This window comes from Lissotriton helveticus, chromosome 7 (genome assembly GCF_964261635.1).
Source record: "Lissotriton helveticus chromosome 7, aLisHel1.1, whole genome shotgun sequence".
NCBI classification, from domain to species: Eukaryota; Metazoa; Chordata; class Amphibia; order Caudata; family Salamandridae; genus Lissotriton; species Lissotriton helveticus.
The window spans coordinates 911,701,362-912,278,077 of NC_136068.1; the positions used below are offsets into that span (position 1 = coordinate 911,701,362).

At 44.4% G+C, this 576,716-nt stretch overlaps 1 protein-coding gene across 1 annotated transcript; it reads right to left on the reverse strand.

Annotated features, from left to right (window-relative positions):
- Positions 1–96,569: 96,569 nt before the first annotated feature.
- LOC144767121 (gamma-aminobutyric acid receptor subunit alpha-6-like) lies at positions 96,570–413,769 on the reverse strand. The gene is made up of 10 exons (XM_078650720.1): positions 413,493–413,769; positions 413,250–413,368; positions 388,912–388,979; positions 379,649–379,869; positions 379,474–379,556; positions 319,495–319,638; positions 285,601–285,753; positions 124,030–124,283; positions 114,920–115,224; positions 96,570–99,270 (listed from the first exon to the last, which is right to left on the reverse strand). Exons 1-9 carry the CDS (start codon positions 413,531–413,533, stop codon positions 114,937–114,939), a joined length of 1,371 nt encoding a protein of 456 aa, XP_078506846.1. The 5' UTR covers positions 413,534–413,769; the 3' UTR covers positions 96,570–99,270; positions 114,920–114,936.
- Positions 413,770–576,716: the final 162,947 nt, after the last annotated feature.

Sequence of the window (576,716 nt, forward strand, 5' to 3'; positions counted from 1 at the left end):
TTCAATAAACTGTGTGAGTTTTAAATTTATATTTTCCCCCAAAATCTTGGAATATATCTGAAGTAGGGGAATGGGCCTAAAGTTGGACGGTTGGGCAGGATCAGCATTGGCCTTCTTCAGGAGTGGAAGAATCATTGCATGTTTCCATTCATTTGGAACAGTTGCTTCCTGTATGGAGGCATTAAGAAGACTCATAATTAATTTGAGGGAAGATGTGTCAAATTGTTGCAGCACCGTGGAGGGTAGGATGTCCCGAGGTGAACCTGATTTGATGCTACCCAAGATTTTTATGAATGAAGTAATGTCACGTAGTGACCAGGATTGCAGTTTGTTGTTGGTGGAATCTGCCCTATCAGTGAATTCAAGACTGGATTTTTGCTGTATAGGCATGGGTGTCAGAGAGCTACTAAGCATGGAATGAATATGCTTTACTTTGTTCACAAAGAAATTGGCACAGTCGTTGCACTGTAGTCCATCTAAGGTGGGGGCGTAAGTTGAGTATCTGAGCCCGGTAGTTTTTTAACCACTGAGAACAGCGTTCGCCAACAGTTCTGTGCATTAGAAATGGTAGATGCAACATAACTCGCGCGAGCAGATTTACTGAGGGCTTGATATTTTTTTAAGGCCTTTTTGATTTTTAGTTTGGAATCAATTGCGTAGTTTCTCCTCCAAAGCCTTTCTAAGGTTTTGCATTTGCTTTTTTCTATTTTTAGTTGCTCTGTAAACCAAGGGACAGGGGAGCAATGATTATATGCCTTTTTAATTGAAACAGGAAGGCAGTTGTCTATTGCTTTAAGAATCCAATTATGGATTATGTCTGAGGAAGAAGTAGAGCCATGAGGGATAGAGGGGGTATTATCGGAGAGGAGCTTATTGAAGGAATTCATATCCAGTTTGCTGCAATTCCTAGACAGGTTGGAAAATATAGGTCCAGTAAATGGCCTGCAAAATGAGTAGGACCCGTATTACAGAGCAGCAAATTCATTGCTGCAAGGTCAGAAATTAACATGCTGCTGGTGGAGCATGTAGGGTTATCCAAGTGAATGTTAAGATCACCCAGGATAGTAAAATTTGCCACCTTAAGAAGATGAGGGGAAATTACCTCTGGAAATAAGGCCGCCCAGGAGGCCGGTGGGCCGGGCGGTCGGTATACAATAACACCAGATAAGGTAAAGTGAGGGGTCAGCACAAGTTTAAAAAGGCCTGCCTCTCATCCCTTGAAAGGGAGTACTTCTAATTTGCACGAAGAAGATTTTTTTAAAGTTATGGCAATACCACCCCCTATCTTAAGTTCTCTATCTATCCTAACTATAGCATAGTTAGGGGATAGGGCAGAGGCCACATCCGGGCCCTAACTCGTGTGCAGCCATGTTTCAGTTAGAAATATAGCATCAGGTAGAATATGTCCAATTTATGTTTGGGGAGGGAGAGACAATTAATATTCCAGAAGGTTAAACCAAGCTAGTGGATTTACAACGTAAGGAGGGGCAGTTGTCCTGCTGGAGAGAACTGTTCACAATAAGTGAGCTATTCATCCCTCTTGAAGGTGATTTGTCAAATTTAAAGATGCAGCAAGGGCATTTAGTAGTCTCACCCAGTGGATCAAGACACTCATATTCAGACCGGGGCAAGGTGCGATAATTCAGCAGCTGTTTGGGGGTATATCTCATTGGGGCAATGTGTTTTATTTTACTTTTTGGTCAGGGGTTATGGTTATTGTTATAGGGGTTATGATTTGGGTGTTGTTATAGGGGAATATTTTTTCCAAAGGTTTTTCATGTAAATCAAACTGTGGAACCAATAAGAAAAGACATACAAGCTTAAGAAAGAGAATAAGTACTGCTGAAATTATTGGAGATATTTTTTGAGGCTATAATACCTTCAGTTGGGGTAATACGAAATTCACATAAAATTCCGAAGCGTTCAACTGTAGTAGATTGGATGTCATCGTCTGGTCAAAGACACAGAGATGGTTGCTATCCGATCTATGGTTTTGCAAAACAGGCTTGCTTTAGATGTACTTCTGGCAAAAGAAGGCAGAGTCTGTTGCATGTTAAAGCTTGAACAACGCTGTACTTATATTCCTGACAAAAGTAAAGATTTGCAGGGATATATTGGCAACATTACTAACTTAGGGAAAGACCTACCAGAACTAAAAGCTGATGGTGCTTGAGAAGACATTGAGAAGGGATTCTCATCTGTGGGAAGTTGGTTTATAGCACAGGGTAAAGTAAAGTAAAGTCCACATTTGTAAAGCGCACAATCACCCGTAAGGGTCTCTAGGCGCTGGGGGGCCGTCGGGAAGATTAAGCGAGCTATTGCCCAGAGTCACATGGTGCTGGGCTGACCTGCCGCCGGAGCCGGGGATCGAACCGTGGTCCCCAGATTCCAGCGTCAGTCGCCCTGGCCGCGGCGCCACACCTCTTCCACATTAGTGGGAAAAATACTGACACCATTAATAACAATTGATATTGGCCTACTAATTATAATAATAATATATTGTTATTGTAAATGTAAAGGGGTTGAAGAAGAAACTAGAGGAATGAAAAGGAATAGAGCAGAAATTGAATCAGAAGATAGATAATGTTGATGCTATGATGACGTGAAACATTTGATTGAAACGAATGAAGACTACAGCATTCTAATGTGACATCAGAATTACATCAGATGATGATAAGATAAGATTGGATGATGGCTTGATTTGCCAGCAAAGGGGGAATTGATGGAGGGTGGATGTTATTTGGTATCTACCTTTATCAATTCTCACTTGTAAAAATCATTACGACAAATATTATCTGATGAGACATGATAACCTGCTAAGTCGAAAACATGTGATCATATACTGTATTGTAAAAGCATATAGATTTCATAAAATGATTAAACGAAAATGCAAACAAAGAGAAAAAGGAGAATTTTACGTAGATGCATTTACGTGTTGTGAGAAAATGACAAACAATGTTAACAGAGATTTTTCATGATAATACCATCAAAATGTGAAATTAAATCTGCATAGTGAGATTTTTGAAATGCAAAGAATGCTTCTTATATATAGAGTTGACATAGATCAATTTTGGGCTTTTGTAACATTTATGAAAATAATTCATTTATTGGAGAGTGTCACATTATTGATTATGATTGAAATGTTAACATGCAAATAATGACTAGGAACACATTTTTAGTAGTACCTAAGACTGACATGTATCTCATGAAGAAAACTATGACTGAAATAACTGAGAAAAATAAATGCATTTAATGTGAGATTTATCATAATATTAAACAACAGTGATTCTGCTAATTTTACATCCAACCCTCAAATGTTTTTCCTTTCCTACCTTTCCTAGGCTAACATCAAATGTGCGGCAGTCACCTACTCCCTCTGAAAACATTCTGTAAAATGTCACTTCTGTATTAGCTAACAATGGACTGACTTCTCACTTGAAGCATGTTTGATAGAATTGTAGCATCACTTTTGCAAATCTAGGGTAAAGAGCCTGGGAACAGACGGACAATGAGCAGAGTAAAGTTCCACCTACTTCCGTGGAAGTGACAAAATGCTAACCAAATGGAACATAATGAATTTTGATGAAATGTGCAAAAAGGATTACTTAATGCCTTTGGATTTGTTTTATTTACTGATCACCCAACATTTAGAAATATGGGCCTAGAGATTCAAAGATTGTTGTAAGTGGTCAAATAAATCTGGTATGTTTTGCGCTGCATCAGCAGCAAAGAAGAGACATGCATGATGGGGAACAAAATGGAAATGAAAGCGGGAAGCAGAATATATGTTTTTCCACATTTTCTTCAATTCCGCCAAGTTGAAGTAGGATGGATTCCTGCCACAGTTGCCTCGGCGGAAAGGCGCATCGAAATCAGCTTGGTAAGACTCTTGGCTGGTATTCCGCCACAAGCCACTTCTGCATATGGCACTGGCTAGGATTCCAGGCAGAGGCGATGGGACTGTGGTAGGCTTTTGTCCATGGACCCACCAACATCTAAATCTGGTGGGTGGGCCACAAAGTTGATGGGTGAAAGTGGGAAAAGGTCCACCAAGATCTAAATCAGGCTCTTAGTTAGTGAGATTTAGGGAGGTGTATGCCAAAGGCTGGAAGGAAGACCAAGGTTTGGGACTCACTGTTTCAGTGAGAAATAGGTTAAATACTAATTTGCATTAGATGGGCATCTGCCCTAGTTCCTTTTAAAAAATACACATTTAAAAACACTTCCGTAAAACAAGGATGACAAGAAACATTAACAAAGGCATGAAAGGCTAAATTCAGAACCCCCAGACCTAACTCTGAAGACAAAAAGGCATTTATCTGTGGGGTATCACACCCTAAACACCCCACTGAAGCTACGTAGGTGCTGTGTGCACATATCTGTAGCAGGTTGGAGATGGAAAGCATTCTTTGAATAATAATAGTAAAAATCCTTAAATTTATTGATGAAAGTTTCAATACTTTGGTACCAGGGTCGGGCTGCCTGTAAGGCAATAAGGCAGAGTCCGATGGACTGGTCAGACAGATCAGTGTGTGGTTCGGGTTTTTGGCTTCTTGCTGCTAAGCTCTATTAAAGATAGATTTTAGGAATGGGACCATGCCAAATGTGATATAATAAGTCTTATGTGCTAGCATGCTGTGCTGCAGAGAAGAGGATACCTCTTTGACAGACGGGAATGCTAATATTTAATTGAAGACACACAGTTCGATCACCACCTTCTAGCATGAGCTGTGGTAACTTAATCTTATTTGACTCTGTGGTACCCTAACATACCCAGTCTGCATTATCACCAGATGAAATCTATGTGATATCCTTTCTTTGCATACAACAGCAGTTAAACTGATTTAGATGCTGATGAGAGTGGTGCTCATCTTACACATTCTGTTGCTTCATCTTTTTGACATAACAAATACCAAGGGCCTATAATCAATGCCCCATGGTTTTGTTTTTAATGTTGTGACACAGAAGTGGCAATGGGTGGAGCAAGCTCCTGTGACTGGGAAGAGCCAAAAACATAGGGATTAAGGGTATAGCACCTGGAAGAGCTAAATTTTTTTGAAAATACGTTTTTAGCCAATTCTGTACTGGACACCCACACAAGTAAGGTATCATTTCACTAAGGATACTGAGGGCAACACTGAGGGGTAGGACATGTGTGCCGGCATGGTGATTCCACCCAAAAATAAGTGGAAAATGTGTTTTTATCAGCTAAATTTGAAGTTTGCAAGGGATTCTGGGTAGGAAAACTTTGGGGGATCCAAGCAAACCATACCTCGCTGGACTTCCCCAGGTGTCTAATTTTCAGAAATGTGTGGGTTTGGTAGTTTCCCAAGATGGCCGTCGAGCCCAGGGCCAAAAACCCAGGTGAACCTCCTTGCAAAACCAGGTTGTTTTGTGATAGCTAATTTTGATGTCTCCTCAATACGTTTTGAGCCCTTGCCTCTTGCGGGTACGTGACCCACCCACACAAGTGGGGTACCTTTTTTATGGAGAGACATGGGGGAATGCTGGGTGGTAGGAAATTTGTAGATCCACGCAGGTTTCAGAACTTTCCCACACAGAAATTTGAGAGTAATTAGATTTTACAGCTAAATTTGAGCTTTGCAGGGGATTCGGGGTAGGAAAATGTTGGGGGACTCATGCAAGCCATATCTCACTGAACTCCCCCATGTGTATTGTTCTCAGAAATATATGGGTTTGGTAGGTTTCCCAAGATGGTCGCCGAACCCGGGGCCAAAAACCCAGGTGACTCCTTGCAAAACCAGGTTGTGTTGTGATTGGTAATTTTGATGTCTCCTCCTCCTCCTCCTCCTTGATGTACCATTTTTATCGGGAGACCTGCAGGAACGCTGGGTGGTAGGATATTTGTGGATACACGCATGTTCCAGAACTTGCCCACAGAAATTTGTGAAAAAAGTGATTTTTCAGCTAAATTTGAGGTTTGCAGGGGATTCTGGGTAGGAAAATGTTGGGGGACCCATGCAAATCATATCTCTTTGGACCCACCAGGTGTCTAGTTTTCGGAAATGTATAGGTTTGGTAGGTTTTCCAAGATGGCTGCCGAGCCCAGGGCCAAAAACCCAGGTGACCCCCTTTGCAAAACTAGGTTATTTTAGGATGGTTAATTCTAAATGTCTCCTCAACACGTTTTGGACTATTGCCTATCGTGGGTACTTGGGCCACCCATATGAGTGAGATACCATTTTTATTGGGAGACCTGGGGGAATGGTGGGTGGTAGGAAAATTGTGGGTTTTCTGAAAACAGAATATTATGACACAGTAATGCAAGAAAAATGTGAGACTCAAGTCACGGTTTGCATGGCATAGTGAGTAACATCACATTTTGAGGTTTGCATAGCATTGTGAGTAACAAAAACTGCTTGGGATCCATGAGTGGGCACACCACCCAGCACTCTCCAATTTTTTGCTTTACAGAAATATCTCAAGTGGATCCAATTTCCCTAAAGACAGACTACACCTTAGGACAGAAAGACAGATTATACAAATATGACTGCCTATCCATCTGTTTCTCATGTACACACACATACTGGTTGGATTTGGCACGAGGGTGAGCGAAAGGTTCAAAATGTATATTGTATTAACAAGAGATTTCACAAAAAGGAAATGCACTGTTAATAAAATAAAGGTTAAAAACCTGAACCAATGACTCACAGCTCATGAGCTGTAAAGCCAGGACAAGGCACTGACCTCTTTACAGGCCATTCACACACCTTTCATACTTGACACACACTTTCACACCACCAGCAACAGTCATCTTTGATGCAGGAAAACACCCCTTGAACACAACAAAAGCATTAAAAGTTGCTAAATTGAAGAGATGGATGGCCAGCTTCTTATACCAAATGTAAGCTTTACAAACAGCAGTGTAAGGTTCCAACCTCTGATCTACTCTATCAACACCACCCATGTGCTTATTGTAGTCTACAATGCACACAGGTTTGGCACTCCCGCAACCTGGCCCCAAACACTCACAGGTGAAGTACTGTCATCATGGATGGTAGACAGCATGTACACAACCCTCCTGTCCACAAATTTCACAAATAGCAGTTCCTCCCGGCGCAAGGCACTGCACTGTCCCCTCTGAAGCATTTTGCAAACAAGCGCTTTTGAGTAACCTTTACAGTTAGAGCAGATTGTGCCACAAGCAAAAGTCTCCACTTTAAACAATTCCTTAAACAATTGCACAGCAGTGTAGGAGTTATCAAGGTACAAATGGTGACCTCTGTTAAACAGCCCTCTAGCAAATTCCCACACAATTTTCGTTGAAACTCCAAAAGTAGACTGGCAACCAGGGGGTCAATAGTGGAATCCCTACCAGTGTACTCCCCGAAATTATATACATATCCTGTCCTACTCTCAGACAACATACACATCTTAATTCCATAATGTGCCCTATTGCTAGGAATGTACTGCCTAAAAACCAAATGGCCCTTGAACAGGACCAACGACTCATTAACAGCTATTTCTTTCCCTGGAGTATAGATCTCTGAAAATCGGTCTACATAGTGATCAAAAACAGGCCGAATCTTAAAAAGACGGTCACAGTCAGAGTGATCTCGCGGCAATGCCAAAGCATTATCACCAAAATGCAGCATCCGAAGCAAAAGTAAATACCGATCATGACTCATAATTACAGGAAATATGGCCGTTGCCATCAAGGGTCTGGCGGCAATCCTGATGTCTCTTGCTGCATCATTGACACATCAGTGTCCTCCTCTAAAACAGGCACTTCATCCGCACTGAGAGTAGCTTCATCCACACTGAGAGTAGCTCCATCATCAGATGATTCCTCGTGGACAGAAAACTCACTGCCAGATTCTTGCACTCCCTCCTCTCCGTCAGATGGACTGTCAGTCTCATAATCATGCACAGAGGAAGATTCAAAAATCATATCAACCACCTGCTGAGCAGTAAATCTATGACTAGCCATAATCCTTACTAATAAAGGTAACTCTCAAACAACTCAACTACATCAAACAATTTGTAAAATAAGTAATAAACAAAATGTGGCTGTTAGAACTGGCTATTTCTGGTAGGCTAAGGCTGACGCCAAACCCAGGCAGAAACCACCATTCTAGTCAGGGCGAGGGAGTCACACGCCAAGATAACCCCTGCTCACCCCCTTGGTAGCTTGGCACGAGCAGTAAGGCTAAACTCGGAGGCAATGTGTAAAGCATTTGCGCCAGCACACAACAGCAACAACATCCTAGGCACACCACAAAAGGAACTCCACACAAGCTCAAACACTTCGCGGCAAGAGGGGAGGAGCGGCCCGCTGCCACGGGGCTGCTCGAACACTGCCTCGTTCAGGCACTGCCGCCCGCGGAGCTCCCCGCCTACCCCCAGCCCTTCGACACTCACCGGGCTGGTCCGGGGGGCTCCGCTTCACTCGTGGCTCCTCTCCTCTTGTTGCAGGGCGCCCTCAGCTCACGGGAGCCCTCTCGGCCGCCCGCCACGATTCCTCTCCTCCGCGGCTTCCTCAAGCGCTGGGCCACTCCCAGCGCGGCCTTTGAGACGAGCCCCTTGTGAGGTGGCAGCTCCTCTCACACTGCCCAATCACCACGCGGCTCGCAGGACGAGCCTCCCGCAGCCGACCAATGGCTGCATGGCTCTAGAGACAAGCTTCTCTCCGGCGGCCATGAAACACAGCTCGGGCCGCGGCGGTGAACAAAGGGGCATAACGAGGGGTGGGCACCCTCGCTATTAAAATAAAATAGAGAAGCGAGGTGGGCACTCGCAAAATGATCACATAAATGGGCAAAGTCGCAGGGTAGGCACCTGCCAGTCCTCACGCAAAATGCGTGACGGCGACACGCTCGCCCTTCAGCAAAAACGCTCTCAAGCGCTATGAGACAAAATAAAGCGCTTCCATCGCGCTGGGGGCACTGGTAGCACCCACAGGCCCCTAGAAATGACCCCTATAGCAAGAAGGGTCCACAGAAGTTCTTCAGGGGATGCAGCAAGTCCTGGGGGGGATAGGAAGAAGGTCCAAAGGATCCCAGGGCAGATCAAAGTCCTTCAGGAGTCCAGGGGCTGGGCGGGGCAGCAGCACGCCCCTGGCAAGATTCAAGTCCAAAAACAAGAACATTTTGGAAGGGGACACAGCCCCTTTTTATACAGGAAAAAGTCTTTGAAGTCAAAAGGGTGCAGGCAGTGTGAGATCCAGCTAGAACTGGTTATAGGGAATTCCTTTCGGTATCAGGGACAGAGGTGACAGTCGCCCAGCGGGGAGGTGGAGCCAGCATTGTGGCAGGCAGGCACAGCCTCATTCACTCCCAGGGGCTATCTCCTCCCACTTCCCTGGCAGCAGATGCAGCCTTTCATCCACGGGCTGACTCAGACAACCTCCTGGGGGCTCCCCAGCCCCTGTCATCCTCAAACCAGACAGTCAATCCACAAGCAGGCACTCCTGGGCCAGGCTCACCAGCCAATCACACGCCAGCCACAGACTACACAAATATGCCAACTTCTCAAAAGTGGCACTTCTAGACTAGACACAATCATGCCGCATACACCATTACGCAGCATTGAATCTCACGAGTTCAAACTCGACCCTGCACTCCCCACACATCAGGAACTACCATGGGCATACATATTCCCCATTCATTCCTATGGGAGGGCAGGTCACTCACCATACATACACAGACAGCTCACGCACTTTACACTGTACCACAGTGAAAAAGTGCGCCAAGGCCTAAAATCACCAACACCAGGTTCCAGAAACAGGCTAGGAAAAAGCAAAAAGTCTCGTGGTGAACCTGCCAAAAGGGCCGGGTCCAACAGTGGCTTTATCACAAGGACCTATATACTTCAAAACTATACCACTCACTTGCCAGAAGCAGCTAGACTTACCACCACCTACTCTGCACAGACACAGTAAGGATCAACAATATCCAACTACAAAAGAAAAAAGAAAAGAAAATTACACATGAGACAACACAAAACACATCGCTAAGAATTTTATGATTAAAACACTAACTAAGTATGCTGCCATTATGATATCAATTACAAAAACTTCACTCATGCATGACAATAATACAAATTTGGAGTAAACACAACACAAATGATGTTCTTACCAAATAAATGACACCACGCAAAACTGCACACAATCACTGCTGAAACTGCAAACTCGAATCTAAATCTTTGCACCAGAATAAAAAGGAGAAATACAACATTACAATCACATATGCAAATAATGCACCAGTCCACACACAATCCACCAGCCAAGCTAAGGCTTAGGTGGGCCTAAGAGTATAAGGCTGATCTGCCCCCAAGAGGGGCAGAAACAGCCAAAATATTCCCCCCATAAAAGGGGAGCAACCCTTGCCCAAGAGGCCACTCCCCAACACCAACATTTAAAAAAAGCCTGGTGTCTAGTGGTTTCTGCCCCCCTTGGGGACAGATGGGCCTAAAAACATACAGCCTGATCTGCCCCCTAAAGGTGGCGGAAACGGCCACAAGAATCACCCCATAAAGGGGATCAACCCTTGTCCAAAGGGCCACTCACCAACATAAAAATAAAAGAATTCCCCGGTGGCCTAGTGGAAATGCAAAAACAAATGCCGATCTACCCACCAGGGAGGCAGAAACTGCAAAAATAATGCTCCCCAAAGGGGAGCAACCCTTGCCCAAGGAGCACTTCCCACAAATAAATCCCTTGTGGTCTAATGGGCCCTATTTAAAAAAAACATTGTCGAGATCTGCCCTCCTGGAGGGCAGACAGAGCCAAAAACATTGCCCCCAAAGTGGAGCGAACCTTGCCCGAGCGGCACTCCCCACAAGCAAATCCCTGGTGGTCTTGTGGGTCCTATTTAAAAAAGAAAATGGTGAGATCTTCCCCCTGGGGGGCAGACACAGCCAAAACATTGCCCCGAAAGGGGAGTGAGCCTTGCCCAAGGGGCCACTCCCCACAAATAAATCCCTTGTGGTCTAGTGAGCCCTATTTAAAAAAACATTGTCGAGATCTGCCCTCCTGGGGGAAAGACAGAGCCAAAAACATTGCCCCCAAAGTGGAGCGACCCTTGCTCGAGCGGCACTCCCCACAAGTAAATCCCTGGTGGTCTAGTGGGCCCTATTTAAAAAAAGAAAATGGTGAGATCTTCCCCCAGGGGGGCAGACACAGCCTAAAACATTGCCCCCAAAGGGGAGTGACCCTTGCCCAAGGGGCCACTCCACAAAAATAAATCCCTGGTGGTCTAGTGGTCCAGATTTTTCTTTTAAAATGGCGAGATCTGACCCCAGGGGGGCAGACACAGCCAAAAACATTGCCCCCAAAGTGGAACGACCCTTGCCCAAGGGGCCACTACCCACAAATAATTCCCTGGTGGTCAAGTGGCCCCGATTTAAAAAATAAATGGAGAGATCAGCCCCCCAGTGGGGCAGACAACCAAAAACATTGCCCCCAAAGGGCAGTGACCCTTGCCCAAGGGACCTCTCCCCACAAATAAATCCGTGGTGGTCCATTGGGTCCGTTTTTTTTAACTAATGATGAGATCTGCCCCCCAGGGGGGCAGACACAGCCAAAAACATGGCCCCCAAAAGAGGAGCAACCCTTTCCTAAAGGGCCGCTTCCCACAAGCAGTTCATTACATTCGCAATAAAATAAAAAATTCCCTGGTGTCTAGTGGGCATTCCTGCTGCACGATCGCACGATCGTGCAGCAGGAATGCTCAAAAGAGGCATCGGGGGAAAGGAAAACCCTTTCCTTTCCCCCGATGCCTCTTTTGTTAAAATGCCCCCTCCTCCAAGAAGAAACTTACCTCCTGTTTAAGGACGCGCTAGAAGCAAATGGCTTCCAGCGCGTCGAGTATCCTCTAATGACCTCAGCGCGCCTCGCACACTGACGTCATTAGATGACGTGGAGGGGAGGGCAGGGGGGTCAGGTGGGGGCAACATAAAGGGCGGCCCATGGGGGAGCGTCAGCGCTTCCCCTGTAGGTGGATGCTAGGACGGCCAGAAGTTGTCCTATGCCTACGCCCAGCTCCCAGCTGTCGGACGCATGGAAAGTGTTTAGAAAACAGGAGGTCTATCTCTATGTAAAACCAATAAATCTTACAAGTAACCTTTATACAAAGATAATGACTCTTTAAACAAATAGCAGTGACTGACTGAAAAAAACTATTGTTTTGGTTCCAGGACCATAAGTCATCTTGATAACTATGTACATTGCCAAGCCAGACGCACAATCTGCAGGAAATAAGGGGGAAAAAGGGCATTTTGCAAGAGCATGTAGTAATTTTTTTTTAAAATGCACGTTAGAATCCAAAATTCAAGAAGAAAGTACATTTATTTTTCAGGTGACAGAGGAGAACAAAAATGTGAAGTTTACAACTTGTTAAATGTTATTGGATAATGAGCCAGTAACAGTGTTTGTAGATTCCAGTCCTCCCTACACTTTATTAGGTAAGAAAGTGTTTGATGAAATGTCTCCCAATAGTGTTAATTTGATAGAACCACCGGACAATAGACCTGGTTGGGTGCACAGACATAATATCGACTCCAAAATATCGTTTGGACAGAATTTCGAGTTTTAAATATCGTTTGGACAAAATATCGACAGGACAGAATATCGACAGTCAAAATATCGTTTTTAAGGTAAGTGAAGTAATATCGACTGTAAATAATATAGAAAGTGAAAATATCCAAGTATATAATCTAGATAGTAAAAAATATCGTTTTTTAAATAATATTTAATTATTTATAGTGTTTTTATGGTATAATATGTGTGAAAAGTGTCATTTTATGTTATAATTATTTTTAATTAATGATTTTTTTTAAATTATTGTGTAATTTTATTCTGTAGCGGGTTGTGGGTTTATAGGGGAATAGGGTGGGAAGTAATTTAATTATAATTAATTAAATATGTAAATTTATTAATTGGTAGTAATAATTAATTAATTGGTAATTAAATAATATTTGTTAATTATTTAAAATTTAATTGGTAATTAATTTCATTTAATTGATTAATTGCTAATTATGTAAATTAAAATAATTTATTTCCTGTAGCGGGTTGTGGGTTTATAGGGGAATAGGGTGGGAAGTAATTTAATTATAATTAATTAAATATGTAAATGTATTAATTGGTAGTAATATTTAATTAATTGGTAATTAAATAATATTTGTTAATTATTTAAAATTTAATTGGTAATTAATTTAATTTAATTGATCAATTGCTAATTGTGTAAATTTAAATAATTCATTTTCTGTAGCGGGTTGTGGGTTTATAGGGAAATAGGGTGGGAAGTAATTTAATTATAATTAATTAAATATGGAAATTTAATAATTGGTAGTAATATTTAATTAATTGTTAATTAAAAAAAGTGTTAATTAATTAAAATGTAATTGGTAATTATTTTAATGTAATTGATTAATTGCTAATTATGTTAAATTAAAGGGGTATTTTTAGGGTTCAGGGTCAGTTTTTGGTTTTTGGGTAAAGGGGTATTTTTAGGGTTCAGGGTCAGTTTTTAGTTTTTGGGTAAAGGGGTATTTTCTGGGTTCAGGGTCAGTTTTTAGTTTTTGGGTAAAGGGGTATTTTTAGGGTTCAGGGTCAGTTTTTAGTTTTTGGGTAAAGGGGTATTTTTAGGGTTCAGGGTCAGTTTTGGGGTTTTGGGTAAAGGGTTTTTTTTAGGGTTCAGGGTCAGTTTTGGTTTTTTGGGGTACAGGGGTACAGTGTAAAAATAAAGTAAAATTAAATTTACATTAATTTAATGAAATGAAATGAAATGAAATTAAATTATATTAAATTAATTTTAAATAATTGAAATTATAAAAATTATTATATACTTACCAATACTTACGTTGTAATGGTAGTGCGTTGTAAAAGTTGCGTTGTAACGTCATATATCCACTGTTGCACTCCTTGGAGTGGGAATAGTAATTTTAACCCCTACGCTATCCAACGCTTTCCCTACTGTTGCACCCACTGGAGTGGGAATAGTAATTTTTACTCTTTTGTATTTGTACGTTAATAATATTGGCTATTATTTAATTAAATTTTGTTACTATATATATATATGTTTTAAGAAATATGATTAAAAAAATATTATTTTTTTACTTTCATTAATTATTTAATTATTAAAAGTTATTTTAAGTATTGTTAAGTATATTTTAGTAATTAATTTTTTAAATTAATGTAATTAAACATTGTTTTTATTAAAGTCGATATTTTTTACAACTATATTTTTGTAAACTATATTTTTAACTCGATATTTTTGTACTTACCTGTTTGTAGATAGAAACTCGATATTTTGTCTCTCGATATTTTCTCAACGATATTTTTGTTGGTCGATATTCTGTCCCTCGATATTATTTCAGTGATCCACCTGGTTGGTATACCGAGATGCGATACTGTTGAAAGGATGGGTGAAAATGAAGATCTGGTTCAAAGACAGAAGCACTTTAACAAATGTATATGTATCATTTAAAAGAGGTTACATTTCAGAGGATGGAAACATTAGAAGGACTTGGACATACAATTAGATCCCAACAATGCTGATCCAGTCCTCCTAGTAAATCCTTCTATGTATGGGGAAGAAGTATGCAAAGAGTATCCTGAGATGTTCACTGAAAAGTTAGGATTATTGAAAGACTATCAGCACCATATTAAACTCTAGTCTAAGGTTACACCCATTGTACACAAGGTCAGACACATTCCCCACATCCTACATACACCACTCAGAGAAGAATTAGACAAATTGCTCAAACTTGATGTAATGGAGCCAAACAAATTCTAGGAGTTGTTAGTCCCAATAGTAATTGCCTGAAAAGCCACTGGAGTAACATCATTCTAGCTCAATCCTTCTACATTTGGCTAGACCACATACATACATTATTACATTTGGCCTTATGAACTCTTGTGACGCAATAATATTAAAGAGATATGGTGCAGCAAACGTCTAGAAGGTCATCTATTGTGTGTTTTGACATGTATGTGTGTATGTGCATATTAATGTTTTTCTTTCCAGAAACATCTTGACTGCTGATATTAGTCTTCTATAGGTTTCGATTGTAAGGTTGAGCGCTAAAATGCATTTAAGACAGTTCATTCACCAGGGATCAGTGAGAATGAACGATATGTGTGTCTAATGTGTCCTTAAAAAATTGTGACCAGTTGTGGTTTTGCTTAATGAAATGTATTGGTATATTGTGCCACATATACTGAACAATAAGTACTTAAATGTCTATTTTATCTTTTGGTTTTAATTAAAATTAGAGACCATTGTGTGAATCCGAATGTACTGTTGATAAAACTTGATACGAAATAACCAATGTATATATATGTAATGTGGAATTCAATTGTCCGTAATGTTTAAATTGTTGTAATGTGGAACTCAATTGTCCGTAATGTTTAAAGTGTTAAATGTGTCTATGTGTTCTTTTCAAACAACAAATATCTAAAAATATTGAAATAAAAAGTAAAAAGGTATCAAGTAGATATACCAAACAGATCACAGAGTAATTGCGGTTTGTTTTCCTCAATTGTGAGGATAAAAGAATTGTGAGGTTAGCAATCCCCTTTTTTCGATAAGTATTGATGGTCCAGTCAACTTCACGCCCCAGGACCTAACTCCTTTTTGTAAGAAAGTTTAGAGCGGGCGTGTACCCGCGAGAGTCTAAGGGAGACACAACTAAGTCTTGCTCCATACCCAGTTGGAAAGTAACAAAAGAAGGGGCGACCTGTCCCTTCAAAGTAATGTCTGAAAAGGACACTTTGTCTTTTACAGAAAGCCGTATACAGAACCTGATTGCTTCTGCTCCATTCGCTAATGTCACACTAAGTACCACCGCACAACAACAAAACGAATCAGATAAATTAACTAGACTGTGCAAAAAACATATTCGTACCGAGCTTCATGGACACTTCCTATTGAAACATTTAACAGGAGGAACAATTCCTTGGGGACTCCAGGTTAAAAATATTCCAGTTATATTTACGGAAGATGCTTAGTACAGAAAAGGATTGAGCTGTATAAATACTAAATGTAGTAGGGACCTAATGGTCCATACAATAGAGACAGCTCAAAGACTTTGTGCAAAAGAATTACAGGAAATTGAAGATCTAACCCAATCAATTAAGGACAGCGAGGTGATACCGGATGCAAAAGCATTGCTAGAAAAGATTGAAAAAGTGATTCTTACCTTTAAAGATATTACTATCACAAGTAAAACTGCACAATACGAGAGAGACTCTAAGTTGTTTTCTCTCGAGAGGGCATATCTTTTTTGAAGGAGGAATTTTACACACAACATTCACGAGGCGCTCTATATAACTATCAAGGTAGATACCGAAATAGATTTAAGACATTTTCTGAGACCTCGTCGTCCGATTCATCAGGATGAGGATCAGACACACGGGGAAATTCCAATAAAAAACAGGTCTCTTTTTTAGAGAAAGGACAGCAACCAAAAGCAAGGTTCAAGGTACCTTGCGAGATGCGAACTAGGAAAAACTTTTACAAGTCGTGAGAACTCCCTCGACCATAGTTAACCTTTCACCTAGAAAACTTACAAGAGAGGAGGAGTCTGTCCTAAATCTCGGACTAAAATTTGTTCCAAGCCAACAAACAGATTTTACCAAAATAAAACTAGAAACCATAGAGTTTTGTCGCAAGATAAGACTAAAGGTCTTTTTTGCCAATCAACCACCAAGTTTAGAGACTGAAACAACTGATCTAAGAAACCGGGCAGCCTTTGTACCGAACCTAAATATACCAAAGCAGGTCTTTGCCTTTGAGCAAACTATGCTGTCGTCAATAAACAAACTTGAAAAAATCAAACAATATGTTCAACAAAACATCACTAAAGGCCAAAGAGCGGCATTAAAAAATCTTAAAGAGAATTCCTCTAAGTTCTTAAACAGGCCGATAAAGGTGGAGCGGTAGTTATTTGGCCTAGAAACAAATATCTAGCTGAAGCATTAACACAAGTCAACAACCAAATGTGGTACAGACAGCTACAAGAAGATCCCACGAAGGAGATACAAGGCATCATAGCTTCAATCATTAAACAAGGCAGAGAAAGCGGGTTTGTAGGACCCAAGGAGCGTGAGTTCTTGGTGAAGAAATTCCCAAGGACCCCCCTCCTTTATTTCCTCCCTAAAATCCACAAAAATCTGAATGAGCCCCCGGGACGACCAATCGTCTCCGGGTGTGACTCGTGTTTAGAACCAATAGCGAAATATGTTGACTTCTTTTTAAAACCCTTTGTGAGCAAAGTGAAGTCATACTTGAGAGATACTGTTGATTTTTTAAATAAGGTGGAGGGAACAGAGTTTGATCCTTTAAATCAGTTGATGGTAACTATGGACGTTACGTCCTTGTATACCCAGATTCCCCAGGAAGAGGCATTGGAAATAATGGAACTCTACCTTGAAGCTCGAGAAAGACCGCATAGAGTCCCCACTCAGTTCATCCTCAAATTAGCAGAAGTTGCTTTGAGAAAGAACTATTTCAGATTTAACAACCAGTTCTTTATGCAGACAAAGGGGACGGCCATGGGATGTCCTTATGCCCCAGAGATGGCCGTACTGTTTATGGCCGAATAGGAGAAAAAATTTGTGGATGATAATAACCCACACAAGAGGCACATAATTCAGTGGCTACGCTACATCGACGACGTGTGGCTTCTGTGGCATGGAAGCCGCGCGGAGTTGATGCAGTTCCATGAGTGGCTCAACTTAAAACATCCAGACATAAAATTCTCCATTGAGTCAAGTGATACGAGAATGACATTCCTAGATGTACAAATTACGTGTGTCGATGGTTGCTTGCAATCATCACTATACAAAAAGAAAACCGACAAAAACACAATATTACACCATCGCAGTGCACACCCCAGGAGCCTAAAGGCCAATTTGCCATATGGCCAGCTACTCCGAATTAGGAGGAATTGTATGCAGATAAGTGATTATGATCATTATGCAGGTACATTTTGTGAGGAAATGAAAGAGAGAGGTTATCCCCGCAAAGTGCTAAAGCATTCATACAAGAGGGCTCGCTTTACTCCCCGAGAGTGTTTATTGGAAGTGAAGGAGAAACAAGAACTAGACAGATTAGTTTGTGTGACCACATTTGGTCCTGACACTCACAAGATCAGACAAATCGTCTTAAAAAATTGGCACCTTCTTGAGAATTTAGAATGCCCATTCCCTCGCCCACTGTTTGCCTACAAGAAGATCAGAAGCATTGGCCAAAGCATAGTACGTGCAGAAATAGCTCTGCCTAAACCAAATAGCGATTTATTATCGCAATGGGGTATGAAGCCCATTGAAGGACACCATAAATGTGGCAATTGTGTGTCCTGTGTTAACACCATCGAGGGAAAAGAATTCCAACATGCCAACATTAGATGGAAACATTTGGGATTTTCAAACTGTCGGACACGCAATGTTGTATATGTTGTAATGTGCCCGTGCCAAAAGATTTACATTGGCAAAACTAACCAACAAGTCAACGTACGAATAACACAGCACAGGTCCCGTATTAAAAATAAAGTGATATCTGCTCCTATGGTTGAACACTTTGTCAATAAACAACATGGGGAGAATGACTTTTCATGGTCGGTCCTTTATAATACCAACCAGTTAAAATGCTCCATTGACACTGAGAGGTTGCTCTTGCATAAAGAAGCATACTTGATACTAACATTTAACAGTGCTTTAACAGGATTAAATACATTGTCTGAAGTGTCGCGACTTTAATTAGAACAATGTTTAAACCTAATCAGGAATGCAGTGACGACATGCAATTAAAAAAGATAAAAGAGTGTTTTCTAGCTGTAAAGGTGTCAAAATAGAACATAAGTAGATTTGCCTATTTAAATATGGCCGCCTGGCTAGGTGACTTTTAAGCTTGAAAACAAATACAAAAATTGCACGTTAAAAGATGGCCGCCATTTACCAAACAAATGCCAAACATATAAATAACACACTGAAAGATGGCCGCGGGGTCTAAGGATTAATCGGATCAAGAATTGGCACACAGGAGAAACAGGTATGCACATGGTAGTAGTAGGTAACTAGTGATAAATCTAAGAGATTAGTATAACAAAATTTGACTTTTGTGCATTCACAGGAGACGTCTAGCGACGATGAACGGAAAGTGAGGAAATAAAACGAGCATTGCACAGACGAGCAAAGCGCTCAGCGCGGGATCGCGCAAATGGAAAAAAGCAGGTATGCCCTTTCGGAAGTTAACGGATATGAGTAAACAATAAGGAAATTATCATTTGGGTTACAAAAAAGTATTTTTCATAATTTACAGATAAAAGACACATAAAAACTCCTACAAGCCGAGACGTGCAGCACCCCGCGCATGAGAGCGCAGACTTGAGAGCAGGTACAGTTTTTTCAAAATAAATGTTAGAAAAAGACCAAAATCTATAAAAGGGAGAAAAGTAAAACATGGTGTTTCATATTATTTACAGCCATTGAACACACCGTGGAAGAGGTTAAAAAGTAATAAGGGTGCCTACACGAGGATTTTTTCCGTGAAGGTAGGCTTTTGTAATGCTTTTGCAATTGATCATCTGAGCTTACAAAGAACAGGTGAACAAAAGTCCTTAAAATATACAAATTATATTGTAGATAAAGAAATAGACGAGGTAGCAACTGAAATATAAAGCAGACGACTGGCTGTATTCTGGAATTCAGGTACAAATAGTGGCAAAAGCGAATGGATAAACAAGTAGAGATAAAAGTTAACAAATATAACTAAAATAGAACTCCTTTGTTTTGTTTTACATATACATTGTAGATACACAAAAGAGACAGAGCCCTGATGAGAACCCACAGAGTAATGAACTGGGTTTGAAACGCGTCGGCATTAAAACAGGAATGCATCAAATTGCAGTATATAAAAACGATATTTGAAATTAGAACTGCTATATACTGAACAATAAGTACTTAAATGTCTATTTTGTCTTTTGGTTTTAATTAAAAGTAGAGATCATTGTGTGAATACGAATGTACTGTTGATAAAACTTGATACGAAATACCCAATGTATATATATGTAATGTGGAATTCAATTGTCCGTAATGTTTAAAGTGTTGTAATGTGGAACTCAATTGTCCGTAATGTTTAAAGTGTTAAATGTGTCTATGTGTTCTTTTCAAACAACAAATATCTAAAAATATTGAAATAAAAAGTAAAAAGGTATCAAGTAGATATACCAAACAGATCACAGAGTAATTGCGGTTTGTTTTCCTCAATTGTGAGGATAAAAGAAATGTGAGGTTGGCAATCCCCTTTTTTCGATACATATAGGAGTACAGCACGATGTAGCGTGATTCGTTATTAAAGATTTCATTTTTTTGATCATAGGTAGGTTTTAGAACTAATGTGCATTTAGGTAGAAATGTTAAGTTAGCATGATTGTGGGCCCTAAGCTTGCAATTGAGACATTTAACATTAACAAGAAAGTTGTTTTTCTCTATTTTATTTTCCTCTCCAGGTGCTGACCAAAGGCATTTATTAGTTAGTGAAAAGTACAATGTATTTCAGAGATAGTGAGGCAAGAAAGAGCTGTCAAGAGCAGACAATTTTAGTGAGAGCAAAGGGAGTGTTACCAGCTTGTACTATCAGACGAAGGAAGGAACCAAGAACGTTTTGGAATCGGAGACTGGAATATGGGAGTAGAGTTCTAGACTCCAAGGGCCCGATGCAGGTAAATACCATCTACCGATTCTAAAGTACCGAATTTTACCGATTCGGTATTTTAGAATGGGTAAATGGTATGTAGGTATTCATTTGGTAATTTTTACCAAATCGGTAAAATTCGGTAAATACCGATTCGGTATTTCCCATTCATGGGAATTACCGAATCGGTAAATACTGAATCGGTAAGAGGGGGAAGACCTACAAGGGTGGCAGGGTGTCACATTGACACCCTGTTGCACCCCTGAATAGTGCATGGGTGCACATGTGGCACACATACATGCCCTAAGGGCATGTATGTCTGCCCCATGGCACTGTTAAAGAAGCACAAAATTGCTTTTTTAACGGTTTTCGTTATTTACCACCAACTTGTAGTTGGTGGTAAATAACGAATCCTTATAAGTGAAAAGCACTCACTTGAGTGCTTCCTACATTAAGGATTCGGTAATTTACCGAATGGGTATTTAGGAATTCGGAGATATACTGATTCCTTGAATTACCAATTCGGTAAAATACCGAATCCTTAAATTAGGCCCCTACATCTCAAAGGCCTAATACTGGTCAGTAACGGCCGAAATTCAGTAATTTTGGCTGTTACCGACCAGTATTAGGCTTCCTACATCTGGCCCCAAATAATTTTCTGGGAACCAGAACACATATTATGATGTGTATATGGTCATGTTTTATCAAATGTTCTTTGTGCATTTAAATTAGAGAACTCACCTTGAGTCAGCTTACCTTTAGACTTAGAGCGGTACAGCCCTCACTTGACATCTTTGATTGTGTGGCTTCATTCTATACATGATTCTTTACTTACAGAACTTCTACAGAGGTTCTGATGCTGAAACCTTTCGTGCTACACTGCTTCAATAAGGTTTTCACTTGCCTTAGGTCAGTGTAGGGTTTATTAGATGCTAAAATTATTTTCCAAGTATGGGGAGAAGGATTGAAACCATTCAATGAGTCATCAAATTCTTTCCCTTATTTTCTGTATCACAGCTACTAAGATCCTTATTTGTTCTTTGCTCTTGAGGACAAATATTGTAAGACGCTTTGGTCACCCTTTGGTTATTCCATGCTTTCATACGTTTTTTTTTAGATTTATTTAAAAATATCAGTCTGGCTTTGAGTTTGTAATAATCCTTTTTTTGACTGCAAGTTATTAATTCAGACTTGTATTGTGTGGTCCTAATAATCACACTGTACTTTGAGGTTTCAATTGTCATTGACCAAAGTTGAATTAGAAGAAGCGTCCCAGAGCATTCGCAGATGGTGCCATATCAAGGATGGTCAATACCTGAAGCAGAGGGGTTAGAAAACTATCACTTTAGATTAGTCTAGATTCAATTGCAGTCCATAGTGCTCATGTTTCGACTTGAAGAATCAGTGTTGGTTATGTTCCAGTGGTTAAAGAGCAAACAGTGGGGAGGTGAGTATCAATTGTGTTGTGTGTAAACTGCTTATGCTTAGCTAGCGGAGTTTGTGGTAGTTATGCGGTGTCTCACACAGATTGCTTGATATGATGTAGTAATGTTTTAGATGTTTGTATGAGTGTAGTGCTTATTGTGGAAAAGTTGTTATCGGGGTCAACATGGCCTAAGATCCAAGGATGATATTAAAAGGTGTAAAAGACACTGTACTGTAATTGCTGAGGTTTTGTGGGGTTTGTCATGAGACATCAACAAGAACTCATTCGAGATAGGGACGTTTATCTTTTGTGTGAAAAAAAGGTACAAGTAGTGTGGCAGACCTTTTGTGCATAGGAAAGCTGTACTGATCAGAGTGCTTACAAGTAGGATGCGGTTTTGTTGAATGTGTGTTTGTATGATTGATTTCTGTTGATCGTTTAGTAAAGCAGACACCTGTTATTATTGCATTGTAGTTAGTTGCAAGCATGTTGCTGAAAAGAGTGCATGCATAAACATTGTAAAGGAGGGTGAGCTGCTGCGAGGAGTGAGATTGTCTTCACAGTGGGCCTAGTTGGGATAAGTTGGTTGATGTATATTTTACATTGTGATTGTTTGTCTACATCAGAGGGTGCCACACTGGAGATTTTAAGCAAAATTTTGATTTTTGTGTTGAAACAAACACATTTTAATTGGCAATAATATGTTTCAAAGTTGTACAAGATTTATTAACAGGAATAAGCCCTGCCAGAAGACACTGCGGGTCATTATATGGCAATAAATCTAGGGTTACATACATGTATGGGGCTCATGCAAGAGAAAAAGAGAAATATCAGGGACGAGTGAAAAAGGCAGTGCACACTGATACAAATGTGAGTTGGGATGCAGAGCAGAAAGGTGGAAAATTGATATGATAGAGAAAGCGAAATTATACCCATTATTGAAAAACAGAGAAGTGGAAAGAGGAACCGAAAAGAGAAAGAAGGAGAAAACAAGATAATCTAGAGAGAATTATGAAAATTGTGATAATGATAGTAGTGATAGTTTTTATATGGATTAATGTCCGAGCGACCACCTCCGTATAATGAGATTCGAACAGAGGGAGGAGGGAACAAGGTTGCAGGTGGGAATACTGAATTGCCTACTGCAATATTTCAAAGGAACAAGAGTGACTCTTGGGTTCATGCAAACTGGGTATTGGCAATTAGCTAGCTACAATTGTTCACATGGAAATCATTTCCAATAGTGATCTTTTTCATCACAGTTTCTTATTTTGTGTTCGTTTAGTCATAGAAAAAAAGGTTGAAAATATTAATAAGGCAGAATCTCTTTGCCGTAAATCAATTGCAGTATTACATTACAGTTATTTGTACTGGGAATAAAGTAGCCCAATGGATTAGTTAATTTGTACTCAATTCAGCCAAAAATTCAGTAATACATTTATTCATTAGTTAGTACATATCATTTAAATACAATGCACAAAAAGCAATGATTAGTAGTTTTTTGTGTTTAAAAAAAAGGAAAACAGTGACAATTGCGACCCTAGTAAAGAGACCAAAATCAAGCATATATTTAAAAAGACATAAAGGGACATATGTACAAGGGAAGTGGTGGCGCGTGCCGTTAGCCACCTTGGCTTAATGGCACGCTCCGCCACTTCTAAAATGCAGAGCTGCTCCATATTTACAAGAATATGGTACAACCCTGCTTTTCCCCCTGCGCTGGCGCTAAGTTTAGCAGCTTAGCACCAATGTAGGCACCTTGTACCATAGTGCAAGGGTGTTTTTGTGCAGGTTGAAGATTGTTTATGTACAGGAAGGTCCGCTTTCCTGCACATAAACAATCTTGAAATGCCATTTTGTAACTTCTATGTGTGCTGCTTAATGCAGCACACACAGAGGTTGCAAAACTGCATTTAAAAAAATGTATCGTTTATGTGCAGGAAGGGGGACATTCTTGTACATAACCATACATTGGGCTTTTGCTGTTTTCATTTGTGATACACAACACAGCACACATAAAAATAGCAAAAATGAGGAGAAATTAAACATTTCTCCTCACTTTGCCAGGTTAAGACCAGGTTTTCAATGGTCTTAATTCTGGTGCTGCTTACTATTTACACCTCCCTTGTAAATAGGCGGCAGCTTCAGAATGAAGGGTCATTGTGGTGGAACGGCCTCCGCAACACCCATTGCCCTCCCCTTTGACGCTTAGCATTGCGTGAAAGGGGGCCCTATTTACGAGGCATCGTTAAGCCGCGTTAAGTGGCATAATGATGCCTTGTAAATAAGGCAAAGCCCCTATCTCCACAGGAACATTGCAAAAAGTGACATTCCTGTGGCGATAGAAGCTTGTACATATGCTGCATAGTGAATTAAGATCAAACAACAGGATATTGGTATGTCATATGATGTCTATGTGGTTTTGTTCTATATTCCGGGGGAAAAAAACGTATTGTTCTATGGCGCTCAATTAGACTATCCTTAGGTGCTGCCGATGACGTTTTGACCATACTTGAAATGGGAGGGTCTCTTCAGGACAGGAGTATCCTGGGGACTATGGAGCACCTGTACTCCCGCACAGAGCCTGGAAATTGGATCAAGTCGTTTATATTACAGGTCTTGGATAACCATTTGGTGCAATTTAGTCATCAAAACTCCTGGCCTGAAGAGACCCTCCCATTTCAAGTAGGGTCGAAACATCGTCGATATCAGCTAAGGATCGAATACAAGGATGTAAGGAGAGCTCTTCCATTTTTAACTAGATCCTGAAGAAGAATTTGGAGTGTTTGGTTATGCCTTGTAACTCTGTCCTTATCCAGTATATTGACAACCTGCTGGTTGCGTCAAATACGCACGAAGCATGCAAAAATAACACTATTGCATTGCTCAGTCATTTGGCTTGAGAATGGACATAAGGTATCCCCTAATAAGTTGTAGTACTGTTTGAGAGAAGTCACATATCTTGGTCATCATATTGAGAAAGATACAAGAAGGGTGTCACAAGAGAGAATCTCAGCAATCTTACAAATAAATCTTCCAAAAACACAGAAAGAAGTCCGGATGTTTTTGGGAATGGTGGGCTAATGTTGTCAGTAGATGTCCAACTTTTCCCTAATGGCCAAGCCTTTACAAAGGCTGACACACAAGGATGTGTTGGATCCGGTGCCTTGGAACAATGGTGATTTGGCTGCTTTCCTAGAGTTGAGAGAAAGTTGCTGCTGCACCCAGCACAAGGAATGCCTGAATTTAACAATGCATTTTTTGCTTTTCTGCAGTGAAAGGGCAGCACTCTTTCAGGGCTAAAACAAAATCATGGAGGAGCCTGAAGACTAGTTGCTTACTTCTCAGCCACATTACATCCAGTGGCTACCCCGCTGCCTAGCTGCCTTTAAGCAGTTGCAGTGACATGTGTCAACATCAAAAAGTGTGAAAGTATGGTAAGGGGTCATCCTTTGACTGTGTCTGTCCGTCATTCCGTTGAAATTTTGTTAACTAGAATGAGGACACAGCACCTCATGAACAGCCATCTGACTCGGTATGAGCAAATCATATTGAAGGCTGAGAACATGTAAAGAACTATTCTGTTTTGAATCCTGCTACTTTGTTACGCCTGCCCAAGAATGATAATGATGGTGGTGAAGTGGAAAATTACTGTCTTAATGTCACTGAACCATGCACCAAGGTGAGACCAGATATAAAAAGATGAACCACTTCCTTGAATCTGATTATGTATTGTTTGTGGATAGCTTGTGCTTATGAGATCACAAAGGAAATTTAAGAGCTGCTTATGAAGTTTGTACCATTTCAGGAGTAGTGGAAGCTGCTTGGCTTCAAGGAGTACTCTTTGTGCAAGTGGCTGAATTGATTGCTCTTACCCAAGCATGCCAAGTTTCAAGTCAATCGCAGGTGAATATGTTTATAGATAGGTGGTACGGTTTGGTGTGGTGCATGACCTCAGGCAGTTATGGTCCAAGAGGGGATTTGTGACCAGGTGCAGCATGTGCAGGTAAGAGCGGTGGGGTGGGGAGATGGGATGGGTGGGTAGTCAACAGATGACGACGAGGGAAACAAATTTAAAAAAAAGAAAAACGCTTACCTTGTGCTCGAGGCCAAGATGTACCTGCACAGGCTGCGCCTGTTTATGACATCATCATGATCTCTCATATGTAACGGTGAGCAGGTGAGAAAACTGTTAGAGGCTTTGCAATTGCCCACACAAGTTGCAGTCATAAAATATTCTACACATTGCAAAGGAGATGACTATGTGATAGTCGGTAACAGATATACTGATGAGGCCGCAAGGTACTGTGCTTACCATGTTTGTACATTTAATGGAGAGTATGTTAATAAAGGAACAGAAGATACTAATTACAACCTTTAGCTAATAGCAGCTGATACTTTGGAGGAAGTTAAGAGGTTTCCAAAGCAGGACAGCAGATATGATGATGAAATATGTGTTTCAGGAGATTGGAAACCTGTGTTGCCAAATAGCTTGTTGTCTCCAATGGCTAGATATTACTATTGTCTGATTCATGTAGGGAGGGATGACTTGGTCAGATTGTTCCGCCAAACATGGTTTAATCCAATGTTCAAATTGATGGTAGAAGTGTTATGTCACAGATATGTTGTGTGGCAACAGAACAACAGAGAACAGAACTGCAGTGACATTGAGCCACATAGGGAGGTCAGGAGGTCCTTTCAACACCATATAGATGGACTTTATTGCGATGCATGTGTGCAACGGGTTGAGACATCTATTGTTTGTTGTGTGCATCTTGTCACGATGGGTTGAAGCATATCCTACAAGAAGGAATGATAGTCTCAAAGTAGGAAAGTTGTTGTTGAGGGAGTTGATACCAAGGTTTAGCTTCTTTGGAATTAGAATGAGGCACACACTTCAATAATGAAGTGCTAAGAATGCAGTGTGCAGCTTTGCAGGTTGAACAGAGACTGCATTGTAGATACTGACATGGGGATTCAGGTCTGGTGGAGCAACTCAATGGGAAGATGATATCAAAACTTGCTAAAGTGTGTTCTTCTATGTCTTTGAAATAGCCGGATGCTTTGCTGTTGGTGTTGATGAGTCTGGAATCTATCTCTCTATTGGTATTACAATTAGGGACCCGCTAAGAAGCTTTGAAATACCTACATTCAAGGGGCATGGCAGGGGCACTTTCATTGACCATATGTTGTTTTCGCAGACCATGTTGCCCTTCCTAGAATCATTTGATATTGTTAACAGCGAGTTTAGTGACCATAACCCTCTTGTGATTCATCTAAGGGGATTTGGGATCACCGAAGGAAAACAAACTCGTAGTGAAGGAAGGTTGATCACTACAGATGGGAGGAGGCGACTTAAATGGTCAATGGTAACCCCTGATCTTCTGTATAAGAACATTGAGGACAATTTTTCAGAAGACATCACTAACTGTATTAGGAAAGGAGCAGATCCGCAGGAGGTGCTAACTGCCTATCAAGACCTGTCGGGGAAGGTGTCAGAGCTGTTAACGGTCCCAGTTAAAAATAGTGGGGAGAGAGGTGGGCCAAGGTGGTTTAACCACGATTGCTCCAAAGCGGCTCGTAATCTTAGGCTAGCTTTGTGAGCTTCTCCGAGAATTCAGGAGAATATCAGAGCATGTCGGAAAAATTACAAGTCTGTCCTTAAAGCTCATAAGGAGTATCTGAAAGACGAGGCATGGTGTGAGATATTAGATCCATCCACACTTAACTGTAGCTCCAGATTTTGGGCGCTAGTCAAAAAACCATTTCTGGTGGAAGAACCAGGGGACGGGCTTGAGTGCTGTACAGCAAAAGAGGATTGGGAGCGGCATTTTAAAACTTTGTATTGTTCAGAGGACACCGTAAGCGTGGGGTTAGCCACTGGGGATAGTGGAGGAACCATCAAGTTTGATAACAGGGAGGTGATTGAGGCCATAGAAGGATTAACAGCAAATAAGGCACCAGGCCCGGATGGGATTCCCCCAGACCTGTTTAAGTCAAAGCCAATTTTCTGGGCACCAATTTTAGTGGCAGTTTTTAATGCTGCTGCTCGTGCAGGCTGTCCTGTGGCCTGGGGACTGTCGACTATTGTGCCGGTTTTTAAAAAGGGAAATAGGGGTAGCCCCCATTGTTATCGGCCAATTTCTTTAATTGACTCGATGGTCAAAATCATGGGGAGAATCCTTCTGCGGAGAATTACATGCTGGGCAAATGATAATAACATTATGTCTATCTCCCAGTATGGGTTCTGTGTAGGGCGTTCCACCACAACCCAGTGTCTTAACTTGTTTCTCATTCTTAGTAAATATACGGTGGCGCAGAAGGGAACGGTCCATCTCGCCTTCATGGACCTGTCATCAGCCTTCGACTGTGTCAACAGGGGAAGGCTGTGGCAATACATGAGGGAGAGGGGAGTTGACACAGGGATTGTTGACTTCCTGGTGGACATGCACAATCACACCAGCGCTAACGTTAGATACTCTGCAAATGGTGATACCACTGATAAGTTTGACATAAAGAAGGGAGTACGCCAGGGATGTATTCTTGCCCCTTTTCTTTTTAATTTCTATATAAATGAATTGGATGCTGCTCTACAGATGGTACAGTCAGACTGTCCGAGAGTGGGCAGGCGGGGTATTCCTGTTCTTTTATATGCAGATGATGCTGTTTTAATTTCAACGACGGAGAAGGGGCTTCAGCTGCTTTTAAATGCTTTTAATGTTTTTATGACCGACAGGGATTTACTGGTCAACAACTCTAAATCGTATATTATGCATGTTGGCCGGCAGCCAAAAAGGAAATTTGTTTTTAAACATGATGATGTGCCTATCCCGGTTACCGAAACATTCTCATATCTTGGTGTTTTATTCGACACTAAACTTAGTTGGGGCCCTCATTTGGTCAAGAAAAAAGGGGAAATGTTGAGGGTCAACGCATCAATTTTTAATCTTGCAAAAAAACTGGGGAAGAAACCAGTTAGTGCAATGGTTAAATTGTATAACGCCAAGTCAGTTGCTACTGCAGTGTATGGCAGCGAACTATGGGACTACGTATCAGGAGAACAATTACAGGTTTCTGAAAATACTTTTCTTAAATGTCTTCTATGTGCCCCCCCTAGTACCCCAAACTTTGTAGTTCATGAGGAACTAGGGACACAGTACTTACGTGACAACTTTGCTCTAAGGCCACTGATTTGTTGGGTTAACCTGTGGTTAAATGAGGAAATACCTCTTACACATCAGATTGTGAGAGGTCTTGTATCTCAGGATAACTCCATGTGCATCCCCTGGCTAAAATACTTGAAAAACTGTTTTGTAAAGTTGGGGCATTCAGATCTGTTTACTCGCCCCAGTGGGATTGTAAAGGGGGATGTAACAGCAATTAAAACTGCTTTTTGTAAGTATCAGTTGGCCGATAGAGAGAGTGTGGAACTGTTAAAGCCAAGTGTTAGGAAATATGCTATGTTAAAGACATGTGTTAGCATAGAGCCCTACCTGGCAGGATCATTCAGTTGGCATGAAAAATTTCTGTTGTCGAGGTTTAGATTTAACATCTTTCATCACCTTTTAATTAGACCCAAGTCGGATATTTTTAGCAAATGTGCAGCTCCCTGTGGCTGCGACGGGAAGTCTCCACAGGATATGCTGCATTTTATGTTTTTATGTAGGTTTTATGAATATCCCCGCCGACGTTATCTTGTTGCCCTACTAAGAAAACTTGGTTTTAATCAAATCAGACCAGCTCTTATTTACCTACAGCTTCTGCATCAGGACAGTGTTCTCCAAATAATATCGTTTTTAAAATTAACCGTTAGAATGAGAACCTGTTTGGATCAATGACCCTAAATACTTTTTCTGTCTAACTGCCAAACTCATTGGACTTCTTTTTAAATTACGCTTTTTGCACCTCATTAACCCCTTCGACGCTCATGACGAGCTGGGCTCGTCATGGCGTAGCCTCCTCGCATGCTCATGACGAGCCCAGCTCGTCACGTAACATGCGTTTCCGCAAAACCCAGCGTACGGGCGGAATTCCGCCCGCACGCATGCGGTTAAGCACTGTCTGCACTTTATAACTATCCTGTATGTATACTGATATTGGGACAAAGGACATTTGTATTGCACAATGACTTTATATATGGCAATAATGTGTGTAATGCTTTTTAACTGTTGTATATATGTACACTTTTATGGTTTGAAATATAACCGAAATAAAGTCTCTTTTGATTTGATTTGATGAGTCTACGCAGGACACTCAATCGTAGAACAGGACTGTTTCCCAACAAGATCATTATGAGAAGGGCAATGTGATTGCAAGCTGTGCCTGCAAATGCTCTGGTAAACATTACTGATGATCTTATACTAGATTACTGCAAAGGATTCGCTGACGTGGTGCGTTCTGTGTCTCATCAGGTTGAAGTTGCTACAACCCCGCTGCACCAGGGCAGTGCCATGACCTAAGTCCTGTAGGCTGGGTGGTAGAGGTGAAGAAACATGTACGGACGTCATGCTTGGAGCCTCATTGATGTGGACCTTATCAAGTCATACTAGTGACTACAACTGATGTGAAGTGTGGAGGTCTCTCCGATAGGGTCTATGCTGCCAAGGCTTGCAGGGTTCCATGTCCCCTTGATTAAATAATAGCACATCTCCCAGACGAGCCAATGGGGGTTGTGCAATCATGGGAGTAGGTTAGTCAAGCTGTAGGGGAACACTCAGAAAGTGAAATAACACTTGAGTGGCCTGAAAAGTTTCCGGGGAGTTGAATGATGGAACTGGTGAAGGAGAGGCTAATCGGTGGCAGTAACAGAGATAGACTCAGACCCTGAGGAAGGGCCTAGTGCCAGAGAACCACAAAGGGTGATAGAAGAACATTGGCTGAGAAGGCATGAGAGAGAAAGACTGGTCCTACAGGCAGCAAGTGATCTCCTAGACATCCCAAAAGATATAGTGGATTCAGACCTGAGTGAAGGAGGAGAAAAGACAACACTCAGGACAACAAGCAAGAGTGCCCTGTCGAAGGTACTCAACCCTGTGAATGGACATACTTTCTTCTAAATGATAGGGAGAACAAGTTCTGGGAATTTGGGGATCACTGCGAAACCAGTCATATGCAAATAAGTCTTGACCATGATCCTCATGGGACCCGCCCGTTGCTGAACTGCCAGGCCAGGTCTGCCTTAGACCAGAAACAAGTATCATCGGACTGGTTTCGGGGTATCAACCCTCATCAGCCTGGCTAGCTTGAATCTAGTGGCACAGTGAGCACGGGACCAACATCTGGGCATACCCTTCCCACTTGAGGCAACAAAAACAAAAAGAACAATTGGTGGCCGGAACACTTAACAATGCATACCCCAGTCACAGAGACCTGGTTTTAATCCAACTTTTTTGCATACCACAGGCTAGCTTGAATCCAGTGACACAGTGAACACGGGGCCCACGTTTTGGGTATACCCTTCCCACTTAGAGCAACAAAAGCAAAAATAATAATAGATGGACGAAATGCTGAACAATGTAAACATTTTCCCCCAGTCACAGAGATCCGGGTTTAATCCATTGTTTTGTTGCTCACTACACCACCCCAGTTTGGACCAAGCCATATGCCAATCACCCTTCACTCTGCTCCTCATGGGAACAGTCCAACCTGAACTGAAAGGCCAGGTCCTCTTTAGATTGGAAAAATCATCCTGGAACCAGTTTCAATATAGCACCCTTTATCTGCCATGCTAGCTTGAATCCAGTGGTGCAGTCAGCATGGGACCCACAACATTTAACATTAACGTGACAGTTGTTTTTCTGCATGTTTTTATCCTCCGCAGGTGCAGACCAAAGGCATTTGTTAGTTAGTGAAAGCACATTGTATTTCAGAGATAGTGAGGCGAGGAAGAGCTGGCATGTCAAACAATTTTAATGAAGAACAAAGGGAGTATTATCAGTTGGTACAATCAGATGAAAGGAGGAACCAAGAACGCTTTGGAAGGGGAGACTGGACTATGGGAGTAATGTTCAAGACTATACATTTTTTTCTTGTAACTGGAAAACATATTATGATGTGTACGAGTCATGTTTTCTTAAATGTTCTTTGTGCATTTAATTTATTGAACCAACCTTGAGTTTAGTCGGATTCCCTTTAGACTTGGAGAAGGGCAGACCTCTCTTGACATTTCTGATTGTTTGGCCTCATGCCATACATGATTCTCTACTTATAGAACTTCTACAGAGGTTCTGATGCTGACATATTTCTTGCCACCTTGCCTCAATATGGTTTCCCCTATCCTTAGGTTAGTGTAGGGTTAAGTAGATGTTGCAAATATTTTCGATGTATGGAGAAGGACCAAAACCATTTGAAGAGTCATCAAATAATTTTCCTTATTTTCTGTATCGCAGTTACTGAGATCCTAAGGGCCATATGTATCAAGCAAATTCGTTTTTGCAAAAGCTGAAATAATTTCGGCGTTTGCTAATGCAAATTTGCCCAATGGTATGTATTAAGAAAAATCTGGTACAAAACAAGGAATCGCAAAATTAGCTATTCCTTATTTTGCAATTGCATTTAAGGAATCGCAAATTTTGCGATTCCTTAAATGCAATGAATGAAGCAAAAAAAATGCAAAGTGTCCTTAAGGAATTGCAAATTACCACCAACTTCAAGTTGGTGGTAATTTACGAATTCCTTGAAAAATGCAATATTTTTGCATTTTTCAAAGTGCCATGTGACGCACATACATGCCCTTAGGGCATGTATGTGCGCCACATGTGCACCCATGCTTATTTCAGGGGTGCAACAGGGTGTCCTTTGAACACCCCTGAACCCTTGAAATGATTCCCAATTTGCGATTCTCAAATTGCGAATCGCAAATTGAGAATAACTTCCCATTCATTCCTATGGGCCTCCTGGCCATAGAAATGAATGGGAAAGTATTCCTTAATTGCGATTTGCAATTTGCAAATCGCAAATAAGGAATACTAAGAATTCGCAAAAAAATTGTGAATTTGTACATACATCCCTATTTGCGATTCTGAAATAGTGATTTCTAAAAAATCGCTATTTCAGAATCGCAAATCAGGTTAATGATACATATGGCCCATGGTTCTTTGCTGTTGAGGACTATTGGAAGTTGCTTTGGTCTCTCCTTGGCTATTCTATTCTTTTATACTATGTTTTTGAGATTGATAAATATCAATCTGGATTTGAGTTTGTAATAAGCCTTTTTTCCCTACAAGTTATTGATTCAGACTTTTATTGTGTGGTCCTAATGATCGCACTGTATTTTGAGGTTTAAATTGTGGTTAATGCTGCTTCCTCTCCGGCGGCCCCTGACCTTCTGGTAGGTCGCTCCCCCTCCGCTGCAGCACCACCAGTGACTCTGCCTTCCTGCTGCCTCCTCCTGCCTGCTGACTCGTGCTTGCTGCCCCCGTGCCTGACGCTCTCCCCTCTGCTGTGTGCCTGCGCCCCAGCCCTCTCTTATCTTTGTACCCTGTGTGTGCCTGTGCCCCTTCCCTTCTTTTTTGTACCCCGTGTGCCTGTTCCCCCACCCTTCTTTTTGTACCCTGTGTGCCTGTGCCCCTGCCCTTTATTTTTGGGCCTGCTTCGTGCCCTTTTCCTGCCGAGTTTTCCCGCTGCTGCCCCCCCTGCGGCCCCGCCCCGTGCCCATTCGCTGCCCACATTCCCACCTCCCGCCTCCTAGCTGGTCCTCCCTCCCCTCCTCCCCTTAAATGGTGGCCGCCGTGCGGCAGCGCCGCTGACGCGCCGAAGGCGATCCTAAGACAAGCCCATCTGCGCCCGTCCGCGCCTGGACTGCGCCCAGAGCCAGAACCCCTGGCCCTCACAACACCCGCAACGCACGCCACCGCTACGATGCCAGCACCCTCATCGCACTCAACCACTGACGCACCCCCAACTGCTTCAAGGCCACCCCCAAGCACACCCACGGCCCCTTCACCTGCCAGAACTGCAACTTCTCCTGCAACAACAACGCCGAGACCACCACAGCAGCGGAACCCACCAACTACGATGCATCCTGCTCAACACCCGCTCCGCACGCAAGCACGCCGTCGAGGTCTGGGACCTACTCACCACCACTTCACCAGACATCGCCTTCTTGACCGAGACCTGAATGAACGATGCCTCCATCCCAGACATCGCAGTGGCCATCCCCGACGGATACAAGATCTGGCGCAGAGACCGCACCAATGGAGCCGGAGGAGGCATCGCCATAATCCACAAGAACACCATCAAAGTCTCCACAAACACCGACGACACCCTCGCCAACGCCGGACACATGCACTTCAGGATCCACACCGACCCCAAGACCACCCTCAGAGGCACCCTCATCTACAGACCACCAGGCCCACGTCCCCAATTCTGCAACTCCATCGCCGACTTCATCAGCACGCACGCCCTGTCCTCCACCAACTACATCCTGCTCGGTGACCTGAACTACCACTTAGAAAACAACAACGACAGCAATTCCTCCACCCTGATCGACAACCTCGCCACCCTCGGACTGAGACAGATCGTCACTACCCCGACCCACATCGCCGGTCACACGCTCGACGCCATCTTCACCGCCAGCCCCCACGTTGCCTTCAGCCACACTTCCGAACTCACCTGGACCGACCACCACTGCGTCCACTTCACCTTCCAGAAACCCGTCTCCCACCACCGCACTCTACAGATCCCCTACCGACGCTGGGGAAAAGTCACCAAGGAACGACTAGAAACAGACTACACACTCCACCCACCGACCAGCCCCACTGACTTCGAGGAGGGGCCCGCACCCTCAGACTCTGGATGGAGGACTGCGCCAACACCGTAGCACCCATGAAACAACCCACCGACAGAGACACCAGACAGAGAGCCAGCTGGTTCACCCCAGAGCTCCTAGCCTCCAAGCGCACCTGCCGGAAACTGGAGAACATCTGGCTCAACGACAGAACACCCGCCAACCGCACAGCCCACAAAGACGCCATTCGCAAACATCACCACCTCATCAGAACCACCAAAAAAGCCTTATTCAAAGACGCCTCGACAACAACGCACACAACAGCAAAGAGCTATTCAACATCGTGAAAGAGCTCTCCAATCCCAGCTCCTGCACCAACGACATTCCGCCATCACAATCCCTGTGTGACAACGTCGCAGCCTTCTTCCACCGCAAGATCACTGACATCCACAACAGCTTCACCCCCCGGACGCACCCCACGGACCGACGACCACCCCGAGCCCCACTGACCACGACCCCCTGACCACCTGGACCAACGTGAGCACCGAAGACCTAACTAGGACCATGAGCACCATCCACTAAGGCTCCCCATCTGACCCGCTCCCCCACCACATCGCCAACAAAGCCGTCAGCATCATCGCACCCCACCTGCGTAACATCATCAACCTCTCCTTTGAGACCGCTACCTTCTCGAAGAGCTGGAAACACGCCGAAATCAACGCCCTTCTGAAGAAACCGAAGGCTAACCCGAGCAACCTCAAGAACTTCCGGCCCATCTCCCTGCTTCCGTTCACTGCGAAAGTCATAGAAAAGATCATCAACACCCAGCTCACCCACTACCTAGAAGACAATAGCATCCTGGACCCCTCCCAGTCAGGCTTCCACAGCAACTACAGCACCGAGACCACCCTCAACGCTGCCACAGATGACATCAGAATCCTACTTGACAACTGCGAGACAGCGGCCCTCATCCTCCTGGACCTCTCTGCCTCCTTCGACACCGTCTGCCACCACACACTGTGCACACACCTCTACGATGCAGGGATCCAGGACAAGGCCCTGGACTGGACCACCTCCTTCCTCACCGACAGAACCCAGAGAGTCCGCCTCCCCCGTTCCACTCCGGAACCACCACTACCATCTGCGGCGTCCCTCAGGGATCCTCACTCAGCCCGACTCTGTTCAATGTTTACACGGCCCCCCTCGCTCGCATCCCCAGACTACACGACCTCAACATAATCTCCTACACCGATGACACCCAACTGATCCTCTCCCTCACCAAAGACCCCCTAACCGCCAAATCCAACCTACACCAGGGCATGAAGGCCGTCTCCGAGTGGATGGAGGCAAGCCGACTCAAACTGAACACGGACAAGACGGAGGTCCTCATCCTCGGGCCCAGTCCCTCAGCGTGGGAGGACTCCTGGTGGCCAGAATCACTGGGAACCCCCCAGCACCAACCAACCACGCACGCAACCTAGGGGTCATCCTCGACTCCAAGCTCAGCATGACCAACCAAGTCAACGCAGTCACCTCCTCCTGCTTCTACACCCTCCGTATGCTCCGCAAGATCTACACATGGATCCCGACAGACACTCGTAAAACTGTCACCCACGCCCTCGTCTGCAGCCGACTCGAATACGGAAACGCCCTCTACGCCGGAGCCCCGTCCAAACTCATCAACAGACTCCAGAGAATCCAGAACGCCTCCGCACGCCTGATCCTCAACGTCCCACGCCAGGACCGCATCACCCCGCACCTGAGAGAACTGCACTGGCTCCCCATCGACAAAAGAATCGCATTCAAACTCATGATCCACGCACACAAGGCACTCCACAACACCCGCCCAGCCTACCTCAACAACAGACTCTCCTTCTATGTACCCAACAGGAAACTCCGCTCCGCCGACCTGTCCCTGGCCGCCGTCCCGCGCATCCACAGAACCACCTCCGGGGCAGATCCTTCTCCCACTGCGCCGCCAAGTCCTGGAACGCCTTCCACCTCCTCCTACGACAGACCGCAGACCTCCCGGCATTCAGAAGACTGCTCAAGACCTGGCTCTTCGACCACTAGCTGCAGCTCCCTCCCCCCCAGCGCCTTGAGACCCTAACGGGTAAGCAGTGCGCTTTACAAATTCCCTGATTGATTGATTGACTACAAAGATCTAGTGACCAGGGTTTAATTAGAAGCAAGCGGCCCAGAGCATCCTCACCACAAAAAGTCTGATTTGACTATGTGTAGACCTCAGATACATAAATGGCGATATCTGGGTGGATCGACAACCATTGCCTCCAATCCATGACATTCTAATACTAATTGACAAGGCCTCATACTTTAGTGTTTTTGACCTATCGTCTGCCTACCACCAGGTGGAACTAGACCCCCCCTCAAGACATTTAACCCCATTCATAACCTCATTTGGAGCTTTCTAAGACAAAAGAATGCATTTTGGACAATAATAAAGCAGCACCTGTTACAAAACATTTCCAAAACCATCTGATTCCAACATGATATCTTGACCTTTGTCAGCAAAGACAATAACACTCTCAGGGCAGTATTAAGTGGACTAAAAAAGGCAGGGTTAACTATAAAAAATGTAAAATGGTTTATAGGTGTAACCTCTGTGGTATATTTGGGCCTCACAGTATCACAGGTAGGTATTAGACTCAAAATTTATTCAGGAGAGTCAGTAAATAAAACACTAGTACCCACCAATTAAGAGGAAATAAAGTATTTCCTTGGGCTTGCGGAATTGTACTCAAAATGTATACCTGGATGTGTAAATATAGTGGATCCCTTACATAACCCACTAAGAAAAATGTGAAATTTGAGTAGGTGGAGTGTTGGCAATATGCATAAAAAAAATAAAGACAGCAATAGCCAATGCTCCACCCCTGATAGGGTTTGAGCCTTACAAACCTACCCATTTAACTACTGATGCCAGCAATAAGGGGTTAGGGCCCATGCTCACACAAAAGGAAAATGGTGCAGACCATGTCATTGCTTTTGCATCAGGAGCTCTAAAGGGGTGGAAAGCAAGTACACATTAATGGTAAAAGAAGGGTTGGCCTGTTATTGGGCAGTCAAACATTTAAAAACAAAATTGGGGCATTCCTTTCATTATCATGGCAGACCACAAGCTGTTAGTTTATGTGTGCATAGCAAAAGGTTGAAAAGGAAGCACCCCCCGGATTTCTCTGTGGGGGCTTGGACTGGAGGGGTATAATTTCAGGGTCCATACCTACCAGAATCCCAAAATGGTGTAGCAGACTACTTATACTGGAACCTGCTGAAGGGGCAAGAAAAAGGGATAGAAGAAACTCCAGAAGCTACTGTGTGAGATAACCATGTCTAGCCTTGGTGTTGAAGAATAGGAGAGAAGTATCACCTAAAATGAAGATCTAAACTCCCATTCCAAACATTCATGAAGGTTGGCCTACAATTAAGAGTGAACTACCAGACCAAATAAATACTGGGAAGTGAAAGTGGAGTTAAGTGATACAGGGAAGTGTATTTGTGAGAAGATAACATTTCCTGCCCAAGCTATGTGAGGAAAAATAATAAATTTAGCCCATGAAGGACACCTAGGATGTAGTATAATTAAGAACAAAATAACGAATGACTATTTGGGGACTCACATTGATGCCATGGTTGAAGAATTAGTAAAAAATTATAGCAACTGAGCTAGCAGTGAAAACATATTAAGCACATGCAAAACCTCAGTATCTCCCGTAAAGATTCAGGATACATCATGGACCCAGTAAGCTCTTGATATAATAGGGGCACTAAACTGCAAATTACTTTGTGAATGTTTCATACTGGTTTTAGTAGACTACCACACACAATGGGTTATGTTAGAATGTGTTCCCCACATCACAACTAATATCCTCATAACATTCTTGAAAGATATTTTTTATGAGGAAGGAATCCCAGAAACTCTCAGAACAGACAATGGGAACAATTCACATCACACCAGATGCAGGAATTCTTAGATAAAGCACATGAAAGCAGCCTTTTATTGTTGCAGGTTGAGTGGCATGGCGGACCGCATGAACCACAAAATTAAAGAGTGCAAGCAGAGGGCAAAAATAAGTCTGGCTCCCATTGCTAAAGCCCTCTAAGGAATCATATGGGCATATCACACCACCCTAACATGATCACAGGTGTATCAACAATTGTTTCACACAAGGGGAGACAACCCAATACCAAATTGTCAGCTAATTGGCTTAAAAAGAAAGAAAAGATAATAATCTCCAGAGAGTAGGTGATGGATGAGACCCAAATACACCAACACAAATATAAACATAGATATGACAAGAATAATAGCACAATGATATCAAATTTCAAGTAAGGAGATTGTGTGAAAATCAAAGTAGAACAAAGAGTGGTAGTCGCCTCTCTAAGCCTGTGAGGATTACATGGGTGAGACAGAATGGGGCCACGTTACAGATCTTGAAATTTAGGGATAGGACACATATTTTGGACCCTACCTAATACCCAACGTCAGTGAAGTTTTACCATTATCTTTTGTACTTCCTTATTGTACCAATAGAGTTACTATATAATCCTATTTTCTTTTAAATTGCTGATGACAAGATGTGTTGTAATTTATTGGGCATAGTAATAGATACCAGTGAAAATTAATCTTTCCTCTTTCCCTTTTCCTTCCTTTCCCTGTCTATCATAATGGAATGTCCCTCACAGTTGTATACTCCTGATCCTTCCCTCCTCTGTTAAACACAATTGAATGTTCTTTTACTGTTGAAGGTGCCTCTGAATGCTGTTAACATTCCAACTGGCATCTCTGTTCTGACGGAAGAGATGATTGTGTATGAATAAACCTACTAAGAACCCTGTTGCCTCTTCTACTCATTACATAACATATCTGTCCTTCTACACAGAAGCTCACAAGGTCTGAGACACAACCAAACGACTTTGCCATAAGAGAAAAGATAAACTTGGGCCAGTGAGATAACAAATGCACCTCATTCTTGCTTGGTATGTTTGATTCTCACAAACTCCTTCTGGGCATCTTGCTGTTTTCCAAGTAAAGTGGTTATGGACAAAAGGTCAAGCAGCTTAAGTCTCTCGAAATAATATGGCACAACTGAGAGGAAGACTTAGAAAGCACTTACTTTTCAGCAAAGTGAGAAATACACTAATTCTTAGTTGGGGAGAGAACAAAGAGACTGCACTAACAGAGACTATTCCCACCTCGGGACAGCCTTTGATATGGCAGGAAGCCGGAGACCAGTGGCACAAACTGGCCCCATCCTGCTGGGGAGGGGTTCAGTAACTGGCGACTGGTGGGCGCTGTTCTGGGGCAGTGTATGTTGTTACCGCCCCTATTTAAGCGGCTGCGTGACTGTGAGTAGGTCACTTGTTTCCTGCTCGTGGAATGAGAAGACGTGGTTGTGTTTGGAGGACGCCCACCCCCCCTCTACAGAGCCCTACCAGGAGCAGCACGGGCCCGAGTTTTCGCCTGACCCAAGATTCCTCAGTAGGTTGGGACTCTTGGTGGTGGCTCAGGAAGGCAATAGGGGGCCACGCTGGTAAAGAGGGTCACGGCAGTGGTTAACAATTTGGGTAGGCGTATGGTTTTGTTTGCTACCCCTGCTTGTGCAAGCAATTTAGGGCACAGGCAAGTGAGAGAGGTTTTTTTGTTCGTCAAGATGGTCGTGACAGGGATTTTTAGTAAGCATGTGGTTGTTTTGTTCCCCTCGGGTGAGCTTGTGCAAGCAAATTAGGGCACAGGCAAGGGAAAGGGGGTTTTTGTTGGTAAAGAGAGTTGTGGCAGTGATTTGGAACTTTTATTAAGAGTGTGGTCATTTTGTACCCCTCGGGTGAGCTTAGCTCACAGTGAAAAGTTTCTGTTTGTGGCAAGCAAAGGTGGTTTCGTGTGGTGAGTGAAGCGTTTTTTTTATTTTAGATCGGCTGATTGGTTCACTTTTACTCAGGTTGTTTGCATAGCTACCCGAGTGTCCTAGGGGTGCCGGCGGTGTTTCATCAGCAGTATTTATCAGTATTTGCGGAAGCTTTCAAGAATGCCTGGGGAGCAAAGAAGGGTGCCAAGTGGGCACGACCGGTTAATAGGATAGATGAAATGATGCTCAGGATGGAGCGCAGGATGGAGGAGATGTTGCCTTTGCTGCAGGCACAGGGCCCTCAGGGAGGGCAGCCAGTGGAGCCAGCAGTGCTGGACAGGCCTCGAAGGCTGGGGATGGCACCCTGGGCAGCATTTCTCCCAGTTAGGAGATGCGGCAGGGGACAAATGGCAAAGGGGGTCAGGGGCTGCAGGCCACCCCTGATGCTTTGCCAGCTGGTGGTATAAGTGGTGGACTGGCCACTGCTCCCACAGAGGTGGTGCCGATGGATAGAGGGAGTGGTACCAGGTCAGCTCCCCTACAGTGGTGGTGTCACCAGCAAACAGCAGTGGCGTACAGATTGGGAATAATAGTGTGGCAGCTCCAGTGTGCTCAGCTGGGCACGATGGAGAGCATCTGTCTAAAGAAGGTAACTTAATGTTTTTGTAAAATTTGCTGGCCTGGCTTCGCCATCATGCAATGTCTGTTTGGAGGCAGATAGTCTGTAAAATATGCTGAAAAGTGGCGATTGAGATCAAGATCGAGGGGACACTTTGGGCCTGTACGGCATCCTGTTTTACCAAAGTTAACATCTGCGTCACTATACCCTCTAAGGGGTGCTGCCAGCAGATCAAAAGGAGGTGGCAGGGGAGTGGGGGGTTCTGGGTGGTCACTGTCACGTGGTGCTTACGTATTAACCACCCACACAGGCACATTTGGGCACAACTTAGCACTGGTCCTTGAGGGATGACAAACCTGGGTGTGGGGTTGTCCGTGGTAGTTATCCTAAGGGCATCCGGGCCCCCTGCACAAGAATTCAGAGGGTGGAGATCTCCCAGTAAGGAGGGGAGATGGAAGTTGGGCTCACCCCTTAAGGAGGGCCACCTTCTTTTGGGATGGAGAAGGGGTAAATGAAGGGGCAGAGCCAGTCTTGATCTCACTCTGAAAGGTTATGGAATATTTGTGTTGGTTGCAGAGGAACAAACTAGGTATGGGTAGGTGTTTATCATGTACTTGCGCCTCTGTTAAGTCTAGGTCACATTTGTAAACAAAACATTAAAATAATGTGGTGACTGTGTAAAATGTTATCAAATGTTTTTATTGTGTGAAAATGATAATAAATACGGCCAGGGGTCTTATGACCCCTATCTCTGGGAGGTAATGGTAAGTATTCAAGGGACATTGATATCCTTTGGCTAAATGATAGTCTATTTTTCAAACCTGTGGTGACCACCAGAAATGTGAGAGTGGAATTAAGGGAAACATTGGAGGGGGTCTGTGGCACTCACTTTAAACGTATTAAGAATCAGTGTGTTCACCATGCTGCTTTAATTCTGGATCATTACAATTTTTCTGAGATTCAGCCTAGCTAACCTATGTTTCTTCAGATCCCTAAGGCCATCTTCATAACAATTATTATCTAGTTGAACAAGCAAGCATCTGTACCATTCCGCTGTGCAGCACACACCCTCTTCACTGAATTTGCACCAGGTAGTATCATTAGTTGACCAAAAATCAAGAACCAAAGCTTGGAGCTCACATTGCTCTAAAGCTTTTGCTCTTAACCTTTTGACTTCTGTGGACCCCCTCATAATCATTCCTGGAATCCGGGGATCCCTATTGAGTCAATACTTAAAGCCAGGATCCCAAGCCTCATCAATTCTGATTATTTGAACAGCAAACAAATATACAAAAAAAATACAAGCACTCATCAGTCAAATATGCAAATGTTGAAATATTTTATTCAACTAACAAATAAATATACATTTCCAAATTTTAATTCTAATGTGAAGGTTGGAGCTTTTCTAAATTCAATTAAGCCACACATCATCCATATTGTATTCTGTTTTATGCACTTCCACTGCTCCCACAAATCAGTCTACGGATATCAACTTAATTTTTATCGACCAATTTCAAATTCCATCACATTTACAGAAGTTTTAAGATGTTACATTTTAAAGTTTGCTTCTTTATAGATATACACTTTATTTAGTGGTTAATGTTAGTTAAGTAGTTGCAGAACCTTACAGTAGACATTGCAGACCGCAGGTTAAGAAATGCTGCTCTAAAGAGTCAGATAGTGACTGACGTTGAAAATCACTTGATGGTCAGAGTCAAATTTGTTTTACAGATACCCTATTACCCTCTTCGATTTTGAAGCTGATGAATACATTACATTGGAAATCACTGCATGAATTGCAGGCTGTAGATAATGCAGCCGCACGTCTGATTAAATACACTAAATAAAAATCAACGAGTCTTGCATGTGATAAACTTGCTTCCTGGTATATAGGGAGTGCCTTATGAACTACTGGCATTCCATGCAATTCACAGCAAAAGACTTTCACCTGAACATTTTGAAACTTGCGTATATAAGTGTGTTTTCTTTAAATGTTGGGGGTATTGTATTTTGTATACGATGTTGTGCATTTTAGGGTACGCTGTAATTAAAGATTGATAGCCGATGAACATCTCAAAATGGCATTTGTTCACTTTCTGCAGTTGGCAAATATCAGTTACACCCACTTACAGCCCTAACTTATTTGCTTAGGGGACGTGCCTTGTAAGGTTCCAGGGAATTATATCACGAAGAAGCTGAAATCTGATTCCCAGTTGGTTCTCCTCACGAGAGCTAGATGTGTGCTTACTCTTCCGTGTTATCGGCTGTTAACATGACATTGACTTGCTTTCCATCTTCAATGAGCAGACGTGGAGGTTGGCTGCTTTCTGTGACGTGGACGATTAGCTGCTTGGTGTTCTCGCGCTTGACGGCTCAGCAGTTTCGAAGCATAAATGGCCTTTAAGAAGCGTCCGACTTCTTACTGTCACCTGCATTCAGACCCGCGCCTTAATGAGGAAGGAGTTTACAAACTACCACACAGAAAAAAAGCAACACTTTAGGGAGCCGAATTCAGAGGATTGATGGGGATTTCCCACTGCGTGACTTCTATTATCGACTTCGACAGAAAATTATATATTCTCAAAGATTTAAAGCACTAATAGGAGTCAAACACAGTTGTTGCACATTAGACAGAGAAAGCTCGGTTTCCACACCACGTGCCAGTGCGACAACGTTTTTGGGGCGCCCTCCCCCGCAATGACTTCCTTCTCCACAGATTCCTAAAATATCACCCTCCAAAGTGTCTCCAATCACATCAAAGCCCTTCTCTCACATGCATTTAATGTGTTTTTTATCGCTACTCATACCAGTAGAGAGTGTTAGAGCACTTTACATCCCACACATTAATCAGAGACAATGGGGGATATGTACAAGTAAGTGGCGGAGCGCGGCTTTAGCCTTCTTGGCTTAACGTCGCACTCTGCCACTTCTGAAACGCAAGACTGCACCATATTTACAAGAATGCAGGTGCAGCCTTGTGTTTCCTCCTGCGATGGTGCTAAGTTTAGCAACTTAGCGCCAACGCAGGCACCCTTGCACCATAGTGCAACGGTGTCTGGTTGCAGGGGAGGATTGTTTATGTACAGGAAGGTGTCCCTTCCTGCAAAAAAACAATCCTAAAATGCCATTCTGTCACTTTCATGTGTGCTGCTGCTTCATGCGCACACATGAAAGTGATAAAACAGCATTTTTTTAAAAGGTTTGTTTATGCCCAGGAAGGGACACCTTCCTGGACATAAACAAACCATGGCATTTTGTATTTTCCATGTGTGCTGCACAAGACAGCACATATGCAAAAAGCAAAAACTAGGGGAAAAATGCACTCCCACCCCTTTCATGGAAACTATTGTGTAAAAGGGGGTCTTATGTACAAGGCAGCATTAAGCCCCTATCGCCACCACAACGTCAGTAAAAGTGACATTGTTGTGGCGATAGGGGCTTGTACAAATGCCCCAATGAATCATATGTGTGTTAATCAGAAATGTTACCTAGGACAATGAGGATTACAAGTTGTAGGAATCACATTTCATTCATACAGGTCGTACATTTTAAGAGTGTTTGGTTTGGAGAAGCACAAACTTTGGGGCATGTGTACAAGGGGATTGCACCACTGGAACGTCACTTTTTTCAATGTTCCGATGACTCAACTTTGCATGGCTTCATGCCGCTTTGTAAATATGGTACACTTCCACACAGGCATCTGCGTGAAAGGGGCGTGCAATGGGTGTTACTGTCCGCATTCCACCGCAACACCCATTGCTTTTTGATGGTGCCCCAGATTTACAAGGATCTGCGATTTGAGACAGTGCCAAGAACTAATACCATGTAAAAGCAGGCGTTAGTTTGGCCCAACGAGGAAATATACTGCATTCTGCAGCACACGTAGAAGGAGCAAAATTCCATTCATGATTGTTTTTTTGCAGAAAGGTGTCCCTTCCTGCACAAAAGCAATCATTAAATGATGTTGATTTGCCACTCCCATGTGTGCTGTAGAATGCAGCGCACATAGAAGTAGCAAATCAGCATTATTGATTGTTTATGTGCATGAAGGGACACCTTCCTGCACACAAACAATCATCCCTGCAATGCAGGAACCCTTGTGCTATGTTGCTAGAGTGTCTGTATTGGCACTAGGCAGCTATTTTTAGCGCCAGCACAAGGGAAAACATAAGAGTGTGCTGTATTTTGTTAAATATGGTGCATCCCTCATTTTTGAAATTGCATAGTGCCGTGCTGCAAAATTTGCCACTGGACAGCACGCATCAAGGGGGACTGTGTTATTGCTCATTGATTACAGCCCCTCAGACTATTGGGGCATAAATTGCAAATTTAGCGGCAGAAAAAGGGAAATTTAGCATCACAAAAATGGAAATTTAGCGGCATTATTGCAGCACTTCATTTTACTCGCCATCATTCTTTTTCACCCTTGAATCATTGGAAAATGTTGTAGCAGAGTATTCCACTTTGAAATAGGCATGTTTAAAGTGCCTTCAAATTTATGGAAGCACAGCTCTAATCCTAACCTCATGAGAGGGGGCCTTATTTCTCTCTGGAATGTTTTAATGCCTAGGTACACACCCCTGCCGGGGCACTGCTGGCTCCTGGACCCATGAGACATGAGGCCTCTTCATCAGGTGCCAGAGGGTACAGGATGGTCGTTGGTGGAGGTACATTGTCACAGGTTAGTTGAGATCAACAATGCCAGGAAGATGGAGTTGTCCTTGGGGCTCTTTACTAACAACTTTTCCTAGGTTCTCATTATGGATTTTTCAAATGATTCCTATTACTTTTCAGAAAAACCCAATGAATCAAAACTGAATCAAGTACTGAGTATATAAAATAATGCGAAAATGCCCACTTTGTCTCGCTTACAAATTGTACTAAGTCTCTAGTGGCACCATCATGACGTACAATTTAACGAAAATCTGGACGGAGGTACCATTTCATGTTACAATTTTTTAACCGTATACAACTTGATGGTATGCTTAACTCAAATTAGGTATCATGTCTTATAAACATGGTGTGTAGTTCAAGGATCAAAAATCTGAAACGTTGCTCTTGCTTTTTGATCTGGCACTTTAACCCCTATTTCTGAGAATAGAGGACAATCCAGATATCCAGAGAGAAAACGTGAAAGATTTACGTTTTCAGCAATTGTGGGTGATCTCATCCTCAAGCTGACTAATCTGTTACTCTTAGTATCCGCTCTAGTTATGGGCTACATCGGTGTCATGCAGTCTCAGATTTTTAGAATAATTTACCAACATCAGTAGGTGTCAATGATAAGGACAACATGCATATTCTTGGAGCATATAGCATTTTTGTGGCTGGAGGGAAAGAGAGTATTTCAATCTAATTACTGCTAGACCTTTACCTGAGGCACCAAACAAAAATCCAGGAAGATTTACCCATTCAGCTAAAATGGGCTAAAGTGGGCCGATGTAGCTGGGGGAACCATCAAATATTGGAGATGGGGGAAGGTTTCGATGGTGAGGATGGTGAATATAAATGTTTTTCTCTTTTGGACTTAATGATAATTTAAGATTGAATGCTTATCATCATTCTAATATATTACAAAATGCAATACAAACTATATAAATCTAAAAAATAAGTGCCTCCACCTTCTCATCCTATGGCGTAATGCCCATTTAGTACCAGCAGGATCCCTCTCCTTTGCCTTCTGAAAATTAGTCAACAATAAAAACACCCATAAAGTTGTCTGAGCAAAAAAATGGAAACAAACACAGCAACAATGAACAGGACATAAAGTAAAAAATGGACAGAAGCCAGGAAAAAGGGGAAAGATAGAGTAAAATGGAAGTGATGGTAGTCAGCATGCAGGCTTAAACAGGACTGATGCCTGGCCATTGTCCTAAAATGACTGATCATGCATGCCACATTACATGATGATCTCAAGAAATTTTATGAGTGGGAAGTCTGCCTGCTTCTACTGCTTTTTGCATAATTTCTCCGGATTTTGTGTAATAATCTGGAATTTCACAAAATTCCATAAAAAGAAATTATAGACATGGTTACTTTGAATACTTTCTGAAAAAAGTTAAGTACGTTGCGTGCAGGGTTACTTTGAATTGTTTCTATTTCTCAAAACCTGTGCTGTCCAGTTAAGATAGTAACTTAACTCCCAACCTGTCATCTACTCTCTACGATGTCAGACATCATTTCACACATACAATGAACCATTACAACATCTGTAAGATTGGTGATATCACTACTTTATACAAAATAGATATATTCCTTCTTGGTTAAAATATTGAACAACAGCTTGCAATACACTCTAGAGTTATATAAGGAGTATGGCATAATTTAAGATAATGTTGTCAGCATACCAATAAAACTATCCATCATGGTCTCTATATCTCAAAATGTTGACGCAACATAATATTCCTATCCGTACTTGAATTCAATTCTAGACTTGCCAATTATACACTTCAGATTATTAACCAATTTATTGAAAATCTCAAAAACTTATTTAATCTAATATTCATATATGCTTTCCACCTTTGGGACATCGATGTGAGGGAGGGAGTTAAAGTTAACTTAAGGGTAAACTGGACATTGTTTTAGGGATATTCGGCACCTACTCAGTTAACCTTAATTAAAACTTAACCACATTTTTTTCTCCAGCGATAAAAATAGTTATCATTATCAAATATAAACAAAGGTTATTATAAACTACTACTGAATCATTTTCTACACTTTTTGTAAACTGTGTAATATTTCTCTTTGCTACTAACATTTTTGTCTCACACACATCCAGCCACAGTTGAAATTCACAGTCCACGGTGGCTTGAGATAGGTCTTACCTCATTAAGTTTTAAATGCAGATAAAAGGAAATGGTGCTCCAGTCACTGTACCAAGTGCTCAAATCATCAAATGTGTTGTCATACAAAAGGGGATAAAAGGCAATCTGTAAAGTGGCACTGAATGTCTATGATGTGGCCCACAAGAATGCAAGTGTGGCACAGAATGCTTCTACCCACTCCCCATCAGCTATGGTGATGACCTGTTTGTGCAGGGAAAGAATACTTGGAATTAAGTTCTCTGCGGTCTTACATTATATTACATTTGAAATAGCTGAAATTAGTGATTGCATGCTTTCAGCTGGAAAATCAAGAAACAAGTTCCAATTATTGATCTGGACCTGGTAATCCAAGGAAGAACGGCTTACTTTGACGAGGTTGAAGGCAATGCTCCTCCTAAGGTTGACCCAGAGTGCCACCCTCGAAGCAAAAATGGTGGCGTTGGAGCACACTGCTCTTTCACTTGCCAAAACATGCTCTTTTGCCTGGCAATGCCTTTTTAAACATGTAATAATATTGTGGACATCAAAAGATGACCACAAGAGGTCCTAGTTTCCCCAAATTTAGGAATTGCGAGGTGAAAAGCACTTTGTCAGCCTCTTTAAAAAAAATCCAAATCAAAACTGCCATTTTCACGATTTTTTGCAAATCGCAAAATCCTGGAGTGTCTGATTGAATGTTGTTTACCTTTGCTTGTGTAGAAATAGACTTAATATACTTCTTTTATTCAAAATAGGCATTTGACTGGGCACTAATTTATTGTGTGCACAATGAGTTATGAGTTGTGTTCACTGATCTGTATCTTCATTTCCCTTCAAGGGAGCCTTGACCGCTCATGGTACACTACTGACTGGGAGTCAGGTGTAGAAGGAGGTTCTTGGCCCAGTTGAGCAGGATCCATAGTAGTGTGGGCCACAGGATATCACGAGTAAAAGGGCTTAACCACCTCGCTTGGGCCACGTAATCCCTGTGTGCCCTGTGACCCTCAGAACCGGGTTCTGATACACACTTTCTGCCTGGAGAACCGGGAGCCTGGGGTTGCTCTACTTTCTCTTTACAGTGAGTACATTTTCAATAATTATATTGACCCAGTAGAAGTGGACACCATTTAACCTAAATGTATTTTCATTTATGTTGTATGTACATATTGTCTTTGCAAATTGTTTGTACAGTAAGTGTAATTGTTTGTGAAGGTGGTGTGTCTTATGGATAGACATGCTATACAAATTAAATAAATCAGTTAAAAAAAAGTCTTAAAAAAGAAGCTAATAAATGCTCAAGAACATTCGAATATGTGAATGACCTTAGTCTGTTAAATTCATTTCAGCACTAGAAAAGTGATAGTTTGGTCCTCTCTTTGTCACTGAATCTTTTAGAAAGTTCTAGTTTTCCTGCCTTAGTCATTTAGTACCTACAGCTAGGCTCAAATGTTTATGTGATATACACTATATTGGCCTGACAACCCGGAGAGTGAAGAAAAGGATGCAGGAAGTCAGGCAAACTATTAACTTGACTGGTGAAACATTTTAAGGTTGCTGGCCACGATCCACACAAATTTAAGTGGACTGTCTTAGAATGTTTGGACCACAAATGTGCAGGATAAAAGGAGCCTCTTTACAAAAAAAAGAGGCACTTTGGATTTTCCCCAAACATACCAAGGAAAAGGGCCTCAATGAGATGGTGGAGTGGCACAAGATTCAGCGTTAAATAATTACCATTGAAATGCTCATGAATTTATTTTTTTGTACCTTTAAGGGTGGCACTGTGTAAGTGAGTGTATGGGTTTACTAATCTTGCCCCTTTTTGATAATGATGGTAATGATCCATTTCCCGTGTGTATGGCCACACTGTCTGCCTTGGTATCTGTTCCTGCATTTGAGTGTGTGGGGGCGTTAGAGGAGATTCCAACCTGCAGCACAGGATGCGATTCTAGGGGCTAAGACTCCAAGGCCCAGCAATACCTGAGGCAGGGGCGTAGCACTAAGTTCTGGTGTGCACTTCAAAGCACTGCCTTACTCCCACAGCACGGGATCTGCAAGGAAATTCCAACCCACATTGAGGGATGTGAAAGGAGATTCCAGGGGCCAGGATACCAAGGCCCAGCACTGCCCAATGCGTGGGAGGAGCACCCAGCGCTGGTGCATGCTTAAAAATCATGCCTTACTCCTGCAGCACTGGATGCTGGGGGATATTCCAGCCCACAGATTGGGACACAAGAGGAGATTCCAGGGGCACAGATGTACCTGAAGCAAGGGAAGAGCAACAAGTGCTGGTGTATGCTTAAAAGATCCACCTTACTCCCACACTGCAGTATGGGTATCTCGAAGACCAAGCCAAGAGTTGGCCAATCTGCACCTGTCAGTGCCCGGATGAGGTTTGGCTGGGCCACTAATGTGAAGCTATGCTCCTCTACTGCTGAAGGTTTGGCTATTTATAAATATTAAGTCTTAGAAGTGAAAAGCAAGCCAATACGTATATCATGGCTAAGACAAAGTCTATATTTGGCATGGTTATTCCACTGGCATCCTCTAAGTTGTCCTACCATACAAATGAAATGAGGTGTGTGGGGCAAGAATTGGCTCAGTCAAAGAACAACTAAGCTCAGTCATGAAACCAATAAGTGGATATGACTACAGTAATGAACCTAAACTGCCAATCTCAGTCACAAAGAAGTTTAAGTCTCCTTCAAGATAGCCTGATATTTTTTTTTATTTTTTTATTTATAGAGACTTTATTTCGGTTTTGATTCAAACCATAAAAGTACATGTGCAACAATGCAGTTTAAAAATACAATAATTATGTGAATATACGATAAAGTGCAAAAAATACAAGGATCATTGATTTACATACAAGAATCTCATCCTTATACATAGCTTTAAAAATTCAGTCACTTGAAGAATACTGTCCTTATGCAGAAGTCCAAAAATGGATGATTTCCAACCAGTTCAAGCTGAATCCTGAGAAGACCGAACTCCTCCTGCCTGGAACTAGTTCATAACATTGGGGCCCCCACTTTTGGCCAAACGAGCTTGGCACTCCACCTAGCCCCTCGAGCCCCTAGCCCCTCGAACTCGGTAAAAAGTCTGGGCGTTACCATTGATACTGACCTCTCCCTAAAAACTCATGTTGGCTCCATCATCTCTGCCAGCATGTTTCAGCTACGAAAAATTCGCAAGATATCCCATTTATTCTCCCACGAATCCTTGGTGCAAATCGTCATCTCTCTTGTTCTCTCACGCTTGGATTTCTCCAACTCCATTTACTGGGGTATACCCAAGTTCCTCCTCCATCGCCTCCAGCTGGTGCAGAACCAGGCAGCCAGACTCATTTGTAGAACCCCCAAATGGCAATCTGCCAGGCCCCTCCTGGCTAAGCTGCACTGGTTACCTATTGAACAGCGGGCTGCTTTTAAAATTGTCTGCCTGTTATATAAGGCCCGGCAGTCTAAGGGCCCGGCGTTCTTACAATCCCTTCTCAACCCCCACTGCCCGGCTCGCAATCTTCGCTCCGCCCATCTCCACCTTTTCACTATTTCGATGGTCAAACTAAAAAAACTGGGCGGCCGTAGATTCGGCTTCCTGGCACCCAAACTGTGGAATTCCCTCCCCCTTCACATTAAAACCTCTGGCTCTCTGCTTAGTTTCCGAAAAAGCCTAAAAACTTGGCTCTTCTCAAACCTTAGTTAAACTCTGACTTCCACCCTTAATCTTAATCACAGCGCCAGGAAACCTCCGGTGTCAGCGCGCTTTATAAATATAGCATAAGATAAGATAAGATAAGATAAGAAGTTGTAGGTACATAAGGGCTGGTCTGATTTGATTAAAATTAAGTTTTTTTAAAAGAACAACCAGGTAGCGTTTGCGTGGGTAATCATAAAATCTACATAAAAATATAAAATGCAGCATATCCTGTGGAGACTTTCCGTCGCAGTCACAGGGTGCAGCAGATTTATTAGAAATGTCACTTTTTGGTCTAATCAGCAAATGGTGGTAGAGGTTTAACCTAAACCTTGTTAGCAAAAACGTCTCATGAGAGGTCAATGAACCAGTCAAATATGGCTCCATTGATTCACATGTGTTAAGCATAACAGATTTTCTAACAGTTGGTTTGACAAGCTCCACACCTACCCTTTGCATACTTCTGTCCATAAGGAAGGTCCGTTTAATTACCTCCACGTCCCTGTTTTCAATCCTACTCGGATTTTCAAACAGGTCCAAACGACCAAGCCTGGAAAAGCTGGATTTCAGGTAATTTAACCATGGGGTGCCATTGCGTTGTCCTGGGACAAAAAATCTTTCATGATCAAGTGAGTCAATGGAATGTCCTCATCTTACCACAAATTTAGCCCGCATATTAGCGGGCGTGAAGAAAAAATGTTGCTTAAATAGTGTGCCCCCAGCTCTTCATGTACTGCAAAATTGGAGGTACCAGTTGGGACACACAAGAGGCGCTTCATGAAAGAGTTTTCAGCAGTCTGTAACTGCTCCCCCACAACATAACCCCACAGTTCACTTCCATAAACAGCAGTTGCCACTGATTTCGCATTATAAAGTTTCATCATGGCACTGGTGGGTTTTTTCCCAAGCTTTGCTGCAAAGTTAAAAATAGAGGCATTCACCCTGGCCAATTCGCCTTTCTTCTTGACAAGATGTGGACCCCAACTAAGTTTGTTATCGAAAATGACCCCTAGATACGAGAATGATTTCGATACAGGGATCACCACATCATCTAGCTTGAACAGGAAGTTTCTACTTGGCTGTTGGCCAACTTGCATAATATATGATTTGGAATTATTGACCAATAAGTCTCTGTCTGACATAAACAGTTTAAAAGCATTGAGTAGATCTTGGAGTCCCCTCTCAGTTCTAGAAATTAAAACCACATCATCTGCATATAAAAGAACAGGAATACCCCGCCTTCCGACTCTTGGGCAGTCGGCATGGATATTCTGCAGGTCGCTATCTAGATCGTTGATATAGAAATTAAAAAGAAAGGGGGCTAGAATGCAGCCTTGGCGCACACCCTTTCTGATATCAAAATTACTGGTTAAGCCCAGATCCTTAGAATACCTGACGTTGGCACTAGTGTTACTATGTAGGTCAACAAGGAAATTAACAATCCCCTTGTCCACACCCTTTGCCCTCATGGATTGCCACAGCTTTCTTCTGTTTACACAGTCGAAAGCAGATGACAAATCCATGAAGGCAAGGTGGATTGCACCCTTCTTTGCTATATTATACTTGCTTAAAATTAAGAAGAGATTAAGGCACTGTGTTATAGTCGAGCGTCCACTGCAGAACCCATACTGCGTGATGGACATAATATTGTTTTCCAACGCCCAGTCCGACAGTCTCTGCAGTAGCATTCTGCCTACTATTTTGACCATGGAATCAATTAATGAAATTGGCCTATAACAGAGTGGACTACCCCTGTCCCCCTTCTTAAAGACCGGAACAATTGTGGAGACCCCCCATGATTGTGGACAGCCTGCTGTTACAGCTGCATTAAAGACCGCCTCCAATATGGGTGCCCAAAAGCTAGGGTCAGATCTATACAGGTCAGGGGGGATCCCATCAGCCCCCGGAGCTTTCCCGGCTGTCAATCCAGCTATGCCCTCCATAATCTCGCCTCTTTCAAACCCGATATTACTATCACTATCACAAGGGGGAGAATTGGGAATTTCCGTTGACGTGCAACAGTATAGTGTTTTAAAATGGTTTACCCACTCATCCTTAGTTATGCAAGGTTCCAGATCATCACCAGAATCCTGCACCAGAAAGGGTTTCTTTACCACTGCCCAAAATCTGGAGCTGCACTTCAAGGTGGCAGGGTCAAGAATCTCATTCCATGCCTCCTCTCTTAGAAAGTCCTTGCGTGTGGCAATAACTGATTTATATTCTTTCCTACACGCTTGAACAGTCAATTTTACTCTGGGTTTAGCTACCAGAGCCACCCTTAATTTGCATGCTGCTTTCGAACAATCCTGGATAAACCATCTTGGTCCCCTGACTTCTATGTTTTTTGCAGGGGCCAACATCAACTGAGATACTTTGTCCGACAGATTTAGGAAAGCATCCAGGACCCTAATTGGTTCGGTCTCAGCTGAGGTACAGCTCGGGATTTCATCGGTACAAGTATCTATTACTTTTCTGTACAGCACATCAGCAGCAATCATAGACCATCTAAGGCGGCGTCTACCATCAGTTGTGCTAAGCCTACCTAAAGCACAGTTCCGAGTTTTGTTAACTACCCAGGGGCCCTTCAGCAGAAAAATAAGCGAGTTGTGATCACTAAATACATTATTTTCAATAGAAAAGGAATCCACAAAAGACTGCATTGGCAATGTGAGTAGCACATAGTCAATGAAAGTTCCCCGTCCGTGCCCTTTAAAGGTGGGGGTAAGAAAACACTTAGTAGGGTCCCTCAATTCCATAGCTATTATCAGGTCTAGATCATTCAATAGATCATTGAGTAATTCCCCTTCAACTGTGTGTTCCATGTGTAGGCCCTGGGAACGTACACAATGCACATCCGAGATACTTTTCAGCAAGAGATCACCACATGGATGGACATTAAAATTGCCCATAATCAGAAGGTTATGGAGACATTCTTTCATATGAAGGCAAATAAAATTGTTTAGTGCCTGAACTTGACTAAGAACTGAGCATAGATTTACACCACTGTAAAAATTGACCAGACCGGCCAAACAGTTATCTCCAGTTAATATCAGCCCAATAATACCTGGGTTATCAGTTAAAACTCTACGAATGTTACATGGTAAAGCAACAGAAATGAATATGACTAAGCCCCCCTTTGGCCTATCCCTGTTAGATGCAGACGCGGGAACATAAAGTGATTTGTAACCTTCAAGGAAAAAGTCACATTCAATTGACCAGGTCTCCTGGAGACAGATGATCTGATATTGCTTAATGAACCTAATCCAGTTGCAATAACCCATCTTTGAACCCAATCCCACAATGTTCCAACAAATTACATTACCACAATTTGCTATCACTTCAGGAATACATTCCAGACCTTCTTCTACCACATATTCCTTTTCTTGCTCCACGCACTCCTTGCGTCAATCATACCCCTCCAGACCAGAGAGCAAGTCATATCTGTTCTGAATGTCTACATTAAAACCGTTCCCACCATGGATGGCAGCATTATGTCTATTATGTGTTTCCACAATGGAGTCATTCCAGTGGTGAGCATTAACATTATGCATATATGGAGTCTTCAGAACCGGTGTCAAAGACTGTGTCAGAGGTCTGAATTTCCTGGAGTAAGTGGATGCAACAATCAGATGGGCATAGAAATAGCCGAGTGGGCGTACGCGTACACTATTCGTGTTGTAAACTAGAGAGGCCGCCCTTAGTAATACTGTTGCCACATGTTGCGGGTGCTTAAAATTCACAACAATACAGTCCCCACTAGTGGTCTTGACAGACGGACCAATCCAGTTCACCCTGCGTGTTGATAATATTTGGTCAGAGTATTTAGTTGGAAAGCCACAGTTTTTATTCAGCCACGCAACTGTTTTATTTTTTAAGGAATCGTGAGATTCCCCATGAGGCTGGGCAGAAAGGTCATCAATAGGTAGGACATTTGTTAATACCACCACATAAGGACCACAATCCGGAGGCAAATTGATATAACGACTTTTCCTTATGTATTTGAAGTCAGGCCTGCCATCAGACTCTACTGTAGATTGTCTATTCTGTACAGTTACTAGTTGTTGGACAGGGGGAGCAGATCCATTGGGAGGAACCTTCCGACAGATCTGCTGCTCATTCTCTCTCCCGGCACTCTGACCCTTATCAGGGGGAGCAGATCCCTTGGCAGGAGCGTGCCGACAGATCTGCTGCACGTTCTCTCTCCTGGCACTCTGACCCTTATCAAAAACCTTGGGTGGGGCAGCTGGAGCTGTTGCCAGATATACTGACAATAATCCACCCAGTCTGTCCACTTCTAGCGAGACAGTGTCCAGCTTAGTGGACAGGGGTCTCAACAGATCTTCCATTTTAGCCTCTATTTTTGCCACTATAGAGCTAACCAGTAGGGCAAATTGCTCAGGATGTATAAGCGTACCCTCCTCTTTATTACCATCCATAGGATAAGGTCCTATAGTAGGGCCATTGCAAGCTACTTTACTATGCTTCCCCCTCGTTTAGATTGCAATTTTCTGCATGATCTCACAGGTCTAGTTACTGGTGACACCTGCTCAGATTCCTCAGTAGAAGTTTCAGGCAGGACGTCAAGTGTCTCTCTATGTAGCTGTACTACTGTGGTTATAATGGCTTGATCACATGTAACATCACTGTTTTCCGGTGCAATGACCCCCAGTGGAGGCGGAGCCTCATCGTGTAACAAGGGGAGATCGACTCTTCCCAAAGAAGCCCTTCTCTCATTGTTGATTTGATTCACCTTTTTAACAAGATAGTTGTCCATGGTGCCCAAACCGGAAGCAGGCTTATCTATTTTAGTTTTGGACATTGCACAGTCTTGTCCCTGCACAGTGGGAGATATATGCAATAAACAACAATCACAAAATATCGTAAGCACTTTGCACACTTAAAAGTTATGAACAAAATACCGAAGTCTCACGAGAATCAATCAAGTCTAGAACAAATCATAACAAAATCAAGGTCAGTGGGCCCAGCCCAGTCTCTTCTGGCCTCTGAGGGCCACAGAGGACCCGCCCTTTGCCCGGGCTTAGCCCGGCGCCACCCGCGGCCGTCTGCGACGCGGAGGAAGCGTCCGCTGTTTAAGCGCCTCCGGGCGCGTTGCAGGGCGGAAGTGGGCGGTGCGGTGGAGATGCCTGGGAGCTGTAGTCTCCCCCTGCAGCATCCGTTCTGCGATGTAGGGGACGGCGGCAGGGGAGACCAACAGCGTGTGCAGCCCAGGAAACAGATGCGGCAGGTAAGGATTGTGCTCCGCGCTGTGCCCCCTTGAGTTCTGGCCCCCGCACTGCAGTATGGGTATCTCGAAGACCAAGCCAAGAGTTGGCCAGTCTGCTCCTGTCAGTGCCCGAATGAGGCTTGGCTGGGCCACTAATGTGAAGCTATGCTCCTCTACTGCTGAAGGTTTGGCTATTTATAAATATTAAGTCTTAGAAGTGAAAAGCAAGCCAATACGTATATCATGGCTAAGACAAAGTCTATATTTGGCATGGTTATTCCACTGGCATCCTCTAAGTTGTCCTACCATACAAATGAAATGTGGTGTGTGGGGCAAGAATTGGCTCAGTCAAAAAACAACTAAGCTCAGTCATGAAACCAATAAGTGGATATGACTACAGTAATGAACCTAAACTGCCAATCTCAGTCACAAAGAAGTTTAAGTCTCCCTCAAGATAGCCTGATAAAAAGAAGAAGACTTCATGTGTATTAGATTCTCCTTATGCTATGGCTCCATTGGAGGCTGACCCTTTTCATCCAACTGTATCAAACGTGCTTCCTCCCTAGCCACCTACAAAAAAAAGTGCCCGCAATGTAGGAAGGGCAAGCCTGCCCGGGATACTAAAGCAGTAGTAGATGGTGTGGTTTTGATCAGGGAGGTTATTCTGCTGCCTAAGCAGAGCAAAAAGCTTGCCTCCTTCGAAAAAAGGCATCAGATTATATTATGATTGTCATTGGTAGGTTGAACTCTCTTGAGTACCTTGTTAGGGGCTTTAGCACGTGTGTACAACCTCCTAGGCCTTTGATAAGTGAAGTCTGTATGTCAACTCTACTGGACTGGGGAGCTACAAGTGGGGACAGAGTCATCCCCGCTCCAACTCAGACTACATCAAGAGCCCAACTAGCGCTAAGTTCCAAAGGCTTCTCCTGATCATCTATGAAATGTCAAAGACCAAGGGATGAACCAGATGGGACACTGAAGGCCAGTACCTCATCCCGACATCCCCACATGAGGGAAGTGGGGGATATGCTGTGAAGGTCTACACTTCAGATTTACCAACTCTCCAGCTACCCCGGAGGCCACTCTTTATATATTGGTCCTCAAGGGAGTTCGTCCACTCAGTATGGCCTTGCTTGTACTAAATGCTAACCACAAAAAATGCTGCAATCAGTAGAGAGGGATCCCCCCTCACCAAAGGGACGGGGCACCCAATCAGACTTGTAAAGTCAGGAAAGTGTCCTTTAGGGAGTACAATTCAAAAAACAAAAACTCATTCATTCATTCACAATTATCAGTAACATACTAGTTGTCCCCCAAATTTAACCAAAATTCAGTGCCACAAATTATAATGTTTGTTAGGTCTTTAATGTTGCATAAATCACCTTCACATTACAGATGAAAATCATGTAAGAGTAAACTTTGTCACAGTATAACCATCTGTTCACTCAATATAGCATCAGTTAAAAATCACCAACGTGTAACACCTTTAAAAACCATTATAACCTAAAAACACACATAGAAATGTTTTTCTTAAAATAACATAAATCAGACAAGGGAGAAAACACAAGAGACATCAACCTTAGTCTTTACACTGTGCTAATCTGTTCAAATCAATATACAGGGTGCCTTATTTTCATGCAATTGTCCTTTGATGCATCCAGATGTTAATCAGATTTAGTCTAAAGTAATACGTTGAAGCGTTTCAGTGGTAATGACAGGATTTGACCACCTTCTTCAGGACTTAGAGCTATCTCCCACAAAAATATATAAAAACAAGTATCACCTGTATAAAAACACTGCGAACCCACAGTTATGTTACATCCCCTCTCATCGGGTCCTGTACAATTTTATTCATTAACTGTTTTACCCATTACATATTTCCACATCCCCAACAATTTATGGCACCTAAGGCTAAATATTGGGGATCAACACTCTCTCCGCATGTTAAAAACTATTCATCCTCTCACGAGCTGATAACATTGGCATTTCACTTGCAATTTACAATACCCTTTTCCACGTAACCAATCTCATAAATCACATATCACTTCTATTCAGGGATTAAATCCAACCCTTTATCAATCACACTCACCTGTATAGTGAGTTGTGTACCCCGGGTCTGCATTGTGCCTAATCAAATGGATCCCAAGTCTACTTCATGGAGCCAGTGAACCTATGTTCCGCCCGTTATATGGGACGTAGGGCTACTAGATAAAAAGCAAGGATACAAATGTGCTCCTGCTGATATTGTTATTTAACTATTGTGTTCTACTCCTCACTTTTTCCCATATTGATTGTAAGTGCAAAAACCTTTTATTTAAACTCAAGCCGAGTCGACATTGTTCTGACTTTAGACCCTTATGGGGGATATGCTTACATTTATCCTCCATTTCCACCGTTGACTCCTTGGTAGGGTTCCTCTTCGTTACAGTCTCAGCGGTGATTTTAAAACTTACTGGACCTGAAAGGGTTTAGTAACACAAGTATATATGCATATTTGTTGAATTCATCTTATATATGTATGATGCTTACTCTTCAACGTATAGTCATAGTCATAGTCAGATGGTTTTGTATAGCGTACAATTCACCAGAAGGTCTCAGGGCGCTTTGCAGTAAAGAAAAGCAACCTTGACGAAGCTTTGGACTGAGGTGGCATCGGCTATTTGGGGAAGAGCCAAGTTTTTAGGTTTTTCCGAAACACCAGGTGGTTAGAAATAGACAGAAGATGGGGGGGAAGTTTATTTCAGAGTTGAGGAGCTACATAGGAAAAAGATCGACATCCATTTTGCGACGTCTGAGCTCATGGCTGAACCAGAAGGGATTTTGAACTGGATCTTAATGATCTGGAAGGGCGATACCAGACCAATTTTTTCGCAAGATATGTAGCCCCAGTGCTGTGGAGGAGTTTATGGGTTAGACTTAATATTTTAAATTGGCTTCTCTGACGGATTGGCAACCAGTGCAGTTGTTTGAGACTGGGAATAGTGGCAGACCTAGAGGGCAGTCCTAGCACCAATCTAGCCGCGACATTCTGTATCGTTTGTAATTTAGAGAGTAAACACTCATTGATGGTGGTAAACAAAGCGTTTCCATAGTCCAGGCGACTTATGATTAAGCCTTGGACCAAAGGCTTTCTGGTTTCAAGAGGTAGCCATTTAAAAATGTTGCGCAGTTTATGCAATATTCCGTAGCAAACACTGGATACTTGGTTACTGTGGGTTTTCATGGAAAGAGAACAATCAATCATGATTCCCAGGTCACGAACCACCTCCTTAGGTACGGGGCAGGGTCCTAGTTCTTGGGGCCACCAATCCTGTGACCAGACTTCATTGGCCTTGCCAAACAGAATGTTTTCCGTTTTGCTGTAATTAAGTTGGAGTTTGTTTTCACACATCCATTTGCTGATGTCAATCATACACTTTTTGAATCTAGCACTGATTTCAAGAAAATCAGAGTTACAGGTGATAAGCACCTGAGTGTCGTCGGCGTACGACACTGTTGTGAAACCATGATATTTAATTATTTTAGCCAACGGAGTTAGGTATAGGTTAAATAACATGGGGCTGAGAATTGACCCTTGCGGGACTCCTACAGTGGGAGGCAGACTGCTAGATACAAGAGTGTCAACCTTAATTTAGGTAAGGAGATCCGTAAAATAATTCTCAAACCAAGATAGGGCCTTGCCTCTGACACCTATCTCCCACAGCCGATGTTTCAGGATGCTGTGGGATATGGTATCAAAGGCAGCCAATAAGTCTAATAGGATGAGAATTGCGGAATCGCCTTTATCTAGAGTGAGTCTGATGTTGTCTACGATCTCAATTACAGCTGTCTCGGTTCCATGGGCGGCGCAGAACCCCGACTGTGAGGGGTCCAGGAGCGCATGCTTTTCAATATAGGTGGTGATATGTTTATTTACCAAATATTCCAGTACCTTCCCGAAATAAGGCAGTAAAGAGATAGGTCGGTAGTTAGACGGGATGGTGAGGTCACTGGTGGGCTTTTTTAGAATAGGTTTAACCTGAGCCTGCTTCCAACTTCTAGGTATAGATGCTTGCTCGAAAGAGGTATTAAAGATGTTAGTAAGAGAACTAGCCAGTAGCGGAAGTATCTCCATGCACTTTCCGGGGGACAGCAGGTCGGTAGAAGATCCAGATTTGATTTTTCTAAGACCTTCTAACACTTCTGAAGTGGTGGTAGGCTCAAATTCTGTAAGATACAATGTATAAGGCAAGCTCTGAGCGTGAGCACCTCCCTCCCACACACTGACTATTTTGCAGTAGGTCCAATCGTGCGTCTAATGGGGCTTTGGGGGTGTTGCCGACCGGCAGGTAGGCTTGCACCCCTGGGGGTTTTAGGGCCAGAGGAGCAGCCGGGAGCACAATTGGGCTTGTTGGGCTTTTTTTGGTCTGGGAGGAGCATGGGATATGTAAGCGTACATTTTGCTTGCCATGACACCATTTTAGTAAGGTGACATGGCAGCCGGTCCTGGTGCTGGCTTGGTTGGGCAGTTTTTTAGTTTTTCAATATTTAAAGTTAGTCGAGCATTGCTGTGTGGCGTTGGCTTACCTGGCAGCTGGGAGGATTAGCAGCTACCCCCGTGTAGAAGAAGACATGCGCCTGCTAGCTGAGGTGGGCGCATTGACATAGTGGTGTCAGCAGCACAGGAGGCATGGCAGGCACAGTGTGCAGCAAATGGGGTGGCTGCAGCAGTGTGGCCCGGCTTGTAAATGCAACAAAGCCAGTAGGTGGGACTAGCTATGGGAAGAAAGCTGCTGCACAAGAAAAAGAGAGCAGGGGAAGGGGGCGGGGCACCGCATGGTGTCCAGCTCTACAGTTTATTGAAAGAAAAGGCAGGGCTTGGCATTTAGAGCAGAGCAATGAGATCACTACGGCCAGAGAGCCGCATGTGGCAAGCAGAAGGTAAATAAGGTAGGTAAATAATGGGTGTGATCAATCCAGCGGTGGGTGAGGGAGAGGGGCTACAGAAGAGTAGGGGAATGGGGACAGTCTTGGTTACGGGGCAGAGAGGCCGGCAGCGAGCCATCCCTTAAGCTTAAGGAGAAGCTGCCACGAGGGATCCAGCGAGGAAAAGGGGTAAGTGGGGAGAGATAGATGAGCTCAAGGGGTAAGAGGAGGTCATATTGGGAGATAAAAGCAAGGAGGACAGCAAGTGTCTGAGGGGCAAGGAAGGGGGAGGTGATATGAGCGGGAGGGCTGCCAAAAGGGGTGAGTGGGCAGGGCCACAGTGGGTAGTTGGGAGGTTAGCTGGATAGGGCCCCTTGGTGGCTCAGGTCACGTTGGTTGGAATAAGAGGGCTGGATTAGGAAGGTATAGCTGTCGGCCATTGGGAGGCAAGAGGGGAGAAGGGGGTGAGCAAGAGGGAAGAAGGGGGTATGGGAAGGGGGACCAGCTTCGGCCATAGTGTTGGCCATGCTGGAGTGGAGTGAGGGGGAGGATCAGGATGGGGGTCTCGTGAAGAGACATGTGGCAGAGACCATACCAATGGCCAGGGTATATATGCGCTCTGGGCAGGGTTTGGGGAGCTCCAGCACAACGTGGAGGGCATTCAGCGGAGGTGGGGAGGAAACAGGAGAGACACTCAGATTTATATGGGGGATGGCAGCGGGCAGTCAGATTGGGATAACCCGGATGCTGGGCAGGGTGAGAGGATTTATTAGAAATGGTTTCCGGGTCCGGGGGGGGAGTAGACAGGGACATTAATCCTGGCTTGCTGGACCCTACTTTTTCCTTGCAGGATCAGCAAGAACAGGATATAACAGACTCAGATGAGTCACATGCTGCCACATGCTACAGAGGAAAAGGGATGGCACAGGCATAGCGGCCAGCCGAACTGCCTCGCAGGATGGTCAGGACACTGCCAAATGACGATCAGAGGTGACTGCGGGGGTGCAACAACCCGGGTGGGTTAATGCGGCCTTTAGGGCAGCGGTGAGAGAGATAGGACAAGAGCATATGACTGGGGCAGAACGGCGTTTTGCAGCTCAGTGACAGGCAGGGATGGATCTAGAGGTGCTAATCCTCAGTAGTAGGGAAAGTGCGGAAGCACAGGTTAACAGGAGGGAAAGTAACTAAGACATAGAGATGGAGGCTATACAATTGGATTATGATGAGGATAGCATTGAAGAAGGGGAGATCGTTGAGGAAGAAGGTGGAGCACAGGAAGGATGGGGGGCATAGTAGAAATGTGCCTAGTCTGTTGCAGGTTCACAAGAAAAGAGATGGGCTCCCTCTGAACGACTGTTTAGGTGGCTGGATCCAGTGTGGATGCCAACCTTAACCCCAGATAAGGGCACAAAAGGGTGTGGTCCACTAATACTCCCCAAGGTGAGGGTTTTAGTGGGGATTGATGTGCACAGGGGTGAAGCAGAAGGGGAAGTGTGTCTGCGGTAAGGTTTGTATGTAAAGGATACAGGGGTTGGCACAGAAGCACAGAAATTCGAGGGGGAGACAAGAAAGCAGAAGGCCGATAGGATGAAGGACGGGGACAGGGACAGGCAAGGATGAGATGCCAGTGGGGGAAAGGACAGCAAAGGGGCTCAATAAGAATGGGCAAAAGAGATCCAGGAGGTAAACATCAAGAAGCTGCCATACATGGGGGCGACATAGCCACTGGAAGCCCATCATATGCTGACAACTAAAGAAAAGATTTGGGGGGGCGTGGCTAGCCAGGCAGCGAAATGGCCGCTTCCTAAGCGAGCTCCGCCGGCTGAGGCATAAATCCTACATAAATCCTTTCTAAAACGCGCTAGTGCAGGCTCAATTGACTGTCATCACAGTGCGGATACCTTGGGGAACCCGCTGTTCAAATTTCAGGGGCCAACAAGCATCCAGCGAGATCCTGCAACCGAAGATTGAGAAGGCCGATGTGAGACCAGTGGTGACACTGGGCGTGGACCGAGACTCCCGGGCAGCATCTCCTAACTGAGACTGGGGATGCGTGACCCTCACGCGAACGAAACGGGACTCCTGCGACGGCCGCTGTAAAAATTGAGGAGCACACATTTAGCTGCAGCGATACTACCCTGTGCCCCGGAGCTGTGCCACCTGCCAAGATAACAACCGCGCTGCCCCGATCCGTTATATAGGGGCCCTACCTTGGACTTGAAAGGTGCCATTTTGAAGGCTGGAACGCAGTGCACTCCGGACGCCAGGGGAGGTCTCCTGTTGACCCTGGACCGGTCGCGGCCTGTGGGGGGCTTCATGAGCACCAAACATTGCGAACGCACACCTACAGGTGCCACGTGGATGTAACGGCTGGGGGCCTTTGACGGAACGGAGCCATACCTTCCCCAGGCGGAGACCGATGCGGAGCGACCCTGAGCAGAAGAAGCTGCAGATGGTGTGGAGAGATAGCATGGCGCCAAAGGTACATTTGCGAAATAAATGCTGCATTTGCACTAGGAGGAATATTGAACTGGGGGCCATGCTACATCGGCTGCCATAGCGCCACCTTACGTGTCCGCACCCTGAACGGACTCGGACATCGCTGCCGCTGAATACTGGGTGACGCATCGGAAATAACTTGGGATCCCTCTGCGTGCAATCTAGGCCGGGGCTGGAGGCTGTGGCCGGTCGGTGTGGCCCTGGGGACATCTAAACGAAGGCGGCGGGAACATTGCCCTAGGAGAGACGGTCTTTTGGTACTAATCCCGCTTTCTGGGTCGTAGAGCTTTGGTGAATGAGACACTAGCTGAGGGCGCAAGCCTTGTCCTCGCTGCTCTCGTACTGCCGTGGAATCTGAGGCCCGGACCCGGACCAGGTGACGAGGTTTGGACCTTTGGTGGATTAAGCTACAGCCCGCTTGGCAAGGTGCTTGTACGTCTCCAGAACTGGGCCACCATAGGCAAAAATGATAACCAGCAACCTAAAATAACTTTTGAAAATAAGCGAACAGCCAAACAGACAGGCCTGGACCAAGAGGCCCTCGGGGCTGCGGGTGGAGAAACATCCGATGACAATCAAGGGGAGGACATACGATCACTAATGCTAGAGGTGCGCACCAGTCTCCGGAACATAGATGCCAAACTAGACACCTTAACATCCCAACTGGAGTCGGTGAAATCCCAAGTCACCACACATGAAACACGGCTAGACTGCCTAGAGAATCGCCACAACAACACGAACAACATGAGTTGCAACAAGAAACGAGGGAGCAAATTTCAAACATGGACAAGCTACTTGCAGTCATACGGGCAAAGAATGATGATTTGGAGGCGCGCTCCAGACGGAACAACGTCCGAATCACGGGGATTCCGGAGACGACGGCCATTTCAAAGATGGAAGTGTATGTATCGGACCTCCTTCATGAGCTCTTTGACCCTCACCTCTCCCCCGTGTTTGTGGTAGAGCGTGCGCACAGAGCACTGGGCCCGAAGCCACCGGTGGGTGGCACGCCTAGACCAATACTCGCCAAACATCTAAATTGTCAGGACAGGGACCTGGTGCTGCGACTGGCAAGGGAAAAAGAACGAATTACGCATAAAAGAAATACCATCTCCTTCTATCCTGACTTTACACCGATGGTGCAAGCAGCACAGCGAGAATTTCTCTCGGCTAAGCGGCTCCTGTTACAAGCCGAGATACCATACTCACTTTCATATCCAGCTAAACTTAAGGTCTCTCACGATGGCACAACCCATTTTTTCGTGGATGCTAAGTCTGCTCTCAAGTTTGCCAAGCATGTTTGCGGCTCAAAAGCAAAAGCGGCAGGGATTGACAAAAATAGAGACAATAACCATTTAAGTGACAATGATTAAAACTAGGATCTGCAATGTCTAGGTCGTTAAGCAACTCGTACTTGCGTCCCTCATGGGCGATACTTGAGGCTTTAACGTGAGCATTTACATATTTTACAGAACTAAGTATTTTTTCATGCCCCTGTGTTAACGTGTCCTCCCTACTGTCGTTTACATTCTGATACAATGTTGTAACGCACATGTAACTATCGCTATGACCCTGCTGAAGCGTATAACTATTTCCTCAGCCACCCTGTGTAAGCGGGGGTGTATGCGTGTGCTGCTGTGCCTCCGAGGGGTGGTTCCCAATGTTATGTTTCATCCACTCTTGCAGTGGCTTTGGGGGGGATTTGACACAACCTGATTGGGGGGTTGGAGCGGGTGGGGGGGATGGGGGTGGTTGGGGTGTATATAGATTGTTGGTTGTCAGGTTTCTTGCATTTCCTACACCCACACGGGCACGCCACATATGCTAGGGTGGCAGGCACGCTCACTAGCTCTCGGGCACTTAGATAGGAACAAATACTAATCAGTTTTAAATCCTCACCTGGAATGTACGGGGCCTAAATGATGGTCGAAAGGCCAGACTAGTGCACACATACTTGGCGCGACATAGCATAGATATATGTTTTTTACAAGAAACCCACCTGAATTCCAAACCATCGCCACGCCTGAAACACAGTAGATGAGCAGATGTACACTCTGCGATTTATTCTAATTATGCACGTGGGGTGGCTATACTTATTCGCAGGGGGCTGGACTGGAGAGAAGGTGAGGTTAAGATAGATCCAGAGGGAAAATACATAATACTCCAGGGACACCTGGGTGGCAAATCCATGGTATTGGCAGCCATATATGGACCAAACGTGGACTCCCCGGACTTTTTCAGGGAGATCTGGGCAAAAATAACGGCTATGAATTGCAACACCATAGTTTGGGGTGGTGACTTTAATGCAGTGCTTAATGACACGCTGGATAGAAGAGGAGCGTCTCGACAGCTACACCCTGCTGCCAGTCAGGCCCTTCATGATCTCCTAGACGAGGGAAATCTGATTGATATCTGGAGGCTTAGACATTTAGACACACAGAAAGGGACATGTATTTCCAGCCATCATGCCGCCTGGTCAAGGTTGGAATTTTGGCTTGGGTCTTCAGATGTAGCCGCCTGGACGGTGGAAGTACACCATCTTACCCGTTCCTTGTCAGATCATGCTCCCTGCCTGCTGACGCTGGCCCTCCCTGACCTGCCGCCCAGAGCATTTGGCTGGTGACTCCCGCAACATGCCCTGTTAGATGAGAGAAGTGTGGCTCAAATGGTTAGAGCGGCAGACCTTGATGCAGAGCTCAGGCCCGGGACCAGGGTTCGATTCCTGCCTCGGCGGGTCTCGGGCTCATAAATTCCTCTGACCTGATATTCTCGCCTCAGCGCCTATTCTAATCATGGGCCCCACGCTGCAACTCTGCGCAATAGCTTGCTTAATCTCCACAACGGCCCCCAACAGCGCTGGGGATGCCTGGTTTCACCATGGGGGTGTCCAGGAGTGGACACTTCACAAGGAAAGCCAGGAAGGGTTCCTCAGCGTTATGAGTACAAGCGCCGGGAGACCCTTGTTGGGTAGCTGTGCGCTATACAAGTACAAAAACGTTTACATTTACATTTAGATGATGCGTTCAGAGAGGAAATCAGAACTGACATAATAGACTACTTTGATTTAAATACTGGCTCGGTGTCCACGGTTGCAACAATGTGGGACGCCTTCAAGGTGGTAATACGGGGGAAGTGCATAGCGCAGCAGGATGGGGTCCTGAAGGCCATTAGAGGTACCATAGCAGGACTAGAGACGCAAATCAGGGAGCTCGAGCAGCGCTTCTGTGTTGAGGCAAGCCCGCAAGTGGCGAAGGAACTGAAAGCGAAGCTGCTAGACTACTCGGAAGAGGCCCAGAGGGAACTTACATTTTTAGGGAAATATGCTGAAGCCCGAAGGTATGGCGAAGGAGATAGGCCGGGCGTAACGTTGGCTGACATGATTCGTAGGACTCAATCCACGCCTTACATCCAGACGATTCAGGCGAACACTGGGACCACGGTGACGGGGTCAGCGGAAGTTCTGGGTGAATTCCGGAACTACTATGCTGAGTTGTACACTGCCACGCAATCAGACTGTTCAGAGAATCTGCAAGAGTTTCTTGACTCAATGACGCACACCGGAAGTACATGGACCAGTCTATGACGGTGGAAGATATCAAGTTGGTCATAAAAAGCCTGCCGCTACACAAAGCCCCAGGACCTGATGACCTTACCACTGCTTTCTATAAGGCCTATGCGGGAGAACTTGCCCCGCGACTTCACGCGGTCTATGAAGAAGCACTGGAGACAGAGATCCTACCGGCTTCTATGTTATTAAAACCGGACAAGGATGGGGCAGAGTTGCATTCATATCGACCGTTGTCCCTCATAAATGTAGACGAAAAAATCTACGTAAAACTGCTGGTGAACCGACTCCAACCTCTCCTCCCGATAGTGGCTCTGCCGGACCAGTCGGGGTTTATACCTGGGCGATCCACGGCTCACAATCTCTGGACGATTTTTTCAGTCCTGCATTACTTGCATCCCAAAGTCGACGCTGCCGCCGTATTTTTGGACGCCACAAAGGCGTTCGACTACCTCGAATGGCCATATCTTTTTCGCATTCTGGTACGTATGGGGTTCTGCCCACTTTTCACAAGGAGCATCAGGCTGCTGTATACAGAGCCGCTGGCCAGGATTAGGGTTAATGGCTTGATATCGGAAACATTTTCGGTCACTCGTGGCACCAGACAAGGATGTCCATTATCGCCGCTACTGTTCGCCATCGCCATGGAGCCCTTGGCGGCTCGTATTCACCAGCATCATACGGCCAGGGGGATAGGCTTCAGCTCGCCCAGTTCGTTGATTGCCATGTATGCTGATGACGTCACCCTATATATTCTGAACCCCTCGGTCAATCTGGACCCTCTGCTGTGTGAATTTATTAAAGTTGGTGGGCTATCGGCGATATCAATTAACTGGAAGAATTCAGTCATATTCCCTCTCACGCATGGAACCCCAGTAGTCTCATCTGAATACCCACTGCGGTGGGAAGCGGTCAAGTATTTGGGCATCTGGATGTGTCGAAACTTACAAGACATTTGGACTAGCAACTTTGGTATGGCCATTGACTGGCTTGAAGGCAAAGTGGCTATATGGTCTAAGCTGCCTCTGTCAATCGCCGGAAAGGTGGCACTGTCGAAAATGGTGATACTCCCAAAGTTTCTGTACCTCTTTGCAAACGTACCAATCCCATTATCCCAAAACTTTTTTAAATGTCTTAGAGTGTCCTGGGATCTGCTCACTTTGCCGCTGCGACAGGGTGGGATGGGAGCCCCGGATATGCAGCTATATGCACTATGTGCACAAGCCCAATTCCTACATTTATGGATGTACCACACACGATATCAACCAGACCTTGTAATAGGAATGGATGCAGTGGCGCCGACGCCTTTGGCGGTAGCGCTCTATAAAAAATCACCACGCCCTGGTGCAGATGTGGACACTGCAGATACCTTACGGTGGGCCTGGAGAGCCCTCCTGAAAAGAGCTTGTCTCCCGTTGCTGTTTGCTCCGGCGGTCCCCCTACATGACAATCTGCTACTGGTATGCTTGGAAGAAAGCGGAGGGGTAGTCGAGCTCGATAGCCCGCAGCTACGCACTTTTGCGGATTTATACCCGGATGGGAACTTTCGCCCCCCCCGAATGGAGTGGATGGCGAGGAGGTGCCCTTTAGGGAAAAATTTGCATACCACAAACTTAAAACTGCATGTCAGAACTTGTGGGATGGATTTCCGGAGGCCCCACCTACATTTGAGGCCCTACAAAACATCCTTGCTAAGGCATCACCACGCAAATTGGTAACTAGACTGTACACAACTATGCAGGAACAGGCTCCAATTCTCCAACCTCAGTCTATGAGGCTCTGGAATGTAGAATTAGATCCCCCTCTAGATGAGGTACAATGGGACTTTTGCTGTAGGCAGCTGCTCGACCTATCCTAACTACAAGCTGCGCCTCATTCATTTTAAATTCTTGCACAGGTATTATAGAACCCCTATTAGTCTACACCGCATGCATCTAAGGGAGGATGAGAAGTACTGGAGATGTGGGCTTGAACCTGCCTCATTTTTACATATGGCCTGGGACTGCCCAGAACTCAGAGTCTTCTGGGATGATATTGCAAAGGTGGTTAATCAAATAATAGGTAGGACTGACACCCTAACTCCGCATATGGGCCTATTAGGCCTTGTCAAGGACACTGTGCCTTAGAAGGGCAAACTGTATGCCCTCCTGCTGTTGTATGCCCGGCGGCAATTGCTATACGATGGGGGAGGCATAGGGTACCCACATTCAAAGCGTGGCTGGCAGATATAAGTTACGGGCACACACAACTGGGGCTGTTCTGGGAGTTAATGCCTGCGGCTTCTAGGCCAAGGGATATCTGGGAGCCCTTTTTACAATGGACTAGAGCCCGGGCACATTCCCCCTACTCAGACGACCTAGAGGAAGTACCTTAGGAATGTGGTAAGACTGTGATAACTGTTGGCGCAGGAATAATTCTCTGTTTTGTATATTTGAGCTATCATGCTGTGTTGTTGCTATCTGTATTTTGTGCCCTGAAAAAACAAATGCTCCCAAGTTCCAGGATACATATCTGGATAGGTAACTCGAGACGAGGAGATATATTCATCTACCCATGTTCCGATCCACCCACAGCTCTTATGGACTTTACGATGTGGGGAGGTATGGTTGCCGAACATTTAAGGCAGTGAATTCCGGCGTTGTCATAATATGCTGACCTGACTAGTTGTATGTTGTTAGGTTTTGTTTCTCGATACTTGCACATGCTTTATCTACCATGCAAATACTTTTCCAAACTATAAGATGATGAGTGTCTTTTTGTTTTGAAAATGCCAATAAAAACAATTTAAAAGAAAAGATTTGGAAAGGGGAGTGCGATGAAATGCTGAAGCTTCTACACAGGGAACTGAAGGCTAAAGAGGGTTTGAAGGAGGGAGAGCTGGAGTTGTCTAAGAGGCCTAAAGTGCCCATGACAATTGGGAATTGGACAGCGGTTTTTCTGATATTTGTGAGTGTTTATCGTGAAAAGTACCCAGAGAGGTCAGTCTCTGTTTTTAAACACACAGATGTGATCAGGAGGGCTCAGATGATGTATGGGGCTGCGCTTGGTCTCACTATGATGAGCAGTTTAGGGCCAGGCTGGCATGGGATCCAGAAGCAAAACGGGGAGAGATCGACGCAGAGCTGCACCAACAGACGATGGGAGCAGTTAAGTTTGGGGAAACCACGTATAGGGCCAGCAGGCTTCCATTAGTCTACCGCCCCTTTCAGAGCCGCCCCACCTGAGGGGGGGGATATACAGCAAAGAACTCGGGAGGCATGCAAGGGATTTCAGTAAAGAATCCTGTGCAAGAGAATACTGCAGAGCTAGACATTAGTGCTCCAAGTGAGCTGGGCAGCACCATTGGTACAATGTTTTGGGGCAGGATACAAAGGACAAGGGCAACAGCCTAGACAAGAATACCAATACAATGATTCATTTCATGGGCAACAGGGACAACAGATGGCAGGGGGCAGGGGAGGGAGTGGGCACAAGGTTCCAAGGGAAAAAGTTTGTACACCCATTAAACAAGAATGCTTAGACTGTTGGCTGGCACACTATCGTTGCCGGGAGGATGCCACATTACTGAGTCGCAGTTTTAAGGATGGGTTTAGGCTGGGGTATGAAAGGCCATGGCCAGAAGGTGGGGGGAGATCTTGAGATTAGTAAATTCATACAAGGCAACAGTGCAGGAAAAACTGTTTAAAGAAGTTTATGAGGGGTGTATGGAGGGCACATCAGAAATTTGATAATTTCACCAATTGGGGTAGTGGCCAAGAAGGAACCAGGACATTTTAAATTGATACAGCACCACTCTTGGCTGGAAGGGTCATTGGTTAATGATTTAATGATTTAATATCGGAGGACTTGACATCCATGTCATATTCGTCAGTGGATGTAGCCAGGGTATTAGTGGGGAAGGTAGGCAAAGGTGCTGAGATGGCACAATGTGACATAAAGTCTGCCTTATGGTTACTGCTAGTGCATCATGATGATTTGTTAGGTAGACAGTTTGAAGGACAAACCTTTGTGGATAAAGTACTGCCTATGGCCCGCAGGGGCGGTTCCTCCATGGAAGCAGAGGACTGCCGCCCCCTTTTCATCCAGCTGCAAAAAGCTTGAAAAATAAAACAGTAATAAAAGGATGGTATTACCGTTTTCTTTTTCCAGCTTTCTACTAAAGAGAGAGGGGAGGGCGGGCTAGTAAGTAACATCTGCTGATTGGCAATAATGACGAATGGCCCCTTCAGTATGAATTGCACATGTCGGTTTGGCCGGCTACCTTGCTACAGCCAAACCAACATGCGCAATTCAAACTCTCCAACCCGGCTGTATTAGACGGCTGGGTTGGAGAGCAGGCACAGGCCTCCAGGGCTCTTCGTAACACTAAGTCAGGCTGCTCCGGCTAATCCAGATGCTTCACTCATGCTGCATGAGAGCATCATCTGGATTTGGTAAGGAGCATAGGAAGCTGTGGGACCTCGCACTCAAAGAATCTGGAGCCGGGAACTGGACGTGCTGCAGGCTAAGGTAAGTTTCTTTTCTTTTTAAATTTGTAAATGTTTATTTATTTGTATTTTAATTAGTGGTTGGTTAAAATAGTAGTTTACACACCATATATGTAGGCTGCAGCACAGACATACACCCTCACACCAGTTCCATGCACATGCACATAAACACACATAAAGGAAAACAGACGAATGTCTGTGTTTTTTTATTTCACGATTTAAGGGGTTATTTAACGTAAAGTGAACGTAAAAATTGCACGCTCACACATGGTTTCCGAATGTCCATTTTGATGTTTGATAAATAATCCTGCTTTTTAGAAAATGACACTCTATTCTGTTGAGCCACCTGGTGGTTGTATGGCAGACATGGCAACTTCTGTGTCAGCGTTGGTGGGCGCGGGGGGGTTCATTTAGAGTTAAACAAATGTATTGTTTCAGATGGTTGCTAAATGGAAAAGAAGACAAATACACAGCAAATGTCCTGTGTGTTGCCAATATATTGCATGTATAAGAGGGTGGAGGTTCTGGTGACGTGGAGGTAGAAGGAGAGGACGACTGGGAAGTGCTTTGCAGATTCTCCCACCATATTGAGTGAACTGACAGATATTTGATGGTCATTGAAAGCAGTAGCTTTAAATCACCAAACCACACTGTTTTTCTCACTATATAAAGGTAGGTTTGATCTTATGAAAGAAAGTGTCTTTGTAACCCTCCTTAAAAGCCTGCTTGCTTAATATCCTCTACTTTGAAGTCTCCAGATTGGACTTTAATTAAAATCTTCGGGTCGAGGTAGAAAACAAAAGTCTTCTATTTATGTCACCCCACCATTCTTGCCTGTCATCAACTGCCAATGATGGGCTGTTCCATCACCTGTGCCTTGTTTGAGCGTTTCAGTCTTTTCTTGCAATGGATTTCTTCACGACGGATAGGCAGAGAAGTGGTGATACACTACTTTAATGACTTCTTCCTGGTTGGTCAATCTGGTTCGACAGATTGCCAACAACAACTGAAAAGTTTTCTAGAGCTCATGGGTTTACTGGGGGTGCCCCTAGCACCAGGGAAGACACAAAGTCCAAGTACAGTGTTGCCATTTCTGGATGTTCAGTTGGATCCAGTGGCGATGTAAATGTAAATGTAAATGTATTGCGACTTATATATCGCACGTGTCACCCGAAGGCATCAAGGCGCTTGCCTTGGGAACCCGTCCTGGCTTTTCCCTGTGAGATAACCCCTACTGGGTATCCCCAGGGTGAAAGCCAGGCATCCGGCAGCGGGTGGGCCGCCGTATTGGAGATTAAGCAACTATTGCCCAGAGTTGCAGCGTGGGACCCCATGATTAGAATAGGCACCAAGGCGAGAATTATCGAGTCCGTGGACATTTTGGGCTCAGGACCCTGCCGCGTCGGGAATTGAACCCTGGTCCCGGGCCAGACCTCTGCATCAGGGTCTGCCGCTCTAATCAGTGAGCCACACTCCTCCGCCTGATGGAGGCACACCTACAAATGGACAAAAAGTTGCACATGCTGATGCAGATAAACGACGGGTGGGCCACGGCAGATTGGCGTGCCTCACACTGCCATATCATCACATTCGCTTGTCCGCAGGGATGAAGGAATATTTACGCATGTGATGAAACCTTTTAGAGGGCTGCAATGGCATTCCAATAGTGACATCCAAGGAGTGGGAATGGTATGTACACATATATTCGGCAGGAGCTAGAGGGTTTGGACTGTACTGGCAGGGAAGATAATGCACAGAAGAGTGGCCACCACATTGGAAGAATGTGGCAGGAGCATTGCCTTTTTAGAGTTATTCCCCTTAGTGGTAGCAAAATCAGTGTGGGAACAGGATTTGGCACAAGAAGGTCATTTTGAGGGTGGACAACATGTCAGAAGAGCAGGTGGTTAATAAGCAATCTGCTAGGGATGCACAGCTACTCAAGCTGATAAGAGTTTTCATCCTCATTTGTTTGAAACATGATATCTTGCTATCTTATTATGGGCAGCGAACTCAAAGAGAGTAAACTCCTAAGGCAGACTGTAAACTGCAATTGTTTTGACAATACGTACGATACTGGACTTGATACAGTGGTTTCTGCAGATACTTCACACAGATTTATTCAGGCCAAGTCACTACAGAGTGCTCTCTCCCTATTGAGAGAGATGGTGATTGACACATAGCATCTACAACGTTCCAATTGCTTTATATTGAATTGGAAAATGCTGTGAATGATGTAATACATGCTATTAACAGATGCCTTGCAGGGAAAGTCCTAGGGTTAGACAGGATACCGGCTGACATCTTTAAGGCAAATGTCCCCTTGTGGGCTCCTCTTTTGATCAATTTCTTCAAAGTCTCTCTAATTCTGGGCCCCCTGAAAGCTTGGTCCCATGCAAATATTGTACCAATAATTAAGAAAGGTTCCAAGGATAATCCACTATGTTATCGCCCAATATCACTAATCAACTCCACTGATAAATAATGGTTAGGATGATTACTAACTTGGGTGAACGAAAAAAACATTCTCTCAGAACTACAATTTGGCATATGTACTGGTCTTGAGACCATTGAGCAATGTCTCAATTTTTAGCTTCTTTTTTCATTTTATTTTTTATTATTATATTCATGCTAATTAGTTAAAAATATACAGATCGCCACTTTCAATATGTAGAGAATGGGAAATCTCTATACACAATGTAGAACATTAAATTAGCATATTCAAACATCATTGTTACATCTATTGCTAGTCATTGTACACAGCTGTAACATAAGTATTTACCTTGATGCATCCAGAATAATTTCAGATCAAAGCAATAACATTAGTTGCATTCAACCTGAACAAACCCTGTCATTTCCAACATATTTAAAATATGAATGCCCGGATAGTGTGACTCATTTTGCATACCACCATATGTAGTCAATACTCTGTTTGTGTAGAGTTAAGGTATTGCACTAATGGATCCCAGTGGTCCCTAGATCAGGATGCTTGCGGTAACTCCTCCCCATATGTTTCCAGTCTCTCCTTGCAATATGCCGTATATGCAAGCCATTCTTTGCATTGTGGTTCGCGTCTAATCCCCCACCGTATTGCTATGCGTCTCTTAGCTAGCAGCAGGGCTACCGCTAAAAATGTGCGTCTACGAGCCAGTTTGATCTTATAAATGCCCAGGAGACACACCAAAGGTGTATTGGGCACCTGTTCTGTCAGCATAAGAGTGAGAGTGGTGGTCACTTGTTGCCAGTATGGTTGGAGCTTAGAACATGACCACGCCATGTGTAATAAATCTGCATTACGAGCCCCGCATCTGTGCCACCTATCATCTATACTTAAGCCATATTTATGCAACTGCACAGGTGTATAATATACTTGATGTATATACTTAAAATGTATAATTCGCAGATTGCAGTTGGGTGTGAGCATTTGCAGATGTGTACAGCCATATTTCCAGTCCTCCCTGGCAATAGCACCGCCAATTGTTTCCTCCCATCTCTCCCAGGGTTTGTCGTGCTCTCAGAATTATTCACATTGAGCCGCATTGTACAATTGAGTGACTAAATCATTGGCGCGATGGTGATGTCAACAGAACCTGCGATGCATTATGTATCGGCGGTTCATCTGGGAACCTGGGGTATAGGATTCTAACCGCTTGCCACAGGCGCAAATATACAAAGATCTCTAAGGGGGTACAGTGTGCACTAAGGGATGCGTCTGTTGGTGCCAAAAACTGTCCATTTGGGAAAATGTCTCCCATGTTGCGGAGGCCCATCTCATTCAGCAGAGTTAACATGTTCCATTCTTACGTCACTCTAGCCTGTGGGTGATGACTCACGGGTAGTGCTGGCGCATATGTGAGGAGCTTATGTGCATGCTTCGCTGGTGTATACCGCGCTCTCGAAGTACAGGCAACTGGGCGTATGTTGGCATTTGGAGTGTTTGGTCATGGTGTTGATATAAAGGTAATCAGAGGGGTAGGGCTCACGCTCTCGTATTCTACTGCTATATGCGGTATATGTCAGTGTGGGTGCAACCAGTAGTGTTCGTGTTGCACCTGTGAGCAGTAATAGTCGAATTGCAGATCTGATGCCCCGAAGCAGCCTTGGATGTATGATTTGGTCAGTTCTTTCCACTCTCGCCTGCTTGTCTGCCCATGATAGCCTGTGCATGGCGGAATGCAGTTTAGCAAACAGCGCTTCAGTAAGCCAGTTGGGAATGATCATAAATAAATAAAGGAATCTAGGTAGCACCACCATTTTCTGTAGTGCGATTCTATCAGCATTGGATAGCGGTAGTTTGATCCATCTGCTTATCTGATCTTCCATCTTTGATATTGCTCTACCATAGTTCTCGCGTATCACTAGCACTGGGTCACAGTGTATCCAGATGCCTAAGTATTTCACTGGTTTTGACTGCCATTGCAGCGGATAGTCAAGTGTAGGTTTTGTTGTCGCCAGGGTGAGTGGGATCACCACGGATTTGTCCCAGTTTATACTAAGACCGGAATAATGTTCGACCTAATGTACTCTCTGATGAGTTTATTTAAATTAGCATCCGGGTATCTTGTGTAGAGGACCATGTTGTCTGCATACAACAATATCCTGATAGGCCATAAATGAAACTGTAATGCGGGTTCTGCATTTCTTTGTCGTATCTTGCAGGCTAGTGGCTCCAGTGCTAATGTAAATAAAAGTGGCGACAGCGGGCAACCCTGTCTTGTCCTTCGATATATATTGATTGGCTCGGGTGTGTTGCCGTTTATTCGTATGCATGCGCTTGGCTTAGTATATAATATTAATATCCAGCACGGGAATGGTTCTGGGAAGCCCATTCTCCTTAGTACAGTAAACATATATGGCCATTCCACTGAATCAAATGCCTTTGCTGCCTCCAATAAGGCCGCAGCAGCCAGCAGCTCTGGGTTTAATTGGTGGAACATTGCATATATAGTTCTTAAATTTTGCGTGGTAGAGCGCGTTGGTATAAAGCCGGCAAGCCGCGGCAACACCAGGTTCTGCATTAAGGGTTGTATCCTAAATGCAATGATTTTTGCCAATATTTTGGTATCTATATTTATCACGATGAGTGGCGGTATGACTCACATTTAACCGGGTCTTTGTCTGGTTTAGGGAGAGTGATCAGTAATGCCTCACAAAGTGAAGATAGCAGCATGCCCTCCCCGTATGCCTCCTCGTACATCGCAACAAGATGTGGGATTAGTAAGTCTTTATATTCCTTATAGTATTCCCCCGGCAATCCATCTTTCCCTGGGGCTTTATTATTTGGGAGGAAATTAGTAGCTTCTGTAATTTCATCCTCTGTTATGTGGTGGCTAAAGTCTTCAATGTGTTCATCAGACAGCCATGCCAAAGCCAATTCATCTAAATATTGGCTTATCTCTTGTCGTGGAAATGCCCAGCCCTGCGGTATATAGACGTACATAGTATTTAATCAAGCAGCCTGTAATAGCTGGGGTGTCATAATGAGACACGAAGAGTTTGTCTACTATTTTGGTGATATGACTTACTGTGTGCATTGGGCGTATTCTACTGGAGAGCGCTCCCTGGTCGACCGCCCTCCCCATAGTCACGTGCCGTATGCCTATGTGAGAGATATTTGATTTTGCTCTCTACGAACTCATGATAGATATCAATCTTTTGTCTGATAGCTGCCAGGATCTAGGGGTCTGAAGTATTCATGTAGTCCGACTCTAATTTTTTTATATCTGTTTTGGCCATGGATAGTTGTCATTGAATATTGTTCCATATGCCAGCATGTTTACCTATACAGAACCCACGCATCATTACCTAGAATGCTTCCCATAACAACTTGGCGCTATCTACAGATCGTACATTCTTCTCAAAATATTCAGTGATGGCCTGCCGTAATTCAACTCTAAACACCTGATCTAGCATTGCGCTTGACTGTAATAGACATGAGTACTGTCGCAGGGTATGCATGGGGATAGCAAGCTCGAGGCGCACCGGTGCATGGCCTGAGAGGGTGTTGGACATATTTATTTATTATTTATTTATTTTTGTGTTTTATAGAGCGCAAACTTGACCCGTGAGGGTATTCGAGGGCTTTACAAGGTTTACATAAGTAAACATACAAAGGCTAAAAAGTACAGAAGTATACAAAACGATTTCCTATAGGGAAGAAGAGGGACACAAGTGTATGACTACAATTACATTTAGAGTCTGTAAAAATCCCACAGTTTCTTGGAGGAGTGAAAAGGTGATCTGAGGAGAAGGTGATGGACTTAGATTGTGTGATTCTGGCAGCCGTGGGTATCCAGAAATCTATCCTGGACCACGTGTTGTGGGTGGTGGAAATGCAGGCGCCTTCTCTGTGGTTCAAGTGACGCAGTTGCCATATATCTGCCATGTCATATTCCTCCATACCCTCTTTGAGTGCTTTTGTGGCCTGTCTACCATACCTATTGACCTATGCATGATGGGGTCAATACATATATTAAAAAATCTCAACCCCAGAGTATTGCTGACGGCGTTAGTGTGTGCAGCTTAGCCCATATTTGTACAAAGAAGGAGGGATCATCCCTGTTCGGGCCATAAGCAGTGACTATGGTTAAAACTGTTCCTCCGAAGTTACCCTGAGTGATAACATATCTACCCTGGACATCTTTAATCGAGTGAAGCAGCGTAAATGGTGTGCCCTTTTTTATAAGGAGCAATACCCCTCTGGCATATGTAGAGTAGGAGGATGCCAATCGGAATGTGGCCCATCATGCACCAATTCTACTCTCTGATGTATCGGTGAGATGTGTTTCCTGGAGGCAAGTTACATCAACTTCATGGCGATCGAAACACGCAAGGACTTTCCGAATTTTCTGTGGATTTTTTATACCTCGCACATTCCATGTCAAGAGTGTTCATTTTCTTGTGGGACATGGTCTGTCATCCATTCCCTGGTAAGGCGGTGGTAGTGACAAAGCAGTGTCGTATGAGTATGTGTTTCGTAGTGATTGTGGCCTCTGCCCCTTCTGTGCTGACCGTATTTTGGAAATTTGCAACCCTCCCATCCCCCTCCCACTTCGCCATCCCAATTACAGCGACGACAAGCCCAAAGAACATGTACCAATACCCGCACGCCCCAAACAACCCCATAAAGGAAAATTAATATGTTGTGGTGCACACATGTGGGCGGTATTTTAAACTATAAAAAAAACATGAGTTTGTGTCTAGCACCTATCTGCTTCCATGCTGAGCGTGGCCCAGAATAACCAGTGGGTACCTTCCCAGTACCATTAGAAGTCCAGAGGGGGCACTTACTATTCGACATCCGAGGTGCCCGCCTGCTCTTCCTGTTCACCTCTGGGTGATTTCCTGCGCGTCGACTGTGAGACCTTTTGTTGCAGGTATTTGAGCACTTCCTTGGGCTCATTGTAGACTGTTCTCTTTCCACCATCTGTTACTCTCATTACTCTCAGGAGGGCCGGGTAGTTCATTGTGTATTGAATGTTCTGGTCGCGGAGTTTCTTTTTTACTGCCACAAACTTCTTCCGCACCTCCTAAACTTGCGGTGTGAAATTTGGGTGAATAGAGATGTCCATCCTTTCATATTTCAAACTTCCCAGGTCTCGGGCCATGCACAGCGCGGCACGTCAGTCTCTATAGTTCAATATTGTCGCAATGAACGGACAAGGTCTTGCCCCCGGCGGAGGCAGTGGAGCCAGTGATCTTTGAGCCCTTTCAATAATATAAACTGCTGAAAAAGTGTCTTTCCCAAGAAGTGTTATCAGCAAGTTCTCAATGTAGCATTGCATGTTGCGTGTGTTTGTGGATTCTGCTATGTCCAAGAAGCGCAGGGTATTACGACGGAATGTCACTTCTAAAGCCTCTGACTTCGCCATTATTGCTGAAAGAGTTTTGTCTATTTTCTCTTGTTTAGTCTCCATTTGGCGCTGCGCATCTTTTGTGTCTGAGATACGTCTCTCCGCCATGTCTATTCTTTCCGTGTGTCCATCCAGGCTTTCAGACATTCGGTCTACTCTATAGGTCAGAGAATCGATTTGCCCATCAATATTTGACAGTGTTGTCTGAATAGTCGCAAACATGGATTGAAAGTCTACAGTAGTTGCAGTACTCGCTGCCGTCGCAGATGCTCGAGTTGGAGGCTGGTCTTCTGTGCTGCTCTCTGTCACCTTCTTTGACTGATCAAAATGTAGTTTGGGTTGGGTCCTATCTAGTATCCCCATTGTTGCAACACTGCGATTAAGCAGGAGCTGTGTCTAAATGTTTCCTCGCTGAGGTTGAGATCCTACAACTTTTTGAATTCGGTGTGGGTAGTAATGCCTTGCAACAAACACGTTTTATCGCAGCCTAGTCTGCGCACTTACTGGAGTCTAGTGGACACTCATCCAATAAGTACACAGTAGATAGGCCCAGGCCACGATGGCCACGATGGGCGGTGGGAGCTGACAGCTAAGGTGTAGAGAACGCGCATCACTCTAATCCGGGCCTCAGTAGTTCAGGGCATTGTTGAATCTGTGCCTCGTGGCAATCAGTGCCGCATATACAGCATGTAGTGTTCCAAATACACACAGCCAGTAGTGTGGCAGGTATCATAGCAAAGTGAGGGCAGGCAATGAAGAAGGGGGAGAGTAATGGTGACTGCCGCTGCAAGTTCTACAGTGGCCCTCTCATGCCCTATGCCTTGCTGTGGAGGCTATCTGCCGCGTGGCGCAGGGTGTCTCAGGCAAATACTGGCTAATGTCCTCACAGATGGTGCGGTCCGCACATGCGGCCCATTGAGATGCGGTACTTGTCGCAAGCTAAGCACCGTGCAATTGCTGTAACATTCATAGCCGCATCCAGGGGCCGCCATTGTTAAAGAGAGCAATTGGCCGGTGCATGCAGTATAGGATCAGCAGTGACTTTATGGGCCTCCACGCGCTGCCTATAATTTATCAGGAGCCCTTGGGTAGCCAGCGATTATCAGCAGTGGCTTCCTATTGTGGGCGCTCCCCGCTCATGCAGCCTTCCACAGCCCCAGCCTCAAGTCACTCACTGCGGTCTGGGACTGAGCGCAGGGCAGTTCTCATTGCAAGTGACACTGCATGACCGATAGCAAGGCTTCAGTCAAAATACATGACTCTGTGCACGATTTGACATTTAGGTGGTCCAGTGTGGATCACATCCGTAAAGGAGCAGGTCACACTTTGCAACATCCACGTGCACCATGATGTTTGTTACACATCAGCAGACAAACAATGCACAAGACCATAAAATCTGTCCAAGAGCACAAATGATTCAAGTCGCAAACATTTCAGCCCCCAAAAAGAATATAATTCAAAGGCACACTGCCTCAAAGGGATAAGGGACTGCGAAATCAGAGCTGCAGGGGCGACTCTCCCACAATGCAGCAAACACACATAGCAATCACAGCACATCAACATTGACGGCAATGTGGAACAAAGTGCAACACCTACACCACAGGACAGAGGACACAACAGGTTCTGCTTGTGTGTAGTAACTGGCCACTCACATCTAGCATTGCCTCACACTGTGTGATGATAATGTACGAGTACAACCACACATTCGTCATGTAGTCGAAATTCCCACTGTCTGCCAGGAAACAGCCAGCTCCACCAAAACAGTCACAATGTACCTTGACATGCAGTCTGTATGCAAACATCTACAAAGCAACAACATACATGGAATACCCTGCATCTCCCCTTTACATTGCAGAGGGACAATAAACACCTACTGCAGAGCAGACCACAAATCTCATCAGTGATGATGGAGAGGACAACCTGCACATATGCTCAGACACCCTCCAACGGCTCATGGACAGCCTCCGCACCCCACCCCCAGGAGCAGGGCAGCCCAGCCACCTCGAGGTGACCCCACCCCCCGCATAAACGACACAGCAGGAAACACACACCATCACGTTGTCTCCTAGGATCCCCCTGAACATAACATGGAATTCCGATGCCGTGTGTTGGGTTGCCAGGTGGAGATGTCTGATCAGCTGTGGGTGGGTTTTGAGCTTGTGGCAGACAAACTCGATGTGTGAATGTCCGAGTCCCATTAGGGAGCACTTACAGTCCCTAATGGACATCCACTGTCCGCACCATGCTCCCCGACAATCCTTGGCTGACATCGCTGACGCCATTACTCGGATACAAGAACTGTCTAGTCAGACAGGCACCAGCGAGGACAGCAGAGAGTTGGCACAGATGCCCAGAACAATGGAGATCAGGGAGTAGAGGCAGGCTGGAAGTATGGTTTCCACTGCTGAACACCAGCGAGATGTAGCTGGGTCTTCCATGCCTTGCAGTTCCTCATCTTGCCATTGCTGCCACCGAGTCTGTCCCAGATAACTGCTGCTGGAACTTCAACACACACATCTCCAACCCCTGATGTGTCAGTAGCATGCAATGATGCAGCCCTATCACCTCCGCACCCAGATTTGTCAGTGGCACACAGTGATGCAGCCCTATCACCTTCGCATTCTGATGTGTCAGAGGCACACAGTGATGCAGCCATTACACCACCACACACCCCGGACACAGAAGAAGTATCAGAGGAGTATGATGTGGATGGTAATTACTGTGTGAGGAAGGAGGTAGTTGCATCCGTCCTCGCCATATGATCTGTCCCTGCAACTTTGGCTGCGATAAAGTGCCGTTAACTCAGCGACAGTTCCTTGAGAATATGCCCCACAGATTTTTGCTAACAAGGTTGAGGCTAAACATTGTATACTTTCTTGTGGTTTACCCAGTGCAGGATGCTTATTTAATAATCTACCTGTTTGCCCATGCGTTGGTAGTTCGGCACAAAACACTTTGCACTTTATATTGTTCTAAGTTTTATTGTGTATTGAGTAAACGCCTCATTTTACCTTTCCTGAAAGAAGCAAATTATAGACAATGTAGGACTGCCATGTTGTTTTTTCATTCACTGAAATCACAGAGATTATGTATTATGAGGCAGATTTACAAGGCCCTTGCGCCCCATTTACGCCACTTTTCCAATGTTAAAAGTGACGCAAAAGTGGCGCAAGGGGCTTGTAAATCTGCCCCTATGTATTTTAGTTGCAACTTATGTGCAACTTGCCATATGTTTGTGGGCACAGTGTGCTGCAAGAACTTTTCTCCTGTCCCAACTTAATTTTTACATCAAGTAATTATTATTATCTTGTTAACATCTAAATGTTGTAAGGTTTTTTTTTTTTACTGTTCTTGTCATGTGAGAATGTACTGGTTTTGTATCCTTGTATAGTCATTAACTGATCGAATAACGATTTGATGAATTGAGTGTGTGAATTATCTTGTTGGCCCTTTTAAGTGATTGTTGGGTTTATGTTCCAATGAGGCAGGAAAGACCTACATTCTTTCTTCAATTGTGTCTGTTTCTTTGTTTCTTTGTGTTGGAGGACTTGCTTACCTCCTCCTTAATGTCAGTGTACTCTATTTCTTCCTCTATTTTTGTCTCTCTTCATTCTTCCTTCAATTGAGTCTGTTTCTTTGGTTCCATTTCCTGAAAAATAAAAAGTAATTATTTTCTCTCTATTACAGTGGCAGAGATTGGAGCGGACCAGCTGCTAACTTCAGATGGGTCTTTCATCAGTTTCCCCACACACCCCTCAAAAAAGAGGCTTTGTTTGTGCCACACCTCTTAGGGCTTGTCCAAAAGGCTGACATCCCCAGCAGATAGCCAGACAACTGCCAAGTTTCATGTACCTCGTTCTACTTCCACTACACCTGGGAACCTAGCTTGCAACTTGCCAGTAGCCTCCAGTTCCTGCTTGTTCCAGCCTGATCCAGTTGCCACCTTTTCACCACTGCCTGGGTTTACCCTGCTCATTCCGCCAACAGAGGACCAGCCAAACCCAGGACCTGCTTAATGCATGCTGCAGCACTTTTGCATTAGTAGGCACCTGGGCACCTAGCTTGTCACTTGTCAGTGGCCTTCAGTCCCTGCTTGTTCCTGCCTATTCCAGTTGGTGTCTTTTCGCCAAGTGACAACGCCGCTGCCTGGGTTTTTCCTGCCTGGGGTTTTCCCGCTCACCGTTATTCCCACCAACAGACCTACTTAATGCAGGCTGCAACACGACCGTGCAGCAGAACCAGACAGCAGGCACAGTCCACCAAAGGCAAGCCTGTCTGATCCCATATGCATCTGGACCGTGCCCAGCGCCTGGAACTCTGGCCCGATGACCATCCAACATAACACCATAACCGCAGCCTCCATCGAAGACAAGGAATACAGTCACTACTCTTCTGCCATCCTCCACAACCTCAACAACACACACCTGCAAACACGATGCTGTCACACATCCTCCAGCACCAGAGTAGGACCTTTCCCCTACAGCCTGCAGGATTGTACCTGCGGCACCTCAGATACCTACACCACCACCTCCAAACAAACCACGCATGCCACCATCACAACCCCACACCATCTGTCCACCTGAATGTCTGGTTACTCAGGAAACACTCCACTGAAATATGCAACCTCCTCAATAGCACCACACCCGGCCTTCTCTACCCGGCCAAAACATGGCTTAAGCCAGCAACCACAGGAATTCCACCCACCTGCAAAATCATGCACCAGGACTGAACCTACAACCATGAAGAGAAATTGCGCTTATCTACAAAACCATGATTGACTGCACCACCTCCACAGACTTGAACACCAACCTCATGGAACACCTTCACTTCAAAATACAAACGGACTACAAATCTACCTTTAAGGGAACCCTCGCCTACTGATCTCTGGGCCCTCCAGCGGAATTCTGCAACCACATCGCAGACTTCATCATTCTCCTCTCCATTAGATCAGCTAACTGCATCCTCCTCTGGGACCTTAATTACCTTGTGGAGGACACCACAGACAGTAAATCCAAAGCCTCAGCAACCTCAGACTCACGCAGCCCACCCAAGGACAACCCACATGGCAGGCCACACCCTCAACCCTATTTTCTCCTCCAACAACAGGATTACCACCACCCACACAACCCCACTCAATCAAACAATCATTCCTAAAGCGCAGCACTACCACCCCAAGGGGTATCTGGGTGCTGAGGTTGCTGCGTCTGTGTTAAAAAGCCAGGTCTTGAGTTGCTTTCTGAAGACTGCCAGGGAGGGCGCCATTAGGAGGTGCAGGGGGATGTAATTCCAGGTTTGGCGGCTATCTAGGAGAATGCAGAGGCCGGCTGCGTGTGTGATGGATGCGGGGGACATGTGTGTGGATAAGTGAAGAGGTGCGCAGGTGTATCAAGGGAAGATGGAAGTTCAGCGGGTGGTTGATGTAGGAAGGTCCTTGTTTGTGGAGGGCTTTGTAGCCGAGTGTCTTGAACTGGACAGGGAGCCAGTGGAGGTTTCCGAGGTGAGGAGAGATGTGGGTATACTTGATAAGGTCCATCATGACTCTGGCTGCTGTGTTCTCTATTGTCTTCCGTCTTCTGAGGAGCTGAGTGGAGATACTAGTGTAGAGCGCATTGCTGTAGTCGAAGCAGCTGGTGATGATGGATCGTGCGATGATCTTTTTAGTGTTTACTGGGAACCATCTGGACATTTTGCGGAGGGTGTGGAAACAGGAAGATGCAAATGCGTTGTCTTGATGTTTCATGGTCAGTTGGCTGTCCAGGATTATGCCGAGGTTGCGAGCATGCTCAGTTGGTGTGGGTGTGGGTCTTAGTGCTTCCGGCTGCCCACTGTGGTCCCAGGTGAAGGTGTTTTTTCCAAAGATCAGCACCTCAGTTTTGTCAGAGTTGAGTTTTAGGCAGCTGTTTCTTATTCAATCGGCTACATTGGTCATGGCATTGCAGAGGCTGGTTTTGGTGTAAGAGGTGTCCTTTGTGAGCAAGAGGATGAGCTGAGTGTCGTTGGCATAGGAGATGATGTTGAGTCCGTGGGATTGGACAATATCCATGAGGGGGGTCATGTAGTAGTTGAACAGAGTAGGGCTGAGGGATGATCCTTGGGGCATGGCACATATGATGTCCTTGGGAGCTGAGATGAAAGAAGGTAAATTGTACTCTGGGTGCGTGGTGAGGGGAATGATATGAGCCACTTGAGGGCATGTCATTAAATGTCTATATTGCGGAGTCTGTAAATGACAATGTGGTGAGTGACGGTGTCAAACACTTTGACAGGTCCAGAAGAATTAAAGCCACTGTTTCTCCTTGGTCAACAAGGGTTTGGTTGTTGTTATTTGCAGCGATGAGTGTGCTCTTGGTGAGATGATTGGCCCAGAATTCTGATTGTGATGTGTTGAGTAGGTGGTTTTATTCTAGGTAGTCGGTGAGCTGTTGGTTGTTGGCCTTCTCAAGTACTTTGGCTGGGTATGGAAGTGGGGGATCGACCAGTAGTTTTGGTGTCACTGGGATCGGCTAAGGGCTTTGTTAGAAGTGGTCTGATGTCTGCGGGCTTCCATCCATTTCAGAAACAATGCTGTAGAGATGAAGCGTTGTGGAGGTGGGTGAGTTCAGGGCTGATTATGTTGGATCTGACGTTAAAGAAATAGTGGTTCCCTGGATAGAATGGAGGACATGATGGTCGTGGTGGTCTGGCAGTCGAGTGGGGACCAGGTAGTTATGACTGGGCTTGGCTGGTTGGATGAGGTTGTCAAGGTTGTAGATGTTGGCAATCTTCTTCTGGAAGTAGTCGGATCTTGAGTTGCAGAGTTGTTGAGAGGGACTTACTGTGTTTTCTGTGGCAGTGGGGTTAGAGAATTCCTTGATGATTTTGAAAAGTTCCTTAGTGTGGTTGACTGAGGCTTTGATGCAGCCAGTAATGGTTGCTCCTTTGGCCTCCTTAATGTGCCCGTGGTAGTCATAGAGTGCTGTTTTGGGTAGGGCTTTGTCGGAGGGGTTCTTGGTGTTGCATCATCGCTTCTCGAGTAGAAGACAGTTGTTCTTGGTGGTTCTGAGCTCTGGGTTGTACCAGCTAGCTTGTTTTTTGCCGGTTTCAGGGGGCAACTTAGTCGGCCAATTTGCTTATCCCGTTGGAGAAGTTGTGGACGGCCTGGTTGAGACTGGGTGCCATATCAGGTGAGTGTTACGTTGCTGAGAGTCTGTGCCCATTGGCTATCAGTTACTTTTCTCCAGCTATGTTGGGTAGCACTTTGCTGCTTGATGGTGGTGTGCTGAACCTTTGAGAAAGTGAAATGGATAATTGTGTGATTGGTCCAGGAGAGTCCAGTGATAGGGGTTAATTTGATCCTTTCAGTGGAGAAGATGATGTTGAGGATGTTTTCGGTTCTGTGGGTGGGTTCAGACCTTGCTGAGTGAGGCCGATGTCGTTGAGGTTTTCCAGTAGGGATGTGCAGCTGGCTTCCTTGGGGTCCTCGATGTGAAAGTTGAGGTTGCCTAGCAGAACCTAGTGAAGGGAGTTGATGGCGAGGGGTCCAGGTGGTCTTTATGAGAGGGTGCCTCCTATGGTTATCTTGGGGTCGATGTGTAGCAGGAAGTTGAGTAGATGCATGAAAGGCATTGAGTCATCATTCGTGTTGGAGCAATGGATGGTTTTCTTGAATATTATGGCAATTCCTCTGCAATGCTTGTTGGGGATGGTCCTGGTGTTTCATATTGTATCCATTGGAGGTAGCTGTGGCAATGTGGAGGTTTGAGGTAGGGTTGAGCCATGTTTGAGTGAATAAGGCTACATCTGGGGTGAGGATGGTTCTGCTGTCCCAGATTTCCATGGCTTGTTTGCGTAGGGAGTGTATGACCAATATACCATGCATTTCAAGAGGCCAGCCACCTCACCAGAAAACCCCAAGTCACCATCAGAAAACTGGGGCAAAATATCAGAAGAAAACTGTACCACGACCCAGAACCAATGCTCACCCAACCACACCGGGAACCTAGATGCAGACACCAATCTGTTTATTAAATACCTTGTCGTCAATGCCAACAAAACTTCTACCACCAGAAACAAGAGTTACAAAAAAAACAAATGACCCAGCTGGTATACGAACAACCTCAGGGAGTCCAAGCACCACTCTAAACATTTTGAGATAATATGGAGACTTGACAAAAACACCTCTGGAAGATCCACATACAAAGTCACCCTCAACTTTTACCATCAACAACTACAAGATGCAAAGAAAAAGGCTCTAACTCCTAGACTTGAGGCCAGCTTCAACAACGACAAAGAACTCTTAAACATTGTCAGGGAGTTCTTCAATCCTGCAGCTGCCAACACTGACACAATCACATCCCAAGCACTCTGCAATGACCTCTCAACTTCTTCGAACAGATATTGGCAAGATCTTCAACACATTCGACCCACAGTCTACCAATACAAACTCCCTTAACCAGCTGGACCATCCTTTATCACCAAAGAGCTTTTAAGCTACTGTAAGCCCCTCTCTTATGAAGAAACCGATTAATACAATCCACTCAGCAGCCCCCTCAGACCCATGCCCCCACTTCATATGCAACCTTAGAATAAGCAACCTCTCCACTGCCTGCCCCTCTATCATCAGCACCACCATAAACACAGCCACCTTCCCTTTTTCTGGAAAAATGAGGATGTCAATGCCCTATTGAAGAAACACCCTCAGCAGCTACAGACCCATCTCGCTCCTGCCTTTTCCAGCTAGAGCCATGGAGAAAGCCATCTATATCCAACTTGCAGACAACCTAGAACTCCATCAACTCCTAGAAAGAGCTCCATCAGGCTTTTGCATTAACCACTTGTTTTTGAAAGACAAGGGAGACCCAGCGGGTAGCCAAGAACCATGGGTATAACTGCGTTATAGAAACAAGGGTTCCTAGCTTATTTAAAATAATCACAATACAGTATAGCACACAATGGACTACTATACGTTGACTTTCCAATGCCCAGCCGGGCAAGGAATTTATTTATCATTCAATGTCAATTTTATCACAATATTTTTCAGACAGGTAGTATGACACAAGCCTGTGCCGTACTTTGAAAAAGAGAAGATAGAGAAAAGTGAAAGGGGTGTTTTCAGGCAAGGAAAAAAGAGCAAATCAGGGCACTTATAATTGAAAAGAAATAGTGACAGTGTCGCCTGGAGTGAAACAAACAATATCAAATTTTAAAATGCTACATGTATGTACACTCATAGGTGTCGACGTTTCGATCCCTTCGCTCAATTAGTTAATTGGGATCATCATCAGGACTTAAAAATTAGAGTTTGCCTGAATGTAACAAAGCCTGTTGAGAAAATAAGGAAACAAGCACAAAGAAAAATCTTTAGAAAAAACAGTTATTGAGGAGAGCGGTCAACGCATGCCTTAAACTTTCCATTATACATCTGAAATCACAGTTTGTGACATGTGCAGGGTGACAGTGCCATTTGTGAAGTACATAGTCACGTTGCATTTATACATTAACACTGAGCCTCGGAATCGCAGTGACTCATGTGCAGAAGATATTGGGAGTTTGTGCACAACGAGTGACTGAGGGGATTGTGCAGCAGTGTGTTTAGTGAATGGGGGATGCCCGTCACTCAGTGAGCTGGTGTTTGAGCCGGGCCACATGCATCTCTGGTTTTGCAATGGTTTACTGGTCAACACAGGACGTACCTCTTTGTTGCGAGGTATTGAGTAAGGCGTCAAGAGTTCTTCGGGCACCCACGGGTAGCGTCCGGTGGCAGCCAGGGGTACAGTACTGGTCCTGGTTGAAGGGTTTAGATATATCCCATCGCGGCTTTAAGCCGAGCTGTGGGAAAGATGCACTTTAGTATGCGTGGTAGGGGCGGGCCAAGGAACGAGTGATTTGTTTAGATTACATACCCATTGTGAGCTCGTTTTAATTCGTATGCGTTTCCAAATGATTCTTGGGGTGAAATGGTTCGACTTCTTAGAGCGCCGATTTGTTTAACGGGCTGAAATAAATTATGTTCAAAATTACATCATGATTTTCAGGAATTCAGTCCGGAGGGTCTAAACGGACAATTGTTAAGGAGGTTTACCTTATTAAGCGTTCTTGAGTGGTACACTGAAGGCTCGATGGCCGGGGTAAGTTGTACACTCTATAATCGATCAATGTCGTCAATGTTGCGCTGAAAAATAGGGATGAAGTTTACTTGGCGCCCAATCTCTGAGACATGGTCAGGATCGGACTCAATGTCCGTTCGGGCGCCAGCGGGGAAGAGCCACTTACCGATTCAGGTTGGAGCTCGCGTCTGGCCGGGATGCTTCGTTTCAATGCCGGTTACCGCTGGTATTCCTAGGAATGCTAGTCATAGTTTAGCGGTCCGGTCACGTGGAGGCAATTTCAGGCGCCATCTTGGAACAGTGTCCCCGTCTTGAATGGCTACAGTAATGGAAGTGGTTCTTGGGCGCTTGCATGGGTCCGAACCATTTCACCCCAAGAATCATTTGGAAACGCATACGAATTAAAACAAGCTCACAATGGGTATGTAATCTAAACAAATCACTCGTTCCTTGGCCCGCCCCTACCACGCATACTAAAGTGCATCTTTCCCACAGCTCGGCTTAAAGCCGCGATGGGATATATCCAAACCCTTCAACCAGGACCAGTACTGTACCCCTGGCTGCCACCGGACGCTACCCGTGGGTGCCCGAAGAACGCTTGACGCCTTACTCAATACCTCGCAACAAAGAGGTACGTCCTGTGTTGACCAGTAAACCATTGCAAAACCAGAGATGCATGTGGCCCGGCTCAAACACCAGCTCACTGAGTGACGGGCATCCCCCATTCACTAAACACACTGCTGCACAATCCCCTCAGTCACTCGTTGTGCACAAACTCCCAATATCTTCTGCACATGAGTCACTGCGATTCCGAGGCTCAGTGTTAATGTATAAATGCAACGTGACTATGTACTTCACAAATGGCACTGTCACCCTGCACATGTCACAAACTGTGATTTCAGATGTATAATGGAAAGTTTAAGGCATGCGTTGACCGCTCTCCTCAATAACTGTTTTTTCTAAAGATTTTTCTTTGTGCTTGTTTCCTTATTTTCTCAACAGGCTGTGTTACATTCAGGCAAACTCTAATTTTTAAGTCCTGATGATGATCCCAATTAACTAATTGAGCGAAGGGATCGAAACGTCGACACCTATGAGTGTACATACATGTAGCATTTTAAAATTTGATATTGTTTGTTTCACTCCAGGCGACACTGTCACTATTTCTTTTCAATTATAAGTGCCCTGATTTGCTCTTTTTTCCTTGCCTGAAAACACCCCTTTCACTTTTCTCTATCTTCTCTTTTTCAAAGTACGGCACAGGCTTGTGTCATACTACCTGTCTGAAAAATATTGTGATAAAATTGACATTGAATGATAAATAAATTCCTTGCCCGGCTGGGCATTGGAAAGTCAACGTATAGTAGTCCATTGTGTGCTATACTGTATTGTGATTATTTTAAATAAGCTAGGAACCCTTATTTGCATTAACCACAGCACAGAGGCAGCCCTCAATCAGAACATCCTCAATCTAGGAGAATCTGCAGCAATCAATCTTTTTGACCTCTTTACAGCTTTGGATACAGTCTCCCAAAAGTCACTCATCAGATAGCTTCAGAACTTGGGTATCTGTGCACTGCCTTCAAGTGGATATCCTCCTTTCTCACGGACAGAACTCAATGAGCTCCCCTCGCCACCTCAGAACCCAAGAAACTCAATAACGGAGTTCCTTAAGAAATGTCGCTCAGTCCATGCGGACATTGTCAGAGCCCAGAACATCAACATAGTGTCCTACGCCCATGACACACAGCTCATCCTTTCCCTTATGAACTCAACCAGCACCGCCAAAGCAAACTTCACTAATTGCATGAGCAATGTTGCTGCTTCGATAAAAACAACTGCTTGCAGCTCAACACAGACAAAAACAAAGTCCTAATCTTATGCAACAACCCTTCCCCTGGGACACCTCTTTGTGGTCTGCTGAACTTGGCACCCCACACACCCCTGCCGACCATGCCAAGAACCTTGGGATCATCCTCAACACCAACCTCCCATGAGTAGACAGATCAACTCAGTCTCCTCATCATGCCTCTACATCCTGCGAATGCTATGCAAGATTTTCAAGTAGATCATACTGAACACCAGATGAAGGGTCACCCAGGCTCATACCACAAGTAAACATGATTACAGAAACACCCTGGACATTGGAATCCCAGCCAATGTCCCACACCGACTTCAAACCGCCCAGAATGGCACTGCCAGACTCGGCCCGAACATCCCATGAAATAAACCCATCTCCACACCTCAACAATCTCCACTGGCTCCCAGGAACGATGTAAAGTCAAGCTCTCCACAACACCAGTCCAGCATACCTCAACCGCCCCCTCAACTCCTACCAAACCACCACACACCTTCGATCTGCTTCCCAGGCAAGAGCACACCTCCCTCGAAGACCAGAAGAGGAAGAAGCTCCTTCTCATACCTCGCAGCCAAGACCTGGAACAACCTGCCAAAACACCTCAGAACCTCTCCCTCCTTATCTCATGGAGTTTCAAAGGAACGTCAAGACATGGTTCTTGCAGATGAAACCAACATGGTCTTCTCCTTTCCCTCAGGCCTGCCCTACTCAGCACCTGGTTTTCTCACGGGTGATTAGCCGTGGTCTACACATTTACATAACATAACATAACTGCAACTGAGCTTAGGTAGGTCGGGCACCACCACAATGCTATTGACTCTACTCCATGAAACTAATCTGTATTCTTTGTTGGGCCACCACAGCGCTCCTTGCGGCAGAGTGAGAAGTCATCTGTTACTCTTCAGGTGAATCCTGGAGGATAAGCCCATTGCATTGCCCTGCAGAGTTTCGGTTTCTTTCAGTGTCCATCCATTGCTATCAATCCACCATACTGTTCATGCCGTCAGGCAGTGCGTCATCCAACCAGGTCTGTAAGACTTCTGGAAAATACATTTTTGTTCTTTGAAGTCACAGAATCATCCTAAACAAGCAGCAGCTTGGGGGCCCAAGAAGTAAGTTGTGGTTCAAGCCTCTTACATAGCTCTCTACAAGCCTTTTTTATGAAAATAATTCAGCAATTTTGTAGAACAAATACATGTCCTATCGATCTGTAAAACACTGTACCATGGACATATGCACTCTGGACAAAATATTGTACCCTAAGAGTCAGCTGAGCTCCTGTTTGGCTACGGGAACACAACAAACTGCAAGAGGACTTTCTCTTGAAATGCCGAGCTGACCAGTAACAACTGGATTTGGACTGACTATGTTGTTGCGCTCTGCCTGATACCATAAGAGTCACTAAGTGCCCTCCTCAGAAGCCATTGGGGCCCTGGAAGTGTACTCCTGTGATTGTGGTTGTTTGGGCACCATAAGAAATATGGAAACTTTGAAAAACCTTTCCTCAAGAACTTCGGGGGCCATTCAGGAAAATGTATCCTACGTGCAGAGACAGAGCTTGCTCAGCACCACTTTTCATCTACCAGCACCCCATATTAGAAAAACTAATATGCTGGCCAAGGTGTGAAACCATTTGCTGGTAATCATACAGTAGACAATGGTAGTGATCTCCAAAATGTCATCAAAACTTTCAATGCTGTAAGGGCCCTGCCTTTTTTTCCCATTCACTATGTCACAACTAAAGCAACAAATGTATACTCCCAGGTACTAAAATGCATGATTTTCCTATTTTAGCAACTCATGTGGCAGGGGGCACTATTCCAGCCTTAGCCATTTGGATCAGGTGCATACAAGATTCCCACCAACTGCCCTGTAATCCAGATACCCTACAAAACCACTATACTATTGCCTGCAACACCTTTCTCCCCTCTACTATGATATGTCCATATAGGAGAAGTTCATCCAAATATATATCGATATGACATGTCTCTGTTGCAATATAGCAATATCAACAGCCCCACCCCCTGCAGGTAAGAGAGTGGGACTGGGTGGGGGGATCTTGACAGACGATAATGTGGGAAAATTAAATAACTAATTAATTTTCCCTCGTTGTCGTCTGTCAAAATCCCCCCAAAAATATTGTTGAATCTCTTCCTTGAGTGTCTTCCTAAAAATGAGGTTCTCCAATACAACAGGCAGTAATCCATAGTCCTGCATAGCCATTCTGCATGAGACGCGGATTGGGGCAGTGACCTCAACTAGTATGTCTTATCCAACCTAATGTGTAACTTGCGGTTTCAAGTGTAGAAAAAGTATTCATGTGTATGAGACTTAAACACCCTCCAGAAGACAACCTGGTCCTAATTTTATTTTTCAACTCATCTTTTGTCGGTTTGTCCTCCAGAGCCTCAGGGGGACATGCAAGAAAAAGTATCCGCCACATAGTTCCATGGTGTTGGATTGAATTCCAGTTTTGGCCCATGCAGAGTTCTCCACAGCTCTGTACAAATGACAGAGTTCCTTTCTGTGTTGGGATTTAGAAGATTTTTTTACTAAAATTTGAAAATCTTGAGAGAATCAGTGGACAATTCTGTTTCACATATCTGGCCTATGGTTCCACAGCAGTGGCTAACGTTTCATGGGCAGATTTACAAGCCCCATGCGACACATTTACTCTGCCGTTGTGTCACTTCTGTGACACAGCGGTGGCGTAAACCATGCGCCACATTGCACCTTATTTACAACGTGACGCATCTAGGGAGATGTTTCACGTTGTAAAGCCCTGCGCCACATGAGACCTGCGTTAGGATTCAAGGGCGTTCCGTCACAGGGTGGCCGTTCCATCACAGGAATGCCTCGTAAAAGTAATCTACAAGATTTCACTGAGTCACTTTTCCGAGGCCGCTGCGACAAAACCCTACGCCTGCTTGAAGCAGGCATAAGAAGTGGTGCACCACGTTAGGTATGGGCGGCCCCTGTGCATTCCTGGAGTTGCATTGCGCTTGCGACGTGACTCCAGCATTGCGCTGCTCTTACAACACAAGATGCGACATGCATCTGCCTATCCTTGGGCCACGGTGTGCCGCATTGTAAATGCAACGCATCCGTAGTGGTGCAAGGGGGGACTTGTGTGTGCATCTGTTCTGGCACATCCTTGCTGATTTTCAGAGATGCGCCATACATTGTAAATATGCCCCTTAGCCTTGATGTTCATCTAGAGGATTTCCACCTCAAAAAAAGACCAAGTCCCTTTTTGAATTGGGGCTTGAACTTTTTTTAAACATTGCAACTTCCAGGTCGCAACTGGACCAATCTGGTTATTGTATTTGACCCATACTGCATTGCGGTTGGTCTCAAATCAAGCTGAGGACTCAGTCTACCATGACTGTTGATGACCATTGGCGTCTCACCCTTTTTGTCTCTATATTAATCTAAAACGTTGATCATTCATATCTCCGGGTCCCCTTATTTGATTTTTGTCATTTTGGTGTAATGTTATTTATTCAAATTTACTTTATTGTCTCTTTGGGGATTTTTATTGTATGGCATTTTGACTTAAGATCTGTGGTGGTACTGAATAAATACTTTACACTTTGCCCTATATTATGCCTGACTGCTCAGTGCCCTATCTAACAGGGGGTTCACCTAAGGTTAATTTAGTGACTTTAAGCATTCATACTGACAAAAGTGGATCAACCCTTGAGAAGAGCAGTCAACCACCCTGCATAATAATCTAGTTTCTAACACTACATGCCTCTCTGCCGGCCTATCTTTCCATTTTCATATTCCTGTGCAATGCTGTTCTTGGCATTTCATTATGTTCTTAATCTTCTTTCGTTGTCTTGCATCTACCACAAATTAGTTGCCTATACAGTCATTCAATTGCTCACTCACTTGATCACTTTTCTCAAAGTCAGAGAGTTAGGAAACATAGCCATAACATGACTGAATTTGCTTGCTTGAGTTTCTACGATTGGGGTGACATTGCATTCATTGATCTTCCCTTCGCTTTTATCTTGGAATTGCTAGGCCCCTTCAATTTTTTGTCAGTAATCATGGCTGTAGGAATTAGTTGTAGAGATCTGCAGCATAGTGACTGCAACAAGGCAAATTGGCCTCCCGTGTTAAATACATTTCTGTGCTTAGCACACATGGGGCTGCTGTTTGCTTATTTTGTATTTATTACTCTGAATATGTGTGAATCCTATCAGTATAGACTTTAAAATAATGGATTTGATCAAAAGAACACACACAAAATATAGTTTGTGAACTCCTTTATTGTACTTGTCATTAGAGTTATCCAAAACTAATCACATACATATTGTACCAATTTGTTAGCGAAATAAAGAGGGTGACTGCTTTTAACAAAGTAGCTGAACAACGATCAGACAAAGCTATTACAGTTCGGAACATGGCTATTTAATACAATCTGAAGCTGTTGTACTTGCAGTTCCTAATGAAATAGATCAATTCAACTGGTGCTTATCAATTGATGTGATGCAGAAATCTGAAGACGAGTACGTATTAGGTTCAAACATGATTACCATTGACAGAGATGGGAGACCACAAGTGTGGTTGATGCAGTGCTCAGTGTATAAAACTGGTGAACTTGAGTAGTAAGTGGAAGGGTAGGCAGCAGCAGCAATGTTCAACCCTGTGTGGGAAAAAGAAATCCCAAAAAAGTGTTGTGTTTTTGAGATAGCAGTGCTAGGAGTCTCATGTTTCTTCTTGTGTCATGTTGACATATCAACAACTGGAGTTAAGCCTTTGGTCATCCCGGGCACAAATTAAAATACAGGTTCGATTTACACAGGATGTAATAGGATGTGAAAGGGGCAAAAAGGTCCCTTAAAACCTTATAATATGGCATCTCTTGGGAGTAAGAAGCAAAAAGGGTTGAGGTTGTCAGAAAAAGTGTTTGCCCACAAAAAAAACATTGCAACATGGAAGGCAAGAGTCTGGAAAAATAAAGCAATGACCCTGGGACTTCATTTGCCAGATAATTTCATATTGCTCTGGACCGGCACTGCAGACAAGATCATACCTTTTTATGTTGGGCTATGGAATGGAACTCATGTGGGTGTTTCTGTAAGCATCCATGTATCGACTCTATCATTCTCTATATGAAATCTCTTGCCTCTTCCCTCAAATAATCAAATATTAATCTACCACTTTTATGCTAATGACACTTAACATCTATTTAGAAATTATCTCACCCTAGGACATTTGATACCACCATCAAGGGCAGCTGCACATTGCAGTTTGGACGACCATCAAACTAAATTCATGGAAAACAGAGTTGCTTCTGTTCTCTCTCCAAACCTTCAATAGCATGCTCAATATAGTTGCACCCATTTTCCATGGTGACGTGCCATCCATCCTCTCAGTGTGGAATGCATCAAATCTCTAGGCTTGATCTTGGGCAAGAAGTTGAATTTGCAATGGTCCATCAAAGCCTTAGTAAATTCCAGCCAGCCTTGTCAGCTTAGACTCCCTTGACGCGTTAATTCCATCAGCTCAGAAGTTTGTTTTCAATAAGTGATTCAGACCCTTGTCCTAATAGTGGGGGACTAAGGAAGAAAATGTCTGGTTCTAATACAGTAAATGCACCACACTCTTCAGACTAAAATGGGTCCTCATGAAGACAGGTATCTCCACAACCTTTCAAACTCAGCAATTGTTCATTGCAGATCATTAGCATCAATTGACGAGGCAGACTCCATACTTCCTAAAATCACACCATTTAAAAGACAAAACACTAAAGAAATCCTTCTCTGGGAGTGCTGGTGAGAACGCCATACCCCTGGGTATGAGGACCACTTCGGCTTATGGCACCTTTAAGAGAGAAATTAAACATATACAACTGCAAAACCAATTCCAACACTGGTCTATACCGTTCAGCTACTATTGATGTTGATGTAACTAAGACTAATAGATACCAAGCACTTTAATTCTGTTTATCATCACATGCATTGTCTAAACACTAGCGCTATGGAAAGGAGCATATATTTTCTGGTATACTGTGTTGAGAAGATTATGTAGCTCATTTGTGTCAAATACCTTCACGTAATTCTATTTATTGTTTTTTTTTCTCAATATGCTTTGAGATATTATGTGGCTCTACTCCTGTATGTGCAATTAGTCACCTGTTATTGAGTAAAATGTTTTGGCTCCCTCTTGATATCGGCATCATTCTTTAGTGGGAAAAGGGCACTTCCTGCCAGCATGTCTGCTAGTATTATTCTGACCTTTATTCTGTATTTAAAGAGTTCTCAGAAAATCCGTTGATTTCAGATGCTTTGCCTGCTTTTTATCAATGCATAATTGTAACTTATAAGGGCAAGCGACAGAAATGTGACAGGACTGAAGGGCACTGCCATCTGGACTGGCGTTTCAAGGAGACCAAGCTTACATTTAAACATTCTAAAACAAAATGGGATGTATTTCTGGGTGCTGGAAACGTTCAGATAGGATTCTTACATTTAAAGGCTTTTTTACAAGCCCCTTGTGCTGCTGATGCATCACTTCTTATCACATCTGGAGTAGGCATTGCGCCACCGGTGCGTCAGAAAAAGTGACGCTTTGGTAGCGCACTGCCCTTGTAAATATGCCCCTTTATTTGATAAAAAGTGCCACACCGGCGGCACAAGGGGCTTTGTAATTGTAAGAATCCCATCTGAACGTTTCCAGCATCAGAAATACATCCCATTTTGTCTTAGAATGTTTAAATTAGCATAAGTAATAGTGGATTGGGACTGTTTTTCGCAGCATCCAAAATGTCATTAGGAGTGTGTGTATTTCTTCTGCTAATGTCCACTTGTCAGCTCGTGGAGTAGGCTATTAAAGACATAACTTCCTGACATCGACTTCGTATTGCTGTAGTAGGAGGGCCCTACAGTGATTACTACTGCAGTTTTATCGTAAGGCATTCGTCGAAGAAGCTGTTTTCATCACCTCTCCTCTGTTGGTTCAGCGAACAACTGCTTCATTTCGCATTCAGCACTTCTGCAGAGATAGAAGAAAAGATTGTGTGCATGTTAGTTGTTTCTTCAGCGCTGCCAGAAATATAAATATAAATGGAATATAAAATGTTCTACAAAACCGCATCATTATGGAGAGCCTGCACAACTCTCTTGACAGTGGTTTTTAATGTATGGCTGTCAGTCATGCCTTTTATTCTACAGCCTGGCTTTCATCTGTGAAATGAAGATTGCAGGTTTGACACATCCATCTCCGAGCAGTATCACAAATATTATCCATTGTCTTCTCTACACGTGAAATAATAGGCCTTCCATAGGATTAAGCTTTCGCCAGCAACGTCATTCATTTTTCTTTTTCGCAGCCGAAGGATTTTTTTCCCCAAGTAAAAGAAAGATTATATTATGGTGTATCTTTATTCTTTCATCTTTCCTTTACAACCAACATTCCTAATTGAAATCTGGAAAAGGGACAAATTGAAAGTCAATCCAATGTTGAGTGTGGTGCAGGGTTGAGCTCAAAGTCTCTTTCTTCAACAATCGAGAGACTAAATGTATGGGCACAAAATTAGCTTAGATAATCCAAGGTCAGCTGTACTTGTATACAGTGGCGGCTCCACCGCTAAGGCGGAGGAGCATTGCCTCACAGCTAAACAAACAGTGCAAAAAAGTAAAAATAAAATGATAATAACAAGAGTTATTATCATATTTTTCTTTGGTGGACTTGGAGCCAGGTCGCTTGGCGTGGGCTGGGCTCGCACCATCAGTGCAGAGTGAGGAGAGGTTTGCACTCCCTGGGTGCCCATGAATGTTTGGCCGCCACTTTTAGGCTGGACAGACCGTCATGCGCATTTAGCATGCTCTCCACCGGGCTGTGTTGCGCAGCCCAGTAGAGAACATGCCCAGGCTCACAAACTGCCTGCTTGGCCACTCAGACCAATCCATAAATTACTACCTCCCACCCTGCCCCTCCCCCTCCCCACGTCACTGCCCTGCAGGTACACCTACTACCGGCCGTGGCTGCACCACACCCGTTCGAAGACAGCTGCCACTGCTTGTATATGGCAATAAAATATTCTTATTCATTCAATGTGAAAAGGTAGCAGCACTTAATTAGCGAAGGAATTAGTGTGATGCCTAAAGTTGTGCTCTGAATCCTGTGGCAATCGCTATTAAATGCTGGTGCATTGAATATCAAGTCTGAGTTGTTTTGATTTCACCTCAGACTAATCCACGTTCAGACCCTGCCTGCTCCTTTATTTCACTCTAGTCAGTATCTGCATTCTCCCTTTTTGACAGTGTTTCCATCTTTATCTTCCCCTTCTTTCCCATTTGTGTGCCCCCCCCTTCTCTAGGTCAATACCTGGTGATAGAAAAATAAGAAAGCAGAGCTGGTTCCTAAAAATTAGTTCCAGGGGTTTCTAACAACAATCACATGCTCAAATTCACACTGGGAGGCGGTAACACGCCAGTTCTCTTTTTTTTATTGAAACTGCAATAAGAATAGTTGGAGGTTTATGATGCTATGATGAAGGTGGTGGCAGTGGAAAAGCTTAACAATTTATCGTTTTTGGGTACCCTGGCCTGAAAGATGGAGAACTTAAGGTTGACCGGGATGATGGCCAGTCTGAAAGACAATCAACAACACCCTAGTCTACAATGCAATATATAAAGATTAATGAGAGCCTCGTGGGGGATCTGTGAGTGTTTCAGCACTAGCTTTTCTGAACGAGGTGGGGACTAATAGTGCATGAGGTGATTTTATAGGCGGGGCAGGCTTTGGCTAAACTCAAGATAGTAACCAATGACTCCAGCAGGAGTTATTGGGAGACTGTGAGAGCAAGTTTAACTTACTGGTTGTTAAAAAGTACCACATTTTTGTCACTCCCTCACTTTTGCCTGTCTGATTTTGCTGGCTTTAGAATTCTGTGCACTTTACCACGGCTAAACAGCAGTAAAGTGCCCCTCCCCCCAAAAAAAACAAGGTATGCTGTACATTGGAGCTTTCTGTTTGGTCTTGTCAACTTCCCTGTAATTCCATTGTAAATTACTAAAAACGACATGGAAGGGTAATTGTCATGTGTGGGCTGATTGGGTTTGACACTACCCATATACATTACAAAAGTATGAGACTGCATGGAGCACCATTGTGCTCCGGCTGGGCTGCAGTCTAATTTACGGATAAAAATGCCTTTGTCATGTAGTAAAAGTGAGTCAGAGGGTTACTCCATGACAAATGTGACCGATATTCTGACCGCCTCATTACAAGTACAATATTTCCCCTGGTACTTGTTTTAAGGCATGCCCCTCTGCCAGACTCTAAATCGTGTCAGAAGATTGCTTTCACTGACACCGCAAGGCATTTTATAGGTGTGTTAGAACAAAGAAGCATTATACATGGATTACGGGCGGCACTTGTTCTGCTATGTTTTGGGAATTCGTTATTTGTATAGTGCATCGTTCTCCAAGCTGTCTTCCTTGAATAGGGCTTCACAGTGTTGCTTCTTGTTGGCTTCAATGTGTCTGACTTTTGCTTGACAATTTGGCTGATTATTACATTTTCACCAGCCTAATTTTGTTACCAGGTAGGGAAATTAGGTGATAATCACCCAATTATGTGCTGGTATTGTTCAGTAATTCCAGCCCAGCCTTATTTCTGACACTTTACTGTTCCCACTGTCCCCTGGTGTTGCTTTCCATTCTCTCTTGCTAGATACCTAGAGGAGATGCTTTTTCATTATGAGAGGTTATACCCAGGAGGAGCATTGGGATTAAAACTTGTTTAACATTGCATTGTACGTTTGCCTGCAGTGACTTGGTTTGTGTTTCTTATGTTTTTAATAAAATACATTTCAAATGAAAGGTAAATAGCGTGCTACTTTTAGCGCTGTTACATTTTCCACTACAGACTATTGTCAGGATTTTCAAGTGCTCTAAAAAGGTTTAGGATTCATCATTGGAGTTATTTAACTTATTGGCCATTAAACTGTGGTTAGGTAATGTATTGGTACTTGAATTAAATAGAATTAAAAACAGTGGTGAACTTTAAAGGTGGTGAGGCGTAAGATCAAATCCTAAACATGCCTGCATGAATAGCCACAGCTCTCCTCCAATGCATTTGTGATGGGGATGAAATGGGTTGCAAGTCATACTGAGGAAATCTTCAAATGGAACTACCTGGCTCTTTCCCTTACCAAAGACCAAGGAATGTATGACACAGTTACTCAAAGTACAGTGTTTCAGAGTGAGAGCCCAGATGATGACTGTGCCTGAGAAAACCAGGGCTGTTCTGTGGTAATCATACCAAAGACATCTGAAGAATTCATACAGACTCACCCATAATAGGGGACTGTGCCTGAGATTCGTTGTATTACACCCAGAGGACCGTGAATGGGAGTGAGACATCCAGGAGACAAGTGTGCCTGAGACACTAGTGGCAGATTCCAAGATCCGCTGATGACTGCATCTGAAACACCTAGAGGACTCAGGATGGGTCACCCAGCGGGACTGTGTCAGAGACTGAGACACTGACGGTCTGTTTCTGTGGACAAATATGAATGTTGTTCTTTGCAAATTCTTTAAGTGTCCTACTCGACAAAGAATAAATGAAATCAGAAAGAAATTATATATACACTGCACAAGCTCTCTATTTTGGCAAGAGTTTGTCTGGAGTATTGTGCCCTCATGCCTCTTATTTCATGGGAATAATTATCAGAAACCATAATGAAAAGCCAAATGTGAATCTGAATCAATGACTGGATACAAGCTATCCTGGCTGATATGGGGTGAAACCCCAAAACCGGTCCTAGGATACTTGTTTCAGGTCCAGGTAGGACCTGGCTTAGCAGTTCGGGCTGGACTGTTCCCATGAGGCACATGGTCAAGACCAATTTGCATACGGCCAGGTCTAAACTGGATTGGCATGGTGAGCAAATGATAGATACGCTTTATTCGATAAAAGATTTATCATAAAAGCATTTTAGAGATTAAGGAATTATAAAACAGAATTTTAAAACACAGCTAAAAATCACCGATAATAAAATGTCATGTACAGTGAAAGAATCATAAAAAATGACACATCATATCTTTAAAATAATCATAAATTCCACAAATCTAAAATATCCATTACAGAAGAAAAGAAGGTTTCAGCCATATAATTCCCTGACTTGGGATGGGTACACTGAAACGAAACCAAGGTTCCTTGTCCCAAGCATTTGTGATTGCCTTACAATTGTCTCGATGCTTTTGTCTGATTAGTCAGACACGCCCCAAGTATTTGGCTACACCACAAACTATTGTCAGAGAGGAGGTGTCGGTTTTCAAGATACGCAGGGCCGGAATATGGCTCATGAAGCCAAATGCCCTGCATACTGGTTTAAGCCACTTTTCTCTGGCGTTTTTATATGCCGGGCATGCCAGGAAAAGGTGGGCAATAGACTCCTCGGGGTGGCCACAACTAGGGCAGGGTTCCGGGACATGGTTTGGTCCTTTCCATTGTGAAGTTAAGGTGTTGACTTGCAGCGTTCCAAATCTCATCTGCATATACAGGGACCTATCCCTAGGAACCTGAATGAAATCGAGATAGGGTTCCAGACTGCAGATGCTTTTATGCTCATAGAATCCCTCTGTTAGTTTCCCTGGGTTTTGGGTAGATTGATCACGTTTCGACACCCATTCCCAGTAAGCACGTTTTAACTCCTGCTTGGAGGGGGGTGTCTGGGAAGCCCAAGCCTCGCTTAGCCCAATAAGGCCAGTAAGGTGCCTGAGGTCCGCCAGCCATTTAATCCTGCGCCCTGAATCAATGGCCAACAGTTCGTCAAAAGCCGCGGCGTAGTTAGACAGCTCTGCGGACCTCTTTAGGCGAGCCCAAAAAAGCAAGGGACGGAGTCCGGCAATATCCTGTATATGCCTTCTACCGGTGTCATAGAACAAGGATTTCAGGGGGGTTTAGGCGGGGAGCGAGGTAATAGATCTTAAAAATTTATTCTCAGACTTGGATAGATCTCCAAGTGTCTCCATACCCCACAGTTCTGCTCCATAGAGGGCCGAAGGTAATGCTTTCCCCTCATAGATTGCGAGCACTGTTCCCTAATAATGGCCCCAGACACCCGTTTGTGATTTAGGAGCATCTTATCTAGGTGGGAAGCCCACTTCATACCTTTCGTGATTCTAATCCCTAGGTAATCAAAGGAGTCAACCACGTCTAGCGGGACCTTGTTTAGGGAGATGTTATTCCTAAAGCGTTTGGAAGGATTGATGGTCATCAGTTTGGTTTTGTCAGTGTTGATGGTTAATCCCTGCTCCTTGCAAAACAGATCAAATCTGCTGAGCAGTTTTTGGAGGCCGGCGGGTGACTTTGAGATTAAAAGGGTGTCGTCGGCGAACAGAAGGGTGGGTGTCTTCTCCCCTGCTAATACGGGGGCGTCTGCTGGTTCCTCATTAAGGTGGCCCACCACCCCATTGATTAATAAAGAGAATAGGGTGGGGGCCAACACACAACCTTGACGTACCCCTCTGTTCACCACGATCCTCTCAGTCAACTCCCCCTGGGTTCTCCATCTTATCTTTGCGTAGTTATCGCAGTGTAATCTTTTTAAGAAGTCAAGGATATAAGGTGGCATGCCCAGGTGTTTGATCACCTTCCAGAGTTTGTCACGAGGGACCAGGTCGAAAGCGGTCCTCAGATCTATGAAAGCCAGGTACAAACTCCCTTTCCCCAAGGTAACTGACTTCCAATAGATCATGAAGAATCTGAGGACCTGGTCCATTGTGCCCACTTTCTGCCTAAATTCTACCTGGAAGTGTGAGAGGATATTTCCCTCCTCCATCCAGGTTCTAATTCTCGAGAGAAGAACCCTACCAACCACCTTCTGAATCACATCAATCAAGCTGATTGGCCGGTAGTTCGCAGGGTCCTCCCTACTCCCCTTTTTAAAAATTGGAACTACCTCAGCTCCTTTCCAGGAGTCTGGAACGGCAGCTCCTCTGGCTATCAGGTTCATAACAAGAAGAATGAAATGGGCCCATGGTATGGGGTCGTGTAAAAGCAAATCCCCTGGAAGACCATCAGGGCCTGCTGCCTTCCCAGGGGCAATGCTATTTATTGCTAGCTCGACCTCATAAAGATCAAATCTATCAAAAACGTCCTGTTCTTCGCCAGCTTCAGGGGCAGGTTCTGTTATTGGGAGCTCTGGGCAAGCTTCACCTGAGTAGAGGTTTGAGAAATGTTCATGCCACCGAAGGTAGGTAATGTGATTTGGCATTGGGTCCTCTAGTTTCCTGTCCCTACGATTGATTAAACTCCAGAATAAGATAGAGTCCTTTGATAACGATGCTTCCTTCAATTCCTGCCAATGCGCCTCCTCCCAGGTTCGTTTAGCCTCAATCAAGGCCCTCGCATATTCTTTCCTTGCGATCTTGACAGCGATTGGGTCTTTTGCCCTTATACCGGACCCTATGTCTGCCCGTTTTTCCCTGCATTTTTTGGAGTACCAAGGATTACTAGGTTTTTTAAGATCATGTTTCTTGGTGGGGTTCCCTTCCAAAATAAAAAAGGAACTAAGCCTATCTATCGCAACTTGATTGAAATTCTTGAAGTTGGATATAGTCTGCTCCCCTCCGGCACTATAAAGTGTTGTCAATTCGATGCTCTTGGCAACTACTTCCTCCCTGATGCATGATAATTTCTCCTCGTGTTGGGAGATTTTGTGCCATTTCAAGCGGCGCTTACAGTTGGAAGGGATTACCTCTCTACTTGCCATTAGTGGGCGATTACGTACCTTGGGTCCAGACTGCTGCCAAATGTTATTTAACTTCATGCAGAGTGGATTGTGGTCACTGTCCAAGGAGGCTACAACTTCCATGTTGATTAAGTCACGCCATAGGCGAACATCCAGGAATATGTAGTCTATTCTAGAGGGGGAACATATCCGGTTAAAAGTGTATGCGCCAAGTTCTCCCGTTCACGGCCCTTAGGTCATACTCCAATCCCAGGGCATTTATTTGAATAGCTCGCTGGGACCATTTTTTGATTGGGGCTAAGGTGAGGGGCACAATATACCATTTGGCATCCTCTTCAGCAATTCCCTCTAGGTCATCCAAGCTTAGAGGTTCAAAGGTCACATTGAAATCCCCAGCCACTATCACATTGGAGTGAGACGGTGCTCTTGCTAACATACTCTCCAATGTCGAGATAACAGGGGACATCCGGGCCCCCTGGGAACCTCGGGCGTAGATGTTGAAAAGCTCGAGTTGCGGGCCATTGGATATATTTTTAATTGTCAGATGCAGAATATCATTAGACTGGCCAGGATGTACAGTGATTACCCAGTTAAGATTTATTCTAATCCAAATTATTAACCCCCCAGATGGTCGCCCTTTGCTCGAGCTAATTGCAGGAATGCAAAAAGTTGTATAGCCCATTTTATAAGGGAATTATACTCCAGGTTTCTTGGAAAAGGCATACCTCGTGGTTGCCCACAAAGTTTCCTTTCTAACCCTGCTATATTCCATGATAGTATGTTCAAGGGTAACGGGTTAGAATTGCTATTAGTTGTTATCTCTCTGGGGATGGGGTATCGTCCACCCGATCTATGCAAGACATTATCCGAGATCGAACAATGTACCGATGATGTTCCGGGGTTTACAGTGCTCCCAAGGGAGTCTAGGTCCATCAAATTTGATGGAGATAAGATAATGGGATTGGGGTCAGAATCACTAGGGGCTAGTCAGTCAACCTTGTTTAACCCTGAACTACCTCCCCTTAACTCTACCCACAGGACCAGCTTCTTACCAGAGGGGTTTGTGTCTCAGTTGGATTACTGAGTGGTCAGGGGCTGAGGTGCGGAACTCCAGCGCTAAAAGATTTTCAGCAAGGAGGGGATCATTAAGCCTTGACTCAATACAGTCTAGGGCTGAGTTCCGCTGACTAATTCTCCTGATACCCTGTATATCTTATTATAGACCTACAGCCTCTAATGTGGCGTAGCCAGTGTATTGTTTTACTACGTAAAGAGTCAGTGGATTCATAGCTCTGGCCATCTTTAATTTTTGGCATCTTTACCATATAGACTATTGCCCTTGGGTCCCTAGTTGGATCCCCGAGGGGATTACGATTTAATTCATCAACGGGCTTCTGGGTGTGGAGAGTGTTACGTCCCCCTGATACTAAGGATGGGGTAGATGGATTGCTTCTAGTTACCTGCGTTTTTCTGACCCCTGAAGTAATTGCTACTACAGGTGCTTTTCTTCTTATCTCTTGTACCCTCTGCGCAATGGTTTTACCGGTGCATTGTGGTTTGCATGATGGATTGTTTACAAGAGCACCCTTATGCAGAGAGGGTGCAGGAAATGTAGGGGTAGTTGGTATACTAGGGGGGGTTTCGATGGGGTGAGTCTCGAATGGAGGATTGCCACCATTTTCTTTAGTTGTTCCACCTCGTTTTCCAGGATTTCCACTTTCTGCTGTAACCCTAGGGTAATTTCATAGCAGCCACATCTTCCTACCATAGGGCTAGCTCTCAATTCGTGACAACTCGACGCCCCCTGCATAATTTGTCCCTCAGTCATGTGCTCGAGGATCGCAAATCTATTAAAACAAGGAATAGAGTGTGCAAGGTCCGTAGCTTGGTTATCGTCCTCGACCCTGACAGTATCCTGAGTTGGCAAGGCGGAAAATTCGGTGTGCACTACGACATCACCAGTGGCAGAATGTGTGATAGAGTTTGTGGTCAATTGTGCTTTTTTCCTGACCATTGAGGGGATATTTGGTTGATGATTGATTAATGTATCATCTTTGTGTTGTATTGCACCCACTTCTAGGCCTGCTACACTAGAACTTAGAATCTCCTCACATTCTGAAACTATCACATCAATTCTGTCCATTACGCAATTACTAGCCCCATGGATGCCCTTTTTCACCCTTTTCCCTTTCTTGTTCGTCACAAGCCCCCCCCTTCCATTGTTTTCCTGTTCCCCATCTAGTCAATGTAGGCAGTCGCTCAGGTGACCACGTAGAAGGGAGCAAACAACAGTCACAATTTCCAGGAACACAGTCAAAAGGTCAAGCAGGGCACACAGACCAGTACAGTGCCTTATCTGGAGATCAAAGTCTCAATGGGGTGGCCCAGCCCAGCCCCATCCAGCCCCGGACGGCCACAGACGGCCCGCCCTTTGCCCGGGCTTAGCCCGCGTGCGTCCCGCGACCCGGGGGCTCACGCTGGACTTTGAGCACCTCCAGGGGCGGGACAGGGCGTGCGCGACTTCCGGTGGCGAGGGTCGCTGAGAGTTGGAGTTCCTGGTGGGCCGCGCCGCGCCGTGACGTCCGGTGGCTGCGGCGGCAGGACGGCTGGCAAGAGTTGTGGGAGTGCTGGCGTGAGGCTGTGATGTCCCTCGGCGACCTCCGCTGCACACAGGTAAGTCTGCAAATGTCCCCCGCTCCCCCGGGGCTCACGCTGGACTTTGAGCACCTCCGGGGGCGGGACAGGGCGTGCGCGACTTCCGGTGGCGAGGGTCACTGGGAGTTGGAGTTCCTGGTGGGCCGCGCCGTGATGTCCGGTGGCTGCGGCGGCAGGAAGGCTGGCAAGAGTTGCGGGAGTGCTGGCGTGAGGCTGTGATGTCCCTCGGCGACCTCCGCTGCACACAGGTAAGTCTGCAAATGAATGATGGAGTTACCCGAGATCTCTTGACTGGGAGTGAATGTTTTGATTTGTTCTGCATGCCGTCCATCAATTGTTTGTCTTTTGCTTCCTCGCCCTAAGTGTGTCAGGTATGCCCATACGTGGGTCCCGGGCTTACTGTGCCACTGAATTCAAGCTATCATGGCTGATAAGAGGTAAAACCCCGAAATCGGTCCTAGGATGCTTGTTTCCTGTCCAGGGAGGACTTGGCTTGGTAGTTCGGGCTGGACTGTTCCCATGAGTCACAGGGTCAAGACTGATTTGCATATGGCCTGGTCTAAACTGGTGTGGCATGGTGAGCAAAAGAATGATGGATTTAACGCAGATCTCTTAACTGGAGGTGAATGTTTTTATTTGTTCTGCATTCCGTCCATCAATGGCTTCATCGATGCGCACCTCCAGCCTTTCCCAACTCCTCCCAGAATTGGATGGGGTCATGGAGGCTTGTTCCTACCTCACCCTGTGACTACTTAGGAAATAGGAGGGGTGCAGTTGTACACACCTCTGCCTTGCTGATTGACAACAGTCTTAGAAGCACAGGGCTTAAACATAAAGCGCCCAGGCTGTGTTCAGTCAGCAAGGCTGCAGTGCATCATCAGGGGCAGTGCCTTACAGTGTTGTAGGCCACCGAAGGCCAGGGCTAAAATCAAGAAAGCCCATTTTAAATTTGCGTCAGCCTGCAGATGCACTCTAGCACATGTGCCTCTTGAAAGTGCCTGGTTTTGCCTAATACTTGGACAGGGAGTGGCTCACACTCTCATAAGGTTTAGAGAATTAAACAGTCAGAAAAAAAGTATGAGCTAGAAGTTCAGTAAAAAAATGACATGAGCAGAGTCCTGTTGCCTTAATAAAGTAGCTGCCTCTAATTAATAACTATTATAATCATATTTGTAGTGCCAACAAGGTAGCTCAATGCCTATGCTGGTATACACCCGTTACAACGCATCTTTTACTCCGCACTACCATTACAACGCGACTTTTACTCCGCATACCATTACAACGCATTGCGCTGGGGGGCGCTCTAGGATAGGGAATAAGTATAATTTACTATCCAACACCTTCCCTAGGGTCCACGGGGACTGGAGTTAGAATAGTAAATTATACTTACCACTATCCAGCACCCCAAAGCGCTATGCGTTGTAATGGTATGCGTTGTAAAAGTCGCGTTGTAACGGTATGCGGAGTAAAAGTATGCGGAGTAACATGGTACATCCCCTATGCTTGCAATCCACACTACCATGCTATAAACATCGAACATACCCCTGCGATAATGAATGTTTCCAGATAAAAATATATTTTAGTTCAGAAAATGAAATAATAATATTGTTTGTCGTCTGATAATGAGGATTCACCTCTATCTCCTAGTAACATTGTATGAAATCTTGGTGTTCATTTTCAACAAAATTAACAAGAACACCTCAGATTAATAAAAAAAAGAGCCACCTTCTTTACTACTCTGAAAATGCGGCAGAGACTTTTTAAATTCTTCCTATAGACTGCTGCAAATCTATTGTTCAGTTTATTTTTTACATCATGTTTTACCTATAGCAATTCTTTATAAGCTGGATTTCACAAAATTTCGCGTTGTCCAGAAAGGCACAGCAAGATTGATAGTAAGTCTAGACAAGATTCGATTTCTAGCCATCTGCCCAATTTAATTGCCTCCGCTTCCATTTAAAAAAATCTAGTTCAAATGCCTCTGCTTTGCTGGATGGGCAGTGTGCTCTGAAGGCTTTCTCTGTTTACAACAGAGATTTCTAAAATATTGCCTGCCAGGCTCGCTCAGATTGGCTTCTACCCCTTGTCAAATGCTTTTTAAGTGTTCTACATCCAGAGCAGGTGGTAGAGCTCTGTTGGCACGTACACTTATACCCACAACCAACATCCATTTCTGATTAGATCGCAAAGCAATATTAAGAAATTGACACCCCTATTATTTAACCACAGCGTATTTGTGTTGGACTTGGCCATTTTTGCAGGGTCATCCCTAAACGTTTTGCCTTTCTCCTAGCCTTTTTTCTGACATGGTGTTGTTGGTTTTAGGCCTCTGGGCATTTTAGCACTGCTGTCCCGTGTAAAGTGTGTGTGCTCTCTGTGATAAATGTGGTAAGATTGGTCTACACCTGTTTGGCCTAATCACTTTACCTGTCATTCCCTTGTAAAGTGGTATCTCATATACCCAGGGCTGGTAAATTAAATGCTACTGTTGGGCTTGCAGCGCTGATTGCGCCACCTACCAAAGTAGCCTTTCAAACCTATCTCAGGCCTCTGCTATTGCAGGGCTTGTGCGTGCTGTGTTACTGCCGCTGTGACGTGGCACCTAAATGGTGTGCCATGTCCGGGACCCCCCTCTTTACTACATGTCAGTCACCCCTAAGGTAGGCCCCAGCTAGCCCTATGGGCAGGGTGCATTGTAGGTAAAAGATAGGACATGTACCTTAAGTGAGTGACATGTCCTGGCAGTGACAAACATCCATTTTTGGTTTCTCACTACTGTGGGGCTGCCCTTCTATATGAATGCATAGGGGATTCCCTGATAAGTGTTGCAGTGATAATCCCTGATATGAGAGGCGCAGCGTGGTCAAGTTTGGTATGTTTGGAATAGTGATATTAAATGCTACGCAATGGTGTGCACACATTTATTATAACAATTATAGAAATGCCACTTTTAGACGTTCAGAACACAAAACAACCGGCGTCATACTACCGTACACTCCTACTACTCTTGGAGTAACGAACAGTCAACTCTTTTATCTGTCGGAATGGAATTTTTATTAAACCATTCCTGTTTCTTTAAAAGTTAATCAAAACAATTTTTGGGGGACTGATAAAGAAACATAGACTTATCAAATTCACACATGAACTGACACGTATATAGAATTCACAATAACATACACTTAAAGACAAAAATGGACTTAGAAACTGTGAAAAAATTATTAGCAACAGCTTGCAACATGACATTTAAAAGAGAAGCCCCAACGAGTGGGGCTTCTCTGGGGCTTCTCTTTTAAATGATTGGGACCGATTGAGGGTTCCAGGGCACCGTAGTGCCAAGGCATTTCCCTCAGCTGCCCCACTTGACAGTGGGCAGCTACGAGGATGGGACACACTTTCGGTGCTTACTTGGCCATAACTTGTAGTTAGAAGTCCCGGAGTGAGACAGTGGTGCCTGTGCCTCTTTGTTTGGTTCCCAGCTGTACCGCCGTGGCAGACAGCTGCAACATTGGGCAAATTCATTTTTCAAGAATCCTGGAGAGAGACTCAGGCCGAGTGGTGTCAGTGCTTACTTAACTCCACAGCTGCCCCGACGGATAGTGGGCAGCTGCAACATTTGGGGGCATTGTTTGGTGATGAGGAGGGGGATAAGTTACACTCCCCCAAGCCCCAGTGCATTGCGCACTTCTTGTTTGCGGCATTTGCAGCCAGAGGGCCAGTAGACGGTCCTGTAGAGCCTTAACTTTGCTGGACATAGGGCATTTGAGCCCTAAAAAAGGCCAGTTGGCCTGGGGGTCAGTTGAGAGTGTTGGTAGGGCGCCAGGCCCTAACGTGATGACCAATGCCTACAGTGATTGCATACCTTGTTTATGCTTAGGATATTTATGCGCAATGTTCTGGCCTATTTGTGATTCAAAGCGATAAAAAAGGGGATGATGGACGGAGCGTTTGAGCAAACCAAACACTCACCCCCAGTCAACTGATCTGGGTTTAATCCATCACCATTCTTTAGCCCACTCAGCCACCCCATTTCAGACATGGCTATATGCAAATCAGTCTGACCCTGTGCCTCATGGGAACAGTCCAGCCCGAACTGCCAAGCCATGTCTTCCATGGACCGGAAACAAGCATCCTGGGACCGGTTTCGGATTCATAATCCTCATCAGCCAGGCTATCTTGAATCCAGTGGCCAAGTGAGCAAGGGACTCACGTCTGAGCATACCCTGCCACACTTAGGGTGAACAAAGTGATACAAAAGGGGATGATGGACGGAGCGTTTGAGCAAACCAAACACTCACCCCCAGTCAACTGATCTGGGTTTAATCCATCACCATTCTTTAGCCCACTCAGCCACCCCATTTCAGACATGGCTATATGCAAATCAGTCTGACCCTGTGCCTCATGGGAACAGTCCAGCCCGAACTGCCAAGCCATGTCTTCCATGGACCGGAAACAAGCATCCTGGGACCGGTTTCGGATTCATAATCCTCATCAGCCAGGCTATCTTGAATCCAGTGGCCAAGTGAGCAAGGGACTCACGTCTGAGCATACCCTGCCACACTTAGGGCGAACAAAGCGATACAAAAGGGGATGATGGACAGAGCGTTTGAGCAAACCAAACACTCACCCCCAGTCAACTGATATGGATTTAATCCATCACCACCCCATTTTGTACCGCTTTGGCTGCCATAAGTGTGGCAGGGTATGCTCAGACGTGAGTCCCTTGCTCACTTTGCCACTGGTTTCAAGCAAGCCGGGCTGAAGACGGCTGTAATGCCAGAAACCGGTCCTCGGAAGCTTGTTTCCGGTCCAGGGAAGGCATGGCTTGGCAGTTCGGGCTGGACTGTTCCCATGAGGCACAGGGTCAGACTGATTTGCATATAGCCATGTCTGAACTGGGGTGGCAGAGTGGGCTAAAGAACGGTGATGGATCAAACCTAGATCTTTTGACTGTGTGTGAGTGTTTGATTGGTTCAGATGCTCCGTCCATCACCACCCCCTTTTGTACCGCTTTGGCCGCCATAAGTGTGGCAGGGTATGCTCAGACGTGAGTCCCTTGCTCACTTTGCCACTGGTTTCAAGCAAGCCGGGCTGAAGACGGCTGTAATGCCAGAAACCATTCCTCGGAAGCTTTTTTCCGGTCCAGGGAAGGCATGGCTTGGCAGTTCAGGCTGGACTGTTCCCATGAGGCACAGGGTCAGACTGATTTGCATATAGCCATGTCTGACCTGGGGTGGCAGAGTGGGCTAAAGAACGGTGATGGATCAAACCTAGATCTTTTGACTGGGTGTGAGTGTTTGATTGGTTCAGATGCTCCGTCCATCACCACCCCCTTTTGTACCGCTTTGGCCGCCATAAGTGTGGCAGGGTATGCTCAGACGTGAGTCCCTTGCTCACTTTGCCACTGGTTTCAAGCAAGCCGGGCTGAAGACGGCTGTAATGCCAGAAACCAGTCCTCGGAAGCTTGTTTCCGGTCCAGGGAAGCCATGGCTTGGCAGTTCGGGCTGGACTGTTCCCATGAGGCACAGGGTCAGACTGATTTGCATATAGCCATGTCTGAACTGGGGTGGCAGAGTGGGCTAAAGAACGGTGATGGATCAAACCTAGATCTTTTCACTGGGTGTGAGTGTTTGATTGGTTCAGATGCTCCGTCCATCACCACCCCCTTTTGTACCTAATTGTGATTCAGACATAATGTGTTTATGCTTAGGAGGTTAGCGCATACTGTGTTTTATGTTTATGGCCTCCTTTCTGATGGTTCTGACCTTGGCCCGATTGGCCTGGTCCTGTATATAATCCCCAGTGAATATTGCCATGCCAGTTGGCCCAGTGTAAATGTGTGATTAGGTCTCTAATGTGTTTATGATAATACAAAGGCAAGTTTTTATATAACCTTGTGTGGAGTTTCTTTTGTGGTGTGCCTAGTTTGTTGCTGGTGTGTGTGTGTGTTGCGCAAACGCTTTACACATTGCCTCTGGGATAAGCCTGACTGTTCGTGCCAAGCTACCAAGGGGGTGAGCAGGGGGTATTATCAGTGTGTAACTCACTTGCCCTGACTAGAATGGTGGTTTCTGCCTGGCTTTGGCGCAAGCCTTAGCCAACCAAAAAAAACATTTCTAAATTGAAGAGCTGTAGCTTGACCACATTAGCATCGGAATACGTCTCATTGTCCTGCTTACTGTATATTTCAAGATTGTGTGAAAATGGCAATATCAGTAAAAAAGAACAGAGTGATGCAGACCTCACACAATTAAAGGTGTAACAAGAAGGAAACGTGAAACCTACCTCAAATTTTGGGACAGTTATATATCTTGACGTATTTCCATGTTGTCCTTTGAAAGATACACCACCCAGTAAACCAAATTGAACACTGCAAATGTCATGGGAAAGAGGATCCGAGAATACTGGTCTATCTTGCTGGTGCTACCATGCTGCTGTGTAGAGTATCCCAGTGCTGGATGGGATGGAGGAATGCACATTTTTTCACAGTACTGCGAATCATAGCAAACTCTGTTTCCTGCATATGACAATTCTCCTTGAGGAAGCTCGATCTGCCTTCTCCTCTTCAGGTGTGTGTGAGGATCACATTGCTGGGGGGTAAAAAGGATGAAAAATTAATCTCTTGTAAATGTTAGAAGCACATGTTTTTCATGCTTTTTGCATTTTAACGGTCTAGTAGGAGTCTGGCAGGACATGACAAGACCAGCTTTCAGCAGTTGACTGAAACATTGATAACATAACAGTACTCACTCATTGATTCTCCAACAAAGGAAATCGAGTGAAGCCCCCTCTCATGAGTAATGGGTAGCAAGAATGCAGCAGGTACAAGCACACGAAGAGCTCTATGCTCTCCGGATGGGGGTGAGTTCCAAATTTTGTAAAACCGGGATGAGGAAGGTAGGATGGGTTAGTATCCGAGGTTAACTACGACCACCTCCAGGGTCAAAACAATCGACCATTAATTAAGGGTTCAATCAAGTATGCAATGCAGCTTTTGAGGGACTTGTAAGGTATTCGTCTTTTGAAATCATGTGATATGAATAAAGGACCATATTATCAAGCAAGGGCGATACATTATAGCCGCTTTTATCGGAAGGAAACTGCCCCTAAAGTGGCGATAATTGGCTTGATAATATGTCCTTGTGAATTCCCATAGCATGACTGCTATGGGAATTCATAAGGGCATATTATCAAGCCCATTATCGCCGCTTTAGCGGCAGTTTCCTGCCGATAACAGCGATGCTTGCTTGATATATGCCCCTAAGATCTCTTGAATGTGCTATGAAATAACGTGCGAAATTAAGATGTTCTAAATAACCACGTTTTGGATGAAATTAAGTATCATATGGTTCTGTGCTTATGAAAAGAGGCAATATGATCTGTGCACGATTGTTAGCCAATCTTTATCTATTTAGCAATTTACTATCTGGCTGTGGAGTATAAGACGAAGTATATTCGATCTGTTTAGTTTTCATATTTTGATACGCAATTTTCGGCCATATAACTATCTATTATTTGGCTATGCGGGACAAGATGAATTGTATCCTATTTATTATTCTCTATTTAACTTTTGCATTTTATATGCTCACAATGAAATGAAAATGTATATATTTTTTTTAAAGTACTCACTGCAACACTTGTTAAATCAGATAGTCCAGCTGTAGAAGAACAACCCTAGCATCACACCACTGTAGGTCTTGAAACACCAAGCGCAGCCAAAATAGACATTCTCAATTTCATGAAGTTCAAGCATAAGACCTAACGAATAAAACATGCAACCCTTTGTTGTGGTGTGACGCGGTGCGGCCTGGTAACATGCAGAGTCACGTACTGCTAATATCTGTACATAGTTTTCTGCCTGCAGAGATCATGCATCGGGCCCCTTTTATTCACTCCGGTCCCCACGTCAGGGCCACACAAAAGAGGGTTAAACCCAAAACACCCCTCATGGGCTCACCCACCAACGTGAAACTTAACACCTTTGACAGCTACATGACCTGTACCTCCTCCATATATCTTATTATAGCACCATAGTCTAATCAATGTTTTATTTCTTTAATTTGGCAATGTTTTGAAAACGTTTCAGAACATTTAGAGATACTTTTCATACTAATCACATTCAGTCAAGATGGGAAAATATGCATGCATTTTCTCTGCAAATATACATTTATCAAAAACATGGGAACACATATTAAAGGTGTTCATGTAAAAGTATTAAAAGCGTAAAACCTAGCAAGTTGCACCTGTTTTGAACGCACTTAATGAAGGTCAATTGCATTATTTTGCAACTTCACACTCTTCTACAGTTTACGATCATGTAATAACAATGCTTCCACATAGACACAGACCCTTGCAGCCACTCATAATTTCAATTCCAACAAATTGGATCTCTCTTAAAAGTGTCATGAATGGCAACCTAAAAAGGCTTGTGAGTCAACAACAATTGTTACAAACGCAATTACAACATTAACACACAACAGGGGCTCCTCCATAACTATGCAGAATCACTAACCAAAGAGTTATTTGTATCCTGGGCTCTAAACCCATTCTCTTAAAAAACTAGCAAATCTTAGCACCTGAAAGAAGTGTTGACAAATTCTACCTACATCGACAAATAACCCACAACTCCTTACAATATGCAACCTGAAATCTAAGAGGCATTGTACCAGAATATCATTGCCTAAATATTGTTTGTTAAAAATAGTGTCCTAAATATTGTTTACAAAAATATTGCTGTGTTGGACGTAGTAGTAGAAAATCTATATCCACAGGAACACATGTTTTGTAAATGACATTCAGGCCATAATATTTATGTCAGACATTATTGTTACAGATATTTAGTATACAACCTTTTAAGAAACTTAACAAAAATCTTACTTGACATATGCCACGTCTGAGGAATTCCAATAAACATAAATCTCCATTATACTCATTAATGATTGCCTCCTATGGTGACAATGCTAGTTAAAGACCGACAGAACCATCTTGACAGACTGCTCAGATCTAGCCTAATAATTGTAAGTCTAAAATGGAAGCAACAGGTACCTGGTATATTCGCTAGAAACTGACACATCAAGTGGAAGGGCGCTCAACAAAATATTGTGGAGAGCTAGAGCTACTGATAAACAACTACTGTTGGACTTGACCCTTTTTGCAGGGTCACCCCAAGCTTTTTTGCCTTCACCCTCCTATTTTTCTGAATTCGGTTTTGATGGCCTTAGGACTCTGTGCCCTTTACCACTGGTAATCGGTTCTAAAGTGTTTGTGCTCATTCCCTAAAACATGGTAAAATAGACTTACACCTGATCTCCATCTTACATTTACTTATAGATCACTGGTAAAGTGGTATACCATATAACCAGGGCCTGTAAATTAAATAGTACCAGTGTGCCATGTTTCATATATTGTGCCACTCAATTAAGTAGGCCCTGAAAAAATGCCCCAGAACTGCCATTGTAACGTGTTGGCAAAAAAGTCCATTGCCAAGCCTTCAACTTCCCTTATATTGCATATAAGCCACCCCTAAGATAGATCCTAGGCAGCCCAAAGGGACGGGTCCATTGCAATTGAAAGGTTGGACATGTACTTTTAGGTTTTACATGTCCTGCTAGTGAAAAACTCCTAAATCTGTATTTTACTACTGTGATGCTTACCTCTCCCATAGGATAATATAGGGTTGCCTTATTACATTTAATATGCGCTAATTTTCCATTGGAAGCAGGTACAAATTTCATGTTTTGTGCCTAAAAAATTGAAATTAAAAATGCTCTTTAATTTTGAAAAAGCCACTTTCAGAAAGGTTGCATTTTCCTGCCCTAGCTATACCTGCAACCTTATCCTGGGTCACATGACTGGGTGTAGTTGGCACTTAAGACTTTGTTTATTCATCCCTGACAGCCACAAAATAGTGGTATTTGGTGTACAGAGATGGGCCATCACTGGCAGGATGGGAGTGCAAATTCCAGAGTGACTCCAATGGCTAGTTGGCTGATTTCCTGATTAGGGCCTTGAGACAGAAAATGTTCCAACCATCTTGAACCCGTACCTGAACCCAGCCTGAGTGATTCCCAACCCTCCAAGTAGTACCTCCCCAGAGCTCGACCCATGTGAGTGCTGCTAATGATGTCCAGATAGCCAAAATACAAAACCAGACACCTTGAAAATGTTCGGCTTAAACTCCTTTGAGAACTGAGAGGAGACCAGGATCACCCTGCTCGTCTACCCACCTAAGGTGCATCCCCTGTCTGCCTGTCTCTGCAGCACCTTCCTCTAGGTTCTTCTTTGCAGCAGAAAATCCTGTTTAGCGGTCCTTCGCATAAAGGATATTAGGCCCATGAAGTCCTCACCAGCTAAGCCTTCACCCTTGTCCCACTGAAGATTTTTAAAAAGAGGCTAAGTCTGATGTGGAAATCTTCACCTCGTCTTATTCATGATTTTGCCCAGTGGCTCCTCGACGGTGATGCATCTGATATTGCCTGCAGACTTGCCCCACTGAATGTCTACCTTTTCAGAACCATCTGGTCCCAATTCACTCTCTGATTCCAACTCACTGTCCATAGCAGTGGACCATATATTTCGACTTTGACCCAGCCTCGTGCAACTAGATTCCTACGGTTGGTGCTTTGATCTTATAGGTGCTTGGTTTAATCTTAAAGTTCCTAACTTCAGTTCTACTGATTTAAGTTGTGTAGTTTTTGTGCCAAATCATTTATTAAGTTACTCTAAATTGGTGTGGTTGGGGAGTTTTGTGTGATATGTTTACCCTTTATTACTGTTGCTGTGTTGCACACATACTTTACACATTGCATCTAAATTAAGCCTTACTGCTTTGAGCTAAGTTACCAAAGGGATGAGCACAGGTTAATTTAGTGACTTTTGTGGTTAACCGTGACACAGATTGTGGCTGTTGCTTGATCAGAGATAACATCCAAGTCACCCAACAACCCAAATTGTCACAACTACTAGAGCCCATACAGTGCCCATCCCACAATAATCAATGCAGGTAGCATAGTGGGAGATCCACATGACTTCATGAGGTCCAAAGAGACAGTGGAATGGACCAACAAGAGAAATGTGCTTATTCAAGGCACACTTTAAATTCAAACCATGAACTTGCACAACCATTACAAGATGCATAACCAAATAAAGTGACCACTATCAATTTGGTCTAAGACAGTGGTTCTTATCCTAAGGTCAGAGGACCCCTGGGGCCACAAGGCCTTCTACGGGGGACTGTGACTGTCCTAGAAAATTAAATATGAATACATTATAATTGTTAAAGTATATACAAATAAAGAAGCAAAATGAAAAATGGGAAAAGTTTTTTTATATTTGATTGTGAACTAAACAAAATATTTCAATATGTGAGCACTTGTCTGGAGTATACTTGTTGGATTTGTGTGTATTGTTTTGAGGTTCAAATCATAGGAATTGTTTAAGCCAGGTTTCCCGGCCTCCAATGATGACTCATTTGTGGTCCCCAGATTCCATTATTGATTTATTAAAGTTCCACAGTAGTCAACAGGTAAGGAACCTCTGCTATGAGGGAAAATCATAAATCAAAGCTAGGGCACCCAGGCATTAAAACATGGCAGCCCAAGCTGATGCAATGACCTAATTATATAAGTGCTTTCAAGCTAGTTATGTGGTTGACTTCTGCATACACTATCTGAGAGGAAAGAAATAAGGGGCAGATTTACAAGAAAGTGACGCATCTGTAGAGATGCGTCCCTTTCCCTGAGCCACCCTGAGAAACACTTTCGCCATGATTGATGCGCCTTATTTACAATACGGTTCACCATGGCGCAAGGATTGACAGATGAGTCCGAAATTCGGACTCATCTGCTGGCACAAAAGTCACGCATTGCTGGAGTTATGTCGCAAGCAAGATGCAACTCCAGCAATGCATATTGAGGCCTATCCTCATTGTGCTGCATCACTCCTTACACCTGCTTCAAGAAAGCATAAGGTTTTGACGCAGTGGCATCCTAGAAGTGGAGCAGTGAAATCTTGTAGATTTCACGGTGTCATTTTTAAGAGACTTTCCTGCGTGGGCACGCACTACCTGCAGACATTATAACTGACACACGTGTAATGTGACACAGGGCTTTACAATGTGACTAATCTCCCTAGATGCATCTCATTGTAAATGGGCTGCATTTTTTCGCTGCCATTGAGTCACAAAAGGTGACACAACAGTGGCGCAAAAATGAAGCAAGGGACTTGTAAGTCTGCCCCTAAGTATTTAAACCAGTTAGCATTACCAGTTTATCACTATTCTAGCAGACACTCATTGGTGCACACGTTACCTCTCAGTTAGGCATCAAATGACAGGTTCACCTCAACACAGTGCTACCTACTTAGAACACGTTGAAACACCTAACCATTCTATGAACAAATAAATCATACAACCCACTTAGGACCGACAAAATTGCATTAAAAAGAGTCCTATGTCCCAGATTCTGATCTCAGATGAAGCAGGCCTCCATCCTTCACACCAACGATTTATAACCATTGGTCCTCCAGACACCGGAACAGGCCTTGAATTCAAGTCAGCATCAGCACCAACAGTAATCAACGGGAATTAAATTGCAGTGGATACTGTGCAACAGCATACAATGTAATCGCCAAAGACAGATCCTTTATTGTCTGGAACTTCTAAGCAGATGCCACGACTAGGGGAGCTATATGAATAAGAATACAATTCGGAACATAGATATCAGTACTACTAAGCTAGCTCACTCATGCTCAGATGTTCCAGCAAGAGTAACACCCCATGAAAACTTGAGTCATACAAAGATGAAAATGTTCTTATTAGAATCTCCCACGGGCTTCATTATAAAATATTGCATGGTAAGTGCCAGAGTAGGCTTGGAAAAAGAAGCAACCTACCACATCTTCCACAAGATAGCTCTGTATCTAGTGCTTCCACAAAATACAAAGTCAGTAACCAACCACAAAATGTGAACTGCTGCTCTCGAACACCTAACAACAATGAGTTCTTAAAAGGAATACTCCACACCTCACGAGAAGATCTAACTGCTCCAGAAACAAAAAACACAAAGGGGGAAGTGTAAAACAGGAAAGGCAGCAGATACAAACAATCGAGGATATGAAACACTCTCCACAAAAAACTGGCCACAATCACAAAACAGAAAAACTAGAGTTTTGCAAATCCTTCATCATAATAGATGGTCAACTGACATAAATCTAGAAAATGCACCAAGGTGACAGATACCTGGGAAGGTGCTGGACCTTCAAGACTAGAGAGGATCATTCACACAAACCTGGAATGAAAAGGGATGTTTTTTGTGATTTATAGTAGATAGAACAAAATGATTACTATTTTCTGCTGAGACCCGAAATTATTTATAATATTTTAAATTCCTTCTTCTCGCTCACACAAGCACAAATATGATCCTTCGTACTGTCAATTTGTTTAGCCTTCTTTATAAACCTTTGAACAAATTAACATATGATTTTTATTTGCAGGGTACACATTATACGAATTGCAAATTAGAGGGAAATACATTTCCCAGCATAATCTTGAACACGTAGAGTTGAGTGCTCACATGGTGAGACTTGTACACAAAAGAACATAGCAAAAGGACTCTGAGTAAATAAGACCAGCGCCAGTCGAAATGCACTGGTTGTTTTTAGTGCAGAGCAATATACAAATAGTTAATTTACTCTCTTGCGAGTGGATCTGGAACTGTTTTTAGAGGGTACAAAGAGGTTAGTATAATTGCAAAAGGGTCTCCATGAAGAAAATATATTTTGGTCAGCATAAAAATATTTGATTCTCTGTTTGTTCATAAATTCACAGTTTTTAACCCCATCCATGCGTCAGACATGCAGGAGCCACCCAATGCATAAGTTCTGCCCTGGTGGGGCAGATGGGGGCAGTGGCTGAGTGAGGCTCTTTGGGATACTCCACATATGATTGACTTGGGTTCGGAGTTGAAGGGGGAGGCAGTCTTTTTGTGTTCTCCCAGTGAGGAAAGAGGCGATCCATGTAAATGTGGCTCCTTGGATGCCTATGTTGTGCAGCCTTGGAATGAGTGTGTTATGGAAGACTGTTTCAAAAGGTGACAAGTTGTCTAGGAGGATCAGAGACGCAGTCTCTCCTCGGTGGAGAAGGGCTTGGATGTCGTCAGTAGCTGCAAAGAGGGCTGTCTCTGTGCCAAATCTGGATGGTGAGGAGCTGAGTAGGAGATTCCATTCCAGATTTGAGGACAGTTGTTAGTTGATGACTTTTTCTAATACTTTGGCTGGTAACGGTGCAGGGAATTCAGTCTGTAGTTGTTGAAATCGCTGGGGTCTGCCAATGGTTGATTTAGTAGGGTGTTAACTTCTGTGAGTTTCAAGTCCTCAGGGAAGGTGACCATGGCAATTGAGGAGTTGAACAAGGTAGTACGTACGCGGCTGATTCTCCATTCGCCTAGGTTAAAGATCTGCTGGGGGATGGGTCAGTTGAGGCCCCTAAGCGGACTGCGTTTCTGAAGGAGGTGGTGTCCTGTAGGGCTAGCTGGCTCCTTATGGTTAGTCGGATGTCTGTGCTGATATCGGGTGTTTTATTGCTTGAAGAAGTCAGTGGCCTTGGGCTGGGGTTTCAAGCTTCTCTAGATGTTGGCAATCTTGTTGTGGAATAAGTTTGCAGGTTTGTCGTAGAGTTCCTGTAAAGGTTAATGTTATTACATCTGAGGGATTGGAGAATTTGTTGATGATGTTGAAGAGTATTTTGCTGTTATTGAAGCTGGATTTCATGCATGGGGTTAAGGACTTTTTCACTGATTCAGCTCTCTGTGGTAGAGGTTGAGGGAGGTTACTGCTTGGTTATTCCATACATTCATCATGTTAACAGATGGAGAACATGTCATATATGTAGATGTGCCAAGTGCAAAATGCTGGTTATCACCACCATCATGAACCACAAAAACATTTGCCTCTGGTGAGTCAAGACCTCGCGTTCACACAAAAGTGATAATAAATAGAAGATTGCACATTTGCATTTGCAAATACTATATGTAATTATCCAACTGTATTATATTATAGTATAACATACCAATTATTGTGTTCTATTCCATTTTGGCCTGCCTTAGGCATGATACATTCCCACAATTATTCCCCAATCCCAACTACTAATCTATAAAAGATCGGTAAATCAGCACCTTGAAATACTGCCCCCATTTTACTAATGTTGTGGTCCTCTCGCTTTTGAAAATTTTGGTAGCATATCATCAATGCCTAGATGAAGTCTGTATCGGGCAGTTCTCTGAGCGACTCAAATGAAATTGACACATTACCTTGCTATAATTTCTGTGCAGATGACCTCATGATATAAAAAATAACATTCTCCACTTCTCACGTTATGCACAATAATAAACGATCTTTACCAAAGTTGTTTCATATTGATCTTCATCAGGCAATGCTGAGGCAGCCAGGTTTCCCATTAGTGTTTTCTTTCTTATCTCTTTCTGGTCCTGAAGAGTGGAGAAGTAGTTGACGGCTGCAAACTCGATGAGTGCAGAGAAGACGAAGGCAAAGCACACAGCAATGAACCAGTCCATGGCAGTGGCGTAGGACACCTTAGGGAATGAGTGGCGGGCACTGATGCTCAACGTGGTCATAGTGAGGACCGTGGTGATCCCTGGGAAATAAACGTGGGGTAATTATAATTTCATACATTCATGTCAATTTGTCCAAATGTACTGATTCAATTAAAAGAAAAATAAATCACGTTTAGTTTCTCCTTCACCATGTCAGCTGGTACAAGCAGACCACTAAACAGAAAAACATTGTAACCATTTAGTTTCTCTGTATGTTCAATACTGACAGGCCTATTTTCTAGCTCATCGGTTGTCTTTTCAAATCAAGAAATACTGGGGATTGTAGTGCTTCAAGAGCCTATAAGCCATGGAAGAGACGAGTATAAGTGATAGAGCTGATTTCCTAATTTAACAAATTAAATACGTTTAATTGTAAAGAGCTAACTTCAATGTCAAATAATGTACACACACTTAATGTAAAACTTGTAGCATGCAATCATATTTAGACATTATAGAGAACACACTAATTCATATGTTGTAATGAATTAAGTTCGTTCAAATACTGCTGCCATTTTGAAGGTTCCCCCCCCGAGGGAAGAAATGTCTAAACCATAGGACATAGTTTTGTGTAGTCCATTGTGAACACATGAGAAACTGGGGAATTTAACTGCTCCCAAAGTTTACTGAAGACTGACTAGTTCACAGGAGTGGGGAAAGGAACATAATAACGTGTGTTCCTTAGCCTAGTTACTGAGACCTTGCGGCAGAACTTAGGAGGCAGATCTTAGAGAAGCCTGCTGTCTTTAACAGATGTTGGAAGGATCCTCCCATCTCAAGCTCTACTGCTTGCGTCCTAAGGCTTCATGTCTAAGTCTAACCTGTTAGCATTTCGAAAACTCCTGAAAACTCATCTTTTCAACAACCCCCTCTAACACTTGCTCCCCTACCCAGTTGATGATCCGGCTGCAGCGCTGGGAGGCGTCAGGGTAGCCATGCGCTATACAAGTCCCATTTCATTCATTCATTCATGTCTGCTCATTCTTATTTTCTCATCAGAAGTCTTCATTTGGATTTCTGAAACTGACACCTTGTCTTGCTTGCTGAAATTAATCACTCTTTTTGGCCTAAACTTCATAATTTAGATTATGGATTTTGCTTTATGGAAAACGTTTGCTGCATATTCTGCATTTATATTAAAAACGTTATTTATCTTGGTAAGGAAAAATGTCATTCAACAGGCAAGTCAATAAAGGAGAGAGAAAAAGAAAAATAGAAAAGTACACCAAACACTGGCAGCTGTGACAGGTAGATAATTCCATAGGCAACAGGATGTGACACCAGGGGCAGTCTCTTGTTCGAAAGTAATTGTCCTCAACTGTTTCCTCCCCCTGCAAAGAGTATCATGAGGCACCCCTGGTATTGTATCAGTAAAGTGTGGAGTCACCTGCATGGCTCACCTCATGCTTTTCGGCCCATTAAGCCCCTTCTGCACACTCCCCATACCCTCTCCCTTCTATGTGGTGCTGTGCAACAGGACTTCAAGTAATGGTCCCTGAGGGTCCATCCCAGCCCACCACTGAAGGCACAAAACAATGCATAGGGACAGTCAAATTGTAAACCATCTCCACCCACATTTCCTGGTTCACTCCGCATTTTCATCTGTTCTAACCATGCGTAAACTTTTTTTCTTTGCTAAGGCCCATCCACATAGATCCTCCCCGCCCATTTGTCTATCATTAGCGGCGCGGCTGCCGTCCAGTGTATCGTTATGCGCCTCCTTGCTAAAAGAAGCCCCAGAGATGCGAAACAGGTGCAGATTCTCACGCCAGCCCGCAGGGCAAGGGGTAGGACAAAGCTAGCAATGTCTGGCTGACCTCCAGGTTGGTTGCTGTTATACCCCAAGCATCTCTGCCGCTGCATGCCAATAACCTCCCAGTGCTGAGCAGGTTTAGGTCATATGCAGAAGGTTGCCGGGCTAGTGATGCATCTCGGACACTCCCTGTGCTGTTCAGGGTAGAGTCTATGCGGTCTCTGGAGAGTGAGCCATGTGCGGTGCAAGAAGTGAAATTGCAATAATTTGAATCTGGCTTTACTTCCCACTTTCTTTACTTGTGCCCATGCTCTGTCCCACTCCCAGTCCATCAGTGGGTCCACTAGGTCATCCTCCGATAGTGTTGCGCCCTTATCATGCTATCACAGCGGTTCATCTCTTTCGCTGCATAGAGGTGCAAGATAATGCCTCTGCTGGAGCCTATATCCAGAATGATTTAGGATAATGGGCTGGCCCTGTGCCTATTAGAACCTGGGTGTTGATAATATAATCTACAGTTGGTTCTGTTGGGTGGCCCAATTGCTTTTAGTAACCATTTTACCTAATAGGAATTATTATTTGTGTTACTTCTAGGTGCCATGTATATATCTCGGATGTATGTCATTACCACGCATGTTTTTACAATGAATGCCTTTACCACGCAACTTTCACAACGCAAGTCGTTACAACGACTTGCGTTGGAGGGTGCTGGATAGTGAATAGTGTAATTTACTATTCCAACTCCAGTCCCCGTGGATAGTAGGAAGGTTTTGGATAGTAAATTAACTATTCCCAATCCTAGAGCGCCCCCAGCGCAAGTCGTTGTAACGACTTGCGTTGTAAAAGTTGCGTGGTAAAGGTACTGCATTGTAAAAGTTGCGTTGTAAACGCGGTTCCCCATATATCTCACTTATGACTTCACTTTGTCACTCCATTAGACTCAATTCATGAGAGTCACCTTTTCTATTTTGCTGACAAAAAATGTTGACAGCCATATACAATTCTTTAAAAAAAAGAGTAAAAAGCTGCTACTGAAAAAACGATATCGTTTATTTTGGTGTGTTCCATTATTTTACCTAAAAATTATTTGCTTGTGGAATTTGACATTGGTATACTTATTGTGTTGTATTGATTACTAAAAGCTAAGCAATAGGGCCACCCGACAGAACCAACAGTAGATTACATTATATCCAGAATTAGCCATAACTTCTGGCCTGACCTGGAAATTCAGGCCACAACTCCTAGATTGTTGCGGAGATATTTGCGTAGTGCAAAAATTGCCCTGGGCCAAGGTAAAAGAACCCTTATGCTTCTGCAAAGGAGATAAAAGCATCTCCTGTTATAGATCCCCATCTGTCCACTGGCTTCCATCCATCATACTTATTATCAGCCTGAACGTAAGCTGTCCAGGTCCTATCACCTTCCCGGTGTAATTGCTGCAAAAAATCCTACGTCAAACAGTAATTTAGACGGTCCCAGGTGTCCCGTAGTGCCTGTCGAGCCTCTACTGTTTGCTTGTATCCTCTGATGCATCCCAGGACATCATGCTTCAGTGCTTCCAGTAATTTCTTCTCCTCCTCAAGATCTGCCTCAAGTTGTTAATGGGTGCAACAAACTCATGAGAGTCACTCCCTGCGGATCACCCCTTTAAGTGCATATCACTCCAAACCCCTAGCGCCAGTAGAGTGCCTGTTCCACTCGAAGTACCCCTCCATTACCTTTCACTGGCCCTCCTGAAATGCACCATCATGAAGTGCTTCAGGTCGGTGTCTCCAGAGCTGCACCCTAGACTGTGGTGCAGACCTCCTTCAACAATAGTGGGGCATGGCACAAGAGATAAAGCAACAAGTACCGCATCTCCCCCACCTATCGCCACCACCTCCCCCATTACCGGGACCTATCCAGTCTGCTGTAAATGTCGTGCACTAACTATTTATGCTTGGGATGTTAGGCTTTCCAAATATCTACATGATTTAGGTGTCATATCATCCCAGAACTCAGCAGTCATCAGTGGCTTTGTCCTCATTTTTGGAGGATGCCTATCCTTCTGTCTGTCTAGGACACAATTAAAGTTTCCCGCCCATAGCAGGGTTGTGCCAATGTAGGGTAGTAGCAGATCTCTGACAAGGGCATAAAACTCACTGCCATTGGTGTTAGGAGTGTAGACATTCAACAGACAAATCCCCTTTCCATCCATCCTTCCACATCTGCCTTGCAATAGGTCATCGAAAACGTAAATGCGCAAGTTATGATGCCTAAGCAATGTATGGGGACTGTACCACAAAGCAAAGGTGTTTAGGCGACACACGTTCCACATAACCATTGTAATGGGGTCTGCCACTCTGCCCTGCACGCTGCAGTAGGACCCCATGGCAGCATGGCTAGGGAGGCCATTCGAATTTCCCAACCCAACACTCAACCCCCACCACACCTTCCCAGACACCACAATCTGCCCTGTGCTGCATTTCACTGCCAACAAACAATAAAACATACCACCCCACCCTCCTTCCAATAAAGAACTAAGAAACTAATATGTCGGCAGTTCTAAAAGCTGCAGCAAAATTGAGAAATAAGCAGGCCAAGCAGGAAAGGAGTTTCTAAAAACTGGCCAATCACCACCAGCGCTCATACTTGCCTCCCAAGGTGTTAGAAGAGGGAGAAGAAACGCCCAGCAAATAATTGATTAAAAATCTAAAGCGCTGTCATTTGCTGAGAAAATAGACAAAATGGCTCTGAAAAATCCTTGGAGGAAGAGCAAGAGGAAGAAGAGACATTGTCTGAACTCTCTGCTGATTTAAGTATGCTGGCTGTGGGTGGTGAAGAGAAGGACGGAGTGCGGGGTACTCAGAACAGGGAGGATGATAATTCAGTGAATTCTAAGCAGTATCCCCTCTTCAGTAAGCCCTTACGGGGTAAACTTACCAGCACCCCACAGCCGAACAGAGAGGAGCAGAAGGCGAAAGATAAAATAGGCGGGAAAGACCTACAGGATGCCCAAGGCAAGAAATTGCTATCCACCTCTGCTCAGGCTCTGTCAGTCCAAGTCACACATCCACAGCCCCAACTAAAATCGCATATAGTGCCAGATCCTGTAGAACCTGTAGAAATAAATACAGTTATCTGTGGAAAAACACCTCTGACTGACCAGCTGCCGTCCCGGGAGGCTCAGATACTCCTACAGACGCCGCAAAAGGCAGATGGGAAAGAAACAATGGCACATAAGCTAGATTCTGCATCTGATTTAGAACCAGAATCAGAGCCAGAAAAACAAATATTTCTGACCTCGAGAGTTGATTAAAACCATGCAGAGAAAAGAGCTGAACAGGATATTTCAGTACAAGAAATGCTGGTAACTATTCTTCAAGAAGCAAGAGATCTGAAGGTATCGCAAGCATTTGAAATATGACAGCTGCATAGTAGATTAACAAAGATGGAGGAGAATCTAGGCAATCTACCCGGAAGGGTTACCGAGGCGGAGGCTTGTGTCTCAGCCCTGGAAGATACCATCATTACCATGCAAAAGGATCTCCAGGTGTTGAATAAAAATAAGGGTCAGATGAAGTCAAAGCTACAAGACCTAGACAACTATAAAAGGAGATCCAATCTACTCCTCGTAGGAGTATCAGAGGGCCTGGAAAGTGCGGAAAGGATAAAATGGACCAAGTCTCTGTTGAAAAAGGCAATACCTGAGTTACAAGGAGATTTAACAATTACCAGAGCCCATAGGGTGCCTACACATAAACCCGCACATCTTAAGTACCCACGAACCATCTTAATGAACTTATCAGATTATAGAATCAAAAAGAAAATCTTAAATGTGGCCATATCAAGGAGATCATTCAATACCGGTGAAATCCAGAACTTTAACATCTTCTCAGATATGTCAGCTGCCTCTGCCATAGATGGAAGGATTTTATCAACATGAATAATTCTTTTAAAGCCAAAGGGGTGCAGGCGATGATTGTGCAGCAATCCAAACTAAAAGTGATAGACAAAGGATTTTTTTTTATTTTCACAGACATACAAGAAGCCCAAAACGTTTTGAAAGGTCTTAATGTAACATAAGGAAAAGGGAACTCTGTGGAAACCATGTGTCTATAAATTTGCCTAGAAACGAGCAGAGATGTGAGAATCATCTCAAAGTCCAAAAGCCTAAAAGTCTTCTCTGGGGGGCGGACGTAAGGTGAATCAGGGGACGTAACAGGATGCAACACGATGGCACCCAGTAAAAAAAAGGAGAAGGAGAGAAGGACAGTGGGACAATTGTGGTTTTCCCTTCTTACAGGGAGGGTGGGTCGGGGGGAGGTGGTGGAGGTGAAGCAGTTGGAGAGTTCATAGATGAAAATTTCGTTTTTTGGTTTTTGAATGAGTTAAAGAAGAGGATATGTATTGCTGCTCTGTATATTGCCTGACACAATTATCAGCACAGTTTACGATATATCTGCACATTGAATACTGCACTTTAATGTATGTCTTTGCACAATTGATATAATATGTACTGGAGTGTTTTGGTCTAATTGCCCTAGGAGCTGCGCGATTTTTACTTTAACCAGTTTTTGAACAATTGCTATAAAACGTTTTGTAGCATATTGCTCTGATAGTTGCGTTATTTGCACATTGGTGTATGATCTGCACAATTGCCATATTAGATATGGCCAGCCGCAGCCTGTGGAGGGAGTTCCGTGGGTCAGACAGGCGGGGCGGGGGATGGATATGGATGATTGCAGGTAAGCAAACAATGAAATTAATAAAACAAATTTCGTTGTGCGCCCTGCATCGCAAAATGTGATGCAGGGCACGCTACGAAATTCATTCTATTAGTGTAATTGTTTGCTTACCTGCAATCATCCATATTCCTGTGTTTACCACCCCCCACCCTGCCTCTCCCCTGCCCTGCCTGTCTGCCCCACGGAACTCCCTCCACGGGCCGCGGCTGGATTAGGCAGTGTAGCATATTGCTCTGATAGTTGCGTGATTTGCACATTAATGTATGATTTGCACAATTGTTATAATAGATATGGCAGTGTATTGGTTTAAATATTTCCAGTTTGCATAATTGAAATGAGCGTGTAACGCGTTCTGTTATTGGCAGACTGGGTAGAAAAAAAGACAAATCAATTTAATTACTCTCCAATCCATATATTCTGCACCCTTGTACAAACTGCACTTTAGAAATGCAGTTTGCACATTTAGCACAAGTTATTTCTTAGTCAGTATGGGTCGTAGACTAAGGCTAAAACAAGCTATTTTCTCCCAGTTTTTTACATCATGAATAGGAATAAGTTATTAGTCCTGTCTCTAAATGCTAATTGCTCGAACAATAGACATAAAACTTGTGCAATAGAGAGTTGGCTTAAAAGTCACCACCCAAATGTGATCTTCATACAAGAGACACACTACAGAGCTTTAGCAGATGCCAGTAAAATGTTTAAGAACGCATTGAGACGCCATCTTGTCGCATCGTGACCGGAGCGCAGGAAGAATTGACGCATTGCCTTCACTGCGACCGCTTTTGTTTGTTCTGCGTTACGCATCCCAGATACTTTGAAACTAAGTGTCACATTTATCATCTACAAGCTTATTTTTGCAACAACCTTTTTAAAGACATTCTATTATGTAGCTGTATGTTTTTTTTTGTCACTTTGACCTTGTGTAGTTTAGATGAAGATATTTGTTTTTCTAAACTGGTGTGGTGTCCATTTGTGATGTTTTCACTGGGTAACTGTGAGTGTTGGTACAAATACTTTACACATTGCCTTTGGGATAAGCCTGTCTGCTCATGCCACGCTACCAAGGGGGTGAGCAGGGTTATCTAAAGTGTGTATCCTCCTTACCCTGACTAGAAGCAAGGGTCCCTATTTGGTCAAAGGTACCTACCTTTGCAAACTAGAGACCCCCAGTTCTAACAGAACACATTTGCTGCATATTCTGGATTTTATTTGCAATTCTTACCAATGTGATATTTTATCTGATTTTGAAATATCGACTTTTAGATTACTTGAATAGATAATAATGATGTCAATGATGGTCTGATTGAGGATGAGGCAAGTCATCTCCAGGTTCCCTACCTTGACAAATGTATGACTACAAAAGGGAGTCTCCCACCAGATATGTATGATCTCTGATCCACCTGAATATAGGGTCTCTGACGTGAAAATCTCCTCGGTAAGGTGAGAGCCTGAGGCCTCATTGTTGCATGTTAGGACTGCATAAATCGGCAGGGATCCCCAGCCCTGACAAAGGCCTTAGATCCATAGGTGTTTCTGTGAAGGACTGACTGTGCTCAAGCTACACTGGGTCACCTGCAACACCCCTCTTTAGGTAATGTGAGGCTGGAGCAGGTGTCCAAAAGCCATGCAAATTACCCTTGTGAACAGTGAGGTACAAACAAGGTAAAAGCTAGACCTGCATGGTAGCACTGCACAGCTTCACTCCTGCCCTATCACCCCTATCACAAAGAGAGACGAGGCGGCCCTCAGTAGGAGCCACCTAGGTGCTTAGAGTGTCAATATTAACCTCAGAGTTCTCAGGAAGTCAGTGTGCCCCCTGGAGTGGCTGGTTTACCACATTTATGAGCATCAGCTTGGGAGATCAAAAATCGGCACTCCTGGTCAAGTTAATTGGGTAGAAGAGAAGCTGAAGAGAGCTTGACACTTGAATTTACGTGATTGGAACACAAAATGTAAAATTGAAAACAATATATCGCAACCAGTTGTGCAAACTTTGAAACATTCCTTCATATATTTTGGTAAGTATGAAATGGTATGAAAGCTGGGAATCACGTACCAGTCAATACCTCTTTGGCACGCTAGAGTCCATCATAACAGAAATAATGACCCCGGCCTAGCAACCTGCTGACGTAAATCATGGTAGCCTACACTAGGACACTGAGATTACATTTAGCTGAACCGCCTAATATGTTTAACATAGTAAAACCTCTAGCTTATACACGTAGTATTGTCAATAATAAAGAGTATCCCTTTTATAATACTCCCTTAGATTGTATAGCATGATACGTCATTAGTCCCATCTCACCATCTAAAATGAGCTACTGAGCCAAATTGTGCTGCCTCAAAGGAGAGACAAAATCGTAGAACATCGTTAGAGCTAAGCTGCTTAGTATGTTTATACTTGAAGGAAGAAGATTCAGGCTACATTTGAAAATCAGTTTTCGTTCTTCTATAGCAGTAACTCCTCGGGCATAGATTAAGGCTCAGGCGAATGCCTTTAAAAAGGTGCAGCTGCCGATTATACATTATACAGAGCCCGGCAAGTAGTCATTTCTGCATATAAGTGTCAGTGCAATTTACATGTTTTAAATATATACGTTTGTGTAAATTATACACATAAAGTGACACATATATTAAGTTATCTCATAGAGCCTCAATGAAAGTTGCTGCACTGGGTTGCGTGAAAGGGAGAGAACAGAACAGCGTCATATGGAGCAGTTTCACTTTTTCCCTAAAGTTAAGAGAAAAGAAAGCTTTTCTCAAACTTTACACCTGCCTCAAGGATGTTTAATTTTTGGGCAAATCCCTGTACCCCAATGCTATTAGATTGGGATTTTAGTAAAAAACCATGGACTGCCAATGTACAATTTTTGGATAATTCTTGACGCAAAGTAAAAGATAGCGCTACTTTGCATTATTTTAGGGCTACTTTTCAAAACATGTCAGGATGTTTGTTGGAAAGAAAATCACAATACAATAATTCGCAGTGAGTTTCCATCACCTTTGTGGCGCAAATCCTGTGCAAAATGTTAGTACATTTTCCCCTTAGTTTTGAACTTTGCAAGTAGGCATTGCCTTGTATTGTGCATGTCAGTGGAGTGGGCAGGAAATTGCAATGGTCTTCCTGTTGGGCATGGCCTCGAACACACGACTTGAGATAGTTTTCCATGGTGATGAACACATCTCCTAACTCTGTTGCTATATACTCAATAAGAAGCGATAACTGCATTGGAAAAAGAGATAATGCAATAATTGCGTTTCCCTGCTGCCACTCTGGGCTAGTGTTGCATATGTGACAGGGCATCATTCCAACAGAAACCAGGGAAATTGAAATATTATACAATAGTTGGCCATGAGAAACAAATGCAGATGTGGACGATAACAGCTTTTGCTTCCGTTCAGTGATTTATACAGTTACGATTAAAAGCTGCGTTTTACATTCAATGATTACTGTTGTGGTGATTTGTTTCAAATTATTTTCTAGGCCAGTGATTCTACTGAACTTGTTGCAGGCTTTTTGTTATTGTGACATATTCAAAGTGGTATGCAGCATGATGATGAGCAGGTGTCCATTTTGACAGTTACGTATTTAACCACGCGGGCAGCTAATATTATACAGAATGTTAGAGTGACGTTCTTCCTGTCCTGATAATATTCACTTACGCACGCTAGTAGGATTAAAATGTTGTCTACCAGAATGAAACTGAATTATTGACTTTGATTAACTGATATAAAGGAACTGCTTTTACTTTGTATTTTTTACTTGGGTGTATAGAATTACCTGTGTAGCTTTTCCATATTATGTTCTGAACATTTAATGGTGGTTTGATTCTGAAGCTGTAAACCTTTTGCTCTGCTTTTTTATTATATTTAGGATTTGAACCTAGTACAGCTCACACACAGATAGAGACATTCAAGTGAGCTGTATTCTTTGCTATGCTATGCAACTGTGGGCTGGGACACTTCTGAGAAGGAATAGGAAACATGATTCCCTTCATCTTTATGTTCTTCCCACATTTGTCAGGACATCTGGCTTCCGGTAACGGAATATGAAAGTAAAACTACTCATTGTATGGTTTCTAAGCCATATAAAAATACATACATAAATACTCAACTGGTGCTTCTAAATACGCCTACCCCAATGTACCTAACCTAAGTCTAGTAAGCAGGAAGAAGTAAGTATTGTGTAGCATAGGTTTAGTTGTTTTTGCCAAGAATCTACCAAAAGTTTCTCCAGGTTCTAATCAGCTCCATACCTTGGTTAGAATGAAGGAGGTCTGGTATCTATGTCTCAGGACGCGATTTCCCAACACCCCGCAAGGGGAGCTTGGAAACACTGAAGCTGGATTCTCGGCAAAAGAAAGGCAGCCTCTTGATTAGTGCGACAGTTGGAGGGTCGGCTTCCTTCGGCACTTACTGTAGCGAGCTGCTCCGGGCAAGTAGATAGTCGAACTGCTCCGAACCACCGTAGTATGCTATAGCAAGCGAAGTCATATTTATACCTTGAAGGTGTTTAGGAATGCCATAGCTTAATGTGAAGTCGGGCATAATAACGTCAGGAAAGAACCCCTAGGGAATAGTTGTTCTTTGCAAAGTACGAGTTCTTGGTAAAATCAATATTCAAGCAAGGGGAAGATCCCTAACTGCTTAAGCCAATTTTCCAAGAAATCAGTGTGACATTTGGTACGGGTAAGAAGTAGCCATGCCTGTATTTTGTCTGCATGGGCTATGTCTAAATAAGGGATTGATTTCTATGCCTATATAAGGGCAATGTGAATTGTACCTATATAAGGGCATGAATCAGGAAAATTCACTTGGAGCTCTAAACGCCACAAACACCAGCTCCACTTTATTATGTATGACATTACTAAGTTCTAAACACATTAAAACATATCTAAACATGATGTGTTAAAACCCACCCAAAATACATAAAAATGCATTGGTACTGGTTGTACACGAAAAGCATATGTGCTGAATGCATTTAAAGCATTGTGTCATTCAAAGCATATAGATGACATTTTAAAATGCTATGCGAATAAATCATGAAAAAACATTTATGAAATGGCTCCTAATTACAGAACAAAAAGTCGAGACCATTTCATGGCAGATTATAAAAACTGGTTGATTGTGGACAAGGTCAAATATTGTCTCTTGGAAGTTTTCAAAGAATTCTAGTTCTCTCTGAAAAGTTCTACCATGAGCAGATTACTTTGTCCCAAAAAAAAGGAAAATACAAACTTGGAAAAACAAAAGCTTTATCATAGAAAAAATTGAGTTCCAAAGTTAGAAACTTCTTTTGAAAAAAATTAAAGTCGAATTCACAGTCTCTCAGAACACTGTGTGCCAAATCAAAAGTCAGTGTTATTGTTTGGAGAAAACATCAAATCTTCTAAGTCTGAAAATAATTTGTCTACCATCGTAGGTGAAAGTTGGATTACCTCGATAAGAAGATTAATTGCACAAAGATGAGAAGCATCGCCTTCAGCGTTGGTCGCGTTAATAATGTTCGGCTTTGATGGTACCTGTGTGCCGCTTTCCTCTCGAAGCTCACCGTCAGCATTTTACATCTGTAAGATCTCAATGAATGCCGTCATCAGAATTGGTAGCAACTGGGGACAACATTGTTCATGGGACTTTACATGGTCCAGCAAAGCATCAACATCCATTGGCATGACTGATGGGAGTGTGAGACAGATGTCTAACATGCATTCTTCTCCACATGGCAGGCATCGTAGAACAGGTAAGATGCAATCTTGCCAGATTGGTCTGAATGACATAAACCATGTGGTATTTATTTCTCTTAAACAAGTTAATCCCAAAATTTGAAATATGTGCTCACGACACTTCATCACCAGAAGAGTGTTTTCCACTGTAATCTGGGCATCCCTGCTGCGAGTCTCAAAACGAGAGGCAGTCCGCCAAACACAGAGTGCACGAAGTTTGGAAAAATTCCTAGGACTGCTTCAAAAGGTGCTAACAGTCCCGAAAAAATCATCTTAAATACATGTACAATACCACTCGTATCAGACATGTTTAAGATACGACCTAACATTTCTGAGAAATGTACAGGGCAGTTGTAGTTAATAGGGTGTGTATCTCTGCAGAAGTTCTTGCGACTTGCAGATCATAGGTCTCTTTGGCTGAGGTCAATGGCACAGTTTTCTGTAAAAGAATGGCTTTCATTCTGCTCAAAGTATCAATTTGTATAGAAGAGATGTTCAATGAAGGCCATGACGGCGACCCCCGGGCTGTCTTAGTTTATGGAAACAATACTTGCATACAGCAAGTGACCCTGGCTGACACAGTTACGAGATAGGCTAAACCTGGCAACATGCCACCGCAGCTGTGATCATTCAATTATTATTATTATTATTAATAGGGTTTTGTTGAGCGCATTCTACCCGGAGGCCTCGTAGCGCTATAATGTTTGAGTCAGGAAGATCACAGAGCCAGATTAGGTGAAGAGGAGCGTTTTCAGTTCCTTACGGAACTTCAGTAGATTAGGCTCGCCCCGGAGAGTGTCAGGCAGGGAGTTCCAGGCCTTAGCGGCATTCCAAGAGAAGGAGCGTCCTCCCCATCTTGCCCGATTAATTCTATTAACGGTAGCCAGGAAGGCTGAGCTGGATCTCAAGCTACGTTTAGGGAGGTAAGGGTTTGCAAAGGAGCAAACCATGGCTGGGCCAGTTTTCCACATAGCTTTGTGCATAATGCACATAGATTTAAACACGACTCTGGCTTTGATGGGCAGCCAATGCAGTTTCCTGAGTGCGGCTGTGCCTGAGTCTCGCCGGCCCAGGTTGAGAAGAAGGCGAGCCGCTGCATTCTGGGTAATCTGCAGTCTTCTGGTAGTGGAACTAGGGGCTCCTAGGTACAATGAGTTTCCATAGTCCAGACGGGACAGGATAATGGCCTGCACCATAATCCTTATGTGATAATGTAACTTCCATTAGAAAGCTGCCTAAAAATTGGATCAATCACTGCAGCTGGTGAACCTTGCAGGTGGCAGGATAAATTGTTAGAGGAACCATCGCAGGCCCCGTGTAAGTTTATACCCTGACATAAGAGAGAACCGCTTAGTGCATTTTCACAATTATTACCACTAGGAAACACTTCTTTCCCCCCACTCCAACATCTGTGTGTATAAGGTAATTCCCAGGATGTGTTGATGTATTCTTTACCCATCCTTTCATATAGGCCTGCTGGTATACGTTTTAAACAATACTGAAAGTGGAAAAATGTAACAGGCTGAGTGATTGTGCCGTGTATTATACATTCAATAGCTTTTTTTTCAGCGACTGTAAATTGCAATGTTTCCTGTTTTTCAATGCTCAGCACCGTATAGTCTGCTCCCCTCTATGCCAATTTGATTTGTTTATCTGTGAGATTAAATTCAGAAAACAACGACGTTGTGTTGATTAAACGCCAAGGCATATAGCCTGAATGAAGGTTTTGGAACGTCCAGACTAATAGCATTATAGAACGCAATTGCGACTGACCATGTTGCAACATGACCAAGTCCTGTTCCTTTATGTCTATGGCAGAGGATACTATGCTGTCCAAAGAATATATTCTGGATGACAGAGTCGTTAACACATTGTCAACTACAGAGAGAGATTTCTCTAAATCAATATGATCAATTTCTCGTATTCTTTCTGCAGTCTCTGCTTGTGTAATCTTCAACGCTTCATTATAAAGAGCATAGATACCGGCGTATATGAAACGTGTATGACGCGGCTTCTTCGGTCCTTGTAAGAAGTCCCTCAGGTCAGCGCCATCTTTGAGTAAAGATAAGTGTTGTTTTACTTCCTTCAGTGTGGACTTGTGTAGCTATTCAAGGCACAGTTTCCCTACACTGTATGATGTTACTATCCCTGGATGCTGTCTCTGAACATATCTTGGATCTGGCCTAGTGAATGTGAACCCTTGAGTCTTATTCAGGAATCTATCTTGAGAGTTGTGTCTGTGGGTCAGATTAACCATTTTTTCCAATCTGGATCTGTTCTGTTGTGAAGCAAAATAGTATGTACGTCGACCTCCCCCTCTGAAGTGTTATTGATATCAGGTGTAGGTTTAGGTATTGATGGTTTATTCATCTCTTTTATCTTGGCTAACCCAAGACAAGATGTCTGTTGGACAGTGTCATTCAAAACATTATTTGTTCTGGGATGATGCAGGCTCTAAATAAAGCTTCTAATCCCTGCACCTGCCAGTCTTTTGTGCCCCAGACAGTTTTTGTCTCAATGTTGTCTTTCTAAAAGTCAAAACATAATATGGACAGCTGAGCATAAAAGGCTGCAGAATAAATATGCTTTGTATTTGTCAAACTACTTTTCATTCCTGTCTTATTAACATTTTTAAAGTAAAATGATTCTGGATTTGAAACATTATACCCTGAAAAGTATGGAAATTTGCCAACAAATATTTTTAAGCTACCCTTTGGTGGCCTAGGACAATATTCCTATTGGTTATAAGTTAATACATTTCTAGGATTTGCAGATGTATGCAAGAAATGATGACCATAGTGATTATAACAATACATTTGTTCATAATCTGATGAACCTTCTAAGTATTCATGATTTGTCAACTTTGCAGACATTTCTAAGTCTGACATCATATTATTAACAGTCTCGAAGTCCCAATCATCAGAAAAGGTACTAGATGAAACAAAGTAACTCAAGGAAATCTTGAATTGGTGTGGAATCTTCAACAGCTCCACCGGATCAAGAATGTCATATTCAGTTCTGACCCAAGCTATACCACCAGGTATAGGAACGCCTGTGATATTTACTGCTGACAAGTCTCTTTGTTCACAATGAGATGATTTGTGTGGCTTGAGGAGTAAGTTGATGTTCTTACTTGCTGTGTCCTTTTAACATATCTTCCATTTATCAGCATTCCCAAAGTAAATACAAGAGTCAACCAAAGTAGAAGAAAAAGTACACCCAACACAATCCAAAGTTCAATCCATGGTGAAACCAGATAAGTCTTTTCCAGTTGATGAAAAAGTTCTGCTTGTTCCTTTAATGTTCTTTTTACTGGTGTTGTTTCAGGTTCACTGGGATCCTTGGAAACGTATTAACGTTAATGAAATAGCCAGAGGCAGTTCTGTCAATTGTAGGGATTGCATCAGGATTTGGTGAAATCACTGGAACCACTTGATCACTTGTTACATTTGTATAGTCAGTTGCTATTTCATTGTAGACAGGCGTTTCTTGACAAACTGTTATTTGGGTCTCAAGAGGTACAAGTTCCATAGCTTTGTTGCATACTCATTCTTTTCGCACTGCAGATTCTTCAAAGGTGATGAGTCTCTCAGTTTGAACCTCTTGGATAGTAGCCAGATTCGGGCGTCTGCTGCATCTTTGGAGTCCACTTGGCCTACTACTTATGATCGGCCCCATGATGTGGTTTGACCAGGTCAATGGACACAAACCTGTTCACCTTTCTTCCAGCAAGGGGCAGCAGTAACACGGTTCTTGATCCGTGGATTGCTAGGACAGGTACTGGTTGTCTGTAAGAAGGCCCAAATTCCTTCTTGTCCGCGATCTTTTCTCTGACTAGATCCCCAATCTTTGTAATCCAGACAGGCCTTGCTGGGATGTATCGTTTCTCTTCAGTGGTTGTTGGCTTCTGGAGTACGTTACTTTGTCTGGATCTTATTTAATTTAAGTCCTGCAAAACAGCCAAACGATCTTTGATATCAAAGGGTTTTTGTTCTACCACTGAAGTGTGACAATCAAGGTCCTGCACAATCATTCTAGTTCCAAACAGGATTTCATATGGAGTGATACCTCCTAGAGAACTTCTTTGCAGATTGTTAAGACTACATTGGACACTTATTAGATGTTCGACCCATCCGTAACCCGAGCCTAGTACCCTAGCTGTTATAGATTGCTTTATGTCCCGTTTTTTTCCCTCCACTAAGGAATTTCCCTCAGGATGGAATGGACTAGAATACCGAAATGCAACGCCCATGCTGGTCATGGCCTCTTTGTAAGCTTAAAGCTAAGTGCAGGACCCTGGTCAGAATGTAGCTTGCCAACTGCATAAGTGCCGATAAAGACTTGCAAATCTTTTAGAACAGTTTGGGTGTCAGCCGAGCGCTGAGGCCACATCCAAATGAATTTTGTACATGCATCTACTGCGACCATGATATATTTATAGTTACCATCCCTATGTAAGGGACCACATTGATCCAGGTAAACGCACGCTAGTGGTTTATCTGAAATTAAGAAGGGTGTCTGCGCAGGACGTTTCACAGTAGAGACTTTCATCTTTTGGTAGATTTCACATTCCAAAACATAGTTTCTTGTCTGTTTCCTCATGCGCGGCCACCAGTATCGCTGTTTTAATAATGACACTGTGGCGGAAACACCTGCATGTGCAGAGGCAAGCCCTTCATGTGTTGCTAAGAGTAGTCCTAATCTATGTTCCATGTTTGGAATTATTCTATCCCCCACTCCAGGGATTCGAGCAAACTGAACATTATTTGCATCAGTTATGTATGAGTATTTGAGTAGAAAGCCTTTTGGTAATGTTTTACCACGCTCTTTGCTTGAAGCATTGACAGCTTGCATTATTTCGCCGTCTAATTTCGTTTCTGAACGAGTGATTGCAGCTACGGAAGCCGTTCGCACAGCTGCCTTCGCGGCTTCATCAGCCAATGAATTCCCTGCAACGTGAAAGCCATCACATTGATGACTCACTGTATGATTCACATGAGCCTTTTGTAGTTCTTGTCATAACTGAACTATTTGTTCTCATAGCAACTTATGCTTGATTGTTCCACCTTTTGCATCTTTGAATCCGTTTTCAATCCAGTTCTGCAAGTATTCATTATAAGATTGAACGCAATAATATGAATCACACACTATAAGTGTGGGGAAATTGTGATCAGTATTTTCAAGCGCCATCTTGAATGCTTGTAGTGCAGCTGGCTGAGCTGTACAATCGTCTAGAGATTGAGTTTTAGTGCCCATTGGTCGGAATTTGCCATCTCGCCAGCAACCTTTAGCGATCGCGCAAGAAGCACTATACGCTTGTTTACCCCCAATCGCGGGCTGTGCTGATCCGTAAGTTTAAACGATACTTCCCTGAACTAGGGTACATTATTAGTTGTGTATTCTTTATTTATTATATTTTTTTGCCCACAGATATGCTTTTGCTTGCCCAGAACCTATGAACAGGATCTAATTTTATTGACCTGGATTCCTGGAAGACCGTGCCTTTCCTATGTATCTGGATGAATTGCGCCCTGATGAAGGAACTCCCCACTGCGGCACTGTTCTAAAACGCGCGTCGGCGCTTTTTCTGTCTGATTGATGAGAGTTGCTAGTTGGTTGAGTCAATATGGATGTATCGGTTTGTGAGTGAGTCAGAGATTGGTAGAATGAGTGAGTGATGTATGTGCCTTTTTTTATTGTTCTTCCTGTTCTTGGGCTGATGTTACATGAATTATATGAAGTCTTCATTTAATGAAGTATAGATTTTGCTCTATGCATATTTTGATATATATTTTGTTATGAATACAAATGATAATAAAATAATGTAAATACATTTAGCTGTTCTGTGGGCAATTGCTATTTTTTGGAACTGCCATGGTCCTTTACATTATTGGGAACTACCCAATCATGTTGTTATATACATTTACTGCCCTGGTGGGTTGTTCCCCCTTCTCTTATCCTTTTTAGGTTCAGGGCCCCTCTCAAGTTCTTTGTACTAAATGATACATCCATACTGCTCTAGAGGCAGAATTTCAGTAGGCAGAGGACATTCATGTTTACAATGTAGATTTTTTTGTGTTTTTAAATAAGGGTCAATAACGTATTCAACCTCTGTTGCAACAAGAGAAATAACCCATTGTATTCATCTCGGAAGTAAAGCCTTTGCATTCAGAATGCTCACTTTTGTCACTGCCTATAAGGCAGGTAGAGGAGTAACGACCATTATGTGCTTACCCTGTGCGAGGGCTCTCCCTTTTGCTACTGCAGTTTGAACCGCTGTCAGAACTTTTTCCGTAGAGGTGAATTTCATTTCTGCTTGTGTGTACAAGTGAGATTTGTAAGGTATTGGTACTTTTTCTCCTTCATTAAAGGCTAAGCACGTGAATCCGCATCTTCCCGGAATTATTCGGATTACTAAGTTGCATACGTTTACGCGTGTTTGCAAATGTTTGTTGCCAACATGTCCGTTTGGACTGAAAGCAACATTTCAGTGTGTTTTTGAGTGCAATTAATTTGTTTGAAATCTGGTTTGATTAATTCGTAGAGAGGTTTAACCCTTTCTATGTAGTTTAGAATGTAAGTTCTTCCGAAATTTAGGAAACCTAGAATCAACTGTAAGTTTTTCAGCGTTTTTGGAGGTTGGAGCAGTGCACATTTCTCTAGAAAGTTTGCTGCCAGGCTTTTACCTTCACTTGATAAATCGTACCCTAGGAAAATGACGTTGAGGTGGGCAATTCTCGATTTCTTAAAATTTAGTTTATACCCTTCAGAGGTGAAACCCAAAATACTGGTGTTCATTCTGTTCAATGCCTATCCAAGTCATCGTCTGTTAGATAGATGTTATCGACTTTTGATAATTCCTCATCATCATAGATTTGTAGTAACTCTGTTACTCTGGCTGAAAATAACCCTGGACTATTCTTGAATCCCTGGGGGAGACGACAGAATTGATGGTGTATCCCCATAATTGAGAAAGAGGTCAAATACCTACTTTCTGGTGCAATATTTTGACAGAAGAAACCGTTAGAAATAGCTAATGTGGTTTTGTATTTTTTACGCACAATGTTATTCATTAGTGCTGCACTGTGTGCATTTTGTACTGCAAAAGTTTTGCAACAAGAGTTTAGATGTCTGTAATCCAAAACTAAACAATATGTATTGTCTGGTTTGGAGACAGGAAACAAAGGGTTGTTCATGGACAAGGTGCATGTTTCAATCACAGCTTGGTATTCAAGTTGATCTAATATCTCCCTGACCTGTTTTTTAGCTTCTTGCTTAACTGGGTACTGCCTTTGTGCAGATGGTTGATTTTTTACTGGATTTTATTTTGAGGAGAATCCTCCTCCCATCCTACATGATTTTTATATAATACAGGAGCCTGGGCTACTGCCCATTTCCTGGCATAGGTATATTTTTTATGAATTGGAAAATGGTTGGAGAAAGCTGACATAATGATGTTTTCGCCATGTGGGCACTCCCTGACAAATTCAGGTGGCCAATCTTGTTCAGCTAAAAGTAAGTCATAACCCTGAGAGAGCTTTTCCCAAAAGAGTGCTCTTATTTTTCTAGTTATGTCCCCTTCCGTCCGGAATGTTACTTCATATAACTTACGTGGAACACTAACCCTGGTATCTGCAGTTTCAACTTGGATGTACTCATTGAAGCCCACTGTCTCCAGATGATCCTTCAAGTTCTTGCGAGCTATGGTGACGTCTGCTGCGCTGTCTAACATTGTCTGAGCCCATTCCCCGTTATTGAGTTGTGTCCTCAAGATCCTCGGCATGTCTGATTTTTAGACCTGCTAGCTTACTTTTGGTGAATTGAGTTTTCATTTTTTTTTGGAACGTGCTGGTCATCTTTGGACTACACGCGTTCTTCCTTTTGTTCTGATCATCTTCTTCTTTCGGATTTCGGTGAGGAACTCTGAAAGGTACAAGAGGAATGTGTATCAGTATCTTGATATCTATCAGCTTTTCTCAAATTTTCCCTATTCCTGAGGTTGTACCTCTTTTCAGAGGGCTCCTTTTGAGGAGACCTACCTCTGGATTGAGAACGCTTCTCTTTAGAAGTCTGTTTAGTGTTCTCCAACTTCTTTTTGGGAGGAGTAGGAGTACTTTTAATAAAGACCTTTTCAGGACTTTCAGTCAGTTGGGGTTTCACTGGTTTACCACCCAAACTGTCTCTACCTAGTTCTTCATAGGATTTTTCAATTATTCTGGCCAGTTCATATAGTTGCTCATTCACATCAAATTCTCTTAACTTTTGGCGGATCGTCACGGATACTGCTTCACCTTTAACATTAGCTAATATTATTGTTGAGACCTGTTTGAAATCTTTCAGTAATTTTATACTTAGATTTAGAGCAGGTTCTGCCCCGTATTCATTTTGAATCTGTTTCAGGACGTCTGGTATTACCGCCGTAGACTGAACACCATGAGTTTTAGTGTAGATTTCAGCAAAGACTGTACCCCAAGTGTCGCAGACCTCCAGATGTGGTGCGATCCCCATAGGTAAACAGATTGTTAGAATTCTGTGTTTATGTCATGAGGGGTAGTATCAGGAAATACTGCCTCGATTTGAGTAATTTTCTAAGCTATTCAGAATGGAATTTGGTCCCGTTTTGCAGGTAATTTGCCAATGACTGATTGTATAGTTTGTGGTGTAATTTTATTTGTGTTCCCCTGGTAAGGGGTGTGTTGTGTAATCCTTATTGCTGTTTGGACAGTAAAGGTTCGCATGACATATTGAACCAATTGTCTGTGGATTTTAATTAGCTCTTTTATTTGAACTAATAGTTCCTCATCCGTCATATTTTCAATTGCAGGATTTGGTGTATAGCTGGCTAATACCGGCCATGTTGCTCCTGGTCTACCTAGTGGACCGAGCCTGGTAATGTGATGTGTATGTTTTAGGGTGCCTTTAAACCAGAGCGCATGCTCTTGGTATGTTAGTGGAATTTCAACATCTTCGAAAGGAATGTATTCCTCTGGAGCTTCATCTTCTTTGTAGAAGTGAAACACTTTTGATATTGGATTTGCTTCAGGGAAGATTATCCATGAATAAAATACCTCTGTCTGATGATATTTGTGTGCCTCTATCACAAACACTACCCTACCACCTCTTGCTGATAGGCCATTTCTTATAAGTTTCATAGTGATGGCTTTTCTTAAAGTTTCTGGGATGATTATAGCATCCGCGTCGGTCTCTTGGAAACCTGTTATGTCAAAAACTGCTGGATTTACTGCAGCTCCACCGGTTGCGGTGTTGTTGCTGTTAACCGACATTATTTAATGAGAGTTGCAGAGCAAGTTTCAAGGACACAAAGATGAGATGCACAATATTTTGGAAACTGTATCCTTCAATGTTGAACAAACCAAAAACTAATACATAGGATTTTCATCCTAATCAGCTATGGCGGATATGATATCCTTTTTCCCACTCCAGACACCTATTGGAGTATTTTACGGGAAAAAAGGGGTCTCTGAGAAAAGCACGACTGAGTTACTTTAGTATCTAGCATTAAATTAGTGCCTTACCAAACACTGGGTGCCATGTAGTGTAGTTTCTATAATCCCAATAGGGTCTGCGCACTGAAAAAATATACCCTATAGATTATAAACTTAATTGGGTGTATGCCAGCTAACTCAGAGGTCACTAGAAACTTTCTCGAATTCACAAGATGAGATTAGTTTCTGACAACCGCATAAACATGACAACTTTGTTTCCCAAGAATAAGAAATATCTCTAGAGTCACGGAAACAATAGATAAGTATTTCACTCAGTCAATCGTGCATGCTTCGTTTCAACAGAGTTGTAGAGAAATAGAGAGACAGGTGTTTTCAATAAAAAGGTATAATATGTAGAGCGAGAATAGTATTATAAAATAATACTGTAAAAGCATTGTATGGTTTCTAAGCCATATAAAAATACATACATAAATAACATTGACTAAAAATACTCAACTGGTGCTTCTAAATACATCTACCCCAATGTACCTAACTGAAGTCTAGTATGCGGGAATAAGTAAGTATTATGTAGCATAGGTTTAGTTGTTTTTGCCAAGAATCTTCCAAAGGTTTCTTTAGGTTCTAATGAGCTCCATACCTTGGTTAGAATGAAGGAGGTCTGGTATCTCAGTCTCAGGACTCGATTTCACAACACCCCTCAAGGGGAGCTTGGAAACACTGGAGCTGGATTCTCGGCAAGAGAAAGGCAGCCTCTTGATCAGTGTGTCAGCTGGAGGGTCGGCTTCCTTCGGCACCTGCTGTAGCGAGCTGCGTCGGGCAAGTAGATAGTCGAACTGCTCCGAACCACCATATTTTGCTATAGCAAGAGAAGGCATATTCATACCTTGAAGGTGTTTAGGAATGCCATAGCTTGATGCAAAGTCGGGCATAATAACGGCAGGAAAGAACCCCTGGGGAATAGTTGTTCTTTGCAAAGTCCGAGTTCTTGGACAATCAATATTCAAGCAAGGGGAAGTTCCCTAACTGCTTAAGCCGATTTTCCAAGAAATCGTGGTGACGTTTGGTACGGGTGGAAGTAGCCATGCCTGCATTTGGTCTGCATGGGCTATGTCTAAATAAGTGATTGATTTCTATGTCTATATAAGGGCAATGTGAATTGTACCTATATAAGGGCATGAATCGGGAAAATTCACTCGGAGCTCTAAACACCACACAACACTCCTGAGGGGATTCTGTGGACTATCCACCTCACCATGAACGGTGGGCCTTCTCCAAATTTGACCACCTGAAAGGGCATATGCTTGTACTCTACCAGCTACAGATTAGGCTCACATAAACGCATAGTCAGACTCAGTGAGGCTCCTCTTGAAATAGCTCATGGACTAGATGATTGCCAATGAATCGAAGACTGTGGTGCTTTGAGCCATCGAATGTGCATGTCAGTTGAAATAAGATATGGGAGAACAAGTTTGGTAAATTGACTATGAGAATGGTGAAGAGAAATTCAGAAGAAATCAAAGAATTCATGAAAACTTTGAGATCGTCATGGACAAAACAGTAAAACCTGGCTGGATTACCTCATTCTGCAAATCGACACAACTGCAGTAATTGTTTCGAGGTATTGGTAGAATTGATACAGAACACAAAGTGTTTTCTCCCTACAGCAAATATGTTGTGCCTTGATTTTCAAAATCTGTAAACGTTGTCATTTATTTATAACAGCATATCTTTTTTGGCCTCTCCTCAACAGATCATAAAATGATGACATAGCTGAATACTGACACAATCAAACTGAAGGACAAATTCTAGATGACACTTCTGATTTACTATACTTTCAAATGTAGGAGAAGTGGAGGAGGCCACACAAAGTATTTCCTGCTCTATGCAAAGGGCGAGTGGCAAGGAAATATTGTCAAGAAAGATCAGGCAACAGGTTGCTTCAGCAGGTAACCCAGAGTTTACTGATGCACATGTTAACTTTAGTTTAGTACTTTAGTACCCGATGGCTGATAGCGAGATAACTGTGTCCACATGAGATGTCCAAACGAGAAAGAAAATTCAAACCCAGTATCTCAAACTATACGAGAAACTTCTAAAAGGCACACAATTATGCTGTCAAACATTGCACATACAATACATCATCATGCTGGTGTACACTATAAAGCACAAGTAAATGAACCATCTGATCATATGTGTGCTATTGAGGAACTGCAGACAAAATGGATAAATGCTAAACATTTAGGGCCAGATGTACGATGGCCTAAATAGCGCCTCGCAAATTGAGAGTCTTTTGCGACTCGCAATTTGCGAGGTGCTATTCAGGATGTACAACAGTGTGTAACACACTGTTAGTGATTCCCAATCGGGTCGCAAATAGAGAGACTCATGAATATTAATAAGGCTCTCGCAATTTGCGACCCCATTGGGAATGGCAGGCCCTTCGATACATGGTGGCCTGCTGGGCTCAGCAGACCACCATGTCTGGGAATGCTTTCAAATAAAGCAGTTTTGTTTTCAAATGCAGCCCGTTTTTCTTAAAGGAAGGGATGCATTTAAAAAAAATAATGAAACATTTTTGTTTCATTTTTCACCTGTGTTTGCAAAGGGAAAGGGGTCCCCTGGGGACCCCTTCCATTCTGCGACCCCATAACCACCCTCTTGAAGAGGGTGGTAATTTGCGATTGTTTTGTGCATGCAATTGCGAACACAAAACATCTGTACATAGGGTTGCGCAGGCTCCTAGGAAGGGAACGCCACTTCCAAATAGCAAGTCGCAAAACCCTATTTAGCGAGTCGCAAAATAGGGTTTTTACACATCCCATGCGCAAACGGGTTCACAAACATGTTTGCGCATGCAAAAACCACTGTACATCTGGCTCTTACTGTCATGCAGAGCTAAAAATGCGACTGTATTCCATTGTTGCCACCGCAATTCAAGAGAACAGTTTCATTTTGAAATAGAGAAACCTGTGTGTCTGAATAAGATACACTGTAGGCCCTGTTGAATTTATTGAAGATTGAAAAGAAGAGAGAAGGACAAATTCTCAAAACCTAAAATGACCAAGAAAATAATACTATTCACACTAACAGTATAAAGAATTTATTTCAAGTATGAAGGACATACTGATGAATGGTATTTGTGATGAATTGCATTGTCCCTGCACACGTAACAAGTATTTCCAAACCAAATGAAGTAAAACATTTCTTCAACTATTAGGGTATCCTCTGTTTGGTGGTGTGAGTGAATGATAGGATGAATGGATGGATGAACAAGGTCTGAAATACATTTGAATTACTGGAAGCTGCTATCCAACTTACAGTACGTGTCAAAATCCCCAAAATGGTCCACTTGAATGACAGTAGGAACACAAGTTGGAAACAAATACCAGGCACTACACACTAGAATAACCATAGACCGAAGCTCACATTACCAGTGCACCAATACTTCAGACAGGATGGACATACAGACTATACTTTGAAAATTGGTTTATTAATGTGTGTGTGAAAGGATGTGTACGGAAAAAGTTTGAACACGCTTTATTTCAATGTCCAATGTCCATATAGATAGTTACGTTCTCTTAATTTGTTTAAGGGACTTCCTCCCCAGACGGGTAAGGGTTGTCCTTCTTTCTAAGTCCCAGTACTCCTCTGGTTCTGCATTTTCTCTTATTTAGCTATCTGTTGGTTTAGCTTTACTTGGTCTCTTCGATTCATCCCTTTACTCGCATGAGGGTGTATTTCCAGTTTCCTTGCGAGAAACACGGGTCACACATTAGTTTGAGTTGTTATCCAAGAAAATATATTGCCCATTCCCAGTGACCTTTTTCCTGCGATCGAGTGGGGACCTTAAAATTCTCCTCGTTTTGTGTTCCACCCTTGGCTTTAATGTGGGATAGTGAATATATTTGAACTTGAAAAACCCCAGCTTCCAAATTGTGTTATCAGCTTGCCACTGGTGGTTTGCGTGTATATTAATATCTTGATGGAATTGCCTGTAAACCCGGCCTGTATTTTGGACCATGGCCCCAGGGATAAGAGCACTCTCCTCCTGCATGATGCACAGTTCAAAAACACTCACTGTGCCTGCAGGTTCTGCTGAGTTCCCTTCTCCTTGTCGTGAGTCCAGCCCTGGTGTCTCCTCCTTCCTTCTTTCAGTTGACCTGGCCTCTCTGCTTTTGACCTCTTGCCAGTGTTGTCGTAAGGATTTTTGGGACCTTGGGCAAGAAATATTATAGTGCCCCATTCATAAATGTGCTCCCCATTTTCTGCTAATTGAAGCCCTCATGATACCAAACAAACTTTCAGAAACAGGGTTCACAAAAAACAGTTGAAATATGTCTTTCCAGGGCTCACAAAAATCCTTAAACTGCCACTGGGAACAGAGACACAGATTCAGAGTTATGCAGAGAGGATAGAGATTGAGGAATGGAAATAGATAGAGGTTAGCTAGAAAGAGAGAAAGTTTACCTTCTCAGGAGCACCCTTTGAAGGTGAGGGCCCTGCTCGATTGCCCAGTATGCCCAAGCCTTAAAGGCTCTCTACCACTTGCGCATGAGACTTGTTTCATTTTCGGCTTCCTCACTTTCCTCCCTCTTACTGTCCTTAATGCACTCCCTCTTGGAAGTGGCATCAGTACCACTTCGGGTCCTTTTTCTTCCTCTTCCGATTTCTGGTTGTTTTACAATGTTTATTTCTTCCACATATACAGAGAATTTTACAGGTTGTGTTAAAGGGTGTTCATATCCTAAAACGGATGCATGCAAATGGCAAAACTGAGAATAATTCAGCTACAGAAGTAGCCAGAGTTTTCCATTTTTATCAAAGTATGAGTGCCCAGGACTTCTGTCTCATGGACCGCTGCCAGATGACTCTAGGGCCCAGATTCTTAAAACATCACAGACCGCAACTCAGCAGCCAATAATGCTGTGTTGAGTGACATGGAGGAAGCAAAGCAAGAGAACGCCTTATCTACAGAGATATAGCTTTCTCCTCCCCTCTGCTTTGTTCTGGCGCAGATTTTAGCTGGCGTGTGCCAGGCACACAAGTTAGCACCATAGTGCTTGGGTGCGTACCTGACTCTACCATAGGTTTTATACTGGAAGGGTACCTTTCCAATACAAAATACTATGCCAGCACACATGAAAAGTTAGGAAATAAAGGAGAAATGAAACATTTCTCCTTTTAAAGCCTCCTTTTAAATGGTCTTAAGTTTTGGCGCTAAACCCTGTCTACTATTGTTTGCAAATGGGTTTTTGTGTCAAAAGGCATGGGTTGTTGCAAGGGAATGCCCATGTACAACCCATGTAACTCCCCCTTTGCGCTAAGCAGTGCAAAGTAGTGCTTTGCGCTTCTTTGCATTACTTTTAGGGTACTTCCCAGATTCAAAACAAGTTTTGTACTGGAAAGTAAATTAGGAACAAACCCATTTTGTGCTGGTTAGCATCACTTTTATGACCCTAAACCAGCGCGGAATGTTTGTGAATCTACCACTGGGTGTGCAAGCCAGTAACAGGAAATGGCATTGCAGTAGTTTTAACCTCAAAGCAAGATTTGTTGGTGGTAGGCAGGTCTGCCAGGACAGTGCGACAGCTAGCAGGGATGATAGGCAGAGGGCAAGTTTACAGGTGTGGCAACTAGCAACGTGGGGACATTCTTCCTACAGAAGATAGAGCATGCCTGATGTGCTGGGGCAACTGTGGGTGGATTTGGTGTTTTTCAACCTGTGGCTGGGGAAAATTAGGAGCTGATAACGGGAGCACAGTGTAAGAAATTGGTTGATTTGATTTGATTTGAATAAAATTTATATCGCGCAGACAATAACCCGAAGGCATCAAGGCGCCTAACAAAGCATATCATTAACATAGGCATGACACCGTTACAGGTAAGCCTGCACAAAGAGATGCATCTTCAGAGCACTTCTGAATGCCTGAAGAGTGGGTAGGGATCTTAGTTCCAGTGGAAGGGCATTCCACCCCTTGGGCGCCAAGGTGGAAAAAGCCCTGCCACCCCATTTAGCTCTTCTGACTCGAGGGACTGATAAGAGAAGTCTACTAGAGGAACGCAAGTCCCTGGAGGGAATATAGCGGGACAGGATAGATCCTACACCAGTGGAACTATTTTTGGTAAGGGCCCTATAAGTCATGCATAGGGTCTTGAAATGGATACGGTCCTCAACAGGGAGCCAATGTAGCAGTTTTCTGGCCGCTGTGGCCGAGGCACGCTTGGGGAGGTCCAGCACAAACCTGGCAGCAGCGTTCTGGACTACCTGCAAGCGCTGCAATAGACTCTTATTCAGTCCCATATACAGCACATTGCAGTAGTCCAGCCGGGAACCAATGAGGGCAACTGCAAGCTGTTTTCTTGCCTGCAGAGATAGATAATGCCTGATTCTCCACAGAATGTGGATGATGCCCCAACAGGTAGAGATAGTTCTACTAACCTGTTTATCTAAGTTGAGGGCAGGATCAATCATGACCCCCAGATTTTTTGCAGGGGAGGTAGGGGAGGGGCAGACTTCTAAGGAGTCTGGCCACCAGCAGGATGACCACACGTCATCTTTCCCTCCAAACACCATCACCTCCGTCTTCTCCCCATTCAGTTTTAATGAATTGTGAATCATCCATTGTCCGACTGCCTCCATACAGGATCTAAAATTGGAGGCAGTCGGGGCACCTGACTGGGAGAGAGAGACAAGGATCTGGGTGTCATCCGCATAGGATACTATCTCCATCCCATATGATCTAATAAGCCTGGCAAGTGGGGTCACATAGATGTTGAATAGGGTCGGGCTAAGCGCCGACCCCTGAGGAACCCCACATTGCACGGGCAGGGACGGAGATAGATACTCCCCCAACTTCACTCTTTGCACTCGATGACTGAGAAAAGAGGTGAGTAGATCTAAGGCTGAACCCCAACCTCCCTCAGCCGAGCTGTTAACACTGAGGGAGAGAGGGTATCAAAGGCCGCCGTCAGATCCAAAAGGATCAGGAGGGTGGTCTGGCCCCCATCAACACGCGTGCGGATATTATCCAACACTATGGTGAGGGCCGACTCGGTGCTGTGTTCCCTCCTGAAACCATGTTGGGAGGAGTCAAGACAGCCCGAACTCTCTACAAATGCGGCAAGATGTTTATTAAGATGTGCTTCCAGCATCTTTGCTGGAGCAGGGAGCAGAGATAAGGGCCTAAAGTTTTTTAGAACCGCAGGATCCAGAGAGGCCTTTTTAAGTAAAGGTTTTATCACCGCGTTTTTCCATTGGGTGGGGAAAAGGCCATCCCTCATGGCTCTATTCATTATGTCAACCAGGGGGGGCAGGAGAGTATCCCTACACTGTTTGAGGATCCTGAGCAGGCATACATCCAGGGGTGAACCTGATTCAGTTTTATTGAGGAGATCATCCAAGTCCTCCAGAGAAAGAGGGGGAAAAGAGTCTAAGGTTCCCAAAGGGAGTGTTTCAGCCGGGGCAAGGTCCATAGATCCCAGAGCAGGAGACCCACTAATGAGAGATTTTTGCAGCTCCAAGGCAGAGTAAATGTCTGAGATTTTTGACTGAAAGAAAGAGGCAATATTATTGCACAGCTCTTGGGATGCTACTACGGGATCTGGGGTTTGGAGGGTTATAAGGGAGTCCACTACCTTGAAGATCTCTTTAGGAGAAGTCAGTGAGGTAGTCAGGGCCGTAAAATGCTATTGTTTGGCCTTTATGATTTCAGCCATATATTTCCTCAGCAGAGTCTTATGTGCTTCCTTATCCTTTAGGTCCCAGCCCGAGTGCCATAGTCGCTCCCGCCTCCTCACTTCTTGTCTGAGGAGTCTAAGATGTTCCGAAAACTAGGGGGCAGAGGGCCTTTTTCTGGCTCGGTAGCATAGTTGGATCGGGGCTAAGTCATCCAGTGCCTCAGTCACTGTCTTTTCAAAATGTAGGACTGCTGTGGAGACACTTCCCCCTTGAGGTAGGGACAGATTAAGTGTCCACGGGGTAAAGGAGCTGTTGGAGATATTCTTAAAATTCCTGCGGCATTCCTTTTTGCTCGGAGAGTTTTTGGACGATTGGATGAGCGGACAGGCTAGCTCAAATGGAACGGCCAGGTGATCGGACCATGACAAAAAGATAGGGTCCTTGATCGTCAGCCTCTCATCATTAGAAAAAATTCCATCGAGCGTATGGCCTGCTCGATGTGTAGCCCCTTTAACCAATTGGGCAAAACCACAAGCTGACATAGCATCAAGCAAGGAGATAGTATCGTTAATTCATTTCATTTTGTTTGCTGTTGAAGCTGCCTGTTAAGCCTCTGTGAAAGAGAACGCTCGCTGCGGGGACTGATCTTTCAAGACTCCCGTGTCCTCTGAAGCGCTCTCTGTAAGCGCCTGTGCTCCACAGAAATCTGCAGCGCTATCTGACAGCGCTTGAGACCTACCGCTCGCGTTTCCCGCTCCGCGGGAAACACTCGCTGCTGAGGGCTTGTTGGCCGTCCAGGAGGCCAGGGAACACCAACGACCAGAAGCCAGCTGGGCTTGAGAACCTCCCTGCCACGCCCCCCTCAGCTGGAACAAATTGCGCTGAGGCACCGCGCATCGCGGGACGCGCGCGGGCGGCGCCGGGCTAAGCCCGGGCAAAGGGCGGGCCCTCTGTGGCCCTCAGTGGCCGAGGTAGGCCGGGCTGGGCCCCGTTATTTGATTTGTTTTGCCATATGTTATCCTATTAGGTCCAGTTGTCGTTAGTATCTCTGTTGAGGACTGCATCTTTCCGTCACCTAAAGTACCTGATCGCTGACTGCACTGATTCATTTTTACTCGTTTTTATTGTGCTTCATTAACTTTTACGTATTTTTATATTGTTATATCATTATCTTGCAAAGCCGGAGTGTGGGAAGCCCGCAGTAAAAGATGACAAAAAAACTCCGCTCTGGGAGATTGGTGGGAGGAAGATCTTGCGCGAAAACAAAATCAAATCCCCTGCGAAATAAGTCTGTGAATAACCAGCTGCTAAAGGGCCAATGTCAGCTCTTTGAACTTTGGGAAAAACCGGTGGAAAAATCCTCAATGGCTGCTGGAAAAGATAATACAGCCCCTGATATCCAGGAAAATGATATACACATTACAGATACTATCACTCTTCTTGTGTCCTCTGAGCTACCACAAGTGTCATCCACGGTCACCCCTTGCATTGTGCATTTTGAGGAGGGCAAGGATAATAATCTTCCTGCACTCGTACTTAATGATTCGCTAACCAATAACTCCATTCCACTCTTGGAGTCTCACCTGAACAGCATGGATGGTCAAGCCTCACCGCCGCTCTCTATTGACCTGGAACTCTGTGGCCGCTATGTCAAGCCGATTAGTCCGGTTGCTCCGGAAACTAATAATCCTTTAGGAGGAGCGACTCCATCCGGAATGCTACTTTATAGCAGTACCCCATCTGCGAATAGCCAATGTATGTCTGATGTATTAAGTACTTCCAGGAGCCCATTTCTTAACTTATCCGGCAGTTGTCCTACTGTCGGGGCAGGAGATAAACCTTTGTCAGAATCTCTGATTGCACTTGAACATCTGTTAGCCTCTATATTGTTCCTACTGGGAAAATTTGTTGGCAGCTCGGACTGTATTCTGGACTCTGTTACACAAATCTTACAAAATCTATTGCAAAAAGCACCGGAAATGAGGAATACCCCCCTCTTCTCACATGGTACTAAACTAAATAAGGGGGAAGCCGAGGTGTGTACAGAAAACTCCAAGTTAAAGGTCCCTGAACCAGTGCCAGCCGCACCACACAATAACAGTGCTAAAGGTTGGTCTGCAACTGCTGCACCTAATTGTATCATGAAGGCGGATTTGGGGATAGCGGAAGAAATTATGCCTAGCACTGATTGTCATGTACCACAAGAACTTTTTCCAATCTTCTGCTCGGAAAATAAAAAAGCTAGTCCCGAGGTCAATCAAGAAGGAAGGGAAAAAAATGGAAAACATAAAAAATATAAAGGAAATAAAAGGAAACTGGTGCGTAAGTATAAGAAGAAGAGACAGAGGCGGATAATTTTTCAAGACTCTATAATTCTAACTGACAAAGAAGATAAAGCCATTGAACCTATTCCACCTACCGCAAGGGTGCTTTTGGAAGCCAGGCCTCCCCATCTTGCCTCAGAGTCTTCTGGAAACTCTCCACGCATGATTAGGGAGGTTTTAACACAAAAGGACAGCTTGGGCCCAAAATCTTCCCTTGAATTGAGCTTAAGGACTATTAATCCAGTTAAATCTGAGCTACTTAATCCACTGGCCTCCCCCTTTACTTGTATAGCTGGGACAGGGGAACCGTCACTTTCTACTTTTAAACGAAAAGAGGCCACATCTTATGTGGACACGTATGTGTTGGATTTTCTTCCCTATTTGAGGTTGATTTACCACTAAATAGAACATGGCTACTCAAACGCTTTAGTGAAATGGATAAATTACACCGTATTCAAACAAGCGACATTGAGTTAGTCACTTTGCTAGGGGGAAATAATGTTTCAAGCATAAGGGTCAAATTTTATTCTAAAATAATTGTAAATCTGGTTTTGCAACAGGCAGAGAATTTCCAACGCACAGGTATCGATGTTTTACCGATAGTGAATTTTGGATATAAAGACGTTTCCCATAGGATGCCCCAAAAGGATGATGGACAAATTGGGTCTACATCTCCATTTAAAGATATAAAAATCTGGGTAGCAAAAGGAAAACGCCTGGTTTCCCAGGTAAAACCACCTCCACTGATTCAGAATTCCTCACAAATAGAGGACTCTAATCGGTGAAATTGGCTGCATAACGCTTTATCATCCAAATCCACAGATAACCCCATATTGTTTCAGCACCTTTAACAATCAATTGAAAATCATTTCATGGAACGCTGCCGGGGTACACAGTAGTCCAGAGAAATTCGAGTTTCTATTCACGTTGGGTGCAAACGTGATTTGTATTCAAGAAACTTGGTGTATTAATAGAATCGATGTTGGAAAGGATTACTTTGTGTTGGAGGTCCCGGCGGCTGCTTCCAAGAAAGGGCATGCTAAGGGGGGTATCGCGTGCCTGTTATCAAATAAATGGAACTGGAAATTCTCTCAGTATACTGACCCAAGTAACCTTTTCCAAGCCATAACTATAGCAAATCTCCCCTCCCTCCCAAAGATGGCGTCTGTTATAATTATTAATGCTTATATCCCTCCGGAAGAGTGTTTTAATGGTGTGTTGAAGCAGGTTTTTCAATATATCGGCCAGATTAAAAAAATATCACCTCCTTCAGAAGTTATACTTGTGGGTGATTTAAATTGCAAAATATCTAACTCCAGTATGAATCTTTTTAGAAATAAAGCCAAAGAAGAAGCGCACTTTGTTCCACAATCCCTTCTCCCAGATAAAATAATAACTAGTAAGAGAGGGAAGATCCTATTGGAGGAACTTTCAGGAGTCGAGGGGCTTATTTTAAATGGGAGATTCCCCTCTGACGTACCTGCAAAATTTACGCATAAATCTCATTGTAAGCCCTCTATAATTGATTATGCGATCTCGGACTATAACATGTTTCCGCGTATCCTGGATTTGATGATAGTCCCAACGACATTGAGTGATCACAATATAATTCTTCTGACTATCTCCCTAAAACCTCCCAGTACGGCATCATGGGCGATTAATAGTAAAGATACAGCCTTCCATGCATCCTCTGGTAGATGTTTTTTGGAATCCATCTTTAATTTCTGGGGTACATACTTTTCTATGTAAAACCATAGTAGACCTGAATGCTTGGTATGGTTCGGAAATTGCTAGTTTTGAAAACTTTATGCGGAACATCATCTTGGATGCAAAAAAGGTTAGATGTCCCCCGAAGCGGGTATACATGCCTAGTGCCTTACGTACATTGAATAAAGAAATAAATAAATTAGTCCGAGCCCAATTTTTATGTAGATCTGGGGAACGGGAAAAAGAACTTTTGAGGTTAAAAAGAAAGCGAGTTAGATTAAAGGCGAAACTAAAAAAGGAAAAGGAAGACCTAGTATGGATCAATCTAAGGGAAGCAGTAGCGCATGGTAATATCCGCAAATTTTGGTCTATAATCGGGACGGGATGTGGCAATAGATTAACCCCTTGCCCAATCCCTATTGCTGAAGATGTTTGGTCTACCTATATTTGGGATCTATATGGGGGGTATGGTTCTTCAATGGATACTAGCCTCCCCGATTTATCTTCCGAAGGAGAAACTAAGTTTCCATCGGAGGAAACAATAGCTGTGGCTATAAAGAATATGCGTTCATCTGGTGCAATGGGGCCGGACGAACTCCCCATGACGGTCCTGAAGCAGGAGCCCTCCCTCTGGAGTAAAATACTCTATCCTCTCTTCAAATCTTGCTTTGATTCGAAGAAGGTACCAGCATCCTGGAGGGGTAGTATCTTGGTCCCTATCTTTAAGAAGGGCGCAAGGGATATCCCTAGCAATTATCGTTTGATTGCTCTCCTCGACTCAGTCGGTAAGATCTTTGCGAAGTGTCTTTTAAATCTACTTTCGGACTGGGTGGAGGAGAATAATATTTTCCACTCGAACAAACGGGTTTCCGTAGGGAGCATGGCACTCTAGACAATTTGACCACCCTTCATGTGATATTGGACAAGTATACGCAAGTGAGAGGGGGAGTTGTGTATGCAGCATTCATCGATTTCTCCACAGCGTTCGATCGAGTGGATCGCGGAACGCTGTGGAGAAAATTATCAACTCTTGGAATTCCCCGATACTTGTTAGAACTTGTTCGTACATTACATACGGAAACCTGGTGCAGGGTGCTGCAGGGGGGAGAAAGGGGTCTTTCTGATCGCATCCCTTCTTTAAACGGCCTGAAACAGGGTTGCCTCCTGGCGCCTCTGCTGTTTTCCCTATACACACAGGATTTACCTGCAGTTATATCCGTCTGTGAGGGCATTGCCCCAGTGATAGGGGGGGCTTCCATTTCCTGCCTGATGTACGCCGATGACATTCTTGTTTTGGATTTAACACCTAAAGGTTTAGCAAATAGGTTGCAAGCACTCCATGATTTTGCAGTTTCCCACTCTATGAGGATTAATATATCTAAAAGCAAAATTATGTGCATAGGGGGGAAAAAGATGTGCCGCTCGGAAAATTTTGGGTGGTTCATTGGTAGTCAAAAGCTGGAGGTAGTCAAAACTTACACCTTTTTGGGAAAAATTATTGCGGCCAACCTGAGTGAGAGGCCTCATATTGATCAATGTTCTCGAAAAGCCCTCGCACATGGTAAAGGCATAAACTCACTATATATAGCGACCGGTAAAAGACACTTCTCTTGTATGCTTGAGGTCTATAGGGCTAAGATCCCTGCTACCCTTCTCTATGGTATTGAACTCGTTGAGTTAAAACTCTGGGATTTCTGCCATAAAATCGAAGGGAAACTCCTCAGATCCTTGGCTTCATTAAACACCAATTGCTCTCTGGCAGCGTGTAGACTTGAGTTTGGGCTAAGGAGCAGTTGGGTGCAGGGATTATGTGCCCTGGTACGTTGGGTGGCTTCACTTGCCAGAGCAGAACCGGGGACGATGAGAGCCTTACTTAAAAGCGAATTATTAGGCAACTTTAAAGAGTTTTCACAACTTGTAAAGAATTTCAGAAAAGCAGTGACTCTTCTGAAACTAGATGAAAGTACTTTGTTCCGGCACTCTCAATTGCAACTAAAAATCCTGTTAAAACAGGCATCCTGGGAACTATGCTTTCAATTAGATAAGAATGAAATACAAAGAAAAGGGGTTGTGATCTTCTTCTTAACTCATATGTTGCCAAGAAAGCTCAAGCCTATGTTTTATGGAATATACCTCATGGCATTAGAAGGTTGTGGTTCCTCCTCCGACATGACCTATTACCATTAAATGTACTACTATCTAAATGGTATGGATCATCTAAAATGTGTAATTTTTGTAACCTAAGTATACAGGACCGTATGCACGTTTTGCTGATTTGCCCGGTACTTCGCACTTTGCGCCTCAAATGGCTAAAACCAATCTGCATCCGTTTGGGTATATCCAATGTAAATATTTTTTTACAATTTTTATACTCGCCATTAAATGAAATGTTCTGCTTCTACATTTTTAAATTTTTTAAAGGGTTTTTAGATATTTATTAATACGCTATTTTATTTAACTGGCGTCAGCATTCTGTTGTACTTTTGTTAATGGATGATGCATGGACTTGTATAACATATGTTTATGGAATATCATGTTTGAATCTGTAATTGATCTTCAATGTGTTGTATGTCTTTTTATGTGGCCCTCTATGAGAGCCAAAACATAAATAAATAAAACTTGAACTAGTATCGTTAATGTCGTACCTCTCCAAATGAAAGTTAAAGTCTCCCAGAACTGTGAGATCTTTCCGACCAAAGTAGGGTTCTAGGACGTGGAGGAGCCGTTGTCCAAAATCAGTGCATGACCCAGGAGGGCGATATATCAAAATTCCATTAAAGAAGGCACTATGGCCGCTTTTTATGGAAAAGAATAGAGCTTGAAAACTGTCCATAGGGACAGAGATAGAAGCAGTGTGGCAATGAAAGTGATCCCTGTAGAGGATTGCTAACCCTCCTACCACCCGGCCCAGTCTATCATGACGAGCCAGGCAGTATCCTTCAGGGACAGCATCAATAAGATCTGGACCGGAGGAGTCCTTTGCCCAAGTTTCCGTAACGAAAACCAGGGATGGCTTCCTATCTGATACAAATTCCTTAAACAAGATGTTATTTTTAATAAGCGAGCGGGCATTTAGGAGGATACAATCTTCCTTCAATGTCCTAACTCTGGGGGAAAGGGATGGTAAAGGCATATGACTAGATGAAGGGGGCGTAGAGGTTGCCGTATCTGACAGCCGGCATCCACATGATAAAGGGCGTAGGATGTCATCCGGTGAGCATGTATGAGAACATATAAGCCTATGGGGTTTAAGCTCGAGTAAAGTCTGAATAGAATATCTAAAGTATCGGGAGTCGGAGGTCCCTAAGCCAAATGTCCTGCCGTCCAGCCCGTCCTCAGCGCGGACGGGCGCAGACGGGCTGGACTCTGGTGTGACTCCGGCGTTACTGCGGCGCACTCGCAGCGCGCACACGCTGCGCGCCATAATAGCCAGTTTAAATAGGGCTCTAGTCAGTCTACCTGACTGCTAGGGCGCGAGTCAATACAGCGCTTCCCCAACACCCACCCAAGATGGCGCCCACCTAATATTGAGGCGCGAGGGACCGGCCCGCCAAAATAGCGGTGAGGGCACTAATTATAGTGTAGCAGAGCGAGCGGGGATAAAAACAAGGGAAAACTGTGAATAAAATAATTTAAATGAAACGACAAAACAGTGCGAAGACCGAAATCATACCGCTGGGTAAAGATCTATCTTTCTGCCCGAAAGAATGGTGGCCCAAAGGATCAGAGGCCCCACCCAGTGCAGTGTCTTCCGCTCGGAACCTAGGCGTACAATTTGATTCATCCCTCTCTTTCGATGACCACGTCAGGATCACTGCTGGGCGCTGCTTCGGACTTATTAAATCCTTAAAGAAATTCTTCGACTTCCTCCCCATTGCAGCTAGAAAATCGGTCGCGGTAGCTTTAATACTCTCCCGACTCGACTACTGCAATGGTTTAATGGCTGGTGTGAAGAAGTCCACTCTTAGGAAGTTACAAAGTATACAGCACGCGGCTGCCAGATTGGTACTGAAACTCCCTAGAAGGTCATCAGCCTCAGCAGCACTAAACTCCCTCCACTGGCTGCCACTCCACAAAAGAATCCTCTTCAAACTTCTACTGACTGTGTTTAATTCCACGAAAAATACAGGGCCCCATTACCTTGCTAATCGTTTCACGCATTACAACCCCACAAGATGTCTGAGATCCTCAGGGACCAATCTCATCACGATCCAGAGGTTCAAGTATAAAGCTAGGGGTGGGAAAACTTTCACCGTCCTGGCAGCAAGGGCGTGGAACAACTTACCCGTCAACCTCAGACTAATTGAAAAGGAGAGTCTCTTCAGGAAACTCCTGAAGACATGGGTGTATCAACAATCAGACACCTCTGTACTGGCAGCTATCTAGATTCTCACCATGTATCACTTACACGCATGCTCAGCGCCAAGATGCTTCTTCCGGAGCGAAAGTTCGCGCTTTACAAATATCCATAAATATTAAAAAAAATATCAAAACGGGAGGTTTTAAAATACGCTAGAGCGTCCTAATGCATCCAAATGCGGGCGTAAATGCAGCAGTGAAGAGCCTAAGCAAGGAGAACCTACCTCCTGCCTGCCTTAAGTAATGAGCTCGAGTCAGCCTCTAGTCAGTCCACCTGACTGCTAGAGCGCGAGTCAACGCGAGCGCTTCCCCAACACCCACCCAAGATGGCGCCCACCTAATATTGAGGCGCGAGGGACCGGCCCGCCAAAATAGCGGTGAGGGCACTAATTATAGTGTAGCAGAGCGAGCGGGGATAAAAACAAGGGAAAACTGTGAATAAAATAATTTAAATGAAACGACAAAACGGGTGGATGGCTGCTCAGTGGCAGCAGACCCCATTAGACCCCATTTTTATTTAACTATGAGCAGCTATGTGCTTTGTATAGCTACACATTTTTTTTAATCACTCTGAATACCCCTAGTCCTGTAAATTAGGGCCAGATGTGCGTAGGTACTCATTTGCGATGATCAAATAGTGAATTCTTGCGATTTGTTTTTGGTAATCCCAAACACCTATGTGCAAATGTGTGTATTACACATTTTGCAATTCCCAGTGGGTCATAAATACACCTACCTCATGAATATGAATGAGGTAGGTCTTGGTTTGCGATTATTTGGACACCGGAAAAATCATAGGGATGGTGGCCTGAAGGGGACAGCATACCACCATGTCTGAGATTGCTATTCAATAAAGCAATTTGGTTTTTGATGCAGTCCATTTTCCTTGCCAAAAATGGGATGTGCTTCAAAAAGAAGGTAGGCTATGGTCCGTGGGACCTCTGCCTGCTCTCAAGCAATATGTTTACAAACATTCACAAAGGGGAAGGGGTGCATTGGGGGCCCCTTCCCATTTACAAATGGATTACCAACTTGAAGCTGGTGGTAAATTGCAAATGTATTGATATCGCATTGCGTTCACAAATCATTCATACATGTCACTGCAATTGTGATATTAGGAACGGATGCCCTAAACAAGTCCCTTCCTAACACCGAATCACAAACCCTAATTGCGATTTGGTAAGTTACCAATTCGCAATTGGTCATTTGTACATTAATTGGGCCATTTTCGAACATTAAAAATCTTTGTGCTTCTGCCCCTTAGTTATTATACTTGTTAATGGTGGGAAATTCAATTTAGAAGTATAACCAATGTTACTTCAATTGATAATACTCAGTCATATGTGAAATGCATGCATTTTCGTGGCAACAGTGAAAAGATTATGGGCAAATAAAGAAAGTATTTCTGGTTACCGTAATAAAGAAATATATTTGAATGTAATTTATTACATTTAATAATGTATGCATGTTCAAGTGCAAGCCTGACACTTAAAACACTTGCAGCTTGCAATTATTGTTCTTAAATAAACTTCATAATTCATTTGTTGCAATCTCAGGGGAGAATAAAAGAATACCTAGGCTGTCCATGGCAATAAACCATTGCAAATAGTGATACTGTGTGGTAAGGTGCTGAGGAGGGTTGCCAGTTGTTAACGGAGTGCAGCGAGTCCAAGACTCCAGAAGCGGGTTGGGTGTTGGAATGATCTGCCCAGAGGTCGAACTTCAGTTCCATTAAGGATTGATAAACTGAGTGATTATGAGTCTTGCACATCCCAAAGACATGTGAGAAAAGTTCAATGTTCCTCTAAAAGTGGAAGAACAGAATAAGTCTAAGTAGCAGGTAATGTAAAATATTGACTTTGATAGTAAGGTTTCTTTTTTGTAGATTGTGTATCGAAAGGAAAAACTTGTTGTGTATCATGCTGCATTGTCAATAAATCCAGTCTGACGTCTGGTAGCATGGGTGTGGTTGTTAATGGTTGTGGCTAAGAAAGGGTGGGGTTACTGCCAAGGATTAGGGAAGCTTTGATCAGAAAGAGATAGCAAGTCTGAACTATGGATTGAGGTTATAGGTAGAGTTTACATGAAGCAAAAGTGATAGTGCACCCTATGGTGTGCAAATTATTCCTTAGTCATGGTGGCATTGGGAGAAATCAGAAGAATGGGATGAGAAAGAAGGTGTAAGAGAAGAGGATAGCCGATTTTTGGGAGTGGAATTTTTTTATGTTGTTGTCGTTATGCTTGAACCTTGGGCTTAGCAGGAGGATGGTCATTGGTTATATTTATTTAAAAAAAATGTAGCCTTTGGACAATGATTTTGCCTGTTGTTGGTCAGTGTAATCTGGGTCTGCAGCTATATACCTAATAAAATGCTATGTGTACAGTAGTGTAGCGCCTGCCCCATCCCAATAGCATGCAAATGGCCATGCCGCACACGGAGCTCTGTAGTGCACGTCATTAATCATCACAGTGAAATCGTACACTAAATGTTCGCATTGCATGATGAACTTTATTAAACACACCCCGAAACAACCACAAAATATTGTTATTATTCTACGGAGTCCATCAGTGACCACAAGGATCCCGCTATACATATTTACAAGACACTACAGTTCCTCCTCTGTTAAATAAAAACTAAAATCTTTACACATATACATCATAGTTCCTCAGGGAGTTGTGGCGGTGCTTCAACCATTCTTCCAGACCTAGTCCTGCGAGGTTGATGAAGCCGAGGAGCGAGGCCTGCCTCGGGCATTGGGGATGCAGAGTTAGGCATAGGAGGTTGGCTATCAGGAATTTTAGGTGGGGAGGCCTCATTTCTGACATTTGGACCCAACGAACATTGAGGTAGGTGCTTGAAGTGTGACAAATCTCTTGTGATGGACTTTCTGGAACGTTGAGCTGTGTCCATATGTCCTTTGGTCGTCACAACACTCAGGGGTTCAGCATCAAATGGAGCATCAGAAATGTGTTTCTGTTTTTGTTTAACCAAGACCCGGTTCCCTTCCTTGAAAACTGTTTACCAAGCACATCATCATTTATCAGCATGGGTCTTCATTATGGACTTGTGGAAAGAATCCGTCATACGGATCCCATCCGCACCTGTCAATCTATGAGTGGTCGATTGCAGCAATTTGGGTCCCCGGGCTCTCCCAAACACCAAGGAGGCAGGGCTTTCACATGTAGTGGAATGGGGAGTTGATCTGTAGGCATATAGGGCTGAACACAGAGCTGATTTGAGATCACTTCCTTTTAGGGCAGTGCGCTGAACTACTCTCTTTAGGGTTCCCATGAAGCTTTCAACAACGCCTCTGCCCTGTGACCAGAGAGGAGTACTTTCATAATGTTTGACTTTCATGTTAGTGAGGAACTATTTAAACTCTTGGATGTTGAACAGATGGACATTGTTGGACATAGGAATGAAAGGGACATCCCATGCTGCAAAAATGTCATTTAACGTCTCAATGACTTTGTCATGTGTGGTTGACGGTAAGTCTTCCGCCAGGGGAAACCGCGAGTTTTCATCAACAACTACCATTACATGATATCCATTGTTAAGGGGCCCAAATAAATCAACTGCAATCCTCTCCCACAATGTGTTGGTGAGATCAGACATAACAAATGGATGCTGCATTGTTTTAGTAAACATGCATTTGCACAAATGAAAGGCCTTTAATTCTCTTTCCACTGTTTCATCAAGGGGGAGGAAACCACACTCAGTTTCAAAGAGCTCTTTTGGTGACGACAATTCCCCATGACCCTCATGGGCTATTTCAATAACTTGTTGTCACTGACTCTCTTGAATGACAATTCTAGAACTTGCTAATATAATGCCTTCTTATGTGACAGAGAGTTCCCCGTTCATATTTTTCAGTGTGTTTCCTCCAGGATTGCTGGGCAATAAACACTTTTAGAGCGCACACATCTCAATATGTATTTGAAGCAGCAAGAATTTGCTCCACTGAGGAGCAGCAGGTATGCTTGACTTGACTATAAAGTTAACATAGGCCACAGCCACTTTAGTAGTTGTACTGTGACACTGTACTGGCACTCAAGCAAAGTAGTCAGTGTGATTCTTATCTTTCCATGGCCTATGCACAGTAGTGTAGTCACAGTCTTTGTAACCCACACCTCTCAATGTGAGGAGGCATCTTTACTTTAGGATTCCCTAAAATAGAAAGGAAAGCTTGGTGGTCAGTGACAAAGGTGAAGTGTTTTTCATATAGAAATACATGGAAGTGTTCACAAGCCCACACCACAAGTAGAATTTCTTTCTCAGGCTGATAATAAGCACGCTCAGTCTGCAACAGACTCTGGCTTGCATAAACCACAATGTGCCTTTGGGCATTGTCGTGTCCACTGTGCTGGGCAAGGATCGCACCCAACCCCACTGGGATGGCCTCTATTACAATCTCAGTATGAGGTCTTGGATCAAAATGAGCAATTTCAATAGCATTCTCAATTGCATGTTTGATTTTCTTGAAGCTTCAGTCACATACAGGTGACCACTGGAATAAAGCATTCTTTTTTGTCAAATCTCTCTTTGGGGCACTGACAGTGGCAAAATCATGAATATACCTGGACCATTATCTGGCCATGCCAATAAGGATCACAGCATGGTCACATCTTGTGGTAGAGTAGTGGATAATAAGGAGTGTACTTTAGCCAAATTTGGTGTCATTCCTTTTTCAGAGAAAATATGCCCAAAGAGTTTTCAGTTTTGATTCATGAAACCAACACCTTTCTGCATTCGAAGTGAGACTGACATCAGCCAGCAAGTGGCGTATTTGGGTGAAGGCTTTGTCATGTTCTTTTCAATTGGCCCTAAATACCAGCATATCATCACGATAGTTAAAAGCAAAGTTTAAAAAAGGCTCTATTATGCAGCGAATGACATCCTGAAAATGTTCTGCAGCTGACGAACCCCCAAAATGTACTCTTTTATATCTAAATAAATAAATATGGGTTAAAAAGTTGCTAATATACCTGCAGTTTTCCTCTAGTTCAAGTTGACGGCCTTGGTACTCTTGTTCAGATTTGAGACAAGAAAAGTCTTTGGCGTCATTCAGCTGTGTAATCTTATTTGCAATGTGCGCACTGGGATGTCATTCTCTCTCAATTGTCTTGTTACCTCCACCTCCACCTCCACTGTTCTTTTTGGGAACTACCACTATGGCGAAAGCCACAGTGTCAGACCAGTAAAATGTTTAATTAATTCATGTTTTAACAGCATTTCCAGTTCTTTCTCAACAGCTTCCTGCAATTGAAAATCAATTCCACAATGTCTTTGAGCAACCGGGTAAATGCCCTCATTGATTTGAAGTAGCACTTTCAATGTCTTAAACTGTACTAGGCCATGACACAAAGACAGGAACTGATCCACAATATCTGCATGTGCATTTATGTCATAGTTGATGGAAATCAGACCCACGTCTACCGCAGTGCTGAAACTGAGTAAACATGCACTTGATGAAGTATCTTTAACAACAAAAATTGGTGCTTCTACCTTCGTCTTCTTGTGTTGCATGGTTGCTATAAATGATCCTTGACTTTGCAATGTGATAGAGGCAGCCCACTTGTATACCTTTGTCTTTGAAGGTGTGAGACGGGGCACCAGCAGCAGTTCATTGTACTTTTCTGCCAGCATGATGTTTATCAATCCACCACTATCGATGATAAAAGGTGTGGAACAACCATTCACCTTTAGTCTGATCTTGGCGCAATGTCCAAAGGAACATGGTTGTTTCACGCAATGATCTCGCTTTGACTTGGACTCTTCTCTGCAAGAAGCCAAACCCACATGCACACATTATTCCCCAGTCAACATCATCATCAAATAGCAATCTTCTTCACTGTCGCTTGACAATGACATTGATGACGATTGACCTTGTTTGGTTCCACTTGCCTCAGCTGGTGTCCCCTTCTGCTCTTGTGGGCATGGCTATAGGATTTCTGCAACTTTCTGGCATCCATTTTCTCTTCTTCATGAGACGCAGTTTTCTCATTTGCTTTGCAACTTGTTACAAAATTTCTTTTTCTTTCCCACAACCTTTGCATGTTTGTTCAATGTTGGGACTTTTACCTTCATGTGGAAAAGAGAATCCACAACGAAAACACAACTTTTTTTTCCTCTGAGACATCACTTTATGGCACTAGACCTTGTTCCTCTGCCTAATTTTAATGTTCAATGCAGATTCGCTCTGTGCTGCTCCAGATTCCATATTAGCAGTTTGTTGATCTGCCCATTCTGCTCTCGCAGCCATGACCATTCACTCCAGACTGAGTGTCTTGTGCAGCATCCGTTTTCTGAATGAGTTGGAAAGGCAACCATCGATCACTCTGAGATGGATGGCTTCTTCATCATTTAATTAATTGAACTTGGAATGCCTGATGAGTCTTTCAGCAAATTCATCCATGGTTTCACCAGCTTGCTGTCTGGCTTGGTTGAAGATGTACCTTTCATAGTCGACGTTCGCAATTGGATTGAACTAGATTCCTAATGCCGCCTTAATCTGATGGTATGATATTTTATCAGCTAGTTGTATTTTGTTTAGTGCTTCTTTCCCACCAGCACCTTCAAGGCTCTTTAAGTATTTTATGATTTTTTTGTCATTTGTTTCTTCTACTGCGCCTATGAAATCTGTGAATTTTTAAATCCAGGCAGTCTATCTGGCGCCAATATTCTGCTTTTTGACACTGGTGTCAGCAACCATTAGAAACTGTCACATCTTGAAGACTTTTGCGTTGTGCTGAGCACAGCTGGCTACTTTGGTGGTTGCTGCTTCAAGTACCAACATCTGCGTAAGCGTGACGTCCATGCATTCACTTGTATCGTTGTGGAAACTACTTGCTGCTTTGAATGCATTGGTCCTCGACCAGAACTTGACTCGATGTTCTATGTCTCATTTGTCGTTCTTGCTGGTAAGTGCAATTATGTTCTTACCACCTAGACGCCTCTGCTTTCCTTCGCACGTTCTTCTACACTTCGCTATTGCGGCATTCTGTGCTTCTCTATACCTGGTTTTTGCTGCCTTTAGCGCTATCGTACTGTGTGATGCTGGCTCTGTGTTATGTTGTGGCATAGTGCCTCTTCTTTCAGCCTTACTAGCAGGTTCCGGGTCGACTGTGATTGAACTTTCCTTCTTCAACAGACTTCTACTGGCTGGAGTGATGCTTTGATTGAACACATTGAAATTGTCAACTTCTTCACTTTTACTGAAGCAAACGTTGCACAAACAAGCAGTGAGAGCAATATTGTCACTTCGGGTTGCAAACCCCCTAACTTGTTGCCAGTTGTCGCATCCTTCCCAGCATGGTAGCATGCAAATGACCAGGCCACACACGGAGCTTTGTAGTGCCTGTCAATATTCTTCAGATTGCAACTATTAACTTAACTGTATGTATTACATCATGAACTCTACTAACCACACCCAGACACAGCCAAACAAAATACATAATTATTCAGAATGGCCCCACTATACATATTTACAAGACACTACACGTAGCACTACTCAAGCTTTGCAGCAGCCATTTCACCGATGTAAGCAATATCAGGTCTCCTGCCGCCAAAAAGACCTTTGTAAACACTGTTTTTCCCTAGGCCTTCACAGCTCTCAGAGGACTCGAGGCAGTCCAGAATGTCAGTCACCCATTTCAGTCTTTATAAGAGGAACAGCAAAATACATCATGCTGCAATGCACGGCATCATTTAATTAATTGATTACTAAAGGAAAGCTGTAGAGTGTCTACACACGTCTATTTTTGGCCACGTTACTACGCCGGAAGTAAACACAGAAGACATCGAAATCTTCTGAATCTGAGTTTTTCAGCTTCATTCTGTTCAAACAGCAATATATTTTTACTAAGGTGCTTCATGAAGAACATCACATGACTAAATAGCAACGCTGGCTAATTATTATTGAAAGAGCATGCCTGTGCAGGCAGCTCCATTGAACAAACCAATTTATGTTAAAAACATGCATACCGTTAATGAAGTGTGTCACTTGCAATTTGAAGATCCTGTCAAAAGCATCAAGAAATCATCTGCAGGGTTTCATATAGTGTCACCTGAATAAACCTGCCACTAGCACGAGGTGTCGTGAGTCTGCGGCACGACGAGCTCATTTACAATAGGGTTAATAGGGGTTCAGCTTACTTCCAGTGACAGATGTGTTGGATGGTGTAAAGATGTTTTCTGCTACCTTCTATTCTTCTATTTAAACTTTGCCAATTTGCGAGGGTTGAACAGTTTTCAGAACACTCATGTCAAAATGGATGCATGGGTGATAAATTATGTCACTCGTAACCTTCTTTAAACTTCAAAAGTAGCTTCTGAAGAGATATATTTTGCAGAAACCTGTTACTGCCTCATTATGAGTGTCTCATTATCTTCCGACAGGTGCGTAAACCCCCTGATGCGTTAAATACCCCAGCATTAATTAAAATTCGGCAGGTTAAACCTGCCGAAGTTTAAAAAGGGGAAAACATACGGTATTTAACATATCATGCAGATTTGGGTGCTTAAAAACACCATTACCCGCATGTCATTCCCCATATACTCATAACATTTATTATTTTTTCGCAGCCAATAAATAACATATCCCATGATATTGTTATTTATCAGGGGCAATAAATAATGCCTAAACCCGTAATTAAGGTCTTAGTATTTTATTTACTCTAGTATGCCGCTTTGCATTGAAAAGCGTGGCACAATATATACTTGCAGAGAATAATTCTGTAAAAGGTAGGCAGCTATTTTTCAAATATGCAATTAGTATATTTTACAGACTTGGGGTATAGGTCAGCTGTGCTGGGTTCAGTTAGTGTGGAAATTATTTTATTAGGCGCTGAAGAAACAGAGGAAAGCATGAAGTCTGGAACTTCGCAAAACTGCGAGCAATTGTCAGTAATGGCATTACTGAATAAAAAAAGTTACTACCTAAATTATCACCTCATGGCTTTGATATTTCATGATGATCTCACTGTTTGTCAAAGGGATGATGGCTTACTTCGAAAGGCAATTGTTTGATAAGAACAATTTCAGTGGGATTTCTAATTTCCTTGATGCAGGGGATTGCTGCAATGCCCTAATATTCATGGAAAGTTGCTAAGCTGTGTACCATGCACTAGACTGTGCAGTGCTGCTTCATTAAAACACTTTGAAATTCTGTTAGAAATTGGGTTACTGGCTGATGGAGATGAAACCCTACCCAGGCAGCAACCACAATCTCTGTCAAGGTGGACCACAATCAAACCCCATATTAACCTGTGCTTAACCCTCTGGTAGCTCGGCACAGAGCAGTCAGGCTCAACCAATGTGACATGACTGTGAGGTTCGGTAATTCTCGAGTCTGACTCCATTTTGTTCTATGCCACCATTTTGTGTTGCCTTCACGTAGGCCTGTAAAGGTAGCCTGGCGAACAAAGCGGCCTGGCCTTCTTAGTTCATGTACACATTAACTAGGTTTCTTTTTGACTCTGAAATGAACTGTAGGAAACTGACCTCTTTACCTGAAACTGACCTCGCAAAGCCAATTTCCCTGATCGATCTTTGTCTGAGATTGCCAATCAATGTTAAGGACATCGTTAACTTTTTAGTTTCATTGCAAATGCCATATCTTGTTCAGCATCTGTTACTGTTTCTTTTTTATGTTTCTTCATTACATGGGCTATGCTTTCAATTATAGGTTTGGCTGGCTTGTGGAGATTGAATTTGGGACATTCCTAATAATTAACTTTTGGGTTGGGATATTGTAAATTGAGTTTTTGCTATGTGATACTTTGTTTGAAAATGTATCTTATTGGCTAGAATTTTGTGCAGTGGGTGTACATTTATAATGTGAAATATTGGGTATAAAAGGAGACGTCTCGCCTTAGTGAAATGAGCTGTCTCCTGAGAATTTACAGCGTGATGTATTTCTAGGATCACTGTTACTAGCTGCAGCTAATAAACTTGGTCTCTGACGCCATCCAGAAGTATTCCGTGTCTTTGAATACCAAGACAAGTGAACTCGAAGATCTTAGGCGTGTCAATGACGCCGCTTGGTTAAACCCCGGTTCTTCAACTGGCGCCCAACGTCGGGCGACTTCAGCGGTACTGGTCCAAGCCCGAAGATTGTGAGGAGCCCCGTGAGGAAATTCTGGAGGACGGCCGCCACTTCATTGACCCCTGCATGTCGACGTGGACTGAAGGTTTTTTCTGCGAGGCTTCCCCTTTCCGACGTCTGCGAAGGACCGCTGCCCTGACTGTCGCCCTGTCTTGGACCTCTTGTGATGATTTGTAAGGCGAGACGTTAGACGGTCTTCTGGTGGTGTGACAGACATTTTGGTTAAGTATAAGTGGGTCGCTCCCACGACTTTGTTTTGTTTCTTTGTTTTGATTCGGCCATTGCAATAGTCGAAGCCGAGGGGTTCGTATATTTACGAGTGTATCATTTTTTTGATAACCCCTTGAAGTTTGAAGCAAGACTAGTGAGCTAAAGATGCCTGGTTTTGGCAAAATTAAGAAATGGTTTTGTTGTAGTTGTAATAAGGATTCCCGATTGGAGGACTCGTGTCCGATACCTCCGGTTGGAACTCCAACTTATGAGCTCTATTCAAAGCATGGTGTGGGTCCCATTACCTTTAATGAAGTATGGGTCCGTTATACAAGGAAAGATGGTGTTTTACGATGGCCCCAACATGGTAGTTTTGAATCAGATGTTTTAGATAACCTAGAAGTTGCGCTATTTAAGAAGAAAGCCCGGCCGGCGATGTTTGACTCTTTCCGCCTTTGGCGTAAGGAAGCCAAACAGCGAGAAATTAAGCAAGCTAAGAAAGATAGGAAGGAAAGGAATATGTCGGTAATGCAAGCTGCTAGGCAGTTTAAGGAAGAGGAAGAAGATTGTGCAATTGAAGTGTCAGATAGACAACATTGCATGGCCATTGACAAATGTTACCCGGCTTTGCCACCTCCCCTTTCCAATGTGACTGAAGACCCTGAAAAGGATCATTTGATGTCACATTTACTGAGATTACCACCCCCTTATGTGCAGGGTGCTACTGCACCTCCGTTACCTCCAGTTGTTGCACCCCTCGTTGTCGTTCAACCCCCTGCTGTTGTTCAGCCATCTGTTGCTTCACAGGTGGTTCTTCCTCCTGCGGCGCAGCCCCCTCCAGGGCCGCCAGCTTTGTCACCAGCCTTGCCTCAAACTCCTTTGCCTTCCACTCCTTTATCTTTGACTACTCTCATTTCTGTCCCTTCGTCTCTCTTGCCTCAAAACACTTTGTCTCCTGTCCTTATGTCAACTTCTTCTCCTTCTGCTCGGCAACGAATGACTGAGACTGTCACTAGTCTTTTGTCTCCTTTCTTTGGGTCACTGAATATGACCCCTGTTTCTGAACGTAAACAGAGACGTAGTCAGCTTCCTGGTCTCGAAGAGCGGGCAGTGTTAGATCTCCTTGCTCGTAGATGGGTTTCGAATGCCTCCAAGTATGGTCCACAAGTGGTTATGGATATTTCCCTACAGTGGGAGGCACCAAAACAAAGGTATGTTTTTGATGTCATGTGTACCTTCCTTCGTCAGGAGTGGGACGATGATGAGTTGGGTTCAATTCCACTGGAATTGATTAATGTTCAGTCTGAATTTGCTTAAGGAACGATAGTGGGTTCCGATGTTGAGGAAGCGGTAGAGACACTACTCACTTTTAGGTCTAAACTTCCACCTCAGTTATTGTTCGAACCTGACCCTTCTGTTAGAAGAAAAGTGAAGCAGTATCCTATGAGAGAGGTTCCCCCTGTATGGAGAGAGGCAGTTGTGGCTGATGCTGCTCATGGTATTGTGGCTGCACCGGCTCATTTTCAGCGAGTGTGTGTACATATCCCTTGGAAGAGAGCTGAGGTCCTGGCTCTTAAGCAGACCTTGCCTGACCCCCGTAAAAATCCTGCTGGTTATTAGAAGGAGTTGTCTCAGACAGTTGATGCGTGTGTTATGAATTTAGCTGACATAGATATGTTGATGGGTAATGTAGTTCCTCAACCCTTGTGGGCGAAGATCCGTCACGAGGATCACGCGCCAGAGTTAGGAGATACGTGGGTTAATATTACTGCTGCAGATGGTCGGCAGGTAGGAGGTGCCAAACCTGAACCCTTAGTTGCAGAACTACCTGGTAGGATTATTAATTTAATTAAAACTATGATGCCTCCTTTGCGGGTGAATTGGAACAAGTTAGCAGCATGCAAACAAAAGAAAGATGACTAGGTTTGAGGAAACATTCTTTGATCATAGTGGTCAGGACATGAGTACAGAAGGTGGTCAGAAGTTGTTTGTAGATAAGTTTGTTTTTAATTTACTTCCTGAACTTTCTAATAAGTTAAAGGACTGTGAGAGTTCATGGGCAGTTTCTTCTTTGGCCCAGATATTGGCTACTGCACAATACTATGAGAATAGAGATAAAGATGAGAAGGATAAAGTAGAGAAGAAGACTAGAGAATTAAAAACAAAAGTTCTTCTGCAGCAGGCTTATCCGCCTCGCCCTAATCAGCGTCAGTTTCAGCAATAGTTGTCCGATCTTGCGACAGCGTGCGAATGGTATGTCTGGTCTGAGAGGTCGTGGTGGTTACCAACAAGTACCTAGGGGTTGGGGACGTGGTACGTTTCCCCAGAATGAACGTTCCTTTTCCCCTCAGAATTCTATAAATTATTTTGACCAACAGAATGTCCGCTCAGTACTACATTATTATGTTGGAAGTGAGTGTTGGTTTTAATGATAGTTAGGACAGCCATGGACAAAGGGAGGGAGTAAGGTCAGTTCCAGTAGACCAGAGTGGACCTTATGTTGAAGTGATTACATCAGGTGTGGCAGAACCTTTTCTTTTGGATACTGGTGCAGCAAAGAGTTCTATCATGCACTCTAAACTCCCTGGTGCCCCTTTGTCTGGCTTGACTAATGTTTCGGTAGGATTTGCTGGTGCCCCAGTACGTAATCCGGTTTCTTGTCCTATGCCCCTTTCTATTGGTCCTTGTGAATTGGAGGCTCCCCTTATTCTAACGACTGGTTGTGGTGAGAATTTGTTGGGTTTGGACTTGTTGAAAAGATTGCATGCGACATTACATTGTTCTCCTTTGGGAGTACATCTTACAGTGGGTAAGAAAGTGATTTCCCCGATGTATTTGTCTAAGGATCGCCTTCCACTGGAACTGTGTTCTCTCCATGATACACTTTGGGCTACAGGTACTAATGATGTTGGTCTCTTGCAGATTCCACCCTACGTTGTTACCCTTAAGTCGAATGCTAAATTACCTCGCATTCCTCAGTACAAAATTTCCAGTGATGGCGAAAGAGCTCTTTTAGTGATTATCTATGATTTGGTTGAGAAAGGCGTGGTTGAAGAAACGAGAGGTAATGTGTGTAATAGTCCTGTTCTGCCTGTCCTTAAGCGTACTGACTCTTCTCAGCCACCTGTGTATCGGTTTGTGATCAACCTTCGAGAGGTCAATAAGATTGTTGTGCCACAGTTTCCTGTTGTCCCAGACATTACTGCTTTATTGACTATGATCCCTGCCTCAGCTGCTTGGTTTTCTGTTATTGATCTGAAGAATGCTTTCTTCAGTATTCCAATTGCTGAGGAAAGTAGGGATTTTTTTGGCTTCTCTTTAGGAGGCCGCAGTTTTTGGTTTAAACGCGCTCCTCAAGGTTATTGTGAGAGTCCCTCCATTTATAGTCAGGCTTTGAAAACTCAGCTTGATACTTTTGCATTGCCTTCTGGTGCTACTCTTATCCAGTATGTTGATGATCTGTTGGTTGCTGCTGATGATGAAGAGATTTGTAAAGAGGTTACTCTTTCTTTGTTGCGACACCTGTCTGACCTTCATCATAAAGTGTCACCTTCGAAGTTGAAGTATTGCCGACAAGAAGTGACCTACTTAGGTCATCTCTTGTCGAAGGAGGGAAGACGATTGACCCCAGAGCGTATTCAAGCGATTGCCCAAATGACTGTGCCATGCACACAGAGAGAGGTGCGTGCCTTCTTAGGTATCACCTCGTCTTGTAGACAATGGATTCCGAATTTTTCTTTGCTAGCAAAACCTTTGTTGCCACTTACTCTTAAGGACACCCCACACCCTCTTCCTTGGTCTGACGAATGTCAGAAGAGTTTTTCTGAATTGCGTGATGCATTGTGTTCTGCTCCGGTGTTGGGTACCCCAGACTATAGTAAACCTTTTACACTTTATGTGCACGAGAGAGAAGGTTGTGCGTTGTCAGTGTTGACGCAACAATTTGGAGACAAGCAGCGCCCATGTGCGTATTTTTCAGCCACTTTAGATCCGGTAGCTAGGGCGTTGCCTAGTTGTCTAAGAGCTACAGCAGCAGCGGCTGTTTCTATCCGACAGTCTGCTGGTTTGGTATTGGATAATACATTGATTGTGATGGTTCCAAATGCAGTGGATACCCTATTGAACAGAGCAAAGACTCAACATCTTACCAGTCACGTTTGTCAGGTTATGAGTTGACGCTTTTGGCTAGCCATGTGCACATCAAGCGGTGCAACACATTGAATCCAGCTACATTGTTGCCAATTTTTGTAGAGCAGAGGTCTTCAAACTGTTTTGCCCTGAGCCCCCCCTAAGCACAATGTTTTGAAGTTGGGCCCCCCTCCAAAACTATATGGCAAGGATTTGGGGAGGGATGATCAATGGGGGCGGGGATCATGTTATCACTTCTGGATTGCTTTTCTGTAGCTCGTAATCCACACTGAATGTGGGACTTATAAAAATGCAACTGCATCAAACAAGAATAGAATTGATCCAAAACACTACTGCCCATAATTGGGGTGCTGTGGGCCTCAATACACTCCATCTGCTGCATTAATGATGACTGTAGCCCTTAGAAGCGGTCTATCTCCTCTTCTTTCACTCCTTCCCCACAATGTCTGACCATCACTACAATCTCGCAACAAGCCCAGTCTCTTTCTGAAAGAAAATGAGCTACTGCATGCTGCCCACCTTTTTTGTGCCAAGGGCACCATCTGTCCTAATGCTAGCAAGGAAAATGAACCCCCATGCACCCTTTTTATTGTAAAACATTCAAACTTGTGATGTAGTGGACTCCTGAACAAACGTGTCACTGCACCTATTTCACTAACGATAGGTATAGACGTTTGGTAACAACTTAGCCTCATCTCACACCACCCCTCTCAATCCTATCTCTCATCATCTCTCTCCCTCTCATCTCCCTGCATCCCTCATCTCTCTGATGTCCAAATCAAGGCGTCTCCTCACCACTAACTTTTCCTCTCCCTTAGGTCATTGCGCCAAGGTTTCATAGAAGCACTGGCACAGCTGCAACTGCTGCACCAATAATACCTACAGCTTCAGACTGTCCACTCTTCCCACTCAACTGGGCCATTACTTTAATTAATTTTATTTTATTTTACTTCCAGGCCAGATGCCCAAACAGGCTTTTTGCCACTTTGTGTAAAAAATAGCAACAAAAAAAGCACATTTACCCCTCCCTCCTCCCCTGTTGCTTAGGTTCTGTTCTGTGTGTAACAATAGTGACTTGAGCCCTGATGCAAGTAAGCAAAATGCACCCTGTGTTCTGGGACCGAGAGCCAGAGCCCTCAGAACAAGAGCACAAGCAGCCCTAAACCTGTTTTGGCCCACTTGCCCTGGTCAGTCGGGTGAGGGAGGCCTATGATGGAGTGAGCACAGGACCCAGGTCTAGGCTCTTACAGCGTGGAGCTGAAGAAAGCACAAAAGGAATGGGTGAAAAACTTGAATTTCTCTCTACTACTGGTAACTGCTTGAGGCTGCATTCCAGTCCATATTTTTTTTGCTCGCCATGCCATCTCTGACAGGCACCAGCCATGCTCCAATTTTTGCATCTCTGTGAATAACATGCTCTAATTTTAACTCAATGATATCCCCTTTATCAGCCTGTGAAAGGTGAAAGGTTGGACAACCCTGCTTGAATCCCTAATCTCTTCAGGCTGCTCGTAGATATCTGTAGATAGCACAAAAATGGCATATATTTACCTACCTACATACACCCAGCTGCATATAATGAGCAGTAAGCAGGTTAATATAAGGAAGGTTCATTTTGTTATTTGATGTCAAAACATAATCTTTCGTTTGTGCATTTTACTTCTAATAGCGCTGCCCGATATCACTGGCTTAACAGCGCCAATAAATAAATAAAACTCTATTCAGATGTATGTTATAATTCAATACACTGGTCTGAATGTTTGAACTTTTCTGTACAAAGCAAAATTCTTTTGGCATAGCACAGCCTTATAACCACCATATGATGGGTATTTATTGTGGCTTACATGTTGAAGTGGAAGTGTTGCTGGATACTCCTGCTATCTACTTGTTGATGAGTGTGGGGTGTCATAATGGCATTTTTGACCCCTGCCTATTTCCACCAATCCACATTAAATATTTATTTATTTTTATAGTTTTTTATAGCGCCAACATAACCCTTGCGTGTATCAGAGCGCTTTGCAAATTTACATAATGCTTTACAATAATAACAATAATATCATATTTGAAGAAGAAAAATACAGGATAAAGGCAGCACCCAGAAAAGGGAGGGTAACAACCTAAAATAATCTATTATGACAATTTAATTCAACAGAAAGTTTGAGTTCGATCAGCCTTTTAAAGTCTGAGGGCCTGTATAATATTTGAAAAGGTCGAGTCTGCCACAGCACTGTATTGCTATCACCACGTTTACTCTCACAGAGAAATCTTTAACACGAGCTTTAACACAATTAAGTGCCTTAGGGTCAGTACACTCTTCTTGTCTGCCCTGGGAGAGCATTTTTCTGTTTGTTTGAGAATGGCTGGAATCACAAAGTGAATAAACGCATACAAAAATGTTTAAATGCAAACTAAACTTTTCCAAATTAGCACAACAAAATGGGATTGTGGGGCCGGGTAAGAGTCTGGGGTGAAAGTGTGGTGCTCCTGTTCAGCTCTTTGTAGCAGCCGAGTCGATATATGTGTGCTAACTTACAAAAGGAGGTCGCAGGGGGCCGATGCAGCCCACTCAGCACAATGGTAGGTGCGCGCCTGTCTTGGACGCCGAATTCACACTCACTGACCCTGCTCATGTCACTCGGAATTACAGTCCAGACGCGTTTTTATGGGCTTTAACTGCTGCATTTAAATGACGACAACCTAGAAACGCTCCTTTTGCGCTTCCAAGCTGTCTTCATTTGCAAGTAATTGAAGACCCACTGGCGCCCCCCTGGGAACGCTTCCACGCCCCCCTGGGAACGCTTCCACGCCCCCCCAAGGGGGCGCGCCCCACAGTTTGAAGACCTCTGTTGTAGAGACAGATGTTCAGGAACAGCATGACTGTTTTCTCCGGACAGAGGAGGAAACAAAGGGTAGAGTTGATCTGAAAGATACTCCTCTTTCAAATCCTGATGGTACCCTATGGGTAGATGGTTCGTGCTTTAAGCTTCCGAATGGAGAGACGACTGCAGCATATGCTGTCACAACTTTGCACACGATTGTTGAAACAGCACGTATTGCACAGAATTCAGCACAAGCAGCGGAGTTGATAGCATTGACTAGAGCGTGTGTGTTGTCAAAAGGAAAGATAGTGAATGTTTTTACTGATAGCCAATATGCATTTGGCGTGGCCCACAGTTTTGGTCGTTTGTGGAAAGAGAGAGGATTTCTTACTTCCCAATGGTACGAAAATTCAGCATTGACAATTAGTGAGTGAACTTCTTGAATCACTTACTTTGCCGACCCAAATTGCGATAGTAAAGTGTAGTGCACATAAGAAGGTTACGGATGTGGGTCGAGGGAATGCATTTGCAGATGAAGTAGTGAGAGAAACAGCGAAAGATGTGACGAGTCGGATGTATGTTGCAGGTCCTGCCAGATGGGTTGTGGAAGGAGGAATGTGTGAAGATACAACAGAAAGTGTGAAGATGATTCATGTAGAAGCTACTGAGAAAGAATTGAGTATGTGGAGAGAGAGTACGGGAATGTTGGATTCGACAGTCTGTTGGGTTGAGTTGTCAGAGCACCGGCGATGGTTGTTGAAGGATGCATATGTGCTCCCGGTGGTTACTATGGCTCATGGGCTGACCCACATTAGTTCAAAAGGGATATGTAAGTTGTTGGCTCCGGTATGGCAGAATGGTGGAATTCCAAAGTGTGCTGAGAATTTGGTTAAACACTGCATGATTTGCTTGATGCATAATCCTGGAAAGGGAACCCCAACTCCAGCGGGTCATTTTGCTCCTCCATTTTATCCGTTCATGGTGCTGCAGATAGACTACATTCATATGGAAAGATGCAATAACTTGAAGTATGTCCTTGTGGTTGTTTGTGCCTTTTCCAGATGGATAGATGCCTACCCCCTAAAGGATAATACTGCCTTGTCTACAGCCAAGGTTTTGCTCAAATAATTTTTTCCCAGATATGGCTTGCCGAGGATGGTATGGAGTGATAATAGAAGTGAATTTGTGGGTCAGATTATGAAGAAAGTATGTGCGGGTCTGGGTATTAAACAGAAATTTCATGCTGCGAATCACCCCCAGTCAGCAGGCCTGGTCGAGTGCTATAATGGCACTCTGAAGCTGAAGTTGGCCAATGTGCAAGCGAGCTCTGGTCTTACATGGCCCGATGCCTTACCATTGGCACTTTTGTCCACGAGAACGACAGTACATTCTCGCGTGGGACTTAGCCCATACGAAATTGTTTTTGGACGCCCGGTGATTGTCAGGGGTGTGCCGAGGTCTAAGAAGTACAGTGATATCGAGTACCCTATGTTGGTTAACTACTTACATAATTTGACTGCTAAATTGCGTGTTCTTCACCAACAGGTCCATGACACTTTGCCTTCAGTTTCTGTAGACACAGGCCACACGATTCAACCTGGCGACTGGATTCTAACCAGGAATTTTTAGTGTTCAAAGAACTTGGAACCAAGATGGACCGGTCTATACCATGTCCTGTTATCAACTCGGACTGCTATTAAGGTGTTCGGCAAGAAAGACTGGGTACATGGTACCCATTGCAAGAAGAAACCTTTGCCCTTACCGTACGATAAGTGGGTCCGGGAAGGTGTTGCCGATTCCGAGAGTGAAAGGGTTCCAAGATTTGTACCTTTTAGCGATGCACATCTGGAATGAACTCAGTCAGAACGTGCGGATAGTGAAGTCTTGCAAGAAGCTGTACCGCCGTGTTTGAGATTTGATACTATGCATCCAGAGACACTCTTTCAGGATCAAACTGTGCCTGGTAAAGAACGCTACAACTTAAGGTCTAAAAAGGACAAATAAAATCAGAATTTTTTGTGAATTATACTCTTTCAGACAAGAGACTATTTTTCTATTTCTTTTTTGAGCCACCATCCGGGTTCAGCTGCAGGGTCGCGGTATAAGACTTAAGGGGTGGCCCGCGTATTGACGAAAGGTCTGCGGTTATAGGGACGTCTAGGACGCCGGGACGCACACTTGAGTGAAGAAGGAAAATTGCCGCGAGCAGCACATTAGAGGATGGAGTCTGTTGTAACTGAAAGAGATGTTGAGAGAATAGATCTTAAGACAAGATTTTGTACATTGATATATAGCAAATGTTTTATAATATTGTGTTTTTTGATGTTTTTAAGTATCACATTAGCTTGTGTGGGTTGGATTGTCTATGTTACACAACAGACATCTGCACCCACCTCCCAACCTATGCTTTCTATCACTACTGTTTCTTTGCACCAGTTTTATACGTTGCCTGAACATGAACAAACAAGGAGATCAGAATTTGTCAACAACTCGTTCATACAGTTGTTACAGCAGCATCAGTTAGTAGTAAATACCACTAATTGTTGGGTTTGTGGTCTTATGCCTCATACGACAGATAAAGGTATGCCATATTTGGTTTTGCCTTTTTCTTTTAATGGGTCTGTGTGGGCTTTACAGACCATGTTTATCTATGCAAATGAGGTACGCCCCTTACGTTCCCTTAAAGATAACTCCAGCAATAGTGCTTTGATAAGGGGAATTGTAGCTATGATTTGAGATATTGATGCATATAATGCTATCCCTGAGGATGAGGTGCAGGCTTAGGTTGGTTGGAACATGACTGGATATAGTACTAGCTTGACAGAGAAGGAGAGATGAAAGAGGTCTCCCCCTATTTGGATTGTACCCCACTGAGGCCATTTCTGTTTGCAAGGTGCTGGTCGGAATCCGAAAGCTCAGCTAGGTAAGAGTGTGTGTGCTCAAACCTATGTCTTTTCATCCCGGACTCCTCCACCGTTTGTGCCAGCTAAAGGCACATATTTTGTTTGTCATGACAGAGCCTACACATGGTTGCCACCTGATTTTTCAGGAACATGTTAAGTGGTGTTTTTGCTTCCCCCTACATATACTACTGCTTCAGACTATCATAGAACGAGATATGGTAGAGGTGTCTTCAATAAGGAAGATACTGCAGCACACGAAGTAGGAGATTTTTTCAAGGGCTTCTTGCCCTTTTGGGGTCCTATGATCAATAGTAGGCATATTCGACAGCTTGTCCGCGTTGTTGAAGCTACTATTAATGAGACAGCTGGTGCTCTTAGTAATGTTACAGCCGAACTTCAAGCGGACCACCTTGTGACTTTGCAGAATCGTATGGTATTAGACATCATACTTGCAGATCGAGGAGGAGTATGTAAATTGCTTGGATCCAGTTGCTGTGTTTACATACCAGATAATGCCCCTACAGTGTACCAAGCCATCTTTAGGTTGCATAAGATCTCTTAGTCTATCCACGTAGACGAAGGAGACTGGTCATTGATGGGATGGTCTTGGGGACTGCTGTCCAAATGGGGATGGAAGATTATGACATTCCTTGGTATGGTTTTAGCCATCCTTTTCTCTTGTTGTCTTTGCATCCTGTATGGTCCCGCCATTTGTAGACTTTATGCTGCTATGTGTGTTCGGAGATCTGTCCCGTGGGAAGTAGAGAATAATAAAATGATGCTACAGCAACACTTTGATGACCTAATGAATATCGATATAGACCTAGATTCAGATTAACATGAGTCTTCGGTTATTGCCTATGTAATGGCAAAAGCAGGGTCTGAGGTTCGGTAATTCTCGAGTCTGACTCCATTTTGTTCTGTGCCACCATTTTGTGTTGCCTTCACGTAGGCCTGTAAAGGTAGCCCGGCGAACAAAGCAGCCTGGCCTTCTTAGTTCATGTACACATTAACTAGGTTTCTTTTTGACTCTGAAATGAACTGTAAGAAACTGACCTCTTCACCTGAAACTGACCTCGCAAAGCCAATTTCCCTGATCGATCTTTGTCTGAGATTGCCAATCAATGTTCAGGACATCGTTAACTTTTTAGTTTCCTTGCACATGCCTTATCTTGTTCAGCATCTGTTACTGTTTCTTTTTTATGTTTTTTCATTACATGGGCTAAGCTTTCAATTATAGGTTTGTCCGGCTTGTGAAGATTGAATTTGGGACATTCCTAATAATTAACTTTTGGGTTGGGATATTGTAAATTGAGTTTTTGCTATGTGATACTTTGTTTGAAAATGTATCTTATTGGCTAGAATTTTGTGCAGTGGGTGTACATTTATAATGTGAAATATTGGGTATAAAAGGAGACGTCTCACCTTAGTAAAATGAGCAGTCTCCTGAGAATTTACACCGTGATGTATTTCTAGGATCACTGTTACTGCTGCAGCTAATAAACTTGGTCTCTGACACCATCCAGAAGTATTCCGTGTCTTTGAATACCAAGACAGGTGAACTCGAAGATCTTAGGCGTGTCCCTGACGCCGCTGGGTTAAACACCGGTTCTTCAACAGACTGGCCTGGTATATGATGTACACTAATGTAAGTAGGCACCTTGCACCAGTCAAGATAACCCTCATGGTGATTAAGAGGTCTCAGACAACCTTAGTAAGCACTTCCAAGTGGTAACTGTGGAGGGCATCCTTCAGGCGTAGTCTTGAAGGAGTGTAAATCAGGTTGTTTTACCAGAATGCAATCTTATAGTATGGATTAAATGAAAGAGAACCACACAAGTTATTTATAAAAATATGTATTTATTATATAATACTCTCTAGTATGTTCCAGTATGTCCCACACAGAGATATACACAAAGCACACAATACTATAGCAAAGAAATCACAGTAAATACTAGCACTAATACACGGTGGGCCCCGGGGGGACTAAACCATACACTAAAAAAGTGGTATAAGAACAACTAATCGAGTCAGGACAATTTCGAGAGGACGTAGAATTGCTGGGACCCCAAGGAACCACCCAAGGTGAGTAGATAGGGACACCACAAAGTGTCTGCAGTGTGAGTACACAACTGCGTGCTCCGTACAAGTCTAGTCTATGTGCAAGTCGCGGTCGGATTTGTAAAGATTAGGGACCCTTACCCATGGACTTTGAGTAAACCCTGTAGAAGACAGAAGGTTGGAAAGACACCACATCTTTGGATACTGAAGTACCCAGTTACCTAACCCAGGGAAGCCGGGTGCATAGGTGTGAAGTGGAATCAGTTACCGCTGTTGAACCCAATGGAGGACTTTAATGAAGAGCCGCTGCTGGAAGAGGAGAAAGTGTCAGTTGGAATACAAACATGGATTCTCATTGAGGAGTACCTAAAAGCAGAGGGAACAGAGTCCAGGGTCACTTGAGAGTGACCAGGGGCTCGGTAGACAAATGCCCAGCGATTTCGGGTACTACAGGATAGTTGAAGGTGTTCTTGACTCTGCAGCTATGGAGACCAGGGGATTTTGAGGACCACCAGCAGCCAGATGCGAGCTGTCCCACAAAGGATGTTGAGTGCTGAGGGGTCGATGTCCGGCGGGAGCATCAACAAGCTTTGACAAAAGCAACCTATGCAGGAAGACAAGGAAGTGTACGGTTCGGACCAGCAAGGTCCAGGGGACTCACCATAAACAGAGGAGTCAGGACAAGCCAAGAGCAATCAGGGGAGTCCAAGGGAACCAAAGATAATCCTCAACTGGACCCACATGCTGGAGGCACAGGAGTCACAAGACGATCTTGGGCAGTTTCACATAACGACAGACCACGGAGCACACGGTGTGAGGTGTTGAAGATCTTTGTAGGAAAAGTTGCCCGAGATTGGGGCTACTTAGATCCCAATGCACTTTTCACTGGATTGCCAACTAGCACATGCACTTGCAAAAGTATACGGTGCACAGGATTTAGGTATTGCAGCTCCTATTAGGGATTCTAACCTCAAACTTGGTGAGAAGGTAGCTCAACCCTCAAGGGACATAGAAACATACCTCCAGTGTTGCTGAGCCTTTCAGAGTCTGGAGGAGCTTGGGATCAGCAGACCGGTCAGCATTGTTGAGGTTCATGCGAATTCAGGGGAGTCACTCCTTCACTCCAAGGGAGATTATCTTCCGATGTCTTTGATGCTCCACAGATCCTGTTTGGTGCACAGGCACAGACGATGAAGCAGATTGAGAGGCAGACTAAGTCAGGCCCAAACGAAGTCCAGCAAAGTCCAGAGTGCCCAGACAGTCGAAGTGCAGTGGTTGCAATTCTGAATCATGTCCACGACAAATCTTCGGTCCTACAAGTAGGCAAGCCCTTAAGTACCCACAGGAGAGGGTTGGGAAGATTCACAGGACCCTCCCAGGGGAGGGTCTCGACAGGGGGAGGTTACTCCCATGTCCTTTGTCCAGTTTTGCATCAGAGCGGGCGCCAATGGCTCACAGGACTGATTTGAACTGGACTATGCACAGGGATACCAAGTGTTCCCCTCCTGCAGGTTTCAGGTGCTGGTAAGCTCATCCACCCAGCCCTAATACACTAAAACCTGTCTGGGAGGTGGTCAAACCTCCCTGTGACAGGATGCCTATTGTTCTGCCTTCCCCCGCTCGAGCTTGGCTCAGTAGCAGGAGGGCAGAAATGTGTCTCTGGTCAGCAGCAACCATTTTGTGCTGTCAGGACCTAGAAAGCTGGCACCGGGAACACCAAGGGCCCCAGGAAGGACCTACCTGGTGGGTAGAATCATACATCCCACACCAGTTACCATTGTAGGGGTATGATTCCAACATGTTTCACACCAAATTCGATATGGTTGGTTGCAGCCATTTTCGAGATTGTCATCACGCTGTCAGGAATGCTCCTCTCAATATAGTATAAGGTTGCTTCACTGACAACCAGAGAGAATGGACTCCATAGGCTGCAGGGATGTCCTGCTCATGCAGGGGCACCTTCACACTTAGAACCAAGCACCCTGCCTCAGGATTGTAAACGATTCAGAAAAGGGGGTGGTGATGGACAGAGCATCTGAGTTAAACAGAACACTCATACCCAGTCAATAGATCAGGGCTTGATCCATCACCGTTTTTTAGCTCACTGCACCTTCCCAGCTCGGAACCTGGCTATATGCAAATTAGTCTGACCCTGGCCCAGTGCATCATGGGAACAGGGCAGACGAAACTACCAAGCCAATTCTTTACTGGAAAGGAAACAAGCTTCCGGGGACCGGTTTCTGGCATTGCAGCCGTCCTCCGCCCGGCTTGCTTGAATCCTGATGGTGCAGTGAGCAAGGGACTCATGTCTGAGCATACCCTGCCACTCCTATAGTGGCCGAAACGATTCAGAAAAGGGGGTGGTGATGGACAGAGCATCTGAGTTAAACAGAACACTCATACCCAGTCAATAGATCAGGGCTTGATCCATCACCGTTTTTTAACTCACTGCACCATCCCAGCTCTGAACCTGGCTATATGCAAATTAGTCTGACCCTGGCCCAGTGCATCATGGGAACAGGGCAGACCAAACTGCCAAGCCAATTCTTTACTGGAAAGGAAACAAGCTTCCAGGGACCGGTTTCTGGCATTGCAGCCGTCCTCGGCCCGGCTTGCTTGAATCCTGATGGTGCAGTGAGCAAGGGACTCATGTCTGAGCATACCCTGCCACTCCTATAGTGGCCAAAACGATTCAGAAAAGGGGTGGTGATGGACAGAGCATCTGAGTTAAACAGAACACTCATAACCAGTCAATAGATCAGGGCTTGATCCATCACCGTTTTTTAGCTCACTGCACCATCCCAGCTCAGAACCTGGCTATATGCAAATTAGTCTGACCCTGGCCCAGTGCATCATGGGAACAGGGCAGACCAAACTACCAAGCCAATTCTTTATTGGAAAGGAAACAAGCTTCCGGGGACCGGTTTCTGGCATTGCAGCCGTCCTCCGCCCGGCTTGCTTGAATCCTGATGGTGCAGTGAGCAAGGGACTCATGTCTGAGCATACCCTGCCACTCCTATAGTGGCCAAAACGATTCAGAAAAGGGGGTGGTGATGGACAGAGCATCTGAGTTAAACAGAACACTCATACCCAGTCAATAGATCAGGGCTTGATCCATCACCGTTTTTTAGCTCACTGCACCATCCCAGCTCAGAACCTGGCTATATGCAAATTAGTCTAACCCTGGCCCAGTGCATCATGGGAACAGGGCAGACCAAACTACCAAGCCAATTCTTTACTGGAAAGGAAACAAGCTTCCGGGGACCGGTTTCTGGCATTGCAGCCGTCCTCGGCCCGGCTTGCTTGAATCCCATGATGCACTGGGCCAGGGTCAGACTAATTTGCATGTAGCCAGGTTCTGAACTGGGATGGTGTAGTGAGCTAAAAAACGATGATGGATCAAGCCCTGATCTTTTGACTGGGTAGGAGTGTTCTGCTTAATTCAGATACTCTGTCCATCACCACCCCCCTTTTGAATCGTTTTGGTCACCACAAGTGTGGAAGGGTATGCTCAGATGTGAGTCCCTTGCTCACTGCACCATCAGGATTCAAGCAAGCCGGGCCGAAGACGGCTGTAATGCCAGAAACCGGTCCCCGGAAGCTTGTTTCCTTTCCAGTAAAGAATTGGCTTGGTAGTTTGGTCTGCCCTGTTCCCATGATGCACTGGGCCAGGGTCAGACTAATTTGCATGTAGCCAGGTTCTGAACTGGGATGGTGCAGTGAGATAATAAACGGTGATGGATCAAGCCCCGATCTTTTGACTGGGTAGGAGTGTTCTGCTTAATTCTGATACTATGTCAATCACCACCCCCCTTTTGAATCGTTTTGGCCACCACAAGTGTGGAAGGGTATGCTCAGATATGAGTCCCTTGCTCACTGCACCATCAGGATTCAAGCAAGCCGGGCCGAAGACGGCTGTAATGCCAGAAACCGGTCCCCAGAAGCTTGTTTCCTTTCCAGTAAAGAATTGGCTTGGTAGTTTGGTTTGCCCTGTTCCCATGATGCACTGGGCCAGGGTCAGACTAATTTGCATGTAGCCAGGTTCTGAACTGGGATGGTGCAGTGAGCTAAAAACGGTGATGGATCAAGCCCTGATCTTTTGACTGGGTAGGAGTGTTCTGCTTAATTCAGATACTCTGTCCATCACCACCCCCCTTTTGAATCGTTTGGCCACCACAAGTGTGGAAGGGTATGCTCAGATGTGAGTCCCTTGCTCACTGCACCATCAGGATTCAAGCAAGCCGGGCCGAAGACGGCTGTAATGCCAGAAACCGGTCCCCAGAAGCTTGTTTCCTTTCCAGTAAAGAATTGGCTTGGTAGTTTGGTCTGCCCTGTTCCCATGATGCACTGGGCCAGGGTCAGACTAATTTGCATGTAGCCAGGTTCTGAACTGGGATGGTGCAGTGAGCTAAAAAACGGTGATGGATCAAGCCCTGATCTTTTGACTGGGTAGGAGTGTTCTGCTTAATTCAGATACTCTGTCCATCACCACCCCCCTTTTGAATCGTTTTGGCCACCACAAGTGTGGAAGTGTATGCTCAGATGTGAGTCCCTTGCTCACTGCACCATCAGGATTCAAGCAAGCCGGGCCGAAGACGGCTGTAATGCCAGAAACCAGTCCCCGGAAGCTTGTTTCCTTTCCAGTAAAGAATTGGCTTGGTAGTTTGGTCTGCCCTGTTCCCATGATGCACTCGGCCAGGGTCAGACTAATTTGCATGTAGCCAGGTTCTGAACTGGGATGGTGCAGTGAGCTAAAAAACGGTGATGGATCAAGCCCTGATCTTTTGACTGGGTAGGAGTGTTCTGCTTAATTCAGATACTCTGTCCATCACCACCCCCCTTTTGAATCCTCAGGATTGTAAAGGCCTGCTATTGGGGTGACTTATAGGTTTTAAGTGCAGTAAACCTATATCTTAAGTAAGTGGTGCATGCACCGACTCTCACAGACTGCAATGGCAGGCATGTAGGTCCATTTTGAGTGGCCGCTCATGGGTGGCATAATACATGGGGTACCTATGCACTGGGTACATGTGTACCACATACTAGGGACTGACAAGTGTACCCCAGTATCCAATATGGGGTGTACCTAAGTACATGCATAACAGTTTAGGGAAAAAGCAGATAGACTTGGGTCCTGATTAGCAGGATCCCAGTCAGACTAATTAAAAACAACATTACATTCAACAAAATGTGGGGGTAACCATGAGAAGCAGATCCTACTTTCCAACAACCAGGCAATGTGTAATTTATCTATGCATCATTTCAGACAGTAATAAAGTGAAAACACAACACAGGAAAAATCTAATTCCAAGTTAAAAAATAGTGCAAAACTTAATACATTATTTGAGACCATAATAGCAAAAACCCAATTAGTAGAATTGAGTAGATATGCAATTCTAAAGAATTCTGGTAATAAAAGTGCCTAAAATCTTAAAGTGCCACTCATAGTTATCTGGTGTTGCGAGAGCGGATAAAAGTCACAATTTCAGGCTGACCACGATGGAGTGCAAAGCTGGATACAGGAACCAGATTGGTCCCGCTGTAAGAGTTACCTACAAAATCCAGCGCAAAGAGTTCTGTTGTCAAAGGGGCCACAAGGAGCAGGGAGCATGTGGTGGATGGCCATTGATGTAGTGGAAAGAACAGGTCAGGCACTGTGTACTGTTGTCGCTGTAACACATAGATCTTGTTGGGCATTGCGAATGGTGTCCGCTGGAGCTCTGTGTTGGCAGTCACCAAAAGCTGTTTATGCTGTAGTGTGAAGTGCAGATCTCACAGTGCTAGGCATCATTGGCAGTCACTGTGGAGCAAAGAATCATGTTTGCTGGAACTTCAGAGTTGGCAGGTGGCAAGATCTTGGTGCTACCAGGCACATTTGGAAACAGCTCAAAACTAGGATTTCTCCTTTTTTTGGAGACAAGCACAACTGATGGCAGGAGTCCAGGACCTTAGGGGCATGCCTTGGGGGGCAGGAACCCACTCCAGCAGAGGCTCAGGCAGGTCTAGTTCCTCATTCGGGTAGCAGGTCAGATGGGCAATTGCAAGGAGTCTCTGTAGCTTGTCATGTACCTGTAGCTCAAAAACAGAAAGTCAGTCAGCTGACGCTTGGAGTCACTTCTGCCTGGGATGAAGGGTGCAGGTCCTGTCTTCCTTCACAGCATGCAGAGTAGAAGGCCACAGAGCAGTGGAGTTGCAGGGAAGTAGAGTTGCAGTCTTTCTGACAGCAAATCAGCACAGCAGTCCTTCTTCTGGAGCATCCACAGGTCCCAAAGTGTACTGAAGACTTGGCCTGAGGGTCCAACCTGTGTATCTGCCCACCTTGAAGTAGCAGTAGGAGAAATGTCTTGAGGATTCTATTTGAAGTCCTTGCAGTTTCCTGTCTCCCCTGCCCTGGTTTCAAGCTGGTAGCATAAACAATGCAGTGATGACAAGTACTTAGTGTGAATGCAGGGCAAAGACTATTAAGTTGCAAGTGGAGCTCTGCCCAGCTCCACCATCTCTATCCTTCCAGTTGATGGCCTACCCAGGCATACCTAACCCTCCATTTGGTTGTTGTCTGGGTGGAATAAACAAAGTCCAAATGCCAACTGCATGCCGTTTTGGAAACCAGGAAAAAGCTATACACTCATTAGTTAAGGCATGGAAATGCCAACTTTCTAGAAATTGTTTTCTAAAACAATACCCTAAATGAAATGTATTTAAGAGACAATTCTTTTCAAATTTGTTAAGTCATTTAATTAACTGCATCTTCTTTCTTTCTTTCGATAACTTTATTTCGGCCTCAATGGACCATAAAAGTTCAGAATAAAATACATAGAAACATTATATACAGAGAATAAATAACATCAAACAAACCAAGACAATCACAGTCATATGTAAACACCTACATTACAAATTTAAGACCATCTATTAAAATTGAATTAAACCATGAAAAAAGTTATCGGAAGTATGCTTTAAATTTCCTACAAATTCATGAGTCAACAATTATTTCATTAAAAAGTTCCTGCGTTTATGCCACATACCGTTTAAAAAATGGGAGACCGGCGAAAATGATGGGAGGGTGCGTATCATATTTTAATACTCTCAAGGCCTTGTGACATTCTCTGAAAACAAGGTTCCTACAGATGGGTTTCATCCAGCAATTGCGTACAGTCTGGTATTTAGGACAAAAAAAGAGGACATGGATCTCATTTTCCAGATGGTATTTGCACGCTGGGCACAAGACATGAGTGGCAAGCTACCCATCCTGAACTGCATGTACAGTTTCCTTGCCAAAGCTGGATGGATCAGGTCAAGGAAGTCCCCCTTTTTGTAATCCTCTTTTACTCGGAGGAACTGTGATGTCAGTCTACCATTAGTAGAGCTCACATGGAGGGACAAAAAATTATGGTACCTGTAGGGATGTACCAGTTCGGTCCTGGATAATACCTGGGACACTACTTCTGGTCTTCCCCAAAGCTCAGATAAGCTTATCCTGCTACAAAGTTCCTTAATGTGGAGTAACCACGGGATTTTCTTGGTTCAAATTTCCGCCCTCACCTCCATGAACTCATTTCTAAAAGGGGCTAATTCAGGAACTGACCATAGTCTTTTCTAGTAAGTGAATGGTCTTAAGGCCACTTCTTCCTCAATAGGGAAGAGCCCTAGGCCCAGCCGAAGAGGTATTAGCGGGGTGCTGACCGGCAATCCCATCAGGTTACTTGTAAATGAATTCTCCACCCTTGAAAGTCTAGTCTGCCTATAGTGCCCCCAGAGCTCCGCCCCGTACATAGATGCCGCTCTAGCTTGTACTTTATAAATTTCTATAACTGGAGCAGCAGGCTTGTACACAGATACTTTATGTATTTTAGATATCCCACCCACCGTTTGGGTCAACTTTAGCGCCGCCTTTGCTACTTGGGCATCCCATCCCAAGTGCTCCTCAAGATTGATGCCCAAATACTCAAAAAATGTTACTCCTTCTAGGGGTATGCCATTCAGTACTGGATTTGGGCGAGTCCGCCTGGGTGGATTAAAAATCATAAATTTAGTTTTCGATAGATTTAGGTCCAGGCCTCTTGCTGCACAGAAATCGGCAAAGCCTTCCAAAGTACGTTGGATGCCCATTGATGTCCTGGACAACAACAGAGTGTCGTCCGCAAACATCAATGAGGGTACCCGACCAAAGGCTAGCCTTGGGGCATCAATATCCTTTATGCCCAGTAAATGATCTATAAGCCCGTTAATATATAGGCAAAAGAGGGTAGGTGCCAGGACGCACCCCCTTTTCTACCGGGAAGCAAGCTGACAATTCCCCATGCTTCCCGCATCTAACTTGGGCATAGGTTTCTGTGTGGAGCCTTATTAGCACGTCCAGGAGGTATATTGGGATGCCAATATCTAAAAGAACGCTACAAAGTTTTCCCCTAGGGACCAGATCAAAAGCGGACTTCAGGTCCACAAAAATTAGGTAGAGGCTGCCACCCTCCACACTCACCGTTTTCCAGTACAGGACCTGAAGTCTGACTATCTGGTCGATAGTTGACGTGCTCGTCCTGAAGCCCCCCTGTAGTTAGACGGTAGCAGAGGGCAACCTTTTTTGTGAATTTGGGACTATCTCTGCGCCTCGCCAAGTATCTGGCGTGTCCGTTCCCATTAAAATGGAATTAAACAAGACACAGAGATAAGGGGCCCATATTTTTGGTTCCGACCGGAATAGGTCCCCTGGAAGCTTATCGAGACCGGGCGCTTTGTTAGGTAATAACATGGCGATCGCAGATTCAACTTCAACGATAGTGATCTCCTGTACCCCCCCAATCGATAGTCATGGAGGGGGCGTAAAGTTGAAGGTGCTAGATCGCCATTGCCCGAGTGTGCATACAGGGTTCCAAAATGGGCTTCCCATACTGCTGGAGCTATATTAGGTACTATCGCTGTTCCACCTTCCCTCCCACCACCACTGACTATTGCCCAGAAGGATTTCAAGTCTTTATGCTGAAGAGCAGTTCTCAAATCCTCCCATTTATTGTCTTCCCAGGTCTTCTTTTCTGCTTGTATGACCCGCTTGTACTGCAGCCGAAGTACCTTTATCCTCGACTTGTCCTTAGCCTTTATGGCTTCTAATAGTTCACTTTTTGTTTAACGTCAGGAGGCATTATACTAGGGATGCGATGGAACCGGCTTTTCTTTAGTGCTTACTTCGGGGTAAAAAACCCCAAGCATCTCCGGGATCAAATGATTGTGTATTTCTACCGGCTTATCTTGCTGCCCTACTTGAATTCCCAATGGCCCAACCCCAGCCATTTCACTTGTTGTATTTCTATCTAGGACCCTAATTCGATATTCCTGATTTATGCCCTTATATGGCTATAACAAACCATATCCTTATAAAGGCATAAGAATCATATCCATATTTAGTAATAGCCCATGCAGTTCAAATACGGCAAGGCTACTCCCCTAGACTCCAAGAAAGTACAATGCGTTCTTTAAACAAATCAAGCCTCCAGCAGCCTGGGAAATCCCTCTGCTTTTGTTTTGATTTGAACAAGAACTCCTGGAGTCCAGAAAGAACTGTTAGTTCTTGGTGACGTCTTATGTCCAACCTTACGTCAAACCCGGCACCTTTCAGGTATAAATACACCGACGCTGCCTTAAGCAAACACACGGTGGTTTGGAGCAGAGCGGCTATCTACTTGCCCGAGAGCCCAGGGACGCCGCCCCTCCCTTTTGACGCACTGAGAAAGACGCTGTCTTTTTCTCCAGCCGAGAAAATCCAGCTCCGGTGTTTCTAGCCACCCTTGCGGGTTGCTGGGATATTGAGTCCTGAGAGAGAGAGATACAAGACCTCCTGCATTCTATTACCCAGGTACGGAGCTGACTAAACCCTTAAAGAGAATGCTTGATTCAGATTCTTGGCAAAACCAACTTCACTTAAACTGCTACTTACTTACTTACCAAGTATTAGGCTTAGGTCAGGTACACCGGGGTAGGCGTACTTAGAAGCACCAGTTGAGGACGTTAGTCAATGTTTTTATGTATGTATATATTTTATCCATTTTAAAATATCATATGGCTAAGAAACCATATCAATGCTTTTACAGTATTATTTTATAATACTCCTTTTACTGTACGCACTTTACTTTACACTAAGTATTGCAATTGTGGCAATTAATTTCTCTTGCATGAGAAAGAAGACTGCTCAATGAATAACACCTTTTATTGAAAACGCCCGTCTCTCTATTCTCTGCACTCTAGTGAAACTAAGTATGCACGATTGACTGAGTGAAATAGCTGTCTATTGTTTTCACACGACTCTAGAGATACACTCCTATTCTGAGGGAGCAAAGTTGTCATGTTGTTGGTTGTCATAAGCTAATCCCTTCTTGTCTATCCAGGGAAGTTAAACTCCTCCTTGTTTATTCGAGAAAGTTTCTAGTGACCTCTAAACTAGCTGGCAAAACTAATTAAGTCTAATATAGTCAGTAGAGACCTAGTCGACCTCAGTCCTACGTCTACACTGCTGTTTATATTATTCCAATGCGCAGAGCCTATTGGGAATATAGGAACTACACTACATGGCGCCCAACGTTTGGTAAGGCGATAAATCTAACGCAAGACGTTAGAGTAACTCAGTCGTGCTTTTTCACACAGACCCTTTTCCCGTAAATACTCCAAAAGACGTCTGGAGTGGGTAAAAGGTTAAAAATCCGCCGGAACTTAGTAGGAAGAGATTCCTATGTATAGTTTTTGGTTTAGTCAACGTTGAAGGATACAGTGTTCTAAAATATTGTGCACCTAATCTTTGTTTCCCTTGAAACTTGATCTGCAACAAAAAGCTTTCTGTCAGTAAAATGGTAGAAAGTGAAGACAAAAGGGAGGCAGCTAGAATAGCAGCTCAACTCCTAGCGGATGACACAAGTCTCCAAGAAAATGCCCCGAATGTTATACTTATTCCGGCAAATATAAGAAGAACTTTAACTATTAAACTTATAGAAAACGGACTAACATCACGAGGTGGTACAGTCATTTTCGTGGTAAAGGTCCATGAATATCGGCAGACAGAGGTATTCTATTCATGGATACACTTTCCAGCAGCAAACGCTGTAACAAAGGAATTCCACTATTACAAAATAGAGGAACCTCCGGATGAATACACTCCTTTCGAGGAGGTTGAAATCCCACTAAATTACCAAGAGCACCTGCTCTGGTTTAAAGGCGCCCTAAAACATCAAAATCACATCACCAGGCTCGGTCCATTAGGTAGACCAGGAGCAACGTGGCCTGTTCTAGCCAGTTACACACCACATCAGGACATTGAGAAGATGTCAAGTGAAGAACTTTTAATTAAAATAAAAGAATTAACAAAGGCATATAGAGAATTAGTTCAATTGGCAATGGAGGATATAACATACCACCAGAGACTGAAAGAAACAGATATAGCAGACCAACCATTTGAACTTGCCAGAATCATAGAAAAATCCAATGAAGAACTAGGAAGAGATAGTTTGGGTGGGAAACCAGTAAAAGCCCAACTACTAAAAATCCTGAAAAAACATTTATTAAAAATAATCTAAACACTCCAAAAAAGAGTTGGGATGGTAATAAACAATCCACTCCCAAAGAAAAACAATTCCAGTCCAGAGGAAGGTTTCCTCAACGGAGAGATAGATCTCCAGGACGCGGTGGAAAGTCTCCCCAGAGGGAGCCCTCTGAGAAGAGATACAACCTTAGAGATAGGGATAAATTGAGAAAACCTGATAGATATCAAGATATTGATACACGTCCCTCTCGATCTTTTCAGACTTCCTCACAGAAATCGGAAAGAGGAGGACGGTCAGAACACAAGGAAGAGCACGTCAAGTCCAAAGACAAGGAACCTGTGCATCAAAGTAAAAAATTACAATTTCCAAGAAAGAAGGTAGCCAGTATTAAAATAATTAAACATGCCGAGGATCCTGAGGACACAACTGAAAAACGGAGACTGTGCCCAACAATGCTAGACAGCGCAGCAGAAGTGACTATAGCTCGCAAGATCCTGATGAATCTTCTGGAGACAGTGGACAAGAATGAATACATTCAAGTGGAAACTGCAGATACCAGAGTTAGCAAACCTCATAAAATATACAAAATAACATTGCGTATAGAGGGAGATAAGACTAGGAAAGAAAGGGGTCTCTTTTGGGTTAACCTTTCGAAAGGCTATGACATCCTGTTAGCTGAGAAAGACTGGCCACCAGAGTTTGTCAGGGAGTGCCCTCATGGCGAAGAAATGATTATGCCTGCCTTCTCAAATCATATTCCAATTCATAAAAAATATACACTTGCAAGAAAATGGGCAGTGGCCCAAGCTCCTGCATTATATAAAAATCATGTAGGATGGGATGAGGACTCTCCTCCTCACAAAATCTAGTTAAAAAGTCAACCTACTGCACAAAGGCAGTACCCAGTAAAACAAGAAGCTAAAAAGCAAGTCAGGGAGATCTTAGATCAACTTGAATATCAGGGGGTGATTGAAACATGCACCTCACAAATGAACAATCCTTTGTTTCCTGTCTCCAAGCCAGACGATTCATATCGTCTAGTTTTGGACTACAGACACCTAAACTCCTGTTGCAAAACATTTGCAGTACAAAACTCACACAGTGCAGCACTAATGAATAACATCGTGCGCAAAAAATACAAAACGACATTAGACACCTCTAATGGATTCTTTTGTCAAACATTGCACCTGAAAGCAGGTATTTGACCGCTTTCTCAATAATGGGGTCGCATAAAACACTTCTGTCGACTCCCACAGGGATTCAAGAATAGCCCAGGATTATATTCAGCAAGAGTAACAGAGTTACTACCAATATATGATGATGAAGCATTATCTTATGTCGATGACATCTATCTAACAGATGATGACCTGGAGACACACTTGAAAAGAGTGAACATCATAATACTTAGTTTCGCAGCTGAGGGTTACAAATTCAACTTTAAAAAGTCAAGAATTGCCCATCTAACTGTCCTGTTTTTAGGATATGAATTATCAAGTGAAGGCAAAAGCATAGCAGACAACTTCTTAGAGAAGTGTGCTGTACTCCAAGCACCTAAAACGCTGAAGAACTTAGAATCAATACTAGGATTCCTGAATTTCGGAAGAACATACATTCTAAATTATGCAGAGAGGGTTAAACCTCTATATGAATTAATAAAACTTGATTTCAAACCAATTAGTTGGACTCAGAAGCACACATAAATTTTAAGATCATTACAAACAGACATGTTAGCTAAAACTAAATTACAAATTCACGAAAACATACGCAACCTTGTAATCCCAGTCATCCCAGGAAGATGCGGATTCACGTACCTAAACTCTAATGAGGGAAAAACTGTACCAATAGCTAACAAATCACTCTTGTACACACAAGCTGAAATAAAATTCAGTTCTACTGAAAAAATTCTAATAGCGGTTCAAACTGCTGTAGCGAAAGAAAGAGCCCAAGGAAGAAGGATAACTGTTTTAACAGCAGAATCAGCCCTTGAGGCATTAACAAGCCCACACAATTTGACTGCTGTGGCATTAGATCCAAAATGGATACAATGGGAAAATTCTCTTGCTGCAGAAGACGTGAAGTAGTATTTTGACCCGAAAATGAAAAAACTAGAAAATCTAGAATATGGAGAAGAATATCCTTTGCCAATCGAAAGTCTGCCTCTCGAACAGTACACATGTGTAATCTACATGGACAGATTTGCACAACACTATGATGTAGAGGAGAAATCCTACAACGCGGCGTGCGCGATTGTTAAAGGTCGCTGGCGCTTAGGTAAATTCAGACCATTAATTACCAAAACTGAATCACTCAGAAACTGCTCAACTCAGCGAGCTGAAATAGGATCTTTAAAGATGGCGCTTGAAAATGCCGATCGCGAATTCCCCACACTAATAGTGTGCGATTCGCATTACTGCGTCAAGTCTTCCAATAATGACATACAGAACTGGATTCAAAACGGTTCCAAAGATGACACAGGTGCCACAAGAAAGCATAAAAAGCTTTGGGAACAGGCAGTTCTTTTGCAGAAAGAACTACAAAAGATTCATGTGATACATACACTGAGTCATCAACGTGATGGCGTTCACGTTGCAGGGAATTCACAGCGGAAGCGGTTCAACCGGCTTCCGTAGCCACAAAAAAACGTTCTAAAAATTACATAGACGGAGAAACAATGCTGGCAGTAAAAGCGTTTTTGAAAGGTGACTATGCAGCATTACCTCTGAACTATCCACGCAGTAATACATACATAATTGATGCAAACTCCGTTCCTTTTGCTCAAATCCCTGGAGTGGGGGATAGAGTAATTCCAAACACGAACAGGAGAGTCTTTTTAAAAGCAGACGCACACATGGGATTGGGTCTAAGGCACCAAGAGATCTTGAAATCTCTGAAAAAATTACAATCAGAATACTGGTAGCCGGGGATGAGCCTGCAACATTATAAATTTGCGATGGGCTGTCCAAACTGCAACAGAGATCGCAGTCATGAACCGACCGGAATATTGCCAGGACCCTTTTATTAGAAAGCATCAGGCTATCTATACGCAGAAATCCAGTAGGATGAATGCGTCCCCATAATATTTAAGACTAGATTCACTTAAAATGTAGACACCAGCGCTCGGCTGACGCCAGAACTGTTATAAAAGATTTGCGAGTCTTTATCGGCACATACGCAATTGGCATGCTACATTCTGACCAGGGTCCTGCTTTTACCTCTAGGGCTTACAAGGAGGCCATGGCCAGCATGGGCATTGCATTGCGGTACTCTTGTCCATTCCATCCTGAGGGAAACGCGGTAGTGGAAAGAAAAAACCGGGACATAAAGCAATCTATAACGGCAAGGGTATTAGGTTCGGGTGATGGGTGGGTCCAACATTTAACAAGTGTCCAACGTAGTCTTAATAATCTGCCAAGAAATTCACTAAAAGGTCTCAGTCCATACGAACTATTGTTCGGTACTAGAATGCACATTCAGGATCTTGATAGGCACACTTCAGTGGTAGAAGAAAAATGCTTTGATATCAAAGACCGTTTGGCTGTTTTACAGTACTTAAATGAAACAAGACGAAACCTGAGTAACATAAAAATAAAGCAACAGCCAACAGCCACTGAAGAAAGACCACCTGTCCCAGCAACACCTGTCTGGATTCCAAAGATTGGGGATCTGGTCATAGAGAAGATCACGGTGAAGAGGAATTTGGGCCTTCTTACAGAAAAGCAGTACCTGTCTTAGCTGTCAGCGGAACAAGATCAGTTGTACTACCACCCCTTGCTGGTAAAAAGGAGAACCGAGTTGTATCCATCGACCTGGTAAAACCACAATCATGTGGCCAATAATAAGTAGTAGGCCCAGTGGACTTCCAAGAAATAGCAGAATATCAAAATTTGCTACAATCCAAGAGGTTCAAACTGAGAGACTAATCACATTTGATAAACCTGAAGTGAATAAAAAAGGACTATGCAACAAAGCCATGGAACCTGTGCCTCTTGAAACCCAAATTGCAACAGTTCGTCAAGAAACACCAGTCTACAACGATGTAGCCTCAGACTATGCTAGTGAAACAAAGAAAAATCCAAAAGCAAATGAAAATCCGGAAGCAATTCCAACAATTGACAGAACTGCATCTGGCTACTTCATCAATTTCGATGACTTTTCTGAAGATCCAACCGAGCATGAAGAAACGCCAGCAACAAAAACTTTCAAAGACAAAGTGACTGAACTCTTTCATCAACTAAAAGAAACCTATCTGATTTCTCCATGGATTGAATTTTGGATTGTGTTAGGTGTACTTTTCCTCCTGCTTTGGCTCATCATGGTTCTTTGTTTGGGAAAATTCATTGAAGGAAAATACAGTACAATGGACACAGCAAGTCAGAACATCAACTTGGTCCTAAAACCTCACAAGTCAACTCACATCGAGAAAAGAGAACTGTCAGCAGTGAACATCACAGCCAATCCAATACCCGGTGGGGTAGCATGGGACAAATGGATTATGAAATGTATGGCCCGATTGAGCTCTTGAAATATCCACACCAGTTCGAGGTTTCCTTAAGTGACTTTGTAAAACCAAGTACTTTTTCTGATGATTGGGACTTTGAAAATATTAATAATATGATGTCAGATTTAGTAATGTCAGCCAAATTCACAGAACATGATTATTTGCAGGGTTCATCACATTATGAAGAGTTATTTTGTTATAATCATTTTGTTCATCACTATTTGCATAAATCTACTCAACCTAGAAATGTTTTTAATTATAACCAATGGGAACATTGTGCAACACCTCCTAAAGGCAGCTCAAAAACATTTTATGAGAAATTCCCATACTTCTCAGGTTTTATTTTAAAATGTTAAATAAGACAGGAATGAAAACAATGTTGACAAATACTAAATTGATTTATTCGGAAACATTTTATGAAAAAATGACTACATTTGGTTTTGAATTCTGGAAAAACAACATTGAAACAAAAAACATCTGGGGTATAAAAGAATGGCAGGTCCAAGGTTTAGAATCATTATTTAGAGCCTGCATAATCCCAGAAAAATTAATATTCTTGAATGACACCATTCAACAGACTACTTGTCTTGGCCTAGCTAAGATAAAAGACTTAAATAAACCGGCTATTCCGAAGCCCATACCTGATAGTAAAAGCACTACAGATGTGGAAATAGACGTATCCCATATTTTATACCAAAACAGAACACATCCTGATTGGAAAAAATGGTTGATCTGGCCCACAGACACAAATAACTGTCAAGATAGATTCCTGAACAAAACACAGGGGTTCAAAATGACCAGGTCAGACCCAAGATACTCCCAGAGACAACATCCAGGGATAGTTACAACATACAGTGTAGGGAAACTATGCCTTGAGTGGCTACAGAAATCCACACTGGCTGAAATTAAGCAACACTTGAATTTACTTAAAGACGGTGCTGACTTGCGTGATTTCATACTGGGACCACGCAAACAGCATCAAAAATGTTTCATATACACCGGTATATACGCTGCTTACAGCATGGCTTGGAAAGTAACACATATTGAAACAGCAGAAAAAATACGAGAAATTGATCGTATAAATTTGGAAAAATCACTTTCTGTTGTGGACAATGGGTTAATGACTCTGTCCTCCAGAATATATTCACTGGACAGCATTGTATCATCTGCTATTGATATAATAGAGCAGGACTTACTAATGTTACGACATGATCAGTCCCAATTACGTTCTATTGTACAGCTTGGCTGGACGTTGCAAAATCTGCGTTCAGGCTACGTGCCATGGTGTTTAATCAACACAACGTCATTATTCTCTATCTTTAACCTTACTGATAAACAAATCAGTTTGGCACAAAAAGGAGCAGACTATACGATTCTGAGCATTGAAAAACTTGAGAGATTACCATTGACAATGTCAGAAAGACCTGTCATTGAATGGATAATACACGGAATAATCACAATTCCGATAACAATTTTCCAGTTTAAATATTGCCAGGAGTATATACCAGCAGGCCTGTTTGAAAGGTTGGGTAAAGGATACATCAAGTGAACATGGAAATTACCTTATACACACAAATGTTATAGTGATAAGAAAAAAGAGGTGTTTCTTAGTGGTAATAATTGTAAAAAATCACTAAGTGGTACACTCCTGTGTCAAGGTATTAACTTGCATGAAGCCTGCGAAGGGTCTTCAAATAACCTTTCATGTCACCTGCACGGCACTCCTACAACTCAGATAGAGCCATTCTTTAGACAGCTTTCCAACGGCAGCTACGTTCTAATAAATGACCACAGCTGTTGTGGCATGGTGCCAGGAAAAGCCTATCTCGTGAACGTTAGTTCCATGGTCACTTGCTGTATGCAAGTATTGGATCCAAACAGCACTCCAGACATGGAGGCGGCAATATGGCCTTATTTGAATATCTATTCTATTCGAATTGATACTTTAAGCAGAATGTAGGCTATTCTTTTACAGACAACAGTGCCTTTAACCTCGTCCAAAGAGACGTATGATCTGCAAGTTGCAAGGACAGCAGCAGAGATACATTCCCTATTATCAACAAATTGCCCCATGCATTTCGTAGAAATGTTAAGCCAAATCTTAAACATGTCAGATACCAGTGGCATTGCACATGTATTTAAGACAATTTTTTTCGGGACTGTTAACACCCTTTGAAACAGTTCTGGGCATCTTTCCTAATTTTGTCCATTCTGTCTTTGGCGGCCTACCTCTACTTTTGGAACTCGTGGCAGGAATTTTATTTTTGATCCTTCTGCTACGATATGGCAAGCCAAGCCGCAGACAAAACTCCAGCGACGATGGAAGAAACGATCCTAGCTATACGCTATCGGGACCGCATCACTAAAGTCCTCGGATTAGCCCAGCTAAGAGATCTAAATATGACCTGGTTTCTTTCATTCAAACCAATCTGGCAAAATTCCATCTTACCCGTGCTTCGATGTATGCTTTGCAGAGAAAAATGCGTGTTGGATGTCTGTCTTACACTACCATCAGCAGTACCAATGGATGCAGATACCTTGCTAGGTCCTGTAACGGCTCATGCATCGTGTTGTCCCCAGCAGCTACCCATTCTGATGACGGCATTCGTTGAGACTTCACCATTACGAGTATGTGGCAGTGGAGTACGAGATGAGAGCAACATCACGCAGGTACAACCTTCTGTGAGCATTGCTGATCCTGACATCGATGATAGCAATCATTCTCACACATGCACTGTTTCGGCATTTTCAAACTTGGTCGAACTTTCACCTGATGTTGTAGACCAATTTTTTGCGAGTCTGTCTGATATGATGTTCTCCCCTGAACAACGGGAATAACTTTTTAAACAAACGAGCACACAGCGTTCCCTGAACTCTGAATTCGGCCTTCAGCTTTGATAAACAGAAGCTACTGAAAACATTTGGAACTGTTTTTCCCCTGAAAGCGAAATTATTTTTTCTCACTTCCAAAATATTTACTTTTTTTGGCACAAAGTACTCTGCTTAAAGTAGTACTATTCTTAGAGAACAGAGCTTCTATTTTTAGGAACTCTAGAGACAATATTTTACCTCAGCCTCTAGCACATGTACAGCATTTTTGTATAAATATGTGATGGAATGGTCTCGACCTTCTTTTCTGTATTCAGAGCCATTTCATGTGTGAATTTCGCAATTCATTCAGCTGAATGATACCACTGCTTGAAAAGTGTACAGTACCAATACTCATTTTCGTGTATTCACCATATACCATTTCAAATGCAATTTATGTATTTTGGGGTGGGTTGGAAAACACACATGCATCATTCTATGTTTACTATTGCTTAGTTTTAGTAATGATGGACATTAGATCGTGGAGTGGGTGTTGTATTTCTATCTAGGACCCTAATTCGATATTCCCGATTTATGCCCTTATATGGCTATAACAAACAATATCCTTATAAAGATATAAGAATCATATCCATATTTAGTAATAGCCCATGCAGTTCAAATACGGCAAGGCTACTCCCCTAGACTCCTAGAAAGTACAACGCGTTCTTTAAACAAACCAAGCCTGCAGCAGCCCGGGAATTCCCCCTGCTTTTGTTTTGATTTGAACAAGAACTCCTGGAGTTCAGAAAGAACTGTTAGTTCTTGGTGACGTCTTATGTCCAACCTTACGTCAAACCCGGCACCTTCCAGGTATAAATATACCGATGCTGCCTTAAGCAAACACACGGTGGTTTGGAGCACAGTGGCTATCTACTTGCCTGAGAGCCCAGCTGATGCGAGAGCCTACGGACGCCGCCCCTCCCTTTTGACGCACTGAGAAAGACGCTGTCTTTTTCTCCAGCCGAGAAAATCCAACTCCGGTGTTTCCAGCCACCCTTGCGGGTTGCTGGGATATCGAGTCCTGAGAGAGAGATACCAGACCTCCTGCATTCTATTACCCAGGTACGGAGCTGACTAAACCCTTAAAGAGAATTCTTGATTCAGATTCAGATTCTTGGCAATACCAACTTAACCTAAACTACTTACTTACTCCTTCCCAAGTATTAGGCTTAGGTCAGGTACACCGGGGTAGGCGTACTTAGAAGCACCAGTTGAGGACGTTAGTCAATGTTTTTATGTATGTATATATTTTATCCATTTTAAAGTATCATATGGCTAAGAAACCATATCAATGCTTTTACAGTATTATTTTATAATACTCCTTTTACTGTACGCACTTACTTTACACTAAGTATTGCAATTGTGGCAATTCATTTCTCTTGCATGAGAAAGAAAACTGCTCAATAAATAACACCTTTTATTGAAAACGCCCGTCTCTCTATTCTCTGCACTCTGGTGAAACTAAGTATGCACGATTGACAGAGTGAAATAGCTGTCTATTGTTTTCACACGACTCTAGAGATACACTCTTATTCTGAGGGAGCAAAGTTGTCATGTTTATGGTTGTCAGAAGCTAATCCCTTCTTGTCTATCCAGGGAAGTTAAACTCCTCCTTGTTTATTCGAGAAAGTTTCTAGTGACCTCTGAGCTAGCTGGCAAAACTAATTAAGTCTAATATAGTCAGTAGAGACCTAGTCGACCTCAGTCCTACGTCTACACTGCTGTTTATATTATTCCAATGCGCAGAGCCTATTGGGAATATAGGAACTACACTACACACTAAGGTACGGCACAACCTGCCGATATATGTGCGCTAACTTATTTGGGAAACCCAGTATGTGGGGCCATTTTACTCTCTGCCTGTTGTTATGTAGTAGGAGGGGTTGTTGAGCTAATATGGGCACTTCTGAGCAGTTGGACAAACCCCAACTCCCTGGCTTGAGTGTCATCTCCAGAGCATTCAGCCTGATTCATGAAGCGAAATAGCGCCCGCAATGGCTGCGAAAACGCAATTGCGGGTGCAAAACACGGAATCGGCATTCAAGTACGAAATAGCGAAATCGCTAAAAAATAATAGCGACCGGAATAGCGATTACGCTGTAAAAGTCGCAGACTCCGGGAAGCCGAGCATTAGCGATAATGAAATAGCGACCAACCACGGAATCTGCGAATTGAATAGCGAAACGCAATATTGTCTCAATCGGCATTCATGAAAGAAATACATTAGCGAAAAAGCGCTAAATCGCACATTTGCGCGGCGCAATTTAAGGACAACTCAAAGCAGGTGGTAACCATAAAAGCCATGATTAACCAAATTTTGAAAAACTGTTAGCCAATCACCAACAGGTCCAGGCCTGACCAATCACACATAAGGACATTCAGCAGCAGCAATAGGCGTTCCACAATGCCTGGGATGTACATGGTGGTGAGGCGGCGAAGGCTACAGCGAGCAGCACGGAGGAGACGCATGAGGCAGGCAAGGATTTACCGGCAGCGGGTCACCTTGCTGGGGCAAACCAGAGAACAGATTTATGCTAAATACAGGCTGAATGGGGAAATGATCACCTGGCTGATACAAGAACTCGACCCCATCATGCAGCACCCAACAAGGCGAAACAATTCTGTGCCCACACATGTGCAGGTATTGTGCAGCCTGCACCTCCTGGCATCCGGCAGTTTCCAGGGCATAGTAGCCGCTGCTGGGGGGATATCCCAGCCCACCATGTCACGCTGCCTCCACACTTTTGTTGACGCCATGCTCACCCAGCTCCACCGGCACATCACATTTCCCACGAGCCAACAGGATTTGGACCTCACAAAACTACAATTTTATAATGTTGCCCATTTTCCCCATGTCCTTGGCTGCATAGACTGTACCCACGTAGCCATCTGCCCACCAGCTGGCACGGAGTATATGTACCGCAACAGGAAGTCGTACCACTCCCTCAACATACAGATGGTCTGCAATGCCAAGACCATCATCACTGACATTGTGGCCCAGTACCCAGGGAGTACCCATGACTCCTTCATCTTCAGGCACAGCGGACTCCACACACGACTGATCAGGGGAGAGTTTGGGGAAGGACACCTACTTGGTAAGTACACTTTGTCGACAATGTCACATTGCTATGAAGTAACTGCGCTGCACAGGCAATCAACATCTGCTCCTCTCATACAGGTGACAGTGGCTACGCCCTACGGGAATACCTCCTGACCCCTTACCTCAACCCTGCCACACCTCAGCAACGCCGCTACAATGTTGCGCACATCCGGACAAGGAACTGTATTGAAAGGACATTTGGCCTGCTCAAGAGCAGGTTCCGTATACTGCACAAGACAGGTGGGGCCATGTATTACAGTCCTGCAGCGTGCTGCCGCATTGTGGCTGTCTGTGCAATGCTTCATAACATTGCAACCAAGCGCCGGATACCAGTTGACATCTCAGGCATTGAATCTGAGGGGGACGACCGGCCACCAGCACATGCGCACCATGCACGCGGGGAGAACCCAGCTGAAGGCCACAGACGTCGCAACCACATCCCAGCTAACAATTTCTAGCCCACCCCCTTCCCCCACCCCACATATCACAATTGCATGCAAACTGTAATGATTACACAAGGCGTATGTGTGCACCAAAATAAATGTATTTGTTATTATCACAAAAAATAATGGGTCTTGGAAACAACTATTTACAAAATGCAGTATTCATGCATACTGCATGACACGGTCCATGGCAGGCTTAAGTTCAGCCTGCGCCTGTGTCCCTGACACAATGTCATTGGCGCCTCCGGCGCACAATTTGCATGCGCCTGGGAGGCTCTTCCTCCTCCTAGGCAGCTGGAGCAGGCGTAGCCCTTGTGCTGCGCCTAGGTGGGGGGGCCTGCGTGGCAGAGTGGCTGCTGACACTGGAGGCACCCTCACTAGCATCATCACCCCCCACAATTGCCGGTAGCACAGGTGCATGCAGTGCGGTGACGGCGGTGGTCAAATGCTCCAGCACCCGGGTAATATCTTCGCAGCACTGGACCAGTTGGTGCTGCTGGGTCAGGGAGCGCCGCGCAAGCAGGGTGGTGGCATTTGCCGAGACATAATTGGAGCGGCTATAGGTGGACAGCCGGCTCAGCAACTGGTGGTGGCGCCTGCTTGCAACACTGCGGTGCTTCACCAGCGCTGCAGTGTTGTCTTCCATAGCCGCCGTCATGCGGTCCATGGCCGCCGTCATGCGGTCCATCCTCTCCCCGACTCCAGCCACATTGCGGCCTATCTTATGGAGCTGGAGCTGGATTGCTCCCTGCTGCTGGGACTGCCGCTGGTGTATGCGGAGCATGCGCCGCTCCACGCTCAGGCAGGCATGGAGATGCCCATTGCCCCGCCTGCTGTTGGGCCGCTGTGTAGCGGATGTGGCTGGGCCAGATCTTATTGGCCGTGCTGCAGGTGTTGTTGCAGCTGGTGTTGCAGGTGCCGCAGCCACTGGAGGCACATTGGTGGGGTGCCTGGCTCTGGCAGACGGTGGGCCTGCAGGTGTTGAAGCAGCAGAGGCGGGGGGCCTGGCTCTGGCAGACGGTGGGCCTGTAGGTGTTGAAGCAGCAGAGGCGGGGGCCTGGCCTTGGCAGACGGTGGGCCTGCAGGTGTTGTAGCAGCAGAGGCGGGGGGCCTGGCTGCTGGTGTTGGCGCTGCTGCAGGGGCTGGTGGCTGTGTATCAGGTAGGGATTCCTCCTCCTGGGCCTCCTCATCGATCAGCAGCCTCTCACTGTCACTGCTGTCTCCCGCACCTTTGAGGGTAAGTGGATACTCATTAGGTGCATGTGACTGTCAGACGTGCAGATGTTACATGCATGCTGGGTGTCATTCCCTGGGTGGCTGTGTATTTGCGCACTTTGGAACCTTTCTGGCCGCATTGTGGTACTACTACATTGTGGACATACTACGTCTCCCACAATGCTTCAGGGCATTTCCTGATGCACAACATAGGCATGACTAAGGGCCAATGAGTGAGCCTATTTGGTCAGGGGCGGTCATAGGGGACAGGGTCGCAGTCGCATGCCACTTACCTTGGGTGTCTTGGGTGGGGCGGGAGGAGTCCAGAGGGGTCACGCCAACACACGCCTCCCTCTCCAACGTGTCCTCTACCTGGTCCTCCAGGGGGGTGTTGGGTGGGACAGTCGGTCCACCACCTCCGGTGCCTGATGCCTCACCAAGGCGCTCCGCAACCCTCTCCTTGGCACGGCCTCGGAGGTCGTACCACCGCTTTTTGAGTTCCTCCAGAGACCTGTCCGCAACGCCCACAGAGTTCACACTGGAGGCAATCCCAACCCAGATCCTCCTCTTCTCCTGCTCTGGGACCCTCCGGGAGTTGGCACCAAACAGCTGGTCGTTGTTGGCCACCACCCCTTCGATGAGGTTCTCCAGCTCCTGTTCGGAGAATTTCAGTTTGCGCTTGCGGGCAGCGCTGTTGCTGGGGCCTGGCTGGGGTTCCTCCGACATGTCGGTCGCTATTTCGGCGGGGTTGTGAGTCGCTAACGGCGGTTTAGCGGCAGCTTTCGGTCTTCAACACTCGACTGATAGCGTCACTGTGTTGTTTGGGGGTGGGATTTGGCTGCTTCCTGGTTGTGATGTCATCACGGTGCTCGTAATGCGTCTTCCTGTTTTCCAGATCCCGCGAGATAGCGACTCGCATTCCCGATCCCACGGGATTGCGAGTCGCTATCCCGTGCGATCGGGATTGCGAGTCGCTATCCCGTGCGATCGGGATTGCGAGTCGCTATCCCGATCGCAGGTAGCCGGAAATAGCGATTTTTCTGCGTTTTTTGTCGGTCGCTAACGGCTTTAGCGCCCGCGTGCGAGTCGCTATTTTTTCCCCGAAAAGTACATGAATGCCGTTTTGCGTTTCCTCAATAGCGAGTCGCTATTAATCGCTATTAGGGACACGCAAAACGGCCCGTACATGAATCAGGCTGTTAGTGATCACTGTCTTTCCGCTGATAAATCTGGAAATCCAGTACCATATCCTAAGATCTAGATTCAACCATAATATAGTCTATGGTCTTGGTTTGCCCTTCTCTAGTGAATGTAGGTATGCCTGGTCTGTCCGATTTTAATCTCCCATTGAAAGCCCTCAAAGAAAGAGAGAGGATAAGTGAATCTATTTGAAGAACTAACGGTGTCCATGCTCTGACGGGTGGGATTTGGGGTTCTGGGATGTTCCAGTACTGGTTCTCACTATCAGAGTTATCTAGGTTCACATTAGTAAAGGGCTCAAACTGACAATTAAAAGCGCCCCCTATTATTAAAATAATCTCTGGGTAAAGTCAATATAAAGTCTCTCAACTCTCCAATAACTTTGGACTCTAGGCCAATCTGTGGTGTCCTTGAGTAAATATGAATTAGTGCAATTTGTTTATTAGCTGGGAGGGATAGGAGGACACATTGTAGATCGTGGGAATTAGTTGGCAGCTGCTTTGCTTAAGCACCCAGGTGTGTGCCCACCCAAATGCTGAGCCCCCCAGAGGGTCTGCCCCTACCCCTTGTTGTAGCTGGTATATTAAAAGCGGCAAAACCTCTCCATTGATTGTTGTCCAGGGCCAGGGTTGTTTTTCTACAAACAGGCCCCAATCTGGACTAGATAATTTGTTCTTCATTCCTGCAGATTCCATGAGAGAATTTTAATGTTACTATTTCCCTCCTGTGCATTAGCATCCTTATGTGTCCTGCTACATATAGGTACCCCATGTGGTAAGTCATCCGATTCCAATCCCCCCAACCCCGGGTCGGGCCCCATCTCCCTCGGTGCTCTGTATCGAGCCCCTTCCAAAACTGTACTGTTTCCCGTGCTACTTACCCCTTCCTGGATTACTGAGGACGGGGTTACTAAAGGCTGGCTACCAGCAAGTTTGCCAGTATTGCCCCCCCTATTCTTACGCCCACATACCACCAAGGTACTCAGCCCCCCCCAGGAGCATGTTCAGAAACACTTCGTTCCATTTCAGGGCCATCTCCAGCTGCCAGAGAACTCATTTTATCAACTAGGGCAAGTGGGGACGGACTGTGCCTCGATCGTCAGTCTATTTGATCCAGAATGCTGAATCTATTAGTGTGATGGAACATAGCCAGTTCCGAGGGACAATTCTGGGGACCCTTCCAGTTAGTATATTCCGGCTGAAAATTATAGCCTAAATTTTCCTTAACCCCCAAGGCTGCCTTCTTCTAATCGAATCAGTATGCGAGTTAGTAGGCGCAGCCGAGTAAAAATGGGTTAGGGGAAAGGATATTATTTGAGTCGCTGAGTTACCTACCACCCAATTACAAATGTGCTCGACGGCCCATCTATTTCTAAAGTTAATTACCACACAGTCTCCCCAAATGTTTTTTGACCGATGCCCCACCCAGTCCACATGTTTTTAAGCTCACTCTAGGCCTCTTGTTTTCCCTGGCTTAGAACCGAAACCCACTGCTAAAACCACCACATAAGGCATAGATTCGGGAGGGAGATCTATACATGGTAACACACTCTTTCGTACCTCAGGGGTCTCTGCTATAATTACTGGTTGATCATAGCTTACTGCCCCTGTATAGCCCCCCGAACCTTCGCATTAGTGGGATTTGCAGGATCTTTGGACACAACAGGATCATTAAGTGTAATAGGTTGTGCATCAGGTAAGACAATTAGGGCAGATGCATCCACTAGATCATTTGTGGCCAGCGGGGTTACAAGTTGGCGAACTGCGTTACTTCTCCCAGACAACTCCTCTATGCTACCAGTACCAACGTCAGCCGCGTACCACCCTCTGTCTGTGCAGGGGTAAACAATGATTCAAGATGTGAGAGCCTATGTTCTATGGAGTTCAATCTGTCATAGATAAGAAGACAGGTCTCAGTGAATATATGTTCCAATTTTGCCCAAAAATCTTCCCTGGACTCAGTAGAAAAAATGTCACCATTACTTAGTGAAACCGGAGACTCATGTACAGCAGCCTGAGGTGTATCAAGTTCAGCTGCAGATCCTGTTATCGGATTAGTCCATAATGTGTCACATTTCTGGATTTTTGCTTTTTTGTTCTTCAGTGTAGCTCCACCACGCTTCCTTTTGACTGCTGGGTCTGGTATCTGAGAAATAGTCCCCAATTTAGAACTAGATGCAGACCGAGTAAGAAATCTCGATCTAGTTGCTCCTGAAAGCTCCTGGCTTTGTGGGGGATTGCTTGGGCCAGCTACTTCCAAGACCACAGTAGCTGGAGAGTTTGACAAGCTACCAACTACTTTTAAAGACTGATTGCCCTCACTAGTTTCACCAGTGCACACAATATCAACTGACAATTGTGACACTGGTGAGGATACCCGGGCCAGCCTGCCCATGGACGATCGCTTATCGAAAATCGGCTCCATAGAGAGCCTCTTTTCAGTCCGTTCAATCTCATGTTGAAGCACAGAAGATGCCCTTGTTAAAAATTGGTCCAGTGTACCTACAATAGAACCTCCCGATAGCGACTTTCTCCCCTTGGCCGTGGCCACTTTCTACTTTTTGTCACACTGCAGCTATTCCAAGTATACGTGACAAAGAGAGTACAGGGGATCAGGATGAAAGCGAAGGGCGATCTTGATAGTCCAACAAGTGGGTACTATTCTTATTGTCTTGGCCAAATGCAAGATTATAGAGAGGGGCCCCGTCCCATCCTCGTTCATCCTCGGATGGCCACAGACGGCCCCGCCCTTGTCCCGGGCATCTAACGGCGCGCTCCCGCACGTGTACCGTGCAGCGGATGCCTCGAGAGGTTTAAGTAGCGGCTGTGATGGTGGTGGGCGGGCCTCACGGGACAAGCTGGAGCAACCAAGGGTCTCCTGGGACTAAGAGTTTGTCCTAGCTCCTCTCCCCCGGTAAGCGTGTCACAGCAGCAAGAAAGTTCCAACAGCGAAGCGGCACCCTCTCAGCGGGTGCCGCGAGAGGTTTAAGTAGCGGCTGTGGCGGTGGGTGGCGGGCCTCACGGGACAAGCTGGAGCAACCAAGGGTCTCCTGGGACTAAGAGTCCGTCCTAGCTCCTCTCCCCCGGTAAGCGTGTCACAGCAGCAAGAAGGTTCCAACAGCGAAGCGGCACCTTCTCAGCGGGTGCCGCGAGAGGTTTAAGTAGCGGCTGTGGCGGTGGGTGGCGGGCCTCACGGGACAAGCTGGAGCAACCAAGGGTCTCCTGGGACTAAGAGTCCGTCCTAGCTCCTCTCCCCCGGTAAGCGTGTCACAGCAGCAAGAAGGTTCCAACAGCAAAGTGGCAGGGAAATGTCAACTTTCTAAAAATTGTTTTCTAAAAGAATACCCTAACTGAAATGTATTTAAGAGACAATACTTTTCAAATTTGTTAAGTAATTTAATTAACTGAATCTTCTTTCATTTCTGAAGTATTATTAACATATTTGAACTGAATTTATACACTGATTATCTTCAAACCACATTCAAATATAATACACATATTTTTTAGTCCAAATTTTTTACAGTTCTTTTCTACAAAATTCAGGAAAATACAAAGAAAAATATTATTCCAAAATGAATTCATTAAAGTAAACAACTATATAGCAGACTTTTTTGTAATATGCCAGTCCACTCTTTATGTAATGTCTGAGTTTCTGTGTTAGTCTCTGTCTCTTGGACTAAAATTCCCATTTAAGGACTAATGTGTGTGTGTGTGTGTGTGGGTGGGGGGGGTTGCAAACTCAACATGTAGGCTTCCAATCTTTTTAAAGGATTGCCTGCACTTGGTTGTCCCTTTTGGTTCTACTCCCCAAATTGGGTCAGGCGATTTTTTTTGGATTCTCCTCAGGGCCTTGACTGGTTGTGTCTGTAAAAAATCGCTAGACATCATTTTTGCTTGCGTTCAAATTGTGTTGGGGCTTTTACCTTATTTGTACGGGTGTGATTTCAAAGCATATTACTTCTACTTCTCTGTGTTCTTTCTTGTTCTGTTGTTGAGTTCTATTGCTTATTTGCCAAGTCTGATTCCCCTTCTTCGTAATTTTAAAAAGCATTGTAGAAAGGCGTACTGGCTCATTTTCGTGCTATTTGTGTGTCTTGTCCTTTCTATATGGATTACGTTTTTACTTACGTTTTCAATATTTAGGGGCAGATTTATGAAGGCCTTGTGCCGCCGGTGCGTCACTTTTTCCCATGTTAAAAATGACGCACTGGCGGCGCAAGGCCTTCATAAATCTGCCCCTTAGTTTCTTTCTTTTTGCCAGTTGCCGAAATAATCTAAAAAAATCAATAAAGCTTACGTTCTAATTTTAGAGGCCTTTCTCATATCAACGCTTTTCTGTTTAAATTTCATGTACTTTCCAAGTGTCCTCTCAAATCTAGGTGCTTGACATTTCCTTATCTTTACCTTCGGCGTGTGCAAGCATTATTTACAGTTTTTTTGCGAACCCGCTTATTTAAATGCCACGCAGTTGTGGGAGCGTGTGCTCAATCAGTTTTCTTTTCACCTTTAGACTTACTGTATTGACTACATTCCTTGTTGGTGTTTACCAGTTGGATTTTACAAGCGGTTGCAATCGCGTGCGCCAGCTGCTTTTCTTCACTCGGTGTAACAGTTACAAATATATAGCGCACGGTCCTTCTTTTTGCTACATTGTGACAAGCCTATTCTCTTGATTCTACGTGCTGTTGTGAACTGGTGTTAGACACGTTAATAATAACCCTGCATTCACGTACTTACTTTAATTTTTTGTTTTTCGTGGTGCGGCTGTCTTTTTGGCACTTCCGTTCTGGAGGCTGTTTTCACTCGTTGCTCGAACCTGCAGCCATTGTTCTAAAGACTGATGTAGTTGATTCCATAGCTCTGTGGTTCCCAAACTGTGTGCCGCGGCGCCCTGGTGCGCCGTTATCAGGAGCCAGGTGCGCAGCGCAGGATGTGGGAAAGAAAGTGTGAAAGTCACACTAAGAATGTGTCACTTTCGCCCCCCCTCGCCTCCGTGATGAATAGGTTGCTCTGCCCCTAGTCTCTGCCTTTCTGAAGCAAAGCATCAAGGCAGGGGGGGGGGTGTGCACAAAAAGTGCACACAGGACTCTGCTACAGACATAGCTGTGAGGCCCGCCTGCCAATTAAGATCCAGGCACTTCTTACTCAAAGGCAAAAGATGATGCCCATAATCCCTCATTTTGGCGCCTGGCAGTTCTAACCATTTGAAAAGGCAATCAACTCTTTCAGCTGCTGATGAGCTGTGAAAGAGATGCTGGTCAGTGGCAGAAAGGAAGGTGTTACAGCACAGGAGGGGGTCATGCTCCTTGTGGAGTCACAAGCACCTTTGGATATTTAGATGCAAATAGCATTGAAAGAGTAAATTAAACTAATTTTTTCATTTTTTTCCCCTCAATTTTTATATAGAGCAAACCCAATCCAAACATATTGGAGTGCTTTACATGAGCACCAATGACATTTCATAAGGACATGTTCCTTTTTTAGATACGGAGAGATTAAGTGATTTGCCCAGGATCACAGGATGTCGAGCCAAAACCAGAATCAAAGCTGATTCCTCAGTTCCAAAGTGGGTAGCTCTGACCTCAAGCTCCATTTTCTCCCCTCCTCTACCCATGCTCAGGACCTGTCCAGGGAGTACACTCTTAATATCTATGTTATACATCGGTGGTTCCCAAAGTGTGCGCCGCGGCACCCTGGTGCGCCGTGAAGGGAAGCCAGGGGCACTGCGCCGCTGTGCAGGATGTGGGTCGGAAAAAAATATATAATTATCCTCAAAATGCAGTGAAACTGTGAGCTGCCAATTTTGGAGCTGGGGAACCGGGTTCGACCCTCGACGTCAGCTCAGAATCCTGTGTCATTCTGGGCAAATCAATTAATCTCCCAGCGCCTACAAAAACAGAATACATGAATGTATCCTTGTGTAACGTGACTGGTGCTCTTCGGGTCGAGTTTGCGCTATATAAATCTAGAGCAAAAAATAAATAAAAAAATCCAGCCGACCAAAACTCAGAAAAAGGGTAAATCTTTTCAACTGTCAAATGACATTCACGAACGTTCCTATTATGACGACTTTTTCAAATTCATGTGCAACATTGTACCAAGTCCATTATCAGGCAGGAAAATCACATTATTGATGACATATATTTTGGATTCTTTAAATGGTGGAATAATTTAATGATTGGGAGAGAGAGAGGGTGTTTGTACGCTGCTTAATAAACCTGTGGCGGTATCCCAGTGTTCTCTCTGGGAGCACAGATACGCATAAAATGACTGTCTTTAACCTCCATTGGGTGGGTGGGTGCGGGGTCAGGGTCCTGGTGGAGAGCATTGGGTGGGTGGGTGGGTGCAGGGTCAGGGGCCTTGTGGAGATCGTTGGGTGGGTGGGTGCAGGGTCAGGTCCTTGTCGAGAGCATTGGGTGGGTGGGTCAGGGGCCTGGTGGAGAGCGTTGGGTGGGTGGGTGGAGGGTGAGAGGCCTGGTGGGGAGCGTTGGGTGGGTGGGTGCAGGGTCAGGTTCCTGGTGGAGAGCGTTGGGTTGGTGGGTGCAGGGTTAGGGGCCTGGTGGAGAGCTTAGGGTGGGTGCAGGGTCAGGGGTCTGGTTGAGGGCGTTGGGTGGGTGGGTGCGGGGTCAGGGGCCTGGTAGAGAGCGTTGGGTGGGTGGGTGCAGGGTGGGGGGCCTAGTGGAGAGCGTTGGGTGGATGGGGGGCCTGGTGGAGAGCGTTGGGTGGGTGCAGGTTCAGAGGCCTGGTGGAGAGCATTGGGTGCGTGCAGGGTGAGAGGCCTGGTGGAGAGCGTTGGGTGGGCGCCTTATGCCTTGATGCAGCCGCACTCTGACAGCTTCTATCTTTGCCTCACTCCTTGTTGAGGGGTCATCACTCGTCACTGCTGCATGTTGGAGAGTGTGAGGGGAGAAGGGTGCAAGGCAGAGGGGAGAAGGGTGCAAGGCAGAGGGGAGAAGGGTGCAAGGCAGAGGGGAGAAGGGTACAAGGCAGAGGGGAGCAGGGTGCAAGGCAAAGGGGAGAAGGGTGCAAGGCAGAGGGTAGAAGGGTGCAAGGTAGAAAAGGGTGCAAGGCTGAGGTGAAGAAGGGTACAAGGGGAAGGGGGAGAAGGGTGCAAGGTGGAGGGGGAGAAGGGTGTAAGGCAGAGGGAGAAAGAGTGCAAGGGGGATGGTGATGAAGTTAAAAATTTGCCCCCCTACCCCCGAAAAAATTTCTGCGGATACCCATGATCAGAGCCCACCTCACGTAAACTTCTTGTAACGCCACAGAGCTCCTTGAGCCTTTCTCTAGCCTGGTTACTTTTAGTGGGAGTGCTTTATACTACTCTATGTATGCATGGAGATGTACTTTATAAGATCTTTGTGATTGCAAATAAAGTTTTATGACAGTGATGGCTACTCTCTGAATCCTTCATCACGTCTAGGCTTGATTCTTCATGTAGACCAGTGGTTCCCAAAGGGTGCGCCGTGGCACCCAGGTGCGCGGGTAAAAAAATAGTGGGGAGCCACGGCCAACTGCCAATTAGGTCAAGGGAGCCACGGGTCAAAAAAGTTTGGGAACCACTGCCATAGCTGAATGCGGTTGCTTGCTGGTTGATGTAGTGCTTTCATTTTTATTTTTTATTTATCTTCGCGTGGAATGTAGTCCTTTAGAGGATATAATCTTATAACTTAGTGAGTTTTGTTTCTCTACCATTGATGTTGTCTTCTGTGTTTTTGTACTAATATTAGCACCTGAATCCTGCGTACTCGGGAAACACAAGACATTAATAACAATGAAGGAACACGCATCCACAAGCGTCAGGCATGCACAAGGGTCAGGCATGCACAAGCGTCAGGCATGCACAAGCGTCAGGCATGCACAAGCGTCAGGCATGCACAAGCGTCAGGCATCCAGAAGCGTCAGGCGCATCAGGCATCCACAAGCATCACGCATCAGACATCCACAAGCGTCAGGCATCCAAAAAGGGTCTGGCATGCACAAGCGTCAGGCATGCACAAGCGTCAGGCATGCACAAGCGTCAGGCATCCACAAGCGTCAGGCATCCACAAACATCAGGCATCAGACATCCACAAGCGTCAGCCATCCACAAGCATCAGACATAACAGCTCTTCTGCCGGGCCTTCCTTCCCTGTTCATTCTCGTCTCTGAGCCCACAGCAGAAGGTGTGCAGTGTGTTTTATTTATTTTACTGTCCCAGAATGGTATTGATAAATCCAACAATATGGTATTGTTGAATTTATCCTAAATTGTAGAGACAAGAAGTTACAAGGTTTACTTGTCTATAAGCCAAAATCCAGCCTTGCAGTGGTCTGCCCTGATTGGTCAGAGTTAAGTGGATTAGCTAGGCTTCTTTAATGAGGTGATACACAGCTATCCACAAGCATCAGACATAACAGCTCTTCTGCCGGGCCTTCCTTCCCTGTCCATTCTCGTCTCTGAGCCCACAGCAGAAGGCGTGCAGTGTGTTTTATTTATTTTACTGTCCCAGAATGGTATTGATAAATCCAACAATATGGTATTGTTGAATTTATCCTAAATTGTAGAGACAAGATGTTTGTGGATGCCTGACGCTTGTGGATGCCTGACGCTTGTGGATGCCTGACGCTTGTGGATGCCTGACGCTTGTGCATGCCTGACGCTTGTGGATGCCTGACGCTTGTGCATGCCAGACCCTTTTTGGATGCCTGACGCTTGTGGATGTCTGATGCGTGATGCTTGTGGATGCCTGATGCGCCTGACGCTTCTGCATGCCTGACGCTTGTATAAATCAAACTGGATTATTCTGCCTGTCTCCTGCTTCCATTGAAGAATATTGTTTCCAACCCCGCCCCCTGCTCTGCCATTCCTATGTAGTAGAACCCTGCCCTCCCAGAAGAGCTGGCTAACCCAGGGGCTATGTATCACCTCATTAAAGAAGCCTAGCTAATCCACTTAACTCTGACCAATCAGGGCAGACCACTGCAAGGCTGAATTTTGGCTTATAGACAAGTAAACCTTGTAACTTCTTGTCTCTACAATTTAGGATAAATTCAACAATACCATATTGTTGGATTTTTCAATACCATTCTGGGAAGTCTTTGAATGGCATTTTTATGATTCTCCTAGCAGGAATTATTAGTTAATAACCTCTTCCCATGTAAACTATGTGGCAGGGGATTTGCAATGGGAAAAAATGACTTGGGCCATTTTTCCAACACAAGGACTTATAAAAACATATTTTACAATAACAAACTTATGTCTATTGCCCCACTCACCCCAGTAGCACCTAGGGGAGAGTTTAAGTGTTCTGAATATGTATAAATATTGCTAATCACCACTCCACAGTGCTCTCTGCACACAATTCGATTTTGTGCAGCATTTTGCCACAACGTGGGAATGAAATGTGCAATTTCACTTAACCCAGGTCATATAACACTCGTTTTATATAAATACCAGACCCCCCATCCCTGGAACACCTTTTGCCGCAATTTACATTTTAAAAGTAGTCCTGCAACCCAGGTGTACTTTTAAACTGACCTCAGTCTTCAGCAGTGCACACATGCAAGTGCAAAAAGGGCTGCTGACCTCTAAACCATCCGCAACCCATGCAAGAAAGATTGGTGGGGCGGTGGGGCTGGGTTTGGGAGATTCGGCAGACGACCATGGTGGAAAATTAAAGAAATAATTTATTTCCCTTCATCATCGTCTGTCAAAATCCCCCCCACCCGGCCCACCGCTCTTATCTGCATGGGCCGGGGCTGCTCTAAACTGCCATGCCCTATTAAATACTAGGGACTTAAAGTTAGTTTCACCCCCCCTGCCTTATTATGTACTAGGGCCTTACAGGGTAGGTCATGTCAATCACAGGGGCACCCTTACCCATAGTGTACCCTAGTGTATTTAGGTGTTTGCACTGTATTCCAAGTTTCTCTTTCAGCATAGCTCTGGCCCTGGGCCTGGTTAGGCGGAGCAGAGGGTCAGTCACAGTCAGTTATCACCAGTACTATTCAGCAAAAAAGCTGGGGGGGTCCAGAGCACAGCATGCCATTGCAACAGGTTTTGCCTATGTATATTTTTTGGCATGGACAGATGATTCCATACACTAAAATCTTTTTATTGCAGTTGGTAAAACTGGTATGTTTCCATTTAATATTTCCTATTTCAATCAATGTTCCCTCAATTGTTTGGCTAAAAGCTACACATGTCCCACACTCGTGGTGCCATTCCAAAGGTTTCAGAATCCACTGTGTTTTTAAACTGGTCTTGCAGCTATAGGAGGGCAACTGGCTCTTACTAGGTTCCTATACTTGCATTTTTCTTAATTGCCAATAGTGGGCACTCAAATCCACATTCTGAATTGAAGAATAAATGGCAATGGTTTTTGATGATATTTTAAATTACTTGTCTATGTGCAATATGGGGATACATAGACCAGATGGTTTAATTTTCTTTTTTTTAAGTAGGCTCTCTCTTGGTATGCACCATTCCCGTTTTAATGAACACTCAATGAACTTGAGTGGATACGCCTTCTCTTTTCGTTTTTCTTGAAGAATGGCAGCATTTAAAAAATATTCTTGTCTTGTAAAATTTCTTCTTATCCTTAGGAATTGCCCATAGGTCAGGTCATCTTTTAAATTTCACCCTCAAAATGTGAAGCTACGAAAGGGGCTGAGGGCCTGAGCAAAAGCTTGTGCTGCTTGGAACGTAACCCAGGAATACAGTGAGGAGCTGCACGATGAGGAGGAATTGGACCAAGACTCATTGTTTTGGACTGCTACATGTGGACGAGGGGGCAAAATCCTTCTAGGATTAGTGATTCCACTCCGGGAAGGTAGCAGTTTGTCATCCAGAGGCAAGTCTGGCCCGTCACCAGAGGAGCTAAGGAACAGAAGAGAGGAGAGAAAGTTAAATGAGCTTGCCAAATTAAAAATGTAGAAAGAGAGAGCCTTGGAGGAAAAAAGGCTGGCCATGGAAAAGGAGGAGAAGAAGAAATTGGCCATAGAGGAAAGGAACCTAATCTCTCATTAACTGAGTCTGAAGGGGCTGGACATTAAGGCCAGGCAGGCTGAGTCCAGCACGGATGGTGGTAGAATTTCTTCAGTCCTAACTGACAAGAGGGTCCACATTCCCAAAGGACTGGTGCGTGACATTGTGGTGGGAGATTACATGGATAGATAGTTTGAGGCTTATGAGATTGCCCTGCAGATGCACAAGATCATTGTGGAGGATTGGGAGGGCTAGCCAGTGGAGAAGTATCCCTGGTGAAAAGAGGGACACAACATTGGGCCTAAAGAGGGAGGACAGGATGAGGTATCCCTCCATGTGAGAAGCCCTGATTTAAAAAGTGATTTGACCCCAGAGAAGTACAGGCAGAAGTTAAGGGACATTCAGAAGCTGGCCCAACTCACCTGGATAGATTGTGGTGATTCTTTTTGGAAGGCACTGGAGGGTTGGGTGAAGGGCAGTGAAATCATGGATTATCAGAGGCTGTATAACTTGATTGCAAAAGAGCACATGCTCAGTCTTTGTTTTCCAGATCTGCGCCAACACTTGATTGACAGTAAGCTTTCTGACTCCAGGGATCTAGCTAAGGAGGCGGCCCACTTGGTCAGCACCAGGGTCCACAAGAACGTATATGGGGGATCACCACATGGGTGGGCAGAGTCCTCATCAGAAGAAGGAGGGGGACAAAAGCAAAAGCAAGGAGTTCTCTGAATGACCCCAAAATAGCTATTCAGTACAGTACTCCCACCCCCAACTGAGAAGAAATAGAGATGGTTCACTGACAGTAAATCTGAAGAGAATGCACCCCCTAAGTGCTTTGAGTGCCAACAGGGGGGGGCACTTCAATGGGGATGCCAAGTATTTCGAATGGGCACAGCTCCACCGCTGGGTACAGTCACCTTGTCTGGCTAGTGTAGAGCTTGTGGATGAGATTGTCTTAGATAGTGAGGGGGCAGAGTAGAGGTAAATCTAGAGCACCTGGGTGATGGAGAGATGTTGAAGAGAACTCATATGCCTAATAATAATAGGAAGTACAGAGGGTGGGTAGCCTAAATCAATAGGCAGATGGTGAAGGCTCTGAGAGACACAAGAACCAGCATGACAACTATTGGGTGTCATCTTGCATCCTCAGAGCAGGTAGTCCCTAATTTGTTCCACCAAGTTGTTGCAGCTGAGAACTGTGAGAGTCACTACCCAGTGGCTCTGGGTTCCTTTTAATGAGAGGGTGGGGTCTCAGGCAGGCCTGGGTGTAGTTCGCGGAGTTTTGCGAAGCGGGGCTCCGCAAAGTTACAAAAAACTCAGCAAAGTTCCGCGAGTGGCGGAGTGCAGTGCGAACTACAGCTTGTGCTGATATTTCTGCAACTCGGGTTGAAATTCTACCCGAGCGGCAGCTCGCGCTCGCAAACTTACCATTCATGATCTCAAACTTACCATTCGCAATCGTGAACGGGCGAGTGGGGAAAAAACTCCGCTGCACATCGCAAGGCAGAGTTTTCTGCACTCCAGGAGCTCCGCAGAGTGCGGAGTGCAGATAACTCCGGGAGTGCAGAAACCCCCATATATGGAGCAAAGTTCACCGCCCAAGCATAGTCTCAGGTGCCTTGAGGGCAGCTGTGAGTCCACCCATGCCTATGGACTGTCTGCTTGGCAATGACTTGGGGCATACTGCCTGGAAAGCGGTGGAGTTCTGGTCTCACTTGGAGAGTTAGGGTTGCCTGGGTGGGTGTTCCTGACCACACAGTCCAGGGCAACCGGAAAAGGTAGTCAGGAGGACATGGAGCCTGGAAGAATGCCCAGTTGCCTACCAGAACAGGAAGGGGAAGGGGTGTAGGAAATTAACTCCTGAGACTCCCACTGTCAGGGAGTATGTTGATCCTGAGGGGACACCCCAGAGCCTACAGAGGAAGATGTAGCCAAACTGGGGAACTTGTTTGAGCTGATCAATTATTAGCAGGAAGGGGGCTCCACCAGGGAGGAGTTGAGCTGATCAAGTGGTAGCAGAGAGGGGGCCCCACCAAGCAGGAGTTCTGCGAAGCGCAAAGGGAATGCCCTATCCTTGTGGGTTTTCTGCAGCAGGCTGAGACCCAGGCAGCTGGTGACACCTCTGGCAAACACCTGATCTACTGGTAGAATGATCCCTTGTATAGTGAGCCTAAGGCTCCTGAACCTGGTGCAACCCATGTGCTGGTGATCTCCCAGTGCTATAGGGCCTTCCTATTAGAGATGTGTTAAAAAGTGGGTTTCTTCATGTATAAAGACGAGCAGGAAACATATAGCTTCAAATGTTGATTTATTCCTAAGTAATTCAGGATGTAACAGCTCATCCTTCCAACTGTCACAGGCTCTGTCTTGATGTGATCTCCCCAGACACTGTGTACATTCCTAATCATAAATTCTATTCCAGAATTCAACTATGTCAAAGGGAGAGCTACACTAGAGATAAATAAATAAATAAACTAATAGCATTACTACATATCTCCCTTCTATATAGAATTAAAGAACTAAGAATTTTTTTCCTTTAACAAAATAGAGAGATCTATAAAATTTGAACAGTACAGAATTAGATTTGAAACAGTTACATTCTAAGTTGTATATTCCTGTAGATAAGAAGGACTATGAATAATCATAGAGGATTTATGAACAACAGGAACATTTTTATCAACCAAAACATCAGATGAACAATCATTTTTATCATAGAGAACTTTTGACGAACTATCACCTCTGTATATGGCAACACGGTTCAGATTCCATATTTTATGGTCAGATGTTTTTACAGCATTGCTGAACACCTTGATAACTTTAAATGTTTTAGAAAATTTGGAACCAGAGACACAAAACCAAGGTCTTTTAATCATCACAAAATCACCTACAGAAACCTTTGTGGTCTTTACCGCATGTCTTGAATCATAGTACTGCTTACTCTTAAGACACTAAGAATCTTCCTTCTCTTTCCACGAATCTGAATCTTCCACATCACTCCTCAGTGAAAGAAACCTATTAACCCAAGGAGGTTCAAGAAACGTATCAGCTTGTCTACCACGAAATAAAACAAAAGGTGATTTCCCAGTAATAGAATGAGGTGTAAAACTATATATACATACTCTCTTTAAAACATCATCTTTCCAATTAAATCAATTTTATTTCGCTAACGAAACAATTTCTTTTAATACTCAATTGAACCTCTCAACAGTGCCAGTTGATTCAGGATGATATAAGGCACATTTCTTGTGAATAATTCCACAGTTACTAAGAAAACTTTCTATCTCATGTGACACTAGTTGTACACCATTGTCTGTGAGCAACGTCTGGGGTATGCCTTCTCTCGAAATAAGTGTTTTAAGAAAATCAATCACAGTATTAGTATTTATATTTTTGGTAAACAAAACTTCCGGCCACCAAGAATACAAATCCATGGTTACAATAACATAAGTGTCAGAACCATCTCCATGAATCGGTCCCAAAATATGAAGTGCAATATCTTTCCAGGGACCACTAGGACAAATTCTCTTTTCCATGGGTTGTGTTCTTATTTTAAAACTCTTCTCACTCAAAGAACACTGAACACATTCCCTAACTAATCTTTCTATCTGAAGAGCAAGACCAGGCCACCAATAACTTGAACAAGTTCTCTCCTTAGTCTTAGAATTTCCCAAATGAGCCTCATGAGCCAAATCTAACAATTCTTGTCTTAAAGTCAAAGGAGGAACTAATGTATGACCTCTTAAAAGCAACCCATCACAACAAGAAAGTTGATCTCTAACACTCCAAAAATCTTTTAAGTTAGTATTAGACTGATCTTTGAGACTCCAACCACTGTGAATGTACTTAAAAAGATCTTGAAAAACCACGTCTTCTTTTTAAGCATCTAACCATCTGTCTTGCGAAATAGCTTTACAATCTATCTCACATACAAAGTTATGTGAATCATCCATAGTTGTGTCCAAAGAAGAAGAATTAGAGTCATCAGTAGGAACTAGCCTGGAAAGTGTGTCTGCCACAAAATTATCAGAGTCAGGTACATGCTTTACAGTGAAATCATAACCTTGTAATCCAATGATCCACTTTGAGATTCTAGGAGAAATAGCATCAATACCTTTATTGACTAAAACGTCACACAAGGGTTTATGATCTGTTCTTACACTGAATGAAGTTCCCCATAGAAATGTCTTTAATTTTTTAGTGGCCCAATAAACATCAAGAGCCTCCCTTTCAATAACGGAATATCTTGTTTCAGCTCCCTTTAAGCTCCTTGAGATAAACATCATAGTGTTCTCTGAAGCAATACCACCTTGATACAAAACTGCCCCCAATCCCTTCACACTTGCATCAGTAGATATAATAGAGGACATTTTCGGATAAAAATTTCTCAGATTAGGTGCATCTTTTAGTTTATCTTTGATATCAAGAAACTCTTTTTCACACAGTTCATTCTATATGAATTTATTACCTTTCTTTAACAAACTCCTCATATGAAATGTGACCTCAGCAAAATTCTTAATGAATTTATTGTCGTACTCAGCCATCCCCAAAAAACGCATGAGTTCCTCTTTTGCGATGGGAGCACTCAGATTCATTATGGTCTCAACCAAACTTGCCTTTGGGATTACCCCTTCAGCTGTTATGGTGTGACCCAAATAATCAATTTTGTCCAGACCAAATTTATCTTTCTCACGCTTAATGGTAAGATTGTTAGAAGTGAGTCTTTCCAGAACTTGTCTAACTCTATTACCATGTTCAAGTTCATCACGTCCATATACCAGAATGTCATCCTGATATACAGAGACACCTTCAATATTGACTAGTACTTTTTCCATAACCCTTTGAAAAACGGCTGCCGCAGACACCAAACCAAAAGGAAGCCTGACAAATCTAAAAGTACCGTAAGGTGTGACAAAAGCCGTCAAATCTTTCGATGATTCAGCTAACAAAGTCTGATGATATGCGGAGGTCAAATCAATTGTGCTGAACAGTTTCGCACCCTGCACCATACTCAAAATCCCTGAGATGTTTGGAAGAGGATATTTGTCAACCAAAACACATTTATTGAGTTGCCTAAGTACAACACACAGCCTCAAGGACCCATCAGCCTTCCTGGCTGCCACAACCGGAGCTTCCTTTAACCTCTTAAATGATTCCCTGACTTTTAAGTTTATTTAGTTCTTTCAGCCTCTCATCTCTCATGGTGAAAGGAACATTACGTACCTTACTAGCAACAGGAATAGATCCAGGGATTAATTTTATTTTATGACAGTATCCATTAAGACAGCCCAATGTCTCACCAAAAACTTGAGGATATTCCTCCATAAGTTGTTTTTGTAATAATGTTTGATTCTCTGCAATCACAGTTTCATTCTGTTTTTGTAAAGATGTCTGATTCTCTGTAACCCCAGAGTCATCTATGGTTTTCACAGATTTTCCACAAGTAATGGACAATTTCACATGTTCTTTAAGAATGATAGGAGGATTGCTATCTAACATAACACCAACCAAGATATCTTTGATGCCACCAACTAATAATACTATCACCCTTCTTAGAAACATAAACTTTCCCAGAAGCATATCGTCCACCATACTCAATTAATCCTACAAAGTAACCCCTTAACTCTATGGGATCACCCCCATAGGCTGTAGGCCTAATGTCAGGTTTTAAAGGTTTTATTTTGGAGTATACATTTTCTGGAAAAAACTTGTTGGAAACAATAGTGATTTTGGCTCCAGAATCAAAAAGAACTTTAGTTTTATGACCCTCTACCAGAATGAAATCTAGAGGTCCATCACCACCAACCTGAACCACAATTTGTCCACATTCAAGATGATATTGTACATTCTCTTCATCATGAGTAACCTCATTAACACTTTGCTTAGACACCTTGATTTTACAAGCAATCAGAAAATGACCCTTTTTTTTTACAATGGGAACAAGTGGCATTCAAAGCTGGACAGTTCTTGTCATTTGCCCAATGACCTGATTTGTTGCATCTAAAGCATGCATTCTCTTTCTCAAATTTAATATTAGACCTATTAAAAATGTTCTTCTTTGTATAATTTGTAACATGAGATTCTTTGAGTTGGAAGTCACATTTGAATTGATTATAGAAACATCTTTACTTACATCTTTACTTGCATCCTTATTTAATTATTTTTTAATTTCTTTAACACATTCTACTGAATGTTCAATTCTCTTAGCAATCACTAACACCTCATCTGATGTAGGCTCATCTTTAAGCCATAATTCATCCCATATTTTTTCTGAAACACACCCAAGCATGAATTGATCATGAATCCTTTCTTCAATAAGAACATCAAACTTACATGTTGAAGCTAAATGTCTAAGATCAGTCACATAGTTTTCAATAGTCTCCCCTTCATTTTGCATTCGTCTTCCAAAATGGTATCATTCTAAGATAGTACTAACTTTTGGCAAACAATGAGCATCAAGCTTATATATACACAGTTCAAATTCATTCAGAGTTGATGCTATACTATCAGGGACTTCAGCAAGATGATCGAAAACATCTTGTCCCTCAGACCCTAAACAGTGCATGAGTAATGCTGTCTTTCTTTCAATACTAAGTGAAATCCCACAAACACGAGCATAACGCTCAAACACTTTTTTCCACTTAGACGACTTAATGGGTGGATCTCCTGGAGATTGCAGAAAGAAAGGAGCTCCTTTTACATTTTGCATCTTTTTAATTAAAAAAAAATAAAACTTTTTGTAATAAACACACCCAATTCACGAGTGCTGAGTATGTGAACACTGCGATCACGTGGTCTCTCTTTAGGAAATGTGTGTACATCACAGCTGTTGCTCAAGACTCGACAGACTCATCAAGAATGTGTGCGCATAGACTTTTCCAAGAGTAATGTGTGCGCATCACAGCTTTAAAAAGAAATACTCACAGGACATGTGCACATAAAATTTCAGTAATGTGTGCACATCACAGCGGACGTGTATGCATCAAATCTCAAAGAAGTATGTGTGCACATCACAGTTTATAAATGAAGACACGCTTTTAAACTCCCTCAGCAATGTGTGCACATCACAGCGGAAGTGAGTGCATCAAATCTCAAAGAAGTATGCGTGCACATCACAGTTCATAAATAAAGAGACTCTTTTAAACTGCCTCAGTATTAAGGGGCTCATTAGGATGGCGGACGGAAGAGCCACCGCGGCCCTGGAGTACGCGGAAAATGCCTTTTCCGGGTCCGCCTGCCGCGGACACTCCGTCCGCCATATCAGGATAGGAAAACGTGTCAAATTTCCGTCCGTGACGGAAAAGCACGCACCGCCGCCGAACTACACACGACCACGCGGCGGACGGAACACATCCGGAGGCTCCGCCGTACGTACTGACGTCTAAGACTGTCCCCCAAATCAAGATGGCGGAAAATACACATAAAACCGCAGTGTAAAAACAACCTGTCTGAACACGGCGGATTCCCCACAGCGAAGAAAAGATACATAGCAGAGAGACCCACCACAAGCTGCTCGCCACCATGGACCCAGCGCTACACGCTTTCCCGATGCTCTTCGCGATCCACCACGTCCTAGTCTTGGCCCACCATCGACGCCGGCGCAGGTAAGGCACAAACCATTGGCTGCATGGAGGGGAATACCTGCAAGGGACACTCCGTCCGCCATATCAGGATAGGAAAACGTGTCAAATTTCCGTCCACGACGGAAAAGCACGCACCGCCGCCGAACTACACACGACCACGCGGCGGACGGAACACATCCGGAGGCTCCGCCGTACGTACTGACGTCTAAGACCGTCCCCCAAATCAAGATGGCGGAAAATACACATAAAACCGCAGCGGAAAAACAACCTGTCTGAACACGGCGGATTCCCCACAGCGAAGAAAAGATACATAGCAGAGAGACCCACCACAAGCTGCTCGCCACCATGGACCCAGCGCTACACGCTTTCCCGATGCTCTTCGCGATCCACCACGTCCTAGTCTTGGCCCACCATCGACGCCGGCGCAGGTAAGGCACAAACCATTGGCTGCATGGAGGGGAATACCTGCAAGGGTCGTGACGTAGGGAGGGGGAGTGTCATGTTACCGAAACCACTGATGAGAAGCAAATAGAAATACACATTTGTAGTACGCTAACATGAATGAAAACGACAAACCACGAGACATGATAGACTACCTTTATTCCACATAATAGGGGTATAATCACAGTGTATGCGTGAGCATGGGCAAAGTGGGCACCAGAGCAGGTACATCAGAGGCAGCACATCAGAGGGCAGAATGCAGTATCAGAGCATCAACAGGGCATTGTGGAGTACAGAGCAGGTACATCAGAGGCAGCACATCAGAGGGCAGAATGCAGTATCAGAACATCAACAGGGCATTGTGGAGTACAGAGCAGCTACATCAGAGGCAGCACGTGAGAGTGCAGAATGCAGTATCAGAACATCAACAGGGCATTGTGGAGTACAGAGCAGCTACATCAGAGGCAGCACATCAGAGGGCAGAATGCAGTATCAGAGCATCAACAGGGCATTGTGCCCAACAGAGCAGGTACATCAGAGGCAGCACATCAGAGGGCAGAATGCAGTATCAGAGCATCAACAGGGCATTGTGGAGTGCAGAGCAGCTACATCAGAGGCAGCACGTGAGAGTGCAGAATGCAGTATCAGAACATCAACAGGGCATTGTGGAGTACAGAGCAGCTACATCAGAGGCAGCACATCAGAGGGCAGAATGCAGTATCAGAGCATCAACAGGGCATTGTGGAGTACAGAGCAGGTACATCAGAGGCAGCATGTGAGAGGGGCCAAGTGCATCAAGAGTCCATAGCACTGAACATGTCCATCAGAGGCAGCACGTGAGAGGGGCCAAGTGCATCAACAGTCCATAGCACTGAACATGTCCATCAGAGGCAGCACGTGAGAGGGGCCATGTGCATCAACAGTCCATAGCACTGAACATGTCCATCAGAGGCAGCACGTGAGAGGGGCCAAGTGCATCAACAGTCCATAGCACTGAACATGTCCATCAGAGGCAGCACGTGAGAGGGGCCAAGTGCATCTACAGTCCATAGCACTGAACATGTCCATCAGAGGCAGCACGTGAGAGGGGCCAAGTGCATCAACAGTCCATAGCACTGAACATGTCCATCAGAGGCAGCACGTGAGAGGGGCCAAGTGCATCAACAGTCCATAGCACTGAACATGTCCATCAGAGGCAGCACGTGAGAGGGGCCAAGTGCATCAACAGTCCATAGCACTGAACATGTCCATCAGAGGCAGCACATCAGAGTGCAGAATGCAGTATCAGAACATCAACAGGGCATTGTGCCCAACAGAGCAGGTACATCAGAGGCAGCACATCAGAGGGCAGAATGCAGTATCAGAACATCAACAGGGCTTTGTGGAGTACAGAGCAGCTACATCAGAGACAGCACGTGAGAGTGCAGAATGCAGTATCAGAACATCAACAGGGCATTGTGAAGTACAGAGCAGCTACATCAGAGGCAGCACGTGACAGTGCAGAATGCAGTATCAGAACATCAACAGGGCATTGTGGAGTACAGAGCAGCGACATCAGAGGCAGCACAAGTACGTGTCCCAACCAACCCGTCCCAGGGACCACAAGAGTGCAACGCAGTTCTCAATGGACAATGGACACACCGTGTGAAATAACATGTGAGTGAAGTGATCAGCACCTCACATCACAGAATCAGGTGGACTGCGTGAACTACCTGCCTCGGACATACTGCCAGCACCAGCAACAGGAATGTGAGACACAGCCACAGCCCGAGTGACACACACATGGGCCACAGACCCAGACACACTGCCAGCACCAGGAACAGGAGTGTGCAACACAGCCACAGATCTACTCACTGACACGGGAGCCATAGACCCAGATACACTGCCAGGACCTGCAACAGGAGAGGGCACAACTGAGACTGTGCCACAACATGATGCATGACAGCAAACAACAGACACAGTGCCACTATCTGATACATGAGAGTCAACTGCACCTGCGCCACTGGGACCACTGAAATGATGAGCCACAGGGCTGTATGGGCCAGGAGGCAGGGTGGCCCTGGGAGCTGGGGATAGCTGACCTTGAGCGACATCGGGGTGGGCAGGTGTCAATGGTGTGTGTCTGCATTTCTTAGGGATGTGTGAGTGCACCCTGGACAGGACAGGACTGGCAAGTGGTGGTGACTCTAAACAAATATCACCCACCATAGGTGGAGCATCTGCAGCCGGGGATCGGGTTTCTGGGGACGTGCTGGAGCCTGCTTGTCGTTTGCTGTGTGCCTGCCGTCTGGACTCAGAATCATGTGTAATGGGGGATGCAACAACAGGGGACTCCCTCCTCTGCTTCTGACTGGGCTGGATGGGAGTGGAGGTATGGGGGACTCCGCCGCGGAGACATCTGTGTGGCGTTCAGTTGAAAACATCAGCCTCAGTGCAGCCAGGGGTGAAGTATGCCTGTCCTTGATTGCGCCATTGTCCATGGTAGAAGCCTTGTCCGTTGGATGTGCCATATCCTTAGGTGGAGTGTTGTCTCTGGATTTTGCCTGTGCCCTGGTCGGCGCCCTGTTCCTGCCAGCAGACTTGTCGTCTGTGGTGTACCTGTCTCCAGTAGACACCTGCTCTCTGTGTGTGTCCCTGGCCTTGGGAGATCGACCTTGCTCTGTTGTGTGCCTGTCCATGGGAGTCTCTTTGCTCTTAGGAGGTGCCTTTGTCTTTTGACTGTCCCTGTCCTTGGGAGGGTCCCTTTCCTCTGTTGTGGGCCTGCCCTTGGGAGTCTCCCTGCTCTTAGGAGGTGCCTTCGTCTTTTGACTGTCCTTGTCCTTGGGAGGGTCCCTTTCCTCTGTTGTGGGCCTGCCCTTGGGAGTCTCCCTGCTCTTAGGAGGTGCCTTTGTCTTTTGACTGTCCTTGTCCTTGGGAGGGTCCACTTCCTCTGTTGTGGGCCTGCCCTTGGGAGTCTCCCTGCTCTTAGGAGGTGCCTTTGTCTTTTGACTGTCCTTGTCCGTGTCCTTGGGAGGGTCCCTTTCCTCTGTTGTGGGCCTGCCCTTGGGAGTCTCCCTGCTCTTAGGAGGTGCCTTTGTCTTTTGACTGTCCTTGTCCTTGGGAGGGTCCCTTTCCTCTGTTGTGGGCCTGCCCTTGGGAGTCTCCCTGCTCTTAGGAGGTGCCTTTGTCTTTTGAGTGGCCTTGTCCAAGGGACTGTCCATGGACTTGTGAGTATCCCTTGCCTTGGGAATACCGTTTGTGTTGAATGCCTGTGCAGCTCCTGAAGGCATGTCCCCCAACAACACTTGTGGATCCTGTGTGTGTACTCCAGTGTATCTGACGTTGTCGTCGTGAACAGATTTTGCTGACCTAGGGGATGGGGTATGTGCCCTGCGTGCCCTGACGTGCTGTCTGACGCTGCTTCTAGTGCAATAACCTGTATTTGAGTCCTGCTCAGAATAATCACTACCCCCTGAGACATCCAGTGGTGTAGATGGGGAAACAGAAGTAGCACCCTGTCCATGCGACTGTACTATTGCAAACGACACACTGCTTGCCAATGACTGCACTGTCCTGTGTAGACCAGCAAGATCGCCATGCCTCCCTTCCATGAATGCCACCACCTGCCCCAACTTCCTATCATGGTCATGGAAAGCATTTGTCATATTGGTCTGCCCCACACACAGCTGTCACAGCAGATCAACGGCCTCAGAACACAGTGCATTTTGGCTCACCGTGGCAGGGGCAGCGGTGCCTGCACCGAACGTCACTCTGCTCCCCCTACTCCTGCGGGCACGAACAGTACATGGTGCAGTTGGCGGACGTGTGGGCCCTGTGTGCTGTGTTCCGACAGAAGGTGATGATTGCCCACTCCCAGTCTGTGACAACAGTGCAGGCTCACCAAGATTTTCCGAAGATGAGGACGATGGTGTCTCCACATGCGAGTCCTCAGGGACGGTCCTGTCCCCCTCTCCGGCACTGCCCTCCTCTGTGTCAGTCTGCGTGTGTGCGAAGTCTGACCCGGACTCATTTCCTCGACTAATCTCCTCCGTCTGTGGCCGAGTGTCCTCTGTCATAGCTGAAATGCACATAAAAGAGGTGTAAGTCATGGGCACACTCATGTACAGAAGGACAAGGATTCCCAAATTCCCAAGCTGGCAAAGTTCTTGTAGCACCCATCCTGCACACGGCCCACCTCTACCAGTCATCCTCACATTACATAAGTGTTGGTGGCCGTGACACATGTAGAGCATGCGGATAGGGCAGGAGCACGTAAATGTAAATGTAAATGTAGTTGAGCTTATATAGCGCACAGCTACCCGCAGTGGGTGTCCCGGCGCTTGCTTAGGGAACCCTTCCTGGTATTCCCCTGTGAGATAGCAGGGTATCCACAAGGTGAAAGTCAGGCATCCCGCCGCGAGGGGCCGTTGTGGAGATTAAGCATGCTATTGCCCAGAGTGTGAACCCGTGAGTCGAGGAGGCACCGGGGCGAGAATTATTGAGTCTGTGGAATTTTTAGCCCAAGACCCGCCGTGGCGGGGAATTGAACCCTGGTCCAGGACCGATCTCAGCTTCCGGGTCTGCTGCCTCTAACCCCTGAGCCACACTTCTCCACAGTACATCTGCACACATTTCCTGCCATGGGGCCATGGACCACTAGGGGATGTGCTTCAACACTCAACTACTAAGCAAGTGGCGTGTCAACATGGCGGACCTGGATGTCAAATGACACCCACCCAATGGGACCAACATGGCATCACAGAGATACATACGCACCACAGAACTCAATACTGTGTCTGTGCACCAATACATGCATTGCACTCACAAGTTTCCTACACAGACAGTATGCTCACCGCTAGTTTGCTGTTGATCGACACTCAGACGTTCGGACAGGTCAGGATGCGTCACTGCAATGATACGGTGCATGAGAGGGGTCATGGAGCGTCGGGCCAGACAGGCCGTCCTTGGAATCATCCCCAGTGTCACTTCCGCTACATTCTTGCTCAGCCTGGAAATGTCGTCCCAGCGTTTGTGGCAGTGTGTATGTCGTCTGTTGCACACCCCCAATGCCCGTACTTCACGTGCAATGCTCCTCCACACGTCCTTGTGAAGGTGCAGCTTGACCTACCATGATGGGAGACAAAAGGGTGTAAGTCAGTGGACAGTTGGCCTGTCACACACATAGGGGCAACACGTATCTGCCATCAGCCATGCACAATCCGGAACATATGTCGAGCCCACACTACACAGCTTAGATTGCAGTTGGCAGGATTATTTGGCCCCCTCATGCACACCAACATGTCCCACACTGCACTTACCACCTGTCCGGGTGCGCCGTAGAGGCGTCAATAGTTTGGGAGCACACCGTCCACGAGGACATCAAGCTCCGCGGCGGTGAAGGGACGAGACCGGATCTCTTTGGCTCTCGACATGGCAAGATCACGGAGTATGGCACTAGAGCAGCAGTCGGTGGTCAGCTCAGCAGCAGCAGCAGGTCGAGGTGATGGTCACAGGCAGCAGTCGGTGGTCAGCTCAGCAGCAGCAGCAGGTCGAGGTGATGGTCACAGGCAGCAGTCGGTGGTCAGCTCAGCAGCAGCAGCAGGTCGAGGTGATGGTCACAGGCAGCAGTCGGTGGTCAGCTCAGCAGCAGCAGCAGGTCGAGGTGAACAGGCAGCACTGGTCCCCAGGGTAGGATGTGTGCTTTTGGGCAACACACATATATAGGGCCCTCAGCACGTGTCAGTGGCATACGTCGCCAGCAATTGGTCAGCCCTGGATGCGTGTTCGTGAAATGGGCCAATGACTGGCCCTGTTGTTGCGGTGCACTGCTTCCGCTACTTTCGATTGGGCATATGCGGCCAGCGCCCCTCTTCCCATTGGCTGCATGTGGATGGACCGTCACGGGCACACATCGGCAACCGCACGTGCAAGCTTCAGGCACGGATGCTTTAGTTGCAACAATGTTCTATTACTGGCGCCACCATGGCGGTGCACGTACTCAGCGGGGGAGGTGCAGGCCTATACACCCTTTAGATGTACTCAATGGACATGCCAGTTCATATCCCCTCTTACAGTCACATTGCATCATCCTCCATCATCGGGCCTAGGACGGCCGTGCCGGCCATGTCCACAACCGCCGTGCCAGGCCATGTACACAACCGCCGTGCCGGCCATGTACAAAACCACCGTGCCAGGCCGGGCCTAGGACGGCGGTTGTGTACATGGCCTGGCACGGCGGTTGTATACTTGGCCTTGCACGGCGGTTGTGTACATGGCCGGCACGGCCGTCCTAGGCCCGGCCTGGCACGGCGGTTGTGTACATGGCCAGCACGGCGGTTGTGTACATGGCCGGCACGGCGGTTGTGTACATGGCCTTGCACGGCGGTTGTGTACATGGCCGGCACGGCGGTTGTGTACATGGCCTGGCACGGCGGTTGTGGACATGGCCGGCACGGCCGTCCTAGGCCCGATGATGGAGGATGATGCAATGTGACTGTAAGAGGGGACATGAACTGGCATGTCCATTGAGTACATCTAAAGGGTGTATAGGCCTGCACCTCCCCCGCTGAGTACGTGCACCGCCATGGTGGCGCCAGTGATAGAACATTGTTGCAACTGAAGCATCCGTGCCTGAAGCTTGCACGTGCGGTTGCCGATGTGTGCCCGTGATGGTCCGTGCACATGCAGCCAATGGGAAGAGGGACGCTGGCCGCATATGGCCATTGGGAAGTAGCGGAAGCTGTGCACCGCCATGGCGGCGCCAATTATGTTATCTTGTCAGACGCTGCACCGTGATGTGTTGTCTGCAGTTGCGTCATGAGGGTTGTGAGCGTGATAGGGAAAGTTCATATGTCATAAACTATTGCATGTGTGTCCACACTATGCCCATCGGTGGGCACACAATGGGCAACAGATGTGCATTTGGACGTGTTGACGTCGGGTGTGACCCTACAGACGTTATTACATCTTCACAACTACACAGTACATCACGGCTGTATGGCCAAATTATGAATCTGTTGTCAGTGTGTGGTTCTGGCGAGGTGACTACAATGGTGGTGGTACACATGCATTCAGTGTATGTGTTTTGGACGTTGTGTCACCATGCATGTAATTACCGTATGCACAACATCATTGGTGTTGTCATTGGGGCATGATGACATGGTGTGTGTGTATCATTATCATTTGTGTGCATGCACCTGCATGTGTGTCTGTGATGTGGCTACTAAACATTAGGGTAAAGACACACGTATTGTCAGTAAGGTTCACATGTGACTACGTTGCGTTGTACGTGTTGACACACTTCCTGTTGCAAGTGGCTGCAATTTGATAATGGCCCACTCCGTATTGTATAGACTATCAGAGATGTCACACATATGACCATTCTCCCTCGAAAATTTGTTGTTGCTAATGTTGGCTTACATGTGATGGAGTTGCACACGTATGCGTCGTTTGTAAGTTGACTCAAGTTACATTTCTCTCCCACACAGGAGGGCTCCAAATGTGCATCGGCCATACACTGTGCTGGAGGATATGGTTGACGAGGAGGTGATTAGGAAATTCCGGCTGGATCGACGTCGGTTGATGGAGCTTGTTGCCCAATTGTCTCCTCATCTGCAGCCACGTAGGATGTATCCTGGTTCTATTACACCCACTGCAAAGGTTATGGCGGCACTACATTTCTTTGCTACTGGCACCTTTCAGTACACAGTTGGACATGCCGGGGGGATGTCACAGGCCATGTTCAGCACGGTACTTCGGGATGTTTTAACAGCTATGATGCTGTACAAGAATGACTACATCCATTTCCCACGGCTGGAAGAGTTGCCAGCAGTCAAAGCAGACTTCTATGCACTGGGCGACATACCACACGTTGTGGGTTCAATTGATGGCACACATATCGCTATCATTCCACCACGGGCACGTGAGCAGGTTTTTAGGAATCGCAAACACTTCCATTCGCTGAACGTGCAAGTGGTGTGCCTGGCAAACAACATCATCTCCCATGTGTGTGCAAGATTTCCAGGCTCCGCACATGACGCCCACATCATGCGGAGCAGCATTGTCCCCCAACTGATGGCAAATCTGCGACCCGGTCAAGCGTGGCTTGTTGGTGAGTGTGCAGTGGGGACTCTTGTGATCTCTGTGTGGCATGGGGTACCCACAATATATTGTTGTGATGTTTGTGTCTGTCATCCCCCTACATAGGCGACTCGGCGTACCCAAACCGGCCCTGGCTCCTCAGTCCCATACGTAATCCTACTACAGCGGTTGAAATGCGCTACAATGATGCACATGGAAGGACACGGAGAGTGATTGAATGTACCTTTGGACTGCTAAAGTCTAGGTTTCGGTGCCTGGATAAGACCGGAGGGGCCCTGCCTTACTCACCAGGAAAAGTATGCAGGATCGTGATTGCCTGCTGCATGCTCCACAACCTGGCCGTGCGCAATGACATTGAACTGCTCTTGGACCCTGAAGACGAAGAAGTTCCTCGGCCTCCCATGTCGACTGATGAGGATAGTGGTGAGGAGGAAGGTGTGGACCAGAGGCGCCAGCTCATTGATCGCTACTTCCCTTGAATGTGAGTAACTACCTCTTGTGCCACTTGACAATGCCTTATGTATGTTTGCTGGTGTTGTGTGGATGTGGGGCGCATCAGCTGTGTGTTCTTGTTTGTGATGGTTGCATATGTGTGTCTTCATTTCTTTGGACATACAAGTCTCCATGATGTGTGTCCTCTCATCCCATGCTTTTGTGATGAGTGTAGTTTGTGTAATGTTGCTGTGCAGTGTGTTGTGATGTGTGTGAATGTGTTTCCTGACGTGTGTTTGCTGTCTCTGATTTTCCCTAGGTCACTCCCGCAGCGCCATGATCATGTACGACTAGGATCCCTGAACCTGTTTACGTCTGTTTCTGAAGGCAATCATGTGAATAAACATGGAGGCAAAACATCATTGAGTGTGTAAGTGAAATTTATTTACAGGTTGTGCATTTGTGCTGGTGATTATTTACAAGTAAGTGGGGGGGAGGGAGTTGGAGTTGAAGGTAATGGCAGATGAAATGTCCATGCTGACACCACATTGGGGGGTGTCAGGCTAGTCCAGCAGACCAGTGGCAATGATTGTCTCTGTGGGACAGGATACTTTGCAGGGTGAATGTCTGGCACAGGCAGTGACAAAGTCATTGGCGGCCCCTCTTGGAGCGTGTGGATGGCGCTCCAACACTGCTCTCACCTACTTCCAGCCTCGGGCGGCCCCTCTGTCTCTGAGGTGGAACAGAGTCAGCTGGGGGTGCAGGTTGGTCATGGGCCACATCCGTCGCCAGAGGCACAGGTGGTGGTGGCGGCGGCGGTGGAGGCGGAGGTGACGGTGGCGGTGGAGGTGGAGGTGACGGTGGCGGTGGCGCAACGACAATTGGTGGAGGGGGGGGGGGGGTTGTTCCGGCCAATCCATTCCCTCCACATTGTTGTCTGCTGGCCCATGATGTGCACTATCTGGCCAAGGTACCCCGAGATTTCGCGCAACATGTTCGTGTTGTCCACTGAGTCCTGGTGTGCACGATCTGCATGTTCCTGGGAACGGTCGTATGACGCCTGGCACCTGGCTAGGGCTTGTAGGGACTAAGCTACAGGATGGGGTAGCTGTCCTTCCTCTGTACGGCGGAGTGTGGGTCGCCTGATTGCCTGATGTCCCGTCGCCTCTCTCCTTTGTGGCCCACTCACCCTGCTTGGGTGTGAGGCCGATGGACCTGCGTCGTGCGCTGGGTTAGGCTGGGTGGCACAGGCAGGAGTCGTGGTACTGGTGGAACTGGTGGTGGTGGTGGTGGTGGTGGTGGTGGGGACTCTGCAGATCACAGAGGCAGGTGTCGCTGGAGTCACACATGCGACGGTTGTCGGGCCCGGGAGTCCCTGTGAGCCAGATGGCCCTGGCTGGCTGCTTGGGCCCGCTCCATCCTCCGCACCGGAGCTGCCTGTGTCATCGTCACCAGAGATTCCGGTATGTGTGGGAGGCGAGGCTTGCGGCCGGGTGCTGGTTTCCCCAGTCGGTTCACGATCACCTGAGGGACAAGATAGAGCTGGTCAGTAATGTGGACATTACATGTTCATATAGATTTGTACACATTTCTGTGTCCTGTCGCACACACCCCACACACCCCACCCTCCACCACCACCACCCTCCCCGTGCAAATGGGGGCCTGTTGGGAGTTGTAGTTTGGACCTCTCACACACCACACCCTCCACCACCACTACCCTCCCCGTGAACATGGGGGCCTGTTGGGAGTTGTAGTTTGGACCTCTCACACAACACACACTCCACCACCCTCCCCGTGAACATGGGGGCTTGTTGGGAGTTGTAGTTTGGACCTCTCACACACCACACTCTCCACCACCACCACCCTCCCCGTGCACATGGGGGCCTGTTGGGAGTTGTAGTTTGGACCTCTCACACACCACACCCTCCACCACCACCACCCTCCCCGTGCACATGGGGGCCTGTTGGGAGTTGTAGTTTGGACCTCTCATACACCACACCCTCCACCACCACCACCCTCCCCGTGAACATGGGGGCCTGTTGGGAATTGTAGTTTGGACCTCTCACACACCACACCCTCCACCACCACCACCCTCCCCGTGAACATGGGGGCCTGTTGGGAGTTGTAGTTTGGACCTCTCACACACCACACTCTCCACCACCACCACCCTCCCCGGGCACATGGGGGCCTGTTGGGAGTTGTAGTTTGGACCTCTCACACACCACACCCTCCACCACCACCACCCTCCCCGTGCACATGGGGGCCTGTTGGGAGTTGTAGTTTGGACCTCTCACACACCACACCCTCCACCACCACCACCCTCCCCGTGCACATGGGGGCCTGTTGGGAGTTGTAGTTTGGACCTCTCACGCACCACACCCTCCACCACCACCACCCTCCCCGTGCACATGGGGGCCTGTTGGGAGTTGTAGTTTGGACCTCTCACGCACCACACCCTCCACCACCACCACCCTCCCCGTGCACATGGGGGCCTGTTGGGAGTTGTAGTTTGGACCTCTCACACACCCCACACACCCTACCCCCCACCACCCTCCACCCACCACCACCACCCTCCCCGTGAACATGGGGGCTTGTTGGTACATGTTGGTGAGTAGGTGTCCGACGTGCATGGGTTGGGGCGTAGGAGATGTGTCTTCTCAGTTGTGTGAGCCTGACCATGTCGTACTGATCGTGGTGCTTGGTTTGTACTTACCAGCCTCTTCTCCTTCATCAAGTCCGTCTAGGCTCTCTGGGTGAAGTATTACCAGCACCTTCTCCTCCCAATCGGTGTAGGGTATGGGCTCCGGGGGTGTTCCGCCGCCAGTATGATTGGCTCTTGCATAGTTTTTGGCGCGGATGCCTTTCACCCGGGTCTTCAGGTCATGCCACCGCCTCTGGATTTCATGCTTCGTCCTCGGCACGGTCCCTGACGCATTCACCCGACTGACGATCCTGTCCCTCATGTGGTTCTTTTGCGCCACGGACGTCTGCTGGACTTGGGCCCCGAAGATGTGGGGCTCAACACGAATGATTTCATCTACCATTACCTTCAACTCTGTCTCCGTGAATTTAGTTTTTTTTTTGGGTGCCATGGTGTGTGGTGCTCAGCGTGTGGGTTGAGTGAGTTGGGGGGTGCAGGTGTGTGGTGTGTGATGTGTAGGAATGGTGTGGTGAGTGTTTGTGTGGTGGGTGTGGTAGGGTGGTGGTTGTGTGTCTTCTATTTGAGTAAGCTGTATATCGATTAGGGCCTCTTGCTAGCAGCAATGCTGTGATGCAAAGGATTGTGGTAGTGTGTGGGTGTCATTTTATCGTCGTGTCTCAATGGTTGTTGGCAGTCAGGTGGTAGGTGGGCGTGTTGACTAGTGTGCATTATTGGGTACTTGGGGCGTGTCATGGTGGCTTGTGCTTGGTGTTGGTGTATCGGGGGGGTTGTCAATGTTCGTATGTTTGCTTTGTACTTGCGGTACACTTTCTGACATTTGTTTGACGTTAGGGATGTTGTGCGTGTTGGCCTTCCGCAGTGATGCACTGTTTATCGTTGCATTCTTTCCGCCGCAGACGTGGATGGCAGTGCGTTCCGTGGTACAGGCGGATTTATCCTAATTGCGGACACGGAGTATTCACAGGTATGGCGGTAAATGTGTCTTTTTCCGCGGTCATTCCCGTCCGCGGCGGTGGCTGTTCATTAGGCTCCGTCCGCCGCGGACGGAGTTAGATGTGTTCCGTCCACCGAGAACGGTGTTTGTTATGATCCGTCCGCCGCGGTCGGAGTTTCGTGACATGAATATCCTAATCGCAACCGCGGAATCTCCGCGGCGCAGCCCGGAGTACAATTTCCCCGACCATGGCGGACAGTACCCATTTCCGTCCGCCATCCTAATCGACCCCTTAGTGTGCACATCACAGTAGAAAAAATTAAGAGACCTTTTAAACTGTCTCAGCATCAACCACTCTGGTATTTAAAAGTTGCCGTTGTTGTACGAGATTCTGTGCAGAAAGCTGTAAGCGCAGTAGTTTAACAAAAAAGTTCCACAGCACAATGATGTTTTCACGCAGAAAAATATTCTTGACAAAGCCGTTTCTAGACTGGAAGTTGCCACACTAGATTTGCGAAACCTAGGCAGAACGCAATGAGGTTGCCACACAAAGAGATTCACAACGCGATGACGTTTCCACACAAAAGGTTGCCGGAGAGACGTGTGTAGAACGGAGCTCCCTCCTTGCAGCAAAATTCTTGTGTAGGAGAGCAAGCAGAGAGTATAACGGAGACTCCTCCTCGCGGCTAAACCTCTCATGCCAAGGAGCGCGCAGAGAATGTTGAAGGACTTTCAAATCAAGCCTCCAACAGTAAGTAACTCGAATCTCACAAAGTCTCATCAAAATATAATAATAATAGTAAGTACAGTCTAAAAATTCAGTGAAGCACTCAGTATTAAGAGAAATCTTCACTCAGTCCACAACTTCAATATGACGATCCGAAAACAGCAAATAAATGCTCATGATGAACACCTGGCAGGTCATTCTGGGTAGGACATGATCTTTGACAGGCTTGTCACCAACTCTTACTGGCATCAAAAGAGGAAGGTATCAGATGCGTTATGCAGGTCTTGTCCTACCTGCTGTATGAGTGGCATGTCAGGGGGGAAGTGCAGGACTCCTCTGCATCCTTTTCCTGTTATTAGCTCCCCCTTTGACAGGATGGGCATCAACATCATTGGGCCTCTGGACCCAAAGATAGCCATTGGCAACAGATTTGTTCTTGTCTTGGTTGACCATGCATTCCAGTACTCAGAAGGTATGCCACTAAGGACTGTGAATGCGCCTTCTGTGGACAGGGCATTAATGGGCATCTTTCCCTGTGTAGATTTTCCCAAGGAAGTAGTGTCTGACCAAGGTACCAACTTCATGTCAGGGTACATGAAGGCAATGTGGAAGGAGTTTGGGATTAGTTGCAAGTTCTCCACTCCTTACCACCCACAAAACAATGGGCTTGTTGAAACGTTCAACAGAACCCTAACTGGCATGATTATGGGCCTACAAGAGGCAGAAGTGGGATGTCCTCCTGCCATGTCTTTTGCTTGCCTCAGGGAGGTACTGCAGAAGGGGGGTTTACTTTAGCCCCTTGGAAATTCTGTATGGGGACCCTGTGAAAGGTCCTCTGAGTTTGATTAAGGATGGCTGAACGCAAGCTTCTGCGAGAGCCACCCAGGATATGCTCAGCTACATGCTGACACTCCACAACCAGACAGTGCACTTCATGAAGCTCACCCAGAAGAACCTGGAAGCCAGTTAGGAGGATATTAAACACTGGTATGACTAGAATGCCACTCTGGCTGAGTTTCAGCCTGGCAAAAAAAGAGTGGGAGATCAAGGTCAGGGCCCTGCAAGACTGCTGGTCAGGGCCTAATGAGGTAAAGGAGCACAAGAGTGATGTTAGCTACTTGGTGGATCACAGGCTCTCAGGACCCTTTCCTGGACCTTCATGTCAATTGCCTCATGCCCCACTGATGATGTGGTGGAAGAGGAGAGTGAACATCTCCCCGACCTCCTTTATTCCAGGGATCAGGATGGGTCAGTGGAGGGTGTCAACGTATCCCTTACACTGTCCTATGAACAACAGAGAGATTGTCCCCAGTTACTGGGGCAGTTTGTCTCTTTGTTTTCAATGACTCCAAGAGTCACTGCATGGTGTACCCATGATGTTGATACTGGGGACAGCACACCAGTGAAGAACTACATTTACAGGTTGTCTGACAAGGTGACAGCTAGTCTTAAGGAAGAGGTCTCTAAGATGATAGGTTTAGGGGGTCATTGAGCCCTCTAACAGCCTTTGGTCCAGCCCATTGGTGTTGGTCTCCAAGCCTGTACATCCAGGTGTCACAAATGAATTTAGGTCCTCAATGGACTACCGTTCATGGGTTCAATGGAGTAACCAAAAGTACGCACACCTCATCCCCCGAGATGATGAGCTCATAGATCGGATAGGAGCTGCCAAGCTCCTCAGCACATTTAACCTAACATCTGGGTACTGACAGATTACCTTGGACGAGGGGGCCAAAGAGAAGTCTGTGTTGTTTACCCCAGAAGGGCACTTCCAATTCCTGCACTTCGGGTTGAGGAACACCCCTTCCACCTGACAGAGGTTGGCCAACCATGACCTGGCTGGATTGGAGCACTTCAGTGCCACCCATCTAGACAACATTGAAGTCATTAGTTTGAGCTGAGAGGACCGACTGCACCATTTCCAGAAAGTGCTTTGAGCTCTGCAGAGTGCAGGCCTGACTAATAAGGCCAGTAAGTACCAGTTAGGGCAAGGTTCAGTGGTCTATTTGGGTCGCCAAGTGGAACATGGCGAGGTGCAGCCCCTCCAGGAGAAAATTGAAAGCATTCTGGCTTGGGAACCACCCTTCAAGACCCAGTCGGAGGTGACACCTTCTTAGACCTAACTGGCTAGTACAGGAGATTTATCAAGGGATATGGCACCATTGTTGCCCCCTTGACAAAGCTTACTTCCAGTAAGCAGCCACATCAAGTGATCTGGACAGAGGCATGACCAGAAAGCTTTTGACACCCTGAAGAAGGTCATGTGCACAGCATCCAATCTCCACGTCGCTGACTTCTCCCAGAGTTCATTGTGCAGACAGATGCCCCAGAGTAGGGTGTGGTGTCCATGGTCTTACAACTAAATGAAGATGGTCAGGATCAACCTGTACCCTTCATCAGTAGGAAGTTACTTTTCTCAGCGAACAGAGGTGGAGCGCAATAGAAAGACAAAAGCCTTTGATGTGGTCTGGGCACTGAAGAAACTAAGACCATACCTGTTTGCTACTCACTCCAAGGTTCAGATTGACCACAGGCCCCTCAGATGATTAAACCTGATGAAGGGTGAGAATCTCAAGCTGTTGAAGTGGTCCATCTCCTCAAAGGAAATGGACTTAACGGTGGAATACCGTCTTGAAACAGACAGCGCTAACGTTGATGGTCACTCCAGGTTCTATTCTGTTCTACAAGAACTTGTATAATGCATAGCTACCTATAGGCATCCCAGTGCTGATAGTAGATCACTGAATCTTAAGAGAAATTTACAGAGACCCATTCTGGAAAAGCCAAGCTTTTAGTGCTTTCTGAAATGGAAGCTCATAATCAACTGACCAAAGAGAGTAAGGGAGGCTGTTCCACAATCTAACTGATTAATGAGAAAGATCTCCCTCTATATTTTGCCCTGTTGATGACAGGGATCTTCATCAGAGAGGCGTTATAAGACCGCAGTGATCTCCTGGGTATGTAGGAACCTGTAGAGAGATTGAAGGTCCTTTATCAAGAAGTGCCCTATGGGCAATACAGAGTGATTTAAATGTAATCCACTCAGCAACAGGAAGTCAGTGGGGGAGGTGTAGGACTTATCAAATGGATTGATGTCACTATATGTTGTACGGTACCCGAGCAGCAGAGCTCTGAACTACCTGCAATTTCTTAATGTGGCTTTGGGCACCCCCAAATAAAGTGAGTTGCTGTAATCAAGGCGAGAGAGAATGAGCACCTGGACTACCAACCTTTGTGAGGTGGGAGGAAGAAGGGGAAAATCCTCAACATGCCATAACAAATAGCAGCAAGTTTTGTAGCTTGGGATTCAAATTTAAGAGATTAATTAAGCCACATTCCTAAGCTCTTTCTGGTGGATTTTGGAGCCAGGAGGAGAGACCTAGGCGACTTGGCCAATCTACAGTCCAGGACGGACTGAGATTTTTGCCCAGGATCATAAGCTCTGTTTTGTCTGTTTAATTTGAGACAGGAGCTCTTCATCCAATTGGCAACTATCTCCAAACAGAGGTCTTATGAGGGGGATGTGGAACTATGATTCTTGGTAAGAGAAAAGACCAGTTGTGTATCCTCTGCATAAGACATTAATGAAATCCCAAAGGAGAAGACAATGGCTGCAAGTGGTCTCATATATAGCAGCAGCGGCTAATGCAGAAGAGGGTCACCCCAATGCTCTCTTAGCAGTGCAAAAAAACATAAAATAAATGATAATGACATAAAATTATTTTCATGTTATTTTTCTGTACTGAGTTAGTTTTGGGATGTAGTGGGTCTATGCTGTCACCATAGCCACCACGGGGAGGAGTGGTTGGTGCACTTAAGTGTACATGATGGTTTGACCGGCTGTCTATAGCTGGCAAAACAAACAGGCACACTTAGCATGTTCTCAACCTAGCTGTATTGCACAGCCTGGGTGGAGAACATGCACAGGCTCCCACCTCCTGTCTGAGTCCCGAACCAGGCCACTCAGACCAATCACAAACTTGCTGTCATTCTGGTCACAGCAGTGTCCTGATTGGTTTAGGGAGCCTGGGAGCCTGTGTGCTTCTGGGAGTCAGAGGATGGAGGAGAGGCAGCAGCCATACAGAGGTAAGTGTTTCTTTTTTTTCATCCCTCCTGGCCCACCACCCCATCTCGGAGCGGCCGCTGCAGATATGTAGATGAAAAAGAGTGGGGCTCAATGAAGAGCCCTGAGGTACTCCCCGTTTAAGGGGGGGGACTATCCAATGTACAACCCCCTTGTACCATCTAGAAGCTCCTGTCTTCCAAGAAAGACTTGAGCCAAGTTAAAACAGTTCCGGCAATTCCAGCACTCTTAATCTATCCGCGAGAATATTGTAATTTATGGTGTCAAATGCTGTGCTAAAATCTAGGTGGATAATTACTGCCAAACCTCCCCAATCTACAGATCTTTCTGCTTTTTCTAGGACCACCAGGGTATCAGCCTCTGTGCCATGATAGGTACATGTCTTTCAAGTATTTTTCTTATCACATGCAGGAGAGAGAGTGGGTGGTACTTTCCTAGATCAAGAGAATCCATGTTGGCTTTATCAAGAGTGGTATGACCATGGCATGTTACCACACCACCAGGACAAAGCCCATGGTTAAAGAGAGATTTGTCATTTCGAGCACGGTGGGAAGAATCACCTGTGCTCCTCTAGGCAGGATGCATGGGGGACCGGATCCTTGGGAGAGCCAGAATGAATTTTGCTCAGGCTATCTGAAAGGCTATCTAGAGTCAGGGAGGGAAGAGCAGTCAACTTAATTGGATTGGTGGCCGATACATTTTCCTTGAAGCTATAGGGCCGCATTGGTAGGTCAATTCGAATGTGTCATAAATAGTTTGAATTTTCCTCTGAAAAACATTTGTCAGGTCATTGCACCGTCAAAATGAGGCTTCCGGAATAGGGCCTGTTGAGGAGGGCTTTTAGAGTGTTTTCACGACATGAAGTATTTTGCACAGGGAATTGGAGGCACCATTAATTTTCTGTTCAAAGTATACAGAGTGAGCTTTTTTCATTACAATGTGTTAAATTCTAATGGTGTCCTGATATTTCTGTTTTGATACCTCCCCATAATCTCTTCTCCAGATCCTTTCTGCTTTTTTACAAACTTGGTTAAGTATCTGAAGATGGGGAGTGTACCAAGGAGCAGATTTATCTTTGTCTCTTCTAGTTCAAGTTTTTTTGGGGATCACCGAATCTAGTAAAGACTCTAACCACTGGGAGATCCTATCATTTGATAAGGTCGTGTCTGATCCTTGAGATGGTCTAGAATTCTTAAGTGCCTGTTTCCATGCTTCTGTAGGTAATTTTGGCAAAACTCAGTCATTCCAGCTAACAGGTTTAGAGTTTAGCAGAGGCTGACACGTGTCCAAGGTGAGCAAAATCAAGAAATGGTCTGACCAGGTGAATGGTTGTGGAACCTTTAACATATTGTCCATAGAGAAAACAGGATCAAGTAAGTAACCTTTCTCATGGGAGGGTTCTGATACACTTTGTAACAATTGAATGGCCCTCAGATTCTGCAGAAGGCCTGAGGCTTGAGTGCTTGCTGCCTCATCCAGATGGAGATTAAAATCTCCTAATATGGAGAAGTTTCCTCTGGTAGTAGCAAGATTTGCAGTTACTTCCCCAATGGAGTGGGGGAATTTACCACTTGGTCCGGGAGGTCTATACAGTCATAGCTCAGAACTCACATGGACAGACCTCTCCATTGTATACTTCACTCTCACTGGTCCGCTACGCATCACCCCTAACCAGCACAGCACTCCCTACCACCTCTGGACCAAGGTAGCAAAGCCAGCAGCAATGGACTGATGCCCTCAGCACCACCCAGCCAACACCAGCACCAACCTGGACTCGACTATAGAGAATTTCAACACCTGGATCACCAGCGCTGTCAACCAAGACACTCCCACTGAACCAACCAAAGCTCACAGATCCACCAAATGAGCCAGCTGGAACATGCCAGAGCTCAGCACATCAAAACGCAGATGTAAACAACTAGAAAGAAGATGACGGATTGTAGTGTAGTTCCTATATTCCCAATAACATAAACGATAGTTTAGACGTAGGACTTAGGTCGACTAGGTCTCTATTGAATATGTTAGACTTAATTATGAATGCCAGCTAGCTCAGAGGTCACTAGAAATGTTCTCGAATTCACAAGAAGGGATTAGTTTCTGACAACCGCATAAACATGACAACTTTGCTCCCTCCAGAAAAAGGAGTATACCTCCAGAGTCGCGGAAACAATAGATAACTATTTTACTCAGTCAATCATGCATGCTTAGTTTCACCAGAAGTGCAGAGAAACAGAGAGACGGGCGTTTTCAATAAAAGAGGTTATTTATTGAACAGTCTTCTTTCTCATGCAAGAGAAGTGGATTGCTACAATCGCAATATTTGTCATAAAGTAAAGTGCGTACAGTAAAAGGAGTATTATAAAATAATACTGTAAAAGCATGGTATGGTTTCTGAGCCATACGGTGTCTAAAATGGATAAAATGTATACAATGATAAAATCATGACTAAACATACTCAACTGGTGCTTCTAAGATACGCCTACCCCGGTGTACCTAACCTAAGCCTAGTACATGGGAAGGAGTAAGTGAGCTGAAGTTTGAGTTAAGATAGTTTCTGCCAAGAATCTAAATCAAGAATTCTCTAAGGGTCTAATCAGCTCCGTACCTTGGTTATAGAAGGAGGGAGGTTTTGTATCTCTCTCTCAGGACTCGATCTCCCAGCAACCCGCAAGGGTGACAGGGAAACACTGGAGCTGGAATTCTCTGCAGGAGAAATGACAGCGTCTCTCTCAGTGCGACCAGCAGGAGGGTCGGCTTCCTTCGGCACTTGCTACAGTAGGGCGTCGGGCAAGTAGATAGTCGATCTGCTCCAAACCACCGTGTATTTTGCTAGGGAAGATGCTGGTATATTTATATCTGGAAGGTGCCGAGTTTGACGTAAGGTTGGACATAAGACGTCACTAAGAACTCGCAGTTCTTTCAGGACTCCGGGAGTTCTAGGACAAATCAATACAGAAGGAGGGGGAATTCCCGGGCTGCTGGAGGCTTAGTTTGTTTAAGAACACATTGTGCTTTCTAGGAGTCTATGGGAGTAGCCTTGCCGTATTTGGACTGCATTGGCTATGTCTTAATATGGGTATGATTCTTTGCCTATATAAGGATTTAATTTGATATAACCACATAAGGGCATAAATCGGAAATATTTAACTAGAGTCCTAGATTCGTCTACAACACCCACTCCACGTATAATGTCCATCATTACTAAATACGAAGCAATTTTAAACATATCTATGCATGTGTTTTCCATCCCACCCCAAAATACATAAAATGCATTTGAAATGGTATATACACGAAAAATGAGTATTATACTGTACGTTTTGCTAAGCAGTGGTACCATTCAGATAATGCATATATTGTACATTGGAATGTTGACTGAATGAATCACGAAAATTACATTCATGAAATGGCTCTTAATACAGAAGAGAAGGTCGCGACCATTTCATCACATATTTATACAAGACTGTACATGTGCTAGAGGCTAAGTCAAAATATTGTCTCTAGAGTTTTCAAAAATAGAAATCTTGTTCTCTAAGAATAGTTCTACTTTAAGCAGAGGATCATGTACCAAAAAAGTAAATATTTTGGGAATGAAAAAATAATTTACGTTTTCAGGGAAAAAATATCTCCAGAGTTTTAAAAAGTTCTGTTTATCAAAACTGAAGGTCGAATTCAGAGTTCAGGGAATGCTGTGTGCTCGTGTTTTCAAAAGCTATTCTCGTTGTTAGGAGAGAACATCAACTCAAATAGGCTGGCAAAGAATTCGTCTACAACAGTAGGTGAAAGGTGGACCATGTCCGAAAAAGTAGAAATAGTGCATATGTGAGATGCATTGCCGTCATCGGTGTCTAGGTCAGCAATGGTCACAGAAGGTTGTACCTGTGTGCCGCTTTCATCTCGTACCTCACCGCCACCTAATCATAATGGTGAGGTCTCAACGAATGCCGTCATCAGAATAGGTAGCCGCTGGGGACAACATGTTGCATGAGCCGTTACCGAACCAAGCAAAGTATTGATATCCATAGGTACTGCTGATGGGAGTGTGAGACAGACGTCTAACACACATTCTTCTGCACAGAGCAGGCATCGTAGAACAGGTAGGATGCAATCTTGCCAGATTGGTCTGAATGAAAGAAACCAGGTAGTATTCTTTGCCGAGCCAAGCGGAGGACTTTAGTTTTTGCTAGGAGCGTTTCTTCCATAGTAGCCTGAGTTTTGTCTGTGGCTGGACTGCCATATCGGAGCAGAAGGAATAAAAATAAGATTCCTGCTACGAGTCCCAAGATGAGAGGCAGGCTGCCGAACACAGAGTGCACGAAATTCGGGAAGATGCTCACTCTATTTGTGTAGCAGGGGTGCCGTGCAGGTGGCATGAAAGGTTATTTGATGAACCTTCGCAGGCTCCATGCAAGTTAATTCCTTGACACAGAGTGTACCTCTCAGTGACATTTTACAGTTGTTACCACTAAGAAATACCTCTTTTTTCCCCACACTCCAACATTTATGTGTGTAAGGTAATTTCCAGGTTGACTTGATGTACCCTTTACCCAACCTTTCATACAGGCCCGCTGGTATGTGCTTTTGGCAATATTGAAACTGAAAAATCGTTATCGGAATTGTAATTGTGCCATGTATTATCCATTCAATGACAGGTTTTTCGGAGACTTTCAATGGTAATCTTTCTAGTTTTTCAATGCTCAGCACCGTATAGTCTGCCCCTCTTTGTGCCAAAGAAGATTTGCTTATCCGTAAGGTTAAAGACAGAAAACAATGACGTTGTGTTGATTGGACGCCATGGCACGTAGCCTGAACGGAGATTTTATAACGACCAGCCTAACTGTACAATAGAACGTAATTGGGACAGGCCATGTTGTAACATTAGCATATCCTGTTCTATTATATCAATAGCAGATGATACAATGCTGTCCAGTGAATAAATTCTGGATGACAGAGTCGTTAACCCATTGTCCACTACAGACAGTGATTTTTCCAAATTAATACAATCAATTTCTCGTATTTTTTCAGCAGTTTCAATTTGCGTTATTTTCCAAGCTTCGTTGTAAGCAGCATAGATACCGGCGTATATGAAACGTTTTTGCCGCTGTTTGCGAGGTCCCAATAAGAAATCTCGCAAGTCAGCACCTTCTTTAAGTAAGGACAGGTGTTGCTTAATTTCAGGTAGTGTGGATTTCTGTAGCCATTCGAGGCATAGTTTTCCTACACTGTATGTTGTTATTATCCCTGGATGTTGTCTTTGGGAATATCGGGTCTGGCCTGTTCTGTTTGAACCCCTGTGTTTTGTTCAGGAATCTATCTTGACAGTTATTAGTGTCTGTGGACCAGATCAACCATTTTCTCCAATCAGGATTAGTTCTGTTTTGGTGTAAAATATGGGATACGTCTATCTCCACATCTGTAGTGCTATTACTATCAGGTATGGGCTTTGGTATAGACGGTTTGTTTAAGTCCTTTATCCTGGCTAGGCCAAGACAGGTTGTTTGTTGAATGGTGTCATTCAGGAACATTATCTGTTTTGGGATCATGCAGGCTCTGAATAATGATTCTAAACTTTGTACCTGCCAGTCTTTTGTACCCCAGACAGTTTTTGTCTCAATGTTGTTTTTCCAAAATTCAAAACCAAATGTAGACAATTTTTCATAACATTTTGCAGAATATATCAGTTTAGTATTTGTCAACATGTTTTTCATTCCTGTCTTATTTATAGTCTTAAAATAAAAAATTTCTGGATCAGTGTTGTTAAACCCTGAGAAGTATGGGAATTTCTCATAAAAGTGTTGGACAATGTTCCCATTGATTATAAGTGAAGACATTTCTAGGATTAGCAGATTTATGCAAATATTGGTGCCCATAATGATTAAAGCAATACATCTCTTCATAATCTGATGAACCTTTGAAATAATCATGTTCTGTACATTTTTGCTGACATTTCTAAATCTGACATCATATTATTAATATTTTCAAAGTCCCAATCATCAGAGAAAGTACTAGGTGATACAAAGTCACTTAAGGAAATGTAGAACTGGTGTGGATATTTCAAGAGTTCAACTGGGCCATAGATGTCATAATCAGTAGCGTCCCATGCTACACCACCAGGTATAGGCATGGCTGTGATGTTTACTGATGATAGTTCTCTTTTTTCAATGTGAGAAGATCTGTGAGGTTTTAGAACCAAGTTGATGTTCTGATTTGCCGTGTCCATTGTACTGTATTTTCCATCAATCATTCTTCCCAAGCTTAAAACCAAAATGAGCCAGAGTAGGAGGAAAAGTACACCTAACACAATCCATAATTCAATCCATGGTGAAATCAGATATGTTTCTCCAAGTTGATGAAAGAGTTCAGTTATTTTTTCTTTGAAAGTTTTATTTGCTGGCTTTTCTTCATGTTTACTTGGATCTTCAGTAAAGTCATCGAAATTGACGAAGTAGCCAGATGCAGTTCTGTCAATTGTCGGAATTGCTTCAGGATTTTTATTAATCTTTGTAGTTGCTTCTACATTTGTCATATTAGTATAGTCAGAGGCTACATCATTGTAGACAGGTGTTTCTTGACGAACTGTTGCAATTTAGGTTTCAAGAGGCACAAGTTCCATTGTTTGTTGCATAGTCCTTTTTTATTCACTGCAGGTTTATCAAATGTGATTAGTCTCTCAGTTTGAACCTCTTGAATTGTAGCAAGGTTTGGTCTTCTGCTACATCTTGGGAGTCCACTGGGCCTACTACTTATTATTGGCCACATGATTGTGGTTTTACCAGGTCAATTGATACAACTCTGTTCTCCTTTTTACCAGCAAGGGGCGGTAGTACTACTGATCTTGTTCCGCTGATAGCTTAAGAGAGGTACTGCTTTTCTGTAAGAATGCCCAAATTCCTTCTTCACCGCGATCTTTTCTCTGACCAGATCCCCAATCTTTGGAATCCAGACAGGTCTTGCTGGGACAGGTGGTTTTTCTTCAGTGGCCGTTGGCTTTAGCTCTGTGTTACTTAGACTTCTTCTTGTTTCATTTAAGTCCTATACAGCCAAACGATCTTTGATCTCAAAGTTTTTTTGTTCCACCACTGAAGTCTGACTATCAAGGTCTTCGATTATCATTCTAGTACCAAACAAAAGTTCATACAGAGTGATTCCACCCAGAGAATGTCTTGGCAGATTATTAAGACTACGTTGGACACTTGTTAGATGTTTGACCCACCCATCACCCGAACCTAATACCCTCGCTGTTATAGATTGCTTTATGTCATGTTTTTTTCTCTCCACTACCGCATTTCCCTCAGGATGGAATGGACTAGAGTACCGCAATGCAATGCCCAAGCTGGCCATGGCCTCTTTGTAAGCTCAAGAGCTAAACGCAGGACCCTGGTCAGAATGTAGCATGCCAATTGCGTATGTGCCGATAAAGACTCGCAAATCTTTTATAACAGTTCTGGCGTCAGCCGAACGCTGGGGCCACATCCAAATGAATCTCGTCTTAATATTTATGAGATCGCATTTTTCCGTGTGGACGTCTGCGTGTAGATAGCCTAATGCTGTCTAATAGAGGTGTCTGGGCTGGTATCTGGTCCGGTTCACAACTGCGATCTCTATTGCAGTCCTGACAATCCATTGCAAAGTTATAAATTTGCACGCTCATCCATGGCCACCAGCATTGTGATTGCAATTCTATTAGATATTTCAAGACCTCTTGGTGCCTCAGACCCATTCCCATGTGTGCTTCTTGAATCAAGTAAGCCCTCCGGTTCGTGTTTGGAATTACTCTGTCCCCCACTCCAGGGATTTGAGCAAAAGGAACGGAGTTCGCATCAATTATGTATGTATTATTGAGTGGATAATTTAGAGGTTATGCCGCAAAGTCGCCTTTTAATGAGGCTTTTACTGCCAGCATGGTTTCTCCATCTATTTGTTTTTTAGAACGCTTTTTTGTAGCTACGGAAGCCGGTTGAACAGCTGCCGTTGTGGCTTTAGTAACCAATGAATTCCCTGCAATGTGAACGCCATCACGTCGAAGACTCTGCGTATGTATCACGTGAGTCTTTCGTAGTTCTTTCTGTAAAAGAACTACTTGTTCCCATAGTTTTTTATGCTTTATTGTGACACCTGTCTCATCTTTGTAACCGTTTTCAATCCAGGTCTGCATGAAATCATTATAAGACTGGACGCAGAAACACGAACCGCACACTATTAGTGTGGGGAATTCGCGATCGGCATTCTCAAGCGCCCTCTTTAAAGCTCGTAGTTCAGCTAGCTGAGCTGTACAGTTTCTGAGTGATTCAGTTTTAGTGACCATTGGTCTGAATTTACCTATGCGCCAGCGACCTTTAAAAATTGCGCATGCTGGGGGAGGAGCCAAGATGGCCACCGGAGCAGACGTGTAGGCTCCCGGCTCCGCGAACTTTGAGCCCCGCTGTTAATCCTGATTACTATCCTGAGATCGCGCTGCAGCGGGGTGCCGGTGATTGCGCGCTGCCTTCATTCGTGTTTTTCTGGAGTTTCCACCAACCCGGTAACTGGAGTTACTCGAGAGGTTCTTTTGTGGCCTCCGCCGCCCTGAAGCCGGGACCTCATCCGCTGTATGTGGCCGGGTCCTAACTGATCAACACCGGCCCTTTGGTCCTGGTCGGAGCCGGCCCATTGAGACATCTTGGCTGCTGACTGAGAGCGGGAACGGAATTTCTCGGCTGGAGCGCTGCTCCTCCCGCAGCGCGCCTGAAGAGCGTTTGCGAGATGGAGGCCCCCTGGGAGTGCTATTTTATTGAGGAAAGCTGGAGGTGAGCGACGTCGACCCCATTTTCGGAGTTTCCCGATCTTGGCGGGCCGCCCCTGAATCTACCCCGGACTGGCTTTGATGTGGGGATGGCTGTTACAGAGGGTGATTTCTTCGAGGTATGCCTTGCTGGCGTAGATACCTTGGACTGCTGTCTGCCGGTGCCATCCTCGCCCCCATCTTATTGCTATTCTCCCTCCATGGACACGTTTGATGGTGCCCTGCGTGAGTTGGTCTGCAGTGCCCTGCCTATCGAGGTGAAGTATGATGGGGTATGCGGGTCTTCTCGGAACACGGAGGTGTGGAGTCACCGAACTGTGCTATCCTGTGGCACCATTCTCGCTGCTCTTGGGGACCTACAATGTGTGTGGAGGGATGGTTATCGAGAGCTGGGTGATAAGCTTGATGGCGTTCATTACACTCTGAGGCGGATACGGAGGTCCTGCTCCCAGTGGGATGTCGACTTGCCTTCTCCGGTTCCCGAGGGGGCTACTATGTTTCCGCGCGGCTGCGAGGCGGAGCGTATTCTCCATGATGCTGTGGGTGCCCGCGGACGGCCGTCTGCTAGCTCCTGCGACACAGCTGTGTATCTCTCCCACCGGGGGGATGAGACTTCGTTGGCGTTATCGTCGTTACCACTCCGGACAATGCCTTTTCAACTGTTCGCTCCTTTGACGGCTTCTTCCTTCCAAGCCCCACTTTCCTTGCTCTGGATTGAGTGTCACCGGGCGACCTTGGGGGCGATACTTGTCGAGGAAGATGGCCATATTGGTGACTGGCGGCGTCCATTTTGTGTCTACAGCCCGCTCCGCCGTACGTGGACATTTAGTTCCTTTGTGGTGGATGGGACGGGCTCCCCTCGGGAGCCATGTTTATGGGGGCTTGCACGAACAGGCCAGGGCTAGGTGTTCCCTTTTCTACTTGCTGGATGCTTGGCTGGCGGAGGATCGGACTGCCATGTTTTAATGTAACATTCAGCTGTGCTGTTTTTGCTGTCTCTCCCCATTCGTTACTGTAATTGTTGCTCATCACGGTTGACATGTATTCTTGGGGTGGAGATTGAACCTGAGGCTTGGGAGACCGGGAGCGCATATGTATGGCCCTCCTCCGATTAATTAATTAATATCGTTTCCTTTTTCTTTTCTGTCTTTCTTTTCTCTGTCTACATTTCGGGTACTCTTTATTGGGCGACAGACGCACTGCTAGGGGGGGGGTAGGCCGTAGCCTCTGCATGTGTGTTGGGTGGGGGGTGAGGAGGGGGGTTTTCTTTTTGTCAGTTTTCTGTTTCTATGGGCCTGATTTTTTCTTTTTCTTTTTTTTATTCCCTTTCTCTTCTCCTTTTTCTTGGGTCAGTAGGGTTCCTTGATGTGGGGTGGGTACGGACGGGCACGAAATATTCTGATGGTTATTTATCCTTTCATTGCTGTTTAAGTGCCGTTCTTTGCTTATGTTTCCCTGTTCGTTGAATATCCTTTGTGGACATTGCTCACTCTTGCTCTTGGTGATTGTATGGTTACTGATCCTTCTTTGTCCCTACCCTTTTCTGTATGTGGCTTATATAATTTCAAAAATTGAACCTTAATTTTCCTGTTTCTTGGCAGTCTGAGGCTTCTAGTGTAATTCTGAATACTTGCTAATCATTCTTATCGTGCTGCCGAGTTGCCGTATCGTTTGTGTAAGTGCTTGGACATACGTTGAGGCCGGCCAGGTGGTTGTAGGCCCGTCACTGTTTACTGATATTGCACAATAAAGGTTTTAAAAAAAAAAAAAAAAAAAAAATTGCGCATGCTGCATTGTAAACTTGTTTATCCACAACGTAGTGTTGTCCAAATCTGTCTGTGTAGATTACACAGGCGTACTGTTCGAGAGGCAGAATTTCGATCGACAGAAGACATTCATGTTCGTATTGTATATGTTCTAGTTTTTTCATTTTGGAATCAAATGCGTGTATCACGTCTGTTGCAGCAAGAGAATTAACCCATTGTATCCATTTTGGATCTAATGCCATAGCATTTGAAATGCTCGGTCTTGTTACTGCCTCAAGGGCTGATACTGCTGTTAAAACAGATATGCTCATCCCTTGGGCTAGGGCTCTTTCTTTTGCTACAGCAGTTTGGACCGCAGTCAGACTTTTTTCAGTAGAACTGAATGTCAATTCAGCGTTCGTGTACAAGTGTGATTTATAAGCTATTCATACCGTTTCTCCCTCATTAGAGGTCAGGTACGTAAATCCGCATCTTCCTGGGATGACTCGGATTACAAGGTTGCGTTCGTTTGCGCGTGTTTGCAGTTTTGTTTTAGTTAACATGTCTGTTTGTATTGATCGTAAAATTTTTGTGTGTTTCTGAGACCAATTAATTGGTTTGAAATCAGGTTTTATTAATTCGTAGAGGGGTTTAACCCTCTCTGCGTAGTTTAGAATGTAAGTTCTTCTGAAATTCAGGAAACCTAGAATTGATTGTATGTTTTTCAGCATTTTTGGAGCTTGGAGTACTGCACACTTCTCTAAGAAGTTGTCTGCTAGGCTTTTGCCTTCACTTGATAACTCATATCCTAAAAATAGGACAGTGAGGTGGGCAATTCGTGATTTTTTAAAGTTGAATTTGTACCCTTCAGATGCGAACCCAGGTATAATGGTGTTCACTCTTTTCTAGTGCGCCTCCAGGTCATCGTCTGTAAGATAGATGTCATCGACATAAGATAATGCCTCATCATCATACATTTGTAGTAATTCTGTTACCCTGGCTGAAAATAATCCTGGGCTGTTCTTGAATCCCTGAGGGAGACGACAAATTGCCTCAGGGCCCCTATACTAGAGAAAGCGGTCAAATACCTGCTTTCTGGTGCAATGTTTTGACAGAAGAAACCATTTGAAATATCTAATGTCGTTTTATATTTTTTGCGCAAGATGTTATTCATTAGTGCTGCACTGTGTGAGTTTTTTACTGCAAATGTTTTGCAACAAGAGTTTAGGTGTCTGTAATCCAAAACTAGACGATATGAATCGTCCGGTTTGGAGACAGGAAACAAATGGTTGTTCATTTGTGAGGTGCATGTTTTAATCACCCCCTGGTATTCAAGTTGATCTAAGATCTCCCTGACTTGTTTTTTAGCTTCTTGCTTAACAGGATACTGCCTCTGTACAGTAGGTTGATTTTTTAACTGAATTTTATGGTGAGGAGAATCCTCATCCCATCCTACATGATTTTTATATAATGCAGGGGCTTGGGCCACTGCCCATTTTCTAGCATATGTGTATTTTTTATGAATTGGAATGTGAATTGAGAAGGCAGGCATAATCATTTCTTCGCCATGTGGGCACTCCCTGACAAACTCTGGTTGCCAGTCTTTCTCTGCTAGAAGGATATCACAGCCTTTAGATAGATTCTCCCAAAAGAGACCTCTTATTTTCCTAGTTTTGTCCCCTTCTATACGTAATGTTATTTCATATAATTTATGTGGTACACTAACTCTGGTGTCTGCAGTTTCCACCTGAATGTATTAATTTGTGTCCACTGTCTCCAGAAGATTCATCAGGATCTTGCGAGCTATGGTCACTTCTGCTGCGCTGTCTAGCATTGTCTGGGCCCATTCTCCGTTCTTTAGTTGTGTCCTCAGAATCCTCGGCATCTTTTATTTTAATACTAGCTACCTTCTTTTTGGGAAATTGTAATTTTTTACTTTGATGAGCAGGTTCCTTGTCTTTGGACTTCACGCGCTCTTCTTTATGTTCTGACCGTCCTCTTCTTTCCGATTTCTGTGAAGAAGTCTGAAAAGATCGAGAGGGACGTGTATCATTATCTTGATATCTGTCAGGTTTTCTTAAATTATCCCTATTTCTAAGGTTGTATCTTTTTTCAGAGGGTTCCCGTTGTGAAGACCTGTCCCCTCGTCTTGGAGATCTATTTCTCCGTTGGGTATACCTTCCTCTGGACTGAAATGTTTTTCTCTGGGAGTGGTTTGTTTATTACCCTCCCACTTCTTTTTTGTAGTAATGAGATTATTCTTAATAAACCTTTTTCAGGATTTTCAATTAGTTGTGGTTTTAGTGGTTTCCCACCCACACTATCTCTACCTAATTCTTCATAGCACTTTTCAATTAGTCTGGCAAGTTCAAAAGGTTGTTCTGGTATTTCTGTTTCTTTCAATTTTTGGCGGATCGCCACAGATGCTGCTTCTCCTTTTATGTTTGCTAATAGTATAGCCGAGACTTGCTTAAAGTCTTTCAGTAATTTCATACCTAGATTTAAGGCAGGCTCGGGACCGTATTCATTTTGAATCTGTCTTAGTACGTCTTGTATAACCGCTACAGACGGAACACCATGTGTTTTTGTGTATATTGAAGCAAAGACTGTTCCCCAAGTATCCCAGTTCTCCACATGTGGTGCGATCCCCATTGGTAGACAGATTGCCAGAATTCTGTGTTTTTCATGAGGTGTACTATCAGGAAATACTGCCTCTATTTGAGTAATTGTTTGAGCTAACCAGAACGGAATTTGTTCCCGTTTTGCGGGTAATTTGCCAATGACTGGTTGTATAGTCTGTGGTGTAATTTTATTTGTGTTCCCCTGATGAGGGGTGTGCTGTGGAATTTTTATTGCTGGTTGGACTGTTAAAGTTCGCATGACATATTGGACCAATTGTCTATGTATTTTAATTAATTGTTTTAACTGAACTAAAAGTTTTCTGTCTGACATTGCTTCAATGTCAGGATGTGGTGTGTAGCTGGCTAGAACCTGTCATGTGGCTCCTGGTCTACCTATTGGACCGAGCCTGGTAATGTGATTTTGATGTTTTAGGGCGCCATTAAACCAGAGCTGATGCTCTTGGTAAGTCAGTGGAATTTCAACGTCCTTGAAAGGGGCATATTCCTCCGGAGGTGCCTCTGTTTTGTAGTAGTGGAACTCTCGTGTCACCGCATTTGCTGCTGGTAATGTTATCCATGAATAGAATACCTCTGTCTGCCGATCTTCATGGGCCTCTTCCACAAATATGACCGTACCACCTCTCGATGATACTCCATTATTTATCATTTTGTAAGTTACACTCTTTCTTACATTTATCGGGATGAATATAGCATCCGGTCATTTTGTTGGAGAGCTGTGTCATCTAAGACTGCTTAAGCTGCTATTCTAACTCTCTCCTTTTCGTCGTCACTATCTGTCATTTTTGCTGACAGAAAGCTTGCAGAGCAAGTTTCAAGGAAACAAAGATTAGGTGCACAATATTTTGGAACACTGTATCCTTCAACGTTGACTAAACCAAAAACGAATTCATAGGATTCTCTTCCTACTAAGTTTTGGCGGATATTAACCTTTCACCCACTCCAGACGTCTATTGGAGTTTTTATGGGCAAAAGGGGTCTGTGTGAAAAGCACGACTGAGTTACTCTAGTGTCTAGCGTTAAATTATCGCCTTACCAAACGTTGGGCGCCATGTAATGTAGTTCCTATATTCCCAATAGGCTCTGCACATTGGAATAACATAAACAATAGTTTAGACGTAGGACTTAGGTTGACTAGGTCTCTATTGAATATGTTAGACTTAATTATGAATGCCAGCTAGCTCTGAGGTCACTAGAAACTTTCTCGAATTCACAAGAAGGGATTAGTTTCTGACAACCGCATAAACATGACAACTTTGCTCCCTCCAGAATAAGGAGTATACCTCCAGAGTCGCGGAAACAATAGATAACTATTTTACCTAGTCAATCGTGAATGCTTAGTTTCACTAGAAGTGCAGAGAAACAGAGAGACGGGCGTTTTCAATAAAAGAGGTTATTTATTGAACAGTCTTCTTTCTCATGCAAGAGAAGTGAATTGCTGCAATTGCAATACTTGTCATAAAGTAAAGTGCGTACAGTAAAAGGAGTATTATAAAATAATACTGTAAAAGCATGGTATGGTTTCTGAGCCATACGGTGTCTAAAATGGATAAAATATATACAATGATAAAATCATGACTAAACGTACTCAACTGGTGCTTCTAAGATACGCCTACCCGGGTGTACCTAACCTAAGCCTAGTACATGGGAAGGAGTAAGTGAGCTGAAGTTTGAGTTAAAATAGTTTCTGCCAAGAATCTAAATCAAGAATTCTCTAAGGGTCTAATCAGCTCCGTACCTTGGTTATAGAATGAAGGAGGTCTTGTATCTCTCTCTCAGGACTCGATCTCCCAGCAACCCACAAGGGTGACAGGGAAACACTGGAGCTGGATTTCTTGGCAGGAGAAAAGACAGCGTCTCTCTCAGTGCGTCAGTGGGAGGGTCGGCTTCCTTCGGCACTTGCTACAGCAGGGCGTCGGGCAAGTAGATAGTCGATCTGCTCCAAACCACTGTGTGTTTTGCTAGGGCAGATGCTGTTATATTTATGCCTGGAAGGTGCCGAGTTTGACGTAAGTTTGGAAATAAGACGTCACTAAGAACTCGCAGTTCTTTCAGGACTCCGGGAGATCTAGGATAAATCAATACAGAAGCAGGGGGAATTCCCGGGCTGCTGGAGGCTTTGTTTGTTTAAGAACACGTTGTGCTTTCTAGGAGTCTATGGGAGTAGCCTTGCCGTATTTGGACTGCATTGGTTATGTCTTAATATGGGTATGATTCTTATGCCTATATAAGGATATGATTTGATATAACCACATAAGGGCATAAATCGGGAATATTTAACTAGAGTCCTAGATTCGTCTACAACAGGATAAGCAGGAACCACACGGATGGAGCCTCCTACAAATCAGTCCATAAAGACTATAACTGCCAGCTCAAAGCCATAAAAAAGGAGATACTGATACACTGGATAGAGACTAGTGCCAACCAAACCAAGGAAGTTTTCACCATCGTCAGAGATCTCACCTACCCGTTCGCAACAGAAAACATGATTTCTTCTTCACAGGCAGTCTGCGATGCCCTCGCTGACCACTTTCACAACAAGATAGCAACCATCTAAAAAACTTTGAACCCCAATCCTCTGACCCTTCACCAACCCATCGACCACAACCACCAACCACCAACTCACAGCTTGGAACAACCCAGCACACCTACAATTGCCACTCTGATGAACTCCATCCACTCAGGACCACCCACTGACCCATGGCCGCATACCAGCTCACCACCATCCTCAACTCATCCATAACATCAGCCACCTATCGCAAAGCAGGGAAGCATGCAGAGGTTAGACCCCTCATCAATAAATCTTCCGCAGACCCCAGTGAGCTCCAAAACTACTGCCCCATCACCGTTTCTCCTGTTCCCCGCCAAAATCCTGGAGAAGGCCATCAACCTACAACTCACTATCAGCTGGAAAGAAACAAACTGCTGAACCCGTCCCAATTTGGCTTCAAAGCCCATCACAACACTGAGACAGCCTTGATTGCTGCAACAGACAACATCTGAGCCCCACTTGACATAGGGGAATTAGTCAACCTCATCCTTCTGGTCCTTTCCACAGCTTTCAACACCATCTGCCACCACACACTCATTGACCGACTATGCCAGAATGAAATCACAGAGATGCGCTCAGATGGCTGTCATCCTTCCTCATGGGATGAGCCACCCAGCCCACCTCCCTCCCTTGAACCCAAGCACACCATCTGTGGAGTACCTCAATGCTCATCTCTCTTCAACATCTACATGACACAACTCGCAGACATCATCAGATTGCACATCAATATCATCTTCTACCCCGACAACACTCAGCTTGTCTTCTCATTCTCAGCAAACCCCACCTTGACAAAGGCCAACTTCCAAAACTGTATGAAGAATTTTGTGACATGGATGAAAGACAACTGCCTGAAACTCAACGCAGAGCAAATGGAAGTTCTGATCTTCGGAGGACATACCACCCTTTGGAATGACTCCTGGTGGCAAGCGGAGCTCGGACCCATCCCCACGTTGTAAGACGGTGCCTGCAAACTATGCATCATCCTAGACAGCAAACTCTCCATGAAACATCAGGTCAACACCGTCTCCTCAGCCTGCTTTGACATGACCCGTATGCTCTCCAAAATGTTCAGATGACTGTACATCAGCAGAAGAAAAATTGTGACGCAGGCCCTCACCATCAGCAGGCTCAACTACGGCAATGCATTCTATGTCAGCACCACAACCGAACTCATGCAAAGGCTTCAGAAAATCTAGAACGCAACAGCTAGACTGATCCTCACCCTGCCCAATAGGACACACATCACCTAAAGGACCTACACTGGTTCCGTTTCCAGAAGAGATGCCATTTCAAACTCTTGACCCACACCTACAAATCGCCCCACAACTAAGGACCAGTCTGCATGAATCATAACCAGGGTTTCTACCAACCTAACGAAAACCTTGTCTCAAAACACCTCGATCTTGCTCAGACACCACACATCCGTTGCAGGATGCTTCTTCTCTCACCTTGCCACCAAAAGCCTGGAACGCTCTCCCTGTCTACCTCTGTACTGCACCCTCACTGACCCACTTCAGAAAGAGACTCAAAACTTGGCTCCTTGACTGACACCTGCATCACAGCGCCTGGATATCTCCCCTGGTGAGGTGCCAAGCTTTACAAATATTACTTGACTAATATCCCAGAAAACGTTGTTGTGGTAGAAAAGGCAATCGGGAAGGTCACAGTTTGACAGTCTGGGATATGTGTGCGTTTAAAAAGGCAACAAAATTATTCATTAAGAATGATCGCTAACCCTCCCCCTTCTTACTCTTATGGTCTTCCTATAGAATGTAACATCCCGAGTGTATAGCCTGATTGAGGTCAGGTCCATATTCAGCATGTAGCCAGGTTTCCATCATGAATCCTGGGAAAACCGGACGTTTACGCCTTACTGAACTCGTCATCTAACATCGAGGAAAAGCTAATTGAATGCTCGTTGCCCGACCGTCCGAGGCGGGAGCACTGGACCCCGGACATCAGAAGGAAAGCAGCTAAAGTCCGAGCTTTAGGCTGCACAGAATTCTAAAGACCTAAACCTCAACTATATGAGCACAAGTTGCCCTGTATATGAGTTGTACGTCGGGAAAGTGTCATCCCTTCCAGGCTCTGATTGATAAGAGACTACCGTCCTGATGAGAACCCCATAAATAAATTTCGGTTTGAAACGCGTAGACTGTTGTAAGCCATTAAAAAGACTGAACAGATTAGGAGATTACATAAGAAATGTAAACTTCTATAATTTGTATATGGCTCTGCTGTGAATATTGTAGTTCCAGCTATATTTTATCTATAAGAGTATGAGTGGAGTATGGTTGTGAGTTTGAATGAATTTGTTATAAACTGTATTGTTTTTGAAAATTGGTGGTTAGGTTTTGTACATAAGGTCAAAATATGTTTATGAAAAATTAAGTGGAATGTAAAATAATATAATGTGTCAAAAGTGTCATTGAATAAAACAAAAGAACTAAAAATAAAATAAAAAATAAAAACATTTGGTTTTACTCCAATGTTTGTGTATTTAAATGATTGTGTAGAAATTGACTAGCATCAGAACCTTTGCACTCCTGAGGCGGAAAGCCGGGAGCGAGATAACATTGCAACTTTTGATTTTAAAACTGTTTGTACTATTCTGTGTATAGCTCGCTGATTTTAAAAGCACTACTCACATTGTTATTTGCACAGGACCCGGTCCAAAACCCTTAGCACAGCCGTCCTCGCGCTATCAGTGAACGGCCAGAAAACACAGCGCCATTGCCGGCGTGCCGATAGGCCACGCCCCCTTGGAGGCCACGCCCCCCCCTCAGAACAGGTACTTAACCGCTGCTCTAAAGCGCTGCCCACTAGAACCTTTGCACTCCTGAGGCGGAAAGCCGGGAGCGAGATAACATTGCAACTTTTGATTTTAAAACTGTTTGTACTATTCTGTGTATAGCTCGCTGATTTTAAAAGCACTACTCACATTGTTATTTACACAGGACCCGGTCCAAAACCCTTAGCACAGCCGCCCTCGCGCTATCAGTGAACGCCCAGAAAACACAGCGCCATTGCCGGCGTGCCGATAGGCCATGCCCCCTCGGAGGCCACGCCCCCCCTTCCTTCTGCCTCATAAAAACATGTGCCTACACCGTACGCGCAGCGGACGGGCGCAGCGGGCGCGCCGTCGGCGCGCCGAAGGTGCGCCTAAGGCAAGCCCGTCTGGGCCCGTCCGGGCCCGGCCGGACCCAGGCCCAGGGACGCTGCCGGTTTCACATCATAGCCGTTTGGTGTACACGAGGGACATGCTTCAGGCTCTTCACCCGGAAAAAAAACCGGAGTGCCGCTACATCCACTGTGAAGGTAAACCCTTTCTCAACTGTACACGCTGCAACCCAGTCAGCCAGCCCCAGGGTAAGCCTGGACTTCAGATAGGCCTTCTTAACTGCCGGTCCCTCCCTAGGCACGCGCATGAAATCAACCTGCTGATACAGGATCAGGGTCTGGACGTTCTGTTCCTCTCAGAAACCTGGCTCTCGGCGAGCTCAGATCCTGACATTGTCACCGCTCTTCCCCCAGGCTATCTCATACAAACTCTACATAGACCCAGAGGGAGAGGAGGGGGTCTGGCAATAATCTGCAAAGAACACCTCGTCTGTAGAACTAGCAATGCCAACATTGCAGATTGCGAAAGCTGTCATTCTGCCATTCAAACCTCCCCGGTACATTCCCTTTCGGGATTGCTGATCTACCGTCCTCCTGGCACACCAGGGAAATTCCTTAATGCTTTCACTGACATGGTGTCACAATTAGCCTCCTCCGCCCCTAATTTTCTTATCGTGGGCGATCTTAATCTGCACCTGACAGACCCCACAGATATGACAGTATCGGACCTCCTCCTGGACCTTAAGTCATTCAACATCCGGCTGGTCAACAAGGAGCCCACCCACGACAAGGGACACCTTTTGGATCCCATCCTTACTAACATCGCGGGTATCACCACCTGTCCCCCCCTTCACCTTCCATGGACAGATCACTTTCTAATCCCTATCTCCTTGGAAGTACCCACAGTACCCCCTCAAACCGCCAAAATTAAGATCACCGACAGGCGCTGGCACAAGCTCGTACCAGATGAATGGGCCACTACTCTTTCAGACTCTATCCCTGCCCTCTCCACCGATCCTATCACTGCCGATGAACAGTTTAACTCCTGGATCACATCGTCCTTAAACAAACTCCTTCCTAAAACCACCACTCTTAGACATACCAAAAGAGTGACCCCCGCTCCTTGGTATACCCCAGAGTTGAAGTCTCCGCGACAAGACTGCAAGAGAACAGAACGCTCATGGAGGAGGGATACGACTAAGTCTAAGATAAAGAAGGACGTCTACCTCACTTCTTTACAAACTTATAAGACTGCCCTACGCAAGACAAAAAGTTTTTTCTTTCAAGAAAGAATAGAAAATTCAGCTTGCTCCAGCAAAGAATCATATGCAATCTTAAAAGAACTCCTTAAGGTACCAGACCCCGGACCAAGAAATCCACCAGACCCCAAAGCAGATGAGAAAAAATGCCATCAGCTAGCTAGTTTCTTCAAAGAGAAGATCCAGAAAATCCTCGACTCACTCCCAATCACAAACTCGAGCGAGGAAAAAGAGAGCCTCAACATTCCCACCTCCCCCTGTTTATCCTCCTGGGGGCAAGTGACCATTGAAGAGGTTGAAAGCACGCTAAATACCATCAAAAGCGGATCGCCCAGGGACCCTGCCCCGCTACGTTTCCTCAAGAAAGTAGCACCAATTATCGTTCCCCCCCTTACCCATCTCATCAATGCCTCATTGCAGCAGGGAGTCGTTCCATCCAGTTGGAAGGCGGCAGTCGTCAAGGCCCTATTGAAGAAACCATCTTTGGATCCTGTGGATTTGGCCAACTATAGGCCAATCTCTCTCCTCCCTGGGACTAGCAAGATCGCCGAAAAACTTGTGAATAGGAAACTATCACAATTTCTGGAAACCAACAATCGACTAAAAAGCTCACAGACAGGTTTCTGCCCAGGGCAGGGCACGGACATCGCCCTCCTTGCAGCGGTGGAAGAGGCCAGAGCACTTTTGGACGCAGGGGGATCAGTGGCAGTGATCCTCCTCGACCTAAGCGCGGCCTTCGACACCGTCAACCACCAGACCCTTATCCATCGGCTTCGGAGGGTCGGTGTTGAAGGTGCCGCACTGTCTTGGCTTTCATCTTTCCTGGGCCAACGCTCCTTCTAGATCTGGGAGAATAATGCCTGCTCCTCCGAAACACCCCTCCAATGTGGCGTACCTCAGGGCTCCTCTCTGAGCCCTACATTATTCAATATCTATATGTCCCCATTGGAGGAGGTCGTCAACCCATTCGGAGTGAGTATCGTCAGCTATGCTGATGACACCCAATTGGTGGTGACCCTTTCTCACCCAAGCCAACAACCTGCGGACTTATACAACTGTCTGACGCAGATACAAGGTTGGATGAATAGCTCAGCTTTAAAACTAAACGGCTCAAAAACTGACATTCTCCTCCTTGGTCAGAAAGGGCTCTCCCTCCCACAGAACATCTGGCCAACCTGCCTGGGCCCCCCCCCAGACCCGAAACCCGAGGTAAAAAGCTTAGGTGTATGGCTCGTAACCGATCTAACTTTTACCACACAAGCAAAAAAAGTAGCTGGGACCTGCTTTGGCCTTCTCAAATCAATGAGAAAGATTCTGCCCCTACTTCCTCCCACCTCTCAAAAACTGTTAATCCAAGGCCTAGTACTATCTAGGCTAGACTACAGCAACTCCATCTACCTAGGCGCCCCTGAAGCAACTTTGAACAAGCTACAAAGAATCCAAAACGCAGCTGCCCGAATCCTCACCAATACTCCGGCCAGAACTTCAGCCAAACCAGCCTTAAAGCTTCTCCATTGGCTCCCTGTGAGAGAGCGAGTGAAGTCCAAAGCCCTTTGTCTGGCCCATAGACTACTTCAAAACAAAGGCCCCCCTATTTTAAGAAAGTTTATCAGACCGTACAAAGCCCCAAGATCCCTCCGATCTGATCATGAGTGCCTCATTATCATCCCCAGAGCCAAGAAGGCACGTTCGGGCGGAAGGCGCTTCTCGGTTCACACCGCACGCCTCTGGAACGCTCTTCCCCGCAACCTGAGAACTGAATCAAACTACCTTTGTTTCAGGAAGCGGCTAAAAACCCATCTTTTTCCCTAAACTCTGACTCCCCCATTTTGCCCCCCCCCCCCCCCCCTCGCTGCCCCCTCTGACTCACTAGTGCTTGGATTTTAGCGCTGGGATACCCTCGGGTGACTACGCGCTCTATACATTTTTTTTAATAATAATTAATTAATCTTCTGTTGTTTTCCAGAGTCCTAAGCCAGCAAAAATGAAGTCAGCAAAACAGGAGGTCAGAGGGCAAAAAGTCAGGGGAAAACATACCAAGGATGCCAGATCTAACACCGCTCTACTAATACTGGAGCATGGCAGACACTCTGTGCATTTTATCAGCATTTCTTTGAACTATCTCCCACTTCAAGGCTCAACTCGGTATAAGTACTGAAACTCAGACAGCACCACTTCAGTGCACTGGACCTGTGAAGACTCTGTCAGGACTGCTGTGCTTCTGAAGGGCTGCCACTCTGCTGGCCTGACACTATTTTGAACTGCTGCTTTGCTGGACTTCTGCCTTGCTGTGCTGTCCTGCCTCCTGCACTGCTTGCCTGGGATGAGACGGACTTGACCTGCTTCATTTAAACCTAGAGTAACTTCAGGGGTCTGCTGCTTTGCCTCCTGTTCTGCAGTCTCAGGGACATCAAAGACTTCCAGACACTCTGCCTGCTATAGCACCTGGATGCTGCTATCTGTGAGTCTTGCCCTGCCAAGTGGTTGCAACCCAGTCCTGGCCCCCTGAAACTGTTCATAAGGTGCTGCATCGCCATTATTGCACCGTTCAGAACCAGTGCATCGCCCTCGACGCATTGCTGCTGCCAGGTTTGGGTGTCTCACTTTCCTTAGTGCATGGTGCATCACCCCCATTTCTGACACACCGGCTTTGCATCCCTCAGAGATGATGCACCACAAACATCATAAGTATCATCAACAACGTATTGCCTCCTCTCCTTCCCACATCTTCCTTGGCGAAGACACAAGCAAGGTACTTTGCAGAGGGCCCAGGCTGGTCCCTGTATACAAACAACACTCCATCACAATCAGCCTGAACTTTCAGATTGTCTTGGTAATGAGCAACCATATAGCCCTGATTTGTGTGTTATGCTTTTGAGCACTACAATTCTGTTTAGTTCTAATCTACTTATTGAATTATTTGTAGCTTTTTTCCTGTTTTGTTAATTAAATTGAGCTCTGTTTTTCTAACTGGTTGTGGTATCTTTTTGTGTGGTGTTTTCACTGTTTTACAGTGATGCACAAACACTTTGCACATTGACTCTTAAGTTAAGCCTGACTGCTCTGTGCCAAGTTACAAGGGAGTGAGCATAGGTTAATTTAGGGTGTGTTTGTGACCTACCCTGACTAGGATTGCGGTTCCTGTTTGGACCAGGTGCATACCTCTGTCAACCAGAAACAGAATTTCTAACAGCCCTACTTTTCCACCTGAACCAGAAAATCCAGAGCGGCTCCAAGGGCACATTGTTTGGCCTCCTGTTCAGAGCTGGAGGGACATAACAGGCTCCACCATCTTTAACCAGCACTTGGCCCCAGACTTTATGAGACCTAACTAGTGGCAGCTCGCAAAGGGAATGCTGTGGGGCGGGCGGGGGAGGGGCAGGGTGGGGGGGTAGTGGAGTCAGACATACGACGTCCATGAGTAAAGCAAGTACATAAATAAATAAAACTGTTCACCTTGCCCTCGCTGAATCGCCGAGTTGGCGATGCAGCGAGAGCAAGGTAAATTGTTTTATTTATTTATTTATTTACTTACTCTACTCGTGAATGTCGTATGTCTGCCTCCACTGCCCCCCCACCTTGCTCCTCCCCGTCTCACCAACCTGCAGCACTCCCTCTGCAAGCCGCCACTGGTCCTAACTCCCAAAGTGGTGCCCCTCTAATCCTGGACGTTGGTGGTGGTGCTAAAGGTGCCCAGATAGCCAAAATCCAAAACATGAGGCTCAGAAAATATTTGGCTGAAAATTGCTCTGAGAATTATGAGAAGACCGATACCAAGGTGCATTGCCAGTTGGCTTGGTTTTGCGGCTGCCCTTGCTGCGTTCTTCTCCATAGAAGCAAATCCGCTTCAGCGGTTCTTTGCCAGAGAGGTATCCGGCTGCCTGGAACTCTTGCTGGATACAGCCTCCTGCCTTGTCTTGCTGGAGATATTTGGCTTCTATCAAAGTGACTAAGTCCGGACATATCAATATTCACCACAACTTCATACAGTTGCTCTCCAACTATGACACTCCTTCCTCAGACACAGCCTGCAGTCTTTCCCGGCTGAACTTTACTTTTTCAGAAAATATTCTTTAATATGCTTCTAAATCTGAAGGTAAGCTAAGGATTGCCTTGCCTATCCTGATTGCACATCACCAGGCTGATGGGCCTTCCTGAGCTAGAATGTGGGAGAGTTGTCACTGACACCTGAATGATCGACCTTGGTAAAGGTAATAGCACGCACGCGCGCTATGCTGCTGGAATTGTAATCTACAGCGCTGCTTAGTTTTAAAATACCGCTTTTGGATTTTCGTTTTTCTGAATTGCATTTTCCCCTGTTTTTAATTGCATCTTGCTGTGCCCACACACTTGCATTTAAATTGGGCCCCCCACCGCGTTTTGAGCGGATTCTTCCCATCTTCGTGTTTGGCGCCTGGTCGCCAGCTTGGGGGTGGCTACTGGCGAGTGTGCCACTTGTTGGAGCGCTCTAGCGCTGATTAGGACCACAGGTGAGCCCTACTTAAGGTGAGCATTCCCTCAGCTAGACCTTGGTAAAGGTAATAGCACGCACGCGCGCTATGCTGCTGGAATTGTAATCTACAGTGCTGCTTAGTTTTAAAATACCGCTTTTGGATTTTCGTTTTTCTAAATTGCATTTTCCCCTGTTTTTAATTGCATCTTGCTGTGCCCACACACTTGCATTTAAATTGGGCCCCCCACCGCGTTTTGAGCGGATTCTTCCCATCTTCGTGTTTGGCGCCTGGTCGCCATCTTGGGGGTGGCTACTGGCGAGTGTGCCACTTGTTGGAGCGCTCTAGCGCTGATTAGGACCACAGGTGAGCCCTAATTAATGCTCGCTCTACTCGCGCAGCGGTGACGCGCAGCGGTAGCGCCGGACTCGCGCCGGAGTCAAGCCAGAGTCCTGCCCGTCTGCGCCCATCAGCGTCCCGGAGGTGGTCGGGTCGGCAGGTGGGGCTCGGTTATTCGGCATGTGCACATCTGGTGAATCTATGTTGCGCTACACGTCTGAGGAGCTGGGCTCTCTCAATCATTGTGAGAGCCGCTGTTGCCCGGTCTTCCCTGGCCGCCACAAAGGTAAGTCTCGCTGCCCTTGCTGTGGCTGGCGCCCCAATCGTGCTCTTTCATCTTCCCCCAATAGTAACATCGTTGGCGCTGAGTATTCCTGCATGCTGTTAAACACTAGATCTGCGTGCAGGCATGCGCAAGACATCTTTGAGCTTCTCGATACAGAGAAGCCACTTTGTCTTATGTTGACTGAGACCTGGTGGGGAGATTCCTCTAATCCGGACATTGCTATGGCAATTCCGCCGGATTATAACATCTTCAGGAAGGACAGAGCTAAGGGAAGGGGCGGAGGGGTGGCACTGATGGTGAAGAAGGGCACGGCATGTACCATCTTGCCTGCGGAGGACATCCGCGGCTCCGAGTCTCTCGCTTTTTCGATCTCTCTCGCTCCGCACCAATCAGTAAAGGGATTACTAGTATATCGTCCCCCTGGCCCGCCTGGTTTGTTTTTTGAAGACCTCGACTCGGTTTTGCTGGGACTGGCCCTGAAAGCAGAACATTGCATAGTAGCTGGGGATTTCAACTTTCGGATGGATGATCCGTCCGACCCGGCCGCTATTAAGCTAGCTGAGGCTATGACCCCGCTGGGCCTTATCCCTTATCTGCAGGGGCCTACGCATGTTAAGGGGCACACTCTCGACCAGGTTTTCTCTACATCCGCTCTTGTGGTGAAAGAGATTCTCCCGGTGCTGTGGTCTGATCATTGGCTTGCCAAATTTGTGATCAGAGGCAAGGCCGGGCTGTCCATCTCTGTCCCACAGCAGCGGGGTCGAGTGTTTAGAGCATTTAATAGAGTGACTCCTGAGTTGTTGGCTCAGGCCGCTCTTGATCATCCCTGTCTTCTCTCAGGCGATCTGGAGAAAGATCTGGAGTCCCTGCAAGCTTGGCTCTCCGATAGGCTTAACGATCTAGCCCCGGTGCTGCCCCCCCGCTTGACATCGAAACGGGTATCGGCCCCCTGGTTTACCACTGCACTGTGGGCTATGCGACAGCAGTGCAAGGTAGCCGAAAGGGCCTGGCGGGCACACTATGAGAATGTGGACAGGCTGACCTACAAGGCGGAGGTTAAGGCCTATCACCGGGACATTCGCCTTGGGAAAAAAGCTTACCTGGCAGGGAGGATAGAAGCGGCCTCCAACTCCTGCAGGGAGATTTTTACTATAGTGAGAGAGTTCATCTCCCCTCGGTCCATCACATCCGAAGCGGTGCCCTCAGATTCCTGGGCGGCGGATCTTGCTTGTTTTTTTACAAGCAAGATTAAACTCATACAGGACTCTTTTCCACCTGGAGCACCTGCAGGGCCGTTTAAACCTGAGGTTGATATGTTCCCTCCGGCCTCGCAAGGCGCTACGTTGGCTGTGTTTCCATCTTTGGCAGCCTCTGCCTCCTTAGTGCTTGTGGGCAATCTGAAATCGGGCTCGCCATTGGACCCTTGCCCAGCTAAATTTCTGGGTAAGTTCGCGGAAGTGATCAATCCATTGGCGAACCCTCTTCTGAATCGCTCATTGAGCCAGGGAGTGGTCCCGTCGGCCTGGAAGCAGGCAATGGTTATCCCGCTGCTTAAAAAGCCGGGTCTCGATCCGAAGGCCCCAGTCAACTACAGGCCCATCTCTCTGCTGCCGGCTCTGGCAAAATTTTTGGAGAAGCACGTCCAGACGGTGCTCTCCAATTTCTTGGAGACTCACGAGATCCTGCATGCCACCCAGTCCGTCTTCCGCTCAAACCTTAGCACCGAGACCGCGCTCCTCGAGGTTTCGGAAACCATCAAAGGGGTGTTGGATACCGGGGGCAGAGTCATGCTGGTGTTGTTGGATCTGTCGGCGGCCTTTGACACCGTCCCCCATGATGGCCTTCTCGCAAGACTCTATGAGATCGGCCTTCGGGGGACGGTGCTCAGCTGGTTTTCCTCCTTTCTAGCTGGCCGCCGGCAAACGGTCTGGGCATCTTCAGACACCGCCGTGATGCCGCCTCTGGGAGTTGGGGTCCCGCAGGGCTCTATATTGAGCCCGACCCTCTTTAACATCTTCATGACCCCTCTGGCGGCGTTGGCGGAGTCGTTCGGTGCCCGGATCGTATCCTATGCCGATGACACCCAGCTCCTCTTCTCCTGCGAGAGAGGTGGAGACTTTGATGGGGAGAGTATCCGGAATTGCCTTGGGGCTGTTTTTAAATGGTTCCAACTGAACAGCCTCAAGTGCAATTCCGATAAGTCCGAGGTACTCTTCTTTGGGTGCGACACGGAGCCAATCTGGCAGGCCTGGTGGCCCATCGATATGTTCCCCCCGTCTTGTTCTTCCCCAATGGCTAAGAACTTGGGGGTCAAGATGGACAAGGGGCTAACGATGAAAGCCCAGATCCTGGGGGTGACTGGCACCTGCTTCGGCCTGCTAAAGATGCTGCGGAGGTTTCTACCTCTGCTGTCTGAGGAACACAGGAAGCTGACCGTGCAGGCTCTGGTCGGGTCCAGGTTGGATTACGCTAACGTTCTTTACCTCGGCCTACCAGAGTACCTGCTGCAGCGGCTTCAAGTCGCGCAGAACGCGGCGGCCCGGGCCATCTTCGGTCTAAATAGACGTGCCAGCGCCTCTGGTCTATTGCTGACGCTGCATTGGCTACCCATCCGCAAACGGATCGCCTTTAAGGCAATGACTTTGGCCTATAAGGCTCTCCATGCGGTGGGAGCAAAATACCTCCAAAACAGACTGACCTTCTACCAGCCGGCTCGCTCATTGAGGTCAGAATCTTTATTCCTGGCGGCTGTCCCGCGAGTGAAGAGAGCGCGCCTGGGCGGCCGCTCCTTCGGTTTGCTGGCTCCACAGATGTGGAATTCGCTTCCGCTCTCACTCCGGGGGGCCACCAGTCTTCTTGCCTTTAGGAGAGGTCTTAAAACTTGGCTGTTTATGCAGTAGGCCTCTCAGTAGCCCTTCTTACCGTATTTGGCTTGCTTTCTCATTTTAATTGTGTTGTGTTATGGTGAAGCAGCTTTCCTTACCTAAAGCGCCGGGACACTCTTTGTGAGTAGCCGTTGCGCTATACAAAAGACAAAATAACATAACATAACAAAACATAACATGATCAGGTATTGTGCAACTAGATGTCCATGGTCAGCGCTTTGATCGTTTAGTTGCTAGTTCTCACAAAAAACTTGAAACATTGATTACTCCTGTTCTACTGTTTGGATTTTTATCATTTTGGTGTCAAATAAGCTATTAAATTTCACCCTATTTCTCTAAATTGGTGTTGTATTTTTAATGTGAGCTGTTGTCCCTTTTATTACTGTTTGTATGCTGCATAAATAATTTACACATTACCTCTAGGTTAAGCCTGGCTGCCTTTTTTTACCCACGGTTAGCCACAGGATCATTTAGTGAATTTTGTGGTTCACTCTGAAAGTACTAATGGCTGTTATTTGAACACAGGTCACCCCCTCTTCCCTCCTTAAACCAACAACTCAATTTCTCAAACTTAGGGAGATCTAGGCCTTGCAGTCTTGAAAAATGCATTTAAGAGTTTTTCACTACCAGGTCACGTTAAAAGTATATGTCCAACTTTTTAAATACACATCACTCTGCCCTATGGGATGTTTAGGGGTGTCGACATGTATTGAAAAGGAAGCTTTAGGCCTTGTAAAAGATTTATTTTGCCAGGTTAAAGTGGCAGTTTAAAACTGCATACATAGGCTGAAAAGGTAGCCCTGAGTGCTACTTGAGTGGCTGATACACTCAGTGCTGGTCGCCCACTTGTAGCATTTAATTTACAGGCTCTGAGCATATGCAGTATCACTTCACTTGGGCCGTACAAATAGATTAAATGTGCCAATTTGGGTGAAAGGTGAATTCACTATGTTTAAAGGAGAGAGCCCAAGCAATTTAGCATTGGTTAGCAGTAGTAAAGTGTGCAAAGGCCTAAAAGCAAACAAAAGCAGGTTCAGAAAACACGAGGTTAAAGGCAAAAAGTCTGGGGATGACCCTGCAGAAACGGCCAAGTCCTACAAATGCACTGACATGAGACTTAGCCAGTGTTTAATAGTGGTTCAGTGTCTGTTCACAGTATCTATCTGCAATAGCCTTCATTTTAGACTGCATCTTGCCACCCCAAATTGGATCCATACAGTGTCATTCTGCCTCATCTAAAAGAGACTCCATACTAACCACCAGGGCCATGTTCTGAAGATATAGATTTACTAAAATCCCATGTGTTGGACCTGGCTTTTTTTGCAAGGTTATCAGCAAATCGTTTGTCTTTTACCTCCTATTTTTCTGAGCTGATTGTGTTAGCTTCAGGACTCTGGGCACTTTACCACTGCTAATCAGTGCTAAAGTGCATATGCTTTCTGTCTAAATTGTATTGGTGATTGGTTTATCCATGATTGGCATTCAGTTGTTTTACTAGTAAGTTCCAAGTACAATGCACCATGTGTGTCTAGGGTCTGTAATTCAAATGCTCCTAGTGGGCCTGCAGCACTGATTGTGGCACCCACTTGAGTAGCCCTACAAACATGTCTCATGACTGACACTGCAGTGTCTGTGAGAGCAGTTTTAAACTGCCATTTCAACCTGGCAAGTGCACCTACTTTGCAAACACAAACCTTCCTTTTACTAGATGTAGATCACCCATGGGTTGGCCCAAGGCCATCCAATGGGCATGGTGCGGTCTATCTAAAAGGTAAGACGTGTACTGTTGTGTTTTATATGTCCTAATAGTAAAATATTGCTAATTGAATTTTTTACTATTGCAAGGACTATATCTCCTAAAGGGTAAGATAGGGATTGCCTTGAAATCTATTTTAAGTATAAATTCACATTGGGAGCAGATAGCAATTTGGAGTTTCGAATCTCTGAACTCACAAATTAAAACACATCTTTGGTGTAGTTAGTTTTTAAATTGCGTGTTTCCAAATTTCACTTTTAGAAAGTGGCCAATTTCTCGTTTAACCATTCTGTGCCTCTGCCTGTCTGTAGAATACATGTCTGGGTTGGCTGACAGTTTAAGTGTTGTGCATTCACTTTAGACAGTTACACAAAGGGAGCTGCGGTGGGCCTTGCATATATCTTCATGGCCTCTCACCAGGCTGATGGGCCTTTTTGAGCTAGAATGGTGGCAGGAGTTGTCACTGACACCTGAATAGAGCTGTGATTGTTATCAGACAAAGCTCTCTCCACTCCCTGTGTCTGGAGCCAGGTCAGGCAAAGGCAGGGTCTTGTGCACTACAAAGTCTTCCCTTTGAAGTTTGCCTACTTCAAAAGCAGGAAGGAGCATAAGTACTGGATCTCTGACACCCTAAAATCAGAACAGCACTGGACTGAGGACATTCAGTCAGGAAGAAGAACTAGATGCTATAGCAGGAACTGCAACTCTGCATGTTGTTTTGTTGTGTATGCCTGCTGCTTGCTGCTTCTGTCCTGGGAGTGAAGACAGGACTATGTTTTTTTCTCCTACCTGCTTCCAAGGTTCTCCAAGGGAACGTGCATGCTTGCCTCCTGTTAATAAGTCTCAGGGCCATCAAAGACTTCACCTGCCAGGGCCTGGGCTCCTCTGCTGAGAGATCCTGGGCCCTTGGAATTCTACCCGGTGAAAAACTCCATGCCTTCCCTCCCTGCACATAAACAATTAAAATGGCGATTTACTACTAGGCAACATACATAGAAGTAGCAAATCGCCATTATTTAATGATTGTTTAAGTGGAGGAAGGAACACCTTCCTTCTAAAAAAAACAATCATTAATGGCATTTTGCTCTTTCTATGTGTGCTGCAGAAAAAGCAAAAACAAGAAGAAATAAAAGTATTTGTCCCTAGTTGCGCCATTTAAACACCTGCTCTTGCATGGCTTTCGTGTTTACCACTGCTTCAGATTTACACCTGCTTGTAAATCTGGGGCAGTGTCAAAAAGCAATGGTGGAACGCCCAGAGCAACACCCATTAAATGCCTCTTTCACACAGATACCTGGGTGAAAGGGGACCATATTTACAATGCAGAATTAGGCCACAAAAAGTGGCTGAACACCACTTTGGAAATATGGTGCTGGGCATTGCACCACATGAACATCAAATAAGGTGATGGTCCGGTGGCACAATCCCCTTGTAAATATGCACCTTGGTTTCCTCAATGCTGTAAGTATGAAAGGGTAAGAGAGGGGGGTATTGCCGTTGCAAACTGAAATCCTGGCAGTGTGGTACAGGAAAATGATCTCGCTAGTTTTGCAAGTGAGTAATCCAATGTTCCTATATTTAATACATATTTCATATACTTTCTCTTTTTTAACGTACAGTATGTAAATTAATATGGACACGAAACGTTGTAAATCTGGGAATGCAGCAGAATCCATGGATGTTGCATGGGAACACTCACAGCAACTCTCATGGCATGCCCCGTTCATGCATAGTAATGAGTAAAAAGGGGTCATAGTTATCAGGCATGAAAAGCCACGCAGATTGGATGTGTGTGGCCTTGTAAATATGGGCTAGCACACTGTGCTGCCGGTACGTCAAAACAAGTGATGCACCAGCAAAGCAAGGGGCTTGTAAATAAAAAACATGGATTTTATTGAGAAACAGCTTCGTTCTTCTCACAGTTGACTTAGGAGGAAACACAATAATGCAAGTGCTGTTCATCTCATTTAAAAATCGTTCAGGCCATCATTTAAAAGTAGCAGAGTATTGATACCTATTGAAGCAGATGGCTAAGGTCATGTCGCTGCCCCAGTGGCAGAAATCTGAACACTACAGTGGTTTACTTCCTGGGAGTACAGAACAGGCTAGCAGAGGAATAATCAAGGGAACCTGCTGGTGGGCCATCTGCAATGATGACAACTTTAATCACAATAAAAGTAAGAGGCCTAAATTGCACATTTACGGCATGGTCAACTAAGCATATTAATTATGGATAGTTATAATCAAATATAAATAGTATCCCTCCTGTTCTTGCTATCATGTCTAACTGACTGTGCCAACATTGTGTTCTCATTAGAGCAGTCTACCTATTTCTACTGCTCATTACACATTAACACTTTGAACACTTTGAATTCCCTGCAGTATTACAATTAAACTAAAGTTAAATTTGCAAAATCAAACCAAAAAAAATCCCTGCAATTGCATACTTATTGAAAGTAACATAAACCTTGAAAACCAAAATTCTCCCACCAATTGTTTCACAAATTATGGAGACACCATAACCGACATTGATGGGATCACATTACCTCTTCCAGTAAAATTATGATCACATCACTACGAATACAGAATAATTTAGGACGCATGTTAATATTTAATGATGATAGGTTGTTATTTTCTGTTGTTATGTATGTAGCATAAACAGAGTATCTTCAAATGTTGTGGGTCATTTACAGTATTCATGTTATGATGCAATGAATGGCTTTTTTAACTAATATTTTATTGCCAATTTTAGGAGTTAGTTGTATTATTCTTTTAACCATAGCTTCACTTTACTGTTGTTTTTGATGGGAATATGACAGGTTTTAAAACGGACGTTAATGTGAGCAAACGTTGAGGCTGAACTGTGTTAGTTAAAGTAAGAGTTTGTTCTCGAAATAAATAATAGAATATTATTGTAAGAACCAAGGAGCGTTGTTACTTGTCGTAACCAATAATGTGATTTGGAATACATATATTACACAAGATGTGATAGCCCTAGGTAGATGTGGTTAAGTCAGACTTTTTATTGAATGGTAGTTTTCGTATTGCTAATAACTTAGGCAGCATTTGAAGAATCAATACAAAACGTTTAGAAAAACATGCGCATCCACTTTGAGTTCTTCATGGAAATTTTCATGGAGATCCATCAAGCAGGAAACCAAAAAAGCATGTCTCAAAAGTGACATTTGCCAGTTTAACCCCAAAGTTATTCTTTACGCCTCGAAACAAAAGAAAGCAGGTGAATTTAATCACATCAAATCTGGCACGGCTACAGATCTTTGAATAAGGAAGTGCAATTGCCTAGTTATGTGTAAAAGCATCTTACGTTTTCCAGAAATCAGTGTACAAAACACATCTTAGGTTGGGTATGAAGCAGGTGGATTTTAGAGATAGCTAGACCATTATTTTACAGAGTTCTATAAAACTGATTTTGTGGAGGTCTATGATTCCCAAACTTAAAAGAATAATGACACACCATGGGGGGAGGTGGGGGGGGGAATATTATAGGCCAGGAGCAATCAGAGTCCTTTTATTGGATAACCTGCGAAATCTGAAAATATGTACCTGCACGTGTTACATGAACTCAGTCCCTATATTCTGAAAGGCCACATATGGAGATAGAATGAGCACACCCTGACATTCCAGTCCATGTGAAAGTATCCTGGGGCATATTTACAAGAAAGTGATGCACCTGGAGATGAGTCACTGTCCCTGCTCCACCCTGCTCCACCCTTGCACCACCATAGATGCGCTGTATTTAAAATACAGCGCACCGTGGCGTAAGGATTGACAGATGCAGCAGAAATTCTGACGCATCTGTTGGCACTCAAGTCTCGCATTGCTGGAGTCGTGTCACAAGCACGACAGACTCCCGCAATGCATGGGGATGCTTATCCTCATTGTGCTGCGTCACTCCTCATGCCTGCTCCAAGCAAGCGTAAGGTTTTGACGCAGTGGCATCCTAGAAGTGGCACAGTGAAATCTTGTAGATTTTCACTGCGTCACTTCTACGAGGCTTTTTTTGCGTGTGAATGCCCACCCTGCATACATTATACTTGACACAGGTATAATGTGACACAGGGCTTTACAATGTGACACATCTCCCTAGATGTGTCACGTTGTATTTGGGCCACAGTTTTACCGCTGCGTCACAAAAAGAGACGCAACAGTGGTGCAAAAATGATGCAAGGGGCTTGTAAATCTGTCCCCGTGTCTAAGAAATAACAAAAAAATGCAATCCTGTAGCAGGGTTCTGGATCCTTTTACTGGCGTTATGGCTCCCAGTGCAGCACTCAAGTCCACAGACCTTTGAATACTATACTAGATCCTGGAAAAAATAAATAAATAATTAACAGTCCAACAGTCCAGGCTGTGCATAGTAGAATTTGGCCTCACATTTTGGTTGACTGGTTGAGGTGGCTTGTGAGTACTGAATAGTAACTTACTCATATCCATTTTCAAAATACATAAATATAATTAAATATTCACATGGAGATACATTTTGCCAGATTTACAGATCTTACATTTGTTCAGAGAAACTCGAAAAGTCAAAGTAGGGTACTAAAACAGGGTGGTAAAATTGTGTTTTAACCTGGATGTACAGAGGATGTGCACCTTCATAAAAAGCAGTGACAAAAGAAAATTCAATTATAAGCAAAAGGTGATTACGGTATGTTCCGTGATGACTTACACATAAAACACAGTACATTCCTTGAGGTTACTTATTTACAAAGATGATATTAATATTTGCTATGAAATTGAGTTCATCTTTTTGGGTGATTCCAAACATGTCAAAACTGATATTATTGTGATAGGTCGATCGTATGGCATTTTCCAGATGGTAAGCAAAATCATTTAGCTGACATGTTAATGGGATTTAAAACACACAAAAGGTGATGGTAGGAATGGTTGCAATTTTTCTAACCACTGGTAATTGCTCTGGAAACAGTCCGATCAATTGTCATTCTTGCCCAGACATGGGTCTTGTGCTCACGGTGCCACTGGAATCAAGTTATACTTGGATGATGACCCCATATTAGGGTTAAACTGGTCCTAGGCTGCTTGTATTGTGGTTAAGGAAGGACCTGGCTTAGCAGTTCTGCTCTACTGTTCCCGTGAGGAGCCGGTTCAAGTCTGATTTGCATATAGATGGGACCAAACTGATGTGGCTACTTCAAGCGATTGCCAGTGGTTAGATACATTCCAAGCATTCCTCCCATCACCTTTTATGTGTTTCATGTATCACCCTAAGGGGGGAGGTTCTGCCCAGACGTGGGTCCCATGCTGCCTGTGCCACTGGAATTAAGCAATATTTGACTAATATGCCCTTATTATGGCGAAACTGATCCTAGGTTGCCTGTTTAGTGGGGACCTGGCTTGGCAGTTCGGGTTGGACTGTTTCCCCGAGAAGCAGGGTAAAGACTAATTTCCACATATCTTGGTCCAAACTGAGGTGGCATGGTGAGCAAATAAACAGTGGGTTGGGATGCTTCATCAAATAATTGACAGTGGTTAGACAAATTGCAAGCATTCTACCCTTCTCTTCTTCCCTTCTCCTTTTGTGTGTTTCATGTTTATGAGATTTGTCAATTTATGGATAAAGCCGATCAGGCCATTTCCACTTTTCCCTTTGAAAAATGGTTGAATATGCATTGCCTAGTGGGTGAAGAGAAGAGTTGCATCAATTTTGCAAAGGTTTCATTTCAAAAGATAAAGCTTCTCCTGTAGTTGTGCTTAAGCCATTTCCTTCATAACGCACATACATTAGGTGATTTAAAAAACTGTGAGCAGAAAAAAGCTTTCCTGCAGGTGCGTTAACCATGGTACTATAACATCCACAAATATGAAAGGCAAGAATTAGGCAAATAACCAGTCTTTTAAGTCAATTATATATAGAATTGTGCATTTCAATACATTTAAGAGCATAAGTCCTTCTCACTTTCCCAATTGCTCACAATCTCATGCACTATGTCTGTCTTGCATTCTATCTCACACCCTCCTTCACTTTTTTCTCTCACTTGCATTTTCTCTCACATACACTCATCCATTCCACTCATCTCACTGCCTCATTTCCTCTCACTCATGTTTTCAGCCATTGCCTCGATTAGATTTACCCCTCTATCAAAATTACTCAGTCATTGTTTACTTATTCTCTGTCACTCACTTATCTTTTTTTTAGCATTACACCTCTACCATGCACTCCTTATCCCTCACATCCTCCCCCACACCCTCCTTCAATTGCATTTACTCTCTGTCATTCATTCTGTCTCACATGTGTTCCCTTGGAATTTTTCCCTCAAGCCTTCTTCTCTACTAAGAAAACAATCGGAGAGAAAGGAGCGTTTTCAGAAGAAGATCTCTTTCGAGACTATAGAATGCAATTAGAGCAGCAGACCCTGATGCAGAGGTCTAGCCCGGGACCAGGGTTCAATTCCTCGGCGGGTCTTGGGCTCAAAAATTCCACGGACCTGATAATTCTCGCCTCGGTGCCTATTCCAATCATGGAGTCCCTCTCTGCAAATCTGGGCAATAGCTTGCTTAATCTCCACAACAGCCCCTACAACGCTAAGGATGCCTGGCCTCCACCTTGGGGGTGCCCAGGAGTGGACACCTCACAGGGAAAGCCAGGATGGGTTCCACAGCGGTATTCGTACAAGCGCCTTGAGACCCTTGCGGGTGAGTAGTGCGCTATACAAGTATCAATTTACAATTTTTTTACAATGCACATGCGAATCAGATGCACGCACTTTAAATAAGCCTGGATATACCAGCAAAGGGAAAAGATAAATGAAACAAACAGACGCCATATAGCGATACCCAAGAGCTATACCGACAATGAACCTCCACCAAGAATATCCTGTCAGATAAGTCGATTGAACACTGTGCTACCTCATATCTACCTCGCCCTGACGAAGACCTTTTTTAAAGTGATGGTCCAGAATCCACAAGGTCGAAACGCTTTGGCATCATTTATAGTGGATTAGAATTGAAAAAATAAACAAGGGACATTGTTTGACTCAGCGGGTAGTGCAAGTTTATTTAGGCTCACTATAATAAACCCCATAACCATTTCTGACCCCTGATAGGACCCCAAAGATATAAAGTGCCTAAAAGGAAACAGTTCGGTTCAGGCAGAAAAATAGTAGCACTCTAAAGAATCTTGAGGAACATATTTTGTTATAGATCATTTGATTGTTTTTTTGCGTATGTATTTAGATTGTGTTCAAATTTGTCAATAATTGTTTTTCAGATCCAGTAAAGTTTATGGGGCAGATTTACAAGCCCCTTGCGTTCTTTTACGCCGCCGTTGCGTCACTTTTGTGACGCAGCGGCGGCGCAAATGATGCGATATAGTGTGGGGTATTTACAACGTGACGCATCTGGGAGATGCATCACGTTGTAAAGCCCTGCGCCAGAAGGAGGCGTTCCTGCGCAGGGAGGGGCGTCCCGGCGCAGGAACGCCTTCTAAAAGTGGCTGAGTGAAATCTACAAGATTTCACTCAGTCACTTTGGGGCCCATGCTGCGTCAAAACCCTGCGCCTGCTTGAAGCAGGCGTAAGGATTGACGCAGCATTAACAAGATAGGGCCCCCCAGAGCATTGCTGGAGCTGCGTCGTGCTTGCGACGAAACTCCAGCAATGCGTCATTTTTACGGCACAGATGCGTCACGCATCTGTGCCATTTTTGCCCCATGGTGCGCCGCATTGTAAATGCGGCGCATCCATGGTGGCGGAAGCATGGCGCACAATAAGTGGCGCATCCCTGCTGATATGCAGGGATGCGCCACTTATTGTAAATATGCCCCTATGTTTTGTATATATGTTTTGCATAATTGTGACATGAAACACTGTTGGGATCACTATGTATTAGAAGCCAGGTTACCTAAGTTTTCAGAACGCTTTGTCAAAGTAAAAGAAGTAAAAAGCTCAATCACAGGATCAATAAAAGGGACATCTGTGTTTAAAAAATGTGCGTGATTTATGGTATCAGAGGCAAACTTGTTGTTAAATTCCTTTCTACTATGGCATCCTCTCTTCCTTATATTCTAGCTTCATCCAATATCAAAATATTGGTAGTGCTGTTTACCTCTGACTAATGATGAACCAAATTTTTCCCAAACTCTGCACACCAATCATCATATATCAGTGATCCATCTCATGTGTTTTCCAGCTCTCTACTTCATGCTCCACCCCTCAACCCCCAGGCCAGAGACCTGCCCCCTCAGCACTCTGTTTTGCAAGCTCTATCATGTGCTTCTCCCCCACAAATCTCCTTGACTCCCCAATGCTCTGTGTTGCTTTCTCCTTCATGTGCTCCACCACCAGCACCCTATGCTACTCTCTCTCCTATGCTGTTTCCCTTTGTCAACTTCCTATTGCGTTGGCCCCAACGTTCATCAACTTCCCTTTTTTTCAGAGGACCAGCAAATTGCTGCTGTGCCCTAACCTTTAAAAAAGTGCATTTACACTACTTCTTTTTCATTTTTTTAAATGTTCTGATCCATCACGGATCGGTAAATAAAAGAAAGAAACAGCAGTCACGTTTAGTAGGCTTACATGTATAACGATGCAATTGCAATCGTCATCAAAGCTGCAGCAGCATTACTTTTTTGTTTTTTACTTTTGGCCATGCTGCACAACTTTATGCTGTTGCTGTACATCATCAGCAAGAGACTTTAGGAATGCTTGTTTCAGCCAAAGTGACGTGATGCCTGTGAACAACTATGGTGCAAAATAATAATTCAGTCAGAAAAGAACTGTGCAGTGAGCTATTCACTGGATTAGTGGGTATACCCCACTAATTTCAACAAGCAGCCTCTATCTCGTTCCAAGTTCAGCCTTTTTGAGCACCACAAGCAATATTATCTTCTGTGGGTTGGGAGTGTGACCTCTGCTTCTGTGCCTCCTCTAGCCACAAAAGAGAAAGGGGAGTTGGAAGGTATCATAAGGAGAATGTATATACCACTAGCACATGGGTCAGCGCTTCACTAAAGCTAGCAATGCCAAAGCTCTAAAAGTCTTGTGTCACAGACCTACCAGTGGTGGCTTCTCCGCTCGGGCAGAAGAGTGTTCCCCCAAAGCTCCTTGAGTGTTTGAATATAAAAATAAAACAATAATAACAAGAAGTTATTATAATTTTATTTTCCTTTGCGACTCCGGGGGGGTCTGGCTGGCCGCAGAGGAAGCAGGAGTGGTTTGCACTCTCCCCTACATTGGTATGATGCTTTGGCCAGCCCTCTGGAGCTGGCCAAACAGTCATGCGTAGTTGGGATGTTCTCCATTGGGCGGTATTGCACAGCCGCAGGGCGAACATGTCCTCCTCCCCAGGCACTGCCTGGGTGGCCAAAAGGCCTCACAGACCAATCACGATGCTGCTCCTGCAATGTCTGGCAGAATCGGACGCCTGGATGCTTCCAATGCAGGCTGCAGGCAGCAGCCGGGAAGAAGACAAGAAGATGGAGAAGAGGTGTGCAGCGGATGTGGCTGCAAAGCAGGTATGTTTATTTTAAAAAATGTTATTCCGATCCCTACCACCCCGTTCGGAGGCAGCTGCCACTGAGACCCACCCACTCAGTCTAGATTTTCCAAACTACTGCATTACCAAGGTACCTCATTCCAATCCTGTGATTGTATTTAATAATTAGTGGCGTGTGGAAAGTGTAACCATGGTGCAGTTCAGTTGAAAATACCTAAAAACAACAACTTTTTAAAGCAATATCTAGAATTGAAAAAGTTGTGTCCTGCTTGCATAGAAACATATGGTAGTTATCCGGATCTAAAGGCTTACTTACTACTCTGACATCCCACCATAACATACTAGCAGACTCCACATTCTCCATCCCATGATTAGTGGCGAGCTCGATTCAAGGAACAAACATAAGCAGCATAGAAAATAATCCCAAAGCAACCCAATGCGACTCAATGATGTGTGGCCACAAACCCCTCTATTAAAAGACCAGAGCATTCGGTTGGCTGCAAAGAAACTGGCAGGATAACGTTGGAAACAAAATCAGTCAAAGGTTCTGGTAATATTATGGCCAAGCCCACGCTAAAGTTTGTTGTTGTGTTTTCAATTGACCAACCTATCCTAGGCAGGGTTAATCACACACTTGCTCGGCGCCAGGATGCGTTCATGGGTGGGTAGATAGATAGATAGATAGATAGATAGATAGATAGATAGATAGATAGATAGATAGATAGATAGATAGATAGATAGATAGATAGATGGATGGATGGATGGATGGATGGATGGATGGATGGATGGATGGATGGATGGATGGATGGATGGATGGATGGATGGATGGATGGATGGATGGATGGATGGATGGATGGATAGATAGATAGATAGATAGATAGATAGATAGATAGATAGATAGATAGATAGATAGATAGATAGATAGATAGATAGATAGATAGATAGATAGATAGATAGATAGATAGATAGATAGATAGATAGATAGATTAGACTGAAGGAATCATTTATTTGAAAGCTTTCCTGATGACTCTTACTTCGTAAAGAGGTTCTAAACGTAATCAGTGATCTTTGTGTACCCCTTATTGAAAATCATTGACATTTTGAAATATAGTATACATGTCCCTAATTATGCACAGAGAATGAGGTTTTCCCTTTATTTGGCCTTGTTGTTTGATATTCAATGTAGTAGTATTCTTAAGAAATATCTTTGTATTGACATTCATTGATTATATTAACAACACCAGAAACGTAACTATCTGTAAACTCCTTTCAGCTACATTTGTCTTGACTATTTCGCCAGATTCACTATTACAGAAAAATGCTAGTATTGAAAGGTACCTACCTGCCACAGTTCTTGCTGGAATTGACTCTTTGTTGATCCAGAAGACAATCTGAGACAGAACAACAGTCATGATGCAGGGAATGTAAATTTGAATGAGGTAGTAGCCTATCTTTCTTTGCAGATAGAAGAGAACCACTTGTTGTGAATAATTGCCTGTAACACAAATGATATGTGATAAGTAATGTAATGAGGCATGAGCAAAATGAATTAGCAAATATTTACCCTGGCAGTGACAGATTAATCAACTTTTATTTGAGCCCCTATCAAGGAGAACAGAAGGAATAATTCCAGGAGACCATTTTCCTTAGAAAGTGGAAATAATCTGTACATTTTATATAGCTATCCGTAGAGAAACAAAGTGATCAAATGAATGGCAAACAACACAAAATATAATGGCAAAATGTAGGACAAAAGAGAACACAATCACAGTGGAACTGTAAATCAAGTGCAAAGTCCCTTACCCCTCACTTTTTTTTTTTCCTCATTCGCCGTCTCGCCACCCATTTCTTCTAACTTGGCGCACCACTGGGCTTTTTATCTCATAAGCTGGTTAGAGTAGCGAGGCATAAACTCCACCTATTTTGAGTCATCCAATCAATCGGTTAACTCACCAGGTGTGTCCACCTCACACTCTATTTACCGACCTGAAATCCCATATTGAAAACCAGCGAGATAGGCGGGGGCTTAATCATCGAAAATCATATCAAATCAAATGATATTTAACCAAAACATGAAAGAAAGGGTACCCAAAATCTGTGCTTTCTCTTGGTGTGATCTGAAGTGTCAAGCTTAGCCGTATATCTCATAGCTAATATCCAGTCCATTAAATTAGGGCTAAGTGGTGAGACCCATAATTTACATATCTCTCTACGAGCTAGTAAAATGTCATAAAAGGTAAGTTTTACATTATCATTAATGCATATACTTTCAAGGTCCAATCTCCCCGTGCCCTCACCTTCTTTTACAGGAAAAGAGTGAAAGCAAATGTGATTAGACTGCAGCCTCAAAATAACAGTGCTGGTGTAGAAAAGTGCATCACAAACACAGCGAACATAAGGGAGTTCTGCAAGTTTAAATCAATACACATGAATAACCTGCCGGTGAACCAGAGGTGCTATTACTTTGTAAGTAACAAGTAGAATGGAAAAGGTATCAAAGAAGTATCTGATACATCACAGAGAAATCAAATTAAGTTAAATGCCTAAGAGGTTTGGCTAGTATTTTATTTTTATTTTTTAGCTCTCGTTAATATGCTATAAAGAAAGTTGCTTGAAAGGAAGCATATTTTGACGTTATGCAATTTGGCATACAATTTGGTATGCATTGTTTCATGAGTAGACCCAAAAAGGAGTAGTATACATTCAGTCCAATATGTTTGCATATATCTATGTAAGTAAACAGGAAGGGTTTTGGTTACAATTTTAAGGTGATGGATTTTAAATATGTATGACGTCAATCAATCAATCATTCAATCAGGGGCTATCTCAAGGCGCTAGGTGGGGGGGTGAGTTTTTTTTGTCCCTCTGGGTGTAGGATCATTCGAAGAGCCAGGTCTTGAGGTTCTTCTTGTAACTGAGTCAGTGACACAGATTGCCTGAGGTGGAGGAGACGTAGTCCTGCTGGGTTGTTAGCTTCAAATGCACAGTAAAACTTTATTTTAAAAGTATTTGTGCGAAATAATTGTGGTAGAGAATGGTTGTTTAGTATGTTTTAAAAAGGTAGTGGGTCATGGGCAAGGCAAAATGGTTGTAAGGGCGATTGCTTTTAGGAATTACTGTTTAACAGTGTTTGAAGGCAGGAGCATGGAATGGCTTCTTTAATTAGGATGTGGAAATTGCATTGGAACACTGACTAAAGGTAAGTTTTTTTGATACATTTTAAGAAAGCCTAATGTGAACTTTTCTGTGCTTATTCAAGTGTCATTAGCAATGAAAGATACACAAAAAGGAAGCCATTTTGTTGCCTCGTTAAGAAAGCCTATGTGCAGGCATGCTTTTGTTTTTTGAAGAAGCAAACGTTTAACTCTAGCAATATGTTTTCATAACAGCAAGGTAAAGAAAATGTTATGTTATGTGTAATGTACCAACTCTTCTATAGCGCACGGCTACCCCGAAGGGTGTCCCGGCGCTTTGGCAAAGAGACCTGAAAACCAAGGAACACAATACAACAGCTCGCAGTGGTCCTAAGATTTATGAAGAGAAGAGCCAAGTCTTTAGCTCCCTTCTAAAAGAAAGGAGACTGTTGGCTTTACGAAGAGTAATAGGGAGCTCATTCCAGCGGCATGCCGACAAATACCGGATGAATGAAGGAAAAATGAATGTGCCATTACCATTAGTAGATACTGTTTTTTCTTTAAGACACGCTAAGGCATTGAAACAGCATCCAATTCCTGAATTGGAAGCCTCATATTAGCAATTATAACGTCCAGTAAATATCCTGGTAAATGTCCCAACACAAGCATTGGCAGAGCTTTAGGTCTGGCTTTAATGTGGTGCACCTTGCACTTGCCAAAGCATGCCGCTCAATCTACATTCACTCTGGCACACCTCTCACCTGGCTCATAAACAGACCCACTGCTCACCCTGTAATCATACAAGCACACCACTCATCCTGTATTCCCATGGGTCCATCTCTCAACCTGCCTTTATACGGACCCACTGCTCACCCAGCAATCACACAGGGCACATCACTCACTCTGCATTCATTGACACCTCTTACCCTGCACTCACAGACTGCACACCGTGCATTTACACACCTCGCCCTCTATTCTTATGCCGCACACTCACTTAATACTCACCAAGCACTCACGCACCGCACACACTATACCCACCCACCTGTCACCCAGACACCGGACACCCAGAATGCAATCACTATGTACCAATTCTCATCATGCATCCACTCACCACTAAAACACCACTGTGTCTAACCACGGCCTACTTCACACCCTACATACTTACACACTGTTCACCTTGCACAAACACACACCCCGATCACCCTCTCCTCCCAGCTTGCACAATCTGTACTCGCACCACTCAACGTACACACCCACATCACTCAATGTGCACACACTACATACACACTGCTCAGACACCACTCAACTTGCACTCACCCTTCACTCAAAATGCTTACACTCACAAACCTTTCACACAGCACTTGCATGCCACTCATATTTACACTGACCTCTCACCCTGCACTCAAACCCACTCACCGTGCACACTCACTCTGCATTGACAGTGCTCATACAGCACTCACACACCTCACCTACGACTCACATATCTCTTACCTGCACTCAAAACATTCATTCAACACTTATACTACTTACATACCATTCACCCTGCATTCACACACCATTAATATACTGCTCATGCCGACTATTCAACCTACACTCAGATACATCTGATCCTGCACTGTCAGACTGCTCACCTTGCACACTCTGTGACTGCATTTCACCAGCACCAAGAGAACTAAAATGGCTCCCTATTGAACAGCGAGACAATTTCAGAATGGCATGCCTCACGCACAAAGCCCTCCACACTAGAAAACCAGACTATTTAGCCGCCAAACTTAAGAGGGCTGGGCAGACCAGAAACCTCAGGAGCTCAAACTCCCTCCTTCTCATCCCCTTGAAAACACACAAACACAAAACAGCTGCGAAATCATTTTCCGGAACCGCATCCAAAATTTGGAACTCCATCCCAGCAGACATCAGAACTATCCCTTCCTACACAAAATCCAAAAAACACCGCGCCCTCCCAAATGGATAGCCACGCTACCCCTGAGGACGGTGTTCCCTGACTAGACTCTGCTCACATCCTCCTCAGCCTGCCTCAAGACTATCCTTGCACATGATTAAGTGGCCTCACGAACCTCGGTCCACCTCCACTCAGTATTCAACAAGGCTACCTCAGGACTCTTCCACTCCGCCTTGAAGGCTCGGGACCCCTGGTCTGCCGATCCTCTTAGGTCTACCGAAATCAGCATCCAACAAGGCTACCTCCGAACTCATCCACCGCTTCCATTAGCCTTAGCACGCTTGGACTACCGAATCATTCTTTTCCTTTTTGCTGACGATTACTCTAATTATGAATAACTTCCTTGAAACAATGCTGTAAAGCGCTCTGATACCCTCGGGTCTGGTCAACGCTATATAAAACTCCTAAAATAAAATAAATAGTACTTTTGCTCTCAGCAAACTTCACACCACCAAGACCAATTTCCACTACGGAATGAAGAAATTTGCATCCTGGATGAAGGACAACTGTCTGTAGCTCAACACAAAGAAGAGAAAAGTGCTGATCTTTGGTAACCATGCCTCCCTCTGAACAACACCTGGTGGCCCACTTAACTCGGACCAAGCCCCACACCAAAAGACCACACCTGCAACCTCAGCATCATCCTGGACAGCACACTCATGAATAATCTATCAACACGGTCTCATCTGCCTGCTTCCACACTCACCACATGCTTCGAAGAATCTTCAAATGGCTCCCCATAAGCATGAGCAAAACCATCATGCAAGCCCTAATCAGCAGCCGTCTGGACTATAGTAGCGCACTGTATGCAGGAAGCACAACCAAACTCATGAGAAGGATCCAGGCGATCCAGTACTCAGCGGCCAGACTGATCTGCAGCCTGTCCAAATGGATCCACATCACCCAGCACCTGAAGAACCTCCACTGGATCCCTGTCCAGAAAATAATTCAATTCAAACGTCTGACACAAGCATACAAAGTCCTCCATGACCAAAGGCCAGTATACATGAACCACTGAACCACCGCTTGAAGTTCCCCAACCATCCAGAAACTTTTGCTCCACATCCCTCGCCTTTACACAGAAACCAAACATCCTCCGTACCCACCGTGGAGGCCGCTCCTTCTCCCGCCTTGCCACCAAGTCCTGGAACACCCTCTTTCTCCATCTCTGAACATCACCCTCACTGACAGACTTTAGGAAGAGACTCAAGACCTGGATTTTTGACTAAGCCGAGCAACTGGATACCCTCTGGTGTCCATCACCACCCCCTTCCTGAATCGTTTTGGCCACTATACGAGTGGCAGGGTATGCTCAGATGTGAGTCCCTTGCTCACTGCACCATCAGGATTCAAGCAAGCCGGGCCGAAGACGGCTGTAATGCCAGAAACCGGTCCCCGGAAGCTTGTTTCCTTTCCAGTAAAGAATTGGCTTGGGAGTTTGGTCTGCCCTGTTCCCATTATGCACTGGGCCAGGGTCAGACTAATTTGCATATAGCCAGGTTCTGAACTGGGATGGTGCAGTGAGCTAAAAAACGGTGATGGATCAAGCCCTGATCTTTTGACTGGGTATGAGTGTTCTGTTTAACTCAGATGCTCTGTCCATCACCACCCCCTTTCTGAATCCTCTGGGTGATAAGGCATGCTCTACAAGTACTGATTGATTGATTCATCAAGGCCAAGGAAGAGTAGATTTCAGCTCATTGTAAATTACAGCAAGTGTGCGTGCCAAGGAAACAGGCTAGAATATGCAGTCACCTGTAACATTTTTGATTCCGGAATACATCCTCTTTCTCTGTTCTTCCTCTCTCCCTTCGTTGAGTTGTTTTGAGCTGGGTGAATATTAAACATCATTGTTAGATGTTTTTACACTAATTCCCTTTTCACTTTCTTTAGCATTACCCATTCAACCATCCTAGTGGTCCCAAAAGTTACTGTTCTTCCTCTGCAGGTAAACATTGTGGTGCCTACCACACGGTGCAGGGATGAACACAGACTCCCATGTGCAAAACAAGCTCCCATTGAGGAATGGGAGTATGTGACTGAACAGTGTTGGTTTGCATCACGAGGAGGCAGTCGGAACCACCGACTGGAGGTCGGTTTGTCCCGTTTTGAGACAGTCTGTGAAATATCATAATAGGCCCCTCTGTATGCTGTCTAAATTGGCTGAAAGTTGGCTCCTTCAGTCTGATCTTGTAGTAGTTTAAAAAGCTTGTGTGGACTATCTCAGGGGCAAATCTATGAATACCACAATCCAAGTAAGAATAATGTGTTGTTTTGACTTCCACGATCTAATGATAAAAATGAGGAATGTGTTTCTACATAGAAGCATAGTTCTTCAGATTAAGGGACCTCCTTGTCCAAAGAAAGAATTGGGGTGATCATTTGGAGCAATTGCTTCTTGCCTTTTTACTATTAAATATGTGGCCCTCCATGAATATGCATTATTAAGAGGGTTGTGCAAAATCAGCATAATTAGCTTTTGCTCATTTATGCAAATTTTCAGCAAAATTACACCGAATTATGTAATTTTTCATTAGATGATAAATTGTATTTTAGTGCTAAATTTTGGAGTGAAATGTGTCCTTGAGTCAATTTTTGAGGCCAGAACTCATTTGGGCTAAAAACAGGGCAGTAGAACAAAAGCACAGCAAACAACAGCTGCTCTTATTCTATTCTTCCTGTTCACTTGCAGTAAGTTTTCACCATGTACAGCACGTATGCAGTAATGCCATGTAATTCTTTGAAGTGCTGTATTTTTTTTTTATTTTGCTTTACCAGCCTAATGCAAAATTTCAAATTACATTTACCTTTTGACCAAGGCCCAACTATTAAAACCATTTGATTAATCACTTTTTTCCCACTGTAAAAAATTGTGTAATAATATCCTCATCTTATAATCAGGAATATTTATTATTACATTTTATCATAGATTGGAATCATTTGACAAATATTTTGGTGTTTAAATTATGTCAAAACAATTATACTTTATTTGCACTCTGAGGTCAAATCTCTGGTTTTAACACAACACATAAAACCGTCTCATGGTGGGTAAACCATTAGGCTCTTTGAAATGTCCCCCCAGTTACAAGGGAGTTTCATTTGGAAATCTGGTAAAAAAAATCCCAATTGATAGCCTCACTGATCCGGCTCCCTAACTGTTATATCCATTATAATATACTGGGTCAGCATAAGTCAATTTAAAGCTCCATATAATAGTGATGGTGTGATGTATTATTCCAGCTCCCGGGTAGCATTCAGGAACACGCAGTGAAAATCCTAATATTGCTAAAGGCCAAGTCACGTGTCTCTCTGCCCAAAGTATGGAAAATTATAACCTCTCAAGGTGAAAATTCAGAATTTCTGTAATAAGACATACAGCATAGTGAGAGAAAGTGGAACAACGAACAGAACTGGAATTTTTATATCCATTTGTCCACATGACAAATACATCAGCAAATCTACTGGTTCCTAATATGGATGTTATTACAACATGTGTAGATTATAATGATGTGACAATGTGGAATCATGTAGTAAAAATATCTTTTAGAAAACGTGCAACCCAATGATTGTCAGGTTGGAATGAGTCCGTCTTATATCCTATCTCTACAAACCAAAATAATGTTACTCTTCAGTGCTACTGTCTATCCTAGTTGGGAAGGTTTTCCCCCTGATATGTCCATTAATCTATCAGGTCCACTTATGGCATGTTCTGGTCAGGAAGATGAACTCTCATCCTCCTATGTGGTATGCTTCATCATAGGGTTCAGCTGCACATTAGGTGGATGGTGTCATGCCTAGTGGGCCTCACACAAAAGGGGGCTCTTTTTTATAAATCTTTTCACTGCATGTGAACCGTGGTAGTGCGCCAGTAACAATGATCGGTGACATGTTCAATGAGCAGAAACAATATGAATACTAAAATTGACTTCATATTCATACATTAAAAAAATTATTTTGTGGGGACTTATGCCAAGCTTAAAAAAATTGTGAGGGTCAATTGAACCCTAATCATTCTGTGGTCCCTCAACTATGGTCTACATGTTTCAAGCCAGACTGCCTCTCTAGATCAAGTGGAGTTTCTTTAGGATCCTATTCTTCTCACCCTCCTATACAGGGATGAACCTATTGGTTAATATCCCTGCTAGCCTCTCTGTGGAACACGCTTATAAAAGTGCCCCTAGGCCTGAAGACTCACGTGCTTTGGACAAAGTAGAACTGTAGGTATAAGTAAGCAATGGCAGCTTTATGGTTATAACCAACCTTCCATATACTAACGACATGCAAAATGAAAGAGTGTGTACACAAATGAATCAACACATGTGGAATACTGCTGGACACAGCACTCCTTTCCTAACACTGTGTGTAGTGGAAGAAGCCAGTGACATATACAGGACAGGATAACCCTCACAATTTACGTTTGGGCACTTTTAGGAAGGCGCCAAACATTCAAGCCAGTTATGGAGCCTGGTGGAAATAGAAGAAAGTATTATCCCCATATTGAGTATGACAGGCCCGAGATATCTTGGAGATCCTTAGTTTCACTTGCTTAGCATTATGGTATGCCCTTCTGGAAAGCTAGCTATGATTACCGGTGCCAAAAGATGACTGGGTCGAGCAGCATGGAGGTTTACATTCAATCCCTTAAGAGGATAATTTCAAGCAGCTGGCCATATGTACATCATGGATCACATGAGTGCATGTTATCAGACCAGTGGGACCTGGCTCTCTTGTTGGCGACCATCTTTGAGCATACCTTATATGAGTGGTTCACATAGGTTACTGTGGGTAGAGAAAAGGTTGACAGCACATGGAATTATTTTAACGTAATTGTGCCCGTAGTCCAAATGCCACTTCGATCACTTATTGGTGTTGTGGTGACTATGAATGGTAAAGTTGTGATACTAGATGGCACTCATATGCTGGTAGATTACCAGCCACCATGTTGGAATGGGTTTATTTTAAAGCTCTATAAGGGACTGATATTACTCAAGGTGTGCTTTTGTTTCTGCATATTTCCTATCTTATTTTACTATGGAGGGGTGTTGACCTGCTACTAAGTAAGGGGGGCTAGTATAAATAAAAGTTAGAAAATATAGAAATGTAAACAAAAAATATATTTAATGAAATATTAGAGAAAAAAATCAACAACAGTTCTAGAATAGAGGGTTGTTCTGGAACATCACAGCTTTTGATGTGTTGGGCAAAATGTATTAATCATTTAGAGTTTGGTTAAATAATTCAATTAAGATACATGACAATAATTAGGATGAGGGACTATAAAAATTCTCATCCCATGCAGGTTTTAATGCTCGTTATCACATAAATTGGTACTGTAAGTATTTATATATTTGTTTCACAGACCACTATTGGGCATCTATATCAGGTAGTTTATGTTACCATGGAGTGGAACAATATCCAGTTCATCATTTTATTCATATGTTGAATTTTTGAGACATAACTATTGAATGGTGTGGTTGGCAATACTTAGTTTCTGTGTTTTTGTATGAATCGTTATACCACAGTTTCTTGTGCAAATAATATAATGTAATCAATTATCTATTAATTGTGTTTTGACCCCGGTGAGTTATTATACTGAGGCATAATCAGCTAGAAGTGGAGTTGCTTAGTCTGGTATAAACACAACATGTTTGGCCAAATTGGCCTTCATTACATAACCTTTAGAGTAAGAGTCAGAGAACTTAACCACTAGACCACAATGACTCATGAGTAATCTCCGCGAAAATGTATATATAACATCCAAATCAAACACTCCAGTGTATGCAGCGTCATAGGTTAGAGATCACCTATGTTGACATCATTGACCAACGCCGCGTCTGCTCCCGACATCAACACTGCCATCCTAGACAGTTACAAGATCCAGAGGAAGTACCGCCCCAACCACCCGGGAGGAGGCCTCGCCATAGTCCACAAAAACACCCTCCGCCTCACCACTTCCAGTGAGACCCTCCTCTCTGCCGAACACCTGCACTTCCAGAGCAGGACCAGCCCCAAGACCACACTCCATGGGACACTCATCTACAGACCCCATGGCCCACGGACACCCTTCGCCACCACCATCACCGACTTCATCTCCCCCCACGCTATCGCTTCAATGAACTACATACTCATCGGAGCCCTTAACTTCTAGCTAGACAAAGCCAGCGACCAAAACTCAACCATCCTCCGTGACAACCTCGCCAGCATTGGACCCAACCAACTCGTCACCACACCAACACACAGGGAAGGGCACACCCTTGACCCCATCTTTGCCACAGGAAACAGCTTCCGCTTCAGCCACACAATGCAACCACCGTGGACGGACCACCACTGCGTCCATTTCACAGTCAAGAAAACCAAAACACCTAAACCAGTCTGTGCTCCCCACGAAGGAACTGGAGTAAGATCACCGATGAGCAACTGAACTCCACGCTCTCCTGAGACAACCACACCTGGGCATCCAATGCAAACATCGCAGCCAGAGAAAACCCCACACGTGGATCTCCAACTGCGAGCTCGCCCCTCTACGCAACCCCGGCAAACAATGACCCAGAAAAGCAACCTGGTTCACCACCGACCTCCGAGAAGCCAGATGCACCTGCAGAAGCCTGGAAAAGAGGTGGAGGAATACCGAGACAACCGTTAGCCACTTCACCTACAAGAATGCCGTGACAGACAACCACAACCAATGCAGTACAACCAAAAATAACTTCATCCACAACAAAATCTTCACCAACTCCAGTAACTCCAAGGAACTCTTCAGCGCCATCCGCGAATTCACCAACCCATGCAGTGAAGCCACAGACATCACCCCGTCCCAGGACCTCTGCGACAAGCTCAGAACCTTCTTCCACCTCAAGATCAGAACACTCTACGACAGTTTCACCGACTTCCCTCAAGACACTTCAGAGAATCACTCACCTCCCCAAGACACCAGCCAGTCACCATCTCCAACTGGACACCAAGCACGACCACGGACACCGCTGCTGAAAAGCATTCACTCGGGGGCCCCACCGACCCCTGCCCCCCGCACATCTACCACAGAGCAGCAGACATCATCCCACCCCAACTGCAACACACCATCAACACCACCTTCAAAACAGGCACCATCCCAGACAGCTAGAAGCGCGCCAAAGTCAGGCCCCTGCTCAAGAAACCCTAGGCGGACCCCACCGACCTCATGAACTACCGGCCCATCTCACTCCTCCCCTTCACATCCAAAGTGGCAGAAAAAGCTGTCAACAGGGAACTAACACGGCTCATCGAAGAACACACCATCCTCGACCCGTCCCAATCCGGATTCCAAGCCAACCACAGCACTGAGACTGACCTACTCGCCACCACAGATAACATTCTCACCCTCCTGGACCAAGGCCACACTGTGGCCCTCATCTTCCTCGACCTACACCGTCTCTCATCACACACTAATCACCAGACTACGGGAGGCTGGCATACAATTAACTACCCTAGACTGGATCCGCTTGTTTCTCACCGGAAGAAGCCAAAAGACAAGACTACCACCCTCCATCTCTGCCCCCACCGACATCACCTGCACCGTACCGTACGAGTACCACCGGGGTCATCTCTGAGCCGACCCTCTTCAACATCAACAAGGCCTCAACATCCTATCCGATGCCAACGACACCCAACTCATCCTCTCCCTCACCAAATACCCCACCACCGCAAAACTCAGCTTCCGTAGAGGAATGCAAGAAGTGGTAGTCTGGAGGACCAACAGCTGCCTAAAACTCAACGCCAAAAAAACAGAAGTCCTCATCCTCGGAAGAACCCTTCAGCATGGGACAACACCTGCTGGCCCACAGCCCTTGCTAGCCCACCTACCCCCTCAGACCATGCCAAGAAACTCGGCATCATGCTCTACTCATCACTCACTATGAACCAACAGGTCAAGGCTGTCACCTCCAGCTGCTTCAACACCCTCCGCATCCTCCGAATGACCTTCTAAAGGATTCCCCCCGAATTGAGGAAAACAGTCAGCCATGCACTCATCAGCGGCAAACTCGACTATGCCAACGTGCTCTATGCCGGTATCACCAAACCCCTGCTCCGCAAAATGCAAGCAATACAGAACACCGCGGCTAGACTTGTCCTCGGCATCCCCGGCATGAACACATCAGGCAACATCTGCTGCGTCTCCACTGGCTCCCCTGGAGAAGAGAGTCACCTTCAAGATCCTCACTCACGCCTGCAAGTCCCTGCACAATTACGGACCCAAATACCTCAACAACAGAATAAACTTCCACGTACCCAACGGGAGATCGTTCTCTCACATCGCAGCCAAGACCTGGATCGAGCGACCAGTAGACATCAGATGCGCCCCCTCCCTGGACACCTTCAGGAAGACCCGCAAGACCTGGCTCTTTGGCTGAACGGAGCTGCACCCCCCACTCACCCCCCCACACCCCCCAGTGCCTTGAGACCCTCAGGGGTGAGTAGCACACTTTACAATGCCCTGGTTGATTGATTGATTGATTGATTGACAGTGTTAAATGGAAGGAACGAGGGAGAGAGAGAGAGAGAGAGAGAAAGAAAACGAGACAGGGGGTGAGAGAAGTAATGTATTCCTTGGGGTAAGACAGACTTGTAAAGAGAAATATTCAAACAAGGAGAAATGGAAAAAAAATCCTACATTTATAAGAGAAAGTTCCATTGCCTATAATTTTATCTCAGAACCCACAACGATTGAAACAGCTGGATTTGAATACATAACCTTTGAAGTAAGAGTCAGCGACCTTAACCACTATGCCCCAGAGACTCATGTATACTCTGCACGAAAACATATATATGACATTTCAATCAAACGCGCCAATATATGCAGTGCTTTGGGTTAGAGTTCACCTATGTTGACATCATTGCAGTGTTGAATGGAAGGAAAGAGGGAGAGAGAGAAAAAAATAGAGAGATGGAAACACGAGATTTGTGTTCTTTGGCGTAAGACATACTTATAAAGAGAGATATCCACACATTTATGCCTTCATTACGAGTGGTTGGTTAAGTTCTGCTACTGCACATACTGGATTTGCAATTTTCACGGCAAACCTGAACCCCCATAGTGTTCCTTAGGTACAGTATGGCAACTAAACTTACCTGGTGATAGAGCTGAGTGATGACGAGGTGCTTCTTGTGCATGAACAACATCAAGCCAGAGGTACTAATGATCAGAGCATGAGACAGATTTCCTGCGCGGTTGCAACAGTGGCAGGAGCATTCTTGTGGGCAGCCTTGATAGCCAGCTCTTTGTGCGGCTAGTTCCCTCCAGTGGACTTGTGAGGGGTCTGCTTGGTATGGGTCACAGCGAGAGCGAGAGCTGTCTTTGTATGACGTACAAAATAGAATGTGGTCTTTCCTTATGTGGCTTGGAGAACAAAGCTGCAGCACTGAAGCTTTTCGAAGCAGCCAGCCAAACAAGGGACTTAGGAAGAAGCATTTTAGTAGACTAGTCTGGAAAATGTGAACCACCCATTCCTCATTTGCTGAGAAAAGTCCTGCAAATCTAAACACTTGTGGCTGACTGAATTGGTGATTTGCTTCTGCAATGTCAGCTGAGGCAAATGAAATTTTGCCTGACCAAGATGCCCCCTACGTGTACCCTATGTTACATATGTGTGCATGTCACCCATGCATATTTCTCTCAGTGGCCTGAATCACAAGGCCTCTGCAATCACGTCCTGTATTAAGGTGCCTGTCATCAAGTTTCCCAAACATTAAGCTAACATGAAGGCCCATGTATTTGCATTGTGCACTTTTAAATAAAATATCGTAATGAACCACTTTCTGAATCAGGGTTTTCATGACTCCTGACACACTGAAAGCTGCAATTACGTATCTCTGACCTCGCATACTTCTAGCTCAGCCGAAAGAGACCCAGCAAGGGTTGCCAAGACTGTATTATGAATAACAGTTATCTGCATGCCCGGGGAATAAAGTAAACAGAACCCGTCTGTAAAGATAGGGCCTAGCTTTCCTGTCTCCGTTTAAATGAAATCACAGTGCTTGCTCACAGCCCCCACGCAATGAACGAAGAAATATATGCTTTTTCTGATTCCTAGTGACGAGCAACTTTTGCTTCAGATAATACATCCCCGATATCAAGATATCAGATAGTACAAGACGTGCTGGTCGCCCTGACACTGAAGGCTTCTCTACTAGACTTAAAGTCAGCTCTCCTCCCAGTTACACGTCAATTGCACGTCATGACCAAGTTGCACACAAGTAGGGCAAAGTTCCAGCTGGTCATGCAAACTCCTCCTCTGTGTACCACCCACCTATGACACCTACCTATCACCTACCTATGACTCATAAAGTGTACACCCACATGTACGCCCACATGCTCTTATCTGTTTCTTTCTCTGCTCTGCGTTCCTTCCTACGCCTTATGTACAAGACAAAATGTATATATGTTGTTCATTGTTATTAAATGTTAGAAGACCCTTCCTGAACCTCAGTGGTGATGGAACAGATTCTCCCTTAACTCAAGTTATTGGAATAAAGCCCTTTTAACTTGGACACCACGGACTCTCTGCCTCTCATTTGATACATGCTAATTGTTAATGCCTAGAAATTATGCCAGGGTAATTATTTTATTTACCACATTAATTTGGCGCCCGAATAGGGACTATCCCTTTCCCCACGCGCCGGCGACGTAGGTCCAGCTTTTGCCCCCTTCTACATCCGTGACGGACTCCGAAGTGCACGCAGCGGGATTTCCTGCTTACTCCCTCAGGCCCACGGAGGAGACGGACTGCGACCAGGCGTCCACACGAGGCGGTGAGGATCGCGGATCATCCCAACCAGAGCCCAACCCGTGAGAGAGCAAGGTCCGAGGTTTCCAGAGGTCCACCTGTTCCAAGGCGCATGCGTAGAAGTAGAAGCATAGTATCAAGTTTCCGAGGCCTTCAAGTCCTGCTTCCCGGTGAGTACCACTATGGGGAATGCATAAAGTTCAAGACGGGTTCACGGTATACGTGATCACGGTAAAGACGTGTCCGTTCACACGGGCACGGTAAAGACGTGTCTCATTTCTATGAGCACGGTAAAGACGTGTCCATTCACATGTTCACGGTAAAGACGGGTTCGTTCACACGAGCACGGTCAAGACGTGTCTCATTTTTGAGACCGGTATGGTTGTACTGTATTCCAGTGCATATAGTTTTTCAAGTACATGTTTAGTTCTCTGTATTGGTTTAGATCATGTTTGTTTTAATGTTATGATGCTTTAGTGTGAATGATTGTTGATTGTTTCAGTCTATTTTTGTGTATTGTATTTCCATTGTGTTGGTTTCAACATGCCACTGTTTTCAAAATTACGTCAGATAGGGACCAGAAAAGGTATACTAGAAGAGTCAGTTAACATCCCGCCTAGAGACACACCTGGTCAATATATGTATAATAAGCATGGGCTAGACGCCATTTTGTTTTTAGACTTATGGGTAGATTACACGAAGGACCTGGAGGAAAATTATAGATGGCCTATCTCAGGAACATGGGATTCAGAATGCATTATGAGAGTAGAGGAAGCGCTATGGAAAAAGAAGTCAAGACCCTCTCAGAAAGATGCCATTGAATTGTGGCGCAAAGAGTCACATAGGAGAATAGAGAAAGAATTTAATAAAGTAGAGAGAACTAAACAAGCAGCGGAAAAAGCGAAAGAAAAAGAACTAGCTAGAGTGACCCCCTCAGAAACACCCAGTAGGTCGCGAATGCCACCACCTGTACCCTTTTGAGTATGTAGAAAGAAGCTGACAGCATCAGAGTTCCTTGTAAATAGCTCCTTGTAAATATGGTTTATGAAGAGCATGTCATTATTATAACTTGTTGAGTTTCTTGTGAATATGGCTTGTGAATAGCGCCATGTGGTTATGGTTTGTGCAGAGCTTGTTATCATTACGCTAGGCAGGAGAGAGCTGGATCTCTTTCAAGTGCTTGGAGAAAACGTTTTGAAGATGTGCGTACGTGTTATGTGATAACGTGGAGAGATGAGTTCATGACTTTCCCATGTACTGCAGTCATTGGGGAAAGATTGTGCTTCAGCTGCCAAAGAGTTAATATCTTGTATTGAGAAGGCAGTATTTGTTTTAACATGCTGTTTAACAAGGTGTTGAGGGATTTTGGCGTTTTTTGGTCGAGATTTGGCCGATTTATGGCCGTTTTTGGTGTTTGGGGGGGCATGTTTTTGAGCGGGAATTTGTACCCGTTCCAGTGGATGGATTTGGTTGCTGTTTGGTGAGGATTTAGGGAATTGCTTGGACTACTGTGATGCCAAATATGAAAAGGATCTGAGCTGTGGAAGTGGTGGAAAAAGCATGTTTTGTGCGGAGGTGCGATTTGCCATGTTATCCAATGGGCGTTTTTCTGAAAATTGAGAAATTATTTTGGGGGTGTTCCAGGTGCGCTAGGGGCCCGGGGGTTGGATCAGCGGTAGAGGAGGTAGATGGCCAGGTGTGCTGAATTTTGGGGATTTTCGGCTTGGGCGGAAGGGTGTGTTTGGCTAATGTGTATGTTTGGAAAATGGAGCTGTTTTGATGTGTGCGTGCTTTTAGGCCGAGATTTCGTGGTGTGCTAAGTAGTTCTTAACTGAGTCTGCGGGATCGGCTGAAAGTTGGGAGTGTCTAGTTTTGCGGCAAAGTAGTTTGAAGGAAATTGGTGGAGGGGAAGGTGTCTTTTTGGCGTAGTTTGGAAGTGCGTTTTGGCACGATTTCATGGCTGTGTAGCTCACATGCATGGTTATGTGAGCTGACACTAAATGTCAGTGAGTGTTTTAGATGAATAAGGGTTTGATTTAATTTTTTCATTGGTTGATGGGTCTGCCTATGTGTTTTGTCAGTTTGCTGACTGAATGGTAACATCTTGCATGGAGAGTAAAGAAGTGTTCATTTAACATTCTATTTCAAATGCGTCTGTGTATTTGAGTGGGTTTGCTTTGGAACACTTGATTTAATGTGTTTTAACTCAGAGGTCGGTAAGCTGTAAATAAACCAGTCAGATTGAGATAAGGATTTGCACGAAGGGTGCTTTAATGTTTTCACGGTTGAGAAGGAAATATAAAACAGACCCATCATAGAATGTGCTTTTAATTAGTGTAATGCAACCGTGTGTTGTTTTTTTTAAATTAAAATTTGTTCTACAAAATATACATAATTGGTTCCCAATGCAAGCTGCCCTTTAGAATAGCGTGTGACAGTTAATCCACTCAATTAGACAACATTTTTTTTTTTAACATCAATTAGAAAACATGGTTCTTTGAAAAATGATGAATCTGGCCCTTTTAATAGGTAGAATAGAAGAGCTTGCACACTTAATTATGAAAACCCTGATTCCCCCACATATTAAATCTTGGTTCTGCAATGCAAAATTTTTCACATGTTATTTTCAAAAAGTAAAAGCCATGTTGTTCTGTTTCCTTTTTTTTCCTTTACAGCTAGTAACAATATTTTATGATATAATTATTTTAAAATGCTAGCATGTGTCTAGGTTACAAAAATAAAATATGTCCTTACAGATATGTTTACAGAGAATGTGTTTTTCGACCTTGAAGTGGTCGGACTCCCAGGGAAAGATATTTTGTAAAGGGAGGGCTTTTCCCTCTTGGAGCACCGAGCAGTGCCTGTCTTGTTATTATTGGCCATTCCCCAATTCTCTTCCGCGGACAGTTATTGGCAGTCCTCCAAATGACTCAGGCTTCCTTCGCATGCAGATAAAGAATGCTTGCAATTTGACTAAGGTCTCTCGTCAGTAACTTGGCAGCTGTTCTTAGCTATCAGAGTTTTGAAAGGGTGGAGGAACCGCCCTGTGGGTGACATCATGGTGAAGGGGAAGGCAGTGTAGAGAAAAAACTTGATGAGCCGCGGAGAAAATGTTTATAAAAGGTGGGGGTCAAGTTGCTCTTCCTTACAGCCAGCACTGAAAGCTTCATTGGCTTCAGATAAGGCATGCTTGCAATGAATAGTTTTTCCCTCGTAGTGTAAACAGAATAATTGGCAGGAGTTTCGCTCTTGCAATGAGCCCTAGTATTTACAGTCAGGCATTAAAAAGACAGCTGGGACCTGCCCCTTGGATGCACAGCTGGGAAGATGCACAGCCAGGGCCCTGCAGCCCAGTCTCACACACCCTTCAGCCCTGGAGCTCAGTCTCAGTTAGAGCCCTGTGTGAGGTGCATCAGTCTCGCCCCCCCCCGCTCTGCAGCTCACTCAGTTAGAGCCGTGCGTCCTGTAGTGCGGTCTCACACACGCTCAGTCTCATTACGCAGACAGTATTTATATGCCTCCCAACACTGCCCTACTACAGTACGTAGATGACATCCTAATTACAGCACGTTCAGAACCAGAATGCGCAAATGCATCACTGACAGTTTTACATTTCCCCTTCAAAGTTGCAATTCTGTGAAAAGCAAGTGGTGTACCTTGGACACTTACTTTCCAAGGAGGGTAGACAGCTAACACAAGCCTTTCATTCAGTTAATTTCTAGCCTTTCACAGCCCAAGACACAGAAAGAAGTACGTGCATTCATTGGCCTCACTTCATACTGTAGGCAATGGATTCCCCAGTATGCCTATCTAGCCAAACCACTCATACAATTGACAACACAGGAGGCAGCCACTTCGACTGTCCTCCCTTGGACACAAGAACATACCTTGGCATTTGAGGAATTAATAAGAGCATTATGTCAAGCGCCAGTTTTAGCGACCACATGTTTTAGTGTACCACATGCAGTGGAAGTTCTCTTAAACAGGACACAGACACAACATTTGACTGTAGCAAGACTGACAGGATATGAACTGACATTATTTCAACCACACATAGAGATCAGACGTTGTAATATTCTAAACCCCGCAACACTTTTGCCCTCAAGTACAGTAAATGCACCACCACATGACTGTGTGGAAGTAATGAATATAGTGACAAAACCAAGACAAGACCTGACAGATATTGCACTTCCAGACCCTGACTTAACGCTCTATGTAGATAGATCATGCATGAGAACGAGTGCAGGAGAGTTAGTAGCAGCATATGCCGTGACCACTGCTACTAAAGTCATAGAGACACAGAAAATAGACACACTATCAGCACAAGCAGCAGAGCTCATCGCTCTGACACAAGCCTGCATAAGAGCTAAGCACTTGAAAGTAAACATTTATACTGACTCACAATATGCTTTTGGCGTTGTTCATGATTTCGGGGTCTTATGGAGGGAGAGGGGTTTCTTGACCTCCCATGGGACCAAGATCCAGCACGGCCAGCTCATTCAAGCCCTGTTGGAAGCAATACATTTACCTACAGCCATTTCTATCCTGAAGTGCAAAGCTCACACCAAAGTTACAGACACCATTTCCCAGGGTAATGACCTGGCAGACCGAACAGCTAAACTTACAGCCCAGACAGCCCAGACACCAACAGACACGACAAGGACAGAGGTACCATTACTGACAACATGTATGACAGTCAGGGATCCTTCTCAAGATGTACTTGACATACAGACACATGCCACTACAGATGAAATAAAGAAATGGACTGAACAAGGAGGGGTCCAGACTGACCAAGGTTGGATGACTAAGGGAAAAGGCACATGGTTTCTTCCAGATTCCATGGTACAAGTAATCATAAACACAGCACATAGTCCAGCACACTTGGGAGAAAAGGCAATGATAGACAGCTTGCAGAATATCTGGTTTAACAAGCACATGCGTGCAGCAGCGAAGCAGAAAGTACGACCATGTATGATCTGTTGCCAGTTCAATCCAGGTAAAGGCATTCCGGTGGAACAAGGCGGATTTCATCCTCCTGACCACCCTTTTGAGGTCCTCCAGATGGATTATATCCAAATGAACAGATGTAGAGGTTACAAGTATGTCTTGGTAGTTGTGTGTGCACTATCTAGATGGACAGAAGCATATCCAGTTCCAGATTATACTGCTGTGACAACAGCCAGGCAATTAGTGCGCGAGTACTTCCCCAGGTATGGATTGCCTCGGGTCGTATATTCCGATAATGGTCAGCCATTTTTCTCTGAATTAATGAAACAAGTGTCTCTTCTGTTAGGATATACTTGGAAATTCCATTGTGTAAGACACCCTGAAGCAGCAGGCCTTGTAGAAAGACATAATCAGACAATTAAGACAAAGCTTGCAAAGATATGTGCAGATAAAGGCGCGGATTGGATGGTGGCCATACCGGTTGCCCTCTTTTACATGCGTATGGTAGCTCATTCCAGAACAGGCCTATCCCCGTATGAAGTAGTCTTCGGTAGACCGCCAAATATGTGGGGTACGCCTATGCCAAAAAGAATAACTGATGTTGACAGTAACATGCTGACAGATTACCTGGCTTCCTTGATGTCTGCACTACTCTCTTGTCATTCACAGGTTGCTGCCGCCTTCCCTGACAACACCCAGGTCAAGGAACACGCCATAGTCCCTGGGGACTTCGTTTTTATGTCCGGAACTTTGATCGATCAAGCCCCCTTGAGACACGTTAGAAGACGCCGAAGTTGGTGCTACTGACCACGAGGACCGCAATAAAAGTCGAAGGACGCAAGGGAAACTTCACGCTCAACACTGTAAAAGACACTTTGGACAATCTGGAACTTTGGAAAATACAGACTTTGCGCCGCTTGCGCCGCCTGCGCCGCCTTTACTAGAAAAGACTCCACAGCAGGAGTATAAATCTAAGTTAAGATCTAGTAAGTCAGACGTAGTTTAATTGTCTAAGTCCACTCGGTGGTGAATCGGTTAGACTAGATTTCTGACATGTATAAGATCACATACGAGAATAGTAAGAAGAGCAAAATGAGAGAAAAGTACTGCAAGTTATTACGCAGTAGATGTATAGTTACTTTGATCATTCTTTTTATTCTGTGCATTGTTATGATCTGTGTTAGTTTAATACTACATGTTTTCTTTCCTCCTATTGCCTCACATATGCACTCTTCCAGTAACAACACCACAGAGCATACATTTAGTGAACTGCCACCTCATGAATTGTCATATCGACTTGCATTGCGTAACAATACTTTTATTCGAATGTTACACCATTCTCATCAGACCAGCAATGCGACTGATTGCTGGGTATGTGGCCAACTGCCACCTTATCAAAAGGCGAAGGGAGTTCTGCCCTTCTATCCTCTGCCGTTCTCACACAATGGTTCATGTGGAGCATGGTTTGCCTTAATGACCTCAATAGATAGAAAGTACATAGCTTATCCAGGTGGCTGGATATATGGAAACCTGAATAAAGTAATGAATGAAGCATGTTTTCCAGACAAAGACGGATTTCCTCAAAGGAAGGGAACCGATCTAGAGAATGAAGAGTACGAGCAGGGAAATGCATCCGTTAATTTTATAATGTTAAATGTTCAGCCCAAGCAAAATACAGGTCCACCGTTTATTTCAGTTCTACCAGCAAAAGGTGATTTATGTGTTAATAAGAAAGGCTCAGTACATATGGGACACAGCGAGTGTAAAGTTGTAGTAGAGTTTAATGATGAAGGACTTTCTTCTTTCAAAACATCACGCCATACCTATTTCATTTGCGGTCAGACAGCCTATGTACATCTGCCCTTAGACTGGGGTGGGACTTGTTATATAGCATTCTTATTGCCACCTGTATTCTTGGCCCCATCCCATTATCATAGAGATTCACGACTAGAACATGTTAGAGTAAGGAGAGAGACAGATGCCTCAGGGATTGATCAGACTGAAACAGCTTGGGAGCAATATACAGATTTCAACAAAGGATTCTTTTTCTTCATAGGTCCTGTCCAAAACAGTAAACTGATACGCAAGTTAACAAGGACTCTTGAAGCAGTAGTGAATGTGACTGCATCTGCCCTGGCGAACTTGACCCAGGAACAGTCTGCTATGAGACTTGTTGTTCTTCATAATCGCCTTGTTCTAGACGTCATCTTGGCGGATAGGGGCGGAGCTTGTAGCGTGATCCGATCTAGTTGTTGCGTTTTCATCCCAAATAACGCGCCATCTGTGTATGCAGCGATAACAAGGCTCTACAAGATTGCTCATGACATACATCAAGACCCAGGCACATGGACTTGGTCCAGTTGGCTCTGGGGTGTGATATCTGCTTGGGGATGGAAAGTGTTGTCCTTCCTAGGAATGATCCTACCTATGATATTTGGTTGCTGTCTCTGTCTGCAGTGTGGCCCGGCCATTTGCGGCCTGTGTGCAACTGCATGTGTTCCACATCCAAGTATACAAAGGGTTAAGGACGAACAAATGATGCTGTATGATCAACTATACGGTCTCATGAATATAGATGTATCCTAAAGGGTTACGTAGGGGACAAGGAGGGAATGAGGAAAATGAAATTTTGCCTGACCAAGATGCCCCCTACGTGTACCCTATGTTACATATGTGTGCATGTCACCCATGCATATTTCTCTCAGTGGCCTGAATCACAAGGCCTCTGCAATCACGTCCTGTATTAAGGTGCCTGTCATCAAGTTTCCCAAACATTAAGCTAACATGAAGGCCCATGTATTTGCATTGTGCACTTTTAAATAAAATATCGTAATGAACCACTTTCTGAATCAGGGTTTTCATGACTCCTGACACACTGAAAGCTGCAATTACGTATCTCTGACCTCGCATACTTCTAGCTCAGCCGAAAGAGACCCAGCAAGGGTTGCCAAGACTGTATTATGAATAACAGTTATCTGCATGCCCGGGGAATAAAGTAAACAGAACCCGTCTGTAAAGATAGGGCCTAGCTTTCCTGTCTCCGTTTAAATGAAATCACAGTGCTTGCTCACAGCCCCCACGCAATGAACGAAGAAATATATGCTTTTTCTGATTCCTAGTGACGAGCAACTTTTGCTTCAGATAATACATCCCCGATATCAAGATATCAGATAGTACAAGACGTGCCGGTCGCCCTGACACTGAAGGCTTCTCTACTAGACTTAAAGTCAGCTCTCCTCCCAGTTACACGTCAATTGCACGTCATGACCAAGTTGCACACAAGTAGGGCAAAGTTCCAGCTGGTCATGCAAACTCCTCCTCTGTGTACCACCCACCTATGACACCTACCTATCACCTACCTATGACTCATAAAGTGTACACCCACATGTACGCCCACATGCTCTTATCTGTTTCTTTCTCTGCTCTGCGTTCCTTCCTACGCTCTATGTACAAGACAAAATGTATATATGTTGTTCATTGTTATTAAATGTTAGAAGACCCTTCCTGAACCTCAGTGGTGATGGAACAGATTCTCCCTTAACTCGAGTTATTGGAATAAAGCCCTTTTAACTTGGACACCACGGACTCTCTGCCTCTCATTTGATACATGCTAATTGTTAATGCCTAGAAATTATGCCAGGGTAATTATTTTATTTACCACACAGCAAATGGAGTCATGAAGGTATGGAGGAATGCCTCTACAAAAAGAAACAAATGTGCTTGCAGCTGCTGCATGTTTCATGAATGATATGTTGAAAATCTGACCATGTTTATTTTTTATGACATACCTGAACATTTTAATTTGTATCCGAGGTCTAGATTACCAGTCAATGAGCACAGATCATGCCACTTGTAAAGGGGTTTGCTTCATTTAGATGACTATGGCAATTGTGGGTAAAGGGTTTGGCCGACAAAGGTAGATCAAGCCAGCAAATGCAGACTGTCACCATCTCTGCTTCACGTTTGCTGGATTACTTAATCAAAAAAGAACCTCATCAGAATGAATAGTTGTGTTGAACAGCAAGACTAATGTGTACTCAAATGCTATACAATGGCCTTTCATATTTCTATGCATCTGATACAAATGTAACTGATCTTCATAGCAAGCAGGATATGATCAAGCTCACAGGCTCCTTTAGCTATTGGATTACTAATAATCATCTAAGTTAAATCGGGGTGTGGTGGGACAATTGACCATCTTTTTTGTACTCCATTAGGATTCTGTATGAGATTGTCTTCAGCAAGTTTGGCTGGTGCAGTGTGCACATAAAATCACTTATTCTTTACAGCAAAAATCGAATAAGGGATCATGCTATAAAAGCTCCCCCAGTGTAAGTGTATCTGACAGTGCCTGGTGTGTCAAGCTTAAAGTCCTTTTTAGGTCTCGCAGACATGTGTTGCAGTGCGCAGGCGCTGCTCGCTCTGCGAGGCTTATTATAATCAAAGAGATTTTAGAAGTGGAGTTGAACCCCCGCCCGTCATTTTGATTGGCTGGCCTCATCGTTTATGCTAAATGCTGGCTGGTGATAATTCCTTGTTACCACCCTAGCTCCTCGGACGGCCCTTCCGGACTGGATTGTTTACTTGCGGCGTTACACGGTGGGCTTAGCTGGTGGGTGAGCACTTTTTTTTTCTTATTCGCGAAGTGACAGATCGTTAAACATTGCGGCAGCCTCAGCAGTAATGGTGTTATATATATTTGGGGGTTTTGGCATGCTATACTCTATTTTTCTAATATTGTATGCATTTATTAGGCAGCGTGGCACATACAGCATGCTGCGCTGATTACTAAAAGAATAAAATATTGAAAAACAGAGTTTAACGAGCCGCGCATTTCTTTTACACGGCTCCGCTTACCAAACTCCTTTTGGGATCTCTGCAAGCCCCGCCTCACCCCACTCCAATGAAAGGCTCGGCTCGCCAAACTCTACTTTTTCAATATGATATTCTTTTAATAAGCAGCGCAGCACAGGAAACATGCTGCGCTGCTTACTAAAAGTATAAAATATTGCAAAAAAGAGTTTGGTGAGCCGCACCTTTATTTTATTTCCTCAGCAGGCAATTGAGCCGAGACAGCAGAGGAGCATGGGCAGGGCGGGAATTGAGGGGGCTCGAAGGGTAGGGAAGGGCTGGGTCGGGTTGGAGCAGAAGACATGACTAGTTAGTGCATGGGGAATGCATGCTACTGCTTCAGTTGTATTTTTGCACTCAGTCACACACGTTGTTAAATGATCAATGTATACTGCTTATTATTTTGTGTCTGCGGATGCCGCACCCACGGCACTGGCGTAACGAAAATTGAGGGGGCCTCCCTGTAAGGTATGTAGAGGGGCCCTCTCCGGGGCTCAATTAGGAGCTCTCCGGACAGAGTGCAGTGCCGAGGAGGCCCCCTGGAGCTTCGGGCCCCCCCCGCACCGCGTGGGCTGCGGGGGCCTGTGTTACGCCCCTGTGCACAATACCGACTGCTTGCAAAGTTGTCAGCTTCCGTTTTTCAAGGTGTTCATTGGGACGTATTATTTCTGCTGCTGTTTTGTGTGTCCTTGCTAAAGTGCACAGACTGTGAAAATTTAAGTGATTTATGAGTGGGTCAGTCTGTGTCTGTGGGTGCGTCTTTGCTACGTCCCAATGACAAAATAACTAACAAGTGTGAGTGGACTTGATGTATGTTTGTCTGTGTTTGTGTAACATAATGTGCATTTGTGCATTTGATGGCGTTTGTGTGCATTGAGTGGCGTGTGTGTGCGTGTGCGTGTTTGAAAATTTGTGTTTGTTTAGTGTCCTTGTGCCTTTAACGGTGGCTGCATGAATGTGTGTTTTCACATTTGGTGATTTCTGTGAGTGCATGTTATGGTTTGTTCGCATCCTTCATTCGTCTATGGTGCATTAGGGGATGTATATGTCAATAGTGTGTGTGTGGGGGCGTTCGGTGCTGTGTGCTGTTTCAAGTATGCTTGGGGTAAACAGAGTTCATCGTTAATCTCTATGTGGATGTTCGATATTTGCGCCTTTTTTCACTGAGTTGTTGGTGTTAATGTGTGCATTCATTTCTTGTGTCCGAGGAAAGGAAGAGTCATGTGTTCTGTGTGTGTTGCTTATGGTCTGTCTGGTAATTCTTTCGTTTTATTTTGCCTCTTTTGCTCACATTTATGACCTCTTCCTGGCCTTAGTGTAGATTTTGATCTATTTTGTTCCATTTAACTCCCATCTCCTTTTCTCCTCCTATAGTTTCCCCCCTCATTATATATGTAAGTGCAGGCAATTTCATGGTTTATGGGGAAAACTCCTAGCTGAATGACACTTTCTTACTCACAGTGGCTGTGACAATTCCGTGGATCATGGTGCAATTTTATGAGCTTTGTGGAGGAATTTTGTGTACATATACATAGAGCTTCATGGCTCACACAGTCTTCCGTGGCTATTTCATGTTTTATTGACGAAGTCAGGCCTGTGGCTTTTTTGTTGTTGTAACTTTCCACTGAAGTAATTACGCATCACCCATGTCTGTGTCTTAATGCTTTACTTGAATCACTCTAAAACGCTGGTGGGCTTTGAAGTGCCTACGACTTCATCAAGTGTAAAGGGGGCCTGGGCTGTTAACGACTTTTGTGCACGTTCTGCTCCATTCATTCATCTTTTACTTCGGTTGTTACACGGTACACATTTACATTTACATTCACTTTAGAAGCAGCCCGGGACAATGGCAGCCGCTTCTTTGAGTAGGTCTCACATTTACAAAGGTTTGAGCTATTGGCATTGTATATGACAATGCCTCTCATTTATATGTTTTGATATTTATCAAACCATATAAATAAAAGGCATTATCATTTACAATGCCAATAGCTTAAACTCTCCCAAATGCAAGACCTATTGCATTGCAAATGCTTGTTACCAACAGTGTTTGTCTTTATTCAGAAGGTCAACAAGTTAAGACATTATCAATACTATTTGAAGCACGCAACCAACAATGCAAATCTGGAAAGGGATCCAGTTAAGCGAAACTGCTTTAAAATCGTCGAATGGGCTAATAAGAGCAGGCCACAGTGAAGCATTCACATGGAGGGTGGAATAGAGCAGAAGCTGGGATTAGATACATTGGCAGACTGATGTAAACTCTGACAAGCCAACGTCCAACTAGTTGTTATGTTATGTTAAGTTATGTTATGGATTCTTCTATAGCGCATGACTCACCCAGGGGCATCTCAGCGCTTTAACAGTGGGAATCCAGAACACGGAGACAGAAAAGGGGTAATAACATAGACAAGTTAAAATAAGAATGTTTTTAATTGTTTCCTGAAAAGCATATAGGTGCTAGATTGTCGCAGAGCCATCGGTAGAGAGTTCCAATATTTGGGGGCTATGTATGAAAAAGCTCTGCCGCCTGTGCGGGTTAGCCGGATACGCGGAATCTTCAAGAGGGCTCGGTCATTAGATCTTAGATCGCGTTCATGTGCTTGTTTAGAAAGTTTATTATAGAGATATGCTGGCCCCTCGCCTCTGAGTGCTTTAAAGGAGAGGCAACATACCTTGAAGATAGATCTCTTTTAGACTGGGAGCCAGTGTAACCGTCTGAGCAGAGGAAGGGGATCCAGAAGGCAAATTCAGAACCATTCTGGTGGCGGTGTTCTGTATAACCTGTAGATTTGCCAGTGCGGTAGTGCCTATTTCCGCCAACAGGGCATTGCCATAGTCTAGCCTGCTCACTACCATGGCCTGCACCACAGTTCGGCAGTGTTCTAATGGAAGATAGGGAATAATTATACGTAGTGGGCATAGGTTATAGTAGCAGGTCCCTGCGATGTTTTTTACATTATCCTTCATATTAAGCAAGGCATCCAGCTGGATTCCCAGGCTTTTCACTGAGGGGAATGGGGTAGGCACTTTTCCCAACTGGGGGGCCACCATTCCGACATCCAAAAATGGACGTCCTTCCCTAAGAGCATGAGCTCTGTTTTCCCAGGGTTGAGCTGTAGACACCGCTCTTTCATCCAATTTGCAATCGCTAGCATACCACCTGAGAAACTGAGTTTCTCGTCCTTGATGTTTTTCCCTATGGGGAATAGTAGCTGCGTGTCGTCGGCATACAAGACTATCTTGAAGCCGAAGGATTGAACTATCTTCGCCAAGGGGGCCACATACATATTAAAAAGGGTAGGGCTCAAACAGGAGCCCTGTGGTACCCCCTTGTCCAACAGGAATTTATTTTTTGAAGCAAATGATCCAAGTGAGGTAGTCTGCCATCTGTCCATTAGGAAATTCTTCAGCCACTGAAAGGCTTTGCCCCCGATGCCACATTCAGTCAGTCTCTCCGCTAGCCGTTGATGAGATATCGTATCAAACGCTGCGGAGAGATCTAAGAGGATCAGAATCGAAGATCCCCGGCATCAAGGGTGCGCCTCAGTGAGTCAGTGACAGCCAGAATTGCTGTTTCTGTACTGAAACCAGTACGGAATCCTGACTGGGAGGGATACAGTATGTCATTGGATTCCAAGTACTGACTGAGCTGGGTGTTTATTGAGGATTCTAGTAGTTTCCCTAGTAGAGGTAGCAGGGATATTGGCCTGTAGTTGTTCAGCTCCTGAGGGTCTGCGGATGGTTTTTTCAGGATGGGTCGTACAGAGGCCTCTTTCCAGGCAGTTGGAATAAGGCCGGTAGAGATAGAGGTATTAAAAATGTTTTCGATAATGGGAGCGCAGGTTAGAGATAGGAGAGCCATTACACTGGGTGGACATATGTCCCTTGGCGAGCCAGATTTTGCTGTAAGCAATAGGTTATTTATTTCCGCAAGTGAAATGGGCTTGAATTGGTTGAGGGTGCCTTCGGTAGAAATGGGGGAGTTTACCAAGTTCAGATTTAGACAGGAGATGTTGGAGTTACTATTGGGGAAATTATCATAAATTTTGGCAATTTTATCGTGAAAAAAATGTGCTATGGAGTAGCATAAAGATTGGGATTCAAGTGGAGTTTGTTTGCAGGCTAAAGGAGAGGAGAAATCCTTGACAATGTCAAACAAGGTTTTGGTGGAATTCCTGGATTGTTCGATCTGTGTGTGGAGATATGAGCATCGGGCTGTTTTTATTGATCGATGATAGTGGGATAAGGAAGCCTTATAGATTTTCCTGTCTTCAGGTAATTTATCATTTCTCCATCTTCTTTCATGTGCTTTGCACGTGGATTTAAGAGTTTTTAATTCACCTGAATACCAGGGTGCTGAGAGTCGCCTCCGCGGAAGATTTCCGCTTTCTAGTGGGATCACTATATCAAATGTTTTTGCTAGGCTGCGTTGAAGCTAGATAGCATAGCTGTAGGGTCTTGATCATTCAGCTTAGTATTTAGTGAAAACTGGTCAAAGGTTTCCTTAAAACTGTCCAGAGTAAGATTATGCCATGGCCTTTTGTTTTTGCTGTTTTTAAACGTAGGATTGGGCCTATATTCAGGTCCTAATTGCACCTGAATGGAAAATTGGATCATATAGTGATCAGACCAGACAAGGGGAAGCGGCTGTGATACTTTCAGTTGTTCCGAGCTGGTAAAGATAAGATCAAGGGTGTGGCCAGCCGTGTGCGTTGGTCCAGACACCATCTGTTTAAGTCCAATGTCGCTCAAATTGGAAAAAAGCCTCGTTACATCAGGCTTTTTCACTTCCTCTCCGTGAAAATTGAAATCTCCCAGGAGAATAAAGTTATTGGAGGCCACGGCCTGCATGACAATAAATTCTGTGAGGGCCGTGGAGAAATTGTATTTAGATTTGGGTCCAGGTGGTCGATAAAGCAAAGCCCCATCCCAGGAGGTTGTTGGGTACACAGATGCTTAAAAATACCTAATTCCATTGTGTCATTGCTGATAGAGGAGGTCCATAGTACATTAAGACGGGCTTTAAAGGCAATTCCAATACCTCCTCCCAACTTTCCCTTTCTATCGAGTTGAATGAATTTATACTCCGTTGGTATTGCGAGGTTAATGGCTGGAATATTAGAGGAGTTAAGCCAAGTTTCAGTTAAGAAGCATATATCAGGGGAGAGGGTAGAGATCATATCCCAGATCTCAGTGGAATGTTTTACCAGAGAGCGTACGTTACATAAAATAAGACTAAGTGTCAGATGGTTTCGAGTGAACTTAGTAGATGAATCGCTTCTGGACAACTCCCCCTGGAGGCTTGGAAATCGACAAGAAATACATGATACAGGTCCCTCCAGAAGGGCCGGGAATGAGTGTTTACACTGACCTCCTATATTGGACCTGCTGGATGTATTAAGTCCTATTTCCCGCAGAGCTACTCTGGAGTAAGTATAGGGCTTAAGTGCTGAAACCCTGTTTGTGTTCGGGGCAGCATCTCCTGCCTCCCATCGCGTTCCGACGCGGACGGGCGCAGACGGGCTTGCCTTTGGCGCACCTTCGGCTGCGCGTCCAGGCAGGTAGGCTCATTTTATGGAAGGGTGAATAGGTCAGGTAGTGTCCCAACAACTAGCCAGCAGACCCTGCACCCACCCAAGATGGCGGCTCCGAGATTGCCCGGTCCTTCCCGTGTCCCAGCAGCCTCAAATCGGCTGTAAGGAAGATCGGGAGGGTCGGGTAAGGAGGCGTGCGCAGGAGGGCCTCTAACGGTGCAGGCAAGCAGTTTTCAGTTTTTCAGTGCAGGTATGTCAATTGCGGGAAAATATTAAAATTTTTAAAACGAGTATCAAATTTTAAAATTAGCTAAACTAAGCGGGGTCCCGGCTTCCGCCTCAGGATCCCCAAAGGTACTGGCGAGTGCAGTGGCTCTCTATTTATGCCACTCGGCCAGGTGGTGTCCCCACAACTAGCCCGCCGACCCTGCACCCACCCAAGATGGCGGCTCCAAGATTGCCCGGTCCTTCCCCGTGTCCCAGCAGCCTCAAATCGGCTGTGAGGAAGATCGGGAGGGTCGGGTGAGGAGGCGTGCGCAGGAGGGCCTCTAACGGTGCAGGCAAGCAGTTTTCAATTTTTCAGTGCAGGTATGTCAATTGCAGGAAAATAATAACATTTTTAAAACGAGTATCAAATTTTGAAATTAGCTAAGCTAAGCGGGGTCCCGGCTTCCGCCTCAGGATCCCCAAAAGTACTGCCGAGTGCGGTGGCTCTCTATTTATGCCACTCGGCCAGGTGGTGTCCCCACAACTAGCCCGCCGACCCTGCACCCACCGAAGATGGCGGCTCCGAGATTGCCCGGTCCTTCCCCGTGTCCCAGCAGCCTCAAATCGGCTGTAAGGAAGATTGGCAGGGTCGGGTAAGGAGGCGTGCGCAGGAGGGCCTCTAACGGTGCAGGTAAGCAGTTTTCAGTTTTTCAGTGCAGGTATGTCAATTGCGGGAAAATAATAAAATCTTTAAAACGAGTATCAAATTTTAAAATTAGCTAAGCTAAGCGGGGTCCCGGCTTCTGCCTCAGGATCGTCCAAAGGTCTGTTCTGTGGGCTGATACAAATTGTGACTAAAATTGCTCACAAACTAATATCTAAATGGGGCTGATCAAGACTCCCATTATATGGATTCTGACCCGTGGGCTGAACTAAAGTATGAGCGAGGCTCCAAAAGAGCAATGGGTGAAGCAAACTGTCTCGAAGCCTTGTTATGTATATAGTGTTCCTCGTGAAATGAAGTTACGAGATTTAAAAGAGCAGTAGTGGCAGGGTGGGGGCTGGGGGAAGTGAGGGGAAACAGATAGCAAATATTTAAAAAGAAAAAGAACTTACCCTTCGCCTGCCACGGACGCTTTTCTCCGTGTCTTCTCCTCGCTACAGCAGAGGATCCCTGCCTCCCCTGCTGCCAATCCTGACTCCGATTTAAAGTTCGAAAGAAGCATCAGGATTTACCAGAGGGCTGGGGATTTTTGCTCCCTGGGGGAATGGGAGCCTGTGCTTTGCTGTCTCTAAGCCAGCAGTGCAGCTAGGTTGGAGACAGCTCACTGCGCATGTGAGTTTAGCTTGCCTCAGATTTGGTTGGCGAAATGCACATGCACACTGAAGTCAGTGCTGCCCACCACTTCCTCTCCTGACTACCCCATAATTGGCCCACCCCCAAGACGCAGCAAGTAGAAGTTGAAAAATAAAACGACAATAAGCTTGTTTTGTTATCATTTTATTTTTCAACTTTTGAGGGTGGCGTGAGTGATGCCTCTGCCGTAGCAAAGGAGCCGTCACTGGGCAAGAGAGCTAAAGCTTTCTCTCCAAGTGTGAACCAAAAATGGACATACATCAAACAACTGATCTGTTTATGATAATTCAAGTCAATCAAGGTATATCCGACTCACATGAAGAGAACTGCATAAATTTCCAAGCCAAAGTAAAATAAGAGGAAACTCAATACGTAGTCAAACAGGCTAGGGAGAACTTAGAACAGTAAAGATGATTGAAAGCAAATGTTACCAGCTAAGACACTAAAAAGCAAAAAGCCCTGAAAATCATAACATTTTAACAAAACTCAAAAGTGAAATATTAATGTTTTTCTTAAGAGAAATAAGCATGCATGGTTTTCCTGCAATGCTTTTGTCTAAATTGTTGCAATAATTATGGCCATGTCAATCAATCAATCAATCAATCAATCAGGGGTTTTAGAGTGCACTACTCACCCGTGAGGGTCTCAAGGTGCAGGGGGGAGGGGGTGCGAGCAGCTCCATTGGTCATTCGAAGAGCCAGGCCTTGAGGTCCTTTCTGAATTAGTTCAGTGTCTGGCTTCATCAGGTGCAGTGGAGGAGTTTTTCTCAGGTCTTGGCCGCGAGGTAGGAGAAGGATCTGGCACCTGCTCTGACCCAGTGGATAGGGGTGCCTGTGGCTAGGGCAAGGTCGGCACAGCGAAAGTTTCTCTTACGGGCGTCGAAAAAGATTTGTTCATTGCGGTATTGGGGTCCAGTGTTATGGAGGGCTTTGTTGACATGTGTGAACAGTTTGAAGGTAATTCTTTTTTTGAGAGGGAGCCAGTGGAGGTTGCGGAGGTGTTGGGTGATGTGGTCATTTTGTTGGGTTTTCAGGATCAGTCTGGCTGCAGCGATTTGGAAGGTCTGGAGTTTGTGAAGGAGTTTTTTGTTGATTCCAGCGTAGAGGGCGTTTCTGTAGTCCAGTCTGCTGGTGATGAGTGCATGGGTGACGGTCATCCTGGCATCATGTGGAATCCATTTGAAGGCCTTGCAAAGTATGCGGAGGGTGCTGAAGCAGTGGAGGACACAGCGTTGATCTGGTGGTTCATGGTGAGTGAAGAGTCGAGTATGTTGCCGAGGTTGCTTGCGTGGTCCGCTGGTGGGGGGTGGGTTTCAGAGGTTGGGGGACCACCAGGTGTTGTCCAATGCGGTGGGGGTGCAACCGAGGATGAGGACTTCTGTTTTCTCTGCGTTGAACTTCAAGCAGCTTCTGCTCATCCAGGTTGCAACGCCTTTAATCCCTTCTTGGAAATTGTGCCTGGTGATGTCAGGTTCCTTGGTGAGAGAGAGGAAGAGCTGGGTGTCGTCAGCATATGAGACTATGCTGAGTCTGTGTTTTGATGACAATGGTGGCGAGAAGGGCCATGTAGATATTGAAGAGCGTAGGGCTGATCAAGGATCCTTGGGGTACTTTGCATCTGATCTCTGTTGTGCGGGAGTCTTATTCTTTGTGTTCTTCCTGAGATTAAGGATCAAATCCGGTCTACGGCCATTCCTCAGATGCCGGCTTCATGGGCCCTGGAGTCTAGTGTATGGTGGGAGATGGTGTCAAAGACTGCTGAAAGGTCCAGGATGACCAGGGCTGACATGTGGTCTTGGTTGAGGAGGGCACAGATATCATCGGTGGTGGCTATAAGGGCAGTCTTGGTGCTTTGGTTGCTGCGGAATCCAGTTTGAGAGGTGTCTAGGATGTTGTTGGTTCCTATGAAGTGTGCTAGCTGGGTTTTGATGGCTTTCCTTAATGACTTTGGCGATGAAAGGTTGGGTCTGCGGAGGGATTATTTAGTAGAGTTGTGACTTCATTGCATTTTCAGTCATCAGGGAAAGTGGCAGTCTTTAGGGAGCAGTTGAGAGTTCAGCATAGTTCGGGTGCGATGGTGGTGAAGGCCATGTGGAAAAATCTAGGATAGATGAAATCCTTGAAGTGTTCTTCAAAATTTAAGACAGGGTGTAATTTTTCAAAAGTGATATTCCATACTAAAATGTCATTATTATTTAAATAAACAGGCACATAACAATTTTAATTTCAAGTCCATAGAACAATCAGGTTCCCTGCAAGCTAACTAGGGTTTGATGTATGCCTTCTAGTAATATTTTAAGACACTCTTTCTTACGTAGCTACCTATGATTTCCTTTCCTGCTGGGACAGATGTGGACTGCATAGATTTTCCATAAGATGAAGTAGGTATGATGTTTATAACCAATACATTGAATATTTAATACATGTCATCTTTGTTAGCCCTTTTGAATTTCAAATGGCTACCCAAACTATGAAGAATGTGCTTACCTGTGTTGGACGTGATTGTCACACTGGACACCTTCTGGCCCACCAGGTCATACTGGAGGAGACTCGAGGACTCTTTAGACACATCAACCGACTTAAGTAATCCTCTCTGCCAAGTGTATATGATTTCACTTTTGGGGTAAGCATCTGAGGCATGAAACAAAAAGGTACAAGAACAAACCCATTACACTTTAAACGAAATCTTACAATTTACATGGTTGAACGTTTTAGATGGAAAGTAAATACCCTTCTTTCTTAGGACTTCACATTCCCCCCATTCACTGATAGATACTGACAAATACTGTCGCTGTATTTCAGGAAGATGACATTACAAACTTTGGAACTCAAACACTTCATATCCTGCTCATCTGTAGGACAAAGGATTGTCAAATGTGCCAAGAGTCAGTAGAGTCATACGGCAACCCATTCAGATGCTGGTTCTAAATCATAGCATATGAAAATGATATTCAAGTAACTCCTCGTGTTCAAGGTATATTTCTAGCAGAATGTTTGGCCTAGTCAAACTGTTTCTAATAGGCATGGCAAGACAGGATTGTAAAAAGAGGACCCCAGAAGCTCACTGTAACAATACTGAATTTTATTTGCACCTCCTATTATAATCTAACTTGATGAGGGGCGTGGCTTAGCACCCGATCGGGATGGCGGCACTGGCGTGAGCGCTCCGTTCCTGCCGAAGCGGGCTGGCGGTTTGCGCTTTACTTCATTGTCGAAGACACAGGATTCAGTTGTCGGAAGACCCCAGGCATAATTTGAGACTCTGTTCGGGGTCTCTGGTGGCCGCATTTGCCGTTTTATTGTCAGGGGAACTCTTCGGCTGTTGCTCAATGACGACCGCGGCCGCCATTTTGTGTTGGTGCTCGTGTGGCGCGATCTGCGCGCAGCTTTTCCCCTGCTACAGAGATCTCCTGCAATGATCGACGCTCCTTCCCTCGTATACGGTGGGCCAATATTTTAATGTTTAATGACTTTTTTCTGCCTTTTATAGTCTCTAACTCTCCTGTAGGAGTTGCCTCCATTCTCCTCAGCCATAGCGGCCATTTTGCGCTTCCAAGAACTTTTACCTTGGACCGGTTAGCTTGTAGCCGTTTCTCCACCTGGATGACTCAACAGTTCCTGTCAGTCTTTATCCTCACATAGTAGACTCTGCTCATGCCTTTTGACCTCCGGTTGACATTTTTATATCTCGGGATTGCAGTGGTCCTTTTGGGTGCGTTGCTCTGGTGCTCTCCTCAGTGACGCTTGATACTTCATGGGCAGGATTACAACAGACTGCTTCAGCAAAACCTCAAAACGCAATTTTATTAAAAATTCCAGGGTGTTCTCTGCACTGGCTCAGTTAGAAGCCTCTCAAGCACCTCTTGACAACTTCTCACAATCTACCATGGAGCCCTCTATGCAACACACATGGAAAGCCACTACCAAGAGGTTAAAAAAGGACCCCCCTCACCATCTAAGCCCAACTCGACCATCTCTATTGAACTGCTATTAGATGAAATAAGAGTGCTTCGCCCCTTCATGGAAGAAACTAACGCTAAGCTACAAGTTCTGACTGACAATTGGTCGCTAATGGACGCAAGAGTCACATCTGTAGAGCGCAGTGTCTCTACCCTCCAGGAGAGTTTCTTATATGCATTCGCAGATCTCTTCTCTCCAAAAACAGGTGGAGGATATTGAAAATCAAAATAGGCGCAATAATCTCTGCATCTACGGCCTGGTGGAGGGCTGCGAGGGGAGCGACCCCATTGCTTTCTTCAAATCTTTTCTCCCTAAGCTCTTGCACCTATCCGGAGGACACTGTACTCAACATACAGTGAGCTCACAGACAGGGCCGAGCGTCTTCATCTACTTCCGCTTCATCAAGACCGAGAGGCGTGATCATGTATTTCTTAGAATACACTGACCTTTTAAAAGTCCTCTCAGCAGCCAGAGCCTCTCCACGTCTTGCATGGTCGGGGTCCCCCCTGTTTTTTTTTAGCAGGACTACGCCAAATCCACAGCTAATCGTCGTAAAGCCTTCCTGGAAATAAGGTCCGATCTTTGATCCATTGGAGCCAGATACGGGTTTTTTCACCCGTGTCTCTTTAAGGTTACGTACAACAATAAAACAACAACTTATGAAGATCCGGTACGACTTCAGAGCTTCTTGAACTCCTGCCGCGCTGCTGACATAGATCTTTCCGATCCTTCTTCTTCATTCCCGACATGACTTTCCTGAGTTGCTGAAGTTTCTCTCCATTTGGTTTTCTGCATTTGTTGTTCAAGTTTAATAGTTATTATTTCTTCTCTTGTACACCATGCAAACTTTGCTTATGTTGGTTTAGTTCCACCATGACTCCTCTTATCTGTTCTTCCTTTGTTTGTTATATTTGATGGTGCAACTTCCCTGTTGTCTTCATTTTTGTTGATTCGTTTTCCTGATGTTCTCCTTATGTCTCCACAGATTATATACCGCGTTCCGTGTGCTCCCCCGGCCGGACGGTCACTGACCCCAGACGTCCTGCCTCCTCCAGTTGGATCTACCCCCCCCCTCCTTTCATGTCTGGTCTTCTCCCTGACTGTGCTCCCTCACCTTCACCCGTGTAAATACGTTTCCCTCCCGTTTTGGGCATGTTTGCTCCTATCCCGGTCTTCTCCTTCCCGTCCTCCTTCTCATTCACTCCTTGTTCAAAGGTGTCACTTTCTCTTTACTGGCTCCAGCTTCTTTGTTTTCTTCTTTTTTGGTTTTCGTCATCCATTTATTGGTTCTATTTATCTTGTTCTTTTGATTGTTTTCGTCTCCCTCTGATGCTCTTCATCTTCGTTACACATTCATATTTTTACTTCTCGATCTTGTATTCTTCTTTCCCTCTCTTCGTTTACTTCTTCAGTGTTTCACATCCTGGCAATTTCTTTTTCTATCTGTTCATAGACGTTATTATCTGTTGTCACAACTGTACTCATGGTCTCCTTTTTAGGCTTTCACCATGTCCTTTGCTCTCTAGCATGTATCACTCTCCTCTTACTTTTCTCCTTTCTTTTATTCATACTTATTTTGCTTTCCCTTATCCTGCTTCCTCCCCTATTGCTTTACTTTCTCTTCTCCTCTTTTTTGTCTTCCAAAAGCAATTATTTCTGTTACGCTTGTTTCTTCTTATGGGCTTTTTATTTGAATCGGTATATTATGCTTTTATTAACATACTTTGTACATTATGTCACTGAAAATCATTACATGAAATGTTAAGGGTATTAACTCCCCAATTAAGCGACAGAGACTTTTCTCTCACCTAGCTAGATTGAATGTTGATATCGCATTTTTGCAAGAAACTCATCTCCCGGATGCAGAATCTGCAAAACTTAAGAGGGGCTGGGTGGGCGAAGTCTATTATTCTCAGGGCGATGGTAAGCGTAATGGAGTAGCAATTTTATGTCGCAAATCTTTATCCTACTCTCTGGTCACTCAGGAGTCGGATGCTGAAGGTAGATGGTTGTATGTCAGACTATCTCTTAGAGGTGTTCCAATTTCTCTCCTTAATGTTTATGCCCCTACCGGTGGCGACCCTGCTTTTTGGAGTACTTTCTCTCAACATATCACTCGATTTGTTGATGACAACTTCATTTTGGCAGGAGACTGCAACCAACCCCTTGATCCATTCCTAGACAGAAACTCTAATGCTTATTATATCCCAAATAAATCTCATAAACTTTTCGTTCAAGCCATCTCCCAACACAAACTCATCGACGCTTGGCGCCTATGCAACCCTACGACAACAGAATTTACCTTCTACTCCCTCTCCCATCATTCCCAGTCTCGGATTGATTATATTTGTGTCACCCATAACATTGCCCAAACCCTTGCTAATGCTGAAATCGGTCCAATTTTATTATCAGATCATGCCCCTGTTTTAATTAATGTTGACATACTACCCAAAGCTGCTGGGCCCAAAAAATGGCGTTTCAATAATACCCTTCTCTTAGACCCTAAGTTCACTGCTTCCTTTACTGCATTTCTTGACTAATTTTTTGTGTTCAATGACACCCCTTCCCTTCCTACACATACTATTTGGGATGCCTTCAAAGCTGCAGCAAGGGATTTTATAATTGGATATGTGGCGAGAAAACGAAAAGCCACTCACAAGTCTACTGGAGATCTCCTGCAAGGTATTAAGAGATTGGAACACGCCTACTTCACCTCACATTCGCAAGATAGTCTGACAGCCCTTGTTGCCGCTAAAATGAATTTCAACAAACAATCCACAGAGGACGCATCCTTGTATCTATTGAAATCAAGTGCAAAGTTTTATGGGGGCAAAAATAAAGCAGGGAAAATTTTGGCTAACTATTTGAAAGTTAAACATAACAAGTTGAATATCGAATCCATCTATGATGTTAACTCTGACCTCAAACATAAGGATGTTGATATTCTTAATGAATTTTCCCTTTTTTACAAATCCCTTTATTCTTCTGAAACCCAACCCTCCCCTCAATCCTTAGCACACTTTTTTCTACTATTGCTATACCCGACCATTTTCCCCTTGATCTCTCTCGTTTAGAATTAGATATTTCCCAACGAGAATTGCTCACTGCACTCCAACACCTCAAAAAGGACAAGGCCCCTGGACCAGATGGTTTTACAGTTGAATTCTTCCTCCATTTCTCAAAATTACTCATTCCAAAACTGCATTCTCTTATTGACACATTCGTTGCCCTAGGAAATTCCTCAGGTTCTTTTTCTGACACCCACATTTGCCTTATACCCAAAGAAGGGAAAGACATCAAACATTGCAAAAATTATAGGCCTATTTCTCTGGTTAATATCGACTATAAGAAATTTGCTAAATCACTTGCGGCGCGTCTAGGCCTTCTACTCCCGGACCTCCTTGGTGAGGAGCAATCTGGCTTCGTAAAGGGCTGATTTATTACTGATAATACTAGACTTCTGTTTAATGTCTTATCGAAATCCTCACGTCTGCCTTATTCCCTTGCAGCGATTGCCCTAGATTTCAGAAGGCGTTCGATAGGGTCGAATGGTCTTATCTTTTTCATACCCTCAAGTGGTTTGGATTTGGACCCAGGTTTATTTCTCTTATTTCCTTACTGTACTCCAGGCCTCGGGTGGCAGTGTGCGCCAATGGCTTGGTTTCCTCCTTTTTTGACCTTGGTAGAGGTGTACGTCAGAGCTGTCCCTTGTCCCCTTTTCTTTTCAATTTGGCTTTGGAACCTTTTCTGTCCAAGCTTCGCCAAAACCCTAAAATTCATCGTTTTCAGACCATCCATTCCCAAGTCAAGCTCGCTGCATATGCTGACGACATCTTACTTTTTATATCCAACTCCACTGAATCAATTTCTGCTTTCCACGATGAAGTAAGAGACTTTTCCATGATATCTGGCTATAAACTTATTAATGATAAATGTGAAATTCTGCCCTTGACGAAGTTTACTTTTAAACCTGATTTGAGTGCATCCAACTTCACATGGAGTCCCTCCCATATCAAATACTTAGGCTTGCATGTTACCCCCTCTATCTCAGACACAATTTCTCTTTGCCTTAATAAGTGCATTAAAAAAATAACTAATTTGACAGCCAGATGGCATCCTTTATACTTATCTTGGTGGGGGAGCCTTGACACCATTAAGATGATGTTATCTCCTATAATTCTTTATACGATTTCAAATATCCCGGTACCCATCCATTCTAAATTTTTTCAAGAAGATTAACTCAGTTCTGTCATCTTTTCTGTGGAACAATAAAAAACCCAGGATGTCCCTCACTAGGCTAATACACCCTAAGTCAGAAGGCGGAGTTAATTTCCCAGATTTCCCGGCATATCAAAAAGCGTTTTTATTACGACAGGCTTCCTTCTGGTTGCAAGATCCTGCCTCTCCTTGTCCTTTATGGGGTAAACTTGAACGCCTTCTTCTCTCCCCCTTTTCCTTTGCTGAATACATCTCCTTTTCACGCAAACCCTCTTCAAAACACACCCCTATTCACAAATTCACTACCAAGTTACTTTTATCCTCTATTCCTCCTCCTCCTACAACTGTTGCCGATTTTCTCAACTCTACTATTTGGCACAATGTTAACCTGTTGATTCATAACAAACCCTTTTACTGGAAGCCCTGGAGACAAAAAGGGTTGATTTGGATTTCCCAGCTCGTTTCACGCTCTACCTTCATACCTTTTACAACTCTTCGCTCCGCCTATGACCTGCCTACTTCTTTTTTTCACAAGTATCTTATACTTAAATAGGCAGTGATGGTGACTTACGCTCAACTCTCACAATCGCATGCCCCTCCCGCATCTCCCACCTCTGCTGCACAGCTTCATTCTTTCCTGCGCACTACTCCCAAGGCTTCCACTATTTACAAATATCTTCATACCAAAGAGTCTATTAGGCCCAAATCCAAGGTGGAGGAACAATGGGAACATGATCTTGCTATATCTTGGTCGGTATCTTTATGGGACAAGATATAGACTAAGATCCGCAAATCATCCAGAGCGGCCAACTTAACGCAAACCTTATTCTTCATCTTTAATAGGCTCCTTTTTACCTTCACAAGAGATTTCCAGCAACTCTACATTCCTGTTGGTCGTGTTCTTCTCCAAACGCAACTTTATTTCACATGCTGTTCCTTTGTAACTCAGTTCATGATTTCTGGTTACAGGTATGGGCCCAAATTAATGTAATTTTTCATACCCACAATCATTTCTCCAACACTCACATCTTTTTGGGAAGTCTTTCTCCCTGTTGGAAAGATACTGATCTCAACGTTCAAATCATTGATCTACTGTTGGCTGTAGCATTTCAACAGATTACCACCAACTGGAAAAACTTTTCTAACATTTCTTTTAGAGCATGGTGGTACAATGTATGCTACAATCACAGGTTGGACACTGCTTTTGTCTGTCCTACTCATATGGCAACGAAACATATGGACTTATGGCTCTCTATCACCCTGTACCTTGATGCATGTGTCAACCGTCCTTTTATACCACAGCCTGCCCAACAAGAGGTCCCCAAGCCCCCATAATTGCCCCTTGTATTCCTTATATCTTTTCCTAACACTTTGTACATATTTCTCTTTGTATTGCTCTATTTTCATGATTATTATGTTTCCTTTATTTAGCTATGAAGCCCGTATTTGACTTTGATTAATTTTTATTAACTTTTATTAACTTTTTATTATCGATTTTATTGTACTGCTCTAATTACTTATTATTGCTTTTGTATTGACACATTGGCTTTTCTTTTCACTAATAAAAAATCTTTGAACTTAAATAATCTAACTTGATATTCAAGAAGATCTTGCAGTTCTGGTTCCAAAAAATGATTTCATATATTTCATGTTAAGGAGCTGACATCTTCTATCCCTAAGCAAGAAGCCTATGGATGTGATGTGGATTGAGATGAAATGAGGTGACATTTCAGGTTATTTGATCAATGAGGAATGAGTATGTCAGAAATGACTTTGTGATTGAAAAATGCCACAGACACTGGTCTCCCAGTTCTACAGTTGGGTGTTAAAGAGTGCAGGATTCATGCCACTGCGCAAATATACCAACACCCTGGAACTGGTAAAGGTGGTTCTGCAGTGAGGACGTGTACCCTGACTTTGGAGTTTGTAGTTTAGAATTCATGGAGGATGTAATCCATATGCTCTTTGTCACCATAAAAAGGCACACAGAGGGGCATATTTACAAGCCCCTATCACCATCACAACAATACTCTGCAGTGATGTTGTGATGGCGATAGGGGCCTCGCCTTATTTACAAGGCAGCGTTAAGCCACTTAAGTGGCTTAACGCTGCTTTGTTAATAAGGCACCCTGTCACACTAAGCTTAGCATGAAACGGGAGGGCAATGGGTGTTGCTGCGGGATTTCCACCGCAACACCCATTGATTTTGATTCTGCCTACAAGGGAGGCATAAATACGAGGCAGCGCCAGAATCAAGACCAGGGAAACCTGGTATTTATCTGGCGCAATGATGAGAAATGTTTCATTACTCCTCGTTTTTGCTGTTTTCATGTGTGGTGCGTTGTGCAGCACACATGAAAACAGCAAAGGGCCAATGATTGTTTAGGAACAGGAAGGTCCCCTTCCTGCACATAAACAATCATTTAAAAAAATACAGTTTTGCAAGTTCTGTGTGTGCTGCCTTAAGCACACACTACATATTATGCAGTAGGAGGCATGAAAATGTGGGCACAGAAATATTGGTGCATCCATTACCAGCAATATGGTAAGGACAAGTGAGGACTCAGAGGTATCCTCGTGCCATTCACGTGTAATATGGTAGCTGGAAAGATTTCCTCCAGGCATGAAATGGGGGCCTACTCAAGTTTAAACCCATCCTGCCACATTACTCAAGTGCCCCCAGGGTACGTGTTGCCCGGTACAAGGAGGGGGGGAAGCACAATTTGCAGTTTGAAGTGGGGAGGCCTCGCTGGGCCCCCTGCATGCAAAAATGACCAAAGGGCTGCCTCGATCACGCGGTTCTACTGCCAAGCCCAGCATGTTTTTGGTACCATTGAGGTCTATCCTGACAGGGGTGTGAGGTTCCCTGCGGGAAGGAGAGGTGCAGGGCTAACAGTGTCTTTGCTGGGTCAGCACGCCCAGGCCGGCTCTTCAGACGGACACTCATGCAGACACTGTTCAATCTGGAGTGCAGATTCAAGAGCACTCTTGACTCAAAACAAGGGCGGGCTGGAGATGTTGGTGCACGGAGCACGAGCCTGCCATGTGTTTGTAGCCAGCAGCAGCAGGGTCGGAGTGACCCGCACCTTGTTTAGAGACATGATGAAGCTTTACACATGTGCTGGAGGTTTTATGGCACTTGGGGCACTTATCCTGCAGAGACAGCGGGATATTCAACTCCCCCTGGTTCCAAACTCAACACCCAATGCTAACTACACACTAATCGAGACATCGCCTGCAGAATGTAGAACCCTTGTAGAAGTTCCCTAAATATAAGCTGTGCAGAAACCAGCATTCCACACACTGCGGTAATTTCAGGATAACTAGAACAGGCAGAGGCAAGCTTCCCAGCTAGTGTAGAACACTGGGGTTGCACAAGGCAAGTAGACAGGTAACAGGTTAGCACATAAGGTGGGCTTGTAGAGTGGAGGTCCTTCCTTCAGCTCAACAGGCAGCAGGTCAGCACAACAAGCAAGCTCTCCAAATGAATGTGACTTCTGGCAAATCGGAGCCAGGGAGCAGCTGGCAGTCGGAAAAAAAGTAGAAAAGCAATCCAGGGTGTCCTTTAGATCACAAAGCAAGTAGCAGGCAGCAGGGCAAATCAGAAGAGCAGTCCAGATTGAGTCCTTTGTGCCATACAGCAATCCTTCTGACAGAGGTTCAATCCCAGTTCCAAAAGTGCTCTTAAAACATGATATATAGTAAAAGGGGAGTTCAAGGCTTGGGAAGTAGTTTGAAAGGCAAAGTCAATGTGGCAGTAAACTGTGCATGCAGGCACTTCATTGGCAGCCCTGAGACAGGTTTGAAAGGCTTCTGTGGATGGCGCAATCTGTGCTGCAGGCACAGTAGTAGTATTTCATTTACAGGCCCTGTGTACATTGGATACCATTTCACAAGAGACTTACAGCTAAATTAAATATGCCAAACAGGTGCAAACCAACCATACCATGTTTAAAAGAGAGAGCATGTGCACGTTAGCACTGATTAGCAGTGGTAAAGTGCCTAAAGTCCTAAAACCAACAAAAAGGGATAAGAAAAATAAAAGGAAGAAGGCAAAACATTTGGGGATAACCATGCAAAAGGGCCAGGCCCAACAGCGACGCATCCTCTCTCATCTCTGCTTCGGAAATGCCACTGCACAATGCATCCCCAACGTAGCACCTTGCATTGCAGCTTGCAGACTCTGTGCAATGCATCCTTGATGCAGGCCTTTCATATCCCAAGCCCCTCATCTACAACACAGGACATTTTTCTTGCTGCCCTGCAGCTTCTTCGGAACTACTTGTGTGCAATATATCTTTGATGCGGAAATTCAGCTTGCAAGACCCTCATCGATGGATTCCTCGAGGATTAAACAGGACTCTGAATCGCAGCTTTGCAGTTCATCAGAACTGCCACTGTGCAACACATCCTCAACGCAGGACCCCGCAAATCTCAGCAACCAGGGTTTAAGATACCCCTGATCAGGGGGCCTAACTTAGTCCCTGTATCAGGCAAATGCTCCATTGCACTCGGCTTTGATTTTGAGACTTGATCCCAGTCCAGCGTGAACAGTTAACAACAGTTGTCGCTTTGTGTTTCTAGGCACTATTTTCACTCAAAACAAACTTTGGAATTGCATATCTCCACCTATACTGTTTGGGTTTTTGTTGGTTTGGTCTCAAATTATTTATTAAACTTTACTCTATTTTTCTATATTTGTGTGGGTTTTTTCCTTGTGTTGTGTGTTCATTTTATTACTCTTTGAAGTGCTGCATAAATACTTTACATCTTGCCTCTAAATTAAGATTAACTGCTTTATGCCAAGCTACCAAAGGGGTAAGCACAGGTGGGGTTTGCTGTGTTTCACCGAGACAGAGATTGTGGATGCTGCTTGAGTAGGATTTTGCCTCCCACCCTGTAACCTAATTTTCAACAGCCTGGATACAGACAAGGCCCTTTGCCCAACCCTCTACTGCACACAGTCAAAAGGAATGCTCAGTGTCTATGGGCCCGATGTAGGTAAATCCCAATTACCGATTTTGAAATACCGAATCTTACCGATTCGGTATTTTAAAATCGGTAAATGGGATGTAGGTCCCAACATCTGGATTCGTTACCGAATCCTTAACAATTCATTAATTACAGATTGGGTAAATACCGAATCGGTAATGCCCATTCTTTCCTATGGGCTTTGAAGCCCATAGGAATGATTAGGCATTACCGATTCGGTATTTACCCAATCGGTATTTAAGGAATTCACAAGGGTGCAGGGGGTGTCACTTTGACACCCTCTAGCACCCCCAAAACGGCCATGTGTGCAATGTGGCACACAGACATGCCCTAAGGGCACGTCTGTCTGTCACATGGCACATGTGTACATGCACAGATGTGCATGTACACAGGAATCGGTTTTTTACCATGGATTTGTATTCCATGGTAAAATACCGATTCTGTAAGCCATGTGCTGCCGGAACATAGGCTACCTACATCACATTTTCGGTAATTTTACCGAATCGTTATCATTACCGAATCGGTAAATATTACCGACTCGGTAAATTTACCTATTCGGTAATGATAACGAATCGGTAAAATTACCGAAAATGTGCCCCTACATCTCCATGGCCCTTTACCGATCGGAAACGGACGAAAATCGGTATTTTCGGCCGATTCCGATCGGTAAAGGGCTACCTACATCGGGCCCTTAGTTTGGTGAATATGAAAAAACGCAAAGGTTAAAGTCACGTTATCATTAGGTTTGGGTAATAACATTTTACTACACAGGAGAAATCTTAGCAGTTTAATGACAAATACAAAGGTTAAAATAACTTTGTGGTTAGGTATGGTAATATTTTCTTGTTGGAAAAAAACTGACACTTTTACTGAAAAATCTGAGGTTAAAGAGATTTTAAAGTTAGGCCTCGAAATAATATAACCATTATAATTTTAAAACAAAATAAACACTAAATAAACATTTGTGCAATTCAAAGCTATGATACGGTTCCTAGAACAAATGTTTTTCTCAGTTTTCTGCTTGGCCTGGATGGAACAAGCTTTAAGACTCTGCAAGAAAAGCAAACATTTGAGGAGAGAAGATTGAGAGTATCAGTGGAATTGTACAGTGCTCCATATAAAGGAGCTATTCTCCACCTAAAACTTGTGAGCTACACAGAGTTCTCCATTACCTTTTTTTACATAATTTATGCAGCACTTGCATCTAGTACTACCCTATCAGTTATAGCACCAGAGATGTTATAGTGCTGTCTATGTTTCAATGGGAAAGGCATTTTTTATTTTCTTAATAACTTTGTCACAGTTAAAGGAGAACATTTTGTGCGGATCTGCAAAGCATGGGCCAAGAAGAAATGTGGATCCAAAAAGGATGATTTCTTATTTTAATTTCCATTGGGGTTTTTGGTCTTCGGTACAGAAAAATCTTTACTCAAGGATTGCGGATTAGTTGGTTTGGTTGAAATCCGTTCAGAAATGTTTGAGAAATTAAGGTTTAAAGAGTTGCTTTGTTTGTGCAAGGAAAGTTTAAATTTTAGAACTACATTGACAGTTGGCAAGTATGTTTGATTTGCACATACCTTCAGAATTGTTTAACAAATTTGAAGAAGATTTGGCAGATGCTTGGGATATTTAGATTGCTCTGTGTATATTCAAATATTTAAACTTTGCCTATTAGGGCACTTTTAAAAGGGGTATCAAACGTGCTAATTTGTTATTAGCTATGGCCTCGTTTGAAACATTTGATAGACATTAAGCATGGTTAATCCTATGTTGCTTTGGCAAGTTTTGCACAGATTTGTCAAGGGCGTTAAAATTGAACGGAGAGTGCAAAACTATTTCATCTGTGTTCTAAATAAATGACGCCTGGCCCATTTTAGGTTTGTTTATTTAAAATGGATGTTATCATCTAGAGCCCCACCATGAGCTGTTCAGCCCATACTCCAACTGACTCTCTCACTCATCAACATTCCACAGCCACCTGTGAGGTGTGTGACCAACATTCCACCACCAAAGTCACACTGGCTGAGCAGCAGGTGTAACACATCTCTTTGTTTATACAAAATAACAGAGGAACTCTTGAAATAATGACATTAGAAAGAGTGAATGCATATAAACAATATAGCTAAGAACTAATGTGAATGCATAAAAATAAAAGGCGGAAACATTGCACGCACATGTCGTAAAACAATAATTGGAAATGTGCATACAATGGCAGATAGAAAATAATGGATACAATTTGCACAACATGTCATGAAATATTACGTCATGAAATAATACATGCAAAGAAAAAACAGGAAAATAGTAATAAGAATACACTCACATACATCATCTCCCTTTCTCACCAACAAAACACACACTCTACCACACCACAATTACACAATCCAAACTCAGATACCACAAAACATGCCAGCTGTCCAGGTTAACATAAAAGTAGTACGTAGGGCACTGTCCAAACAACTGCAAAAATAAACTAGTAAGTGGGGGAAACCACTCCACACCAATCGTATAGCATCTACACTGCCCTTCATCCAAACCCGTAGTAAAGGTGGTAAGTGTGGAACACCACTCCACACCAACCATGTGACATCTACACTGCTTCTCAATACACGTTCCATGGGCAGGCATGCGCTTAATATCTATGAGCTCCTTGTATCAGAGAGGCCGCTATGTTTAATGCTGACTGAAACCTGGCTGGGAGAAACATCCAATCCTGATATCGCAGCCGCCATCCCTTCTGATTATGTCATCTTACGGCAAGATAGAGTGAAAGGGAGAGGTGGTGGTGTGGCGATTGTGGTTAGGAGATCGGCCACCTGCGCTGTAGTCCCGATAGAGCCCATTCCGGGCTGTGAGGCCTTAGCTTTCTCCATGACTCTTTCTGCCCACCAATCCTTTCTGGGGCTTCTTGTTTATCGCCCCCCGGGGCCCCTTGGTTCTTTTTATGAGGATCTACAGGCAAGGGCCATAGAACTATGTTTGAAGGGTAAACATTGTCTGGTCTTGGGTGATCTTAACATCCATATGGATCAAGGAGATGAGGGTGACACGATTAGACTCTTGGAAGTCACCGCCCCTCTTGGCCTTATCCCCTACTTGGCTGTACCGACCCATAATTGAGGTCATAATCTTGACCAGGTGTTTTCCACTCTGCCTCTCATCATGGCCCTCCCAATCCCTGTGCTCTGGTCAGATCACTTTCTGATATCCTTTCAGATTGTCGGGGTCGGTAAGCCCGTGTGTGCCGCCACTTGTCCATCGGGGCAGTCCCGTCGAGCCTATCATAAGGTCTCTCTTGAAGATTTGGGACAGGCCTGCCTGGATTATCCCTGCCGGCTGTCGGGAATCTTGGAGTCCGACCTTGTTCAGTTGCAAGATTGGATTAGGGAGCGCCTAAATGAACTTGCTCCCGAATCCTCTCCTCGTAAAATTCCTAGGCGGTCATCTGCACCCTGGTTTACTGAGGCCCTGGCCTCGTCCAGACGTGCCTGTAAGAGTGCGGAAAGACGGTGGCGCCATAGGTACGAGGATGTGGCTAAGACGGAGTACAAGTTAGCTATTAAAGTCTATCATGCTGACATTCGGCGAGAAAAACGGCACTATTTCGCGGCTCGAATAGAGTCAGCCTCTAGCTCCTGTAAGGAGATTTTCGCTATCGTGAAGGAGTTTATGTCGCCCAAAGCTATTGCATCTCAGCACGAGTTCTCTGAACCGTGGGTGACCGCATTGGCCAGCTTCTTTCATGATAAGATCAAGCTGATCCAGGACTCTTTCCCAACCCCTGTCACCGGGACTAGGATGTGCCAGGAGATCCATGGGAATTTGGTGGAAGTTTCTGAGCACACTCTATCGGAATGTCCACCTCTATCTATTAGTGCGTCGTTTGATTTGCTTTCTCAGCTTGAATCCGGTTCACCTGCTGACCCGTGTCCTGCCAGGTTCTTGGCAAGGATGGCGGAGGTGGTCAATCCACTTGTGAATCCTGTGCTGAATTGTTCTTTGACCAGTGGCGTTGTTCCTGATATCTGGAAAGAGGCGAGGGTGGTTCCGCTTCTCAAAAAACCGGGACTCGACCCTGACCTTCATGCGAACTATCGCCCGATCTCTCTCCTACCTGCTTTTGCTAAAATCGTCGAGAAGCATGTCCATGGGGTCCTTTCTGCCTTCCTTGAGTCTCACAGCCTGCTTCATGCCTCTCAGTCTGGCTTCCGTACCAACTTTAGCACCGAAACGGCGCTTCTTGAAGTCAGCGAGGCTATCAAGGAGGTGTTGGACTCAGGGGGTAGGGCCATGTTGGTCATGCTTGACCTGTCGGCGGCTTTCGACACCGTCCCTCATGAAGGTCTTCTCCGCAGACTGTATGAGATAGGTCTGCGTGGGACGGTGTTGAGGTGGTTTCAATCTTACCTGACTGGTCGCCGGCAGGTGGTCTGGGCCCCCCCCCCACTCAGCCGAAGTGCCGCCGCTGGAGGTTGGAGTACCGCAGGGCTCCGTGTTGAGCCCGACACTTTTTAATATCTTTCTGACCCCTTTGGCGGTGCTGGCTGAGTCTTTTGGGGCCCAGATAATATCATACGCCGACGATACCCAGCTCCTTTTCACGTGTGCAAAGGGGGCTGAGTTTGATGGAGAAAGTATCTGTGGCTGCCTAGGAGCTGTATTTGAATGGTTTCAGGGTAATAGTCTTAAGTGTAACCCTGGAAAATCTGAGGTGCTCTTTTTCGGCTGCCTATCCGACCCGAGTTGGCAGGAATGGTGGCCGCATGACATGTTTCCACCGGCATCTTCCTCCACCGTGGCGAAAAACCTGGGGGTTAAAATTGATAACGGCCTGACCATGAAAGCCCAAGTTCTTGGCCTTGTGGGCGTCTGCTTTGGCTTGCTTAGGATGTTGCGGAGGTTTCTCCCTCTGCTCTCTTTTGACCATCGTAAGATTACCGTCCATGCCCTCATAGGTTCGAGGCTGGACTATTCCAATGTTCTTTACCTGGGTTTGCCTGACTACCTGATGCAGCGTCTTCAGGTAGTCCAGAACTCGGCCGCCCGCGCTATTTATGGTCTCCCCCGCCGGGCCAGTGCCTCTGACCTTTTATCCACCTTGCACTGGCTCCCTGTCAGAAAGCGCATTGCCTTTAAGGCCCTTACTTTGGCCCACAAGGCGCTCTATTCTACTGGAGCGACCTATATCCAGAAAAGGCTAGCCTTCTATAAACCTACCAGGGTTCTGAGATCAGAAACTCTCTCTCTTGCGGTGGTTCCAGTGGTGAAGAAGGCTCGGACTGGTGGACGCTCCTTCAAACGTCTTGCTCCCCAGCTCTGGAACACTCTCCCCCTGTCACTCCGCAGCACTGCCAATCTGCTTGCCTTTAGGAAGGGACTTAAAACTTGGCTGTTTTGTCTTTAGTCTTGTGTTCTATTTTTCTTACTGATTTTTTTTTCTCGGTTGTGTTATGTGTTAGCTGCTGACCTGTTGGTCTGAAAGCGCCGGGACACTCCTTTGGAGTATCTGAGCGCTATACAAAACCCCCCCATAACATAACATAACATAACATAACACTGCCCTTCTCCCAAACCCATGGTAAGGTTGGTAAGAGTAATCACAATAAGCATGGCTTCACTTTCACTTAAAAATGTGTCTTAGTCTCTGCCCTTCACCCCTACCCCGTAGGAAGGGTGGAAAAAAATACTTCAAAATTTGACACTCCTAACACCAGTCATTTGACATCTACCCTGCCCTTCACCCAAACCTGTAGTAAGGGTGGAATCAATTTTTTAATAGCACATCACCTTCAACCCTGGATTGTCCTAAACGTAACATAAAAACCAGGTCATATTACTACAGAATCCTACGAATTCCACATTCTGTGGTATTACAGCACCATCCCACAAACACCACGGTGGGTGGTATTACTGCACCATGCCACAAACATCACGGTGGGTAGGATTACTGCACCATCCCATAACCACATGAAAATGGTAGACAACAACACAACCATCCCGCAAACATAAAAAAAGTGGTAGAGCTAAATGGCTTCTACAGTTGACGTCATCTCAAGCAACATCTCGGTAACTCTATTCTCCAGTAACACACAAAATCAACTTTAGAAGTCAACCCTTGACACACTCAACATAATCTCAATAAAAAGAGTGTGCAGGGACACCAATACACTGTACATCCAACTAAAATAAGAAAACAAACACATCCACTGCACAAACATCAGCCCTAACACAGAGTACAGTCACACACCCATTTTAAAAAAAACCCTGACAAGAAGATGGGCACATAACCCCAATGTTAATCCAAACACCATGAACACAAAAGACACTCTTACCCCATACACCATACCCAAATGTAAAATTTAAAGTTTATACTTGAAGTGTGGAAGATGCATTCATTTCGGCTAGCATAGTGATTGTCATAATGTCGTGGTTTGCCAGGGTAGAGCGGTTACTCATCCAAATACCAGCAGCAATCTACCTACAAGCGGTACTGTTGCTCCGTCGACATACCCCCAAGTCAAGTCGCATCCTTACTGATGGTGAACATCCAATTCATCCCATGCAAAGGAAAAACATGCTTGAGGGACTTGCGGCTCTGACAGTATCACTACTGACTATTTCAGAACTTCCAAATGGCACCTCATACCAATTCTTGATGGGCAGTGAAACAATGTCTCACCGGAGATGCTTGACGAACTGGTTAACGCGAAGATCTACACGTTAACACTTGACAAAGGAAAACGTCACTCAGGTGAAAATGAACTTGCAATCCAAGATGGTGAGACACAGACGTGCTGAGCACCGGATGGTTCTAGGCAGAGGCGTACACACATGTTGAAGTCCAAGACGCACTGCTCTAGACTTCACAGATTCTTCCATGGCATTGCCCTGGAAACGGCAAGGAGGAAAGCATGACCCTGTGATAAAGGTACGGGTGCGCGAGCCATCTTCCTTGTGCACACATTTGAATTCGGCATGAAGTAACGGCCAAACGGCTGGGCCCAAAAAATAATGTAGACAATGGAACCTTAAAACAGAATGTGTACAGTCTTTTCCAGGAAAAAAAACTTAGCTCGACGGTACCGCACAGGCTGCCAGTGTTCCTTCAGCAAAAGTGCTTCAAAATTGCCAGTTCCCAACATCAATTGTGAACTACAAGTAGACCAATGTTGCCGATTAATGTAAGTACTCCCAACGGAACACTGTCCGTTCAATACGCCTAATATAACAACAAAATCTCCTACCAGGCTGCTGCACTCCACAGTCATCTGACGTTTCAAAGAGACACCAGGAAGCCCGAAAGGAAAATCCACATGAACAGATACATGCCTTGCCCGATGACTGTCCGATGAGACATGACACTGGTGGGGCTGCAGGGCGGTCTGTGAACTTGAGTCCTTGTAGTTCTAATGTACTATTTCTGTACTTTTCCCTCTTTAAGTTTCTTTCTTCAGAAATTACCATGTAGCCATAATGTCGGTTCCACATATTGTCTTTGTAGGATATCTTCTTTCAGTTAGCTGATCCACGTAGGATCATTTAAATCGTCGCCAAAATTTTCTGAATAAATGACGCTTGGTCCTTGTAGATTTTAGGTTGCTTTGTTTAAGATGTATGTTATCATCTACAGTTCCACCAGGAGCAGCCTTCTGCTGCTCAGCCCATCCTCCAATTGACTCTCTCACTCACCAACATTCCACAGCCACCTCACACACCAACATTCCACCACCACAGTCACACTGGCTGAGCAGCAGGCACAACAATCTGCTAATAACTTTCAAATTATTTAGCATTCTGGATTACATTTTGCTGCTTTTTAGCATGTTATACCAAGTGCAGGAATCTCAGGTTTTATGCAGATCTCAGAAAGGGGAAAGCGTTAAATGGAGGAAGGGTTAACAATGTTTATTTGCAAACAACTTTAGCACTGTTTTACAGATCTGCACAGCACTTGGTAGACACCATCTTTTCAATTGGGATATTTTAAGTTTCATGCAAAGCCATCCTGGGAGAGGGGCATTCTTAAAGGGGGGGGGGGGGGTTGAAAAAAGCAGCATGTTTTATTTTAACTAATATAGGAATTTTTGCTCCATATTATATAAAGAAACCCCTAAGGCTAATACAGCACAATTGGCATAAATCTAAAACTTTACCCAGGGAAGTGCAACTGATTGATTTGGAGTAAATCCATTGGGTAGTTTCTAAAAAGTTAGAAATACAATAATGTGCCAGTGATTTGCAATGATTAAAAGTTAAAGCGATCTGGACCATTAATCTTCAAACAACCCTCGAGTCAGGTTTGCCAACTCTCTGTGTACCTGCAAAAAACATAGAAGTTCCCATTGGAAATTGAAGACTTTTGCTCCTGTTGTCTACTTTGGCTCAACACTACCAAAGGATGATTTCTGAACCAGTGAAAATATTACTCACTAATAGAATACTGAGCCAGGCTACAGCCCATGACTCACATTCAAACTGTGCTATGCGCATTTGAAGGCTGTGCACAGTAGTTGTTGGCAGCGATAAGTTAGTGGATTATTATCCCAACCCGGAAGTAAGGGACAACTTAACATGCTAAGGTTCTGCCAAATTTCATATAGCACCATATATTAGCAAATTAAATAATTTTTGATTTCCAAGTTAACTATGACCCCTTGTCAGATGTGCCTGAAGCTTGAGATTCCTGCAGTGGACACAACGCGATAACAACCTATCAAATAGCGAGCCAATTAATTTATGAATCTCAAAGTTATTTGCAAAGGAACACTTTTTTGACTCTGCAGCCCCCTGTTCAATGTAGACCCTCATTGATGGATGTTAGAAATGGGTCTCTCTAGTTGGCAATGGTTTGCACCTTTGTCCCAATAGGGAGCCTTGCTTCTAGTCAGGACAAGGGGGATTCACTTCTAAAATAACCCCTGCTCGCCCCCTTGGTAGCTTGGCATGAGCAGACAGGCTTATCTCAGAGGCAGGGTGTAAAGTATTTGTGAACACATACAGTAACACAGTGAGAACACTACAAATGGACACCACACCTGTTTAGAAAAATAAGTATTCTTTATCTAAACAAGAACAAACGGCAAACATCCACAATACAGTATCAAAAATAGGCTCTTCAATGGTAGAAATAGTTCAGTTCAATGCAAGTTGTAAATGCGACACTTTTCTAACAAAGTACCTTAGATGCGTCACGCAAAACAAACAAAAGGGTCGCAGGGAAGGCGATGCGTCAGTTCCTTGCTTCAGGGGAGGCGGCGCACCTGTTCCTTACTGCAGCGCAGGGGAGGCGATGTGTCTGTTCCTTACCAGAGAAGAGGAGATGCGTTCCAGTTATGATGCGACAAGATGGCTCCTCGATGCGTGGCGACGATCCGGTGTGAAAAAATGGCAGCTTGATGCGATGCGACGAGACCCGGTGTGGATGCGGCATGCTTCTTCTCCGTGGCTCAGCAATGCATTGGGACGAGGTGTGGATGTGGCACGCATGTTCTCTGTGACTCGGCAATGCATCGGGAATCGGTGTGGATGCGATACGCTTCTTCCTCGTTGCGTTGATCTTCCAGCTCCCAACAACAAACAGTCTCTAGAGGTCCTAAACAGCAGCAGGCACCTCTTTGCAGGTTGGAACTCCCAGCAAGGGGATTCAGGGGAGCTGGGGGTGAAGTCTTTGTATCCCTGAGACATCAGACAGGAGGCAAGCTCAATTTCAAGCCCTTGGAGATGTTTTCTTCAAGCAGGTGACAAAGCAAACAGCAAAGTCCTTTTTCTCCTTTCCTTGGCAGCAAGTAACCACTGCCGGCCAACCTTAAACAGCAAACAGCACAAGGGCAGTAATCCTCCTCCAGCTTCTTCAGTTCTTCTCCTTTGTAAAGGTTCCTTTTGATTTCCCATAAGTGATCTAAAGTTCTAGGGTCTGGGTCCCGCTTTTTATACACCCAAATCCTTGGTCTCTGAAGGCAGAGAGTGTCTGTACCCAGCAAAAACCAGTTTTGTCCTCACTGGTGTAGCTTCCTGGCAGGAGGTGGAGACAGCATTGTTGAAAGAAGACCTGGCTCAGGCAGGTGAAAGGAAAACACCTCCCCCTACTCTAAATTCAACCCATTCAGTCCAGCCCTGGCTCATCAGAATGCTGGAGTCGCAGCCCTCTCCCAACTCTTGTCACTCACAAGCCAGACATGCAATACACAAACCTAGCAGAGACATACTGGACAGTTAAGCAAGAAAATACTTACTTTCTAAAAAAGTGGTATTTTCAAACACAGAATGTTAAAATCACCCACACTAAAAGATGCACTTAAACATTCAGATTTCAGGCATACTAAACTTTATTTTCCTATCTTGTTCCCTGGGTCAGTTATGTTTATAAGACGATATAATCAAACTGCCTATTCGGGCCTATGGGAACAGATAGCCTTGCAATAGTGAAAAAGAAATTGGCAGTATTTCACTATCAGGACATGCCGCACACATCGGGGCATATCCTACCTTTCACATACAATGCACCCTGCCCAAAGGGTTACCTTGGGCCTACCTTAGGGGTGACTAACATGCAGAAAAGCGAAGGTTTAGGGACTTGCAAGTGTGTGCACTTGCCAAGTCGACATGGCAGTCCCAGACTGCACACAGGCTCTGCAATGGCAAGTCCGAACCACATTTTACAAGCTGCGTCTGTGGGTGGCACTGACGCAGTGCTGCAAGCCCCCAGCAGCATTTATTTTTCACGCCCTATGCACACAGGGTGCACTGTACTAGGGACTCACAATTAAATCAAATAACTAATCATGGAATCACTAATCGATACAACAATTTACGATAGGGAGTACTTGCACTTTGCCACTGAACAGCAGTGGCAAAGTTCCAAAGTTCCAAAAGCATCTAGACCAGCAAAAACAGATGAGGCAACAGCAAAAAGCGGTGCCAAGTCTAATAATGGATTTTCATTAAACTCAATGTATCAAGAGTAGGGTTAACATGCACGGAACTGCCAAATGTTGCAGATATTTCCTAAAACACCAAAAATATTAGCAAATGAATGATATTGTGATCCCCTTTATATTGGCTCCCCTTTTATTGAGCTGACTAAAACTTGACATAGCAAGACTAAAATAAACATGCTAAAGGGTTTGTCTCAAGCAGGGGCCAAACAAATCACAGTGGGGGATTGCAATATGTCATTTTTAATTTCAATCTCCCTAGAAATGTTTGAATACTAATAAATAAAAAATGAATGAATGGTATCAAACCAGATTTGGCATGAAGTTAGAACCTTTTTAAAGTGTGCTTTTTTATTTGGTGTAAATCTGTTCAGTAGTTTTTGAGAAATTAGCATTTGAATAGGTTCTTCGGGTGAGTGTGAACCAATTAACCCTCAAAATAAGTTCAAGCTATCTGGAATGTGGATCCATTGTGAATCCAAAATTATTTGTCATTTCTAATTGGTGTCTGCAGCTTTTTCTCCCATCAGGCCTTTCAGGACTGCAGATCCAGAGAAGAATCCGTGGGACCAGAATGATCTATCTTTTTAAACATTTTTCAATATCATCATGGCAATACAAAGCTGAGTACACTGGGTTGCAAAGGAAAACACAAAGCTAATACATAAGTCACAGTGGTAACATACCCTAACTCAGATCAATACAAAATCAGCCTCCAAATGAGCACCCATTCACAGACTGGCGGCCTCTCGTGTTATGTAGGTATTAGCATACAAGAAGAGAGAGAATAGCAGTGGACGAGTTGATATATATTCAACATCAAGAGTGAAAGGAAATGGGCAGTCTAGCTGGCAGGGCGATGCCACAATAAGGAATAATGGCCTCAAAGCATATGGTAAAGATGGAGCAAGGCAGAGTGGATATATTAGAATTGAATAAGTTGGAAGTGAGCATTGCATGATGTGCAAGATATGTGTCTGAGGAAATTGTAGCAGTCCTAGTCCATGAGCTCATGATCTATGTCCCACACAAAGCGGTCTCGTAGCACTGTCAGCGCACTTTGGGTTTGTGTCAATAGAGCTTTGAAATAAGGGTGCTTGCATGTAATTGGTCAGTAATGGAGCAGAGAGTTTAAAGGTCTATATATTCTGAGGGTATTTTGCCAACTTTGCACCCCATAGGAAATGGTGGGTGGGTATGCCATAGTCTTCAAAAAGATCCGCGAACATGCGCAGTTTCCCATCAATATATCAGTTTCGTGGTACCGACATACCTCTTCTCTCCCAGTCCCGTAACCCAGAACAGTTTTCCACATGTGAGAAATGCAATAGGACTGTCACGGGAGGTCATTTGCGTGCAGGGTTTTTTCTGCAGTCACTGCAAAGTCCTCGCCTGCACAAACTGTAGCATGCTTAGTAGGAGGCCATAGTGCTCGTTTCTAGGCCAAGTATGTGGGTGAAGAAATAGAGCACCTCCCTATCTTTAGTGTCTCTAATAAGTCGCCAAATAATAACATTCTAGTTCAGGAACCGCCAGCTAATCCGCCATCAATGAGGAGCGAGACTTTGGCAAGTGCCACTCACCACTAACCAGTACCTGAAATTATATAAAGTAACAGGCCGTCCACCTTGCCCAAAATTGACTTTTAGGTGTCAAATCAGAACTGCCGCAAAGTAGTACAAGAAGCGAGGAAGAAAAGCCATATTTAAAAATGGGAGAGTCATACAAAAAAGGGATGGCAGATCGAAGGGATGAGAAGGCCAATCACAGATCGCCCTCAAGTTCGTTGGCCAGCGTATGGTAAATATGGATGCCCAGGTAACAAAATGAACATGGTTCCCTATGGAAATCATTACCTACCTCTGGTGGTGTGGCTGTTGTCTCAGGGGAGTGCATTGAGAATAGATTCCACTTGCCCCAGTTCATAAGGAGACCGGATAAACATCCATAGACCTCCAGGGCATGGCAAGCTCCCTCAACATTCAAACTTTCCCCTAGGAGATGTACTTATAGGTCATCTGCATGTTGACAAAAACGTACCCACTAGCCATTGATAACACTGGCCTGTGCAGAGTGTCAGGGCTAGTGGTTCTATATAGGCCTGGGCTGTGTTCACAAAGTTCCATGAAGTGAGCAGAAAACTTCCCTGCACGACATGGAGTTTTGCAAGCAGCAGAGTGCGTTACAATGTGGCATTCACGCTGATTTTTAGATCAATAAAATCAGCACGAACTGCACCAAGAAGGAGGGTGCTGCTTCTGCCACTTGAGTAGATAATCTACTCAAGCTGCAGCTTAAAAGCAAAAGGAAGGTTTCTCAATTTGAGCGGTAGCGACCAGCCACGACCCCCCACATTGAGAAAACTCGCCGGAAGAAGGTCTGGAATCAAATTTACCCCACTCGCCACCTTAATGTTGACGAGCGAGGAAAACAATTCTGCGTCCTCTGCGCCCTCTGCGGAGTGCAGAGTGGGGATTGGGAAAAACTCCACAAAGTCTCCAAGCGGAGTGGATTTTCACACCCAGGCCTACTTCTATAGCCATTGTGAAAAGTACTGGTGACAACGGATAACCCTGTTGCATGCTGCGTTCAATTCTGCAGGAAGACAAAATGCTGCCCAAGTCCTAATCATGGCCATTGGAGATGAATGTAATAACCTCATCCAAGTAAGGAAACTGCTCCCTGCTTCAATGCTGGCAATAGTACCATACAGGAAATACCACTGCAAAGACTCCATATCGGTGAATATCAACAGTGCCTTAGGATAGTTTGTTGGTGGAGCAGCAAGTTGAGGATTGTACGGCCTGAGGGTATAAATACCGTTTGGTTGACATGAATAACCTCACCAACGTAAGGGAGTAGCCTAGCAACCATTATGTTTGTAGTCTACATTTAATGTAAAAAGAGTTCTATAAGATGATACCTGTTCCCCATACTTGCCCATTTTGATATGGGGAACCAACTGCATGGCTGACCCCAACTGCATGGCTGACCTGGCTGCATTTTACATTGTAGTCAATCCTAGGGACACCGCAACAGCGTAAGTCGTGTAAAATGGAAGCCCATATTATACTACAACTTTGTCCCTGGCCAGGGTTTTAATTGCCCCTCTCACCATCTGGACCACCAGCTTTATCATGTTGAGAATGGGCTTTAATTAGGTAGGCTTGATAGTCATATGTGCAAAGGCATTACATCTCTTCTAGGAGCTTTTCCCTTTTTGTTTTTAGTCTGTCTTGGGGCACTGGATCAACCTCCACGCTCCTTAACTGGTGTTCCTGGGACAGGATCTCTCTGATAAGCCAAGCACGGGTCCCCACTGTAGCCGAAATACAGTGACCATGTTCTACTGTTTTACATGCTTCCCATTCCACCAGCAGAGTGGAGACCATGCCTGTTTTGCCCCTGAAGTAATTATTAATCACCTCCCCTAATGTGATTTTAAATACTGGGTTGTCAAGAGTCACGCTACCAAGCTTCCAAGATGTGATGCAGGGTCTATCCTTTAGCCAGTCGAGTGACAATAGAAGTTGGTTATGGTCAGAGTATGTTTTTGCCTGGTACTCAATCCCTTGGCTCTCGCATGAACAGTGGGGGGACAGAGAAAGGTGTCAAGTTGAACTGTCAACTTACGCATAACCGAGTAATAGGAGAAAATGCTACCCTTCGGGAGTGGACAGTCCAAGTGTCAATGAGTCCCCACCCCTCCATTTGTTGCCAGAATAATCTGGCTGTTTTATGTGCTAGGAATGAAGGTAGCTATGGGTGGGGCCTATCTATGGTGAGGTCTCCAATACAGTTGAAATATCATGTAAACAGTAATGGGAATGATGTATACGTTCAATTAAAGAGTTAAGAGAGGTTAGGAGGGGGAATTATCCCATGTTAGGGATGTAAATGTTTGTCTGTGCTGATTAGTTTTCCCATTAGGAATATGTAACTGCCATCAGGATATACTATATCAATCTGTGGTATGAAAGGGGTCCGGGAGGAGCCATATCACTAAAACTAGACTATTTGGGCTCTCCTCTGCTTAAGATACATTAGGATATTGTGTCTCCGGGAGGGGAATAAAGATCCAATACATTGCAGTTGATCACCCCAAAAGTGGAGAGGGTGCTAGTCATGCAAGTGAATATCGACTGAAAGCCCCACACACCAAGATACCTATCTCATGTCTTCTAAAAGCACCAGTTGCAGATGCAGAAGTGGGCACATCACGTCCCGGTGACAGGAACACTAAACAGAAACATGTCCCCCATAATGGAGGCATGACAACCATAACATACCCCAACTGTAACCCCCGGGATAGTTGCTCTATAGCGCTCGATCCAACCAACATAGAACTAGAGTGTAAATGCTCTTGCAGTGAGACCTCAGGCTATCAGCACTCAAGCTTGGATAGGGCTGGAGGACACCACATAAATCCCATACTCAGTTTATAACTCCCCTTGACCAGCCACACGTCTGAAGATAAGGAAGAGAAAGAAGTGGGAGCAGTGCTACCTCCTGGGAGAGACAGGTAATGACCCCTCCTCACCCCCCCGCAGCACATGCCCAGTCCATCTCAACAAAGGCAACAACTTCACCACTAGACAAATTCCTCCACATATTGTGGTGTAATCTTAGGCAGAATGATGCTGTATCAGAGCCAGGGGCTCTGTCATTTCCAGAAACCATTTCGTCACCAGAAGCTGTAGCACTCTCATGGTCACCACCAGCTCCTACGGAGCAGCAGCAGTAAGAGACTGGTCCCTGCCCTCTTGAGCCTGCCTCTGTGAGGGCCTCTTAGCTCGTTGCCCCCTGAAGCGTGTTTGTTTATGTTGGTGAGGTAAGCGAAAGTCACCTTGGTGGCCCAGTTGCTCGAGAGCATCATCTGCATTAATCCATTCCCACGCCTCCATCAGTGTGTCAAAAATAGCAATTTACCATCTTGCTGTACGCTGAGCTTGGCTGGGAAGAGCAATGTGTAGGTGATAGCAAGATCACATAATCTTTTCGTAACTGTAAGAAATGAACATAAAGCAAGGCGGCAAGTTTATCTGCTTGCACGAAAATGTGTGTGCCCAATTGTCCAGTTGAACATCTCATGGGTGCTCCAAGGAGAGAAGGTAGCCTCGAAACCCTTCAGTTTAGGAGACACAGCTCCCCTCAACAATCGCAAAGACTCCTGAGCACCAAAGTTCAAAGATTATCCAGTCTTGGCAAATCCAAAGTACACAATGTTCTATTTTTCAGTTCATAATTCATACGTATCCTAAAGGTCTTGACAGAATACAGTAGCCAACATGTTTTTCTTCATTGTGGTTACATTTACCACTGACTTCCTCAGTGCTAAGACTCTAAATATAATTTACAGTATCACAATTGTCATCTATAAGTGTTGTAAATTGAGAGAAAAATCTATACTGGATTGCATAACTATCACATCTGTGTAAATTGAGTCCACAAATGAATATGTTATCGTAAATGTGGTGTAACCGGAGATTACTCTGACCTGCACCTGTAAGAAATGAGGCACTAACTTTTTGAATAGATGTTGTAAGATCTGGGAGAATGGAGATGAGGCATATACCCCCTAGACATGGGTCCTAGCATGTGCCTGTCTAAAAATATAGTCTCAGTCTTGAAAATGCAGATGTTGTGCCAACAAAGTCCAGTGGGGCATTCTCGGGCTGGAACCAAGAGGGCACCTTATGAATTTGCACCAATGCATGTAATTCGAATCACTCTTCCAGGGCTAGCACCTCCTGTAACCAGTCATCGAGGAAGGAGATTATCATAACCACCTGAGTTCAGGAGGGCCCACTATTCTAATGTTATTGGACCCAGCCCTGCCCTGCTGATCTTCAATTCTGACCTGCAGGGTATGGATTTGATTAGACATGCCAAGAATTCGAGGTTGAATGTTCCTTCGTGGCAGGTGGCAGGTGTCAGTTCGGCTCTTGTGGTCTCAAAGGCCTGAAACTCGTCTGCCATTTTTCTATAATGAGTGTGAAGGTGGCCGAGATTCGTTGCCACAGAGTCTAATTTAGTTTCCCATGTGTGGGACATGGTAAGGTCGTAATGTTTTTGGGGTGGAATGGAAAGTGGTGGAGGATTCAGTAGGTGAGGTTTGGTGCTAGGCAGTTAGATCGTGGTTGCTGCGGTAATGGCTGCACCACTCTTTTCTTACTAATACTTCCACTCTTAAATAAAGAGTTAAATTGCTAACCAACCTGAGTGGAAAGTGACTCTTTTCCAACAATGGCGACGAGGATGGGATGTAGCGGTATCTGCGGACAATGAGGAGCGGTGAGCAAGCTGTGGTTTCTTCGGTCTACAATTGCAGTGCTCAGAGTTGATTGTATCTCTGTTATGAGTTGGATGGGGAAGTGTGTCATGCCAGTGTGCAGAGTGAGTTCCTGGTAACACACTAGAAGGCTGTGTTGCTGGACCAGACGGTCTTCTTGTGGCCATCAGCATCATCCTAGCTGCCATTTCTTTAAAACTACATTGCCTGGGAAGCGCCAATTATCTTGCAGCAGCCTTTACCTGGTTTGCCCTGAGGCGCAGGAGTGTAATTGGGTTGTTGGCGGCTTTGCTCCGAAGCAAGCACTGCCTTGGTAATGTCACTTGTGTTTACCATGTGGCAAACATTATCTGGGCTGTACTTGTTAAACTGGTATCTACAACATTTATTCTGGCACATCTTGTGTGGATTGAAGCATGGATTTGAGGTGTTGAAATGAAGCTATTTGGGTGAGCTCTTTTCCTCTAACTAATTTTCAAGAACTCACTTCTTCATTTGGTGATGCAACCATTTTCTCAACAATTGACCTCACGAGTGCATATCACCAAAATGAACTAGACAATGATTCTAGGCACTGCACAGCTTCAATAATCCCAGAAGGAATGTTTCAGTACCAAAGAATGCCCTTCTGCCTCGTGGGTGCATCCACAGTTTTTCAGCGAGAATGGTTTAGTCTTTTGCAAGGGATAAGTGGTGCAAAGGTGTTTCAGGGCAACCTTTTAATTTTTGGTAAGATCAACATGAACATGATGTGAATTTCAGAGTAATATTGTCAGCACTTAAGGAAAATGGCTTAGCTGTAAAAAAAATAAAAATATATTTTGGGAAATCAGTAAATTGAATACTGAAGCTATGTAATATCTAAAGAGGGTATTTTCCTACAGTAAGCCACGTGGAAGCAATTCTAAATGCACCAGAACGAAAAAACAAGGATCAAGTGAGGTCCTTCTTAGGGCTATCAGATTGGTAGTCTCGTTTGTACAGAAAAGTAGAAACCAAACTAGAGTGTCTATAGTTTTTTTGTAGAAAAAGATAACATTTTCTTGGTCCTGTGATCAAAGCACGCATGATTCCTACAACTTCAGGAACAGTGGGATCTACACTTGTCTTGCTTGGGGTGAATTTAGAGAAGGATAACTGCTAGGTAAATCTAAGTGACAACACACCCTGATGTACACCTGTGATGTATCCATTGCTTACTGTGAATAATCTTTCTTCCTTTAACACTCAGGTGATAGCGAATATGCGGTGCGTGCATTTATCTTGACTCCATACTTCAACCCATATACCCCAAGTGAAAAGAGATTTAATGTTGCCCATAAATCTACGCGCAATGTGGTGGAGCGTACATTTGTACTCCTGAAAAGCAGGTTCCGCTGCCTCCACAAAAGTGGAGGTGCACAGCAGTACCGGCCTCTGATCTGCTGCTAAATATTAGCTACATGTGCCATACTGCATAACCTGGCCACAAAGAAGAGAACACCTGTGGAAATCACTGAATAAGAGGATGAGGGTGAGGATTGTCCGCAGCAACAGCACAGCGCTACAGGTGTTCTAGCAGCACCAGAAGGGAGACACAGACGGGCTGAGATCACACACAACTATTTCTGAGTATGTAATGAGACAAAGCAAGTAGATGCAATTGTGCAATGATGTTTTATTGACCTTCAGTCAGGCAACAGGACAGCACACTGCCGCACCATGAAGGCCTCACAGTTCCTCAAAAAACCTCAGCATGGCATAGATACTCTCCATGCAAATTCACAAATCCCATCATTTGGTCAAATGGGTTACTTCACCCATCTCCCAATGTCAGGTGATGCCTGTTATTATTTTCTGCGCCCACGCGCAGCACTGCTACGTTCACTAGGCACACTGTCCTCCCTAGAGGTCTGTCCTGTGGCTGGTCTGTGCCTTCCACTGCGCCTCCTGGACTCCTGTATTGGGGGAGTGATACCTCTGCCGCTTGTTCCCTCTTCACCTTACCCCCATCCCCCGATCCTGTGGCAGCGATTTGCGTGGTCTGTAGTACTTCCAAGGAACTGGGGACTGTGACTAACCAGCTGGTGACGTCACGGCTGCAGTTGACCATCTCTAACTAAATGGCCACTGTGCGCCTGCAAAGGACAGAGGTGGCAGTGCATAGCTGGTTCACCGCCTTTGTGTGACCATCCATTCTCTGTCTTTCCCTGTGCCTTGGCCCACATTCATTGTCCATCTTGCTGCACAACAGTCTCACTGCCTTTGCCATGTCCTGAATGCCCTCAGCCACAGTGTTGTTAAGGCAGTATATGCCCTCTTTCATGTCCTGCATGTTTTTGTTAAGGGACACCATCTGGCGTTGCATTGACTACATTGTTTTGCCTTGCAGCCGCTGAACCTTGAGCATCTTCCCCTCCAGACCTGCAAAAACAACACTGGACTCCCCTCCTTGTGCATCAGGACTGTGAGCCCTTGGATGGCGTCGTCGGGCACCTGTATGGCCATGCTCCATGGGGGACTGTGTTCCTGGTCGCTGTTCAGCCTCCTCCTGCATGGACTGTTGGGCTCCCATGCTCTCCTCCTCTGAGTCCTCCATCTCCTGGAGGCTACCCACTGTATGCCTCCTGGCTCTTGGTAGTGATGGTTACGAACTCAGCAGGTGACAGGGCCTCCTCATCCTGGCTGTTGGGCTCCCTGGGTGACTCTTCTCTCCCCCCTTCAGCAGCCTGGTGTGCTGGGTTGCCTGTTGATAAAGAATGTCCATTTACTTACTTGAATAGCAGCATTAGCTGACTGTCCCCCGCTTTCTTATTTACTGATGTGTGTGACATGCATTTGGGTTCAGTGGACTAACTGTTATGCTATGTGTTAATTGAGACTACATCTCCCATGATGCATTGCTGGTTTTTGGCAAATGATGGACTGGAGTGGAATTTATTCTGGGTCATTGGGGATTGGGGCTCGAAGGGGGGGCACAGCTTGCTGTGCATGCATCTTACCTTGTCTGTTGGCTCCACTGGTAGACCTGACCGCGTCTCCAATGCCAGTGACGCTCTCTGGCTGGAGGGTGAACTCCACCAATTGTTCCAAGGGAGTTGGTACAGGCACAGTAGATGTCCCGCCACCTGTCTGGTTGGCTTGTTTGAGCCGGTCAGCCACCCTCTCCTTTGCACATTTGCGTAGGTCATACCAGCGCTTCTTTAGTCCGTCTATCGAGCGCTGGGTGACGCCGATGGCATTGATTTTTTCCTGGATCACAAGCCAAATTTTTCGTTTCTGTGATTCAGGCACGTGCAGGGATTTTTTCCAGAAGAGTTGGCCATGATCCACAATTTCTTGAGGATGTGTTTTCAAGAGAAGGTATTCTTGAGGTACTGGTATCTAATAACGTCAAAGAAGATGTACATTTTTTTTAAATGTTCTAGAATTAACTATGTGAGAGTATCCTTGTACCACCCAGAGGGTAATGCGCAGATAGAATGCTTTAATAGTATAATAAAAGGGGCTATCTAATTAGCCTTAAAATCTGGTTTGTCATGGAAGAAGTCTCTTCAGGAAATGTTTTCTTACAGAATTACTCCCCATTATGTGACTGGCAGGATGCTGTATAAATTGTTGGTGGGAAGGAAACCTTGTTCCAGGTATGAGGTTGGGTGGTATGTGTGGGTGAAAAAATCATGTTTTGTTGAGAGGGGCACATTATATTGTTCAGAATCTTTAAGAGTCATTAAGGTTTTAGGGAGTGCAATCAAATTGGAGGATGGAAGAATCTGGAATTGAAATTGAGTACGTTTTTGTAACATGAGGAGTAAGTATGGCATGTCTAAAAGTGGTGAGGAACAATGTGAGAGTGGTTACATGATGGGTGATGTTATGGTTTGGTAGGTACAGAGGTTGTGAGTGAGGAATGAGAGATTGGAATTGATTTTGGGGGGAATTACTGGTGGGAGGAAGACAGGGAAGTCAAGAAAAAGAAGTGTGGTGGAGTACGAGAGAGAAGAAACTACTGGCCATTACAGTGGATGTGTGCTGGGGTAATCCCATAGTTGGTCCTTCTGGATCAGTCAGATTTGTGTGATAAATGACTTATACAGTGGCTTCTGTTTTCATATTTTTCCTGTTGTTTTTGATGGATTGTATTATTGGAGGGAAGATGTGTGGGACATGGTATGGCCGGAATGTTGGTGGGGTGAAATGTAGTGACGGTGGGTGCTAGTCAGTTACTCCATGGTTGCTGTTGTGGTGCCTGTACCGCTCCCTTCTTAGTCATACTTCCACTCTTAAATAAAGAGTTGAATTGAATTGCTAAACAACTTTATTCCACAGTGCCTCTTCTCCAATATAGTGCCTCCCAGGTGGAGATGATTGCAGCCAGAATAGCATTGAGTTTATCCCTCCATGTTGGGCCCTGCTCCGTTTCTGCTACCTGTATCAAGGAAGAGGTGCCAGACTCACTGACTGGGGGCACTGGGGGTGGATCCTCCTTGGTTTTGTTAATGTGCCCCTTAAAACCAGTAGCCCTCAAGCGCTGCTCGCAGTCAGTTCTAGCACCACAGGTTGAGCTGGGGATAACCAGAGCAGGAGGCAAGTGCAGATAGACCTCACCATTACACAGTGTATGAGAGCCGGGTAATGAGGCATGACTGTCAAACTCTGTAGCAGAGAACTGAGTCTGGGTGATATTAATAAGGAGAAGCAGATATTACCACCAGTAGTTTTCCCTGCTCTTGAGCCATCTGCCAATAGTGGTCACAGAGGGCAGCACACAGCAGGACCAGTCAATGTCAGTACCCAAGTCCTCAAGGCATCAAGTGTGAGAGGCAGAGCGAACCATAAACCTTAACCAGCCCAGTAAAATAGCCTCCAAGGTGCACTTAGGTTAGGCCTCTTGATCTGCATTTTCCCCTGTCGGACAATGTGAGCTCCATCAGGTTATTTTTGGAAAAATAAGGATACCCCTGACAAACTTCCTAAAGCAGGGAGCATCAAGCAATTGAAATCAAAACAAATTAGGAACGTTGAAAATAATATTGCGGACCTCTGGAGCATACACAATATTCTAGACATACACTGTTAGGTACAAGAATATATATTTTTTAATATTGGTTTTTATTTTATACCATAATTACACATTAATATAATTCAAAAACAGAAACAGAATATGTAGTATAGGTAATGATAATCTTTGTGTTTAAAAAGTGTTTAGACATTTAGTTTCATCATTCATTCCAGACAAATGATCCATTGTTCTAGACAAAAAAGTATACAATGATAAATTCTTATTTTGTTGTTGAGATGAGGTACATATTCACTTGGGCATGGCTCTGGAATTATAAATTCCTACACACGTGTCGGCTTAGAGCCTTCATCAGGACGCCATGTATGTATGCCATATATAACCTTTTAATACATCTCTGCTTCTTATGACCTTAAAAAGGCTTCAAATACAGTGAGGTTTATGGAATTCTGGAATTTATTTCTAGTATCCAAAGCGTAGTTAATACATTTTCTATAGCGGTATCCAAAAATCCCTGCGTGTATATGTGGTCAGCAGGTCATGATATATCCACTCGTATGTACTGCAATAATTACAATCCTTGCAACATCTAGTATGCACAAGGTGGAGTATGGTATGCGGTCCCAGCGAGCCGATATGGTCTCTTATTTAGGCGACGGTATGTAATTATCCCCAAAGCGTGTCTAAGTTTTGTTACATCGATACGGGGACAGCAGCTTCGTGGTTGCAGTAGCTTGATCAACAATGGAAGTCCGGATTTGCAGTGACCGCGGGTTTGCCCTGGTGTCGTTTGGCCTGATGGACACCATCAGGTTATGCCATCTGACACCCTTGCGGCCGTGACCCAGACCCTCCAATGTATGTTACAGGGCATAGTGCATGATAGTGTGTCTTGGGAAAAGTTCAGAAATGGTACATAAGAGACGGGGTAAGCACTCTGACCCGCTGGCCCATTTGGGAGGAAACCAAAAGCCCTCGTCTGTTGTTAAATATACTTTTTTATTTTGTTATGTTTTGATCCAGGGTACTCCAGTAGAACCCAGTGAGATCCCCTGATATCATTTCACAGAATTGCTGCTACCAAGAGCAAGCTTCCCTACAATGGTGTGGTGGTCTCATGCAAGATTCTGTACCATGGCTTTGGATTTGAAGTCCTGATTCTTGTACCAACGATCCTGCATGAGTGAATAAAGCTTGCACAGCAGAGTGGCCCCAAGGTATTGGTGCTTGTTCCTAGAAATGAGGATCCCAAAAAAAAACAGAAAGGCAAGCTTCTGGATTTGGCCATGTGCAGTGGAAGTTGGCCGCCCACGGCCAGTTGACAGGCCAAGAACAGTTAGCCATAAGGCATGGACCAATGGAATGTTAAATATTTGTTGAAACTTAGCTGCCAAGCCTGGCAAGTGGAGAGGGCCTGTGTCCAACCATAGCTACCCCCAACCAAAGTCCATATGCAGAGGTGGTTGTGCACCCATAGAGGGTTGGCCACCTTAAGAGAGCTGGATGCAGGGCCCTGCCAAATGTCAGGTGCTAAGGCCTACCCATGCTCCCACTGCCAAAGGCAGTGAGCAGTGGGGGGCTGGCGACTCACTGAGGGTTGAGTGCAGGGCCTGACCGAAGTCCAAGCCCAGCAGCCATCTCCCATTACATACAGCCATAGGATGTGTGCAATAGGGGATGGATGCCAACAGTGGATGCCAACAGTGGACTTGGTTGCAGAACCTTGGTGGACGGTAGTCATAATTCAGTTTTAAATATGATCAAAAAAGCACAAAAAATAACTGAGAAAGCCAAAGCCAAATAAACAGTTAAAATGTACCTTTAGTTTCCAAACAAATCAATAAAACACCTGAAATGTGCCTGTTATTGTTCAGTGAACTAACTATTATTTGTGTCCCCATCATACACTGCTTATGACCTCATATGCTACATCACACATGACATGTTAAATTAAATAATTGATAACAACTCAAATCACACCACTGATTACATCAAAAGTTGTGAGAGTGTGCTCTAGGCTTGGTGTACTGCGAGTCCTCAACTAGTTACACATATGCCCAATCTCCTATAAGCAATCAAATGACATAACCTTTGGCAATGTGCAAGACACATTTCATATCTGTGAACTTTCCCACGATTGGTGGATGTCTTTTTGCTGTTATTCACTCGCCTAACAAAAAAAATTCCTCTACAGGCTTTAATGAAGCACACATTTCTTTAAACATTCAACACCTATACACAAGTTTTCCGTCCGTAGTCATCTTAACTAGTTAATCTTATTAATCTTCACACATAGTTGTTAGGTTGATACATATGCTTTAACCACTGATAATGTCTGTCACGATGGGCAGTGATCCTATTGAGGTAACATGGGGCTAGGAGTAAATTCACTAAAATATGATGAGAATCATCCACCTTCTACATATGCTATGCTTCTTTTCCCATGCAAAATAATAGTGCAGATGTGAAAATGAGTGAGGGTTGGTTGGAAACCCAGTGGTCAAAGATGAGTTAACAATGTAGAAAGAATAATTTGTAGCCTTAATTGACATTCACGGATACCATTGAGTGGTGTATGTGTATTGCACAAAACCAGTGATCTTGCAGATGTTGGTTTGAAGTAAATTCACTGAAATCAGATAAGAATCATCCTTTTTCAATATATGCTATGCTTCTTTACCCATGCAAAATGATGGTGCAGAAGCACAGATGAGTGAGGGTTGGGTGGAAACCTTGTGGTCATTGATGAGGGAAAAAAATAAAAAGAATAATTTATAGCCTTAATTGGCACTTGCGGATACGATCAATTGGAGTATCTTGTTAAGAATCACATTGCCAGTTGCCAATCAGCTACATCAATTATATATCCTATTTTTACAAGGAAAAATTCAGTCAAACTTGTAACCGAAAAAAAAGAAGCTGAATTGTGCATTAAAGGTATTAAGAATTAACCCGAACAAAAGACACCAGAGCGAGATTTTCCCAAAGCTAAGGTGGCTTTATAATAAAGAGGTAAGGCTTCAAAGAAAAACATAATTAGACTTGTACTGGTGTAAAATCCTCAACGCATCCAAACGACAAGACGCTAGAGAATTCCGGAAATTAGTTAAGTATTTTACCAGCAGGAAATCTCTAGGCTTGGCATAAAACATCTCAGAAGAAACTTGGAGTAAAAATCTAGGAGCCATGTATGGTGGTATTGTGTCTACAACTTGATCCTCAAAAACCTGTCACCAATAATATCACAAGGGAAGCCCCATCCATGGTAATTTTCCCTAGAACAGTGGTAAAAATCATCAGCAATATTCACAGAGCTGGGGCCCCAGACCAAATGGCATTCCCCAAGCTCTTTACAATCAGAAACCACAATATTGGGCGGAGAACTTGGCCAATTTATTCAATGACATTCTTTTTAGCCAAGTAATCCCTGATAACTTGAGGTGATCAATATTGGCCCCTATGCACAAAGCCGGCCAACCTGCAGACTCTGCCAATTATCGGTTTATAGCCCTTATGGACTGTGAGGCCACGTATCTTCACCAAATGCCTTCTGGTCGAACTGACGGATTGCGTCAAAGCTAAAAATGTGATAACTAGAAATCAGACTGGGTTTATCAAAGGCCTAAGCACATCCATCAACACTCAGATGGTGGCTCGTCTAATAGAACAAGCAAGGTGGCGTTCAATTAATCTTCCTCTGTGTTTTGTATATTTTTGTTCAGCTTTCAGTACAGTGCAGAAAAAAATTCTGTAGGGTAAATTGGTATAATTGGGGTATTTCATATACCTTACTTAGAGCAATTCAATTACTGTACACAGACACATAAATTAGGGTTAGATTGGGTCAAGGCGCAACAATCTAAAAAAATATCCCAACCATGAATGGCCTAAAACACGGCGCGTCTTGGCCCAACTCCTTTTCATCTTGTACCTCACTGACATTACTTCTGGTCAGAACAAAATCAATTCACATTCCCCGTTGATGGCGGACTTTAACGTTTCCCATTTGCTGGACGCTGACAATATTCTCTTACTCAGTTACACCACAGAGGGGCTCCAGAGGCTAATTAGTGAAACTGCACAGTATGCCTTGATTCATGGGTTAAAAGCTAATTTAAGTAAAACAAAATCATGCTAATGACACATGGCTTAGTAAAACAACCAAAAGTTTATATACAAGGCCTAAGGTTAGATTCAGGACAGGAGTACAAATATTTGGGGGTTATATTTGATGCAACAGGCTGTTTCTAGACTCACTGTGTGGCGATGCAAAGAAAAAACAACGCATTAAGTGTAGCATTTGCCTCACTTCGGAACACCCTTAGAGGCATGTCTCTTAAACCACTATTACAAATCAAGGCAACCGTCTCTGTTATATGATGTGGAGACTCTGAGAGGGAAAGCCGATAAAATAATAGATGAGCTCACGGTACGGACCTATTGTCGCTTACTTAATCTTCCAAAACAGGCCTCGCCTGCACACATTCGATTAAAGTTTGGCCTCAAGAGACAAAATATAAACAGTTTTGGGGCAGTTCTGAAATTCTGTTATAAATTTAAAAAAGATATTAACTTTACTCTGATGACAACCATATGGCAGGCTATAAGCAACCCTAGAAGTACGGTAGCCCATGAATATTTTAATCTGGCCATGACCACATTTAGTGCAGAACAATTATGGGTTTTATCCCTCTCACACCGTGCATTTGATAGAGCGATTAACGGGACCAGTAAAAAGTTTTATAATTGATAAATAAAGAGGCCCTAGTGAAAAGATCCCACTCTTGGATGGTAATTGCATCATATGGCCATCTAAAAACCCAGAGCTATCTGGGGGGTTTGAACGGTCTAAAATTAAAGATAAAGCTTATGTGTCTCCGGCTGGGCAATTTTCAATTTTGTAGCAATTTGCCAGTTTTGAAAAGGGTGGGCAAATCAACGTCATGTCGCCTCTGTAATTTTTGCAGAGAAGAAGCTTGTCATTTAGTTTGCAGTTGTCCAGCTCTATCCTAACGAGAGAACGCAGAAGCCTGCTATGGGAGGGTATTAACAAATATGCCTTTTGCGCATCATAAAGCATTACTAGCTAGTTTGTTTGGAGAAGATTTATCATTCACTGGTAAATTTCCAAAGTTCATTAAGGTAGCGGAGGGTAAACTAGCTAAATGCATATAATAACGATTTACAATGTCGCTCCCGCTATTTACACAACCTCAAACTGAAGGGAACGAGAAACACTGACAGTAAGGGTTCCAAGTCAGATAAATGCTTGAGTGGGTGGATTTAGGAGGAAAGATTTTTGGGTTTTTTGTAAGTTTTCTAAGGTTAAGAATTATAATGATGTTTATAAAAATGAACATATAAAACTTTAAAATCCTTAAAGAAGAAAGTGGGGGAAACAGATACAGCCGGGGAAAACAAAGGAACAAATTATTTTTAAACTTTCAATCAGTTTTAAGTGCATTTTAAGATCATTTTACTAGGTAATTTTAAGCTTGAAATATGAAATGTGGTACATTATAAGCTTATTATTAACTGAACATATAAATATTAATTAGTTAATCACTTTCTTATAATGGATATCCGGGCTGATGATATGCAAAAATCATAGATTTGTGCTTTTCATATTGATCTTTGTAAATTCTGGCATGCACTCATGCGCATTTCATCCATGACTAATCATTTAGAATTAGGATAATAGAGGATCCCTGTTAGGCTTGTTGATTTGCACAAATTGAATTGTGGATTAATCCACAATGGTGTAAATAGGACATGTAATGTGCTATGGGTCTATTAAGTGCAATAAGGCTTTATGAAATGTTTCAACTGTAGTTCTGTGCTATTAAAAATCAAATTTTACCCTGCAGTTTTGAATATATTACGAAGATTCTAACTGTACATTAAAATGGTTCTTTTAAAAAAGATATTTTGTTATGATGTGTCATATGGTTATGTAAGAGTCTCATATTGTAGTTTTAATTAACTGAACAATAAAGTATCTACCCTACCCACATTGAGATCTATGTTATAGGGGATACATTATCTTTCTGTATAGCTTTAACCACTAAAAATGCACCTTCAGCTAGGCCCGATGGACAATCATCCGTAGTTTGGTAGAATACACTACACACTTTGCTGAGTTGAGCCAAGCTCACAATTATACTGTAAGTTAAAACATCTCTGACAGGTTTGCCCCACCATTTTACATTCCTGAGCAATGTCCATAGAATGCACATCTTCAGGATAGTTCTGCAAATGAACATGACACAGCATGACAAACGTATGTTATCTTGGTGCTTTTAGCGTTGCGCATACGTGCATTGGTAAAGAACCATACAGGTACTTGTGTTCTCTTTAACAAACTCTGCTTAGGTGGGCCGTCTCTTAATTAACTTCTAATGTATAGACCCAGGCTGAAGGACTGTACTAATGCCCATGGTGGAAGACTGTCAAGTCAAGTCAAAAATTAGCTTTATTCGGTTAAAATTGAAAACCATCAAAGCACAGGTCAAAATTTCATAATATCAATAAGACATTACAAATAAACAAACATTTGGTATAATTCATCAGCCAAATATATCACATTCCACCATCAAAAGGGACACTTGGCGTTCAAATAAATAGGTTAAAAGGTTTGTCACACAGCAAATTTTCCATTTAAAAGATCGATATTTCATAAACAGGATTGTCACACAAGAACTTTTTCAATTAAAAGATCACTTTTTCATAACATGATTAAAAAAGAAGACAGTCATCGCTATAACTTTAATTTGTTACTTCGCCTGATGGCCCCTGAGATATAACTGGCTACCCCAAAACACAAAACTGTGGACCCAAGCGTTTGCAAGTAGGCTAACGCTGGCCTAACTTGCTCAAAGTTACAGCCCCTTAACAATGGCAAAATACATTTCTTACATAGTAAAGCATAAAAGTCACAGATAAATACCATGTGCAGGGTGTTCTGCTCAGAGAAATTGTCACAGGGACAGGGACCCAAAGACCCCTCCTTAGAAAAGCCTTTTGGGAACGACAACAGCCATGGGAGCATGTTATATTTAAACCTTATTAACACAAACAGATGATATGGTTTGTTTATGTAAGTCAGGTATGGCTGAATTTCTCTACCTGAACTCAACATTCCAAAACTTCTGACTGAGGGTTTTGCCAGTTCCCCTTCCTCCCTTATCAGCATCACCTTACTCAGGAACTGAGACGTCATGGCTTTAATGGCCATCTTACCGAGAGCTCTAGGGTTCAAAAACAAGTCAGGACTGCCCAGTGAGTCCATTTGGGTCTTAATATAACGGATCCACGGGATGTCTAAGCCTTTGTCTAAAGACATACAATCCTGAATAATCAATTGGTTTAGATTAGGTGGCTGCTTTGCCCAAATTCTTAACCAACATAATAATGGGGCTACAGCGATCTGGTCTGAAATAAAACCAGCACCAAGGTCCTCATGAATATTAAAAGTTGCAGCAGAGGCTGGGAGCAACAACAGCTTACGAAAGAAAACGTTTTCTGCTGTTTGAATGTCATTAGACTCTGTGTAGCCCCAAACCTCACTCCCATATAACACCATTGGGATACACTTGGCATTATAAATTTTCATGAGGGCCAGAGTGGCTTAGAACCTAACCGTCTTGCGAACCCTAGCAGAGCCCCGGTCGCCCTAGCAAGGATATTCTTTTTGTGTGCACGCTGCGTAACCCATGATATTCTTTCGTCAAAAAGAACCCCTAGATATGGGAAGGCCGGGACTTTCGTAAGTTCTAAACCTTTACAATAAAATTTTACCTTTTTGGCCCGTCCCCTACCAATTGACATAGAATGTGACTTTTTAAGATTTGTTATTAAGTCTAGAGAGTCCATAAAATCAATAAAACAATCTAAGAGAGATTGTAACCTTCGTGCCGTCCTTGCCACCAAAACTGCATCGTCTGCATACAATAATGCAGGGATCATTTTTGAGCCAGCTCTTGGGACATCCTTCCAAGATGAAGTTAAAGCATCTCCCAGGTTGTTAATGTAGAGCGTAAACATCAGGGGGGAAAGAATACACCCCTGTCGCACCCCTCGCTTAACTGGCCATGCTTCTGTTAGGCTACCATTCTCATTATAACGGACCGCTGCCAAGGTATTTTCATGGATAGCTGCCAGGAAGGAAATCAGAGCAGGTTCCAGTCCGATACTATGAAGGGAGGCCCAAAGCTTTTGCCTGTTTACAAGGTCGAAAGCAGTGGACAAGTCCATAAAAGCTAAATGGATGAACCCCCTGCTTAGCGACCGTGTACTTCCCTATGACAAGATGTAAATTTAGACATTGGCCCGTCGTGCCCTTTCCCTGTCTGAACCCAAACTGTAGTTACGATACAATGCAGTTCTTATCCAGCCAGTCTGTAAGGCGGGCTAGCCCATAATATTGGCTGCAGAGTTCAGAAGCGAGATTGGCTTTCCCCATAATATTGGCTGCAGAGTTCAGAAGCGAGATTGGCCTATAACAGGCCGGGTCCTCTCTTGAGCCCTTTTTAAATATTGGGATTATGACTGCTTTAGCCCAAGACATTGGAAAACCAACTTTGGTTGCAGCATTAAAAACAAGAGTTAAAATCCTTGCCCATACAGTGGGGTCTGCCCTATAAAGATCAGCCGGCACCCCATCTGGGCCTGGTGCTTTCACCTTTGATGCACAATCGCCTCAATAACTTCCTCCTCAGTGAATATAATTTTTGGGGCATGAATGATTTCCCCATGAGGAGTAAGCAGCAGCTGGCTAACATCAGTGTATAGACCACTAAAGTGTTCCACCCACCTTTCTGGGGGGATAAGACAGTCTTTGACAGTGTTAGCCGTCTCATCAAATATTGGGCTGTTAATCACTCTCCAGAATTGGGTACTGCTTGTCAGGACACGCGCTTGGCTGAGTTCATACCAAGCCATCTCTTTTGACTGGTTCTTCCTTGTTTTAGTTGCATTTTTATAGGCCCTTCTGGCCACTGCAATCATATTAATGTCCCTTACAGGCTCTTTCAACACCCCCAGTGCAGTATGTGCAGTAATACAAGCTTGGTCAAACCATTTTTTATGTTTTTTTGGCCTTGGTTTACCACGAGAAGTCAAGTTGGCCGCTACCTGTTTTGTTATACAGTCAAAGGCACCTAGAATTACCGTTGGCTCAGAATCCGCATTTAAACATAAACTCAAATCCTCAGATTGACTACTGTATAAATTATCAAGGAAATCGACTGGGAAAATTACCTCCCATCTTAGCCTTCAACCCTGGTCTTTGGCAGCTATGTTAGAATTAGAAATAAGTGCCAAAGGTTTCACGTTTACAAGGGCCGGAATTTTAATATCCATGATAAGGGGATTATGATCACTCAGACCACTCGGTGTAAAGCAAAATGAGCCTATTAAGTCCGTCAAAGGGCATGAAACTAAAATATAATCAATAATGCTGCAGTGACCTTGCCCTGTGTAGGTTGGGACCGGGCACAAAATTTCTAATTGTGTTGGGCAAAACAAATAGTGGGCAGATAAAATACTCTCCAGGTATGCCCCATTCTTCGTGTGTTCAAAATGGGTTACCCCCTTCAGGCCATACTCATCTTCAATACCTTGCATACAGTTCAAGTGACAAACATGAATATTAAAATCGCCAAGAATTAAAAGATGGTAGGGCGTGTCATCATTGGCATCATAATTATCCAAAAAAATGGACAATGCTCTTAAATGCTCCAAATCCTCTATTCTTGTAAAGGAATTGTAAAAATTTACCACCAACATGGCTGGAAGATTGTCACCTACGAGTTTAACAGCTAAAATGTATGGGGAGCTTGTCACTATCAACTCAGGCCTATATGATAGTTTAAGGCTAAACAATAGCAAAAGACCCCCCCTAGATCTCCCCATTACAGATGGTTCAGCATTTTTTCTAAATGAACAATACCCGTCCAAATAGTAGGAATCATTGGCACCCCGGGTTTCCTGCAGAGCGATAATGTGATGCGTTGACAGAAAAGCCTCCCAGTTTGTGTCCCCTCTTTTCGACCGTAACCCGGCAATATTCCATGAAAGAATCTTTACTTTATTCTCGGATACAGTCTGCCCCGTTTGTTTTACTTCCAAGTCAACTGTGTTCACGGGATTTGGCAACACAATCTGGTGTGTGACCACTACTTCAAGGTCAGGCATTGAGAATGGGGCTTCCCTTTCCGTCAATGTCCCAATTATTGATTGCTTCACAATAGGTGCATCCATGGCTTGCAGTCAACCTTGATGGTCTAAGTTGGACAAGGCCTCAAATCTATTTGAAACCGCAATAAGCGGAGTAAACTCCCCATGTTACCTCACAAAGGACCTATAAAAATAGCCCAGGGGGAGAGCCACAATAGAAATGGCGGTTGTAAGGTGATCTTGTGCTTCAAGGATTGTTTGTGCAACTACGGGTCTTCTAAAGTTAACAATAACACAATCCCCCCTATCTTTTTTTGTGATTTACCAAGCCATGCCACTCTACGCACCATTAAAATTGTATTTGCTAAAAAAGGCCTAAAGCCTTTTTGTCTGGTCAACCAGTCCACAGTTTTATTTTTTAGCTGAGACCAGGATTCAGTTTGATCTGATCTCAGTGGAGGGACACCAGCCAGGACTACAACAAGAGGGCCCGCAGCTGGTGATAAATCGATAATGTCTTGGGCTGGTTTCATCAGTGTTATTAGTTAATCTGTTCTAGCCACTATCTTGACCAGCTAGGGGGGCGTTCAAAGACCCAGATGGGTCGTTTAGGCTTTGCGGGTGTGGGACACCAATAGAGTGTGGGAACATTCGCTGGACTGATTCCTGCTGAATATTACCAGATGACAGTAACTGCCCACCTGAGTATAAACTCCCACCCACCGTTTCAAGGGCTTTTGCCAAACAGGCAACTTTATCTTCAATGACCCCTAGCTTAGTCCAAAAAGGAGCGAGGATTGTTGATATTAATGATTCCATGCGCTCTCAAAAAGCCTGGCTACCCCCTATGTCAAATTGCTCGGTCACATCAGAATTTACAGTTTGGGCCTCCCCAGCGTCAGGAGTTTCAGGGTGATTTTCCCTTCTGTTGTTTACTTTTCCCTTTAGCCTTGTTTTGAACCCGTGTCGCTAGGCCACCCCTTGTTTGCTTTGCCAACGGTTCCCCCAAACCACCTGCTTCACTGATACAATCCCTGGCTGTCCTCTTAGGCCTAGTTGATCGGGTATCACAGGCTTCCCCTTTATCAATGGGAGAATGGGGTTTAGCATTAGATGAAAAGTGGTCAGAAGGGCAGTCCAGATTATGAAAACTGGGGGGGACCACAAACCTATCATGTGTCGCATCATGCACAGGGTCATCCTGGGAGATGATACTCTCCTCAGGCCGTGGGTTATACCCACTTCTCGAATCCCGGGTCAGGCTCTGTGCTATGCCCACCATGTCCCCCTGTGACTGTTCTAATGGGTCTATATTTAAGAGGCTTGCGGATTGTACCGCTACTACAGGTGACTTGGCCAATCGCAGGTTTCCCATTGAAGATCTTTTTTGTTTTGCATATATACCCATCAAGAGCCTTTTCTCAGTTAGCAATATCTCATGCTGAAGCATGGATCCAGCCCTGTTCAAAAAGGCATCCAGAGCACCAGCCACACTTCCCCCTGCCTTTGGACCCACTCCTTTATGTTTGGCAGCCATAGTCCCCACTTAATGTTGCACTCTTAATGGATTTTCAGGTAACAACCTTACTAAATTCGATAAGTGCGTAAAAAAGGATTTTTTAACAATTAACAATTAAGCCAGGCTATAACTAGCAAAACGTTTGCATTCACCAGACAGTTGTGCTATTTCCAGTAATTCCTCCAAAAATTAGCCCCTCAAGCATAGAAGAATACACGATGCCTCTTTGGTCCAGAATCATAGAGGGTGATTCCGCTTACTTTAGGTCCAGGGGTGGAGGTTAGTGGGGTGACCCAGCCAAGCCTCTTCCTGGCTATGACGGGCGCGGATGGGCCCGCCCTTGGCCCGCGGGAGGACTGGGCCGGCTTTAGAAGCCTTTGACGCCCTCCGATGACGTTGGATGCAAGCGCCACGTGCAGCCCCCTGGGAGGTGTAGGCACGGAGGCTGCAGGCGCAGGCCCTCGCTGGCGGAAAGGCTGTGGCGGCAAGAGAATCCTCGTGAAGCCGTTCCCCTCATGGCAATGGATGGCAGCAGGTAAGGCCTGTTAGCAGAAAGCGCGTCCCGTGCTGCAGGAGGGCCGGGCCAGCTTTAGAGGCCTCCGGCACCCTCCGATGACGTTGGATGCAAGCACCACCGGCAGCCCCCTGGGAGGTGTAGGCACAGGGGCTGCGGGCGCAGGTCCTCGCTGGCGGAAAGACTGGGGCGGCAAGAGAATCCTCATGAAGCCATTCCCCTCATGGCAATGGATGGCAGCAGGTAAGGGCTGTTAGCAGAAAGTGCATCCCCAGTGGTGGAAGACTGGTGAACTCCCCTGCGTGGGTGTCCTTAATGTCACTGTCCCGCAAGACCTGAAACACTACATCCCTCCCTCATTCAGCGATAGCAGAAACACAGCAATGTAAATAGTTTGCTAACATGGGTCCTGTAACAACATCAACTTGAAAAAGTTTTTTTTTGTTCAGCTCCTCTTTGGTGATGGGGAGGTGGATACCATTAGCTGGATATACAGTAATTATACTGTTGTGATGGGGCTGGTTTGAGACTCAGCTGAAACAGCTCAATACCCCTTCACTGGGTCAAGGTCTGGTTGTCTCCTCCAGCCTCAGGGCAGTTCCTGACAAGGGGCTTTGCTTGCTGGGCAGGGACTTGTTGCATTAGAGTGTTGGTCTGGTCGTGAGTGTCAGATTCCTCAGATGTCTCTCACAGGTGTCCAGTCTACCAAGAGGGCTGTCTTTGGGAGGTTCATGATCTGATGAGCTGGCCCCACAGTGCACTGGGATCCTCTTGAAGTGAGAGATGTTTCACGTGACTGTTTTCGCTCTCAGTTGTTACCATGGTACATTTTATGTCTGTAACAGCTCATGGCGTTGCTTCGAGTGGCAGGTGGAACTTGCCTCCTGGATGACAATCATTTATGAGCACCTGCTCTCCTGGGCTAACATGGGGATATTTGGCACACCTTTGGCATGAGGCATATTCATTCCTGCTTGCTCACTGGGGATTTAAGCGGTTTGGGGAATTGGGTGGTCAATCCACACTGGGTGATGGGGGTGGTATCTCTTATCGCCTGTCTCAGGCACAATCGGCTAAGGGCAATGCCGGTGGTGGAGTGAGTGGTCAGCCAATATTACCGTAGAAATGTGTAAATTACATTTTCCACATTGTTGAACAGCAGACAGTAATCAATGTGGATTTCCCCATCACCCCGTGGGTGGCCATCATTTTTTCTACTTTCGGTATTACTTCAGTTGCTTAGGTGGATGGAACTATTTCCATTTGGGGTTTCAAGAGAAATCAGTTATGAGAATGAGGATGTATGTGTCATTAGGCAGGCTTCCAAAATCGTGCTGGTATGTTGTCATCAGGAAGTGGGCCCCTCCTCCATAATGACTGGCGATGGAGGTTCGGTTTGACTGGTTGCTTGGCAGGTGGTGCAGTCTTTGACTGCTTCCTCCCCTTACTGATCCAGGCTGGGAAACCAGACTTTACTTCTGAGCTACCTTTTCATTAGTACTATTCCTTGGTGAGCTCCATGTGCTAACTGAACTATTTCATGTCTAAGAGTATTGGAGAAGACCAAGTGAGCTCATCACAAGAGGCACACTTTTGCCATCACAGAGAGTTCTTTCTGATTATGGTACAGGGACCGTAGCATCAGTTTCATCTTCTCGGTGCAGCAGGCGATGTGACAGTTTAGGGTGTTCCAGTCACCAGTTTGTACTGCTTTAATGGCTATCTTCAGGCAATCGTCTTGTTAGATAGCCTCCACAACCCCTAACAGGGACATGGGAAGTGACGTGGACCTCTCTATGACAAGATGAGTGTGCTCTTCAGTGTCTTGGGCTTCCCAAGCTGTGGATTGAGTGGCTGGCCGAGCGTGGTAAAACAGGAAGTTGGATCACAGGTGCCTGGACTGTATTCCATGTTGAAATTGAATTCCTGTGACTGCAGGATCCTCTTTTCATTTTTCGGGCAGCTCAGATGCGGATCCTTCGAACAAAGGAATCAGTGGATTGTGATACATGCATATGGTAAAGGAGTGACTGTAAAGTACATGTAGAAATGGTGAGACCCCCAGTAGATCACAATGACACCATTGTGTGGTTGGCGTGAGGGTTCAGCTGGCATAGGTGACTGGGATCTATTCTACACAGCTTTGACGCCGGGACAGTACTGCCTCAAATCCTGTGGGGCTGGCGCCCACTGCCAGTTGTGATTCTCTCCTTGGGTCAAATTACTCACGGTCCTGTTTGCTGACAGTGCTTCCTTTATGTTGCAAAAAGCTTGTTCCTGCTCTTCTCCTCCCCATACCTATGGGCTGATGGATTTGGTGAGCTCATGGAAGGGGCCTGTGAAGTCAACCATGTTCTGCATGAATCAACCACAGTGTATCACCATGCCCAAAAAACTTCATACCCCTGACACAGAAGTGGGAGCTGGGGCATCTTGAATGTCCTTCTCCTTTACCAGGTCAGGCCCAATGCCATGTGGGAGAACTGGTAACAAAAAACACTTTTCTCAGTGGAGCATCAGGCAGTGGTTCCTCAGCCTGGTGAATATCACTCATGGTATGTGAAGTGGCTGTCCATAAGTAGTGCATCTGATAAGATATTGTCACTTACATTTAAGAGGCCTGAGAGGCCGGCTAGCTCCTCTTTGATGATGTGCAAGAAATTTCAGCACCACTGGATTTGCCTAAGTTCATCCGGGTATATATCAGTAGACCCATATGAGTGGAAATAGTTGTTATAGAGTAGGTATCCAGGTGCAAGGGTATCTGGTGGTAACCCGGCATGAGGTCCATTTTGGAAAACCACTTTTAAGGCACAAGCTCTCCAATTTTATAATCTATCATGGTTGTCAGGTTGCACTCCCATTTGTCGACACAGATCTGTGTGGCATCTGGCTGTTTGATCTTCTTGGCCACAACTATGGAGGGGACCAAAGGAGTGGGGCCTGTCACTCTTTGGATTACAGCAGCCTCATCAAGGTGATTAAATTAATGTTCTACCTCATGGTGTAGGTGCAACGCTTTGCTTTGGTAGATTCAATGGACTTATCAATATGTAGCTGGATGGCTTTGCCCTTGAGACACTTTATGCCATCAAACAAGGGAGCAAACTCTTGTGTGAGCTTGTCAGAGTCCCTTGTGTGGACACTGAAAGTGAAACGCACCAGCGTGAGGTCTTGGGTCTTTGACAAACCAGGAGGAAACCAGCACCTTCACGAGAAATGTATAATTTGGCTTTGGTGGTGGTGGTGTCCTGGTGGGTGATGTCCAGGTGAAAAACACCAGCGAGCTGAAAGGGTGAGTGGTTCCTGAAAGCATAGACATTGACCTTGTCGGGTGAAGCACCGGTGGAGCAGGCAGGTTGTAGTACAAGTCTGAGGTCTGAAAGTTGATTGTTGCCCCCTGAGGCAATTAAGACCGTGGTAGGTGTGCCTTGTACTTTGAGGAAGCACTTGAGGGGTGGACTGGAGTGAGGTGTGCGGTGGTTCTACTGATTGCACCACATGATTGACATCCTTCTCATTGTCCTCCATATTGCTTCTTCCATTGTGTCGGGGTGGATGTTGATGGAGTGCTCACTCTGTTTTGACTGCCAGCGGGACTGTCTCAGCATGGGGCAGCATACTTTTGAAAACTGATTCAGCTTTCCACAGGTGGTACAATTCATGCCAAGTGCGGGGCAGTCAATTTGATAGGAGTACGGCTCTCCACACCACCTGCAGGGTGGGCTTGGGTTTGGTTGCCTCAAACTTTGTGTTTTTGGACTCCTTGATGATTGCGTTGAAGGGCTCTTCCTTGAGAGGTGTCTGTATGACCATTTCCATGTGGGCTGCCCTTGCTGTGGAAAGTTCTTTAAACTGCCCCAGGGTGAGAATGTCTCACATCAGCATGTTGGGGACTTCACAGAGGAGCACCCTTGGAAAAACTGCGCCTTTACATCATCCTCTTCATCGGGCAGTGTGCATGTACTCGCAAGGTCTTTAAGATGGGCTTAGAACATGTTCACTGATTCGTCTGGTTTTTGACATGCTTGGTGGAGGAGGATGCAGTCATTGTCAGGATTTGCAAAAGGTTTAAAGTGGCAGTAATGGCGTTTTTGAGTGTTGTCTAAGTGTGCGGTACACCTGCTTTGACTACTGATTTGGAGATCTTGTGCACATGCGTCCCATCTAGGTGAAGGGTTAGAGGTTGTTTCCTGCCATCTTTAATGTCCATTGCTTTGAAATATGTCTCGAGGTGTTCCACCCAGGCTTTACACCATGCTGCTTTTGTAGGCTAGGGGCCGATCACCACATATGACTCTAGTGGCAGGATGGATGTCATGCTGAGGGTAAGCGGTGTGTCAGTAAAGCACGGCAGGACAGCATAGTACTCATGGCCGGGAACCAGAGGTAAGCGTTGTTGCTGCAGTCATGGTGAAGGCCAGGGGTAGTCTATGACTGAACTCGGGGCACCATGTGGGTGTTCCTGGTAAGTAGTTGTGCCACTGTGGACGTGTTGCCCTCCGACTAGTGGGAAGGTGAAGTGATGAGGCAGTAATGCAGTGGAGCAGGACTTTGATGAGTGTCTCAGCCAGTACCAGGGGCTAGGTAGTGGGATGCCTGACTAAAGTCAGCATGCTATGGCCAGCGCCGAGGAGGAACGCTGAGACATCCAGGCCGTAGAGGGTGTGCTGGCAAAGTAACCCGGCAGGCGGCTGCAGGACTGGCTGTTGCGAGGAGGGAAGGGCTCCTGTGAGGGATATGGGCGAGATTTGCTCAAAGCTAGTGTTGAATTGTGCTTTGGCGTGCTGGTAAATACCCATATAGAAACTCATGTAAGTTTAACTAACTCCCAACTTAGACGGGTCATCTTTTATGTAACTTGTGCTGTGGGGATGCCGGGCTGAACCAGTATTCTGAAACCCATGGGAGAAGGTTGATGAACTCCCCTCGATGGGTGTTCCAAATTTCACTGTCCCACAACCTGAAACACTACAGTGCTGTCACCTCTGCTACTAGCAGCAAGAAGCTATATGCGGATTTTGGGTTCATACTGAATAAATCACTGGAATAAGAACTCTTAAGTTAGTATTAAAGTGTGTTTAGCATAAATTAGTACTATTCAAGTGCTTATTTAAGTGCGTAAATATGTATATTGCCTAGGAGGGTCGATCCCATTGAGTGCTCCCAAACGGGACATTTCCTTACATGTGATGAAATTGAAGGCCCCTATGATATGTGTTTGCTTGACCACAGAACAACTTTGAGGGGAGGTAATAGACAAATTGGCACATTTAGTGCGAAGGTGATTGCTCAAAAGGCAACAGGAGACATTCTGGCTTTTTCATTAGCCAATGGACAAACTACAAAAACCACCATGAGGAAGGAGACACCATGATTATTCGTTTTGAAAAATAACCAAAAGGTGCGGTCAGATGCAGGGACTCAGTGTAGGAAGGTGGAATCTGACTGCATGGTTGCCCCCACTTTTTTGCTGGTGTTTTGATGGTTTTTGACTTTGTTTGGCTGGGATCCTGCTAATCAGGGTCCCAGCCTAGCTGCTTCCTAGACTCTAAATTGATTGCATGTACATTAGGTACACTCCAGATTGGTTACTGGGTTACCCTTGTGAGTCCCTAGTATATGGTACCTTAGGTACTAAGGGCATAGGTACCCCAGAGGCCTACTAGGGGCTGAAGCATGTATTATGCCACCCCTGGGATGCCTTCCAAAATGGCACCACAGGTCTGTTACTGCAGCCTGGGTAAGGTGGTGCATGCACCCCTTACTTAGATATAGGTCACCTATATCCATCTTTAATCAGTGACACATATAAACCTTTAAGTCACTCCTATGGCAGGCTTTATCAATCCTGAAGGCAGAGTGCTTGGTTTTGTGAGAGAGGGTGCCCACACAGGAGCAGGACCCCTCTGCAGACCATATACTCTTAAGGGCATTATAACCTCGGAGTAAATGCTAACTTTGGAATGGCTGCATGGAAACATGTCGTGTTTCATGTCAAACACTTTGGAATCCTACCCCCCCCACCAGTCCTGGCGGTGGGGGTAGAATTCCACACTTCTAGACAAAATGTATGCAGCAGCCACAGACATGAGTCTGGCCTCCTGCTGCTGGACAAAACTCTGGCAAGGGAGGCCTGGACAATAGCTTTTCTGTCACAGGGAGGTGTAACCACCTCCCAGACAGGTTGTAGTGTATGGGTGGGTGCATTCATAGAATGCTTTTCAGACAGTGCAGGGGGCACACTTGGTGTCCCTGTGCATATCCCAGTTCAAACTGGTTGCAGGGGCACTCAGCCCCTGCTCTGGTACGAAACTGGACAAAGGGAAAGGGGTGTAGCCACCCCCCTCCTTGGATCCTCCCATTGGTGGGTCCCCAGAGTATATCCAACCGCCTAACTTAGTATAAGTATGGGACCACAGTCCTTAGGACTTCAGATTACACCTGTACAAAACTCTGCAACATATATCCTGGAACTTCGACATTCTATATCGACTAGAAGATGGAAGAAACTCCCTTGGGGTCAAGGAGTGACTCCCCTGTTTCAAACAGGCACCAAAGAAGTATCTTGCCGGTCTGCATTTCCAAGGCTCCCGCCGGATCCTGATAGATTTGAGACTCAGGACATGTACTTCCAGACATTTCAGAGGCCGCCATGAGATCCCAGCAAAGCTGAGACCCGCAGCCCTCATGAGTGACGTGCGACCAGTACTTCTGGGCACTTTGCAAATTTGTTAGTGCATCAACTTCGCGAGCTTTCCTGAGGTTGTGCATTGGGCTACTTGTAGTCCAAGCCCCGAGCACCATCTGCACTGAAGATTGTGGGCCTACACACCACGAGTGTTCCCTGACCCCGCTTCTAACATGTCTGCTTGAGGCCCCTTTGCGATCTCTGGCCCGCCAACTGGTGGATCTCCACGAAGGTAACTCCTCCGTTTTTTGGGGTTTCCTGGTTGCTCCAGATGTTCCCTGACTCCCCTCCAAAGGGTGAGTCCCTCAGACCTTGCTGGTCTGCACCTAAGCCAATCTCTGCTTTCTGCATGGGTTGCTGTTGCCAAGGCTTGTTGGGTCCTAACCAGAAACCGATACCGCAGCCCTCGACATCCTTTGTGGGACTAATTGAATCCAGCTCTTTCTTGTCATCGGCACCTCCTGGTCCTCGTGGCTGAAGAGTCAAGCTTCACCTTCTTCACCTGAAATCACCCGACATCGGTTGGCATTTTCTCATCGCCTTCCTGGTCACTGGCAAGTGACCCAGACTCTGTCCCCTCTGCTTTCAGGTTCTTCAGTTCTCCGACCCACCTGGACACTTTCCACTTGGTTGCCTGCAACGTAGCATTTTTTAGCAGCTCGCCATTGAAATCGACGAGGAAACCCGACACGAAAAGACACCTATGCACCCGGCTTCCCTGGGTGAGGTAACTCGAGTACCCCGGTGGTCCCGTGGGTGTTGACTCTAGAACCTCCTAGTTCTAAAGGGGTTTGCTCCAAGTCCTCTTCTAAGTGTCCTTAATCTGTAATTTTCCAACTGCGAACTTTCCCATAGAAGTTAATGGTGATTCGCGGCTGTGTTTAGACACTGCACGCGTCCCCCTTGGGTCCTCTGTGTCACTACCTTGGGTGGTTCCTCATGGCCCCAGTGGTTCTAAAGGCTCTAGGCCTTGTATCTATGTCAGTCGTGGTTCGTCTACCACTTTCTTAATATATGATTTGGTATGCCCCTAGTGTTTAACGTATATTGTACTAATTTACTGTGTGCTGCATAGGTTTACTGAATGTACTTTTGCCTATAGCCTCATAGAAAGACTAGAGGCATGTGTTTAGAATAAATACATATATTTTATATATATACCTGGTGTGGTTCTCCTTTCATTTGGTCATTCATGAGATTATAAACTGGTAAAACAAGTTGCTTTACACTTAGCTTGAAAGCTGCTCTCCTCAGCTACCACTAGGATAGCTTTCTATATGGGTTGTCTTTAAACCTACCATCAATAAGGGTCATTTGGACTGGTTCAAGGTGCCCACTAAAAGAGTAGACAGCATATGCCAGGCCAACTTCTCACACTGAAGAGGCTTAAACTGGGGCTGGAGGGGGCATGAGGTGCTTACACTGGTTGTTCCACTAACCTTTTTCTTGTGTTCTTGATATGGATGACAATATTGAATATAAAGATAGGTAGTTATCAAAAGCTAACATTTTCTTCTGAAAGATCTGTAACCTCAAGAGGGAATTGGTGTGGTAACATCTGCCACTTGAAAACATAAATAGATCGTAACTAGGTATTTATATTTAATCTGTTTTAAATGTTCCTTTAGATAATGCCTTATAAATAGAAAACATTGTTAGTCGAATATAATACATCCAGGATCATTACTTATGAATATATTATGCCACTGATCTAAATACGAAGGTTCTTAACGGAAATGCAGCAATTATATGCATAGTAGCGTCGACAGTCTCATTAGTGAATTTCTTTGACAACATGTTTAACTTTTTCGAAAAGATGTCAGGCTTCTTCCTTTGCTTTCATAGTCTCAGCGACAACACATTATTAACAAATGTGAGAGGCCTGGAGATCTCCACTAACTAGAACTCTACTGGCTGCTCTACTTCGCGTTCGCAGCATCGCCGACTCGTCAATTCGGCAAGCATAAGGTAAGTGTTTTTTTTAATTATTTTATTTAATCCTACCTATCCCATTGTCTGACGACTTCCCCCCACCCAGCCCCCACCCCACTGCTCTTACCTGTGACGGCCGTCCCTGTGTAGAAGAAAGCACCGGGGAAATTGAGCCCAATACACAAATTTCCCATGTTTTTCCTTTCTTTTTTTACTATGAAACATCTTTCCCCCAGAGAAAGTCCGTCCCCTATTTCTCCTCGCAATTTAGATGATCCGATTCCCTTCCTATCTTGAAATGGAGGTCACTCCATTCATTCGCCGGAGGACATTTCTGACCATTTCAACGGTAGTAAAGAATAGGATGGAAGTTTTTGAATACCCAGTACATCCAACGTTGTGGACCTTCAGATATCTCGAAGCTAACCACGCCTAGTGTTTCCCATTCTCACTCCTTGCATGGGAATTTCTATTGTGTATTTCTCCACTCTCATGATGGAGAAATATGCAGTAGTAAACCTATTTATACCAGCAATGATTTGGTGAATTTTTCATTTATAAATACATATTTACAACTGTAAATATTGGCTGGAACTACGCCTGAAATGTATTGATTCCTCTCATATTTGTTCCTTTCAACAAGAATCGCCACTGGACTGAGCTTTTCTATCCTAACTAGGGATGCCAACATCTTTGTTTATTTCCAGACACATTAGAGTTCACTATGTGTACCTGCTGCTGTACGCTCCAGGTGTCAATAATCATGAATGCTCTTGGAAATGAGGAGTCCAGGATGATTAGAAGATCCCGAGACCTGTAGGGGATATTCCTTTTAAGAGTGAATGTGCCTGCTCCTCAATGTTCACAAAAAGTGTCAGAGACACTGCAACCTAAAGTTGTGATAGATTGCCACACCATTCCAGTGTTAAAATACTAGTTACACAGCATATAATATGCCTGTGATGCTTCAGAAGATCAAGATGAACCCCACGATCTGGTTGTGGAAAAATCTAACCTTTCCAGTTTTCACATTCGCTCCATCCAGCAAAGCCTATCCAACCAGGCAGATCCTCTCTGGGATAACTCTGCTATCTGTATATGCTGGGGAGAGAAAAAAAAACTTTGCAAAGAAACAGAAAAGTCACCTATTAAACATTCTCACTTCCAAAATCTGTTTTTAAGTGTTAAGCTCCTCTCCTTCATTTATTTACTGTTCAAATTCTTCAACATTGTGACCTGTGCCCAGCCATATACAACTATCATTAGATCATACCTTGAGATCGCTGCTGATAAAGACTGCACTGCATAAAAATGACCATGTCTTAATGTACCATGCACTCAGGCCCTATCATATCATGTGCACTTGCAGGTCATCCTAAAGTGTGGACTTTTTGTTACACTAAAAATCCAAACGTGGGAGAGTAATTTTTCAGATTTTTTCTAGTTCACCATGAGTGATAATTATTTCTCCTTCCCAGTAAGTTTGCTCCAGGTCTAGATGAACAAAATTAGTTCAGGTAAGCCAATCGTACTTCACACCATCCCACCTAATTTTGACCATCACCTTGCTTCTCTTTCATACCCAAATCCTTGAATGAGTCATGGGTTGATATTTGGAAATAGGAACACTTATTTGAGGGACTGAGGTACCCCTACTGAGTGCTGTAGAAAGAGTATTTCCTCTATTCAACCCTAATGACATATGTTTAACCGTTCTACAGACGCTCCTTCCATTCCTGCTTTAGCATCGCCAATCTGCATGCCCTGCCCGTTGTAAGCACAGTTGCTGCTTAAAAGCAAAAGTTTCCTGGTTGGGAAGACAGAAGAGGGCAGATGCAGAAGTCCCCCGGGCCACTGCCTGCTCTTCTAAAGGCATAATGAGATCAACATGGGAAGTTGAACGCCAGGGACAGATTTTCTCTTTACGAATCTTGAGGATGGTAATTGGTGAATGGTGTGTGACTGCAATTAAACTTGCCATTGATGCATACCTTTCAGAATCTGAAATGGGGGAAGAAGCCCTCTTCTATTTGTATTTGGAAAAGGATCGCAAGAACCCTTTTATGAGTAAGAAATAGTTTCACATCTTGTAAAATGGCTTTTGAACATTGTAAAAATCCCCCTTGGAGTCGCTAAGCCTGTGATTTTCTGATTCAGAGGGTTTGTGACTGCAAAAAGTCTATCAGGCCACTCATTCACATTATGAACAACAGCTTGTTTCTTTAAAAAGCGCAACCTAACCACCTAGGGGCAGATTTACAAGACCCTTGCGCCTCTTTTACGCCGGCGTTGCGTCACTTTTGTAATGCAGCGGCGGCGCAAATCCAGCACCATGGTGGGGGTACTTACAACGTGACTCATCTCCCAGAGATGCGTAAAGCCCTGCGCCACTAGAAGGCGCTCTTGCGCCGTGGAGGGGGGGGGGGCGTTCCGGTGCAGGAACGCCTCCTAAAAGTAGCTGAGTGAAATCTACAAGATTTCACTCAGTCACTTTTGGGCCATGCTGCGTCAAAACCCAGCGCCTGCTTGAAGCAGGCGTAAGGATTGACGCAGCATGCTAGAGATAGGGCACCCCCAAGCCTTTCTGGAGCTGCGTTGCGCTTGCGACGCAACTCCAGCAATGCACCGCATTTCCGCCGGGGATGAGTCACGTATCTGCCCATCCGAGCGCCACAGTGCGCCGCATTGTAAATGCGGGTCATCAGTGGTGGCGCACAGGTGGGCAGATGCGTCGCAACACTTCTAGGCAACTGTGGGCCTTATTTATGAACCTATGTGTCACTTTTGCACCGCCAGTGCGTACATTTTTGTGACGCATCGTCGGTGTAAAAAATGCTCCATGTTGCACCATATTTACAAAGTGACTCATCTAGGCAGAAGCGTCACTTTGTGAACCCCTGCGCCACATTATACCCACGCCAAGTATAATGTATGCAGGGTGGACGTTCCCCCGCAAAAAAGCCTCGTAGAAGAGACGCTTTGAAATCAATAGGATTTCAGTGCACCACTTTAGGACGCCATTGCGTCAAATCCTTACACCTGCCTCATAGCAGGCTTAAGGGTGACGCAGTGCTAGAATCATAGCACTCTGCATTGCTGGAGTTGCGTCACGTTTCGGGCACAGCTCCAGCAATGCATCAGTTTTGCACCAACAGATACGTCAGTAGTACTAACGTATCTGTCATTCCGTGCAACATGATGCGTCACACAGTATATATGACGCATACATCATGTCGCAAGGAGGGCTCACTGAGAAGTGACACATTTCTGTTTTCATGCAGCAATGCGTCACTTCTCATAAATAAGACCCTCTATTCTTAGCCTTTACGGCTTGCATAGCCTTACCATGGCATTGGTTCTAGATTAGAGTCTGTAACCGTCTGCTACCAGTCCTTCCAGTGACTCAATGCCGAGGAAAATCTAAGATCAGTTACATTGCTGAGTGGCAGGAGCTATATTGAAAAATGCCAGATTATGTCTGAAGATGGCTTTAGGGTGCTCCTGTCCAAGTATTACGAATGCAAGTAGGTCACAGCATATTTTAAGGATTGTGCTGAAAAAATGAAACTGGTGGGAAAAGAGCAGGTTGGTGAGGAAAAGTGCCAGCGTAAGAGTTAGTGTGGCCAAGTAAAATGATGCACAGGGGTCATGAAAAGGACATGACGAGATTAAATAAACATTCTTTAATAAGGCATTGTACGTCTGTTCCCTTCTCTGGGGCATGGAACAATTGTATGCATATGGCCAAATTACTTTAGTTTCATGTTCAGAGCAAAAGAGGCAGTCTGCAAGTCTGCATAGTTAATCTGCTTTCACTGTTAAAGTTGGGATGGGTGAAATTGCCTTTTTCGCATCCAGGGTACATTGACATGACACAGCAAACAATTAAGCCATTGCTGTAACAGAGATGCAAGCAACATGCCCTTCAAAACAAGAATTCCGCATTCTGGGCATTTCGGAATGCAAGCAACAAGAAATTCTTGTGAGACTTGGTACTGACAGGGGCCAGCCATACTTGCCAAGCAGGGGATTTTGTGAGGGCACCTGCGTGCCAGGAGGACCCCGCTGGAAGCACTGCACACTGACTTCCCTGCTGGGGAAGATGATTTGGAGTTCGGAGTCAGTGGTCCAGGCGATGTATTTACCTTGAGGTAGCTAGCATAAAGGTAAATAAAACTAATCATGGTAAATAAATTGCCCAGGTCTCCACAGTACTTCAAGAAGCACCTGTTTTTTGTTTCTGCCCGCAGAGCAGCGAATGATCCCTATTTCCACTCTGTAGATGGGAAATTTCTACTTTTTTTTTTTACTGTGCAGGAATTGCACTCACCACTCCACTAGATAAGAGTACATGTTGCATGTATTTGGTGACGTCCTGTTTTTGAAAAATACAACAGCGATCCGCAGATATCAGAATAAGGGAATTTCAGAACCACCCCACTCTAAAAGCTGCTAATACTTGGTGGCCTGTCGGGGACCTTTAAGGCGGCCACTTGCCTGTATAGAAGAATTGGAGGGAAAGTGAGTTTACACCTGAACGACCTTAGAAGTAAGTGGGAGGAGGATCAGGAAACCCCCTATTTCGGAAGAGGACTGGGAACACCTATTAGACAAAATCCCTAAAGTTTCAAGGAAGGGCAGGTTTAAACATATTAATCTATATGTACTACATAAGGAGTAACCCACCCCCTGTAAAATGAACAGACCCATTGCAAGTGGGGAGGCATATTGTCCAGGATGCAGGACACTAGGCACTGAGGGCCCGATGTAGGTAGTACTTATTTACCGATTTTTAATTACCGAATTTTACCGATTCAGTAATTAAGAATCGGTAAATAAGAAGGGAGGGTATGTAGGAACATCCAGATGTTCCATTTACCGAATCGGTAAATATTTGTATTTACCGAATCGGTAAATACCGACCGGTAATGCTCCATTCATTCCTATGGGCTTTGAAGCCCATAGGAATGAATGGGGCAATACCGGTCGGTATTTACCGAATCGGTAAATACCGATTTTGACAAGGGTGCAGGGGGTGTCACTTTGACACCCTCTAGCACCCCCAAAAAAGGTTCGGGCCATGTGGCAGGCATACCTGCCCTAAGGGCAGGTCTGCCTGTCATATGGCACAGGTGTGCATGCACACATGTGCATGCACACCTGAATCGGTATTTTAACATCAAATTGAATTTGATGCTAAAATACCGAATCGGTAAGGCTTGTGGGACTCAGAAGAGTCCCACCTACATACCAAATTTACCTAATCGGTAGAAATACCGATTCGGTATTTTACAGAATCGGTAAATTTACCGATCGGTAAATTTACCGATTCTGTAAAATATGTGTCCCTACATACCAAAGCTCAAATACCGGTCGGTAACGGCCGAAAATACCAATTTTCGGCCGTTACCGACCGACCTACATCGGGCCCTGAGTTCCTACACTTGTTTTGGAGTTACCCGAAACTCGAAAGCTACAGGGAAGAAATCACAGGAGTGCTAGCTGAGGTCATGGATAGGGAGATCCCAAACACACCCGAACACTGTCTTCTAAGTTGGTTTCCTCACACAGTAAAAACTAAAATCACAAACAAATTTCAAGACATAGCCTTCTTCCTAGCGAAACGACAGACGACTAGGAATTGGAAGGCCCCAAGGGGAACCCAAGTGGTGGTCTGGAAGTGGGAACTCGAGAAATGGGCAGGCTACGAGAGCATAACCCTGCTCTGTGGAATCAGACGTGGACTAGGTTCTTTAGACATAGCCAGGGCATGGGAGACCCTTGTGGACTCATTGACACACCCCTTACCACTCAGCACCATACGCAATGCCAGGTACCCCCTAGAACTGTGGCCATCATACCAGATCAATCCTCCTTAGGAAAACGATTGACGAGGCCCACATACAAATGACTCATGTGTATAGCAAAGGCGGGGACATATATGACTGCAAAGACACCCATTTAGATTCAAACAATTAAAACCAAGGCTTAAGGCACACTCAAGTTAGAGGGAGGGGGGGAATGTTTTCGTTTGCTTTTTAATTCCTAACTGTTTACTTGGCTGTTGTTATGCCTTTATCCTCCAATGTCCTGAAAGACTAGACAAAGTACCACAACAGCATGATATATGTTATTATCAAATGCCAAAAGAATTTGTTAAAAAAAAGCATATTAAATAAAATCAGTAGTGCGTACATGTTCATGTAAGAATCATTTAGCGCAATTGAGTAACGCATACTTACAGCTTCCAAACTTCAGTGGGCAAGCATGTCCATCCATGGGAAAATTTATAAGCAGCATTGGACATGCTGCATTTATTGTGAGCCTGTAACACATGACAAACATTTCTGTCTGAGTAACATTAACAAAAATAGCATAAAACAGTGGACATTCATGGATAATCAGGCTTGAACTCACTTCATTGTGTACAGAATACTTCCGTTCTGAGTAATCCTCAGTAGTTTATTGGGGGTGGTCATGGCATGTGAGATTGACCTCTTGCCATTGCGGAAGAAGGTGTCTGGGGTCCATATCTGACTGGCCATTAAGTTGTTCAACTTCAGAATTGATATTGGTCCATTAAATTTCAGCCTCTCATCATCCCATGTCTGACGGAAGAAAACATCCAATCTGTATTCCTGTAAAAATATGACATCAGTTCACACATCGAGGTGTTCATCATTACATCTGTTTCAATGATGAAATGAAGCTTTGCGTCCACTGCACCCATTTCCTATGTTCAAATATCTGCAGAATTTTTGTTTTTCAGTAATCCCCTGTGATAGGTCTGATACTTTTATCCCAGAAAAACTCCAAAAGACACAGGGGCATATTATCAAGACCGGCGATAAAATTATCGCCACTATTATCAGCAGAAAACTGCTGATAAAGTGGCGATAATGTGCTTGATAATATGCTCTATGGAATTCCAATCGAAGCCCATGTTAGATGTGAAGACATCTAACATGGGCTTCGATTGGAATTGCAGTCCTACTCTATAGAATCTATAGAGTAGGACTGCAGCTTTTATGAACTGATGGAAAGGAGTAAAAATAGGCAAATCCTAGAAATTGGCCAACGCGTGTGAAATTACTCATTATTGATAATTAGCCATTAGCTATGTGGTACCACTTCCAACCGCGACCATGTAACCTTTAATGAGTTTGCAATCTCATCATATTTTCATATTTACATATTTTGATGAGAGGGCATAAGAGTGCACCAATATGTTCAGAATTAGGTGTGACCTCTTTCAGGCATGAGTAGATGAGATTTTAGGGTAATTTTAAAACTTGTAAAAAAGAAGCTGAAACTATGTTTCACTGGGAGTCAGTTCCTGAGTTGAGGACCACGTATCTTGAATGAACAGAATCATTAAACAGGTGTCCGAACATTTAGAGATAAACGAGGGTTGTGAAACAGGATGATAGCTCATAGTTTTGCATAGATCAGCAGTGGGTTTCTTGAGTTAGGGTAGGGCAATAGCTATTTTGAAGTATTGAGAAAACTGGATTTAAGAGAATAGATAAAGGGCCTGGTTATGAGTTGAGGCATTATTTATTGCCCAGATAAATAATAATACCACAGGGTACATTATTTACTGGGTACGATGAATAACACCTATTACGAGTTTATGGGATTGACATGGAGATTTTGGTGTTTAACACACTAACATCCACATGAAATGATAAATACCCCGTGTTTTCCCGTTAGTTGTAAGGAAGGTTCAGTTATTTCACCCATTCAATGCATATCGTATGTGTTAAATACCTTCAAACTCGAGATTCCGACCTATGCATATACAGGGGATAAGTTATGGGTCGAAATATTACGAGCAACTCATAATCAGACCCAAAGAGGGCTCTCCAGCAGGACCAATGATGAGCGGGCTAGCCATATAGAGAGCGGCTTGGGGACACACAGGGTTTGATTGTACACAATAGCGTATAGGGATAAATTCAGTCGGAGATGTTAGGGAGAAAAAAGATAGCTTGGTAAAGTTAATGGAGTGCAAGGAGGAGACTATGGCTGCTGACTGTGGTGCTAAGACTGAACATAGAAGAACAATTCTAGTGTTCATGATTTAAGAAGAGAGAAGTGAGGCAGAGGTCGAGAGACAGACATCAAGTGAGTGAGCAGTGAGCTAAGAAGGAAGAGTTGTTTCTGTGGGTGCATGCGGAATGGAGGTAAATAGATAATGCGAGTATGTAGATTAACAGCAGTTTGTGCAGAAATAAGCAGACTCAGGGCTAGTTTCCAGGCATTCCTGTGTTCAGTGGGCTCGAGGTCTTGAAATTTGTGGAGTTACAAGTTCATTTCAGATTTTAGGGAGAGAATACAGGAAGAGATTCAAGGTTAGGGTGATGAAATGGCGAGTAGAAAGTAGAATATGGATGTTTAATATTGCCCTTATTAAAGAAATACACATTTGCCCTATAAGCTATTCTCCTTTATGGAGTATAGATATAGTGGATTGTGATTTCTGTATGAAAGAAAATGTTCGCAACCCTCTGAACACCAGCTGCTAGAAGCTCATAGTAGTGCACATGTTAAAAATGAAGTGAACACAAGATAAACCGTAATTTCCATCAGCATCGTGATGCGGTTATAAGCCCTGGACCCAGATGATGAACTTAGTGTACTTCGTCTCTGTAAATTGAACCGACCTGAGCACATCCAGTTGACCAGAGAATTTCTGTCCGAACAGTCTTCTGCTCTGGGCTGTCAACAGAGAATGTTGTAATTTTGGAATGGCCTGACTGAGGCTGGGACTCAGAGGCACCCCGTTTTAGTGGCCAATGAGCTCTCTCAAAAGGGAGAACTCCGAGAGTCTCTAGTAAATAGCATTAACAATACTAAGTCTGTACCAGAATGTGTGCCTCACCTAAGCATCTTTGACTGTCTATCGAGAAGCCAAAGAAGCTTGCAAAGGTGGTGTGGGGATCGAGTCTAGGTGCAGTGCAATACAATTATCACAGTATTAATAAGGTATAATGTCCGTCAATGAGACACGAGGCCGCCCTTATTTAGCATATAAATAAAATAATAAAAACTTTGGCATAGCCAATAGGTAGACATCACAGGCAACGGGAGGGAGGGCACGGGTAAGGTAGGCACCACAGACAACGACGGGACGGTGGGGGGTAAGGTAGGCATCAAGGACAAAGGGAGGGAGGGGGGAAGAAAGCACAGACAATGGGAGGGAGGGGGATAAAGATGGCATGGACAAATGGGTAAAGAAGGCCCGACAACTCAGGTAAAGAAGGCACGGACTATGGGAGAGAGGGCGGGGGGGTCATCTATTTTAGGGCGTTGTATGATTTTGTGGTCAGGAACAGTGCCCGTGCATAGCAACAGAAATATTAAATATGAATCAACCGTCTCTTAAAACTAAGGTGGCTTCCAGTTAGGCAGACCTCTGGGAAAAGAGCATGGTGGAGGCATGTCCTGGCAAAGAAGACTGTGGGATTTTAATACTAGTTTAGCTACCAATGTTCATAAGAGTACTGCAAGGTAGATCCACAGACAGCTGTAGTGAAGGAAACACAACCCAACCCCAGGGACACTTGTGTGCAACTGCTCCCCATGTGCCAGTACTATCTGCAATACATTCAGACAGAAGAGTGCTCAATACCTGACACATACATAAGAGTGCTCGACATCTTGCCCAGACAGAAGAGTGCTCAGCACCTGGCCCATACTGAAGAGTGCTCAACACCTGGCCCATTGAGAAGAGTGGTCCAAACCTGGCCCATACAGAAGAGTGTGCGACACCTGGCCCATACAGAAGAGTGCTCGACACCTGATCAACACAGAAGCGCGCTCCATACTTGGGGCAGACAGAAGAGTGCTCCAAACCTGAACCAGACTAAAGAGCGGTGCACATCAGGTCCAAGCAGAAGAGTTGACTACACCGTATTAAGTTAGATGAGTGCTTCTAACCTGAAACAGACAGAAGAGCATTGACAGCATTGACACCTGGGGCCAGTCAAAAGAGTGCTCAACAGTCCACACCTGGGTCAGAAAAAAGTGCTGTCCACACCTGTGCTATACCATAGAGCACTGTGTGCCAGGTTCATAACGAAGAGAGCTCCACACATGTTTAAGAGAGAAGGAGGATCCAGACCTCTGTCAGACAGATGGGCCCTCTGCACCTGGGCCTTACAAAACAGGGCTTCAACTTGGACTAAACAGGAGAGTAAGTACTCCACACCAGGGTCAGAGAAAATAGCTGTACGCAAGAACCATGCAGAACAGCGCTCCACACTACAAGAGTTCAGTGCACCTGGACCAGACAGAAGATGGCTCAACCCCAAGCCTAGACAAGAGTTCTTCACACCTCGACTAGACAAAGAAGCGCTCCACATAATGGAAATCATTTCCTGAATTCTTGAAAAAAGAAGAACAAGGTAAATATCAGGGTTATGAACAAAGAAACCACACTTTGCCCACTGATAAAGGAAAAAAGAGACCTGTTTATGGTATGGTGGTAATTCCAAGAGGAAAAAGAGAAGATGCTTTCCCCTCTGTCCATCACAGGAGAAGTAAAGCTCAGCCCTGGCATGGAAAGGGTGTTGCAGTGCCACAGCTCACTGTACCCTGGGGGGTGGAAGAAGGGCCCCAATCTCCTGCACCACCATCGCCTGGCCTCCCCTCCTCTGCAGGCCCACTGCAAAGGCTTCCCTCTGCAGACATGCTGCCACCAGCAGCTCTCTGACCCCTGCTCGCAGGACAGGCCAGGGGGATGGGCTGGGCGCAGACTGCGGTTCCTCTGCTGATGCAGCACTCCCGCATGCTGCAGCCAGGCTCACAGGATGCTGCTGGAAGAGGAAGATAGGTGCGGTTGGGGAGGGCGGGTGGCAGGTAAAAGAAGGAGACAATGGGCATGGGGAAAGGGAGGGCAGGGGGGTGAGGTGACTGGGCACTGAGGAGACGGGGCGAGGAAGGAGATGAAACTTCTCTGAGAGGGGTACACCTGGAGGTATTGGGTGTGACATAATATAGAGCTGGAAATGCAGGGGGGATCGGGTTATGTAGGAGGGCGGGGCCAGGGATGGCAAGTGAAGGAACAATGCCAACAGGAGGTCAAAGATAGGGGCATGTTAAGGGAGAGCGCAGGGAGAGAGATACAAGGAGGTAGTGTCAGTATAGCACGGTACTAATGGGGCAGGAGAGAAGGACAGGAGGATGTGGCTAAAGGCCAGAGCTGCCAACTGTGGAGTTGGGAATCTAGGTTTGAGTCTTGACATCGGCTCAACATCCTGTGATACTAGGCAAATCACCTATTTTCCCCACACCTACCAAAAATGATTGTGTCCTAGTGTAATGTAACTGGTGCTCCAATACCTCAGGGTCGAGTTTGCACTATATACATGTGACGGCTGCTTGTAAAATGACAGCGCGCATGGCGCACTGAATGTTGCAGCAAAGCATGTCATGCCTGCAGTAGTAAAAACTCATTAAAGGAAGTAGTGCTTGCAGACTTAAAAAGACGTACCGTGTAACAACCAAAGTACAGGGGCCAGTAGCCACGGTAGGTTACAAATGAAGACAAAGCCATACAGAGGAGGGACTAACAAGCCAATTACTGAATCAGAAGCCAGCATTTAAGAAGGCCAAAGGCACAAGCCAATGAAAAATATGGGCAGAGAGTGAGAGGGGCTTCTCTTCCAAACTCCATTACAGAAAGTCTCACAGTGCAGCGCAGGCGCGCTGATTCAGGCTCGACCTAAAAGGACAATGTGAAGCAGTACTGATGCTGAAAAATCAGGGTTTCCTTTTCAAGCAACTAAAGTTTGCAAGCTCTGAATGAGCACTGTAGCAAAATGGAGGATTGCATTCTTAAAGCCAATAACAGATACTTTGCCCCTCTTCAACTGAATAAATCTTACAACTGCAGGTTTGCGAGCATCTAAACAATTCCAACAAGGGAAGTGCAATGGCAACTACAACATCTCAGAGGACGAGTGTTGACTTTCTGACACTGGGGATGTACGCTGTTAGTAGGACGTAAAGAGGGCTCAGGTGAACAGGAGCAAGCTGGTGTCAGATGAGATCTCAAAGATCAGGCTGGATGACTTGGCAATCACATGCTGGGTTCCAGCAAACAACATGCAATAAAAGAATAACATCAAAGAGATAAAAGTATTAAAAGGTTGTTGTAGAGAGGTGGAGGCACTACAGTATCACTTGCACATCACAGCTGTCACTCCCTGTGGTCGCCTGTCTCTTGTGAGGGGTTTAAAGCTCGGAGGATGTTCATTTTTCGGGGGGGGGGGGATGGTGCCAGTTCTTGGTACTTCCTGCATTATTTTACGATTGCAATGAACACAAGTCAAAAGAGCTGCAGCCATGAAAACATAGACTGCCATAAACATGAAAATCCTGACCATTGATATATTAGAAAGACTACAACAACAATATCAAATGACATATTATCAAGGGGGTTTATCTCCGCTTTTTTGGCTTTAAAAGCCAAGAAAGCGGAGATAAAATTATCTCCCTATTACCTAGCTGTCGCTAACACCAGTTAGCGACAGCTAGTAAGAGATAGCGACCATCTTGGGCCCCACTTTGCATGTCAGTGATATTTATCACTAATGACATGCAAAGTGGGCGTGGCAAGATGTTAGCGACTGGAAACAGTCGCTAACATCGCTATCTCCTATTACGAACTTATGGAGATATTCGCGCTAAGCGCGAATATCTCCAAAACCTAACACCTGCCCTGAGCAGTTCTTAGCCATGTTATCCAATGGGAGGTGGATAACAACATGCAATAAAAGAATAACATCAAAGAGATAAAAGTATTAAAAGGTTGTTGTAGAGAGGTGGAGGCACTACAGTATCACTTGCACATCACAGCTGTCACTCCCTGTGGTCGCCTGTCTCTTGTGAGGGGTTTAAAGCTCGGAGGATGTTCATTTTTCGGGGGGGGGGGGGATGGTGCCAGTTCTTGGTACTTCCTGCATTATTTTACGATTGCAATGAACACAAGTCAAAAGAGCTGCAGCCATGAAAACATAGACTGCCATAAACATGAAAATCCTGACCATTGATATAATAGAAAGACTACAACAACAATATCAAATGACATATTATCAAGGGGGTTTATCTCCGCTTTTTTGGCTTTAAAAGCCAAGAAAGCGGAGATAAAATTATCTCCCTATTACCTAGCTGTCGCTAACACCAGTTAGCGACAGCTAGTAAGAGATAGCGACCATCTTGGGCCCCACTTTGCATGTCAGTGATATTTATCACTAATGACATGCAAAGTGGGCGTGGCAAGATGTTAGCGACTGGAAACAGTCGCTAACATCGCTATCTCCTATTACGAACTTATGGAGATATTCGCGCTAAGCGCGAATATCTCCAAAACCTAACACCTGCCCTGAGCAGTTCTTAGCCATGTTATCCAATGGGAGGTGGATAACAACATGCAATAAAAGAATAACATCAAAGAGATAAAAGTATTAAAAGGTTGTTGTAGAGAGGTGGAGGCACTACAGTATCACTTGCACATCACAGCTGTCACTCCCTGTGGTCGCCTGTCTCTTGTGAGGGGTTTAAAGCTCGGAGGATGTTCATTTTTCGGGGGGGGGGGGATGGTGCCAGTTCTTGGTACTTCCTGCATTATTTTACGATTGCAATGAACACAAGTCAAAAGAGCTGCAGCCATGAAAACATAGACTGCCATAAACATGAAAATCCTGACCATTGATATAATAGAAAGACTACAACAACAATATCAAATGACATATTATCAAGGGGGTTTATCTCCGCTTTTTTGGCTTTAAAAGCCAAGAAAGCGGAGATAAAATTATCTCCCTATTACCTAGCTGTCGCTAACACCAGTTAGCGACAGCTAGTAAGAGATAGCGACCATCTTGGGCCCCACTTTGCATGTCAGTGATATTTATCACTAATGACATGCAAAGTGGGCGTGGCAAGATGTTAGCGACTGGAAACAGTCGCTAACATCGCTATCTCCTATTACGAACTTATGGAGATATTCGCGCTAAGCGCGAATATCTCCAAAACCTAACACCTGCCCTGAGCAGTTCTTAGCCATGTTATCCAATGGGAGGTGGATAACATGGCTAAGAGCATTAGCTTGGTAATGCATGAATATCGCTGACTTTTCAGCGATATTCATGCATTGCGGCCGATTTTTATCGCATTTGCGATAAACCTTGGTAATACCAAGGTTTATTTGCGATAAAAATCGCCGCAGCTCAGCGGTAAATTTTTGTCTCTAACCAAGCAATAGTGATAATTATCGCTATTGGCTGGTAATATGCCCCCAAGTGTCGATTTCATACATAATAAAAACGAATAGCCACAAAAAACGTCTATGTTCTTCTTTCTTTTATGTCTTTATTTTGGCCTATATTGTTATTGTGCATCATACAGGAACTTTAATCCTGCCTCTGTTTCTTTTTTACTAAAGCTAATAGCTCTGGCGTTTATGTGGCAAAGCATGGCAACACCATGTTGTTTCTATGCACTAGTACACTAAAACCAGAACTATTGGCTTAGCCAGTGCTTGTTGTAAGTGAAACTCAGAGAGATAAATATAATACAGGAAGAAAGATTAATGGATGGCCTGTACACTACAGAGACCCATCCTCTGATGCTCTTTGACTGCCCACTAGCTGTCACTGATTCAAAAGAGTCTTTGTTTTCTGAGCAGCAGTGTTTCTAGGTACCAGCAGACATAAGGTACAACAGAAGACTGGAAAGATGGAAGGAACGATGGAAAAGAGGAAAGGGAAAGAAGGAAAGAAAGATGGAAGTGAAGGAAAGAGAAGAATGTAAAACATGGAAGAAATATGTAAAGAAAGGATTCAAGAAAAAAAGAGGAAGGAAAAACATATAGAAACGGGGAAAGAAGCAGGAAAATTGGAGGAATTGATGGGAATAAGGAAAGAAACAGGAAAAGAAAAAAACAAGAAGTATTAGGAGTGATTATGAAAGCAATGAAACGTGAAGGAAAAAGAACGATCGAAGAAGGGAAGAAATGTGAATCACGGAGCGCCTTCATAGGAAGAGTCGGGATCCCCCACTTTGCTGCCTGACCTAGTGCCATTTAGTTCAAAGTGGAAGGTATTTTTATTTTTCTGGCTACTCCTTTGCTCACTGACTCTTCTTACTGTGGCAATTACTCCCAATTACCTACTGTGAAACCTTGCATTGATTCTTCTCGCACTTGACTTTTGTTTTAATGCCATCACTCCATCCGTTAGCGCTCTAAATGTAATTATCTTCCAGTCTCCCATTCACTTGCTAAGCAGATTTTTAACTTGTTTTTACAAAAGAGCCTTGCCATTACTTCTTGTAAAGTGCCTTCGTTTTTTGTTTTGGCTGTGTGCTGTTAAAGCACCCAAGGAAAATAAGGTCAAGAAATTGCGAACTAGCTGGGAAAAAAGTCTCATCCTGAATGTTATTGTTATCGATACTAAAGCTGATTAAATTCTGTAATCTGCTCTAAAGTAGTCGACTTAGAAAGCTGCATGATGGAGGAGGAAAGAAATGTCACCAAGGCAAGGGTTAAACACTGGCTACATGCTAATAAGATTTAACTGCAGACTTGACAGATAAGGACGTCTGTCAGGCAAACACCTGGAAGTGAAACACAAAGCATGGCGTGGTGACATAGAATAATAAACATGCCCACTTACCATCTCTATATCTGAGACTGGACCAAAGCTTGTCACATAAATATCCGTTTTGACTTCTGTAGCTGAGCCTGCAGAAAAATCAGATACACTGTTAATTATCTGTTGGACGCACTGGGGCAGATTTACAATCTGGCATGATCGGGCGTTCTAGTGCTATCCCGTTATTTAGGGTTCAGTGGCCATAAAAGGGGAGCTTCATTCCAACTCAGACGGACCTCAGTTTACAGGACTAAGGTATAGATGCATCAATGGAAAAACCGGTCGCAAAGGGGCAGATTCTCAGAACCTGCCCCTTTGCGACCAGTATTTTTGCATTTGGGTTGCATCATCCCAAATGCAAAAATCGCAATTTAAGAAATCGCAAAATTGCGATTGCATTTAAGGAATCTCAAATTGAGATTCCTTAAATGCAATGCATCAAAGTAAACAAAAATATCAATTTCGCTAATAGGGGGAGCAAATTACTATGAAGTTGAACTTCATGGTAATTTGCAAAAACTTTGAAAAATGCACTAAAGTGCATTTTTCAAAGTTCCATTTTACACACACACATGCCCTTGGGGCAGGTGTGTGTGCAAGATGTTCCCATATGCAGATTTCAGGGGTGCAACAGGGTGTCCTTTTGACACCCTGGCACCCTTGAAATTGCATTTGAGAATCACAAATTGAGAATGTCTTCCCATTCATTCCTATGGGCCTCTTGGCCCTTAGGAATGAATGAGGAGGTATTCCTTAATTGCGACTCGCAATTTGCGAGTCGAGTCGCAATTAAGGAATGTTTAGAAATTACTATTTTTTTTGTTATTTCTACATGCATAGCCTTTTGCTATTCCTTATTAGCGAATCCTTATTTTTCGCTAATAAGGAATCGCAAATGGCATTGTTGATGCATCTATACCTAAGACCCGCATCAACAGCTGCATCAGTGCGAAGAATTGGGTTACCACTGTTGTCTCTTTATTCATGATACAGTGACATCCTTCACTTCGCTATCCTGACTCCTGGAATCCCCTGGTAACACTGGCAGTTACCTCCTCTTCCCCCATCAAGGATCTCGTTATTCTGAATAACCGGCAGAGTCCTAGAGGCTGCAAATTAACACTTTTAGGGAAAATAGCCATTGCAGCTACAACTGACACTATTATAGGACGATTGAATCAAATACGCCTTCGGCTAAATCTGAGTGCCCAGGTCCCCAGAATACCTGTTCTGAAGAGACCCCATAACACGAGAGGGTCGAAACGCCGTCGACACCAAAAACGGGAGAGGCCTAGAATACTAGGAATAATCTGTAGAATGATGGATCAAAATCAGATTCCCTAAAGGACTTTCCTTACCATTCCAATAACCAATCGCTTTTCTTTGTTTTGTCACTGCAAACTACTTCACTGTTGGTTATGGTCACTACTCTCGGGCCCATGAGTCAGGTTTTTGATATTATATAGTATATAGTGTGGATGCACAAGCAGCTTTCTATTTTTCTAACTACTGTTATTGCAAATAAAAATACGCCCATTATCGGCAGAAGTACTGTTGGGATTTTTCAATCCTGAGTTAGATTCATCACCGCAATCAATGAAATGATATCGCTAGAATTGTACATTTATTTAATCTAACTTCATACTAACTTAGGCGCAAAAAAATAATACTTCTTGCTTATTTTTAATTTTTTCATTGTAATGAGTTTCTTGTGAACAACTGTATTTTTGCTGATCATAAAAGGGGAATAACAAGCTATAGTAGTTTTACCACAGACATTTTCACGTGTTTTCGCTGTAAGTGCAAAATGGAATGTGATATTATCTTATTTAAGTAGGACAGTTTTTCCACATTAATCGAAATGTAGGGAGATGGGAGAAATTTACACTTATACTAACACCTCACATGCCTACCATTCCCACAGTCCTCTAAACAGGGTCAAATATTGACGAAATGCAAGTGTTGGCAATTGTGCTCCAAACTATTTCCAAATTAAATTTTTTATTGGTTTTGTTCACTTTATGCATTGCTTGTGTAACACTTTTTCTTAGATCGCCCAGTCACAAGGACCACTTAGCAATCTAGAACAGATTTCTAATGTTCCCTACAGTCCACATTATAAGGTACTTTGTCTACATCATAATGCTAGCCACCGACCCCTCCCGCCAACCCACAGGCTTCTTGAATTTCCTGAATAGCTTGTTCCTGTATCCAGAACCGATTTCAGAAGAGTGGCTGTGCATCTTGGGATGAGACACAGTGAGATAATTATATGATGTCATAATACCACAACCAATAAAAATACCATGAAGGAAATGCACTAGCAACACTGGGCACCCAGGTTAAATGCAATTAATTGCTCATGTTATTTGGCTGACCTCAAACTTTTTTTTGCATGAGCAAGGGTATTAGGATCGGGTGGCAGTTGGGTCAATCCCCTATATGGGGTCCAGAGGGCACTTAATAACATGCCAAAAAGTTCCCTAGGAGGCCGTACTCCATCTGAGGTCCTGTTTAGGATGAGAATGTGAGTACCCGACCTCGATTATGGCAGCACAGTGGCAGATGAAAAATCATTTGACATCGTTGGGCTGTTTTACAGGAACTCAATGAATACCGGGCACTACCAAGCAACTTCTAAGTAAAACGCACTGCCATTGGGGAAGTAAAAGCAGTTTCGGCAAGACCTGCCAATGTCTCGAGGATCAGGTCAGAGAAAAAATTGTGGGCTAGAAAGAATTTGGGCCATCTTACAGAGCACCTGCACCTGTCCTGGCTGTCGAAGGAACAAGAACAGTACTTCTTCTGCCTCTTGCCAGCAAAAAACAAAAGAGATTCATCTCCATTGATCTGATCAACCCACACTATGTGGGTAATGAATAGCAGGGCATGTGGGCTCCTAAGTAGCCGCCAATCTCCTCTCTCTACCATACAGGAAGTTCAGACAGAAAGAATAATACCATTTGAAGATTCTACTGTATGAAGCAACAGAGTTGCCAATTAGGGAATGGAACTCGTGTCTATTGAAATTTAACTACAAGAAAATACAAATGAAATACAGATAAACATTTGGCCTAATACCAACATCTATGTGAATATGTCTCACAACGAGTCATCTGCTTGTTCAACAAAACCTGCTGAGGTACCAAAGATAGATCGTCCTGTGCCTGGCTACTTCATCGATGTTGATATCTTTTCTCTGGATCCGAGGGAACCTGAGTCGCCACCAGCTCCGATTTCCCTCAAAGACAAATTATATAAAATCTACCTTTGGCTGAAAAATACTTATTTTGTTTCTACCTGGCTACAGCTCTAGATTGCAGTTAGTTTACTATTCCTAGTCCTTTGGATAGGTGTAGTGATTGTCTTTTTCCTGCTTATGAATTGACATAATCTCCCAGTACGCTCCACAGTACAACATGTGAACTTGGTCCTGAACCACACAAGTCATCTCATCGTGAACAAAGAGACCTTCCCTTTGTGAACATTACAGCAGTTCCGATTCGTGAGGGAATAGTATGGGATAGGGTTTCATATGATGTATTTGTTCCCACTGATCTTTTAACTTGTTCGATGGTGAGGACGGCCCCCATCCGTCCCAGGAGACTGTGAGCATGTGGGGAGGATGGCCGGGGGCTGTCCAAAACTCGCCCACTGATTAAAATGCCCGCACCGCGGTGGAATTCACACCGCGGTCATACCACATGTATTAAACATTTCTTTGAATGATATCATCACCACCAGTACATTCTCTGATGATTGGGACTTTGAAACTGTGAATAGTATGCTGTCTGATTTATAATAATCTGCTGCATTCTCTAAATACGAATTGTATGATGATACATCTGATTTTGATACCATGTATTGTTACCAACATTATGGTCATCATTTCTTGCACAAAACAAGTATTCCACGTAATGATTTTACTTACCATCAATGGGAACATTGCCCAACACCACCAAAAGCTGGTTTACAAAAGTTTGCTTATTTTTCTGGGTTTAACACTTCAGACCCGACTTCATATTATTATAAGGTTGCATCTACACCAGCAAAGAAAAATATGCTCACGAATATGAAACAGATATACTCTGCTTGCTTTATTTCCCAGCTGTCTTAACGAGGTTTTGACTTTTGGAGGGACACCATGGACACAACATCTGTCTGGGGGACAAAGATTGGCAAGCTCAGGGAACTCAGAAAATATTTAGAGCATGTTTCATGCCATGGCAGATTATACTACTGAACGAAACCATGCAACAGACTTCTTGTCTTGGCCTAGCTAAAATCAAGGACTTGAACACACCTTGTATTCCCTCTCTTTCACACTTTGAGGGATTGTCAAAACAATACAGAACATAGTGGCGGTACCCTAGATGAAATTATGGATGACGTTTTATCCAATTCATCAGGTCCTAATTGGGAGGGATGGTTAGTTTGGCCTATCGACACAAAAAGCTGTCAGTCAAATTTCATGGGTACAACTGAAGGGTTTAGTATCCATAGGCCGGACCAACGCCATGTAAAACGAGAACATCTGGGGGTGATGACATCCTACAGCATTGGGAAGTTATGCCTAGATTGGCCTCAATACTGTCCCAGGTAAAATAACACTTATCCTTACTCTCAGATGGCATAGTTTTAATGGATGTTTTGCTAGGTACCCAGAAACCACGTAGTAAATCCTTCTTATATGCTATTTTAAACAAAGTTTGGAAAATCTCTCAATAGGAAGCTACAGAGACATTGTGTGAAATTGACAGAGATAACATAGAAAAGGCCTTGACAGTGGTATACAATGGCATGACCACACTATCATCCAGGATTTATTTACTGGGCAACATTGTGTCTTCCGCTATAGATATAATATAACAGGATCTGTCCATCCTACAACATGGGCAATCGCAGGTACGATCCGTTCATTTATTAAGTTGGACGCTACAATCATTGCGCTCTGGTTATGTGCCCTGGCGATAGATTAACAGTACGTTGTTTATCTCTACTTATAATTTCTCAGAAAGGCGGGCAACAATGGAACAAAGAGATGCAAAATAAACAATGCTGCACATTGAAAATTTGGACCAATTACCTTTCACTATGGCTGAGTCACCTTCCAATGAATGGTGAATCCATGGCCATATAACATTGCCAGTGACAATATTTCAATTTCAATAGTGTCTACAATACCAAGTAGGCAGGTATGAAGTGCTGGGGAAGGAATACATCCATGAATCTTGGGAATTAACATACAGATTTAGATGCAGGAATTGGGACACAAGTATTTCTCAGCGGTACAGACTGCAGGACATCATTAAGTTGGATATTATGCTTCACGGAGCCTGTAATGGTTCAATCGCAAACTTATCCTGTCACTTAAAAGGGTCCGCATCTGCTGTGGTTCATCCTGTGTTCAAGCTGCTCTAGAATGGGAGTTACTTAATGCTGAATGATCAAGGTTGTTGTGAGATGCTGCCAGGCATTGCATATCTGGTCACAGTAAGTTCCAGGGCTACTTGGTGTATGCAAGTATTGTTTCCACTGACCCAAACCGTCAGGGAGGTGCCATTATGGTCTTCAGTGAATGTTTCTTTTATATGGTTTGAGCTGACTGAAAGCCATGCTTTTAGAGAAGGATGTAGCCTTAACCTCAGCCGAGAGACTTTTGATCTTCACGTTGCAAGGTCCTCAGCTGAGATACAGGCACTAGTATGAATTAACTTCCCGCTCCATTTCGGGTAATTGGTTCACGGTATCTTTAACAATGCTGATATGAAGGGAATTGTACACCTATTTAGGAACATACCTTTCAGATATTCTTCAGAGTGATTCCAGCTTTCATACACTCCGTATTAGGAAGCATTTTGGAGGGCTCCCACTGGCCCTGCTACTGGTAATGGGTATCCTGGTTTTAGTTTTCCTGTTACATAATGGACGCACTAAACACCAAAGAGGTGGAAAAAGCACTCTTGGAGAAACATTACTGTAAACGCATGGTACTCCATCTGGGCACACCTCAGCTTCCGGTGCTAGGTGAGCATTATTTCTGATCATTCAGACCAGTATGGATTGACTGCATCTTGCCTGGACTCTGCTGCTTCTTCTGTGGACAAGAAAGTGTGTTGGACCTCTGCCTAACAATTCCATCGGTTGCGCCTCCAGACATAGACGTACTGCTGAACCTGTTAAAGGCCCAGGTAGTACAGTGCCCTCAGCGTATTCCCATGTTGATGTCAGCATTCTTAGAGAGACCAAGAGATGCTTTAGCTCCTATTGTAATGGACACTGGCACTACGGCAAGTACACAAACTTCTGATGTTTCAAATGCTTCAATAGCATCGGCTGTGGGAACTGGAGAAGACCACCTTTGCTTTATTGACCTGATCCATGAGGTGTTACAAGCAACGGTGTCTGCAAAAGCATGCAGCAGTGATGTTGCATCTCCCTCAAAGGACACAAAAACATTTGCTAAGCTGGGAGCATTTCGGCCTTTTTGAAAACAACATGAATTCATATTCGAAAACATAATTTTGAGTTTATCTTACTCTCTGCTCTCACTGAGCACCATGGCTTTTGTTATACTAAGTTAGTCTAACATTATAGTGACTATTTAGAGGACTTATAGAGCATTTTGTACATTTATATCATACCATGTTTTTAGTTGTTTTTAAAAACACAACCTTTTTCCAATATTCATCCTACCATTAATTCACATAATGGTATTTGATGCTGAGCTTTTACCTAGGTAGGTGCTGCATAAATGTTGTGTGGTTTTCTCTGAAAAAAATGGCCTCATGTATTATGCATGAGGATTCTCAGTATCACAGCAGGATTACCATCTCCTGCATAATAACTCTGTATAAGGGTGATCACTATCATCATCCTTGGCTAACATGCCCACAGTACCATGACACATCTTAGTAGAACCCCTGGGGGTACCTTTAGGTATATAAGTACCACATCTTTGCTGGGCAAGGCAGAGGAGACAGACTTCCATGCTGACACGCTGACATGAGACACTGATGTCCATACATGCAGATACTCCAGCATGCCGTGGTCTGACATCCCTCATGGGTTGTCAAACTCGACACCAAGATGGGGTCCTTCATTCTCTCACATCAGGTAAAGGACTTGGTTCTTTCCTAGGGGGATTCTTGGCTATACACCTACACACATGCTAGGTACACTTAAGTACATCTAGTTAGGGTTATCATCATAGGAGTACGCATTATTACTGTCATGGATCTATATGCCTGCATATTTCCATTATTTTAGCACTAGGGTAAAATTCTACCTTTTATTTACTCTGTAAGTGCTCATGATTGTATATATCTGTTTCTGTCTAATGGTTGTTGCAGCACATGAATTTTACAGTAGAATGATGCTGGTTCAATAAATGCTTATTGAAAACGTCCCCATCGTTTATTTTGTGTATCTCTCTGAGACAAAGTGAGCACGAGTGATTGAGCGAAACGTACTGTTCTGCTTCCACAATCCCTAAGGGTTCAGGGTTGTCAAATTCGATAGTTACCAGAAACTATTCGCTCCTTGGTAAGAGGGGCACATAGTGGCACTGTGAGGTAACTAGTCTACAGATGAACATATCCTTTTGGGGTGTCTTGAATCAGTCTGGACACCAATCCCTTAGTTTATGTTGTCTAAACACAGATCCTATATAGATTTGGTGGAATTACATGACAGTACGACACAAAAAAGCTGGCTCAAGTAATATCTGAGATAAGACACCATAACCTACACATCCTGGGGGCAGTGAAAGTAGGTGATCTTCATTTGCCAGGATGAAAACTACTAAAGGAGAGACAGTACTGTACTTAGAAAGGGGTGAGGACCGACATCACGAAGGAGAAGCCATCATTCTGAGCAATGGGACCTAGAAATGCCTAAGTGAGTGGAACTGTATAACAATATAGGGTGTGGCTCTAAGCAGTAATTAATTACATTCTATATATATTTCTTTTTTTGTTTATCCTATTTTACACATTTGCTTTTTTCAATAACATCAATTTAGTTCTATCAGACCCAGTTGTTGTGAACAATTTGTTTGGTATTCCACGGTCCGTAATTAAGTGTTTCATTCAATGCAATTTTGTTTGGTATGATGAGTATGTGTGTGAATGAAAGGTGTTAAAGTTTTTTTGTCTTTGTAAAGTTGTTGATTCGAATGTTGTGTGGCGTGTAAACTCAGTGTGTTTCATGTAAACTGTATATATTGATGGTGTATAGAGATACACATTTGTATTAGTCATTTGTTCTAATGAGTCAAAAAACCTTTTTTCAAATCAATATAAATAAAAGCAATTAATAAGCTTAAAATGGTTTGACGGTATACCCGCACATTTTTCTCACAGGACTAAGTCACAAACAAATAGCAGTATTGGCAATTGTTTTTGGTTGTTCATCTAAGTGAGTGGAAGGCAGTCAACAGCAAACTGATGACAGCCAGGTTAAAAGACAGACACGCCAACACCACAATTATCCAGTGTTATGCTCCACCAAATCTTGCAGAAGAAACAGTCACAGACATATTATACTAACTGAGGCAAGCTGAGCTTGAAGCCATGCCAAACTAGGACCTGAAGATTGTGATGGGAGACTTGAATGATAAAGTGAGAAAAGACAACACAAGACATAACAAAGCCATGGGAAAGGATGGGTCTGGAACAGTGAATTACAATGGTTGGAATTTTACAACACAATTGATCTGATGGCAGGAGGGACTCTCTTCCCCCACTGTGATATTCACAAACTTGGTGCTCACCCAGAGGCAGAGACAGACATTAGATTGACTAAATCATGATAAACAGCACCAGAATATGCTCCCTACAAGATGTCAGAGTGAGGAGAGCAGTGGATATCAGTGTAAATTACCTTCTAGTGACCACTCTTCTGAAGATGAATCGCAGAAAAACAGAACACAAAACATCAGGGCGACGGTATTTTGATGTGGCAAAAGTACAGGACCCTAAGACCAACAAGGCATTAATCTTATAAATCAAAAACAGGTTTTAACTCCTGGTAGACACAGAAAATCAGTCTGAGCCAGATGCAGATGAAGTTAACTAGAAATGGGAACAGGCCTCTTCAACTTGTGTAAAGCTCAGTAAAACATTCCTGGGGACCTAAAAAGGAAGAGGATAGAATGGCTAAGACAAGGAGAGCAGCAAAAAAGAAAGTCATGGAGGCTAAATCTTAGAGGCTGCACGAGAAATACAAGCAATAGTACATAGAAGTAGGGGTGGGCAGTAAACTCCACTCCACTAGCAAAATTTGCAGAGTTTTGCCAATCTGCGCTCTGCTTGGAGCATGGAGTTTGACAAAATCTCCACCAACCACTGCATTTCAGAGTTTACCAGCAGCCACCCCAACTTATCTCCACTCAGCTCTCCTGATTCCTAATCCATCTGGATGCGAAACTGAAGTCAACAGCCCTCTTTAGTCAGTTGGCAATTTGAGAAATACATCCTCACTATCAATAGTTTTATCTACACAATAATTCTTTAAATTATATAGCAATGCAAATAGGGGTAATAGTGAAAAGCAGGTATGTTTTTGTTGTTTTACAGCAACCCTTCATAAATGGAGCATCTTATTTGCATGTGGTAAATGTTCAGTTATAATGAAAGTGCAAACGTCTCCTCCTACATAAAAGCACAAATAATTATCTGACTATTAGCAGCACATATTTTTTATCTCTAATTCCATGTTTTTCTTTCAACGTGATTGATTGGGATTTTCACTTGGGAGTGCAGTGCATGCAGAGGCTTGTCTCCCTATATGGCCGTGGATTACCAGGGCGAGCTCAAATCAAAATATGATTTCCAAGTGTGAAAAACGGTCACCTTTTTCAAATAAGTGTTCATGCTTTTGAGGAGACATTTACACTTTCATTACAACTGTACATTTACCACACGCAATTCTGATGCTCCCTTTATGAAGGTTACTGTAAAACAACAAAAACATAACTGCTTTCACTATTCCCCTTAATTCCTAGCTTTTTTCCGTGGGTTCATCCCCAGAATTTTAGCTTTTTGGCCTCCTGTTTTTTACCTTGTTTTTGTTGGATTTACCACTGCTGATCAGTGCCAAAGTGCATATGCTCTCTGTGTAAATTCCTATTATGGATTGGTGTTTCCCTGATTGGCTTGTTTGACTTAGTACTAAGTCCCTAGTACAGTGCACCGTGTGTGCCCAGGGCCTGTAAGTCAAATACTGCTAGTGGGCCTGCAGCACTGATTGTGCCACCCACACAAGCAGCCTTTCAAAAGGGTCTCAGACCTCCATTGCAGTGTCTGCATGCAGTCTCCATTGCCATGTCGACCTGGTAAGTGCACCCACTTACCAGGCCCTAACCTTCCCTTTTCTTAAATGCGAGTCACCCCTAAGGTAGGCCCGCGGTGCCCCTGTGGGCAGGGTTTATTGTATGTGAAAGGTAGGACATGCCCTGGTGTGTGTGACATGTCCTGATGGTGAACTACAGTGTAATTCATTTTTCACAATGGAAAGGCTATCTGTCCCATAGGACAGAATGGAAGTTTATTTATAACATCTTATAAGTATAACTTCCCATTGGGACAAGGTAGGAAGATAGGGTTTAGTATCCCTGACTCAGAATATAAAAATGCATCTTTTAGTACAGATGATTTTTATATTGTGTGTTTGAAAATACCTCTTTTACAAAGTCTATATTTTCTTGCTCAGTCATTCTGTGTGCCTCTGTTGGTTTGTGGATTGACTGTCTGGCTTTGAAGTGACAGGAGCTGCGGATGTGCATTCACTTTAGACAGCCACTGGGGGAGTTGAGCTGTGTCCTTCTTTTTCTGGATGAGTCAGGGATAGGCTTCAGGGACCTTGGCTGTAGGAGGGGAGATTTCCTTGCACCTGAATGGGCCTTGTCTACCTTACACAGTGCTGTCTCCACCTCCTGCTAGGAAGCTGGACCAGAGAGGACAGAACTGGTCTGGACTGAGCACAGAGCCTCTCTGATACCAGAGAACAAAGGAACATGTTGTATAAATATTGGGGCCCAGAACTTTAGAATACTTCTGGACTGAAGAGGAACCTCTACCATGGAGAAGAGCTGGAAAAGCTGAAGGAGAAGTACTGCCTCTTAGCTGTGTGCTGTCTGTGGTTGGCCTGCAGTGGCTGTTTCTGCCAATGAGAAGACAAATACTTTGCTCTGTGCTGTGGATCCTGCTTGAAGAGATGCAACTTTGAGAAGTGCAGCGCATCCGCACCTGTTTCCGATGCATTTCCGCCGTGCGGCCAAAGAAACCGAAGCGGTGCTTGCCCAAGCCTAGAGAAATCACGGCACACCAAATCCTGTGCGCCCATTTCCAAGGTCTGAGATCACTGCATCATTTCCGGCACAGGCCCTGCTGTGTGACTGCAGGAGAGACCAACACAGTGTGGTTGCCGCCGCATCGAGATCTGACAAATCCCCAATCCCCACGCATTACACCAGGGTGCCAAATCTACGAGGATACCAAGGCCACAGTAAGAAACCGACGTATCACCTACCCTTCAGTAAGGAAACGCATCACCTCCCCTTAAGTTAAGAACCAACGCATCACCTCCTCTGCGTGGCAGTAAGGAACCGATGCATCACCTCCCGTGGAGTAAGGAACTGAAGCATCACATTCTCTGCACATAAGGAATTGACGCATCACCTTCCCTGTGGCTGTTTTTGTTTCTGATTGTGATGCATCCCAGGTATTTTGTGTTGAAAGTGTTGCATCTATAGTTTGCTATGGACAGAACTGTTTTTACCTTCTAAGAAGTACATTTTTATTACTGTATACTGGTTTCATGGAGAAGAGCTGGAAAAGCTGAAGGAGAAGTACTGCCTCTTTGCTGTGTGCTGTCCGTGGTTGGCCTGCAGTGGCTGCTTCTGCCAAGGAGAAGACAAATGCTTTGCTGTGTGCTGTCTATCCTGCTTGAAGAAGATCCCCAAGAGCTTGAAGTAGAGCTTGCCTACTGTTCTGAAGTCTCAGTGACACAAAGACTTAACCAACGGCTCCACTGAACTTTCTTGCTGGGTGTTCTGGCCTGCCAAGAGGTGCCTGTTGCTGAGTGGGGCCTCTGGAGGTTGTTCCTGCTGTTGGAAGTTGGAAAAGAGATGCAACTACGAGAAGTGCATTGCATCCGCACCTGTTTCCGATGCATTGCCGCTCTGCGGCCAAAGAAACCGACGCAGTGCCTGCCCACGGCTGAAGAAATCGCCGCAAACCAAATGCTGTGCACCCATTTCTGAAGTCCGAGATCACTGCACCGATCCCAACAGAGGCCCCGCTGTGCGACTGCAGGAGAGACCAACACAGTGTGGTTAACGCCACATCGAGATCTGACGCATCTCCAATCCCCACGCATTGCACCAGGGTGCCAAATCTACAAGGACACCAAGGCCACAGTAAGAAACCGACGCATCACCTCCCCTTCAGTAAGGAACCAACACATCACCTCCCCTTCAGTAAGGAACCAACGCATCACCTCCTCTCCGTGGCAGTAAGGAACTGATGCATCACCTACCCTGGAGTAATGAACCGACGATTCACATTCCCTGCACATAAGTAATTGACACACAACCTTCCCTGTAGCTGTTTTTATTTATGATTGTGACACATCCCAGGTACTTTGTATTGAAAGTGTAGCATCTATAGTTTGCTACGGACAGAACTGTTTTTACCTTTTAAGAAGTACATTTTTGTTACTGTATTCTGCTTTTTTGTCTTTTCAGTCTTGTTTTGTTTAGATAAAGATTACTTATTTTTCTAAACTTGGGTGGTGTTCATTTGTAATGTTTTCACTGTATTACTGAATGTGTGCACAAATGCTTTACACCATCCCTCCGAGATAAACCTGTCTGCTTGTGCCAAACTACCAAGGGGGTGAGCTGGGGTTATTTTAGAATTGTAGCCCTTTACGCTGACTAGAAAGAAGGGTCCCTACTTGGACAAAGGTGCAAACCATTGCCAACTAGATACCCCAATTTCTAACAGCATTGTTATATAACTTAAATGAGTATTGTGTAGAAAAACCGATTTGTAATGAGGCCAAATTCCTTAAATTGACCAAGGACCCCTATTTCTAACAGCAGTGTTATAGAACTTAAGTATTGTGTAGAAAAACCTATTTGTAATAAGGCCGCGTTCCTCAAATTGCCAGCTGACTAAAGAGGGCCGTTTACTGCATGCCTACCAGTGCTCTGCTCAAACCGAAATATAGGTTCTGGGAAGACCCTCAAACAGACACAACACACATGTGCTTAGCTTATTGCTATGACCGGGGGAATTCCATGGAATCTCGCAGAGTTTTTTATGTAATTTAGCAGAATTCCGCAGAGGAAAACTACGTGAGCTCTGCCCACCCCTAAAAAGAAGCAAACAGAGCATTCAAAATACCAAGAGCAGACAAGTAGGTGTACATGATCAAACTTGTCAGCCAAGCAGAGGATTACGCCAGTAGAAGCAGGTGGGGGAAGGTCTTCAAACTCATGAAGATAGACAGTGGTAAATCTTATGCAAAATATAAGACCCTTGTGTGAGCAAGCAGGACATGCTACTCACAACAGAGAGAGAGTAGGAAGCATGCTTGTCCGAGAACCTGAAAGAAGTTTTGAACAGACCAATACCAACAAGCAAAGGAAACATCCAAGTTGCAGAGACAGCTGTGGAGATGAACACCAACCCACCACAGAAATAAATACTCACTGCCATCCAATCTTTCAAAAATGGCCAAGACAATTTGAATGCAGGAATGTTCAAGGCAGACCCTGGAACATCAGCCAGGATCCTCCAATCACTGTGTATATAAATTTAAGAGAGAAAGAAAGAGCCAGATGTCTGGAACCCAGGAATCATTGTCAAGATTCCAAAGAAAGGAGCATTAGTCAACTGTAACAACTGGTATGGAATCACCCTTCTGTCAATCCTAAACATAATTCTGGCAAAAACCGTTATACAGTGCATTTCTGATGTCTGGGACACGTATTAAAGAAAAAAAGTAGGCAGGCTTCTTCAAGGCCAGAACTGTATTTATCAGATCCTTACTCTACCTAACATCATAGAGCAGTGCAAGGAGTGTCAGAGACAACTATACATCAATTTCATCAATTTAGAGAAAGCTTTTGACAGTATCCACCGTGCGAGCCTTTGGCAAATACTGATAGCTCATGGCATACTGCAGCAAATAGTTTTCCTCATAAAGAGCTTCTTTGATAATTTCACCTAAAAGGTGGGAGATAGTGAGTATAGCTCTCAAGTCAGGGATTTGTGATGTCAGTGTTGTTCTTAAACCTACTCATTGACTGGGTGATGTGATGCACAGCTAAGAACTAAGCCAGAGGCACCAGATGGTTCTTATTCCCTACTCCGGGTGACATTGACTATAGGGATTACCTAGCCTTACTCACACACACCTGCCCCCACACACACATATACCCACCATGTGCAGGAAAATACATCTTGCTTCAACACTATGCAAAACAAGTGGGTCTGAGGGTCAACACAAAGAAACCAGTAGTCAGTCAGGCCACTCAACATCCCAAACCTTTCAACATTCAAGGTGGATAAGAGAGGACCCAGCCATGACAGAGGAGTTCACCTATCTAGGCAGCAATATCTGGCATGATTGAGGGGCAGGTAGTAACATCAAAAGCAGGCTGAAAAAAGCCAGAGATTCCTTCAGGATGTTGACCAATGTGTGGAGGTCATCTCAGTACAGCACCAACACCAAGCTGATGCTTACAAGAGCTGCATTCTGTTTGCACTCTTGTATGGATAAGAATGCTGGTGGATGACAAAAAGTGACACCATCAAATTGACAGCCTTCTACACAAGTAAACTAAAATAATTTTGCATATTTTCTGTCCACAGATCATCCCCTTCCAAAAACTGCTCACCAGATGCAAGCAGGAGAGAATGGATACTATCAATATGAGAAAAACACGGAGATGGATAGGATACACCATCAGAAGAGAATAAGTCTCCATCACAGAACATCTCTCCACTGGACCCTAGAACGCAAATGGGAAACAGGCAGGCTAAAGAACATCTAAAAAGCCAAGTATGGAAACAAAACTGAAGACTGTGAAGCTCAAATGGGGCACGATACAGTAATTTGCCCAATATAGGCAGAGGTGGAGGTCCTTTATTGCTGCCCTACATGCAAGCCAGCAGAACAGGCAGCAAGTAAGTGCAACTTTTAAGATTTCAAAACAAATAAGAACAAATAAGGAACGAAATGTGCAGAATTGCTCTGGTGTTTTTTTTCAATATGATGAGCCAGATCACATTTTTCCTGAGTGCATAAATCATGCAATTCATTCATATTGCTGATATTTCACCCCACAACAGCTAACACTCAGTATGGGAGGAATCTGTAGCTGTCAAGACCACAACAAAATAAAAATGCATTTTTCGGGGTAGAGGTGAGTGGTGTAGACAGCGTGCACATCTTAAGCATTCTCACTCTCCTCGTCCTTGGATGTCAAAGGAGAGAAGCAATCATTGAACTTTTGTGCACGTGATTGATTCAGAAATGCAAATCAATTCTAAACTGCATGCTTTGGTGATAGTGTGTGCATCATTATTCTTCACATTGTGCATCAGTTTCTTGTGTCAACCGGGAGGGCACTGATCATCAGTGTGATAATGCCAGGGGCACAGCAACTCATAGCGCATATTAATGGCCTCCAATGCACCTCAGCCCACACCTCACCCTGGCTCTGCTCTTGTGACATGTTTTACATATTGTTGATAATATCATTATTATTATTATTATTATCATTATTATTATTAATATTATTATTATCAATAATATTGTTGTTGGGGGGAGGAGCCAAGCTCGCGAGCGAAATGGTCGCCTTGTAGCTCGGCTCCGTCAGCCCTCTGGCCTGACTCACATATCCTGCTACATATCCTGCCCAGAGACGATACATTTTCGAAGAAAGAGAAACGCAACACTTCGCTCCCACTCACCGTCTGACCTGGAGGCTCCGACTTGCGGTGGATCCGGAGTTGTGCCCTCTCGCGGAAACCGGGGCCTTTGTGCAGCTGAGACCGGGGCTTCGCCTATTGGATCCGGCCTGGCGTTGTGGTGACTGTTGGCCCCGGCCGAGAGACTGCACCACGAGAGAGAGCCACTGTGAGAAATCCCCGGTGATCCTGAACCGGGCCTGCCTTGACGGCCGTGAGGCTGGTGCGGGGCGCGGTGCTCCATGGACTAACCGTGTAAAGGGGTTTCCCCGCCGCCGCTCCGTCCATCGACCCTGGACCCTCGCGCTCGAGCTATACTTTTGAGGAGCGCCGGCTCGAGCATAGGCGACCTTCCGCTTGGTGGGGCTCTCTTTTCTGCACCGCGGTGGTCATTGCCGGGACCCCCCCAGACATCTGTAAAGGCCTACGTCTGTGGACTGTTCCGGGGGTTGCGGAGAGTGAAGAAGGGGTTGAATTTACAAAATGGCTGCCGCAGTTTGGAGCTGTGGATTTCCTCCTGATGGCGATCTCCGGTTGCTAGATTGCGCCGAAATATGGCCATGTGGACGTGAGCCTACGATCGGCGACGTTCTTGCTGCTTTGAGATCTTTACACGCGACCTTGGCCCCCGGTGCTCCTGAGGACTTGTCCCGATCCACCGCCATCTTGGGTGAACGCTCCTTCAAGGTCCCCTCTTGCCTCGGTGATACCATTGCCTCACCCCCCTCGATGGCTCCGAAATATGGTGCTGCTATCCACCAACGGATTTGTACATCGGCGGCTTCAGAACCTCCTGTTCGATGTTCGGAAACTGGAGACTTAGACACTGTGCGAGGGCCCGATCATCCCCGGGTGCCTGAGAAAGATGGCGGACTGCTGCTTGTTTTTACCTTGATGAGGTCTTGTTTCTATTTTGCCAGTATACTCCCGCCTTTTCAAACGACGAGACTGCACTCCTGTTTTTTATTGCCCCTGTTGCTGTTGCTGATATATTTGGACTGCTTACTTGAATTTTTATTCACTTGCTTTTTCATTGACCTTTCTGACCAGCATCTGTATTGTACTCTTTTTCATTTGTGTGCTTGCCTCGCATCGTATTGCACGCCTCAGGATTTGGTGGGTGGTAAATGCAGTGAAGAAGGGATTGGGGTGAGATGCATGGCCCCCGAAAGATTATTGGTATACGAATTCATGGCGGAGTTGCCCATATTCATAGTGCTATGAGAAACCTCTCTGAAAGTTTTATTGTGCTCGAGTCTATATCGTTCTGGTACACATGTACTGTAGTGTATGGTTGGGTGGAGGGCTGTAGCCGACCGTATTTATTTCTGATCTCATGCTCCTCCCTCCTATTTACTATTTTGTTTCCGTATCTTTTTTTGTCTTCTGCTTCTTTTCTCTCTTATCTCCACTATATTTCGGGTTCTGGTTTAGGGCGACAGGCGCGCTGTTTGGAGGATAGGCCGTAGCCTTCTGCAGGGGTGCTGGGTGGGATGGGTGGGTTGGGTCTTTTTTGTTGTTTTATTTTCTTCAGTTCTATGGCCCTTTTGTATATCTTTATGGGGGTGCCGCGTCTATCCTTTGCCTCCCGTGGTATGATTGGGTGGGATATGTGACGTCGCTGTTCCTCTTCTTAAAGTTCTGCTGCTTCCGATGCGACTCCCATGCCCTCATCGTTGCAATTCCCCTGTTCCTATGTGTGTTCCTTGCTATGGGGAGCTTGTTCCGACGCGGCATTCCTCTTCTTTTAATCTGTGTTTTCTTTCCTTCTTTTCTTTCCTTTTCCCTCTTCCTCCCCTCCCCTTTTCTTTTTCTCCCCAGGTTAGTATGGCGGGCTAGTTTTAATGATATTACTATTCCAGCCCCCCTGTTCTGTATCCAAGTGCTATTGGGTGGTGGGTACGCCAAGTTATTATTGATTGCATATTGATTTGTGCTTCCTACGTCTGTCCTTCTACCGATGTGTATAGTACTGCCATTTCTACATTGCTGCCCTTTATCCTTTGGCTGTTAATGATTTGTGCGGGGTATCCGGATATTGTTTTGTTCTCGCTGAGCCTGCCATACGCCCTATCGTTATATTATAAAATTAACCTATATTACTCCTGATTGCTGGCCGTATAGGTCCTCATACTTCCCCCTCTCTTTTAGCGACTATATTGAATGTACAATTTTACTCTGATTCTGTGACTACTATTTTGGAATTTTTGACTGCTTTAACATGTCGTGGCCGGCCAGATCGGTTGTAGGCCCAGCCTTGTATATCTTTTCTGTACAAATAAAGGTTTAAAAAAAAAAAATGTATTATAATATTGTTGTTAATATTATTATAAGTAGTAGTGATAGTAGTAGTAGTAGTATTATCACTGCTAATATTATTAGAAAACTTGTAGTACTGGTATAATTGTTAGCAGCAGTAGTTGCAAGAATAGTTTCAGTGCTACTACTAGCACTCCCACTACTGGTAATATAGTAACACTTCCACTACTAGACCTACTAAAGCTACAGGTTCTACTATTTTTAGATATTGAAAGTAGAGGCCAAGAGATTGAAGTAGTGAATGAATAAATTAGTTCTAGAGTTAGGAGTAAAATAATAAATGACCGCTCAGCCAAGGCTCAAGAAGAATTAGGATTGTGGCTGCTGCTGGTGTGTTTTGAAAAAGTGATTGTTTCATTTAAAAGTGGAGGAAGACTATAACTACTGGGTACAGAGCACAAAGGATAAGTTATTTGCATTTACAACCTATGACTTGGAACTGCACAAATACATAAGTGGAAAATGTGTAGGTCTGCTAGCATGAACTACAACAAACCTTTAGCAGTTCACGAAAAGCATTGACCTGCTTGCTCTTTGTATGCACCCGGGGTCGGACTGGCCTATAGGAAAATCAGGCTGTACCTGAAGGGCTGGTTTGACAGGTCAGTGGGCGGGTTGTTTTTTAGGTGTTTCTGGGCCTGTTTTGTGGTCTACTGGACCACATTTGATGGGTGATTTCCCTGATATTAACACAAACATTGCCTGCAGCAAGAACAAAAGCCTACAGTTTCCGTACCTTTCAAAACGCCTATACAGTGTCTTTACAAGTTCAAAACCGCCCTAGTTTCCAAATGCAGTCCATGTTTTTAGCTATGTGATTCGTTAACAGGGGTCACTTTTATTGTGGTTCGTGTTACTATTTTCTGCTCCATTCCCACCTTGGGTGTACTCCAACTTCAATATTCTTCATAGAAAGGCATTTTGAAGACAGCTCAGGGTGACCATCTCTTAGAATGACCACAGACTGCAGTACAATGCTTCACTTTCTCCAGCCCTGAACGTCTCACCTACAAATCCTTTATTTCAGGTCTTAGTCTAATTACTTCACTGGAATCAAAATAAGACTACAACACTCAAAATGTATTAGATTATAACACAACAGTCTAGGATTAGAAAGTGTCCATAGTGATCGGGAGGGAGGTGGTCCCTCTACAGGAGGTGCCAGATATTGACTATGGCAATGGTATAGCTAGACTTTTTGCCGTTAAGTGCGGGGTGCTGGTGATCCATGCTTTTGCTGCTGCGTGACAGCCGTAGGTGGGAGCGAGGCGGGGGGGCACTGCCCACAAAATTTGTGGTGCCCGAAGAGTACCGCCCCGCCCATCCCTGCTACGCGACTGGACTACGGGCCGGGACCATTGGTGAACAATAATATGAAAGCTCTTTGACCTCTTCCAAATGATCAAGTGGAGCAGAATACCTGCCTAAAGAGACATTATTAGCACTGTATACATGGACTAGCGGTGACTGCAAAGACAGATGCCAACAGGGCGACCATATGAAGGGATGAGAAAGATAGAAGCAGATATCAGTTTAGGGAGGACATTTCTGTACTCCTCGCAGCTGAGGAATTTTTTGAGCACATTTCATTCATAATATGAACTGCATTTTGCTATATCGAGCAACAGAGAGCCAACAGTGAACTGGTTATCAAATAATTAACTGTAAGATATACAGTGAAAGCATGAACTCTTTAATACATTTTGTTGAAAGTATTTTGTACTGAATATATAGAATTTAAAGTAGTTGAAAGTTCTAACTCACATTTATTACATGTAATGGATTTCAAAGATTGAATAGCTGAAACCAAGGTGATGGGAAGGAGGGGGGCAGATGTGATGATACTGATGCAACGTTTCTGTGTATTTAATGAATTCTGTCGCTCAAATGTGTGGAATCAAACATATGAAACTAAGAAATATTTCATTTGAATGCTTTTGATCTGTTGGTTAATCGCAAAAGCTGCAAAACGCATTTACTTACTTCTAGGATGAAGCTTTTTGTGACAGTTTGTCAAAATGGTTCCATATGTCTTACACCTGAAAATGATATTGTGCGGTCATGATAGCTAAACCACTCTTCTACTTTTAGCTGACCTCGTTTTAGGTTTTACCTAATACATTTATGTACGATTCACAAACAATATAAACATTGCAATCTTAACCAGGGGTAGCAAACTGTTGATTTGTTTTCCTGCTAAATAACGCACAGTTTATCAAATGTACTTGCCGTTATTTCGTGTAAAAATTGAACATGGGGTCAGATATTGTCTTCATCAGTCATTGAAATTTCTGCCATGAGACTGGTTTGAGAAGAAAATATCTCTTGTAAACAGCTCTACTTGCATTTTCCCTCTCATACTAGTATGCCGTCGAGTAGGTAATACAACATTTGGCGCCCATGAAATTAGAACATCATAAAATGTATAAATGTCATGAGCTTTAACCCATGAAAACATTTCACCCAGCCTTAATGTTAGCATGCACAGATGTGTGCTCAGTCAAAATGATCAACTTTTTGCCTGAACTACAAAACATTGAGGCATATGTTATGTTTTAATAATTGATCTGACATTTTCCTTCACTCACTGATGCTAAGAGTGTTGAGTTTTACCACTGTGGGAAACCTACTGTTTTCGTCATGAGAGGATATTTCAGTGGAAAAAAACTGTAGGAAGGGGGGATGTTCCATTAGATTTCATAAAGTTTCATAAAGTTTATTCACAAATCATGGCTGATTCATTTGGGCATCTTTTAACCCCTTGTCTGCGGGGCACATTCCCCCGCTGTGCTGGGGGGCGGGGGGGCGCGTACAGCGCCCCGGTGCTCATGACGAGGTCAGCACGTCATGAGCTACGGCGCTCCGGTGCTCATGACGAGCTCGTCATGGTCACACCCGTTCCCGACGAGGCTGAAATGCCAGAAACCGGTCCCCGGTAGCTTGTCTCCTTTCTGGTAAAGAATTGGCTTGGTAGTTTGGTCTGCCCTGTTCCCATGATGCACTGGGCCAGGGACAGACTAATTTGCATATAGCCAGGTTCTGAGCTGGGATGGGGCAGTGAGCTAAATAACGGTGATGGATCAAGCCCTGATCCTTGGACTGGCTAAGAGTGGTCTGCTTAATTCAGACACTCTGTTCATCACCACCCCCTTTTCTGAATCGTTTTTGGCCACTATAGGTGTGGCAGGGTACACTCAGACATGAGTCCCTTGCTCACTGCTCCATCAGGATTCAAGCAAGCCGGGCCGACGAGGCTGAAATGCCAGAAACCGGTCCCCGGTAGCTTGTCTCCTTTCTGGTAAAGAATTGGCTTGGTAGTTTGGTCTGCCCTGTTCCCATGATGCACTGGGCCAGGGACAGACTAATTTGCATATAGCCAGGTTCTGAGCTGGGATGGGGCAGTGAGCTAAATAACGGTGATGGATCAAGCCCTGATCCTTGGACTGGCTTAGAGTGGTCTGCTTAATTCAGACACTCTGTTCATCACCACCCCCTTTTCTGAATCGTTTTTGGCCACTATAGGTGTGGCAGGGTATACTCAGACATGAGTCCCTTGCTCACTGCTCCATCAGGATTCAAGCAAGCCGGGCCGACGAGGCTGAAATGCCAGAAACCGGTCCCCGGTAGCTTGTCTCCTTCTGGTAAAGAATTGGCTTGGTAGTTTGGTCTGCCCTGTTCCCATGATGCACTGGGCCAGGGACAGACTAATTTGCATATAGCCAGGTTCTGAGCTGGGATGGGGCAGTGAGCTAAATAACGGTGATGGATCAAGCCCTGATCCTTGGACTGGCTAAGAGTGGTCTGCTTAATTCAGACACTCTGTTCATCACCACCCCCTTTTCTGAATCGTTTTTGGCCACTATAGGTGTGGCAGGGTATACTCAGACATGAGTCCCTTGCTCACTGCTCCATCAGGATTCAAGCAAGCCGGGCCGACGAGGCTGAAATGCCAGAAACCGGTCCCCGGTAGCTTGTCTCCTTTCTGGTAAAGAATTGGCTTGGTAGTTTGGTCTGCCCTGTTCCCATGATGCACTGGGCCAGGGACAGACTAATTTGCATATAGCCAGGTTCTGAGCTGGGATGGGGCAGTGAGCTAAATAACGGTGATGGATCAAGCCCTGATTCTTGGACTGGCTAAGAGTGGTCTGCTTAATTCAGACACTCTGTTCATTTTAATCCCCTTTTCTGAATCGTTTTTGGCCACTATAGGTGTGGCAGGGTATACTCAGACATGAGTCCCTTGCTCACTGCTCCATCAGGATTCAAGCAAGCCGGGCCGACGAGGCTGAAATGCCAGAAACCGGTCCCCGGTAGCTTGTCTCCTTTCTGGTAAAGAATTGGCTTGGTAGTTTGGTCTGCCCTGTTCCCATGATGCACTGGGCCAGGGACAGACTAATTTGCATATAGCCAGGTTCTGAGCTGGGATGGGGCAGTGAGCTAAATAACGGTGATGGATCAAGCCCTGATCCTTGGACTGGCTAAGAGTGGTCTGCTTAATTCAGACACTCTGTTCATCACCACCCCCTTTTCTGAATCCCCATGGAACGTTCAGCACAGCAGGGGAATCAGCCCAGCGTGCGAGCGTTCCACGGGATGGGCGCGGTCATGACGAGCTCAGCTGGTCATGAGCACTGGAGCTCCGTAGCTCATGACGAGCTGAGCTCGTCATTAGCACCAAAAGGGGCTAAGGAGTACGTGAAGGTTAGTAAATATGTGTAAATATCCAGAAGGTTCCATCTGTGGGCATAGGCGCCACGTTATAATGATTTGTGGGAATTGGACCAACGGCTTGGACCAGGACATTTCGCATTGTTTACTGGGTGAACATGCTAAAGGGTGAGCCACTGTCAGGCGGTTCTTTCATTAAGACACTGTGTGAAAGAGTAACCAGAATTTCTAAAGGGGGCTAGGGTGGGTTTTCAGAGACACGTGAGGCAGCAATTTCAAGCCATTTCTTATTTCTCGTATTCAAACATTATAACATTCAAGGCTTAGCATATACTTTACGTGTTGAAACCTGCCCTTTTTAAATACACCAGGCAAGTGTATTCCTTGTTTTACAACGTAAATATGATTCCTTCATCAGGGACCCCCCTCAATATGTGAATAACATGCATGTGACTTACATTAGTTATATAACTTAAATGTTCTTTTCATATTTCCGTTTAGTATATCTAGTTTGCATAGGGTTAAAACAGCCACTAAAATTCTAATCAACACAAAATGTGACCATAACTCTCTTAGATCCCTGCTTATGGTTTATATATGAAATATACACTATATATTGTGGTTATTGCTACAAAAGATTAATAAATACTCTACCCATTTATTGTTCTTGATTTAGGGTGAGTTCTTTCATCCGTGGTCTTTTCCACTGACCATCATGCATGTCAGTAACAATAACTTGCAGGACAAGCTTGTCATCTCTCGTCCCCATTGAACTGGTTATGGGGCACACCAATAACTTGGTGAACCTTTCTCCTATGTCGGTCAGAAGTGCTGTGACGCAAATTGACCCCCCACCCCAGCACCCCTCTCTCAGCAGAAAGTGATGAGAGGCACCTGAGTATCCCATATCTCAAAGATGTACATGGCCTTGGCCTGCATGAGGCCCTCGCGAAGTTTTGGGGAACCTTGCAGGGTATGGCTCCCCTGTACCGCAGGGAATGCAGGGGCCTGTGCCATGCTCCTGTTTGTGAGTATGCCCATTGGCACGCAACATTCCTCGGTGAGCTCTCACAGTGTAATCTACCACTGAGGGCAAAGTCTGCAAAGATAGCAGACCTTCTACACTCTTACCTGCCCTCTGCAAATACAACAATATGTTGAATCTGTGTTTGTCAAACAGGGCTCGAGTTTGCTCTTTTCTTTTTGTGCATGAGCCTGATTTACGTGTAGAAACAGTTTGACAATTATATTCTTAATGCCCCTCTCTTTCCATGCCACACGTTAATGTGCAACACAGTTTCACCATATATAATGAAATCTACCACATAGGATAATTGCTGGTAAGGTAATCCCCCCATGCACATTCAGAGTAATCGATGAGTTTACCTCCAATCCCTGGTCTCAGGCGGTTGTCGTAGCCGTCCAGCAGCCTATCCAAGATGCGGGTGATGTTCAGAGAGTGGACCCCAGCTTCAGCCTGCCATCTTCCACAGGCCCACACCACACTGCAAAACACAATAATATTGCAGGTTCGCGTGACTTTTTTCTCAATTCGTATTTTCGTTACGCTTATACAGAATCATTAAGATACTGAGAAATCTGTCAAGAGAAATTAAAGGGCATACTTACCCCATGAAAACAAAGATCCAGGAAAGGAACCGCAAGGCCATGTCTGGAGCAAGAACTTAGTGACACAACAAATCTGGTAATAGACTCAGACTGGCAAGTTTCAACCCCGATTGCTCTCTTTTCGTTTTTAAGTGGACTGAATTGAGCTTGGGATGAGCCAGGAACAGTTTTTCTGTCTCCGGTCTATCACACTCGCACTAATTCTTTCCTAACCACATCACCCTAAAACTAACACCTCTCTTGCTCTCTCAACCTCTCTCCTCCCGTGTGTGGCTGATTGTGTCTCCCTCCTCTCGTACTCTCTCTCGTACTATGTTCCTGTCTAAACCAGTTCAAACACTTCTCTTCTCCTTCTATCTCTCTTGCCTCTCCGAACCTTCCCCAAGATACTGCTCTATTTCTTCTCCTCCCTCTCGTTCCCGCATTCGCATTCTATAATGTTCAGCGAATACTCTATCTTCTCTCTTGCTTTGAACTCTCATTCGTTACCCTCTAATGCGCTTTAAGTCTGTCTCTTTTCACTGTCACTCTGCTCACCTCCAGCCTCTCTTTCTTCCTCCCTCTGCCTTTGCCTCGATTTGTCTCCAATCCTTCTGGTGCCTGCCTCTCGTCTTTAGCTGTATGCCGCTTCTCGGTATGTTTCTTCCTAGGGCTTCCTCTCTTCCCTTATAAAACCACGTTTGTGCGTGTCTCTTCTTCCCTGGTACATTCCCTCTTTCTGTCAATTTCTTTCTCTGTCACTAATTCCTCTACTCCCCTGTCGCGATTTTCTCTCTCTCTCGCTCGGTATGTCCTCTCTCTGACTACCTCTCGCTCTCTCCTGCTCCCTGTCTGCCCCTAAGGCCCCAACCCCTTTTTCGGTCTTTGATTTTTCCTCTGATTGGCCCAGCCAGTGGAATTAGTGTCAGAGGGCGGCAGCTTGTTTACAGAGCAGTGACAATAATTGAATCAGGCATTATTAGAGATTAAAGAAGCAAAATCCACTGTGACGGGTTTGGCGCGGAATTAGCATCGGTCCGTCGGACATTCTGCTCATGACATGTTGTGGCGCCTATAGAAATGATTGTGGAGAAGACCGCATGTTTTATGTGCTGTATTCAGCAGCTATTGGTAATGTTCAGCTGTCAATAACGCCATGAGCCGGAAACACAAATCTGTTGACGCTTTGGGTCACCGTGTCTGTCAGACCTGAGCACTTCAGGATGAAAATACTCCTCACTCCCCTCCTGGCTTGTAGTCCTCTTTAACTTCACAGTTTGGCATCACTGTTCGACGCCACTATTCTTATCTTTTTGTCATTTCTTTAAAATGAGATCAATATTCACGATAATTTCACTCTAGCTCCATCCCCACCCGTGGACAACCCTGTTGTCTCTAAAATTATTCTTCAGCGTGCGTGAGGTGCAGAGATCTCAGCTGAGAGGGGCTCTGACAGTCCTGCATTTTAATATGCCTCCTAGTTTGGGATTGATAATGATAGCAGCAAAACAACTGGCACCGTGATGCAGATGAAAAGAATTAACTGACTGACCTCCTGACACTTAGCCGGGGGTCCACCCTGGCACACCATCAGATTCCATGTCATTGTAATGCATGCGGTGCTAAAAAGCAAAGTCCTCCAATGTCAGCTGAGAGCAGCGCTGATTCCCCGAACCGCCCTTTTATGCGCACTTTATGAACATCATAAACTTATACTGACAATAATGGTACCACAAGCCCATAAATCCAAAATAAATACAGTGAAGGCTGGATTAACTGCTCCCAACTGAGAGGGAATAACTTGAGATATGTGGAGTGAGGCTACCGTGTGTGCAGGTTTCTTCGACTGCACGGTCCGTTGGGAGAAATATCCCAGACTTAGGTTTTCCTTATGCAATTGTTGAAAAATGGCTCCAAAGTAATCTGTCTCCCATGACGCGCACCAAGGTTGAAACTTCCATAACACATCAGTTTGTAGTAAAGCAGTTTAGAACTGGAGCATTGTGTCTTAATGACATAATCATCTGCTAACCTTAATTCATTTCCTCACGTTATTAGAAGATAATGACCTTCTTGGGGCTGGTGAAAAAGCCTTGTATGCATAGGAGGATATTTACATTGATGATTTTGTTTTTTTTTAATCTCACAACAGTTGTTTTGTTAATATTGGTAAAGTCGATGTCCATATTAATAATGATACATTAATATGTAAGAATAAAATTGCATCTCTATTATCAAATGAACCCGTCATAAGCGCCCCTTCAAACCCGACTCAAAAATAGGTGGTCAGGAAGGCTCAGAGACCCAGACCTGAGGTAACTGATTGACAGGTCACAGGTGGGGTGGCACGTATTAGGCAAACGTGTGAACAGGAAACACAGGTCAATCCTACAGATATGCGCAGTGACACCACAATGCTCCAGGGAGATTGGCCCCAATAAAGCACACATGGCCAGAGAGGTGCGCTCATTCCCCAAAACACCATAAAGTCAGATGATACATGAAGTTAGGTACACATAGCATATCAGGACACAGGACATACCGTACACACAGTGATCACGCGTCCCTCATGCTGGACATCTTTATACATTACCCACTGGCCCTCACTGTGTCCCCGCAAGGTGGAGGCCCACCTGCATTTGTTATCAGGGACCTTATTTATAACTCGAAAGACAAGGCCTGAATTATTTTACCAAAAAAGGATACATGGAAAAACTTTATGATTCCCAACGAAATGTATAACACCTTGCTCAGATTGACTGTAAATTGAGACAGTCATCAGACCCGCTTCTACAACTGTACTCCGGGACGAAGCATTTAATTAAACCAACAGTTCCTGTTTTGCCAAATGCCTCTTGTTTTTTTAAGATAAATTATTTTTCAAGCAACATTTTGGTGAGCCAGGGAGGAGTGCTTTTTACCTCAGACCCAACAGCAGCCAAAGGCAGGGACCCCACCCTGGCAGATTCATATATGTGTATCAAGGAATGTGAGCAGACACCGCAATCGATTGGAAGTTTTGCTGGATCTGCCGGTTGGAGGTCTGTCTTGAAGCCACCATCATAGTAGGTAAGAGACTACATCAGATCCTTAGTCCTAGCATTTGGCATATAGCAAACTAGGAATAAGTGCAAAAATTTACCCTGAGCGCCCTGCCACTGAGAGAACTCTGGTATATTATCCAATTAATGTGTCCAAACTAAGTAGTCGTAAGGCAGCCTCAGAGGCGTTCCCGTGGAGGTCACCTTTTTTTCAATAGTCAGCACGCTAGGAAAGGTGACTATTGTTTGTCGCTTGGACAGCTTGGCTTGACACAGATGAAACACTTGTCCCCTGAATGTGATACAGGGTTGAGGCCTCACCGCTTGGACCACCGGGCGAGACACAGGTGGCACACATGGGTCTGCGGTGTGATATAGGGCCAACATCTCAATCTTATTTTTTTGTCTAAAAGGTTTTCTCAGTGCTACCATTTTCTTAACACGGTTGGTATCTGAAAGAAGAGAGAGGTTTTGTTCGCTTGGACCGCTGAGCTTGACACAGATGGTATGTTTGGCCACTAGATGTGTTACAGGGTGCTGTTTGGACATTAAGGAAAACTATTTGGATCTGGGAGATTAGGTGCAGCTTGTCTTTGGCCAACAGGGGCTGGAGGTTACATGAATTATTCCTTCTCTCAGAAAACATTTTTTATTTTTTTTGTCCTGAAGATGATATTGGTAGACTATCAAACTCACTTAGTCCTGTGCACCTCGCAAAAGATTCCCATGGTCACAGTCTAGCATGTGCTAGGAGCGGGCAAAGGTATTCGTGACCAAGTCTTCATTTTTCTCTATCACTTTTGTCTTATAATAGTTTGAAATTGATGCAAGGTATATTTGATGTTGTGGTGCTGGTAATTAATGCAACAGTGTTTTGTCTCAAATGTTGTACTGTGTCGATAATGCAGTGTGGTATATGAAGGTGCTGTTATTTCTAACAATTGTTATTTGATGCCAAAGCAAAAATTCAATATTTTATGCCAAAATTCGTTATTTAATGCCAATTTTCATGTTGCTTGCTTAACAATTGCACTTCCTTCTAGTGTGTGACCCTTCATATGCATTGTTATTTTTGTTTGTTTAATATTCATGTTGATGCATCTGTAGATAGTACGGAGCTCATAGTAAGTAATTAGACTCAGTAACCCCCCCATGTATATATATATTTTTCCCATGATTAGAGCAACTCAAACGATTCCCTAAATAACAGAAACTAGGGTGCATCTGTCCTCTAAAATCACCCAACTTGTCATTGAGTCGCCACCAAAACATATGCAAACCAGTTTCCCCACATAGACTAAAAACTTAACAAGTTTTGCCGAGATAGGTATGGAAACACTAAGGCACAGGTATTTACCTAGCTAAAGGAGGGGAATTTTGACACTATTGCAATCAAACATTTGAGGACACACATATGAACCAAATATGCAGGACAGAAGGACAGGAAAGAGGCACTAGTAGAACTATGGGCCATTTTTGAGGAGGCCCAGATTGATAATCCTATGCCACAGACAAAAAGCAAGGCATCCACACTTCCCCCACCGTATGCAGGAATAGAGGTGCTCTCCCCGATTAGGTTACACCAGCCCATCAGATAAAGGAGCCAGAGGGTCCCTTAAAAAACAGCGCACTGTTAGGCTCAGGCATGAGAGTGTGACAGGTTCACAGACCCAGGAAATCCTAGCGCCACCCCAGGCCAGTGCAAGAACTCCTCAATGCTTGCCCCCCACATGTTGCATCGAGCCATTTGAACTTCACCAGCCCAGCAAACGTGCACTCCTACTGATTCAAGCAAACATGCTTGAGTGACAGCAAACCCCAGCAGTTCTGGACAGTGATACAACTAGCTGGGCGAGGAAGAGGGTCTTAATCCCCTGGTACCCAATGGCAAGAATGAAGCTACAGGGTTAGCCGGGTTAGCCCAGTTAACCAACAGGGAAATGAATGCCCATAGCAGAAGAGGCACCCAAAACACACACACCCTACTATCCACGCTGGGCCGATCAGAGAAAGAATGGTACTTGTGAACAATAGACCATAGAGTTTCCTGATAGACATAGGGGTGACAAGGTCATGCCTAAGGGAAGGATAGTCCCCTTATCAAAAAACATTGCAGTTATACAAGTGATCTTGCATACGGTAAACGGGATCCCCTCCATGGAACCTCTCGAGCTAGAGGTAGGGGGAAAAAGTATGACAGAACAATTATTGTACCTTCCCTCATCCCTGACTAGCATACTAGGGAAAGACCTGATGCCCAAGCTACAAATGTCTATCCAGTTTGCCAATGGCGGGGCAATAGCCTGTTCCACCCCTGAATCTCTTTCTTTAGAGCCAGGACCATTAAAACACTCCCATATCCTATGTACAAAGGAGAGGACAATCCACACCAATCAGACCCCTTTCACCGAGACATACTTAGAATATTCAGATAATTTGTTCGAGCTATGCGAACTAGCTCGGCTGTGAACATGTCGCACACATCTCCTCCTAATTTAGACAGCTAAAAAGACAAGGACCTTGATAGCCAATAGGGTATGTAAGGAGGAAGAGAGTCAGGACTGGGACATGCATTGACCTGCTCGGTCCCCTGGAGTGAGGCTAGGAGCGGGACTAATGTTCACAGGGGCAAGGCAGTATTAATCAGAGGATAGCTGCCCCTAGGACCATCAAATCCAGCCTCCGCTGCCACCTTAGCCCCCCGATGCAGACGAAAGTGGTGCAGATGAGACTGACTGGCACTATGTGATGCCTTCTCAATGCCTGAAGATCCCTTTCTGCTGCCGAATGGGGTATCTAAACAAGTTACTCTCACAAAAGATACTGCCCGTAAAGTCAACTGATAACCATCACAAGAAAGTGTTTCCACCGACCACATGGGGAGCAGAGCTGAGTGTGAGATGGAGGGCAGTCAAATGCACCCCATCTCAGTGACCTACTAGGAAGACTCCCAAACCAGAGCAATCCCAGAGAAATACCGCTTGAGGGGAGTGTTTAATCGTGAGCGTGCAAATAGCACCAGTCTTAAAGGGGGCTCCACCACAATATAGCTATAGAGGCAGGGACTAGGGAGGCTGGCAACCACTAGGCCCTAGGAAATGTTACTGTTGCCTCACAATGGGCCGTAAGGCAGACAGGTGCCAACAAAATGCCTACCACGAGCACAGGTCAATGAGCCAAGGCCAGTCACCACACAATCTCCATCCACATAATCAAGCCCAGGGAAATGCGAATGCACTCTACACAGGAAGGTCAGTCAACCACTGCACCACCACGACAGGGATCATGTAGCTGGACAAAAATGTGGCAAAATCAATAACAGACAGGGAACCCTGTCCAACAGGGACCAACCAGGACAGGAAGTAGTAACTGTCTAAGGAGATAGTGCTTTCACACAGATGCAGAACCCAAATGTTCAGTAAGTTAAAACCCCCAGAGCATATCTCCCATTTACGCTACAAAGCCTCTGCAATGGCATTAAGTTAGTAGGGAGGTTCACCAGAGTAGCCAGGTGTCACAAAGCTTGGTGTTGTCCAGGATCTTCATCATCTGGCAGGACTTTGGCAGGAGCATGAAGCCACAACCACAGACTCTTTGCATCCTTGTGATCCTAATCATGTTTCCTTTCCTCTCGAGTTTTTCAGATTCCCACAGTCTGGTTACAATTCCATTCCCCTCCAAAAAGACACAGAAGCATGTCCACTAGTTAACGGTCCCTAGCCACAAGTCAGGAACCGCAGATCCAAACACACTAGGAAGACATGATCAGAGGTAGAGGGGGAGCCTGGAGGAAGGGGGTCCACAAAGTCCATTACAGATCCGAGCATGAGTAGAACGCAAAATGTGCTCCCCCCATATCAAGCCTAGCAATCAGCCAAAACACATGGCTTTACATGTACCATCTGGAGAAAGCAGTAAGCCTAATCCCAAACAATACAAAACGACATAAACAGGGGTACACAGTGGCCATGAAACAGTTTTTTGACCACCTCTGTTTTATGAACAATGAGACAAGAGATCACGTGAGATCTAGGGAGGCACCCAAAAGACCAACAAAAAAGAAGCCCAAATTAGCCCAAAAGGAAATCTCTTGAATAAGGCCGTAGCCAAGACACCTGGCGCCATAAGGGCCACATTGCACACTGCATTCCAAGGTCTAGGGGGTACACATGTGATCCCTCCCAGGGCATGTTGAAACCACCAACAGCACTCAAATAGTGACACGCCCCCTCATTACACATCATCCCATGCGCATGCAGGACAAAATACACTACCTGCACCTATTGTGTACCCTCATGCACACACTAGGGGTGAAGTGCTGGCAACGCACCTTGAACCCTAGCTAAAATTGACACTACCCAAATGTTCACAAAATCACCTCGTTAAAAAATACTGCACCAGTCTAACACTCAGTTATGTACGGAGAGGGTAGAGAACAACGCCTCATACACAACTGATACGCTATCCACTCTTTAAAGTAAACCATCAAAAATAGATACTCTGATTGGGGCCACCTTCCAGTGCTCCACTAAAATTGTGCGACTGGAGTGTGAAGAACACACCCCTAAAGAGGAGCACTGCAACCCCAAAAAAATGATTGACAACACCGTGTACAATAATGCACAGTTTTTTTAACTAACCCATGAATGTAGCTCTTATATAACAGGTCAGTAATCGAATGTCCAAATGTACCACCATTTTCAGTGGCCACATCAGAACACCAACAGGATCTACTTTGGCCAAATTGTGAACTACGGTCTCTACCGTGAACGTTTTGTCTCGATATTTTTTAAATAAAGGATTACAGACACCTTTCTTGGATTCATCCCACAACATGCAATGTTCAATAAGTTATGTATGGTTGCACTTTTATGTACCCTCTGTTTCCTATGGGTGTTGCTGCATCTATTCTAACCATGGGCGGGTAACTCCGCTTCGCCAGCGGAGTTTGTGGAGATTTGCCAACTCCGCGCTCCGTGGCGAATGTGAAGTAGGCAAAAACTCTGCCTCCATGGCAAAGCAGAGTTAGCCGCTCCCTCCCCCCTCCCAACTGCTTAAAAAAAATATAAAGAAGGCACTTACCTGTGTTTCTGGCGCCTCCCCTGCCTGAGCACTCTCCTTCCTGCTCCTCCTCTCACGTCATCGTCGTTTTTTTAAAGAAAAAAACCAATGCCTTGTACGTCTTGCGAGTGCACACACACAAGACTTAAAACATAGTGTTTTTTCATATGAAGAAGGACGTCGAGGACGCGAGAGGAGCACGAAAGAGAGCGGCCAGGCAGGGGAGGAAGCAGAAACACATAAAAGTGCCTTCTTTATATCTTTATAAAGCATTTGGGAGTGGGGAGGTAGTGAGGAGGGAGCAGAGCAGAGCTACGCGTAGCTCCACTGAGTTTTCTTCAAACTCTGTGGAGCTATGTGTAGAGGCACTACGTCCGCTCCATCCAAGCCTAATCTATTCATCACTAAAGAACTGACTCGTTTAATGGAGTCCACCCCATAACTATCACAGGACCTGTGTTGGAACCTCTCCCATATCACCTACAATGACACCGAACCCAACAGTAGTAACCTACATGCACTACACAGCACCCACTTACACAACACATGGTATCAGTATATACATGTACCCTGACCCTTGACATACACAAGCTTAATGACCCATTTTCTTGAAATGTAAATAAAACACATTTCTTGCAGGGCATGACTTATCATCTGCTCAATAATGTTAATTCCTGCCTCTAATACATGCACTTTTATGTGCACCCAATGTCTCCCTTTGGATTTTTCGGATTTTTCAAATTTGTCAACTTTCTCACTAGGGGCCAGATGTAGGTAGCCAAATACCGGTCGGTAACGGCCGAATTCGGCCGTTACCGACCGGTATTTGGCTATTGAGATGTAGGGGCACGGAAACAGGGCAAATCGGTAATTTTACCGAATCGGTAAATATACCGGTCGGTAAATTTACGGACCGGTATATTTACCGATTCGGTAAAATTTATATGTAGGTGGGATTCTTCTGAGTCCCACAAGGCCTACAAAATCGGTATTTTACCATCAAATTCAATTTGATGGTAAAATACCGATTCAGGTGTGCATGCACATGTGTGCATGCACACCTGTGCCATATGACAGGCAGACCTGCCCTTAGGGCAGGTATGCCTGCCACATGGCCCCCAAACCTTTTTTGGGGGTGCTAGAGGGTGTCAAAGTGACACCCCCTGCACCCTTGTCAAAATCGGTATTTACCGAATCGGTAAATACCGACCGGTAATGCCCCATTCATTCCTATGGGCTTCAAAGCCCATAGGAATGAATGGGGCATTACCGGTCGGTATTTACCGATTCGGTAAATACAGATATTTACCGAATCGGTAAAAAACACATCTGGATGGACCTACATGTCCACCCTTCATATTTACCGATTCTTAATTACCGAATCGGTAAAATTCGGTAATTAAGAATCGGTAAATATTTTTTACCTACATCTGGCCCTAGATGATTTAACATTTCTGGATTTACTCTTAATGACATTCATCTTAATATTTGACTGACTACCGTTCTCCTTGACTTTATTCTCATTCACTACTTTAACAAATGCGTTAGTCAATTCTTCACCTCTGGCAACTTCATAATGTAGGATTACGAGCACTCCATAACTGGTTTTGAATAGCAACATTAGAGGTATGCATCATTAACGGGGCACAAATGTACTAATCAATGATTTCCTGTAAAAGCACAACTCACAATCAGGGCTTGCAAAGCAGTTACAAATGTGTCAATACTTCCCTCATTCTTTTGAACACGAGAGAAAAAGTATAACGTTCCAGGATAACATTAATTTTGTTGCCAAAATATAAATCAAGGTGTTTTATAGGTTTTGCATACAAAGGAACATTATGACCTTCTTCTTGAGCGGGAATATTCAGTAAAGTACGATAAATCCGCAAACCTTCTTCACCTAATGAATGTAACAAAATAGCTTTTTCCTCTCATCAGCCATCCTTTCATTTCCTGCAGCCAGCATGTAAATCTTGAAACCATCAATACAGTTTTCCCAAGGCTCTGTAGGGTCACCTGGAATAGCCAAAAATTGTTGTGGCGAGCCAAAATATGAGTGATATTGTATATAACTATAATGACTCGAGAAAAAAAAAGACTACTAAATATAATTATGCTGCACAAATCAAATGCAAATATGCTCAAAATAACACCCTAAAAGGTATACCGATCACCGTGGAAATGTATGAGCATGTTTATTTTATTTATTTTCTCTTTACCTCATATATTAACACATGCCAGATAAGTATTAGTTGTAGTATTCACTTGAATAGGTGTGCACATCTCCGTAACTAGTGTGCACAAAATGTACTTTTGAACTCCTTGCTTTAAAATAATTCTTTGAATAGATGTGCACATCTCTATAACGTTTATGCACAAACTCCTTTTAAAATGCCAACTTTAGAGGCATGCACATCTTTGTGAAATATGTGGACATTATCAACTTGAAGAAAGAACACTGAGATTGCGAGTACAGCATGCTGCAAAATATGCTGCAAAGAAACATCAACAACATAAGCGTACAACTGAGCCAAAACTTAGCTGCCACTCGCACCAGCATGTGCTGCTTGAGTTATAATTATAATGCTCGTGGTTAAACATCACACTCACACTTGTGAGTGTGATGACCACATAGGCGTGTTATGTCCTCCAATAAGCATCAGTAGCAATGCATCCACCGCTGTGAACATGATGACTTCACTCATGCGCCTGGAACTTCAAATCTCGGCAGCTTACAATGACGCTTGATGCGATGCACCGCATTGAAGAAAATGGGAATCCCAATAAAATGTTCATTGTAGGACCAAAAAGCTGAAGGCGCAGCTCAGGATAATGCTGGAACGTATCAGATCCAGCTGCGTGCAGGCCAGCAATGAATTCCTCTCGACGACTATACGAATTCTTGCCAACTGCAACCTCCAATGTAACTTACCTTGATACGGAGTACTCTTGGGGGTCGATTCCGATTCGGGAAAAAAACGTCCGTACGATTTGTATCCGGAGCCCTCTCCGTACGAATCATACCCGTCCGTCCGAGTCGTGAAGTACGATCCATATTCCGTGAATCCGTCCGAATCGTCGCGATCCGTACGTATTGCAAGGCTGAAACCGTGAACCGTATGACTCGTACACATACCGTACGACTCGTACACATGCCGTACGACCCGACGAGTACGATCTGGACCGGGGTATGAGGACGCGATGCGTATGGTCCACGTCAGGTAAGGGCGAGTTGTACGGAAAAGCACACAAACACATACACACCGTATGGTCCGTACCCCCCATGATCGCAGGGGTACGCACCGTACCCCTGCGATCATGGGGTGTACGAGCCGTACCCCCATTGTACGATGTGTGTACGAGCCATACCCCCATTGTACCCCCATTGTACGATCGGTGTACGAGCCGTACCCCCATTGTACGATGGGTGTACAAGCCGTACCCCCATTGTACGATGGGTGTACGAGCCGTGCCCCCATTGTACGATCGGTGTACAAGCCGTACCCCCATCGTACAATGGGGGTATGGCTCGTACACCCATCGTACAATGGGGGTACGGCTCATACACCCATCGTACAACGGGGGTACGGCTCCAATTCATGCTTTCTTTTCTAATGCATAAGGAGTTGGACTCAGCCTCAATATTGTGTTGTATTTTATTCTGTAAACTGTCACATCATGCCTTCTGTACAGAATTATTTATATGTGTAGATTCAGCTCTGTAGTGATCTTTATGTATCTATAGTCGCTGATTCTCAGATGTGTTTACATTCAATAATTTTTGGTCCTATAATAAAATCCATAAACTGGAATTCGGAGTCTGTGGCCTTTTAAGCATGACTAAATTGTAAGTATAATCTTGAAGAGTTTATTCCCCTCAACAACTTTTAGCAGGTAAATAAAAGACCACCAGTGCTAAATTTGGAAGGGAAGACAAGGCCTAATTTTAGTGTAATCAAATGGTAGCAGAGGATGGTTTGCCTCTAAAGTTAGAGGGAATGAGGGATTTAGAGTAAAAGTGGAGGAAAATTTGGCTCTGGATTTGGAGTAGATGAGGTCAAGAAACTTAGATTGATGGTCGGTGCATACTGATGATGTGGCGGAAGCGGTGGTAGAGTGAGTATAAAACTGTGTGGTGTGCTAGATTGCGGTGATGAATTAATTGTATGTTGTTTTGCGAAGTGAGAATGCAAGTCGAGTGATTGTGGGTTAATCGGTTTACTGGTCTGAACACGTGTGGATCAGGAAGTTTTGGCGAGCAGACTCAAGAGAAGTCCAAGACCCCGGGATAGTTTTGTGTATGTAATTGTCTGATCAAAATTGTGGGTGTCGTGAAGCGCTATCGGCGATCGACTTGTGGTAGGGAACTTTGTGTGAATTTAGGAGCAACGTCACAGATGAAAGCCTCAGGTACTGGGGGTAGACTACAGCGATTGGGTGACCAACGCAGGTCGGGGGTCACAGTAGATGTTCTTGTTAGAGTGTTCTATCGATCTTTTAGCGGTCGGACAATTACTTGTTTCTGTAACTGTACGTAATTGTGCCTGTAGTAGGAAGCAGTTACTCTGTTAATAACATTTTTGTTATACGGTTACTTGTGTACGAATACGTGAGCGAGTGCACGAAGTAAAATTGTAAAGGAGGGTAAAGGAGGGTGAGCCGCTGCAAGGAGGGAGTTGTGACATAAATGCGAGCCACCCTGGGATTGGTCGGTTGGTGTAACGCTGTGCTGAGATTGATGGAAATTCATCAGAAGCTTAATATTAAATTCTGGATTGCAAATAACTGCTTTTCACAATGAGATGTTTTAAGGTGTTGCGCGATTTGTGTGGAGGCAACACAGGGGTGGTAACTCGGGTGGGAGAAGAAGCTCCACCAGAGGATAACCCGGCTCATTATTTGGCAACCAATGTAGGACTCCATACTATAGTGTGGCTGCAAAATTGGCATAAAATTACAGAGAAAAAGGGAGAATTGGCTTTCCCTCGTTATGGGTCATTTCGGATGGAGGTACTATGGCTATACCAGCTGAGAGTAGTGATGTCTTACCTGGAGCCTAGACCAAGCAATTTGAGGCAATAGCTGCATGGATGAGGGCAGAAATGGCAAAGAGAAGAGAAGTTTCACAGGGAAGAATGAAGAAAGCAATGAAGACATATCAGGATGCTAGGTGGGATGCACAACTGTAGAGGTGGAGAGTAGACACTATAGAGAGAGAAGGCTTATATCCATTCAGGTTGCTAAAAGGAGGGTCTAAAGGACAGAGTAAGACAGAGGAGGACAGTGATACAGATGATAGCTTTCTAGAGAGATTGTTAGCAGAACGTCCTCCACCTTTTGACTCCAGATCGGAGCCGGAAAGAGCTCAGCAATCTAGGGAAGCTTTAGGAGTAGGTCAAACAGGTTCAGAAGAGCAAACAATAGGAGTAAGAGGGAGAATGGCAGTGGTAAAAAGAATTCCAGGGGGGTCTGGTGGGCCAGGATATGCAGATCCTGGGCACAATGGAAGTGCATATGCCATGCAGTTACTGGACTCTATTACTGTACCAGTTACAATTCGACCTGTAGTTTCCATTTATAACCCAAATGAGAGAGCAAATGAAAGTCAACCATAGACCAGAGAAGGGGAAGAAACTATGCCAGGGGGAATTCTTACAAAAGTGGAACAGGTATGGCTCAGATGCCAGTGGAAGCTAGTACTCCATTGCCTGCCACTGCTGATCCATCGAGGATGGACTGTGGGTCAGAATGAAGACAAACAGGAGCTTTGGCAAATTCTAGGTCAGACATCAGAATGTGGGTTTCACCAGTGAGGGAGTCAATGCTACCGAGAGAGAAGAGCGAGATATGAGACAGGAAGCCCCTAGATAATGTTTCAAACACAGGGTTTGTGCGAAGATAACCACTGGAGAAGTCGAAGTTGTGAGAGAGAAAGTCGTCTGGTGTTGAGAATGGAGGAGAGTGCAGGTTTAAGGAGGGCACAAAGCTGTGGCAGGGATGAAACAGGAAGTGATAAAGGTCAGAGAATCATACAGGTGGCAATGAAGGCACCAGTGTTTGATGTGGTCAGAATGAAAGTTGAAATAGATGAAGTGAATCTGCCATTGGACAGGATTGAAACATATGACATTTGTAGCGAAGGATGTCACTAAAAAGGCAAAGCAAGCTCATGAAGCAGTGGTACAATTGGGAAGACGGTATGAGGTGGATTTGGCCAAAACAAAATTAATGCAGGGAAGCTGCAGATTGAATTGTACTGATCAAGATTTAGAGGAAAAGCAAACGACAGTATTAAAGGCACACATTAGAGATTTGATTCTAACAATGTGACCATGGAGAGAATTGGATACATGGGAAGAAAGATGGGCTAAAAAGAAAAGTGCTACGAAAGTGATTGGAGATACTCCGCCCCCAGGAGGAGGAAGGGGACCAGCAGGGAATTTCTGTCTAAGAGAAGTACAGAATGGGGGGGGGTTATGTACATGTGCCATGGAGCAGGGATGATTTATCAGCATTCACCAATGATTTCCCTCGGCTGAGGGAGACACCTGCTGACTGGTATAAACAAATTGATAGGTATGTTAATATTTCGAAGGTGTTATGGATTGATTTGGATACCTTGTTTGATATAGTGGTTCCGGGTGATCTGTGGACGGCATGTAAGATTGCTATTGATTGGCCTGCTGCAGAACTGCCTAGAGATGTGGTGACTAAGGGTCCTTCAGCTGAGGTGATGAAGAAATATGAACAAGTAATTTCATGGTTGTAGTCTAAAGTGGCCCACAGACTGCCGAATGGCTCAAAATTGATCGTACTACTCAAGATCCTAAAGAATCGGTACATGATTATTATGAGGGACTTTTAGTGGCATTTAAACAACATAGTGGATTGGATACTGTTGAGCCTAAAGATATGGGACAGTTTGTTTCTAAATTTTTATTAGGATTGAGATCTGATATCAGTCTGATGATACAGCATCACTTGATATGTTGGCAGATTAAATCTGTCGACGAAATTGTGTGTTATGCAAAATACTGCAGTGAACAGGTAGAGGCAGCACAAAAGAAAACAAAGGAAAAATTGATGGCTTGACTGGGTGAAAGGGTTGGAGGAGCAATGGGTCAAGGAAGAGGAAGTGGTAGAGGAATGAACCAACAGACGGTGCCTCAACCTGGACAGGGTAGAGGAAGGGGTGCAGATGCAGGTATGGGAGCTGAGTGGGTGACAAATCAAAAACATGTTACCGCTTGCCACTATTGTCACAAAATCGGGCATTGGAAGCGCGAGTGTAGATAGAATCCAGCAAATCAATTGCAATATGAGGAAAAGGGACAAGTGTTAGAAGGTGTGAATACTGTGACAAGACCCAGATCCATGTATGGGGACGTTGTGACTCCCAAAGGCAGATACCACAACCTCCACGAATACCCATGAGTAATCAGACATATCGTCAGATGCCTTACTTTGAGATACAAGACAGATCAGATCAAATACAAGGCCCTCTTGAGTGTCAGAGGTGGGTGCAGGGAGGGTACACTTTGGGTGCTGTTCTAGAAGTGGATCAGAGTGGACTTTAGATGCAGAGGTGAATGGACATCCTGTTACCTTTGTGTTAGACACTGGAGCTACACACTCCACAGTACGGACAGAAGTGGTCCCAGATTTATCCCATTCAGGATATTTGATCCAAGTGGTGGGAGTAACCAATTTGAAAATGACTAACCAGTTAACAAATGAATGACCTGTGAGACTAGGACCCTTTCTGGACGGACACCAATTTGTGGTGTGTGATTCCAGCCCTGTCTGTCTATTGGGACGAGATCTCTTGTGCAAGCTAAATTGTACCATATCATGCACTCCGAGGGGTGTGGAGTTGCAAACCTATGATGGTGATGCCAATTTTTAAATGGTCCATATGAGTTTGTGGGCAGAGCTGTTTGTGATTCTCACAATAGAAGACCTACCATGTGACTTGAGAGATTCAGTTTCTCTGAAGGTGAGGGATTTCACGGGTGAGGAGATAGGATTGTTCCGAGGGGTTGAACCCGTTAAGATACAGGTCAAACCAAATGCTGAATTCCCACGAATTCTGCAATATAAATTGACTCCAAAGACTGTGGCTGGAATATGACCTGTAATTGAGTCTTTGATTGCACAAGGTATTCTGAAGGAGATAAGTAGAAGTCCCTGTAATTCACCTATAATGGGACTACAGAACCCTAGGGCAAATACAGAATAGTGCAGGACTTGCACAGGGTCAATGAAATCGTGATCCCTTGTTGTCCAGTGGTACCGAATCCAGCTGTTAAACTATTTCAGATACCATGTGAGGCCGAATGGTTCACACTCATCGATTTTTGCCATTCATTTTTCTCCATACCATTGCATGAAGATAGCCAATATATGTTTACGTTTAGGATGGACGACCGTGTGTTAACATGGTGTAGGATCCCTCAAGGGTATACAGAAAGTCCCTCTATCTTTAGCCAGTGTTTGAAAAAGAATCTTGAAGGGCTGGTGATGCCCCAGATTTCAGTCCTGGTCCAGTACATTAGCGACCTGCTGGTCGCGTCAGATATTGAGGATGCTTGCAGGATTGATACAGTGACTTTGTTGAATCATTTGGCAGAGAATGGACACAAGGTGTCCCCAACCAAACTTTAGTATTGTCAAACAGAAGTGCAGTATCTAGGACAGCGAATTGTAAAGGGAAAACGAAGGGTGTCACCAGATCGCCTAGAGACCATTCTGCAAATGGGAAAGAAGTCTGCATGTTTCTGGGAATTGTCGGCTATTGTCGACAGTGGATCCCAAACTTTTCCTTGCAAGCAAAGCCACTTTTGAGGTTGACTCGAAAGGACATTAGTGATCCGGTACCATGGGATGATGATTGCTTGAGAGACTTTCATGAGCTGAGAGAAAGCCTATGTCGTGCTCCAGCTCTGGGAATGCCAGATTACAACAAAGCGTTTTCGCTCTTCTGCTGTGAGAAAGAAGGATGTGCATTAGCGCTCCTTGTACAGACACATGGAGGTGCCTGTAGACCAGTGGCATATTTTTCCGCTACTGTAGATCCTGTAGCTTCTGCATTGCCCGGATGTCTCAAATGTGTTGCTGCAACAGGTGTCAGCATTGAGAGATGTGAAAGCTTAGTAATGGGTCACCCTCTTATTGTGTACGTGCCAAATTCAGTAGAACTACTAATGACAAGAACTAAAACACATTTGACAAATAATAGACTTTCAAAGTATGAGCAAGTTATATTGGCTTCTGAAAATGTTACGCTGTGCAACGTTAAACCCTGCTACACTGTTGCCTGTTCCACAACAGGAAGGAGAAGATTATGAAGAGCATGACTGTCTGGATATTACTGAACTATCTACCAAACCCAGACCTGACATTGTCGATGAACCGTTGCCAAATCTGATTTGATCCTTTTTGTTGACAGTTCATGCTTAAGAGATAATGAAGGGTGTTTGAGAGCAGCTTTTGCTGTGTGTACCATTTTGGGGGTGGTCGAAGCTGCCTGTTTGAACAGAGTATATTCTGCTCAGGTGGCCGAAATGATCACTCTGATACGTGCCTGTACCATCGCAAATGGAGTTTGAGTGACTATTTATACGGACAGCCAATATGAGTTTGGAGTGGTTCATGATTTTGGACCGTTATGGTTTCAAAGGGGATTTATAACGTCATCAGGATCCCCATTCCGAAATGGAGAATATGTACGTCAATTACTGGAAGCCTTAGAGAGACCCAAAGCTATAGCCATAGTTAAATGTGCAACCCATGGGAGAGGAGATGATTTTGTCAACAAGGGTAATAATTATGCTGACGAAGTAGCTCGTTTTCGTGTCCTACATGTTTGTGTTTTCAATGGACAGTATGTAGGAGAAAGCACAGAAGAGACTAAGCTCAGCATGTTGTTGGCTGTGTCCGCTAAATGGGATGAGGTTAAGCGGCTGCAAGATGAGATCTCAGAGGAGGAAGCTGCATCATGGGTTAGAGCAGGATGTGAAAGGAGAGAAGATGGCATTTGAGTATCGACAGATACAAGGACAGTGTTACCTAACTGTTTATTTAGCCCAATGGCAAAGGCAAATTCACAGAGCAGTTCATCTTGGGAGAGATGCCATGGTGCGAGTGTTGAGGCAAATGTGCTTTAAACCCCGATTTCGTGTGCATGCTGAAACAGTCTGTCACAGGTGTGTTACATGTCATGAAATTAATGTGGGAAAAAGAACTGTGGTTGCGATGAGTCACATTGGAAGCTCAGGAGTCCCTTTCAATAGGATACAGTTGGACTTTATTGAGATGCCAAGGTGAAATAGGCTGAGATATGTTTTGGTGGTGGTGTATATCTTTTAACTTTGGGTTGAGGCATATCCAACTAAACGATGTTACAGTCTCAAAGTGGCAAAACTGCTCTTAAGGGAACTGATACCGCAGTTTGGATTTCCAACCTCGGTGGCGACAGATAGAGGAACACACTTCTATAATGAAATCATGAAATTATTGTGTACAGATTTGAAAATGTATCAGAGGCTGCATTGTAGCTATAGGCCTGGGGCTTCTGGTCTTTTGGAACAGATAAATGGTACAATCAAGAGGAGGGTGTCAAAGGTGTGCTCGTCAACTTCATTAAAATGGCCTGATGCATTGCTGTTGGTGCTGATGAATCTGCGTAGTACTCCTGATAGGAGAACAGGGCTCTCTCCCCACAAAATATTTATGGGAAGAGCTAGGCGACTGCCTATGGTGCCAGCAACAGCATTGATAAACATCACAGATGATTTATTTATGGATTATTGTAAGGAACTGGCTGATGTGGTTAATTCTGTGTCCCACCAGGTCGAGGCTGCGACTGCATCCACCTCGAGAGACCTGCTGCATAATCTTAACCCTGGTAATTGGGTGCTTGTCCGAAAACACATGAGGAAGAGCTGCCTTGATGCTCGCTGGCAAGGACCATATCAGGTGCTTCTCTTTACAAATACAGCGGTGAAGTGTGAAGGATTGCCAAACTGGATCCACACTTCACATACTCACAGAGTCCAGAACCTGGTGAAGACACGATTCATCTTGTTCCCATAAATACAATCGAGAGTGCAACAGAAACAGAAAGAATGAGTCAGATTGTGAGAACTCTTGACGAGGGGGAACAATCAACTGAGTAAAGAATAATTCCAACAGCTCCCGAAGAGAATGCAGACTCGGAGATAGATGATATTGTGGATGTGAACTTTGAACCACAGCAGAGTGAACAGCCTGGTGCCGAAGGATCAGATCAAGAGAAAGAGAGGAGAGCAGATGCTGCAGCTGCAAGGTGGCCAACAAAGAAAGAAAGGCTGAACATAAGGCATGCATCTGAGAAAAATCTTGCTCCAATTCCTGAAACAACTGAATCTGATCAAAGTGAAACCGAAGAAAGACCAGATGGTCTGAAACGATCCAGAAGGGATCCGTCTCGAAAGTGCACATCTCCTGAGTGGCCTTATCTGGCTGCAGATGCAGAGACCGGAGAGATCTGGGAGGTTGGGGACCGGCACAGTGAGTCATGGAGAGAGCACTCGGACAATTGACCCCCAGTTAATAGTCCCTGGAATTGATGCCTTGGAAATCCTGACTTTGACAGTTCCTGATCCATCAAGACTGAGTGGGTTACGCTTTTTGATGCTCAACCAGGTCGCTTTCCATACTTTTGGTCGACAGCCACCTGCACAAGAAATGGGAGAAATGTGTGCTGAAATACTACAGCTTGTTCTTGCTCTGCTTGGATTAAATATCATCAATCATGGAGAGTGAAGGTAAAATAATACTTATTAGCCTTAGAAAGAAGATAACCTAGCCCCAAGAGGAAGAAGATTTAAAATTAGGGACTTTCAATAGTGAGAAGAATTGAGGGTCAGTGCTGACTGCGTCTCTTCAATAGGTTTAGTATTGTTGAACTAAACATTGCAAACATCGAACGGAGAAAGAAAAAGAAAAAGACATTGTAATAACCAAATTAAGTAAAGTGAAGAAAAACAGAGACTTTGTTGAATTCAGTTATGTTTCAAATCAAAACCGTGATTCAAAATGGAGTCAGATAAGTCAGGACGCAAGCAGAAATGCATAATTGGTACCCTTATTGTTGTGTTTCTTATTGTCATAGCTGTGGTGATTGTTACATCTTTGGTTGGGTCTCACGATGTTGAAAGGAAGGAAATGATATCTACCCCATCTACCGCAGACGCAGGAGAGGGTGCATCTGCCAAGGACAGAGATATGATTAGAGAAACTAGTCGAATGTTACACGCAGATTTATCAAAAGGAGATTTTACGCTGAATGCATATGCTCATTTGTTGCATGAATATGTGGATACAATGGGAGCGAAAGATTGTTCTGTGTTTATGCAATTATCAGCATAAGTAGAAGAGGGAATCCAATATCATCACTCACTTTTGACTTATGGCATCACATGCAGTGTGTTTCTAATCATGTTTTATAGGGATGTATGATGGTACAACACGTACCGTTTCAACACGTGCCTTTACGACGCGTCTTTAACAACGCAAGTCGTTACAAGGACTTGCGTAGTTGGGCGCATATAGTGAATAGTATAATTTACTATTCTAACACCAGTCCCCGTGGATAGTAGGGAAGGTGTTGGAATAGTAAATATACTATTCTTTATCCTTTATCGCCCTCCAGTGCAAGTCGTGGTTACGACTTGCATTGTAAAGGACGCGTCGTAAAAGCACCGCGTTGAAAAGGATGTTCCCCGTTTTATAGTAAGGCCCATTTTGAGGACTATTTCTCAAATTATGATGTGGTACTCTCAGTAGTTTCAGTCCTGAAGTACATGAATAAGTATGATTACTGTAAGGAGGTAGTGAGGATGTCTACATATTTCGTGCCTACTATTACTTTAGATACATCATATGCTCATAGACACAATTTGACTTGTATGATGACTGACATAAAAAAGAAATGTGTGGATCAGATAGAAGATCGACATAGACAGACCATATTTAGACCAGACCCAAAGCATAAGGTTATCCCATGGACACAGGAAGAATTAGATCATAAGGCAAAGGGAAATTCTGGTCCAATAGCTTTAGACTTCCAGCATAAAGGAAAGTTATGCATTAGACACCCGTCCACATATTATGATTAAATATTTGTGGGTGAGAGTGATTGTGAACACATTTTCTTAATTGAGGAGGCAATAAGAAAAGCTTTATTGGATACATTAACCATAGTACCCAATGTGTATTTTGTATGTGGAAAAAGTACTTATGTGAAATTGCCCAAGAATTGGTATGGTACATGATACTTAGCAGTGGTATTTCCTAAAATCTTTCATGTAGATGGTCTATGGCCCTTGGAGTGAAAAGGCGTTCATAAAGGAAAACAAGGCTCAAGTGCTGGAGAAATTGTTGGTGATGTATTTGAAACCATGATACCGAGCGTGGGTGTGATCTTGAATGATGTGAAATTAGAAAGCTGGCAACAATAGTGGATAAACTCTTTGTGAATAATGCCCAAATATTGTTGCTCGTTGATCGGGAGATGGTCTTGATAATGGCTATGGTTCTTCAAAATCGTCTTGCTTTAGATGTCCTATTGGCAAAAGCCAGAGGGATATATGAAAATGTATCAATATTATTTCAGAGATACACCAAGATTTACATGATTTGGCTGCAAATCCAATTTGGGAACAAATTGGCAAGTGATTTGGGACGATTGAAAGCTTGTTTTTCGAACCTAGGGCAAGGAATAATGGGATACACCTTGAAACCCATCATAATAGCGTTAATTTGTATCATTGTGTTACTGGGAGCCATCAAAGCTTACAAATGGCAAAAGGCACGCCATCATGAAAACTCATTGAAGAAATGAGAGCAGCAGTTAGAATGAATGCAGAACAGTCACTATCTGCATCTTAAGGGGTTAGAAAGATTCAGACAGGGACGGCAAACTACAACTTCTGTTTAGGTCGATCTCTTCTGCAAGGAGAACACTGTAAGAGAGTAAAGATGTTGGTGTTATGATACTAGTCATAAGAGGGGGAACAGATAGAGCGCTTACAGCACTCTAAATTGTATTAGTGCATTATAATTATAATTAAACGCATCTACATGTGGTTTTATCGTTTGCAGTGTATTATGTTTATCAAATGCATTTATTCTAAATATTAAACATAGAAATGCAATGTACGCTTTTAAATATAATTTATATGTATGAGAGACACTATCATTCCTGGACGCATAATGTGCAGGACAACAATATATTCATATCAATGTAACTGTGTGTGTTTAAGTTGCCTGCATTGTAGGCCCAGAGCTGCAAGTTGTTGACAGTTTTGAAAACCTTCGTTGCTAAAATAAATAATTAAATGAATCATTTGTGTGTGCCTGAACAGTGTGCTCTCATCCCACTGCAGGTACAGGAATTCAACCTCGTTATTCTTAGTTTAAGGAGATAAGTGGAATGTCTTTGAAGAGTCTGAGAAGCGGAGGGGAGGATTTCTTCTGTGCCTGGCCTATCTGAACCTCAAGGCCACTGGGAGAAAAAAAAAACGTATTCAAAGAAGCAACTGAAAGCTACTGGGGAACCTTGCAAGTGAAATAATTTGTCATGTGATACATTTCGGAGGGGCTGAGTTTTATTTTTTGTATTGTGCGCAGGGACAGAAAATCAGACTTCTAGATTTTTCTGAGGAGAAGGAGCATCTTAAGAGCGAGCTCCATAGCCTTAAGCTATCTTGACCCAATTGACGTGAGTACTTCTTAGGAAGTCTAGACATGCTGACACCTTTGGGAATTGATATAGGGGAAATAGGAAGGATCCTTAGAGAGAGTAGTGCAGGGAAAAAAATCCATGCTTCCTTTTCTAATGCATAAGGAGTTGGACTCAGCCTCAATATTGTGTTGTATTTTAATTCTGGAAATTGTCACATTATTTCTTCTGTGCCGAATTAATTATATGCTTAGATTCGGCTCTATAGTGATCTTTATGTATCTATATTCACTGATTCTCAGATGTGTTTACATTCAATTATTTTTGGCTTTATAATAAGATCGATAAACAGGAATTCGGAGTCTGTGGTCTTTCAGGCATGACTAAATTGTAAGTATAATCTTGAAGTGTTTATTCCCCTCAACAACTTTTAGCAGGCAAATAAAAGACCATCAGTGCGTAATTTGGAAGGGAAGGCAAAGCTAAATGTAGTGTAGTCAGTGCCACAAAAATGTAGTAATAGCTTCCCAAAGAACAATAATACAGCCAGGTAAGTTTAGTTGGATTTATTATTATAATACCCCAGGGAAGTCAGGATACAACCACTCACTCCAGCGACTCACACTCCTCTCCCCAACTGCAATTCCATTAATTCTGAATTCTTATATATGGGCGGAATTGCAGGACTTAAAGCTTAACAATAAGTCTCCACAAGATTGGCATACAACGATCAACTCTCAAATGGATCTGTTCCTTCCTCACAAGAAGAAGTCAAAAGGGCAGGCTGCCATCCTTTACATTGAAGATCACGAAGCTGAGGAACCGAGTTCCACAGGGATCGTCGCTCACCTTCACCATTTTCAACATATACATGCTACTGAATGCTAGCATCATCTGATCACAAAATATCACTGTCATCTCATACACCAATGAAACAAACTCATCCTCTCCCTGATGGACAAGACAACCACCACCAGAATCAACTTCACCACTGCAACACCATTGGAGGAGACTGGATGCAAACCAACTGCCTGATGCTCAACTTTGACAAGACGGAAGTACTGGTCTTTGGTGATAAGACCTCCCCATGGGACTCCACCTGGTGGCTGTCGGAGCTAGGACTAACACCGACATTCACAGACTATTCAAGACGTCTAGGGATCATCCTTGATTACTAGTTCAACATGACGGTTCAAGACAAAACACAGTGTACACCTCATGTTTCCACATCCTATGCATGCTGAGAAACATCTTCAAATAGTTGCCTCAGAACACCAACCAGACCGTCACACAAGCAGTCATCGCCAGCAGGCTGCACTATGGCATCACTCTCTATGCCTACACAGACTGCAGTCCTTCCAGAGTACCGCTGCAAGACTCATACCTGACCTGCCACGCAGAACCCACATCGCACTGTACCTCAGGAAGCTTCACTGGCTCCCCATTCATTAAGAGCAGAAGAGCAGCCAATTCAAACTTCTCAAGCATATATACAAAGCACTACACAACACAGGACCAGAATACCTAAGCAGCCACATCCACTTTAATCCATGCACCATTCACCTAAACTCTGCCTCACTCTCATCCCCAAAAGCATAATTGGAGGTTGCTCACTCTCCTACAACACAAAGACATAGAATGACCTCCCTCAACACATCAGAGCCTCCTCCTCACTTCTCGAGTGCCTCAAGAAGCTAAAGTTTCTTTGTGTAAGCATGTTTGGGACCACACACCTACACACCTGCCCAAGCGTCTGGATACCCTCTTAGGTGATTAGTACACTATACAAATCAACATAAAATAGCATACATTGATTATGTTTGGCAAGGACACAAGAAGGAGGGAGTTTAATTTGTTCTTTGTTGGATGTAAAAGATTTACATTTAAAATGTACCAAACATTGACAGTCAGCAAATGCCATTCTCGTATTTGCTTATTAAGATGGAGGATGGTAGATTCACAAGTGAATTATACCAAAAACCAACTGATGGGAATCCTCTACTTTTATTTTGGTGCCGTCACAGTGACTTCAGGTCACCACCCACAGTTTTTATGAGAGAATTTACAATTTGGGAAAACCCTAAGGATATATAGGAATTGTTCCAAGTTAGAAACATATGGAATATAATCACAGAAAGTTAATAAGAAATTAATGATTAGGAATTATTCTAGAGAAATCCTACAGCAAAGTAGGAAAAGAGTTAGAAAAAAATAATAGGCATTCCCATTTAGAAATTATGGAAAAACATAAATCTTAGAGGATGTCAATGGTCACCCCTTTGTCATGCTGTCTAACTAGATTACAAATGTGGACAATATATGCATAGAGAAACCTTTATTTTTGTAATTAAAATGAAAGAGCGAGATAAAAGAATACAAGATTATCTGATCTGCATTCAACCAGAGACCAATGAAAGGAAAGACAACCAAACAACTCAGTGGAGCATAATCCCTGTGTGAGCTGTATAGTCTGTAGATCTTCAAGATACAGACATACTACAACATTACACCTGGGTCTGAAATTTACCCAAGGAATACAGAAACTACAAAAAATGTGTAATACAGAGGGAGTAATATAAAATTTGTATGACCAAATAATAGATCAAATGATAAATTATTAAGCACTGGAGAAGTATTCATCTGGGAAATGGAACCACCAAATTATTATTAAAGCACAGAGGCTGACTTATGATGATTGATCTACTTATATCCCGCTATATGAATATTTCCCCCAAGTCCTGTAAGTCGTATGCACATAGAAGAGAAATTGCCATATCATGGATATTGTTAGACCTGGCTTGTCCAGCTGGTTTATCGCCAGAGTTTTTGCTTTTTGGCCTCCTGTTTTGGACCATTTTTTTTTGTTGGTTTTATGACTCTGGGCACTTTACCACTACTAATCAGTGCTAAAGTGCACATACTCTCCCTGTAAATTATGTTTATGGAATGGTGATTCCATGATTGGCATATTTCATTTACTGTTAAGTCCCCTGTATAGTGCACTGTGTGTACCCAGGGCCTGTAAATCAAATGCTGCTAGTGGGCCTGCAGCACTGATTGTGCCACCCACATGAGCAGCCTGTAAATGAAACTCAGAACTACTAATGCAGTGCCTGTTCACAGTTTGGTACTGCCATGTCAACCTGGCAAGTTCACCCACTTGCCAGGCACTAACCCTACCTTTTCATACATGTGAGTGAGCCCTAAGGTAGGCACAAGGTACCGCTGTGGGCAAGGTGCAGGGTATGTGAAAGGTAGGACATGCCCTGATGTGTGTGGCATGTCCTGATAGTGAAATACTGCCACTTTCGTTTTTCACTGTTGAAAAGCTATCCGCCCCAAAGGATAGCATGGGAGTTTATTTATAACATCTTATAAATATAACTTCCCATTGGGACGAGATAGGTAGATGAAGTTTAGTATGCATGGACTTAGAATATAAAGATGTATATTTTAGTGAGGATGAATTTTTGCTATAAAAAGAGGGGCCCGACTCCTGAACTTCAGACTACTGCTGAACTAAGGAACCTGCCAAGAAGAAGAACCAGGAAAGCTGAAGGAGGAGTCCTGCTCCTTTGCTGTGGGCTGTTGGGGTTGGCCTACGATGGTTGCTTCTGCCTTGGGCAGGGTAAGCACTAGACTGTGCTTTCATCATCCTGCTGTTAGAGTTTTTTCCAAGGGCTTGAAGTAGAGCTTGCCTCCTGTTGGAAGTCTAAGGGATAGAAAAGAATTCAGAGATTACTTATGGGAATCAAGAGGAATCTTTGCCAAGGAGAAGAGCTGGAGAAACTGAGGAGGAATAATGCCCCTGTGATGTTTGCTGTCTGAGGTTGGCCTGCAGTGGATATTTTCTGCCAAGTAAATGGAAAGGACTTTGCTGTGAGCTCCAATTTGCCAAGAGGTGCCTGTGGCTGTTCTGGGCCTCTGGAGGTTGTTCTGGCTGTGGGGAGCTGGAAAAGCAATGCAACAACGAGAAGCGCTATGCATCTGTACCTGTTTCTGACGCATCGCCAAAGAAACCAACGCAGCTCCTGCCCGCGGCTTGAGAAATGGCAGCATTGGGTCCACCGAACTCCGGAGTCCGAGATCACTGCACCAATTCTGACGGAAGCCCTGCTGTGTGGCTGCAAGAACCCACGCTTCATCCCGGATCATCATGCATAACATTGAGGCGCCAGATCTGTTGCATCATTGGGGACACAGTAAGAAACCGACGCACCACCTCCCCAAACAGTAAGGAAATGACGCATTACCTCCTCTCCGGTAAGGAACTAACGCATCACCTCACCTCCGAAATTAAAAGAGCAGACACATCACCTCCCCTGTAGCAAGGAACCGAGGCATCACCTTCCCTGCATGTAAGGAACCAACGCATCACTTTCTCTGCGACCCTTTTTGTTTCTGTGCGCGATGCATCCAAGGTACTGTGTGTGAAAAGTGTTGCATCAGCAATTTGGTTTGAACAGAATTATGTCTAGCATTTGAAAGTCACATTTTTATTAATGTATTGTGGATTTTTTTCTTTTTGTTCTTGTTTTGGCCTAGATAAAGATTACTTTTTGGATTACTCCATTTGTAGTGTTTTCACTGTATTATTGTATGTATTCACAAATGCTTTACACACTGCCTCTGAGATAAGCCTGTCTGCTCATGCCAAGCTACCAAGGGGTGAGCAGGTGTGTTGGAAGCCGGAGTCCCAGTCCTGCACCACTGTCACCAAATGCAGAACCCGGAACTCCTCACTCAACGTAGGGCAAGTTAGGACAACGTTTGAGATAGCCCTGCTCACCCCTTAGGAGCTTGGCACGAGCAGCCAGGCCTATCTCCAAGGCATGAGTGTACAGTATGTGCAACCACACTCACAGCAACCCACTTGTGACACCACAAATGGACTCCACACAAGTTTGATAATACAAGTATAAACTTTATATAAAAAAAAATATGATCAGACCACACGATACAAAAGCCAACATATAATGAAGGGTAATATTTGTCCCGGCTGGCTGGTAGGTTCAAATCCCAACCACTGCTTTCAAAATGTAATGCTGGTCGCAATGCTAGAAACACACATGTTGCAATCGACTAACAATAGTGCACTGCGTAACTATACAATCCTGTGCTGGGCAAAGGAGAAATAATACATTGCATAACGATACACCCTGGTACCTTGAAATGGGAGAAATAATGCAATGCATACCGCTACAATCATGTACTGTGCAATGAAGGAATAATGTAATGCGTCACACCCCAATCACGTACTTTGCAATGAAGAAATAATGCAATGCGCACCGCTACAATCATGTACTTTGCAATTAAGGAAAAATGCAATGCGGGCCGCTACAATCTTGTACTTTGCAATGGAGAAATAATGCAATGTGTAGCGCTACAATCGTGTACTTTGTTATGCAGAAATAATGTCAGGCGTCATAAGACAGTCCGGTAGTTCGTTAGCAGCAATATTGGCAATGTGTATTATGACATTCAGCCTCTTCGATAACAGTTGCCCCCCACACGTATCAATGATGACAGAAAGTACAGCTTCTCACTCTAACCCCAGTACTGCCACTCCTTTGGTCAGTACGGGCCCCAATCTGAGCCAAAGCAAAGGCTCACATCGCCAGAAGGACTGAGAGGCTGAGAGAGTGTCCCTCCAAGCCCGCACCCCTCCCAGGTAGTGATCCACGTTACCTGGGGGTGCAACCCCACTCTCCTCTCCTCCTTCAGTGAACTGGGTCTTCCGTGCAGAACTTTCTCAATGGGCCTCAGCGTCTCGGCCTGGCAGCTTAGCTCCTCCTGGGCTGCCGGTCTCGGCCACGACTGTTAGGAAGGTCTCAGGCAGTCACAGGGCACACGTCCTACTCGCCTATGAGATGACATTACTTTGGGTACATGTTCACCACAGCACCCTCCGGGTCTCCTCTGGCATGAAGCCACACACACAAGGCTGATGGGACTTCATGTCGACTCCAAGTGCGTGTTCATCAGGCACTCCTTCCTGCGGTCTCAGTTGGCACCAAGAAACGCAAACTGCGCTGCAGAGACTCACTTTCTTTCGGTGCACACGATGATCAGCAGATCACCTCCACAGTCCCAGGTTGCACCAAAGCACGCACACTGCTTCACTGAGACTCACTCCAACTCCGGTGCCCTGATATCCAGGCGCTCTTCACCAACGCTTTCGGCCATACTCCGACACCTCACCGTGTCCGAGCCTCATTTCTCCTCCGGTGCACTCGATGACCAGGCACTCTTCACCAGTGCCCCTGATGCACCCAGATGTCCAAGACTCACTCCACTTCCGATGCACACGATGACCAGGCACTTCTCATGAATGCCTCCTGTGCACCGCGACATGCACTCTGCATATCCGAGACTCCCTTCACCTCCGATGCACAAGCTGATGAGGCACTCTTCACCAGTGCCTGCCATGCACCACAACACGCACCCTGCGTGTCCGCGTCTCACTTCAACTCCAATGCACACGCTGACCAGGCGCTTTTCACCAACACCTCCTGTGCACCACACAGTCTTACTTCTCCTCCATTTGTCCAAGATCACAGAGCACAGCTTCCAAGGGTCTCAAGCTGCCACATCACTCGTCCACCACGTCACTTGAAACTTCTCCGGAAACTTTTATGTTCCTGTGTTTCCAAACAGGGACCTGTGTCTTGTTAACCCAAGGACTTGGGTCCTTGGGTTAACAAGACACAGCACGAAGCACAGTCTTCTTCAAGTAGGGGGACCCAGTGCACAAAGCACAGTCCCACCAGTCTCTTCCTTGGTTAAAACAGCAAACTGCAGACCAGCCCCAGATCATGAAGCAAGGGTCAGTCCTTCTGAGCAGTCTCTTCAGTTATTCATTCCTTAGCAGAGGTTCCTCTTGACCACGAAATGGGTCTAAGCCTTTTCAGTCTCAATCCATTTCAATTCCAACGTTCAGGGGTCTCAGCTCTCATACTTATACCCCTAAATGTCTTTGAAGTTCTTTGTGCTCAGGGGTCCCTGACCACTACCTAAAGCAGGTCTGTGTGCCGCCCTCCCAGTGTCACCTTTCTCCCTTTGATACTGGGGGTCTGGATCCTTCATCAATCAGCAGGAGATGGGTCAATTGTTTTGTAACAGCAACCCAGGCCTCTTCACCTCCCGGGGCTTTTCCTCCGCCTACCCTCCAGATGCAGGTCAGCCTGGTGCCATCTCAACCCCTCCCTTGGTCAAGACCTTCCCCAGCTCCTCTCACCTCTCAGATCCAGACAGTCAATCCACATTCTGCAGAGACACACAGAAATGCGTAAAACACAAACCTCAGCTGCTTTCTAAAAGAGCGGTTTCTGAACATGCAGTGACAAAACCACTTTCATAGAAAGATGTGTTATGACACTGTGAATTTATACATACTAAACTTCACCTCTCCTTTTTAAACTTTTGGGAAACGAGGCTAACTAACACAATATCCAGCCTCCCCCACTCTGTCCTATGGGCAGGATGGCCTTTCACCAGAGAAAAACGAAATGGAGTGTTTTTCACTGTCAGGACATAGCACACCCTCAGTATATGTCTTGCCTTTTACTTACACTGCACCCTGCCTATGGGTTACCCGGGACCTACCACAGGGGTGCCCACTGTGTACGCAAAAGGGAAAGTAAAGCCTGACAAGTGGTTGCACTTGTCAGGACAACATGCTAACTTAGCAAACTGTGCACAGGCCCTCTACTGCAGGCCCGAGTTCCCTCCTCTGCACACCTTTGCATTACGAGCCCTGGCACACACAGTGCACATCACTAAGGACTTTACTAGTAAGGCAAACATACCAATCATGGCCAACCATTTACCATTACACTTTACACAAGGAACACTTGTACTTTGACACTGATCAGCAGTGGCAAAGTACCCAAAGCATCTAAATTGGCAACTCTATGTCAGGAGAACTGTCTAGGGGGAAAGCAAAATGTTTAGGGAACTTTAGCCAAAAAATAGTGTGATAGACTATGCATATGGTCTTGATACGAACCCAGCAACAAATACATAATACAAGTCACCCAATTACTAGTCTTTAAAACAGTCATAATCATCTTTGGGTGACATTTTCGTTATGACCATATGAATTAAGTTTTTTTTAAAGAATGTACTGTTTATGTATGTATGTATGTATTGGTTAGTGAACAAACAGCATATATGATCATCAATCTAACTAGCATTTACATACAATTGGCAACCCCTAGCCCTACAGATCCTACATGGTGGCCATCCTTTACCCTATTACAACATGCAAACCCAATGATGTGTTTACACAGGTCATGCACTGATACAGTACATTCAAGCATATGTGATGGCACTTTTTGGCTGCCGCCATGGTAACTGTACCACGAGTAAAACTTCTGCGAACTGAGATTTCATTGTGGGGCAGTCTTGTGGGTCAAGAGGCTCAAGGAGAGACTTCAAAAGAGATAAGCAACCACCACAAGCCTTTTATCGAATACAAAATAAGTGGGAAACGGGTGTGGCTGCATTCAGAAATTAAATGAAGTTGAAAGTGGGGTGTTATTTTTGTTAGGCTGAGATTTTGGCTACCTATATTTTGCAAACAATGCTTTTACAGTTTGATTTTACAATGGAAACATACTGTATCTGAAAAAAGGTGCCTATTGTTCAGCAGATTGACGTCAAGGTGAGAAGCACAACACTTGAAGTTTTCCAGAACAGAGGCCTATGGTAAACCCAGAGGAGGTTTAATCGCTGAGGTCTAGCTAGAATACTGAGCTCATTGCTCTTTGTCTATAGATCCTACAACTCTGACATTGGAGAGAGATCAGTCAACATTTCAGAAGCATGTGAGAACGTTCTGGGCCATTTCTTCCAATTTAACTCTGGTCAATAGACCTTTTAAGTAGCCTGAAAGGAAAAGGAGTTAACGCTGATTTAAATCATAAGATACAGGGTGACCATTTAGACCACACAATAAAAGTCTGAGTTAGCAATTGAAGTTAAAATGTTTATTACAAACTCAAAGCCAGACTCATATAAATCAATCTCAAGAACATACTATAAAAATACAAACGTATAAAAAAAAGCCCAAAGCGGCACACACTATTGGTCCTCAACAGCAAGGAGCATTTAAGAATTTCTGTTGCAGTTATGCGGAAAAAGAAGGAACAGGATTTGATGACTTGACGAATGGTTTCAATCCGTCTTCTAAAACATGGAAAAGATTCATAAAATCTACTAAACTCTACACTAAACTAAAGACAGGGAAAACCCTATTGAACCAAGGAAGCTAGAAAGGTGTCAACGTCAGAACCTCTGTAGAAGTTCTATTCGTAAGGAGCCATGTATAGCATGAAGCAACACAGTCAGAGATGACAAGAGAGGGTTGTACCTCTCTAAGTTAAAGGGAGTCTGTTCAAACCCAAAGTGGGTTCAGTAATAAAAATTACCAAAGAACATGCAAGAAATATGACCTCATATTCATCATATTTGTTGCTAAGTCATTCTGGGCACCGCCATTTTCTGCTGACTGGTACTGGTGGTAACTAACTCCTTAACCAGGCCTAACCATGCCCAGGAACAGTGCTATCATGAAAACACAGTGAAAACACACATATTAGGGTACACTATGTGTTAGGGTACATTAGGGTACACTGTATGTTAAAGTACCCTTATTCTTGGTATGACCTACTCTCCATGTCCTTAGTATATAATAGGGCAGGGGTAGTACAACTACCTTTAAGTCCCTAGTATAGAATAGGGCATGGCAGTTTGAAGGCCAACAGCCCCTTCTGCACTTGCATGTGTGCAATGCTGAGAGCCTGAGGTCATTTTAAAAGCAGCATTGCTTTTAAATGTGTGCCCTAATTTCGACTTTGGTGGTAGGAGCACTTAACAATTGGTAAAGTACAATATTTCAGCATATTAAGTACCACAAAGGTCTCCCCTAGGTGTCCCAGGTGTGGGGGGTTAGGAACTTAGAAGGAGGGTGCTTATGAAATATGATTTATATGCCCTACGGATTGAGGAATTGCCAATTTCAGTTCCCCCATTGTAGTAAAGTGCTTCCCCAAATCAGCTTTTGTGCTAGTAGCACTGTAGAGTGAGGATCTACATTCTTTTTGCACCCCCTAGTTGTCCCAGGGGTGTGGCATGTAGCTATAAGCAGCATTCTTATAAAAGATGCTTTTTAGGCCCTGGTGTTGGAGAAATTTGACATTTTATTTTCCCCACTCTAGCTCTCCAGCCACATAGGTTTGCATTTTAATAGTTTATGAACTCATAATTATCGCTACGGATTACCAAGAAATATCATTCAAGGACTTAGGAGAATGGTATCGATAAATGCTATTGTAGAATTTATCATTAAATATAGAAATTTGACATTTAATTTTCCCCACTCTAGATCTCCAGCCACATAGGTTTGCATTTTAATAGTTTATGAACTCATAATTATCGCTACGGATTACCAAGAAATATCATTCAAGGAATTAGGAGAATGGTATCGATAAATGCTATTGTAGAATTTATCATTAAATATAGAAAAAAACAGATATAAGACCTTCTTGTCTGTAAGCCAAAATTCAGCCTTGCTTACCTCTTCCTTTATAGGTCAGAGTTAATAGGATTAGCCAGGCTGGTTTGAGGAAGTGATAAGTGGCACCCGGGGAGAGAGGCTATCTTGTACAAGAGGGCTCTGCTACACAGGAAGAGTCATAAAGCATGAGCTTCAAAGGAAGAATGGGACAGGCAAAGAAAGCCAGGCCCATCTACCCCCATTCCCTCTGAATCCAGCTTTAAAGAGGAATTTGCAGGCGTCAAGGGGAGGAGAGCTATGGAAATGAGCCACTGTGGAGGTTAATTTAACTACTTCTTGCTCCTCTGTTGAGACTTAAGCCATATTGAATTTTGGAGGAATAGTAATTTCTGGGAGACCATCATGTCACAATTTGGACTAAGTGGTCATGTTCTGGGGTGTTACTCTGCACTTCATTGTACAGGAGTGCTTTCCTGCTTGACCCCAGAGAACACTGAATATGTATCTGAGAGGAGCAGAGCCTCACAGATCTGCTGCTTGAAACTAAGCGAAGAAGGGCCCATGCTGGAAGTTTGATTTACACCAACTAGGCCCTGCACTCTCACTGACTGTGCCTGCTGAAAAATCTGGAACTACAGACTTGTGGACCTAACTTGCTTCAAGAGGAAGAAAGAGTGGACTCCCTGCAAGCTACAGCTCACCTGGACCGTCAACACCAAGAATCCCCAGCATAGAGTGTATCAAGTGGATTTGTAAGGGTTTTGTCTAAGTGAACTGTTGGAACTTATGTACCAAAATTTCAAGGACCATCTTGGGGATTCCAGACCCTTGGATTGTGTTTTAAACACATTAGGACCCGCAGGGGAACTTCAGGAAAAAGTTCCAGAAGTTTGGAGAACTTTGGAGCAACTTTTACAAAAGCTCCTGAGGGGGACCAGCTCAATGGCAAGAGCCAAGCCACTGACCTTCATCCGCGAGCCGACCAGCCTTGCTGGTTCGACCCGCTGAAAATCTCTGGAGGTCCGACTCCCAGAGTTTGACTGGGAACTCCCTGGAAAGCATGCCGGTGAACCCTCACCAAACCCAGACTGGTGAAGAGCATCGAGGGAGCGTGGGCAAAAAAACTCCAGAAATGTTTCAAAGTCTGAATGTTGGAAAAGGGTCTTCTTGCAGGGTTATCCCCAAACTTGTTGCTTCTTCCGCCTATTTTTTCCTGACCTGTGTTTATTGGCTCTAGGGCTCTGGGCACTTTACCACTGCTGATCAGTGCTAAAGTGCATATACTCTCTGTGTAAATTGCTATTGTGATTTGTTATCCCTGATTGGAATATATGTTTTACCAGTTGGTTCCTAGTAAAGTGCACTGAGTGTAGCAGGGCTGGTAAATCAAATGCTACTAGTGGGTCTGCAGCACTGATTGGGCCACCCACACGAGTAGCCCTGAAAAGGTGTCTCAGGCCTGCCACGGCAGTGTCTGTGTGGAGTTTGTTAACTGCCATGTCCACTTGGGAAGTGCCCCCACTTGCCAGGCCCTAGCCTTCCCTTTTCTTACTTATAGGGCACCCCTATTGTAGGCACAAGGTACCCTACTGGGCAGGGTGCAGTGTATGTCAAAGGTAGGTGATGTACTGGTGTATGAACATGTCCCATAGGGAAATACTGCCAATTTCGTTTTTCACTATTGAAAGGCTATCTTGCCCCTTAGGACAGAATGAGGAGTGCTTTTTTATCATTTTATAAGCATATCTTCCCATAAGGATAAGATAGAAAAATACAGTTTAGCTCTCTAAACTCAGACTTTAATAACACATATTTTACTAAAGTAGGCATTTTCTTGTTTAACCAATCTGTGTGCCTCTGCCTGTTTGACTCTCTGGTTTTGGAGTGACAGTGAGCTGGGGAGGTGCATTCTCTCAGACAGCCACCGGGAGGGGAGGGGAGGGGTTGATGTGTGTCCTGCCTTTCCTGAATGAGTCAGGGCTGGGCTGAATAGACATGGGCTGCATTCAGAGTAGGGGGAGGAGTTCTCACTACACCTGAATATACCCAGTCTGCATTTAGAGTGGTGGTAGGAGATTTCCCTTGCACCTGAATAGGGCCTGTCTGCCTTACACAATGCTGTCTCCCCCTCCTACCGGGAAGCTGCACCATAGAGGACAGAACTGGTTTGTACTGGGCTCAGAGACCCTTGCACAAAGAGACCAAAGACATTTTGGGGTATAAGTATTAGACCTTAAACCCCTGTACCTTAGATCATTCCTGGAATTCAAGAGGAACCTTTGCCCAGGAGAAGAGCCTGAGAGACTGAGGAGAAGTACCGCCCTTGCTGGGTTGGGCTGTAGTTGCAGTTTCTGCCAAGGAAAGTAGAAGGACTTTGCTGTGTGCTGTGTCCAGTAGCGTCCTGTGGTGGGAGTGCTGCTGGGCGCTGATGTGGGCGGGGGAGGGGCAGGCTGGGGTGTAGAAAACTACGGATTACGGACAATTAGAGGTAAGTAAATATATAAAATAAAATGAATTTCGGTGCACGCGCTGCATCGCCAAATGCGATGCACAGCGTGCAACGAAATTTGTTTTATTTATTTATAAGTTGACATACCTCTAATTTGCCATAATCCATAGTTTACTACCCCCCACCCTGCCCTTCCCCCGCCCCACATCAGCGCCCAGTAGCACTCCCACCACTGGCCGCTACTGGCTGTGTCCCCTACTAGAAGGAGATATCCAAGGGCCTGAAGTGAGCTGGCCTCCTGTTCTGAGGTCTCAGGGACACGAAGACTTCACCCCCAGCTCCCCTGAACACTGCTGCTGTGAATTCTGACCTGCAAAGAGGTGCCTGTTCAGAGTTTTGGGCCTCTGGAGGTTGTTGCTTCTTTTTGGGACCTGGAAGAAAGAAGAAACGTGAAGAATGGATAAAATCGATGCATCGCTCTTTTTGAGGCTGTTTCCTCGATGCATCTTCAAGAAGCAAGAAGAATTTCCACGCAGCGCTGTGCCGCTGCGAAAACCATTGTAGCGCCTGTTGCCGCTGCAAGAATTGACGCATTGAGGGATTTTGGCTAAAGAGGACAGACACATCGCCGCTCGACGCCGCCCCGTCAATCGCCGACGCATCCCGGATTTCCACTCAACCTACGTGTGCTGCACACTTTCCTGACAAATCACCTGCAGACCGGAACCATCACGAAGAATCGATGCATCACTCCCTATACAATCCAGATTCTACGCAACTCGTCCTCTGCATGTCGCAGAACCGTCACATCACCTCCCCAAGTTCTCAGGAGTGTTGCATCTCTTTGTTTTCCGATGCTGCAGCTGTTTGGCTTGACGCATCTTCAGGTACTTTGTGTAAAAGTCATGCATCCATAGTTTTCTATGGTACAAGTTCTTGAAAAAAAATTGAAAGTCATAGTTTTAACTATGTATGTTGGATTTTTGTTGTTTTGGTCTTGTTTAGTTTAGATAAAGATATTTGTATTTTTCTAAACTGGTGTGGTGTCCATTTGTGATGTTTTCACTGTGTTACTGTGAGTGTTGGTACAAATACTTTACACATTGCCTTTAGGTTCAGCCTGTCTTCTTGTGCCAAGCTACCAAGTGATGAGCAGGGGTTATTTAAAAGTGTGTATCCCCCTTACCCTGACTAGAAACAAGGGTCTTATTTGGACAGAGGTACATACCTCTGCCAACTAGAGACTCCCATTTCTAACATCGAAGGTAAAACTTTGACCAAGGCCTACCACAAGGGGTAGTCGCTTAGAGCTTCATTGCGGTCTGCTTGAAAACTTTGACTTCGTCCTGGTCCAGCGCAACCAGATGTACCAATAGGTGCTATAGGTTTCTAAATTCCATATAGTGCTAAATCTTTAAAAATGCATATCTTAGGTTTCCTACATTGGATTTTGTTAGTTTTGGTGTGATTTTAAAGATAAAAACATTTCCTATTTATATAAATTAGTGTCGGATTTCTATTGTGTGTGGTGTCTTAAGTATTTACTGGATTGGTGTTTTTAAATGCTTTACATACCTGTCTCTTAAGTTAAGCCTGCTTGCTCACAGCCAAGCTACCAAGGGTGAGCTTGGGAATAATATATTGAGACCTATTTGGAGCCCTAAACTGTGTTAGTGGCCTTATTGCCAGTGGTGGATGCCCATTTGCCAAAACTAATAATCCACTTTTCAACAATAGTACTTTTCCAGTTCCCATGAAAGAACTTGCCGCCTTGAACACTACTCCCATAGTACAGTCTTCAATTCTAAAGTGTCCTTGGATTCCTCCCATCATCTGATAGTACCAACTGGTAACATTCATTTTGTTCTTAATTACAATTGTTTCACCTTGCCAGTTCTTCCTTTCCTCACTATCTCTGAAATACAATGTGTTTTTTTTTACTAACTAACGAATGCCTTTGTTCTGCACCTGCAGAGGAGAAAAGCATGTAGAAAAACAACTTTCATGTTAATGTTGAATGTTGCGATTGTAAGCGTAAGGCCCACAATCATGCTAATTTAGCAATTTTCTTTAAACGTACATTAATTCTATAATCTACATTTAATCCAATAAATACAATCTTTAATAAAGGAATCAAGCTTTTTTATTCCGCACTAATACATGTGGCACAGTAAACTAATACATTTTTTGTTAAACAAAAACGACAACTGGTCACAATTTATAAAGAAAGCATTGAACACATACATGATTCATTATCACTAATCCCTGCCAAGTGCACTGCCTTAAATGCATTTTAATTTACCACCTTGCAATCTAAACCTATAGAAGATTAATATCAGCAATACAGATGTTTCTGAAGCAAAAAAAAATAGTATGAACACACATATAAGTCTCAAACACAAAATAAATGCAACTTCTATACCTTTAGCGAACTATATTTCATTGGTATTATTGCATCACATGGGTACATGAGGCCAAAGGTCAATATTTATATGGCCAAGCCAAATGTTAAAGGATGGAGCCAAAACTATGCTACTCCTCGTCTTTGGTGAGCATCTTTTGATCTGGATATTTCAAATATTTGCCTTCCCTGAAATTCTATGTTCTGCAATTTATGAGGTTTGTGCCCAAATACATTTGCAGTACATATGTACAACGTAAGTTCCGTTTGGCCATGTTCCTGTGTATGGTCACCCCCTCAATGACCTGAATTATCCTTATAATGTACGGCAGGGGTACTTTATCTAGTAGTACTTCAGGAAGGTTTAGACATCCCCTCTATCTATGAACCTATAGTAATTTAGATGGTGCATACAGTGCATTTTGACCACTTCCCCTGCCCCAGGAACCTAAGGCCCCTCATCTCAAATAAAAGAATCATAATATGAGACTAAACGTTTCAGAGCTAAACTACATTCCAATTGTATTAACAAATATACACGCTGAAGAGTTTCAGTGCTGTCTTTTGAACTTCCGTTTAGTCTGTTAGTTGTTTGCATAGACTGTCCAATGGGGTAACTTTAAAATGTGATAATTGGCTCTTTCAGGAAGACACCATATCCAATTACTGATTACGGAACAAAAACATAATCCAATAAAGATTTTTGTTCTCAGGTAATTCGGTTCTTGTAGGTAGACGCAGTGAGCTGATGGGGAGGCGGTGGTTGGACGGCGAGGCTTCTTGACAATAATTGAGTTTCTGTCTAAGAGCTGCACTGAGCTGCAATAAAATGGATCGAACAAGCTTGCAATTATGCTATCATTGGTAAGTCATTTACCAATAGACTCTGCAAAAGCTTCAAGTACACCTTATGTCCGAGTCAGGCGTTGTGTGTTTCAGAATCTACCTGCCTCTGCCAGTGTTCTCGCTCCAACCTCAAAACCTTGAGCCCGTTAGTGAGGTAGAATGTAGAGGAATGTATTTCATGGATTTCATGTGGTTGCTGAGCATCTCTGAGAAAGGTCTGCCTTAGGGTTCACCGAGTATGCACCCAGCATACATCATCCAATGGGTTATTTCTTTAAGAGAGAAGCCAGTTATTCGCTTGAAATACAAGTTCACACCAGTGTTCTGGAAAACGTCACCACTTTTTCTTGATAGTCACCCTGGATATTGTTACCTTTTGGAGACCGATTTTTCCCGGTATTTTGACTCTATGCAGTGTAACACCACTATTCAGGACAACAGTGTGTTCTGTCCTAAAACTGTACTTTAAAATTGACTTCACCAAGTTAATCTATTTAACTTTCCAATAAGGCCATTGTAAGTCGGTGCAGAACTTGCACCATAGGCATGAAAGGTAAATGTCATAGGCAGGCTGGTGTGTCTATGTACACCACCCACTTATATGACAACAATGTATGGCATTAGGGATCAATAGTGTGCTTTGGCTGGGATGCAGTATTAAAGCACTGAAGTGGCTCAAGGCAGAAAAAATGCATTTGCCACGTAGAAGGACCTGTTTTGTAGGTATTAGATCAGTCACCCCTAAAGAGTGCTGTCTGAGCATACAGGGATGGCTGTTTAATATTACAAAAGATGGCTTACTGCTAGTACACCCCCGTCCACTTTATAATTACCCATAAGGCAGATCTTACTATGGAAGTAAAGCAGCACTTTTCCGGTACAACAGACCTATATATGAATACACTCCCTGTGCTATAGCTAGGTATGGGAAAAAGATACATAAATTATGAAAATATTCTTCACATCGTTTCAAAGGTGTAATTCTTTCTTTCTTTCTTTTCAAATCTTTATTTCGGCTGCAAGCCATAAAAGAACAATAACATATAGTATAAAACATTAAATTCAAACAATCACACACCAAATAGTGATAAAACCTGCTTAGATCAAACATGCATCATAAAACAGTTGATAAAATCGATGCAGCCAGAATATTCCATAAACTCAGTCAAAAGAGTCACAAGGGTAAACAAAAGCAGTCTTGGTCCATAGACTCTCATGCTGCTGGCGCATAGGTGAAAACAAAGTTTCTAACAGCACCCTATGCTTTAATAATGTACAGATACAGTTGTGAACTACGTCTCAAAGTTCTTGCGCATGAGGGGAGCAGAGACAGTGGGAGCACCCTGTGCTGTCGTGATATCAGGTCCGGATCTATGACAGAATATCGACAGACAAAATATCGACCTACAGAAACATCGACGCAGGAATATCGAAGGCAAGTATATCGACATCCTATCTACAACATGGTAAGTACAAAAAAATCCAAACAAAAATATCGATGTTAAAAATATCGTAATTAAAAATATCGTTTTATATCTGTTAAAATATAATGTGTAAAATAAAGTAAATAATACTTATGAATAAAATAAACATTGTTAAAAATATTTAGTAATGTTTAAAATTAATAAATAATAGATATGTAATAATATAACATTAATTAAACACATATGTAAAATATATATTATATATTTACTTAATAATACATTTTAATAATTACTTTAATTACTTATAAATTGTTTAAAAATACTATAAATTACAAATATATCTCCACACAAAATAATTACATAAAAAAGTAAATAAATATTTTTAATAAATTAAAAAAATTAAATATACTTTACATATTTTTAAAATTAATAACATAATACATTATCTAAATTCATTCTAAATAATAAATAAAACTACCATTTAAAGTCCCAAAAAAACTACAGTATAAAACGATTGGATAGTGTAAAACGTAAAATTACTATTCCTACTCTAAATTAGGGAAAACATTGTATAGCATAGAAATAAAAATTACTATTACCACTCCAGAGAGTGAAACAGTAAAGAAAACATTGGATAGTGTAGGAGTAAAAATTACTATTCCAACTCCAGAGAGTGAAACAGTAGGGAAAGAGTTGGATAGCGTAGGGGTAAAAATTACTATTCCAACTCCAGTGAGTGCAACAGTAGGGAAAGCGCTGGATAGCGTAGGGGTAAAAATAACTATTCCAACTCCAGAGAGTAAAACGGTAGGGAAAGCGCTGGATAGCGTGGGGGTAAAAATTACTATTCCAACTCCAGAGAGTGCAACAGTAGGGAAAGCGTTGGATAGCGTAGGGGTAAAAAATTACTATTCCCACTCCAGAGAGTTCAACAGTAGGGAAAGCGCTGGATAGCGTAGGAGTAAAAAGGACTATTCCAACTCCAGAGAGTGAAACAGTAGGGAAAGCGCTGGATAGCGGGAGGGTAAAAATTACTATTCCAACTCCAGAGATTGCAACAGTAGGGAAAGCGCTGGATCGCGTAGGGGTAAAAATTACTATTCCAACTCCAGAGAGTGCAACAGTAGGGAAAGCGTTGGATAGCGTAGGGGTAAAAATTACTATTCCAACTCCAGTGAGTGCAACAGTAGGGAAAGCGCTGGATAGCGTAGGGGTAAAAATTAATATTCCAACTCCAGAGAGTGAAACAGTAGGGAAAGCGCTGGATAGCGAAGGAGTAAAAATTACTATTCCAACTCCAGAGAGTGCAACTGTAGGGAAATCGTTGGATAGCGTAGGGGTAAAAATTACTATTCCAACTCCAGTGAGTGCAACAGTAGGGAAGGCGTTGGATAGCGTAGGGGTAAACATTACTATTCCCACTCCAGAGAGTGAAACAGTAGGGAAAGCGCTGGATAGCATAGGGGTAAAAATTACTATTCGAACTCCAGAGAGTGCAACAGTAGGGAAAGCGTTGGATAGAGGGTGGGTAAAAATTACTATTCCCACTCCAGAGAGTGCAACAGTAGGGAAAGTGTTGGATAGCGTAGGGGTAAAAATTACTATTCCCACTTCAGAGAGTGCAACAATAGGGAAAGCGTTGGATAGCGTAGGGGTAAAAATTACTATTCCAACTCCAGAGAGTGAAACAGTAGGGAAAGTACTGGATAGCGTAGGGGTAAAAATTACTATTCCAACTCTAGAGAGTGCAACAGTAGGGAAAGCGTTGGTTACTATAAAAATTAAATAAAACATACTTACAAATAATTTTTATATTTACATTTATTAATGTTTTAATTTTTAAATAACTAAACATCATTTACAAATACCCATTAATGTTAAAAAAATAGATTTGAATAAATAATTAACAATAAATTAACAATAAATATCAATTAATAAATAATAGTTACAAAATAATAAATATTATGCAATAAAATACAGTCAAAAACAAAAAATATATTATTAATAATTGATTACCAATTAAAAAACATGAAACAATACAATTATTTGTATATCAAAAAAGACTTTTTATAACACATTAATTACCAACTATTTAAAAATAATTTCCAATAAAAAAAATTTTAATTACCAAATACAAAAATGAATTACACATTAAATACATTAATTACCAATTACAAACATTAACTACCAATTACAAACATTAACTACCAATTACAAACATTAATTACCAATTAAATAAATTAATTACCAATTACAAATATTAATTGCCAAATAAACTATTAATTTCCAATTAAAATTATTAATTGCCAATTAATAATTAATTACAAATACATACATTACCAATACCAATAAATAAAAAAAATTCATTACTTAATTACAATTAAAATACTTCCCACCCAATTCCCCTATAAACCCACTACCCGCTACAGAACTTAAACACAAAAATGTATTTAAATTAATTTATACTTCCTAAAAAATAATAATTAATTTAATATAATTAAATTACTTCCCACCCTATTCCCCTATAAACCCACAACCCGCTCCGGTACTAAAACATAAAATTGACTTAAAAATAACATTATAAATATATGAAAATAGTTCACATATAACTTAAAACAAGTAAAATACTTAACAAAAAACATGTAACACATACATATTAAATACATGCTAAAATACATAACAATAGTACAAATATCGATATTAGTAACATCGAAATTACTAACATCGATATATTTGATATCGATATTACTAACTTCGATATTACTTACATCGATATAAAAAAAATCGATATTACTTACCTGAGTGTCGATATCTGTCCAACGATATTCTTGACATCGATATTCTTTACCTTTGATATTTCTAACTCAATATTTGTGTAGGTCGATATTTACAACTCGATATTTTGATTGTGTACCATCAGGTCACTCATTAAGCTTGGACATCATGCATCTAGTCCTCTCCATCACCAGAAGGTAACGAGAGACAACAAAAACATTGCTTTGTGGGGTGTTGCATCTTTTTTTGTAGTTAATTTTATTGATTTTGCAAAGAGATAATACAAACATAAGTACAAAAAGTGCAGCATGATCAGCAGCACCACAACCGGCTCCGGCCGGGTGTCAGAGGGCCGATGCCTGCGGTACGGAGCCGCTGCTGCCGGGCGGGGGCAGGGAGTCCGGGGGTCAGAGCCTCGCCATGGAGGTCCGTATGGCCAAGCTCTTCTGCTCGGGCCTGAAGATCAGCTTTCGCTCTGAAGCCCAAGGGTAGGAAGGCGCCCAAGGCGGGGAACCAACAACAACCGGCAGAGTCCCGCCACCAGTCTACCCCCAAAGGTGAGGCCGCGAGGAATGGGGGGTGTGGGCAGAAGCTGGGCTCTTGACTGGCCTCCGGCCGCGGGAGGGCTGTTATGTGGGGGCAGGTAGCCAGAGGTGCGTCTGTTACAGAGGATAAACAATGGAGATGGAGGAGCGGAGAACCACTGGGGGGGGAACCAGAGGTTAATGGTGATCCAGGTGCAATGGATACACCCAAGACTGACTGTCCTTGAAGAGCGCTCTCCTGGACTAGCCCTAATACCTGGGCGAGGGGGTACCTGAGACTAAGGGAGAGGGACACCAGAAACTTACTCTCACCCCTAAGGCGATGCGTGTACCTGAGCCTGATGCTTATTCAAGAAGGAGGGTAGCACCTGACGCTCAAGAAGGAGGGAGCACCAGAGACTGGTGTTCTTTCCTGAGCAAGAGTCGCACCTTTAACTAACACTAGAATAACATCTGAAAGTAACTCATTCCTAAGGAAGGGCATGAGTGCAACAGGGGATGATGCTCTTCCTTGAGAGATGATGGCACCTGAAATTGACACTAATCCTAAGGGAGCGGGGACCTGAAGGACACATCCAGAGGGGGTGGGTGGACCATAGCTGGCTGTTACTTCTGTGGGAAATGGAAGGACACTTGAGACTGGTAATCCATCCTGGGCGCACCACATACTGAGGGAGCTACCACCTGAGATTGACCCTCATTATGGGAGGGCAGGGGCATAAGACTAACCTTCGTTCTAAAGAAGAGGGTGAGTTGAAATTGACTTTCACTCTTGAGATATCTGATATACTCGTACATCCTGGGGTAGAGGGTCTCCTGACTATGCCACATTTACTGGAGGAGAGGTACGTCTTAGACTGGCGCTCGTTGTGAGAGAAAAGCACGCAGCAATTGACACATCCTGGCGAGGGGAGCACCTGAAGCTGACACATCCTAGGGGAAGTGACATTATTTTATAGAGGATATTTGCAGACACAATGGGAGAAGACGGCACATGAGACAACAGTCCATCCACAGAGACAGGATTACTTGAGACTGACACATCTGGGAGAGAGGGGCACCTGTTACTGGGTTAGGACTTACAGTAATATTGGAGCAGGGGGAATGTGAGAAACCATACTCTATGGAGGACACCTGAAACCTGCACTCATCCTGAAAGGGGGTGGAGGGGTTCAGTGCCAGCTGAGACTGATATGCTAAAGGACGTCTGCTCCCGAGACTGAGACACATACTGAGGTGTGGAGGGCACATTAGGCTTCCTTTCGAAACTGACACTTTCTGAGTGAGAGGAGTGACTGAGTCCTCCCTGTAGGAAAAGGAGGCACCGTGACAGACATTCTGAGGGAAGAGGGATACCAAAGACTGAAGCATCCTAGTGGGAGAGGGGCACCTGAGACCGAACACAAATTGGAGGACGGGGAACACTTTAGATTGGCTCCCACCCTATCTCAGACCGGCAGTCATATTGGAGGAGGGGTAAACCAGTGACACAGTCACGTGAGCACCCGGTTATGTGAGTATTAATCTCAGATCCTGTCTTAAAGTCTTCTGGAATCCCATTGTTTTCAAACTGACTCAAATACCCAGCTAAATTACCTTCTGCAGTCTTAATCTGCTTTTTCGCAGGCCTTAAATGAAAGTGTCATCGGTGATTTCTTCTTTTTCGGACTCTCGTCTATTAAAGCATAATACATACAAAAAGCAGATGCATATCTAATAAAAATTCCAACTTTTCATAGGAAGAGATAATGATCAAATACACAAATTCACTAAAGATGATAGTACCCTTTGTAAAAACGTAAACTCTACTGAAAAGGTCATTTTGTTTATTAATGATCTCGCTGCAGCTTTGACTGTGGCCTCCCATGGCCCTCAAGTTGGCAATAGCTTTATTACTTGTTTGCTGCCTAATAAGTCCTGATTGTGAAAATGGAAGATGCGTACATTATTGCTAGCATTTTATTTACATTGTTCCTTCACGACAATCCAAGTTCATGCAATAAAAGTACAACTTTCCAATAGGGAAACATCGAGGTGTCTTGAGGCACTTTGGATTGAATGGTTACAAGTTTTTTGTGGTTGCAGTATGTGATCATTCAAGTACGAAGTTCTGTGATAAGGGTGATTGGTCTTGTCAAACTTTGAAAAATCAAGTTTATACAAGACCTCTAGAATAATGCCCATCTTTAGCTACCAACGTGGGGTTAGTGCAGTTACTACCTCTTCCCTTGCACAGTTTAGAGTAGACACGTGTTTTTTATGGAGCAAGAATTGGCTCTTCCCCACATAAGCACCATACGCAAACAGAAATATACAGCAAATTTACAGTATATTCTTCTTCTCTGAGCCAAACGCTTTTTAAACTCTATGTCACTCCTCTTGCTAGCCTAGTAAGAAGCTATGGTTTTGCCATCGTGTCATATGTGGACGACACTCAGATCCTCGTCTCGGTGAGTAGCTCTGTTAACCAGACAGCATCTAGGTTCCGTGACTGTATGAGCCATATAGCAAATTGGATGACAGACAATTGTCTGAATTTGACTTCATCCAAGAATGAAGTGCTGTTGCTGTGGAACAATCCATCTTTTTGGTCAGACAACTGGTGGCTGGTCCAACTTGGCTCCCTGCCCAATCCTGTAGACAAAGCCGAAAATGTAGGAGTCATCTTTGACACTAAGCTGTCCTTTAAGGCACAAATCAACTCTGCCACCTCTGCCTGTTTTGTATCATGAAAATGTTGCGGAAAATCCTTCCCGCAATTCCTATGGCTCTAAGGAAGATGGTGGTATCTATGTTGATATCCTCAAGACTGGATTATTGCAACACCCTCTTCTCCAGTGGCCCGAGGCGCAGTATTAACAAACTTCAAATGCTCAGAATGCAGCAGCAAGATTATTGTTGGGCATCTTTAAATTTGAGTCTGTCTTCACAGCATTAGCTCAATGTTGGAGTTGGCCCTTTTTGCAGGGTCATCCCTGAACTTTTTGCCTTCCTCTTGTATTTTCTCTGACCTGTTTTTGTTGGTTTTATGACTCTGGGCACTTTACCACTGCTGATCAGTGATAAAGTGAATATGCTCTTTGGTAAATTGATATATGGATTAGTGACTCCATGATTGGCTTGATTGGTTTACTGGTCAGACCCTAGTACACTGCGTGTGCCCAGTGCTTGTAAACCCAATACTGCTGGTAGGCTTGCGGCACTGGTTGTGCCAACCACCGGAGCAGCTTGTAAAGTATGTCTCAGGCCTGCCATTACAGAGCCTGTGTGCGTTCTACTACTGCCATATTGACTTGGCAAGTGCACCTACTTGCCAGTCCCTAAACCTTCCCTTCCCTTTTATACATATTAGTCACCCCTATGGTAGGCCCAAGGACAGGGGGCATTGCAGGTAAAAGGTTGGACATGCCCTGATTTGTGTGGCCTGTCCTAATAGTGAATTACAGCCATTTTAGTTTTAGTTTTTCACTATTGCAAGGCAACCTGTTCCCCATAGGCCAGAATGGGCAGTTAGATTATTACATTTTATAATCCGAACTGACTCAGGGAACCAGGCAGACATTTGAGTTTAGTATGCGTGAATGATAAAATACATATTTTAGTGGAGTTGGCTTTAACATTCTGTGTTTGAAAATACCACTTTTAGAAAGTAGGTATTTTCTTGCCTAACTATGCAAGCCTGCCTCTGCTAGGTTGTGTATTCCTTGTCTGGAGTTTGAATGACAGGGGCTGGGGGATTCCAGGAGACAGGGTGAGTCAGCAGAGAGCTGAATAGAGAGATCTGCATGCAGCTGGGAGGGAGGAGTTGCACCTGGGACCTGAATAGGGCTTTGCCTTTCCTCCACAATGCTGGCTCCACCTCCTGTTGTTTGTCTGATGTCTCTGACCTGCATTGTCAAAGGAAGAGAAGGAGTCCTGTAAACAAAGTGCTCCAGTATTCATAACAACTGGTATGGGCTAGGCAAAGGCCTCTCTGAATTCAGAGAACAAAGAGAAAAGTAGTATAAATATTGGGACCCAGTCCCAAGAACTTTAGATCACTTCTGGGAATGAAGACAAACCTTTGCTGAGAAGAAGAGCTTGGAAACTGAAGGAGGAGACTATCCCTATGCTGCGTGTTGTTGGGGTTGGCCTGCAGTGGAGAAAAAGGCCTGATTGTGCTTTCATCATCTTGAGGAAGATCTCCAAGGGCTTGAACTTGAGCTTGCCTCCTGCCTGAAGTCTCAGGGATACAAGACTTAATCCCTTTTGCTTACCTGCACCTAGAACTGTGGTTTTAGCTGCTGCAGAAGGAAAGTTCAACACTGACGTCGGCGAGCGACGCTGTCTTCTGCACCGAAGCCATGAGCGCTGCACCAACTTACACTGTAGACCCGACGCCGGCCGCCATGCCACATCAACGCCAGCAAACGACGCTGTAACCTGCTCGAAGCCGTGAGCGCTGCTTCGACTTGTGCCGTGGTCCAGACTATGGCTGCTGGCCCGCATGGACTCTGACATCGACATCGCGGAGCTGATATTCGACGTGGGTGACCGAGTATCCATTGACAGTATGACATCATAAGGAACCGTGGTTTCGGCGCCATCGTGACGTCACCTCCCCTACGCAGGAAGGAACCGTTGTCTCACCTCCCCTGCGCTGCAGTAAGGAACCAAATCTACACCTCCCCTGGGATCGTAAGGAACCGACGCCATGCAAAGACAATGAAGCCGCACCTACTAGACGCTGTGAGCTGCCTTTGTGTTTCATCACTTGTCCAAGGTACTGTTCTTTGGGTGTCTGTTTGACTCCGACCCCGACGCCATGCACCTCGCGGTCGGCGCTGTACTTTGGAATTTCTCCTGTCATAACGGTGTGATAACTCACGTTGGAGTTATCCGTTGCTAGAGACTGTTTTTAAGTGAACAACCTATTTTTTAAGTAGACCTTGAGAACAGTATTGTGGATTTTTGTCATTTGCTCTTGTGTTAAGTCTATATAAAAATTCTTATTTTTAAAATTCAACCTGTGTGATGTCCATCCGTAGTGTTGTCACTGTATTACTGTATGTGTTCACAAATGCTTTACACACTGCCTCTGAGACAAGCCTGCCTGCTCATGCCAAGCTACCAAGGGGTTGAGCAGGGGTTATTTTAGGAGTGTACTGACTAGAAGCAAGGGTCCCTATTTGTCAGAGGTACCTACCTCTGCCAACTAGAGACCCCCAAATCTAACACTCGACTCCACTGGCTACCAGTAGCCAAGATGATTCAATTCAAATCACTATGTATTGTTTTTAAATCTCTTAACAACATTGGCCCATCTCAGCTGATGCCATTTTTAAAGCCAAATACCCTAGCCAGAGCCTTCAGATCTGCCGAAATGGGAAATCTAATTGTTCCTTGAGCCAACAAGGTTAGATGGGATGGCAAGAGTTTCACTGCTATAACTGCTCGCCTTTGGAACTCTCTGCCTACGTCGTTGAAGAAAGAACCTAGTCTCTCCAAATTTAGAAAGGGCCTTAAAACCTGGTTGTTTACAGCGTAATTCTACCCCTCTGTCCACACTGTTCAGTACCTATCAAAGGCAGCACCTAGACACCCCAGGGTATTTGTCGCGCTCTATACATTTCTCATCATCATCATCATCATATCCCTCTGTATATAAGCATTTATTTGTACTATAGATACTTGCCTATATATCTGTATTGCTTTGTATAAACATATTGAATAATTGTTTTAAAAAATATATATATTTTTTAAGTGCAGTACCTGAAACCCAGAGTTGATCAAATGCATCTTTAATCTACTTATACTTACTTTTGTTATGCATCTATATACCTTCCATGTACGTGGATCTATATATTTATGACCCCCCCAAAAAGCATATTCAATGCACTACCCTATTTCTCACCCTATACCTCTATCAATATCTTCTTCAATCTACATATACCCACTTCCTTAATGCAGCTATAAACTTTCCATGTACTTATGGATCTATATATTTATTACTTCCTCTAATTCAGCATATCCAATGCACTACCCTATTTATCACCCTACACATCTCTCAATATATCTTCTACCTCAAATCTCTGACTCATCTCAAACCCCTTTTTACTACTCTTTCCAATGCACTACCCTATTTCTCACCCTATACCATTATCAATATATCTGCTACATCCACTCTCATTCATCTCAAACCCCATACCACTACTATGGTCCCCAAAAAAGCCCTTTCTAGACTCTCCCCTACTCTAACGCTCCTTGCACCATCTCACACCTCTTTTACTAACCTGATCCCCCAAAACAAGCCTTTCTAAACTCTTCCCTCTGACTCTTCCCATCCACACCCCTTTTTACTCATCCCATGCCTCTCACTACTGAAATGACCTCCAAAAAAAAAGTCTAAATCCTTCACTTCTCTATCCCTCCACTATCCTTTTCAATCAGAATAAAAGACTAACATATCCACTTCTCAAATGTCATATTTCACTATACTAATTCACCACTAACCCTTTATGGGTTCCAGGGTAGCATGCTCTTGCAGAAACAAGCGCTTAAACACCTCATTAGGGGTAGCAAACACTATATAAAGGCAAACCGTTTTCCCTCTTCTATCCCTCTACTATCTTTCTCAATCCAAATAACTGACTAATATCCACCACTCAAATTACTTTCATATTTCACTATACTAATTCACCTCTAATCATTTATGGGTTCCGGAGTACCGTGCTACTCGCCGAAAAAGTGCATCAACACCCCATCCGGTGTAACAAGTGCTATATATATATGCAAACCCCGGTCCCTCTTTTTTCCCTCTGTTACCCTTCTCAATTCAAATAACTGACTAACATATCCACCACTCAAATTACATTCATATTTCACCATACTAATTCAACACTAATCCATTAATGGGGTTAGGTGTACCGTGCTACTCGCCATAAAAAGCGTTTTAGCCCCTCATCAGGGGTAACAAGCGCTATATAAATGCAAACCTTTTTCCCTCTTCTCACTCTCCGCAATACTTCTGAATCCAAGTAACTGACTAACCTATCCACCACTCAAATTACTTTCATATTTTACTATACTAATTCAACACTAATCCTTTATGGGTTCCAGAGTAGCGTGGCACTTGCTGAAAAAGCACTTTGAAGCCTCATCAGGGGTAGTAAGCGCTATATAAATGCAATTACAATACAATACAATACAACATGTGACATTCGGCAAGTAATACAGTCTTGCGACAATATACATTGTTGTTTCTCCATCTTCAGAGGAGTATATAGAATTAGACCTGGGAAGCCAAGGAAGTTAATCAATCTAGCATTCCCAACCATTTACCCCAGACCTTCCGGTGTTTGGCCGGACAACCCCTGGTCTCATATAGTGGTAGCTCATGTGCAGCGCACCAGTCCACTCCTCTGTGCCATTTAGTTATAGTCGGCGGGGTGGGATTCTTCCATGCCATTGAGATTTGTGTTTGGTCACTACACGGGCTGTCCCTTGAAACATTTTATCTGCTCTTGATCCACCTAGCCGGTCAGTGACACCCAGTAATGTGTACACGGGTTGTGTGGGACCTCCCATCCCAGCACCTCTGTGAGTTCCACCTCCAGTGAAGCCCATTAAGAGAGTATATGTGGGCAGGAATATACCATGTGAAAGAAATCTACCGGTTCAGCATCACATCTTGTGCATGCTGCGTTTGAAATTAGGCATGCTCTGTGTAGGCGGGCAAGGGTAAGATAGGAGACGTGTAGATAGTAAAGCTGAACCATGCGAAGTCTAGCTGAGACAGTGATAGTCTTGGCAGCCATCAGAGCGTCTCTCCAATCCTCCTCCTCCAGAGGGCCCAACCACGTCTCCCACCTAGCTCTCAATGAGTCAAGGGAAGTATGACCATTATTAGTTAAGTAACAGTATATACGTGAAACTCCTCCCCTCCTGAGGTTACCCATCGTGATCTGAGCTTCAAGGGGGCTGTGTTCTGGCAGTGATGTGCCAGGCTATATATGTGTGTCTAGAGCACGGCGGAGTTGTAAATATCTGTAAAACTGGGACAGGTGAAGCGAATGTCTGAATTGCACGTCAGCAAAGGAGTAAATATGGTCTCTGACCCACACATCTTCAAGCTGTGATATGCCAACGAGGTCTCAGCTTTTAAAACCATCTAAGCCCCCCACCTCTTGCAACCATGTGCCCTGCCAAAGGGGTGTTTGCTGAGTCAGTTTGTCCTTCCAGTTGGTGTGTCGCAGGGAGGTGACCCAGGCCAGAAGGACTGTTCAGATCCCCGGGAATGGGAGATCTGTACATCATAGCCTGAACTTGAGAAAGGCCTAAGTCATTGAGTTTGGTCCTGTAAGCAGGGTGAGACCACACCCATTGAACCAGTCATGCATTACCAGGAAGCAGGTTGTAAGATAATATAGGTACAAGTTTGTTAGACCCATGCCTCCGTCAAAAGGTGGGATCTGGCAGTAGGGGAGCACCATACGCGGTCGTAGGCCACTCCAGAGAAACCTTATAATCAGACTGTCTATTCCCTTTGGACCAGGCTCTGGGTATATGGAATGGAGTATTCTGAATGACATAGAGGAACCCGACGAGGATCATAATTTTCAATAGCGCTATCCTCCCCAGTGTGTCAAGTGGTTGTTTTTGCCACTTCTGCAGGTCCAGCTTGGTTTTAGCGACCAGAGGAGTCATGTTAAGTGCCCAAACTAGGTCAGGAAGTAGGGCGACCCATATACCTAAATATTTGAAAGATTGACGTCTGATAGGGATAGTGGATTGCCAAGCAAAACAATCCCTTGAGAGATGCAGGGGGACCAAAGTAGACTTGGCAGAGTTCAGGCGCGGCCCAGAGACTTGTTCAAAGAAGTGCAGTATATGCAGGCATCTAGGACCGGATCGGGCCAGGTCTGCGAGAAAGAGCAGGTTATCATCTGCATTTAAAGTAATTTTGTCTTCATGCGATAATGCCCAAATCCAGCCCTGAACCTGGTTGTCTGAATGGATGAGATTGGCCATGGGCTCTATTGCCAGAGCAAAGAGGAGGATCGAGAGGAGGCAACCCTGTCTCGTCCCGCTTCTAATTGGAAAGACGTTTGAGAGCGCTCCATTGACAAGCACCCATGCTGTTGTTTTGGAGTATAGGATGTGAACCATATGGCAGAATGTAGGGCCCATAACTACTAGGACGTCCTCCAGGTAGCCCCAGTTGACCGAGTCAAATGCTTTCTCGAAGTCAACTAGGAGGAGCACCAAGTAGGGGGTCAGCGACTGTTGGTTGGCCAAGGCCAGATGTAGGCGCCTCAGGCAATGTCTGGTACTCCGTGCCGGCATGAAGCCGCACTGGTCAGGGTGGACCAATTTGTTAAGGTGCGGTCTAAGGCGCTGAGCTAGAGCTGCGGCGTGGATTTTGACTTCAGTATTGATTAGGGAAATAGGGCGCTAGTCAGTACATGCTGGTGAAGGTGGTTGTGTGTTGGGAATAATAGTTATCTTGGCCGTGTCAGTCTCTGGAGTGAAAGAGCCTTTTTCTATGGCCTCCTCATAAAGGGCTGCAAGGTGAGGATGTCGTGGTAAGCAGAGTAAAATTCTTGTGGGTAGCCGTCCGGGCCGGGGGTTTTACCGGCTGCGACCAGTGAAAGAGCTTCTTGTATTTCTTCGCATGTGATTGGATTTTCCATTCCATCTGACTCAACTGCATTGAGCTTGGGGAAGTGAAGGTCCTCTAGAGAGATCAGCTCTGTCAGTGAGAGCTCTGGCTTCTGGGCAGAGTATAGGCCTGAGTAATAGTCTGCAAAAGTTTGGGCCATCGCTTTGGGAGAGTGATGAGCATTTCCTCCTGGGTCACGGATCTCCGAACTAATCCGGTTCTCTAAGGGGTAGGATATTAGTCTGTGTATTATTTACCCGTTTGTATCACCCCAGCCATATACTCGTTCAGTAGAGGACCTCCATAAGATTTTTGCAGAGTCTAGAGAGATCTGTCTCATTTCATCCCGCACTAATGCCAGTTGGCACAACTGGGTTTCATCTGATGTTTCAGATGCATCTCTCTCAAGCTGGGTTGCTTAGGATTCGAGGATTGCAAGTCTACTGTTTCATTCTGTTCGTTGGGTTTTGAGGTGGCTCTTGGCGAGTCCACCGATTGTGGCTTTGCCTGCCTCCCATAGAGTGCTCGGGGATGAATCAGAGTTTTTGTTCATGAGGAAGCACTGTTTGACTTCAGCTTTAATTGTTTCTTTACATTTCTGGTCTTATAGAAACCAACCATTCAACCTCTACATTGGGTGGAGAACAGTGGGTGGGTCACCCAGGGTCAAGAGTAGTGGTGAGTGGTCTGAGATGCCCTGAGGAAGGATATGTATTTCTCTGACTTTACGACACTTCGGGGTCAGCATAAACATGACGTTGATGCAAGAGTAGTTGTGGTGCACCTCTAAGGTATGGGTGTATTTGATTTCCCGGAGATACCAGGATCACCATATGTCTCAAATACCCATGACTTCAGTCCAGGTCTCTAACTGTTTGGCGTGAGAGGTGCATGAGATAGAGGGGGTCCCTGTGATGTCAAACCAGGGGTGCATGACAGCGTTGAAGTCCACCCACAAATAATTTGTTCCGAGAGTTAGGGAGGAGAGTTTTTCACCTATGCCGTTTAGGGTCTGTGTGTGGGTGGCACTAGGAATGTAGATGGAGAGGACATTGTGGGTTTCTTCACCCACAGCTCCGGAGAGGGCTACAAAACGGCCGTTGGGGTCTCTGGTAACTTGAGTAGGTATGAAAGGTAGGTTGCACTTTAAAAGGATTGCAACCCCACATGAGTCCCGTGTGAAGCCTGAGTGCCAGGATCTATCAAATACGTACCTTGGAAGGAAGGGACAGAGATTGCCCATGAGGGGTTTCCTGGAGCTTGAGAATAGCGGGCGTGTCTTTGGGCTTGTCGCAGGACTGCATCTGTTTGACCCTGTCTAGTAGGTCATTAACGTTCCACGACATGATACAAAGAGAATTCCCCTTGTATGTCATTGTGTCATGATCAATGTGAGAAGCCCGTAGTGCCTCGGGGGTCTGCTGTGTGATGGACGTCTTGAAGCTGAGATGTGTTCACTATGTGATTCGCCTGTTGATGTGCACTTGTGATGCTGTGTCATACTATTGTGGAGCTGAGATGCTGTAAACTTTGAGTTGTTGAACAACTGATAACTTGGGACAACGGCCCTAACCTTCCCCCCTCCACCCCACCCTATACTTCGAAAACAGAAGCATCTGTTGCCCTATAACTGTTGAGATGAACTAAACTATAACGTTTAAAGTCAATGAAACATGGTGGACCCCTCTCATTATAGTATTAGAGTGTACATTGGCAGAAGAATCTGATTGGTCTGGAGTTTTGCCATTGTTCGACTGAGTGCATTCTAGTGTGACGGGTCCTGTTCGTGGCGATCTGTGGGAGCTTCAGAATGGGGATAGCTGGGCTATGGGAGAGATCAGAATCCGTAGCGTCTATAACCATAATTTTGGATGAAGTGCTCTCCGTAGGCGAACAGTCTCGGGAACTCGAGCTCTGTGGACGGAGGGGTCCCAGTGACAGGGCCTGGCGCTGAGTTTTTGGGGATACAGTCATTGGTGAGCCCGATTTGACCCTGCCTGTCTTCTGGTTCCCGCGGGACTGTGTGCATCTTCTGCGAGGAGCAGGGTTGTGTGCAGCTGCAGTTTGGGTTCCTGGGGCAAAGTCGTAGCTTTGAGTCAAAGGGGATGCTCCTCTGTCAGCCAGGTCCAAACAGCTTCCGGACTATCAAAGAAATGTGTTATGTCCTGAAAGACCACAGGCAATCTTGCTGGAAAGAGCAGACTGTACTGTAGATTGAGGGTGCTGAGTTTTAGTTTCACATCTGTATAGGAACATCTCTGTGTTTGAACTTCCCTGGTGTAATCCAGAAATATCATGATGGTGTGATTTTGGTAAGTTACAGTTTTATGGACGCAGGTTTGTTGCAGTATCAGGTCCCTGTCTCTAAAGTTGAGGATCCTTGCTTTAATGGGTCGGTGCAGGGCACCCGGGGGAGGTTTTGGAGCCAGGGAGCAGTGCGCTCATTCCACCATGAGCCAAGTAGAGAGCATGTCTTTGGGCATCCATGATTTGATCTAATTTTCGATGAATGATTGTATCGGTCTGTGTTCTACGCCCTCTGGGAATTCCACCAGATGCAGATTGTTGCGTATGGATCTTTTTTCGGCAGCTTCTGCCCTCCTGTGAAGTTCTTTGGCTTGAGCTTGCAGGTGGGTCATCTGTTCCTTCAGAATTGTAACATCATCTTCGACAGAGGACATGCGAGATTTAGTTTTGCTCATCCTGGCTGTTGCCTGACGGAGGTCCTGCTGGAGCAGGGCCATGTCGACTCTGACCTCCCCAATCTTAGTTTTGACTGAGGTCTGTGAGACAGAGATGGCTTGTAGGATAGTGTTGAGGTCTCCACTCGTAGGAGTGTGCTCTTCTGCAGCCTCTGACCGGGTCCCATTTTCATTAACAGTGTATTGGTCTATTTTAGTCTGTATCGCAGGTGGTTTGGAACCCCGGTCTTTCCCCATGGCTGGGAGGTCCAAGGAGGGTGGGTGGAAGGCAGTAGAATTGCTAGTCATTAGACGGTTTCACTGAGAGGGTATTGGATATTTCATACAGGTGACTTGTGTGCCTTCGTGGATCATTTGTGACCTCTCAGGGAGAAGGGATCACTGCGTGCCTCACGATTGGGATCGCAATGGTAATCAAATAAGTTCACTGTGAGGAGAAGGGTATTTTTCCAATGCGAAGCTATGTTTCAATCGGGTGAGAGCCGGTAAATTCCAATCGATGGTCAGTTCCGCCCAAGGACTGGGTGCTGTCTAGTTTTATTGCATGTGAGAATGCGCTATATAATCAGGGATGAGGTCAGGGTAAGCGATTATTCCATGCTCGCCATTTTAGCAGGTGTTTCTGGTGGCTGTCAGCAACCTAGGTACTGGTCCAGGTGCATCTGTGTAGTGGCCAGATGGGAGGCGAGCGCTCCTCTAGTGAAGCAGTTTGCACATAGAGTTGTTGGGCCAAATCGGGCAGGGAGGGGGGTTCCCAGGAGCCCGCCGCTGCGCTGTTTTGCAGCTCTCCCTCCACCTGTGGGGGTCTCGGTGTCGCACCCCTACTGCGATCGCAGCGGCAGCTAGGCAAGTCTCATTGCGACCCGGAGTGTTCTTCCTCTGCAGTACAGCTATGTCACAGCTGGGACAGTGGGATGTCAGTCCTGCCACTCAGGAGTTCACCCAGGGCTCAGTGCGCACCTCGCTCGCTCGCTGCATGCAAGGCCCCACCAAGGGTTCATGGGCCCGGTCGAGCAGATGAAAGGTAAGTACCTGTTGCGGCCTTGTGGCCAAAACAAGTCCAGAACTGTAGGGTCCAACAGGGCAGGAGGGGGGTTCCAGAACTCAAAGACTGTGCGATCTTGCAGTCGACGCCTCCGTCCGTGGCCATCCAGGTGTTGCTGTGTCAAGTTGCTCAGGATTTCTAGATGATGCTCACCCCTCACCCCTAGGAAGCTTGTTTCCGGTCCAGGGAAGGCATGGCTTGGCAGTTCTGGCTGGACTGTTCCCATGAGGCACAGGGTCAGACTGATTTGCAAATGGCTATGTCTGAACTGGGGTGGCAGAGTGGGCTAAAGAACGGTGATGGATTAAATCCAGATCTTTTGACTGGGTGTGAGTGTTTGATTGGTTCAGATGCTCCGTCCATCACCACCCCTTTTTGTACCCCTTTGTTCACCATAAGTTGGCAGGTTATGCTCAGACGTGAGTCCCTTGCTCACTTTGCCACTGGATTCAAGCAAGCCTGGCTGAAGATGGGTGAAATGCCAGAAACCGGTCCTAGGAAGCTTGTTTCCGGTCCAGGGAAGGCATGGCTTGGCAGTTCGGGATGGACTGTTCCCATGAGGCACAGGGTCAGACTGATTTGCAAATGGCCATGTCTGAACTGGGGTGGCAGAGTGGGCTAAAGAATGGTGATGGATTAAACCCAGATCTTTTGACTGGGTGTGAGTGTTTGATTGGTTCAGAAGCTTCGTCTATCACCACCCCTTTTTGTACCGCTTTGTTCACCATAGGTTGGCAGGATATGCTCAGACGTGAGTCCCTTGCTCACTTTGCCACTGGATTCAAGCAAGTCTGGCTGAAGACGGCTGAAATGCCAGAAACCGGTCCTGGGAAGCTTCTTTCCGGTCCAGGGAAGGCATGGCTTGGCAGTTCGGGCTGGACTGTTCCCATGAGGCACAGGGTCAGACTGATTTGCAAATGGCCATGTCTGAACTGGGGTGGCAGAGTGGGCTAAAGAATGGTGATGGATTAAACCCAGATCTTTTGACTGGGTGTGAGTGTTTGATTGGTTCAGATGCTCCGTCTATCACCACCCCTTTTTGTACCGCTTTGTTCGCCATAAGTTGGCAGGGTATGCTCAGGCGTGAGTCCCTTGCTTACTTTGCCACTGGATTCAAGCAAGCCTGGCTGAAGACGGCTGAAATGCCAGAATCCGGTCCTAGGAAGCTTGTTTCCAGTCCAGGGAAGGCATGGCTTGGTAGTTCGAGCTGGACTGTTCCCATGAGGCACAGGGTCAGACTGATTTGCAAATGGCCATGTCTAAACTGGGGTGGCAGAGTGGGCTAAAGAACGGTGATGGATTAAACCCAGATCTTTTGACTGGGTGTGAGTGTTTGATTGGTTCAGATGCTCCGTCCATCACCACCCCTTTTTGTACTGCACCCCTCAATGGAGCTTGTGATCCAAGGTCCATGTCATGCTGTGCCTGTGTCATTTCAGCAGTAGCAGAGAGAGGGGGAGGGCTTCCTAGCAAAGCTCAGCTAAGCAAGCGAGGAGCCAAGGCCCAGGGCCACAGTAGTGCAAGGCAGGGTGCACCTCAGGTTAATCCGGCCTTCAAACTGCGGGGTGCAGTAATGACTCAGAGCGCCCCGGAGTCCTGCAGGTGGAAGAAGGGGTCGGAAACTCTCATGAGACCCCGCTGCCCGAATATGACAGCCGATCCACCCCACCTCAGTATCCCCTCCGCTACAGGCCCACACAGATGCAGATCCTCGAGGCCACAGCCGCAGCTACACTAAGGTAGGGAGGATTTAATCAGGGGAAGGCCTCCTCTCCCTTACCTGGCGCAGCCTCCCACACTCACCGGGCTGCAGGAGTTCTGGGCAGCGGGTGTTCCTCACCTGTCAGCGTGCCCACACATCTCACGTCCACAGGGCCGGAGAGCGACAGAAGGGCTCAACACCTCTTCCAGTCCCTTAGCGGCCTCCGGCCCATTGAATTTCAGTGCCAGAACGGGGGGAACCCAATCAATGGGTCCCCGCTGCCTGAAACAGCAGCCGATCCCCCAGCCTTCGTCTTACCCGCCAGTCAGGCTCAGTCGTCACAGGCCCCAAACTTGTGCACCAGCTCTGTAGGCCCAGTTTGTGAGAAGGAGGCCTCAGATCAGGCCACATACCAGATCTCCCCCTTCTGGGATGCGAGAAAACAGGATCGCCGCGCAGCCTCGTATTTCCGCATTTCTCCCACGCCTGGTGAGTCACTCAGGATCCTCGCCAGACAGCAGGCCATAGTACAGGGGGGGGGGGACCCGATCCGAAGCAGGGATATTTCTGTGACAAGTCCTCTGGCCTCCAGGCACAGGTCACAGCCTTGATGCACAGTGAACGGGCGCCGCCATTTTGACTTCGGCATGGCATGGAGACCTGGGCACAAATTGGGCTGCCGTGCCTGATTCTGCTGTGTTTTTCACCACTGGTGGGCAGCCTTGTTTGTATTAGAGTACTGCCGATGAGTTAGGGGAATGAATAGTTGCAGATGGTGGCTGATTGTGGAGCAGATGACGGAAGGGTTCAGTGCACTCTTAGAGTGCTACCACCAACTTGTCGCTCCAGGCCACACCCCTCTGTGTGTTGCATCTTAAAATGTGAAAAGCCTCAACATGTTTTTAACCCCTACATTTTGGCTAAATGGGAGTATCCATTTTTACCTCCCTTTTACATAGGCCAGGCAGAAGAACAGAACATGCTTCATAGTTTCCTTGCTGGCACCACAGGAGGGGCATGCCCACCTATCCTGTTCATGTGTCCCACCCCAGCCTGAGGTGAAGAAGAGCAGGAAAATGGTGCCATAACCAAACTGGAGGTATCATGTCTGAGGCTGCTAGTGTGATGTCAGTAAAACCAGTGCTAAACAGCTTTCACCCACCCAGAGTATTCATGCACAATGCTGTGCCTGATGCATGTGCTTGCTCCCCCGACGACACCAAGATGGATGACACAGACCTTGCGTCTGCAACTCGAGCCCATCGCTATGTCCCTGATTCCACGAGTGAAGCCAGCCCCTGAGTACTCAAGGTACTTTGCCAATTCACCAAATGCGGGTGGGCCCTGCCCTTGCTGCAGCTTTCCCCCATCCCATGGCTTGGTATAACAGTACTTTGGTGAGCTGATTGCAATCGGCCCCAGAACTTGTGCAGTATTGTTCTTAACAGTGGCTGCATTGCTCTTAAATCCCCCAGCGGGACCCTCATTACCATAAGAAAAGCACACTGGCTTCTGAAACTGTATTATTCCTTTCAAAACGCTCATACGTATTTTAAAATCACGGCTCTGATATACTTAAAAGTGAATAATTTATGGTTTACAGATGGCGAATGGTGTTTTTTCTTCTTCCCTAACCTAATCTGGCATTCCATCCACTGATGTTATAATGTATGCTGTTTTGATTCTTGTGTTGTCAGGACAATGAGTACTATCTCAGGATTTGCCTAGTATGCACAGCATTTATGATTCATGTTGTTTTGGTCTTGTGTTATGTATAATATACTATATATTTTTAGATACTCCTTTTGTGGAGTCACTTTTATGGCATATTCATTGTGTTTCTGTGTGTGTGTTGCACAAACGCTTTACACATTGTCTCTGATGATAAGTCAGTCTAATCTGCACCAAGCTACCAGAGGGTGAACACAGGTTATCTTTAGTGGGTAACTGCCATACTAGAGTAGTGGTCTCTACCTGGCTTAGGTGCATATCCTAGTTAACCAGAAACCCCATTTATAACATTGGTGATCAGCGGTGAGGAAAGGACTTGCATTTGCGTGATACCGCAGTAACTCATGGTTGCACTACATCTCGGCACTTTAGGCCACTACGTGTTTTTTCTGCTGTTATTTCACATTGGTAATTTTTATTGTTTACTCCTGGTTCATTCCTTACACATGGGACTCTTGCTATTGCACTTGTGGTTTCTGCCAAAATGGAATCCACCTTTGAGTCTGATGACCTGTTTTACAATTTGGAGGAGTTGAAGGGGTTGTGCAGTGAAAGGGGTTAGCTGTGAGTGAGGAATCAACCCAGTGGGATCTCTGGAAAGCCCCGCAATATTTTGAAAGGGAGTGCAAGGAGTCATCATCAACAGAGGTTCAGGAGGGTGGTGGTTTTAGAGCAGACCCTGAGGAGCACCCTGAAATTTATGAGGACTCTAAGTGGAAGCATTCCCAATCCACACCCTGAGAGGGCAGTGACAATAAAGAGATTGAGGAGGAAGGAGAAAATGACTGGGCAGGGACGCCAGTTGAGAGAGAGGATCTCATAGATAGGGAGTCTCTTAGTGGGTCTGGTGCTAGGAGCAGTGTCACCTCCTAACTCAAGGATAGACAGGCTAAGAGGGACCTGAGGTTGAGGCTGGCCCAGCTGACTGTAGAAGAGAAAAAGGCAGGGCCTGAAAGAGCCTTAGCTGTGGAGAGGATGGCGGAGGCTGAAAGGGCCTACACCAGAGAGAAACTTGCTCTTGAGGAAAGGAAACTGATCCATGCACCTAATTTGAGAGTTCTGGACTTACCACAGATGGAGTCCAGTAGTGGCAGCAATATTGAGTCTATTGTTAAAGATACCACCCACATAACCACAGACTTGCTGGCTAGTTTCAAGGAGGGAGGTGAGATACGTCAGTGGTTGCAGGAGTTTGAGAGAGCTCTGGCAGGATCCCTGAGGAAGACTGGGGAACTGGCCTGGGGAGCTATATTTCTGAGGATGGGAGAGATACCCTACTTGCCATAGAGGAGTGTAACAGGCAGAGGCACACCCCCATGAAGTAAGTCCTTTTAAGCAAGTATTGATTCATACCTGAATAGGTTGAGGTGCACAGGCAGCAGGAAGTTGTCTCGCCAGTCTTGTGAGAAATCTGTGGAGGATTTTTGCAAGGCACTGGGTCGTTGGGTGAAGGGTAGTGCAGTAAACACATTTGAAGGGCTGCATAATCTGACTGTCAGAAAGCATATGGTCTGTTGTTTGTTAGGGCTACGTCAACACCTGTTGGAGTATAAGTTCTCTGATCCTAGGGAACTTGAAATGGAGGCAGACCTCTTGGTAAATACCAAAGTGTCTAGAAAGGCATTTGGGAGTGATCCTAAATTAAATGGCATAAGTTTCCCCCTACCTGCCCCCACTTTGAGAAACCACAGAAGACTGGTATTTGACAGCAGTCAGTGGCATTTATTGGTTGCTGTACTTGTAGACAGAGTTTCCCTTGGGTTGGGGACAGATATCAGAGTCAAGGGGTGAAATGGCCAAGTTCTTGGCCATGATGGAACTGTCTGACTACTGGGATGCATCTGTGAACAAGTTAAATGTATGCGCTTCACAGGTGAGGTCCGCAGGTGAGAAGAATTCCTTATGGGTTAGCTTAGTCGGCCCTGAGAGTATCAACGGTGGGATCCAACTGGGTTCAGAGAGGTGTGGTACTGGGGTTTTCTCCTGCAGTAGAATGCCCAGATTCATGTTCTATCACCCTAAGCAGGGAAGCCCATGAAGCTATTGATTATTCTTCCCTGGGTTAGGTTGGTGGTGGGTATTGTTGACAGTGGCCCTTTTAGCAGGATTATCCCCAAACCTGTTGCCTTCCTCCACCTATTTTTCTGACCTTTTTGTTAGTTTTCGGACTCTAGGCACTTTACCTCTGCTAATCAGTGCTAAAGTGAATGTGCTCTCTTCCCTAAACATGGTATTATTGGATTACACATGTTTGGCACATTTGATTTATTTTTAAGTCCCTTGTAAAGTGGTCTACCATATACCCAGGGCCTGTAAATTAAATGTTACTAGTGGGCCTGCAGCACTGCTTGTGCCACCCACAGACGCAGCCTTTCTAAACTCTCTTAGGCCTGGCACCTCAGGGCCTGCAAGCACAGTATACTGCCACTTTAACTTGCATTTAAAAGTATTTGCCTAGTCTTAAACTTCCTTTTTATTACACATAAGTTACCCCTAAGGTAGGCCCTAGGTAGCCCTATGGGCAGGGCGCTGTGTAAGTAAACGGTAGGACATGTGCCTTTATGCGTGGCATGTCCTGGTGGTGACAAACAGCCTATTTTGTTTCTCACTGCTGTGAGGCCTACTCCTCTCATAGTCTAGCATAGGGAATTCCCTTATATATACCTAAAGTGGTAATTCCTGATGGATGCGTGGCTAAGACGGCAGCCACAGCAGACACACTTTAGCGAGCTCAGTGCCTAGCCTAAATATTATCCTGTGAATATCCCCATCATTCACCGCTATGACAGTGCCAGACATCGTCCCTGCCCTCAGCACCGAGTGGCGACACTGCCAGATGCCATTCTAGGAGCACAGGACACCTGACTCAGTGTGGCCCATGGGCAAGAGGTGCCATCCACCATGGTGGATCCAGCGTGCGGTTGAGAACTGTGCAGCCCTGCATGCACAAGAGGGCAACACCTACACAGCACAGCTCCCAGCAGCAGGACGCCTACCGACAGCGACTGCATTGGAGACCTCCGACCACCGCAGGAGAATAGCACAGTGAGTATCCAGGCTCCCACGGACAGCCCACTGAAATACTGAGACCTGGGTCTCCTTCTGCTGACAGCAGATGGCCTGGAGTATGGAGTTGATGCCTTGCCGCGTGACCCGTGGCTGTGGAGCCTTGCTGGCAACAGGACGCCTGAGCTCCTAGGTCTTTCTGCCCAGGGCCAGTCTCTTTATTGGGTTGAGCCTGTGAGCTGCAGACCACATGAGACCCTCACTGCTGCAGTAAAGAGCTGAGTGGCTTGCTCTGGTGCAGCAGACTAGGGTGACTCCTACCAGCTTCCCCAGGGTCTCCCTGTGGAGGAGACACTTCGACCTTGCTAGGGCCCCTGAGGTGCTCTGCCACTTAGACTGTAATTTAGTGCTGGGATGCCTTGCTCCAGACATCTGCCTCCTGGTTGCCTCCCACCAGCCTGTGAGACGTGGTGCTCAGGACTCACACCACAGCCAACTCCCCATTTCCGGTGGGACACCTCATCATTGTCGGGGAACTCTCATTTGTTAACTTAATTATGCCTCACTGGACTCGGAACCTCTTGCTTTCTATGACAAAGGTGGCTGTGCTGCTGTCATGCTCCTTGTGTTCAGCCCTTAGATTCCTAAACTACGCTGTGAGTATGTTACACATGCACCTGCCCAATACCATAATTGACTGCCACATCATCCTCACTGTACCTTTGGCCACACAACTTGGCTGTCCACCACTGCCTGGAAGGGCCCCAGTGCTTGTATGGGCCTGCACGCATGGTGCTGAACCATCAGCGACATTGCCCTCGAAGCTGGTGACTTCTTAAACCTGCAGAGACTACGTCACCTTTCTAGAGACTCTCACGCCCTGCTGTTTGAGGCATGGTCATATCTTGGGTGCTGCGTGAGGCCCACATGCCTCTGGTTTGACCCAGTTGCTGGGTGACCTCTCTGCTGGTTTCTTGGGCCCTTACATTTGTCCACTGTGGGTGCATGGCCCTCCCTGCAAGAGAGTCCACCTGGCCTGACTGGCACTCCATCTACCTCAAAAGAGACCAGTCTGACCTACATGGCAATGTGCCTCAACTCGCTCCACCTGGCAGGCTTGAGCACCAATATCCTATGGTGCTGCGAATGGAGTCCTGCAACACTAATAATTTCTTGACTACTCCAGCAACCCCCAGCATTAGGTCACAATGTTGGTGAAGCCCAAATCTACTAAAACAGTTTCAACTGGTGCTGGGGAGTTTACGTCTAATCCAACATCCCCGGATAAGACTCTTGATATCGTATGTCAACTGGAAGCTACCCTTCAACTCATTCTTCTCAATTCGACAGGGTGCTCCAAGCTATCATGACACTAAAACGTCTCTGGAGGCCTGCATTGACACAGTCACCCTAGATGTCAGTCTGAAAGAGTTGGAAAGAGAGGTTGCAAACTTACATCGCAGAGCAGAAGACGTAGAGGGGAGGTTGAGATACAACAATATTAGCTAGGTAGGCTGCCCTGAATGCTCGGACAGTCCTTGTGTGGAACTCTTTTTGGAAGACTGACTGTTGAAGATTCTGCTGGATGATAAAACACCAAAATTCTTCTCCATAGAACATGCACACTGGACACCAGGCCGACCACCCCTCCCTGGCATTCCAGCACGGTTATCATAGCCTGTCTCAACAATTACTGAGATCTGCTTCTCATTGCAAGGACAGGGCTGACAAAGGTGTAGAGCACCTGCCGGCTGACCTTGACATGCAGTTGAGGGTACATCTTTGGCTCATGCTGTGCTAATAGCGACACACACATCAGTTGGCATTGTGTTCCCTGACCCCGAGCGGGCATGCCCTCCCCCATGTACCCCTTCGACCGAGCACGCAAACCGGGGGGCATGCCACATAGCAACATTGTCGATTGCTGGAAGGGTGGTGCAGATACTACTACAGCCACATCCTTGGCAAGGCCTACACTGAACCACGCCCAGATCCACGTGTGGAGGACCTTCACCCCTACGCTGTACTGTTGAGAGCTTGTCCACCCCGCTTACGCTCACATGGAGGTACGACTCGGTTACATGACCCAGGTCTACATCACTGCCTGCTGTGACATGGTTGCGCATGCAGTACACAGCACAATATATTGTGGAATGGCCCTGTCCCTCATGCATATATAATGGCCAAACCCACAAACTGAGTGAGGTTTTGGAACTGTCTATGGGTACGTGCGCCCGGACCCTTTTATTTCCAGGGTCACATCTCCAGTGAGGCCTGTGTTGGATGGGTGTTGGGTAGTGTAATCACAGTTTTTTTTCTCAGTGCACTCAATTTTCCACAATATTACCAATATTCACACCTTCACTGTGTGCTACTCCATCTGCTGCACTGTGTTTGGCAGTACCCTAAATCATACAAAACTAAATGGGTCAGGCGAACCAGTCCCTTGGATGTGTGCACCTCTGATGAAACACTATGGCCCTTATTTATGAGGCCGTGCGTCACTTTTACGACGCCGGTGCGTCACTTTTTGTGACGCACCAGCAGCGTGCAGCATTGCGTCTCGACAGAATGATGGAATTATGCATTAGTGAATTATGACCTTGCTGATGAATGAATAAAAAGTCAACAAGCATCAGAATTCTTTGTGGTAGGCATGTGCTGCACAGAGTCAGTGGCACCAGTGCATTTGTTGGTATTGTCCCATCACCTCCGTAAAGGTGAGCCTTTTCTCCTCCGGACTGAAGTGAGTCTTCCTCTTACTCCTCTCCTTGCGGGCATGTGTCGCGAAGGCCGTGATGGTCTGAGGAGGCTGCCAAGGTCGGGGGGCCTCGGGCTTGGAGCTTGCAACGACACGTGGTAGGCCTTCCTTGACACACGCCGGTGTTGGCAGGTGAGCAGTGATGCCTGGATGCGCAGGGGAGTTCATGACGGCTTCGGAGACTAGCGGCCTGGGGTGCAGCAGGCGCACGGATTCGCAGGTACCAGCCCACATGGTGTCGGCCTTATGGCGGGGTGAGAGGTGCCACCCTGGCAGGGACGTTGGCCATTCCAAAAGAGAACCACGCTCAGGGCTATGTGCTTTTTATTCACACCCCTATGCTAGCCTGGAGTTTTCCGGGCCTGCCCACTCCGCACACGCTTACAGGGGGAGACGTAACACGCTACATTTCCTTGATCTTCCCCACTGGCTGGGGTGACATGGTTGTGTCCACTGTCGACTACACTCCAAACACCAGCGATGCGTTTCGACATGGATATGTCTGTGGTCTGCATACTGCAGTCTGTCCAACATATCCACGCCACACTTGGCATTGTGTGCAGTCTCATTCATCGGTCACTTCGCCTCCTTCGCACATGCCTGGTTCCCTCCTCTTCCCACAATTGGCTAATATGTAGCTGAGGTGCCATGACGTTGATAGCTCATGTACATGGCTAGGCCAGATTCCCACAGTGATTTGTGCTGTTGTGTCCATTGTGTGGGCATGTTGTTTGGCATGTTGTATGTGTCTTTGTGATGTGTCCATTCCCAGAGTTTTCGATTGCATGATTGTTTATTTGAGGTGCGTAATATGTTTATTTGGTACTTACCAACGAGCAATGCATTCCATAGGTGCCATCCTGGAAGCGCTGGTTGTTGATGGACTGTTGGAAGATGTACTAATCATGCACACTGCCTGGGTAGTTGGCGACAACGTTGGTGAGGAGTCCCGGGTGGTCCACTATTGCCTGCACATTGATGGAATGCCTGTGCTTTCTGTTTCTGTGTCGGCAGGAGGCACAAGTAGGACATGTGTGAAATCAATTGCCCCCAACACGTGCGGGAAGCCAGCTATGGCGTAGAAGCTTTGCTTGGTCTCCAGCTGCACCTGCGCAGTGTGAGGTAAGTGAAGGTACTGGGGTACCAAGCTGATGATGGCATCCAGGACAGGTTTGAGGAACTTTGATAGGGCTGGCTGTGAGACTCCTCCGACTCTAGCTGTTGTTGGTTGGAAGGTACCAGAGGCCAACAGATGCAGCACAGCCAGCAGCTTTGTCTGCAGAGGGATGTTGGTTGTCTGCTGTGTTGGTTAAGTATGGGCGAAATGCGCGAATTTGCGGTACATGAATTCGTGCGAAAGCAAATTCGCGATCCGCAAAATCCGCGAATTCGTGCAAATTTATTTTTTGGGCGTGTTAGCGGGGCTTTTTGCGTGTTCGCGGCCCGCTTGCAGCGCACCGACCGCGAAGTTACCCATGCGGTCGTACATGGGCACGGCCATCTTGTGCGCGTTGCATATTTCCGTTTCCGGGCGCTATTTGCAAGCTCGCGTTGTGTGCGGGGCGCGATTTTGTGTTCGCGTGTGTTTTTGCGTGCTCGCGGGGGAAATTTCACGCAAACTTACTCACGCGGTCCTCAATGGGCGCGGCCATCTTGTTTTTCATTCATTGCTGTTGTCCTGGGCATGCTTTTTGTATCCAGCTTGAATCTTTGCCATCCTTTCTTTGTTTGAAGTTTGTTTATATCTTTTTTACTAATTTTCTATCCCTCTCTTTTTCTACAACTATATTTTCTGTTTTTTTCTACTTTTGGCTAGTTTAAAACTACTTTTTTTAACTCTTTTTTCTTTTCTTTACTTTTTGCCTATTCTTTCTTTTTTTTATTTTACTTTACTGTCCAGGACCATGGCAAAGGGAGCCGGCAAAGATCTAAAGGAGAACGGTCCTGCACCCCGTAGCCGGCTTCCTTGAGGGCTCTTAAGAGGGGAGGATGTGACAGCCAGGGAGATTTTCAGCCCGGTGGAGGTGGCTGCACTGATCTTTTATGTGCAGCACCACCTCCCCAAGATCGCGGCAGCAGGGGGCAGGCTCGCGTCAGGGTATGGCCTCCAGGAGCATCACCAGCTGTGGGCTAAGGTGTGCCAGGCCATGTGGAGGGAGTCGAGGGTCCGGCGCACCTACCATCAATCGACGCACAGGTGGTCGAACCTCCTTGACCGCGAGCAGGACTTGCTCCACCTGCTAGGTGTGGAGATCCCTAGCCTTGGTGAGTAGCTATTTAATAACTTCTTCTGCTCTGTGTTATATTGCTAATATATGTTTTCCCCGAAGAGCAAGAATGCTGCAGCTTCGATTACATTGCAGGTAAATTAACGTTTAAATAGCTTTTGTGATTGCAGGTACTTGCCTGCTCAGTGGCGTTGCTACTATGCTTACTTGTTTGCAACTTTGTGCTTATTTGAGAGCAGAACTGCGTAATGCTAGAGAGACTAGAGACTCAAGTCTAATCCTTCCTTTGGACTCCTGCTGCCAGTAAGAGGAGATATTGGTGTATTGATAGGTTGAGTATATTATGACTTGTTATTTAGTAGTAGGACATTTTTTTAGTGGTCTGCAACCATGATGACGGACTGTGTCTGTCACGTTGCGTGCTGTTGAGTGCTGGCAGTCGTAGTAGAACCTTTTTGTTGTTGGTTTAGTTAGTGATTTACATACCTTCCAAGTAGACGGTCTGCGAATCCAGCAATACTGTACTATTTATCCTAGTTGACCAGATCAGATAGGTCAATCAATACATGTAGTGCAATTGTTGGTAATTTGTTTCCCCGAGATAATTTTAGAATGTGGTCAAAGAAATCAAATATTTCAAAAAAACAATCATCCATGTTTGTGTTTATTTCATGATCATCAGCACCTCCCAGGGGCAAGAAGACTGAAACTCCGCGGAACAAGGTGGGCAGGAACGGTCCTCTGCAGGCTCTTCTGCTGGCCCCAGTAAGTTGTTCTGTTGTTAATATTAATAATTATATATTTCCTAACTTTTACAGGTCCTATTCATTCAAAATTGTTTCCTAATTCTATTTTTTACAAAATAGTCTTTGATCTTCTTGTAGACTGTTTCTACTTTCTTATTCTGCCTCTACCATCGCTCTCTGTGCTACTACTATTATTTACTATTATTATGAGTCGGTCTGTGTAGGTGTCTAAGCTTGCCCAGTCGGCAAACGGTGTTAAACAAAGCTCTGATCCAGGCACTGAGTGCAGTCCTCTGGGTTGCCCTTGCTGTCTATTCCAGTCTTCTTAATGTAAGTGCTTTGACAATTTCCTACAACAAAATGTCAATGTGTCCAACAAGAATAAGCTAGTAGTTGGCTTTTTTGATTTGATAGGAGCACACACCATACCGCTAGTGTTTCAGGGACTATTCTGCACATCCAGAAGTATGGACAAGAGAAATAGGACATTGTTGATGATAGGTGCAGTTTGACTTTCCAAATACCTCAGTCCGAACAGAAGTTGAACCCCCAGTCCCCTGACCGACTATCTAGTATGTCTGACCAATGATTACGTTACGACCCAGAAGAACAGAAGAAGACTACCGCTGAGTCCCGACCTATCAGAGTCACCGAAACATGCCTGCACAGTGCAGTAGTTCAAAGTTCAAACCCTTCCGCTCACTCACTCGTGAACAAAAAACACACAGTATTTGTTAGTTTTAAAGTTTTATTTTCAAATAAGAAATAAAAAACTATTTCTTCATTTTTAATAGTGCAGTATTGCGAGCGAGCACTGGTGATGAGATAGATGACGTTAAAGTTTAAACATTCCCTTGAATCACTATAACTGAATACATCAAATTATTAGAATTCCTGTGCGGGAGCCCCCACCTTCTTTAATGTACTTAAAGTACTGCTGGTGATGAGGAGTAGGTGGTGAATTGTCCTGTTGGCAGAAGGGCAATGGAATATTCCGCGAAATTGCGTATTTACGGATTCGCAATCCGCAAAATTCGCGAACTCTCGCGAATTTTGCGGATTTTTTTGTGTTCGCAAGTGTTTCTGCCGTTTCGCGAGGGGTTTTTACCAGTTCGCAAACGGCGGGACTTTAATATCCACCCTTGTATTTCAATGTGTGTTTGCGATGAAGAAGAATCCCCCCTAATTGTTCGCCAATCCATCTTGAACATAATAAACAGGGGGAATGCCTAGAAAACTTTTTAGCAAGATGGAACTTATACGAATCTGGGTGTGGGGAGGGGGGGTTAGGGTATCTACTTTTAAGGGAACAGACAATGGCTTTATTATCGATTATATATTCATATCATTATGTTTATTAGGTAAAGTTTTTATGTATAAAACTGTGGTTTCTGTTTTTAGTGATCATAATCCTGTCACTATGGATCTAGTAAATATTGACCTAATACTGCAAAAAGAAGGTCTTTGCAACAATAGGTTAGCTCTTAAAGTTAAAGACCAGGGTCGCAGATTAAAATGGGATAGTATAATTCCAGAATCCTTCATACTAGAGGTCCTCTCCGACGCTAAGGATGAGGTTGGAGTGTGTTCATCTAATGAGGCTGCTAATAGGGAAGTGGTACTTGCCTTTGGTAGCATCTGCAGCAAGATTAATCATAGACTGCTTGCAGGTCCAAAAAAGCAGACACTGCCCATCAAAAGATGGTTTGATAATAAATGCTCAAAAGCACATTGTGCGCTGTTAGGTGCCCTGAAGGCTGTTCCAAAAGTGCCCGCCCTTATTAAAACCTGCAGAGCCCGGTATAAAAAAGCCATTGCAGATAGGAAAAAAGAGATCAAAGATGAAGCTTGGTCCCAGCTATCAGATCCAGCGATATTGAAAAACAGTGGAGAATTCTGGAAAATTGTCAACCAACCTCTTTTCACAGGAGAGGAGAATTCTCCTCTAGAAGCTAATATACCTGATGAAGGTTGGATAAAACATTTTAGCGACATTTATTCTGATCGCACTAGTGGAGGTTCCGGGGGCCCGGTTGGCTGTATAGCCAATGAAAATCAAGTGCACTTTGAGGTCGCAGAAGTCCTACAAGCAATAGATTGTACTCTGAAAAAAAAGGTGCCAGGACCTGATGGTGTTCCTGCAGACGCTTTCAAATGTTTTCCTAATTTTTGGTCTAGATTACTCTGTAGGGTCTTTAATGCCTTAAGCCATGATAATATTCCGGAGTCATGGAAAACATCAACAATTATTCCAGTGTTCAAAAAGGGAAATAGGCAGGATCCTGCATGTTATAGACCGATCTCATTGATTGACTCATCAGTTAAAATCTTAGGAAGAGTCATATTAACAAAACTAAATGAGTGGGCTACGGAGAAAAGTATTCTGACCAATGTTCAATATGGATTCAGACCCAAAAAAAGCACTCAGGACCAATGTCTCAATTTACACATGCTGGTAGAGAAATATACCAAGGCAAAGGAGGGGTCCATGTACCTTGGCTTCATGGACCTCTCCTCTGCTTTTGATCTGGTAAACAGATCAAAGCTTTGGTCTATATTGCTAGAAATGGGTCTGGACAGGACATTGGTTAACTTACTGGCAGACTTGCACTCGGGCCTTACAGCTAAAATTAGAGTCACCACAGGTGGACGGTGTACAGAGGACTTTGCTTCAGAAAAGGGGGTAAGACAGGGGTGCATTCTTGCACCCCTATTGCTCACACTATACGTGAATGCTCTGGAACCCGCATTGAGGGACGTGACCCCCGACATTCCGCGTGTAGTGGAGCAGGGGATCCCTGTTCTCCTTTACGCGGATGACGCGGTACTTCTTGCACGTACCGGGGTGGGGCTCCAGCGCCTTTTGGACGCCTTTGAAATTTTTATGGGCTCACTAGATTTAAAAATTAATGCGAAGAAATCCCAAATTATGTTTATGGGCAGTGCAGCAAGGAAAAACTGTCATAAAACAATTTTTTGTGGACGGGAGAAGCTCGCTCGAGTAGCCTCCTTCCCTTATCTAGGGATTACATTTGATGAAAAGGGTAACTGGGGTCCCCAGTTAAAGAATAGAGTAACCTCGTTAGCAAGAACATCCACAGCTCTTCAGGGGTTCTCCAAGAAACTGGGGGCTAGGCCTATTGCAGCCATAATGAAAATTTATAAGGCTAAATGTATCTCAGTTGCATCTTATGGCAGCTCAATTTGGGGTTATAGGGGTTTAGACTCCCTACAGATCATGGAAAATAAATTTTTCAGATCTGTTCTTGGTGTCCCACAGTCGACCCCATCCTACACTGTACACCTGGAATTGGGGGAAGGCTACATCACAGACCTGATAAAAACAGCACCTCTTGTAGCTTGGCTGAGGATGTGGCTAAACAAAGAAATTCCCCTAAACCATATCATCATGAAAGATTGTCTGTGTTTGGATAAAGTTAATAACATCAAGTGGTTGACTTACATCAAGGAAAATTTCACCAAGTTGGGGAGGCCAGAGTTATACTCAGCAACAGAGTCCATAATGCCCAAAGATATTGCATTAATAAAGCATGCTATGAGAGAGCTTTTATCCCTGGAAAGGTAAGAGAGTGAGTTGAAAAAAAGAAGCGTTCGGGCCAGTCTAATTTTATCTATATCTGACGGCCCAGAAAGCTATCTGAATATGGTGACTCATCCTTACCACAGGTTTATTTTAACTCGGTTCCGTTTTAATTTGATACATCTTAATCTTGGTTTTTATCCTGTATGGAGTACCCCAGAAAAGGCTTTACCATGTTCCTGTGACCATTTCTCCGAACAAAATACCATGCACCAGATGTTTTGTGGACATTACGTAGAGGCGAGGAGGAAGTTTCTTGTGCCCATCCTAAAGGAGGCTGGATTTATTCAAGTTAAACCTGCTCTTATCTATTTACAGCTTCTGCAGACTCCCAGGACTATGTTCCATGTGGCTAGCTTTCTAGTGAGTGCCATTAGGAGCAGGAACTCTAGGTTAAAAAATATAATAACCCCTTCAATAGCATAAATCTAGCATTATAATAGGCACTTTTTCCCTGGCAGGGACGTTGGCCATTCCAAAAGAGAACCACGCTCAGGGCTATGTGCTTTTTATTCACACCCCTATGCTAGCCTGGAGTTTTCCGGGCCTGCCCACTCCGCACACGCTTACAGGGGGAGACGTAACACGCTACATTTCCTTGATCTTCCCCACTGGCTGGGGTGACATGGTTGTGTCCACTGTCGACTACACTCCAAACACCAGCGATGCGTTTCGACATGGATATGTCTGTGGTCTGCATACTGCAGTCTGTCCAACATATCCACGCCACACTTGGCATTGTGTGCAGTCTCATTCATCGGTCACTTCGCCTCCTTCGCACATGCCTGGTTCCCTCCTCTTCCCACAATTGGCTAATATGTAGCTGAGGTGCCATGACGTTGATAGCTCATGTACATGGCTAGGCCAGATTCCCACAGTGATTTGTGCTGTTGTGTCCATTGTGTGGGCATGTTGTTTGGCATGTTGTATGTGTCTTTGTGATGTGTCCATTCCCAGAGTTTTCGATTGCATGATTGTTTATTTGAGGTGCGTAGTATGTTTATTTGGTACTTACCAACGAGCAATGCATTCCATAGGTGCCATCCTGGAAGCGCTGGTTGTTGATGGACTGTTGGAAGATGTACTAATCATGCACACTGCCTGGGTAGTTGGCGACAACGTTGGTGAGGAGTCCCGGGTGGTCCACTATTGCCTGCACATTGATGGAATGCCTGTGCTTTCTGTTTCTGTGTCGGCAGGAGGCACAAGTAGGACATGTGTGAAATCAATTGCCCCCAACACGTGCGGGAAGCCAGCTATGGCGTAGAAGCTTTGCTTGGTCTCCAGCTGTACCTGCGCAGTGTGAGGTAAGTGAAGGTACTGGGGTACCAAGCTGATGATGGCATCCAGGACAGGTTTGAGGAACTTTGATAGGGCTGGCTGTGAGACTCCTCCGACTCTAGCTGTTGTTGGTTGGAAGGTACCAGAGGCCAACAGATGCAGCACAGCCAGCAGCTTTGTCTGCAGAGGGATGTTGGTTGTCTGCTGTGTTGGTTAAGTATGGGCGAAATGCGCGAATTTGCGGTACATAAATTCGTGCGAAAGCAAATTCGCGATCCGCAAAATCCGCGAATTCGTGCAAATTTATTTTTTGGGCGTGTTAGCGGGGCTTTTTGCGTGTTCGCGGCCCGCTTGCAGCGCACCGACCGCGAAGTTACCCATGCGGTCATACATGGGCACGGCCATCTTGTGCGCGTTGCATATTTCCGTTTCCGGGCGCTATTTGCAAGCTCGCGTTGTGTGCGGGGCGCGATTTTGTGTTCGCGTGTGTTTTTGCGTGCTCGCGGGGGAAATTTCACGCAAACTTACTCACGCGGTCCTCAATGGGCGCGGCCATCTTGTTTTTCATTCATTGCTGTTGTCCTGGGCATGCTTTTTGTATCCAGCTTGAATCTTTGCCATCCTTTCTTTGTTTGAAGTTTGTTTATATCTTTTTTACTAATTTTCTATCCCTCTCTTTTTCTACAACTATATTTTCTGTTTTTTTCTACTTTTGGCTAGTTTAAAACTACTTTTTTTAACTCTTTTTTCTTTTCTTTACTTTTTGCCTATTCTTTCTTTTTTTTATTTTACTTTACTGTCCAGGACCATGGCAAAGGGAGCCGGCAAAGATCTAAAGGAGAACGGTCCTGCACCCCGTAGCCGGCTTCCTTGAGGGCTCTTAAGAGGGGAGGATGTGACAGCCAGGGAGATTTTCAGCCCGGTGAAGGTGGCTGCACTGATCTTTTATGTGCAGCACCACCTCCCCAAGATCGCGGCAGCAGGGGGCAAGCTCGCGTCAGGGTATGGCCTCCAGGAGCATCACCAGCTGTGGGCTAAGGTGTGCCAGGCCATGTGGAGGGAGTCGAGGGTCCGGCGCACCTACCATCAATCGACGCACAGGTGGTCGAACCTCCTTGACCGCGAGCAGGACTTGCTCCACCTGCTAGGTGTGGAGATCCCTAGCCTTGGTGAGAAGCTATTTAATAACTACTTTGTTTTCTTCTGCTCTGTGTTATATTGCTAATATATGTTTCCCCCGAAGAGCAAGAATGCTGCAGCTTCGATTACATTGCAGGTAAATTAACGTTTAAATAGCTTTTGTGATTGCAGGTACTTGCCTGCTCAGTGGCGTTGCTACTATGCTTACTTGTTTGCAACTTTGTGCTTATTTGAGAGCAGAACTGCGTAATGCTAGAGAGACTAGAGACTCAAGTCTAATCCTTCCTTTGTACTCCTGCTGCCAGTAAGAGGAGATATTGGTGTATTGATAGGTTGAGTATATTATGACTGGTTATTTAGTAGTAGGACATTTTTTTAGTGGTCTGCAACCATGATGACGGACTGTGTCTGTCACGTCGCGTGCTGTTGAGTGCTGGCAGTCGTAGTAGAACCTTTTTGTTGTTGGTTTAGTTAGTGATTTACATACCTTCCAAGTAGACGGTCTGCGAATCCAGCAATACTGTACTATTTATCCTAGTTGACCAGATCAGATAGGTCAATCAATACATGTAGTGCAATTGTTGGTAATTTGTTTCCCCGAGATAATTTTAGAATGTGGTCAAAGAAATCAAATATTTTAAAAAAACAATCATCCATGTTTGTGTTTATTTCATGATCATCAGCACCTCCCAGGGGCAAGAAGACTGAAACTCCGCGGAACAAGGTGGGCAGGAACGGTCCTCTGCAGGCTCTTCTGCTGGCCCCAGTAAGTTGTTCTGTTGTTAATATTAATAATTATATTTTCCTAACTTTTACAGGTCCTATTCATTCAAAATTGTTTCCTAATTCTATTTTTTACAAAATAGTCTTTGATCTTCTTGTAGACTGTTTCTACTTTCTTATTCTGCCTCTACCATCGCTCTCTGTGCTACTACTATTATTTACTATTATTATGAGTCGGTCTGTGTAGGTGGCTAAGCTTGCCCAGTCGGCAAACGGTGTTAAACAAAGCTCTGATCCAGGCACTGAGTGCAGTCCTCTGGGTTGCCCTTGCTGTCTATTCCAGTCTTCTTAATGTAAGTGCTTTGACAATTTCCTACAACAAAATGTCAATGTGTCCAACAAGAATAAGCTAGTAGTTGGCTTTTTTGATTTGATAGGAGCACACACCATACCGCTAGTGTTTCAGGGACTATTCTGCACATACAGAAGTATGGACAAGAGAAATAGGACATTGTTGATGATAGGTGCAGTTCGACTTTCCAAATACCTCAGTCCGAACAGAAGTTGAACCCCCAGTCCCCTGACCGACTATCTAGTATGTCTGACCAATGATTACGTTACGACCCAGAAGAACAGAAGAAGACTACCGCTGAGTCCCGACCTATCAGAGTCACCGAAACATGCCTGCACAGTGCAGTAGTTCAAAGTTCAAACCCTTCCGCTCACTCACTCGTGAACAAAAAACACACAGTATTTGTTAGTTTTAAAGTTTTATTTTCAAATAAGAAATAAAAAACTATTTCTTCATTTTTAATAGTGCAGTATTGCGAGCGAGCACTGGTGATGAGATAGATGACGTTAAAGTTTAAACATTCCCTTGAATCACTATAACTGAATACATCAAATTATTAGAATTCCTGTGCGGGAGCCCCCACCTTCTTTAATGTACTTAAAGTGCTGCTGGTGATGAGGAGTAGGTGGTGAATTGTCCTGTTGGCAGAAGGGCAATGGAATATTCCGCGAAACTGCGTATTTACGGATTCGCAATCCGCAAAATTCGCGAACTCTCGAGAATTTTGCGGATTTTTTTGTGTTCGCAAGTGTTTCTGCCGTTTCGCGAGGGGTTTTTACCAGTTCGCAAACGGCGGGACTTTAATATCCACCCTTGTATTTCAATGTGTGTTTGCGATGAAGAAGAATCCCCCCCTAATTGTTCGCCAATCCATCTTGAACATAATAAACAGGGGGAATGCCTAGAAAACTTTTTAGCAAGATGGAACTTATACGAATCTGGGTGTGGGGAGGGGGGGGTTAGGGTATCTACTTTTAAGGGAACAGACAATGGCTTTATTATCGATTATATATTCATATCATTATGTTTATTAGGTAAAGTTTTTATGTATAAAACTGTGGTTTCTGTTTTTAGTGATCATAATCCTGTCACTATGGATCTAGTAAATATTGACCTAATACTGCAAAAAGAAGGTCTTTGCAACAATAGGTTAGCTCTTAAAGTTAAAGACCAGGGTCGCAGATTAAAATGGGATAGTATAATTCCAGAATCCTTCATACTAGAGGTCCTCTCCGACGCCGAGGATGAGGTTGGAGTTTGTTCATCTAATGAGGCTGCTAATAGGGAAGTGGTACTTGCCTTTGGTAGCATCTGCAGCAAGATTAATCAAAGACTGCTTGCAGGTCCAAAAAAGCAGACACTGCCCATCAAAAGATGGTTTGATAATAAATGCTCAAAAGCACATTGTGCGCTGTTAGGTGCCCTGAAGGCTGTTCCAAAAGTGCCCGCCCTTATTAAAACCTGCAGAGCCCGGTATAAAAAAGCCATTGCAGATAGGAAAAAAGAGATCAAAGATGAAGCTTGGTCCCAGCTATCAGATCCAGCGATATTGAAAAACAGTGGAGAATTCTGGAAAATTGTCAACCAACCTCTTTTCACAGGAGAGGAGAATTCTCCTCTAGAAGCTAATATACCTGATGAAGGTTGGATAAAACATTTTAGCGACATTTATTCTGATCGCACTAGTGGAGGTTCCGGGGGCCCGGTTGGCTGTATAGCCAATGAAAATCAAGTGCACTTTGAGGTCGCAGAAGTCCTACAAGCAATAGATTGTACTCTGAAAAAAAAGGTGCCAGGACCTGATGGTGTTCCTGCAGACGCTTTCAAATGTTTTCCTAATTTTTGGTCTAGATTACTCTGTAGGGTCTTTAATGCCTTAAGCCATGATAATATTCCGGAGTCATGGAAAACATCAACAATTATTCCAGTGTTCAAAAAGGGAAATAGGCAGGATCCTGCATGTTATAGACCGATCTCATTGATTGACTCATCAGTTAAAATCTTAGGAAGAGTCATATTAACAAAACTAAATGGGTGGGCTACGGAGAAAAGTATTCTGACCAATGTTCAATATGGATTCAGACCCAAAAAAAGCACTCAGGACCAATGTCTCAATTTACACATGCTGGTAGAGAAATATACCAAGGCAAAGGAGGGGTCCATGTACCTTGGCTTCATGGACCTCTCCTCTGCTTTTGATCTGGTAAACAGATCAAAGCTTTGGTCTATATTGCTAGAAATGGGTCTGGACAGGACATTGGTTAACTTACTGGCCGACTTGCACTCGGGCCTTACAGCTAAAATTAGAGTCACCACAGGTGGACGGTGTACAGAGGACTTTGCTTCAGAAAAGGGGGTAAGACAGGGGTGCATTCTTGCACCCCTATTGCTCACACTATACGTGAATGCTCTGGAACCCGCATTGAGGGACGTGACCCCCGACATTCCGCGTGTAGTGGAGCAGGGGATCCCTGTTCTCCTTTACGCGGATGACGCGGTACTTCTTGCACGTACCGGGGTGGGGCTCCAGCGCCTTTTGGACGCCTTTGGAATTTTTATGGGCTCACTAGATTTAAAAATTAATGCGAAGAAATCCCAAATTATGTTTATGGGCAGTGCAGCAAGGAAAAACTGTCATAAAACAATTTTTTGTGGACGGGAGAAGCTCGCTCGAGTAGCCTCCTTCCCTTATCTAGGGATTACATTTGATGAAAAGGGTAACTGGGGTCCCCAGTTAAAGAATAGAGTAACCTCGTTAGCAAGAACATCCACAGCTCTTCAGGGGTTCTCCAAGAAACTGGGGGCTAGGCCTATTGCAGCCATAATGAAAATTTATAAGGCTAAATGTATCTCAGTTGCATCTTATGGCAGCTCAATTTGGGGTTATAGGGGTTTAGACTCCCTACAGATCATGGAAAATAAATTTTTCAGATCTGTTCTTGGTGTCCCACAGTCGACCCCATCCTACACTGTACACCTGGAATTGGGGGAAGGCTACATCACAGACCTGATAAAAACAGCACCTCTTGTAGCTTGGCTGAGGATGTGGCTAAACAAAGAAATTCCCCTAAACCATATCATCATGAAAGATTGTCTGTGTTTGGATAAAGTTAATAACATCAAGTGGTTGACTTACATCAAGGAAAATTTCACCAAGTTGGGGAGGCCAGAGTTATACTCAGCAACAGAGTCCATAATGCCCAAAGATATTGCATTAATAAAGCATGCTATGAGAGAGCTTTTATCCCTGGAAAGGTAAGAGAGTGAGTTGAAAAAAAGAAGCGTTCGGGCCAGTCTAATTTTATCTATACCTGACGGCCCAGAAAGCTATCTGAATATGGTGACTCATCCTTACCACAGGTTTATTTTAACTCGGTTCCGTTTTAATTTGATACATCTTAATCTTGGTTTTTATCCTGTATGGAGTACCCCAGAAAAGGCTTTACCATGTTCCTGTGACCATTTCTCCGAACAAAATACCATGCACCAGATGTTTTGTGGACATTACGTAGAGGCGAGGAGGAAGTTTCTTGTGCCCATCCTAAAGGAGGCTGGATTTATTCAAGTTAAACCTGCTCTTATCTATTTACAGCTTCTGCAGACTCCCAGGACTATGTTCCATGTGGCTAGCTTTCTAGTGAGTGCCATTAGGAGCAGGAACTCTAGGTTAAAAAATATAATAACCCCTTCAATAGCATAAATCTAGCATTATAATAGGCACTTTTTGATTATAATAGTACATATACAGGGAAATATTTGGTTTTTAGACATATCCTATTATGGGGCTCTTATTACTTCATATGTTGCACTACTATATGTATGACATTTCTACGATTTTTAACCTTTTGTATGTATTTTAACTATTTTTAAACCATGTATTTATTGTATACGTATTTTGCCATTTGTCTTTATATGATATTAAGTTATCGCAATAGTATTTTGACTGACTGGCGTGTCGGGTAGCAATGGTCGCGACCATGTTGTTTCTACGTCTGGTTCATCACAGCACCCTCTTTTTCACCACTGCCACCCTCTGTTTCACCACTGCCACCCTCTGGCTCACACATGCCACCCTCTGTTTCATCACTGTAGATTATGGGGGGAAAAGCACACCTGCCCTGCCTCAACTGACATGAATGAATTAGGGGCTGATTGATTAAAGTGTCACTGAATTTGAACTTCCAGTCTGGTACCTGCTTCCTTATCTGTAATTGCTTTCTGTTGCAGTGTAATTTTTTTTAACAGGCCCTTTGTGGCATACTTGCAGCTATTCTCTGAGCCTGCTGTGAGGGTCAGAGCAGGGTCATAGAATAGTTGCAAGTAGGCAACTGAACTCTGGAGGGGCCCCTCAGGAAGCACTAGAGGGAATGGTTACTAATGTTTAGATTGAACTTTTGCACCTGCTGAGTGCTTTCAGTTTTGCAATAATCATTTTTCTGCAATTTCGCGGGGCGCGAATTCGGGCGAGATCGATTTCGGAAGCCGCGAATTCGTGCGAATATATGATTTGTTTTTTTTGCGGCGTGTTAGTTCGCGTGATTTTTTGCGTTTTTGCAAGCCACTTGTAGCGCAACATTTGCGAAGTTACCTTAGCGGTCGTACATGGGCGCGGCCATCTTGTTTGCGTGACGTAATTCCGTTTCTGGGCGCTATGTGTAATCTCGCAAAGTGTGCGGCTCGCTAGTACATGTTCGCGTGTGATCGCGGGGGATAATCTCGCGCGAACTTACCCACGCGGTCGTGAACGGGTGCGGCCATCTTGTATTTCATTCATTGCTATGGTTCTCGGAATGCTTTCTGTATCCTCTGTCAATCTCTGCCATCCTTTGCTTGTTTGAAGTTTTTTTTGGATCTATTTTACTTATTATCTATCCCTCTATTTTTCTAGCTCTATATTTTTGTGTTTTCTGCTACTTTTGGTTAATTTTAAACTACTTCTTTAAACTCTTTTCTTTTCTTCTTCCCTATTCTATTTCTTATTTCTTATTTACCTTCCTTTCTGCCCAGACCATGGTAAAGGGAGCCGGGAAGCAGCCTGAGAAGGGGAAGGGTCCCGCACCCCGTGCAGGCTTTTGAGGGGGGAGCAAGTTATAGCCCGGGAGATTTTTAGCACGGAGGAGGTGGCCGCACTAATGTTTTATGTCCAGAGCAGCCTCCCTAGGACCATCATGGGAGGCGGCAAGATCGCTAGTGGCTACGGGCTCCGGGAGCGCCGGAAGCGGTGGGAGAAGGTGTGCCGGGCCATGTTTCAACACTCTGGGGTCCGGCGCACCTACAACCAGACCACCCACCATTGGACGGATCTCCTGGACCGGGAACACGACTTGCTGGACGTGTTCGGCATCGAGATCCCCGGGCTTGGGGAGTAGTAGTAGCTATTTCTAGCTATTTCATCACTACTCTGTTTTCTCCCGCTCTGTGTGTTATTCTATTGCAAATTTTTGTTTTTTACCAAGAGCAATAATGCTGCCGATTACATTGTAGGTAAATTATATTTCAAAATCTTCTGTGCATTTCAGGTGCACTGCTCTCCTTCTCAGTAGCGTTGCTACTATGCTTATTTATTTTCGATTTTGTGTTCATTTCATTGGCCTGAGAAATTATGTATGAGTGTAGTGTAAAGAACTGCGTAATGCTAGACACAAGGGTCAGATTTTCAATTACCGGCGCATCCCTGTAAAGTAGCAGGGATGCACCAGTAACCGGCGCATCCCTGCAAAGTAGCAGGGATGCGCCAGTAATTGTGCGCCACGCCACTACCACCCATGGTGCGCCGTATTTACAATGCGGCGCACCATGGGCCCAAAACGTCACCGAAGCGTTATGCATCTGTGCCGTAAAGGCGGCGCAACGATGGCGCAGCTCCAGCAATGCTCTGGGGTGCCCTATGTCCCCAATGCTGCGTGAAGCCGTACGTCTGCTTCAAGCAGGCGCAGGGTTTGAGTCACGCATCATTGTCCTAAAAGTGACTGATTGAAATCTTGTAGATTTCCCTCAGCCACTTTTAGGATGCGTTCCTGCGCAGGAACGCCCTCCCTTGCGCCGGAACGCCCCCTGATGACACAGGGCTTTACAACGTGATGCATCTCCCATATGCGTCACGTTGTTAATATACGCCCCACCATGGCGCCTCTTTTGTTCTCCCGCTGCATCACAAAAGTCACGCAACAATGGAGCAAAAGACCCGCAAGGGGCTTGTAAATCTGCCCCTACAGACTCAAGTCCAGTTCTTCCTTTGTACACCTGGCAATAAGAAGAAATAGTGGTGGTGGATTGATAGTTTCAGTATTTTAATGACTGGTTAATGTAGTAGGAAACTTTTTAGTGTTGTCGCTGATCTGCAATCACAATGGAGTTTGTCTGTCACTTCGCGTGCTGCGGACTGCTGCCTGCCAGTCCTAGGCGAACCTTTTTAGTAGTTTGGTTAGTGAGTTACATAACTTTCCCAGTCGACGGTCCGTAAATCAAGCAATACTAATATCGTAGTACACCACATGAGATAGGTCAATATATCCCGTGGAATAGTTGTCTATTTGCTATTTTGCCAAAATATTTATTTATTGTTCTTTTGAAATGTTTGATTTGGTTGACAACAATCATCCATGTTTTCGGGTCTTTCTTTCTTTCATGTTGTACATCAGCTCCCCCCAGGGGCAAGAGGACAGAGGAAGAGGGGTTATCGGCTGCTGCTGCTGTTCAAGACCAGGATCGGTCAGGCGAGGGCTCCTTTGCTGGCCCCGGTAAGTTTTAATTTTAATATAGAGTACCTATTTTTTCCTAGCGTTCCTCATTCGATTTTTTCTAAATTGTCTTTGATCTTCTTGTAGACTGTATCTAAATTCTTATCCTGCCTCTACTATGACTCCCTGTGGTATTACTAGATTATTCCTATTAGTCTGTCTGTGTAGCTAGCTAAGATTGCACAGTTGGGAAAAGGTGTTAAACGAAACTCCCATTCTAGTCAGCAATAGCTCTATGCACTGAGTGCAGTCCTCTGGGATTGTCCATAATGTCTTTTCAAGTCTTCTAAATGTTTATGCTTTGACAATTACAAACAATAAAAAGGTGAATAACCACCAAGAAAGAATAAGATACTACTTTACTTTTGGTTTGGATAGGAGGACAATCCATACTACTACTGTTGCAGGGACAAATCTGCACAAACAGAACTATGGACACTAAATAGTGCATTGTTTATCAATTATAATAGGCGCAGGTAGACTTTCCACATACCTCAGTGATATCAGACTTTGAAGAACCCCCAATCTCCTTACTGACTAGATAGTGTGGCAGAGTCATTTAGCTCCCAAATTCATCGATGATTGATCCCCAATGATGATTATCCACCGCAGGACAAGAGTGCGGAGTCAGAGTCCAGAAGTGTCAGAGGCACGGACTCATGCTTGGAAATTGCAAAACCTTTTGCTCATTCACTCTTGACCAAAAACCACAGAGTCTATTTAAGTTTTAAAGCTTTATTATTAAAAGTAAAAATATTTATTAAAATCAAGCTTGTCATAAAACATAAACGGTTGATTAAAAATGGGAAAGTGCTTAGTGATTTATTTCACACATTTATTTTGGGCGAGCCGAGCCCTCACCTGGTTTGAACTGCAGCAAGACAACACCCTTCCCTGGAAAAAGGGACATTTTTACTTTAGAGTAGACAGTCACAAATTATTAGATTGGTTTCTGTATTCACATTTCTTAATTTCTAGACAAAATACTAGTGAGTGGTGTATGTCTATGACATCTAACATTCTTAAATGTACTTTGTAGGTGGAACATCTGGTGCTGGGCCCAGCGCGGAGGTGGAGGAGGACAGTTCTGGTGAGGAGGCGGTGCAAGTGCCGGACGAAACTGCTGTGCGGGTTGCCACGGTAGTGGCGGGCAGTGGTAAGCTCTTATATTCCTTACTTATTGAGATTGCAGACTACATAGTGTGCTCTCTGCACGGGTGTAGTATATATGTTCTACAGTTAAGTTACTATACTGTTAAGCAGACTTTCAAATTTAGAACAAAGTTTTTTATCAACCAGGTAGTAGCCTCCTCTAAATTTACTTCAACTCAGCGATGAATTTTTTTTCGAGAATCCAAATCTGATCTGAGATGAACTTGATGGATGGGATGAATGAAAAGCAAAAGAAGGGTGTAAGTAAGTGTGGAAGGACGAGCAAGTTAAAAGTTATGATGACTGACAAAGAAGAATGATACGTGTTTGATTGGTGCCCGAGGTGGCTGGGAAGGAATATGATGCATGGCTGGGTGAAGGATGAAGCAAGGATGGGTGGAAGGAGAACAGCCTGGGTGGGTGAAACAGAAACTGTATGTGTGCGCAATATATGCTTTGGTTGAAATTCAAATGCAAGTCAAGCACGGATGTATGGCTTGCGGTTTCCCAAATAAAATGAAAAGGTTGTTTTCCCGTGAGAAAACGTAAGGTTTGTCCAGATGAGAGACATGAAGAAGAATGATTGACATATAGTTTGAATGGATGGATGCCTGGATCATGGTACTATCTGACTCTTAGATAGCATATGAGTATCTAGAGAGAGTAGACGGTCACTGGATGAACTAAGTGTTACTTTGAAGAGCATGTAACACCGCACCCGCACGTCCGTCCCAGTGTTGGAAAGGCAAGGAAAAGAAGTTGTAATTTTGTCCGAATACTACCATGAATGGTAGCAGTAGTTTGTATTGCAAGCACAGCATATATCCGGCTATTACGATGGCCACTCATAACCTCTGTTAATAAGTTTAGTAGAACTCGGTCATTCATGTGTGGATGTATCACTGTTCACTTAATAAAAAGCAAAGCACCTAAAGTCATCCCATATGTAAGCAAATACATACCATGTGCAGTGATAGATAATCAGATTATTTATCTTCTTCATTTTCCTTTTCTAGTATTCATTGGCACTGTAGGGTGAAAGTTAAATTAATTAAGCAGTAGCCCTTGTAACAGAGTATTCTCAGTGCCACCCGTAATAGAAAAGTAAGAGCATCACCACCTGCATGTACTGGACTGGTACAGTAATGCAAGTCTGTCTCACTCATCATGGTGGGCGTCTGTTTTTCTCGGGTGCAAGTTGACTGCGCTGGCATTATGCCAGCTTGCAGAAGTTAACGTACCAATTTTGCTAAACAAGAGAGAAGAAGAAGAATAAGACTGGTGTACTGTCATAGTCGACTCTAATGGAGTGAGTCCATAGTGCTCGTAGAATTGATTCCTTAAACTCCCACTAATGTTAGAGCAAGGATGAAGAAGTGGGAGGTTAGATAGATACTGGCCACAATAGTTATGTACTGCGCTTGCAAGTTGCTAGTTCTACTGTGACACAACTTTCTGCTGAATCATTTTGTGTTAATCTTAAAGAGCATTGGTTACAGACTATGTCTTTCTTTCTTCATATAGATGCTCCTTCCAAACCAACATGGAAGGAGCTGGCTAAAAGGGCCCGGCAACGGAGGCTGGAGGCCACTGTCGCCGAATATCGGCGGCTGGTGCCCAGGAGGAGGAGGACACGCACAGTACGACGACAACATCCACGGCGACACGTGCATCCTCCTCCGCGCTCCCTGGGTCAGCCAGTCAGCGCAGCAGGTCTCCAGTGGTATGGAGCCGGGGTACCGCAGCCACCCGCCACCGCCGAGCAGCAAAGAAATCAGCTGCCCCCCACAGCAGGTGCAAGGCACGCGTGCACCGCCTTTCACTGAGGGTGTACTACCTCGAGCAGGAGCTCCTCAACACCAAAACCCTGCTCGAGACCCTCCGCAAGGAGCATGCTGACCTGGCCCGAAAAGTCAACAGCAGCCAGCAGTAGGAGGAGACTGTCCCTTGCCCCTTTTTTAAAGACTTCTGGGGGGTGGGAATTGGGAGTTGGGTTTTCTACTTTTTTGGACTTAGTTTTCACGGACATTCGTTGGGGTTTGGGAGGGGGGGTGGGTTGGGTCTTGCGGTAGATTATTTATGTTAGGGATATATAAATATACTTTACACTTTATTTTAGCATACGTGTTTTTTACTGCTTTTGAGGCTGGTGGGTGGGGGATTAACAGTAAGTTTGTTTTCCTGAAACTTAAGTGGCATCTTGATTCAAGTTGTGTAAGTACTAGTAATTACCCAAATGTTTTCAAAACTAAGTGCCTGTCACAGAGTAAGTGAATTCAATAGTCCTAGGACCTTCAGTCTCTCGTCTCTCCTAATACTCCATTATACTACCTCCCCCCAAACGCTTATCTTACCTGTAATTTGTGTTTGGAAATAGGGCTAGGCATAGGGCTGGCTACACGGGAAATGGCGATTAAGGTTGGCAATATTGGGCGGATGAAATGTCATCATTGCGGTGGTACTTGTGGTGTTACACAGTGGCAGTTGCAGCATCTGAAAAAAAAGAAAATGAAACCTTGTTTGTCCTTACCGTAGCATTAGAACGGTACGATAGAGAATATAGCAGGTGACAGTACACTAGAACAGTGCCACAATGTAGCCGAACAAAAGGTAAAATATTGAAAGTACTTGCGTTGAATTTCTTTGACATTGGCTACTACTACAAGAAATAGTACTGAAGGTGAAGGACACAGCAGCGTAATATTAATTTGCCATGTCTAGGAGGAGGATGTTCTTGATGACCAATCAAGTTGATGGCGCACATGAAAATCTGCTTTCATTTGCCAATAGTGACTCAGTGTCAAGCTGAGTAAGAATATATCCTCGGAATCCTTCACCAGCCTGTTGCTATGACCTTATCCTCCCCAGAAAGTGTGTGGAATTATTGCTGTCATTTAGTCACACATCAATCAAAACCACACAGCCCGGGGGAAGAGGGTTAGGGTTTGGAAAATGGATGGGAATGGGGTTTTTTGGGAAAGTTTTGTTGAGAGAAGAAAAAAAAAGCACAGCATGGACAAACAATAATTGAAGATAAACAAATCTTTGGGTACAAAGCTATCCATAAATCTTGCAAGTGACATAAAGGAAGTGCATGCACTACTGCATGCATGGTTACTGAAAAGTAAGTAGTACTTTCGACAACCATGAATGAAAGAATGCGCACAGTACAGGGCTGCAGTAATAATTATGCGTTTTCACTTGCCTATCTCTGCACTCAGAGAAATACTTCTTACATTAAATTAGGTTTAAAAAATAGCAGAAGTAAAACCTATAGAATGGCTGTAGGGATGCATTTAGAAGCAGAGATCAAAGAAATGCAGAGTCACACTCATAGAAGTTCACAGCAATAACATTACTTAAAAGATAATTAGAAAAGAACAGATACTGTATCTGTATGTTTTTGTAGTTGTCCTGTTGAATTTGGTAAGTTGCATGCATCCAACCATTCCTCTTATTAGCGGGACTCCTCCATTCCATCTGACACTCCGTCCATCAATGTTGGTGACCAGAAGACACCCTGTCCACTGCCTGCCTGACGGATGCTGAATTACAGCGCGCTAATGTGAAGCCTGACTTCATCCTTTTTTTCCCATTGCACAGGCTGAAACCCGGCCTGTAATTATTGATGACAAACAGGAAGTGATATTAGAACACCACTGACAAATAAATATAAGGTATGTACGCTGTGTAGTGCAAAAATTTGTTTCCTAATAGACAGTACAATATTTTTGAAAGTGCCTACTCTGTCTGAGTCTCCTTTTGAAGGATAAATAAGTATGGGCGAATTAATTTAGCGGATCCTTCCCCTCAAGCTAGGTGTACTGTAAACTGTGTTTTAGAACAAAATTAGACCTTCCCAGCAGTGCTCCCAGACCCTTACTAAACCCAGTCGCAAAAATGTAGAAGACCCCCAATCAGATCTCCAAAAACGAGGCCTAGTAGAAAATGGTGTCAAAACGTACTTGAAAAGTAAAGTAAGCCCAAATCCCCCCTTACCCACCATGGATTGTATTCAAACCACTTGCAAGCAAGCAAAAGTATCCATACCCAGCATTGCTCCAAGACTCACAAACCCCCCCACAAACACCAGGAACCCCCACAAACAGCCCCCCGAAAAGGGTAGAGTGAGCGAAATCTCGGAAAATGCAAAACCTTTTTTCCCCAGGGATTGTCTCCAAAACACTTTCTTTCAGGTATTAGACCTTTCCAGCAATGGCCCCAGAACTGTTAACCTGGGGGCGAAAACAAGTTACCCCCCCCAACAAGCCAAAAGGTAAAACCCGGGAAAAGCCACACTTAAAAAACTTTGGGCCTACCTGGAATTCAGTCCAAATGCGCTCTGCAGCTAGGCCCTAACTCCCCTTTTCCACCATGGATTTCCTGAAAAACAAATGCAATCAACATTAGACTGTGCCTGCAGTGCTCCCAGACCCAAAAACCCACCCACAACAACCTAAAAGCCTGCCTAACAGCACCCCAAAGACAGGCAAGTGATCAAAAGCGCAAAATCTTTTTCTGCTCCGATTTTGTCCAAACCACTTTTATCCGGTATTAGACATTCCCAGCAATGGCCCCAGACCCCTGCAGCCACCCGCAAAAAAGCAGAACACCCCCAAACAGGCAAAAAGCAAAAATGGGCCTACTACCTTCAATTCTGTCCAAATGCGCTCTGCAGCTAGGCCCTAGCTCCCCTTTTCCACCATGGATTTCCTGAAAACAAATGCAATCAACATTAGACTGTGCCAGCAGTGCTCCCAGACCCCAAAACCCACTCACAAACACCCGGAACCCCCCCAAACAGCACCCCAAAGACAGGCAAGTGATCAAAAGCGCAAAATCTTTTTCTGCTCCGATTTTCTCCAAACCACTTTTATCCGGTATTAGACCTTCCCAGAAATGGCCCCAGACCCGTCAACCCAGGTGGAAAGAAGTAGAAGACCCCCAAACAGCCAAAAAGCAAAACTACAAAAATGGGGACTTGGAAATTTCCAGGCAAATTTCCAAAATCACTCCATGCGCACTCTGCAGCTAGGCCCTAACTCCCCTTTGCCGCCATGGATTTGCTTCAAACCTCTTGCAATCAAAACTATCCATACCCAGCAGTGCTCCCAGACCCCAAAACCCAGCCACAAACACCCGGAACCCCCCCAAACAGCACCTCAAAGACAAGCAAGTCAGCAAAAACGCAAAAAAAATGTCACCTCCGATTTCGTCCATACCACTTTTATCCGGTATTAGACATTCCCAGCAATGGCCCCAGACCCCTGCAGCCACCCGCAAAAAAGCAGAACACCCCCAAACAGGCAAAAAGCAAAAATGGCCTACTACCTTCAATTCTGTCCAAATGCGCTCTGCAGCTAGGCCCTAACTCCCCTTTTCCACCATGGATTTCCTGAAAAACAAATGCAATCAACATTAGACTGTGCCAGCAGTGCTCCCAGACCCCAAAACCCACCCACAAACACCCGGAACCCCCCCAAACAGCACCCCAAAGACAGGCAAGTGATCAAAAGCGCAAAATCTTTTTCTGCTCCGATTTTCTCCAAACCACTTTTATCCGGTATTAGACCTTCCCAGCAATGGCCCCAGACCCGTCAGCTCACCCGCAAAGAAGTAGAACACCCCCACAATTGCAGAGTCTTTCTTCATTGGGCGTAATCCAGCCATCTGCTTTGAGGGAAATAGGAGTCTGGAGGAGGAGGAGGAGGATAGAGGAGCATGTTCTTGTGAACTTGTGAACCTGAGGAATGCAGACTGCGGCACCTTCAAATCGATAAGCAAATAAGTGAAGACAGTTCTGCTGATGGGCTTGTTTTTGTGATTAGGTGATTAAAGTTTTTTTTATATAGATTTTGCAAAACAAAGAAAGACAGACACACAGGAATTCATTGACTCATTTTCAGGGCTCGGTGTCAGGGAAGAAGAGCTCGTCCTCAAACTCTGCTAATTCAGACGGGGCTAGGTCAGTTAACAGGGAAGAACTTCCCTCATCTAAGTTGGTGTCCTCCTCGTCTTCTTCCTGCGTGCATTCTCGTAATTTGTAATCTGGTGGTATGAAGTGCTGATTCATCTTGATCATTGTTAACCTCTCCGCATTTTTGGGCGAGAGGCGGGTCCTTTTGGAAGTTACAATGCCACCAGCAGCACTGAAAACACGTTCAGAAGACACGCTTGCGAGTGGGCAAGACAAGTAATTTATAGTCAGGTTGGTGATCTCTGGCCACACATCTGTTTTCCCATGCCAATACGCCAATGGGTCTTGAGAAAGATGGACCTCTGTTGGGGGCTTACTTTCAGGACTGCACACACGCCATGAGGGGAACGGCTGTCCTCACCGCCACTTCCACCCCTGAAGCGCCGTGAGGGCAACGGCCGGAGCATCGAGACACTTGCTGTGAGGGACTACACTTCCCAGGTGCCCCGGAGGCGAGAGGTGCACCTGGACCGTCAGCAGCAGCGCCCAGAGGCATGATTTAACAGCGGAACGCCTCTCGCCTTGCGAGTCACGCGAGGGAGAAACCCGGGACAAGGCATCTGTGGCCGTCCGGGGCAGGCCGAGGCAGGGCAGGGCCACGGACTTTGTTCCCTGGACTTCAGACTCCCATACATTAATGTGAGATTATGTTCATAATTCTGTTTTAATACATTATATTTGTGTGTTTATATAATATTAAGCCTCGTGCCCCTATTTGGTGGATTACACATTTTTAGACAATTCATGTTAGCTTTTACAGTCTTTTAAGTCCTTACCTGAATTTTGTTTTTTCACAAATATGTCTAAAAATAAAATAGCACCAGCATTAGCCACATTAGACAACTACCTAGTTAAGGTTGTCCATAAAATTATTAGTGAGAGGCGATTGTCGTTGGGACTAAATAGCTCTCCTTTACCCTCTGCATTATGCATTTCTCCTGCTCCATTAGCAATGGGTGAAACTTGTAACACCAGTAACCTAGACGTGTCGGTAGAGGTTGTGTCTGAACAGCCAGTCCCCATTCAAACAGAAATGGACGGATCCATATTTACATCAGTACAGTGTTCTCCTACCCCTGCTACTAGAGCGGTTCGAGCATGTAGAAAAGTCCTGCCTAAACGAGGGGGTACCCGTACAAATAGGAAAAGAACAGTCACCTCCTCAACAGAACCTGTTAGGGATAGCGATGCCATGACTAAAGATGACAGTATAAAATTGGATGCTGAACAACTTACACTTTTAGTCAGCACCATTGATCGAAAGATAAAGGGCATTGTTAAACCCCTAATGGACACACTTGATCAGTTGTCTGTGGCGGTAAACAGGTTAGGAGGACTTTTGAATAAGTATATGGATGATGCAGGCAGTTTAATAACCCCCGTACAGAGCAGTAACATTAATCAAGACGCTCAGCCTGAGAGAGGGGCATGTGTTAGGGAAACTGCTGTTCAGAACCCAGCCCCTCTAGTTTGCCTAGGTACTCAGGGTGTATCAACAGTAGTAAGGAAGGAGGAGGGATGGACTGAAGTAAGGCGAAGGCGTTCCATTAACCTCCCCCCTGAGTGTGCACCATATGTCGTAGTAACTAACGTACCTGAAACTGGGAATGAGAGCCAACAGGAAACCCATGATTCTTTAAAAAATAAAACGGTATCTTGGCTAAACAGACAATGTGGCTTCCCCACTGCATTATCTGATCAAATCCTAACTACAAGAAGGGTAGACTGGATAGGGAGTGCTGGGAAGAGCTGTAAGGGAGACTGTGTTATCGTAAATTTCAAACACCCACCACACGCAGCCACAGTTCTCCTTAGAGCAGCTTCCTTACCGATAACTGATTATAACGTATGTGCCCGATCGCTAGGTATTTCCTATAGCCACCTTAACACTATACCTCAAGATGCCAAAAGAAGTAGATTTTATCCACCTATCCATAGGCCACTTTATGATATTACTATGCCATTAAGCGGTCTGGATGTAAATGACTGACTTAAATGGAATGGTCAGTCGTTGCCCCAGGTTACTACCAATAGTAGTGTGGATAATTATGAAGTTAATAATGTGGTTTCGAGGTTAAATGCCACACTTGGGCCAGAACAGGTGGTTGACCCATGTGCGACTATGGAGCATCGGGTCATAAGTATTGGCCCTCAGAAACATGGATTGGGCCAAAAACAATGTTTAATGTCTGATAGTGTTGGCATAATTGATAAAGGCACCACGTTTGTCAGTTGGAATGTGGCAGGATTAAAATCCAAGGATAGGGATCCAGGTTGGCTAAACTTCATTAATACATACGACATTTTATGTTTTCAAGAAACATGATGCAGGGATGAAATTAGTTATGATGGATTTGTCTCTTATAATTTACCGGCTAAAGGGGTGGGACCAGGCAGAGCGAAAGGGGGCCTACTAACTTTAGTTTCAATCTCATGCCCAATTGTGGTTAGAAAGTATCTACCCGTGGGCGAACACGGACAGATTCTTTGGCTTGTTGAGGAAAAAGATCGTAACATACTACTGATTAATTATTATAATAATATCTTTGACAACACTAGGGCTAAAGTAGTTATTGATTTAGCTGGTGCTATCGAAAACCTGTGTTTAAACAGGAATGTTGTATTTGATTTTATATGGATAGGGGATTTTAACATCAATCTATGTGAACTGTCATTGCTAAAGGTCTGTGGGGTTACTAACAATGCTGGATGGGACGTCCTGCATTTCGGGCATAACAGCTACGGGGAAGAACTGCGTAAGCTTATGGGCTGTTATGACCTGGAAATTCTGGAGTATAGTAAAGACGTAAATGGTTTATCCATCCCTACTTTTAAAAACCGGCATACTAGTTCTATAATTGATCATGTGATTGTGTCCTCTAATATTATCTCTTGCTGTGCTCCCCCCAGAATTATTGTAACTACATCAAGTGATCATAACTGTATTATTCTGGATACTATTTTTTGGGTTGGAAGGACAGTTAATGAAGGTTTGAGGATCACCAATATAGAACCCCACAGGACCAATGGTGTTAGGATAAGGTGGGCAGGCGAAAGGGCCCATGAATTGACTTGTTCCATTGTAAAGGAGAATTTACTGGATATTGTATCCATTTTAGAAAATAGAAATGATCATGAGAAGGTTTTGTCATCCTTTAATGGAATCAATAAAGCTATTAATGTCAAGTTCACTGGACGCAGTAATGCTCACCAAAGGAAGGAACCGGGTTGGTTCAATCACCACTGCACTGCCACATTAAACGACTTGAAGCTGGCTTTAGCACGAAAGCCCAGGGACAGTGATTTAATTATTAAATCAAGACTGCAATATAAATGTGCACTCCAACAGAGGAAGAGGGAATTGCAGCAACAGGCGGGGGACTCCCTCAATCAAGCAGTAGAGACATCAAATAGCACCTTGTTTTGGGCCACGATTAACTCTTAATTCCTTAAGGATGAAAAGACTCCTGAGTTAACTTCAAATGTCCCGAGTGATGGCTGGATAGCTCACTTTTCTAATATTTTTTACTCTAATAGATTGGCGGACATTGACCACACAGGATGGGAGGTTCTGCCACTGAATATTACGCCTAGTGAGGTAGAACAAGGCATACGTATCAGCAAGGGAGGGAAGGCCCAGGGCCCAGATGGGGTGCCCATTGATGTGTATAAAGCAGCACCAGAGATTTGGGGGCCTCTTTTGGCCTCCGTCTTTAATGCAGCCGTGTGCTCTAAGACACCTGTAACTTGGGGTGAATCTATTATTGTGCCAATCTATAAAAGAGGCAGTAGATCTGATGCACAAAATTATCGTCCCATCTCTCTTCTTGACTCGTCGGTTAAGATTATGAGCCGAGTCATGCTTGTTAGATTAGAGGAATGGGCAGAACAGGAGGGCATTCTGGCTGACAGCCACTATGGATTTAGGAAGGGCAGGGGTACACTTGATCAGTGTATCAATCTTGATCTACTGATCGGGAAATATACTGAAGCGAAACCCGGCTCACTCTACCTCTGTTTTGCGGACCTCAGTAGCGCATTTGACATGGTAGACCATTCTATTTTATGGTCAACCCTGCTGATGCTAGGAGTCCCTGATGGCATAATCTTCTTTCTGGCAAGGCTGTACAAGAAACTGCAAACTAGCGTACGCTTTGGAACCAGAGGAAAATGCACCCCGAAATGTAATGTGAAAAGGGGAATTAGTCAGGGATGTGTTCTTGCCCCACTCCTTTTTATATTATTTATCAATGGAATTGATGCTATTTTAAAAAAAGTCAATGCAGATGCCCCTCAGATTAAAGGCGCCCCAGTGCCAGTGTTATTGTATGCCGATGACGCTGTACTGCTATCAAGGACCCCTGTGGGATTACAGCGACTAATGGATAGTTTTTCCTCTTTTATTAAAGACAGAAAATTATTAATTAATAAAGGGAAAACACATACAATGACCTGTGGGGCCAAAAGCAAATTTTTAAATGCTTTTTTTATTGAAGGTGAAAAGGTGCAACAGGTCGAAATTTTTTGTTACTTAGGTATTACCTTCTCCAAGGATAGGAAATGGACTAGTGAGTTTATTAATATACAGAACAAAATGGCTAAGAATGCCTATGGTGTCTTCAGATTTGCTGCAAAGGTTGGGGAAAGGCGTACACTGGATATGCTTAAGATTTACCAGGCTAGATGCGTGTCCATAGCATTATACGGGGCGGGAGTATGGGGTCACAGCTGCAGTTATAGGTTGCAGCTGGAAGAAAACCACTTCTTAAAAAAGCTCTTGTGTTTGCCAACATCTGCCCCAACAGAATTAATTCACCGAAAATTAGCCATCAACTACTTGACCGATCTGTTATCCCTTAGACCATTGATGGTCTGGCGCTCTATCTGGCTTAAGGAGGAGAAATCATTTAACAGATCTATAATAGAGGACTGTCTATCATTGGACAAATTTCTTGAGATCCCATGGGTTAAATATGTCGTTGTCTGTTTCTCGGATATATTCGAGGTGAATATTTTAACTGACCCTAGCGCAGCATCAAAGATTCCAAAAGCTGAGATGAAAAGCAAATTCTTGGCATTTGTACGGAAGAAGCGAGCATCTGTCTCTGGATTGCTGTCCACTGTCAAGTTTTATAATAGATACAGCGCGGGGGAAGGATTTCCTACCTATTTAACTATGGTGACTAGGCAGTCACATACATTTGTGCTCACTAGACTTAGACTTGGTATGGCACATGATTTAGTGGCCCACCCAAATATTAAGAAACATCCGATGGGACCATGTATGTGTGATGGTGTGTCTACCCAGAGCACGTTGCACTTTCTGCTGTTTTGCAAACTGTACATGAACTTCCGTACTACTTTTCTGAAACCCATGTTTGTTAAGTACGGAGTACGTACAGTTAAACAGGCTATGGACTTAATTTTTAACCTACAATCTGCGGATATTTGTTTTTATACTGCAACGTTTTTAAATAAGTGCATTAATTCCAGGAAAAGTATGTGCTTCAATGAACTCTGATTGTTAATTTTATCTGTAAATATTTTAAAATTTAAAACTTTTTTATGAATTACTGTATATTTTATGTTTGTGCTTTTATGGTCATTCATTTGTACCGAATAAAGCTTCATGAATTGAATTGAGTCATTCAGATAGGCCTGCACCATCGACTCAAGGTTCTCCAGGGTTTCTCCACTTTGCTTACTTTTTTCTGGGACCATTTCAGAAGCAAACCCAAGCTGAGTTAGCCAATCCTCTTCTTCACACAATATTACTGTTGTGTCTGGTGCAGATGATACGGTTGCTGGTGTCGTTAACGACTGAGAGGGAAAATCACTCACTTCTGCCACAGCCACAAATGCAGATGTGGATTTTTTTGACTGCGGACGGCCTGCTGATGCTGATGTACTGCCTTTTCCTTCAATTTCCTGCCGTTCTCTTTCAAACCGACTGGCTGACACAGCTAGCCAATGTTTGTACTTTGTAACATCTGCGTCATCAAAAGGAAAGAATACTCTGCCTGCCACTGCCTTTAGTAGCACAAATGTAATGCTGTTCTGTGTTGATCATTTCAAGACGATCATCGCCAAGTAGGCGGTGTAATAACTTCTCCGCCAACTCAAATGCTTCTTCCTTTCCATCTTTTTCAAACTTAGAACACACCGCCTTCAGTCGGTGCTCTAGCATGCTCAACAATGGGATGGTTTTCCCAAATTACAGTACTCCCTGCTGACTGCACGCGTGAAGACCTCAAAAGGACGAAGCATGTCTGTCAGGCTTTTAACTAGGTTCCATTGCTCCACCTGTATCCTCATGTCTATGATAGGTGTACCCAGTTTAAAGAAATACTGATCGACTACCGCATACTGCTCATACAGACGCTCAAGCATGTAGAAGGTTGAGTTCCAACATGTTGCCACCTCCTGCATGAGTGCTTTCACTGGCAATTCATGTTCTTGTTGCAGGCACCTCAGCTGCTTCCGTGCCTTAAAAGAATGGTTGAAATGTGTGCACATTCTTCGGCAGGTGGTCAGTAACTCGGAGACTGGACTTTCTTCACTCAAGAATTTTTTAACAGCCGGGTTTATACAGCGCGCCAGACACGGCACTCTGAAATAGTTACCCATATCCATGGCCTTAACTACATTGGTGCCATTATCCGTGGAAACAGAACCAATCATGCGTTTTCTTGGGGACAGCCATTTAAAGACCTTTGTGTTAAACTCATGCAAAATGTTTTCTCCTGTATGACTTTTCTCCATGGCAAACATGGCTATTGTTGCATGTTTCCGAGCAGCTTTATAAACTTTGTCCGAGTCAACACCTGCGTTTATCTTTGCTTTAACCTCTGAAAAAGAGACCCAGTGTGCAGTGATGCACATGTAATCAGTGGCTGCGCAACTGGTCCACATGTCTGTTGTCAGATGTATAGTGTGAACAGCACTCTTCTGCAAAGCTGCCCCAATCACCTCCAGCACATCTTCATGTAGTGCTGGAACCCCAACTCTGGCAAAATAGAACCGGCTAGGAACCTTCCATTTAGGGCAGAGCGTTGCCACCATTTCAAGAAAGCCCACCCCTTCCACAAAAGAAAAAGGGAGAAGGTCCAGCGCTAGCATTTTAGCCAGCTTAGTGTTATCCAGACGCGCCATTGGGTGGTTGCGTTCATATGGCGCTTCTGAAAACAACATGCTTCTAATGGTGGGCTGGACCATTTTACGGGATGATGATGACTTCTGCGACCCAGTTACGCTCAGTGATGATGAACTTTTTCGCATTGGTGTCTCACTCTCTCCCACACTCTTAGTGTGGCTCATATATCTTGCAGGGGGTGTGCTGCTGACAGGGGTACTGGGTGTAACTGAAGAAATGTTTGACGCTTCTTCCTCCTCATCATCAGCAGATAAAACATCAACGGATACAATTTGTTGACTTGCAATTCGGGCATCCTTGATCTCCCTTAGGTGTGCATGCCATTTGACAGTGTGCTGTCTCTCAAGATGACCTCTCTGGCCTCCGGTACCAAGGTTGGTACCAAGCTTACCATGACTAACTCGAACCTTACAAATGGTACAAATGGCTATGTTTTCCCTCGTTGGGCTAACACTAAAGAAGTCCCAAACTGCGGACTTAAAATGTCTGTGGGGGGCGGAGGAGGCCATACTGGGAATGCTGCTAATGCCAGATGAACTGGAGGATGTGTGTTGCCGAAATTTAGTACGTTGTGCACTTACAGCACCACTAATTGAGGAAATGGAGGTCGAGGTGGATGGAGGTCCCTTCTGGCGAGAAAATATGGAAGCTGTAGGTGGTGGTGTACCTGTTAACTGCATTCGTGGTGGTCCCATTCCCACGTCGCCATGATCATCATCACGCTCAGCAGCATTTCGGGCTAGGGTTAAAATGTCTGTGTGCTGCATGCCCGCTGAGGCTGGAGTGACGTCTATGATGACTGCGTCGTCGTCGTGAGAGTCTTCATCAGCAGGAGTAGTATACACCACTTCTTGTTCAGCGTCATCATCACACTCCATAACTCTGAGACTTTCGGGGACCTTCCTTTTACGCTTAGCTACCTTTGTCAGATCATGGTGTGCCTCACTCTCAGACGGCCGTGGTGGTTCCCAAGTTTCATCCATATCATCAGAAGGAAGGGGGCTTGAAGAAGAAGTTGACACCATCCTTGATCTTTTCCTTGCTGGGAATCTGGAAGACAATGAATCATCAGGAGGAGTGGCTTCCTCATGTGATACCTCGTCTTGAATGTCGATTTCCTGATGTGCCCCTACTTCGGGAGGAACAACTATTGTGGGCACTTGTGCCGCTCCATGCACCTCTGCTTGCTCCTCTCCTTGCCCTGCCTCTCCTTCCACATGTACTTGGGCTTGTACTTGCACATGTGGTTGTTGTTGCGGCTGTGGTTGTTGAACACTCGTCAGATGAGTTACAACAACCTGTGTTGATTGAGGGATGCTGCTACTTTCTTGCGATGAGCCAACATCACTGGTCGATGGTGATTGAACAACTATACTGGCTGCCTCTGCAGCACTCAAGGGCTTGGACCTAAGTTGGCGTGGTGGTGGTGGCACTGAGTCCAATGGAGCGGAGGTGCTGCTCCCAGCTTGGTCCCCAGCAGACCCCGCTGCTGCTGCAGGCGTACTTTTTTTTCCCAAAAAATGCGGCGGTCGGAACACCAGTCTCCTTGGTAAGTGGCGCCACTTGCTTCTTCTGCTCCTTACTGGCAACTTTCTTGCTAGAGGAGCTACGGGCAACTTTTTTGGGGGCCATCTTCTTCAGATGTCAGAACAGCAGGCCGCAGTTGCACAAGTTGCAGAGTTGTCTGTGGCCACACGTGACGTTGTGCTGCACACACCGCAGCAGGACTTCTTCCTGGCACTGATGAGGAACGATGAGGCTGATGATTCGTCTTTCTGCACCTAAAAGCAAACGAAGCTAAAGGAACATCAGTTAAATAAATGTTGCATATGTAGCACTTCAATTAATAGTTTGCAAGTAAGCATTTTTATTATACCCACCCCCAAAATGGAAAGACCAATAAAATGCACCACTGACAGAGTACCCCTGGGCATAATGGATGAAAGCATGGCAGACTGGGTGCAGGCCTATGACACAACAACGCACACTGCCTGGCTTCAAAATTGCCCAAAGACCCCCACCCACATGGCCAGGCCCTGCCTGGACCAGGCCTCAAAATGGCCCCCACCCACATGGCCATGCCCCATCAACACCCCAAAAAATCGAAAAAAACACAAAAATCACCACAATCCAATGCCATCCATGCCCTCCATGATCTTTACATTCAAGACACCCCACAGAAAGACTAGGCCCATGCACCACTGGGTACCCCTGGGCATAATGGATGAAAGCAAGGCACATTGGATGCAGGCCTATGGCGCAAAGCACACTGCCTGGATTCAAAATGGCCCCTTCACACCCACCACATGGCCCTGGACCAGACCTCAAAATGGCCCCCACCCACATGGCCATGCCCCATCAACACCAAATCGAAAAACACACAAAAATCACCACAATCCAATGCCATCCATGCCCTCCATGATCTTTACATCAAGACACCCCACAGAAGACTAGGCCCATGCACCACTGAGTACCCCTGGGCAAAAGGCCCCAACAACAGCCAAAAAATCAAAAAACACACAAAATAACCTCAATCCAATGCCATCCATGCCCTCCATGATGTTTACATTAAAGAGACCCCACAGAAAGACTAGGCCCATACACCACTGGGTACCCCTGGGCATAATGGATGAAAGCAAGGCACATTGGATGCAGGCCTATGGCACAAAGCACACTGCCTGGATTCAAAATGGCCCCTTCACCCCCACCACATGGCCCTGGACCATGCCTCAAAATGCCCCCCACCCACATGGCCATGCCCCATCAACACCCCACAAAATCGAAAAACACACAAAAATACCCACAATTCAATGCCATCCATGCCCTCCATGATGTTTACATTAAAGAGACCACACAGAAAGACTAGGCCCATGCACCACTGAGTACCGCTGGGCAAAAGGCCCAAACAACAGCCAAAAAATTGAAAAACAAACAAAATCACCACAATCCAATGCCATCCATGCCCTCCATGATCTTTACATTCAAGACACCCCACAGAAAGACTAGGCCCATGCACCACTGAGTACCCTTGGGCAAAAGGCCCCAACAACAGCCAAAAAATCGAAAAACACACAATAATCACCACAATCCAATGCCATCCATGCCCTCCATGATCTTTACATTCAAGACACCCCACAGAAAGACTAGGCCCATGCACCACTGAGTACCCCTGGGCAAAAGGCCCCAACAACAGCCAAAAAATCGAAAAACAAACAAATATCACCACAATCCAATGCCATCCATGCCCTCCATGATCTTTACATTCAAGACACCCCACAGAAAGACTAGGCCCATGCACCACTGAGTACCCCTGGGCAAAAGGCCCGAACAACAGCCAAAAAATCGAAAAACAAACAAAAATCACCACAATCCAATGCCATCCATGCCCTCCATGATCTTTACATTCAAGACACCCCACAGAAAGACTAGGCCCATGCACCACTGAGTACCCCTGGGCAAAAAGGCCCCAACAACAGCCAAAAAATGGAAAAACAAACAAAAATCACCAAAATCCAATGCCATCCATGGCCTCCATGATCTTTACATTCATGACACCCAACAGAAAGACTAAGCCCATGCACCACTGAGTACCCCTGGGCAAAAGTCCCCAACAACAGCCAAAAAATCGAAAAACAAACAAAAATCACCACAATCCAATGCTATCCATGCCCTCCATGATCTTTACATTCAAGACACCCCAAAGAAAGACTAGGCCCATGCACCACTGAGTACCCCTGGGCAAAAGGCCCCAACAACAGCCAAAAAATCGAACAACAAACAAAAATCACCACAATCCAATGCCATCCATGCCCTCCATGATCTTTACATTCAAGACACCCCACAGAAAGACTAGGCCCATGCACCACTGAGTACCCCTGGGCAAAAGGCCCTACCAACAGCCCAAAAAATCGAAAAACACACAAAAATCACGACAATCCAATGCCATCCATGCCCTCCATGATCTTTACATTCAAGACACCCCACAGAAAGACTAGGCCCATGCACCACTGAGTACCCCTGGGCAAAAGGCCCCAACAACAGCCAAAAAAATCGAAAAACACACAAAAATCACCTCAATCCAATGCCATCCATGCCCTCCATGATCTTTACATTAAAGAGACCCCACAGAAAGACTAGGCCCATACACCACTGGGTACCCCTGGGCATAATGGCTGAAAGCAAGGCACATTGGATGCAGGCCTATGGCACAAAGCACACTGCCTGGATTCAAAATGGCCCCTTCACCCCACCACATGGCCCTGGACCAGGCCTCAAAATGGCACCCACCCACATGGCCATGCCCCATCAACACCCCAAAAAATCGAAAAATAGACAAACATCACCACAATCCAATGCCATCCATGCCCTCCATGATATTTACATGATAGAGACCACACTGAAAGACTAGGCCCATGCACCACTGAGTGAGTACCCCTGGGCAAAAGGCCCCAACAACACCCCAAAAAAACAAAAAGCACACAAAAATCACCACAATCCAATGCCATCCATGCCCTAAATGATGTTGAAATTCAACAAAACAGTTGCATCATGCACCCATAACTAACCCTGGTACTACTGGATACTGTGGCTACCCACAATATATTTTATTTAATGTTCTGAAAAAGTTCCAAAATTGTAGTTTCAGCAACTGTAATGCCCCAAACAAACTTACTTGTGAAATTTCTAATCCAAAAGTGATCCAAAGAAATTCAAAAAGGCCTCAAATCCAAATATCCAGCAGCATCCACAAAAAGTAATCCTTCCAGGTCAAGATCCAAATCAAAGTGACCAGCACATGAAGAAAGCACTGGGAGGAGCCTGCTGGACAGGAACAGGAAGTTGGAGACTGTGGGGCACTTCCTTCCTCCCCCCCCCCCCCAAAATGGACTCCTTGCGAAAAAAAAAGTGCTGGCAAATGTCAACCTGAGGAGTTATTCTGATAAAAATCATAATTTTCAAGGTTTACTGCCTGCTGGTGAATTTCTTGTGCAAAATTGTAAATTTTTCAATCTCGCAATTGCGAGATTGTCGCTGCCCGCCACATCTACGTGTTCGCAAGTGTTTACTCCCGCGATGCGTGATCACGGGCCTTTATGACGTACTCGCGTTGCCGAACTCTCGCTGTGCAAGGTGGCAAGCCGCGATGAAGTAATCGCGGTCGACAAACTCCCGCGGGATCCCGCAGCAAGATCCAAAATGGCGCAGCACACGCAAACATGGAGAAAAACAACTCTTCAAACGCTGAATGAAGGTAAGTGAATGCTACGCGCCGCAAAATTGTATAGTATTCTATTTGGCAAGTGTGACCAAGCAAAAAAATCTGTTTCGCGCAATTTTGCGAATTTTCGGCAAATTCGCGAGAGTTCGCGGATTGCGAATTCGCCGAAAATCCGCGAGCGGAACGGATTTTCGCCCACGCTTACTTTCATTACGAGACGACATGGGGGTGGTGTATGGCATCTGAAAATATGACATGTTTTTTCTAGACGTCACAACATCGGATGTGGCACCTAACACCAGTGCCGGGACCAGCAGTGCGGAGGGGTCCACTCCAGGTGATGCGGCAGCGCCACAACAAGTGCCACCAGGAGGAGTTGGGGGGGAAGGCTCAGCGGCGGCGGACGGTGGTAAGTTATTATGCTCCTTACGTATTGACATTTTTGAGTAGGTCGCAAAGGAGTGTATGATGTACTGTACAGTAGACAGTACACTAATACGAATACACTGTACTGTTAGAACAGTTACTAATTTAGAACTACATTTTTGCCAATCACGGAGAAGACAGTCAACCTTGACTTAGCCATAGCATTAGCGGCGGTAGTTCTCGGGTAAGCAATGGCCCCCTCTATGACTTCAACTCAGCTGGGAATCTTTTATCGTGAAGCCAAGTCATATCAGATGAACTTGAGGGATGTGAAGAACGAAAAGGGAAAGAAGGGCGAAAGGAAGGACGAGCGAGTCGTAACATTTATGACTGTAAAGAACGATACGTGTTTTTGAATGCAGGCAGAGGTGGCTGATAGGAAGGAATCACATGCATGGCTGCTTGAAGCAAGGATGGTTCCAGGAGAAAGAAAAGATGACTGCCTGTGTGGGTGAATCAGAGAAAATGCATGTGTGGTGTGCATTACAATATATCATTTGGGTCAAACTCAAATGCAAGTCAAGACGGTGATTTACCAAATAAAATGAAAAGGGTGTTAGTTGGTTGTTGAGAAAAAGTAAACTTGGTACAGTTGAGACAATAAAAAGAATGATAGACGTTTACTTTGGGAGCCTGGATGGTATCTTCTTCTTCCTCATAGATAGCGGAGGTGTATGTAGTAGAGAAGACGTTCAGTGGATGAAGAGTGTTACTTTGAACAGCATGTCCGTGCCAGAGTAGCAAACCTGAGGAAATCCAAATACTAGAAGTTGTGATTGTTCAGAAATATTCCCTTGACTAACAGTACAGTGGTTTACTTTGCAAGCACAGCATATATTGTCAATGTATTGTATAGTTGACATTATATCAAGTAAAGTCCCTTCCTCCGGCAATTATGGGTACCACACTCATTCCCTATGTTAATATTTTTCTTTCAGCTGTGTCATGGGTGGACTATCGCTGTTGTTCACTCAATCTATCAAAACAAAGCACCTAAAGCCATCCATCATATAAGCATAGACCATGTGATCGGCAGGATATAGGATCAGAAATGAATAATCTTCATTTTCCTTTTGTAGTAGTCAAGGCCCGGGGGGGCAGTGCGACATATAAATTACATTGAACAGTAGCCCTTGATGTAACCGAGTATGGCCAGTGCCACCCCTATAGAAAAGTAAGAGCTTCCCTATCACCACCTGCATGTACTGCTTAAGTACGAGTCTGCGTCATCATGGCTTGTGTCTGTTTTTCTTGGGTGCAAGATGAGTGAGCTGGCATTATGCTGCCGGCTAGGCTACCACAAGTTCACGTACAAGTAATTTCTTTCGCAAAACAAGAGGAAAAAAAGAAGAAGACTGGTGTAGTCTCTGACTCTCTGACTATGTAGTAGTGAGTTCATAGTGCTGCTTGTAGAATTCCTGAAACTCCCACTAATGTCACAGGCCTACAAAGATGGCGGAAAGATACATGCCAACATTTGTACTGTGCTTGCAAGTTGCTAGTGTTACTGACTGTGAGGCAACTTTCTGATGAAATATTTTGAGTTAATGTTAAAGACTATTGGCTACAGTATTTTTCTTTCTTCCTTCATATAGATGCTCCGCAACAATAGCTCACCCGGAAGGAGATGGCTGTCCGGGCCAGGGCCCGTAAGCTGGAGGCAATTTGCGCTGAATATCGGCGGCTGTGGGCTCGGGAGCAGGAGGAGGAGGCGGCAACTACTGCATCCTCCTCCAGTGCCCCCGGGTCCACCAGCAAGCAGCCTCCAGCTAAACGGCGCCGTGGCCCGACAGCCTCCCGCCGCCGACGCACAGCAGCAAAAACAACTGCTGCCCCCCCAGAGCCTGGATGACACGTGTGCGCCGCCTCAGAAAAAGAGTGGACTTCCTGGAGCGCCTGGCTGAGTAACAACAATGCTAGATGCGGGACCTCCGCAAAGAGCTGCGGGACCACCTGTCTAGAAGACACCGCCGGAGGAAGTGACTGTCTCTTGCCCCTTTTTTAAAGACTGTTGGGGGGATGGGAATCGGGAGTTGGGGATTATTTGGGACTTTTCAGAGGACTATTTGAAATGGACAATTGTTTGGGTTAGGGAGGGGTGGGACTAGTTTATTTTTGTTAGGGTAAGTACAATTATTTATTTTACATACTTCAACATAGTGTATGCATTGATGTTATTTTGTGGGGTGGTGGGCGGGGGTTACGGCACGTTTGGTTTCCTCAAACTTACCAGCATGAATTATCTAAAACGTCCAAAAATTTTCAAAGTGCCACTAACAGAGTTAATGAATTCAATTGGCCTACTGGTACTTTACTAGTACTACTGTCCGTCTCTCCTCCGAGTCCTAGCCCAATATTCTACCTCCCCAAAATGCTTATCTTACCTGTGATTTGTGTTTGAGAATAGAGCTAGGCACTGCGCTGGCTATATGGCAAATGGCGATTACGCCAACCCGGACCGAAATTCCGTTGTTGTGGTGTTAGTAAGAGTGGCACCACACTAGCAGTAGCAGCATATGAAAAACAAAGTACAAAAAAATGAGACATTGAGTGGCCTGAGAGGAGTATTAGAAGGAACAGTAGCCTAAGCAATGCTGAAGATAAGTATGGGGAAAAAAGAATTGCATGGATGATTATGGCTACAACAAGAACAGTGACGCAGCATCATAACAAGTCTTCTTGACATATAGGAGTATGATGTTGACGATGGATCCAATCGATGGTGGGCATGAAATTCAGAATTTATTTTAAAATACTCGTGTTTTTAACCAGAATTACAATATCCTAGGATTCATCTAGCTGCCTTAAAATTGATTTGAGGAGGTTGCTTGCACCTTATCCTCCCCAGCAAGTGTGTGGAATTATTGTTGTAATTTACTCACACCTCAATGAAAACCACACAGCCCGGGGGAAGAGGGTTAGGGTTTGAAACTTAGATGGGAATGGGGTTTGTGGGGAAAGTTTTGTGGAGAGAGGAAAAAAAAAGCACAGCATGGACAAACAACAAATGAAGATAAACAAATCTTTGGATACGAAGCTATCTATAAATCTTTTAAGGGACATAAAGGAAGTGCATGCACTACTGCATGCATGAAGTTGTTTGCTAAATGGATAGGTTACTGAAAAGTAAGTAGTACTTTCTACAATGTACTAAGTATGAAGAAACAATGTGAAATGTACAGGGCTGCAGTAATTACGCAATTTCACTTGCCTATCTGCCCTCAGAGAGAAGAACCACTTAGTACATTAAATTAGTTTAAAAAATAGCAAAGAAAAAAGTATACAATGGCTGGAGGGATGAATTGAAGCAGAGAGCAAACAAATGCACAGAGTCACACTCATAGAAGTTCACAGCAATAACATTACTTAAACGATAAGCAGAAATGAAGATGGATACTGTAACTGTATGTTGTTGTAGTTGTCCTGTTGAATTTGGGAAGTTGCATGCATTCAGCCATTCCACTTTTTCGCGGTACTCCTCCATTCCATCTGACACTCCCTCGATCAATGTTGGGGACCAGAAGACACCCTGTCCACTGCCTACCTGGCGGATGCTGAATTGCGGCTCGCTAATGGTAAGCCTGAGTTCATCCATTTTCCCATTGCACAGGGTAAAAGCCGGCCTGTAATTGTTGATGGAAGACCAGGAAGTGATATTAAAACACCACGGAGAAAAAAATATAAGGTACGCTGTGTAGTGCAAAATAACACTTTCAGTTTCAGAGTCGACAGTATTACAAAATTAGAAGCATCATTTCGAAAGTGCATACTCTGTGTCTCGTTTTCAAGGATAAATAAGTGTGGGCGAAATTTGCAGATCCTTCCCCTCAAGCTAGGTGTAAAGTGTAAACTGCGATTTTAGAACAAACTTAGACCTTCCCAGCAGTGCCCCTAGACCCCTCAACCCAACCCCAAAAAAGTAGAACACCCCCAAACAGGCCAAATGCAAAAATGGAAAATGCCACACTTAGAAAATCTACAGAGGCCTACCTGAAAATCGCTCCAAATTAGCTCTGCAGCTAGGCCCTAACACCCCTTTTTCACCATGTATTTTCTTTAGACCCCTTACAATCAAAATTAGACCTTCCCAGCAGTGCTCCCAGACCCCCAACCCACCCCCAAAAACCTAAACCCCGCAAACAGCCCTCCAAAAACACGCAAGTGAGCTAAAAAAGAAAAACTTTTTCACCATGGATTTTCCCAAAACCACTTGCATCCAATATTAGACCTTCCCAGAAGTGCCCCCAGACCCCTCAACCCACCCCCAAAAAAGTAGAACACCCCCACACAGGCCAAAAGCAAAAATGGAAAATGCCACACTTAGAAAATCTAGAGGCCTACCTGAAAATCGCTCCAAACGCGCTCTGCAGCTAGGCCCTAACCCCCCTTTTCCACCATGGATTTTCTTCAAACCACTTGCAATCAAAATTAGACCTTCCCAGCAGTGCTCCCAGACCCCTCGACTAAGGGTGGCGCGGCCAGCTACGCTCCGTGCACGGAGTACGCGTAGTGCCGTCTCCTACGCATTTTGCGCCATTTCGGATACTAATGCGCATGCGACCTGGCACATCGCCCTCAACGCTCACGACCCGCTGCAAACCTAGTTGGTGCCTCGATACCGGACCCCGTGGATCCACGGGGGCGATGTGCCAGGTCGCTCCGATCCCCTCCCGAGACCCATGGTGCTAGTAGCGCCCCTTTTGAAAGTGCTGTGACACTCCAAATTTACGGAGTATTTTTGGAATGAGTATTTTACTCTATCCACATTTTTACGCACTTTTTTCACTTTTGTAATTTTCACTTTCACGTCCCCTGGTTAGGGTGGGTGATTAGAGAGCCCATACCGCCGGGGTTTAGTCCTGACGAATGCCTTGGTAATAACCACCCTTATGGCTGAAACATGTTGACTATGAGATATTTGAGTATTTTCTGTATCTAACCAACCCTGAACCTTGGCTTTAAACTACAGACACATAATACTCTTTGCTGTGTGCCTTAGGGATCATTCATTAAAATTTGTTTTTGATACCTTTTTTTAGGCACTTTTAATTCTTCACTGTAAACTAGAACACGCCCTCCACACACAAACCAGCTCCGCAGTCTTTCTGGCGTCGTAGCACACCAAAGAGGCATTCGGCCTCTTTTGGTGGGGCCCGATGATGAAGCATGACACTGACCAGGTCAGTGTGTGAGGGCTTTCTTTACCACCCAAACCGGGTGTGGTAACCTTGTTTTGTCTCCTTAATTTGTGGTTTCTAGAAATCTCACTTAGCCTGAGCGAGTGATTGATCTGACCTCTCTTTTCTTGTTTATACGCAATTGATTGGGGACTGAGAGAGTGTCTCCTTCTCCCTACCTCTCCCTTTGTTGTCAAGAATCAGTTTAAAATGTGCCAAAACGCTGTCTGTAACTAGGCCCAAACCCCCCTTTTCCACCATGGATTTTCTTCAAACCACTTGCAATCAAAATTAGACCTTCCCAGCAGTGCTCCCAGACCCCCCCAACCTACCCCCAAAAACCTAGAACCCCCCAAACAGCCCCCCAAAAACACGCAAGTGAGCTAAAAAAGAAAAACTTTTTCACCATGGATTTTCTCCAAACCACTTGCATCCAATATTAGACCTTCCCAGCAGTGCCCTCAGACCCCTCAACCGACCCCCAAAAAGTAGAACACCCACAAACAGGCCAAAAGCAAAAATGGAAAATGCCACACTTAGAAAATCTACAGAGGCCTACCTAAAAATCGCCACAAACGCGCTCTGCAGCTAGGCCCTAACTCCCCTTTTCCACCATGGATTTTCTTCAAACCACTTGCAATCAAAATTAGACCTTCCCAGCAGTGCTCCCAGACCCCTCGACTAAGGGTGGGCGGCCAGCTACGCTCCGTGCACGGAGTACGCGTAGTGCCGTCTCCTACGCATTTTGCGCCATTTCGGATACTAATGCGCATGCGCGGGCGCCCGCGCAAGCGCATTAGAATCTGAATCGGTGGCGGCGCGAATCCAGGGACAGCGAGAGGGAGCCCCGGGGACGCGGCGGACAAGGTAAGTGTTTTTAAAAGCTTTCTATCCTTTTATTTAAGTATTTAGGGAGGGCGGGAGGGAGGCGGGCGGCGCGTAGTGGGGCTACGCGGAGTGCGCGGGTGGGTGTAGTTTTGCGCCCACTTCGCGTAGCTCCGCGGAGCCCCACTCTGCACACTACGCCCAGGGTTACCCTCGACCCAGCCCAAAAATGTAGAACCCCCCCCAAACAGCCCCCCAAAAACATGCAATACTGCTAGGCCTCAGTTTAAATTGTACCAAAACGCTGTCTGCAACTAGGCCCAAACCTCCCTTTTCCACCTCGGATTTTCTTCAAACCACTTGCAATCAAAATTAGACCTTCCCAGCAGTGCTCCCAGACCCCCAACCCACCTCCAAAAACCTAGAACCCCCCCAAACAGCCCCTCAAAAACATGCAATACTGCTAGGCCTCAGTTTAAATTGTGCCAAAACGCTGTCTGCAACTAGGCCCAAACCACCCTTTTCCAATATGGATTTTCTTCAAACCACTTGCAATCAAAATTAGACCTTTCCAGCAGTGCTCGCAGATCCATAAACCCACCCCCACAAATCTAGAACACCCCCAATCAGCCTCCGAAAAACATGCAATACTGGTATATCCAAAATATGGCAAATTGCGCTGTTCACAAAAAATTGCTGTTTTCAGCACTTCCACTACTTCGATTCTCTTGAAACTTACCTTGACACTTGTTCCAGCGATTCCCAAGAATATCAGCAAGGCTGAACAACATCAAACCACTGCGCTCTTTGAAGAAGAAGAAGAAGAAGGTCTATGACTAGTTTTCAATTTTCACCCAAACACACGCACCCGCAAAACACCAAAAAAGGCCAAAATCCTGCCAATTATGGACCAAAGAAACAAACCCCCTAAAACCTTGCCAACATCATTATGAATGAGCCTGCATCAGGCCCTGAGCCCTAGACTCCGCGGGAACCCTACGAACTTAATCCCAAAAACCCTAGTAAATCGCACTGAACCCTAAACCCTAGATATGATTTGTCTGTCTGTGTCAAAAAGCCTAGGTATGCTACATCAGGATGCTTCACTCAGTGGTGCCTCCTTGACCGTCTGCATGGCCCTGCCACAAGCATGGGCCAAAAATCCGTTCCGCTCAAGAATTTGCGAATTTTCGGTAATTTCGCGAGAGGCAGGGCCATGCAGACGGTCAAGGCAGGCACCACTGAGTGAAGCAACCTGATGTAGCATACCTAGGCTCGTTGTCAGGCAGACAAAGCATATCTAATTGTATGCAGCAAGCCACATAGCACCAATTTTACATGAACTGCTGTCTGGAGTGGAGTGGACTCTGCCTGGCATAACAACAACAGTACGCTGCCTCGCCCTCGACCACTACATACCACGAATAGACAGACATGTAGTTCTGCTGTAGTAGTTGTTGTAGACTGGTTTACGTGTTTTCCACTCACGAATTGGCCATAGTTCTTCCGTAAACCGACGCTGATGATCCATCCATCCCAGTAAGTGACTGTAAAGAAAAAAGATATATTATTTAATCAATCATCATGGTATATTGGCAAGTGAGTCCACTCCAAGGACATTTTGCATATTGGAAAATGCAACATAGAGGCCCCTGAAGTTAAAGTACAATTTGAATTAAACAAGGTAACAAAAAAACAGAGTAGTAGACATGAGTTACAATTACTGTTTAAAAGATTAAATAATAACTAAGACAAGACATATGCTTCATTTCATGCACAAAAAACAAACAGCAATTGGTTTCATCAGAGCCAGACAGCCATTGCTGTCCACTGCATGCCATCTCCTCATTATTCATTACCTGTTCTACTTTTTGTCCGCATCTTCTTGGGAAAGTGAGGGCCCACAGGCAGCCTCTCCTGTCAATTTCAGAAGTAACTCTGTCAGCAATCATCAAGCATGTAGTCCGTCAGTAATTTCAGTCCCACTTGAGTGAACTAGTCTACAAAGACAAAGTTTCTTTATTCTTCGTAATCCATCCATCTGCCTTGAGGGAAATGGATAGGGGGAGTCTGGAGGAGGAGGATAGAGGAGCATGATTGAGTTGTGAACTTGTGAACCTCAGGAATGCAGACTGCGGAACCTTCAAATCAGTAAGGAAAATAAGATGAAGACAGTGCTGCTGATGGACTTGTTGTGATTAGGTGATTAGAGTTTTGTTGTGGCAAAAGTTGCAAAACAAAGAAAGACACACAGGAATAAAAGTGAATAAGGACAAAAAAAAGGAAGTCATTTTCAGGCCTCGGTGTCAGGGAAGAAGAGCTCGTCCTCAAACTCTATGAATTGAGACAGGAGTCGGTCAGCTAACAGAGAAGAACTTCTGTCACCTAAGTCAGTGTCCTCTTCTTCCTGCGTGCATTCACGTATTTTGTAATATGGTATTTATTTATTTATTTATTTATGCAATTTTTAAAGCGCTACAATTACCCATGGGTGTCTCGGCGCTGAGGGCTAAGGGCTGCCGCCAACAATCAGGACTCTCGATAGCAATTAGAAAGATAGTGATTAATCGTAGCGTTGAGAGAACTGCCATGTCTTTAGCTGTTTTCTGAAAGTGATAAGAGATGGGCTAGATTTTATATTCAAAGGAAGGGAGTTCCATAGCTTAGCAGCTGCTATGGTGAAACATCTGTCTCCCCATTTAACTCTCCTTGTTCTGGGTATCTGAAGCAGATGGGCCGTGTTGGAACGAAGCGTTCTGGAGGAAGCCAGAGGCTTAAGAGAACTTGTAAGGAATTTAGGTCCCATATTGTGTATTGCCTTATAGACAATACAGAGGGCTTTAAACTTCGTACGACTTCTGACTGGAAGCCAATGCAGTTGGTCCAAGTAACACGATACAGAGCTAGATTTTGGGATGCCCAGAAGAACTCTGGCAGAGGCATTTTGTACCATTTGTAGTTTAGAGATGATCTTTTTTTGTGCGTTGAGGAAAAGGGCGTTGCAATAGTCAGTGCGTGAAAACACCAATGTAGATATAAGTGTTTTTCCAGCAGTCATGGGTAGATATGGGAGCAGTTTTTTTATTTTCCTTAAGATGTTAAATGATGATGATACTACCGCGTTCACGTGATGATGGAAAAGGAGTTTATCATCAAATATTACTCCCAAGTTTCTGACTTTGCAGACAGGTTGCGGTGGAGTTCCCATTTCCTCCGGCCACCATAAGGGGGACCACAAAGGCTGAATGCTTCCAAAAAGCATGACCTCTGTCTTAGTTGAATTAAGTTTTAGGCAGTTGGATGCCATCCAACTGCTAATGGCCCTCATGCCGTCCTTAAAATTTGCTGCAACCTCGAGTCCATTTCTGTGTATGGATAGTACCAACTGGGTGTCATCGGCGTATGTTGTTAGGTTGATGTTGTAAGATTTAATTACCCTCGCTAAGTCCGAAACGTAGATATTAAAAAGGGTCGGACTTAGCGAGGAACCCTGAGGGACTCCACAAGGAAGGCTAAAAGTAGGAGACGTGAAGGTACCTAGCTTAACTGCCTGTTTGCGGTCGGCCAGGAAAGATGAGATAAGGTCTCTGGCCGTGTGTTTGATACCGATGGCCTCGACACGGCCGATCAGAGTAGCATGATCGACCGTGTCGAAAGCCGCCGATAGATCCAGCAAAATCAGGACAGCCTGTCCGCCATTATCCATCGTGGTCCTTATTTCATCTGCCGCCTTGATCAAGGCAGTTTCTGTCCCGTGACCTTGTCGGAAACCGAACTGGGTGTCATCTAAGAGGTCATTATTTTGAATGTAGTCAGACAGTTGTTTATTCATGACGGATTCAAAGATCTTAGCTGGGAAGGGTAGGGATGCAATAGGACGGTAACTGGATGGCAATGAAGGATCAAGTGACGGTTTTTTGAGAAGTGGCCTGATTACAGTATTTTTCCAAATAGTGGGGTAGGAACCTGTTGAAAACATAGTGTTACAAATGTGTGTCAGGGGTAAAGTGATGATATCTGGAATAGTATTAAGTATGGAGGGGTGACAGGGGTCCAGTGGGGAACCAGATTTAATTGACAGAATTAGTTTATGAATGTGTTGTGGATGTATAGTAGTAAATTCCGTGAGAGCAGTGGGAGCCGAATTTGTCTGAGTAATTAGTGGATCCGCATTGTTGAAATTTGGAGTGAAATCCTTAAATATAGATGTGACCTTATCGGAAAAGAAGTCAGGCAAATTGTTACAAAGTGTTTGGGATGTTTCAGGGGGAGGGTTGGAAGGTTCGGCAAGGGGGTTTACGACTTCAAACAATTTCTTCATGCTGCACCTAGCTTGATCTATTTGGGTGGTGTAATAGATATTTTTTTCAGTTGCTATGCTCTGCTTGTAATTATGAAGTGCAGCTTTGTATATTATTTTGTCTGAAGAATTGTAGTGTTTGCGCCAGTGGCGCTCAAGGTTACGACAGTGTTGTCGTTGAAGTCTAAGATTTTCAGTAAACCATGGGGCTGAAGGGACCTTTCTATTATGTTTGGAAGTCCTGGAAGGTGCGAGTACGGAAAATGCCCCTTCAAGAATGGAGGTGTATCTGGTGGCGGCATTATTGGGGTCAGTTTCGTTGTCTATGTCCCTGAAAGCGTCAGTGAGAATCTGAGTGAGCTGATTGTAATCTAAGTTTTTCCAATCTCTGGCAGTTCGGTAGGAATTCTGAGAGGAAGTTGTAGAAGCTGTCAATTTGGTTTTAATATCAAATAGAATGGCAAAGTGATCTGACCATGTTAAAGGAAGAATTTTGTTCTTGATGATATAAGGATTGTTGGTAAAAATACCGTCAAGCGTATGTCCTGCCTTATGAGTAGGAGCAGTTATCAGTTGTACAAGATCTACTGAGAGCAGATCGCTAATAAGCTGGTCAGTGTCTTTGTCAGTTTGGGATTCGAGATGAAAATTAAAATCTCCCAAAACTGTGAAGTGTTTATGATCCACGGCTAACTCACTCAATTGATGGAGTTGTGAGAGAAAAGTAGTGCGTGAGCCAGGAGGTCGATACAAAAGAGTGCCTGTGAAAGATTGATTCGTGGTAAGAGTAACCGTGAAGGCAAGTGCCTCACAGCACCTGTGCTTTAGGTCGATGGCTTTGACGCGGAGGCTGTTACGGTATATAATTGCAATCCCTCCGCCTTTATGTACAGAAATGCGGTCCTGTCTATAGACACAATAGTTTTCTGGCATGGCAGCTCTAAAATCTGGTCCAGATGCATCGTCTCCCCATGTTTCGGTAAGAAATAGGAGATCGATGGCATGGGTATTAAGCAACTCTAATATTTCAATTTTGTGACATGGAAGCGAGCGAGCGTTAAGTAGTGCTGCATGTATCAATTTTTGTGGTGTAGGTATAGCCAAATTACAATTTGTGCAGAGAGTGCAGAGAAAAGGCCCTCCGGTAGGATCAGATATTTGGCATATGGGGGGGTCGTGTATTTTGTGTAGGGTTTTATTTAGGTAGTGCAGGTCGTTTGCTGTGTAGACTAACCTATTTGTAGACTCAGGTGTAAGGGGGGTGGCCCTGGGCTCGGTCCAGGCTCGGACGGGCGCAGACGGGCTTGGCTTAGGCGCGGCTTCGGCGCGCGCCCGGCGCGCCCGCTGCGCCAGCCCGCTGCGCCGTCTGGGGGGAACGCACATTTTATAGCTAGGTGAGGAGGGTGGGAGTCCTGCGCGACTAGAGCGCTGACCCCGCTACCCCCAAGATGGCGCCCACCGCCACCAGACGCTGAGCAGCTGTTCGAAAACGGAGGTAGGAAAGATAGGATCAAGGGTGTTAAGAGTGTTAGAGTGCCTGTAGTAATTCCCAGTTAAATCTCTAGTTAAAAACCCCCCTGAAACAAAGTTTCAAAACGATGTCCAAGTTTCACGTAAATGGTTAAAAAACGCTATTAAAATTAGTGCAATCTCAATTCTGATATATTGGTGACAAGCTATTAGCTCGCAGCCCCTGTAGCAATCACAGGGGAGAGCTACTAAGGCGATGCGCCCACCGGGAAGCCTGCCTTAAGTATACTGGGAGGGCGGGAGTCCTGCGCGACTAGAGCGCTGACCCCGCTACCCCCAAGATGGCGCCCACCGCCACCAGACGCTGAGCAGCTGTTCGAAAACGGAGGTAGGAAAGATAGGATCAAGCGTGTTAAGAGTGTTAGAGTGCCTGTAGTAATTCCCAGTTAAATCTCTAGTTAAAAACCCCCCTGAAACAAAGTTTCAAAACGATGTCCAAGTTTCACGTAAATGGTTAAAAAACGCTATTAAAATTAGTGCAATCTCAATTCTGATATATTGGTGACAAGCTATTAGCTCGCAGCCCCTGTAGCAATCACAGGGGAGAGCTACTAAGGTAGTATGAAGTGCTGATTCATCTTGATCAGTGTTAACCCCTCCACATTTTTGAGCGAGAGGCGGGTCCTTTTTGAAGTTACAATGGCACCAGCAGCACTGAAAATACGTTCAGAAGACACGCTTGCGAGTGGGCAAGACAAATAATTTAGAGCCAGGTTGGTGATCAATCACCATAGAGGCCTTTTCCTATACCAATACAGCAATGGGTTCTGATTAACAAAGACTTCTGTTGGGTCATCCAGATAGGCCTGCACCATCGACTCAAGGTTCTCCAGGGTTGCTCCACTCTGCGTACCATCTGTGGCCTTTGCATCACTGGAACGAGCAAACCTTTGATGAGTTAGCCAATCCGCTTCCGACAATATTATGGCTGGGCCTGGTGCAGGCGAGGATGATGATACGGTTGCTGGTGTCGTTAATGGCTGTGAGGGAAAGTGACTCCCTTCGGCCACAGATTCAGAAGTGGAACTTGACGCCGGATGGCCTGCTGATTCAGTTATACTTCTGTCGGCTCCTTGAATTTTCTGCTGCTCTTTTTCGAACCGAATGGCTGACACAGCTAGCCAATGTTTGTACTTTGAAACATCTGCTTCATCAAAAGGAATGAATGCTTTGCTAGCCACTGCCTTTTTGTACCGTGGATCCAGAATAGTGGCACAAATGTAATGTTGTTATGTATGTATGTTTTTAAGCCTTTCATTGTCAACTAGGCGGCTTAATAACCTCTCCGCCATATATATATATATATATATATTCGTCTTGCTTTTCAGCATCATCTCGGAATGTTGAAGACACCGCCTTCAGTTGGTGCTCTAGAATGACCAACAATGGGATAGCTTTGCCCAAAGAACAGTCCTCCCTGCTGACTTCACACGTGAAGACCCCAAAAGGACAAAGCATGTCTGTCAGGCTTGCAACTAGCTTCCATTCCTCCAATTCTAGCCTCATGTCTTTCATAGTAGAACCCAGTTTATATACATAATTATTTATTACCCCCCACTGCTCAGACAGACGCTAAAGCATGTAAGGTTGAGTTCCAACGTGTTGCCACCTCCTGGATGAGTCCTTTGACTGGCAGTCTACGTTCATGTTGAATGCTCCTCAGCTGCTTCCGGGCCTTAAAAGAATGGCTGAAATGTGTGCAGATTCTTCGGCAGGTGGTCAGTAACTTGCTGACTGTGTTTTCTTTTTTCAAGAAATCTTGCACCACGATGTTAATACTGTGCGCCAAACACGGCAGTCTGAAATATTCACCATAAGCCATGGCCCTAACTATATTACTGACATTATCCGTGGAAACATAACCAACTATGTGATTTCTTGGATGCAGCCATTCAGAGACCTTCCTATCAAACTTCTCCAAAAGGTTAGGTGCAGTTTGAGTTTTCTCCATGGCAAACATGGCTACTGTTGCATATTTCCGAGTAGCTTCAATAACTGTGTCTGTGTCAACACCTGCTTTTAACTGGTCTTTAACCCCTGCAAAAGAGACCTAGTGTGCAGTGATACACATGTAATCAAGGGCTTGGTAACTGGTCCACATGTCTGTTGTCAGGTGGATAGTGTGAACAGCACTCTTCAGAATAGCTGCGCCAATCACCTTCATGATGTAGTGCTGGAACAGCAACCCTGGCAAAATAGGACCGGCTAGGAACCTTCCATTTAGGGCAGACTGTTGCCACAAATTCTAGAAAACCCACCCCTTCCACGAAATAAAAAGGGAGAAGGTCCAGCACTAGCATTTTAGCCAGCTTTGCGTTATACAGACGTGCCGTTGGGTGGTTGCGTTCAAATGGCGCATCCGACCAAAACATTCTGCTAATGGTGGTCCGGACCGTTTTACGTGATGATGATGATGATGCAGACTTCTTCAAACCAGTTAGGCTCATTGATGTACTTTTTCGCATTGGTGTCTCTCCCAGACTCTTAGTGTGCCTCATACATGTTGCAGGGGTAGAGGGTGTGGGCGCTACCACTGCAGTGCTGCTGCCAGGGGTACTGGGTGTACCAGAAAAAATGTTGGTCGGTTCTTGACTTCCCACCTGCACAATCAGCCCCTCGTCAGCATCAGATGCAATGTGAATGGATACATTTGGATCAGTTCTACTTTTGGCTTCCCGGATAGTCCTTAGGTGCGCCTCCCACTGGATAGTGAGTTGTTTTTAGAGATGACCTCTCTGGCCTCCGGTACCATAGTTGGTACCAAGCTCACCTCGACTAACTAATATTTTACAAATTGAACAAACGACCATGTTTTCCGCATTTTTGCTAACACTAAAAATGTCCCAAACTGGGGACTGGAGATGTCTGCTGGTGGTGGAGGTGCTACTTTCAGTTTCAATGCCAGATGAAGTGGAGGATGGGCGTGGCTGAATTAGTCTCTGTTGTTCACTTACAGCACCACTACTTGAGGTAATGGAGGTCGAGCTGGATGGAGGTCCCTTCTGACTAAAAAATATGGAAGCTGTAGGTCGTGTTGGTGTTGTAGTTAACTGCGTTGGTGGTGGTACCAGTGCCACCCCACCCACATCCCGCTCAGCAGTCATTCGGGATAGGGTGAAAATGTCTGTCTGCTGCATGCCCGCTGGGGCTGGAGTGACGACTGTGATGACTGGGTCGTCGTCAGACTGTTCATCAGCAGCAGAAGACACCACTTCTTGTTCGTCGTCATCACCCATAAGTGGAAGCCTTGCGGGAACCTTCCTTTTAGGTTTAGCTACCTTTGTCGGCTCATGGCGTGCCTCACTCTCAGACTGCATTGGTGGGTTGCAATCAAGATCAAGGTCATCAGAATGAAGGGGGCTTGAAGAAGAACTTGTAGTAGTAGTAGTAGCCTCCTTGACCTTTTTCTTGCTGGGGATCTGGAAGACAATGGATCATCATCAGGAGGAGTGGCTTCCTCAGATGATACCTACGCTTGAATATCAATTTCCTGATGTGCCCCTACTTCTGGAGGAACAAGCGCTGTAGGCAGTTGTGCCGCTCCATGAACCTCTAGTTGCACCTCTCCATGCACCTCTCCATGCGCCTCTACTTGGGCCTCTCCTTGCACCTCTACTTGCGCCTCTCCTTGCGCATGTACTTGCGCCTCTCCTTGCCCATGTACTTGCGCTTGTACTAGTTGCACCTGTGGTTGTCGTTGCGGCTGTGGTTGTTGAACACTCGTCAGCTGATTTACACCCGGCGTTGATTGGATGGTACTTTCTTGTGATGAGCCAACATCACTGGTCGATGGTGATTGAGAAACTAAAGTGGCTGCCTCAGCAGCACTCATGGTCTTGGACCTAACTTGGCGCTGTGGCACTGAGCCCAATGAAGCGGAGGTGCTGCTTCCAGCTTGGTCCGCGGCGGACACCACTGCTACTGCAGGCGTAGTTTTTTTCCCCCAAAAAAGGTGTCGGTGGGCCCACCAGTCTCCTTGGTAGGTGGTGCCACTTGCTTCTTCTGCTCCTTCTTACTGGCAGTGGCACTGGCAACTTTTTTTGCTGAGGCGCTACGGCCACCTTTCTTCGGGCCCATCTTCTTCAGATGTCAGAACAGCAGGCCGCAGTTGCACGAGTTGCAGAGTTGTCTTGTCTGTGGCCACACGTGACATCACGTGACGTTGTGCTGCACACACTGCTGCAGGACTTCTTCCTGGCACTGGTGGTTCTCTTGTGCACCTAAAAGCAATGGAAGTCAGAGGAACATCAGTTAAACACCCCAAAAAGTCGAAAAACACACAAAAATCACCACAATCCAATGCCATCCATGCCCTCAGTGATGGTCAATACACCACTCACTATCCCTGGGCCTAATGGAAGACAGCAAGGCAAACTGGGTGCAGGCATGAGCACACTGCCTGGCTTCAACATGGGCCCTTGACCCCCAGCTACATGGCCAGGCCCTGCTTGGACCAGGCCTCAAAATGACCCCAACCCACATCGCCAGGCCCCAACACTACCCCAAAAAGTAAAAAAACACACAAAAATCACCACAATCCAATGCCATCCATGCCCTCAATGATGTTTAAATTTAAGACATCCCACAGAAAGACTTGGTTCATGCACCACTCACCACCCCTGGGCCTAATGGAAGACAGCAAGGCAAACTGGGTGCAGGCCTGAGCACACTGCCTGGCTTCAAAATGGGCCCTTAACCTCCAGCAAGACGGCCAGGCCCTGCCAGGACCAGGCCTCAAAATTGCCCCCACCACATGGCCAAGCCCCAACACCACCCCAAACAGTCGGAAAACACACAAAAATCACCACATTCCAATGCCATCTATGCCCTCAATGATGTTTAAATTCAAGACACCCCACAGAAAGACTTGGTCCATGGACCACTGAGTAACCCTGGGCCTAATGGAAGAAAGCAAGGCAAACTGGGTGCAGGCCTGAGCACACTGCCTGGCTTCAAAATGGGCCCTTGACCCCCAGCTACATGGCCAGGCCAGGCCCTGCCTGGACCAGGCATCAAAATGGCCCCCACCCACATGGCCAGGCCCAACACCACCCCAAAAAGTAAAAAAAACACACATAAATCGCCACAATCCAATGCCATCCATGCCCTCAATAATGTTTAAATTCAAGACACCCCACAGAAAGACTTGGTCCATGCACCACTGAGTAACCCTGGGCCTAATGGAAGGGAAGAAAGCAAGGCAAACTGGGTGCAGGCCTGAGCAGACTGCCTGGCTTCAAAATGGCCCCTTGATAACCAGCCACATGGCCAGGCCCTGGAGTACGAGGTGGAAACAGAGAACTCAAACTGAGACGCTTGGAAGCAACGTGGATTCTCCGCCTTCGTACCGTGGAACATGGCTTAAATTTTGACCAAGAGATGCAATACTTTTTAGGGGATTAATTATGGATAACATCCCCTTTACTTCCTGTATGTACTCTAATGAAATGTATAACTATCTACCTGATTTGAGATGCATACATCATTTTGTTATTTTCTGCAGTAATCAAACACCTTTCTTTAATGTCCTAATTGTGTATCCACTTCTAACCTTATTTTCAATTACACCCTCTATTAGATGTACATGAGGATTTCCGTTGAAAAAATTTAATGACCTCCCATGCATATCATCATGATGTATGAACGATCAGTCTTAATGAGAATGGTACTATACTTACGTTATGTATACTACATGAGCTAGAATGGTAATATTAGTCAACTTACATTTGTAAATCTCAATAACAAAGTCGATAATTACTTGCGATTATTTGCATAATGCTTTTTTGTATCAGATCACAATTTTGACACCACTGAATGGTGTAGATCGGATGCATGACAAGTCACCCTTGCATGTTTTGATTACACATTTCGTCTCTCCGTTTTTAATTCATTTTTCTTCACAAGACTATTGCGCGTTTTTTTGTTTTTATTTGACCAATATTGAAAAAATATTTATTCCATCTCCTTTATTTCTTCCCAACGTACAATGATACCATTTTTTACTTCCTGGGAATGCGCACCGCTTCGCCGGGAATTTGACGTTCTAGTCTTCTATATACGGGCCCTTCCCGGGCTATTTAATCACTTCCGGGTCGACATCACGTGTCCACACCCGGAACTAACTTCGCGGGAGCACCCTCCCTGCAGATTCTTTCTCGCCACTCGGGTAAGTTATACTAGTTGCATCATTGTTTTTACGATAGTACTCTATCGCTGAATCAACAACACAGATGGTCGAAATTATGAAGACAAACATTTGTCTTGCCGATCCACCATTAACCTTTATTTAAATGATTATGTGAATGTCTTGTGGCCATTTGAGATGTCCCTCTGACGGTTTGGCTCCTCTCGCCCATGCATACAGCTCTAATGGATGGATAATCGTCCAACTTCTGGCCTCAACTTAGATGTGCCCTCACACGTACTTCAATTGACCGTGTGGATTCTTTCACCCTGCTACGGTACCGCGCAACAAAAGTGGACCCAGAGCACTAACTTCTTAAATTTAAGGTGAGAGGCCAATCGCTCATACTCTAACAATGGCAAATATAGTTAGTTGCAATCATGTTCAGTGAACTAGATTCAGTTCATTGATCGGGATCTTTATTTTCTTTTTACTTAACTTAGTTTGTATTATTATTTGTCATTACCAACTTCCAGGCACATCACCGTACAATTTCTGGTGACCCTGGATAACTCACCTAGACGTCTTTTGACAACTACGGAACCTGGTCTCGAGCGGGGCCGGGTCGGAAGTATCACCGGCTAAGCGGTGAGCCTTACCATTCTCACATTATCACTCCACCTTTGATTCACTCGCAGTTTTGATAACTGGTGTAAATTTGCCTTGTCCTTTACACCTTCCAAGACCCTATTCTTAACTACTTTTGCCCCTTCTGTTCCCCCTTTTTTGGTTACGCTACAGACCTGTTATCCGGTATCCCCTCGCAACAGGTAGGAAGCGCACCTCCTTCTCACACTTTTCTTTTTCTAAGTACACTGTTTTGCACTCTATATTTATAGATTGGGCACTTTTCACTCTCACCGAGATTTATCCGCAAAAAATTTCCCTTCACACATGATCCGATTATTTTCTGGCGGCACAGACAAACACCCTGACGCATCACGACCATGTTATAATCCACATATAGACATATATACTGAACGGCGGTATGGTGTTGTGTGCTTCCACGTGATTGTTATTTTTCACTTCCACGATTTCCACTCACAACTTGCACTAGCACTGGAAATCATCACAATAGCAACGTCATATACATTGCCATGTACCCATGAAATTCCATCATGTATTTTGTATCCTCCCCAGCCCTGAGGAGTCGTGCAAGCGCTGTTACAGCTTGGCGACGTAACACGTGTCGGCTGGACATCCTTCTAATAAAAGAGGAATCGTATTACCCATCGTTCTTCTTTCTTCAACTGTGAAACTGGAACTTATACATGTCCATTGAGACATTTTTTCTATACTTCATTGAACTGGTGTGCAATAGGTGCTGTGTTTTCATATATACGGCGTGTGTCTCGGCACACACTTTATGGAGGGGTTTAGGGCTTTTGTCCCCTCACCTACCTTCACCTAGACTTAATAATATCACATCCACTACCGTGAGCAGTGCGCCTAGTATTTCCCTCACCTTAATAAAACCCAGTTCTTTTTAGGTTGTACTATATTGAAGAGGGGGGCAGACGCCACGCATCCATATACTGACACAGGGATTAACACTTTTCTATCCCTCAACATGAATAGAGACAAAGCTGCCGAAGAACTTTTTGACAACCTTGCTAAAGGCATGTCAACACACAGAGCAACAACCAGTAGTGCCCCTAGCACTACCAAACAAGAGGGTCTTAGGGACAAATTCATAAGACTTGAGAAATTGAAAAAATTGGAAAATTCAAAGTGGTGGGACGGCACCACTTTGAAACAATATGTTAGACTAAAACGGATACCCAGAGGCCTAAGGGCACAGATCTTCCCTACTTACGACAACTTAGACTCGGATCTTCTATGTAAATGGGAAGAGGCTCTCACCAATAATTCCAATATCCTCATTGACATCCTCATTGAGAGTTCCGACCGTAAGGTCTCTAAATTCCAAGCCGAAATTGCCATTTTAGAACAGGAAATAAAAGACTTAAATCGTCCTGAATCTACCGTAAAAAATTACACAATACTAGATGAGATCCTGCTCAAACACCAAAATGAGATAAAAAGCCGTAAAGCCAGACAGTTAAAGAGAGATGAGGCTGACTACACTGAGGGTAGAATCTTCACATATGATAGAAAATACGACTATATGATAAATAAACCATCACAAAAAGGAAGAGTCAAACCCAACCTAATCGACGCAAGCTCGATCTCCTCAAGCAGCACATCACTCAGCACTGTTAGTATCAGTGAGGACGAGTCTAATAGAACAGATAGTGAGAACACACCTTTTTTATGCGAAATACAGTGGATCAGGAGAGGTATTCGCATACAAGATCCAAAACCCGCAGGGGCAGGAAGGGGAAATGTAGAAGATTACAGGAAGAAACTCAGATCCGGGAACAACCAGCAATAACTGACACACAGGAGGGGGAGGTACAGGTCATCAATTTATCATCAAAAACTTTGACACCCAACATGATCTCCCTTCTGAGTAAAGGTCTTAACTTTAACCCCTTCGCAAATACTGACATCTGTAGACTAAAAATTGATCTGTTTAAATTTGTACGAAATTTAAAATTGAAAAAGCACTTTTTTAGCAAGAATGTGTCCAATAAAAATTCTACGAACATTCCCACCCAATTTGAATCTGGTGTTTTAACTATCAATGATATTCATGCCACACACCTTTTACTTTCTTTAACTGATCTAGAACAAACTCCTCACGACATGGAAACTCTATTAGAAGAACTTAATATTGAGTCAGACTTCAGTATTGTGAGCGGGCTCAAATCCAAATCCAAATGGATTCTGACTCTACCAGGAGGTAACTCAATAGACAATTTTCATAAAAGAGTATTGGAGGACATTGATAAAATAGACCATAAAAGAGACACACGTACCTTCAAATATAAGGACAATCTAACAACAGGAGAACGGGCAGCCCTGAACACCCTTACAAAAGACCAGGACATAATCATCAGGGAAGCGGACAAAGGGGGTAACGTAGTTATCATGAATAAAACAGACTACCAAGATGAAATCTTAGGTCAACTACAGGACATTACATGTTATGAGTGCCTTGAATACAATCCCATAGCATCACTAATCACCAACATTAATAGATTTCTCTCAACCTGGAAAGAGAATGGTCTCATCAATGAAGATGAATACCTTTACATGAAAATTTTCAAACCCTCCTATCCTTGGCTTTACACACTGCCTAAGGTACACAAACACCTTCTTTTCCCTCCTGGACGACCGATTATCTCTGGTATAGGGGGTCCAACAGAAAGACTAGCGGAATACGTGGACTTATTCTTGGGGCCCCTGGTACGCAACTTACCGTCTTTTATTCAAGATACAAAACACATTTTGAGCATACTTTCTGATCTACAATGGCAGCCAGGCAATTTTCTAGTCACTATGGATGTGGTAGCTCTGTACACTAGCATCAAACCTGAATTAGGATTGGAGGTTGTAACCAAAACTTTACAGAACCGACCTGCTACCATGTGGCAACATACCAACATGTTGGTCTCCATGATGGAACTCATCCTTAAGAACAATGTGTTCATGTTTAATAACTCATGGTACAGACAAATAAAAGGGGTCGCAATGGGCTCTAAATTTTCACCGTCGTTTGCTAATTTATTCATGGGCGCAATTGAAAATGACCTCATCTGGGGTACAAAAGGAGCAACATTTATAGACTCTATAGTATTTTGGGGAAGATACATAGACGATTGTCTATTGATCTGGTCTGGTACTCATGAACGTCTGATGGACTTCCACAAATACTTGAACATCAACACTTGGGACATGAGTTTCACCATGGAGGCTAGCCTCGACAGAGTTGAATTCCTTGACTTAGAAATTTATATCTCTGAATACAAGTTAAACAGCAGACTTTTCAGAAAAAATACTGCTTGCAATGCGATTCTGCACGCTAACAGTGCCCACCCAGCTCATCAGATCAGCTCCATTCCTTTTGGAGAATTTCTAAGAGCGCGCAGAAACTGCAGTAATGACAATGATTTTAAAAAAACACTAAAAGAAATGCAGGAACGTTTCAAGAAAAGAGGCTATTCAGACGACCTACTTAAATCAGCCACCACTCGAGTCATGAGAATCAAAAGAATAGACACACTTAAGAAAAAGCACACTGACAGGCAAAGTGGACCTGGGAACATTCGTATGATCACTGATTTCAATAGCCATCATCAAGTATTACGTAGAACTTTCACCAAACATTGGCACATCCTCAGGGCAGACAAGGTCATCCAAGACTTTTTAAGTGAACATCCACAGATAACCTATAGGAGGGGTAGGACCTTGAAGAACAGGTTAAGCCCTACAATCCCGCGTTGTATGATGACTCAAAACTGGTTAACCAAACGCAATATAGGTTTCTATAAATGCGGGTTTTGCTCTATGTGTCGGTGGGCAAAAAACAAGACCACTGAATTTCGTGACATAAATGGAGAGAAATATGTCATCAAGACTAACATTAACTGCACTACTCGCTATGTGGTTTACATCATTGAGTGTATGTGTAAAAAATTCTACGTGGGTAGCACCATTCGCCCACTTAAAGAGAGAATAGCCGAACATATCAGAGCTATTCACAAACAGGATCCGAGGTACTCGGTGGCTTTGCACGCAGCTGCATGCTATGACCAATCTATGGATAAACAAATTTCATTTTTTGGGATTGACACCATACCAATTGGAGTACGAGGTGGAAACAGAGAACTCAAACTGAGACGCTTGGAAGCAACGTGGATTCTCCGCCTTCGTACCATGGAACATGGTTTAAATTTTGACCAAGAGATGCAATACTTTTTAGAGGATTAATTATGCATAACATCCCCTTTACTTCCTGCATGTACTCAAATGAAATGTATAACTATCTACCTGATTTGAGATGCATACAACATTTTGTTATTTTCTGCAGTAATCAAACACCTTTCTTTAATGTCCTAATTGTGTATCCACTTCTAACCTTATTTTCAATTACACCCTCTATGAGATGTACATGAGGATTTCCTTTGAAAAAATGTAATGACCTCCCATGCATATCATCATGATGTATGATCGATCAGTCTTAATGAGAATGGTACTATACTTACGTTATGTATACTACATGAGCTAGAATGGTAATATTAGTCAACTTACATTTGTAAATCTCAATAACAATGTCGATAATTACTTGCGATTATTTGCATAATGCTTTTTTGTATCAGATCACAATTTTGACACCACTGAATGGTGTAGATCGGATGCATGACAAGTCACCCTTGCATGTTTTGATTACACATTTCGTCTCTCCGTTTTTAATTCATTTTTCTTCACAAGACTATTGCGCGTTTTTTTGTTTTTATTTGACCAATATTGAAAAAATATTTATTCCATCTCCTTTATTTCTTCCCAACGTACAATGATACAATTTTTTACTTCCTGGGAATGCGCACCGCTTCGCCGGGAATTTGACGTTCTAGTCTTCTATATACGGGCCCTTCCCGGGCTATTTAATCACTTCCGGGTCGACATCACGTGTCCGCACCCGGAACTAACTTCGCGGGAGCACCCTCCCTGCAGATTCTTTCTCGCCACTCGGGTAAGTTATACTAGTTGCATCATTGTTTTTACGATAGTACTCTATCGCTGAATCAACAACACAGATGGTCGAAATTATGAAGACAAACATTTGTCTTGCCGATCCACCATTAACCTTTATTTAAATGATTATGTGAATGTCTTGTGGCCATTTGAGATGTCCCTCTGACGGTTTGGCTCCTCTCGCCCATGCATACAGCTCTAATGGATGGATAATCGTCCAACTTCTGGCCTCAACTTAGATGTGCCCTCACACGTACTTCAATTGACCGTGTGGATTCTTTCACCCTGCTACGGTACCGCGCAACAAAAGTGGACCCAGAGCACTAACTTCTTAAATTTAAGGTGAGAGGCCAATCGCTCATACTCTAACAATGGCAAATATAGTTAGTTGCAATCATGTTCAGTGAACTAGATTCAGTTCATTGATCGGGATCTTTATTTTCTTTTTACTTAACTTAGTTTGTATTATTATTTGTCATTACCAACTTCCAGGCACATCACCGTACAATTTCTGGTGACCCTGGATAACTCACCTAGACGTCTTTTGACAACTACGGAACCTGGCCTCGAGCGGGGCCGGGTCGGAAGTATCACTGGCTAAGCGGTGAGCCTTACCATTCTCACATTATCACTCCACCTTTGATTCACTCGCAGTTTTGATAACTGGTGTAAATTTGCCTTGTCCTTTACACCTTCCAAGACCCTATTCTTAACTACTTTTGCCCCTTCTGTTCCCCCTTTTTTGGTTACGCTACAGACCTGTTATCCGGTATCCCCTCGCAACAGGTAGGAAGCGCACCTCCTTCTCACACTTTTATTTTTCTAAGTACACTGTTTTGCACTCTATATTTATAGATTGGGCACTTTTTACTCTCACCGAGATTTATCCGCAAAAAATTTCCCTTCACACATGATCCGATTATTTTCTGGCGGCACAGACAAACACCCTGACGCATCACAACCATGTTATAATCCACATTTAGACATATATACTGAACGGCGGTATGGTGTTGTGTGCTTCCACGTGATTGTTATTTTTCACTTCCATGATTTCCACTCACAACTTGCACTAGCACTGGAAATCATCACAATAGCAACGTCATATACATTGCCATGTACCCATGAAATTCCATCATGTATTTTGTATCCTCCCCAGCCCTGAGGAGTCGTGCAAGCGCTGTTACAGCTTGGCGACGAAACACGTGTCGGCTGGACATCCTTCTAATAAAAGAGGAATCGTATTACCCATCGTTCTTCTTTCTTCAACTGTGAAACTGGAACTTATACATGTCCATTGAGACATTTTTTCTATACTTCATTGAACTGGTGTGCAATAGGTGCTGTGTTTTCATACTCTGGTGTTAAGTCTGTGAGGCTGATGCGTTTTCTGAAGCTCTGCGGTCTATGTCTGCGCTGCCTCTGTGGTGGTCCGGGGGGTGCAGGGGAGGTCCGGGGGGGTGGTGGCCCTGGGGGTGGTGGCGGTGGGTGTTATGGGCCAGTTGGGGTCAGAGCTGCAGGATCAGTAGCCCCATGGCATCTGTTGCCCTTCAAGTGTGGCTCTGGGCTGGGCTCCCTTGTCTGGTGCAGGTTGGCGTCCAACTTTACACCAGGTCAGAGCTGGTGTTCATTTCCTGCTGCTAACGTGCCTTATCGCATGTTTTGTGATCTTATCGTTGATCTGGCTGGTCGTTAAGAATGTATATAGTAAAGTATATACTAAAGTATATATACTAAAGTGTAAACTAAAGTATATACACGATTTCTCACATGCTCAAACTAAAAAATGGGCAGTTGGCTATCCTACTTGCTTGTGATTTTTCTTCTGAGTACATTTGTTGCCACTGTACTTATATTGACAAATTCATTACTGCTATACAGCCGAGCTCTTACAATGAAATAACAAGGTGTGGGGATTCTCAAGTGAATGTCTGCAGAGTGGTGGCTGCATGCTTACAGTCATGAATGGCATTTGGAACATTTCCCAAATGACAAACAAGACTCCTTTCTCTCCAACATATTTTACAGCTTTGTACTTAGCAAAGTTAACTACATTTTGAAAATGCTATGTAACGTTCAGTAGCACTCATCCACACAACTTTGCACAACCTCATTGTCCACCACTCTACTTAAAAGTCTAAACACAAGTGCCAAAGACTTTAACGGTTATAGGCCTAGAGAAGGCCTCTCAGTGTTGGATAAACATATTGAGACAGTGATAGCCAAACAATATTATTTGGATTCTTGTATGCAAGAGAATCTGCGTTCATTTTAGACCATAGCACTGAGACTTCCAAGCCTGTACTCTGCAGAGGTTTTATTCTTAGATTTCAACCTTAAAATAGATCTTGTAGGCCAGGAAGTTCTTCGGTAAAACCTTAATTCTGTGACAGGTCTGGAGGTAGGGCATTGTCCTGGGTCACCTCAGTTGTAAAAAAGATAACTTCCCGGCTTTGATAATCTCGCCACTACTGCTCCACTCTGGCAGCTACCAACCCACATGAAATTCTTCAATTTAACCTACTATATGTACGCTAACAACACACAGATCATTCTAATTCTGGAAAACCCAAATAAGCAAGACTCACAAGGCTTTGACCACTGGCTCCAAGCCATCACTGAATGGATTGTTTACTTACCTTCATAAACTTAACTCTTCCATTACTTATATCTTGACATGTGGAGAATGGAAGAACAACCAACATCCATAGAGTCGCATAACTCAATATGCCACCAGAGACACTACTTTAGGAAAGAGAGTGATTATGGGCTACAACCAATCCCTGAATGCTCTTATAAACCAAGTCACAAACTGCAAAACATAGGGTCTGATTTAGATGTTGACAGTAGTACCACCATCCCGGCGGCTGTCATTAGTACTCCATCAAGCTGACAGCAGATCGCCAGCAAGATTTAGATGTATGTGGGCAGACTCACAGCCGCTGTCACTGCAGCCGACGTGGCGGACTCCATTGTTAGAGAATAGTACTATGTTGGCTTGGCGGTGTCATAGCAGAAGTCTGCTGACTGAGTTAGCCCCGTCGCAGTACGTGGTGAGCATTGCACTGCTTTTGTGGCTGTAGTGGTGATGCTGGCATCACACAACTGATGTCAAGTGCACAAATGTGAACAAGTGGCTTCTACATTACAATACACACCCAATTTCAGACCATGATCCCTTGCCATTCCACAGTACCATGACACTGAAGCTGATTCACAGAAGACAAGCAGTTTTTTTTGGTGTTCTCCGTTTCTCCTCCCTCTTTTTAAAATTTCATTTGTTCTCTTGTGTTCATTTAAAATCATTTAAGTATAAAATGTTCTCCATAATGCCTGGCCTCAAAAATCTCCGTTGTACAGAGAGAGAATTGCCAGTCATGGTGGATGAGATCATAAAAGTAAATCCACAATTGTTTGGAGCACAAGTCCAAAATGCACCCCTGTCTCAGAAATGAATAACATGGACCAGAATAGTTGTCAGAGTTAATGCTGTAGCTAACAATCTGTGCACACAGAATGTATGATGTTACAATGCATACATTTACAATGCACGCCTTTACAATGCAGTCTTCTCCATCGCATTTTCAGAAGCTACCTTTAAACCGCATTCCATTACATCGCATTATACCTTCACAATGTATACCATTACAATGAATACAATTACATCGCATTTAAGGTAAGTGTTGGATAGCATAAGGGTAATAATTATTATTCTGACTCCAGTGAGTGCAACAGTAGGGTAAGTGTTGGATAGTGTTAGGGTAAAAATTACTATTCTAACTCCAGTGAGAGCAACAGTAGGGTAAATGTTCGATAGTGTAAGGGTAAAAATTACTATTCTAACTCCAGTGAGTGCAACAGTAGGGTAAGTGTTGGATAGTGTGGGGGTTCTATGCATTGTAATGGTATACTTTGCAATGACTTGCGATGTAATGCCTGCGTTGTAGTGACATGCGTTGTAATGACATGCATGTAATGACATGCATTGTAGTGACATGTGATGTAATGACTGCGTTGTAATGACATGCGATGGAAAGGATGTTGCGATGTAATGACTGCAATGTAAAGGATGTTGAGATGTAATGACTGCTATGCAAAGGTAGTGCGATGTAATGACTGCGTTGTAAAGGTTATTTCCCGTGCACACAGGATGAGATTAAGAAGCGGTGGGAAGACCTGCGGGGTAGAGAGTGTTCCTTGGTCTCCAAGCAGCACTGCTGGCCCAGAAGACTGTTGATGGTTCTCCCAGCCCCCCATTAAATCTCCTGCCGAGTGAGCATACGGTCTCATTGATCCTACACCCTGAAGGCATGGCAGGAATACCTGGCGGAGTAGATACTGGTAAGTTATATCATTCCATGTGCCACCTAACACACATTTCGTATTTGCATTGATTTTAGCTGTTGCTGATGTGTCATGCACAATTGTTTTGACATAGAAAACTAAATATACCAGTACCATCTACTTTCATTTATTTGTTTGAGTGTATTGAAGTGATTTTAAGATAACAGTTTTCAATAGTCATCATATTACATGTGATGTTATGGTATTTGTAGCTGTCTAAACTCCAAATAGCATATATATGCCTGCCAAAGTAAATGTCTGTTATCTTACTACTACAGATTTATACAAGGTATGTTCAAGTTACAATTTTGCAAGTGTTGTGAATTTTTTTTAAATAATTCTTTTTATTAATCAACACATATTTGTAATTTAGCATGTATCAAATTGACATTATACACATGGGAGGAAACAACAATCAGTTACAATATTAATCACAGTAATGACCATTTCTTCGGGCAGCCCCTGGCTAGGTATACTGTCTTTTCACGGAACATGCACCAGTCAATGTGCTTTTCCCAATCTACCACTGTTGGCGGGGTTGAGGCTACCCACAGTTGAGCTATATTTCGTTTGCCACCATAAGGCCTAAGGTGACCCCGATCTTGCCCATTCTACTCAGATCTGTGGGTTCCCATACATTCAGGAGGCACCTCTTCGAAGTCGGATATTCAGTTCAAGCACTTCACCAATACCAGTATGTATCCTTTGCCAATACGTCTGAATGAACACACACTCCCATATGATATGCCTGAACGTGTCTTCTCCACCACATTGGCGCCTGCACTGTCCTCCCTGTGCCCTCCCAGTGCGAACCAGACACGGCGCAGTTTCATATATCCTATGCAATATTTTTAACTGAACAAGTCTCAATATGGCTGAAATCGCTACTTCTCGTGGGGAGGCCAGTGCAAGGCCATCTCCCTCCCACCTCTATCTTATTGTGTGAAGGGAGGCCCCGGTATTGTTTATCAGTTTCTTATATGTGAGTGAGATAATTTTCTCTGGCAGATATCCATCGAGTAATCTATCCTCAAGGGGTGTATATTGTGGGGAATGGACCCTTTGGGAAAACAAGAGTGAAGGGCATGTCGGACCTGGAGATTTCGAAAATACTCCGTCTGTGCGATCTCGTGTTTCTGTTGCAGGCTGGTAAATGATACTACATCTCCTTTAGCCCATAGGTCTCCGACAGTTGAGACCCCGATTAGATCCCACTTGTTGAACCCTTTCATTTTCCTAAGATCCTTGAGTGCCTCTGAGTCCCAGAGTGATGTCGCCAGCGTCAGTTTTTGCTCCCAGGCCAGACTTTTCGTTGCTAAGTGCCAAACTTGCACGGAATGCTTATTGGGTCCAGTAAGCGGGAAACATTGCGGCCTAGAGTAAAGAGCTCTATTATAGTTCCCTCCCGGGAGGAGCCAGCGATCCATGGCATATCCTGGATCATTCGAGGGGCGGTAGGTGCCATGGTTAATGGCTACAAGGTGGAAAGCCCAGTAATATTTTCTGAGGTCTGGAAGACTGATGACTCCATCATACCAGGTAAGGGTGAGTTTGGCCAGCGCGATTCAAGGCCTTCCCTCCCACTACAAATCCCTCTGCAGTACCTCTATCTCCCTAAAATAGCTGGAGGGTACCAGATTGGGGTCATTCTGCAATGGTATAAGAAGCGGGGTAAGGACATTTTTTTAAATGACACTGCTCTACCCAGCAGGGAGAGCAGAAGTGCTCTCCAGGCCAGGATGTATCGTTTCAGTTTTTGCAGGGGCGGCCCCAGGTTATGGGTGTGGCGGAGGTGTAGGTTCGGTGTCACGAATATCCCCAGGTACTTAAAACTAGTCGTGGTAATCTGTAAGGCAATCCCTTGGGCACTATCCGGGGGTCACCGTGGAGAGTATATAGAAGGGACTTACTCCAGTTTATTGAGTACCCTGAGAATCTACCAAAGCTTGCAAATATATCAAACACTGCTATCAATGATTATCGGGGGAGGCAAGGAATAGGAGGATATCATTTATATATAACGAAATTCGGTACTCCCATGATTCCACCCAGTGTAGGCTGTGTATAACTGGGTCCTTCTGAACCCAAGCCGTGAGCGGCTCAAATGCAAGAACGAACAGGAGGGGGACAGCGGGCAACCCTGACGGGTCCTCCGACCCAGTTCAAACACCTCCGATTTCTTGCTGTTCACTACGACCTGCGCTAGGGGCTCAGAGTATAAGAGCCTGATCCAGCAGATAAACTCGGGTCCAAAACCGGTAAGAAAAGGTATGGCCATTCAATAGTATCAAATGCCATTGATGCATCTAGGGAGACAATGACCGCCAATTTCTGTATCGTCACCAATCTCCCCATCCCCCATGTACTCGCCGGAGAATCAGAGCTGTGTTGCGCTGTGGCATGAAGCCCAACTGGTCAGGATGTACAATGTCACTAATCACTTCAACCAGACGGTTAGTCAGATGCTTTGCGAGAATTTTAGGTTCCGCATTAAGGAGGGAGATAGGCCTATACGAGGCGCAATGTGTCTTAGGTTTACTCACCTTGTGAATGGTGACAAGTGTGGCTATCCTTTGGTCCAGCGGAAGTCTTACCAGCTTTTTCTGTCTGTGTACATGGCTTGCAGGTATGGGCTAGTTTATCCGGGGCTAGTTTATAAAGCTTGATTGGCAGGCCGTTAGTGCAGAGCGCCTTACCCGACTTAAGTCATCTGACTGCCAGCGCAATTTCTTCAGTTGTAAAGACGCTATCAAGGAAGTCCCTGTCCGGACCCGACAGGACCGGGAGGGCGATGTCAGTTAGTAGGGGCTGCGAGCCTGCTTCAAAATAGGAAGTGTGTGTGCGGTAGATGTCACTAAAGTGGTGTGGGAACGTGTCAACAATAGCTTGAGGATCTGTTATGGTTTTCCCGTCTCCGTCTATCGATTCTGGCACCAGTCAGGACGCCAGCTCCTTCTTGTCCAGCCACGCTATGACTATGACTACGCCTTATAGGTCATACACCATACCCGCTGTCTCTCTCCCCATGGATTTAGCCCTTTCTGTTGCTTTGGCCTCTTATTGGTCCCTTTTGAGTTGTAATATGTGGAGCATTTCTTGCATGACTTCTTCTCCCAGTTCCTCTTCCAATTTGCGGACTGTCTCTTCAATTTCTACCAGGTCTTTCATTTCCACTTTTCGGGCACCAGCTATCAGAGATAGAGCTTGTCCCCGTATGAGAACTTTGAATGCCTCCCACAGTGTCTGAGAGGAGTCCACTGTGCCCTTGTTGTCCTGAAAGTAGTTGTGTATAGCTTGAAGCAGGGCCTTACGTATTTTCGGGTCACGAAGATGCCATGGACAAATGGGGGCCACCCTGCCCGCCCTCCCGTCCCACTGTCAAATGAGTCCGGAGTGGGGAATGATCAGAGATGCCTCTCACCAGGTGTCGAACCTCCTGAATATGTGTGACTTGGGAGGCTGGGACAATTAGGTAGTCATTTCAAGAAAGGCTGTTATGCGCTCCAGAATAAAACATGTGCTGGATAGTATCTGGGTGTTATGTCCTCCGTGTATCTGCGAGGCCCAAAGCTTCCAGGAAATCAGGCAGCCATCTAGCCCATGGCCCGTGTCTCGGGGGAGGGGGGATGTCGATCTTGTATCCCAGAGGCCACAGCGTTAAAGTCCCCTTCCACCATCAGTAATCCCCCCGGAAGTGATAGTAGCACGCTCCCGAGGTCCCGGAACGTGTAGCTCTGTAAACCCGGTGGCATATAAACAGACATAAAAGTGAGCGTGTGCCTCTCCCACTGCCCCATGATGCCAATGTATCACCCCAAGTCATCGGACCATGTAGAATGGATCGAAAAGGGAAAGGGGTTGCCCATCATGATCCCCACTCCCCGTGAGCCAGTAGCTAATCCTGCATGTGCAATCAATTTGTATACCCAGCTATTCAGTGCCTTGCAGGTGTTACCAATCAAGTGCGTTTCCTTTAGGAGGACGACGTACTGAGCGTGTCGCCAGATATATTGCACTACTACACAACGTTTGATCTTGTCCCCCAACCCGTTAACATTCCAGCTTAGTACTTTAATGCTGCTACCTCCGGACTCTCCCATTGCTGATTAAGTGTGTCATTGGTTCCTCCCACGTTGTTACATCTTTGTGTGCTGATAGAACGTAAACAAAACTAACCTTCAAAACCCCCTCCCAACAACACCCCTCCCTGCTTCCCTGCACCCTGGGCAATAAACAGCCCATTAACACAACCATGCAGAGTGCCTGTCGTCCCAACTTTAACCAAATGTAGAACTGTGGGGTTAAGATAGGTGTCCCACCCTCCCCTCCCAGAGCAGTCAAACATTTACAGTCCCTTACATAGTACCATGTTCCAAGCGTTGCGCCTCTGGCAGTCAGTTGGGAGCTGCAGGTGCTTACGATTAGATCTTCTACGAACAGGTCTGGCGTCTGCCCCTCTGCCCATCCCGGCACCCCCAGGATTCCTACATTATTGCGGTGTGTACAGCCTTCGTAGTCGTCCAGCTTACTCTCCGCCAGTTTTCTGAAGTGCTGGAGCACCTGGAATTCATTCTGGAGTTGCGAAGTGTCCTCCACCAGGCTCCCTGTTTTGATCTCTAAATTCTGGACCTTTTTGCTGATTTTATGGAGGTCCGCCCTGATGAGTGTCACCTCTGTAGAGATCAAGACCTCGGATATGGCCTCCATCCTTAAGCGTCAGCTCGGGAGAAAACTCCCCAGCGTCACTCATGCTGGTCCACCACCCGGCTGCGCTGTCTTCAGGAGGTCTGTAGGACTCACTTTCCACCACACCGCAGCCAGGAAGCAGCCCGATCCCCCTTGCAGAAAGCCCCAGCACCAGGAATGTAATTGGTGCCCACCTGTGGGATCCTCCTAGCACCAGGCACTGTCAGGGACACCAAGGTGGACCTCTTCTCAGGACATGTGACATCCACGGTACTTCAGCAGGTCACAGTGTGGAAATAGTGGCCTCAATAGGGCTCAATAGGGCTCAATAAGGCAATGCTTCTAAGGTGCAGTCAGTATAGGCCAGGCAGGCTGGGTCCATGTCACCACATGAAGGCCCCAGAGATCGTGTGGGCCATGTGCAGAGCTGCTCCTCTGTCTGGAGAAAAAAGGAGACGCCTGTCAGGCAGACAGTCTCCAAAGGGCTCATGTGAGTATCAGACCACACCCAAGGTGTTTGTCAATGTGGGCCCAGCCGAGCTCAGGCCCTTGCAGCGATCCCCTCCTCACCTCGGTATCGGGATGGAGTCCTGTGTTGCTCTGGGATGGGGGAAGCGGTCTCCCCCTCTACTGCACCACCCCCGCTCGGAACCCAGGAGGGTCTTTATGGGGTGTGCGCAAGCCATTTTGGTGGATTTCGGTGTCCGCTATTCCGCGCCCGGCATCAGGGTATTGGGACGTGCGTGACTCCTCCTGCCGGTCTCCTGTCCGTTACTCGATGAGCACTCACCCACTGGAACGGTATGTCGCTCCCCTTCGTCCCAGTGTCTTGCAATTGCTGCAGTGAGGCTAGAAACGACTACGGTGCAGATGTTTGGCTGTGCACCCAAACCTTTCGGCCGTGCGTCGTTATGTTGGCAGCGGCCAGGGGCACTTCACCGCCCGGCTGCACTCTGTGTTGCTCCGGGAAGGGGGGAGTGGTCACCCCCTCCACCGCACCATCCCCCGCTTGGAACCTAGAAGGATCTTTTTGGGGTGTGCTTGAGCCTGTTTGGTGGATTTCGGCGGCAGGGTATTGGGACGTGCCCGACTCCTCCTGCCGACCTCTTCTCCGTTACTCGATGGGCACTCCCCCACTGGATCCGTACGTCTCTCCCCTTCGTCCCGGTGTTTCGCAATTGCCGCAGTGAGGCAAGGGACAGCTCTTGTGCAGATCTTCGGCTGTGCGCCCAATACTTCAGGCCGTGCATCGTTACGTTGGCGGCGGCCAGGGGCACTTCACCGCCCGGCTGCACTCTGTTACAAGGCCTCAGATCTTCGGCGGCGAGAACTACGGTTCCCGGCTGCCCCGGGCTGCGATTCACGTCTCAGCGGAGTCGACTGACATTCAGCTGTCGTCCGGTGATCAGAGTGACTGATTGACGGGGATGGGAGAGGTAAGATGGAGTTACCTCATCAAACGGCCATTGCACTATGCAGCGTAGCCACGCCCCTCAAGTGTTATGAATTTTGGTTTGGAGAACCTACAACTACCATGATGCTTTGTTTCTATGTATGGAAAAAAATGTTGCCATTTAATTTAGATCATTCTCCCCATTTACAACAAATGTTCCCATATGCTAAAGTGTCCTTCATTCATTAATCTCCATGTAATAATCTCTCTACTGAAAATAGTTTGTGGTGTTTTTAGGATCATGTAATTTTCTTGTGATGTAAGTGAATTGAAATCATTAGTTGCACAAACCAACATTTGTTGACCTTAACAATATATGCCATCTAAACATTTATGTGGGATTCAAGTAGCATATCTTAAAACTGAACTATGCACTGTTCATATGAGGACTAATGCAAAACATCTCTCTGAGTCGTGTAAAATTGGTCTCTTAGCCTGCTAGGCCTTGGAATGCTGAATTTCCTATTTCTCCTCTCTACTGTGTTGTATGGTTGCTACATTTCAGGTATACTTACTAATGCTTCTTTTCTTCATTTCAGAACATTTTCTTACCTGTTCTTTGCAAATACTTTTGTATGAAACATATACTGTATGTGTACCAAAGACATTTTATACTGAAAGATTCAATCCTGATATGCAAGTCCATTTCCTGTTGTCCTAATGTCTACATTAGAATTGCTCAAAACTCATTGGTTGTGTAACCCATACTTTTACTGAGACATTTTCTCTTACATTCCTGATAGGTGAAACTGCCAAAGCATATGGCCAGACATCTGCCACTGCAGATGATTCCCCTCCAGCCCATAAGCAAGCCTTCAGGGATGTCTCCAATGCAAAGATCAGATGAACACGACACGTCTGGTCCATCACATCAACCTGGGCAGACAGCTCCAGTGAGTCTCACTTGGCCCACAATTACACCTCCCACCCCAGCTGTAGCAACACCACAGCTAACAGATCCCTCCGCTTCCTGTGGACGAAGTACAAGAAGAACCATCTTATGCCCACCAGTCTTGCCTGGTGGTTAGACAACACCCTGACCACCATCATCTCCAGTCCAGCCACGAACCAGTGAGATGTGTTACACTGTGCCAAGACCATAGGTTAGTGTGGTTAGGGGGAGTGGGAATGGCTCTGTGGGCCATCATAGTGAGGCCACTGGGTTCAGTATCACCCAGGCCACCAGTTCTTGGGATTATTGCAGCAGTTCTAAGAAATGATGGGCCAGGTCCTTTCCGTGTTGCAGAAGACGACGCAGTTGCAGAGGAAGCGCAATGATGAGATGCAAAATCTGACCTCCAATGTGGGCTCCCTGACTGGGTTGCTGCAGGGTACTTATACCCTTATGTGCAGGGCTTTTCCTGCACCATCTTCCCCTTTCTGTGAGCCAATTCCACTTGACCCTACTTCATCAGCCTTGGCCACATAGTAAGGGAGAACATGCCACCAGAGGCAATACCTGCAGCCATCTCAGTCCCTGCTACTGTTGATCCACTAACCATCTGCAGGCACACACATTCATATGGACCACCAGGAGAGGATGGCAAGACCCCCACTATCAACAAGAAACAGCGATCCTAATTTCATCCAGTGCGTGACTACCATTCACTTTGTGGACTTTTTCTGGTCATATTTACCTTTCTGAGGACAGGTGTATTATGGACATTGGACTACAAATAACTTTGGATCAACAATTATGGTTTCATTCACCATAACAGATTTGTTTTTATTTTGTTTGCTTAATGCCCATCTTGACTCATTTCCCTATTTGAAATAAATTAAAAAACAAACAAAAGAAGACTAGTGTTGAAGTTATTGTTTTGTATTCATGCTATTGTTATACATTCCATAATACTTCTCAAAATGTTTACAACAAAAGGATTGTATATTTATAAGTGAATTGCAAGCACGTACGTTTTCTCACTAACGTCTACCATGACAACTAAATACAAATGGCAAAAATGTATCAACTAGTATTTCATTCTATTTGAAACAGATTGTTCTGTGAAATGTTTATTAAACAGAATAAACCATACAAAACACAAATAGTGCAATTTGTAAGTCGAGTGTGAGCGCGCATGCGCTGTGATCAAGCCCTGCTGCTTACAATAGGCTGACTCCTGCATCAGTCTTCTTTGCTGGCTCCTGATTGGTTGGTGATCACGATACATCACTTCTGTTGTATCACAGGCAGCATCAACCAACAAAAGATTTGTTATGCTGTAAGTTATCATTTGTACTGTTTAAGGACTACTTCTTTTATTTTTTACTGTGCTACCTCGGTGCCTAGCACAGCGTCCGGTCTTGTTTTTTTGTTTTTTTTGTTATCACAATGGCGCCCCCTTCACGGGCCGCCATGCACATAACTTAAGTAAGCACGGGCGCCACACTGTAGCATGGCACTTGCTTTTTTTATTGTCTACTGCTTGTGTCTTCAAGGTTCTCTCTTAGCTCCCCTCTCACATCAGCTCAAAATGATTTAATTCCACAGTGGTGACACCATTACTCAAAAGCAACATACAACCAACCCTCTGTTTGCTCAAGCTAACATCCGTCCCTACAACTCCCCTTCTTTATAAAGTGCCTAGAGCAGCTAGCATGTAGTCGTACACCCTAGTACTCAACTAACCATTCACTGCACCTTCTGCTCAAGCTAATGTAAGGCCTTACAGCACCTCACCATTTCACAGTGCCTAGAAAAGATAGTGTTCACCATCTTCCACCCTAGATCTCAGCTAACCATTCACTGCACCTTCTGCGCATGCTAACATCTGGTCTTACATCGCACAAATTCTTCATAGTGCCCAGGAAATATAGCATTCACCATCTTACACCCTCGATCACAAATAACTATTCACTGCACCCTCTGCTGATTAAAACGTCTGGCCTTACAGCACCCGAGCTTTTCATAGTGCCTAGAAAAGATAACGTTCACCATCTTACACCATAAATCTCAACTAGCCAATCACTGTCCCTTTTGCTCACGCTAACGTCCAGTCTTACATCATAAACGTGTCTAGAAAAGCTAGGGTTCACTATCTTACACCCTAGAACACAACAAGACAATCTCTGCACCCTCTGCTCACACTAACGTTCGGTCTTACAGTGCCTAAAGTTTTCAAAGTGCCTGGAAAAGATAGCATTCACCATCTTATACTCTGGATCTCAAATAACCATTCACTGCACATTCTCCTGTTTGGATTTGTAAGTTGTATTTCATGGAGGCCTATTTTTCCCTGTGTCTAATGTATTACTCTTGCCCCTCATAATACATCATCTCTACCCTTACCCTCCACAGATGATGTATCCGTTTATACTGTTAACTGGACTGTGCTATGTTGCATATAAATGAAGATAGATGACAGGATACTTCTAGTTGATTACATGTAGATTTATTGTAGGACACAGCCGAGTACAAAAACTCGCCAGCTGACCAGACCATCAACTGACACTGGTAGAACACTCTGGTACAGATTAGAACACACACAGGTATTCTGGGAAGCTGAGAAGGTGAAAACACTGAGGAAGGGCTAATGACTACTGTCAGCCATATTACAAGAAGAATCAATATACAACACATCTTCCTTCTTTACAGAAAAGAAATGAAACAAACAAAAATTAAAGTTTAAGGTATGGGAGACAGCAACAATAATATTAAAAACAGAAAGAAGGACTAAGACGACTAGAACTAATTTTAGCTCGTGAAGGCAAAAGAGCATTTTAGGGCAAAGAGTGTAAAAGTGAAGTGTGAGGTGAGACACAACACTTAAAACAACTAATAGGCATCACCACTACCTACTCCTCATAGACAGACAAAACAGGAAAAAGATAGTGTACTCCCTCCAATCTGCCCTTGACCAGCAAAACAGGAAGAGACAGTCCACTCTCTCAAACCTGTTTCCGTTCACCAATACTTTACGCTCCAAGTTGAAGATAGACAGTTCAACATACGCCTCGGTATTGATCCTGGAACTTTTGTCCCAAATACAGGCTTTCCGACTTAGCCTCCGTTGTGGACATACTGTCCAAACACTGACCAGGAACCTTTTTCCCCACTGCAGACTTTCTGTCCAGACTCTCACCTGGGACCTTTGTCCCCATTGTGGACATACAGTCTAGAGTCTCCCCTGGGACCTTTGTCCCCGTTGTGGACTTTCTGTCCAGACTCTCACCTGGGACTTTTGTCCCCATTGTGGACATACAGTCTAGAGTCTCCCTTGGGACCTTTGTCCCCGTTGTGGACTCGCTGTCCAGACTCTCACCTGGGACCTCTGTCCCCGTTGTGAACTCACCTGAAGGTGTGCTTCTTATTTCCGTGTTGTATATTGATTCTTCTTGTAATATGGCTGACAGTAGTCATTAGCCCTTCCTCAGTGTTTTCACCTTCTCAGCTTCCCAGAATACCTGTGTGTGTTCTAATCTGTACCAGAGTGTTCTACCAGTGTCAGTTGATGGTCTGGTCAGCTGGCGAGGTTTTGTACTCAGCTGTGTCCTACAATAAATCTACATGTAATCAACTAGAAGTATCCTGTCATCTATCTTCATTTATATGCAACATTTTGGCGACGTTTTCTGCTGACCAGTCAACGTGACGCCAACTATCTTATTTACAACATTTTGGCGACGTTTCAGCTGACCAGATCAGAAAATGAGGTTATTAGCCCTTCCTTAGTGTTTCCACCTCCTTAGTCTCCCAGAATACCTGTGAGTGTTCTAACTTATCCCACCCTCGTCTCCAAAATGTTGCATATAAATGAAGATAGATGACAGGATACTTCTAGTTGATTACATGTAGATTTATTGTAGGACACAGCTGAGTACAAAACCTCGCCAGCTGACCAGACCATCAACTGACACTGGTAGAACACTCTGGTACAGATTAGAACACACACAGGTATTCTGGGAAGCTGAGAAGGTGAAAACACTGAGGAAGGACTAATGACTACTGTCAGCCATATTACAAGAAGAATCAATATACAACATGCTACTGGCGTACCCTCATGCAAGCAGCCCTTCTCTTGCTTGGCATTGTCAACACGTGCCTCGTCAGCTGCCTTTACTGCTCAAGAATGGATAATTTTCTGGTGCTCCTCTCTTCTTCATTTGCACCTCTACGGGAAAGTGCCCCAGTGTCTGTCCTGTGACCAATGCTGTCCTCCTTCTGTACTTGTCCCCTTGTCTTTCCATTTACCTATCACAAATGCTGTTAACAAAATGCAAATGTTTTTCAACTTTTCCACCTTTGCCCTTAGATTAAATCACAAACCTATATCCAGCCTCTAACTTCTCCAGCAAAACCTCACTCATTTTCTTCCCAGAAAAATCTGAATCTGTTACTGCCTCCATCCACTCAAATGCCCTAGTCCCTTCACCACCTGCTAGAAAGCCTGCCATGGACTTCATTTCCAGCTTCGGATTGGAGTCATGTATCTCTTACACACCATGGAAGCCAGAGGTCTGATGCTCAATGTCCAGAACAGCAGCCGAATCTCCCCTTTCTAGCCAGAGGCCGTCTCCGAAACACCCCTGTGATGAAGAGGGTTGACTAGTTTAGCAGTCTTCTAGTCCCCCCTCCCCTACAGCAAGCTGTTACACGTGCCACAAGGGTTACCAATCCCCAACATCAGATTGCTTAACATATCGAAGGCTAACATATAAATCTCTTCCCCTCGCCTTGAATGCTATCCACTGAATAGTTCCAACACCCATTCAGTTACGTTATGTTATGTTATGTTACTGGGCAATTGTAAAGTGCACGGCTATTCCATGGAGTGTCCCTGCGCTGAGAAAGAGAACCAGTCACAGAGGAGTACAGGCACGCACATTACAGCTGTTCTACTGTAGGAAAAACTCAGCAAGGAACAGATGCCTCTTGTACCATGGATTCTAAAAAGTATTTACTGCTATAAAATATTTCTTCATTTGCAGGAGAGGTTTCTTCACCTATTTCATTTACAACATTTGAATTGACAGTACCACATTTTAGAGCCCATCAGTTTATAGACACCAAAACTCAGAGTATGCATTTGACAGTGTCATTATTTGGCTTGTCTTTTATTCTTGTTTTTGTGTTCTCAGAGGTGACAAAGTTATACAATCTTAGTGATGGGGTTTCTTTACATAAAATGTGAAACAGTATACAAAATAAATCTGTATACAGTATTACTAAAGCAAAGCATATAAAACATTGACTTCTAGCATCTTATTCATAATCAATTGTGCAGTCCTACTTCGATCGTGTGGTATGGGGTCTCTAGGAATGCTAAGACCTCTATACAAACTGATTTAAAGGTCCATAGTGCAGAGGTCAGGGAAGGCCTGTGAAAAAAATCTAAAATGTACAAGCTTTCTAAATTCAGCTTTTATGCCAGTCATTTTGGTGTTTTCAGCTCTTCAACATGGGGGATCCCTTGGCCATGTGTGGGGGGTGCCAACGCGTTTCGACCTTCGTGTGGGGGGCCAAGAGGATTTTCAGAAGGTCTTCCTCAGGGCTGGGTGTTTATGTGTAGGACTCTGTGCTGGGTGGAAGAAAAAAAGGTGCATTTCATGTGCTGAATGGTGAACATTAAAAGTGACATCAATGAGTCACATGTTGTTGTGTGATATGATAAGGTGACCTATACATGAAGTGTGTCATCAGTTGGTCTGGAACTGGGTTCTTGATCTTCGACGTGTGAAACGTCTTGGTAAAGCAGTGAGCTTCTCTTCTTTTGCCTTATTGTGGATCTTCTAAGAAATTAGATAAGAGGAGGGGGGGTTTTAGGTTCATAGTGCAGGGCTTCCAAGCCAGCTTCTTGCGGAATATTGGTGTAGAGACCAACAATATCCAAGGTAACCAGGAATTTGTTTTGTTTATCAAAGGGATGTCCTTCCAAGATGTTGATTGCCTGCATAGTATCTCGAAGGTAGCTAGCGGTGGAGCTGACAAGTGGTTTTAAAAAAGTGTCAATGTATTTTGCTGGTCTTTCCAGGATCGAGTTGACTCCCGAGATTATTGGTCTTCCGGGGTTTCTTTTTGGGCCTTTATTTATCTTTGGGATGTCATACATTTGTGGGGTGCATGGGTTCTCTTTGAGTAAATATGACGCCTCTTTTTTTGACAGCCAGCCGTTGTCTTCATCCTTTTGTATTAATTTGTTTGTGACCATCTGTGTGATGTCCTGATCCAATTTTCGATAGTGGTCTTTGTTGGCAAGTTTTCTGTTGATTTCAGCTTCATACTGTGCTCTCTCCATTAGGACGATTGCCCACCCTTGTTGGCGGGCTTGATTATCATTTCCTGGTTATTCTTGAGTATTTCGAGTGCTTCCTTCTCTTTCCTGGTCATGTTACACTTGGTGTATTTGTGTTTGTTGTCTAAAACATCTAGGTCTCTCATCACTTTCTTTTCAAAGCAAAGTAACTCTATTGGTATACTTCCTATGTGGGGGAAAAAGTTGACTGTTCCTGTAACCCTGAGTAACTTCTTTCCGGAGTGTATGGTCTATCCTCAAAGAAAGATTTAAGTCACATTTTTCGAAAGAGCTGAATCATTTCCATTTTTGTCTGACTTATACCTGGTAGGCTGACGGGAATGAAGGAGAGTCCTTTGATTATAACCTGGGTTTCTTCAGGCGTTAGTTAAAACTTTGTTAAGTTGTGAATTGGACTTTGCGTCTTTTTCACCACCTGTAGGTGTTCCTCCGTGTGGTTATCTCCCCTTGGTACTGGTTGGGATTGGGGTTTGGATTGAGCTATTGTTGAGCTCTGTTTCTTACCCTTGGGTGTCCGTTGCCTCTCTCTAAAAAAGGCGGGGGTCCCTGGTAGAAGTGAACTTGTTGTTTGCCCCTTGTACTCGTTGTAGGTTCGGCGTCACTTGACCTATCTGAGTAAGGCGAGGTATCAGAAAATGTTGTATATTGTCTTTTTCTGCATCCCCCGAAGGTTCTGAGTATCCTTGTATTGGCCGGTTGTTTATAATACTCCTTATCCAGGTAGTGATAGGTTTTCAGCTCACTGAAGTTGGCTATATTCTTTTGAAGCTTAGCTCTTTTGAAGTCCTGTGTGTTCTTTTTAAAGGTTGCGTTTTCTTTTTCTAGTTTGGTCAGTGCAGCCCTTGCGTTTTTTATGGAGTCATTCAACACGAATGCTTCTTCCAGTTCTTTGATTTGTTCTGGTTCTTCTTGGCTCATGCCGTCTGCTGTTTTAATTGATAAAAACATCCAGTCTCTGGAGCACTTTTTTCCAATGTGGCTAAAGTCACCTAGATACACTGGTTGGTCAACAAATATCACAGGGACATTTTTAACCTGGCGGCAAATGGTGATAGTACCTGCTCTTAAATGATCCAATAGTAATTCCCTGTGTAGGGCAGCACGGATTTGTTTCTTATTAAGTCTGGTAATCTTTTCCAATTCTGATTGCTGTCGTGGATTGGACGATGTTCTTCCTGGATTAAGGCTAGATGGCATTTTCAACAACTCTTCAAATTCCACCTCTCTGTAACTCAAAGTTTTCGTTTCTGACATGTGGGTTGTTTTTTGGGAACAGTGAAGTTGATGGTAGTGTGTATGAGTAAGTTGATTTTGTGTGAGTTTTGGTCCTGCTGTTCAAAAGAGGGATGTGTGTGTGGGGCTCTGGCGGATACCTGTTTGCTTTGTTTGTTTACGGTAGATAGAGAATCCACTGCGGATGGGGAGATAGCTTCTGGATGCTACTTCCACATAGGGGAGTTGACAACGCAAAGCACGCTAAAACTATGCCAGCCTCACAAATCATGCCGGTAACTACAACAAGCCTCCAAAAGCACCCGCTTCTCTCTGAAAATTCCACTCTGCACGTAGTTCACACCAACCCATAGTGGAGTGACAATGCAAAACATGCTTAAACTATGTCAACCTCACAAATCATGCTGGTTACCATGACAAGCCACCAAAAGCACTTGCTGAAAATTCCTCCCTGCATGCATTTCTCACCATCGGGCAGATTGATCACCTACGTGCACTTTTAGAAGCAATAAAACAAAGACAACGATGAAAGATTCAAAATTCCTATCGATTTGACCTTAAACACCCCCTCCTCTTATCAAATTTCTTAGAAGATACACAATAAGGCAAAAGAAGAGAAGCTCACTGCTACACCAAGACGTTTCACACGTTGAAGATCAAGAACCCAGTTCCAGACCAATTGATGACACACTTCGGGCTCGATTCACAGAACTAACTTAAGACAAAATCCTAAACTTACTCCATTTTGGTATTCACAGAAGGCACTTACTCATTTTGGTATTCACAGAAGGCACTTACTCATTTCGGTATTCACAGAAGTTAGGACTCCTAGCTTTAGGACTCCTAAATGCCTTCTGTGAATACCGAAAGTCTTAAAATTAGGATTTTTGTCAGTTTAGTAGTAGTAAAGTTAGGACTCCTAACTTTACTACTCCTACTAGACTTTCGGTATTCACTGAAGCCATTTAGGAGTCCTAAAGTTAGGACTCCTAACTTCTGTGAATACCGAAAGGAGTAAGTGCCTTCTGTGAATACCAAAATGAGTAAGTGCCTTCTGTGAATACCAAAATGGTAGTAAGTTTGGGATTTTGTCTTAAGTTAGTACTGTGAATCGGGCCCTTCATGTATAGGTAACCTTATCATTTCACACAACAACATGTGACTCATTGATGTCACTTTTAATGTTCACTATTCCTCACCACGTGAAACCGCCTTTTTTCTTCTGAAAATCCTCTCGGCTCCCCACACGGAGGTCGAAACACGTCGGCACCTTCCACACAGAGGCCAAGGGATCCCCCACGCTGAAGAGCTGAAAACACCAGAATGACTAGCATGTAGGCTGGATTTAGACAGCTTGTTCATTTTGGATTTTTTTCACAGGCCTTCCCTGACCTCTTCATTATGGACCTTCAAATCAGTTTGTATAGAGGTCTTAGCATTCCTAGAGACCCCATACCACACGATCGAAGTAGGACTGCACAACTGATTATGAATAAGATGCTAGAAGTCAATGTTTTATATGCTTTGCTTTCATAATACTGTATTCAGATTTATTTTGTACACTGTTTTGCTTAAAGAAAACCCATCACTGAGATTGTATAACTTTGTCACCTCTGAGAAAACAAAAACAAGAGTAAAAGACAAGTCAAATGATGACACTGTCAAATGCATACTGTGAGTTTTGGTATTTATAAAGAGATGGGATCTAAAATGTGGAACTGTCAATTCAAATGTTGTAAATGAAATAAGTGAAGAAATCTCTCCTGCGGATAAAGAAAATGTTCTGTAGCTGTAAATAATTGGTAGAATCCATGGTACAAGAGGCATCTGTTCCTTGTTGACGATTACTGGTTCAAGCCTCTTGTTCCCTTACTGAATCAAACCCTGTCACTTGACTGCTACTGTAAGAAAAGCCAGGTTTTTAAACCTCGCCTAAAGCTGAGGGGATCCTGAGCCTAAGGATGGCAGCAGGCTGTTCAAAACCTGAGAGGCTACCACCTGAAAGGAGAGACCACCCAGGCGGGAACGAGAAAACCTTGGAATAGCCGAAAGCTGCTGGGTGGAAGACCTCAAACTTCTAGGTGGAGCATAGTGCTGGATTCTGTTCCTCACTTATGAGGCCCCTATATTGTGGAAGGCCTTATAAGCCTAAACCAAGGCTTTGATGTTTGTCCTCTTGCGCACCGGAAGCCAGTGCAAGGACTTCAAGTGAGGGGTTATGTGTGTCCTGAGGCCCACTATGAGTATGGCTCTTGCCGCAGCATTTTGTACCACCTGTAGTCGGTCAAGATGATAATCAGGGAGGCCTAAGTACAGGACTTTAACATAATCGAGCCAGGATAAAATCAATGCTTGGATTACTGTTTTCCTTGCAAACATTCTCTGCCACTGTGCGCCAGGACTCTGTCGCCACCTCAATGCTGAATAAGACCTCAGCCACAAACAAGGATTCCTTCCAGGACCTGCATTTCTCTGTCAAAAATACATTTTTTCAATTACCTTTTTTGTGAAATAATATCAATATGTTTTTAACTGTTCTTTGTTTCCTTTTTCTTTTATTCTAGATGAAATTGCATTTGTATTAGTTTTTCCACTAAATGTGTTTTCATTATTTGGGTTCAAGAAATGGGTTTCATATATTTTGATTTTCTTCGAATTCACACAGTACACTATTTGACAGATGAATGAGTCTTCCCAGTCACCTCAGAGACCTGCCATTTCTGACATGGGGCTCCCTGCAGGCTTTTCAGAGGCCTCAGTCTATTTGGCAGTCTTAAATTCTGACATGTAATGCAGTCTCTGCCCCAGGTTTACTGGTCTTTTAGAAGTTCTGGGCTGGCCAATTCAGAAATCTATAATCATTCTGCTCTATTGACATTTATATAGTGCATTGATACCAGTGGCTAGGCTCTTTAGAGCTGTAATTCTTAGCATGCAACTGACTCTACCCCAGCCCTGCTAGCCTTTCAGAAGTTGCGCGCTGCCATGAAACTCTCCACTTCTCTTCCAATCTGTCCAGCTCTGTGCCAGTGCCCTTCTGGCAGGCTGCCTGGCTCTCAGCCGCCATTCCTACTTGTCCATGATGGACACACTGCCTGCATGGGCATCAGCCAGTGCCAGCAGGCTGGTTTATTAGGTTGAGCCTGGGCAACACATGCGCTGCCCTGCAAGGCTTGGCAGGTATGTATTGAAGCTACGCCCACTCTCTGTCCAATGTTTCATTGGCTTGTGTCACTGTCCTTTGTTAATTTTGGCTTCTGATTAGTTAATAGGCTTGTGAATCCCTCCTTAGTACCGTCTTGTCTACATTTGCAACCTCCCATGAGGAGTGTCTCTTTTACTTCTATTGTTTCACTGTATGTCTTATTTACAGTCTGCGAGCACTATTTTCTTTACCCTCTTAGGGTATCAGAGCGCTTAACAGAGGTAACAACCTAAAATCAAAGATTAGGAGCAGATGGTCATAAATACACTTGAGGGAGAAAATGCAGATAGAAGCAAGGGGGGATTACACAGCATCAGCCTCTGCCTAGTAAAGTTACAGAGAAGCACAAGTATGCCGTATGCTAAACATTGTCCATGCTATCAGAATCATTACATCTACGAAGTCAAGTGACAAATTTTCATTTTAGGTTACGTAACACATTTGACACATTACAAACGAGTACTTTTGAGATCACATTTTCTAAGAACAATCAAGGAGCAGCATTTGAAATTAACCCAGTAGTCAATGTGACAACACTTTGAGCAACAAACATCTTGGGCCTGGACCTAATAAATGTGCCCTCTCTCAAAAAAAAACAGCAGAGACTGTACTCCTCATGAGATAAAAAGTTGGTTTAAGCTTAATGTCATGAAATGTAGATACATCAGTAGGGGCTCCTCGAGGGAGTGCTGAGGAGCGGTTGGGCGGGGCAGGGTAGGGGCAGGGTAGGGGATAGTAAACTCCGGCATGCGGCCAAACGGAGGTAAGTAAATAAATAACATGAATTACATTGCGTGCACTGCATCGCCATTGGGTGTTGCAGCGTGCGCAATGTCATTTGTTTTATTTATTTATTTCTTTACTTGCCTCCGTTCGGCCGTACGCCGGAGTTTACTAACCCCGACCCTGCCCCTCCCCGCCCCACCTCACCACCCCGCAGCACTCCTTCAAGAAGCTGCTACTGGGATAATTACTTACACTCATCTTCACCCGGTGCCTCTACATGCTCTCCATTCTCTGCGATGTATGGGATGTTGTGTCGCAAGGCATTGTTTTGTAATATTCAGCAGGCCATGGTGTTATGGCAGACCTTATCGGCTGAGTAGGGTAGGTCTCCACCAGTCAAAATGTGGCCATTCAGGAGCCCAAAATCCAGCTCAACTGCTCTCCGTGTTCTTCCATGGGCTTCATTTAAGCGAACTTTTCCTCACGAAGTTGGATTCTTCTCCAGTGCCAGCAACCATGGTTGGTTAGTATAAGCTGAGTCACTTAAATGGAAATGTACAAATTAAGCAAAATAAGTGACAGAATTACAGATGATTCATCTTGTGATTCCCCAAACAATGTCATGTCAGATTGTACCCACCAACAAGCCAGGCCCTCTCAGGTCCAAGTTGGGACTTTGGCTGGGGAATGCTGCTGTTCCTTATTACAAAGGAATTGTGGGAAGATCCAGGGAAACAGGAGCAGACACTTGAGATGTACAAATAAGGTAAGCAGACAACTTGCACATTTGTTGAATGGAAGTGCTTCCAATTGTGGTATACTTGTTTCCTAGCTTTTGGTGGCACTGAGGCAAAATGTGTACCCTCATTTGCTCCAACCACATGTGGCAGGCAATGAAAAGTGTAGAAATCTCCCTTCACATTAATTAAATCCTCACGTCAAATGAAATGCATGAAGCCGCTGATGTATCTCATCATTGATGCAATAACTTCATGAAGCACTCCACTGAAAGTTGGTTGTGACATCCTACCAGATACTGCCACAGTGTATTGGAATGATTTTGCGGCTACAAAATGAAGTACTGTCATGAGTTTGACAATTGGTGTAATTGCTGTGGTATTTCTGTTGCATGGCAGATCAGCTGATGACGTAAATCCAGTATAGTTTGACTATTCAATGTGTATCTTTTTATAATATACATTTCCTCCATGGTGGCCAGGTCTGGAAATAGACGATATACTTGAGGCTGTTGTCTACTAACTCTCCTAGGGTTCAAATATTTGCAATTGAAAAAAGTTATGACATTTTCAGAACATTTATGCTAATTCACATAAATATCATGGTGTGCACAATATATATATATATATATATATATATATATATATATATATATATATATATATATATATATATATATATATATATATATATATATATATATATATATATATATATGTATATATATTCACTGAAAAAACCATAGGTTATAGACCATATATAGTTAGGAATTAGCATTTACAAAACCTTGAAAATTCACTGAAAAAACCATAGGTTATAGACCATATATAGTTAGGAATTAGCATTTAAGAAACCTTTTTTTTACTCACACAAAACCATTGAAATTCCATATATAGTTAGTTGCACTAACTATATATCGCGCACCCGCAATCCACTGCTGATGATGTCACATATTACATCATTCATGACATGGTCAGTGACATCACTGATGACATCACTGATGACATCTCAAATGACATCACTGATGACATCACTGATGACATCATCCATTGACTGTGTGTTTCTGTAAAGTTTAAATATGTTTTACATATTGAAAAATGAGTAGATGTAGAAGTGCCTAAATAAAAGATTTAGTAGGTGCGTGACTGACTTTATGAATGAGTAAGTGATTAAATATGTCTCACTGAGTGCATGGGTTAGTGACTAAACTGTCTTAATTTGTGCATCATTATGTCTGTTGTTCTGTAAAGTGCTGCATGTGTTGATCAGTAGCTATATGAGTAACTATATGGGTTATTGATTGATTGTCCAAGTATTTGTATGGGAGACTGAGTGTGTGTGTGGCTGGCTGGGAGATGTCTGACTCTGTGCAGATCAATGTGTTCTTGTATCAATGATTGTATAGGAGAGTAAGTATGTGTTAGTATATGTTTGAAAATGTAAGGTACTCTATGTATAACTGTATAGATTAGAAAATGGAAGTGTGATTGATTCTTTACAGGACTGACTAGGTGTGTGAGTAACTCCATGGATCAGTGGCAGAGTGTGAGTGTCTGTATAGGTGTATGAGTGCATATGATAGTGTTGTAAAGATGAGTGATTGTATGTATGAATGATTGTATGGGTGAATGAGTGAATGTGTGTGTAGACGTAGGAATCAGTGAGTGCGTATGTAGTAACTAGTATTGGTGTGTCAATGGTTTAAAAAATTATATTCTGTATTTAACACTGGGTGTAACAGAGGTTATATTAAAGTGTGAGGAGATGCATTGTATTGTCACATGAATGATATCATCAGTGATGTGACCATTGATGTCAAATGAGATGTCATCAGTGATGTCATTTGAGATGTCATCAGTGATGTCATCAGGGATGTCATTTGAGATGTTATCAGTGATGTCATTTGAGATGTCATCAGTGATGTCATCAGTGATGTCATTTGAGATGTCATCAGTGATGTCATCAGTGATGTCACTGACCATGTCATGAATGATGTAATATGTGACATCATCAGCAGTGGATTGCGGGTGCACGATATATAGTTAGTGCAACTAACTATATATGGAATTTCAATGGTTTTGTGTGAGTAAAAAAAAGGTTTCTTAAATGCTAATTCCTAACTATATATGGTCTATAACCTATGGTTTTTTCAGTGAATTTTCAAGGTTTCTTAAATGCTAATTCCTAACTATATATGGTCTATAACCTATGGTTTTTTCTGTGAATTTCATTGTTTTTTTAAAAGCTAATATCTATAGCTGTAAAATGTATTCTTCTTTAAATCAAAAAATATATTTTATATGTGTATTAATAATTTTTTTTATTATTATTTTTTTTTGTTCGCTCCCGGTTCGCGAACCGGGAAGCTTCCCGTTAGCTCAATGTGGTGCCGCGACCCGGTCCGCGAACCAGTAAACGTTCCGTTTGCGCAACTGTCGCGTTAGAAATCAACAACGTGACGCGTCGCGGAAGCGCGACGTATCGCGTTGTCGCGTAATGCGTCTTATGACGCGCCGCGTTAGCGCACCCGGAAGTGCTCCGGTACGCGAACCGCGGCGCGAAGCGCAGCTCCCCGGAAGCGATCCGGGGCGCGTTGCGAAAGCGCAACGTATCGTGTTGCCGCGTAATGCGTCTTATGACGCGCCGCGTTAGCGCACCCGGAAGTGCTCCGGAGCGCGAACCGAGGCGCGAAGCGCAGCTCCCCGGAAGCGATCCGGGGCGCGTTCCGCAGCGCGTAACTTAAGCGTAACAGGTCATGTGACTTGTTAATAAAACTTTTCATTGGTTCATTTCACTTTTGGTTTCCTAATGATGTAAGGCTAGGTCATGTGACCTAAAAATAACACTTTTCATTGGTTTAGACCTATTTTTTTTCCAAAATGATGAAAACCCCTCCTTCTTTCTTCACTCTGACTTTCATCTTTGTGAGAGGAAGACCCTTTGTGATCACTGAGCAATGGCTTCATTAGTAGCTTCAGCTGGTGCACCCCCACCACCACCACCACCTCCTCATAGGAAGAGAGGACCACCTCCACAGTTCATTACCAACACAGAGGAGGAAGAGGATGAAGAAGAGGAACAGGAGATACAGGAAACACCGTTTTTACAAGAGGAGCCCCGGGTATCTCATCATAAAACTAGTTTCATTTGGCAGTTTTTTTCATTTCCTGAAGGACAGAAAAAAGTTAATGCTCGATATGTGACGTGCCTGATATGTAAAGAGGACTTATCTAGAGGCACAGAAAAGAAGTATAGTTACGGCAACTATACTATGCACCGTCACATGCTGAGGTGGCATCCACTAAACTACAGCCGGGCAGAGATGCGTCACCTTCAGGACAATCCACCAACTCCTGTGGCCAGGACATCGTCACAGGTATCTCTGTCGGGGCCAGAGGCACGGGAAACCGTGCCAAACATTCAGGACAACTTTGTCCATATGAAGATTACCTGTTTATATTGTGGTACATTGCTCTCATGTGCCAATATGAGCATTAACTTAATAAACAGAGCATTTGAAAACCACAAGTGCTCTAAACGCCCCAAAAAGTCAAATTTTTTTTTTGCTCCTGTTGAGCCCTTTCCAATGCTTGTTTCTTTTGTTTCCCCCCCAAAAAACCCAAAAAAAACATAAAACTGTTCAAAAAAAAAAAAAATGTTCAGAAAAAAAATATATATATAAAACAACAAAAACATTAAAAAAAAGTTCTTTTCAGAACTACCTCCCCTTTATAAAAAAATTGCTAGAATGTTTAGCACTCTGGCAAGCTCTATTTCTTTTGGTTCGCTTCCCGGTTCGCTCGCCGGTACGCGAACCGGGAGGAAACCCAAAAATTTTTTTTTAAAAAAAAGAAGAGTAAGTATAAGGGAAGTAAACAGAGAGTAATGTTAAAACAAAGACAGCTATAGGGACTAAACCAGAGATACTGTTTAATAGATTTATTTACCGAAGAAAAGATGGAAGAGGGTATAATTGTGAAAAAGAAAATAGATAAGGAAGTGAAAGAAAAAAAGGAGAGTAGAAGAATAACAAAGAAGAGTTTCTTAGAGAATGTGAGTGAATGTTCAAAATAAGATTAAAACATGTGGAATAACAGAGAGAAAAAACAGAAAGCAGAAAAGAAGAAGTAACAGAAAAGGAATAATTGAAACAGCAAAGAAATGTAAATAACATAGGGGCATATTATCAACATAGGCAATAAAAGTTTAGCAGCTTTTATTGGCAGAAATGTGTCGCTAAAGCCGCTTTTGCAGCAGAAAACTGCCGCTACAGCCGCTTTTGCAGCAGTTTTCTGCCGATAAAAGCAGCAAAAATTGTATTGGCTGTGTTCATAATATGCCCCTTAGTGTGCTTCAACTACACAGAGAAAGCATAATGAACAAGTAGTGAAAGAGTGATCAGTCAGAGACACTAAGAGTAATAGAGACGGAGTGAGTGAACAAGAGTGAGGAACTATGAGGAGAGGGACTGAGAAAAGGAGTGGAAGGAGTAGAGTAAGTAAGTAAGTAATAGAGAAAGGAATGAGGGAAGTAGCAAAGGCAGGAAAGTTAGGGTTAAAGAAATGAAGCAGTGGAACTAATAGTAGTTAAATGTGATAGAAATGTAACGAAAAGAGTACAAAACATTTACCTTATAATTGTCGTTAACTTAGTCACTTGTTATTTTTATACTTTCAATCTGTGAAAGAGAGAACAAACATTTGAAAAATATTAAAACATGTATTTAAAAATTAGAAAAGACAAGGGAAAAGATTGAAGGACAAACAGTTTTTCAACAACTTTGACACTTACAGAAGCTTCTGCTTCTCCAGGCCCCCTACACAGTCCTAAAGATATACATTTTAAACTAACAGTATCTTGATGCAGATGAACTGAGGCCTATCTTGGAACATGGTGCATCTTTTGCACTGCTGTTGTCTCACAAAAGTGACGCAATCGCAGCGCAAAAGAGGTGCACAATCATCATAAAACTGTTCCTAACATTTTAAATGATTGTTTCAGGATGGCAATAAGGTGTGTCCTATCCAGACGTTTGTTTCAGGTGAGGCCTACTCAGGGTTGCAGATCAAATTTAGCCTTGTTGAAGAGTACAGAGGAGATAATACATGTGCAGGGCAACCAATAAAGTTCAAACTTCCTCTGTTTCCCTGGAGAGGCCTAAACTTCATCTGCACAATTTGATTCGTAATGTTACGAAACACAGGTAATGTATTTGAAAAATATGCAATTTCTTTTGCTCATTTCACAATCACATCACTTGTGTTTCCTTTGGTTAGGTATCTCATTATGCAGATGTAGTCCAGCATATGAAAGAGTAAGCACTGAATGCAGCAACTTTGACACTTACAGAAGCCTCACCTTCTCCATGCCTCCTACACAGTTCTAAATGTACATCATAAATACAAACAGTACAGAATTAACTATACATGTTAAATGGTTTATTTTTGCTGTTCTCAGAATGTATCAAATTTCACTAAAAACAGTGACTTGAAGGTATTCATCATATAACAGCGGGGGAAAAAAAACACAATCAAAATGATTGTGTTTAAAAAACCCATATAACATAACCAATCAGAAATCAAAACTCCTCAAAAGTAACTTACTTTCCATGACGTCGAAGGATGTCCTATGAACAGCTTACACTCGGTTGTGCTGTTTTTTCAGCCCGCCACTTTCTGAAAGAAAAGCTCCATCGTTTCGAAAAATATGTTACATACAATAAATGACTTCTCGCTCTCTACCACATGTTTCCTCAAGGCCAAATCGTGTAAGAGCCATTTATAACTCTTGGAATTCTTGTAAGCAAATCCCGTCATTTTGTATTTCTGCAACTTTCAGAAAGAAAACGTTCAAGATCACTTTCACAATCCTAGACTAGTAATATCTTACCCTTTTTGCTCACTCATGTTCTACATTTCCTATGACACTGATACTGCTTACTATGAAGCAGACTTACAGTACCTCTATGACTACTACAATTATTTAATTCTCTACATCACTATTAATCACAAAGCAATATAAAACAGTAGATAAAATTATATCAACCCCTAGAATCATTATACGCCAGTTACCTACCCTAAATTCTCTTTTCTGAAAACAGAAAGTAAGAATATTTTTTAGTAAAAAGGCACCATTGTATCATAGTCAAATGGCAATAATTTCCGAAACAGCAATTTTTTTTACATTTTCAATAACCTGTCTAATAAGCGGATCTTGTCAAATGACTATCATGCAATATAATAGCTGCAGTTACAAATGTTCTTCCTAAAATCAACGACTGTGTAGCCACAACATTTGTAATTAAAGTTGAAGACTTACTTTCATCAGATTTATATAATTGGATTTTTAAAATGACATTATAATCAAAAGTTTGGACCAATAATTTAGACAGCATTGCAGACTTACATTCCCTCTACTCCATGTTTTGATTGGCTGCTTGAATTAGCTTATAAAAAGAAACAGTTTTTCTGAACTCATTCAAAGTGCAGTTATTTTTCCATGACGTCAAGTGTTATGGTAAGAAGACCGTTTGCTTTGGGAAATACTCTGTTGTCCTTCAACTAATCTGTGCCCACCACTTTCTGTAAGAAAATCTTCTTTTTTTCCAGGAACTATTGTCTCTGTACTACACTTATCCTCAAGGCCAAATCGTGTAGGAGCCATTAGAACCTCTTGAAATTCCTCAGAGCACATCCCGAGATTCTTTCCCTAAAATTTTGGTTTTAAAAACACCAGGTAAGAATTTTTAAGGTCATACGGCAATTTTTTTTTGAAAGTTAAAACAGAATCGTTGCAGAATGACCAGCCGTTTCTAGACTTTAAATAAGCTGTGTAATGTCATGATGTTATTGAAGGACCGTCATGATATATAATTGCTGCAGTTACAAAAGTCCTTCCTGATATTGACAACTGCGAAGCTACAAAATTTTTAATTAAAGTTGTCAATTTTGTTCCATCAGGCCTACATCGTTGGAACATTAAAATGACATACTGGCCATATGTCCGTATAAATAATGTTGACATCATTTCAGATTTACATTGGCTACACTCCATGTTGTGATCAGCTGCTTTTACTAGCTTATTAAAGGAGACTGATTTACTGTCTGGCAAAGTTAAATATATAAATCTTTCTGAGTCTACACTAGTAGTACTTGATACCCTACAGTTCTCGCAGTCATGCTGCCATTGATAAGAAAGCCCAAACAGGTGATCTACATCTACACCTTCAGCATGCAATACATCAAGCATATACATTAAAAACTCCTGACAATCTTGCTGAATATTTTGAGAGAATTGTGTTTGACCTGAACATCTGTCTAACAGATTTCGAATTTCAGACACACTTTCTATTTTTGTTTTATCAGTGCTACATTTCTCTAACACAGAATTTAACAAACTGCAAAATCTTTGATCAGAATTGACCACAATCTCTTCTTTTACATTTTCTAGAGAAAACAAAACATTAACCACTACATTAGCATAGCAGTTGACACCAGAACTGTTTTCAAATTGAAAACCAACAACATCTTCAACAGAATCCTTTTTGTTTCTGCTTATAATTTCAGGTTCATCGACTTTTCGTCTTTTTGCTAAAACCTCCATAGTATTGGTGACATTTCTTCGTTTCCGGCCTACCACACGTTTCTCAAACAAAGGATATTGAGGCAAATGTGGCGCATACTCTCTTCTTAACCTATTGTATTCCTTAACACAATCTAGATCCGCACAAATGTTTGTGACATCACACTCAATCAAGTACAATCCCGATAAAGTTCTAACTCGTGACAATGCCACATATGCCATACCCTCCTTGAACACAGAACTGCCAATATTCACCAATGCACTGTCTACACTTAAACCTTGCGATTTATGGATTGTCACCGCATATGCCAAGCAAACAGGAAACTGTTTACGGCGAACATATAAGTCTTTTACAAGCAAAAACCTAGCAGAGCAACAACCAATTAGCTGTACTTCCTCAATGCCATCAAATTTAATTTTTAAAAATTCAATTCCATCTCTATTTCTGTATTTCACAAAATCAACAACATTACCCATTGATCCATTTACCAGACCTCTTTCAACATGTAAATTCCTTCTTAAAATTATACGGCAATTTAAGCACACATTCAGAGTCTTTTCAAAACCTGCAGTTTTAGATATAGTCTTCTCTAATGAATCCAATTTTGTTTTCAAATTCTCAGACAAAATAATTGTAGATCCCATATGCTCTACTCTGTCAATAGCTTCCAGTTTCACAATCTCTTGATTTTCTAAATGCAACATTTTGTTGTTGAAGATGGCACATTCTGCAAGAGTTGGCATCAAACATATTCCAGATTTCTTCTCAGTAATTTTCTGAAAAATATTCTCAGGCACAACGTCTTGTTCTGGATATAAATTTGACAGTAATCGTGCATGTAAAGCTTCTTTCCCATGCTCGGTCACTTTTCCAATTCTAACATCTTGTAGAATATTCTTGTAAACTTCATCCTTCGCCTGACGCATATTTTCATGCAGTTCAGCATAATTGAAGTTTAACCATATATTGACGTTGCCAATGCTCCCTAGGCACTTCCTGGTATCTTCATGCGTGAGCATTTTGAACACAGGTTGTCCTTTCACTGGTGTCAGCTGCAGAAGATCTCCAAAAACAATGATGTGTTTGCCACCAAATAACACATCATACTCTGTTTTAAGAACTTCTTGCATTCTCAAATGCACAAAGGCAAGCATGACATTGGAAACCATGCTTACTTCGTCAATGATAAGAAGTTTCATTTTCCTCAAGACTCTTGAAACTTCACAACAAGCATCTCCAGATAACTTGTGGTATTGTAATTTGTTATCATGCTCCACTGGCAGCATCAGTAGACGATGCAAAGTAATACCTTTAATGTTATGTGCTGCCAGTCCAGTTGGAGCGGTGACAACACAAGACAGCGATGACTCAGTCCTTTCCTTCAAATAACATGAGATTGCTTTAATGAGGAAACTCTTTCCAGTTCCCGCTTCTCCACTCACGTACAGTCGGACAGGCTTCAACGATGTACATGAGCACTCTTTCTTCTCATGACTTAATCCGTGATCAATTTGCTTGGTAACTTCGTCATATATTTTCCGCTGCTCAACGTTGAGTTGTCTTTCCAAGTCTACTAAGTTAACCGCATCCTCCTGAGCATGTGCCATGTCTCTTTCCACTTCATTCATGGAAGTGGCAGCTTCATTTTCAATAACAGGGCCTCCTAGTGGATCCTGACTCAATGAAACAGAACTCTGACTGTCCTGAGAACTGTCTCTGGCAATCTCGGCTGCAATCGTTGCTTCCTGCTCGATTTCCGCATTCAACATTTCTACATATTGGGGAAAAGCAGGACATTCTATGGTCTCCTTGGCGGCAGTGAAAGAGTCTTCGTAACAGAGGAAATCTCCAAGCAGTTCCTCTTCTGCACGCCAAGGCTTGAAAAGTTGCAAAAGTGCTAAATAGAAAAACTCCTTTTTTTCAGGAGATTCGCCACTCAATTTTCGATGGTTTACCAAGTGGCAATTTCTTTGCTTTACCAGACATCCCTCACTTCCAATTACAGCATACACTCCTTTATCAATATCTTCTTTGATGTTCCTCTTGAATATATAATTTTGTAGAACCTCATACAGACAAACATTCTCGAGGTGACTGCTTCGATTTGGATAATATGTATCCAACATGTTGGTCTTCAAAATGTCGGTACTGTTTGGCTCCTTTTCCGCCAAATACTCAATTTCCCGCACAGGTTTCAGAACTCGATTACGCGTTGCAGCAAGACCAAGACTCGCCCAAACGATACTCCTAGATTTGGCATAGAGACTTGCTGAAGACAAGCGGTCAGAACATTCGTAAGCTCCGATTTCTCGATGCGACAACATCTTCAGACTGAAACTGTACAACTTCTTACTGAGGCTCTTTTCATGGGAAATGTCCTCCCACATATCCTTCAATTCTGTCTTTTCTTTTTTGGTGATGTAAGATGTCACATACCGAGCCACAGCCATACAGTTATCAGCCACAAACTGTATATCCATGTTAGCATTCCACATGGACAAAATCACTGGGTTGTAGTCGTTGATGTACTTGGACTCTTCGTTCCTCTTCAAATTGTATGTGTTTTTAGGTGATTTCTTCATCACATTATGTCGCAGCGAAGACATCAAACTGTTTACTCTTCCTTTAGAAATCACCGGTCGTGGAAAGCCAAAATGACATTTGGTGTAGAACTTGTCCTTGTTTCTGAATTTACGACGACAGTACTTTCCACAACGATGGCTTTGGAAACGTAGAACTTTTTCTCTTAGGCTTTTCTTCTCCTTCGCGTTTGGAACAGCACACGTAGAATACTGTTGTATGAAACTCATCACTGAGTCTTCTGGATCTGTTCCAAATTTAGGTGCATCCTTGATCCACAGCAGCATATGTATATGAGGAGCACCTCTTGCTTGGTACTCCTTTCTCCAGAAGAAATCCAACACCTCTCCAAGAGGTGGATTCTTCTTATTCATGATGAAAGACATCATAGCTTCAAATCTATGATTGAAGTACCTGCATACATTGACTGGATCCAAAGAGCACAGTTCTCCGGGTGTCTTGAATTCGATGTTTTCGATGTTTCCATTTGCCTCTCGTAGAAATTCAAGTAAGTCTTCCCAGCCATACTCGGCACAGCTCAGAGTGAGAAACCATGTGGGAGTTCCTAAGTTCCTCAGCATACATTTTAAATCACCATGACGACGGTACCAGTACTCATTAGTACCACGCTGACACGCCATGAGATTAATCAGGTGAGAATCCAAAATACTGTCTTGGACATTGACTTTATCCATAAAGTCACTTGCCGAGATGTTTTGCATCTGTGTACCACTTTTCAAGATGTGGTTCACTGCATATGACAGTCCAGACAGATCGCTTTCAAACAGGAGATGAAACAAATAGGGAATGCATTGTCGAAACCTAGCATCTTCTGCATACAATCGTAAAGTCCGGTATTCAGAAGCAGGAATTTGATGAGGTCGCTCATCATATCTTCCTCCTTGACCTGTTGGAAATAGCTGTGGGAAACACCGAGCTTCCAAACTTTCCTCCCAGACACTAATGGGACTCCCTTTGGCTTGTTTCATTTGAAACAACTCAATAGCATTCCCCATGACTTCCTTGGAATGCAAAGGATGAACACTATAATGTTCATATATTTCTTCACTTTTAGATGGTTCTACTTTGTCAATTTGACCAGCACACAAATCGCTATCCTCTTCCTCACTTACTTCCTCTTCTGCAACATATACATTCTTATAGTACTTATTTTTTTTTTTCAAATACAATGTTGCCTTTTTGACTTTCCTAACACCCACTAAATCTTGCCATATTTTCTTATTCTTTGTCGGAACCCCATTAACTAAGATAACCAGAGGTTCCTCTTCCACTTTTTCTACTCCAATTGTGTTAATGTTTTTCTTCAAATCTAGAGGCAAATAAACAACTCTTCCCTTTAATCCTCTCTGTAAATCTGATGGAGGCAATTTCCCAGTCTTTGGCTCCATTCTTACAATAGCCTGAAATGGATGGATACTTTGAATCAAAATAGATTCATAAGTATTTAAATCCTTCAATTCAGAAGGAATCTCAACCAACTCCAGATTATTATGAACCGCTCTAGCAGGCATCTGGTTTTGATTTAATTTATTACAACAATAAGTACACACACGTTGATCCAATCCCAAATCAAAACAATTTTCTACCATCAAGTATGTAGCGAAATCCTTCCATTCACTATTATTTTCCCTTTCACTTTTTGCATATAAATCCACTAAATTAGTCTGATTCTTATAATAAGTGCGTCGACAACACACACAAGTGAAACTAGGCCTCTCACTTGATTTCACCTGAAACGTGGCAATTTCCTTCTGAAAATTATCTGTACTGGAAACCTGTACACTATCTTCCACATTACCCTCTTCTTCTGGGTCAATTTCAACATTCTCCTCTTTACTTCCAAAGTAACAAAACTCAATTTCTTCACACATATTCTTCACATCTATTTCAGAACCATGCAAAAGAGCAGCGCATAATTGATTAAGCATAACTGCTGGACTCTTAGCATAATACAACATTCTAACTAATTTCCTCACTTTATTATGATGCACTGCTAGCATCCTGAAATGATGAAAACACTCTGGCATACTCTCCTGGAAAGACAAGCCAGTGAATGACCATGCAAACCTGTCACTTCTCTCACTCTGCAAGGGTCTAATTCTTGCAACAACTTCATTTTCTGCTTCAAACTTTTCTTATTAAATGTCCGTACAAAATCACAAAGCAAATTGATAGAATCCTGTCGCACACTGCAAATACTACTACACTTCCAGGTGTACACAGGTCCCTTAGGACGTCTTCCTAAAACCTCATTACCTAACACATCCTCTGCCTCTGTTGTCACAAGTTTTTCTTTTTCAACTGGACAACCATCTTTCACCTCATAAGCTCGACCGCTGGTGTCAACTGCATGCACCAAATCATTATCCTGGAAATAACTCTCCTCATTGAAAAATGCCTCACAACTTGAACTATGCATCCATTCTCCGGAAAAAACTTCACAAAAATTACTACGATTAACTGTTCTCTTCCATCTACTATTTCTTTTGAAATCATAAATTGCCTTGTTTAGCTTCCTAATTCTATTGATTATCAAAATAAATAACTTTCGTTTAATTTCAAACGCCTGATCAATAACTTTCTCAACTTTTTTTTTTCTCTTATAAAAAACCACTTTCTGTTGACCTTTCTTAATATTTTTTAGCAAATTGCCAATTATCCTGTTGCGGAACATTCGTTTACGAATGTCCCTAAACT

Bases quoted from the DNA above. Each gene is read 5' to 3' on its own strand.
- LOC144767121 (XM_078650720.1), bottom strand. From the start codon at position 413,533: ATGGCCTTGCGGTTCCTTTCCTGGATCTTTGTTTTCATGGG. The intron at 413,369-413,492 runs GTAAGTATGCCC...TGTGTTTTGCAG, and splicing joins TGGATCTTTGTTTTCATGGG to TGTGGTGTGGGCCTGTGGAA. The intron at 379,557-379,648 runs GTGAGTTCAAGC...CATGTGTTACAG, and splicing joins AGTATTCTGTACACAATGAA to GCTCACAATAAATGCAGCAT.